The sequence below is a fragment of the Pleurodeles waltl genome, chromosome 1_1, assembly GCF_031143425.1.
Source record: "Pleurodeles waltl isolate 20211129_DDA chromosome 1_1, aPleWal1.hap1.20221129, whole genome shotgun sequence".
Classification (NCBI taxonomy): domain Eukaryota; kingdom Metazoa; phylum Chordata; class Amphibia; order Caudata; family Salamandridae; genus Pleurodeles; species Pleurodeles waltl.
Genome location: NC_090436.1, coordinates 744,002,978 through 744,579,693, shown reverse-complemented (window position 1 = coordinate 744,579,693; position 576,716 = coordinate 744,002,978). Strand labels below are relative to the sequence as shown.

The 576,716-nt window shown below is 45.5% G+C and overlaps 2 protein-coding genes across 5 annotated transcripts in view; both read left to right on the top strand.

Annotated features, from left to right (window-relative positions):
• Positions 1 to 95,027: 95,027 nt before the first annotated feature.
• Positions 95,028 to 374,141, top strand: SECISBP2 (SECIS binding protein 2). Its single transcript, XM_069227552.1, has 13 exons — positions 95,028 to 95,232; positions 114,328 to 114,485; positions 120,676 to 120,831; positions 150,491 to 150,598; positions 156,877 to 157,017; positions 199,372 to 199,510; positions 219,425 to 219,594; positions 268,847 to 269,000; positions 315,062 to 315,209; positions 319,726 to 319,946; positions 326,290 to 326,444; positions 344,338 to 344,548; positions 373,874 to 374,141. Exons 2-13 carry the CDS (start codon positions 114,336 to 114,338, stop codon positions 373,969 to 373,971), a joined length of 1,851 nt encoding a protein of 616 aa, XP_069083653.1. The 5' UTR covers positions 95,028 to 95,232; positions 114,328 to 114,335; the 3' UTR covers positions 373,972 to 374,141.
• Positions 374,142 to 567,970: 193,829 nt separating this feature from the next.
• LOC138287177 (uncharacterized) overlaps positions 567,971 to 576,716 on the top strand; it is a 228,397-nt gene continuing 219,651 nt past the window's right edge. The window contains exons 1-2 of one of the 4 annotated variants that reach the window (XM_069227545.1): positions 568,014 to 568,117; positions 568,976 to 569,188. The gene's annotated coding sequence lies outside the window, so the exon portion shown is untranslated. Of the gene's footprint in view, positions 568,118 to 568,975; positions 569,189 to 576,716 lie in introns of those variants that run through there. The other 3 variants (XM_069227542.1, XM_069227540.1, XM_069227538.1) reach the window with 3 other exon arrangements.

The following is a 576,716-nucleotide window of genomic DNA, read 5'->3' as shown; positions in this document are numbered from 1 at the left end:
TCACGGGCGCTAGGCCTACCCACACAAGTGAGGTATCATTTTTATCGGGAGACTTGGGGGAACGCTGGGTGGAAGGAAATTTGTGGCTCCTCTCAGATTCCAGAACTTTCTGCCACAGAAATGTGAGGAACATGTGTTTTTTTAGCCACATTTAGAGGTTTGCAAAGGATTCTGGGTAACAGAACCTGGTCCGAGCCCCACAAGTCACCCCTCCTTGGATTCCCCTAGGTCTCTAGTTTTCAGAAATGCACAGGTTTGGTAGTTTCCCTAGGTGCCGGCTGAGCTAGAGGCCAAAATCTACAGGTAGGCACTTCGCAATAAACACCTCTGTTTTCTTCCAAAATTTGGATGTGTCCACGTTGCGCTTTGGGGTGTTTCCTGTCACGGGCGCTAGGCCTACCCACACAAGTGAGGTATCATTTTTATCGGGAGACTTGGGGGAACGCTGGGTGGAAGGAAATTTGTGGCTCCCTCTCAGATTCCAGAACTTTCTGCCACAGAAATGTGAGGAACATGTGTTTTTTTAGCCAAATTTTGAGGTTTGCAAAGGATTCTGGGTAACAGAACCTGGTCCGAGCCCCGCAAGTCACCCCATCTTGGATTCCCCTAGGTCTCTAGTTTTCAGAAATGCACAGGTTTGGTAGGTTTCCCTAGGTGCCGGCTGAGCTAGAGGCCAAAATCTACAGGTAGGCACTTCGCAAAAAACACCTCTGTTTTCTTCCAAAATTTTGGACGTGTCCACGTTGCGGTTTGGGGTGTTTCCTGTCGCCGGCGCTAGGCCTACCCATGCAAGTGAGGTATCATTTTTATCGGGAGACTTGGGGGAACGCTGGGTGGAAGGAAATTTGTGGCTCCTCTCAGATTCCAGAACTTTCTGCCACAGACATGTGAGGAACATGTGTTTTTTTAGCCAAATTTTGAGGTTTGCAAAGGATTCTGGGTAACAGAACCTGGTCCGAGCCCCACAAGTCACCCCTCCTTGGATTCCCCTAGGTCTCTAGTTTTCAGAAATGCACAGGTTTGGTAGGTTTCCCTAGGTGCCGGCTGAGCTAGAGGCCAAAATCTACAGGTAGGCACTTCGCAAAAAACACCTCTGTTTTCTTCCAAAATTTTGGATGTGTCCACGTTGCGCTTTGGGGCGTTTCCTGTCGCTGGCGCTAGGCCTACCCACGCAAGTGAGGTATCATTTTTATCGGGAGACTTGGGGGAACGCTGGGTGGAAGGAAATTTGTGGCTCCTCTCAGATTCCAGAACTTTCTGCCACAGAAATGTGAGGAACATGTGTTTTTTTAGCCAAATTTTGAGGTTTGCAAAGGATTCTGGGTAACAGAACCTGGTCCGAGCCCCGCAAGTCACCCCTCCTTGGATTTCCCTAGGTCTCTAGTTTTCAGAAATGCACAGGTTTGGTAGGTTTCCCTAGGTGCCGGCTGAGCTAGAGGCCAAAATCTACAGGTAGGCACTTCACACAAAACACCTCTGTTTTCTTCCAAAAATTTGGATGTGTCCACGTTGCGCTTTGGGGTGTTTCCTGTCACGGGCGCTAGGCCTACCCAAACAAGTGAGGTATCATTTTTATCGGGAGACTTGGGGGAACGCTGGGTGGAAGGAAATTTGTGGCTCCTCTCAGATTCCAGAACTTTCTGCCACAGAAATGTGAGGAACATGTGTTTTTTTAGCCAAATTTTGAGGTTTGCAAAGGATTCTGGGTAACAGAACCTGGTCCGAGCCCCGCAAGTCACCCCATCTTGGATTCCCCTAGGTCTCTAGTTTTCAGAAATGCACAGGTTTGGTAGGTTTCCCTAGGTGCTGGCTGAGCTAGAGGCCAAAATCTACAGGTAGGCACTTCGCAAAAAACACCTCTGTTTTCTTCCAAAATTTTGGACGTGTCCACGTTGCGGTTTGGGGTGTTTCCTGTTGCCGGCGCTAGGCCTACCCATGCAAGTGAGGTATCATTTTTATCGGGAGACTTGGGGGAACGCTGGGTGGAAGGAAATTTGTGGCTCCTCTCAGATTCCAGAACTTTCTGCCACAGAAATGTGAGGAACATGTGTTTTTTTAGCCAAATTTAGAGGTTTGCAAAGGATTCTGGGTAACAGAACCTGGTCCGAGCCCCACAAGTCACCCCTCCTTGGATTCCCCTAGGTCTCTAGTTTTCAGAAATGCACAGGTTTGGTAGGTTTCCCTAGGTGCCGGCTGAGCTAGAGGCCAAAATCTACAGGTAGGCACTTCGCAAAAAACACCTCTGTTTTCTTCCAAAATTTTGGATGTGTCCACGTTGCGCTTTGGGGCGTTTCCCGTCGCTGGCGCTAGGCCTACCCATGCAAGTGAGGTATCATTTTTATCGGGAGACTGGGGGGAACGCTGGGTGGAAGGAAATTTGTGGCTCCTCTCAGATTCCAGAACTTTCTGCCACAGAAATGTGAGGAACATGTGTTTTTTTAGCCACATTTAGAGGTTTGCAAAGGATTCTGGGTAACAGAACCTGGTCCGAGCCCCACAAGTCACCCCTCCTTGGATTCCCCTAGGTCTCTAGTTTTCAGAAATGCACAGGTTTGGTAGGTTTCCCTAGGTGCCGGCTGAGCTAGAGGCCAAAATCTACAGGTAGGCACTTCACAAAAAACACCTCTGTTTTCTTCCAAAATTTTGGATGTGTCCACGTTGCGCTTTGGGGTGTTTCCTGTCACGGGCGCTAGGCCTACCCACACAAGTGAGGTATCATTTTTATCGGGAGACTTGGGGGAACGCTGGGTGGAAGGAAATTTGTGGCTCCTCTCAGATTCCAGAACTTTCTGCCACAGAAATGTGAGGAACATGTGTTTTTTTAGCCACATTTAGAGGTTTGCAAAGGATTCTGGGTAACAGAACCTGGTCCGAGCCCCGCAAGTCACCCCATCTTGGATTCCCCTAGGTCTCTAGTTTTCAGAAATGCACAGGTTTGGTAGGTTTCCCTAGGTGCCGGCTGAGCTAGAGGCCAAAATCTACAGGTAGGCACTTCGCAAAAAACACCTCTGTTTTCTTCCAAAATTTTGGACGTGTCCACGTTGCGGTTTGGGGTGTTTCCTGTCGCCGGCGCTAGGCCTACCCATGCAAGTGAGGTATCATTTTTATCGGGAGACTTGGGGGAACGCTGGGTGGAAGGAAATTTGTGGCTCCTCTCAGATTCCAGAACTTTCTGCCACAGACATGTGAGGAACATGTGTTTTTTTAGCCACATTTAGAGGTTTGCAAAGGATTCTGGGTAACAGAACCTGGTCTGAGCCCCACAAGTCACCCTTCCTTGGATTCCCCTAGGTCTCTAGTTTTCAGAAATGCACAGGTTTGGCAGGTTTCCCTAGGTGCCGGCTGAGCTAGAGGCCAAAATCTACAGGTAGGCACTTCGCAAAAAACACCTCTGTTTTCTTCCAAAATTTTGGATGTGTCCACGTTGCGCTTTGGGGCGTTTCCTGTCGCTGGCGCTAGGCCTACCCACGCAAGTGAGGTATCATTTTTATCAGGAGACTGGGGGGAACGCTGGGTGGAAGGAAATTTGTGGCTCCTCTCAGATTCAAGAACTTTCTGCCACAGAAATGTGAGGAACATGTGTTTTTTTAGCCACATTTAGAGGTTTGCAAAGGATTCTGGGTAACAGAACCTGGTCCGAGCCCCACAAGTCACCCCTCCTTGGATTCCCCTAGGTCTCTAGTTTTCAGAAATGCACAGGTTTGGTAGGTTTCCCTAGGTGCCGGCTGAGCTAGAGGCCAAAATCTACAGGTAGGCACTTCGCAATAAACACCTCTGTTTTCTTCCAAAAATTTGGATGTGTCCACGTTGCGCTTTGGGGTGTTTCCTGTCACGGGCGCTAGGCCTACCCACACAAGTGAGGTATCATTTTTATCGGGAGACTTGGGGGAACGCTGGGTGGAAGGAAATTTGTGGCTCCTCTCAGATTCCAGAACTTTCTGCCACAGAAATGTGAGGAACATGTGTTTTTTTAGCCAAATTTTGAGGTTTGCAAAGGATTCTGGGTAACAGAACCTGGTCCGAGCCCCGCAAGTCACCCCATCTTGGATTCCCCTAGGTCTCTAGTTTTCAGAAATGCACAGGTTTGGTAGGTTTCCCTAGGTGCCGGCTGAGCTAGAGGCCAAAATCTACAGGTAGGCACTTCGCAAAAAACACCTCTGTTTTCTTCCAAAATTTTGGACGTGTCCACGTTGCGGTTTGGGGTGTTTCCTGTCGCCGGCGCTAGGCCTACCCATGCAAGTGAGGTATCATTTTTATCGGGAGACTTGGGGGAACGCTGGGTGGAAGGAAATTTGTGGCTCCTCTCAGATTCCAGAACTTTCTGCCACAGACATGTGAGGAACATGTGTTTTTTTAGCCAAATTTTGAGGTTTGCAAAGGATTCTGGGTAACAGAACCTGGTCCGAGCCCCACAAGTCACCCCTCCTTGGATTCCCCTAGGTCTCTAGTTTTCAGAAATGCACAGGTTTGGTAGGTTTCCCTAGGTGCCGGCTGAGCTAGAGGCCAAAATCTACAGGTAGGCACTTCGCAAAAAACACCTCTGTTTTCTTCCAAAATTTTGGATGTGTCCACGTTGCGCTTTGGGGCGTTTCCTGTCGCTGGCGCTAGGCCTACCCACGCAAGTGAGGTATCATTTTTATCGGGAGACTTGGGGGAACGCTGGGTGGAAGGAAATTTGTGGCTCCTCTCAGATTCCAGAACTTTCTGCCACAGAAATGTGAGGAACATGTGTTTTTTTAGCCAAATTTTGAGGTTTGCAAAGGATTCTGGGTAACAGAACCTGGTCCGAGCCCCGCAAGTCACCCCTCCTTGGATTTCCCTAGGTCTCTAGTTTTCAGAAATGCACAGGTTTGGTAGGTTTCCCTAGGTGCCGGCTGAGCTAGAGGCCAAAATCTACAGGTAGGCACTTCACACAAAACACCTCTGTTTTCTTCCAAAAATTTGGATGTGTCCACGTTGCGCTTTGGGGTGTTTCCTGTCACGGGCGCTAGGCCTACCCAAACAAGTGAGGTATCATTTTTATCGGGAGACTTGGGGGAACGCTGGGTGGAAGGAAATTTGTGGCTCCTCTCAGATTCCAGAACTTTCTGCCACAGAAATGTGAGGAACATGTGTTTTTTTAGCCAAATTTTGAGGTTTGCAAAGGATTCTGGGTAACAGAACCTGGTCCGAGCCCCGCAAGTCACCCCATCTTGGATTCCCCTAGGTCTCTAGTTTTCAGAAATGCACAGGTTTGGTAGGTTTCCCTAGGTGCTGGCTGAGCTAGAGGCCAAAATCTACAGGTAGGCACTTCGCAAAAAACACCTCTGTTTTCTTCCAAAATTTTGGACGTGTCCACGTTGCGGTTTGGGGTGTTTCCTGTTGCCGGCGCTAGGCCTACCCATGCAAGTGAGGTATCATTTTTATCGGGAGACTTGGGGGAACGCTGGGTGGAAGGAAATTTGTGGCTCCTCTCAGATTCCAGAACTTTCTGCCACAGAAATGTGAGGAACATGTGTTTTTTTAGCCAAATTTAGAGGTTTGCAAAGGATTCTGGGTAACAGAACCTGGTCCGAGCCCCACAAGTCACCCCTCCTTGGATTCCCCTAGGTCTCTAGTTTTCAGAAATGCACAGGTTTGGTAGGTTTCCCTAGGTGCCGGCTGAGCTAGAGGCCAAAATCTACAGGTAGGCACTTCGCAAAAAACACCTCTGTTTTCTTCCAAAATTTTGGATGTGTCCACGTTGCGCTTTGGGGCGTTTCCCGTCGCTGGCGCTAGGCCTACCCATGCAAGTGAGGTATCATTTTTATCGGGAGACTGGGGGGAACGCTGGGTGGAAGGAAATTTGTGGCTCCTCTCAGATTCCAGAACTTTCTGCCACAGAAATGTGAGGAACATGTGTTTTTTTAGCCACATTTAGAGGTTTGCAAAGGATTCTGGGTAACAGAACCTGGTCCGAGCCCCACAAGTCACCCCTCCTTGGATTCCCCTAGGTCTCTAGTTTTCAGAAATGCACAGGTTTGGTAGGTTTCCCTAGGTGCCGGCTGAGCTAGAGGCCAAAATCTACAGGTAGGCACTTCACAAAAAACACCTCTGTTTTCTTCCAAAATTTTGGATGTGTCCACGTTGCGCTTTGGGGTGTTTCCTGTCACGGGCGCTAGGCCTACCCACACAAGTGAGGTATCATTTTTATCGGGAGACTTGGGGGAACGCTGGGTGGAAGGAAATTTGTGGCTCCTCTCAGATTCCAGAACTTTCTGCCACAGAAATGTGAGGAACATGTGTTTTTTTAGCCAAATTTTGAGGTTTGCAAAGGATTCTGGGTAACAGAACCTTGTCCGAGCCCCGCATGTCACCCCATCTTGGATTCCCCTAGGTCTCTAGTTTTCAGAAATGCACAGGTTTGGTAGGTTTCCCTAGGTGCCGGCTGAGCTAGAGGCCAAAATCTACAGGTAGGCACTTCGCAAAAAACACCTCTGTTTTCTTCCAAAATTTTGGACGTGTCCACGTTGCGGTTTGGGGTGTTTCCTGTCGCCGGCGCTAGGCCTACCCATGCAAGTGAGGTATCATTTTTATCGGGAGACTTGGGGGAACGCTGGGTGGAAGGAAATTTGTGGCTCCTCTCAGATTCCAGAACTTTCTGCCACAGACATGTGAGGAACATGTGTTTTTTTAGCCACATTTAGAGGTTTGCAAAGGATTCTGGGTAACAGAACCTGGTCCGAGCCCCACAAGTCACCCTTCCTTGGATTCCCCTAGGTCTCTAGTTTTCAGAAATGCACAGGTTTGGCAGGTTTCCCTAGGTGCCGGCTGAGCTAGAGGCCAAAATCTACAGGTAGGCACTTCGCAAAAAACACCTCTGTTTTCTTCCAAAATTTTGGATGTGTCCACGTTGCGCTTTGGGGCGTTTCCTGTCGCTGGCGCTAGGCCTACCCACGCAAGTGAGGTATCATTTTTATCAGGAGACTGGGGGGAACGCTGGGTGGAAGGAAATTTGTGGCTCCTCTCAGATTCAAGAACTTTCTGCCACAGAAATGTGAGGAACATGTGTTTTTTTAGCCAAATTTAGAGGTTTGCAAAGGATTCTGGGTAACAGAACCTGGTCCGAGCCCCACAAGTCACCCCTCCTTGGATTCCCCTAGGTCTCTAGTTTTCAGAAATGCACAGGTTTGGTAGGTTTCCCTAGGTGCCGGCTGAGCTAGAGGCCAAAATCTACAGGTAGGCACTTCGCAAAAAACACCTCTGTTTTCTTCCAAAATTTTGGATGTGTCCACGTTGCGCTTTGGGGCGTTTCCCGTCGCTGGCGCTAGGCCTACCCATGCAAGTGAGGTATCATTTTTATCGGGAGACTGGGGGGAACGCTGGGTGGAAGGAAATTTGTGGCTCCTCTCAGATTCCAGAACTTTCTGCCACAGAAATGTGAGGAACATGTGTTTTTTTAGCCACATTTAGAGGTTTGCAAAGGATTCTGGGTAACAGAACCTGGTCCGAGCCCCACAAGTCACCCCTCCTTGGATTCCCCTAGGTCTCTAGTTTTCAGAAATGCACAGGTTTGGTAGGTTTCCCTAGGTGCCGGCTGAGCTAGAGGCCAAAATCTACAGGTAGGCACTTCACAAAAAACACCTCTGTTTTCTTCCAAAATTTTGGATGTGTCCACGTTGCGCTTTGGGGTGTTTCCTGTCACGGGCGCTAGGCCTACCCACACAAGTGAGGTATCATTTTTATCGGGAGACTTGGGGGAACGCTGGGTGGAAGGAAATTTGTGGCTCCTCTCAGATTCCAGAACTTTCTGCCACAGAAATGTGAGGAACATGTGTTTTTTTAGCCACATTTAGAGGTTTGCAAAGGATTCTGGGTAACAGAACCTGGTCCGAGCCCCACAAGTCACCCCTCCTTGGATTCCCCTAGGTCTCTAGTTTTCAGAAATGCACAGGTTTGGTAAGTTTCCCTAGGTGCCGGCTGAGCTAGAGGCCAAAATCTACAGGTAGGCACTTCGCAATAAACACCTCTGTTTTCTTCCAAAAATTTGGATGTGTCCACGTTGCGCTTTGGGGTGTTTCCTGTCACGGGCGCTAGGCCTACCCACACAAGTGAGGTATCATTTTTATCGGGAGACTTGGGGGAACGCTGGGTGGAAGGAAATTTGTGGCTCCTCTCAGATTCCAGAACTTTCTGCCACAGAAATGTGAGGAACATGTGTTTTTTTAGCCAAATTTTGAGGTTTGCAAAGGATTCTGGGTAACAGAACCTGGTCCGAGCCCCGCAAGTCACCCCATCTTGGATTCCCCTAGGTCTCTAGTTTTCAGAAATGCACAGGTTTGGTAGGTTTCCCTAGGTGCCGGCTGAGCTAGAGGCCAAAATCTACAGGTAGGCACTTCGCAAAAAACACCTCTGTTTTCTTCCAAAATTTTGGACGTGTCCACGTTGCGGTTTGGGGTGTTTCCTGTCGCCGGCGCTAGGCCTACCCATGCAAGTGAGGTATCATTTTTATCGGGAGACTTGGGGGAACGCTGGGTGGAAGGAAATTTGTGGCTCCTCTCAGATTCCAGAACTTTCTGCCACAGACATGTGAGGAACATGTGTTTTTTTAGCCACATTTAGAGGTTTGCAAAGGATTCTGGGTAACAGAACCTGGTCCGAGCCCCACAAGTCACCCTTCCTTGGATTCCCCTAGGTCTCTAGTTTTCAGAAATGCACAGGTTTGGCAGGTTTCCCTAGGTGCCGGCTGAGCTAGAGGCCAAAATCTACAGGTAGGCACTTCGCAAAAAACACCTCTGTTTTCTTCCAAAATTTTGGATGTGTCCACGTTGCGCTTTGGGGCGTTTCCTGTCGCTGGCGCTAGGCCTACCCACGCAAGTGAGGTATCATTTTTATCGGGAGACTGGGGGGAACGCTGGGTGGAAGGAAATTTGTGGCTCCTCTCAGATTCCAGAAATTTCTGCCACAGAAATGTGAGGAACATGTGTTTTTTTAGCCAAATTTTGAGGTTTGCAAAGGATTTTGGGTAACAGAACCTGGTCCGAGCCCCGCAAGTCACCCCTCCTTGGATTTCCCTAGGTCTCTAGTTTTCAGAAATGCACAGGTTTGGTAGGTTTCCCTAGGTGCCGGCTGAGCTAGAGGCCAAAATCTACAGGTAGGCACTTCGCAAAAAACACCTCTGTTTTCTTCCAAAATTTTGGACGTGTCCACGTTGCGCTTTGGGGTGTTTCCTGTCGCTGGCGCTAGGCCTACCCACGCAAGTGAGGTATCATTTTTATCGGGAGACTTGGGGGAACGCTGGGTGGAAGGAAATTTGTGGCTCTTCTCAGATTCCAGAACTTTCTGCCACAGAAATGTGAGGAACATGTGTTTTTTTAGCCAAATTTTGAGGTTTGCAAAGGATTCTGGGTAACAGAACCTGGTCCGAGCCCCGCAAGTCAATCCATTTTGGATTCCCCTAAGTCTCTAGTTTTCAGAAATGCACAGATTTGGTAGGTTTCCCTAGGTGCCAGCTGAGCTAGAGGCCAAAATCTACAGGTAGGCACTTCACAAAAAACACCTCTGTTTTCTTCCAAAATTTTGGATGTGTCCACGTTGCGCTTTGGGGTGTTTCCTGTCACGGGCGCTAGGCCTACCCACACAAGTGAGGTATCATTTTTATCGGGAGACTTGGGGGAATGCTGGGTGGAAGGAAATTTGTGGCTCCTCTCAGATTCCAGAACTTTCTGCCACAGAAATGTGAGGAACATGTGTTTTTTTAGCCAAATTTTGAGGTTTGCAAAGGATTCTGGGTAACAGAACCTGGTCCGAACCCCGCAAGTCACCCCTCCTTGGATTCCCCTAGGTGTCTAGTTTTCAGAAATGCACAGGTGTGGTAGGTTTCCCTAGGTGCCGGCTGAGCTAGAGGCCAAAATCTACAGGTAGGCACTTCGCAAAAAACACCTCTGTTTTCTTCCAAAATTTTGGACGTGTCCACGTTGCGCTTTGGGGTGTTTCCTGTCACCGGCGCTAGGCCTACCCACGCAAGTGAGGTATCATTTTTATCGGGAGACTTGGGGGAACGCTGGGTGGAAGGAAATTTGTGGCTCCTCTCAGATTCCAGAACTTTCTGCCACAGAAATGTGAGGAACATGTGTTTTTTTAGCCAAATTTTGAGGTTTGCAAAGGATTCTGGGTAACAGAACCTGGTCCGAGCCCCACAAGTCACCCCTCCTTGGATTCCCCTAGGTCTCTAGTTTTCAGAAATGCACAGGTTTGGTAGGTTTCCCTAGGTGCCGGCTGAGCTAGAGGCCAAAATCTACAGGTAGGCACTTCGCAAAAAACACCTCTGTTTTCTTCCAAAATTTTGGATGTGTCCACGTTGCGCTTTGGGGCGTTTCCTGTCGCTGGCGCTAGGCCTACCCACGCAAGTGAGGTATCATTTTTATCGGGAGACTTGGGGGAACGCTGGGTGGAAGGAAATTTGTGGCTCCTCTCAGATTCCAGAACTTTCTGCCACAGAAATGTGAGGAACATGTGTTTTTTTAGCCAAATTTTGAGGTTTGCAAAGGATTCTGGGTAACAGAACCTGGTCCGAGCCCCGCAAGTCACCCCTCCTTGGATTTCCCTAGGTCTCTAGTTTTCAGAAATGCACAGGTTTGGTAGGTTTCCCTAGGTGCCGGCTGAGCTAGAGGCCAAAATCTACAGGTAGGCACTTCACACAAAACACCTCTGTTTTCTTCCAAAAATTTGGATGTGTCCACGTTGCGCTTTGGGGTGTTTCCTGTCACGGGCGCTAGGCCTACCCAAACAAGTGAGGTATCATTTTTATCGGGAGACTTGGGGGAACGCTGGGTGGAAGGAAATTTGTGGCTCCTCTCAGATTCCAGAACTTTCTGCCACAGAAATGTGAGGAACATGTGTTTTTTTAGCCAAATTTTGAGGTTTGCAAAGGATTCTGGGTAACAGAACCTGGTCCGAGCCCCGCAAGTCACCCCATCTTGGATTCCCCTAGGTCTCTAGTTTTCAGAAATGCACAGGTTTGGTAGGTTTCCCTAGGTGCTGGCTGAGCTAGAGGCCAAAATCTACAGGTAGGCACTTCGCCAAAAACACATCTGTTTTCTTCCAAAATTTTGGACGTGTCCACGTTGCGGTTTGGGGTGTTTCCTGTTGCCGGCGCTAGGCCTACCCATGCAAGTGAGGTATCATTTTTATCGGGAGACTTGGGGGAACGCTGGGTGGAAGGAAATTTGTGGCTCCTCTCAGATTCCAGAACTTTCTGCCACAGAAATGTGAGGAACATGTGTTTTTTTAGCCAAATTTAGAGGTTTGCAAAGGATTCTGGGTAACAGAACCTGGTCCGAGCCCCACAAGTCACCCCTCCTTGGATTCCCCTAGGTCTCTAGTTTTCAGAAATGCACAGGTTTGGTAGGTTTCCCTAGGTGCCGGCTGAGCTAGAGGCCAAAATCTACAGGTAGGCACTTCGCAAAAAACACCTCTGTTTTCTTCCAAAATTTTGGATGTGTCCACGTTGCGCTTTGGGGCGTTTCCTGTCGCTGGCGCTAGGCCTACCCACGCAAGTGAGGTATCATTTTTATCGGGAGACTGAGGGGAACGCTGGGTGGAAGGAAATTTGTGGCTCCTCTCAGATTCCAGAAATTTCTGCCACAGAAATGTGAGGAACACGTGTTTTTTTAGCCAAATTTTGAGGTTTGCAAAGGATTCTGGGTAACAGAACCTGGTCCGAGCCCCGCAAGTCACCCCTCCTTGGATTTCCCTAGGTCTCTAGTTTTCAGAAATGCACAGGTTTGGTAGGTTTCCCTAGGTGCCGGCTGAGCTAGAGGCCAAAATCTACAGGTAGGCACTTCACAAAAAACACCTCTGTTTTCTTCCAAAATTTTGGATGTGTCCACGTTGCGCTTTGGGGTGTTTCCTGTCACGGGCGCTAGGCCTACCCACACAAGTGAGGTATCATTTTTATCGGGAGACTTGGGGGAATGCTGGGTGGAAGGAAATTTGTGGCTCCTCTCAGATTCCAGAACTTTCTGCCACAGAAATGTGAGGAACATGTGTTTTTTTAGCCAAATTTTGAGGTTTGCAAAGGATTCTGGGTAACAGAACCTGGTCCGAACCCCGCAAGTCACCCCTCCTTGGATTCCCCTAGGTGTCTAGTTTTCAGAAATGCACAGGTGTGGTAGGTTTCCCTAGGTGCCGGCTGAGCTAGAGGCCAAAATCTACAGGTAGGCACTTCGCAAAAAACACCTCTGTTTTCTTCCAAAATTTTGGACGTGTCCACGTTGCGCTTTGGGGTGTTTCCTGTCACCGGCGCTAGGCCTACCCACGCAAGTGAGGTATCATTTTTATCGGGAGACTTGGGGGAACGCTGGGTGGAAGGAAATTTGTGGCTCCTCTCAGATTCCAGAACTTTCTGCCACAGAAATGTGAGGAACATGTGTTTTTTTAGCCAAATTTTGAGGTTTGCAAAGGATTCTGGGTAACAGAACCTGGTCCGAGCCCCACAAGTCACCCCTCCTTGGATTCCCCTAGGTCTCTAGTTTTCAGAAATGCACAGGTTTGGTAGGTTTCCCTAGGTGCCGGCTGAGCTAGAGGCCAAAATCTACAGGTAGGCACTTCGCAAAAAACACCTCTGTTTTCTTCCAAAATTTTGGATGTGTCCACGTTGCGCTTTGGGGCGTTTCCTGTCGCTGGCGCTAGGCCTACCCACGCAAGTGAGGTATCATTTTTATCGGGAGACTTGGGGGAACGCTGGGTGGAAGGAAATTTGTGGCTCCTCTCAGATTCCAGAACTTTCTGCCACAGAAATGTGAGGAACATGTGTTTTTTTAGCCAAATTTTGAGGTTTGCAAAGGATTCTGGGTAACAGAACCTGGTCCGAGCCCCGCAAGTCACCCCTCCTTGGATTTCCCTAGGTCTCTAGTTTTCAGAAATGCACAGGTTTGGTAGGTTTCCCTAGGTGCCGGCTGAGCTAGAGGCCAAAATCTACAGGTAGGCACTTCACACAAAACACCTCTGTTTTCTTCCAAAAATTTGGATGTGTCCACGTTGCGCTTTGGGGTGTTTCCTGTCACGGGCGCTAGGCCTACCCAAACAAGTGAGGTATCATTTTTATCGGGAGACTTGGGGGAACGCTGGGTGGAAGGAAATTTGTGGCTCCTCTCAGATTCCAGAACTTTCTGCCACAGAAATGTGAGGAACATGTGTTTTTTTAGCCAAATTTTGAGGTTTGCAAAGGATTCTGGGTAACAGAACCTGGTCCGAGCCCCGCAAGTCACCCCATCTTGGATTCCCCTAGGTCTCTAGTTTTCAGAAATGCACAGGTTTGGTAGGTTTCCCTAGGTGCTGGCTGAGCTAGAGGCCAAAATCTACAGGTAGGCACTTCGCCAAAAACACATCTGTTTTCTTCCAAAATTTTGGACGTGTCCACGTTGCGGTTTGGGGTGTTTCCTGTTGCCGGCGCTAGGCCTACCCATGCAAGTGAGGTATCATTTTTATCGGGAGACTTGGGGGAACGCTGGGTGGAAGGAAATTTGTGGCTCCTCTCAGATTCCAGAACTTTCTGCCACAGAAATGTGAGGAACATGTGTTTTTTTAGCCAAATTTAGAGGTTTGCAAAGGATTCTGGGTAACAGAACCTGGTCCGAGCCCCACAAGTCACCCCTCCTTGGATTCCCCTAGGTCTCTAGTTTTCAGAAATGCACAGGTTTGGTAGGTTTCCCTAGGTGCCGGCTGAGCTAGAGGCCAAAATCTACAGGTAGGCACTTCGCAAAAAACACCTCTGTTTTCTTCCAAAATTTTGGATGTGTCCACGTTGCGCTTTGGGGCGTTTCCTGTCGCTGGCGCTAGGCCTACCCACGCAAGTGAGGTATCATTTTTATCGGGAGACTGAGGGGAACGCTGGGTGGAAGGAAATTTGTGGCTCCTCTCAGATTCCAGAAATTTCTGCCACAGAAATGTGAGGAACACGTGTTTTTTTAGCCAAATTTTGAGGTTTGCAAAGGATTCTGGGTAACAGAACCTGGTCCGAGCCCCGCAAGTCACCCCTCCTTGGATTTCCCTAGGTCTCTAGTTTTCAGAAATGCACAGGTTTGGTAGGTTTCCCTAGGTGCCGGCTGAGCTAGAGGCCAAAATCTACAGGTAGGCACTTCACAAAAAACACCTCTGTTTTCTTCCAAAATTTTGGATGTGTCCACGTTGCGCTTTGGGGTGTTTCCTGTCACGGGCGCTAGGCCTACCCACACAAGTGAGGTATCATTTTTATCGGGAGACTTGGGGGAACGCTGGGTGGAAGGAAATTTGTGGCTCCTCTCAGATTCCAGAACTTTCTGCCACAGAAATGTGAGGAACATGTGTTTTTTTAGCCACATTTAGAGGTTTGCAAAGGATTCTGGGTAACAGAACCTGGTCCGAGCCCCACAAGTCACCCCTCCTTGGATTCCCCTAGGTCTCTAGTTTTCAGAAATGCACAGGTTTGGTAGGTTTCCCTAGGTGCCGGCTGAGCTAGAGGCCAAAATCTACAGGTAGGCACTTCGCAATAAACACCTCTGTTTTCTTCCAAAAATTTGGATGTGTCCACGTTGCGCTTTGGGGTGTTTCCTGTCACGGGCGCTAGGCCTACCCACACAAGTGAGGTATCATTTTTATCGGGAGACTTGGGGGAACGCTGGGTGGAAGGAAATTTGTGGCTCCTCTCAGATTCCAGAACTTTCTGCCACAGAAATGTGAGGAACATGTGTTTTTTTAGCCAAATTTTGAGGTTTGCAAAGGATTCTGGGTAACAGAACCTGGTCCGAGCCCCGCAAGTCACCCCATCTTGGATTCCCCTAGGTCTCTAGTTTTCAGAAATGCACAGGTTTGGTAGGTTTCCCTAGGTGCCGGCTGAGCTAGAGGCCAAAATCTACAGGTAGGCACTTCGCAAAAAACACCTCTGTTTTCTTCCAAAATTTTGGACGTGTCCACGTTGCGGTTTGGGGTGTTTCCTGTCGCCGGCGCTAGGCCTACCCATGCAATTGAGGTATCATTTTTATCGGGAGACTTGGGGGAACGCTGGGTGGAAGGAAATTTGTGGCTCCTCTCAGATTCCAGAACTTTCTGCCACAGAAATGTGAGGAACATGTGTTTTTTTAGCCACATTTAGAGGTTTGCAAAGGATTCTGGGTAACAGAACCTGGTCCGAGCCCCACAAGTCACCCCTCCTTGGATTCCCCTAGGTCTCTAGTTTTCAGAAATGCACAGGTTTGGTAGGTTTCCCTAGGTGCCGGCTGAGCTAGAGGCCAAAATCTACAGGTAGGCACTTCGCAAAAAACACCTCTGTTTTCTTCCAAAATTTTGGATGTGTCCACGTTGCGCTTTGGGGCGTTTCCTGTCGCTGGCGCTAGGCCTACCCACGCAAGTGAGGTATCATTTTTATCGGGAGACTGGGGGAAACGCTGGGTGGAAGGAAATTTGTGGCTCCTCTCAGATTCCAGAAATTTCTGCCACAGAAATGTGAGGAACATGTGTTTTTTTAGCCAAATTTTGAGGTTTGCAAAGGATTCTGGGTAACAGAACCTGGTCCGAGCCCCGCAAGTCACCCCTCCTTGGATTTCCCTAGGTCTCTAGTTTTCAGAAATGCACAGGTTTGGTAGGTTTCCCTAGGTGCCGGCTGAGCTAGAGGCCAAAATCTACAGGTAGGCACTTCACAAAAAACACCTCTGTTTTCTTCCAAAATTTTGGATGTGTCCACGTTGCGCTTTGGGGTGTTTCCTGTCACGGGCGCTAGGCCTACCCACACAAGTGAGGTATCATTTTTATCGGGAGACTTGGGGGAACGCTGGGTGGAAGGAAATTTGTGGCTCCTCTCAGATTCCAGAACTTTCTGCCACAGAAATGTGAGGAACATGTGTTTTTTTAGCCAAATTTTGAGGTTTGCAAAGGATTCTGGGTAACAGAACCTGGTCCAAACCCCGCAAGTCACCCCTCCTTGGATTCCCCTAGGTGTCTAGTTTTCAGAAATGCACAGGTGTGGTAGGTTTCCCTAGGTGCCGGCTGAGCTAGAGGCCAAAATCTACAGGTAGGCACTTCGCAAAAAACACCTCTGTTTTCTTCCAAAATTTTGGACGTGTCCACGTTGCGCTTTGGGGTGTTTCCTGTCGCCGGCGCTAGGCCTACCCACGCAAGTGAGGTATCATTTTTATCGGGAGACTTGGGGGAACGCTGGGTGGAAGGAAATTTGTGGCTCCTCTCAGATTCCAGAACTTTCTGCCACAGAAATGTGAGGAACATGTGTTTTTTTAGCCAAATTTTGAGGTTTGCAAAGGATTCTGGGTAACAGAACCTGGTCCGAGCCCCGCAAGTCAATCCATTTTGGATTCCCCTAAGTCTCTAGTTTTCAGAAATGCACAGGTTTGGTAGGTTTCCCTAGGTGCCGGCTGAGCTAGAGGCCAAAATCTACAGGTAGGCACTTCACAAAAAACACCTCTGTTTTCTTCCAAAATTTTGGATGTGTCCACGTTGCGCTTTGGGGTGTTTCCTGTCACGGGCGCTAGGCCTACCCACACAAGTGAGGTATCATTTTTATCGGGAGACTTGGGGGAACGCTGGGTGGAAGGAAATTTGTGGCTCCTCTCAGATTCCAGAACTTTCTGCCACAGAAATGTGAGGAACATGTGTTTTTTTAGCCACATTTAGAGGTTTGCAAAGGATTCTGGGTAACAGAACCTGGTCCGCGCCCCACAAGTCACCCCTCCTTGGATTCCCCTAGGTCTCTAGTTTTCAGAAATGCACAGGTTTGGTAGGTTTCCCTAGGTGCCGGCTGAGCTAGAGGCCAAAATCTACAGGTAGGCACTTCGCAATAAACACCTCTGTTTTCTTCCAAAAATTTGGATGTGTCCACGTTGCGCTTTGGGGTGTTTCCTGTCACGGGCGCTAGGCCTACCCACACAAGTGAGGTATCATTTTTATCGGGAGACTTGGGGGAACGCTGGGTGGAAGGAAATTTGTGGCTCCTCTCAGATTCCAGAACTTTCTGCCACAGAAATGTGAGGAACATGTGTTTTTTTAGCCAAATTTTGAGGTTTGCAAAGGATTCTGGGTAACAGAACCTGGTCCGAGCCCCGCAAGTCACCCCATCTTGGATTCCCCTAGGTCTCTAGTTTTCAGAAATGCACAGGTTTGGTAGGTTTCCCTAGGTGCCGGCTGAGCTAGAGGCCAAAATCTACAGGTAGGCACTTCGCAAAAAACACCTCTGTTTTCTTCCAAAATTTTGGACGTGTCCACGTTGCGCTTTGGGGTGTTTCCTGTCGCCGGCGCTAGGCCTACCCACGCAAGTGAGGTATCATTTTTATCGGGAGACTTGGGGGAACGCTGGGTGGAAGGAAATTTGTGGCTCCTCTCAGATTCCAGAACTTTCTGCCACAGAAATGTGAGGAACATGTGTTTTTTTAGCCAAATTTTGAGGTTTGCAAAGGATTCTGGGTAACAGAACCTGGTCCGAGCCCCGCAAGTCAATCCATTTTGGATTCCCCTAAGTCTCTAGTTTTCAGAAATGCACAGGTTTGGTAGGTTTCCCTAGGTGCCGGCTGAGCTAGAGGCCAAAATCTACAGGTAGGCACTTCACAAAAAACACCTCTGTTTTCTTCCAAAATTTTGGATGTGTCCACGTTGCGCTTTGGGGTGTTTCCTGTCACGGGCGCTAGGCCTACCCACACAAGTGAGGTATCATTTTTATCGGGAGACTTGGGGGAACGCTGGGTGGAAGGAAATTTGTGGCTCCTCTCAGATTCCAGAACTTTCTGCCACAGAAATGTGAGGAACATGTGTTTTTTTAGCCACATTTAGAGGTTTGCAAAGGATTCTGGGTAACAGAACCTGGTCCGAGCCCCACAAGTCACCCTTCCTTGGATTCCCCTAGGTCTCTAGTTTTCAGAAATGCACAGGTTTGGCAGGTTTCCCTAGGTGCCGGCTGAGCTAGAGGCCAAAATCTACAGGTAGGCACTTCGCAAAAAACACCTCTGTTTTCTTCCAAAATTTTGGATGTGTCCACGTTGCGCTTTGGGGCGTTTCCTGTCGCTGGCGCTAGGCCTACCCACGCAAGTGAGGTATCATTTTTATCGGGAGACTGGGGGGAACGCTGGGTGGAAGGAAATTTGTGGCTCCTCTCAGATTCCAGAAATTTCTGCCACAGAAATGTGAGGAACATGTGTTTTTTTAGCCAAATTTTGAGGTTTGCAAAGGATTTTGGGTAACAGAACCTGGTCCGAGCCCCGCAAGTCACCCCTCCTTGGATTTCCCTAGGTCTCTAGTTTTCAGAAATGCACAGGTTTGGTAGGTTTCCCTAGGTGCCGGCTGAGCTAGAGGCCAAAATCTACAGGTAGGCACTTCGCAAAAAACACCTCTGTTTTCTTCCAAAATTTTGGACGTGTCCACGTTGCGCTTTGGGGTGTTTCCTGTCGCTGGCGCTAGGCCTACCCACGCAAGTGAGGTATCATTTTTATCGGGAGACTTGGGGGAACGCTGGGTGGAAGGAAATTTGTGGCTCTTCTCAGATTCCAGAACTTTCTGCCACAGAAATGTGAGGAACATGTGTTTTTTTAGCCAAATTTTGAGGTTTGCAAAGGATTCTGGGTAACAGAACCTGGTCCGAGCCCCGCAAGTCAATCCATTTTGGATTCCCCTAAGTCTCTAGTTTTCAGAAATGCACAGATTTGGTAGGTTTCCCTAGGTGCCAGCTGAGCTAGAGGCCAAAATCTACAGGTAGGCACTTCACAAAAAACACCTCTGTTTTCTTCCAAAATTTTGGATGTGTCCACGTTGCGCTTTGGGGTGTTTCCTGTCACGGGCGCTAGGCCTACCCACACAAGTGAGGTATCATTTTTATCGGGAGACTTGGGGGAATGCTGGGTGGAAGGAAATTTGTGGCTCCTCTCAGATTCCAGAACTTTCTGCCACAGAAATGTGAGGAACATGTGTTTTTTTAGCCAAATTTTGAGGTTTGCAAAGGATTCTGGGTAACAGAACCTGGTCCGAACCCCGCAAGTCACCCCTCCTTGGATTCCCCTAGGTGTCTAGTTTTCAGAAATGCACAGGTGTGGTAGGTTTCCCTAGGTGCCGGCTGAGCTAGAGGCCAAAATCTACAGGTAGGCACTTCGCAAAAAACACCTCTGTTTTCTTCCAAAATTTTGGACGTGTCCACGTTGCGCTTTGGGGTGTTTCCTGTCACCGGCGCTAGGCCTACCCACGCAAGTGAGGTATCATTTTTATCGGGAGACTTGGGGGAACGCTGGGTGGAAGGAAATTTGTGGCTCCTCTCAGATTCCAGAACTTTCTGCCACAGAAATGTGAGGAACATGTGTTTTTTTAGCCAAATTTTGAGGTTTGCAAAGGATTCTGGGTAACAGAACCTGGTCCGAGCCCCACAAGTCACCCCTCCTTGGATTCCCCTAGGTCTCTAGTTTTCAGAAATGCACAGGTTTGGTAGGTTTCCCTAGGTGCCGGCTGAGCTAGAGGCCAAAATCTACAGGTAGGCACTTCGCAAAAAACACCTCTGTTTTCTTCCAAAATTTTGGATGTGTCCACGTTGCGCTTTGGGGCGTTTCCTGTCGCTGGCGCTAGGCCTACCCACGCAAGTGAGGTATCATTTTTATCGGGAGACTTGGGGGAACGCTGGGTGGAAGGAAATTTGTGGCTCCTCTCAGATTCCAGAACTTTCTGCCACAGAAATGTGAGGAACATGTGTTTTTTTAGCCAAATTTTGAGGTTTGCAAAGGATTCTGGGTAACAGAACCTGGTCCGAGCCCCGCAAGTCACCCCTCCTTGGATTTCCCTAGGTCTCTAGTTTTCAGAAATGCACAGGTTTGGTAGGTTTCCCTAGGTGCCGGCTGAGCTAGAGGCCAAAATCTACAGGTAGGCACTTCACACAAAACACCTCTGTTTTCTTCCAAAAATTTGGATGTGTCCACGTTGCGCTTTGGGGTGTTTCCTGTCACGGGCGCTAGGCCTACCCAAACAAGTGAGGTATCATTTTTATCGGGAGACTTGGGGGAACGCTGGGTGGAAGGAAATTTGTGGCTCCTCTCAGATTCCAGAACTTTCTGCCACAGAAATGTGAGGAACATGTGTTTTTTTAGCCAAATTTTGAGGTTTGCAAAGGATTCTGGGTAACAGAACCTGGTCCGAGCCCCGCAAGTCACCCCATCTTGGATTCCCCTAGGTCTCTAGTTTTCAGAAATGCACAGGTTTGGTAGGTTTCCCTAGGTGCTGGCTGAGCTAGAGGCCAAAATCTACAGGTAGGCACTTCGCCAAAAACACATCTGTTTTCTTCCAAAATTTTGGACGTGTCCACGTTGCGGTTTGGGGTGTTTCCTGTTGCCGGCGCTAGGCCTACCCATGCAAGTGAGGTATCATTTTTATCGGGAGACTTGGGGGAACGCTGGGTGGAAGGAAATTTGTGGCTCCTCTCAGATTCCAGAACTTTCTGCCACAGAAATGTGAGGAACATGTGTTTTTTTAGCCAAATTTAGAGGTTTGCAAAGGATTCTGGGTAACAGAACCTGGTCCGAGCCCCACAAGTCACCCCTCCTTGGATTCCCCTAGGTCTCTAGTTTTCAGAAATGCACAGGTTTGGTAGGTTTCCCTAGGTGCCGGCTGAGCTAGAGGCCAAAATCTACAGGTAGGCACTTCGCAAAAAACACCTCTGTTTTCTTCCAAAATTTTGGATGTGTCCACGTTGCGCTTTGGGGCGTTTCCTGTCGCTGGCGCTAGGCCTACCCACGCAAGTGAGGTATCATTTTTATCGGGAGACTGAGGGGAACGCTGGGTGGAAGGAAATTTGTGGCTCCTCTCAGATTCCAGAAATTTCTGCCACAGAAATGTGAGGAACACGTGTTTTTTTAGCCAAATTTTGAGGTTTGCAAAGGATTCTGGGTAACAGAACCTGGTCCGAGCCCCGCAAGTCACCCCTCCTTGGATTTCCCTAGGTCTCTAGTTTTCAGAAATGCACAGGTTTGGTAGGTTTCCCTAGGTGCCGGCTGAGCTAGAGGCCAAAATCTACAGGTAGGCACTTCACAAAAAACACCTCTGTTTTCTTCCAAAATTTTGGATGTGTCCACGTTGCGCTTTGGGGTGTTTCCTGTCACGGGCGCTAGGCCTACCCACACAAGTGAGGTATCATTTTTATCGGGAGACTTGGGGGAACGCTGGGTGGAAGGAAATTTGTGGCTCCTCTCAGATTCCAGAACTTTCTGCCACAGAAATGTGAGGAACATGTGTTTTTTTAGCCACATTTAGAGGTTTGCAAAGGATTCTGGGTAACAGAACCTGGTCCGAGCCCCACAAGTCACCCCTCCTTGGATTCCCCTAGGTCTCTAGTTTTCAGAAATGCACAGGTTTGGTAGGTTTCCCTAGGTGCCGGCTGAGCTAGAGGCCAAAATCTACAGGTAGGCACTTCGCAATAAACACCTCTGTTTTCTTCCAAAAATTTGGATGTGTCCACGTTGCGCTTTGGGGTGTTTCCTGTCACGGGCGCTAGGCCTACCCACACAAGTGAGGTATCATTTTTATCGGGAGACTTGGGGGAACGCTGGGTGGAAGGAAATTTGTGGCTCCTCTCAGATTCCAGAACTTTCTGCCACAGAAATGTGAGGAACATGTGTTTTTTTAGCCAAATTTTGAGGTTTGCAAAGGATTCTGGGTAACAGAACCTGGTCCGAGCCCCGCAAGTCACCCCATCTTGGATTCCCCTAGGTCTCTAGTTTTCAGAAATGCACAGGTTTGGTAGGTTTCCCTAGGTGCCGGCTGAGCTAGAGGCCAAAATCTACAGGTAGGCACTTCGCAAAAAACACCTCTGTTTTCTTCCAAAATTTTGGACGTGTCCACGTTGCGGTTTGGGGTGTTTCCTGTCGCCGGCGCTAGGCCTACCCATGCAATTGAGGTATCATTTTTATCGGGAGACTTGGGGGAACGCTGGGTGGAAGGAAATTTGTGGCTCCTCTCAGATTCCAGAACTTTCTGCCACAGAAATGTGAGGAACATGTGTTTTTTTAGCCACATTTAGAGGTTTGCAAAGGATTCTGGGTAACAGAACCTGGTCCGAGCCCCACAAGTCACCCCTCCTTGGATTCCCCTAGGTCTCTAGTTTTCAGAAATGCACAGGTTTGGTAGGTTTCCCTAGGTGCCGGCTGAGCTAGAGGCCAAAATCTACAGGTAGGCACTTCGCAAAAAACACCTCTGTTTTCTTCCAAAATTTTGGATGTGTCCACGTTGCGCTTTGGGGCGTTTCCTGTCGCTGGCGCTAGGCCTACCCACGCAAGTGAGGTATCATTTTTATCGGGAGACTGGGGGAAACGCTGGGTGGAAGGAAATTTGTGGCTCCTCTCAGATTCCAGAAATTTCTGCCACAGAAATGTGAGGAACATGTGTTTTTTTAGCCAAATTTTGAGGTTTGCAAAGGATTCTGGGTAACAGAACCTGGTCCGAGCCCCGCAAGTCACCCCTCCTTGGATTTCCCTAGGTCTCTAGTTTTCAGAAATGCACAGGTTTGGTAGGTTTCCCTAGGTGCCGGCTGAGCTAGAGGCCAAAATCTACAGGTAGGCACTTCACAAAAAACACCTCTGTTTTCTTCCAAAATTTTGGATGTGTCCACGTTGCGCTTTGGGGTGTTTCCTGTCACGGGCGCTAGGCCTACCCACACAAGTGAGGTATCATTTTTATCGGGAGACTTGGGGGAACGCTGGGTGGAAGGAAATTTGTGGCTCCTCTCAGATTCCAGAACTTTCTGCCACAGAAATGTGAGGAACATGTGTTTTTTTAGCCAAATTTTGAGGTTTGCAAAGGATTCTGGGTAACAGAACCTGGTCCAAACCCCGCAAGTCACCCCTCCTTGGATTCCCCTAGGTGTCTAGTTTTCAGAAATGCACAGGTGTGGTAGGTTTCCCTAGGTGCCGGCTGAGCTAGAGGCCAAAATCTACAGGTAGGCACTTCGCAAAAAACACCTCTGTTTTCTTCCAAAATTTTGGACGTGTCCACGTTGCGCTTTGGGGTGTTTCCTGTCGCCGGCGCTAGGCCTACCCACGCAAGTGAGGTATCATTTTTATCGGGAGACTTGGGGGAACGCTGGGTGGAAGGAAATTTGTGGCTCCTCTCAGATTCCAGAACTTTCTGCCACAGAAATGTGAGGAACATGTGTTTTTTTAGCCAAATTTTGAGGTTTGCAAAGGATTCTGGGTAACAGAACCTGGTCCGAGCCCCGCAAGTCAATCCATTTTGGATTCCCCTAAGTCTCTAGTTTTCAGAAATGCACAGGTTTGGTAGGTTTCCCTAGGTGCCGGCTGAGCTAGAGGCCAAAATCTACAGGTAGGCACTTCACAAAAAACACCTCTGTTTTCTTCCAAAATTTTGGATGTGTCCACGTTGCGCTTTGGGGTGTTTCCTGTCACGGGCGCTAGGCCTACCCACACAAGTGAGGTATCATTTTTATCGGGAGACTTGGGGGAACGCTGGGTGGAAGGAAATTTGTGGCTCCTCTCAGATTCCAGAACTTTCTGCCACAGAAATGTGAGGAACATGTGTTTTTTTAGCCACATTTAGAGGTTTGCAAAGGATTCTGGGTAACAGAACCTGGTCCGCGCCCCACAAGTCACCCCTCCTTGGATTCCCCTAGGTCTCTAGTTTTCAGAAATGCACAGGTTTGGTAGGTTTCCCTAGGTGCCGGCTGAGCTAGAGGCCAAAATCTACAGGTAGGCACTTCGCAATAAACACCTCTGTTTTCTTCCAAAAATTTGGATGTGTCCACGTTGCGCTTTGGGGTGTTTCCTGTCACGGGCGCTAGGCCTACCCACACAAGTGAGGTATCATTTTTATCGGGAGACTTGGGGGAACGCTGGGTGGAAGGAAATTTGTGGCTCCTCTCAGATTCCAGAACTTTCTGCCACAGAAATGTGAGGAACATGTGTTTTTTTAGCCAAATTTTGAGGTTTGCAAAGGATTCTGGGTAACAGAACCTGGTCCGAGCCCCGCAAGTCACCCCATCTTGGATTCCCCTAGGTCTCTAGTTTTCAGAAATGCACAGGTTTGGTAGGTTTCCCTAGGTGCCGGCTGAGCTAGAGGCCAAAATCTACAGGTAGGCACTTCGCAAAAAACACCTCTGTTTTCTTCCAAAATTTTGGACGTGTCCACGTTGCGCTTTGGGGTGTTTCCTGTCGCCGGCGCTAGGCCTACCCACGCAAGTGAGGTATCATTTTTATCGGGAGACTTGGGGGAACGCTGGGTGGAAGGAAATTTGTGGCTCCTCTCAGATTCCAGAACTTTCTGCCACAGAAATGTGAGGAACATGTGTTTTTTTAGCCAAATTTTGAGGTTTGCAAAGGATTCTGGGTAACAGAACCTGGTCCGAGCCCCGCAAGTCAATCCATTTTGGATTCCCCTAAGTCTCTAGTTTTCAGAAATGCACAGGTTTGGTAGGTTTCCCTAGGTGCCGGCTGAGCTAGAGGCCAAAATCTACAGGTAGGCACTTCACAAAAAACACCTCTGTTTTCTTCCAAAATTTTGGATGTGTCCACGTTGCGCTTTGGGGTGTTTCCTGTCACGGGCGCTAGGCCTACCCACACAAGTGAGGTATCATTTTTATCGGGAGACTTGGGGGAACGCTGGGTGGAAGGAAATTTGTGGCTCCTCTCAGATTCCAGAACTTTCTGCCACAGAAATGTGAGGAACATGTGTTTTTTTAGCCACATTTAGAGGTTTGCAAAGGATTCTGGGTAACAGAACCTGGTGTGCGCCCCACAAGTCACCCCTCCTTGGATTCCCCTAGGTCTCTAGTTTTCAGAAATGCACAGGTTTGGTAGGTTTCCCTAGGTGCCGGCTGAGCTAGAGGCCAAAATCTACAGGTAGGCACTTCGCAATAAACACCTCTGTTTTCTTCCAAAAATTTGGATGTGTCCACGTTGCGCTTTGGGGTGTTTCCTGTCACGGGCGCTAGGCCTACCCACACAAGTGAGGTATCATTTTTATCGGGAGACTTGGGGGAACGCTGGGTGGAAGGAAATTTGTGGCTCCTCTCAGATTCCAGAACTTTCTGCCACAGAAATGTGAGGAACATGTGTTTTTTTAGCCAAATTTTGAGGTTTGCAAAGGATTCTGGGTAACAGAACCTGGTCCGAGCCCCGCAAGTCACCCCATCTTGGATTCCCCTAGGTCTCTAGTTTTCAGAAATGCACAGGTTTGGTAGGTTTCCCTAGGTGCCGGCTGAGCTAGAGGCCAAAATCTACAGGTAGGCACTTTGCAAAAAACACCTCTGTTTTCTTCCAAAATTTTGGACGTGTCCACGTTGCGGTTTGGGGTGTTTCCTGTCGCCGGCGCTAGGCCTACCCATGCAAGTGAGGTATCATTTTTATCGGGAGACTTGGGGGAACGCTGGGTGGAAGGAAATTTGTGGCTCCTCTCAGATTCCAGAACTTTCTGCCACAGAAATGTGAAGAACATGTGTTTTTTTAGCCACATTTAGAGGTTTGCAAAGGATTCTGGGTAACAGAACCTGGTCCGAGCCCCACAAGTCACCCCTCCTTGGATTCCCCTAGGTCTCTAGTTTTCAGAAATGCACAGGTTTGGTAGGTTTCCCTAGGTGCCGGCTGAGCTAGAGGCCAAAATCTACAGGTAGGCACTTCGCAAAAAACACCTCTGTTTTCTTCCAAAATTTTGGATGTGTCCACGTTGCGCTTTGGGGCGTTTCCTGTCGCTGGCGCTAGGCCTACCCACGCAAGTGAGGTATCATTTTTATCGGGAGACTGGGGGAAACGCTGGGTGGAAGGAAATTTGTGGCTCCTCTCAGATTCCAGAAATTTCTGCCACAGAAATGTGAGGAACATGTGTTTTTTTAGCCAAATTTTGAGGTTTGCAAAGGATTCTGGGTAACAGAACCTGGTCCGAGCCCCGCAAGTCACCCCTCCTTGGATTTCCCTAGGTCTCTAGTTTTCAGAAATGCACAGGTTTGGTAGGTTTCCCTAGGTGCCGGCTGAGCTAGAGGCCAAAATCTACAGGTAGGCACTTCACAAAAAACACCTCTGTTTTCTTCCAAAATTTTGGATGTGTCCACGTTGCGCTTTGGGGTGTTTCCTGTCACGGGCGCTAGGCCTACCCACACAAGTGAGGTATCATTTTTATCGGGAGACTTGGGGGAACGCTGGGTGGAAGGAAATTTGTGGCTCCTCTCAGATTCCAGAACTTTCTGCCACAGAAATGTGAGGAACATGTGTTTTTTTAGCCAAATTTTGAGGTTTGCAAAGGATTCTGGGTAACAGAACCTGGTCCAAACCCCGCAAGTCACCCCTCCTTGGATTCCCCTAGGTGTCTAGTTTTCAGAAATGCACAGGTGTGGTAGGTTTCCCTAGGTGCCGGCTGAGCTAGAGGCCAAACTCTACAGGTAGGCACTTCGCAAAAAACACCTCTGTTTTCTTCCAAAATTTTGGACGTGTCCACGTTGCGCTTTGGGGTGTTTCCTGTCGCCGGCGCTAGGCCTACCCACGCAAGTGAGGTATCATTTTTATCGGGAGACTTGGGGGAACGCTGGGTGGAAGGAAATTTGTGGCTCCTCTCAGATTCCAGAACTTTCTGCCACAGAAATGTGAGGAACATGTGTTTTTTTAGCCAAATTTTGAGGTTTGCAAAGGATTCTGGGTAACAGAACCTGGTCCGAGCCCCGCAAGTCAATCCATTTTGGATTCCCCTAAGTCTCTAGTTTTCAGAAATGCACAGGTTTGGTAGGTTTCCCTAGGTGCCAGCTGAGCTAGAGGCCAAAATCTACAGGTAGGCACTTCACAAAAAACACCTCTGTTTTCTTCCAAAATTTTGGATGTGTCCACGTTGCGCTTTGGGGTGTTTCCTGTCACGGGCGCTAGGCCTACCCACACAAGTGAGGTATCATTTTTATCGGGAGACTTGGGGGAATGCTGGGCGGAAGGAAATTTGTGGCTCCTCTCAGATTCCAGAACTTTCTGCCACAGAAATGTGAGGAACATGTGTTTTTTTAGCCAAATTTTGAGGTTTGCAAAGGATTCTGGGTAACAGAACCTGGTCCGAACCCCGCAAGTCACCCCTCCTTGGATTCCCCTAGGTCTCTAGTTTTCAGAAATGCACAGGTTTGGTAGGTTTCCCTAGGTGCCGGCTGAGCTAGAGGCCAAAATCTACAGGTAGGCACTTCGCAAAAAACACCTCTGTTTTCTTCCAAAATTTTGGACGTGTCCACGTTGCGCTTTGGGGTGTTTCCTGTCGCCGGCGCTAGGCCTACCCACGCAAGTGAGGTATCATTTTTATCGGGAGACTTGGGGGAACGCTGGGTGGAAGGAAATTTGTGGCTCCTCTCAGATTCCAGAACTTTCTGCCACAGAAATGTGAGGAACATGTGTTTTTTTAGCCAAATTTTGAGGTTTGCAAAGGATTCTGGGTAACAGAACCTGGTCCGAGCCCCACAAGTCACCCCTCCTTGGATTCCCCTAGGTCTCTAGTTTTCAGAAATGCACAGGTTTGGTAGGTTTCCCTAGGTGCCGGCTGAGCTAGAGGCCAAAATCTACAGGTAGGCACTTCGCAAAAAACACCTCTGTTTTCTTCCAAAATTTTGGATGTGTCCACGTTGCGCTTTGGGGCGTTTCCTGTCGCTGGCGCTAGGCCTACCCACGCAAGTGAGGTATCATTTTTATCGGGAGACTTGGGGGAACGCTGGGTGGAAGGAAATTTGTGGCTCCTCTCAGATTCCAGAACTTTCTGCCACAGAAATGTGAGGAACATGTGTTTTTTTAGCCAAATTTTGAGGTTTGCAAAGGATTCTGGGTAACAGAACCTGGTCCGAGCCCCGCAAGTCACCCCTCCTTGGATTTCCCTAGGTCTCTAGTTTTCAGAAATGCACAGGTTTGGTAGGTTTCCCTAGGTGCCGGCTGAGCTAGAGGCCAAAATCTACAGGTAGGCACTTCACACAAAACACCTCTGTTTTCTTCCAAAAATTTGGATGTGTCCACGTTGCGCTTTGGGGTGTTTCCTGTCACGGGCGCTAGGCCTACCCAAACAAGTGAGGTATCATTTTTATCGGGAGACTTGGGGGAACGCTGGGTGGAAGGAAATTTGTGGCTCCTCTCAGATTCCAGAACTTTCTGCCACAGAAATGTGAGGAACATGTGTTTTTTTAGCCAAATTTTGAGGTTTGCAAAGGATTCTGGGTAACAGAACCTGGTCCGAGCCCCGCAAGTCACCCCATCTTGGATTCCCCTAGGTCTCTAGTTTTCAGAAATGCACAGGTTTGGTAGGTTTCCCTAGGTGCTGGCTGAGCTAGAGGCCAAAATCTACAGGTAGGCACTTCGCAAAAAACACCTCTGTTTTCTTCCAAAATTTTGGACGTGTCCACGTTGCGGTTTGGGGTGTTTCCTGTCGCCGGCGCTAGGCCTACCCATGCAAGTGAGGTATCATTTTTATCGGGAGACTTGGGGGAACGCTGGGTGGAAGGAAATTTGTGGCTCCTCTCAGATTCCAGAACTTTCTGCCACAGAAATGTGAGGAACATGTGTTTTTTTAGCCAAATTTAGAGGTTTGCAAAGGATTCTGGGTAACAGAACCTGGTCCGAGCCCCACAAGTCACCCCTCCTTGGATTCCCCTAGGTCTCTAGTTTTCAGAAATGCACAGGTTTGGTAGGTTTCCCTAGGTGCCGGCTGAGCTAGAGGCCAAAATCTACAGGTAGGCACTTCGCAAAAAACACCTCTGTTTTCTTCCAAAATTTTGGATGTGTCCACGTTGCGCTTTGGGGCGTTTCCTGTCGCTGGCGCTAGGCCTACCCACGCAAGTGAGGTATCATTTTTATCGGGAGACTGGGGGGAACGCTGGGTGGAAGGAAATTTGTGGCTCCTCTCAGATTCCAGAAATTTCTGCCACAGAAATGTGAGGAACACGTGTTTTTTTAGCCAAATTTTGAGGTTTGCAAAGGATTCTGGGTAACAGAACCTGGTCCGAGCCCCGCAAGTCACCCCTCCTTGGATTTCCCTAGGTCTCTAGTTTTCAGAAATGCACAGGTTTGGTAGGTTTCCCTAGGTGCCGGCTGAGCTAGAGGCCAAAATCTACAGGTAGGCACTTCACAAAAAACACCTCTGTTTTCTTCCAAAATTTTGGATGTGTCCACGTTGCGCTTTGGGGTGTTTCCTGTCACGGGCGCTAGGCCTACCCACACAAGTGAGGTATCATTTTTATCGGGAGACTTGGGGGAACGCTGGGTGGAAGGAAATTTGTGGCTCCTCTCAGATTCCAGAACTTTCTGCCACAGAAATGTGAGGAACATGTGTTTTTTTAGCCACATTTAGAGGTTTGCAAAGGATTCTGGGTAACAGAACCTGGTCCGAGCCCCACAAGTCACCCCTCCTTGGATTCCCCTAGGTCTCTAGTTTTCAGAAATGCACAGGTTTGGTAGGTTTCCCTAGGTGCCGGCTGAGCTAGAGGCCAAAATCTACAGGTAGGCACTTCGCAATAAACACCTCTGTTTTCTTCCAAAAATTTGGATGTGTCCACGTTGCGCTTTGGGGTGTTTCCTGTCACGGGCGCTAGGCCTACCCACACAAGTGAGGTATCATTTTTATCGGGAGACTTGGGGGAACGCTGGGTGGAAGGAAATTTGTGGCTCCTCTCAGATTCCAGAACTTTCTGCCACAGAAATGTGAGGAACATGTGTTTTTTTAGCCAAATTTTGAGGTTTGCAAAGGATTCTGGGTAACAGAACCTGGTCCGAGCCCCGCAAGTCACCCCATCTTGGATTCCCCTAGGTCTCTAGTTTTCAGAAATGCACAGGTTTGGTAGGTTTCCCTAGGTGCCGGCTGAGCTAGAGGCCAAAATCTACAGGTAGGCACTTCGCAAAAAACACCTCTGTTTTCTTCCAAAATTTTGGACGTGTCCACGTTGCGGTTTGGGGTGTTTCCTGTCGCCGGCGCTAGGCCTACCCATGCAAGTGAGGTATCATTTTTATCGGGAGACTTGGGGGAACGCTGGGTGGAAGGAAATTTGTGGCTCCTCTCAGATTCCAGAACTTTCTGCCACAGAAATGTGAGGAACATGTGTTTTTTTAGCCACATTTAGAGGTTTGCAAAGGATTCTGGGTAACAGAACCTGGTCCGAGCCCCACAAGTCACCCCTCCTTGGATTCCCCTAGGTCTCTAGTTTTCAGAAATGCACAGGTTTGGTAGGTTTCTCTAGGTGCCGGCTGAGCTAGAGGCCAAAATCTAGAGGTAGGCACTTCGCAAAAAACACCTCTGTTTTCTTCCAAAATTTTGGATGTGTCCACGTTGCGCTTTGGGGCGTTTCCTGTCGCTGGCGCTAGGCCTCCCACGCAAGTGAGGTATCATTTTTATCGGGAGACTGGGGGAAACGCTGGGTGGAAGGAAATTTGTGGCTCCTCTCAGATTCCAGAAATTTCTGCCACAGAAATGTGAGGAACATGTGTTTTTTTAGCCAAATTTTGAGGTTTGCAAAGGATTCTGGGTAACAGAACCTGGTCCGAGCCCCGCAAGTCACCCCTCCTTGGATTTCCCTAGGTCTCTAGTTTTCAGAAATGCACAGGTTTGGTAGGTTTCCCTAGGTGCCGGCTGAGCTAGAGGCCAAAATCTACAGGTAGGCACTTCACAAAAAACACCTCTGTTTTCTTCCAAAATTTTGGATGTGTCCACGTTGCGCTTTGGGGTGTTTCCTGTCACGGGCGCTAGGCCTACCCACACAAGTGAGGTATCATTTTTATCGGGAGACTTGGGGGAACGCAGGGTGGAAGGAAATTTGTGGCTCCTCTCAGATTCCAGAACTTTCTGCCACAGAAATGTGAGGAACATGTGTTTTTTTAGCCAAATTTTGAGGTTTGCAAAGGATTCTGGGTAACAGAACCTGGTCCAAACCCCGCAAGTCACCCCTCCTTGGATTCCCCTAGGTGTCTAGTTTTCAGAAATGCACAGGTGTGGTAGGTTTCCCTAGGTGCCGGCTGAGCTAGAGGCCAAAATCTACAGGTAGGCACTTCGCAAAAAACACCTCTGTTTTCTTCCAAAATTTTGGACGTGTCCACGTTGCGCTTTGGGGTGTTTCCTGTCGCCGGCGCTAGGCCTACCCACGCAAGTGAGGTATCATTTTTATCGGGAGACTTGGGGGAACGCTGGGTGGAAGGAAATTTGTGGCTCCTCTCAGATTCCAGAACTTTCTGCCACAGAAATGTGAGGAACATGTGTTTTTTTAGCCAAATTTTGAGGTTTGCAAAGGATTCTGGGTAACAGAACCTGGTCCGAGCCCCGCAAGTCAATCCATTTTGGATTCCCCTAAGTCTCTAGTTTTCAGAAATGCACAGGTTTGGTAGGTTTCCCTAGGTGCCGGCTGAGCTAGAGGCCAAAATCTACAGGTAGGCACTTCACAAAAAACACCTCTGTTTTCTTCCAAAATTTTGGATGTGTCCACGTTGCGCTTTGGGGTGTTTCCTGTCACGGGCGCTAGGCCTACCCACACAAGTGAGGTATCATTTTTATCGGGAGACTTGGGGGAATGCTGGGTGGAAGGAAATTTGTGGCTCCTCTCAGATTCCAGAACTTTCTGCCACAGAAATGTGAGGAACATGTGTTTTTTTAGCCAAATTTTGAGGTTTGCAAAGGATTCTGGGTAACAGAACCTGGTCCGAACCCCGCAAGTCACCCCTCCTTGGATTCCCCTAGGTCTCTAGTTTTCAGAAATCCACAGGTTTGGTAGGTTTCCCTAGGTGCCGGCTGAGCTAGAGGCCAAAATCTACAGGTAGGCACTTCGCAAAAAACACCTCTGTTTTCTTCCAAACTTTTGGACGTGTCCACGTTGCGCTTTGGGGTGTTTCCTGTCGCCGGCGCTAGGCCTACCCACGCAAGTGAGGTATCATTTTTATCGGGAGACTTGGGGGAACGCTGGGTGGAAGGAAATTTGTGGCTCCTCTCAGATTCCAGAACTTTCTGCCACAGAAATGTGAGGAACATGTGTTTTTTTAGCCAAATTTTGAGGTTTGCAAAGGATTCTGGGTAACAGAACCTGGTCGGAGCCCCGCAAGTCACCCCATTTTGGATTCCCCTAGGTCTCTAGTTTTCAGAAATGCACAGGTTTGGTAGGTTTCCCTAGGTGCCGGCTGAGCTAGAGGCCAAAATCTACAGGTAGGCACTTCGCAAAAAACACCTCTGTTTTCTTCCAAAATTTTGGACGTGTCCACGTTGCGCTTTGGGGTGTTTCCTGTCGGCGGCGCTAGGCCTACCCACGCAAGTGAGGTATCATTTTTATCGGGAGACTTGGGGGAACGCTGGGTGGAAGGAAATTTGTGGCTCCTCTCAGATTCCAGAACTTTCTGCCACAGAAATGTGAGGAACATGTGTTTTTTTAGCCAAATTGTGAGGTTTGCAAAGGATTCTGGGTAACAGAACCTGGTCCGAGCCCCACAAGTCACCCCTCCTTGGATTCCCCTAGGTCTCTAGTTTTCAGAAATGCACAGGTTTGGTAGGTTTCCCTAGGTGCCGGCTGAGCTAGAGGCCAAAATCTACAGGTAGGCACTTCGCAAAAAACACCTCTGTTTTCTTCCAAAATTTTGGATGTGTCCACGTTGCGCTTTGGGGCGTTTCCTGTCGCTGGCGCTAGGCCTACCCACGCAAGTGAGGTATCATTTTTATCGGGAGACTTGGGGGAACGCTGGGTGGAAGGAAATTTGTGGCTCCTCTCAGATTCCAGAACTTTCTGCCACAGAAATGTGAGGAACATGTGTTTTTTTAGCCAAATTTTGAGGTTTGCAAAGGATTCTGGGTAACAGAACATGGTCCGAGCCCCGCAAGTCACCCCTCCTTGGATTTCCCTAGGTCTCTAGTTTTCAGAAATGCACAGGTTTGGTAGGTTTCCCTAGGTGCCGGCTGAGCTAGAGGCCAAAATCTACAGGTAGGCACTTCACACAAAACACCTCTGTTTTCTTCCAAAAATTTGGATGTGTCCACGTTGCGCTTTGGGGTGTTTCCTGTCACGGGCGCTAGGCCTACCCACACAAGTGAGGTATCATTTTTATCAGGAGACTTGGGGGAACGCTGGGTGGAAGGAAATTTGTGGCTCCTCTCAGATTCCAGAACTTTCTGCCACAGAAATGTGAGGAACATGTGTTTTTTTAGCCAAATTTTGAGGTTTGCAAAGGATTCTGGGTAACAGAACCTGGTCCGAGCCCCGCAAGTCACCCCATCTTGGATTCCCCTAGGTCTCTAGTTTTCAGAAATGCACAGGTTTGGTAGGTTTCCCTAGGTGCCGGCTGAGCTAGAGGCCAAAATCTACAGGTAGGCACTACGCAAAAAACACCTCTGTTTTCTTCCAAAATTTTGGATGTGTCCACGTTGCGCTTTGGGGCGTTTCCTGTCGCTGGCGCTAGGCCTACCCACGCAAGTGAGGTATCATTTTTATCGGGAGACTGGGGGGAACGCTGGGTGGAAGGAAATTTGTGGCTCCTCTCAGATTCCAGAACTTTCTGCCACAGAAATGTGAGGAACATGTGTTTTTTTAGCCAAATTTTGAGGTTTGCAAAGGATTCTGGGTAACAGAACCTGGTCCGAGCCCCGCAAGTCACCCCTCCTTGGATTTCCCTAGGTCTCTAGTTTTCAGAAATGCACAGGTTTGGTAGGTTTCCCTAGGTGCCGGCTGAGCTAGAGGCCAAAATCTACAGGTAGGCACTTCGCAAAAAACACCTCTGTTTTCTTCCAAAATTTTGGATGTGTCCACGTTGCGCTTTGGGGCGTTTCCTGTCGCTGGCGCTAGGCCTACCCACGCAAGTGAGGTATCATTTTTATCGGGAGACTGGGGGGAACGCTGGGTGGAAGGAAATTTGTGGCTCCTCTCAGATTCCAGAAATTTCTGCCACAGAAATGTGAGGAACACGTGTTTTTTTAGCCAAATTTTGAGGTTTGCAAAGGATTCTGGGTAACAGAACCTGGTCCGAGCCCCGCAAGTCACCCCTCGTTGGATTTCCCTAGGTCTCTAGTTTTCAGAAATGCACAGGTTTGGTAGGTTTCCCTAGGTGCCGGCTGAGCTAGAGGCCAAAATCTACAGGTAGGCACTTCACAAAAAACACCTCTGTTTTCTTCCAAAATTTTGGATGTGTCCACGTTGCGCTTTGGGGTGTTTCCTGTCACGGGCGCTAGGCCTACCCACACAAGTGAGGTATCATTTTTATCGGGAGACTTGGGGGAACGCTGGGTGGAAGGAAATTTGTGGCTCCTCTCAGATTCCAGAACTTTCTGCCACAGAAATGTGAGGAACATGTGTTTTTTTAGCCACATTTAGAGGTTTGCAAAGGATTCTGGGTAACAGAACCTGGTCCGAGCCCCACAAGTCACCCCTCCTTGGATTCCCCTAGGTCTCTAGTTTTCAGAAATGCACAGGTTTGGTAGGTTTCCCTAGGTGCCGGCTGAGCTAGAGGTCAAAATCTACAGGTAGGCACTTCGCAATAAACACCTCTGTTTTCTTCCAAAAATTTGGATGTGTCCACGTTGCGCTTTGGGGTGTTTCCTGTCACGGGCGCTAGGCCTACCCACACAAGTGAGGTATCATTTTTATCGGGAGACTTGGGGGAACGCTGGGTGGAAGGAAATTTGTGGCTCCTCTCAGATTCCAGAACTTTCTGCCACAGAAATGTGAGGAACATGTGTTTTTTTAGCCAAATTTTGAGGTTTGCAAAGGATTCTGGGGTAACAGAACCTGGTCCGAGCCCCGCAAGTCACCCCATCTTGGATTCCCCTAGGTCATTAGTTTTCAGAAATGCACAGGTTTGGTAGGTTTCCCTAGGTGCCGGCTGAGCTAGAGGCCAAAATCTACAGGTAGGCACTTCGCAAAAAACACCTCTGTTTTCTTCCAAAATTTTGGACGTGTCCACGTTGCGGTTTGGGGTGTTTCCTGTCGCCGGCGCTAGGCCTACCCATGCAAGTGAGGTATCATTTTTATCGGGAGACTTGGGGGAACGCTGGGTGGAAGGAAATTTGTGGCTCCTCTCAGATTCCAGAACTTTCTGCCACAGAAATGTGAGGAACATGTGTTTTTTTAGCCACATTTAGAGGTTTGCAAAGGATTCTGGGTAACAGAACCTGGTCCGAGCCCCACAAGTCACCCCTCCTTGGATTCCCCTAGGTCTCTAGTTTTCAGAAATGCACAGGTTTGGTAGGTTTCCCTAGGTGCCGGCTGAGCTAGAGGCCAAAATCTACAGGTAGGCACTTCGCAAAAAACACCTCTGTTTTCTTCCAAAATTTTGGATGTGTCCACGTTGCGCTTTGGGGCGTTTCCTGTCGCTGGCGCTAGGCCTACCCACGCAAGTGAGGTATCATTTTTATCGGGAGACTGGGGGGAACGCTGGGTGGAAGGAAATTTGTGGCTCCTCTCAGATTCCAGAAATTTCTGCCACAGAAATGTGAGGAACATGTGTTTTTTTAGCCAAATTTTGAGGTTTGCAAAGGATTCTGGGTAACAGAACCTGGTCCGAGCCCCGCAAGTCACCCCTCCTTGGATTTCCCTAGGTCTCTAGTTTTCAGAAATGCACAGGTTTGGTAGGTTTCCCTAGGTGCCGGCTGAGCTAGAGGCCAAAATCTACAGGTAGGCACTTCACAAAAAACACCTCTGTTTTCTTCCAAAATTTTGGATGTGTCCACGTTGCGCTTTGGGGTGTTTCCTGTCACGGGCGCTAGGCCTACCCACACAAGTGAGGTATCATTTTTATCGGGAGACTTGGGGGAACGCTGGGTGGAAGGAAATTTGTGGCTCCTCTCAGATTCCAGAACTTTCTGCCACAGAAATGTGAGGAACATGTGTTTTTTTAGCCAAATTTTGAGGTTTGCAAAGGATTCTGGGTAACAGAACCTGGTCCAAACCCCGCAAGTCACCCCTCCTTGGATTGCCCTAGGTGTCTAGTTTTCAGAAATGCACAGGTGTGGTAGGTTTCCCTAGGTGCCGGCTGAGCTAGAGGCCAAAATCTACAGGTAGGCACTTCGCAAAAAACACCTCTGTTTTCTTCCAAAATTTTGGACGTGTCCACGTTGCGCTTTGGGGTGTTTCCTGTCGCCGGCGCTAGGCCTACCCACGCAAGTGAGGTATCATTTTTATCGGGAGACTTGGGGGAACGCTGGGTGGAAGGAAATTTGTGGCTCCTCTCAGATTCCAGAACTTTCTGCCACAGAAATGTGAGGAACATGTGTTTTTTTAGCCAAATTTTGAGGTTTGCAAAGGATTCTGGGTAACAGAACCTGGTCCGAGCCCCGCAAGTCACCCCATCTTGGATTCCCCTAGGTCTCTAGTTTTCAGAAATGCACAGGTTTGGTAGGTTTCCCTAGGTGCCGGCTGAGCTAGAGGCCAAAATCTACAGGTAGGCACTACGCAAAAAACACCTCTGTTTTCTTCCAAAATTTTGGATGTGTCCACGTTGCGCTTTGGGGCGTTTCCTGTCGCTGGCGCTAGGCCTACCCACGCAAGTGAGGTATCATTTTTATCGGGAGACTGGGGGAACGCTGGGTGGAAGGAAATTTGTGGCTCCTCTCAGATTCCAGAACTTTCTGCCACAGAAATGTGAGGAACATGTGTTTTTTTAGCCAAATTTTGAGGTTTGCAAAGGATTCTGGGTAACAGAACCTGGTCCGAGCCCCGCAAGTCACCCCTCCTTGGATTTCCCTAGGTCTCTAGTTTTCAGAAATGCACAGGTTTGGTAGGTTTCCCTAGGTGCCGGCTGAGCTAGAGGCCAAAATCTACAGGTAGGCACTTCGCAAAAAACACCTCTGTTTTCTTCCAAAATTTTGGATGTGTCCACGTTGCGCTTTGGGGCGTTTCCTGTCGCTGGCGCTAGGCCTACCCACGCAAGTGAGGTATCATTTTTATCGGGAGACTGGGGGGAACGCTGGGTGGAAGGAAATTTGTGGCTCCTCTCAGATTCCAGAAATTTCTGCCACAGAAATGTGAGGAACACGTGTTTTTTTAGCCAAATTTTGAGGTTTGCAAAGGATTCTGGGTAACAGAACCTGGTCCGAGCCCCGCAAGTCACCCCTCGTTGGATTTCCCTAGGTCTCTAGTTTTCAGAAATGCACAGGTTTGGTAGGTTTCCCTAGGTGCCGGCTGAGCTAGAGGCCAAAATCTACAGGTAGGCACTTCACAAAAAACACCTCTGTTTTCTTCCAAAATTTTGGATGTGTCCACGTTGCGCTTTGGGGTGTTTCCTGTCACGGGCGCTAGGCCTACCCACACAAGTGAGGTATCATTTTTATCGGGAGACTTGGGGGAACGCTGGGTGGAAGGAAATTTGTGGCTCCTCTCAGATTCCAGAACTTTCTGCCACAGAAATGTGAGGAACATGTGTTTTTTTAGCCACATTTAGAGGTTTGCAAAGGATTCTGGGTAACAGAACCTGGTCCGAGCCCCACAAGTCACCCCTCCTTGGATTCCCCTAGGTCTCTAGTTTTCAGAAATGCACAGGTTTGGTAGGTTTCCCTAGGTGCCGGCTGAGCTAGAGGTCAAAATCTACAGGTAGGCACTTCGCAATAAACACCTCTGTTTTCTTCCAAAAATTTGGATGTGTCCACGTTGCGCTTTGGGGTGTTTCCTGTCACGGGCGCTAGGCCTACCCACACAAGCGAGGTATCATTTTTATCGCGAGACTTGGGGGAACGCTGGGTGGAAGGAAATTTGTGGCTCCTCTCAGATTCCAGAACTTTCTGCCACAGAAATGTGAGGAACATGTGTTTTTTTAGCCAAATTTTGAGGTTTGCAAAGGATTCTGGGGTAACAGAACCTGGTCCGAGCCCCGCAAGTCACCCCATCTTGGATTCCCCTAGGTCTCTAGTTTTCAGAAATGCACAGGTTTGGTAGGTTTCCCTAGGTGCCGGCTGAGCTAGAGGCCAAAATCTACAGGTAGGCACTTCGCAAAAAACACCTCTGTTTTCTTCCAAAATTTTGGACGTGTCCACGTTGCGGTTTGGGGTGTTTCCTGTCGCCGGCGCTAGGCCTACCCATGCAAGTGAGGTATCATTTTTATCGGGAGACTGGGGGGAACGCTGGGTGGAAGGAAATTTGTGGCTCCTCTCAGATTCCAGAACTTTCTGCCACAGAAATGTGAGGAACATGTGTTTTTTTAGCCACATTTAGAGGTTTGCAAAGGATTCTGGGTAACAGAACCTGGTCCGAGCCCCACAAGTCACCCCTCCTTGGATTCCCCTAGGTCTCTAGTTTTCAGAAATGCACAGGTTTGGTAGGTTTCCCTAGGTGCCGGCTGAGCTAGATGCCAAAATCTACAGGTAGGCACTTCACAAAAAACACCTCTGTTTTCTTCCAAAATTTTGGATGTGTCCACGTTGCGCTTTGGGGTGTTTCCTGTCACGGGCGCTAGGCCTACCCACACAAGTGAGGTATCATTTTTATCGGGAGACTTGGGGGAATGCTGGGTGGAAGGAAATTTGTGGCTCCTCTCAGATTCCAGAAATTTCTGCCACAGAAATGTGAGGAACATGTGTTTTTTTAGCCAAATTTTGAGGTTTGCAAAGGATTCTGGGTAACAGAACCTGGTCCGAACCCCGCAAGTCACCCCTCCTTGGATTCCCCTAGGTCTCTAGTTTTCAGAAATACACAGGTTTGGTAGGTTTCCCTAGGTGCCGGCTGAGCTAGAGGCCAAAATCTACAGGTAGGCACTTCGCAAAAAACACCTCTGTTTTCTTCCAAAATTTTGGACGTGTCCACGTTGCGCTTTGGGGTGTTTCCTGTCGGCGGCGCTAGGCCTACCCACGCAAGTGAGGTATCATTTTTATCGGGAGACTTGGGGGAACGCTGGGTGGAAGGAAATTTGTGGCTCCTCTCAGATTCCAGAACTTTCTGCCACAGAAATGTGAGGAACATGTGTTTTTTTAGCCAAATTTTGAGGTTTGCAAAGGATTCTGGGTAACAGAACCTGGTCCGAACCCCGCAAGTCACCCCTCCTTGGATTCCCCTAGGTCTCTAGTTTTCAGAAATCCACAGGTTTGGTAGGTTTCCCTAGGTGCCGGCTGAGCTAGAGGCCAAAATCTACAGGTAGGCACTTCGCAAAAAACACCTCTGTTTTCTTCCAAACTTTTGGACGTGTCCACGTTGCGCTTTGGGGTGTTTCCTGTCGCCGGCGCTAGGCCTACCCACGCAAGTGAGGTATCATTTTTATCGGGAGACTTGGGGGAACGCTGGGTGGAAGGAAATTTGTGGCTCCTCTCAGATTCCAGAACTTTCTGCCACAGAAATGTGAGGAACATGTGTTTTTTTAGCCAAATTTTGAGGTTTGCAAAGGATTCTGGGTAACAGAACCTGGTCGGAGCCCCGCAAGTCACCCCATTTTGGATTCCCCTAGGTCTCTAGTTTTCAGAAATGCACAGGTTTGGTAGGTTTCCCTAGGTGCCGGCTGAGCTAGAGGCCAAAATCTACAGTAGGCACTTCGCAAAAAACACCTGTTTTCTTCCAAAATTTTGGACGTGTCCACGTTGCGCTTTGGGGTGTTTCCTGTCGGCGGCGCTAGGCCTACCCACGCAAGTGAGGTATCATTTTTATCGGGAGACTTGGGGGAACGCTGGGTGGAAGGAAATTTGTGGCTCCTCTCAGATTCCAGAACTTTCTGCCACAGAAATGTGAGGAACATGTGTTTTTTTAGCCAAATTTTGAGGTTTGCAAAGGATTCTGGGTAACAGAACCTGGTCCGAGCCCCACAAGTCACCCCTCCTTGGATTCCCCTAGGTCTCTAGTTTTCAGAAATGCACAGGTTTGGTAGGTTTCCCTAGGTGCCGGCTGAGCTAGAGGCCAAAATCTACAGGTAGGCACTTCGCAAAAAACACCTCTGTTTTCTTCCAAAATTTTGGATGTGTCCACGTTGCGCTTTGGGGCGTTTCCTGTCGCTGGCGCTAGGCCTACCCACGCAAGTGAGGTATCATTTTTATCGGGAGACTTGGGGGAACGCTGGGTGGAAGGAAATTTGTGGCTCCTCTCAGATTCCAGAACTTTCTGCCACAGAAATGTGAGGAACATGTGTTTTTTTAGCCAAATTTTGAGGTTTGCAAAGGATTCTGGGTAACAGAACATGGTCCGAGCCCCGCAAGTCACCCCTCCTTGGATTTCCCTAGGTCTCTAGTTTTCAGAAATGCACAGGTTTGGTAGGTTTCCCTAGGTGCCGGCTGAGCTAGAGGCCAAAATCTACAGGTAGGCACTTCACAAAAAACACCTCTGTTTTCTTCCAAAATTTTGGATGTGTCCACGTTGCGCTTTGGGGTGTTTCCTGTCACGGGCGCTAGGCCTACCCACACAAGTGAGGTATCATTTTTATCGGGAGACTTGGGGGAACGCTGGGTGGAAGGAAATTTGTGGCTCCTCTCAGATTCCAGAACTTTCTGCCACAGAAATGTGAGGAACATGTGTTTTTTTTAGCCACATTTAGAGGTTTGCAAAGGATTCTGGGTAACAGAACCTGGTCCGAGCCCCACAAGTCACCCCTCCTTGGATTCCCCTAGGTCTCTAGTTTTCAGAAATGCACAGGTTTGGTAGGTTTCCCTAGGTGCCGGCTGAGCTAGAGGTCAAAATCTACAGGTAGGCACTTCGCAATAAACACCTCTGTTTTCTTCCAAAAATTTGGATGTGTCCACGTTGCGCTTTGGGGTGTTTCCTGTCACGGGCGCTAGGCCTACCCACACAAGTGAGGTATCATTTTTATCGGGAGACTTGGGGGAACGCTGGGTGGAAGGAAATTTGTGGCTCCTCTCAGATTCCAGAACTTTCTGCCACAGAAATGTGAGGAACATGTGTTTTTTTAGCCAAATTTTGAGGTTTGCAAAGGATTCTGGGGTAACAGAACCTGGTCCGAGCCCCGCAAGTCACCCCATCTTGGATTCCCCTAGGTCTCTAGTTTTCAGAAATGCACAGGTTTGGTAGGTTTCCCTAGGTGCCGGCTGAGCTAGAGGCCAAAATCTACAGGTAGGCACTTCGCAAAAAACACCTCTGTTTTCTTCCAAAATTTTGGACGTGTCCACGTTGCGGTTTGGGGTGTTTCCTGTCGCCGGCGCTAGCCTACCCATGCAAGTGAGGTATCATTTTTATCGGGAGACTGGGGGGAACGCTGGGTGGAAGGAAATTTGTGGCTCCTCTCAGATTCCAGAACTTTCTGCCACAGAAATGTGAGGAACATGTGTTTTTTTAGCCACATTTAGAGGTTTGCAAAGGATTCTGGGTAACAGAACCTGGTCCGAGCCCCACAAGTCACCCCTCCTTGGATTCCCTAGGTCTCTAGTTTTCAGAAATGCACAGGTTTGGTAGGTTTCCCTAGGTGCCGGCTGAGCTAGAGGCCAAAATCTACAGGTAGGCACTTCGCAAAAAACACCTCTGTTTTCTTCCAAAATTTTGGATGTGTCCACGTTGCGCTTTGGGGCGTTTCCTGTCGCTGGCGCTAGGCCTACCCACGCAAGTGAGGTATCATTTTTATCGGGAGACTGGGGGGAACGCTGGGTGGAAGGAAATTTGTGGCTCCTCTCAGATTCCAGAAATTTCTGCCACAGAAATGTGAGGAACATGTGTTTTTTTAGCCAAATTTTGAGGTTTGCAAAGGATTCTGGGTAACAGAACCTGGTCCGAGCCCCGCAAGTCACCCCTCCTTGGATTTCCCTAGGTCTCTAGTTTTCAGAAATGCACAGGTTTGGTAGGTTTCCCTAGGTGCCGGCTGAGCTAGAGGCCAAAATCTACAGGTAGGCACTTCACAAAAAACAACTCTGTTTTCTTCCAAAATTTTGGATGTGTCCACGTTGCGCTTTGGGGTGTTTCCTGTCACGGGCGCTAGGCCTACCCACACAAGTGAGGTATCATTTTTATCGGGAGACTTGGGGGAACGCTGGGTGGAAGGAAATTTGTGGCTCCTCTCAGATTCCAGAACTTTCTGCCACAGAAATGTGAGGAACATGTGTTTTTTTAGCCAAATTTTGAGGTTTGCAAAGGATTCTGGGTAACAGAACCTGGTCCAAACCCCGCAAGTCACCCCTCCTTGGATTCCCCTAGGTGTCTAGTTTTCAGAAATGCACAGGTGTGGTAGGTTTCCCTAGGTGCCGGCTGAGCTAGAGGCCAAAATCTACAGGTAGGCACTTCGCAAAAAACACCTCTGTTTTCTTCCAAAATTTTGGACGTGTCCACGTTGCGCTTTGGGGTGTTTCCTGTCGCCGGCGCTAGGCCTACCCACGCAAGTGAGGTATCATTTTTATCGGGAGACTTGGGGGAACGCTGGGTGGAAGGAAATTTGTGGCTCCTCTCAGATTCCAGAACTTTCTGCCACAGAAATGTGAGGAACATGTGTTTTTTTAGCCAAATTTTGAGGTTTGCAAAGATTCTGGGTAACAGAACCTGGTCCGAGCCCCGCAAGTCAATCCATTTTGGATTCCCCTAAGTCTCTAGTTTTCAGAAATGCACAGGTTTGGTAGGTTTCCCTAGGTGCCGGCTGAGCTAGAGGCCAAAATCTACAGGTAGGCACTTCACAAAAAACACCTCTGTTTTCTTCCAAAATTTTGGATGTGTCCACGTTGCGCTTTGGGGTGTTTCCTGTCACGGGCGCTAGGCCTACCCACACAAGTGAGGTATCATTTTTATCGGGAGACTTGGGGGAATGCTGGGTGGAAGGAAATTTGTGGCTCCTCTCAGATTCCAGAACTTTCTGCCACAGAAATGTGAGGAACATGTGTTTTTTTAGCCAAATTTTTGAGGTTTGCAAAGGATTCTGGGTAACAGAACCTGGTCCGAACCCCGCAAGTCACCCCTCCTTGGATTCCCCTAGGTCTCTAGTTTTCAGAAATGCACAGGTTTGGTAGGTTTCGCTAGGTGCCGGCTGAGCTAGAGGCCAAAATCTACAGGTAGGCACTTCGCAAAAAACACCTCTGTTTTCTTCCAAAATCTTGGACGTGTCCACGTTGCGCTTTGGGGTGTTTCCTGTCGCCGGCGCTAGGCCTACCCACGCAAGTGAGGTATCATTTTTATCGGGAGACTTGGGGGAACGCTGGTGGAAGGAAATTTGTGGCTCCTCTCAGATTCCAGAACTTTCTGCCACAGAAATGTGAGGAACATGTGTTTTTTTAGCCAAATTTTGAGGTTTGCAAAGGATTCTGGGTAACAGAACCTGGTCGGAGCCCCGCAAGTCACCCCATTTTGGATTCCCCTAGGTCTCTAGTTTTCAGAAATGCACAGGTTTGGTAGGTTTCCCTAGGTGCCGGCTGAGCTAGAGGCCAAAATCTACAGGTAGGCACTTCGCAAAAAACACCTCTGTTTTCTTCCAAAATTTTGGACGTGTCCACGTTGCGCTTTGGGGTGTTTCCTGTCGGCGGCGCTAGGCCTACCCACGCAAGTGAGGTATCATTTTTATCGGGAGACTTGGGGGGAACGCTGGGTGGAAGGAAATTTGTGGCTCCTCTCAGATTCCAGAACTTTCTGCCACAGAAATGTGAGGAACGTGTGTTTTTTTAGCCAAATTTTGAGGTTTGCAAAGGATTCTGGGTAACAGAACCTGGTCCGAGCCCCGCAAGTCAATCCATTTTGGATTCCCCTAAGTCTCTAGTTTTCAGAAATGCACAGGTTTGGTAGGTTTCCCTAGGTGCCGGCTGAGCTAGAGGCCAAAATCTACAGGTAGGCACTTCACAAAAAACACCTCTGTTTTCTTCCAAAATTTTGGATGTGTCCACGTTGCGCTTTGGGGTGTTTCCTGTCACGGGCGCTAGGCCTACCCACACAAGTGAGGTATCATTTTTATCGGGAGACTTGGGGGAATGCTGGGTGGAAGGAAATTTGTGGCTCCTCTCAGATTCCAGAACTTTCTGCCACAGAAATGTGAGGAACATGTGTTTTTTTAGCCAAATTTTGAGGTTTGCAAAGGATTCTGGGTAACAGAACCTGGTCGGAGCCCCGCAAGTCACCCCATTTTGGATTCCCCTAGGTCTCTAGTTTTCAGAAATGCACAGGTTTGGTAGGTTTCCCTAGGTGCCGGCTGAGCTAGAGGCCAAAATCTACAGGTAGGCACTTCGCAAAAAACACCTCTGTTTTCTTCCAAAATTTTGGACGTGTCCACGTTGCGCTTTGGGGTGTTTCCTGTCGGCGGCGCTAGGCCTACCCACGCAAGTGAGGTATCATTTTTATCGGGAGACTTGGGGGAACGCTGGGTGGAAGGAAATTTGTGGCTCCTCTCAGATTCCAGAACTTTCTGCCACAGAAATGTGAGGAACGTGTTTTTTTAGCCAAATTTTGAGGTTTGCAAAGGATTCTGGGTAACAGAACCTGGTCCGAGCCCCACAAGTCACCCCTCCTTGGATTCCCCTAGGTCTCTAGTTTTCAGAAATGCACAGGTTTGGTAGGTTTCCCTAGGTGCCGGCTGAGCTAGAGGCCAAAATCTACAGGTAGGCACTTCGCAAAAAACACCTCTGTTTTCTTCCAAAATTTTGGATGTGTCCACGTTGCGCTTTGGGGCTTTTCCTGTCGCTGGCGCTAGGCCTACCCACGCAAGTGAGGTATCATTTTTATCGGGAGACTTGGGGGAACACTGGGTGGAAGGAAATTTGTGGCTCCTCTCAGATTCCAGAACTTTCTGCCACAGAAATGTGAGGAACATGTGTTTTTTTAGCCAAATTTTGAGGTTTGCAAAGGATTCTGGGTAACAGAACCTGGTCCAAACCCCGCAAGTCACCCCTCCTTGGATTCCCCTAGGTGTCTAGTTTTCAGAAATGCACAGGTGTGGTAGGTTTCCCTAGGTGCCGGCTGAGCTAGAGGCCAAAATCTACAGGTAGGCACTTCGCAAAAAACACCTCTGTTTTCTTCCAAAATTTTGGACGTGTCCACGTTGCGCTTTGGGGTGTTTCCTGTCGCCGGCGCTAGGCCTACCCACGCAAGTGAGGTATCATTTTTATCGGGAGACTTGGGGGAACGCTGGGTGGAAGGAAATTTGTGGCTCCTCTCAGATTCCAGAACTTTCTGCCACAGAAATGTGAGGAACATGTGTTTTTTTAGCCAAATTTTGAGGTTTGCAAAGGATTCTGGGTAACAGAACCTGGTCCGAGCCCCGCAAGTCAATCCATTTTGGATTCCCCTAAGTCTCTAGTTTTCAGAAATGCACAGGTTTGGTAGGTTTCCCTAGGTGCCGGCTGAGCTAGATGCCAAAATCTACAGGTAGGCACTTCACAAAAAACACCTCTGTTTTCTTCCAAAATTTTGGATGTGTCCACGTTGCGCTTTGGGGTGTTTCCTGTCACGGGCGCTAGGCCTACCCACACAAGTGAGGTATCATTTTTATCGGGAGACGTGGGGGAATGCTGGGTGGAAGGAAATTTGTGGCTCCTCTCAGATTCCAGAACTTTCTGCCACAGAAATGTGAGGAACATGTGTTTTTTTAGCCAAATTTTGAGGTTTGCAAAGGATTCTGGGTAACAGAACCTGGTCCGAACCCCGCAAGTCACCCCTCCTTGGATTCCCCTAGGTCTCTAGTTTTCAGAAATACACAGGTTTGGTAGGTTTCCCTAGGTGCCGGCTGAGCTAGAGGCCAAAATCTACAGGTAGGCACTTCGCAAAAAACACCTCTGTTTTCTTCCAAAATTTTGGACGTGTCCACGTTGCGCTTTGGGGTGTTTCCTGTCGCCGGCGCTAGGCCTACCCACGCAAGTGAGGTATCATTTTTATCGGGAGACTTGGGGGAACGCTGAGTGGAAGGAAATTTGTGGCTCCTCTCAGATTCCAGAACTTTCTGCCACAGAAATGTGAGGAACATGTGTTTTTTTAGCCAAATTTTGAGGTTTGCAAAGGATTCTGGGTAACAGAACCTGGTCGGAGCCCCGCAAGTCACCCCATTTTGGATTCCCCTAGGTCTCTAGTTTTCAGAAATGCACAGGTTTGGTAGGTTTCCCTAGGTGCCGGCTGAGCTAGAGGCCAAAATCTACAGGTAGGCACTTCGCAAAAAACACCTCTGTTTTCTTCCAAAATTTTGGACGTGTCCACGTTGCGCTTTGGGGTGTTTCCTGTCGGCGGCGCTAGGCCTACCCACGCAAGTGAGGTATCATTTTTATCGGGAGACTTGGGGGAACGCTGGGTGGAAGGAAATTTGTGGCTCCTCTCAGATTCCAGAACTTTCTGCCACAGAAATGTGAGGAACATGTGTTTTTTTAGCCAAATTTTGAGGTTTGCAAAGGATTCTGGGTAACAGAACCTGGTCCGAACCCCGCAAGTCACCCCTCCTTGGATTCCCCTAGGTCTCTAGTTTTCAGAAATCCACAGGTTTGGTAGGTTTCCCTAGGTGCCGGCTGAGCTAGAGGCCAAAATCTACAGGTAGGCACTTCGCAAAAAACACCTCTGTTTTCTTCCAAACTTTTGGACGTGTCCACGTTGCGCTTTGGGGTGTTTCCTGTCGCCGGCGCTAGGCCTACCCACGCAAGTGAGGTATCATTTTTATCGGGAGACTTGGGGGAACGCTGGGTGGAAGGAAACTTGTGGCTCCTCTCAGATTCCAGAACTTTCTGCCACAGAAATGTGAGGAACATGTGTTTTTTTAGCCAAATTTTGAGGTTTGCAAAGGATTCTGGGTAACAGAACCTGGTCCGAGCCCCGCAAGTCACCCCATTTTGGATTCCCCTAGGTCTCTAGTTTTCAGAAATGCACAGGTTTGGTAGGTTTCCCTAGGTGCCGGCTGAGCTAGAGGCCAAAATCTACAGGTAGGCACTTCGCAAAAAACACCTGTTTTCTTCCAAAATTTTGGACGTGTCCACGTTGCGCTTTGGGGTGTTTCCTGTCGGCGGCGCTAGGCCTACCCACGCAAGTGAGGTATCATTTTTATCGGGAGACTTGGGGGAACGCTGGGTGGAAGGAAATTTGTGGCTCCTCTCAGATTCCAGAACTTTCTGCCACAGAAATGTGAGGAACATGTGTTTTTTTAGCCAAATTTTGAGGTTTGCAAAGGATTCTGGGGAACAGAACCTGGTCCGAGCCCCACAAGTCACCCCTCCTTGGATTCCCCTAGGTCTCTAGTTTTCAGAAATGCACAGGTTTGGTAGGTTTCCCTAGGTGCCGGCTGAGCTAGAGGCCAAAATCTACAGGTAGGCACTTCGCAAAAAACACCTCTGTTTTCTTCCAAAATTTTGGATGTGTCCACGTTGCGCTTTGGGGCGTTTCCTGTCGCTGGCGCTAGGCCTACCCACGCAAGTGAGGTATCATTTTTATCGGGAGACTTGGGGGAACGCTGGGTGGAAGGAAATTTGTGGCTCCTCTCAGATTCCAGAACTTTCTGCCACAGAAATGTGAGGAACATGTGTTTTTTTAGCCAAATTTTGAGGTTTGCAAAGGATTCTGGGTAACAGAACATGGTCCGAGCCCCGCAAGTCACCCCTCCTTGGATTTCCCTAGGTCTCTAGTTTTCAGAAATGCACAGGTTTGGTAGGTTTCCCTAGGTGCCGGCTGAGCTAGAGGCCAAAATCTACAGGTAGGCACTTCACACAAAACACCTCTGTTTTCTTCCAAAAATTTGGATGTGTCCACGTTGCGCTTTGGGGTGTTTCCTGTCACGGGCGCTAGGCCTACCCACACAAGTGAGGTATCATTTTTATCAGGAGACTTGGGGGAACGCTGGATGGAAGGAAATTTGTGGCTCCTCTCAGATTCCAGAACTTTCTGCCACAGAAATGTGAGGAACATGTGTTTTTTTAGCCAAATTTTGAGGTTTGCAAAGGATTCTGGGTAACAGAACCTGGTCCGAGCCCCGCAAGTCACCCCATCTTGGATTCCCCTAGGTCTCTAGTTTTCAGAAATGCACAGGTTTGGTAGGTTTCCCTAGGTGCCGGCTGAGCTAGAGGCCAAAATCTACAGGTAGGCACTACGCAAAAAACACCTCTGTTTTCTTCCAAAATTTTGGATGTGTCCACGTTGCGCTTTGGGGCGTTTCCTGTCGCTGGCGCTAGGCCTACCCACGCAAGTGAGGTATCATTTTTATCGGGAGACTGGGGGGAACGCTGGGTGGAAGGAAATTTGTGGCTCCTCTCAGATTCCAGAACTTTCTGCCACAGAAATGTGAGGAACATGTGTTTTTTTAGCCAAATTTTGAGGTTTGCAAAGGATTCTGGGTAACAGAACCTGGTCCGAGCCCCGCAAGTCACCCCTCCTTGGATTTCCCTAGGTCTCTAGTTTTCAGAAATGCACAGGTTTGGTAGGTTTCCCTAGGTGCCGGCTGAGCTAGAGGCCAAAATCTACAGGTAGGCACTTCGCAAAAAACACCTCTGTTTTCTTCCAAAATTTTGGATGTGTCCACGTTGCGCTTTGGGGCGTTTCCTGTCGCTGGCGCTAGGCCTACCCACGCAAGTGAGGTATCATTTTTATCGGGAGACTGGGGGGAACGCTGGGTGGAAGGAAATTTGTGGCTCCTCTCAGATTCCAGAAATTTCTGCCACAGAAATGTGAGGAACACGTGTTTTTTTAGCCAAATTTTGAGGTTTGCAAAGGATTCTGGGTAACAGAACCTGGTCCGAGCCCCGCAAGTCACCCCTCGTTGGATTTCCCTAGGTCTCTAGTTTTCAGAAATGCACAGGTTTGGTAGGTTTCCCTAGGTGCCGGCTGAGCTAGAGGCCAAAATCTACAGGTAGGCACTTCGCAAAAAACACCTCTGTTTTCTTCCAAAATTTTGGATGTGTCCACGTTGCACTTTGGGGCGTTTCCTGTCGCTGGCGCTAGGCCTACCCACGCAAGTGAGGTATCATTTTTATCGGGAGACTTGGGGGAACGCTGGGTGGAAGGAAATTTGTGGCTCCTCTCAGATTCCAGAACTTTCTGCCACAGAAATGTGAGGAACATGTGTTTTTTTAGCCAAATTTTGAGGTTTGCAAAGGATTCTGGGGAACAGAACCTGGTCCGAGCCCCACAAGTCACCCCTCCTTGGATTCCCCTAGGTCTCTAGTTTTCAGAAATGCACAGGTTTGGTAGGTTTCCCTAGGTGCCGGCTGAGCTAGAGGCCAAAATCTACAGGTAGGCACTTCGCAAAAAACACCTCTGTTTTCTTCCAAAATTTTGGATGTGTCCACGTTGCGCTTTGGGGCGTTTCCTGTCGCTGGCGCTAGGCCTACCCACGCAAGTGAGGTATCATTTTTATCGGGAGACTTGGGGGAACGCTGGGTGGAAGGAAATTTGTGGCTCCTCTCAGATTCCAGAACTTTCTGCCACAGAAATGTGAGGAACATGTATTTTTTTAGCCAAATTTTGAGGTTTGCAAAGGATTCTGGGTAACAGAACATGGTCCGAGCCCCGCAAGTCACCCCTCCTTGGATTCCCCTAGGTCTCTAGTTTTCAGAAATGCACAGGTTTGGTAGGTTTCCCTAGGTGCCGGCTGAGCTAGAGGCCAAAATCTACAGGTAGGCACTTCGCAAAAAACACCTCTGTTTTCTTCCAAAATTTTGGATGTGTCCACGTTGCGCTTTGGGGCGTTTCCTGTCGCTGGCGCTAGGCCTACCCACGCAAGTGAGGTATCATTTTTATCGGGAGACTTGGGGGAACGCTGGGTGGAAGGAAATTTGTGGCTCCTCTCAGATTCCAGAACTTTCTGCCACAGAAATGTGAGGAACATGTGTTTTTTTAGCCAAATTTTGAGGTTTGCAAAGGATTCTGGGTAACAGAACATGGTCCGAGCCCCGCAAGTCACCCCTCCTTGGATTTCCCTAGGTCTCTAGTTTTCAGAAATGCACAGGTTTGGTAGGTTTCCCTAGGTGCCGGCTGAGCTAGAGGCCAAAATCTACAGGTAGGCACTTCACACAAAACACCTCTGTTTTCTTCCAAAAATTTGGATGTGTCCACGTTGCGCTTTGGGGTGTTTCCTGTCACGGGCGCTAGGCCTACCCACACAAGTGAGGTATCATTTTTATCAGGAGACTTGGGGGAACGCTGGGTGGAAGGAAATTTGTGGCTCCTCTCAGATTCCAGAACTTTCTGCCACAGAAATGTGAGGAACATGTGTTTTTTTAGTCAAATTTTGAGGTTTGCAAAGGATTCTGGGTAACAGAACCTGGTCCGAGCCCCGCAAGTCACCCCATCTTGGATTCCCCTAGGTCTCTAGTTTTCAGAAATGCACAGGTTTGGTAGGTTTCCCTAGGTGCCGGCTGAGCTAGAGGCCAAAATCTACAGGTAGGCACTACGCAAAAAACACCTCTGTTTTCTTCCAAAATTTTGGATGTGTCCACGTTGCGCTTTGGGGCGTTTCCTGTCGCTGGCGCTAGGCCTACCCACGCAAGTGAGGTATCATTTTTATCGGGAGACTGGGGGGAACGCTGGGTGGAAGGAAATTTGTGGCTCCTCTCAGATTCCAGAACTTTCTGCCACAGAAATGTGAGGAACATGTGTTTTTTTAGCCAAATTTTGAGGTTTGCAAAGGATTCTGGGTAACAGAACCTGGTCCGAGCCCCGCAAGTCACCCCTCCTTGGATTTCCCTAGGTCTCTAGTTTTCAGAAATGCACAGGTTTGGTAGGTTTCCCTAGGTGCCGGCTGAGCTAGAGGCCAAAATCTACAGGTAGGCACTTCGCAAAAAACACCTCTGTTTTCTTCCAAAATTTTGGATGTGTCCACGTTGCGCTTTGGGGCGTTTCCTGTCGCTGGCGCTAGGCCTACCCACGCAAGTGAGGTATCATTTTTATCGGGAGACTGGGGGGAACGCTGGGTGGAAGGAAATTTGTGGCTCCTCTCAGATTCCAGAAATTTCTGCCACAGAAATGTGAGGAACACGTGTTTTTTTAGCCAAATTTTGAGGTTTGCAAAGGATTCTGGGTAACAGAACCTGGTCCGAGCCCCGCAAGTCACCCCTCGTTGGATTTCCCTAGGTCTCTAGTTTTCAGAAATGCACAGGTTTGGTAGGTTTCCCTAGGTGCCGGCTGAGCTAGAGGCCAAAATCTACAGGTAGGCACTTCGCAAAAAACACCTCTGTTTTCTTCCAAAATTTTGGATGTGTCCACGTTGCACTTTGGGGCGTTTCCTGTCGCTGGCGCTAGGCCTACCCACGCAAGTGAGGTATCATTTTTATCGGGAGACTTGGGGGAACGCTGGGTGGAAGGAAATTTGTGGCTCCTCTCAGATTCCAGAACTTTCTGCCACAGAAATGTGAGGAACATGTGTTTTTTTAGCCAAATTTTGAGGTTTGCAAAGGATTCTGGGGAACAGAACCTGGTCCGAGCCCCACAAGTCACCCCTCCTTGGATTCCCCTAGGTCTCTAGTTTTCAGAAATGCACAGGTTTGGTAGGTTTCCCTAGGTGCCGGCTGAGCTAGAGGCCAAAATCTACAGGTAGGCACTTCGCAAAAAACACCTCTGTTTTCTTCCAAAATTTTGGATGTGTCCACGTTGCGCTTTGGGGCGTTTCCTGTCGCTGGCGCTAGGCCTACCCACGCAAGTGAGGTATCATTTTTATCGGGAGACTTGGGGGAACGCTGGGTGGAAGGAAATTTGTGGCTCCTCTCAGATTCCAGAACTTTCTGCCACAGAAATGTGAGGAACATGTATTTTTTTAGCCAAATTTTGAGGTTTGCAAAGGATTCTGGGTAACAGAACATGGTCCGAGCCCCGCAAGTCACCCCTCCTTGGATTCCCCTAGGTCTCTAGTTTTCAGAAATGCACAGGTTTGGTAGGTTTCCCTAGGTGCCGGCTGAGCTAGAGGCCAAAATCTACAGGTAGGCACTTCGCAAAAAACACCTCTGTTTTCTTCCAAAATTTTGGATGTGTCCACGTTGCGCTTTGGGGCGTTTCCTGTCGCTGGCGCTAGGCCTACCCACGCAAGTGAGGTATCATTTTTATCGGGAGACTTGGGGGAACGCTGGGTGGAAGGAAATTTGTGGCTCCTCTCAGATTCCAGAACTTTCTGCCACAGAAATGTGAGGAACATGTGTTTTTTTAGCCAAATTTTGAGGTTTGCAAAGGATTCTGGGTAACAGAACATGGTCCGAGCCCCGCAAGTCACCCCTCCTTGGATTTCCCTAGGTCTCTAGTTTTCAGAAATGCACAGGTTTGGTAGGTTTCCCTAGGTGCCGGCTGAGCTAGAGGCCAAAATCTACAGGTAGGCACTTCACACAAAACACCTCTGTTTTCTTCCAAAAATTTGGATGTGTCCACGTTGCGCTTTGGGGTGTTTCCTGTCACGGGCGCTAGGCCTACGCACACAAGTGAGGTATCATTTTTATCAGGAGACTTGGGGGAACGCTGGGTGGAAGGAAATTTGTGGCTCCTCTCAGATTCCAGAACTTTCTGCCACAGAAATGTGAGGAACATGTGTTTTTTTAGCCAAATTTTGAGGTTTGCAAAGGATTCTGGGTAACAGAACCTGGTCCGAGCCCCGCAAGTCACCCCATCTTGGATTCCCCTAGGTCTCTAGTTTTCAGAAATGCACAGGTTTGGTAGGTTTCCCTAGGTGCCGGCTGAGCTAGAGGCCAAAATCTACAGGTAGGCACTACGCAAAAAACACCTCTGTTTTCTTCCAAAATTTTGGATGTGTCCACGTTGCGCTTTGGGGCGTTTCCTGTCGCTGGCGCTAGGCCTACCCACGCAAGTGAGGTATCATTTTTATCGGGAGACTGGGGGGAACGCTGGGTGGAAGGAAATTTGTGGCTCCTCTCAGATTCCAGAACTTTCTGCCACAGAAATGTGAGGAACATGTGTTTTTTTAGCCAAATTTTGAGGTTTGCAAAGGATTCTGGGTAACAGAACCTGGTCCGAGCCCCGCAAGTCACCCCTCCTTGGATTTCCCTAGGTCTCTAGTTTTCAGAAATGCACAGGTTTGGTAGGTTTCCCTAGGTGCCGGCTGAGCTAGAGGCCAAAATCTACAGGTAGGCACTTCGCAAAAAACACCTCTGTTTTCTTCCAAAATTTTGGATGTGTCCACGTTGCGCTTTGGGGCGTTTCCTGTCGCTGGCGCTAGGCCTACCCACGCAAGTGAGGTATCATTTTTATCGGGAGACTGGGGGGAACGCTGGGTGGAAGGAAATTTGTGGCTCCTCTCAGATTCCAGAAATTTCTGCCACAGAAATGTGAGGAACACGTGTTTTTTTAGCCAAATTTTGAGGTTTGCAAAGGATTCTGGGTAACAGAACCTGGTCCGAGCCCCGCAAGTCACCCCTCGTTGGATTTCCCTAGGTCTCTAGTTTTCAGAAATGCACAGGTTTGGTAGGTTTCCCTAGGTGCCGGCTGAGCTAGAGGCCAAAATCTACAGGTAGGCACTTCGCAAAAAACACCTCTGTTTTCTTCCAAAATTTTGGATGTGTCCACGTTGCGCTTTGGGGCGTTTCCTGTCGCTGGCGCTAGGCCTACCCACGCAAGTGAGGTATCATTTTTATCGGGAGACTTGGGGGAACGCTGGGTGGAAGGAAATTTGTGGCTCCTCTCAGATTCCAGAACTTTCTGCCACAGAAATGTGAGGAACATGTGTTTTTTTAGCCAAATTTTGAGGTTTGCAAAGGATTCTGGGTAACAGAACATGGTCCGAGCCCCGCAAGTCACCCCTCCTTGGATTTCCCTAGGTCTCTAGTTTTCAGAAATGCACAGGTTTGGTAGGTTTCCCTAGGTGCCGGCTGAGCTAGAGGCCAAAATCTACAGGTAGGCACTTCACACAAAACACCTCTGTTTTCTTCCAAACATTTGGATGTGTCCACGTTGCGCTTTGGGGTGTTTCCTGTCACGGGCGCTAGGCCTACCCACACAAGTGAGGTATCATTTTTATCAGGAGACTTGGGGGAACGCTGGGTGGAAGGAAATTTGTGGCTCCTCTCAGATTCCAGAACTTTCTGCCACAGAAATGTGAGGAACATGTGTTTTTTTAGCCAAATTTTGAGGTTTGCAAAGGATTCTGGGTAACAGAACCTGGTCCGAGCCCCGCAAGTCACCCCATCTTGGATTCCCCTAGGTCTCTAGTTTTCAGAAATGCACAGGTTTGGTAGGTTTCCCTAGGTGCCGGCTGAGCTAGAGGCCAAAATCTACAGGTAGGCACTACGCAAAAAACACCTCTGTTTTCTTCCAAAATTTTGGATGTGTCCACGTTGCGCTTTGGGGCGTTTCCTGTCGCTGGCGCTAGGCCTACCCACGCAAGTGAGGTATCATTTTTATCGGGAGACTGGGGGGAACGCTGGGTGGAAGGAAATTTGTGGCTCCTCTCAGATTCCAGAACTTTCTGCCACAGAAATGTGAGGAACATGTGTTTTTTTAGCCAAATTTTGAGGTTTGCAAAGGATTCTGGGTAACAGAACCTGGTCCGAGCCCCGCAAGTCACCCCTCCTTGGATTTCCCTAGGTCTCTAGTTTTCAGAAATGCACAGGTTTGGTAGGTTTCCCTAGGTGCCGGCTGAGCTAGAGGCCAAAATCTACAGGTAGGCACTTCGCAAAAAACACCTCTGTTTTCTTCCAAAATTTTGGATGTGTCCACGTTGCGCTTTGGGGCGTTTCCTGTCGCTGGCGCTAGGCCTACCCACGCAAGTGAGGTATCATTTTTATCGGGAGACTGGGGGGAACGCTGGGTGGAAGGAAATTTGTGGCTCCTCTCAGATTCCAGAAATTTCTGCCACAGAAATGTGAGGAACACGTGTTTTTTTAGCCAAATTTTGAGGTTTGCAAAGGATTCTGGGTAACAGAACCTGGTCCGAGCCCCGCAAGTCACCCCTCGTTGGATTTCCCTAGGTCTCTAGTTTTCAGAAATGCACAGGTTTGGTAGGTTTCCCTAGGTGCCGGCTGAGCTAGAGGCCAAAATCTACAGGTAGGCACTTCACAAAAAACACCTCTGTTTTCTTCCAAAATTTTGGATGTGTCCACGTTGCGCTTTGGGGTGTTTCCTGTCACGGGCGCTAGGCCTACCCACACAAGTGAGGTATCATTTTTATCGGGAGACTTGGGGGAACGCTGGGTGGAAGGAAATTTGTGGCTCCTCTCAGATTCCAGAACTTTCTGCCACAGAAATGTGAGGAACATGTGTTTTTTTAGCCACATTTAGAGGTTTGCAAAGGATTCTGGGTAACAGAACCTGGTCCGAGCCCCACAAGTCACCCCTCCTTGGATTCCCCTAGGTCTCTAGTTTTCAGAAATGCACAGGTTTGGTAGGTTTCCCTAGGTGCCGGCTGAGCTAGAGGTCAAAATCTACAGGTAGGCACTTCGCAATAAACACCTCTGTTTTCTTCCAAAAATTTGGATGTGTCCACGTTGCGCTTTGGGGTGTTTCCTGTCACGGGCGCTAGGCCTACCCACACAAGTGAGGTATCATTTTTATCGGGAGACTTGGGGGAACGCTGGGTGGAAGGAAATTTGTGGCTCCTCTCAGATTCCAGAACTTTCTGCCACAGAAATGTGAGGAACATGTGTTTTTTTAGCCAAATTTTGAGGTTTGCAAAGGATTCTGGGGTAACAGAACCTGGTCCGAGCCCCGCAAGTCACCCCATCTTGGATTCCCCTAGGTCTCTAGTTTTCAGAAATGCACAGGTTTGGTAGGTTTCCCTAGGTGCCGGCTGAGCTAGAGGCCAAAATCTACAGGTAGGCACTTCGCAAAAAACACCTCTGTTTTCTTCCAAAATTTTGGACGTGTCCACGTTGCGGTTTGGGGTGTTTCCTGTCGCCGGCGGTAGGCCTACCCATGCAAGTGAGGTATCATTTTTATCGGGAGACTTGGGGGAACGCTGGGTGGAAGGAAATTTGTGGCTCCTCTCAGATTCCAGAACTTTCTGCCACAGAAATGTGAGGAACATGTGTTTTTTTAGCCAAATTTTGAGGTTTGCAAAGGATCCTGGGTAACAGAACCTGGTCCAAACCCCGCAAGTCACCCCTCCTTGGATTCCCCTAGGTGTCTAGTTTTCAGAAATGCACAGGTGTGGTAGGTTTCCCTAGGTGCCGGCTGAGCTAGAGGCCAAAATCTACAGGTAGGCACTTCGCAAAAAACACCTCTGTTTTCTTCCAAAATTTTGGACGTGTCCACGTTGCGCTTTGGGGTGTTTCCTGTCGCCGGCGCTAGGCCTACCCACGCAAGTGAGGTATCATTTTTATCGGGAGACTTGAATGAATGAATGAATGAATGATGGGTGGAAGGAAATTTGTGGCTCCTCTCAGATTCCAGAACTTTCTGCCACAGAAATGTGAGGAACATGTGTTTTTTTAGCCAAATTTTGAGGTTTGCAAAGGATTCTGGGTAACAGAACCTGGTCCGAGCCCCGCAAGTCAATCCATTTTGGATTCCCCTAAGTCTCTAGTTTTCAGAAATGCACAGGTTTGGTAGGTTTCCCTAGGTGCCGGCTGAGCTAGAGGCCAAAATCTACAGGTAGGCACTTCACAAAAAACACCTCTGTTTTCTTCCAAAATTTTGGATGTGTCCACGTTGCGCTTTGGGGTGTTTCCTGTCACGGGCGCTAGGCCTACCCACACAAGTGAGGTATCATTTTTATCGGGAGACTTGGGGGAATGCTGGGTGGAAGGAAATTTGTGGCTCCTCTCAGATTCCAGAACTTTCTGCCACAGAAATGTGAGGAACATGTGTTTTTTTAGCCAAATTTTGAGGTTTGCAAAGGATTCTGGGTAACAGAACCTGGTCCGAACCCCGCAAGTCACCCCTCCTTGGATTCCCCTAGGTCTCTAGTTTTCAGAAATGCACAGGTTTGGTAGGTTTCGCTAGGTGCCGGCTGAGCTAGAGGCCAAAATCTACAGGTAGGCACTTCGCAAAAAACACCTCTGTTTTCTTCCAAAATTTTGGACGTGTCCACGTTGCGCTTTGGGGTGTTTCCTGTCGCCGGCGCTAGGCCTACCCACGCAAGTGAGGTATCATTTTTATCGGGAGACTTGGGGGAACGCTGGTGGAAGGAAATTTGTGGCTCCTCTCAGATTCCAGAACTTTCTGCCACAGAAATGTGAGGAACATGTGTTTTTTTAGCCAAATTTTGAGGTTTGCAAAGGATTCTGGGTAACAGAACCTGGTCGGAGCCCCGCAAGTCACCCCATTTTGGATTCCCCTAGGTCTCTAGTTTTCAGAAATGCACAGGTTTGGTAGGTTTCCCTAGGTGCCGGCTGAGCTAGAGGCCAAAATCTACAGGTAGGCACTTCGCAAAAAACACCTCTGTTTTCTTCCAAAATTTTGGACGTGTCCACGTTGCGCTTTGGGGTGTTTCCTGTCGGCGGCGCTAGGCCTACCCACGCAAGTGAGGTATCATTTTTATCGGGAGACTTGGGGGAACGCTGGGTGGAAGGAAATTTGTGGCTCCTCTCAGATTCCAGAACTTTCTGCCACAGAAATGTGAGGAACGTGTTTTTTTAGCCAAATTTTGAGGTTTGCAAAGGATTCTGGGTAACAGAACCTGGTCCGAGCCCCACAAGTCACCCCTCCTTGGATTCCCCTAGGTCTCTAGTTTTCAGAAATGCACAGGTTTGGTAGGTTTCCCTAGGTGCCGGCTGAGCTAGAGGCCAAAATCTACAGGTAGGCACTTCGCAAAAAACACCTCTGTTTTCTTCCAAAATTTTGGATGTGTCCACGTTGCGCTTTGGGGCTTTTCCTGTCGCTGGCGCTAGGCCTACCCACGCAAGTGAGGTATCATTTTTATCGGGAGACTTGGGGGAACACTGGGTGGAAGGGAATTTGTGGCTCCTCTCAGATTCCAGAACTTTCTGCCACAGAAATGTGAGGAACATGTGTTTTTTTAGCCAAATTTTGAGGTTTGCAAAGGATTCTGGGTAACAGAACCTGGTCCAAACCCCGCAAGTCACCCCTCCTTGGATTCCCCTAGGTGTCTAGTTTTCAGAAATGCACAGGTGTGGTAGGTTTCCCTAGGTGCCGGCTGAGCTAGAGGCCAAAATCTACAGGTAGGCACTTCGCAAAAAACACCTCTGTTTTCTTCCAAAATTTTGGACGTGTCCACGTTGCGCTTTGGGTTGTTTCCTGTCGCCGGCGCTAGGCCTACCCACGCAAGTGAGGTATCATTTTTATCGGGAGACTGGGGGGAACGCTGGGTGGAAGGAAATTTGTGGCTCCTCTCAGATTCCAGAACTTTCTGCCACAGAAATGTGAGGAACATGTGTTTTTTTAGCCAAATTTTGAGGTTTGCAAAGGATTCTGGGTAACAGAACCTGGTCCGAGCCCCGCAAGTCAATCCATTTTGGATTCCCCTAAGTCTCTAGTTTTCAGAAATGCACAGGTTTGGTAGGTTTCCCTAGGTGCCGGCTGAGCTAGATGCCAAAATCTACAGGTAGGCACTTCACAAAAAACACCTCTGTTTTCTTCCAAAATTTTGGATGTGTCCACGTTGCGCTTTGGGGTGTTTCCTGTCACGGGCGCTAGGCCTACCCACACAAGTGAGGTATCATTTTTATCGGGAGACTTGGGGGAATGCTGGGTGGAAGGAAATTTGTGGCTCCTCTCAGATTCCAGAACTTTCTGCCACAGAAATGTGAGGAACATGTGTTTTTTTAGCCAAATTTTGAGGTTTGCAAAGGATTCTGGGTAACAGAACCTGGTCCGAACCCCGCAAGTCACCCCTCCTTGGATTCCCCTAGGTCTCTAGTTTTCAGAAATACACAGGTTTGGTAGGTTTCCCTAGGTGCCGGCTGAGCTAGAGGCCAAAATCTACAGGTAGGCACTTCGCAAAAAACACCTCTGTTTTCTTCCAAAATTTTGGACGTGTCCACGTTGCGCTTTGGGGTGTTTCCTGTCGCCGGCGCTAGGCCTACCCACGCAAGTGAGGTATCATTTTTATCGGGAGACTTGGGGGAACGCTGGGTGGAAGGAAATTTGTGGCTCCTCTCAGATTCCAGAACTTTCTGCCACAGAAATGTGAGGAACATGTGTTTTTTTAGCCAAATTTTGAGGTTTGCAAAGGATTCTGGGTAACAGAACCTGGTCGGAGCCCCGCAAGTCACCCCATTTTGGATTCCCCTAGGTCTCTAGTTTTCAGAAATGCACAGGTTTGGTAGGTTTCCCTAGGTGCCGGCTGAGCTAGAGGCCAAAATCTACAGGTAGGCACTTCGCAAAAAACACCTCTGTTTTCTTCCAAAATTTTGGACGTGTCCACGTTGCGCTTTGGGGTGTTTCCTGTCGGCGGCGCTAGGCCTACCCACGCAAGTGAGGTATCATTTTTATCGGGAGACTTGGGGGAACGCTGGGTGGAAGGAAATTTGTGGCTCCTCTCAGATTCCAGAACTTTCTGCCACAGAAATGTGAGGAACATGTGTTTTTTTAGCCAAATTTTGAGGTTTGCAAAGGATTCTGGGTAACAGAACCTGGTCCGAGCCCCGCAAGTCACCCCTCCTTGGATTTCCCTAGGTCTCTAGTTTTCAGAAATGCACAGGTTTGGTAGGTTTCCCTAGGTGCCGGCTGAGCTAGAGGCCAAAATCTACAGGTAGGCACTTCGCAATAAACACCTCTGTTTTCTTCCAAAAATTTGGATGTGTCCACGTTGCGCTTTGGGGTGTTTCCTGTCACGGGCGCTAGGCCTACCCACACAAGTGAGGTATCATTTTTATCGGGAGACTTGGGGGAACGCTGGGTGGAAGGAAATTTGTGGCTCCTCTCAGATTCCAGAACTTTCTGCCACAGAAATGTGAGGAACATGTGTTTTTTTAGCCAAATTTTGAGGTTTGCAAAGGATTCTGGGTAACGGAACCTGGTCCGAGCCCCGCAAGTCACCCCATCTTAGATTCCCCTAGGTCTCTAGTTTTCAGAAATGCACAGGTTTGGTAGGTTTCCCTAGGTGCCGGCTGAGCTAGAGGCCAAAATCTACAGGCAGGCACTTCGCAAAAAACACCTCTGTTTTCTTCCAAAATTTTGGATGTGTCCACGTTGCGCTTTGGGGCTTTTCCTGTCGCTGGCGCTAGGCCTACCCACACAAGTGAGGTATCATTTTTATCGGGAGACTTGGGGGAACGCTGGGTGGAAGGAAATTTGTGGCTCCTCTCAGATTCCAGAACTTTCTGCCACAGAAATGTGAGGAACATGTGTTTTTTTAGCCAAATTTTGAGGTTTGCAAAGGATTCTGGGTAACGGAACCTGGTCCGAGCCCCGCAAGTCACCCCATCTTAGATTCCCCTAGGTCTCTAGTTTTCAGAAATGCACAGGTTTGGTAGGTTTCCCTAGGTGCCGGCTGAGCTAGAGGCCAAAATCTACAGGTAGGCACTTCGCAAAAAACACCTCTGTTTTCTTCCAAAATTTTGGATGTGTCCACGTTGCGCTTTGGGGCTTTTCCTGTCGCTGGCGCTAGGCCTACCCACGCAAGTGAGGTATCATTTTTATCGGGAGACTTGGGGGAACGCTGGGTGGAAGGAAATTTGTGGCTCCTCTCAGATTCCAGAACTTTCTGCCACAGAAATGTGAGGAACATGTGTTTTTTTAGCCAAATTTTGAGGTTTGCAAAGGATTCTGGGTAACAGAACCTGGTCCGAGCCCCGCAAGTCACCCCTCCTTGGATTTCCCTAGGTCTCTAGTTTTCAGAAATGCACAGGTTTGGTAGGTTTCCCTAGGTGCCGGCTGAGCTAGAGGCCAAAATCTACAGGTAGGCACTTCGCAATAAACACCTCTGTTTTCTTCCAAAAATTTGGATGTGTCCACGTTGCGCTTTGGGGTGTTTCCTGTCACGGGCGCTAGGCCTACCCACACAAGTGAGGTATCATTTTTATCGGGAGACTTGGGGGAACGCTGGGTGGAAGGAAATTTGTGGCTCCTCTCAGATTCCAGAACTTTCTGCCACAGAAATGTGAGGAACATGTGTTTTTTTAGCCAAATTTTGAGGTTTGCAAAGGATTCTGGGTAACGGAACCTGGTCCGAGCCCCGCAAGTCACCCCATCTTAGATTCCCCTAGGTCTCTAGTTTTCAGAAATGCACAGGTTTGGTAGGTTTCCCTAGGTGCCAGCTGAGCTAGAGGCCAAAATCTACAGGTAGGCACTTCGCAAAAAACACCTCTGTTTTCTTCCAAAATTTTGGACGTGTCCACGTTGCGGTTGTGGGTGTTTCCTGTCGCCGGCGCTAGGCCTACCCATGCAAGTGAGGTATCATTTTTATCGGGAGACTTGGGGGAACGCTGGGTGGAAGGAAATTTGTGGCTCCTCTCAGATTCCAGAACTTTCTGCCACAGAAATGTGAGGAACATGTGTTTTTTTAGCCACATTTAGAGGTTTGCAAAGGATTCTGGGTAACAGAACCTGGTCCGAGCCCCACAAGTCACCCCTCCTTGGATTCCCCTAGGTCTCTAGTTTTCAGAAATGCACAGGTTTTGTAGGTTTCCCTAGGTGCCGGCTGAGCTAGAGGCCAAAATCTACAGGTAGGCACTTCGCAAAAAACACCTCTGTTTTCTTCCAAAATTTTGGATGTGTCCACGTTGCGCTTTGGGGCGTTTCCTGTCGCTGGCGCTAGGCCTACCCACGCAAGTGAGGTATCATTTTTATCGGGAGACTGGGGGGAACGCTGGGTGGAAGGAAATTTGTGGCTCCTCTCAGATTCCAGAAATTTCTGCCACAGAAATGTGAGGAACATGTGTTTTTTTAGCCAAATTTTGAGGTTTGCAAAGGATTCTGGGTAACAGAACCTGGTCCGAGCCCCGCAAGTCACCCCTCCTTGGATTTCCCTAGGTCTCTAGTTTTCAGAAATGCACAGGTTTGGTAGGTTTTCCTAAGTGCCGGCTGAGCTAGAGGCCAAAATCTACAGGTAGGCACTTCACAAAAAACACCTCTGTTTTCTTCCAAAATTTTGGATGTGTCCACGTTGCGCTTTGGGGTGTTTCCTGTCACGGGCGCTAGGCCTACCCACACAAGTGAGGTATCATTTTTATCGGGAGACTTGGGGGAACGCTGGGTGGAAGGAAATTTGTGGCTCCTCTCAGATTCCAGAACTTTCTGCCACAGAAATGTGAGGAACATGTGTTTTTTTAGCCAAATTTTGAGGTTTGCAAAGGATTCTGGGTAACAGAACCTGGTCCAAACCCCGCAAGTCACCCCTCCTTGGATTCCCCTAGTTGTCTAGTTTTCAGAAATGCACAGGTGTGGTAGGTTTCCCTAGGTGCCGGCTGAGCTAGAGGCCAAAATCTACAGGTAGGCACTTCGCAAAAAACACCTCTGTTTTCTTCCAAAATTTTGGACGTGTCCACGTTGCGCTTTGGGGTGTTTCCTGTCGGCGGCGCTAGGCCTACCCACGCAAGTGAGGTATCATTTTTATCGGGAGACTTGGGGGAACGCTGGGTGGAAGGAAATTTGTGGCTCCTCTCAGATTCCAGAACTTTCTGCCACAGAAATGTGAGGAACATGTGTTTTTTTAGCCAAATTTTGAGGTTTGCAAAGGATTCTGGGTAACAGAACCTGGTCCGAGCCCCACAAGTCACCCCTCCTTGGATTCCCCTAGGTCTCTAGTTTTCAGAAATGCACAGGTTTGGTAGGTTTCCCTAGGTGCCGGCTGAGCTAGAGGCCAAAATCTACAGGTAGGCACTTCGCAAAAAACACCTCTGTTTTCTTCCAAAATTTTGGATGTGTCCACGTTGCGCTTTGGGGCGTTTCCTGTCGCTGGCGCTAGGCCTACCCACGCAAGTGAGGTATCATTTTTATCGGGAGACTTGGGGGAACGCTGGGTGGAAGGAAATTTGTGGCTCCTCTCAGATTCCAGAACTTTCTGCCACAGAAATGTGAGGAACATGTGTTTTTTTAGCCAAATTTTGAGGTTTGCAAAGGATTCTGGGTAACAGAACCTGGTCCGAGCCCCGCAAGTCACCCCTCCTTGGATTTCCCTAGCTCTTTAGTTTTCAGAAATGCACAGGTTTGGTAGGTTTCCCTAGGTGCCGGCTGAGCTAGAGGCCAAAATCTACAGGTAGGCACTTCACACAAAACACCTCTGTTTTCTTCCAAAAATCTGGATGTGTCCACGTTGCGCTTTGGGGTGTTTCCTGTCACGGGCGCTAGGCCTACCCACACAAGTGAGGTATCATTTTTATCGGGAGACTTGGGGGAACGCTGGGTGGAAGGAAATTTGTGGCTCCTCTCAGATTCCAGAACTTTCTGCCACAGAAATGTCAGGAACATGTGTTTTTTTAGCCAAATTTTGAGGTTTGCAAAGGATTCTGGGTAACAGAACCTGGTCCGAGCCCCGCAAGTCACCCCATCTTGGATTCCCCTAGGTCTCTAGTTTTCAGAAATGCACAAGTTTGGTAGGTTTCCCTAGGTGCTGGCTGAGCTAGAGGCCAAAATCTACAGGTAGGCACTTCGCAAAAAACACCTCTGTTTTCTTCCAAAATTTTGGACGTGTCCACGTTGCGGTTTGGGGTGTTTCCTGTCGCCGGCGCTAGGCCTACCCATGCAAGTGAGGTATAATTTTTATCGGGAGACTTGGGGGAACGCTGGGTGGAAGGAAATTTGTGGCTCCTCTCAGATTCCAGAACTTTCTGCCACAGAAATGTGAGGAACATGTGTTTTTTTAGCCAAATTTAGAGGTTTGCAAAGGATTCTGGGTAACAGAACCTGGTCCGAGCCCCACAAGTCACCCCTCCTTGGATTCCCCTAGGTCTCTAGTTTTCAGAAATGCACAGGTTTGGTAGGTTTCCCTAGGTGCCGGCTGAGCTAGAGGCCAAAATCTACAGGTAGGCACTTCGCAAAAAACACCTCTGTTTTCTTCCAAAATTTTGGATGTGTCCACGTTGCGCTTTGGGGCGTTTCCGGTCGCTGGCGCTAGGCCTACCCACGCAAGTGAGGTATCATTTTTATCGGGAGACTGGGGGGAACGCTGGGTGGAAGGAAATTTGTGGCTCCTCTCAGATTCCAGAACTTTCTGCCAGAGAAATGTGAGGAACATGTGTTTTTTTAGCCAAATTTTGAGGTTTGCAAAGGATTCTGGGTAACAGAACCTGGTCCGAGCCCCGCAAGTCACCCCTCCTTGGATTTCCCTAGGTCTCTAGTTTTCAGAAATGCACAGGTTTGGTAGGTTTCCCTAGGTGCCGGCTGAGCTAGAGGCCAAAATCTACAGGTAGGCACTTCACAAAAAACACCTCTGTTTTCTTCCAAAATTTTGGATGTGTCCACGTTGCGCTTTGGGGCGTTTCCTGTCGCTGGTGCTAGGCCTACCCACGCAAGTGAGGTATCATTTTTATCGGGAGACTGGGGGGAACGCTGGGTGGAAGGAAATTTGTGGCTCCTCTCAGATTCCAGAACTTTCTGCCACAGAAATGTGAGGAACATGTGTTTTTTTAGCCAAATTTTGAGGTTTGCAAAGGATTCTGGGTAACAGAACCTGGTCCGAGCCCCGCAAGTCACCCCTCCTTGGATTCCCCTAGGTCTCTAGTTTTCAGAAATGCACAGGTTTGGTAGGTTTCCCTAGGTGCCGGCTGAGCTAGAGGCCAAAATCTACAGGTAGGCACTTCACAAAAAACACCTCTGTTTTCTTCCAAAATTTTGGATGTGTCCACGTTGCGCTTTGGGGTGTTTCCTGTTGCGGGCGCTAGGCCTACCCACACAAGTGAGGTATCATTTTTATCGGAAGACTTGGGGGAACGCTGGGTGGAAGGAAATTTGTGGCTCCTCTCAGATTCCAGAACTTTCTGCCACAGAAATGTGAGGAACATGTGTTTTTTTAGCCAAATTTTGAGGTTTGCAAAGGATTCTGGGTAACAGAACCTGGTCCGAGCCCCGCAAGTCACCCCTCCTTGGATTCTCCTAGGTCTCTAGTTTTCAGAAATGCACAGGTTTGGTAGGTTTCCCTAGGTGCCGGCTGAGCTAGAGGCCAAAATCTACAGGTAGGCACTTCACAAAAAACACTTCTGTTTTCTTCCAAAAATTTGGATGTGTCCACGTTGCGCTTTGGGGCGTTTCCTGTCGCGGGCGCTAGGCCTACCCGCACAAGTGAGGTATCTTTTTTATCGGGAGACTTGGGGGAACATAGATTAGCAAAACAAGTGTTATTGCCCCTTGTCTTTCTCTACATTTTTTCCTTCCAAATATAGGAGAGTGTGTAAAAAAGACATCTATTTGAGAAATGCCCTGTAATTCACATGCTAGTTTGGTCACCCCGGAATTCAGATATGTGCAAATAACCACTGTTCCTCAACACCTTATCTTGTGCCCTTTTTGGAAATACAAAGGTTTTCTTGATAGCAATTTTTTACTCTTTATATTTCAGCAAATGAATTGCTGTATACCCGGTATAGAATGAAAACGCACGTCAGGGTGCAGCTCATTTATTGGCTCTGGGTTCCTTGGGTTCTTGATGAACCTACAAGCCCTATATATCCCCGCAACCAGAGGAGTCCAGCAGACGTAACGGTATATTGCTTTCGATAATCTGACATTGCAGGGAAAAGTTACAGAGTAAAATGTAGAGAAACATTTATGTTTTTTTCACCTCAATTTCAATATTTTTCTTTTTCAGTTGTTATTTTCTGTAGGAAACCCTTGTAGGATCTACACAAATGACCCCTTGCTGAATTCAGAATTTTGTCTACTTTTCAGAAATGTTTAGGTTTCTGGGATCCAGCATTGGTTTCATGCCCATTTCTGTCACTGACTGGAAGGAGGCTGAAAGCACAAAAAATTGCAAACATGGGGTATGTCCCAGTAAAATGCCAAAATTGTGTTGAAAAATTGGGTTTTCTGATTCAAGTCTGCCTGTTCCTGAAAGCTGGGAAGCTGCTGAGTTTAGCACCGCAAACCCTTTGTTGATGCCATTTTCAGGGGAAAAACCACAAGCCTTCTTCTGCAGCCACTTTTTCCAATTTTTTTGAAAAAAACGAAATTTTCACTGTATTTTGGCCAATTTCTTGGCCTCCTTCAAGGGAACCCACAAAGTCTGGGTACCTCTAGAATCCCTAGGATGTTGGAAAAAAAGGACGCAAATTTGGCTTGGTTAGCTTATGTGGACAAAAAGTTATGAGGGCCTAAGCGCGAACTGCCCCAAATAGGCAAAAAAAGGCCTGGCACAGGAGGGGGAAAAGGCCTGGCAGCGAAGGGGTTAAAGCAAACACGAAAGGAATTACTTACGCGAAGGCAGCAGGAAAGCCTACCACTAGGAACCAGGGATGAGGCGCAGGCGGGTGCCTGCGGTTGGAGGAGGGCCTCGAACTGCTGTCCGGGCGGCAGTTGACAGTGTCAGGGGCACGGGGCAGGCTGGTGGAGCCAAGTAAAACTCCTGGCCAAAGACGCTCAGAAGAGGTCAGGAAACCTCTCTGTGACCACAATTGACCAAAATCATGAACTATTCCAAATACGTATTGGCTATCCGTATATATAGTAACTCTCAATTGAGCAGAAACATGGCACGCTCTAGTAAGAGCGACCAATTCCGCTACCTGGGCAGAATACACTCCTCAAAGCCAGGAGGCTTCTAAGGTACCTGTCATCGTGCACACAGTATATCCTGCTCTCAGTGTCCCTGTGTTGTCTCTCAGACAAGAACTTTCGACAAAAATAATTTGGCCATTTTCTACCAATCCGGTATCTCTAATGTCAGGTCTCGGTTTTGTGCACAACTCAGTTACTTCGAGACAATCATGTTGCACATCCTCCTCTTTCTTACTTTCAGTATTTTCACTCGGAAGTAAAGTTGCCGGGTTCAGCACTGTACATCTTTTCAGTGTCACATTTGGTGATCCCAAAATACTCGTCTCATACCTAGTCAACCTAGCACCAGTTAAGTATTGGGTTTTCGTCCTTGTCAGTAAAATCTCAATCGAGTGAGGGACCATTACAGTCAGGGGATATCCCATCATCACACCTTCACACTGTGAAAGACTCCGACCAACTGAGGCCACTGCACGCAAACAACCTGGTAAGGCTGATGCAACTGGGTCCAAAGTAGCTGAAAAAATCCTACAGGTCAATGAGCACCTTCATGGACCGGTGTCAAGACAGACAATAAACCTGCATCACGCTCATGACAAAACAATGTGAAAGGCTTTGTGCAGTCAGACACATCCAAAGCTGGAGCTCTGCGCAAACCCTCTCAACTCAGTAAATGCTTTCATCTCATCCTGGTATAACACTATGGGATCGGTGACTTCCTTATGGGTCAGTTTCTGCAATGGTCTTGAAATGACTGAAACATTCGGGATCCATTGGTGACAATAACCCACCATTCCTACGAACATCCTGACATCTCTCTGTGTAGTCGGGGAACTTATCTGCAGTATCATTGTAATCCTTTCTCTGGATATTTTCCTGAACCCATTCTCAATCTGGTGACCCAAATACGTTATTGCCTTCTGACAGTATTGCAATTTCAGTGGTGACACTTTATGGCCTTATTTTCCCAAATGGTTCAACAGGGCAATCGAGTCCCTTGTCTTGGACGCAATCAATAAGTCATCAATGTACTGCACCAAAGTCGATTGGAAAGGCAATTCTAATGACTCTAAATTCTTTTTCAAGATCTGGTTGAACAAGGAAGGTGACTCCGTATACCCTTGAGGAAGTCTACACCAGCAATAGACTTGATCCAGGAATTTCAAACAAAAGAGAAAGTGGCTATCCTCATGAAGAGGCACAGAAAAGAACGCTTGTGACAAATCAATGAGAGTAAACCACTCTGCATCACATGGAATCTGAAACATTATCACAGCTGGATTGGGCACTACGGGACAATATTTGACCACAATCTCATTTATTTTCCTTAAATCCTATAAAATCCGAACCTTCCCACATGGCTTCTTCAAACCCATTATTGGTGAATTACATGGACTGCTCAACACTTCCTTCAAAATCTTCACAAAATCTGTAATTATCTGAGCCACTTTCATCAGAACATCTTGTGGCATGTTGTACTGTGAAAGGTGGGGGGAAACTGCATTCAGTTTTAAGGTAACCTTGACTGGCTCCACTTCTTTGATCAGACCTACTTCCTTTCCTGTCAAATCCCACTTGTTCTCTTGTACTGTTCCCCGCAAATCAGAATGGAGCTCTTTCACTGTGAACATCAGGAAAAACTAATTCAAGGGGTACTCCTCATTTGTAGTTTCACACTCAGTTTCTGGGGATTGGTCTTCCTCATCATCGCTATTTGTCTGAATCTCAATTCCATCATTTGAACAAGTAATCAAACACTTTGTCTTACACAAGTCCCTTCCCAATAAAGATACCGGATTCAAATCGGAGACAACATATTTATGCAGTCCCTGGAAATTGCCAATTTCAACTTGCACTAGATCTGTGACTGGATTTGTCAGATATTAGTTTGCTACCCCCACAACCTGAACTGTTCTACCTGAAAGGGGCAAATTTGGGACTTCTGCGCTTCTCACTGTAGAGCGTGTAGCTCCTGTGTCCACCAAGAATGAAACTCTGTGACCCATAACCTTTTCCCTCACATAGGGTCCTCTATGATCTACTTCTAAAGAAGTTGCAAGCACACATGGCTCCTCATCTGAACTGTCACTCGTCCATTCACCATTTATTTCATTCTCACTGTGTAACGGGAATTGGTGCAGTGTGTTTCTACTTCCGTCTTGTCTCTGACCTTTGACCTGTTGAGAAAGCATCATCTGTTGCTGCTCCATCGGGGCTTGAGGTATCTGCATTTGCTGGCTAGGTACCATGGGAACCTGCTGCTGCATTGGATGCAATTGTAACACTTGTGCATGGGGCATTTGCACCTCTTGCATGGGCTGAAAATTCTGCACTTGATTCACATTATTCTGAAAATTTCGGTTGGGACCCCTTATTCTCGGTCCTCTCACATTTTGAAATAAATGAATTTATGTCATTACCTTGCTGAACAACACCTTCCTGCACCATCATCGGACACTCCTGTTTCCAATGTCCCACGACTCCGCAAATACAACACAGCAATAGCTTCTTCATTCCCTGCACATCATTCTGAACCACTACAGTATTCAAATCTGGACCTCTATTCATATTACCTCCATGACCTCTACATCTCATCTGGGGCTGAAACATGACATTTCCCTGCTGCTGCTGGGGTATCTGCTGCACAAAATTTCCTTGCACTCCTGTTTGAGCTGCTTTCATTTGCATCACCATCTCCTTCTTTTTCAACTTCTTCTGCTTCAACTCAATCTCATCACTACAGTATTTTGCATACTTCAACACATCATCAATCAGCTTTGCTTGCCAGCAAATCAAATGACCAATCTCAGGTCTCAATCCTTCCACAAATCTGAACAAACAAGGTAACATGTCTTTCGGCTCAAATGCTTTCTTTGCCACTATACTCCTTGAACGCCTTCAACAATCTATCTTAGTATGCATGTATTGACTCCTTTGCTTCCTGCATTGTCCTATCAGTCCTCTGCCCATCAATATATTTGGGCAAAATCCTTGTTTTCAGAAACTCAATCACCTTATAGTAATATTTCATTACCTCAGGAGACGGTGCACCTGTATTCTTATCTCTCTCCGGTTCACTTGTTGGCCAGTCTACAGTCCTCTTACACTTGACCCATAAGTCAGCTGAAATCACTATCTCCGGTAATGTGTTCAAGTCCTCTACAAACACTTTGCAAGTTTCACGATCCTGTCTGTCTGCAGATACCACTCTACTGGCTTCTCTCTCAATTTTGGATAATCATTCGTAAATGACAGAATGCCACTCCTACTCCAAGGGTCATGAACAAAATTTCCCCCTGGAATTTCCCTCATTGGTAAAATCTTCACTGGATCTTTATCCTGCTGCACATTTTCAGTCAGCTCCAAGTAATCTCTTTTCTTCTTGTCTCTTTTCTTTACCCATCTGCCTTCCCTCTTGCCTCATGCTCCCCAGACCTGAGCACTCTGCAGTAATTCTATAAGGTGTGCCTTCATTTCGGCTGACCTCATGTGTTCAAAATCTTTTGCCTCAAAATCTAACCTGTAACTCCTCTTCAAATGTTACGCCATGTCACTCTGCCAAATCTGCCAATCTCTGATGTACCTTGCTCACCTCTTTCGTATCCTAGGGCACACAAGTATCTCAACTCTGCCTCTGTGTAAGACTCTAATCTATTCACCCCCATTGTTCCCTCAACTAATTCACCCGCTTCCATGCTTGATCTGACACAATTCAATTGCTCCTTGCCTTTAGAGGCATTCTGTGGGGTACTCAGCTTGTCTAACCATTCAGTCCCTGTAACGGAATGTTACTCGCTTGGACCGGTGGCACCTGCTGTACCACTGCATTCGGAGTCTGCGATGTCATTAATTTCATGCTCTGACCTGCATTTGGTCCAGTCACGGCATCTAGAAGTGTAACAAGTGGACAAAGATCTAACAGTGATCTCGATTCATTAAAAGTCTGACCCACGGAAGAGACTACCTGAACTTGTTCATTATGTCCTCTCCTCACTAGACTCTGGGTCATTTCTCCCTGTTCACTTGTAATTGGTTCATTTTGTTAAAATAATAGTACAGCTGGACCAACAGTAATCGGCAGTGATATTACATCCGGGGCTGCTCTGGCACCTACACTCTGTGGGAGAGTAACTCCCATGCTCTGATTCATTATCGGAGTCAAGTCCGACCGTGTCCCTGTCATCGGTGTAAATCTTGGCAATACCTGCGGCTGCACTTGGGGCAACAAAATCGGAGTTGGCTCGGTCTGGACCAACATTGGTCTCGGAACCCTGTATCTGTGGCGGCTGCATCTGTGTCTGCACTGCAGGAGTAGTCTACACATTAGAACTACTTTGCACAACATTAGGTGTCAGGTTAGCATCAACTTGTACTGGACTCGCTGTCCCCGTTACCTATGGTGGGGCTGTCGGATCAGCGCTAGTACTTGGACCACTCTCATGTACTGTATATGGTGGTGGTCGGTCTCTCAATATCTGTGTAACAAGATCTTCAACATATGATTCCTCCTCTGCTGTTAAAAACCTTCTAGCTTCTTTACTCTCAGACAGACTTCTATTAGCCTTCATAGTCGCATTCTTCCCTTTCTCCTCATCTTCCTGCGTAACAGCTGAAAACAACATAACTCCTTGCAAAGTCTCTGATCTCCATTTCTTCCTCTCTCAATCCCATCTCACTTCCGCTAAAGTCTTTTCTACTCTTCTCATTCTTCTCTCGAATTTCAATTGCTGTTGCTGTCTAGCTACCAACTCCCAAACTGCTAATGCCTCAAACTTTGCTGGTCTTGAAGGGGCTTTGACTCATACAGCACCATCCGCAATTGCTCCAGAATCCTAAAATTAAACGTCCCATTTTCAGGAGTTTTTTCATCCATTTTGTTTATTTTTCTCTGTCAACTTACACCATTGCTTTAGCCAAAGACACGGCACAACAGCTCTTTCTTCCATTACAATGTAAGCCTGTGTATTCTCTGGTGGTGTAGGCTCTCCTACACTCGCTTTAATGTACGTATCCCCCCTTCGGGCAGTTTTCAATGCCTTAAAAAACGTCATCTTTTCAACTTTTGTTTACTCAAATCAGGAAATGACTTTTAATCCCAAGATTCCTTTCACCCACGTTCTCAACCAATTGCCTCTCATGGACTGCTGCCAATCCGTGCGTGACCCTTCTCACTAACCAGCCTATCCCAGCGCGGCTCCAAATGACGTCACACTCGCGCGTACTGCGGCTGACAAAGTCTTGCGGCTTGTCCTCCTAAACTCCAATTCACACGAAACTAAAGTAAAATATTGCAAGCACTAATAAAAACCCAAAAACCCAAAACAAATCTGCTGGTTTACTACAGGAAAGGTAACACAATCGCTTCAGAAACCTTATGGATTTTCACTGATGGCTCATTTTCTCTCCAATTATCATTATTGAACAACAAAATCCAAATCTCAATAATACTGAATCTCCAAAAAGGAGCAACTTCAAACTGCTACCATAACCGTAACACCTATCCCTCTGCACCGGACACCTATGGCAAGCTCTCAAAGAGACAAACCATCAGTCTGCTACCATAACTGTTAGCGCGTCAGACCTTAATAAGTAAACTTACAAGGGGACGCAAATAGGTTGATGAATCTTTTGACTTGTTTTAAGAAGTTCTTACCATCGCTCCAGTACATAATCAATAATCAATACATAATAATTGAAATCATTAGTAATCAATAATCAATGGAGTGAGTAAATGTCATGCACCATGACCTCTCTGTCATGAATAACCACACCTTTAATAAAATGTAGTAAGTTTATTTCCCTAATATTAACAATGCTAAAGCCATGTAGGTTAATCTCAAAACTGGTCGTCCAAAGCGGCAAAGGAAACGCAGTCTAATCAAAGCTTGAATCACGACACATTCTAGTGCTACAATGCAAATCAATAACAAAGCCAGTTACAAAGAAGTTATAACGTACATAGAATTTCAGCAAGATAACTCATCAATCATTAGTCCCTGTAATTCGTCAGTCAATTTGAGTGTCCTCAACTAACGTCAGATTAGCATTAGCATGTTGGGCTTCATGCAAAACAATTTAGAACACAAATTTAGGAAAACATCTAGCTATGGATCTATCAAAACAGCGCAGTTGGTACCTAGAAAGAAAAGGCATAAAATGCAAAACAGTCACATTTCGTCATATCTACCTATCCACAGTATAGGTCAGCAAGCAGAATCAGTCTTCGTCCTCAGGTCATCAATCGATCAACAAAACATCAGGCTCTCAGTCAAAGAGTATGAGCCCAATGACAGAACAAATCTTGAATCTCTTCTAAAGTCTCTTCTGTCCCAAATTCTCAAAATCTCTAGTCTGCCTAATTCTCCTTTGTCGCGTTGGTATATCAAAGTCGCCTAAACTATCCCTTAATTCCCTACTGGTCAGTTAATCGTACGTTTATACTCTACCCAATAATGTTTCTATACCAAATCTATGAATTCTAATATTTGATTATTCTCATGAAGTTGATTGGTTCACTTTACGATGTCCTCATCATCCGGCTCGTCAGGTAAAAATATTGTTGCATCTTCAGCTCCAGTTAGGGTCTTCATTGTTCTCGTCCTGGGAAAGTACATCTCACACACACACTACACACAAGTTGTTACTCTAGCGGGAACATCATCTCCTGTTAGTCGGTTCTCATGAAAACCTTCTGTTAAGCAATTTTAACAAGACAATGGACATTTCACAGTTTAGTTCACTTGGTCAGCATTTTTATTAACAGCTTCTGCATGAGGCCCGTCAAAACTACGCCAAGACACTTGCTAAGTTAAGGCCTATAATTAATACAACTAGACCATACCTCATAACCCCTAATATGACATATTACTACATTAATCTAGTTCATTTTTCAATATTTCATAAATATTAATCATCAATTAGTACATTTCGTGAACACTGGTGGCCATTCTTCAAGGTCACATTTTCAAATGTGTGCATTATTTTTCCCTATGTTATTCATTTTCTATATAATTCATTATTCAAATTACATAAACACTCATTAATAATTTCTAGTTAAAACAGTAGCACTAGCTGTATCAGGGTCTGTGCAAAACTGAACACGCATAGCGGCGAGGCCCTTGATCACTGTCAAGGCCACTGGAATCATGCAGGATTGTCTAAATTATGCTGCAAGAAAAGGCAAATAATGCTACATAATGCAACACATTTGGTGATAGTATCACGTTATTTGTATTTTTTTAACATGTGCTGACACTGGTCAAAGTGTTCACTGCATTAGTACAGTTTAACACCCAAATACAGCAACAGAAAGGAAACCAAACAAACTTTGCAGAGGATCTTCCAATTCAAAGCTACAAGCGCAGCTGCTGTTTTAGTAAATGTTGACCCGTTTGAGCTAGAAAAAGTTTTTGGGAGTTAAAAGTTGTAGTTCGTGTGTCAAACATGGCACGTGATTAATTATGCAGAAAACGTAGTGGCCCCAAAAATCGCACAATTACAGTTGCGTTGGTCATAGTCAATCACATTTAATAGAAGTCGATATTGGACCGGTCACCTTATGGAGCCTATATAAGCACTGCATGAACGTAGAAAGCGTACAAGAATAAAAGAAACCAAGAAACAAACCTGCCCACTGAGGGCAGGGTCTCTAGGGTTCAATCACCAGGACTAAGAGACTGTAGGAGACGCGGCTTCACGTGCAGTTTGTCGTCGATGAAAGCGCTGAAAGTTGTGCATCTACAGAAGACGTTTTTTTTTATTTACTTTGAAATGTTTTGCGTTGGGGAGCAGCCCCTTAGGCAAGGGTCGCTCCCATTTGGGGGCATGTTTCTTGTGGCCATTTCTGTCCCCCTTGGGGGCAGATCGGCCTATTATTTTTAGGATGATCTGCCCCAGATAGTGTGTGTGTTAGTGGAGGGGGGCAACACCTTGGGCAAGGGTCACCCCCCTTTGGGGGCACGTGTACCATGGCCATTTCTGCCCCCCTTTGGGACAGAAAGGCCTATTATTTTAAGGCTCATCTGCCCCCAAGGGGGGCAGAAACCACTTGAACGCCTGTTTTTTTTTTATATGTTTATTTATGTGGGGGGGCGTCCCCTTGGGCAAGTGGCACCCCCCCAAGGAGGGCATTGAACTGTTGGCCATTTCTGCCCCCCTTGTGGGCAGATGGGCCTATTTTTATTTTAGGCCCATCTGCCCCCAAGAGGGGCAGAAGCCACTTAGACACCAGGGATAGTGTGTGTGTGTGTGTTAGTGGAGGGGGGGCGGCCCCTTGGGCAAGGGTCGCCCCCCCTTTGGGGGCATGTGTACCAAGGCCATTTCTGCCCCCCTTGGGGACAGATCAGCCTATTGTTTTTAGGCTGATTTGCCCCCAAGGGGGGCAGAAACCACTAGAACGCCAGGGATTTTTAAAAATATGTTTATTTATGTGGGGGCGTCCACTTGGGCAAGGGGCAGCCCCCCAAGGGGGGCATTGAACTGTTGGCCATTTCTGCCCCCCCCCCCCTCCTTGGGGGCAGATGGGCCTATTTTTTTTAGGCCCATCTGCCCCCAAGGGGGGCAAAGCCACGTAGGCACCAGGGATAGTGTGTGTGTGTGGTTTGCTTTTTGTTTGGGGTGGGCCCTTGGGGGGATACTACTAAAGGTATTTTCTGCCCTCCTTGGGGCAGATAGGCCTATTTTATAGTAGGCCCATCTGCCCCTATGGCAGAATCCACTTAGGCACCAATTTCTAAATGCTTGATAGTGGGATGTTTGTCAACTGACAAAGTATTTGCATTTGTGATCATTTTTTGTCCTCCTTTTTGTTCTAGTTCAAAGCTTTTGCCTTCTTTGCTGTGGCTCCTTGCGGTTTTGGCGGTGGTTGGCCTGCGGTTTGCATAGTTGCATGTTTTAGGTAAGTAAAAACAATTTACTCCAAAGGAGTATTGTTGCCATGCATGAATGACATGTTTGTAGGTGGTGTACTAAATGCAGGTTTGTGTGAAATTGTCCTTAGATTTGTGCACAATGATATTTGTGTTGTCTTATTTCTAATTTGCTTTTCTTTCTTTCTTTTTAGTGGGATATTGTAAGGAAATGGCTTCCTGTTGTAAATTACCCCCCACTTTTTGCCTGATACTGATGCTGACTTGACTGAGAAGTGTGCTGGGACCCGGCTAACCAGTCCCCAGTACCAGTGTTCTTTCACCTAAAATGTACCATTGTCTCCACAATTGGCACAACCCTGGCACCCAGGTAAGTCCCTTGTAACTGGTACCCCTGGTACCAAGGGCCTTGATGCCAGGGAAGGTCTCTAAGGACTGCAGCATGTCTTATGCCACCCTAGGGACCCTTCACTCAGCACAGACACACTGCTTGCCAGCTTGTGTGTGCTGGTGGGGAGAAAATGACTAAGTCGACATGGCACTCCCCTCAGGGTGCCATTCCAACCTCACACTGCCTATGGCATAGGTAAGTCACCCCTCTAGCAGGCCTTACAGCCCTAAGGCAGGGTGCACTATACCACAGGTGAGGGCATAGGTGCATGAGCACTATGCCCCTACAGTGTCTAAGCAAAACCTTGGACATTGTAAGTGCAGGGTAGCCATAAGAGTATATGTTCTGGGAGTCTGTCAAAAACGAACTCCACAGCTCCATAATGGCTACACTGAATACTGGGAAGGTTGGTATCAAACTTCTCAGAATAATAAACCCACACTGATGCCAGTGTTGGATTTATAAAAAAATGCACACAGAGGGCATCTTAGAGATGCCCCCTGTATTTTACCCAATTGTTCAGTGCAGGACTGACTGGTCTGTGCCAGCCTGCTGCTGAGAGACGAGTTTCTGACCCCATGTGGTGAGGGCCTTTGTGCTCTCTGAGGACATAAACAAAAGCCTGCTCTGGGTGGAGGTGATTCACACCTCCCCCTGCAGGAACTGTAACACCTAGCAGTGAGCCTCAAAGGCTCATGCTTCGTGTTTCAATGCCCCAGGGCACTCCAGCTAGTGTAGATGCCCGCCCTCTGGACACCGCCCCCACGTTTGGCGGCAAGTCCAGGGGAGATAATGAGAAAAACAAGGAGGAGTCACCCACCAGTCAGGACAGCGCCTAAGGTGTCCTGAGCTGAGGTGACCCCTGCCTTTAGAAATCCTCCATCTTGATTTTGGAGGATTCCCCCAATAGGAATAGGGATGTGCCCCCCTCCTCTCAGGAAGGAGGCACAAAGAGGGTGTAGCCACCCTCAAGGACAGTAGCCATTGGCTACTGCCCTCCCAGACCTAAACACACCCCTAAATTGAGTATTTAGGGGCTCCCAGAACCTAGCAAGATAGATTCCTGCATCCTGAAGACGAAGAAGAACTGCTGACCTGAAAGCCCTGCAGAGAAGACGGAGACACCAACTGCTTTGGCCCCAACCCTACTGGCCTGTCTCCCCACTTCAAGAAAAACTGCAACAGCGACGCGTTCCACAGGGTCCAGCGACCTCTGAAGCCTCAGAGGACTACCCTGCATCTAAAAGGACCAAGAACTCCCGAGGACAGCGGCTCTGCTCCAAAGAAGAAACATCTTTGCAACAAAGAAGCAACTTTTAAAGACCACACGTTTCCCGCCGGAAGCGTGAGACTTTGCACTCTGCACCCGATGCCCCTGGCTCGACCTGCGGAGAAACAACACTACAGGGAGGACTCCCCGGCGACTACGACCCTGGGAGTAGCCAGAGTTGACTCCCCCTGACCCCTCCCAGCGACGCCTGCAGAGGGAATCCAGAGGGAATGCCTGCTTCTAAGAACCCGACGCCTGGTAAAGACACTGCACCCGCAGCCCCCAGGACCTGAAGGATCCGACCTCCAGTGCCGAAGCGACCCCCAGGTGGCCCTCTCCCTTGCCCAGGTGGTGGCTACCCCGAGGAGCCCCCCCCTTGCCTGCCTGCTTCGCTGAAGAGACCCCTGGGTCTCCCATTGAACTCCATTGCAAACCCGACACCTGTTTGCACTCTGCACCCGGCCGCCCCCGTGCCGCTGAGGGTGTACTTTTTGTGCTGAATTGTGTCCCCCCCGGTGCCCTACAAAACCCCCCTGGTCTGCCCTCCGAAGACACGGGTAGTTACCTGCTGGCAGACTGGAACCGGGGCACCCCCTTCTCCATTGAAGCCTATGCGTTTTGGGCACCACTTTGACCTCTGCACCTGACCGGCCCTGAGCTGCTGGTGTGGTAAATTTGGGGTTGCCCTGAACCCCCAAAGGCGGGCTACCTTGGACCCAACTTTGAATCCTGTAGGTGTTTTACTTACCTGCAAAACTAACAAACACTTACCTCCCCCAGGAACTGTTGAAAATTGCACTGTCTAGTTTTAAAATAGCTTATTGCCATTTGTGTGAAAACTGTATATACTATTTTGCTAATTCAAAGTTCCTAAGTGAAATACCTTTCATTTAAAGTATTACTTGTACATCTTGAACCTGTGGTTCTTAAAATAAACTAAGAAAATATATTTTTCTATACAAAAACCTATTGGCCTGGAATTGTCTTTGAGTGTGTGTTCCTCATTTATTGCCTGTGTGTGTACAACAAATGCTGAACACTACCCTCTGATAAGCCTACTGCTCGACCACCCTACCACAAAATACAGCATTAGAATTATCTCTTTTTGCCACTATCTTACCTCTAAGGGGAACCCTTGGACTCTGTGCATGCTATTTTTTACTTTGAAATAGTACATACAGAGCCAACTTCCGACAAATATCATTGGTGATTGCAGTGTCTGTGCAGAGTAGTTGCTGGTGATTCAAGCTTTTTCAGGCAAGTGAGTGGTATAGTTTTTGAGTTTATAACTCTTACTAATAAAGCTACACTTTGGCCCTCATTCTGACCCTGGCAGTCAGTGTTAAAGCGGCGGCCAACCCGCCAACAGGCTGGCGGCCGAAAAATATGAATTCTGACCCTGGCGGGAACCGCCAACACAGGCCGCCGCTTTAACACTCCGACCGCCACGGCGGTACAAACAAACAGCGCGGCAGTCACCGCCAACAGGCAGGCGGCAGACAATGTACCGCCCACCCTATCACGACCCACCAATCCGCCACCTTTTCCGGGGCGGGAGCCCCGCCTATAAAAACACGGCGGAAACAGACATCTCCAATGGAAAACGCTTACCTCGACACACTCCACGCGGAATCGGAACAGCATGGAACCCGAACTCCACATCCTCCCAGCCATTGCCTTCCTGCTCTTCTTCCAGGATCACCAACCTCGCCGCAGACGACAACGGTGAGTACTGCACCTACGACACAGGGGAGGGGGGAGGAGGAAAGGTTACGGGCACACACATACGCCACACACCCACCCCCACCCTCACCCCCACCGAAATACCTACACACCTATGCAGATAAAAAAGTCAGAGTGACACCCCCAACCCCCCCCAAAACAAAGACAAAAGCCAATGAATGTAAAAGTAGAACCATATTATTGCAACAATAAAGTATAGCGACCTTAGCAATATATGAAGAATGAATACACATCTAGAACTCTATCCATACAAGCAGCAAAAGTCCGGCCCAGTCAATCAAAGTCCAAAGGTCCGTGGGCCAATGTGCAGCAACACATGGGCAAAGCCCACACACGAGATCCAGTCCATTGGAGAGAACACTGCTGGGGCATCACTAAAATAAAAAGACAGGCACCTCAGGGGGAAGGGAAGGGGGGGCACCTCAGCCACATGAGTCCTTGACGCCTGATCCACGAAGGGCCTCCATGCCCACTGTGCCATCCTGGGGAGTGCAAAGCCACAGTCTCACAAGTCTCTACAGTGGGTGGATTGCCCACTGTGCCATCCTGGGGAGTGCAAAGCCACAGTCTCACAAGTCTCTACAGTGGGTGGATTGCCCACTGTGCCATCCTGGGGAGTGCAAAGCCACAGTCTCACAAGTCTCTACAGTGGGTGGATTTCCCACTGTGCCATCCTGGGGAGTGCAAAGCCACAGTCTCACAAGTCTCTACAGTGGGTGGATTGCCCACTGTGCCATCCTGGGGAGTGCAAAGCCACAGTCCATCAGGTGGATTACAGAGACCACTGGTCATGGAGGAGGCATGGTGGGCAGAGTGCGTCGTGAAGGCCTGCCCGACACAGAACCGGGACTGCCAATGGGCCAGCGGTGCTTGAGATGAAGGGCCCAGCGGAGCGGTGCTTGACAGGAAGGGCCCAGCGGAGCGGTGCTTGAGATTAAGGGCCCAGCGGAGCGGTGCTTGACAGGAAGGGCCCAGCAGAGCGGTGCTTGAGATGAAGGGCCCAGCTGAGCGGTGCTTGACATGAAGGGCCCAGCGGAGCGGTGCTTGAGATGAAGGGCCCAGCGGAGCGGTGCTTGAGACGAAGGGCCCAGCGGAGCGGTGCTTGAGATGAAGGGCCCAGCGGAGCGGTGCTTGACAGGAAGGGCCCAGCGGAGCGGTGCTTGAGACGAAGGGCCCAGCGGAGCGGTGCTTGAGATGAAGGGCCCAGCGGAGCGGTGCTTGACAGGAAGGGCCCAGCGGAGCGGTGCTTGAGACGAAGGGCCCAGCGGAGCGGTGCTTGACAGGAAGGGCCCAGCGGAGCGGTGCTTGAGACGGCGGGCCCAGCGGAGCGGTGCTTGAGATGAAGGGCCCAGCGGAGCGGTGCTTGAGATGAAGGGTCCAGCGGAGCGGTGCTTGACAGGAAGGGCCCTGTTCAGCGGTGCTCCTCACAGCGGGGCCCTGTTCAGCGGTGCTTCTCACGGCAGGGCCCTGTTCAGCGGTTCTGGTCACGGCAGGGCCCTGTTCAGCGGTGCTTCTCACGGCGGGGCCCTGTTCAGCGGTTCTGGTCACGGCGGGGCCCTGTTCAGCGGTTCTGGTCACGGCGGGGCCCTGTTCAGCGGTGCTTCTCACGGCGGGGCCCTGTTCAGCGGTTCTGGTCACGGCGGGGCCCTGTTCAGCGGTGCTTCTCACGGCCGGGCCCTGTTCAGCGGTTCTGGTCACGGCGGGGCCCTGTTCAGCGGTGCTCCTCACGGCGGGGCCCTGTTCAGCGGTGCTCCTCACGGCGGGGCCCTGTTCAGCGGTGCCTGTCTTGTGTTTCCAGTGAACCACACCTGGCCAATACTTGCCGCTCACTCTGCATCGGACCTTTCCGTTGCGGGGCCCTCCTGTGATGGAGTCCTGGGGCCCTGGCTCTCCTTCGATACCCCCGGAATGGGGCTGGTGGGGCCCTCATGGCCAGGTCGGCTGCTCCCTGCCTTTTGCTCCTTGCTGCCCTTGCCCTCCTTGGCAGACTGTCCGTGGCCCTTGGCTCCCTTACCCGATGTGGCAGGTGACGGTGAAAGGCTACCCTCCTTGGGGGCAGGCGTATCAGGCCTGTCGCGCCTGCCCTTCAGTTTTTTGGTCCTCTTCCCAGGGGGGGGGGCTGGCTGTGCCTTTGCTGCTGGACGATGTCCCAGCCCAAGGAAAGGGCGGACTCCAAAAACCAGGCACGACGTTCTTTGGAGTTGCTGGGCTGGTGGTGGCTGAGGTGTTTGTGGAACTCTTACGGGATGGAGGGGGTGGGTCAGCTGAGGAAAAGAGGTCCACTTTAGAGATGAAAATTTTCTTTGGAGCCATGGGAAGGGTGGCTGGAGTGGGTATGGGAGTGGAGGAAGAGGATATGGTTGTAGGAGAGTCAAGTGTGCTGTCTTTGGGTGCAGGTGCTTGGGCTGGAGGCTGACGTGAGGTGGATGGCTGTTGTTTGGGTGCCTGCCTGCGTTTGTGTGGTTGGGAAGCGGGGGTGACAGACACACTGGGAGAGGACACAGGGGACGTGTACATGGCAGTGGGGGTGGTGACTGCACGTGTGCGGACTGGTGTGGAGGGTGTGCTGGTGATGGGTGCAATGGCTGATGGTGGTGTGCTTGCAGGTGTGTGTGGAGACATCACAGGGAGGGAGGAGGGAGACGAGGAGGTGGGGGACACAGAGGAGGTAGTGGCTGTTGGCATGTCTGCATCTGGATGTTGCTTGGGTGAATGCTTGTGTGTCCTGTGGTGCTTATGTCTGGATGAGCTGCCCTTGGGTGTTGAGGTGTGTGCAGGCTGGTCTGTAGGTGTGGATGGGATAGGCAGAGGAACAGGGGAGTGGGACTGGGTGGAGGGAGTCAGAAGAGAGAGGCTGGAGACAGGGACAATCGCTGCCGTCAGTGCTGAGGCCAGAGCGTTGAACGATCGTTGATGGGCAGCCTGACCCGAATGAAGGCCCTCCAGGTATGCATTGCTTTGATGCACCTCCCTCTCCACACCCTGGATGGCATTCAAAAGGGTAGACTGCCCAACAATGATGGTCCTCAGGAGGTCAATGACCTCCTAACTGAGGGCAGCAGGGGTGACTGGGGCAGGGCCTGAGGTGCCTGGGGCGAAGGAGATGGCCGGCTTCCTGGCCTTGCGGGCACGGGCCGAAGGCTGAGGGGCTGCTGGGAGGGCGGAGCTGGTGCGCTGGGTGGCGGCTGTACCTGTTTCTGCGGTGGGCACGGATGTTGCTGCCACCGCAAGGGAGCTCCCTTCCGAGGACGTGTCGGTGTCGCTGCCGTCTCCATGGGTCCCCGTGGTGGAGCCCCCCTCGCCCTCCGTCTCACTGGTCATGTCGGAGTCCGTAGCATGGCCCTCCGGGGCCATGTGAGATGCAGCTCCCTCTTGCGCCGATGCCACTTCTCCTCCGCCTGATGATGCTAATGCACGCATTCACAGAAAAACAAATAAAATGGGGGGGGGTGGAAAACATAAAGACAAGTTGAGTGCATGCATTGGGGACACCGTTGGCGGAGAGGACAGACACAGAAGCCCCCTGCACTACGCTGCGCACTTGGGGTACACTACTCATTCAATGGGACATGCCCTACAAGCCTATGGGCGACAACTGCCCACACAGTATACACTGGTCCATGAATCGTGTTACTAGACACCCTACAGAGGTGGGGGGCGGGGGCACAGGACCATACTTCACGGACGGGCCTATCCTACAGAAATCGCCTTGGCCTAGGCATACCCACAGCCCTCCTCCCCCACCCAGGCACCTCCACTGCACGCAAAATAGCTGAATGTGCTGGTACTCACCCCCTTGTGTCTGCTGTGATGTCCTCAAGCGCCCATCTAAATCGGGGTAGGCCACCGTCAGGATCCGGGACATCAGGGGGGTCAAGGTACGACTGGCACCCCTCCTAGGTTGGGAGACCATCCCCAGCAGAGCCTCCGCGGTCTTCCTGCTCCCGCGGCGGATGTCCTCCCACCTCTTGCGGCAGTGGGTGCCCCTTCTGGTGTGGACCCCCAGGGCCCGGACGTCCTTGGCGATGGCACGCCAAATGTCAATCTTCTGATGGGCGCTGACCTATGTGACATGTACAGGGGGGGAAGAGAAACATCATCACTTTTCTGCATGCTCGATGTGAGTGGCCCCCTCTCCCCAACCTTGCCATGTGGCACATGCTCTCATCTGTCGTGCCATGCATTCGTCATTCGCTGCCCTCCCCTCCATCGTACATCCTCCCCACTCAGCCCAGGCATTGGGCACTATGCATTGCCCCCCGTGTACTCACCTGTTGGTCTGGAGGCCCGTAGAGTAGCGCATACTGGGGGAGGACCCCGTCCACGAGCTTCTCCAACTCCTCGGAACTGAAGGCGGGGCCCTTTCCCCAGTCGCAGCAGCCATTGTCACTTCCAGACCGAGGTCACAGCAGCACTTGCAGTATAGGTCCTCTCCTGTGGATGCTCAGGTCTCGTGTGATCAAGCAGAGAGAAAATGGCGGTTACGGCCGCGGTGGTGCGTACCGCGGCGGCGCGTACCGCGACCGCCGGCGCTCGCCGCCATTGGCTCCTGAAACCCATAGGGTTCAATGTTGTCCAATGCGGCTTTGCGCCGCGGACTGCGACCGCCTACCGCCACGGTGTGCCACGCTTGCGCAATTACCTCACTTCACATTGTCACACTTCACAGGTCAGGCAGCCGCCATTTCAAGGGCCCACATGGCTTCATTCCTACTGCGTCACACATGGCTAGGTCTTGCACCGACAATCATACTAGCCATTCAATCCCGAGAGATACGTGTACTGGGCATGCTGTGGGCACTTACCTGTGGGTTGCTTGACTCTGTGCTCCATGTTGTCCTTCCTAGGCATCGTCCGCTGGGACTTGCGAGGAGACGGAGGAATCTTCCCGTGTACAGACCGCTGGTGGACCTGTCGACAATGGAAGAAAGACACGTCATACTCACCTACAGACTCAACCGTGCCACTATACAGGAACTGTGTGCCCAGCTGGAGCCAGACCTGATGTCACCCATCCGCCAACCCACAGGGATTCCGCCTCTAGTGCAGGTGCTGTCAGTACTGCATTTTTTGGCAAGTGGATCATTTCAAACTACCGTGGCCATTTCATCTGGGATGTCTCAGCCTATGTTTTCAAAGGTGTTGTCCAGAGTGTTGTCTGCCCTGATGAAATACATGCGGAGCTACATCATTTTCCCTGAGGTGGGTGACTTGCCTACAGTGAAGGGTGATTTCTATGCCCTTGGACACATTCCCAATATCATTGGTGCCATTGATGGTACCCATGTGGCTTTGGTTCCCCCAAAAGACGATGAGCAGGTGTACAGGAACCGTAAAAATGATCATTCGATGAATGTCCAGGTGGTCTGTTTGGCTGACCAGTACATCTCCCATTTAAATGCCAAGTTCCCAGGGTCAATGCATGACGCGTACATCATGCGAAATAGCAGCATCCCTTATGTGATGGAACTGCTACAGAGACACCGTGTGTGGCTAATTGGTGACTCTGGTTACCCAAACCTGCCTTGGCTATTGACCCCAGTGAGGAATCCCAGGACCAGGGCAGAGGAACGGTACAATGAGGCCCATGGGCGGACTAGGAGGGTGATTGAGTGGACCTTCGGCCTCCTGAAGGCCAGGTTTAGGTGCCTGCATATGACTGGTGGATCCCTAATGTACTCACCAAGGAAGGTGTGTCATATCATCGTAGCCTGCTGCATGCTTCACAACCTGGCTTTGCGACGCCAGGTGCCTTTCCTGCAGGAGGATGGTCCAGATGGTGGTGTTGTGGCCGCTGTGGAGCCTGCGGAGAGTGAAGAGGAGGAAGACGAAGAGGACGACACAGACAACAGGGACAGAGTGATACTGCAATATTTCCAGTGACACACAGGTAATAATCTACTCCAGCATTGTATTATATCTGTAACTGTAGTGGCTCTCTACTGTCTGACCTTTCACCCCAATGTATGGTAACTTAGTTGTGTATATCACTTCCTATTTCAGTGATCTGATCCCCACGGAGTGCCCTCTGGTTTTTTTCCCCATGGACTACCGCTGTGTGACACTGGTATGTTGTCATCACAATGTAACTAGAAATGTTTTGTTGGTTATATCGAATACATTTGGTTTAAATAAATAGATAGCAGAATCCAGTTGGTTAATGTGCAATCATTGTGTTTATTGAAGTTTTAAGATAGGTGCATAGTTCAAACAGGGTGATGGTGGAGGCATGTCCATGGCTGTGTCCAGACTGTCGTTCCTACAGGTCCATTGTCCATATGCCTGTGGAAGGTGGAGCAGGGGCAGTTCAAGGTTGGACAGGGTAAACAAGTGGGACAGTGGGATGACATCCGGGGGTTTCCGTGCATGCCGAGGGTCTTGACATCCTACTCTGTCTTCTTCCTCGATCTCAGGCCTTTCTTGCGGGGTGGTTCTTGTTCTGCAGGGGGTGGGGTCCGGGAGGGCCATTGCTGTTGTGTCGGGGCCTCCTGACCACTAGCGCCGGCGGAGGTGGTGGGCTGTTCTTCCTCCATGCTAGTGGCAGGGGCCCTTTGGGGAGCCACATGGTCCCGCAATGTGGTGACAATCTGGTTGAGTGCCACCACGATTGTACCCATTGCGGAACTGATGGTGCGCAGTTCTTCCCGGAACCCCATGTACTGGCCCTCCTGCATGGCCTGGATCTCCTGGAACCTGGCCAGGACCGTCGCCATCGTCTCTTGGGAGTGGTGGTACGCTCCCATGATGGTGGTGAGGGCCTCTTGGACAGTGGGTTCCCTAGGCCTGTCCTCCCTCTGTCGCACAGCAGCCCTCCCAGTTCCTCTTTGTTCCTGGGCCTCTGTCCCCTGGACGGTGTGCCCACTACCAGTGCCCCCAGGTCCCTGTTGTTGTTGGGGTTGTGGGTTACCCTGGGTGCCCTGTACTGGTAGACACACCGCTGCTTGACCTGTCCTGGAGACAGAAGCATGGGCCCGTTGGGTGGGTGCTGTGCTGGTGTTTCCTGAGGGGGGTAGGTCTGCTGTGGCCTGGGGCTGACTGAGGGTAACCGACTGTCCAGAGGTCCCCGATGGTCCGGGCTGGTCATCAGGTTCTAGGTCGACAGAGCTGCTGTCATCACTGGGGGCCTGTTCTGGGGGTGGGATGGACAAATCTGGACCCTCCTGGCCGGTGTGTTGGCGTTCGGGCCCTGCAGGGGTAAAAGAATATGGTTATTGATTTTGTGTGTGCCGTGGCGTGTAATTTGTGGGTGCCCTTGTCCCCCAGTGCTGGCAGTCCCATGTGGGAGGAGTTGTGAGGGTGGTTTGTGGGGGGGGATGGGTATGTGCAGTGGTCATGCTTAGGTGATGGGTGTCCATGGTTTGTGCTGGCATTCAGGGGATTGGGTTGGGTTGGGTGGGTTGTGCTGGTGAGACATTAACAGGGAGTATGTGTGCTGGGGGGGTTAGGGGTGAGGGTGGGGGTGTGGGTTGGCATGCTGGTGGTTGGGGGGGGTGAAGTAGTTGAGATTAGACTTACCAGAGTCCATTCCTCCGCCTACTCCAGCGAGGCCCTCAGGATGCAGGATGTTCAAGACCTCTTGCTCCCATGCTGTGAATTCGGGTGGAGTGGGTGGGGGTCCGCCGCCAGTCTTCTGCACAGCGATGTTGTATCTTGACACCATCGCCCGCACCTTCCCCCGTAGGTCGTTCCAGCGCTTTCGGATGTCTTCCCGATTTCTGGGATGCTGTCCCACAGCGTTGACCCTGTCGACGATCCTTTGCCATAGCTCCGCCTTCCTGGCTATTGTGGTGTGCTGCACCTGTGTGCCGAAGAGCTGGGGCTCTACCCTGATTATTTCCTCCACCATGACCCTGAGTTCTTGGTCCGTGAACCTGGGGTGTCTTTGGGGTGCCATGGGGTGGTGTGGATGAGGTGTGGGGTGGTGTTTGTGGTGATGAGTGTAGTGGTGTGTGGTGTTTTGTGCGTAGATGTGGTGTGGGTGATGATGTTGGGTTCCTGTGTGTGTTGTGGTTTGCGTTCCCTGTGCTCTCTCTCTGTGTATTGCGCCTTGTCTCTGAATTTCGCTTTGTGGGGGTTTGTGGGTGATGTGGGTGTGTGTTTTATATGGTGATGGGTGTGTGGGAGTGGTGTTTGTATGTGTATCAGGTGTGTGTATTTGGAATTGTCCAATGTGGCTGTGTTTTGTATAGGTGTGGGTATTTTGAGCGCGGCGGTGTGTGCCGCCAATGGAATACCGCGGTTGAAAGACCGCCACGTGGATTCGTGGGTCGTAATGGCATGGGCGTGTTTGTGTTGGCGTGACGGTGGAGGTTTGGTCATCTCCAGTTTATCGCTGACCGCTGATGAGGCGGGCTTCAGTGGATGTCGGGTTTTTGGCGGTTTGGCAGTTGTGGGTCAGAATGACCGTGGCGGTTTACCGCGGCCGCAGCGGGATTATGGCGGTCTTCTGACCGGCGGTAAGTGCCTTTTACCGCCAGGGTCAGAATGACCCCCTTTATTACTTATCTTACACAGTGCGGGTTGTTGGTGGTGCATTTGTCCAGTTAATTGTAGTAGGTGGTTGGTATGCTTTTTGAGTCATTGTCTGATCATGATTATGAGACGGACTCTGTATCTGAGGCAGAGTAAGAAGTGAGGGATTCTGGCAGTGAAGTTTCTGTCGGAGAGGATCCTTCTGATGAGGAAGCCACACTCATTGCAGATGAAGGGCCTGTTTCAGAGGAGGACACTGATGTGCCATTAGTGCAGCAACCTGGGGCTGAAAGGTTTCCTGTTAGAAGACCTGAACTCTGGGTAGCCCCAAACATGGAGCAGCCAGAGTTGCCTGCCTTGACTGGTCTCCTGGGGTGTAGAGTCAATACTGAGAACTTTTTGCCTGTCAATTTCTTTGAGTTATTTGTGGATGATGTGTTTTTGGAAGAAATTGTTGAGCAGACTAATTTGTATGCGGAGCAGTATTTGAGGGACAACGCTGCTAGACTTAGGCTGCACTCTAAAGCTGCCCAGTGGATTCTCACAAATTTGGAGGAGATGAAAAGGTTTTTAGGTTTGACTCTTTTGATGGGGCTGATAAGGAAGCCGTCACTGGCTTCTTATTGGTCTACTAGTCCCTTGATGGCAACAGGTATATTTCCTGCAACAATGAGTCGTAATCGGTATTTGCTTCTTCTTAGGATGCTGCATTTTATTGACAATGCATTAGCCTTGCCACGAGATCACCCTGATTCTGACCGTCTTTTTAAGATTAGGCCTGTCCTTGATCATTTTGTAGATCGGTTTTCAGAGGTCTATGTTCCAGGCAAAGAAATAGCTGTGGACGAGTCTTTGGTCCTCTTCAAGGGTCGTTTGGTTTTTAGGCAGTACATTACTAGCAAGAGGGCACGATGTGGAATTAAATTGCATATGCTGTCTGAAAGTAGTACAGGATATGTGTATAATTTCCGTGTCTACACTGGTAGGGATTCCAGTATTGACCCTCCTGGTTGTCCTCCCACTTTTGGAGTTACTGAGAAAATTGTGTGGGAACTTGGTAGACGACTGTTCAACAAAGGTCACCATTTGTATGTAGATAACTTTTACACTGGAGTGCAGTTGTTCAAGGAATTGTTTAGAGTGGACACTGTTGCTTGTGGCACAGTTCGTTGTAACCGGAAAGGCTATCCAAGGGAGCTTGTCTGTAAAAAACTTCAGAGGGGACAGTGCAGTGCCTTGCGGAATGATGAGCTGCTAGCTTTGAAGTTTTCAGACAGGAGGGATGTATACATGCTAAGTACCATCCATGATGAGAGTACTTCCCCCGTGACTGTTTGGGGCCAGGTTGCTGAAGTGCGCAAACCTGTGTGCATTTTAGATTATAATAAGCACATGGGAGGTGTAGATAGAGTTGATCAGAGGTTGGAACCTTATATTGCTATTCGTAAGTCTTACGTTTGGTATAAGAAGTTAGCAATTCATCTCTTCCACTTAGCAACTTTTTATGCTTTTATTGTGTTTAAGGATAGGTCTCCAGAGTCAAAGATGACATTTGTGAAATTTCAGGAGTCGGTGATAGAGAGCCTTATTGTGGTGGAACAGGCCAGAGTTCCTAGAGAGGCAGTGGTGGAGGATGTGGCTAGATTGAAAGATCGCCACTTTGCTGAGCACATTCCTCCCACACCTAAAAAGACTTTCCAGCTAAGAAATGTAGTGTGTGTTTTCGAAGAGGTATCCGGAGGGAGACTCAAATGTACTGCCCAGATTGTCCTTCAAAGCCTGGGCTGTGTGTGGGTGGTTGTTTTAAGAATTACCACACCCAGAAGAATTACTGAGAACAACCATGAGTGTGAACTCATGTCTGTTTTGTATTTTCATGTGTTCAGTTTCATGGTTAGCATTTCTGTCATGTACTTAGTTAGAGCTTTTGTGTTTGTAGTTTTGTAATTATTTCTAATTAGTTAGGGGTTTCTTTGTTTAAAAAAAAAAAAAAAGTGATGCCATTGTGTGTGGAGTGGGGCTTGGCTGAGGGTGTACATATTGACTTGCTGTTGGCTACTGCAACACACTGCCAGCCAAACACCAGTCCACATACTCCCATCAGCTGGTGTGATTGTTGTACCAGGCATGTGGGCGTATGTAAGTGATGGGCCTTTGAGTGGCGCTGTCTGTCGATGTGAGTGTTGTAATGTGCTGGGCCCGTGGCTGGCGGTGTAAATGGTCTTGTGTGTGTCATGTATGAAAGGTGTGTGAATGGACTGTAAAGCGGTTGGTGCCTTGCCGTGGCTTTACAGCTCACGAGCTGTGAGTCATTGGTTCAGTTTTTTGGCCTTTCAGTTATTAACAGTGCATTTCATTTTTGTGAAATCTCTTGCTAATAAAATTTGATCCACTGAACCATCACTCACCCTTGTGCCTAATCCAACCAGTATGTGTGGTAAAAATGACAAAACCTGCTCCGCTTTAATCAGGCGTCGCAGCACACCTGTGACACGCTAGGTGCCTTGGGTGGGACCCCGATGATGAAGCATGCCACCAACTTGGTTGGTGGGTAAGGGGTCTTTTTCACATAATCTAAGTGCGTTTCTTTTCACAATTTTAGTGTTTGGCACATCACAGACGTATGTGGACACATCAAAATGATATATTACAAAACTACCTGTGTTTGGGGGGTAGGGGGCACCTATGTTTTTGGTCCTGGGTGCGGCCTTCATCTAGGGAAACCTACCAAACCCAGACATTTTTTAAAACTAGACACCCCAAGGAGTCCAGGGAGGTGTGGCTTGCGTGGATCCCCAAACATTTTCTTACCCAGACTCCTCTGCAAACCTCAAAATTTGCATAAAAAAGCATCTTTTCCTGACTTTCGTTTGTATGATCACCGCTCCAGCACAAAATTCCTACTCCCCAGCGTTCCCCTCAATCTCCCAAGTAAAATGACACCTCACTTGTGTGGGTCCCCAAAGCAGAGTCAGCCTAAAGATGTATAAAAGAAGAATATGTCCTTATCAACTTGCTGTGCTATCCCCTCTATCTCTACAAGTTTTTGGCCTTATTCTGTTGCAGGCACCTGCCCCACCCACACAAGTGAGGTATCATTTTTACCGGGAGACTTGGGGGAACGCTGGGTGGAAGGAAATTTGTGGCTTCTCTCAGATTCCAGAACTTTCTGTCACCGAAATGTGAGGAAAATGTGTTTTTTTAGCCCAATTTTGAGGTTTGCAAAGGATTCTGGGTAACAGAACCTGGTCAGAGCCCCACAAGTCACCCCATCTTGGATTCCTCTAGGTCTCTAGTTTTAATAAATGCACAGGTTTGGTAGGTTTCCCTAGGTGCCGGCTGAGCTAGAGGCCAAAATCTACAGGTAGGCACTTTGCAAAAAACACCTCTGTTTTCTGTCAAAAAATGGGATGTGTCCAGGTTGTGTTTTGGGGCATTTCCTGTCGCGGGCGCTAGGCCTACCTACACAAGTGAGGTATCATTTTTATCGGGAGACTTGGGGGAACGCTGGGTGGAAGGAAATTTGTGGCTCCTCTCAGATTCCAGAACTTTCTGTCACCGAACTGTGAGGAAAATGTGTTTTTTTAGCCATATTTTGAGGTTTGCAAAGGATTCTGGGTAAAAGAACCTGGTCAGAGCCCCACAAGTCACCCCATCTTGGATTCCCCTAGGTCTCTAGTTTTCAATAATGCACAGGTTTGGTAGGTTTCCCTAGGTGCCGGCTGAGGTAGAGGCCAAAATCTACAGGTAGGCGCTGTGCAAAAAACACCTCTGTTTTCTGTCAAAAAATGGGATGTGTCTACGTTGTGTTTTGGGGCATTTCCTGTCGCGGGTGCTAGGCCTACCCACACAAGTGAGGTATCATTTTTATCGGGAGACTTGGGGGAACGCTGGGTGGAAGGAAATTTGTGGCTCCTCTCAGATTCCAGAACTTTCTGTCACCGAACTGTGAGGAAAATGTGTTTTTTTTAGCCATATTTTGAGGTTTGCAAAGGATTCTGGGTAACAGAACCTGGTCAGAGCCCCACAAGTCACCCCATCTTGGATTCCCCTAGGTCTCTAGTTTTAAAAAATGCACAGGTTTGGTAGGTTTCCCTTGGTGCCGGCTGAGCTAGAGGTCAAAATCTACAGGTAGGCACTTTGAAAATCACCTCTGTTTTTGTCAAAAAATGGGATGTGTCCACGTTGTGTTTTGGGGCATTTCCTGTCGCGGGCGCTAGGCCTACCCACACAAGTGAGGTATTATTTTTATCGAGAGACTTGGGGGAACGCTGGGTGGAAGGAAATTTGTGGCTCCTCTCAGATTCCAGAACTTTCTGTCACCGAAATGTGAGGAAAATGTGTTTTTTTATCCATATTTTGAGGTTTGCAAAGGATTCTGGGTAACAGAACTTGGTCAGAGCCCCACAAGTCACCCCATCTTGGATTCCCCTAGGTCTCTAGTTTTCAAACATGCAAAGGTTTGGTAGGTTTCCCTAGGTGCCGGCAGAGCTAGAGGCCAAAATCTACAGGTAGGCACTTTGGAAAAAACACCTCTGTTTTCTGTCAAAAAATGGGATGTGTCCACGTTGTGTTTTGGGGCATTTCCTGTCACGGACGCTAGGCCTACCCACACAAGTGAGATATCATTTTTATCGGGAGACTTGGGGGAACGCTGGGTGGTAGGAAATTTGTAGCTCCTCTCAGATTCCAGAACTTTCTGTCACCGAAATGTGAGGAAAAGGTGTTTTATTAGCCAAATGTTGAGGTTTGCAAAGGATTCTGGGTAACAGACCCTGGTCAGAGCCCCACAAGTCCCCCATCTTGGATTCCCCTAGGTCTCTAGTTTTAAAAAATGCACAGGTTTGGTAGGTTTCCCTAGGTGCCGGCTGAGCTAGAGGCCAAAATCTACAGGTAGGCACTTTGCAAAAAACACCTCTGTTTTCTGTCAAAAAATGGGATGTGTCCACGTTGTGTTTTGGGGCATTTCCTGTCGTGGGCGCTAGGCCTACCCACACAAGTGAGGTATCATTTTTATCGGGAGACTTGGGGGAACGCTGGGTGGAAGGAAATTTGTGGCTCCTCTCATATTCCAGAACTTTCTGTCACCGAAATGTGAGGAAAATGTGTTTTTTTTGCCATATTTTGAGGTTTGCAAAGGATTCTGGGTAACAGAACCTGGTCAGAGCCCCACAAGTCACCCCATCTTGGATTCCCCTAGGTCTCTAGTTTTAAAAAATGCACAGGTTTGGTAGGTTTCCCTTGGTGCCGGCTGAGCTAGAGGCCAAAATCTACAGGTAGGCACTTTGAAAAACACCTCTGTTTTTGTCAAAAAATGGGATGTGTCCACGTTGTGTTTTGGGGCATTTCCTGTCACGGGCGCTAGGCCTACCCACACAAGTGAGATATCATTTTTATCGGGAGACTTGGGGGAACGCTGGGTGGTAGGAAATTTGTGGCTCCTCTCAGATTCCAGAACTTTCTGTCACCGAAATGTGAGGAAAATGTGTTTTATTAGCTAAATGTTGAGGTTTGCAAAGGATTCTGGGTAACAGACCCTGGTCAGAGCCCCACAAGTCCCCCATCTTGGATTCCCCTAGGTCTCTAGTTTTAAAAAATGCACAGGTTTGGTAGGTTTCCCTAGGTGCCGGCTGAGCTAGAGGCCAAAATCTACAGGTAGGCACTTTGGAAAAAACACCTCTGTTTTCTGTCAAAAAATGGGATGTGTCCACGTTGTGTTTTGGGGCATTTCCTGTCACGGGCGCTAGGCCTACCCACACAAGTGAGATATCATTTTTATCGGGAGACTTGGGGGAACGCTGGGTGGTAGGAAATTTGTGGCTCCTCTCAGATTCCAGAACTTTCTGTCACCGAAATGTGAGGAAAATGTGTTTTATTAGCCAAATGTTGAGGTTTGCAAAGGATTCTGGGTAACAGACCCTAGTCAGAGCCCCACAAGTCCCCCATCTTGGATTCCCCTAGGTCTCTAGTTTTAAAAAATGCACAGGTTTGGTAGGTTTCCCTAGGTGCCGGCTGAGCTAGAGGCCAAAATCTACAGGTAGGCACTTTGCAAAAAACACCTCTGTTTTCTGTCAAAAAATGGGATGTGTCCACGTTGTGTTTTGGGGCGTTTCCTGTCGTGGGCGCTAGGCCTACCCACATAAGTGAGGTATCATTTTTATCGGGAGACTTGGGGGAACGCTGGGTGGAAGGAAATTTGTGGCTCCTCTCAGATTCCAGAACTTTCTGTCACCGAAATGTGAGGAAAATGTGTTTTTTTTGCCATATTTTGAGGTTTGCAAAGGATTCTGGGTAACAGAACCTGGTCAGAGCCCCACAAGTCACCCCATCTTGTATTCCCCTAGGTCGCTAGTTTTCAAACATGCACAGGTTTGGTAGGTTTCCCTAGGTGCCGGCTGAACTAGAGCCAAAAATCTACAGGTAGGCACTTTGCAAAAAACACCTCTGTTTTCTGTCACAAAATGGGATTGTGTCCACGTTGTGGTTTGGGGCATTTCCTGTCGCGGGCGCTAGGCCTACCCACACAAGTAAGGTATCATTTTTATCGGGAGACTTGGGGGAACGCTGGGTGGAAGGAAATTTGTGGCTCCTCTCAGATTCCAGAACTTTCTGTCACCGAAATGTGAGGAAAATTTGTTTTTTTATCCATATTTTGAGGTTTGCAAAGGATTCTGGGTAACAGAACTTGGTCAGAGCCCCACAAGTCACCCCATCTTGGATTCCCCTAGGTCTCTAGTTTTAAAAAATGCACAGGTTTGGTAGGTTTCCCTAGGTGCCGGCTGAGCTAGAGGCCAAAATCTACAGGTAGGCACTTTACAAAAAACACCTCTGTTTTCTGTCAAAAAATGGGATGTGTCCACGTTGTGTTTTGGGGCATTTCCTGTCGCGGGCGCTAGGCCTACCCGCACAAGTGAGGTACCATTTTTATCAGGAGACTTGGGGGAACATAGAATAGCATAACAAGTGTTATTGCCCTTTGTCTTTCTCTACATTTTTTCCTTCCAAATATAAGAGAGTGTGTAAAAAAGACGTCTATTTGAGAAATGCCCTGTAATTCACATGCTAGTATGGGCACCCCGGAATTCAGAGATGTGCAAATAACCATTGCTCCTCAACACCTTATCTTGTGCCCATTTTGGAAATACAAAGGTTTTCTTGATTTTTTTACTCTTTATATTTCAGCAAATGAATTGCTGTATACCCGGTATAGAATGAAAACCCACTGCAGGGTGCAGCTCATTTATTGGCTCTGGGTACCTAGAGTTCTTGATGAACCTACAAGTCCTATATATCCCCGCAACCAGAAGAGTCCAGCAGACGTAACAGTATATTGCTTTAATAAATCTGACATTGCAGGAAAAAGTTACAGAGTAAAACGTAGAGAAAAATTTCAGTTCTATCCACCTCAATTTCAATATTATTTTTTTTCAGTTGTTATTTTATGTAGGAAACCCTTGTAGGATCTACACAAATTACCCCTTGCTGAATTCAGAATTTTGTCTACTTTTCAGAAATGTTTCGGTTTCTGGGATCCAGCATTGGTTTCACGCCCATTTCTGTCACTGACTGGAAGGAGGCTGAAAGCACAAAAAATCGTAAAAATGGGGTATGTCCCAGTAAAATGCCAAAATTGTGTTGAAAAATTGGGTTTTCTGATTCAAGTCTGCCTGTTCCTGAAAGCTTGGAAGCTGGTGATTTTAGCACCACTAACCCTTTGTTGATGCCATTTTCAGGGGAAAAGACACAAGCCTTCTTCTGCAGCCCCTTTTTCCCATTTGTTTGAAAAAAACGAAATTGTCATTGTATTTTGGGTAATTTCTTGGCCTCCTTCTGGGGAACCCACAAAGTCTGGGTACCTCTAGAATCCCTAGGATGTTGGGAAAAAGGGAAGCAAATTTGGCGTGGGTAGCTTATGTGAACAAAAAGTTATGAGGGCCTAAGCGCGAACTGCTTGGCACAGGAGGGGGAAAAGGCCCGGCAGCAAAGGGGATAAGTACAATTACATACGGATTTAGCAAAACATACGAGTTTCTAATGTTCACTTCCGGGGTATAAAGCGACTGGGGCGTTCACTTCCGGAAGGTCTTGCTGTGTGTATGGGCGAGACGTTCTCTTTTCCGACCTATTGCACGGTTCTTGGAATAAATATAACCACTCAGCGCTTCCTGTCACCAGACCGATGTACGGCCGTCATCTTAAACTAGTTTACTCATTGGGTCACCTGTGTGGTTGTTTTGAAGTATTTTTCGACTCTAAAAGTAGGGCAGAGGCAATTATATTGTAAGACCTCTGACTGCCGGTAAGTCATAAGTTTGCTGTGTCCTCACGCTTGTAGAAGGTCGGTTATCTGTTGATTACGGTGAAGAGGATATTATGTAATAACAAGCACACTGTGGTCGGGGGGGGGGGGTTCACGGCATACTTGAAAATTCTGTTTCTTACTCTCATAGCTACACCACCCTCTAGCCATCTTACAATCGCTTCTGTTTTTCCTTTTGTTGCCCCATATTCCTTCTTTCTCTTACATTGTGTGTGCCCGAATTCATTCTTGGTTCATTCTTTGCGCTGTGGAACAGTGTTCATCGTACGGTTGCCGCCATCAGTGTTACCTCATAGAAATCAATATTCTTGGAACAATCAAAAGACTACATGAAGGGCAATTGTAGCACACGAGCAGTGGTAGTTCAGCAGGGCAAATGTGGCAAATGTAGCACACGAGCCGTCGCAGTTCAGCAGGATAATTATGGGGGTGTAGTATCACCCATTGGTGCATTTTGAAGCACGATGTCCCGAAGCTAGGAGTAATGCATAGAATGGTAGGGTAGCAAATTTACAGAGAGCACATTTTTTTTCATTGAAATAGTCTCTTGAAATGAGTATGAAATTCGAATCAGGCATATAGTTTTACTGCCCATTCTATAGGGTGCATACACATTAACTTGGAAATTTGAGTTCTGTGCATAATTATCACGCTAGGAAAGTAGCTTGGATTATTTTTATCCCGTTAAAATATCTGATTCCATCACACTTCAGAATTAGAAAAAAATAATATGCCTCATTTGCAAACATATGTTTTTCCAATACGTTACGTGTGTAATGATAGCACCTCATTATAGGAAGAGCTATCACAAACTCATAGCTCTTTAAGAGTCATAACTTAGGTAAAATCTTCGCAATGTGTGTTATATGTGCATATAACATATCATTTACTATGTTTATTTTGATATATAAGCTGAATGAGCTCAGAGGTATGTGATCGTATTAGTGCTTTATAGGGACCTCCTGATTGTCTGAGATCTATACGGAACAAAAAACTAGAAATAAGCACAAAAAACATGTGAAAAGACCGTTTAACGGTTATTTTACCTATCTTTATTCCAGGCCCAGCAGCTGGTATTAAGCCGGATCCTGGATCCAGCAGTGAAATATGCTGAATTTGCTCCATTGTAATTTGCAGACACAATGGCATATTCAGCAGCACCCACTTGTGGTCTGATTTCCTTCTAAAATAGCAATGTGCAGGCGTGAAAGGGCTTTCTTATTTTCACTCATAGGTGGGTCCAAAACAAAGGCCAAAGGATCAATTTAACTATCAGCTCTCCTTTTGTTTAGAATCATTCTTGTTTGGAGCTATCTAGACCTTAACTCCTTAAAATGTAATGCTTTGGGTGCATCAAAGGCACGTAGCTTGTTATCACTTCACAAGTACATAAAATAAACTATGGTTTGGGGACATGTTTTTGACTTTGTTCTACACCTGTATATGAGATGTGCATGCACTGGAAAGATGTCAGCTGTATCTGTCTTTAGAAGTAATTACACAAATAATGATTTAAATAACACTTTTTTATGGTCTGGTTGATAGCCCAGCTGTCGCCAGATAATTATATGAGCACTCCCAGGAGAGGGGCTTTTGCTCTGCCCATATGTTAGGAGCCAGGAGTACATTTTTTGATTGAGCAGAAGTTGTGTGCATCCACAAAACAGTGCTTGTCCGTCCACACAGCTGTGCTAATTTTGTTTATCTAACTGCCTGAGCTTGAACTTTAAGGGGCACACACATTCCTTTTAATGTGATTAAAGTGTCTTACATAGCTAGATGATTTATGGTGTTTTTCTCTGGAAGCAGTACGTATAGGAGAAGGCAGTCATTAACGTACATGGACTTTTAGGTCTGGCTTGACAGTGCACTCATGAGCCAGACCTATTGGCTGTGCCAATGCTTGTTTTAATTGTAATTCTTTTATTGCACTATTCATACCCGTGTAGGCGTTCATAGTACTTCACATTACACATACACAGTATACAGAGATAATAAATCAATGCAAGTGTGTCAATAAATGTCCCTGAAATTTTACACGAGATTGAAGCTTACAAGGTGTAGGAATCACATTTCACCCATAGTAGTACAGTTATATGTTATGAGTGCATAGTTGGGAGAAACCCAAAGCCAGGATCTAAAAAGTAACTCTTTAGTTGGGGGTTCCTTGTACTAATAAGACTGCATAACTACCCAAAGGAACCATTTTTTGCAACCTTAGAATAACAAGAGATTGAGGGAAAAAAACAATAATGTTCTAAACGTATAAGCTCCTCGATGCCAGTTCATAGGTCACTGGCCTATTTTAGAAGGATTCCAACTTGAACTGCAAGTAACATAAGGATCGCTGTGCTAAATGTAGTAATCCACTTACCTATCTGCAGAAATTACAAATGTGTGAATATGCTTTCTAGGAGGCACATTAACTCTCAATGATATTGTGAGCCAGAACTGTGAGTAAACAAAATACTGATATCTCCAGCAAGTATATAAACCACCAGAGTTATCTTATCATTATTTTCCCTTTGATAATTGCTGAGTACATAAATATTTCTACAGCAGTGGCACTTAACCCTTTACTAGGCCACACACTTTAAAGACACCGTTTTCTATTTTAAAATAGATGTTTGTTTGTGACAACGGATGTTATCAGCTTTTGTTGTGAAAACAGATGTTATGTGCTTCCAAATGTATTTTGTCAGAGACACAGACATGGGCTCAGTTGTGTTCTTTATGTGATAGAATTTTTAGCCAAATGTCATATATTTTTTCATGCATGGGGAGATTAAGTGATTTACTCTGTGAATCACACAAGTGTTGTGCAGACACCCAAGCATTGGCAAAGCAAGTAGGTCATGCCTTTGCGATCATTGGCTCAGTTATTGCCTTTTGTTTATGCTGAACAACTTGGGCATTGATGGCTTTGGCAATGCTTTGTAACCATTCTTTATAGCAGTGTGGCTGCTGGGCAGCATGGCTAAAAATAATAATAACAAAAGGCTGGGAAGCAGCCAGCATCAAAGCACTTTTAAAAAGCACATTTTCCCTGGTTGTGCCATATCACATTTTTAGGTTTCGCCTGCACAGCACTTGGGCTTTGCTTGTGAAATCTATTGTTAAAATATATCTTAAAGGGGCTAACATCCCGCTCCCTTACCTTTCATTGGTTCCTATGCTTCCCACTTACTTTTCCTCCTTTTCTAGTGGCTGTAGTATATTTCCTGCATTGACCAATGCTTGGTCATCGTGTGTTTGTTCTTATCAGTCTCCCGAGTCCCAGATACTGTTTACATTCGCTTTTGAGGAACTTTTTTTTTTTTTTTTTATGTTTGGCCGCATAGCGATTGCGCTGTGCTTGTTTTGTTTGTCTTCCGCAGTTTATGTAATCTTCTTGTGGCTGTCTTGTTCCCTACAAAGGTCAGCGTTCTAGTGTGTTTTCGCTCCTGTGAGCACCTTGTTCTCTTGTTACAGTCATTTTATTTAATATTACTCAGGCTTGGAACGCATCGTTGTCTAAACCTCACTTTCAGCCCTGAGCCCTCCGTAAAGTCAAAATGTTGTCAAAGCTTATGTTTTTTTTAGTGTCCAGAATGAAAACTTGAATAACTTTTTATTTATTATTATATAAGGTTTGAAATGCATTGTTAGTCAAGCCTCTCTTTCAGTACTGAGCCCCGCCATCCGTAAAGCCAAAATGTTGTCAGATTGTATGTTTTTTTAGTGTCCAACAGGAAAACTTGAATACTTTTTATTTAGTAATATACGAGGCATCTTTATCCAAGCCTCGCTTTCAGCCCTGAGCCCAACCCTCTGTAAAGCCAAAATGTTGTCAGAACGTATATTTGTTTTAGGGTCCAGCATGAAATCTTGAAGATCATCAGTTCTCCTTACAGGTGATTAGCTCTGAACTTTGAGCCTTTTAATGACCTGTATTTATGCTAAAGCTGAGTTGGACAGTAGCTTTCTGAACTACTGTGATTGTTATATGTGATGTGCTAGTTGTCCCATTTATTGTTGACGAGTGGTGGTTTTAAGAGGGTAGTGCCTGCTGCAGCCTTGCCAACACTTTTAAGCACTGCTTGGAAATTAAAGCTAGCGTGCCACAAGATGTAATGTGCAATCCCCGCGGACCCGTAGGCTCGTTGATGGCATGAAATGTGGTGCGTACTTCTGCATGTGTTCCAGGCCTGTGCGCCAGAATATCTTGTTTATGGAAATGACATTTTTTAGCTTAGTCTGCACCTCCACTTTGAAACACTTGAAGGCTTTTAAAACTCATGTCACAAGGTTGTTTTCCTGTAAATGTAGGCATAATCTAAGTCGATCGTTTTGCAGCCCTAATAGTTTGTAAATCTATTTTGCACAGAACCCGTTAGTATGGAATTTCAGTTGTCCAAGACAATGCAAATTGTGTTTAGGACTGAAAGTCTCTCCTGTAGTTAAACAAATTCGTCATGTTGTTTGTATGTGTATGACTTAGGACCAGATGTACTAACATGAGGAATTGCAATTTCCTGATTTCGATTCGTACCAATTTGCAATTAGGAAATCAGTTCCTAATGTATGAAACTTTTTATTTTAAATTAGCGATTCCTAGTGGGTCGCAAATCAACTTACCTCCTGAATATTAATAAAGTAGGTGGCAATTTGCGATCCATTTTAAGAATCACTGACGTCGCAGGGATGGTGGCCTGCAGGGGTCAGGAGACCACCATGTCTCTGATTGCTTTTTAATAAAGTAATTAAAAAAAAAAATGTAGTCTGTTTTTTCTTAGCAGAAAACAGGATGCTTTTCAGAAAAAGAAAACAAAACCACTGGAAGAACAATATTGGCCAACATGCAGCTGCACGTGTTAGTGCTTAGAGTGTAAGGATACAGCACTCTACCTACCAATGGTCCTATTGCTCTAAGACCATACACCCAATATCAAATTCATACATGAAAGGGAGTGCTAACATAGTCCAATACACAATTTTGTATTGAAATTCAATATCATGGCTCCGCTTCATGGGATTTTAAACAAAAATGTATTTTTATACAATAAGACTCATAAGATATGTTTCACTATTACTGGATTTTTTTCATCATTCAAGGAAATTTCTTCAGACTATCTTAGCACTCACTTTCATGTATGAATTAAAGAAAATTAAATGGTTAAGTTTCAATTTTTAATATTCTTAAGGGGAAAGGGTCCCGCGTGGAACCTTTCCCATTTGCAAATGGGTTACCACCACTAAAAGAGTGATGATAAAGTATCACTGTTTTGTGACCTCAATTTCAGTCACCAAACAGGAATACATACCCTACCATTTTGGTATTTGAAAGGGACACCCTACACACATCCATTCCAAATACCAAATCGAAAATGCAAATTAGAAGTTACCAAATCACATTTTGCCTTTTGTACTTTCGAAAAAGCATTTTTGCGGTCGCAATCTTCTGCAAAAATGCTTTGTTATCTAGCTCTTAATTACTCTTTCTGATCTGCTAGAGAATTCGAAGCTGTTGACAGCACAAATAGACAAATTATTTAACTGGTATATAAATGTACCAGCACAGGACATGTAACATACATGCACAGCTGTCAAAGGAAAAAAAACTGCTAAAATCGTAAGCCTTGCACATCAAAATAAATCTTTGAAATGTTTCAGATATTTGACACATAGAATGACTTAAGTACATTATAGTTTATTGAAGCATTACAAATCATTAGTTACACAGCTAAAAATGGACAATTCTTTTGTAAGTATGGTATTCTGAAGTAATTTGCCAGTGTGGTATTCTAAGTAAATAGCTTTCCATGAAATATTGATGTTAAGTGTAATAGAGATGGATAATGGAAACTTGCCATATTTCCACGTTTCTTAAAAACCTTTGTGTAGAACACATCATTCTACTTGGTAATTGTTGCCAAAGATGCCCACTGAAGCTGGTCTTCAAGTCATTCTTGTGAGACAGATTTGAAAACTGTGGATGGCAAAATGACAGCTCTTTTGTTGCCCAACTGTGATAACTGAACGAGTCAACCGCTACAGTCTGCATTTTAAACAAGGCCAAAGCTGTGCAGATAGGGTAAGAGGCTACACATGAGTATGTATGCTCATGCATGTGCACACATGCAGACTGCGCATAGGAGACTGCCCCGACTTGCGCAGACCGGTATATGCTCACAGCTACTTTGTCGCAGAAGGGACTCGTGTTATGTTATTTCAAGTGTACTTTTAAAGCACACATCTTACCCAGGAGAGTACCCTAGCGCTGGTGAGATGGAAGGGATGTTTATTCCTGAGTTCAGGGACTGAGTGGAAGCCCTTATGCAAAGGGAGGAGTTCATTTCAGGCTTTAGAAAAAGTTAGGTACTAGAAGCTGCAGATGCCAGCTCTGGCATGTGGGGGACAGCGGCAATCAGGAGGTTGGGTGAGCGGAGGGGTCAGGTCAGGGAGTGGAAGCTGATGCAGCTGTTCAGGTCAGTGGGATTTATTTGGTGCAAAGCTGTTGTGTGTGTGTGTGAGTAATTTGAGAGGTGCATGCTTGTGTATAGGGAGAAAGTAGAAGTCTTTTGAGGTAAGTGGAAATGTAGAAGTGTGGAGTGAGGTAGAACGCAAGTCTAGCTGCTGCATTCTGAATGATTGGTGAGTTGGGCAAAGCTTCCAGCATAGAGTGCATTTGCACAGTCTAGCTTGCGGGTGATGAGTGCCTGGGTGAATATTTTGTGGGTGTTTAAAGGAACCCACCAGTAGATTGTTCTAAGGGCCTTGAAGGTGTGGAAGCAGGAAGAGGTAATCAAGTTGACCTGGCTGGACATCAGTAGTTATTGTTGACCATGATTCCCAGGTTCCTGGCTTGACTGGACAGGGTGAGTGTGTGGGTGTGTCTCTGAGATTTGATGGCCACCAGGCCAAGGACCAGAGTGACAAGTCCTTTCGTAAGAATACAGCCTCCATCTTATTCAAGTTAAATTTAAGGCAATTGGATTTCCTCAGTTGGTGACTTCTGACATGCATTTGGTGACTTTGCTTGGGTGCTGGTGGTGTCCTTCGAGGTGGAGACAATGAGTTGTGCTTTTGCATAGGAGACAATGTTGATTCCACAGTTTTTCAGGATGCTGGTGAGTGGGGCTATGTAGATATTAAAGAGCGCAAGACTGAGTGATGATCCCTGGGGGACTCCAGAGATCAGCTCATTAGAATCAGAGGTGTAGGGTGGCTAAGCTGACTTTCTGCGTGTGTCCTGCGAGGTAGGAACTGATCCATTGAAGAGCTGTTCCTTGAATTCCTGTCTTGTGGAGACATCCTGAACATCCTACATAAACACCTTATGTATGTGGCTCTGCTCATATTCAGATTCCAGACCTTTCTCCCTCCCCACTCTCTTACTAAGCCAAGTTAATTACTATGCTGCCCAGGAGAGGGATCAAAGGCATCCCTACACAATAGATCAGTTAATCATGTTTGATCCAGTTCCTGGGAAAGGAAAATATGTGGGGGAAATCCACATCTGATAACAAGCTTGTCACTCTGCATGTGGTCTGGGAGAGATCAAACCCACTGGAACCAAGGAGGAAGGCCAGATTTCTGGAGCCCACACAGGAGGGGCTTGCCTTTGATGTTTTGGCTTGAAGGGATCTAGCAGCTGTATCAGCTAGGGGTGGCTAGGAGCCTCAAGTAAGCTCTTCTCACAGACAGCTTGAAGTCGCTATATTGGTTTGTCCCAGAATATTGTTTAGGAGGGTTTGAACATGGGTGGAGGGATGATGTGGCACCCTAAGATTGCCGGGGGTACCAGCCTCATAAAACTTTCCACCCCTACATAAACACCCCTGCACAGGGAGAGATGGACAAGAAGACCTTGGACCTGACAGCAACACTGGAGGTGGGTGTTCAGCTGGAGAAGTCACCTGATGCCCTACAAAGATGGACGGATGGACTTTGATTCTAGCAGCCCTCCCTCTCACCTCCAACCCACCCCCGACTATGACTGTTCTCTCCAAGACCTGTAGAGCTGGCCCACTTATGCCCCCTGAGGAACTGTTGGGGGAATGAACCTCCTGGGGTACAGTTGATGATTCCCCTATATTTTCTTTGGACTGGTCCCGGACCCTGCTGACCCCCCCACTGACCCACCAATTCCCTTCAAGAAGGCAGGAGGCTCTGGGGCTAGGGGAATGCAACAGGGAGGCTATTTTTCTGGCTAGCTGTGGAGGGACTGTACAAGATGGTGCCATCATCAGATGAAGAGCACCAGATGGCAATTAGAGGACAGGTCTCGTACAGGGAGCCTAAAAACCCAGGTTCCCCCAAAAAGCGCTTTTAGAGGCCAGAAGGCCTGAAGAGGATGCTCCTGGTGAATAGAGCTCACTACCATGTGAAAAGTGACATCTTCCTCAAGTTGATAGGCCTTTTGGGACCCAGAGATAACCTCTTTTAAAGCTCAGTCTTCCAAGGTGGGGGCCGAGTGGGGAACAAACTCATGGCATGCCGTGGCATACTTTGGAAATTCCCTCAGGGAAGGTGAGGGCCCCAGGGCCGATGCAGACTCATTCTCTCATTTTTAATGGGGAGGCTGTGTGCGTGGGCCCCCTCCCCAGTTGCATTTTGACCCTGGGAACGCCATCCCTTAGGGCTCAGTGTCAGTCAGCATTGTCCCGGGGACCCTATTGCTTGCGACAAATGAAGGCCAAGGAGGGAATGGCCTGCTTACCTCTCCCCGTGCCCATGTCTGGGAGGAGGTCAGGAGCACCCCACTCTCAAACCTTCCACTCACGATCAGCATGGGCAGGAGGTACACTGGATTCTGATTTCCTCCACTGTTTCCCATATGGCTAGAGCACAGAGGACCCTGGGTCCCCTGCTGCATCATGGAATGGTACTGTATCTGTGTGGAGCAAACCAGGGTGGTAGGCCTGCCCCCGCAGTCCCCAACCAACAAAGAATCTGTGGATGCCTTAGGTGGGACTGGGCACCCACATGGAAAAAACATAAAAGCAATGTACCTGTGTCTCTGCTGATTTTAATGGTGTTGCAGTATTTCTTTGACTCGTATTCCAGTAGGCAGTAGGTATTCCTTATTTAAAATGACACACCCCTATATTGTGATGTTGTGCCTGGTATAGGTGGGGGTATTGTGGTTACAGGGTTGAGGACTCAGTAGGTGTAATGTTATGTGAGGGTGTCACCAAAGGTATTTCCACCTACCTGATATACTTAGTTTTAATTTAATGTGTAGTATTTAGTAGTGTGTATGTGTTTAATAAAAGTACTTTTACTTTTTTTTTGCGCAAACCCAGTAACATTTTTAATGTTAAGGCTTGACTGAGAAGGTTTTCCAATGGAGTGAGTTTCATGCACTCTCTGTGCGCCTAGTTTCAGTGCCTCCCCAGGGGAGTGCTTGTTACAATTTGTATTTGTCATTTCAGTTGATCTCAAATAGTTCCTCACATTTGCTATTGGATTTGATTTCCAGTCTGTTAAAAACATCACTCAGCTTCCATGTGCCCTGTCCGGTTTTGTATGAAGTGCATACTCTAAATTCCCACTGCTCAAGACAACCTTCTGGCTAGCGGAAGTCTTGTTCTGCCATGTGTATGCACTGCTGATGGCTACATTCTATTACACCATGAGCACTGCTCTTTTTGGAAATGTGGATCCCCTGCGGACAATTCTCAAATAAAGAATTAGAATATGGGCTGTCCATGTGTGGTAGCATCCACTTTGCATTCACCTCCTACTGATCAATGCTAGATCCCTCTGTAAAAGCACAGAAAAGATATGGGACACCTTAACCACTCTCATCCCGGACCTAATGTTTATCACCCAGACCTGGCTTATGCCCATTTCGGCCCTGGACATCGCCTGTGCCACCCCCAGGCTTCAAGCTGATTCACAAAGACTTCCAAAACAAGCACAGGGGAGGCATTGTCATCATGCATCAAGACAGCCTCTTGTGCACTACATTCAAGGATGAGTCATCCCTCCTCATGGAACACATCAGCTTTCTCATCAAAATCAATGCGAAAACCACCATTGGGGGGAACCCCCACATACAGACCCCCAGAACCCCACCCAGTCTTCTACTGAAACATCGCCCACCTCATCGCCCACTAGCCATGGACTGCATATCTCTAGGAGATCTCAATATTCACCTGGACGATCCCCTCGACCACAATTCCACCAACTTCTTGGACAACCTCAGCAACATAGGACTCAGACAACTAGTCACCAGCCCTACCCACACGGCGGGTCACATCCGTGACCCATCTTTTCAGCCAGCAGCAAATTGAAGTTCTCCCATTCCTCAGAACTCAATTGGACTGCCTGCCACTTGGTGCCCTTCTCCATAGCCTACAAACCCGAGCTCTCCACCACGCCCCCTCCGCAGATAGAAGAAAATCACAGAAACTCAATGGATCAACTCCCTCCATTCCAACAGACCTTTCAGAAAACATAGAACAAGGCTCCAACAGCCTATCCAAATGGCTCCTCAACAGCACCAACAAAGTAGCCCCCATCACAAGCTCCACCTCTAGAAGATCCAGTAAACCAGATAAATGGTTCACCCCTGAACTCCACATACTTAAAAGAGACTGCAAATGACTAGAAAGACGGTGGTTTGCCGACAGAGACCAAACTGAGTGCTCAACCTACAAAGAGGCACTGAACAAATACCAACTCCATACCAAAGAAACAAATATCACCCTTCTCTACCGCATAGAGAAAGCACCAACCACCCAAAGGAACTTTTTAAGATCATCAAAGAGTTCTCCTGCCATGCAGCTACTGAAAACTCCATACAACTGACGCAGTCCCTCTGGGACTCATTGGCCAAATACTTCCATTACAAAATCACAGCAATCTACATTAATTGTCCTCCCCAACCCACAAACATTGAACAGCTACTCCTCATTCCTATCTCACAGCCACCAGGTCACGGACAGGAAGCCCCTATCCACTCAAGAAACAGTGGACCTCATGAGATCTACTCACTCCGGCTCCCTCAACAACCCTTGCCCCCTCGCATCTATAACCTGGGCCAGAAAGAAATCAGCTGCGTCCTCACTCCCATTATCAATACATCCATCAGAATGGCTGCCATTCCCGCAGCCTGGAAACAAGCAAAAGTCAAGCCTCTGTTCAAAAAACCTAATGCAGACCCCAGCAAACTCAAAATTTACCTACCCATCTCGTTACTCCCTTTGCCTGCCAAGATCCTGGAAAAAGCCATCAACAACTAGCTCTCAGAGCACCTGAAAAAATACAACATGTTGGACACCTCCCAATGCAGCTTCAGCACAAGCTACAGCACAGAGACTGCCCTCATTGCTGCAACAGACGACATCAGATCCCTCCTCAACCAGGGAGAGAAAGTAGCACCGATCGTACTAGATCTCTCCGCTGCTTTCAACACCATCTCCCACTACACCCTCACCTCCAGGCTCCACCACATAGGGATCAGAAGCAACGCCCTCAAATGGATCCAGGCCTTCATCACAGGATGCACCCAGAAAGTCTGCCCCCCACCTTTTCTTCAGAGCCCAAGAACCTCATATGCAGAGTCCCCTAGGGTTCCTCCTTCAGCCCACCCTGTTCAATGACTACATAACACTACTGGCAGAGATTGTGCTTTCCCACGGACTTAACATCATCTCATACACTGACGATACTCAACTCATCCCCTCCCTCTCCGAAGACCACACCTCCCCCAAAGACAACGTCAGTGAAGTCATGAGCCACGTCGCTGATTAGATGAAATCCAATGGCCTAATATTGAACACTGAAAAAACAGAAGTGATCATCTATGTAAACAACTCATCTCCCTGGAATGACTCGTAGTGGCCCCCTGCTCTCAGACAACCCACAACCCCGACAGAACACGCTCGAAATCTCAGCATCATCGTGGACAACAAGCTCACCTTCAAATGACAGGTAAACGCCGTGGCATCATCCTGCTTCCACCAACTCCGCATCCTGAGCAAGATTTTCAAATGGATCCCCGTGAAAACCAGAAAGACAGGCCACCATCACCAGCAGACTGGATTACGGTAATGCCCTCTGCTTTGGACTCCCCACCCAATTCCTCCACTGACTCCAGACCATCAAGAAGACAGCAGCAAGACTCATACTGGATCTACTCAGAAGGCCCCACATCTCCCCCCACGTCAGGGACCTATACTTGCTGCATGTGCACAGGAGATACAAGTTCAAGGTCCTCCACAACATCGAACCCAACCTCATCAACCACAGACTCTCCTTCTGCCGCCCCACCAGAGTGCTCCGATCAACTAACCTCACCCTCATCCAAATCCCAAGAATCTGTCGCATCCGGAGCGGAGGTCACACCTTCTCCTACCTCGCTGCTAAGTTCTGGAACTACCTACCCACTCACCTGCGGACCACACACTCCCTCATCAAATTCAGGAGAAATCTCTAAACATGACTCTTTGAGGAATAACTTACCAGCTTGCATCCACTACACCCAGCAACTGGATTTACCCTCCCCCACAAGAGTGACAAGTCACGTTTTATAAATCGATTTGGATCTGTTTACACAAAAAATATGTGCACCAACAGTCATTGGGTTCCCCAGCATTAGCTGTACAGAGATGATTTCCATCATGTTTCAAAGATACATCTTCTGCTTTATATTTTCTACTTGGTGTTTTTTGAAGGGTCTGTACGCAGAATGTTTCACCTAAAAACCTTAAAATCCAGTGAGCATGTACAATATTACAAAATGGCTAAAGAAAATATACTCCCTTTGGCAGAAAGAGTGCACTGATGATGTTAGCGTGCCCGGAATAGCTTAGTCTGAATGTTGTGATTTTTACTACCTATATTTTTCTTGAGCCTAATTGAGCCAGGGGGTGGGGTATGCTATCTAAATCATTGTGCCTATTGCTATGTACTGGCATTCCAACGTTTGCAATTGTTCTATTTTTTTAATGTGCTTGTGAGAAGTGTTTAGAGTGCTCCCTTCCTTGTGGTGATCAATTCTTATCTTGTATCGTGTCATATTGTTTTTTGTTAGGAATGTGAGCCATGTGTCCTGTGTTGTGCTGTGTAAGGGGAGACATGCAGGGTCTTGTTGATTTCTTTCATGGGGTTGACAGTGTGTGTGAGCCTGTGTGTGACCATTTATGGTCTATTAGTGAAACAGTGACGGAGTTAGTGTTTTATCGACATGCGTGATTGAACTGACAGTTGAGAGTGAAAGGTTGAGCCAAGACTACACATTGCTTAGTGTATGGTATGCACACTGTGTCTGTATGTACCTTGAATGTTACCTTGAATAAAGGGTTTATGAACACATCAAATATGTCTAAATGCATTTATGCAGCAGCATGTTCTGTGACTTAGCAGTGACTTTTAAAACGGAACCAAAAACAAGCAAAATCCACACTATGGTGTTCACTTGTTTCAAACCTGACATTTTAAAACTGGAACATTCAGTTGTTATTTAAGAACCATTTTAAACAATGGTAAAGCAGTGACAAAACCCTGATTGTCTCTGTAAATCCAGGATGCCTGGTCTCCATTTCCACGGGCAATCTTTCTGACAAGATATAACTGATAATTGCATGTTTTGAAAATGTGGGGTTCGAAAGAGACTAGGGCGAACCGGAGCAATTAAATTACATACTGTGTGCTTGAGTGGTTGTGGGGCGGACTAGGAGGCCACTTAAGGGTACAATTGAGATTGAGGTAAACTAATATTACAGCTGAGTGTTGTGAGAATAGGGAGGTGTGAATAAGAAGTATGTAATCAAGCTCAAGGAGGAGAGGCTTCTGAGTAATTGGGATTGATGTAAAGGGAGAGTTTGGAAATTTATCTTTGCCGACCAACTTTTGGTCTTGACCAGTTCATAGCAATCTAAATATGCTTTATCCAGACCACTGAGGAACCACAGAGTGCTGTCAAGGCATGTTTGGAGATGTGCCTTTAGGTTCTACATAGCATCTGCAGACATTAAGCAGGAGAGGTGAGAGACCCAAACCTAGCATAGTCCGTATGCTGAAGAAAGGGTTGGATCATGTCCTCTTCTGAGAGGGTCTGTGCTAATCCATGCATCACATCCACATATCCAAACTTTCAAAGGCAGTTCTATCATCGCTACATTAAGAGCACCAAATTCTTTTCTGAAATGCAGCACCCAAAGGAGATGCCTTCTGTCAGAAAATGCTAAATCCTGCCTGTTTCAGTTATGAAGAGATTGAAGCTCCTCGTTAGCTTGTAGTTTCTGCTTACATGTCTTCATTAGTTTGAGAGGGCCACAAAGGTTAGGAAGAGGATATTGGATTAGTAGTAGGGGTTAAAATGTTAATTTGTTGGGGGTGTGGATTTAGATGATCTGTTTGATTCAGTTGGGGCCAACACATCCAGAAGAGTGGTGTTTTAGATTGATGCGAGTGTAAGTGTGGGGAAACTGATTTTTGATGTTTTCTTAACTTGAAAATAGCACTGCACATACGTTTGTAGAGGATATGGCACAGTGCGTTTCAGATTTAAATCCTTAGTATCTGGCACTCAGTTGTTTTGCAGTAAATTCTTCTGACCAGGAATAGGATGACTATCCTACACGCCACTGTCCGCACACCTGCCTAAATTGTTAGTTCAAGCAGAAACACAGCCATGAAACACTGATTCATGTTGGGCCAGGGAGACCCCCAAACATGCACAAATCTCATTCATATTCACATGTAGGTGGCAACAGAGCAACCATTCTTAGTTTCATACAACCATAAACCAAGAACATTGATATGTCCTTGCCTGGGAGTGAAACGAGACACACCACCTTTTCGCTCTTTCCCATGGGAGGCAAGACATGGCCAAACACAACAGGCAAATAGGATTGAATTTTAGGTGTTGGAGGCTCCTTCACCATAGCAATTAGAAAGGCATGTCTTGGTCGTCCTTGATAGGCCTCGTTGGAAGCTGGCCTGGTGTGGTTTGTACCTTTTGGTATTATCACCCTGTACCAGGTCTAGGTATCCCCTATTAGTGAGGTGTAGTGAGTGTCTAGGAAGCCAGGCTCTCCAGAGGTAGCTCTGGATGAGCAGCCAAGGCTTATCTAGAGACCTGCAAAGCTCATGCAATACCACTGTAGTCACACAGCTCCCACACATGAAAGAACCACACAGTGTTACAAAAATAAAGGTACTTTATTTTAGTGACCCAAATACTAAAATACTGTATAGGCAATACTCTCCTCGCATGTGAGTAAACACACTGTTACATACACCTTAGTAATCAGGAATTGGCACAGAAAGCAATAGAAAACAGTGCAATAACAATAGACAATAGTGCTCCTAGGGGAAGCCCTAACCATATACTAAAAAAAATGGAATGCGAATAATGTACCACTACCCAGGTAAGTGGAATCTATAGATGTTGAGCTGGAGGAACTTGGAACCCCAAGAGGTAAGCACCAGAGGGCTCCCCAGCGACCAGGAGAGAAGAGGTAAGTACCTGTTTTTCTCAAACCCACAGAGGCAACTTTGTAAAAGGACTGTGCAAGACTCAAGAAAGGCTGCAAGAAGCAGAAGTTGGATCCAAACAGAAGAGGACCTACAAATGAAGGGGACCAACCCTTCTGGAGATGCAGGACCAGGCCGACGGTGAAGACCAGGAGTCTGCTATGCAGCACAGGAGCAGAGGAAGAGTTCCAGAAGTGATGCAGTCGATGTCCCACGTCGTAAGACAGTTGCAGTTGGTCAGTGGTATGGAAAAAACACCAACAAGCCTTGGCAAAGGCAGAAGTTGCAGAAGAGAAGTTGCAGAGCTGCTAGGGACCATAAAGGTCCGAGGAGACTTAACACAACGAGGGGAGTCCCAGGCGACCCCCAGCAGTCAAGAGAGCAAGAGGTTGTGGATGCAGCTTCCTCAGACAACCCACAGAGAGCAGGCACAGGAGTCGCAGTGAGGCCTACTCAGCACACCTGGAAAGGAGGCCCACGTCGCTGTAGCTTCGGGCAGGACACCACGCATTGCAGGGAAAATTGCTGGAGGCCGGGGCTACACAGAGCCTGAAGATCCCTTGGAACGAGAGCCAACAGGCTTTGGTAGCTGCAAGACATGTGGTGCATGGGGTACCGTCCTACAAGGAGAGACAAAGACTCTTCACCTCCAAAGTTGGACAGCTAGTAGAGTGGACCAAAGGGACCATTTAAGACCACCACCTGTTTTGCTGGATCCACGCAGAGTTGCAGGAGAGAGGACCCACGCAGCCTGTCGTTGTCGTAGTTGGCACCTGCGGATGCAGTTCAAAATAAGGGAGGGATCAGGAGGAATTATGGTCCAGTGTATATCCTCCTAATGGAAACATCAAAAATTAGTAATACACTGTTCCAACCATGCAAAAACAGAAAGAGGTGGCCGGGGTCCTAAATTCTAGGAGCAAGAGGCCTCACACACCCATAGGGTGTCATGCTTCATCATAGGCACTGCTCCTCGTCAGACCGGCGCTGCAATGTCTGACGGGCACCACCCCTGATGGGGGGGGGCTCTTTGCCGGAGATCTTTTTATATGGTGGTGCCGTGACCCCAAAGGTGACTGAAGTGTCAGTGGAGATCAGAAAAGGATATGGTTTAAAATTGACTCTCAAAACCGCCACTGAGACAGTAGATTTTATTGGACCAGATGGACGGTCAGGGCCAAGGTTAAAAATAAAATCAGAAGAGTGAATCAAGAAATTTAAGATCAATCACTCTTATAGTGGAAAAAATATATATCAAAGAGAGGAGTCTGGGAATTCTCCAAAGTCTACCCTCTCATGGGTCAACATGTTTCGCATCCTGGTGGTCCAAACGGATCCAGTGATGCTTCATCAGGACCTTATGTGACTATGTGTATCTCCTAAATAATAAGGGCCACATATATTTCAAAACAAGGTATACAAGTTACTGTAGGCCAGCAAATAGCTTGGCGGAGTAACAATCACTTACATGAATATGGAACCAATAGTTCCTAACTCGTGCCCGTCCTAAATTTGAAGACGAGCATCCTAGGAATACACAGACCAATGGTCCAGCGCTAAATGACGTTTTGTCCAGGTGCACTGGCCAGGCGGTAACCTACCCCGGTCCGTGGTTCCCGGATGCAGGGCAGTGACTCCTTCACTCCAAGGGAGATTCCTTCTAGCTTTTTGGTGCATACTGAAGACTTGCCACCCTCAGAGGATGCACAGCCGAGGAAATGTTGCAGTTGCTGGAAGGAGCCGGAGAAACAATGTTGCAGAGCGAAGTGGGTGCTGGAGCTGCAGATTGTAGGTTCCTATGAAGTCCACTTGCTGTTCCAGTGGCCAAAGTCAAAGTTAACGTTGCAGAGGAGTCCTGCTGGAATCTTGCACATCTAATCTAAGGATCCACCCAAGCGGGAGACCCTATATAGCCCTAAAAGGGAAATTGGTCACCTAGCAGGGTGACCACCTATCAGGAGGGGGCTGTGACGTCACCTGCCTGACCTGGCCACTCCGATGCTCCCAGGGGCCTCTCCCCACCTTGGATTCAAAATGGCAGAATCAAGTGGCCACCTGGAGGAGTTCTAGGCACCACCCCTGAGGTGGTGATGTACAGGGGAGTGGTTACTCCCCTTTCCTTTGTCCAGTTTCGTGCCAGAGCTGGGACTGGAGGTTCCTGAACAGTTGCAGACTGGTTTATGCAAGGAGGGCACTAAATGTACCATTCAAAGCATACCAGTGGCTTAGGGAGGCTACCCCTCCCAAGTCATGTAACAGCTATTTCCAAAGGGAGAGGGTGTTGCCTTCCTCTCCCAAAGTAAATCCTTTGTTCTGCCTTGCTGGGCTTGAGCTGTTCAAGCAGCAGGAGGGCAGAAACCCATCTATAGGATGGCACCAGCATGGGCTGCCCGGGAAAACCCTGCAAAGTGGTAGGAGCAAAGCTGGGGGTCCTCTAAGGAGCCCCCAGAGTACATGGAATCATACAACCAATATGGGCAACAGTATTGGGGTATGATTCCGACATGTTTGATACCAAACATGCCTCGGTTCGGAGCTACCATTATGTAGCTGGACATAGGCAGTGATCTTTGTCCAGTAGAAGGCTAAAAAGGCTTTCCTGCACTCACGAAGTCCATGAAAATGCAGCTGGAGTTTGTGGGGGCACCTCTGCTCATGCAGGGATGCCCTCACACACAGGTACTTGCACCCTGCCCTCTGGGGTAGTAGAGCCTGCCACAGGGGTGACTTACAGTGATCTGGTGCAGTGACCTGTAGTGAAAAGGATGCATGCAGCCTTTCACGCAAGCTGCAATGGCAGGCCTTCAGACACACTTTGCATGGGCTCCCATGGGTGGCATAATACATACCGCAGCCCATGCGGGAACCCCTGGTGCCACAATGCCCTGGGTACCTAGGTGCCATATACTAGGAACATATATGTGACTTTTTTCCCTAGGAAATACCCTTTCTTTGCGATAGTATATTTGTGGCCTGTGTAGCTAGTAAAATGCTTCTGACAAAACTTGACCTCAGTTGAAAACAGCTTCCTGATGCAACCACATCTCTTTTAGCATACAAGAATATTGAGCCAAAGGGCAGTTTTTGTCCTTTCATCACTCTTGCACCTGAGCCCAAGTTACGTTTTGTAGATTATCTGCTCCCATTCTGCCTTTACCCAATCATAGTTAATCAGATACAGCAAGAATTTACTAGTGGTTGCAACAAAGACCTGGCAAAAGTCTAATGAAATTGCAGTAGAAGTCTGTTATGAAGTCTTGTTGATTTTTATTGTCTTTATAGGTTTTTGCCTTGGTTATTGTCATGGCGACAATGTTTTAGTAGGCAACATTAATCAATTACCTATTGTTTAGTCTTTGTATTTCATAGACTGTTCAGAACCTTTATGGGTTCTGTAGTGCAGTAGGACTAGATACATGGTCTTTATTTAGATGGAGATTGGTTTAATGAGGGAGAAATCTCATTGTGTCATAAATGTATCACCAGTCAAAAGGAAATTGGGTGGCCTGGAGTCCTCCAAGATATACCTAAAGATTGTTTTGAATTTTCTTTGACACTAAAGTTTGTTACTGTTTCTTTCAATTCTTATTTTTTTCTTTTCAGCTGAGCTAATGCAGACACCAACGAATCACTCAGTTCAGCTAATGTCCTGGGCCAGCATAGCTTCTCTGCCTCCCAAAAAGAGTGTTCCATCTTCTACCCAAGGAAAGGCTTCCTGCAACCATCGTCTCAATAAAGAAGATGCTCGATCACATAAAAAGGTATATTGGGACATGTCAATTTTATTAGGTGTTAGTTAAATTTTGGCTGTGAAAAATGATTGTAAATGGAATGCTTAGGGCTGGCTTTTGGGCAACACAGTATCAACTTTCTTAGCACGCAGGGAATACCTGACACTTCCTCTAGCTGTTCATGTCTCCAAAGTGGAAAAAGGAGGAGAGGTAATAAAAGAAGTAGACTGGAAAAACAGATCTCTGAGAGGGAAAAACGTGGAACTCAGAACATACTTTAAAAAAATGAATTCCACACCGGCCAAGGTAGAAATAAAATAAACTAGAAAAAGAGTAGTGATTTGAGATGCAGGAAATAGAAGTAGTACAATGAAAGTGTTCTAGCACAAGCAATAAGCTGGAACAAGTGAAGTGAGATGTACACGAAAGCTAGTTCCAAGGGCTCCTCTTTTATAGTGGGAGTAAATTTAGGACATTGAAGCGGTTTCTCAGAAAGGACGCAGTATCATTCCCACCTTGGAAAAAAAAAAAAAGAGGAATATATGAGGAGTATATCCTAATGTGAAATACTCGCACTAAAGTCCCTTGTTTTAACTGGCACAGGAATTGAGTGCCAGAGACTGAGTATTATAGAAGACAAATGAGACACAAGAGACAGGGAACAGTGCAGAGGTGGTATACCCTCTGCCGCCACCCAGGGAGGACCAAACCACTTAGCTTATCCAGCACCCACAAGACACTGCAGGGCGCTTACAAAAATAATCAGCAGTCTTGACCACAGAGATCTAGAAAGAAATTGGCATATAGAACTTGATATCAACAGCCAGGGACACAGAGAACCAGAAGGCAGCTGCTGCAAAAAACACAGTGGAGCTGATTCGCAAAAGCTTTGAGCACAGGATGTAGTACTACAGGAGTACTCTTTTATTTACAGATTACATACATTTGCGCCCGAAACATTTCATTTTCTTTTGGTACGATTCAGGGAAAGCACAGTTTTTCTATTTGTATTGTACAGTACTAATTGTATACTATTTCCATTTTATTGCCATTTTCGTTGTTTTTGTGCCAATTCATAAACACATGTAAGAGTGCTTAAAAGAGTGCTATAGGAGTGTTACTGTATGTAATCCAAAATGCCTTTGTGAATGATAACGAAAGAGCTCCGGAATGTCTGCCTCCTCACTGGGCATTCTGGCAGCTGAACAGGTATCTCTAGCCACTGTACCCTGACTTGGATCTCCGGTGTCTGCAGGGGAGGCTGTTGGAACCCTGATTGTATGACTGATAGTTGTCGAGGCACCAACTTCGGTTCTGCCAGGCAGCCACCGGACTTTAACATTAGGAGCCTACGCTTCCATTTTTCATATATCAATTCTACGTCTGGCTTTAGGGATAGAAACAGATTTGGAACTGCTAGCCATGACACTGGATATTGTTACTTGAAAAGCAAAGACTGATTTTAAGAAACACACACAGGCAATACTATGCCTGGGTCAATAGCCCCCCACTTTCATTCTTACAGTTAATACATGATCTGTATCTTGTTTACTGTTGTCTGTTTAGAGGTGTGGATTAGAATCTGTATAAGTCTGTACCAGACAGTTTTGTCTTGGCATAGGGCTTACCGTCATTGGCCTGGTTAAGCGTTTTATGCTTGGTATCTCAGACCAGTTTCTTGGCTTGATGTGAAATAAAATACAATTGCATTTTATGCTCTTATTCAATATTGAAGCTATGCATAACCCAGTTTTCTCTAGTGAATCTACATCGCATACTTTAATGGGACATTATGACACATTAAATCTGAGCAACCACCTACACATGAAGCAATTCAAACAGTGCATACTATGGGAGTTGGTAGATGTTGGATTAGATAGCTGTTTAGAGATTCCATACAGCACACAGCTATGCCCTTATCAAAACTTAGCACTTACTGGGAGGCAGATATACCTCAACCTTTGAATGATTCAGAATGGAGAAAGATGTCTGTATTTGTCTATATTGCTGGAGCTCTGGTCCCTCAAGAATCACCCTTGACAGATTACAACAGTGTTAGAGGAATTACTGCATAGGTGAACACTGACTTAGTTGCTCAATTAGTTACAGGGGCTTTCTTTTTGCAGGCCATCTCCGTGATTTCAAATTGATGAAAGTAGATGCTAGACTTTCGTATGATGATACCTAATAGAGCCATTGCTTCTCCACTCCTAAAACACACAGAAGCTACATTTCAAAAATGTTAAAGGCAGTAGTCAAGAAGCATTGACCCTCAAAGGTGTCTCAGTTTGAGCTCTCTATAGAAGACAACTAGTGCACAATGAAGGGGAACTCTGTGTTTGGTGATGCAAGATGTTTGGGGAACTTGCCTTTCACAGAAAGTCACAGAAAGGGCTTCCTTGTTTGACCATGCTATTGGAATCTGCATGACAAATTCATATGGCTCCCTTAAATTTTGTTTTAGGGATGGTACAAGCCTTTCAGTTTTTAGAGGTTGCAACAGTTTGCTTTAAGGAAGAAAACCTTCAGTGACACCTACCTTACCCCTCCCATCTTGGCATTCCGGTATAGCAAAGAAACTACACCCAAAGGCCAACTTGACCCTTGCGGAGACGAGGTGCCTCTGGCAGACCTTAGATAATCCATCCTAGAAGAGCTGCACCATGCTTCCCTATCCGCCTCGTATTGCCATAAACTCCAAAGCAGGCTTGCAGATCCTAGCTAAAAGCACAGGTATGTTTTGATGCAAACGCCACCTGCTTATGAGTCATAAAAAATGGAACCATGACCATCTTAAGGATTGTACAGAGTGAAGCTTAACAACTGTTCTACTACCCTCCACTGCTGTTAAGTATCCCAAATGTGGCTTCAATATGGTTACTTTTTCATTATCTCTACAAAGCTCAGTTTGTCTCTGCTTAGTCTAGTATCTTTAATAGAAACTTCACTGTTGGCTTCATGGTTTAACTAGACAAACATTGATGTCAATCTACTCTTGGGTGGATCAACAGTGCTTACGATTGCTGCTATTTTTACTAACCAGCATATTGATGGATTTTGTTGTGCTTGTTGGTGACTGTGACATTTCTCTAGAATAAGTTCTCACCTACAGTCAAATACACTATTCAATAGGGACCTTATGGCACATTAAATCTGAGCAGCCACCTACACATGAAGTGATTCAGACATTGCATACAATGGGAGATGATAGCGTTTGAATAGATTGCTCTATAGATCCTTTATACTTTACACAGTTATGCCCCGATCTAAACTTATCACTCTGTGGGCGGCAGCTATAGCTTGGCCTTTGAATGTTTCAGAATAGAGGAATATACACATATGTATGCATCACAAATATCGCACAACGTGCATTTTAAATATATACAGTTTAGTATATTGAGCTGAGTAAATGTTACACCTAACGGGATCATTAGAATCTACCCCGGGCTTCGTTGAATTGTACCTGCTGTTCTACTCATGATGCAGATTTTGCTCATATGATGTGGTCCTGGAATATGCTACTGTCCTGTTAGGAGGTTGTTGTAGATGTATTATCTCGGGCTTATGGGATGCAGCATCCACGGTTCCGTTGAGGCCTGCATACAGGAACTTTCTCCTTGTCCAAAAAGTGATAAGGACCTGGGGAAATTTGGAAGTTGTGCATTACTTCCTGCAAAATGTGCTCTTACTATGAATTGGAAGATCACAAATCCCCCGACTGTTAAAAAATGGCATTCAGCTTCTGCTAAAGGGTTAAAAGCAGCTAGTATTCATCTGCATAGGGAGGGATGCTCTGGTCTCAGGAAAATCTCATAGCTGGGATATTATGTTGGAAGCTCCAAAGGCATGTAATACAAACATGATGATCGCTACGTAGATTCCCATCACTACAATAGTTTTATAGTTTAATGAAAATCGTGTGTGTGTACATATATATATATATTTATTTATATATATTTTTTATCATACCAATTGGCAGAGGAATACTGTGATGACATGTTGATAGGGCCTCTTTGATGCATAATCTTTGGTAAAAATATTTAACGAGGATGCAGTGTTGCTTAGGAATATGTGAACAATGTATTTATTTTAACTCTCTTTGGTAGTTGTAGTGGATGAGGGTTCGGAATGGTTTAGGAACTGTTGAAAGGAGAAAAGCATAAAACAAACCAATATATAATACAACTATTTAGGGATAGTGGTTTTGTTTTGATGTTTATACTACCTTACAATTATAATCACACGTTGAATGATGCTACAACGTGCATAGATATTTATCATGTCTAATAATGGCTAATAACAATTTGTTAAAATTTGTGTAAAAAAAAAAACCCATGTCACTGGAATTTACTGCTGTGATGAGGGTCTCTCACGACCTGTTAATGGTTCTAAGGTATCCTAGTTGAATGAAAATACCAAATACCCAGAAGTTGGTGACTTGCTTTGGATTTACTGTTATTTCGATGTTTTTCTAAGCTCCCTTGCTCTATGCATTTGTGCTGTCTTTTCAGAATTTTGTAGTTTCTAACATCATAGACTGTGCTGTTGCTTGTTGTGCTGTGTGCCAGTTTCCAGACTGTTATTGTACACAGATTCACAGGTACGGGAAGCCCCTTGCTCAGTGCTGTAACCTGATAACCAATTTAAGGGTCAGTGATGTTCTTACTCTGTTATTGATCATAGATGTTCAACAGCGCATCCTTGTTTCCAAAATGGTTGCATGGATATTCTGTTGGATTTCGACCCCTGTGGGATCATATACACCAGTAGAGGAAAATGAAGCCCTAAAGGAAATCTGGTTGAGCTTGGGCAGATGCACAAGGAACATGAACGATGACAAAACGGAGGTGATGTTCTTTGAGCATCCCAAAAAACCTCTGGCAATTTCAGCAACAGCAGAGGGGGTGGGTATTCTCCCACCTCCAAAAGATCTTATCAAAAGTTTGGGGATCTGGTTGGATCCTCAACTTTCGATGTCCCAACACGCGAATAGGATAGCAGGAGCCTCCTTCGGCCTTCTTAGGATGCTGAGGAAGGTCTTTACTATTCTACCTTTTGCTGTTAAAAGATTAATTATTCAGGCATTGATTGGAGCACGTATTAATTATAGGAATGCCTTGTTTATCGGGTCATCAAGCTATGTCATCAACAGACTGCAGAGAGTTCAAAATGCCTCGGCTCGACTGTTATTGAACATCCCTAAAAAACAATCCATAAAAAAAGGAATTTCCTCATTGCACTGGCTCCCGGTGTCTAAGAGGATACAATTTAAGGCATTGTGACATATATACAGAGCACTGCACAATCAAGGCCCAGAGATGCTCAGATCTCTAGCCTCCTTCCACTCACCAACCAGATTACTCAGATCGTCCTCTGCTTTATGAGCAACGATCCTGAAAATAACGAAAGCAAGATGGGGTGGAAGGTCGTTGGCATATCAGGGAGCGAAACTCCGGAACTGTCTCACTTTTAATATTAGGTCTATGACACAAGAACTTCCTTTTCGGAAGGCCCTAAAAACATGGCTATTTAGACCCTGAGCCCGGGTTTTTGCTGAGTGATGTCACTGTTGTGCGTTTTTTTTTTTAGCACTGCGAGGCCCTTGGGCAGTCAGGCGCTATATAAAAACTTATAACATAACATAACATGAACTTGCAAAGCTTTAAGTAGTCCATCATCCATTTCTGACTTTGATCAGTCCTTTGCCAAATGCTCGTAGAAGTTAATTGCCTTCTGGGAAAATCACTTCAGTGAAATCCTGTGACCAATTTCATCCTGTAGATTGTTTGATAGAGACTGGCATCTCAAGGGTTATTCCAAAGGTTTTTCATTCAGTGCCAAACATCTCAAGTGAGTTTCTATGAATAAGAAAACGAAACACAAGATGAAACTGATTTGTACATTGGCTCTCCGTCACTGCAGGATGATTCCGAAACTGCTGCACATCAGCACAAACAAAGGTGAGAATATGTAGGCTAAAGCATTGATTGCAACTTTGTGTCTTCAGTCTTCTCCTGATCATACTTTATTTGTTCTAAGTATAAAAGACAACAATATAGAGTTGTGAAGTGCTTCTTCAGATCTCCTTTTAATGCTTGCTTCTCTTTTTGTGTATAACGTTATACTTAGCTTACAGAGTCATTGATACAAAACATTTTTTCTTTATGTAAAGACTGATTTGTTTTAGTGCCTGTAATGTTTACTGCATTTCTTTTGCCAGATTGCAAATGGAAGTGGTCCCGTTGAGACTGATGGTGAAGAAACAGAAGGAAAAAGGAAAAAGAAGCGAAAGAAAAAGAAAAACATAACCAGTTCAGCTACCCCTGAAAGTCCTCAAGTTGAAATTGCTGCAGTACAAGAACCACCAAAGATTGAGGTATCTGTTTTTGTTAACTGAATGCAAACAGAGCTCTTAAGTGCATGGACTCTACTTGACTTGGCAGTTCAGACTTTAGCTTTTATGTTTCAATCATTTTTAATAAAATTTTATAAAACTTGCATAACATGAGGCAGGCATGAAAACAGGAAAAAAAAAAACTCCCTAAAACGTACCAATCCTGTAGCACGACACTTTTATATTGCTTGTGTTCTAAGTCCTACTCCACATCTGCCTGCCTCAACTCGTCTACATTGAGTCAGCCCTTTTCATTAGTCAGAAGACCAAGAGGATGTAATCGGTTAGGACATGTAAAGTCACTGTTGTCCTTATTCATATAGGATAGTTCAGTGTCCTACATTTGATTGAATTTCCCCTGTTCAACCTCCGTGAACTGTGCAACAAGCTGGAAAAATTCACCATTCAAGACAATGGGCAGCATCTGCACAATCAGGGACATAGACCTGGGAGGTTATTTGCAGGAAAACCAATGTCTACGATTGTGATGTTAGAAACTGAGAGTGGCAAGTTAGTTTTGACTCAATCAACGATTAGTACTACTATGCAACACTGTTTTACGGACTTATAGAAACAACCCGTGATAATGGAGATACAGACTTAACAGAGTTTTTTTTAGAAACATTGATTCTCCAGAGGACTGGCAATGCGCAGATGGCAGAGCTAGAAAGAGACCTCACTAAAAAAGAGCTATTGGCAGTAGTTAAGGACCTGCATAGGAAAAGACACCCAGGTCTGATGGCATGCCAATTGAATGTTACTATTCATATGCAAAACTACTCTCGGAAAGCTTATTAGAAGCTCAGAGAGGTCAGGGAACTTTGGGAGCTCCAGAGATCTATGCGTGAAGTGCTCATTGTTATGCTAGCCAAACCAGACCAGGACCCAGTGAAGCTCAGGTCCTGTCGCCCACTCGGTATGATCAATGTAGACGTCAAGGTACCATCCAGAATTTTAGCAAGCAGACTGCAGAGAATAATAAGACCTTTGATACATGAAGATCAGTGCGGCTTTAAACCAGCGAGGAGTACCTTCAAGCACATTTGTAGACTTATGCACGCCGTGCTGTCAGTACAAGGCTCACATAGCAAAGTGTTATTGGTTATCTTGAACATTAAAAAGGCATTCAATATTATTAACTGGGTATATTTGTGGACAGGACTTACAACAATGGGGTTGGGCCCGAAATTTTCTGAATTGGGTATTTTGCTCTGTTCCAACTCCCCGGGCCGGGTTCGGTCAGGATGGGACATTTCTGAGGAGTGGGACATCCAGAGGTGGACCTGATAGGGCTGCCCCTCTCTCCTCTCTCACCTCTCTTCTTTGCCCTTGCTATAGAGCTATTAGGTTTGCATCATGTGTATTGCGGCAGTAAGGTGTCCATGTGGGTGACACTAAACGTATAATATCTTTTTATGCCAGTGATGCACTTGTGTACCTGCAGTAGCTGGAGACTCCAGTGCCGGCAGCAGCCGGATACTTCAGTGCTGCAGCTGCTTACCACATTGAAGAGGTTTGGTAGAGTATCTGGCATAAACGTTAACCTAGGGAAACATTGGTGTTTCCATTGATTGGAGTGGCGAGAGGGCCAATAGAGCTGCTCCCCAGTGTGGGTTTTTGGTGGGAACCAGACATGCTCCGATATATGGGAACACAGGCCGCACACACAGCCAAAAGTTACCCTGGCAGGCTGGACGACTGCCCCTAGATGTGGTTTACGGGGTGCTGATTTTGTGCACACACTCTGGAGCTGCACACATATAGTATCGTTTTGGAAAAGTAATATCTAATGACTGAGCATGGTGACTAGTATTACATTCAAGGTCACTATTAAACACTGCCTCCTACACATAGTCTCAAGCCCCAAAAGTGATAAGCTTCTATATCGATTAGCACTTCTGTGATTAGTCTTGGCGAAGAGGAAGGTTGCTATCTGATGGTTGTCCCCCATAGCCCCAACATTTTCAGGCATGGCACAAGGATATGGTTGAATGGCTTCTTGCAGAAAAAAGGCTCATGCAAGAGGTCAGAACTGATGATACGTTTGGGGAGGACTGCAGAACTGGCCACACCCGCTAGAACAGTAGACTCGGCGGACAGCACTGGTGTGTAACCAGTCCATTACAGACCACTCCACCAAATGCTGGCTGAAGACATACAAGCATCAACCTAGATAAACAACTGGCAGCAATTGTATTCACCATTTTCATGGAGGCGTTTGAGGTTCCATGTTCTTGTGGATATGTCACTCACTTTTCCATTGCACAGTTTTTGATAGAGGAGACTGAAGTGGCGACCTGCATTGCAGAAGCTTCGCCGCTACCTGATGCCGGGCACCGCAAAGGACGATTCGTAGATAACCAAAAGGTGCACCCGTGTTGCTGGACACGTGGGTGTTGGTTGTGACTGGATTTGTCGACCAAGAGGGACAATAGCCTCCACCAAAAGATTGCACTGTGACCACTTGTAGGAAAGTATCCTCTTTCTAGCATGGTTGCCCCCACTTTTGGCCTGTTTGTGAGTGTGTGTCAGTGTGTTTTTACTGTGTCACTAGGATCATGCTAGCCAGGACCCCAGTGCTCATAGATAAAAACCTATATGTCAGTATGTTTTGCCTGTCTCACTGGGACCCTGCTAGCCAGGACCCCGGTGCTCATAGTTTGTGGCCTAATGTATGTGTTGTCAGTAGCGCTTGACTGTGTCACTGAGGCTCTGCTAATCATAACCTCAGTGCTTATGCTCTCTCTGCTTTTACATTTGTCACTGTAGGCTAGTGACTTCATTTACCAATTTCAATTGGCACACTGGAGCCCCCTTATAAGTCCCTAGTATATAGTTCCTAGGTACACAGGGCAATGGGGTTCCAGGAGATCCATATGGCTGCAGCATTTCTTTTGCCACCCATAGGGAGCTCAGACAAACCCTTGCCCAGGCCTGCCATTGCAGCCTGCGTGAAATAACGCACACTTTATTTCACAGCCATTTTCACTGCACTTAAGTAACTTATAAGTCACCTAAATGTCTAACATTCACTTGCTGCAGGTTAGGTGCAAAGTTACTAAGTATGAGGGCACCCTTGCACTAGCAAAGGTGCCCCCACATAGTTCAGGGCAATTTCCCCGGACTTTGTGAGTGCAGGACACCATTACACGCATGCACTACATGTAGGTCAATACCTATATGTTGCTTCACAATGGTAACTCCGAATATGGCCATGTAACATGTCTAAGATCATGCAATTGATCCCCCATTCCAAATCTGGTATTGGGGAGCCAATTCCATGCATCCTGGGGGCTCCACCATGGACCCCTGCTGCCACCTCACAGACCGGGTTCTGCCCTCCTGGGGTCTGGGCAGCCCAGTCCCAGGAAGGCAGAACAAAGCATTTCCTCTGAGAGCAGGGTGTTACACCCTCTCCCTTTGGAAATATGTGTTACAGGCTGGGGAGGGGTAGCCTGCCCCAGCTTCTGGAAATGCTTTGAAGGGCACAGATGGTGCCCTCCTTTCATAAGCCAGTCTACACCGGTTCAGGGACCCCTTGTCCCCTGCTCTGATGTGAAACTGGACAAAGGAAAGGGGAATAACCACTCCCCTGTCCATCACCACCCTAGGGGTGGGTGCCAGAGCGCCTCCAGTGTGTCCCAGACTGCAGCCATCTTGCCTTGCAAGGTGTGCGGGCACTCTGGAGGACTCTGAGTGGCCAGTGCCAGCAGGTGACGTCAGAGACCCCTCCGGGTAGGTCCATAACTGATAAGGGAGCCAGTCCCCCTCTCAGGGCTATTTAGGGTCTCTCCTGTGGGTTGTCTTCAGATTCTGCTTGCAGGTTTCCTTCAGGAATCCTCTGCAACAACCTCAGACTCTCCTTACCTCAGATCAACCGCAGCCTGCTCCAAGAAACGCTGTAACTGCAACAAAGTGTCTACAAGAGACACTTTTCTTCAGCAACCTCAGCCCCAAGTCAGCAACTGCAACAGTTTCCACGGTGTGCACGCTCTGGGGACTCCCTGTCTTCCTCCTGAACAGAAGGACCGAAAAAAACTCCCGTGGAGTGACAGAGTCACTCCCCTGCTCCAAGCAGGCACCTTCCAAGACGACGACTGGTAACCTGGGACTCCTCTCATAGCGACGAGCGTGCTCCTAAGGACATAGATGGTGGACATCATCGACATAGACTGTCCTGAGGTCCTGCTGACGCAATTTGGAGGAGGTAAGACCTGGCCATCCCTGAGAGCGATGGTACCCCTGTGTACTGCGTCTTCTTCACCTCCTGAGGCCTCTGTGCACTCTTTGCAAAATTCCTTTGTGCACAGCCTGGCCCAGGTCCCCAGCACTCCATCCTGCGAAACTCAACTCGCTGAGTTGTTCTCCGGTGGCGTGGGACCTTCCTTCATTGTGCTGCATCAACCGCGTTTTGCACCTCCTTTGTCCCCGTGTCCTGGGACCTCCGGGGGTACTGGCTAGCATCCGGAGGGCTCTCTAAAATGCTGAGAGCCCCCCTCTTCCTCCTCACACAGAGCTGAGGCCCCGAGGTCCCTCCTGGGTCCATCCAGCGCCATTTTGACATAAAACGCACTTTTGTCGTAGCCAAGGCTTGTTGGCGACTTCCAACACGAAATCACGTCTGGAACGATCTTCACGCCGTGGGACATCTTTTGAATCACGCAAGAACCCTCTGGCATCTTCCTAGGGTGCATTTCTGCAGTCTTCGACTAATCGTGGACTCTTCTTTTGCAGCCTCTTCTTGGTTGGCAGGGGCTCCTGTCCTTCCTCAAACTTCTTTCGACTTCTGGAATTGGTCCCCTTCCTTTGCAGGTCTTCAGGCCCAGGAATCCAGTAGTTGTTCTTTGAAGGCTTGGTTGGTCGCTGCAAAATCCCAATCACGAGGTGTAGTGTGTCCTAACGAAACTTGCAGTACTTTACTCTTGCTTTTCTGGGCTCTGGGTTGGGTTAATTTACTTACCTTCACTGTATTCTTACACTCCCAGCGATTCTGCAAACACCACACTTGTCTTGGGGGGAATTTGTGTTTCGCATTCCACTTTCCAAGTATATGGTTTGTGTTGCCCCAGACCTATTTTCTCCCATTGCAATCTATAGCATTTCCTATTGTTTGCATTGTTCTATGACTATTTACTTGTCCAATTTTGGTGTCTAGTGTATATATTGTGCATGATAATTACCTCCAGAAGGAGTATTGTCTCTAAGATATTTTTGGTACTGTGTCACCCAAATAAATACTTTTATTTTTGGTAACACTGAGTATTGTCTTTACTTGTGTATACGTACTGTGTAACTATAAGTGGTATTGCAGGAGCTTTGCATGTCTCCTAGTTCAGCCTAAGCTGCTCTGCTATAACTACCTCTATCAGCCTAAACTGCTAGAATGCGACTACATTTCACTAAAAAGGGATAACTGGACCTGGTATAAGGTGTAAGTACTCAAGGTACCCACTACAAACCAGGCCAGCCTCCTACACCGCTGTGTTGCAAAAGCGCAAAGTCTGCATTGACACCCTTTGGACCCCTGCATAGAGGACCTCATTGGACCCCGAGATACCTGGACTGTGGCCCCTTCTCACCTGTGGACCGGGGACTTGACCAGACTTCACCTCCATTGACCGCAGATCATCGGGAGCATCCTTGAGCATCTTTAGCCTGCATCTCTCAGGACCACTCCATTGTTGTCTGTGGCAGTCATCCTGTAAAAGTTGGATCTTGCTTTAAAAATGGTCTGATGACCAGGTAAACTGTCCACAGTGTCCTTTCAGGCCTCCTAGACCTCTGTCCTCCCGAACTTGGCAGCTCAACTCCAGCCGGAGATGTCAAACTAGCATTAAGAAACTTTTTGGTAGCCAGTGCTTGTGTGCGGTTGACATAAAAGTTATTTATTCTTCCTGAAATCTGTATCTCCAGAACCCTCCAGTGGATTTTGATGACTAAGGTCTGTAAACATGTATAAATATCTGCTCTATTTTTATAAATCAGTGTCTTGTTTCTTTCTTGGTGTGTGACTTTCTTATGTTGTTTGGTGCTGTTAGATGCTGTACACAATTTTCCTTTGCTAAGCCTTACTGCTTGCCGCCACAGCTACCCTGGGTTGACCTTAAGGCTAAGTAGATGTACCTGACTGGACCCAAGACGGTATTTACGAGTGTACTGCATGGTAGGGCTTCCCGGCCATACCATATTTTACACCCAAATCCTCACAATATAAGTTTATGCAAAGCGTCAATTTTAACTTGCGGTTGGATGTGACCCAATATCGTAGTTGTAAGTACTGATTCCTTCCCCTTTTCAGGATACTTTATGTGGTCTTAATATCCTCAAAAGAACACATTTCTCAGTTATGGTTAAAGTCCAGTAGGAGAGAGCACTCCTGCGCTTTCCACAGCTGAAAGCAAGGCTCAGGGAAAAGTCTGCGTTACTCAGGACCGATGTCAATGGGGAGGGCTAGATGTTACACCCCTTCTAGCATGTTCGCTAGAACCTAGACTCTAAATTCACTTGTCTTATCTACAAAATATACAACAATGGCATCATTCTGTCCTGATGGCAAAGCTATTAGTAAACTAAGAGGCAAGCCACGCATGGATCATGCGTACCCGATATGTGGGCTAGATTTATTATACATGGAGCAAACGTTTTGTGTATTTAATCAAACACAAGAGGATTTTTGTTTCAGCAGATATGCTGAACTTGCGTATTTGAAGGTGTATTCATCGGTGAAAATTAAGAAATGGGCGACTGTAAAATACAATATTTGACTAGCATCACACAATTTGAGACCCGTTACCCAGTCAAGTACATTACAGTTAGGTCGACTAGATTATTCAAGCTACTCGAGCTGCAGGTCTAGTAGCATATTTATGATTTTTTTAGGCCTGTTGTTATAGGTGGTAGCTGTGTAAAGCTTTTCATGACATGCATGAAATACCTGGATTTTCCCTTATTATTGTTGTTATTATTTTTGTTATTATTTTTAGTAGCATTATGTGTATAGCACAGACTTACGCAAAAAGCATCCTGGCGCTAATTAAGATGAACCGATCCAGATATGTGTAAATCCTAGAGCTTATAGTCCGCTTTTAAGGCTTTCATGAAAGCATAAAGTTTGCTCATAAAACAAAGAGAATTTGACAGGCTGTACCATAAGCTGGCTGCCTGCACGGAAAGGGCTATGCCACCAATGCCAGCTTTCTTGAATTTTGAGCCTTCAGCTAGTTAGCGTTCATTGAGCGTAGCAATCTAGGTGGAGTGTAACGTTGCAGCTGGTGTCAAAGTAGGTGAGGACCAATGTGATTTTAAAGCTTTGTGCTATGCACAGTGATTTGAACTAGATACACTTGGCTATGGGAATCTAATAAAGATAGTCCAAGCCTGCTGATGTAGAGGAAAAGCGTGGCAGAGAATGAGCCAGTTTTGCAGCTGCTGACTTTATGCAATGTAAACGAAGTATAAGATAGCTTGGTCCACCTCAGAATAAGGAGTCAAGCTTGTTTAGCATAATACTTCTCACCACAAGAGGGCGGAAGCACATTGGCAACAGTGATAGTATTTTACGGAGTACTCTCAGTAGTCTGAAACAGGTGGAAGATAAATTATTAACACGAGTTGACGGAGCTAGGCCATTAACCATGAACAGTCCCAGGTTATGAATAGGCCTGGGCGGAGTTCACTGAGCTCCGCGAAGTGACCAAAAAAACTCTGCCACGCTACACGAGTTCTGCAAGCAGCGTAGTGTATTAAGTCACGCCGTTAGCGCTGACTTTTTGCGCCGGCTGTTTGTCCTGTGCTGAAAAATCAACGGGAACGGCACCAGGAGCAGCGCAAGAGGGTGCTGCTTCTTTTCTGCCACTTGAGTAGATTTTCGACTATAACTGTAGTTTTCTCCGCGCGAACTGACAGTTTCTCAATGCGAGCTGTAGTGACTATCCGCAACTGCCCTTGTTGAGAAATCTCGCTGGGAAGTTATCTGGAGTAAGATTTTCCTCGCTCACCAACTTAACGTTGGCAAGCACAAACACGGAAAAAAACGCCACCTTGCTACGTTGAGTTTTTCGGAACTCGGTGCTTTAAGCGGACTCCGGAGTGGGAAAAACTCTGCAGCGGCGTTAACCGCCCACCCCTAGTTCTGAACAGCCGGTGCCATGATCGGAGCTGAGTTATCCTCCACTGGCTAAAATTCCGCTACCACAATCTTATAGGAGACCCCGAAAAATATTTTATTGCCTCAGTCTTATCCACCTTAAACCAGAGGGAGTTGACGCCAAGTCACTTTGAAGCTATCTTGCATGCATTCATGGAAAATTGGCATAGGAGCATGTGAAGTACAATCCAGAGTAAGGATTAGGTGCCTATCATCAGCATATTTGACAAACCTAAAGCCATGAGATCTAATAAGCTTAGCCAATGGTCTTAAATATACACTAAATAATGTTGGACTTAAAGAAGTGCCTGGGGAACTCTCTGCTTAATAGCTCTAACAGAAAAACAAATAGGGGGCAAATGAGATGCCTGCATTTTTCCTTCCAAGAATGAAGCCAGCCATTGCAAAGTTCTTCCTTTTACTCCTGTTTCTGACAACCTGGTGAGCAGAGCGTCATGATTAACAGTGTTGAACGTGAGAGATAGGTCAAATAGTACCCAAAACACCTTATGACCCTCACCTGCCACCATGCTTAGGTCGTACACTGCAGTGCCAAGACTCCTTACGTTCCATGAAGAGGGCAGAACTCAAACTGAGCCTCGTCTATTAACATATGTTTCTCCAAAAAAGTGGAGAGTTTTTTTCTTAACAATATTTTCCAGAATTTTACTGAAATTACTGAGCACTGCCAAATCTGCAGAAGGCTTTTTCAAAAGACGGAGCACTAATGCCATTTTCCACTCTGGGGGCACAGTGGCTGCAAGCAGAGGCTGATTGCTATGACAGCTAGCAATCTTGCCACATAAGTAGATAATCGTTTCCAAATTCTAGGAGTTAGAGAGCCCATCAGTGAACCAGATGAAATTGAGCTGGCAATGTTAAGAAGCTCACTTTCTGAAAGATAACCTAGGTCATCTACCGTAACTGACACAGTGTCTGCATTGGGATAGCCCAAGCTAGTTTCTGATGCCAAAAAGGAGGTAGACAAAAAGTTTGAGTTGGAAAAAAATGTGTGTGAATATCTTTAATATTGTTCTTGAAGTAGCCTGCCAAATCATTGCATACTGATTGAGAGGAAGTATCCTGATGTACACTGCAGAGTGCATTAGACATACTACGGCTGATAGGGAAGATAGTTTGGGCAGATTAAAGGCTGCTAGAATTCCATTTTGAAAGTATTCTTCCTTGACAGTTCTGATATGTTAATGCCACCTTGTACCCTGATGTTAAATCCATAGAAAAGTTCAGACACCACGCTCTTTTGAGTTTCTTGCAGTGGCTTCTGGCTGCCCTGGGATCATCATTTTTTTTTTAACCTTTTATTTTCATTTTCAAAAGTAAAACAAACAACAGTAGTGGCAATGGCATACGTTTCTTCGCATAACATGGTTATAACCTCATTAACAATGCATCGTCCTTTAGGAGCATATTCAGTTGACTTTATACGTCAGAGAAAAAACTCCACGCTACACTTTTATCCGGTACATCCCCCTTACATCAGGGCCACAGTCCCAGTCCCTCTTTAGTGTGTCCCTCTCACCAGACATTCAGAATCGTTATCACTCTCGGAAGACTCCATGTCTGCAAATGGTCTGTAGAAGGATTCGCACAGTGCCCCCCCTCATCATCTGCCAATGGTTCATCCCTTCTGCCTTGTCCAAGTAATGGCCACTCTGCGCCTTGCCAGTACTAGCGCCAGTTGGAGGAATTTGTTGTTCACTTTGTGACCTTTTGGTCTTTTACATGTGGCGGTGTGCGTTCTATAAGGATGCTTGTGGTCCCCCGAAGGTCTGCGACTACCTGTACCCAGAAGTCATGTACGAACTGGCACTCCCATGCTAAATGTCTGAAGTCTGCCCCTCCTTTCCCGTACCGGGGACACGTTAAGGGACTCTGTTGTAGAGATGCAATGAAGTCCCTTGGGGGTCAGATACATTCTATGCAGAAAGTTATAGTGTGTTAACCTAAAGCGGGCATTGCACGGGACAATGCGTATTCTCTAGCATATGCTAGACCATTCACTATTCTCTAATAGGGATCCCATCTCTAACTCCCAGGCAGCTCGCGCCCTGACTGGCTGTCCCATCACATCCTCCCTCATCACTTTATATAATTGTGCAATCGAATGCTGGCCCCCTCCACACATTAATAGGACATCTAGGACTCACGATGTCTGTGGTGTAGTGAGGTACGTGGGTCAAGTTTGTTTGGCTACTTCCACCAGTCTTGTGTGATGGAGAAAATGTCCCTGGCCTAATCCAAATGTGTCACATGCTTGTTCAAATGTAAAAAGGTATTGACCTGGGTATATGTCTCCCACTTGGATGCAGCCCCCCTTCCCTCCAGGCCTGAAATGACACATTGGTCGTCATGCCCGCAGATCATCATTAAAGTAAGGTGCTGATGTGGGGGGGGGTCTCTTTTTTTAAAAGGTATTGTGATGTACAGGGTCCTGGTGATCCAGGCCTGATAATTGTCATATGCCTCAATAACCGTGATGGAACTGGTAGGAGTGGGAAAAGATAAGAGAAGTTACCCCAATCCCTCTGAAGGTAATTTGGACCATGGCTGTGTAGGGCCCAACGGGCCCTTTTTCTGATTCATTCCCCCGGAAAAGGTGTTGTCCACTGATCGAAAATTAAAGGTAATCAGCAAGTGATCAGGCCAGCCTAAAGGAAATAGCTCAGCCAAGTTAATTAGGCCAGAAGGAGAACCAATTAAATCCAATGTGTGTCCATGAACTTGTGGTGGGCCAATGATCATTTGTTGAAGGCCCACTGCTGCCAATTAGTTCATCAGCTTGGAGGATACGGCGGCATTGGAGGTTTCTGGAGGTATATTATTAAAGTTCCCGAGCATGAAAAATGATGCATGAGAAATAATTAAATGTGACAGAAAGTTGGCAAACCCCTGTACAAAATCTATGCTGGGACCTGGAGGGGAATAGCATACTAATCGGGATAGGAGGCTGAAAAACTCAACATAAACCTTTGTTAATTTGGCCTGGCTGAAATCCTTTAGCTGTATATTTCTAGATTGAAATGTGATTTATGAATGATAGCCAATCTGCCTCCTCTCGTAGAGGGCACAGAAATTGCACAATCTTACAGCCTTCTGGGCACGCTTCCCTCAATTAAAAATTAGAGTCATATTACATCCAAGTATTGGTAATACAAAGCATGTCTGAACTGGTGGTTGATATTAAGAGCATGTGTTAATGAGCCTGCACTTTAAAGCCATGTCTTGAGTGACAATGGGTGACAAACTATTCTTGAACTGAGAGTGGGCCGATTTTTTGGGCTGAATATCATTTGGTCCATGTTAGAAATTGGGTCTCTAGTTGGCAGAGGTATCCAAGTTGGGACCACAATCCTAGTCAGGGTAAGTCACAACACAACCCAAATTATCCTGTGCCCACCCTCTCTCTGGTAGCTTGGCACTGAGCAGTTGGGCTTAACTTAGAAGGCAATATGTAAAGTAATTGTGTGTCATTGTGTACAGCGAGGTCCATGGAGCGGGAGCAGGCTGCAGCGTCGCTGGCATCACTGAAGTCATTTCGGACTCGCTGGAGTTGGGTGCTAGCAAAAAGCAAATAGTTGAAGCATTTGCTGTCCCTGAGACTTTAGAACAGGAGGCAAGCTCAAGCCCTTGGAGACCACCTTTTTTTTTGGGGGGGGCAGAGTCCTTCCAGCACAGTCAGAGGCCAGCAGGGCAACAGCAGGACAGCAGTCCTTCTCAACAAAGCAGTCCAGAGAGTCCTTTGGGAAGCCAGACATGTCTTCTGACAGAGTTCAGGTGCAGATCCAGAAATGTCTGTGTTGGTGGGGTCAGAGACCTTGTTTATATACCCCAAAATGGCTTTGAAGTGGGGTAGACTTCAAAGAGTGGTTTTGATGTGCACAAGTTCCACTTTCAGCCCAGTCCTGTCTGCCAGGGGCCCTGTGGGGGGTTATCAGTTCTTTGTGTGAGAGCAGGCCACTGGCCTTTGAAGTGTAAGAGAGAGCCCCTCCACCCTTCCTGCCCAGGGAAACCCATTCAGTATGCAGATGGATGCAGATGTGACTGAGTGTCCATTGTGGTTGTCTAGGTGAAATGCAAAAGGGAGCTGTCAACCTGCACAGACCAGACGTTGATTGGAGACAGGCTGTAAGGCACAGGTGATTTTAAGTGCTGAGAAATGCTCACTTTTTAAAAGTGGCATTTCTAAAATAGCAATAAAAAAAAAAACAACCTCACCAATAAGCAGGATTTTCTATTACCATTCTAGCTGTACTAAATATGACCTGGTTATCCCTTTCAGATCAGAATCTAGTACCCAAAAAGTATATGAAAGCAGTCCTAATGCTGGGGCGTGGCCACGGAGCTGAGCATGGCGCACGCTTAACCGCTCGGCTCCGGAGGGGCCGACTTCAAACGTATGCCTAGACGCGCTGGGGCGGGCAGTGTCGCGCTCAAAGTGGAGCGGAACGACTGCTGAAGACGTGGGGAGACGGTGGCGGCGCGGCTTGGCCCCCGGGGTGAGCGCCTGGGTTCCCGGGGCTGATCGGGGCTGCGGAGTGGCTGCGGCCTAGCTGACGGGCAGGGCCGCCCCGCGCTGAATTGAGGTGCCGCTGGCTCGGAGCGAAGGAGGAGGTGAGCGGCGATTGCGGGTGGGGCCACTGGCGAGGGGCCGTTGCCCCGGGGGTGGCCCCCTGCGGATTCGTGTGGCCCGGCGGGGATCGTGCCCGGGGGCCTGCTGGCGGACTGCGGCCGCGGTCCTGGGACGTGCGGCGTGCCGCGCCGGGCGCGGAGGCTGTGCGCGGGCCCGCCCCGAGGTGTGAGGGGCAGATCGGAGTGCCGAGTGGGGGCGCCGGACGGAGTGAAATTGGCCTCCCACCCGGGAGACGTGGCCTGGTGCTTCCCGGCTGCGGGGGCACGGACGGTGAGGAGACAAGGGGACAAGAGGCGCCCCGAGGAGGACTGATAGGGAGCCCGCTTCTCCTGTGCCCCCTGGGGGCCGTGCGACTGCCGTTGCCCGGGTGGCCCCTGTATGGTGGCGGGGGGGCCCCCTGTGCCTAGGACGGTTCAAGTTGGACGCTGATCGCCCGTTGCGGGGTGTGGCGGCGAGGGTCCGCCCCGTGCTGATTGCTGTTATCATCCGAAATTTTAGACTGCGCACCATTGTTGGGGTCCCTCCTGGCTACTGGAGACGGCGCGGCCTTGGGGGCCTGCCGCGGCTGCCCCTCCCGCGCAGGGCGGCGCGGTCTTGGGGGAGGCGCCGACCCGATCCAAACCACCTTGTTACCGGCTACGCCGCTGGTGGGGACGCTCGGCGGAGGCGAGCTACACGGCGACATCGAGGATCCTGGGCGCACCTGCTTACTGTGGCCCAACGAGCTGGAGATGACTGGCTTGGTGGCTGAGACTCCTCCTAGAGCGACCAGAACCTGAGATCTTGACGGCAACAGATTGGGTGAACGAGCAGGCCAACAGCAGGCAGCATAATTACCTGTGCAGCTCGCCGGCCTCGCTGAGACGCCCTCCTCTGCATATCCAATGCCCTCCAAGGGCAGACACAAGAACAAAGCCATGGAACCCATGACACTGATACCAATGGCGGACAACGAGCTGACCACACAGAGCCAGTCACAAACCAAGGTTCAGGACACCCTGGACAAGATACTGGGTGCCATTGAGGACACCAAATCCACTCTACAGCGTGACATTAATCAGGTGGCGATAGAGGTTGGGCTATTGAGAGCCGACCACCACAAATTGGCCGACAGAGTAAAGGAGGCAGAAGCAACACTAGAGGAAGTTGTTCCAAAACAAGCAGAAGTATCAGCGGAGGTGACCTCTCTGGCAGACAGAGTGGCGAAGCTCGAACGGCGAGCTGAGGACGCAGAGGGCAGAAACAGGAGAAACAATATTCGCGTGGTGGGTCTCCCTGAGGGGGTCGAGGGGACTAACATGGTGGAGTTTCTGGAGAAATGGCTAAGTACGGTTGTGGCACCAGGATGCCTGACCCCCTTTTATTCATTGGAACGTGCACACCGGGTGCCGGCTAGACCGCTTGCCCCTGGCAGACCGCCCCGGGCTGTAATTGCTAAACTCCTGCACTATAGTGACAGAGACATCCTCCTGCAGAAAGCCAGGGAATTGGGTCCGTTTAAAGTGGCCAATGGCGAAGCAACACTGTTCCCTGACTTCACCTTGGAGGTCCAAAACAAGCGTGCCTCCTTCCTGGCCGTTAAAAGAACTTTACGAGAAGAAGGGATACAGTACTCATTGCTCTATCCAGCAAGACTACGAGTGATTGTGGAGGGGAAAACCACTTTCCTCCAGACTCCGGAGGAGGCATGGGAGTGGCTTGAGAGCTCGGGGTCGGGCCCGGCGCGGCCTGCGCCGGGGGGCCGCGGTGGGGGGGGGGTCCCGGCGGGCCCTGAGAGGGAGAAGGCCAGGGGGCGGCCGACGGCTAGCACCCACGCAGGCACAAAGGGAGACTGGAAAGAGAGAAGCCCTAAAAGCGGCAGCCAAGATGGGAGTGGAATCGTCTCCGCCGGCGGTCTCTGAAGAGGAATCAGAAGACATAGTGGTGTCCTCGCCCGAGGGCTCTGGGGGATCGACTAGTGCGCCGGAGGTAACCCCACAAACGGCTGATGAACTGATCTAAACAGAACCTGCACCGGCGCTGAAAGGCGAGTCAAGATAAGAAGTACGGTGGCCCCTCCGGACCTGGCCGCCCCCCCGGACCTGTTTCTCGCCTGTCAACCCTGACCGGCGAGTATTGACTTGATGTGTTTGTGTGATCTGCAGTGTTGTAGGACTTACTGGGCAGCCTACAGTTTTGGAGGCGCCCTGGGGAAGGGGAGTTGGGTTTTTTTGTTATTAGTTATACCGGCTATATGTGCGATGTGGGCTGATCATAATGAAGGTGCAAGCTTCTGGGGGGCTTGGCCGGGGCCGGGGGCGCGTAGACTCCATGTACAACGGGTTCTAAGAATACGATGGGGGGCTACAACACTATGACCTGGAACGTTAGGGGGATGGGCACTCCGAGTAAGCGACATAGAATTCTTTCCTTTTTAAAAAGAAGAGGGGTGCATATAGCTATGCTACAGGAGACTCACCTCGCGCCCGGAGAGGGGGAGAAATTACGGAGGAGATGGAGGGGTCAGGTATTTGCCACAGAATATTCAGCTTACGCAAGAGGAACCCTAATTTGGATTAGAGCGGGAGTTCCATTTGTGCTAGATTCCTCCAACATAGACAGGGAGGGAAGATTTGTCATTCTAGAAGGGAAACTACAGGGGCTCCAGTTGACCCTGAGTTGTATATACGCCCCCAACCAGGAACAAGCATTATTCATGACGGGCCTGTCTGGGCATCTCACTCGTCAATGCACGGGGGAAGTACTAATAGGAGGAGACTTTAACGCAGTGCTTGATATCGACCTAGATAGGTCTAACCCCCCACTGCAGGGAGCAACATCAATTAAAGCAGCAAAAAAACTAGCAGAGTGGCTGGACGCCTGGGGACTGGTGGATGCTTGGAGGCTACAACACCCTGTTGCCAGGGATTATTCGTTTTACTCGGGCCTCCACCAGGTACATACTAGAATCGACAGAATAGTTTGCACAGCAGGGCTGGCCCGAAATATGACCCACGCGGAGTACCTTGCCCGCACAATATCTGATCATAATCCTCTATTGATGACATTGAATGTATCTCGGGACAGACCTCCTATACCGGCATGGAGAATGCTTCCGTCGGCCTTGGAGGACCAAGCGTACAGGGAGGGGGTACAAAGCTACTTAGAGGAACACATAGAGGATAACCGGGGATCCACTTCCTCCAGAGGCATAGAGTGGGAGACACTCAAGGTGGGGACGCGGGGTCATTGTCTGGGACAGTCAGTGGGGATAAAACGTACACTTGAGAGAGAACTAAACGCACTGGAGAAGGTCATCCACGAGGGGGAGTTGAGACAGGGCCCCACAAGACAAGCGGATGAAGAGTACGAGAGTGCGCGTAGGGAGCACTCCCGAATAGAAGAGCGTCTTAGATGCCACAGTGTGCAAAGATACTTGGTATCCATGCAATCAGAGGAGGGGAGATCCGGTAGACTTTTGGCATGGCTAGTGCGCCCGAATGGTGATAGTGGTCCTATTGCAAGTGTATTGGACAGGGGTGGGACACGCAGAATTAGTCCAGAATCCATTAACGACGCATTCAAAGATTATTATACGTACTTGTATAGGAAGCCCACAGACTTGGAGGTGGGGATCCTTGATGGTTTCCTAACTCGGATGTCTCTGCCGGCTTTGAGCCCGGAGGACGGGGCCGGCCTGGGGGGTCCAGTGACTGTAGAAGAGATAAACGAAGCAATCACGCAGCTGGCTCCTGGGAAGACCCCGGGCACAGATGGTCTTCCGATGGATTTTTATAAAAAGTATAAATCCTTATTAACTCCCAGACTGAAGGAAATGTATATGGAGGCGGTAAAGAATGGGGTGCTCCCTTCCACGCTCCGTGAAGCATTGGTTGTGCCGCTCCCAAAAACAAACATTAGTGATCCATCGGTAACAGAATTTAGACCACTATCAATGCTAAATAGCGACTTTAAGATCTTGAGTAAGATACTAGCTAATCGGTTACTGCCCCTTATGCCGACCCTGGTGCACCCTGACCAGAATGGTTTTATTCCTGGTCGCAGCACCTCCTTGAATCTTAGGCGGATTTTCTCTATAATGCATATGCCTGATGAGGCGAAGCCACCAGCCGGGACCTTGCTAGCTGTGGACTTTGAAAAGGCCTTCGACTCGATCAGATGGGATTACTTGAGGGCGACAATGTTAAAAATGGGCCTGGGTGGTGGCTGGGTTGCCTGGGTGGACCTGTTATATTCGTCCCCATTGGCAAGGGTCAAGACGGGTAGGACGGTCTCAGCTGCTTACCCAGTGCATCGGGGAACTAGACAGGGATGCCCCCTGTCCCCATTGTTGTTCGCGTTGGCGATGGAACCCTTAGCGGCGTGGGTGCGAGGTGAAGGAGCGGGCAGAGGGATTCGGTGGGGACCAGGGGATCACATTATCTCGCTATATGCAGACGACATTTTGATATACCTTAGAGACGGGGCGAGTGGACTCCCCTGGGCCCTGAACGTACTTGAGGAATTTGGTTTAGTATCAGGATTAAGACTTAACCGTAATAAAACATATGTGTTCCCCCTGACGTCTGGATATGGTCGCCCCATAGCGTGCCCGGTGGACCTGAAATGGGCTCCGCGTACATTTAGATACTTGGGGATCCAGATCTACCATGGTATGGCTGACCTAAGAGAGGGTAACCTAGGTGGAGTGCTTCGTTCGCTGAGATCATCAGTAACATTCTGGCGCTCTTTAAAATTGTCAGTGATGGCTAGAGTGGCGCTATCCAAAATGATCATGCTCCCCCGACTGCTCTATTACTTTGCCAATTTACCGCTGCTAATACCCCGGGCATGGTTCCGTGATCTGAACACATTGCTTAGAGAACTAATTTGGGATAGTGGGCGAAGACGTACCACTCTCGTGACCATCTGCAGGCCTCCCCAAGCGGGAGGCCTGGGGGCACCTGACTTTGAGGCATATTACCTTGCATCCCAATTGCAGTGGATAGCCGGGTGGCTTACGGGTCGGGGCCAATTGGATTTATATACGGCCCAGGGAGTGATTGATACGGCGTGGATTGCGGCAAACATGGCAAACAGGAAGATAACTCTCCCTGGGAACAACATAATGATAAAAGTGGCAATAGGATGTTGGAAAAGATGCACGAAAAGAGTAGGAGTTGGTCACCCGTATTCTCCAGCTCTGCCGCTGGCAGTACTTGCTATAGAACCCAGGGGGAGGGGGCCGGGAAGTATGGGACTCAGTCATTGGCTAGCAGCGGGAATAGAAGTAGTGGGAGGACTTTTCAAAGAGGGAGTCCTGAGGGGATTTGATGACTTGATGGAAGAGGGTGTTCCCGGTGGACAGTTTCTACTGTACGGGAGACTGGTACATACCCTTAGGGCTCACTGGGACACGGCAAATGCGGAACCTGACACACACGGGGTCTTGCACTCACTGATGACATTAGGTGAGGAAACACGTCTCATCACCAAGATATATCGGTCCCAGGTTGAGGCAGCTTTAGACCCCCTACGTTCACTGAGAGGAGGCTGGGAGGGCACGGTTGGTCGAGAACTCACAGACTCAGAGTGGAAAAAGATACTGGCTTACCCCCGGATGGTGTCCCGTAATACACGCTTAAGGTACCTTCAATATAATTACCTGCATAGAACATACCTCACACCCCACAGGCTGTTCCGTATATACGGTGGATCTCCAGCGACCTGCCCGAGATGCGGGGGGGGTGGGGCGAATTTCGACCACATGGTTTGGACTTGCCCGGTGATCCAGACTGGCTGGAAGGAAATGTTGACTACCTTAACTGAATTGCTTGAGGTTGAGTTAAGACCCAGCCCCGAGATGTGCTTGCTGGGCCTTGGACCAACGGCACTCCGTGGAAAAGTGAAGGGGCGCTTTTTGGACCTCACCCTGGCACTATATAAGAGACTAATCTCGAGGGGCTGGAAAGCTGCGGGTTGTCCTTTACTGACTGTCTGGGAGAATGATACATTAACGTGGGCTAGAGCTGAATTACAGGTCCTAAAAGCAGAAGAAGCCAGGAGTATCCGCCGGGTTCCCATAGCTCCGGGGTGGGAGAACTTAGTGACGAATTGGGAGAGTATAACTAGGAGATTGGTGAACCCAGCAAGAGAAACCAGCGACTCCCAACCCACGCCGAGGTCGGAGCCAGGCGATTGTAGCACATAGATAGGCGCCCAGAACAAACCCGACCCCCACGTGGCTTTCATTAAGTGTAGAGGCCTGAAGACAGCTGGGCCGTGGATCCCCACCTCGCCATCGAACATGATAGGCAGTGTGCGTGCCCCTCCGCCTACACGGCGCGTCCCTGCGCCCTGGGTCGATATTACCCCCTGCTTAAAATTAAAATAAAAAGTGGATCTGACATAGCACCTTCAGTTCAACAACTATAAAAATCATTTGCACATAGCCGCATGGTTGGCCCTGTGTGGCCTGTTCTTTTTTATTCCCGCCTCTTCCTCCTTCCTCCCACACCCAATTGGGTGGCACCTAACCCTCTATATCATTATTCCAAGTTACAAGGAAGAAGGGGTTTAAACCTGTTGCTTGACTATTGCTTATGCAGAACAAAGAGCTGTAACAAAGAAAAGTGATTGAATAAGTAAAAGAGTAACTGGTTGAATAAAGAGAAATAAAACGACTGTTAATAAAGATTGAGCAATAAGCGAAAAAGTACAAAATAAGAAGCAGATATAAAAGTGCATGTGAAATGAATAAATATGTAACGTTGTAATAGCAAAATGTTAATAAAAATATATTCTAAAAAAAAAAAAAGCAGTCCTAATGCTAGTCTATGAAAGGAGTAGGCCTCTCACAGTGGTGGAAAACAAATTTAGGAGTTTTTCACTAAAGAGCACATATAAAACACACACTTACATGTCCTGCTGTTTACCTACATAGCACACTACCCTGTTGGTTACTTAGGGCCTTCATTAGGGGTGACATATGTAGAAAAAGGGGAGTTTAAGGCTTGGCAAGTACTTTTAAATGCCAAGTCAAAGTGGCTGTGAAACTGCACACACAGGCCTTGCAATGGCAGGCCTGAGACATGGTTAAGGGGCTACTCCCACTAGTAGCATTTAATTTACAGGCCCTGGAGACATGTAGTGCATTTTACCAGGGACTGATCCATAAATCAAATATGCCAATTGGGTATGAAGGAATGTTACCATGTTTAAGGGAGAGAGCATATGCACATTAGCCCTGGGTAGCAGTTGTAAAAGGCGCAGAGTCCTAAAACCAACACAATCAGTGTCAGAAAAGTGGAGGGAGGCATGCAAAAGGTTGGGGGGTGACCACCCTAAGGCTGTCAGGTCTAACATGTCAAATCTAAGAGGCTGGCAGCTGAAAGTGGGGAGAACTACCCATCGCCCTGGGAGCTCTCATCACTAAGGCGGAAGAATGTGGAAAGACCATCAGCATTGGCGTGATCAGTCTCTGGGCGTTGCCCCACCGTAAAGTCCATCCCCCATAGGGAGATGGACCACCTCAAGAGTTTAGGATTTTCACCCCTCATCTGCATGAGCCATTTGAGGGACCTGTGGTCTGTCTGATCCCGGAAGTGAGTCCCAAACAGGTATGGTCTCAAGTGCTTCAGTGCCCAGCCCACAGCAAATGCCTCTCTTTCATTGGCATGCCACCTCTGTTCCTGTGGTAATACCTTCCTACTAATGAAGGCTACTGGTTGGTCTAGGCCCTCCTCATTCAGCTGTGCTAAGACCTCCCCTGTGGGATGCTCTAAAGCGTCTGTCTGCACTATGAACTCCTTGGAGTAGTCAGGGGCCCTTAGCACGGGTGCCTTGCACATGGCTTTCTTGAGCAAATCAAAGGCTTTCTATCAAGCCTCGGTCCAAATCACCAACCTAGACTGCTCCTTGAAAGTTAGCCCAGTTAAGGGGGCCACCATGGTGCCATACCCCTTAACGAATCTGCGGTAGTAACCAGTGAGGCCTATGAAGGCTCTCACTTCAGTTTGAGTTCTAGGTGGTTTCCTGGCTGTGATTGTCTCAATCTTGGCCTGGAGGGGCTGTACCTTGCCACCACCTAGTAGGTGTCCAAAGTACACCACAGAACACTGCCCAATATGGCACTTACTGGCCTTGATTGTCTGTCCTGCTTGTTGCAGGACCTGGAGCACCTCCTGGAGGTGAAGCAGGTGTTTCCAGCTGGCACTGTAGACAGCTATGTCGTCTAGATAGGCGGCACAGAACGCATCCTTTCCAACCATGACCCTCGTTAACCAACCGTTGGAAGGTAGCAGGGGCATTTTTCAAGCCAAAGGGCATTACCCAGAACTGGTAATGTCCCTCAGGTGTTGAAAATGCAGACCTCTCTTTTGCCCCCTCAGTCAGGGTGATCTGCCAGTACCCTGATGTCTAATCAAAAGTACTGAGGAATTTGGCAGCGCCTAGCCTGTCAGTGAACTCATCAGCTCGGGGATGGGGTGTGCATCAGTTTTGGTGACAGAGTTGAGACCCCGGTAATCCATGCAGAACCGAAGTTCTGGTTTGGTGCCCGGTGGGGCAGCCATGGGTACCAGCACCACAGGGCTTGACCAGGGACTGCTGGAGGTCTCAGTCACTGCAAGAGCCAGCATCGTGGCAACGTCCTCCCTGATGCTGGCCTTGTCTGACAAGCTGTAAATGTTGTTCTTTACAAGAGGACTGCCTCCTGTGTCACTGTCATGGACACACAGGTGTGTGAGTCCACAGGTGAGGGAAAACGGAGAGGAGTACTGCTTCAATAACTGGTAACAATCACCACCCTGGTCCAGGATCAGGGAGTCAGAGAGATTGACACCCTCCACTGGTCCATCACCCTCCTGTTCAGAGAGGAGGTCGAGGAGAGGTTCACTCTTCACCACCACACCCTCATCTGTCACCAGGAGCATACTGATTTCAGACCTCTCAAAATGAGGCTTCAGTCTGTTGACATGGAGCACCCTTAGGGGGTTCCTAGGAGACTGGAGATCCACTAAGTAAGTGGCCACCTCCTTACGCTCCTGAGCCCTGGGCTCTACTGGTTCCATAACCCACACTTTGTCTCCAGGTTGAAACTCCACCAGAGTGACCTTCTAGTCATACCAGCGTTTCATAACCTCTTGACTGGCCTCGAAGTTGCTCTTGACCTTTTTCCAAAAGCGGTGCATCTGGTTGTGGAGGGCCAATATGTACCAATATGACACATCCTCAGGGGTGGTGGGGGGTTGGTTCCTGAGAGCTTTCTCCCACCCCTCCCTGACAATGCTTAAGGGTCCCCTAATGGGGTATCCATAGAGAAGCTCAAAGGAACTGAACCCTACCTCCTTCTGGGGTACCTCTCTATAAGCAAAGAGAAGGCATGGTAAAAGGACATCCCATCTACCCGCTGGCCTCCTGCAAGCCTGTGATCATACCCTTCAAGGTCTTGTTAAATCTCTCAACAAGACCATTGGATTGAGGATGATACGGTACACCACATGCATCCCACATGGACTTCATGTATGCAGACATGAAGTTAGTGCCTATGTCAGACACTATCTCCTTGGGTAACCCCACATGGGTGAAGATCCCCATCAGAGTTCTGGTCACCACCGGGCAGCCTCCGTCCTCTGAGGGATTGCCTCTGGGTAGCGGGTGGCATGATCCACCAAAACCAGGATAAATCTGTTGGCTAGGGCCCACCCTTTCAAAGGAGGTGCCAACAATAGGGAGTGGGACTGGGAGAGCCTTTATCTTTTTCCCTGTCTTCCCACTGGCCTGGCAGGTGACCGGACCTGCAGAATGTATCTGAGGCTGTCTGCATCCTGGGCCAATAGAAGTGGGTGACAAGCCTGGCAAAGGTCTTGTCTTGCTCTAAATGTCCTACCAGGGGAATGTCATGAGCCAAACCCAGTAGAAAGGCCCGGTAACACTGAGGGAACACCAGCACATGTGCTGCCCCAGTACCCGGAGCCTTAGGCTCACTATGTAGGAGATAATTCTGCCAGTAAATTTGATGATCCCCAAAGGCTTCACCTGCTACATGGGCTGAGGTGTGTTGCCTCAAGCCCTCAAGAGTGGGACACTCCATCTGCACTTTGCAGAATGCCGCCCTGGTGGGCCCACCCTCAACTTGCCAGCCAGCAAGTTCAGGTAAGTCACCTAGGGCGGCAATGTCCTCCCCGGTTGGCTCTGGGGCCCCTGCCTCAGGAACCCCCTCAACCTCCACCATGGGAACTTCTGGGACCTGTTTCCTGTGCTCTTTGCCCCTCTTCTTAGCAGCTGTCTGGGCCATTCTTCCAGGCTCCTGACGCCCGTGACTTCACGCCCGGGCAGCCATGGACCGTGTGGTCATGCAGACCCACTCAGGCAATCCCATCATCTCCACGTGAGACCTGAGTGATACCTCCCTCCAGGTAGTGTGCTCTAGGTCATTGCCTAACAGACAATCTACAGGCATGGCAGGTCTCTGCTACTTTCAGAGTACCAGAGAGACCTCCCACTCAAAGAAAACCAGAGCCCCAAGTAGATGGCTCTCTCGATTGTCAGCGACTATGACTTGGTGGAATGTGTTCAGTAGGACCTGCTCTGCTGACACCAGCTGACCCCTGACAGTAGTCATGCTGGCTCCTGTGTTTCGCAGAGCCTCCACCCATTGCCCATTAATGATGACCCACTGCCTATACTTGGAAGTATAAGAAGGCATGTGGGTTTTTGCCTCCATTTCTGTATCCCCTAGGGACACTAGGGTTACCTCTGTCTGTTCCTCAAAACTAACTGGGACTACCTCCTCCCCAAGCGCTACACTAGCCAACCCAGATGTCTGCCCACCAGTGGGGGCTGTGCCCTCTTTGGGCATTTGGAGTCACCCTTCGAGTGAGCATACTTGGAGCACTCTGCACATTGGGTACAAACCTCCGCGTCTTATGGTCAAAGAACCCTTTCTTTTTAGAATCATTCTAGGACTGGTTACCACTATTCCCTTGGGAATTATTTTGGGGGCCTTTTGAGAACTCCTTATTTTTAAGTTTTCCTCTCCCTTTCTTCTATCGGGAACCCTGATCACCTCTGTGAGTGTCCACCCCTCCCCTCCAAATACCTTTTTGGTCACTCTGGTGCTAGCCCAGAGATCCACCTTCTCAGCAAGCTTCCTGGGAACAGTCAGCTTACTGTCAACTAGGTGCTGGTGCAACTCTGTAAAGCAAATACTGAGGATATGCTCTCTCAGGATTAAATTGTACAACCCAACATAATCACTGACGTTACTGCCCTGCACCCAGCCATTCAGTGCCTTACTTGCAAACATCAATAAAGACTACCCAGTATTTGGTTAGGGAGCTTGTTACTTTCCCTCAATCCTTGGCAATACTTTTCAGGGGTCAGTCCAAATTTGGCAATCAAAATGGCCTTCATAGGGGCATAATTTGCCTGGTCCCCAACCTCTAGTGTAAGAAGTGTGTTCCTCCCACGTGCTGGCACGAGTTTCCACAAGCCCGCTCCCAGTGCTTCTCAGGAACCCCATGTGCTCTCAGTGCAACTTCATAAGCAGAAAACCACTTATCAGTGTCATCTCCCACCACATAATTTGGCACCAAATTCTTGGGCATACAAACCTTTTTGTCTCCAGCAGGTCCTGTAAGTATGCTGCCACTATCACTGTGGTCTCAGACTGTTTAGACTTGAGCTCCAGCTCTTTGATACTCAGTTCATGAGCCAAGATAAGTTTCTTCTCATCCAAGGATTTTTCAGCCTCAGCTTGTCTTGCTTCTCTCTCAGGTTCGTGGCTCATGGCTCTTCCGATAAGGCCCCTCCACCTCCCCCCGCACCTTGAGACCCTCACAGGTGAGTAGCCGCGCTTTACACAAACTGATTGATTGATTGATTGATTAATGGATTGAGCTTTCCTCTCCTCTGCCTCCATGTTTTATGTTGCCAACTACAGTCTGAGTTCTTTCTCCTCCCTTCTTTCCTCTACGGTCAGCCCGTGACACTACTCCCTGGTTTAGCAGGGGGCACAAATCCAGGGGTGTCATCTCCCACTGCTGTTGACAGCTTCTCAGGAGAGCCTTCTACTTGATCCCCCAACTCATCATGCTGTTGCAGTGGCACTAGGCAAAATACAGTGCACCTTTTAGTTTCTTTCCTAAAGTGTGGCTCATGGATTTTAGAGCCTCGTAGATACCCATGCGACAACTGGTTTTATCAGAGCACATTTTATGCTCTTTTGCAGATTTTACGCCCTCCCTAGGAAACCACATTTATTACCAATTTTACACAATTTCAATTTGAGCTAGCCCGGACTTGCAGTTATTCTTTTACAACAGCTTTTTTCTGATGTCATTTGTTTTTAAACTCTTTTTATTTAAACAGAGCTTAAGGTACAGCATGTATACACTAATACAGTAGACATTTGCATAGAAAAGGTAACAGTGGCAGTAGTTACCATCTACAGAGGAATGTATGATCTGTGATAGGAAGGCGTTTTTACAACCTGTATTTATGTCAGGTGGAAAATGGCAATCGCAGCATCCCCACGAGTGCCACTTATTGTTTGATATTATCAACCAATGTCCAAGAAGCCCCTGAAGTTCCACCAATGACCCCAGACTCTCTTCCATTTTTTTTTAGCATCCCTGGCTCTGTTTAACCACTTTCTCTGCCCTCTGACACCACTCCAGGTCTGATTCATAATCCCTTAGTAACGGAGCACTAGGCTTGCCCCATGCCTGGGCAATGTTTTGTTTGGAGACCCCCACCACCAGTGTCGCCCAGATTTTCAAGTGTTTTGCCCATAGTTCATCTCCCTTTATTTGCAGTAGGGTCCACTTGTCATTGATGGGGATGGTATACTCCAGGACTTGAGAGATCCTGTAGGATTGCTTGCATCTCTGAGCATGCTCATAGGATATGAAAGAAGAAACTCTCCTGCCCACAGCCTCGAAGGCTTATGGGTGTTACAGCCTTTTTAATTTTGTGCAGGAATGTTCCAGAGCAGTAGTATCTGTGTAGGGTTCTTAATTGTCTGAGCCGAAACCTTGCTCAGATTGCTATCTCCCGTGGGCTCTACATTGCTTCAGTCCAATCATCATCATCCAACCCACTCAGGCACCTTTACCACGCCTCCCTGAGGGACACCATTGGGTCAGGGGAATTATTCACTAGTTTCCTGTAAATTACTCGGAGAGCCTTGTCTGGTATATGTCTCTAAGCAGTCTGTCTTCAAGTGGGGTGGCAGCGTGTAGTTGTTCTCCTTCTACAGTACAGCAACGCAGAGCAGGGTCGAGCTAAAGATATTTGTACCTTTCAGTCTTAGCTAGTTCATAGTCCTGTGAAAGAGTCTCAAATGTTATAAGGGGTTGGTCTCTCCAGATATCACCTAGTCACTCGATTCAAATCCATTCCCATTTGGAGAAGTCTGCCCACCTGATGTCATTTGTCTGTTTGTGATTAAGTTCATCCGGAATGCTCTTAAAATTAGGAAAAAATTTTAGATGAATAACTGCTAATGAGCCGTGTAATGAACATGACCGTATGTATTAAGTTTTGGAGGAACTATTTATTTATATGTGTAATTTTATAGAAGTTTGATTTTATATACTGCTAGTTGTTTTCAAGACGATGCAGTTATTTGTTGCTTTTGTGGTTTGTTTAAACTAAATAAAGTATATAGTGGCTGATTGACTAATTGACTAATGCAACCTCCTGAACCAACCCACTGTTAGCTTCAATATCGTACTCTGAATGTTTTTTCCTGTGTTTCAGTTAACCTCGCTGTAGGGAGATAGTGAGAATCGTGTGCGTACAGTGCCACCTCTGCTCTTGCAGATATATAACAGTGATCTTGCACACTCAACTGAAGTTTATTCTGAAGGTTATATTGTTTCCATGTTGATCACAATTAGATTTGTCCTCGCTCTTTCTGGCATAAAGACATTTCATTTACTACCAGGTAAAAGACATTATGAATTTCAACAGTTGCTGTTTCTTTATGTCCCGTAGCCAAAGCAAAGAAATCTCAGAATTCACTGTTACATATTGGCTTATGCAATGCATTCAGTTATGATGTTAAAGTCCAAATAGAGCTTTACTCATTTGATCTGGAAAAAAAATTGTGTCCTTCATTGGCAATGTCAGACAGAGCTGCATAAATCCAAGTCATTGAGCTATTGAGCTGGAAAACACAGCTTTACAAACTAAGCACCACATGTGACTCCAAAAGTTCTAAGTTCTAACTAAGTTATTTACCGGTACCAAAATTTGAAACTGTTCTAGATTCAAATGACTTGATCTTAGCACCATATTTAGCATTACATATGTCTGTGCAGTATGTTGTAAGAGAAAATATTTCTTGTATAGTTTGGTCAAATATGGGCTTGGATTAAATCATCATGAGTTTTTCAACCACAACCAGGTCATGCAGTAGTGGCACCCAAATAAATGAGCCAATGAGAAAAGGAGACAGAATCTAGGAGGGACAGACCAAACGTTGCTCCCTGTCTTTGTTACTACAATCATCATGATGGAGCTGGAAGTTAGGATCATAGCACCTACCCTGTCGTCTAGTGAGAGACAGGGCCCTAGGAGCGGTGTGCATGTTAATGTGTACACATATGTGAATTTATTTGTGAGCTAGTTTAAGAATGATTGTGCCTCTGTGTGTGATTAACATTTCCAGGTGTATTTTCCTGCCTCTATGCGTGGCTGCATATGAGGCTCTGGCAACCTAATGCTCACCCTTGCATTTTGCAACTCCTCTATAATGTGGCCATGTTACTGGCCCTGGCACTGTAATGACTTGTCCTTGATAAATTGTGTGCACATATACAACAGCATTTTGGCTGTCCCTGACTTGATAGAAGCCCATCTTTGCCATATTTTGAGCATTCTTCACATCATTTTAGCTTTCCCTGGCATACTATTAGCCCAGCTTTGACATACTGTGGGCGCTATTGACAAAAGTCTGACTATCCATGGTTAATTATGCCTACGTTTGTGAGAAATGTGTGGCTGTCACTGGCATGACATTAACCCATAACCTGTGGTGCTAATTCTTGTCATAAATGTGGTGACAAATACTGTAATAGAATCCTTGCATAAATCTCCTATCTTTGATGTATTGTAGGCATTCCTGGAACAATCTGGGTGGAAATTTCTGCTTTAGGATGCCTGTAATTTGATAATATATGGTCATTTAAATCACAATGTGCCATTTGTGTTTTAATAGTACGTGAGAGCATTTGATGAAAATAGCAATCTAGTGTTTGGTGACCAAAAAGCTATTTACTAAAATTGAAAACCTGGTATTTTTTAACAAAAATTTTATTTTGTTCATAAGATTAACAAGCTTTTGTTTGGGACTCTAACTTAATTAAAAGTCTACATTTCATAGCAAAATATACATATTTTCAGAAACTTTTACGGACAAAGTGGTTGCGTTTTTAAGTATATTTAAAATGTAGTATTCTAGAAATAATTTGTGCTTTAGCTTGGGATCTCATTGCAAAATGTGTTCCGTGGTACCAGGTAACACGTATGAGTGTGGTTGTTATTTGACTTATGTAACAACACCTATATTGCTAAATGTTTTATTATATCACTACTGCTGCCTGAAGACCAATAATTCAAGATTGATGTAACCTGCCTACTTTCCAACTCTGTTAGGTCTCTGTAAATTGAGTCAGTAAGATTTGTCTAGCTCTGCTGTCCACAGGATGGTTTATTTGAGATTTGTGTGTCTGTTATTTCCACCCTGCGTATTCCATGTAGATTATCACCCAAACTCAAACCCTTCCCAGGATGTCTGGATGGCTTTCCAGTGCATATCAGGACAGTTATTTACACTGCACCATTTCCAACTTCAGCACTTCCCATTGTTGTCATGTATCCCAGGAAACCATCAGCAATGACCTTGTAATCTCAGAGCCATTTAAGGAGAGAGCATGGTGAGCGGGGGATCCCATCTGTTAATGGTTTTCAAATCCAGTCAGTCAACAAGGAACAAATTTACAAGATACTTTTTGACTAGAGCTTAAAAATAAAATCTCCTATTCATACTGGTATGTAACCATCTCTTAAATCCCCGTGTGTTGCACTAGCTCTTATAGGCCGAAAATGTTCAATGATCGAATCATTCTTTTACCTCATTGTGCCTTGACTTGCCTTCAGGATTTGTTTAACAAATACAGTATTTTGGTATCTTGTCATGGGTTTCACATTTGCCATGTCACTGGTCACCTGTGATGTTTTCAATTTAGTCTTGGGTTAGCATATTAAACGTCACTACCCTCCAAAGTATTGGAACTTACTACTGAATAAGCAGGCTGATTTACCAAGTCAGTGACTACAGTGGTCCTCGTGGCAAGATGTGTATTTTATGCCTAAGATTTTACATTCTACGTCTAGGTAACTGTCCTTATATAGTGACACATCTAAGGTTAGGATCACTTCTTAGGTCACTTTTATTTCTGTATTTTCTTTAAAAATATGTAGAACTGAAAGTATTTCTATGTTGTATTTTTTTGTTAGCATTATGAGGAATTCTTGATTGCGCTGTAATTGTTAAAAAGAAATACACTAATACAATAATAATGGTATTAACAACAATAATTGTAATAACAATAATTATTCCATTGGAGTTGTTCAAAAGGTGTGAGCCACATTGCCAATTTAATTTGAACTATGCAATAAAATAACTTAGTACATACACAATAAAGGTAACATGTGTTGGCCTGACAGTATAGAAGGGGTCGTTTTGGATAAATATGGTCTGTTTTATTTTTTCACTTGCATCTGCAACTCTTTAAGGTGATGGCTGATTTTAGAAATTTCTGAAAGCCCTTCACCTGTTCTCTCTTCATTCTTAGGATGATGACGAGTTTCCTGATTTAGGAGTTTTGACCAGTGGCAGAGAAAGCAGGTTCAGAACAACAAGACCTTTCTCCAGCATTGGGATAACAGACCTACCTTCTGAGGTAAGAAATTCCATCATGTACAAGAGAGTAAAATGGTGTACTTGAACACTAAGATATCTTTTTGCATGAAATAAAGTCATAGGACAGTACCATAGTGGCACATTAATTGTAAATGTAACATATTCCATTTTCTAAAATATTTCAATTTTTTACAATAAATCTATCATAGTATTATTTGCAATTAAAATGCTTTCTAAGCATAAAGTATTTATGTATGAAGCATGTTTCTTTTTCAGACACATTTTGTTTTAGCAATGCATAGGGAAAAAAGTTAGTTTTCTGCACTTTCAGCGCAAATTCTTTCTTGGTCATCACAACGTCCATCTGATCTGTACAGTCAATTCAACATTTATAACTTCCTTCTGTGTAATATGCCTGTCAGATATCTTCCCCACTTTTCCTCTTTGAACCTGCTAACTATTGCAAACATCTGGATTCTTTCCATGAGCCCTATATGTTTTTGAACTTTCTGGGGCATTATTATGCCTCATATAACCATTTCCCATCACTCATCCACCAATACATACGTTTGGCCCAGGACTCCAGGTCTAGTATTGTTTTTCCTCTCCAGTGTCATCGCCAAACTGCAGAAAATACTTGTGTAGTTTGGCACAGAAACATCTCACCAGATCCTGAATAAGGCCATTTCTACTGGCATATCAAGCACCCTATGTTCAGTTGAGGATTCATCTTTAATCTCCTGTGCATGTATGGCCTGCTTGGTCAGTGCTTGTTTCATTTGTAGTTTTCTAAAACATTGAGAGTCGTGTAGATAATATTCTATCTTGAGTTAGTTTTTGTTTGGATACCATCTGGTCCTTGCACATCTCCCAACTCTGAGATACCAATTAGGTTTCAGTTCTGGAACCCCTCAAGAGCCAGAAGTTCTCCCAGAACTGTGAAATCCCCTAATGGGGTTTACAAAGTTATTATCTCTTCCTTTCTCATCCTATCTTACGATTAACCTGCTACCATTTTTAACCACTGTACTTGTGTGACATAACCATGTATTAGGAGGTCTACCACTGTAGAGTGCACTAGCATGTTCACCACTGCCCCATACCCGAATACCTACCATAGAGTCACTAACAGCAGCATATATCCATTCCAAAATATATATATATATATTCTCCAGTGTATGTTGATGTTTATAAAATTGCCCTTGTCTTGTGTTATCAGATTCCTAGATATCAAAAGCCTTTGCTGTCTGTCCTAAGTAGGCAGTACATTCCCTCCTGTGGGGATCAGTCCACCTGTGAGTCCAGAATAAACTTAGCCCAGTTAAAATGTAGACCTGACTCAATAGTCAGGGTGTACAGGAGGAAGAAAGTGGACATCCCCGCCTTGTGCTCCTCCTCAAAGGGAACACCTGAGATATGGTACCATTTACCCATACTCTGGCACTGATTCAGTGTATAATAGTTTCACCCATGGTATATATTTTGGGCCAAATCCCATCTTTTTAAGAACTATCACTAAATAGGACATTCATGCTTGTTTTTTTAGCATCTGGCAGTCAACCCCAGCTCTCTCAGTACATGTAATCTAGATAGGAAACTGTTTTTTCTTCTTAGATTATGCCTAATGGCTCTTTGTGGCACAGACATGTGCTGCTCTAGATGTAATAACGTTTCAAGTACAGTATATAATCAGTTGGCTAGACTTTGGCTGGTGTTTTTGCCTCAATATTTAAAATCGATATAGGCCTGTATGAGGCAGAGTCTGCTGGGTATTTGCTTGGCTGTGAATTTGTACCATTGTGGTGAATCTCAAAGCCAGTAAAACAATGCCCCCCCCTCCCTTTAGGCTTCATCAACCATATTTTTTATGTGATCTGTAATTTTGCTTGATAGATACTTGAACAATTCAGCCTGGAAACCGGTGCGGCCCAGGGCATTTCTGGTGTTGATATTGGAATGGTCTTCAGTAATCTCTTCTTTTACAGTATCTGCCTCTAGCCTCACCAAATGTTTTTGACCTGTATTTTGATTGGAAGGTCTTGTATATAACCCATCAGTGCCCCCCCCAAAATAGCTGTAATTTTTAGATTGGTAGACTGATTCTAAGTGTTGGACAACACATAATCTCTATACTCAGATGTATCTCTTATCTTGTCACTATCTTCCCACCAATAACCTAACTTCTAACCCAGTGGTTCCCAGTCTTTGGACTTCTGTGGACCCCTGGTTTATCATTACTGGAAGCCGGGGACCCCGACTGAATAATTACTGTAATCCGGGGACCCCTTGTGACCCCCCCCCCCCCCCCCAATCCCTCCCACTGAGTCATTACTGGAAGCCGGGGACCCGGCCTAAACATTGTCGATGATTAGAAACGTAAAACAATGCACAAAAAATATGGAAACAAGCATTCATCAAACACATAAACAAATGATAACATATATATTTTTTAATTTACAAACAAATATAAAAAATAATAATGTTAATACGAAGGTCGGAGCTTTTCTAAATTCAACTGAAGCCATACATCATCCTTGCTATATTCTGTTTGGTGCACCTGCAATGCTCCCACAAATCAAACTGAGGATACTAATTTAATTTTTAGCCTCCACTTTCAAATTCCTTGACATTTACAGTATGTTTTCAATTGAACATTTAGCCACTTTATTTATATACACTTTATTATTCTGTTAATATTATTTAATTTACTAAGCAGTCACGGGCTCCCTGAAGAGGCTTTGTGGGCCCTCAAGGGCCTCGGTCCACAGGTTGGGAGCCACTGTTCTAACCCATTTCTGGGCTACCTCATGTCTTCAGAGCAGGTTAATAATTTTCCAACCTTATTGCAGACTTCATATAGTCTATGCTGGGTATATAGGAGTCTTTTTCATGCTGCACTTTCGGCCAACCCATTCCTACTCTTCTTGTAGGAAGTCTGTCTGAAATTTGACTCCTCTGGGGGTCCAAGTATGTGTTGTTGTGTATCTGTTTGCTGTGCCTTTCTAACTGTAGCCCTCTTATTCCCTATAATCTTGGACATCACCTGTCCCCTGGCCACAACTTTAAATACCTACCAAAGAATGACCTTTGATTGGAGGGCACCCATATTCTCTTTAAAATAATTATCAGTTGTGATTGTTAGGCACTCCTTTACTCCTTTGTCTTTGATTTCAACATCAGCTCTGTCTATACTGTATGTGATTTCCCTGGGATCTTATCGCTGATATGTCCAGCTCCGGGCTCATAGTCTAGTTAAAATTCAACCACCTAGCTCCCAAGTTATTAATACTCCATCTGAAAATCTAGGTATCTATTCACCTAACCTGTTGAAATGTACCTTCCCCAGCTTCTGTGGTAGGTAGTAAGATATTACGTCACATATCTCAGGAGCATTAGCTTCATGTCTCTTCTTGTTCTTCTACATGTTGCTTCACTTTGTCAGAAGCTTTTCAGAAATGTGCACATAAAAGAGTTATATCCAGTATGGCGGTATCTGTTTTGTGATCAAGTGCCATCCTAGAGCCTCAGACCGTGACCAACACTATCCCCAGGGTCTCATCTCCCAGGCAACTGGGGACGTATCAGAGGGACTGTTGAGTATGTATTGTTCAGCATTCTCTGCTAAAGGTTGGTCCCAGAAGGAGCAATTTTCGTGTCTTTTCTGTTCCTCCATTTTAATGCCCCTTGTCCCTAACAATTGCTCTTTTGTCAGGGCTTTGTCACCATAGTTACTCCCAACTGTGGTGTGCAGACATACCTGTGGTTGCCTACACAAGTCAGTATGAGCACAAGGTACAGTGTGTAACCCCAGTGTAGACAGTCCCCTGCCTAACATGCTCATTGTGAAGCAATTCCTGCTACATTGGCTGCTCTTTCTCTTTAGTGCCCCATTGTTTTAATGCAGGCTGCCGTGTACTGTCCACCCTGTACCACTTGAGGTGAAGCCTCTTTACCCCAGCCTCCCCTCCAGCCCATCTTCTGGTACCTACGGGTAGTTTTTGGAGTCAGCTTTTTCTTACAACAAGGGGTGCCCACGACTGTTTTTAGAATGTGGTTGATTGTCCTGTCTGTGTGCAGAGCCTGCACTATAATTACAATGTTCCTTTGAACACTTATGCCTCCATCCCATTTGCCCATGACCTTCTGGCTTCATTCTTACCACAGAGTACTTTAATTACTGTTATCTTGCCGTTGGAGATTCACATACCACTACCAAGCTGCTCATCTCTGTCTGCCTTCTCAGCTCCCACCAATTCCCTGGCTCCTCACCATTGTCTCTGGTGCTGAACATGTCTTCTCTCCCTGTGAACCCATCCATGGAAGAGGTCTTGCCTTTCAGGACCCTCCACAAACTTGTTTCATCCAAAGCTTCCCAGACTCTACCCCAAAAAGGCTGCACCACTCCGCTTTGTTTGCTTCCAGGTTGCATGGAAAAATAGGCCATTGCTCTATGTGACTGATCTTTTTCCTCAGCAGTTCTGCAGTTTCTTCAGCCTCGTTTGTACCCAGTGGGTTCTAGTTATTCAGTCACCTCGACTGGACGATGAATGGCATTTGCAAAGACAGAATTACTGATGTATTATGCTGAACGGGCTGGGAGCCAAGCTTGTGAGCCACCATCTTTTGGCTCAACTGACAAAATGTAGCACATGTTCTACCTGATCCAGAGGTATGTTGAAGGTGACACCCTATGCAAGAAATCTACACATGTAGTAAGTTCATTAGTAAGTGACTCAAACAGTCTGCTTGCTGTTCTTTCCATTTCGTACAAGTTGGTATGACATCATTCTGCACAAGATATAAAGTTATTGACTTACGGCAAGGGTATACTTCTACCATGAAAACACACATCAAATACACTTGTAACAAGAAAAGGAGACCTGTAAGGTAAAACAGTATTTAATAACCCAACAAATGTTCTGCACCGCTGCTGCATGAGAAATCAAGGATGCAAAAAAAAAATACCACTGTATCAACCTTGACAAACGAAATGCTTGCTAGGTATACATCAAATATTTTTTATATAAAGAAACAGTCACGGAACAAGAGAGTTAATAGGTAGATTTAACACTTAAGTGGCCGTACAGGGATTGTTGTGTCTCAAGTGTCACGCATATTGGTGTATAGTTAGCCAAAAAACAAGAGTGCAATAAAAACATTTTTCGGGACCCTTTTCTTGGACCGGGTTACATTACGTGTGTCACCGAAAAAATAAGTATACCAGCTCGGAACATAGATTTAGCAGCCTCAGATGTTCTATTGATATCTTCCCCAGTCCATTTTTTTTTTGCGCCTTCTCTAAAAAAATAAAAAATAAAAAAAAAGGTAGCAATTATCATGTATTAGACGTTTGTCCTCATGAACATCCTGTTGCATCATCTTCATTAGTGTTGGTCAAAACATTAACATTGGCCCTACTGGATACATGCATTGGCCTGGATTAAAACAATTCTTGTAATTTTGGTCAGCTATACAAGCTGTGTGGGTTATATGTGATGCAACCAGCACTGCACTTTATCCTGTTGTGCATAGCACCCTCTCATTGTTCAATGCTTGTTTCGGTATTTAAATAATGCGTAAAATCAAGTTCACTGTTACTTTGCCTGTCACCGATGATACAGTGCTATTTTTTGCATCATTGGTTCTCTTTAGTGCTTGCTGGAGAAAATTTGTTGTGCTTCCCTGAATGGTTCAGATAATGACTTTTATTTGTATTATCCCTTACTTTAATCCTTTTGTTGTCACAAGTATACTACTCAGGCCTCTGGGTTACACATTTGCCTCTTTGTTGTTTTTCCGTATATTCGACATGGAGCATAGACACAAAGGAAGCAACACACACATTGTTGACATTCTGAACAAAACATACACACTACTTTGGGGAAGAAAAAAAGACAAGCCCAGTGATCCAATTGCACCCATTGCCATATATTATTTTTTCAGTTTATTTTAATGGATTTTGAATAAGAACTTCTAATATTTAGGCATATTAAGTAATAACACCTTACCCCCTACCATTACTTTTAATCACCCTGAACGCTCTCCTTATTCCATTTATTCTTTGCAAGTTTTGGCTTTGAGTGCAGATATTCTGGGCATGCAATACCATATGTAGAACAGGAAAAAGGCTCATGTGCCCATACTTGTGTCCAAGCCTCCATGATGCGCTCAAGTTTAGAGAGAGAACCTTCACCAGCTGAATTTAACCTTAAACAGATGAGGGTGAAATGCACAAAAAAAGTGTGTGTGATGTGTAAATTGTTATGACAGTGTTGTGAAATACATTATTTGAAATTGATGTTTCCTTGTTTCTTGCAGGCTTGGGTAAAGCCAGACATGAGGTGTCCTCCAGATAAACAATGTATAACTCAGTTGACAAGTGTCAGACCCATTGGCACTTCATTGATGACTCCTAGACCACAAAGTGCAACTGTAGCACTGGAAAAAAAGAAAATGCAGGTAAACTCATACATAAACCTCTTTTCTAGGAAATTTCTAATAGTTAGTATTTATCGTCAATCAATGCATTTGTTATTTTTTGTCATATGTTTAATACAAGCAACAGCAAAAGTACTTCACAGTGAATTTTCTACAGCTTCCGCTATAATTTTACATCATAGGAGAGGCATCGGGCCAGAAGGCTGTGTCATCAAGGTGGTGGAGCGCCATAATGCGTAGGAGTTAGGAGCGGCCCCAACCTTCACAAATATAAGGGAACTGACTAAAGAATGGACTTACATGTAGAGATAACAATTTAATGACAACAGACAACGGTAACATAATGAGAATATACAATATCCTGATTATCCTTCTGTGGTCATTAAATTGTATCTCTGCAGAGGACCATTTAAACACATTATTCTGTCAGTTTGTTTATAATTGCAGACTGCAGCCAATTCCTGTGTAGAATTATGTTTACTAGTTCCACGCCCAACTGTTAGGAAACTCCTAACCAATGTACCTAATATTTTCATGCCTTCTACACTCATAGAACTATGCTTGGTCCAATGAAGAGGGGTAAGACTACAACCCCACACTTATGCCGCCTGAAAGAGATTGGATTATTTAGTGGGTACAGTGGCTGTCTACCTCAAGGAACAATCACAACCCTTGACAGGTGAACCCTCAAAGTCACTACATTAACCTGACTTCCACCCCCTGGTAGTTATGGCACAGAGCAGACACACTTAACTTGGAGTAATATGTAAATTATTTATGCAGTACCATAATTGAAAGTCGCAGTGCAAAACAATGAAAATCTCAAACCAAGTTATAAAAATAGAGTAAAGTTCAATAAACAAAATAACACAAAAGTCTAATAAGAGGAACAAGTTATGACATTTACATTTCTAAAGTAGGAATAAGAACAAGAAGCACAAAGCACCAGTGATAGTCAGTGGTTGCAGTAGACTGGGACCTGGGCACAATTTGAGGCTGAGGGTTTGTGGCTGACTGAGAATGCGCAAGTCGCATAAACCAACCAGGTTCGTCCAGGTCAATGATATTACTTTCTGTCTTAGGGGCTGATTTATATGTGGGCAATAAGGATACTCTGTTGCAAAGGTGATGGAGTATTCTTACCACCAGCATAATGGTCAGCTCGCCCGATTTAATGCATGCAGACATTTGGTGTAACCATGGCGGAGACAACTCCGTCTCTGCTGTGGTCACACCCCACTGACTGCCCAACAGAGCAAGGGACGTCAGAGGTTGACCTCCATGCCCACCAACCTAATTGAGATTGGCAGACATGCAGGTCAGTTTTCACTGCCCAACACCACCAGGAAAACCATGGCGGTAAGTGGCATTGAATACTGTCTAATGCCCCCCTCGCCATGGGGGCTAACTCTCTTGGGGACAGGAGCATTTTGTTTTCAAAAACAAAATTCTACTTCAGAATTATATGGACAGCTCCTCCATATTGACAAAACATTAACAGGAAATGCTGTGACACCAGTTCAATTTCAGTGCTTCATAAATGATCACAGACTTGGCGATCATTTCTAAATTTGCTTGTCAGGACATCCGTCGGGATGATGGAGAAATTTACTCAGTTCCCCTGGTGGAGGACAGCCTGACCTCCAAAGTATGTAAGGCCGTAACTCCTTAAAGTCCCAATCCACCACAGGAGTATACTTCTAAAGCCTCCGAAAACTGGAGGGGGATCACTTAAAGTCTCATAGTGTGTCAGGCGGAGACCAACAGCAAGGTCCAGTTGCCAGTGGTCAGCAGGGCAGTTGCAGGAAAGGTCTCTTGTTATATACCTGTAGCTTGAACAAGAAGTCATCCTTATGACCCATGGAGTTCTCTGCCCTGGGTACAAGATGGAGCAGGTCCAGTTCTTCATGACTCCTCTCACAGTCCAGTTCTCTGCTGGGTTTTTTCAGGTCCAGCAGTGTTATGAAATGTATGCTTGAAGGCTCCACATTTATGCCTGACATGAGCTAGTGGGTGGAAATAACTTCTGGCCTTGCCGTGACCAAACGGGGGTTATAAGTTCCAGAGCCAACTCTACCCATTTTGGGCATTTTCAAGATGGCGAAAATCTTTAGCCATCCCAGTGTTCCTACCGATTTCACACTAAAATCCAGTTTTAGGTTGCCACTCTAAGCACAATAAGCCTAGAAAAAGAAGTACAGTAGAAGAGCGTTTTTCTAGCCACCAGACAGTGTATACACAAGAATTGTCTTGACAATCTGTTCTGTTAGTGTTATTTGGAAACTTAGCTTTCTGTGAGGCAGGATATGACACTCCAGCAGGGTTTGGCACTAATGTGAAAAAGGATGCTCATACCTCCACCACGCATATTCTGTGAGACTCGGATGAGTCATCTCTGACAGTTCAGGTTAGTCTATTGTTTGTTTGCTCCTGGGAGGCATTTCACACCCTTTCAAATGCTCTTGCCTGGCTGAAAGAAGTTTTAGAGCAATTGCCTTCAAGACCTTCAGGCAGCAAAAAGGTAACTTTCTCAAAGTTACTTATACTTAACTTTTATTTAAAATCCAACTTCACTATTGAATTATATTTTTTGCTACTTTTAAAAATAGTTGTTCTAAACAGCCAACATGGCAGACACCTTTTAACAGTGCTCTGGCATCTTAATCCTACATTATCCTGCAAGTCATCACCACCTAAACCCCCAAGGTGGCTCTGGAGAGTAGGATACCCAACTTCCTGCACACTGGCCTGCCACATGGAAGGTGAAATGCATGAGGTACTGAGGGGCGTGGTATGCCGCCAAAATGGTGGTGCCCAGCCACTTGTGGGGCGATAGGGACCCTCACCCCAAATGGTTTCCCCTACAGGCCTGGGGGCAATGACGGCTACCACCCCCTGGTGGAACAACGAGGACGTTGCACAGACACTGCCTCTCCCCTGGTTGTTCATGCTGCTTTCCTGGTGATCTGAGTAGGGTCGCAAGCTGGCCGGGGTTGAGGGAGAAGCCGGGGGGGGAGGGGGTGAGACCAGCACGAGTGTGCCCTGAGCAACCCTAGTATGGCGCCCGTGGAAGATGGAAACGCTGCTATTGGTGGCTTTGGCCTCTTGGCCCCTGGGATGGTCCTAATATACCAGTTCAACTACCTGCTGCCCTCAACAGCCTGGGGGAAGTGCAGAGACAAACCACCTCAGAAGTGGAGGTGATCCTGGCATTACAGTCATCTTATTGACCACCTCCCTGAAAGCTATAGAGCTTTCAGAAGGGATTGCCCAAACACCATCTATAGTAACCGTCCCAGAAGTGCTGAGACCATGTAGACTCTGAGATTCAAATCTGGGAAGTCTGAGTAGGAACAGTGTGAATTCACCCCGCCTTTTCTTCTGACGCAGCAAAATCCTCAACTGAGGCATATACTGGAACTGTGGGAAGCTCATAGATAGGACCACCATGGGGGACCAAAGACTGGAGATGGGATGCCAGAGTGTGTAGCAAAGCCCTCAACAGCAGGGAAATAGCTGTATCTGCAGAAACAGTCTCAGGCTCAGTGGCTGGCATAGGGGACCCTCCTAGCTGTCCGTCCCTGGGTCTCACCACTCTCTACAAAGTGCAGGCCTTCTGGATCTGGCTCCAACATGCCGGTGGAGAACCCTGGCTGGTGATACCATTGACAAACCAGGCCACGTGCCCTGGGGCCCACACCCCATCTTGTAGATAACCCACAGATGGAAATGACTTTGTGCGACCAGATTTGTGGTACAGACATTGGCCACTGGGGATCCTGGTTCCCCCCCCCACCGCCCCCTTTCCTCAGCTGCCCTTACATCGAAGAAGACCCACTCATCTTCCATCAAAGATGCCAAGAGGGAGGCATAAGCTGACCACTACTCCGGCGCAGTGGAAAATGGATAAGTACACTACCCAGATGGCTGCGGAGTTGCCGGTGCATCAGGGAGACCACCCACCTCCCTCACCTTTGGCTGACCACACCTCCACCTCTTTAATCCTACAGGTCATCAACAACTCCAAAACCCTTCTTGAGACCAAGATAGAAGAGGTCCAGTTTGACGCCTCCTTGCTTCGGCAAGACCTTCGTGGGGGTAGGGGCGAGATTTAAGCCTGAGGCTGAGGGAAGCATTTCTGAACTAGAAGATACCGCACAGGAGCTAAAAGGCATGGTAGCGTGGCTCACAACAGAATCGTCACCCTGTGAACACATATGGAGGACACACAGTGCTGCTCCCACCGAATTTGAGATTTGTGAACTTCCTGGCGGGGCTGAGGGATCAGACCCTACCCATTTTCTCTCAACCTAACTGGAGATATTCGTACTGGCCCAGAACTTGTCACTTTATTTTGTGCTCGAGAGTCCACCAAGCTTTGAGACCGAAGCCCCCCATAGGGACCCCGGCAAAGGCCAGTTATCGTGAGATTTCTGAACTTTCAGGGCAGGGATGCAGTCCTCCATACTGTCGGGACCAAACGCAATTTGCAGTTTGACTCTCACAACATAATAGTCTCCTCAGACTACTCCAAGGATGTTTAGAAACTGAGGAAAACCTTCTACTCTGCTTAACAAAAACTGCAAAACATGGCCCTGAGGTACATGCTGCTTTTTTGCATGGCAGGCTCAAACTGATTTTTCAATCCCACTCTTTCATCTGTGATTCACCAGAACTCACCTGGCAAGGGGTTGAGGAGCAGTGTCTCCTGAGGGAAACTGATGTCCAGTGGCAGAAACGCTCTAGACAAAGGGGGGGGGGACAAACGCAATGGAAACCTGGCTGCTCACCCCTATGCAGGATCATACCGATGGGTGATTAGGAGATACAGAGTCCTACTGCCTCTGAGCCTTGATCGACTCCTCCACATGAAAACGCTTCATCATTGTCTCATTTGAATCTGGATCCAAGGACAGATTTACGTAATCTTGAACAAGCAGCCACTGCCACCCTTGTCTTTGTTCAGTCCGCTGAGTGTGGTCGAGCAACACAAGGGCAGCTGGATCCTGCTCTGCTATCACATCCACCAGAACAGTGCTTGGCGTGGCCCCCAGTCTGTTCACTGATACTGAACTCCACTCAACGGATATACCAAGGTATCATCTCTTTGACCCTTTGGACACTGGTACTTCTATCCCGACCCCCCTACTTTACATTACTCTTTTCTTTGCAGTGTACTTTAGTGCTGTTGGTTCCTGGGGTGGGGGTGATTGGAGATCCTCGGCAGAGTTGTTGCACTGCTTGGGATGAGGGAATCGGTTCAAGTTTTATAGGACTCATGCTTCACTGTATAGAGTATGGGAAGCATGGGTGGAAGAGTTCACTACTTTGATGGTTTCACTTAGGCACCGTCCACACACCCGTCAAACAAATTTGAGCCCTACACAATCTAGGGACTCACGTCTTCCTCACCTGACAAGCTTCCTTAAGGTACTGATGTCCACTGTGTTACGTAACATGGAACGTTTACATCCTCTTCTACAAAATAAAGTAAGGGGCTGGCCTCTGGCGAGCCAAACAACTTGGGACAGATGTCCTTCTCCTACAGGAAACATACCTTGCAGGGTAACACTGTAGATTTCTTTGGAGACATGCCTCCAGGGTGGCGTACCATGCTGGTTTCTGTTGCAGGTCAGGCTCGACTACTTCTTTTAGTGGTCCAGATGCGCCACAACAACTTCGGACACTTCCTCTGGATGGCAGGATTGAATAGAGATCCCTTATAGTCTTGTGCTCCATGTATGTCTTGACCATCCCCCCCCCTCTACACAATCATTTCTTACATGCCTTAGTGAGGCAATCCTCTCACCCCTTGCAGGACTCATTATTGATGGCAAATTTAATGACCAGAACTGACCCTTGACCAGGCCGGACTGCTGCCGCGATCTCAGCCTTTAATTTAACTTCTTTCTACCTTTACTGTCACGCTAGGACTCAGTGATGTGTGACGCCAGTGTCACCATTGCTCAGGTGGCTCCACATTTCAATAAGGAGTGTATGATACTCTGTCCCGCATCAATTATTTCCTGATCCCCACGACATACATGCTTTTGACATCTAACATACATAGACATGCTTGAGGCTCCTCGATCATGCCTCTTTAGAGCTCCTACTATGATGCGGCCACCCTGTGAACTACGACCCCATGCTACCTGGTAGCTGACCCAGCAGCCTATTAGATAACACAAGGCCTGTAGATCCCTTACCAATACTATTGGGGGGTGGGCCTTCAGTGCAGTAAATTAAGGAACAGTAATTATGGGCCACAGCTAAAGCTCTTGATGAACTGAAGCAATCTACTCTAGAGCTTAAGCAGTTACAAAGCAGCAAAGTCAGAAAACTTTGGTCTGTATGAACATGGCAACATGACAGGCAAACTACTACACTGGTTGAGCCAAACACCCGACAAACATTGTAACATAACACAAATTGAGGATGACCTGGGCGTCCTGTACCCGACCCCTAAATAGATAGCGAACGCATTTACCACGTATTATGCCTCACTCTATAGGCAAGCTCAAGGTAGCCGAACAGATGTGATCGACATACACCTTTCCGACGTCCAACTGCAGTGGATGTCCATCTCCCAACTTTCCAGGGGAAATAGCCCCAGCCCAAACAGCCTCACATGGAATTCTTTACCTGCAAATCTGACATCTTTACACAGCCCCTACTGAGTTTATGCACAGAGGCACAGTGTGGGTCATCTCCCTGACGACATGGAGGAGTCGCACATCATCCCAATTCACAAAGCGGACTGTCCACCACGCCATTGCTCCTCATGTAGGCCCATCTCCCTGGTCAACTAGAAAACTAAAATTCACGCTAAGATACTGGTGATCCGCCTCATGGCAGTTATCACCGACCTCGTACAAAAAGGTCAAAGTGGCTTGATGCCATCCAGATCGACAGTACACAACATTTGCTGCGTACATAACTCTACTGCGGCCACTGATCTCCTACAGAGGTCCTGGGAAGTGATCCCCATATATTTTGAAAAGGCTTCTGACTGTGTATTGTGGACCTACCTGTTCATGCTACTCTGATTCCTTTGCTTCAGTCCTCAGTTTTTATACTAAGTCAGCTCTTGTATGCCGAGTCATATGCCTCAATCAGAGTTGACTGAGCTATGCCTGCACCATTCGCACTGAAACAAGGAGCTCAACAGGGGTGCTCTCTGTTGGCCATACCATTTCCCCTCGCAGTTGAACCCCTAGCCCAGGCTCTCCGCATAGATCCACGCTTACAGGGGTTCAAGTGCTCTGACAAATGCGAGGGCCATGTGTCTCTCTCTACAGGTGACCTTGTAATCTACCTTTGAGACCTCCACCTGACTTTTTTGGACCTTATTCCGGACTCTGGATCAACTGGGGGAAAACAAGGCCTTTTTCCATAGAAGCACACAATGAAGTGGGCACAACTAGCAGAGATGACGGTCTCGACCATAGACTTCTGTTACCTGGGAGTCCATGTCCAGGCCACGGCAGTGCAGACGAAAACTGACAGTCTCACATATCTGCTCAAGGCTGTGCAAGCGACCTCCAGAAGTGGTCCTCGCTTCTGCAATCGATATTGGGGCCTGTGGCAGTAGTAGAAATGATGACTCTTCCTCAAATTGCTGTGCACAATACTGAATAACCCATACGACATCTTCAATGCAACTATAATGTCCTTCAAATCAGCCCTTAGCGCATTTGTTTGGGGGGGGGGAACAAGAGGTTGCATTCAGTAAGTGCTATTATGTCCACATACAACGTGGGCTTGACGATGATTGATTAATCTACTCTCATATTATAGGGCCACCCATCTGCTTGTTCCTAATGACTGGATCTATGGTTCAGAGGACAATTCAGCCTATTAAACTGACCACTGGTACGTGGGTGATCTTTTCACTCTCCACTATATCTACGATGGCCTTTTGCCCTCAATGGCCTCCCACGATTTATGAGAATGGCCCTGCTGATCTGGGAGGTGGCATTATGAGACCTAAGGTGGGAAGCAAGACTGATGCAAGAGACACCCCTGTGGCAGGTGACTCTCCTGATGGAAGTTACATCCCTGAGGGGGTTTTGGGATGCTCTGGCTATCTCCTCCCTGGGACATGTTGTAAAGGGCACAATCTTCAACTTATGCACAGACCTCCAAGGCAAATTTGGATTGGAACACACACAGTTCTATTGATCCTTGCAGCTCAGGCACGTCCTTAGGCCCTACCTCACCACACTTACAGAGTTACTAGGTCATAACGCCCTTGAGGCAAAATTGACAATGGTCCCCCTCCCTGCTAGAGTCCTGTAGCTGTAAAATATAATAAACACAACTGACTCTTTCCTGAGATTGAGAGAGAAGTGGGAGGAGGACCTGGGCTCACAGGATGACACTGATGGGACCGAGCTAATCAGCAGCAACACTGCAATTCTGACTTATACAGTTCAAGTACCTACACCACAAATACCATAGCTCCTGTCCCCCAACCGCCTCAGATGCAGAGTCGCAGTGGGCAACTTCTTCCACACAGTATGAGGCTGTGCAATCATTCGACCCTTCTGGGAGTCCGTTAGGGACAAGCTGGGGGATGTCATTGGGTGCCTGATAGACATTACCCCTAAGATGGGCCTTCTTAATATTGTACAAGACAAGGGACACACTGGCAGAGAAAATACTGGTGATACTTGGCTTTGTGATATGCAAGAGGGATATAGCGCTCCAGTGGCGGCAAAAATCATCTCCCACCCTGAGTGCCTGGAGGACAGAAATGGATCTCTGTTGTAAGGGAGAGAAACCGGTGTTTAAGGCCTGGGAATGTCCTAAGAAACACAGTGTTATAGTGGCCATGGGAGCAGTATCGAAGAGGGGAGGGCTGGGTAGGGGGAGAGTAGCGGCTAGAAAGGCTCACCCAGATTGGTGGCCCGGATGACTTTATTCATCAGGATAACTGTATACTGAACATAACCATATGCTGGATGAACATGTACTTATTGTTATCTTTTTCTTCTTATGATTGTATCAATTCAACTATAAAATTCAATAAAATGCAAATTAATTTTGCTAGTCCCATTCCTGAAATACAGTATTGGGATTTTAAAATAACTTTCTACATGTCATACTTTTAAATACCATTCATCCTGCATTGTGGGCTATAAGGCCTTTGTAGGTGTGACTCACTCATATGACATTTAACTTCCAAGCCCGGGGTACATTTTGTACACTATACTAGGGACTTATAAATACAATACAACATAATACATCTTGTAAAGCGCAGTGCGGCCAAAACAGGCGTCGCTGCACAAGATAAGTTAAATATACTAATTAGGAATATGACAATTTGACCATGTGGGTAAGCACATTCACTTTACCACTGGTTAGCAGGATTAAAGTCCACAGAGTTCTCGCTCCACCAAAAGGTGAAAAATACGGGATGACCATGGAGAAAAGGCAAATTTTCTATTACTCCTGATTCTTCCCACTCCACAGAGTATGATCACATGGTAAGACTGCAACAGCAAACAGAAATGTCCTCTCCATCAACCACTTTTCAATACATTACCAACCCTTTCCTGGACCCCAAAAATGCTGTGCTATCCAGCCAGCAGCCTCATTGGCAGAAATCTGTCTCTGACTGAATTTTCCAGGGGTCAGGCCTACAGAAAAAACATTCTCAGCCATTTAAGACATTATTTACCAAAAACCTTAAGGAGTTACAGCAGAGGCACAAAGATGCATAGGCCATAAAGACTTGGAGAACTAGTAGATAGAAACTGGGAAGGCCATTTATTGCTGGGGCTGTGAAGCTCACCCATGAGGAATCAGCTATTGCTTTTACTTCCAGGTTATAAGAAAAACTGATACATTTTCTGGATTTTCTTTCCAGAACCTGGCCTAGAAATGGGATTTTTACACCATCTGGCACCAAGGACTGAGCTAGTATGCCAAACTGAGATAGAAAACCCGGTGGATTGCAACCCATTGAGCAGTACTTGAGTGAGATGCATCTTAGGTAACAGTCAATTCTGGAAGATCTCACAGGGATAGTTAATGGAACCCAAACCCTCTTTCATCATAAGGCACTCTCTATGACACTATGGAAATTAGGAACATATTTTCAATATTCATTAAAAATGTAAATAATATCCTAGTCATAAAATATCAAGATAGTGACAATGATACTTAACAGTGGGCAGAATAGTATAACATCATGATATAATGAAAAAGCTTTTTTACATCCCTATCGCCTACCCCACTATCTCTCCTAACTAAGCACCTAAGCAGCCTACTTCGAGTTTAAAAGATAATTCACACCTGCATAGCTCTTCTGAACAATAGAGCCAGTGCTCATCAAACAAACACCAGCTCTTATTCATGTCAGCATATAAGCAATGTGAAGGCTGGATGCACCTTCCCTTAGCATTCAGCACAGGAAGGTCATTAAAGCTCTGTATGACCCTAATTCTCTGGTATGAACTTCCTCCCTATCTTATACTATGTTGTAGTTAATATATTGTGTCTGAACATTGTTCATTGTTGAACATATTCAGATTTAACAGTTGATATGAAAGCCATTACTGTCTTTCACTTTCTTACATTCTGTGAAACCTTGCATATTGTTTTTTAAGCAATAAGTGAAAAGCCAAGATATTAATCTACAAAGCCCTGTTCATTATTTAAAAACAATCACCATTACGAGCTAGAGGACATCAATTGGAATACACCCTTCTAAAGTGAATGAGTCCAAATACCTGATCGTGAGTTTTTTTGCCAATAAAATTACATATTGTGTTAGCTCGCTTTTGCAGAGTACATCAAAACCCCACTGTTTTGGAAGAGCTAACAGGCAAATTCCTAAGGACACGAGAATTAGCAGTTCTCTATAAACAAACATCTGATGTATAGCCAACCAGGAAATATATTTTCAAATGGGTATCGTTACCTCACTAAAGGGTGTTTTCTTTTTATCTCTACATTACATTGCCCCTTTAATAAACAGTGTATTACAATTCATAACTTTAATTTCACATCCCCAACCCTACATCACATTTTGTCTGAGGCATAGAAATAGAATTGTATAACACTGCATTTATTTACTCATCTGAAATCTTTTGGCACTACAAAAGTATGCTAACTTGAAGCACCTTAATATCTTTCTTTTTAAAATCTAGAAATGAATTATCTTTCCACCGATATCTCCTGCACATTTTAACATGTTGTGAGCAAATATGAGTATCACAATTAAACATCAGACACCTTGACAGATAAATCGAAAGGCCATAGCCAAAGGCTGAACAAAAAACTGTATTTTGATGTATTACTGATGTCACCATCATCTGCATTGAAATCTGGTAATAATGCTCATATTGTAGTGTTGCTAATTTACATAATTCCTCTGGAGTGTCTAACAGTCTTGATGTTTAGTAGACTGGATCTTTTCAGACGTTTTGGTCAGCCTGTGGTCTGGTCTTCATATATGTTTATAATTTAGTCTTGCGCACCATCTATGTAACATTAATTTTGGGATTGCAATAAAGCTTTAAACTTTATTCAGTTTGGAGACTGATTTGGAGTTAAATTTTTTATAGTGTCCAGGAAATTTTATAGTATAAAGTTGTTGATTTGTGATTGAATGTTTCTGACTACTACACTTTTTGCTGAGTCCAAAAATTCAGTTGACCACCATAGGTGAGAAAAGTGATAGTTCCTCATCTGCGCGCTTGTGGTTGTTGAACCCGGAAAAGAAGAGTGAAAACTCCTTTCTGAGGCACTAGCGGCACTCCAGCAGTTTTTGGTAACAGAGGATGGTTATGTCTTGTGAGGAAAAGAGTCAGAATTCGCCTGCACTGTGAGTTCTTGGTGTAGTGTTAGTTTTGATGAAATCTCAGTTGTGTTCCAAATGTACGATATGTGTTTTGAGTAGGGTTTGTGCTTGCAGTGCTTTGACAAATCGCGGTGAAGTGTGATGTATGAGTGAAGTAGGGAGTTTGCGTACTCCAAGGTAGTTGAGATGGGAGTTTGCATACTCCAACTATGAGAGTAGGGGAGTTGGCATACTCCAAGTGAATGTGGTGCTTTGTGCTAAACAACTGTGAAGTGAGCTTGAAACAACGCGAGGAGAGGTAAATGAGTTCTCAGCTGTTTATTAAATAATGTTCATGAAAAATGAACATTAAAATCACCCCAATGCACAGCAGTTGGCCCTCCGATGTCGAAACTCCCCGTCCCTGCCGTCCGACCGTTGCCAAGAAATCTCTGGTGTTCCTCGTTGCGTAATTCAGAACGAGGAACACCGAGAAACAAAAACACAGGCGCGTGTCAGCGTCTCCGCTGCGCGCGCGGCACATTAAACAGCTGATTCAGCTGACCGCGGCACGCGCAGCAGAGAACGCTGCTATCATTACTATGCTTAAGCACTACAATTAGTTTTTTCTTTTAACGACAAAAAAAACAAAACAAAGAAACAACTTACAAAAATACCCCTACAGAAAACAACCAACAGTTTGATATCTATACATGTTAAGTATTACAACATTTGTCTAAAAACTAATTCAACTTAAACAAATTCACTTCAACGATACCTGTTTGAACTGAAGTCCTTTGCTGCTCCAGATTTTTGTACATTTAAGCATTCCCTCTGTTTCAAACAATGATCACCTTTATCTTGAGAAGACAACAAAACCCCCTTTGATTCTACTTTAACAACTTTGCCCATGTTCCACCAGTTACGTCCATCAACCCGCACAGCATTACCACATACCTTGTCAATCTTCAATGGTTCAGAAAACTTAGTCACCTTTCTTAACAAAAAACGGCAATTTAACCCGCACCCAATCACCAACAGTGAACTGGACATCCTTCACACCCTTTTTCTTATCATGATACATTTTCTGTCTTTGTTGAGCGTTTTCCACATTTGAACGAATTTTAGAATGTATGTGTTCCTTACATGTAGTATTTTTGACGAACTTAGCCAACCAAGCTGGCCTAAAAAGAGTAGCAGGCTTTCTCCCTTTAAGTGCCTCAAACGGAGATACCCCTGTGGTGGTGTGAGGTGTTGTTCGGTAAAACCAAATCATACTCTTTACAGCGGCATCAACTACACATCCATTAGCTAACGCCCACTGAATACATTCACCAATCACTCTATTAAATCGTTCAACCAAACCATTAGTTTGCGGTTGATAGAAAGAACTTTTCAAATGTTTGATGGCACACTCATTCAAAAAACTATCAAATTCACTGGATACAAACTGAACCCCGTTGTCCGACACAAGTTCCTTAGGAATCCCTTCCTCTAAAAATACATCCTTCAAAAATGTTACAACTGACGTGGAATCTGCATGACTCACAAACTTCACATGAGGCCACTTGGAAAAGTAATCAATAACAACATACGCGTACCGTAACTTAGAAGGAAGAGAATTAAACGGTCCCAGCAGATCGATTCCTAACTTCTCCCAGGGACCTGTCGGACAATCTATGGGCTTAAGCGGAGGATTTGACGTTTTGAGAGTCTTATCACTAGATGTACAAATAAGACACGATTTGACTAATGTATCAATGTCTCTGTCCATTTGCGGCCACCAGTAGTATTCTCTCACCCTTTTTTTTGTAAAAGTAGCACCCAGATGACCGTCATGAGCTTTATGCATAATCTTAGACCTTATAACATCAGGAGGAACAATCTTGTCATTTCTCAACAATATCCCATCTTCAATCGAAAGTTCTTCAGACAGTTTTGAAAATGGTTGTTCACTCTGATTCAAATTTTTTTCATGTGGCCACCCATCCTCAATGTAAGTCAAAATTCTAGAAAGAACATGATCATTTGCAGCCGCTTCTTTCCATTGTGTTTCAGTGAACGACCCAGTACATTCCAACTCAACGACAGCAATGAAACAGTTTTCATCTTGACAGTCCATTTCCTCTCCACAGACTTCAGAACACGGATACCTGGAGAGATAATCAGCTCTCACGTTCTTTCCCCCAGAAATGTGTACTAGAGAAAAATCAAATTGTAACAACCTGGCAGCAAATCTTGCAATTCTTGGTGTGCTGCTTTTAATATTGGTACCATTTAGAATAGAAACTAATGGTTTATGGTCTGTCTGAAGAAAAAAATGTCTACCCCATAAATACGATTTAAATTTCTCTATACCCCACCAACATGCCAATAACTCTTTTTCAATTACAGAATAATGTACTTCATTAGGTCTGAGTACTCTTGACGCAAATCCAATGGTATGTTCCTGTTTCTCATTCATTTGCGTCAAAATAGCACCCAGACCGAATTTACTGGCATCCACTGTCAAATAACATTTCAAATTGTGATCATAAGATTGTAAAACTTTAGCACTACACAGCTTCTGCTTAATCGTGTCAAAAGCTTCCATACACTCATCTTTCCACTCAAACTCTGAATTAGTTTTAAGTAAATTAGAAATGGGTCTGACCAGTGTTGCAAAATTCTCAATGAACCTAGAATAGAACTCGCAAAGTCCCAAAAACGATTTGACCCCACCTTTGTCCTGAGGAGCTGGTGCACTTACAATCGCATCCACCAGACCTGGTCTGGGATACACACCTTCATCTGTGATGACATGACCAAGATACTCTACTGACCTTTGTAAAAACTGACATTTTTCTCTTTTCAAGACCACACCAGCACCATCAAACTTACTTAAGACTTTTTTCAAAATTGCATCATGTTCCTCTCGGTCACACGCATGTATCAACACATCATCTTGGAAAATACACACTTTGTCTATTCCTTTGAGGAGAGTAGACATAATCCTCTGAAATACAGACGCCGCTGATGCCAACCCAAACGGCATCCGACAATATTGATATGTTCCCCACGGGGAAACAAAGGCCGTGAAGTGCCGAGAATCTTGAGTCAATTCAACTTGGTGATAAGTGGTAGCCAAATCAAGTTTAGAAAATAATATCGCTCCCTTAATACAGGAGAGCATCTCACCAATCTTAGGCAAAGAATGAGAGTCTACCCAGATCTCTTTGTTAAGTGCCCTCAAATCCACACATACTCTCAAGTCCCCATTTTTTTTCTTTGCGACAACTAATGGAGATAACCATAAGGAAGAATCAACTGGTTCAATAATTCCTTTTTTTTGTAAACTTCCTAATTCTTTTTCCAACTCATCTCTGACACTAAATGGCACACCTCTCAACTTATGTTTAATAGGAATGGCTTTATCCTTCACCTTAATCTTGTGTGTAAAACCTTTTATCTTCCCTAACTCACCTGAGAAAACCCTCGGAAACTCATTCAACAAATTCTCAATATCAGAGGAATCTCTAATAGCTGACACCTGTTCACACGTGCCTGGGCGCAAAACCATTCCAAACAGCCCTTGGTGAAACCATCCTAAAATGTTCAGTCCTTTCACTGCTACGTAAACCTTCCCAATAATGCGTCGACCCTTGAAAACCATGATGTCTTCAAAGAACCCTACTAAATCAATCCTTCTTCCCTCATAAGAAATAGGAGTCCTATCTGGTGGATACAACCTTCGTGTGCCCCAGTTTTGTACAAATAGCTCCTGAGTGATCATAGTGATTCTAGCACCAGAGTCAGCCAGTAAACTCACATTTTTGTCTCCAACTTGAACAAAAACATATGGTTCAATACAGTGCTCAGGATTACTAGATACAGTGTCCTGGTCTCCAACCGCCAGAATCATATCTTGGATTTCAGTCATCAATTCATCCATCCTGTCATCATTCTCATCACTGACTGCATTAACCTTAGTGAAACTATTTTTGTTACTTTGACAAACCCTTGCAAAATGACCAATTTTGCCACACGATCTGCATTGAATAATCTTTGCTGGACATGCTTTTCCTTCTTTTACATGTAAAGTGTAGCCACATCTAAAACAAATATTAGATTGCTTGAAAAAGCTACCAGATTTGTCCGCCTCGACTTTGCTGTGAGAAAATCCCGTAGACTTGCGTCTGTCATCAGATCTCTGAACTACATTCACCTGTTCAGCTTGAGCACATTCCAATTCTTTAGAAGATTTAATAGCAGTTTCAATGCTTTTAGCAATCCTAATGGAATCCGACAAAGACGGATCTCCCAATGACAACAATTTTTGCTTTATAGCTTTATCAGAACAGTGACAAATAAATTGGTCAGGTATTAACTGATCCGTAAATGTGTCAAAACGACATTCAGACGCCAATTTCCTCAATGCAGAAATGTAAGTATTAACATCTTCTCCACTTCTTTGGTCTCTCCTAAAAAACTTATGTCTTGAAATGACTAAACTTGGTGGTGCATCAAATCTGTTGGCCAATTTCTTAAGAGCTTCATCAAATTCATCGAGTTCCTCGCCTTCATCCGCTTGAACATCTGGTAAATGTTTATATACCGACCTCCCCTCAAAACCTAACGAATGGAGTAACAGGCATTTTTTCCTTTCCGGTCTAAACCTTGACGCTCCAATAGCACCCATATATGTTTCAAACGCATCATACCATTGCCTCCATGGTATAATTGGCTCACCGGGTGTTTCCAAAAAAGGTGGTAGAGGGTTGACTGACTGCATGACTGGAGAGAGAGGCAACACAGACCCATAAAAAAATGAATTCAATGCAGAATTGAAAGGTCCAGTGCAACAACTGCTAGATAAAAACACTATTAAGGTTGAAAATCACTGATGTTCAAAGATGTCCGCCACACTTCCCATCAAAAATGGGCCTGCCTGCACCATCACCTCCTGAATGAAGGATCATGGGAGGAAAAACACCAAAAAAAACTCACTGCAGTCCCGGAGATCAGCAATCAGCAGAGGAATAGTTCCAGCACGAGTGGGCTGCGCAACGTCTGCCTGGGGTGATACAGTTTCACAGCTCGTCGCCAAAATGAAGTGAGCTTGAAACAACGCGAGGAGAGGTAAATGAGTTCTCAGCTGTTTATTAAATAATGTTCATGAAAAACGAACATTAAAATCACCCCAGCGCACAGCAGTTGGCCCTCCGATGTCGAAACTCCCCGTCCCTGCCGTCCGACCGCTACCAAGAAATCTCCGGTGTTCCTCGTTGCGTAATTCAGAACGAGGAACACCGAGAAACAAAAACACGGGCGCGTGTCAGCGTCTCCGCTGCGCGTGCGGCACATTAAACAGCTGATTCAGCTGACCGCGGCACGCGCAGCGGAGAACGCTGCTATCATTACTGTGCTTAAGCACTACAAACTGCCCACGTGGTTGTTGGTTGTAACAGGTTCTGCGAGGCTTAAGAGTATTGTACAAGTGTATGGAGACCCTTGGTTGTTTTATTGTCTGCAGATAAGGTGTTGGTGGATTGAGCACTGTCAAACTCCAGTAGTATTTCCCTTGAGTGTGTGAGTGGTTGGTTGGTATTGAGTGAATCCTGTGGGCACATGGAGGATTTGTATAAATGAGAGTGAGATTTGCGGGTCAGACCTTACTTGTGTTTGTGAGAATACCACAGCTGGAAGAGTAGCTGTTTGTGCGAAAGACCACGGTCGAAAGTTCCGTACAGGCTTTCAAAGCATTTGAAGCCTACCTTTAGTGTAGGTTTTGGTTTTGTGCTGGCAATATTTTGCATTTAGGTTTTGCATAAGGAGTGTGTGAGGCAGCTCTGAAGTGAGTCGCAGCTGCTGAATGCAGTGAGTGTGACGTCATTTGGTCCGTGCTGGGATAGGTTGGTTGGTGAGAAAAGCTAAGCACTGATTGTGGGACAAGACTGCACTTCTATTGATTGAGAGCAGCTTGTGAATAGGATTGTGGGATTGAAAATTATTTCCTGGTTTTGTTGATTTTGGGTTTGTGAATTAGATTTGTTTAATAATTACGTTTTTCAAACCTTTAAAGAGCGCGCTGAGGGAAAATGTTTTTATTCCAGTTAGGGAGGGTGAGCCTACTCCACCTGAAGGTACACCAGCATTCGAAGTAATGGAAGAGAAAAGGAGTTTCAGCATGTTTTTGGGTAAATCAATTGTGCAAAATAACTGAGAAGGAAGGCACCTTAGCTTTTCCTAGTTCTGGAACTTTTAACTTGAGAGTTTTGGAGAATCTAAGGAAGGTGCTGTCTGAATCAAACCCCCTTTCTAGACCTGCACAATCGGATGCACATGCTATTGTGGAATTAGTTGCTGGACAAAAAAAGGCTCAGAAATTTGTAAGGACAATGAGGACAGCAGAAAAATGTTAGCAGAAACTAGGTGGGATGCAGAGCAGATACATTACACACAGTTAAGTTGTTTCCAGCAATTACTCAGGAAGGTGATGGAAGTGTTAAGCCCAAAGTCAAAAAGAAATCTGAGGAAGATACATAACAGAAATTGGATGAAAATAAAAGTATAGCAGATGTTGAGAGTGATTCAGAGGATGAGTTTATAACCCAGTTGTTGCAGAATCACCCTCCACCATACAATGCAGTCGAATCAGTAAATCAGAATGTAGTCCAGAGTGTTGCCACAGCCCCAGATGTACAGAACCTGGTTCAGATAGTTCCAAATGTGTCTACCGCAAATGTTGCACATGTGCCAGAAATTCACCCTACAGTTCCAAATGTTAACAGTTCAGAATGTTCCAGTTCTGCCGCAGCTAATTCAGAATTCAGAATGCAGAAATAACTCTGTTTAAGTCCACACCTAGTGTACAGACACCTGCACAAATTGTGAACCAGAGACAGGCCATGCCTATGTATTCCCCATTAACGACACAGCAGAATATTGTCCAGATTCAGTCAAATCAAGCTTTTGGTACAGTATTAACTGGCCAAAGTAAAGGATTAATGTTCCTGAAAAGTCATTCGAATTTGTCAGGTCCAGAAACTTTAACCATTCCTCTAACCATAGGTCCAGTAGTCCTGTTGTATGCCCAGTGTAATTACAAGAGTGGTCCCCAGATTCCAAATCCAGAATCCCCAATTAATTCACCTGTTTGAGCTTGTGCAGAAATGGAGAGACTGAGCACTACTGTTCCAGCCATGACCCCTATGAATTCTTTTGGTTTGAACCAGACGGATAGTTGAGTTGCTCCACTGATTGATGTGACACCTCCCTCCCCCATGCTCAACGGGATCATCTGTGATGGCTCATGAGCAAGTTAGGGGAGTCCCATGCAATGTTCCACAGTTTATGCCCTGCGGTAGAGGAAATAACATTAATTTAGAAGATTTGACAACCCCAACAATTGACTGAATGTTTAGATAATTTGAGCGGGCATCAGTTCCAGGGAATAAACCATATGGAGAAAAGACTTTGAACATGGCCAGGTGAAAATTGGTATTAAATAAAATGATTGCGGGAACCCATGAGTTGGACAGACTAGATTCTTATAATGAAATTGAATTGTGCTTCATGCGCAAAGATATTACTCTTCGTGCCGGACAGGTGTATGAGAAATTAGCTAATTTGGCTGAGAAATATGAAATTGAAATTAATAAATCCAAACAATTGAAGAAGAGTTGCAGATTAGAATTTGACTTGAGAGATATTGTAAACATGAGATCACCTGAAATGAACATTCACATTAAGGAGTCGATTCAATGCATTCAAACATGGGGAGCATTAGATAAATGGGAAGGAAGATGGGCAAAGAAAAGAGATCAGAAAAAGAAGCTGACTGAATCTTCAAATGATGCACAGCAGGCTGAATAAGCTGTAAAAACTATGCCAATGAAAGAAATTACAGGAGGGAATTTTGTTCATGTCCCTTGGAGCAGCGTTATTCAACACATAATTTTGCACATTGCTTATTTTACTTTTCATAATTATGTAAATTGTAATGATTTTAAATGATCACACAATACATTTTTACTGCTATTCCATTCCTTTTCCCTTGTGTCGCCACTCCTTTGAATTACTTTCGACCTGTTCTGAGAATTCAACTCCATCTTAAATATTTTCAAAATAGTTATAAAATCTCTCTCCTTAAACTCATGGGTTACCTATGTCCTCCCCAGTTGACATCAGATAAATAACATGAACTCTTTGGAAGACTAATATGTTGCTAATCTTTGGTACAGACCTTTCCCCCTATGCAGCCTTCCCCCCCCCCCCCCCGCCCCCCCCCCCCCCAAGTCATTGTTTTATGTTCTCAAATACCAAAATAATTCAAACAACCTCTGCACATTATATTTGTATATATTTATATATGCGTGTGTATGTCTTTGTACATATATTTAGTGGGTTTTATTTAAAAATAATTACATATGTGTACATACATTAAACTAAATAAAATAATTAAATAAATGAAAATAATCCATCTCTTCCTTTCTTTCCACTCCTTGACTCAACCTTAACATTTGTCTGCTATGAACATCCAGTAATACTTTCCAAACTCTGTCTTTTCTATCCAATTCATCCCACTAAGAGGCACACACGTCCACCACTCTAAATAGCATCTCACATTATCCCTTTGTTAATCCTTTTCAATTAACCCGTTCCTATTCAACACACAAGTGAAAACGTGTGAGCTCTAGAGCACAAATGCAACAGATTTAACACAACTAATCCTAACTGGAAAATGAATCCCATTTTACTAACTTTCTACCTATTTACCTCTAACATTGGACTCCTAGAGTACAGTGCTACTGTCCGCACAGCACTTCAACACTTCGTCAGGGTTATGAGTGCTATATGAATACAGCTACAATATATGTTCATGATACTAGCCATATAGGTAAACACATATAAAAGAAAATACAACTAATAACATTTTTGGCCCCAGTTATTTGATGGCCATATTATACTAAGTTTATAGAAGTTTTAACAAAGCATGGTGAGATGTTTTCAGTTGGTATCAACAGAAAGACATAATTTTCACATATTGACTGTCCTAAGAATTTGATAATTTGACAATAGACTCTTTCATTCAGCAATTGATAATCAAGACCATATTTCTCATTAAAATATTTCAGTAAAATAAGTGCACTCTACCACTTTATGGCAGCCATTCTAGCACAAGCTAAATAATAAAATGTAAAGCCAGTTAGACCTCAGTTGATGTTTTCTCAGATTTCATATTGGACTAATGCTTCTGCTTTGACTTTGGTGCTGCTTGATGCTTACACAACTCCTTCCTGTGGCTATGGTGCAACATATGCAGAGCAAACAATGTGTGGTAAGCAAGTTCCCTCAAGAAAGGATGCAAAGGAGAAGATCCCTAAAGGGAAAAAGCTTCTACAGGCAGATGGCAGACGTTCTGAGAGATAAATAAGTAATTACTGACAAGTATGAGGACACTAAACTACCTAGGACTAAGTATTGAAAACTCTGGAATCAAGAGTCTTGCAGGAGAGACTTGCATACATTTTTATTTTATTTCAGCAGCCTTTTACTTACGATACAGGAAATTACATTAGTCAGTGCATGAGCGATCAGTAGTTGATGGACTTCACTAGGATATCTGGCCTGTGGCTTTGACGCCACATTCCAGTGGGCATTTATTTTGCACCTGTCAGTTTCCCTACTGACGTTGCTTGTTGGTTTATAAACAGCAGACCTGCCCTTTGGAACGCTTTATAAAAACTTGTTATAATTATTAATATCTACATTTTAAGGTGGGAGTCCTCCTGATTGGACTTAAGCTTCTTAACCAGCTCCCAGTGGTGGATAGAAACTGGCCCTCTGAAGCCAGTACCTAGTACTTGTTTGTCCTTTTGGAAGAAAGTCCGCAGTACCAGTAGAGAGAAACACATATTAGAACCAGAAACCAGGTGGCTGTTTTCCTTTGAAGTGAGACGTAGAACTTGGACCAAGCTGAAACTTAGAAAGAGTGTTACAGGCCTGAGGTGAGAGGATCAGCCCTAATAGAATGTGGGTGGAACCATGGCCAAGCTTATGAAGAGCTCCACGGAGTACTGACCTCCCAAAAAAAGTGCTCATGAGTCAAGAAGACGTATAGCCCAGCTGCCCAGACAAAACCTGAAGCACATTTGTGTTATCTGCATTAGAAGGGGGGAAAGGATGTACCACTCTGGCCTGTACACTTGTACACCCGCATTGCAGTCTCATGGAAAGCACTTAGCTACCTGGGTAGACAAAGTGCAGCCTTGAAAAATACCCGTATGATTTTGAACCTACATGGATTACTAGAGTTTTCTCCTGGATATGCAACCTTAAACTAGGGTAGCCCTGCTCCAGTGCATGCATCTGGATCGCTATCCAACATCAAAAGAATGTTAGTGATTAAATATATCTGCCCTTTGTCATAGTTTGTTGCAGGCTGGATATTTGAGGAAGATGTATTAACCCAAGCCAGTATCAAAGTTCCTTTTTTATTCATTTTTTTTTTTTTAGAATTACTACTCAAAATACTACAACAAAACCTCAAACAATAGTACACATAAACATGGTGAAGACACAAGAAGTGGCTAATAAACTTGTGTAGATATGCATTTGCCTGGGAGAAAGAAGAGAAACAAATCCTCATGTTTGTCCAGGGACAGAGGAAAAACCCTAGAAACATGAGCTGGTACACAGCGGCAAAGTTGCTGAAATAAAATAAAAACTCCGTCTTATTCCTCTCATACTACCCTTTTTTTAACCCCATTGAAAGACTTTTGTCAGTCTATCACTACTCCTAATATGAAGGTGGATCATTATCTTTTCACCTTTTATCTAATAAGGTTTGTGATCTGATGACTGTATAATAAATTATTTGTTGGAGGGATTACCAAGAAAAATGTTGCCAAAGTGCTAGAGACACTCATTGCATGCATTGTTACATGTATTGTAGACCCAGTGTGACTGTAATGTCCAGTAGATTGTTACTTCATAGTCCAAGCTTCAGTTTTTAATTTTTCTTGGCAATAACATTATCCTGTGCATTGTATCTGCACTCCAGGTTACTTTAAACGTCTTCTTGACAATGAAAGTGTCATACACAATCGATCAGCCAACGTGTTTTGTTCCTCTCTAGAAACGTCATTAAGGCTAATTTGTTGTGACCAATAATAACATTGCAAAAATTAGGTCCAAAACTTATTATAATTTGGTGAACAAGACCATCACACAGATGGAAGGGTACTCTGTGAACAGCAGTGCTCGGTGATTATTGCTCACAACAAATTAGCCTTGAAGAAGATTTCAGCTTTTAATTTTCATAGAATAGCTGCCCAAGTCTCAGGTGACACGTCTCTATAAATATAAACCTCAAACACAATTTAAGAAGATAGATCAAGATCTTTATATGTATACAAAGCTAGTTGCTCTGTACAATGATCAGTAAATATCCTTAAGATAATAAGGGTGAAGAATTATAATCAAATGCAAACATAGCTTTTGCAACTAATTGAGACTATAACAATGTAGAAATCACAGAGGGTAAAATTTGCTAGTAAATAAAAAATCTCTGGACATGCTGCATTTACAAATGTGGGGTCTGTACTATATTCTCCATATTTACAGCATAAGGAGGAGACAAAAACAGAGTCCAGCATAGTAACTGTGTTGTATACTGTTCACAATAGTTTGTCTTGCCTCATCGAGCATATAATCTCTGTTTCTAAATTTGCAAATGACCCATTTCGTGGTTGCCAATTTGCTAATTTTGGTAATCCAGTCTCCTATTCTGCAAATTTCTGTGGACTTCCTGTTTCTTAGAGTTAATGTTTGTCCCTGCTGATACACCTCTCTTAATCCATATGTATTTCCTTTGGGTGATTTGCTCTTCAATTTTTTTGTCATTTAAGGCTTAGTGATCAAAAATTAGCTTTTACCAATGTGTTGCATAAATATTTGAATGTTTGACAGTATTATGTTCATTAACTTCTAGTCATGTCTTAAGTGAATCTTTGTGAGTCTTACTTCTTGCATATCTGTCATTTGAAATCACTTACAATCTGTACATTAATACAGGACACCAATACAATCTGAAACTAAATTGTTTGTTGCATTAACAGATGTTGCATTTTGATATTTACCTTGTGTGTCACTCAGAGTTTCAGTCATGTAATATCTCCCTCTAACCTTACTTCCCGGCCAATCCTACATTTTTCAAGGAGCTATAAGTTCTCTTTTGCATAATCAGAAATGTTCTTAGGCCAGCTAGGCTTCTTGAGATTGTTTTAGTCAATATATTACTCTTCCCTTCCTCATTTGAATTACGCATGGATAAAAAGATTTTCAATAGACTTGTCCGAGTTAAGTAGTTAAAAATTTCTGAAGGAGGCAGATGGTATTCTTTTAAACGATTCCTAAAGAAGAATATGCTATCTGACCATGTGGCTTAATCTTTTCTGAAAATGTTTGGTGGATTGGTGTATACCACAAGCACCTAAGTCGCTAACCTAGTCCAGTCAAAGAGTTCAATAATTTAAACCTTATCTCAAACCCAGGTAACTATGGCAAAAAGTAGACAGGCTAACTTCACAAAAATGTGCAAAGTATTTAGAAGTGCTACAATAGTTAAAGTGGAAAACACAACATAAAAAAAAAACACTCCTATTTAAATAAATAAGCCAAAGGACAGCAAAACAACAAAAATCAAATGGGGTAATGGAGATGTGAATTTGTAAAGAAGTGAGTGGAAATAGAGCTAAGAAATGTAGCGCGCCAACATTAGTCAATGGTCGTGGTAGTCCTTGACCAAGGAGCAATGTCAGGCTGACCCAGGTCGGATACATCATGTGAATTGGTCATAAAGTTAAAAAATGTTACTAAGTACCAGTGGTCTGGAGGAAGAGTTTTCAAAAGTTTCCAACCTTTCTTCTGGTGCCAAACCAACCACAGGAGTATGTTTATAAGGTCGACAGTACCTCTTGAAGACTCACATGAACGGAGACAGGCCAACAGCAGGTCCATCTCAAGTGCTAGTAGTCAGCTGGGCACATTAGGAAAAATGACTTTTGCACCTAGTGTTCCTGTCACCACACAAAAGGTCATCCAACTTCTTTGTCCTGGGCACAGTTGGAGCTTATCCAGCCTTCAGGTCTCCTCACAGATCCTAAGCAGTGACTGTATTCTTCTGTTCTTCCACAGTTCCAGAAAGTGTTCTAAGGAGAGAATTTTGGATGCCACACTTATGCCCTGCCCAAATAGTGTGTGAGGTTGACTCCTGGGCATTCTGCAACCAATGGGGTAAAGGTTCCATGGGACACCCTACCCATATTTTCAGTAGTTCCTGTTTGCCTTATTGCAAGCTGGCCCAAAATGCCATGTGTCAAGGTGGTGAAAGTCCTTGACTACACTAAACTTGTGCTCAGAGTACCATGGGTGTGTAAGGGAGTGCACTGTGGTAATCACTAGTGTCCTTCCACATCTAACACACACTAAAATCCAGTTTGAAGCAGGCCCTGTACCCACAAAAAACAGGAGACAGAAGTCTAGAAGGAAAAAGCATGGTTCATTAGGAACCAGAGAGCGGTTACTCAATGATTGTCCTGGTTTCCTGCTTGCTCCTTTAGAAGGCTGCATACTTTTTATATGTGCCTTATCAAATCAAATCAAATCAATCAAAGAATTAACACAGCAGTGGTGTCAGGAGGGGCTCAGTTTTGCTGAGCGCAGAAAAGTTCTACTTGCCCATTCACTCCGCCCTGTTAATCACAATGACCTATTGTGTAGCACCTGGGTGGAATTTCACACCTCAAACACTATCTGCAAACATCTGTGGAAGGTGGGCAACAGAGTCCCCGAGCATATTTCGCATGGCCAAATTCAGCAGAATCAATCTTTCAGAACAATGCCTGGCAAGGCCTAAACACTGTTTTGAGATGTAAAGGACTAAATCACTCCTTTAATTTGCATGCAATTTTGGAGTGTAGGAAAGCAGCAGCATACAGTTCTCCACTGCAGGACTAGCTTTGTAAGTTCGGAAGCTATTGTGGCAACTCTGTAAGGATGTAATGCCTTCTCTTGATTCTTGCAATCATCTCTGACTGGCACACTGTTAGCACTTTGACGTAACCTCTGTTATCCAAGAGAGGCTAGTGCTCTGCTGCAGAGCAATATTCATAAGTGATTTAGAACAGAGACAGGAGACTTGTGACACTGGTCTGTTGCACTAAAAAACAAAGCTAAGCTGACAGAACAATAAAATGAGGAGTAGATTGCAACATGTACACAGCCCCAGGGACATTTGACACTGTACTGTTAACTCTACTTATGTCCTCTTCTACTTTGCTCCATTGGCTGGCTTGAGGAAGATATTGCGTTTATAAACGTTTGTGATTAATGAAAGCATGCTAACGGCTTCTCAGTCTTAAAGTGATATAATGAGTAGTTATGTCCAACACTTGAGTAGGCTTAGCAACACTTTCTAGTGATAACACCAAAAGCCATTTACACGATAACCCAGTAGCTTCACCTGACCAGTTATCTTAACATACTTGCTTAACATTTTCCTTAGTCAAAAGCATCATGGGCATGTAGCCCAACTTCTTAAATCACTGATGCAACTCTTACTTATATCTTTAAGTGCACATAGTATTACCAATAACAATTCTTACTGTTTCAAGTCCCAAACTACCAAAGTTAATTATGCATATGCCAGCATACATACCTGAGCAAAAATACATTATCATATTAATGTACAGCACTAGATACAGTCGATTATCGACTAATTGCATTTTAAATTAAGAGATTATTCATTACAACCACAATTTAAAATGATACCATCCTGTCATAGCGTCTGTACTCTAGCTACATTAATGGTGAGGATGAATTCACAGGAAGTACTTTGAACAGATAGACCCGCAGCATGTTCAAGTGTCCTTTTTTATGCAGAAGTATCAAAACAGCATCACAGATGGACACCCTTCTAAAGTTTAAAGAGAGGATAGCCCCAAAAACATCAGATGATTTTTAAAAAAAAACATATTTACAGTGGTATTTATATGATGTCACCTAACCTCCAGCGGACATTAAAATATTGTACTGGTTACTGATTGATATTTAGAATGTGAGCATTCAAAAAACATTATAGCTTTATGGTAGAAATGGGGTATTTGGTTGGCAGTCAGATACCCCCTGTCCAAGCAAGGACCCTTACTCTAGTCAGGGTAAAAGAGAATCGTCCTTAGCTAACCCCTGCTCACCCCCTTGGTATCGTGGCACGAGCAGGCAGGCGTAACTTCATAGTGCTAGGTGTAAAGTACTCAGCAACCTAATGAAAATACTACAAAATGACACAACACAGGTTTAGAAAAATAGAAACTATTTATCTAAACAAAACAAGACCAAAACGACAAAAATCCACCATACACAAGTCAAGTTATTAATTATAAAGCAAAAAGAGTCTTAAATCCTTTGGTAAACAGATAAAACACTGTTAGCATTGAAAAGTACCTGGGTTGCGTTAAAATAACACGCATGGGCAAGTGTGCGTCGGAAAAAGGTAAGCAGTGTGTGGATTTCTCACCGGCAAGCGAGCTCGTGTGTTGTTTCTCCTTGTCCGGTTGGACCGGTGTGCGTTGTTTTTCCTCCCTGCAGGGGAGCGATGGGTCGATTCATGCAGCACTGGGGTCGAGGCAGTCGTTGCGTCGTTTTTCTATGCCCAGCAAGATTTGCGTCAAAAATCTTGCTGCACGGTGATAGCAAAACCGCTGCGGAGCCAGCTCTCGTAGGTTGCGTTGGAAATTTCCCCGCATGGCAGTCTGAGTGTGGATTTTCAGACTTGGTCTGCTAGCTTCACCTGTCAAGGCCGCAGGAACTGGCTAGGGCACCACTTGGCAGGCACCACTTGGCAGGGCAGGAGTCTCAGCAGAGAGTCCAGGTGCTGGCAGGGGAAGTCTTTGATGGCCCTGAGACTTCAACAACCGAAGACTATCTCAGGACAATCCCTTGGGGATTTCTTCACAAGCAGGGATGCATAACAAAGTCTAGTCTTTGTTCTCTTTCACCAGGCAGAAGCAGCAACTGCAGGATAGCTCTACAAAGCACAGTCACAGGCAGGACAGCTCTTCTTCCTCAGCTCTTCTCCAGGCAGAGGTTCTTTTTGGTTTCCAGAAGTGATCTAAAGTCTGTGGTTTTGGGTGCCCTTCTTATACCCATTTTGCCCTTTGAAGTAGGCTTATTTCAAAGAAAAGTCTCTCTTGTTAGTGAAATCCTGCCATGCCCAGACCAGGACCCATACACACACAGGGGGTTGAGGACTGCATTGTGTGAGGGCAGGTGCAGCCCTTTCAGATGAGTGACCACTCCTCCCCTCCCTCCTAGCACAGATGGCTCATCAGGATATGCAGGCTACACCCCAGCTCCCTTTGTGTCACTGTCTAGAGAGAGGTGCAAACAGACTGTTAGACCTGACAGCCTTAGGGTAGTCACCCCTAACTTTTTGCCTGCCTCCCTCCACTTTGTGGACACTGTTTTTGCTGGTTTTTAGACTCTGCGCACTTTACCACTGCTAACCAGTGCTAAAGTGCATATGCTCTCTCCCTTAAAACATGGTAACCTTCAATCATACCTGATTGGACTATTAATTTACTTATAAGTCCCTAGTAAAGTGCACTTTATGTGCATAGGGCTGGTAAATTAAATGCTACTAGTGGGCCAGCAGCACTGGTTGTGCCACCCACTTAAGTAGCCCCTTTTCATTGTCTCAGGCCTGCCATTGCAAGGCCTGTGTGTGCAGTTTCACTGCCACCTCGACTTGGCATTTAAAAGTACTTGCCAAGCCTAGAACTCCCCTTTTTCTACATATAAGTCACCCTTAATGTGTGCCCTAGGTAACCCCTAGAGCAGGGTGCTGTGTAGGTAAAAGGCAGGACATGTACCTGTGTAGTTATATGTCCTGGTAGTGTAAAACTCCTAAATTCGTTTTTACACTACTGTGAGGCCTGCTCCCTTCATAGGCTAACATTGGGGCTACCCTCATACACTGTTGAAGTGGCAGCTGCTGATCTGAAAGGAGCAGGAAGGTCATATTTAGTATGGCCAGAATGGTAATACAAAATCCTGCTGACTGGTAAAGTCGAATTTAATATTACTATTCTAGAAATGCCACTTTTAGAAAGTGAGCATTTCTTTGCACTTAAATCCTTCTGTGCCTTACAATCCACGTCTGGCTGGGCTTGGTTGACAGCTCCTTGTGCATTCACTCAGACACACCCCAAACACATGGTACTCAGCCTCACTTGCATACATCTGCATTTTGAATGGGTCTTCCTGGGCTGGGAGGGTGGAGGGCCTGCTCTCACACAAAGGACTGCCACACCCCCTACTGGGACCCTGGCAGACAGGATTGAACTGAAAGGGGACCTGGTGCACTTCTTAGCCACTCTTTGAAGTCTCCCCCACTTCAAAGGCACATTTGGGTATAAAACAGGGCCTCTGACCTACCTCATCAGACAATTGCTGGAGAAGAAACCGGAACCAGAAACTACATCCTGCCAAGAAGAACTGCCTGGCTGCTCAAAGGACTCACCTGTCTGCTTTCTACAAAGGACTGCTGCCTTGCTGTTGGCCTGCTGCCTTGCTGAACTCTTGTCTGGCTGTGAAAAGTGCTCTCCAAGGGCTTGGATAGAGCTTGCCTCCTGTTCCCTGAAGTCTCAGGACCAAAAAGACTTCTCTCTTTCACTTGGACGCTCCGTGCGCCGAACATTTTGACGCACAGCTTGTTCCGTGGCGAGAAAAACGCCGCACACCGACTCTGATCGACGCGACGCTCTTGGGATGACCGAAAATCCGCCGCACGGCTTCGCAAGGACAACGCCGCCCGACCTCTAGAGAAGAAATCGACGCGACGCCTGCCGTGAGATCGTAATTTCGACGCGCAGCCCCGCAGAACGACGCGCAGCCGGAAAACAAGCAGGAAAATCCACGCACAGACCCGGGACATCTGGTAATCCCCGCGATCCACGAAAAGAGACTGTCCGCGCGCCGGAAAACGACGCACGACTTCCCGTGTGGAAAATAACGACGCAAGTCCGTGTGTGCTGGGGAGAAATCGACGCACACACCCTTTTTCCACGCACCTCTTCTTTTGTGGCCCTCTGAGGAGATTTTTCCACTCCAAACCAGGTACTTGTGCTTGAAAGAGACTTTGTTTATATTCTAAAGACTTAAGACACTGTATATCACTTTTCAGTGATATCCCTACAATTTCCATTGCAAACTTTATTCTTTTTGACCTACAATTATCCAGATAAATATTATATATTTTTCTAAACACTGTGTGGTGTATTTTTGTGGTGCTATATGGTGGTATTGTATGATTTATTGCACAAATACTTTACACATTGCCTTCTAAGTTAAGCCTGACTGCTCGTGCCAAGCTACCAGAGGATGGGCACAGGATAATCTTGGATTGTGTGTGACTTACCCTGACTAGAGTGAGGGCTTTTGCTTGGACAGGGGGTAACCTGACTGCCAACCAAAAACCCCATTTCTAACACAGACCAACTGTCAAACTGAGCTAGACAGGGAATCCACAAACAGGCAGAGTCACAGAATGGTTTAAGCAAGAAAATGCTCACTTTCTAAAAGTGCCATTTTCAAACACAGTCTTAAAATCAACTTTACTAAAAGATGTATTTTTAAATTGTGAGTTCAGAGACCCCAAACCTCCCATGTCTATCCACTCCCAAAGGTAATCTACACTTTAATCATATTTAAAGGCAGCCCCCATGTTAACCTATGAGAGGGATAGGCCTTGCAACAGTGAAAACAGAATTTGGCAGTATGTCACTGTTAGGACATATAAAACACATTAGTATATGTCCTACCTTAAACATATACTGCACCCTGCCCCTGGGGCTACCTAGGGCCTACCTTAGGGGTGTCTTACATGTAAGAAAAGGGAAGGTTTAGGCCTGGCATGTGGGTGCACTTACCAAGTCGAATTGGCAGTTTAAAAACTGCACACACAGACACTGCAGTGGCAGATCTGAGACATGATTACAGGCCTACTAATGTGGGTGGCACAACCAGTGCTGCAGGCCCACTAGTATCATTTGATTTACAGGCCCTGGGCACCTCTAGTTCACTGTACTAGGGACTTACCAGTAAATCAAATATGCCAATCATGAATGAACCAATTACATACACATTTTGTATAGGAGCACTTGCACTTCAGCACTGGATAGCAGTGATAAAGTGCCCAGAGTAACAAAAACAGCAAAAACAGAGTCCAGCACACATCAACAACCTGGGAAACAAAGTGAAAAAGTTAGGGGAGACCACGCCAAGGATGCCAAGTCTAACACTTTATCATCAGCAGAGTAGTCCTACGGGGGCATCTCAGGAAGGGATTTGGGACATTGAGGAACTACTTTACTGGTGGCTGCAAAGAAAGAGAATGCTTGTTTCCTGGCATTTTCCTTGCTTGCGTTTGGGACCTCCATTAAAACCCATGTTTCAAAAAACTGTTAATTGAAATGTTCTGTTTTGTATCACAATCAAATCCTCTGTGTTCAGTGTATGACAATCGAATCCTCTCTGTTCAGTGTATCACAGGTGAAAGATTACATGTATAACATTCTTTTTTTACATCCAGGAACACAAACCTCTCACAAAAGTTTGTACCCTGTGCCTCACATTATAAGGATATTGCAGGTATCTGAGTAATTCCTTTATAAGGTCATGGAATTTCTAGGTGACTTGCAATATCCTTATAATGTAAAGCAGAGGATACTTTATTCTTTATACTATATGGTCACAATGTAACCCTTCCCTCAGACCTCTTAAATGCTTGGTGTATGGCTCTTTCACATGAAAGAAGTAGGAAATTTGCAGACATGAAGAATAATAGTAGAATTTGTAGTGCAACATTTCACCAAAGGCAGTTAGTAATTTGTTGCAAAAAATATTAGAATCAGCTTAATATTAGCAGGATTTATAAAATGTAGTACCTCAGAATGTCATGCACAGAGATTCTGTACTTCTGGTAATGAACTACAGCGTGCAGAAAATAAAATGTTACCACCAATATCTCCTTTCTGCTTATTGTTCTTTTAGAAAGCCAGATCAGAAGTTGGAAAAGCCAGTTGTAATTGTTGTTGCTTAAACTGCAGCTCTAATTGCCCTCTGTAGCCTGCCTTTCACCTCGTCTTCCGGCTCTGATAGCTAGCATTATGAATTCACAGATCAACTGTACAAACTTATTACAGTGGAACAGCTATCAAAATTCTTTATATCTGATGGAGACTTCTAGTTACAGATTCCTTACCTTAGAATTATTCCTAGGCGAAAGACTGGATCAGGAATTTTTTCTTGAGTAGTACCCCTGCAGGTAGGTAGATGGTGCCGTTCGGCTTTGTGTGGCATCGGGGTTGTCTGCACCGGAAGTGTAATTTGCGGTGCCTATGTAGGCGCCACCCAGGCATGCTGATGTCAGTTCTTTTCTTTCCGTGCCAGTCAGCGCAGATCCAGAGAGAAGAGCTCCTCTTAGCCATTTTTTGATAACTTTTTTTTTTTTTTTTGTCGACATCTTTTTGAGGTTTTTCCTCCTGGTGTGGCAGGATGAAATCAAGGAAGGCCGTCTTCAAATTCTGCAGAGCCTGTCACTGCTCAATGTCGGTGACAGACCCGCACCTTCTATGCCTCTGGTGCCTTGAGCGTGAACATGGCTCAAAGGCCTGCACCGATTGCCACTCCATGAACCCAAAGGGCTTGAGAGAGAAATCCCTCAAGGCCCTGGTGGCTCCACATGCGACACCGGAACAGTCCAGATCCCAATCAAGAGGAAGGTCCTGATAGTGGTCACGGAGACCTAGATGTTTGTCGCACTCTGTCGTTGGGTCACTCGGGTAAGCCCCACCACAAAAAGACGTTGTCAAAGAGGTCTTCGACTTCACTTTTGCTGACGAGATGAGGGCGCATTGCTCGTCGAGGCCTGGCTCTGTGGTAGAGCCACCACATGGGCTGGCTGTCTACGAGCTTCCCTGAGTTTCTGGGAGCTGGAGCGACCCCCACCCAACTCCTAGAGTTCCGTAAGGCCATGTGCCTCATATTTGGGCAGCCTATTCCCTACGGCTCGGCTTTGGGCCCTGAGGGTTCTGCAGGGGCTTCTACTGCCTCTGCACTGACAACTCTGGCCTCGACGCCAGTTGGGCGCCTAGGATCCCATCTTGGATCCGGATCGATGCCGGTTGTGTCAAGTTGACCTTCCCCTGGTGCCAGTCCCAATGTAGTCGCTTCCGGCGCTACTGCCCCAATCCTCCTCACCGACTCCGACATGGAGCCGGAAGGGTGTCGTCCGACTCCGCCTATGACGCTGACTGGAGCCATGGCTTCCAAGCCAGAGCCTGAGGTTATGGACTAGGATGTGGGAAGAATTAGAAGGGGTTGTTCAACCCTGAGGAATACCAAGACTTCAGAGACATTCTTCAAGAACACAACTATTGTTGAATAATTTGACCATTTGCCTTACTAAAAGTTTTAAAATGTAATGCCAAATTGCTGTATTAATTCAATTTGCATTTTGCCTGCTGTGCTTGTTATGGTCGACATTTTATCTCCTTGTGTGTTTTTAGCCTAATTTTTAAATAGATTGTAGCGTGTTTTTAGTTCAGAGCATTTTAGCTTGGACTCATGCACCTTCTTTAGCGTATTAGCATCCTTGTTCCGGCAACGGGGAGGGTGAAGTGAATCCATATTAGCGTTTATTGGGACTCAGGAGGTTAGCTTGGCCCTTTGGCCTGCAGGCCCGTGTCCCTATCACCTAGTGACTTTTAACCTACTTAGCGTGATCTGTTTTAGTCCATTTATTTTATTATTGCTTTCAAGATGGCTGTCATTGTTAATAGTTATAAAAATTATTTGATTTGCGTTATCAATGCCACTCTGTTGAAGACATCATTATCAGCATCATAATCAAGTGATGTACGTAGGTATTCACATCATGTCCCTTTCTCACTTGCATGTGACAGGAACTTAATGTACACTTGTTGGGGATTGTTTACATAATCGCCGCCACACGTCTGCCTCCTTAACAATTTTATGGGAAAATACCTACATCAGGGGTCCTACAAGATTTGTATAAATACACTCACAGAGACAATGTTATCAGAGGAATTCATACCAGATGATATCTATGCCATCTACGCTGCACGTCACCCTGCTGCAGAACTAAGCCTTCATATCACTGTAAAGTCTGACCTAGAGGCCTCATTCCAAGGTAATGAGGGTTGGAGGGAGCTTTTTTTGGACTTGGTACTGGCAGATTAAGTCTATCACACTTAGCTCTCATTAGGTTAGGGAGTAGGTTCTCTATGCTAGAGATTTTCCATTTCATCTTTATTGCAAGATGGTTGGGGGTCTTTGTATTCCCAACTCACCTTCACAATTATTTTGCTTTTATTGTTCGTTATCCTAATCATTGCAGCTCATGCATTTTACCGTAGATTGCAGTCTTTTCAATAAGCCTATTGAAAACTTTCCTGCATGTCCTCCATTGTCTGTGTGTGACTGAGGCTTATTGCTAACGTGAGAAAAGCATAACTTCCGTTCCACCACGACTCCCCTGAGATGTTGCACTCTAGAATTCCATGCGTGAGGCTGCCAGAAATCACCTTTTACTGTTTGGGTGTTTTGGTGAGGTACTGCTTATGAGCCAGGAGGGTTGGGCGACAGTTGTGACTTGTTGTAGGATTGGCCTAGTCGTCCACAAACAAAAGTGCTGTTGTCCCTAAACCAGCAGTCTCGCTTAGGAGCGAGAGTCCCACTACAACACCTTATACTACCAATGTGGTATGGTGTGAGGATCTGGGTGAGGTCAGTGGACTGGACACTTCTCCAGCCACTGGCATGCTTTGTCCCCCTACCATGGCTATAGAGGAGAGAGTGTCTTTTGCCATTGTGGTGCGGAGAATGGCTGAGGTCCTTGACCTTCAATTTCCCTCGGTGGCAGTCAAGACTAATGTCTTGACAGAGGTGCTGAAACTAGGAATGTCCCCCTCAGAACTGTTACTCCAGTTCAGCGAGGCCCCCACGACGTCCTACTTGGAACCTGGTCCAAGCCCAACACAGGGGCTCCTGTGTGTAGGAAAGTGCCCCTTTTTTTACATGGTCACTCCAACTTTTGATTTGGTATTTGATGCAATTGTAACTGAAAGTGCACTGGGATCCTGCTAACCGGTCCCCCAGTGCCAGATCTCTTTCCCTAACACTGTGCAATTGTTCCTCCATTGGCTATATTTTTGCCACCCCTGTATGTCCCTAGTAAATGGTACCCCTGGTACCTAGGGCATGGGTACCAAAGAGGGTCCCCGAGGGCTGCAGCATGTATTGTGCCACCCTCAGGGACACCTCACCTAGCACAGGCAGACTGCCATTTGCGGGCTGCATGTCTTGGTGCAGCTAAAACTGAAAACACAACATGGCACACAACCAGTGTGCCATGTCCCCTAATACTGCATGCAAAATATGTGAGTCACCCCTACATCAGGCCTTACAGCCCTAAGGCAGGGTGCATTATATTACATGGGAGGACATACCTGCTAAAGCATATATGCCACTGTTATGTCTTTGTCGGTTCTTAGACATAGTGAGTAATCAACTAAGCCATTTTAAGTACATGTACTGGATAGTATGAGTTCCCCAGCTGCATGATGGCTTTACTGAAAATAGGAATGTTTGGTATCAAACAGCTCATATTAATAAACCCTCGCTGATGCCATTGATGGATTTATTCATACATGCACTGAAAACCTACCATTTACCCGTGTGCTGGCTAACTAGGTCTAACTAGCCTGCCACCACCAGACATATTTCTGACCCCCAAGGGTGAGAGCCTTTGCTCTCGGGCAGACAGGAATAACGTCTTTTAACACACCCCTCCCAACCTGGTGACCTGCAAATCTGCATCCCAAGGCAGGGGGCTTCCAAGAACCCCACTGCCCTTGGTATGCAGATCCGGCTCACCTCAGTAGGGAGATGCCGGTCCCCCTGCCCCAGGTCCCATTTGGCTCCTGGACAGGCTGGAAATGTTGTATTCAGAGAGGTGTGTCCACCTCTCATGTCATTTGCACCCCTACGATGATCTCTCTGACATGAACACATTTAGAAATCTGCCATCTTGGTGTTGGCAGAATTAGGAATCCTGGAACAGGTTTATGCTCAGTACTCTCAGGAAGTGGTCATATAGGAGGTGTAGTGACCACAGGGGTAAGCAGCCCTATATTTCCCTAAACAAAATTCAGTATTTAAGGAAGCCCCTGGCTCAACGAAATCAGATTCCTACTGACCTATGAAGGAGAAGGACACAAAGAGCTGCAAAAGCAAAGACTGAGGAAGAAGCACCTGACTTGGCCCCAGCCCTGCCGGCCTGCCTGCTATTCCCACTGAATTGCACCAAAGTCATCTTATCCTGAAAGGTGTTGTGCCTCCAAAAGCCTGGGAGAACTGCCTGCCTTTTACAAAGATCCAGGCACTCCCGTGGAGCAGCAGAGCTGCTACCCTTCATCTTGCAGGCACCCGAAGAGAACTGTGAAGACTCCGGACCACTGAAAACCTGATACCTGAAAAGACCATTGCACCCATGCCTCCTAGCTCGAGTTGAAGCGAACCAGCGGTGCCAATGTGGTCCCCCTGCCGCCCAAAGACAATGCCCACCCGGGACTTGCCCAATGAAAACTCATCGTCGCATGCAGCCTCTGTTCACAGGCCCCCTCAACTGCGAGTGCTCCTGGTGGAGAAACCCCAACGCTTTAGGACACTTCTGCACCTCTCATTCCTGGTCCGTGGAGAAGAGGACCAAAGGTGTCCCCACGTCCCGAGCGTCATGAGAGCTGAGCCACTTGCTGGTTCAGCCCAACTGGTCTCCCAGTCCAAACCTGCAGCCTCTGTGCAACCGGACGAATCCCCATAGGCTAATATTGGGCACCTGATACCGTACTACACCTCTGCACCCGGCCACCCCAGTTTCTCCCAATGTGACCTGTTGGTGTGGCCTTGACCCTTGCCCAGTACTTACCCTAAGTCTAGGAGATTGGTCCTGTGAGTCACTGTATTATACCTGCATACAGTACTTGTTTTTCCTCCATGTGATAATATTGATAAGTCTGAAAAATGCACTGTTTACTTTTGAAACCTAAAAGTATTTCTCTTGCAAAACGTACTTACGTGGTCATAAGGATTCTGGTGCCTAAACCTATATAAAGAAACTTGTTATTTTTGTAAATTGGTGTGGATTTCCTTATTGAGTCGTGTCTCATTTATTGATGGTGTGTGTATTTGCAGATGTCTGACACTCCTCTGTGATAAGCCAAAGGCTTCTCAACCACACTACCCCCTAAAAGAGAACATTGGAATTGTTAGAGCAAGCCCCTTTCCATTAATAAGGGAACACCTGGACCCTTTGTACAATATATCTGACTTTGATATATCATAGAAAAGAGTTGGGTTCCTACATTATGGATAGGACTATTTACTGCTGCCAGCTCCCCGCTCCAGGAGACCCAAACTTTCTCACCCAACACTCTACCCCAGAGAGCTTGGAAGTCTAAGCCTCTATGTCTCATGTAAATCCTGACACTTTCCCTACCGCACCCCCGAATTGGGAATCCAAAAGACAGGATACCTTGGGGAAGATGATGTTTTCTTCCACCAGCCAGGCACTGCAGTCCGTGAACACTGCATGCCTTTTGGGCCGCTATTCCCACACACTGTGGTATACGGTTGCACAGATGCTTTCATCAGTCCCAGAGAAGGCCCAGGCTGTACTTTCTCAGGCTGTTGCAGAAGGGAGAGACACAGCGAAGTTCACAATAAGGTGTCGACTGGACAACACTGATTCACTGGACTGAGCAGTTTCTTTAATGGTGGCCTTACAACACCATTCCTGGTTCAGGACGACTGACTTTTCTGGGGAGGTCCAATCAAGTGTGATGGGCATGCCCTTTGATGTCTCCCGTCTCTTCCGAAACTAGGCAGATTCGGTGCTGGAGGGCTTTAAGGACAGTCGGGCCATGGGCAAGTCTGTGGGCCTTTCCATGGCCCCTTATCACTCACAATCAGCCTTTCACTCATTGTGTGGCTACAGAAGGAGCTTCCAACTGCATCTTTACCCTCCCAGCCACTGCACCACACATGCTCCCATGCATCTACGTGCTGAGGGTGTGGTACCCACAGACCCTGTGGGTTGGGCAGCCAGCAGCCTCCAAACCCTCCTAATCTGCCCTTTTACCATCATGGGCACCCAGTTTGTGGCAGGATAAACCATCATCTGCCCAACTGGGGGTCCATAACATTGGAAAGGTAGGCTTTATAAATCATCTGTAGGGGCTATTCCCTCCCCTTCGTAACTATTCCTACCCCCATGCCACCCACTTACGACCGGATGACAGAGGGTCACCTGTCTGTTCTGAGCCAGAAAGTTATGGCTGTCTTGGCCAAGGGAGCCATATAGAGGGTGCTGACTCCAGAAGTTGGTAGTGGTTGCTATTCCAGCTACTTCTTGGTGCCAGTCTTCCTCTATTTCAATGACTGGCTGTTAAAGGTGGTCTTGCCCCAGGCTGTCATCTCCCACCTCCAGACTACAGCAAACATCCTGCACTCTCAGGTATTCACTATAAACAAAGTCACACCTGACTCCCTCTTAGACGCACCTTTTCACCACAGCAATTCTGGACACTGCAGTTTCATGCTTATCCTCCTGAACGTCGAGTCCAGGATGTTCAGGCTATGATACCGATGTTTGAGCCCTGGATTTTTTGTCAAACTGACTCTGAGGCTGCTGGGACTTATGGTCTCCTGCATTCTGCTGATAACATGCCCACTGGCATATGCAGGCTCTTCAGTGGGACCTGTTGTTCCAGTGGGTGCAGCATCAGAGGAATCTCTCCGCCATTGTCAAGATTCTCAGAGGGAAGTGCAAACGTTCTGCAGTGATGGCTAATGAACTGCGATTGGGTCAGCAACAGACCCCTCTTTCTTCCCCAACCAGCTCTCACAGTGGTAACATATACAATGCTTCTGGGGTTGGGTGGCCTTCCGGGGTAGATCTGAGGACTCTGGTCTCTGGCAGAATCCAGACTTCACATCAACCTGTTAGAGCTACGTGCAGTCCGGCTGGCATTGAAAGCCTTTCTACCCTCCATGAAGAGAAGGCTAGTGCAGATGTTCACAGACAACACCTCTGCTGTGTGGTTCTGCAACAAAAAGGGTGGGGTGGGGTCTTGGACCCTTGGTCAAAAGGCTCAGCATCTCTGGACATGGCTGGAACGTCAGGGCATTTTCCTGGTGGTTCAGCACCTGGTGGGCTCTCTGAACTCCAGGGCAGACAAACTCAGCTGAAGATGCCTAGTGGATCACATATGGCATCTCCAGCTGGAGGTGGCGCATAGTCTGTCAGCAGTGGGGAGAGCCTTGGGTACATCTGTTTGCCACCGCCGAGAATGTGCAATGTCAGCACTTCTGCGCATTGGACATTAAAAGACAGCTCTCGGTCTGGGACGCTTTTCGTCTTGAGTAGAGCTCTGGCCTCCTGTACTTTTTTCCACCCATATCACTCCAGTCCAGAGATCTCAAAATCATCAGGAATGGCCACGCCTGAATCATTCTTGTGGCCCCGCGCTGGGCACGGAGAGATTGGTATTCCAAGCTGTTGAGCTTGACCATCAATCCTCCGATCAGGCTGCCCCTTAGGGAGGATCTACTGTGACAGCGCAGTAGAGGGTTCTCCACCCTAACCTGTCAACTCTTCGTCTTCTTGTGTGGCGATTCACTGGTGGCAGTTGACAGCTTTCAACCTTCTTCCTGCAGTGTGTGATGTTATCTTGGCAGCCAGGTGTCCCGCCACTAAGATGGTATATGCCTGCTGTTGTCAAAAAATGTGTGGCATGGTGTTCAGAAAAGCAAATTGATACCCTTTCTGCCCCCTTTCTCAAGTTCCTGTTTTTCTTCTCTCTCTTGCCCAGCAGGGCTTTGCCTTGGGCACTCTTAAGGGCAATCTCTCTGCAATCTGCTTTTTTTTGCTGTTGGCTGATCAGCCATCCCTCTTCATATTCCCTGTTGTAAATAGGTTCTTGAAAGATCTTCAGCACATGCTCCCTCCTTCACCCATTAGCATGCCTCAGGTGGGACTTGAATCTTGTCTTAACATTTCTTAAGTGTGCCCCCTTTTAGCTGCTTCAAAATTGCCCTCTCATGCTACTTACCATCAAGACAGCTTTCCTTGTAGCCATAACATCTGCCCAGATGGTCAGTGAGCTTCACACCCTGCCATCTACGCCTCACCTCACTATCCTGACAAACTGGTTCTTCACACAACAACCACCTGTCTTCTGAAAGTGGTCACTCCTTTTCACATAGGCCAATCGATCACCCAGCCTACAATTTTACTCCTCCACATCACTCCAAGGAAAAGCATTGACTCCACCGTCTGGACCCAGAGAGAGCATTGCCATTCTAACTTGACCGCACACAAGAGTTCTGGGTGGAGACCAACTCTTTGTGGGGTATTATAGAGTGAAGAATGGCCAGACCATGCAAAAGCAGACCATCTCGAGATGGATCATCCTCCTCAGCAAGATCTGCTATGCGTTGACCAAGAAGCAACCCCCTCAAGGATTGAAAACTCATTCCACCAGAGCTAAGGAGGTGACCACTGCGATAGCACACGGAGTTCCAGTCCTGGACATCTACCAGGCAGCAACTTGGGCCTCATTGCACATGTTCACAAAGCAGTACTGCCTGGACAGACAGGTCTGTAGGGATGGGCACTTTACCCGATAGTTCCTGCAGGTCTTTATCATCTGAAATTAATCTGCAGACCCACCTCTGGGGACAGTAGTGCTTGGGTATCTATTCTAAGGTAAGGAATCTGCGTCTAGAAGTCGCTATTGGATGAACAAGTTACTTACCTTTGGCAACTACTTATTTGTTAGAGAGTCTATTAGCCCCAGATTCCTTGCCGACCCACCCAAACTCCCCGCTCTGCAAACAGATTTCTAAGGACGGGGCTGTTATCCTTTCGGGCCCTATTTTTTCCCCACTAGTGGTCAGTGTTGTTCATGGTTCTAGGTTTCTGACATGGAAAGTCGCGAACAAAACCTGGCATCAGTGTGCCTGGGTGGCGGCTATAGGCAATGCAAATGCCACCTCCGGCGCAGACGACGACCCCACCTGGAGCTGAATGACTCAACCTATTAGCCCGCACGGGTACTGTTCACGAAAAAGTTTCCGGATTCAGTCTGACACTGGGGAATATCTCTACGGTAAGGAATCTTTGGCTAGATAGCATCGCTACCAGATAAAGCACTACCGAAGGTAAGTCATTTGTTTTATAGATTACAAGAGACTTCACAACTCAACTGTAATGAAGAAATTCGTGACAGGCTTTTTTTTTTTTTTTTTTTTTTTTACAGGGATCACAGGCTGCTTTGTATTATTATATAAACCAAGAACCATATGCGGGTAACCCGAATAACCCCCCTGGAGCCCGGGCTATTAAAGTATAGAATAATATAGAGAGGGTGTAATAGAGGATGGATGACATATGAACAACAAGTCTTAAATCATGCACTTATTATTATTAGGGCATGCTAACTGTTGCTTTACTACTCGGCTATTTGTAACCTATGTCTGACCAGGGTGTGGTAAAATACGTCTGGTTATTTCGTCATTAATCTCCCACAGTATGTGAACAATTATTGTAAATGTCTTGATACTTTATTCTAAAGTGAAATTAATTGTTTTCAAAAGACATCCATTTTATCCAAAAATTATGTGAGTTAATGTGATTCAAACATTCAGCAATACTCGTTAGTCAAAGGTAGTTCATAAAAGAAAGGCTCTGCATTGTTTTGCTGAGCCTTTCTATTTAAAAAGTCCAATGAGTCCTTTAATTCAAATAAATCTTTGTTAGACTCCTCCAATGTTGTACGCAATGCGTTTTGGCCGTAAATAATTTTAGACTGCGTCAGGGTGAATACCAAGTACAATGTAGTACCCTAAAAGCAAATATTCATGTACATAGTTACTACATGCTTATGGCTTAGCCGAAAAACATTCAGCAAAAATTCCATGCATGGTGTCTGACACATTCTCATTTCTAAATCCCAGGAATAGTGGGACAAAGGTTTACTCATTGTGATGGGTAAAATGTACAAGAAAACACTGGTTAGGGCACTTCTACACATCTGCCGCAGGTAACTGCCATAGTGAGGCGAACCTCCATCAAACCAAACATGGACCATAATAGTTCATGTCGCCTAGGACATAAAGTACCAATGCACGCATATGGGCCAAATTGGCCATGTTGTAGGTGCACATGCTGATGGAAATGAATTTAGCTGATATGTCAGGCAAAACAGGACAACCTTAGGAAGTATGTTTAAAATGACAAGACATATTTATCTTCATAAAGATTTTCATAGTGCATGGCCTGCCATTAACGAGAGTTGGAATGGTAAAGGTCTGTGAAAATGAGAATAAAAATAAATGAAGTATGGCCCATCACCGTTTCAAGGTTTTTCTTAATTTTGTGTTTGTACTTGATGTCTTCTCAGGAAAATCCCAAACCCAAGAGCGGTGGCAAGAAAAGTAAAGTTCCAGTACAGTTGGATTTGGGTGGTATGCTAGCAGCATTAGAAAAGAGGCAATATTCTGATAAATCGAAACCATTGTGCAAACCTGTGGTGTTGTCAGGTATGTGTTGTAATACAGGTATCATGAATATGACTAATTTTGTCAGCTAATACATTGACAGGTATATTACAAGCCTTAAACTTAAAGTTACTTTTCTTTTCCAAAAAAAAAACATGATTGAATGTTACATTAGTTCGTACAAAAGAAGTAAAAACAGAGACAGAAAGTGACTCTCTCCCCTCCCCATTCCACTCCCCCATGTGGCATATTACAGCTCCGCAGGTGGATTATGGCCGAAATTGGCAGAACAAGGCAAAAACAAATTAAATGTAGACAAGTTGTCTTCCAAGTGTCTTTGACCACTTTTTCATATGGGGCTAATCTGTATAGGGAGGGCTCTTGTATAGGTTAGTGTAAATGTTTAACATTAAGCTTTTTAGGCTAACGTGTGGTGAATCACATTTCCCAGACTGTTAACGAAGGAATGGCTGACATTTTACTATTTTACTGATTGAGTGAAGGGCCCAGTGTTTGAGTTGGAAGTATCGTAAGTGTTCATTCTCTTGTAACTGGTAGTCCTGCTTACATTTTAGAAAGTAAGTCTTTGATTCCCCTGCCCTCAAAAATGTCCTGTAACATTCTACACCCCCGTTGTCCCACTGTGTACAGATCCCTGGGGCGAAGTCTGTGTTGCCTAACAAGGGTGTAAAGGTGGATGGGAAAGTTGTCAGCCCGCTGCCTCTGGTGAACTAATCCTAAATATTCTGAGGATCTCCAAAACATAACATACCGTGGGTCTAGCACGTTTGGGAAGCCAGGGAACTGCATATGAAGCCTGTCCCATGACCGTAGAATCCATGTTGCCCCAGTAATGCTCTCACTTATACAACGATGATTCTACAAAAATTCGGAGTTCGGCCACTTGGTAGTACTTCCGTGTGTCTGGAAGGACATTATTGATGCCATCATTATTGCCCTATAGACGCTTTCCTTTTTCCTAGCCCAAATCGGACTGTATCTCTCTGAAAGGTTTGAATATCCCTTTCTGGGAAGTTAATTCGTAGTGCAATGAAAAGATAGAGTAAGTGGGGCAGTACATTTCGTTTATTGGAGTCTACTCTGCCCAGCCATAAGACATAGAAATGTTTCCACCTGTGGGGGTCTTTCCTGATAGTGCCCAGTAAACGGGGGTAGTTAGCAGCATATAGCATGTGATACCGTGGCATTAAAACCACTTGCAGATATTTCAACTTTTTATCCGGGGACCATCTGCAAGGGGTTATTTAATTTTCACCTCCTGAGGCAGCACCATGCCAAGCATCTCAGATTTAGCCAAGTTCACCTTGAACCTAGACAACCTCAACAAACTTCTCCAAGCGGTCCATCACCTGAGGTATCCACCGTAACATGTCTGTTGGTGTCTCGAGGACCAGCAAACAGGTGCATGATGTTTTTTCCTCTGTAACAGGCATTTCCCTGATATGCCTTGTTTCGCCTATTGTAGGCTACAAAGGGCACAACCACTAAGGCAAAAAGTAGTAGTGAGAGCAGGCAGACCTGTCTGGTCCCTCTCGTAAGGGGATCTCTTCTGAGGGTTCCCCCTTAACTATAACTAGGATCATTGGGGTCTAATAACTAGCACCTAATCAGGTCAGCGTCTGGGGGCCAAAACCCACCGCCTCCAGCACTGTGGTAATAAAAAAACCAGTTGACCCTGTCAAACCCCTTCTCAGCATCCGACGGCAAGATCAGGATCGTCATATCTGGTAGTTAATCTTCTCTATTACGTGTAATACTCTCCTGATGATGTTGACGGGCCGGTCTGTGGGTACAAAGCCAGATTGATCCGGGTCAGGAAAGTATGGTAAATGAGGTAAGATTCTGTTTGCAAGTACTTTTGTGAATATTTTGACATCTGAGTTTAGTAATGCTATCACCCTATGGCCCCCACATTCCTCAGCTAGTTTTCCTGGTTTATGGATTAAAGTGATAATGGCCGCTGCCATCAAGGGAGAGATCGTCTGGGCGGATAAGTAGAAATTGAAAAGGGCCACTAAGTGCGTAAACCGTGTGGATCAATAAGGCTTATGAAACTGGTTTGTGAGGCCATCGGGCCCTGGTGTTTTGTCTAGGTGCAGATTTGAGATGGCTTTCACAACCTCCTCCTCTGTTATTAATTCTTCCATGTGGTCAGTATTGGCTTTCGTGAATCTGAGGAGGTGGGCCTCTGAAAGAAAATCCACTTCGCTCATGGACACCTGGCCTACTCCATAGGGCAAGGGATGGAAGTCCCAAAACACTTGTAATTTATTGTAGATTTTATCTAGTACTTCTCCCACCATTCTGGGCAGGGTCAGGATCCTTCGGGAAGCCACCTGTGCACGTAATCAGCGGGCTAATAGCGACTGCATCTTGTTACCCCCTCATAAAATGTTTGATACGTACACAATGGGGCTTTCTCCAACTTCTCTGTCGTCCATTAGTCTAGTTTGCCTTCAAGAGAGATCGTGGCCAGTAGATCCCTAAAAGAGCCCTAGGCCATATGACGTTCTGTGGCCTGTTTAAGCTCTGCCTGTAACATGAGCTTGTGTGTTGTACCTATCTGTCATAGCCACAGCCTCTCAGCTTTGCACCGTTCCCTGAAAACAGCCTTGAAGACGTCCCAGTGGGTATTAGCAGACACTTCCCCTGTATAATTTTCCTGAAAACACTGTTTAATCGACATCCCTAAGCTCTTGTCTTTTGACACCGTCTTCCATGAGGGATTTATCAAACTTCCACGCCAGGCACCGTAGAAGCCCCATCCTTTGGGTCCTCCCCCAAATGACTATAACGTGGTGTGATGTCACTATTGTGCCATGTGCAATAGATTTTGTGGCTTCCTTTATGTCCTGTGTTCCCCGTATCTGTTCCAAATGGGAATAAGACCTGTATGCATTGGAGAAGAATGAACTTCCCATTCACTAGAATGTAATCCTCACCAGGTATCCTCCAAGCCGTAATGTTTAATGCCCTGGAGTAGCTTCTTAGGCATCGAGCTGTGCAGGAATCTGTCTTGGGATGCCTATCCAGTAACCCATCTGGAACCAAGTTAAAGTCTCCTAACCAGAACAAACTAATGGGGCCCCAGTCCCCCAGGTTATGGAACAGGTTAGTGAAATATGAGCCTTGATTCTCATTAGGGATGCAGATATTACAAGGTCTGTCCTGGTGGTGTCCCTCACCCACAACCCCCCTACTCCCTTACCCCAAGCCCTTTTCAAGCTTCAAACCCATCACCCACCAAAAAAGGAAGGAAAGCAGAAACGTCTCCTCCTGAGCACACAGTTTTAGATCCAGAGATAAATCTCCTGCTGCAAGAGGTGCTTCTACGTTATCGAAGCAGTGACTCACCATGCATTCCCAAACAGCATACATCTCCTGTGGGAGGAAGACTGCAATATTTCCATCCTCACTGGCAACAAATTACAACAGATCAATGGGTACTGTCAATTATCCACAATGGTTATTGCCTAGAACTCACCTCCACTCCACCAAACATTCCACCCCAATCACACCGGCTTCATCCCAAACACATTGCTTTGTTGAAACAAGAGGTAGAATCTCTTCTACTTAAAGGTGCAATAGAGATGGTTCCCATCAGTCATCAAGGCACAGGGATATATTCTCTATACTTCCTCATATCAAAAAAGGATGGCACTCTCAGACCAAATCTCAATCTCAGACCTCTAAATCAGTATATCCTGTCGGAACATTTTCACATGGTCACTTTACAGGACGTAATTCCCTTGTTACAAAAACAAGACTACATGACAGCAGTAGATTTAAAGGATGCTTACTTCCACATTCCTATACATCCAGCACACCACAAGTACTTAAGATTTGTAATAGCAGGCAAGCACTACCAATTCAAAGTACTACCCTTTAGAGTTACAACAGCACCCAAGGGTATTCACAGAATGTCTTGCAGTAGTTGCGGCATACCTCAGAAGACAACGCATACATGTCTTCCCATATCTGGACGACTGGCTAATAAAAGCCAGCACCATTCAAAACTGTCAACAACATACACAGTACCCAATAGATACCATACACAGGTTAGGGTTCACAATCACTAACCAAAAATCTCACCTTCAACCAGCACAAATTCAACAATATCTAGGAGCAATTCTGAGCATTCAGTCAGCGTTAGCCTACCCAAATCCACAACGAATCCAAGTGTTTCACAATCTCATATCCCAATTACAAGTCAATCAAACCTACACAGTAATATTTGTCATGAAGTTATTAGGGATGATGGCATCATGCATAGCAATAGTGCCCAATATACATCTAAACATGAGACCACTACAACAGTGTCTCGCCCAACAATGGTCTAAGGCACAGGGTCAATTACAGGATTTAGTGCTGTTAGACCGTCAAACTTACAAATCTCTGCAATGGTGGAATGACACCAACTTATCAAAAGGGCGGCCATTTCAGGAACCTGTGCCGCAGACCATAATTACCATGGATGCCTCAATGACAGATTGGGAAGCCCATCTCGACAATCTTACAATACAGGGAGAATGGGACTCAATGCAGCAGACTTATCACATAAACCACTTGGAACTGCTGGCAGTGTTCTTAGCCATAAAAGCATTTCAACCACAGATTGTACATAAAACAATTTTAATAAGGACAGACAACATGACAACAATGTATTATCTGCAAAAACAGGAGGGGTGGGGGGTACTCATCCTACTTGTCACTCCTAGCACAAACAATTTGGAAATGGGCAATTCACAGTCACATTCACCTGCTAGCGGAGTACATCCCAGGGATACACAACCAGTTAGCAGACCTCTTAAGCAGGACGCAGCAACAAATACAAGAATGGGAGATTTACCCCCAAGTAATTTAACATTACTTTCAAATGTGGGTGACCCCAAACATAGACCTTTTTGCAACAAGCAAAAAAGCAAAATGCCAAATCTTTGCGTCCAGATACTAAAACCAGCACGTAAATCTACAACCAGGCAGTGTTACGCAAATAAATGGAAATGTTTTGTATATTACTGCCAACCTAAAAACATTGATCCACTTAAAGCATCAGTACAGGATATTGTATGTTATTTGCTTCACTTACAGAAAGCAAATCTAGCATATTGATCTATTAAAATTAATTCAACGGCAATATCAGCCTACCTCCAAAACAGACAACATACCTCTCTGTTTAGAATTTCTGTAATAAAAGATTTCATGGAAGGTCTTAAAAGAGTTATTCCACCTACAATTCCACCAGCTTCTGCATGGAATCTTAACAGTGTGCTCACAAGACTTATGGGTCCACCTTTTGAGCCCATGCATTCTTGTGCCCTTCAGTTTCTCTCATGGAAGGTTGTTTTCCTAGTAGCAATTACTTCCTTAAGAAGAGTAAGTGAAATTCAAGGATTCACTTCCGAAGAACCCTTCTTCCAAGTACACAAACACAAAATAGTACTTAGGACAAACCCAAAATTTGTACCCAAAGTCGTTTTGCCATTTCACATTAATCAGTCAGTGGAATTGACAGTCTTCTTTCCACAGCCAGATTCAGTTGCAAAAAGAGCTCTCCACACTATTGATCTTAAAAGAGTTCTCATGTACTATATAGATGGAACAAAAGACTTTAGAAAATCTCAACAACTTTTTGTGGCTTTCCAACAACCTTATAAGGGTAATCCCATTTCCAAACAAGGATTAGCCAGATGGATAGTAAAGTGTATCCAAACTTGCTATCTTAAAGCTAAAAGGGTTTGTAACTCCTAAAGCATATTCAACTAGAACGAAAGGAGCTTCAATGACATTTTTAGGAAAAATACCAATGGCAGATATATGCAAAGCAGCCACATGGTCCACACCGCATACATTTACTAAACACTTCTGTGTGGATGTGTTATCTTGACAACAAGCAAATGTTGGTCAAGCAGTGCTTAAAACACTATTTTAAACTACTTCAACTCCTACAGGCTAACCACTGTTTACTTGGGATAGGGATTGCTTTTCAGTCTGTGCACAGCACGTGTATCTGCAGCTACACATGCCATCGAACGGAAAATGTCTTTTACCCAGTGTATGTCTGTTCGTGGCATGTAGTGCTGCCGATTCACATGCACCCTCCCTCCTCCCTGGAAACCTGTAGCTATTGCAGTACTTTATTATGTAAATATGTTTCTTATGGATATAACTACCTGTGAATTCCTCACCTTATAAATTCTCTCAATGCTCCAGCATTCAACTGAAATTTTCTTCCTAGCGCTCCACGTCGACGAGGACGTCACAATTGCACGGCTCCGCACGCGACTCTGTCTGACGTCATGGTGGCAATAAGAAGTTCTCGCCGGCGTGCTGATGTCAGTTCCCTTTTTTCCGCGCCTTCGACGCTAACGTTCGAAGGAGTTGTTGTCGAGTTACAATGTCTCCACTGAAAAAATCGGGCTTTAAGCCTTGTCATGAGTGCCGCACATCGGTTACAGATCCTCATGAGGACTTGTTGTGGTGTCTAAACTCGGACCACTACGTGGAGGGGTGCGTGTCCTGCCAGCGGGTGAACCCGAAGGCCTTGAAGGGGAGAGAGGCTAAGCTCTTCTTGGCAAAACTAAGAAGGAGCATAAGGGTCATCGAAGATCTAAGGCGAGGGACTCTTCTTCATATAAGTCCTTGAGGTCACATAAGAAGAGGCGCCGGCACGATTCTGGACGCCGTTCTTTCAAGGATCGGTCTCGGTCCCCTCTGAGGCGGCACCGTACCGTGTGGGGGGTCAGTCCAACTGTCACCCTCAGCCTCAGAGTCCACAGGCTTCTCCGGCACAGTCGCTGATAGAGGTCTTGGAGTCCCCGGCGAGTCCTCAGGTTCACTTTTCTCCTGTGTCAGCTCATGGTCAGGAGCAGGAGTCGGTGGTACAACCTTCGGATTCAGTTCATGCGCCTCAGGACAAGCAGAGCTTTCCTGCCTTCTCGACTCCGGGAGTGGATCCAGCAGTGTTCCTTAATGCTATGTTCAGCATTTTCAACAGAGCTATAGCCCCTGCTGGTGCACCGGCTGGTCCCACGGGACCATTAACTTTCACTCTGGGTTCGCCGGCGCTGTACAAACAGGCCCCGTTTGTACCCTCCTATCCAGATGAAGGAGCTGGTTCGGCACTGATGACGTTGTCACCCCAGGTGATGTTACTGACAGCACTGATGGAGTTGATGCCTGCGCCTGATGGGTCCAGATCGGGACGCAGTGTCTCTCCACCCTCTCCTCCGCCGGAGCATCCATCTGCTTTGAAACTGGCGTCGTCGACGTCGGCTAATTCTCGGTTGATGCCGCGGTTGGAGGCCATACTGAGGTCAGGAAAGAGGGCCTTTGGAGGAGCAGGACTCTTGGAGGAGCAGGACTGTCGGCAACAGCTGTTGGAGGAAGGGAAGATTCCTGAGCCTATTGGTGAATTTCAGGGCCTGGACTCTGCAAGTGGCCTAGATACATTCCCTGAGCGGGATCTTTCATCCCCTGGCGAGCTCACAGAGGAGGCAGCATCTTACCACAGCGTGATAAGAAAGGATGCAGAGTTCTTGGAACTTTCTTTATGAGCATCGGAGGTGAAGACGAACATCCTGACTGAGGTGTTGCATCCTTCCTCTACGTCTTTGGAGCCCTTACTACCTTTTAATGATGCCCTTACTGAGCCCATTCAAGACATTTGGAGGTAACCTGTCATGACTCCAGCGGTTTACAGGACTGTGGCTAGGAGGTGCAGAGTTGCTCCAGGGGATGCACAGTTTTTGTCTCAGCATCTAACACCTGAGAGCTGGGTAGTGCAAGCCTCTTGTTCTGCCCGGTCTGCACCTGGTTCATTCCCTGCTACTCCATCAGATAGAGAGTCTAAGCGAATGGAGCAAACACCAAAGAAGTGTTTCTCCTTGTGCAGTATGGTCTTGAAGTCTGTCAATGCTACCTGTGTGCTGGAGAGGTATATTCATGCCTTGATGGACACGGCAAGAGCTGTGGTGCCAAGCTTGCCTCAGGTTGTGCAGGGGCAGTTTGATGAACTCCGGTTTGACACTCATGCGGCGGCCAAGCAGGTTATCCAGTCTGGTTTGGATATGGCGGATTCAGTTGCCAGGGCAATGGGCACTTTGGTGGCGACCAGGAGGCAGGCGTGGCTTAGGTCTTATGGCTTTTCCACTGATGCTCAGACAACTTTGTTGGACCTTCCGTTTGATGGCGAAGTTGTTTGGATCAAAGGCCGACTCAGCTTTGGAGCACTTTAAAGACAGCAGGGCTACTGCAAAGTCCTTGGGACTCCAAGCTTCAGCGTCCACACCCTTTAGATCTTTTTGCTGGTTCAGGGGTTTTGGCCGTGGGTCCTCCTTTCGTGGGAGGCCACAGTCCAGCATGCAGCAGCCTGCCAACCCTCTCTATAGGTCTTATAGAGGGCGGGGAGGGTTAGAACGTGAGGAGCAACTCAGCAGCCTCCCGTCTCAACCCTTTTCCTCTGGGGTAACCCATCAGGAAAGCAGCCCTAGTTTTCTCTCCATCTTGCATCATACTTCTCACGTAGGGGGAAGGCTATTTCATTTTCTCCACAAGTGGGAGTTAATTACATCGGACTCTTGGGTACTGAATATTGTGGGGAAAGGTTATTCCCTTCCTTTTCATGAGTTTCCCCCTCCCATCCCTCCCTGACATTCGTTTTGAACAGAAGATCATATCCTGTTGCTTCAGCAGGAGGTGCAAGTCCTTTTGTTAAAGGGCGCACTGGACTTGGTTCCAGAGGGGGAAAAGGGTCAGGGATGCTATTCAAGGTATTTCCTGATTCCCAAGAAGGATGGTCGATTGAGGCCTATCCTGGACCTGAGGATTTTGAATTGGTTCCTCAAACAGGAGAAATTCAAAATACTGACCCCAGCACAGGTGCTTCTGGAGTTGAACAAGGAGGACTGGATGGTGTCTGTCGAGTTGCAGGATGCTTATTTTCATATCCCCATTCTGAAGTCGCACAGGAAATATCTCCGGTTTGTGGTAGGGTCGCAACACTACCAGTTTGCGGTCCTTCCTTTTGGTCTTACTTCGTCGCCTCGAGTCTTCACAAAGGTGATGGCGGTGGTTGTAGCGGACCTCAGAAGGAAGGGAGTATTTGTATTACCTTACCTGGATGATTGGCTGATCAAAGCCAGGTCCCCACAGCTTGAGCTGCATCACTTGCAAATGACAACACAGTTGTTGTTCAATCAGGGCTTTACGGTAAACGTGCCCAAGTCTCACCTGAAGCCCTCTCAGCGCCTCCTGTTCATAGTGGCAGTACTGGATACAACATTGAATCGGGCCCACCCTCTGCCTCAGAGGATTCAGGACATTCAGGTGTTGATTCCAATGTTTCAAAAGGGAGCAGCTGTTCCGGCCCTCAAGGTCCTACGTCTGCTCGGTCTGTTCGCCTATTGCATTCTGTTGGTGACTCATGCACATTGGCCCATGAAGGCTTCAGTGGTGCCTCTGTAAAGCAGTGGTTTCAACACAAAGGGAATCTGGAGGAGTCGATAACAATCTCCAGAGACGCTGCAGCTGATCTAAGATGGTGGGCTGTGGACGACAACCTTTCCCAAGGAAGGCAGTTTTGCCTCCCACCTCCGGTGGTCAGGGTCGTAACGGATGCTTCCACTCTAGGGTGATTTGAAGATCAGGGGCCATTGGTCTCCAGCGGAACAGATGTTTCACATCAGTCTGTTAGAATTACGGGCAATGCGTCTGGCTCTCAAGGCCTTCTTCCCGTCCCTTCGTGGTTAGTCAGTTCAAGTCTTGACAGACAACACTACTGTGATGTGGGGCGTCAACAAGCAAGGAGGTGTAGGGTCGTACCTTCTCTGCAGAGAGGCTCTGCGGCTCTGTTCCTGGGCCCAGGACCATCGGATTTGCATAGTTGAAAACCATCTGGCCTGAGTTCTCAACGTACGTGCGGACAGTCTCAGTCGGTATTTCTCAGCCAATCATGAGTGGTGTTTCTCAGTTGGTATTTCTTGGCTGATCACGAGTGGTGTCTCCATACCTGGTTCTTCTCATCTTCCGGATGTGGGGATTTCCACAGAGAGACCTGTTTGCCACTCAGGAAAACGCACACTGCCCATCATTCTGCAGCCTCCAGTATCCGGTGCAGGTAGCGTTGGGGGACGCATTTCAGATGTCGTGGTGCGACCAGTTGCTTTATGTGTTTCCCCTCCCCATACCCTTAGGTCCTCGGGTTCTGAGGAAGATTCGCCAAAATCGGGCTCAAATCATTTTAATATCCCCAGATTGGCCTAGAAGGGTGTGGTACACAGAACTTCTCCAACTCTCATTGTGCCCTCCACGCCATCTCCCTCACAGGGCAGACCTACTCTTGCAGGGGCAGGTTCTACACCCCACCTCTAGAGTCTGCACCTACATGCCTGGAGCTTGAACGGGGCAATCTGAGTTCTTTTTCTCTCCCTCCAGAAGTGGTGAATGTTATCTTATCAGCCAGGCGACACTCCACCAAGATGGTCTATGCTAACAGATGGGCAAAATTTGTTGCTTGGTGTGGAGAGAGGCAAATTGATCCCTTAAAGGCCCATTTGTCTGATGTTTTGCTTTTTGCCCTTACCTTGGCACAGGAGGGATGTGCAGTTGCGACTGGGAAGGGTTACTTATCAGCGCTGTTGGCCTTTCTTTGCCTTCCTGATCAGCCTTCCTTATTTAAGTCCCCTATAGTTATTAGATTCCTGAAAGGTTTGACTAACAAGTTTCCTTCCACTTCGTTTGTCATACCTCAGTGGGACTCGAATTTGGTTCTGACTTTCCTAATGGGTTCACCGTTTGAGCCTGTGCATTCTTGCCCGTTGAGGCTTTTAGTTTTAAAAACAGCTTTCTTAACGGCTATCACGTTGGCTAGGCGTTTAAGTAAGCTTCAGGCTCTTAGTGTGAAATCTCCTTTTACAACCTTTTATGCTGACAAGATGGTGGTGAGAACCAGGCCGGCTTTCCTTCCTAAAGTAGTCACTCCCTTTCATATGGGTTAGTCTATAACACTCCCATCCTTTTACCCTCCTCCTCACCCATCAAGGAAGGAGGAAAGACTTCATTGCTTGGATCCAAAAAGTTCTCTGACTTTCTACATTGAGAGGACAAGAGACTTTCGAGTCTATGATCAACTCTTCGTTGGATATGTGGGCAAGATGAAGGGCAAGGCAGTCCACAAGAGAACCCTTTCCAGGTGGGTCATTCTTTACATAAATATGTATTATTCACTTGCAAAGAAGGTTCCTCCTGAAGGTATTAGGGCCCATTCCACCAGGGCTAAGTCTGCTACTTCAGCCTTGGCTAGAGGTGTCCCAATTTATAAGGCCGCAACTTGGGCTGCCCTCCACACTTTCGCGAAGCGTTATTGCTTAGATTCAGAAGTTAGGAGGGACGGTCATTTTGCGCGTTCTGTTTTGCAGGATTTCTTGGTTTGACAGGTCAGGCACCCACCTCAAGGGCGGGACTGCTTTGGGATTCTATTCATAAGGTGAGGAATCCACAGGTAGTTGTATCCATCTTCGGTCACGCTTTTTCTGGCTGATACAATAGCTACCTGTGGATTCCTCACAGCCCCACCCGCCTCCCCATTGCCTGTCTGGTCATACCAAGACCTCTTTTATTATAAATGTATATACGTTTTTGGTGTTTTTATATAAACAAATATAAGGTCGTTATTCACCTGTTCGCCTCAAAGGCACGTAAAAAATGGTGAAACTGACATCAGCACGCCGGCGGGGACTTCTTATTGCCACGATGACGTCAGATGGAGTTGCGTGCGGAGCCGTGCAATTGTGATGTCCTCGTCGACGTGGAGAGCTAGGAAGAAAATTGCAGTTGAATGCTGGTGCATTGGGAGAATTCATAAGGTGAGTAATCCACAGGTAGCTACTGTATCCACCAGAAAAAGTGTTACAGAAGGTATGTAACTTGTTCATATGGATTACATGGACATATTTATTATATATATATATATATATATATATATATATATATATATATATATATATGTGTTTGTCCATACACAATTCTTCACTCCTTACTTCAGCCTCCTGCAGGAAAACAATCTAACAAAGGAGTCGATGCCCATGCGCACTATCACCGAGTGGAGGAGTCACTCGATCCTGTGACTTGAAAAAAGCTTCTTTGAAGAAAAACAATTTGTAACACTCCGAGCCCAACACTAGATGGCAATATATGCACAGCATGTGAATCTGCAGCACTGCATGCCACGAGCAGATGTACACTGGGTAAGTGACATTTTCCATATATATATATTTACATGGATATCTCTCATTCTATACTTCCTCTACACTCCTTTTCTCACCCACCTGCTGGAAAACAATCTAACAAAGGAGTCAATGCCCGTGCACAGTAGCATCGAGAAGGAGGAGTTACTCGATCCTGTGTCCCGAAATTGCTTCTTTGAAGAAAACAACTTTCAACAGTCCAAACCCAACACTAGATGGCGGGAGTATGCAGAGCTTTTGAACCTACAGCACTACGTGTCACAAACAGATGCTTACTGGGTAAGTAACAATTTCCTTTGAACGTAAAAGGATCAAAAGTTACTAAACCACAATGACTATCAATGTTTTTACACAGTGGCAGACCCTTTGCAAAATTTTACTTGTCAGGTGTTAAAATGATACAGAAGTGAGATTTTGATCCCATCAGTATGTATGTATGTTAAAATGCCAAGCTAGAGAAATACTTTTTACATATTGTAGTCCTCCTTTGCTCCATAATTTCAGCAGCTCTGATCATAATTAATCATTAGAATTAACCACAGATGGTGGTGCAAAGAACACTGTCCTTTTTATTTGGATAATCCTTTTTGTATTACTAAATATCTACTGAGTTAAAAAAAAAAAGCCTGTCTGTTCAGTGGGGAAAATAATCTCCTGCCTGGTGATGAGAATCGTTATATTCATTTTAGCATGTAGACTAAGTAGTGCTAGTGGACAGGTTGAATAGCACAAAACTGGGTATTTCCCTGATTTTGGAATGACAGAAATAGTTGCCTCCTTCACAGCCTGTGCAATTGAACCTTTTACGTGAAAATGGCCTTGTGTAATCTTCCTAGGAATCCTGAGAGGGCAGTAACGGGTGTTACCAGCTCCCTCAGCAATAAAAGTTTACAGACACAGTGTATTTTACACAGAAGCTAGTTGCCAAAAGCAGCAGAAATCCAGGTGAAATATTAGGTACGTAATGAAAATTAACCAGGGAATCTGGATTGGCATTACTGATTCTTCTAATATTCCCTCATATCTAAGGGACCGTAAGGGTCCTACTGGTAAAACCCTTTAGTTCGGTTCCCCAGAAATATTATTACCCCCTGTATTGGCAACTCTGAAAGGGTAAGGGGGAACAGGAGATCAGAATCACCAGGTACTGCAGCAGGTCAAGCAGGATGGGGTCCATGGCATGAAATACCTTCTTAAATGATTTTAACAGAACAAGGACTTCTTGTTGTAGGGTGAGCCTTTGAAGGTAAATGGAATGAGGAGCATATTTGGTTTTAAAGCCTAAATGACCCCAAACTTCATCATGCAATCTCGGGGCATCCAACTTTTTGCAGTGTTTGAGGTGGATTGCTAGCAATGTCTATCCTTCCAAGGTAATGTTTTTGAAATTTGTGGCTAGTCATGGAGTTCTCATACAACTCTCAGTCAAGTACCTTGAATTCTCCCCCTCTAAATCCTGTTATCTCTTTGATTATCATTTAATTAATGTGTTGCTAGTGTTGGTCAGCTTTGTTACTCCTTTTGTAAAAGTTTAACTTTAACCTGGTAGTTTCCTTTACTTGTGAAGAACAGGCTGAGTTATCTTGTAACCTCTGCAAGTTTTCTATAGTAACTCCTTGGTTGTTCTTCTGTAGCTTTCTAAACCTTTGACTGTCCCAAGACAGCCTCCGTCTTTCTTAAAGGCAGCTGATAATGCCGTCTGTGTTTCTCAAGTTACTGGTGTGACATCCTACACGGTCACTTACTGTTCCCCCGTCACACCCCAATCCCCACCCCTGTTGTTTCTAAACTATTGATTCATTACAAATTCTACTTCAGAATAGAAGAGTTACTCCTTGAAGATCTGGCCATCAAGCATCCCCTCATTTGGGTAGAGTAGAAGCATTGAATACAACACTCAGCCGGGGCTCTTTGCAAGGTTACTGTAGGAAGCTGGCCTGGTGTGTGGTGAGCACCTAGGGTGGTATCACCTTATACTAGGTCCAGGTATCCCCAATTAGTGAGATGTAGTCACTGTCTAGGAACGCAGGCTCTCTAGAGCTAGCTGTGGATGAGCAGCTAAGACTTATCTAGGAGACATGCAAAGTTCATGTGTAGGAAAGTGCCACTGTTGATGCCAACTTTGAATGAAAGTGGGCTGTGATCCTGCTAACCAGGCCTCAGCCCCAGTGTTCTTTCCCTAAAACTGTCCCTTTGTTTCCACAATTGGCACAACCCTGGCCCACAGTTAAGTCCCTTGTAAAAGGTACCCATGGTACCAAGGGCCCTGTGTCCAGAGAAGGTGTCTAAGGGCTGCAGCATGTATTATGCCACCCCAGGGGGGACCCCTCACCAAGCACATACACATTGCCTTGCAGCTTGTGTGTGCTGGTGAGGAGAAAAAGACAAAGTTGACATGGCACCCCTCTCAGGGTCCCATGCCTACAAATCACTGCCTGTGCCGTAGGTAAGTCACCCCTCTAGCAGGCCATACAGCCCTAACGCAGGGTGCACTATACTACAGGTGAGGGTATAGCTGCATGCGCAATATGCTCCTACAGTGTCTACATCCATTCTTAGACATTGTAAGTGCAGTGTAGCCATATTGAGTATATGGCCTAGGAGTTTGTCATTACGAACTTCACAGCTCCATAATGGCTTCACTGTATGTTGGGAAGTTCGGTATCAAACTTCTTAGCACAGTAAACCCACACTGACGCCACCGTGGGATTTATTGAAAAATGTTAGCCAAACTGCTAATGTAGGACTGACCGGTCTGTGCCAGCCTGCCACTTTCAGACAAGTTTCTGACCACATGGGGTGAGTGCCTTTGTGCACTCTGTGGTCAGAAACAAAGCCTGTCCTGGGTCGAGGTGCCTCACACCTCCCCCCTACAGGAACTGTAACACCTGGCGGTGAGCCTCTAAGGCTCAAGCCTCGGATTACAGTGCCCCAGGGCACTCCAGCTAGTGGAGATGCCCGCCCCCCAGACAAAGCCTGCCTTTTGGCAGCAAGTCTGGCGGGAAAACACGAAGGAGTGACCACCCCAGCCAGGACCACCCCTAAGGTGCCCAGAGCTGAGATTACCCCCTCCCTGCAGAATCCTCCACCTTGGTTTGGAGGACAGGGACCAATAGGGATAGGAATGTGCCCCCTTTCCCAAAGGGAGTGGGCACAAGTAGGGTGTAGCCACCCTCAAGGATAGTAGCCATTGGCTACTGCCCTCTGACCCCTGAAATGCATCTAAATCTAGGATTTATGGGCCTCCCTGAACCCTTCTTGCCAGATTCCTGGCAACTTACTAGAAGAAGGGCTGCTAAGCGGAAACCCCCAGCAGAGACAAGTGCTTTGGCCCCAGCCCTATGGTCTTTCTCCTGCTTCAAATAACCTGCAAAAGAACAGCGATGCATCAAGCGGGACCAGCGACCTCTGCCCACTTCCAGAGGACTGCCCTGCACCCAAAAGGACCAAGAATTCCTGAGGACAGTGGCTCTGTCTTAAGAAACCTACAACTAAGGACTCCCACCTCACTCTGGATGTATGAGTCTTGACCCCTGTGCACCCGACGCACACAGCCCATGTCTAGGTGGTCCACCCAGCAAGAGAGGGTCCCCAGGCGATTACAAGCAAGTGCCCACCCTGGGTTGACCTCTCCACGATGACGCTTGCAGAGGTAATCCAGAGGACCCGCTGACTGCGAAGCTCTGGACGAAGATATCCGATACCTAAAGACACATTGCACCCGCAGCCCCTTGGCCTTGGAGAAACCGACCAGTGGTGCCTCTACGTTCAGCAGGCGGCCCTCCTCCCTGTCTGACCGGTGGTGTGCCCGAGACACCCCCTGGACCTCGCCCTGCAGCCTCTGAGTGACCCCTGCGGTCTCCTCATATACCAGCATTGGAAACCCGACGTCCTGTTTGCACCCTGCACCCGGCCACCCCTGTGCCGCTGAGGGTGTGTGTTTGGTGCCTACTTGTGGCTCCTCCAGTGCTCTTCTAATACCCCCCTGGTCTGCCCTCTGGGCCACGGGTACTTACCTGCAGACTGGCCTCACTCCAAGTACTCCCTGTCTCCATAGGAGCCCACGTTAAAATTTGCTCAACTTTGACCTGTGCACCTGACTGGCCCCGTGTTGCTGGTGGTGGGTGTTTGGGGTTAACTTGAACCCCAACTGGGGACTTCCTAAAACCCAGAGACTGAAACTGTAAGTGTTGTATTTACCTGTAAAACGATTTAACATTTCTTCCCACCCTGCACCCCTGAAACTATTTCTGAAAACTGCAGTGTCCATTTTTAAAATAGGTTATTGCCAATAATTGAAAAACTCAATTAATTACCTGTTTCAAACAAAGTATTGTTGATACCTGTGTGAGATACAAAAACGTTTAAGGTACTTACCTGCAACTTGAATCTTGTGGTTCAAAAAATAAACTAAGAAAATATATTTTTGCTATATAAAAACCATTGGTCTGGAGTTAAGTCACTGAGTGTAGGCTTCTTCTATTGTCGGTGTGTGTACAACAAATGGTTTGCCCTATCCTCTGATAAGCCTAACTGCTCGACCTCACTACCACAAAAGAGAGCATTAATATTATCTACTTTAGCCTCTGTTAAGCCGCTGAGGAACCCCTGGACTCTGTTCACATTTTGATATAGTATATACAGAGCCAGCTTCGTACATCATGCAATACCACTATAGTTACACTGCACTTAAACACATGAAAGAACCACACAGTGTTACAAAAATAAAGGTACTCTATTATAGTAACACAAATACTAAAATACTATATAGGCAATACTCTACCAGCAGGTGAGTGAACACACTATTATGTACACATTAGTAATCAGGAATGGGCGTAGAAAGCAATAGAAAACAGTGAAATAACAGGAAATAATAGAGACCCTAGGGGGAGACAAAACCATATACTAAGTAAATAGAATGCGAAAGGCAGATGCTCACCCAGGTAAGTGGAATCTGTAGAGGGGAGCTGGTGGAACTAGGAACCCCAAAAGGTAAGTACTAGAGTGCCCCTCAGCAATCACGAGGGAAGAGGTAAGTACCTGGATTTTCCCAAACCCACATGTAAACTTTGTAAGAGGACTGTGCAAGGCCCAAGCAGGACTGGAAGAAACAGAAGATGGATCCTGAGAGAAGAGGACCTGCAAATGAAGGGGACCTAGTTCAGTTTTAGTTGAAGTGTCCAGTTGGGGCAGGAGCCGCTACCCACTCTTCTGAGATGCAGGACCTGGTCAACAGTCGAGACCAGGAGTCAGCAATGCAGCACAAGAGCAGAAGAAGAGTTCCAGAAGTGATGCAGTTGATGTCCCACGTGGGAAGAATTGCAGTCCATCAGTGGTGTGGAAAAACCACCAACAAGCCTTGGCAAAGTTAAGGGTTTCAGAAGAAGAGTTGCAGAGCTGCTGGGGACCAGGAAGGTTCGAGGAGGGAAGTCCCAGGTGGCCCTCAGCAGTGAGTAGAGCCAGAAGTCGAGGATGCAGCTCCTCACAGGCAGCAGGCACAGGTGTCGCAGCGAGGCCCACACAGCACACCTGGAGAGGAGTCGCTGGAGCAGCAGGCAGGAGACTTTTCTTTGCAGGGAGGAGTGCTGAAGGCTGGGGCTACATGAAGCCTGAAGATTCCTTGGAAGAAGAGCCAACAAGCCTTGGTAGCTGCAAGAGTTACAATGCACAGGGGTACTGTCCTGCAAGGAGAGGCAAAGACTCACCTCTTCCCAAGTTGGACAGCTGGTAGAGGGGACCGAAGGGACCACTCAAGACCCCACCACCTGTGTTGCAGGATCCACACAGAGTTGCAGGAGAGAGGATCCACGCAGCTGGTCGTCAATGTAGTTGGTGCCTGGGGATGCAGGTGAGTGACTCCTTCACTCCAAGGGATATTCCTTCTTGCTTCTTGGTGCAGACTGAAGACTTGCTGCCCTCAGAGGATGCACAGTAGGGGAAATTTTGCAGTTGCTGGAAGGAGCCGGAAACAAATGTTGCAGAGCGAAGTTGTTGTTGGAGCTGCAGATTTTAGGTTCCTGTGAAGTCCAGTTGTGGTTCCAGTGGTCAAAAGTTGAAGTAAATATTGCAGAGGAGTCCTGCTGGAATCTTGCACGTCCAATCTGAGAACCCACCCAAGAGGGAGACCTTAAATAGCCCTAAAAGGGGGATTAGTCACCTAGCAGGGTGACCACCTATCAGGAAGGGGCTGTGACCTCATCTACCTGGCCTGGCCACTCAGATGCTCCCAGAGGCCTCTGCCCACCTTAGATTCAAGATGGCAGATTCAAGATGGCAGAATCAAGTGGCCTCCTGGAGGAGCTCTGGGCACCACCCCTTGGGTGGTGATGGACAGGGAGTGGTAACTCCCCTTTCCATTGTCCAGTTTCGCACCAGACCAGGGACTGGGGGTCCCTGGACTGGTGCAAACTGGTTTATGCAAGGAGGGCACCAAGTGTGCCATTCAAAGTATACTAGTGTCTTGAGGAGACTCCCCATCCAAAGCCATATAAAACCTATTTCCAAAGGGAGAGAGTGTTGCCTCCCTCTCCCAAAAGAAATCCTTTGTTTTGCCTTCCTGGGCTTGAGCTGTTCAAGCAGCAGGAGGGCAGAAACCTGTCTGTAGGATGGCAGCAGCGCGGGCTGCCCGGGAACACCTTGCAAACTGGTAGGAGCAAAGCTGGGAGTCTTCTAAGGAGCCCCCAGAGTGCATGGAATCATGGAACCAATACTGTATACCAAACATGCTCAGGTTCAGAGTTACCATTGTGTAGCTGGGCATAGATAGTGATCCATGTCCAGTACACGGTTAAAATGTCTTCCCCTCACTCACGAAGTCCAGGAAAATGGAGCTGGTGATCGTGGGGGCAACTCTGCTCATGCAGGGGTGCCCTCACACACAGGTACTTGCACCCTGCCCTCTAGGCTAGGAGGGCCTGCCATAGGGGTGACTTACAGTGACCTGGTGCAGTGACCTGTAACGAAAGGGTGCATGCACCTTTTCACGCAGGCGGCAATGGTAGGCCTGCAGACACATTTTGTATTGGCTCCCATGGGTGGCATAATACATGCTGCAGCCCATTGGGAACCCCTGATGCCCAATGCCCTGGGCACCTAGGTACCATATACTAGAGACTTACATGGGGGCACCAGTATGCCAAATGTGGGGTGCACAAAGTCAGGAATAACCAAATTTAGAGGGAGAGAGCACAGTCACTGGAGTCCTGGTTAGCAGGATCCCAGTAAACATAGTCAAAAACACACTGACACCAGGCAAAAAGTGGAGATAACCATGCCAAAAAGAGGGTACGTTCCTTTAGTTGCACTCTACACTTTGTCACTGCCTGACCATCATCCACCAGAGTTGTTCACCTCTGCTGGGTCAGTCCCACACTGAGGGACGATGGATCTAAACTTCTCCCCATCTCCTCCTAGCTCACCTCACCCCATATTAGCTCTCAGGTCTAATTGTGACACTATCATGCTTATTAGAGTTGGTTCATCATCCCAAGCATGTGCAAATGATTTATTTTATAACATTATTGCATTAATAACTTGCATTTCAGAATTTGAGCTCCAGTGATCATGTCCAGGCCATGGCCATTTTCTGATATTCTTCAGTTTTTCTAGGAATTTATAGACCTGTCAGTAGATATCATTGGCAGCTTTCCTTCCAAAAGAATAGGAAAATGTGATTTTATTTTTATTTCAGTTGGCAGTGCCATCCCAGTACATTCCAAAGAAGCTGCTCCTGTGGTGAAACACAGTCAGTTGAAGCAGGGAACATCTCCTCATAACCCTTTGGACTCAAGCGCACCTCTTGTCAAAAAAGGCAAGCAGAGGGAAGTACCAAAGGCGAAGAAACCATCATCTTTAAAAAAGGTAATGCAGGCAGTATGTCCTTTAATGGAAATTAAGTAGCAGCCTATGTAGCCCTGAACAAAACCTTTTTCTATCATTTAAAGTACTATCTTTCTAGCCTTTCTGAAGCTCAAAAATTGATGAACCTGTTCAGCATATTTTTCAGAACTTTTCCTCAGGAAATTGCAATTACCTGCACTTTATAGTGGCAGACAGTGATTAAAGCTATTTTTAGAATGTGACCAGTTAAATACATGTTTAGACCAAAATTGCATTGAAAGCAATATATAGGTAGATTATAGACTGTTGGTTGAAACAGTGTGTTTAGTCAAATAGCAGGTATGGGTTATCGATGGTCTACAGTTCACATAACTTTATACGTAGTTGAGATACTATTTGCCTTCATGAAGGAATCTATTATTATTCATCAGCATGGAATATCTGCCTTTTGGTTTCTAATTTCAATTAGACTTGAAAACAAACAACTCATTATATTAAAGCTTTATTTGCTCTTGCAGCTTGCACAATTATATGTTGATATGCATGTAACATCACAATGATGTCAGATACTTATCAGAAAGAAGAGAAAGTCATTCCCCAGCCCCTCCCAGGTTTCTGTCCAGGATCAGGCTAGTTGAGGAACTAAAGGCAGTCATCATTGCTTCCAGTTCCTCCCTTGCCATGCCTAGTGGCCCAATCCTGATTTTCATTTGGTAGCAAAGAAAAGAGGTGAGCGAAAGAGTGACAGAACCTGTCCCTTCCATCCTTCCAAGCATCACTCCCACTGCAGCAACTTAAGAACTGAAACGGTAAATCAAGATTTGAAGGGAAGGGTTTATTATTGTTCCTAGTCACTCCCATTCCAATCCCAACTTCGTGATGCAGTTAATTTGTTTTTGTGGTGCGCTGGAGTGATGTTAGAGAGCGCAGTAATGACTAGAGAGATGGGTGGGAGGGAGGATGGTAGGCTTTGGCATCAGGTTGCAAAACAGCTGAGGGCCTGATGATGTGTGGGTGTCTGGTAACCAGCAGATTGTCAGTCATCATATAGATCAACCGCGGCCAATAGCTTCCGAGTTTAAAGAAGAAAATAATATTAAAAATACCCAAACTCTCAGCCACGCAGTTACTTTTGACTTGGTCGTTTCAAGCAAACTGACCAGTAGATAACAGGAGAGGGGAGGGGGGGCTATATCATTTTTGTACTATGTCCCCTACCATCTTGTAAATTTCACTTTCGAGTTGTTGTTGAAGTGTGAGTAGTCCTTCTAAGCCTTTCCTAGACTCTCATACTTCGACCCTCACTCTGGAGTTAAAAAGGCTGCAGGCCGTCAGGGGACAAAGGGAGTCTTTTTGTATGTGCCTCCATCACCCTCTTGTGAGTGTATAAAGTGATGGGGCACAGCAGACGTAGAATGTGTTGTGTCCAGTCTCATTGTTCTGAGGAACATGCAAGTTTTGGGCTGAACACTAAGATACAACACAAGATGGATAGGAGCTGAGGCATGGGAATAGGAAGAAGACACGACATGGGGAATGGGGTGAGGAAATTGAGAATCCAAGCCGTAAAGGGATGGGAAACCAAGGCAGAAAAGAGATGGATGATTGAGATACAACAGAATGGGGTACTAAAAAACAAGCAGTTTGGTAGAAGGGAACCGAGGGCCCATCCATCAGGATTGGCAGACTGTAGCACAGGAATAGGAATGAGGTGCAAGAGGGATGGAGTTGAAGCAATATTAAATGGAGGTGCGAAATTGATTGGAGGGACATTGCACATAAAAGTTAGGTACTAAGAAGAGGCATGTGGTAATGAGGCAAAAGAGGGCTGAAGGTTGAAGACAGAGAAAAAGTGGCCATTAAAACTGAGGCCATGGGATTGGAGCAATAATATTAGGCACAAGAGGGATTGTGTAGTGAGATTCTAATAGGTATGAGGACTGCGAATTGGTGGATGCGGTATGGGATTCAGGCTACAGAAGGGTTTGAGGTGTAAGCCTCAAGAAGGCTTGAGAACAGAGGCACAAGTGGGATGGGGGATAAGAATGAGGCACATTCAGGATTGGAAACAGGACTACTGTACAAGAAGAGTGACAGGACTGTGCCACTGGTGGTATGGGGTACAGTGAGGCAAAGGAAAGATGAGGTGAGGGGACAAGGGCAGAGTAGAAATTAGTATACAGCTATATGTTCAAGGACGATAGGAGAGTGAACCTAGCACTCCACCTACCTATGAGAGAGGGAGATCAAAGTGCCGTTCATATGAGCACTGTGCCACAAAGTGAGTGAAGAAACAGAGATAAAAGGCGAATGAAGGTCTAAGCTGGACACTTGACGAAGAAATGAGACCAGGAAACATTCTGGATGATAGCAGAGAGTAGGACAGAACTTAGATGAGAGAGAGAATTGAGGTCAAGGGAGCAAAGCATAAAATGGATGAACGAATGGGGGAATTGCTGCGCAACGTAGATGGATGAGTGGGGCCGATACATACACTGTGGATGAGACTGGGAACTGATGATCATAGCAAATTATGAATTTCAGTGGATACCAACGTTCAGTGTAGATAAGAGAGTTGACCACGGTGCAAAAAAGCTTACAGGGGTGCTTGAGTCACCAGATCTGTGAAAGAGGTAACAAAACACAAGCTGAAGACAGTGGGGAGCAAGGTTCAAGACAGAAGAGGAAGCACCCTAGCACATAATGGAGGATATAGGAGATGAATGTGTAATAAAGATGAGAATGGACTAAGACAAAGGATGGATAAGAAAGAGGCGAGTGAGGAAACTAGGAAATACAACCGATGAGAGAAGAAAAAATGGGTGTGAAAGTAGAAGTACGGGCAAGGGGATAGAGACAGAAGAATAATAAGTAAGGGGACCACGATAAGAGGTTAGTAGTGTGGCCTGAGGCCAAACATGGATGAAAGAATGGACAAAGAAAAGAAACCCTGAGGTTTATTCAGCAGTGAAACACGATATTAGATTACTGGTTCATACTTAAACCTGTGCATGTTTTGTATCTCATAGGAGGCCCAGAGCATCAGTGGCTGGAAGAAGCTATCCAGCTAACATTTTCTAGTAGGTGAGAGACCTAAAGAAATATCTACCACATGAAAATTCATGGCAAAACCACAAAAACTGCACATTCAACATGGCCTCCTGGCTTGCCAGTCAGCGCAAGGGAGGTCTGGCATACAGCTAGAGAATCCTTAGGGTGTATAGTGTTTGAAAATGTTATAATGGGTTGACTTATGGCCCTCAGATTGTTTGCCAAAGAAATAAGGGACTATTGCCAACAAAACAACCAAGGCTATGATAAGGGAAGCTTCATTTCTAGGCAAGGCAGCCCAGTGTTCTATGCAACTGCTGATGTCTGGTATCCCAACATTCAGAAGACTCCGTTGAAAGAGTGTATGCAGCCAATAGACCTTAACTTTTAGTGTTTGAAGGAGACCAAAGAGAAACGCTTGATTTATGGAAGTTTGCATCAAAAGGTTTAGAAGCCACATCTTAAAAACGTTCTTCCTGACAGCCACACTGATCACAGGCAGTCAGCCCAAAGTAATAGACACCTTAGGGGTGTGTAAATGTTATATAGCTGTGATATCTTTCAATATGGCCCGGATGTGATATCTGCCTACAAAAAATAAATAACTCAAACTTGCATTATCCAACAGATGCTTCTGAAATTGCCCTCCTGCAAAGCACAAATTTAATCATTTATGGACACTCCAAGCTCATTGAAAATCGACATATCAATCAATCGGTCATAGTATTTGTAAAGCACGGCCTATCACCTGGGTGGTATCCAGGCGCTCAGGGTTGTCACTGTGTGTCCGAGCTACTCCTCAAAGAGCCATGTCTTTAGTTTCTTCCTGAAGTCGAGGAGGGTGTGACAGGTTGGGGGGAGAATTCGAAGAGGGTGTGCCAGGTTGGGGGGGTGATTGAGAGGGGGGCGGTGGGTGTTAGGTAGGTTGTTCCAGTTCTTGGCAGCTAGGTCGCAGCGGCTGCATTGGATTTTCAGGACACAAGCAAGGGTTGTTGAGCGTAGCTCCCTAGTTGACTGATGGAAGGTGAGTCTACGGTTGATAAGTTTGGGTGTGAAGTTGTGGAGTGCTTTATAGGAAATGGTGAGAACTTTGAATTTGCACCTCTTGTGCACTGCCAGCCAGTGTAGACTTTTGAGGTGGTTGTGATGTGGGTTCTTCTGGGAAGGTCTAGGATGAGTCTCGCGGATACGTTCTGAATGGTCTGGAGGCAGTGGAAGAGCTGGGCAGGGAGTCATACGTAGAGGGTGTTTCCGTGATCTAGTCTGCTAGTGGTGATGGCGTGGGTGACCCCTTTTCTGGTTTCGATGTGAATCCATTTTAAGATCTTCCATAGCATGCAGAGGTTGTGGAAGCTGGAGGAGGCCACTGCTTTTATTTGATGTTTGACATATGCGTGGTCCCCCACAATCAGGTGATACAGGGTTCAAAGATGTGTGTCAAGACATGGCAGGGATATTTGCATGAAGGAAAGTTGTGGAAGGTTCCAAGTTTGAAAAAATTGCTTAAAATATAACCAACATCCTGTATGACCAACGTCATGGTCAGTGTATTCCCCTGGACAGCCTGATACCATTCTGATACTTGTCAGTATAAACTTCAGAATGTGTAGATATTGAAAACATGTTTGGTATGTTTACAAAGGCCCTGATGTGATATCTCTGCCTAAAATACATGTCCCCAAACCAGTATTTTGCCTTGTTACTTTCAAAATTGTCCATTTGTTCAATGCCCAGTTTATTGCCTGTGGGACCCAAAAACCCATTTGAAAAACACATCCCTGAAGTCCTCACACATAGGTCATGCCTAAGACTCAACATATGGTGTTATTTGTCCATACTACATGATTCTGTATGAAGGAACTTCATTAGAAGTTTCACCATGTTTACATTGTTAGATAAAAAGAAAAGAAAATTCCAGTGTTCCATAAGCTGTCCTGGCTTGCCACTAAGTAGATTCCCTGGGTTGTGCAGAATTATAAAATATGTTGTTTTTACCTTCCCAGTTGTCCTCGGTTTAATAGCTAACATCAGATGAATAGTGCACGAAAAACATTGATTCGGAACTACTTGGCAATATTCTGTAGTATTATATACTTTATGGTGCAGCCACATTTCCCAGAAGAACTAACAATTTACTATTATCGTAGTCAAAGCATACAGATCCACATTTTCTTGATAGTGTTCAAGAATTTGTCTTTCCCTGCAGGAAAAAAGCACTAAATTTGTAAGCAGAAAAAAGTAATCTTAATGATTTTCATTACCTTCTTCATAGTGTAGTAAGATGTTATTGCTCCAATAAATATCTCCAGATTTGCTAAAAAATCAGCATATGGTTTGAATCTATGTAGAACAAAACAAAACGGGTACATGTGTCTGAATGCCCTATCTCTGCGTTTTTTAAAAAGTCCTGGCACAAAGATGTGCAAACATCCTACCAGTAAGAGTGTTAGTGAGTCATATTCCTTTTATAAAAGACAGTTGAAGAAATTGGGGTAAATTGTCAACAACCTCCTTACAAAGATAGTGACACTTGTCACTTTAAGAGCCATGCTGATGCTTGTTCCAGGAGTCCAGTAATTTGTTAATTGAAATTAGTTCATTTTCTGCTCTGTGGAGCAAAGATCCTTAAAAAGATATTTGTGCTATTTGTTATTACTTGATGTTAGACTTTGACCTTTCTGCAGGGGTCATTCTTAAACTCTTTGCCTTTACCCTGCTGTTTTCTGAACCTGTTTTCGTTGGCTTTTAGGACTCTGTACAGTTTATCTGATTGAGACTTCTAGTTGCAGATTCCTTACCTTAGAATTTCCCCCAGGCATCAGATTGGATCCAGAGATTTTTCTTCGAGCAGTACCCCTGTGTGCCAACAGGTGGTGACGTGGTCGCCGTGATGACGTCGCGGTCGTATGTAGGCACCACCCCGACGCGCTGACGTCGGTTCTTTTCTTTCCGCGCCAGCCTGCATGCAGATCTGGAGAAGAGCTACCCCTAGTCATTGTCTGACAAACTGCAACACTTTTGTTTAAATCTTTTTGACGAGTTTTAGATGTGTCGAGGGATGCCCTGGAAGACCGGTTTTAAATCCTGCGACTCCTGTCACCGAATGATGTCGGTGATGGATCTGCATCACGTCCACGACCCAAAGTCATGCTCCCAGTGTCGGACCGTGAATCCGAATGCTTTGAGGGAGCGGTCCTTCAAGCTCATGGCGGCTCAGCACTCAACTCTGTGTCACTCCCGGTCTCGATTGAGAGGAAGGTCACAAGACGGCATGGAGAGTCATCACCAATCCTTGTTCCATTCTAAGTCCTCGGGACGCTCGGGTCACAAGAAGTTGAAGAAGGCCAAACTTTCTTCGACTTCGCCCTGTCGCTCATGTGACGCGGGAAGAGCGTCAATGCTCTAGGCCCCCATCTTCGGAGCCTGCGTCTGGGTCGGGTTCCACACCAGTGGCTTTGGACTTGCCTCCGGGAGGCACTTCTAGATCCGCTCTTGGATCCGTAGCAACGCCAGTCGTGCCAAGGTCACCTTCCCCGCATCGGGACAGAGGTCAACGCTCCTGACGTCGTTTGGGCCTGCAATTGAAGTCGATCCTATACTCATCCCTGACAAGCCGGAATGTCATAGCTCAACGCAATTTCATTTTCCATGGACTCTACTGGGCCCAGGATGGATCCTGACCCTTCTTTCTATGGTGCGGATAATGTAGAGGGGACGCTGGACCCTTTACAATACCAGCTTGACCCTGACATGGACTGGGTTCAGGATTTGGGTGGCGCTAGTGGACTAGATACCTCTCCTGACGCTGGCATGCTTTATCCCTATACCCTGGCTACAGAGGAGGGAGCTTCATACTCCATGGTGGTGAGAAGGGCAGCTGTGGTTTTGGACCTTGAGCTTCCTTCTATGGACGTCAGGACTAACCTCCTGACCTAGGCGCTTCAGCCTGGGGTTTCCTCTTCGGAACCTCTCCTACTCTTTAATGAAGCCCTTACAGACGTCCTACTGGGTACTTAGTCCAGACCCAGCACAGGGGCTCCTGTGAATAGTACGGGTGCCCGCCGCCATCGGCCTGTGCTGACCAACCCAAAATTCCTGACCCAGCAGCCTACGCCTGAGAGCCTTGTTATCCAGGCTTCCTCTTCTTCTGTTGCATGCCCTTCCGCTCCCCCGGATAGGGAATCAAATAGACTGGCTAACTTTGGGAACAAATAGTTTTTTTCCGACAGTCTGGCGCTGCGGTCCGTGAACACCACATGCCCATACTCCCATACTCTCTGGGATATGGTTGCGCAGGTTTTGCCTCAAGTCCTGGAGGAGGCCCGGGTGGTTCTCTCCCAAGCTGTTACTGACGGGAGAGATGCAGCAAAGTTCATCATTTGTTGTGGACTGGATGCGACCGACTCACTAGGTAGATCAGTCGCATCGACAGTGGCCTTGCAGTGTTACACCTGGTTGAGGACATCTGGCTTTTCAGGGGATGTCCAGCAGTCTCTAATGGACATGCCCTTTGATGGCACCCTTCTCTTTGGAGACAAACTGGACTTGGTGCTCGAGCACTTTAAGGACTCGCGGGCTACGACTCGGTCCCTTGGCCTCGTAGCTGCTCCTCGCCCCACACAGTCTGCTTTTCGCCCCTTTCATGGCTACGGAAGGGCCACCCAGCCATGCCCATTTCCACCTGGCCAACGACCCGCACCTGCTTCATAGTCTCTACGCGGACGTGGGATCCCACGTTGTAGGAAGCTGGCCTGGTGTGTGGTGGGTACCTATGGTACTTACACCTTATACCAGGTTCAAGTATCCCCTCTTAGTGAAGTGTAGACAGTGTCTAGAAGCCAGGCTCTCTAGAGGTAGCTGTGGATGAGCAGCCAAGGCTTATCTAAGGAGACATGCAAAGCTCATGCAATACCACTCTAGTTACACAGCACTTACACACATGAAAGAAAACACTCAGTTGTACAAAAATAAAGGTACTTTATTTTTTAAACAAATCACCACAAATACTAGAAGGGTACCCCACCAATAGGAGGTAATTAATACACTAAATATATACACAAGTAAACAGAAATAGGCATAGAAAAGGTTAGAAAACACTGCAAATAGCAATAACCAGTAGTGACGCTAGGGGGTGCACAAACCATATACTAACAAAATGGAATGCAAATACAGGAGCCCAACTTAGGTAAGTAAAATGTGTAGAGGGGAGCTGCGAGTACTAGAAAACCACAGAGGTAAGTGACACAGTACCCCCCCAGCGAACAGGAATGCAGGATTAAATCACTGGATTTTCCCCAAACCACCCAAAAGGAGGAAAAGAAGAAAAAGAAGACACCCAGACAAGACTGCAATAAAACCAGCGGTGGATTCCAGAAGAAAGAAGACCTGTGGAGAGAGGGGACAAAATCCAAGAGTCACAGTGGAGTCCAGGAGGAGTAGGAGCTACACCCATCCAGCTGTAGTTGCAGGAGTTGGTCAACGGTGATGAAAAACAGGTCAGCAGTGCAGCCCTGGAGCGAGAGAAGAGTTCTCATGGATGCAGCTGATGTCCCAAACAGGATGGAAGATTGCAGATGGGAGTCAGGGCAGGAATTCCACCAACAAGCCTTGGCAAAGGCACACTCGCGGTTAGTGGAAAAGTGGTGCTGCCAGGGACCAGTAAGACCCGGGAGGACTCATCCCAGGAGGGTGAGTCACAGGGGACCCTCAGCGTCACAGAGAGTCCACAGGAGCAGAGGGAGCACCCACAGGAGTCCCACAGGACAGGGAAACAGGAGTCACAGAAGAGACCCACTCAGCACTACAAAAGAGGATCCCACACCGCCGGAGAACCACGCAGGAGGCTGTGCTTCACATGATGGAGTGCTGGGGGCTGGAGCCACACATAGGCCAGAAGTCGAAGCAGAGGTTGCAGAGGAGTCCTGCTGGAATCTTGTAAGCCGAATCTGAGGACCCACCCCAGAGGAAGATCCTAAATAGCCCTGAAAGGTGGATTAGTCACCTACCCAGGTAAGCACATATCGGGAGGGGACTCTGACATCATCTGCCTGGCCTGGCCACTCATATGCTCCCACAGTTCCCTGCCAACCTTGAAAAGAAGATGGAAGAACACAGGGACCCTATGGAGGAGCCCTGGGCACCACCCCTGGGGTGGTGATGGACAGGGGAGTGGTCACTCCCCTTTCCATTGTCCAGTTTCGCGCCAGAGCATGGACTGGGGTTCCCTGAACCGGTGTGTACTGGTTTATGCATGGAGGGCACCAAATGTGCTCTTCAAAGCAAACCAGTGCCTTGGGAAGGCTACTCTTCCCAAGCCAGTGACCCCTATTTCCAAAGGGAAGAGGGTATTACCTCTCTCTCCCAAAGGAGATCCTTTGTTCTGCCTTCCTGGGCTTGATCAGATCAAGCAGCAGGATGGCAGAAACCTGTCTGAGGGGGGGCAGCAACCGGGCTGCCCGGAAAACCTTGTAAGACTGGTGGTAGCAATGCTGGGGAGTCCTCTGGGGAGCCCTCAGAGTGCATTGAATCATACTTCAAAAACTTGCAACAGTATTGGGGTTTGATTCTGCCATGTTTAATACCAAACATGCCCAGTTTCGGAGTTACCATTATCTAGCTGGACATAGGTAGTGACCTATGTCCAGTACACACGTAAAATGGCGTCCCCGCACTCACAAAGTCCAGGAAAATTGATCTGGAGTTTGTGGGTGCACCTCTGCTAGTGCAGGGGTGCCCTCACTCACAGGTACCTGCACCCTGCCCTCTGGGCTGAGATGGCCTACCATAGGGGTGACTTACAGTGACCTGGTGTAGTGATCTGTAGTGAAAACAGGTTTCACGCAGGCCTGCAGAACCCTTTGCATGGGCTCCCTATGGGTGGCAGAATAACTGCTGCAGCCCATAGGGGTCTCCTGGAACCCCAATGCCCTGGGTGCCTAGGTACCATATACCATATCCTAGGGACTTACATGGGAGCACCAGTATGCCAATTGTGGGGAGAAAAAGTTACCAGTAACTAAATTTAGAGAAGAGAGCACAGTCCCTGGGGTCCTGGTTGACAGGATTCCAGTGAACACAGTTGTAGGAAAGTGCCACTGTTGCCTGGTTACACCCCCCACTTTTTGCCTAGTGTTGATGCCAACTTTGATTGAAGGTGTGCACGGACCCTGTTAACCAGGCCCCAGCACCAGTGTTCTTTACCTAAAACTGTACCTTTGCTTCCACAATTGGCACAGCCCTGGCACACAGTTAAGTCCCTTGTAAAAGGTACCTATGGCACCAAAGGCCCTGTGGCCAGGGAAGGATTCTAAGGGCTGCAGCATAAATTATGTCACCCTAGGGGACCCCTCACTCACCACATGCACACTGCTTGGCAGCCTATGTGTGCTGATGGGGAGAAAAAGGCAAAGTCGACATGGCACCCTTTTCAGGGTGCCATGCCCACAAATCACTGCCTGTGGCAGGGTGCACTATACCTCAGGTGAGGGCATAGCTGCAGGAGCAGTATGCCCCATACAATGTCTAAATCCATTCTTAGACATTGTAAGTGCACTGTAGCCATATTGAGTATATGGTCTGGGAGTTTGTCATTACGAACTCCAAATGCTCCATAATGGCTTCACTGAATACTGGGAAGTTTGGTATCAAACATCTCAGCACAATAAACCCACACTGATGCCATTGTGGGATTTATTGAAAAATGCACACAGAGGGCATTTTAGATATGCCCCTTGTATGTTAGCCCAACTGCTAGTGTAGGACTGACCGGTCTGTGCCAGCTTGCCACTTTCAGACGAGTTTCTGACCACATGGGGTGAGTGCCTTTGTGCACTCTGTGGTCAGAAACAAAGGCTGTCCTGGGTGAAGGTCCTTCACTCCTCCCCCTGCAGGAACTGTAACACTGGGCGGTGAGCCTCAAAGGCTCAAACCTCGGATTCCAGTGCCCCAGGGCACTCCAGCTAGTGCAGATGCCTGCCCCCCAGACAAAGCCCTACTTTTGGCGGCAAGTCCAGTGGGAAAATAAGGGAAAACAGAGGAGTGACAAGCCCAGCCAGGACCACTCATAAGGTGTTCAGAGCTGAGGTGACCCTCTCCCTGAAGAACCTCCATCTTGGTTTGGAGGACAGGGACCAATAGGGATAGGAATGTGACCCCATACCCAAAGGGAGTGGGCACAAGTAGGGTGTAAGTACCCTCAGCGACAGTAGCCATTGGCTCCTGCCCTCTGACCCCTAACATGCCCCTAAATCTAGGATTTAAGGGCCTCCCTGAACCCAGCTCACCAATTTCCTGGCGACCTACAAGAAGAAGAAGAAGAAGGACTGCTAAGCTGAAATTCCCAGCAGAGAAGAAGGAAGATGACAACTGCTTTGGTCCCAGCCCTACCGGCCTGTCTCCTGCTTCAAAGAACCTGCAAGAAAACCAGTGACACGTCCACAGGGCCAGCGACCTCTGCCAACTCCAGAGGACTGCCTTGCACCCAAAAGGACCAAGAACTCCAGAGGACAGCGGCTCTGTCCCATGAAACCTACAGCAAGGGACTCCCACCTCACTCTGGATGCTTGAGTCCTGACCCCTGTGCACCCGATGCCCACTGCCCGTGTCCAGGTGGTCCACCCAGCAAGAAGGTGTCCCCAGGCGATTGGGAGCAAGAGCCCACCCAGGGTTGACACCTCCAAACCTTCATGACGCTGCCTGCAGAGAGAATCCAGAGGACCCCACTGACCACGAGCTCAGACTAAGATATCCGACGCATAAAGGACCCACTGCACCCGCAGCCTCCAGGCCTTGGAGAACCTGACTCCTGGTGCAGCATCGACCAGCAGACGACCCTCTTCTCTTCCCGACCAGTTGTGTGCCCGAGACAGGCCCCACCCTCCTGCCCTGGACCACGCCTGCAGCTTCGTAGTGACCCCCGGGCTCTCCCCATAGACCTGCATTGGAAACCTGACGTCCTGTTTGCACCCGGCCGCCCCTGTGCCGCTCAGGGTGTGTGTTTGGTGCCTACTTGTGGCTTCTCCAGTGCTCTTCTAATCCCCCATGGTCTGCCCTCTGAGTTGCGGGGACTTGCCTGCTGGCTGACCGGATTCCGACTACCCCCTATCTCCATAGTAGCCCACGTTAACTTGGGTCTCCTTTGGCCTCTGCACCGACCGGCCCCGTGTTGCTGGTGGTGGGTGTTTGGGGTTAACTTGAACCCCCAACAACGGACTACCCAGACCCTGGAGATAGGAACTGTAAGTGGAATATTTACCTGTAAAACTGTGCAATCTTTTCTCCATCCACACCCCCCCTTCCAGGAGCTGGTGAAAATTGCACTGTGTCCACTTTTAAAATGGCTTTTTGCTATTTTAAAGAAAACTGTATACATTGTTGATTCCATTCTAAGTTCTTATTATACCTATGCAAAGTAACTTGCATTTTATGTACTTACCTGCAAACTGAATCTTGTGTGTGCACAACAAATGCTTAACACTACCCTCTGATAAGCCTAACTGCTCGACCACACTACCACAAATAGAGCATTAGTATTATCTATTGTTGCCTCCACCGTTGGGGATTCAAGTAAACCCCAAATACCCACCACCAGCAACATGGAGCCGGCCAGGTGCAGAGGTCAAAATTGAGAAATTTTAAAGTGGGTTCCTATGGAGACAGGGGGTTCTCGGAATTCGGCCTGCCAGCATGTAAGTACCAGCGGCTCAGAGGGCAGACCGGGGGGGGGGGTTAGAGGAGCCCTGGAGGGGCCCCAAGTAGGCACCAATCCCACACCTTCAGTGGCAGTGGGGCGGCCAGGTGCAGGGTGCAAACAGGGCGTCAGGTTTCCAAAGAAACTCTGAGGGGACCCCAGGGGTCACTCAGGCACTGCAGGTGAGGTCAGGAGGGGTGTCTCGGGCACACCACCGGTTGGACAGGGCAGGGGCCGCCTGTTGATCATCGCTGCACCAGGTGTCGATTTCTCCGGGACCTGGGGGCTGCGGGTGCAGTGGGTCCTTTTGTGTCAGTTACCTTCGTCCAGGGCAGTCGCGGTCAGGGGGTATCCTTGGGATTCCCTCTGCAGGTGTCGTCATGGAGGGGTGGAGAGGTCAACCCAGAGTGGGCACTTGCTTGCAATTGCCTGGGGGTCCTATCTGGTCAGTAGGGCCACCTGGACTCAGACCGTGGGCGTCAGGTGCAGAGTGGTTTGGACTCTCACTTCTGGAGTGAGGTGGGAGTCCTTGTTTTCTTCTTTGGACAGGGCCGCTGTCCACAAGAGTACCTGATCCTCTGTGATGCAGGCAGTCCTCTGGAGGTTTTTTAGAGGCTGCTGGACCTGCAAGACCTCCGATGACACACTGGATGTTTTCAGACAGGAGCATGCCCAGGAGGAGCCAACTGCCGAAGGGGCCTTCTCTATCGAAGACAGCTCTGGCTCGGATATCAAGCTTAGACTTGGAATACAGGACCTACCACCCGCCCAGCACATGAGTACTGTGGCCCCTGCTCCTCCATCCATGCTCCCCACAAACTCCCTGCTATTGCTGTTAGAGGTCACCGGACCAGCACTGCCTCATGGCCATGGCCTGTTTCGAAAACCTGTCTCAGCCGCCCTGCTTTATGGGCTCAGCGCCGAAGAGTGCCATGAAGGCCAAGCCCTAGGCATCAACCTTCACCTCATGGGACCAAGAGGAAGTTTCAGCACCGACCCTCGGTACCAAGCCGGCAGCTGCTTCCTTCCACCTCAGCGCTGATAGTCTCACCCGTCCAAGGCCAAGCCTTCGCTACCGAAAGCCTTGGACCCGAAGGACTCCGGCTCGTCTTTGGCCTCTCCTTCACTTGTCAAGCCAATCCTCGAGAAGATGGACGCCAGACAGAAAAAAATCCACATTCAAGAGGGGACTGGATGCTTTATTGCAACTCCTCCCTCTCCTACACCTCTGAAGAGGAGGTTGACTTTTGAGGAGGCCTTGGACATACACATCCCTCCAAAAAAGAAGACAAAGGACAAAGCCACCAGCCCTGCCTATCGCCATTCTCTTCTTCCCCAACCATCACCTCTGCTTCCTTGCCCTCCTCACGCTCCTCCACCACATCCCCTATTCATGACCCACTCGATGATACTCCTCAAAAGTCTCCACATTCTGATACTGGGGGACTATGGGACCATTAGGTGACACTAACCAATGGAACAGGTACAACACTTATCCTACTACTCCTAATGATCCGAACCTCTATCCAGCTCGTCCCTCCCCTCTTGAAGGTACCACCTCATACCAACACGTTATCTCCTGAGTGGCAGCCTTCCATAAGGTTGAGCTCCATAACAACCCCCTAGAGCAGGATTCTCTTATTTGACACCCTTTCTTCTGCTTCCAAGAACACCCAGTTCCTCCCCGTGATTCCTGGCATGATGAGACTAATGAGGATATCTTTAAGGAGCCAGTCCGGTCTAAGGTTATCACCCCCTCAGTGGATAAGAAATACAAGATGGCTCCTTCACATCCTCTCTTTATTAGGAGACAAGTTCCACCTGACTCTATTGTTGCAACCACTGCCCTCAAACGGGCAAACAGTCAAGCCACTGGGGACTTTCCTACTCCTGAACCAGAGAGTAAGCACATCAATGCCACTGGGAAGATGGTGGCAGAACAGGCCACAAACCAATTTGCAGGCCCTTTCGGCCCGCTATGATAAGGTACATTGGGATAAGATGGAGGAACTCTTGCAGTACCTCCCAGAAGAACAACACAAGAGGGGACAGCAACTTGTCACCAAAGGGCAGATTATCACCAATAACTCCCCACGGTGCTCACTGGACACAGCAGATACAGCAGCCAGGTATTTTAACACCAACATCCTGCTAAGAAGGCTTGCTTGGGTACGGTGTTCTGGTTTCAAAGTAGAAGTCCAGCAGGCTGTTTTAAATATGCCTTTTGATAAGGAGCACCTGTTTGGACCACAGGTGGATTCAACATTAGATAAAATGAAAAAAAGTCACTGATATATCCAAGGTGATGAGAGCATTACAAACTTCCACTCGCAGGGGCTCCTTTCGTCAACTAGGCTATAGAGAAACATACAAGTCCTACTCCACGTACGCCTCCATACCTCGACAGAAGCAATCCCAGTAATCCTACACCAAGGGTTATTTCACAGGTTCCTTTAGAGTTCCAAACAGTGGTAGGGGAAAGGGTGCCGCAACACGTGGACCAACATCCATTACAAAGCAGTGACTACCTACACCTTCCCCCTGACGACACAACTGTCGGGGGAAGACTCCAGCACTTCATCCAGTCTACAACACCATCACCACAGACCAATGGGTATTGGCCATTATCCAAAATGGCTATTTTCTGGAGCTCATTACCACAACCACTAGCATCCCCCCCCTTATACCTACAGATTGTCACAGGAACACCTACCACATCCAGGGCCATAGAACCTGTTGCTCTGCAACACCAAGGCTCAGGAGTATACTCCCTATACTTCCTGAGCCCCAAAAAGGCCAGGCCTCTTAGATCAGTATTAAATATCAGTCCTCTAAACAAGTGCATCCTATCAGAACACTTCCATATGGTCACTCTACAGGATGTCATCCTGCTTCTACAACAGGGTGACTATATGACTACTCTAGACGTCAAAGACACTTATTTCCACATACCAATACACCCTGCTCACCACAAATACCTAAGATTTGTCATAGCAGGCAAACATTATCAATACAAAGTCCTTCCATTTGGGGTGATTACCGCACCCGAGTGTTCACAAAATACCTGAGATGGTTGCAGCACATCTGCAAAGACGGTACATCCACATAGTCCCCTACCTGGATGATTGGCTGATCAAAGCCAGCACTCAGCACCAGTGTCAGCTACACACTCAAATAACAATAGATCTTCTTCACAGCTTAGGCTTCTTCATCAACATACCAAAGTCTCACCTACAACCATTACGGGTCCAACCATACTTAGGAGCAATCCTAAACACACAGCTAAGATTAGCTCACCCTCATCTTGCTTGAATTCAGAATTCCCAAGGAATTCGGCCCCAGTTCCAGTCAAACCAAACACTCACAGTAAGGACAGTTGGGTGCCTGTTAGGATTGATGGCATCTTACATTGCCACAGTTTCCCACGCACAACTACACATGAGTCCTCTGCAAAAATGTGTAGCTTGCCAGTGGTCTCAGTCACAGGGTCGCCTGGAAGATCTAGTGTTGATAACCCGCCATACTCACCATTCTCTGCAGTGGTGGTACTCCAGCAACCTGTTAAAGGGGCAGCCTTCTCTGGACTCTGTTCCTCACATCACAACACTCGCCATAGTTGCATCACAGATGGGTTCCATTGCTCACCTACAAGACCTGACAGTTCAAGGTCTTTGGGATGACTGGTCAATCTCTACACATCAACTACCTGGAGCTTCAGGCAGTATACCTAGCAGTGAAAGCTTTCCTTCCTCACCTTCTCACAAGGTTGTCCTGGTCCAGACAGACATTATGACAGCCATGTATTATTTGCAAAAATTGGCGGGGGAGGGAGGAGGGGGAGGAGAATGTGGTCCGCACAGCTATCACACCTGTCTCAGACCATATGGAAGTGAGCACTTCACCACAAAATTCACCTGTTGGCGGAATATTTCCCGGGAACGGAAAACGACTTTGCAGACCTGCTCAGCAGGATGCAGAAGCAAGTCCCCAAATAGGAACTCCACACACAGGTCCTCCACTCATACTTCTAAAAGTAGGGATTCCCTCAGATAGACCTCTTCGCCACACCAGAAAACACAAAATGCCCACACTTAACATCCAGGTACCCACACCTACTATCTGAGGGCAACACACTGTGGATGAATTGGCCAGGGATATTTGCCTTCGCTTTTCCGACACTCCCTCTCTCATTCCATTTCTGGTTCGTAAACTCAGGCAGATGTCTCTCACCATGATCCTTGTAGCTCTCACCTGGGTCTCTCACCATGATCCTTGTAGCTCTCACCTGGGCACGTCAGTCCTGGTTCACAACACTTCTAGATCTCTCAGTAGTCCCTCACAAGAAGCTCCCCAACAGGTTGGAGCTTCTCACGCAGGATCAAGGACAAATCAGACACCCAGACCCCAAGACACTCAACCTTGCAATTTGGCTCCTGAGGTCATAGTGTTTGGCTACATTGGATTGCCACAAGAATGTATGGACATTCTCAAGAAAGCACTTAGCTCTACCACTAGAGCATGCTATGCAGCAGAATGGAAATGTTTTGTTTGCTACTGCCAACCCAAACAAATTGATCCTGTCAAAGCCATAGTGCAGGATATTATCTGCTACCTGCTTCATTTGCAGAAAGCAAATTTAGCTTATACTTCCATACGCCTACACCTAGCAACAATAGCTGCTTGTCTTCAAAATAGACAACATCTATCTTTGTTCAAAATTCCAGTTATTAAAGCTTTAATGGAAGGACTCAAACAAGTTATTCCACCTCAGGTTCCTCCTGGAACCTTAACATTGTTCTTACTAGACTCATGGGTCCCCCATTTGAGCCTCTTCACTCATGGCCACTTCAGTATCTGTCATGGAAGGTGCCATTTTTTAATCGCCATTGCCTCACTCAGGCGTGCTAGTGAGCTCTAGGCTTTAACCCTAGAAGAACCTCTTTTTCAAATACATAGAGAATAAGTGGTTCTTCATACTAATCCTTAATTCCTGCCCTAGGTAGTGTCAAAGTTTCACCTCAATCAACCCACTGAGCTCCCAGTATTTTTCCTGTAACCAGATTCTGTTGCAGAAATAGCTCTTCATACCTTAGATGTCAAAAGAGCTCTCATGTTCTACATAGATAGAACTAAAACTTTAAGCTTTTTCTCCACCTCACAAAGGCAACTCTATATCCAAATCAGGCATAGCCAGATGGATAATCAAGTGTATTCAGACTTGCTATATTAAATTCAAAAGACCTGTTACTCCCAGAGCTCACTCCACTCGTAAAAAAAAAAAAGAGCCACAATGGCCTTTCTTAGAAACATTCCCATAGCTGACATTTGTAAGGCAGGTGCATAGTCTATACCACACACCTTCACTAAGCACTAATGTGTGGGTGTCTTAGCACGGCAACAAGCCAGTGTAGGTCAGGCAGTGCTACATACCCTTTTTCAAACCACTGCAACTCCCACAGGCTAGCCACCGCTTCTAAGGAGGGGGTCTTTACAGTGTATGCAGGGAATGTGTATTTACAGCCACAGATGCCATCAAATGGCCTTTGTTACTTACCCTCTAAGCATCTGTTTGTGGCATGTAGTGCTGTAGATTCACATGTGCCCTCCCTCCTCCACAGACACCTGTGGGCATTGCAGTTCTACTTTATACATTTACTGTTAGCATGGACGTATCTTTTCTTACACATACCTTTCACTCCTTTCTCACTGGCCTGCTGGAAAACAGTCTAACAATGTAGTCTATGAGCAATATCACCAAGAAGAGGAGTCACTCGACCTCGTGACTTGAAATACTTCTTCAAAGAAAAAGAAGTTGCACAAGTCCAGACCCAACACTAGATGGCAAGAGTATGCAGAGCATGTGAATCTACAGCACTACATGCCACAAACAGATGCTTACAGGTTAAATAACATAATCCATCCCACTCATTTATTTTAAAGGTTGTGATGAGAACAACCAAGGTCTTAAAGGTGATTTCATGTGAAAATAGTTGAGGTAAGTCTGTGTATACCTGTATATGTCATTCTGAGAGTGTGTTGTTGATGCCTAATATTGCACCTCTCTCTCTTCATAGACGCTAAAACTAAAGTAAAGAATCCTCTCCTGAACGCAATTCCCATCTCCACGTTCCCCAGCAGGACCAGGCATCTCAGAGTGGTAGTGTTTCTTTTTTTCTTCCAATTCCCCCTTCCCTCTTGTGGTACCTGCTGGAACTCTCTAACTGTGTGGGAGGGCCAAGAGGTGCTTTAGGAGGTCAGGGAGTTCAGCATCATCCCTGCCGAATATCAGCTGTTTAGGTGAGTGGGTACAATACCATTAAAGTGGCACTACATGTACCCAGGGCCTGTAAATTAAATGCTTCTCATGGAGCTGCAGCACTGATTATGCCATCCACTTAAGTAGCCTTTAAGCATGCCTTAGGCCTGCCATTGCAGCCTGTGAGTGCACTTTTAAACTGACATTTCGACCTGGCAAAATAAACCTTTTTCCAGGCCTAAACCTTCCTTTTTAATACATGTAATTCACACCTCCGATAGGGCCTAAACAGCGTGAAGGGCAAGGTGCGGTGTATTTAAAACATTGGATGTACTTTTAAGTTTTACATGTACTGGTAGAGAAAAACTATTACGTTTGTTTTTCACTACTAAAAGGCATGCCTCTCTCATAGGATAACATTGGGTTAACTTATTACATTTAATAAGTGATAACGTTTAATTGGGAGTACGTGGGAACATCTATTTTGGTGTCTAAAGAATTGTAATTTAAAACCTTCTTTAATGGTAAAGTTGGATTTTAAGTCGCAATTCTGAAAATGTCGCTTTCAGAAAGTTGGCACTTTCTTGCCCTAACCATTTAGTGCCTGCTGTCTGTTTCCTGGGTCACATGACTGTGTAGCTGGGTAACATGATTATGTGTAACTGACCGTTGGTCTTTGTATAGTGCAGTGAGACAAAGAGGCAATAGGTGTTGGTGGGATGGTCCATCTCTGACTTGATGTGGGGGAAGAGCTGTTACCAAACACTTGCACCTCACAAAGGCTCTGCCAGCGTACTCACAAAGGGCTTTTACTCTAGTCTTTTGTGTCCTCAGACAAGCTGGGGCCAGGGCAGGGAGCTTCTGCAGAACTGCCACTACATGATGCATCCTCAATGCAGGACTTCACATCGCAAGCCTCTTGCCAATGGCATGCTCGATGACAGACTCCTCACACATCCTGTGTGACACATCCTTGATGCAGGATCTTGCAATGCTAGGCAACCAGGATTTAAGGTACTTTGTTCAGCAGACCTAACTTTGTCGTTTTATCTGGTCTGTGCTCCATCGCAGTCGGCCTAAACTTGTGACTTTCTCCCGGATATCTTCAGTTCTTGCATTATGTTTTCACTTTATTACTGTTTGAAGTGCTGCATAAATACTTTACACATTGCCTCTAAGATAGGCTTGATTGCTTTTATGCCAAACTACCAGGGTGTTAAGCACAAGTTAATTTGGGATTTGCTTGTGACTTCACCCTGACAGGAACCGTGGATGCTGTGTGAGTAGGGTTTCACCCATCTTAACCAGTACCTCACTTTCCAAAACTTGTCTTCAGAAATTTGATGTTGATACCACCTTACTCAGGGACGTCTCTTGCCATATCCCACCATTTCAAATATGTTTTTTTCACGGTACAGTGCATACTCTTTTGTACCGCAGATACGTTTTCTATTCCCCCTTATTTCTCTGCGCAGACTCTTTTTGATGTATGTCCCTCCTGTGTTAGGAACTAAATCTTGAAATGTTGTGTGTGCGCAGCTTGTAAATGAACCTAAAGAGGTCCATGAACTTTCCACAATGGGTTCAGTCTTTGTCTCTGGCTCCCCTCATCAGGGGTGTGGAATTTAATAAAAGATCTACTTGTCCATGGGACAGGTTGCTTCTTAAAGCTACTTGTCCTGTAAATAAATCTACTTTTCCCTTGTGTGCCATGTATTGTGGCATCAAATTATGCCAGCTATCTCTTTATGTAAGAGCTCTGATAATAGCCTCTCTGATTATGCAAGGGCTACTACTTTAGTAGGGCTTGAATGTGTGCAGTTTCAATCCCTACTACAGCAATTTTTTTATTTTGCCACCTTTCCACAGATCTACTTACTGGGGCTGGAGGAAGCAGTAAGCAGTTGTTCCAAGGCTGGAATGCCTTTAAGTCTGCAAACCTACTAACTTGGATGTTTTAAGGATTTTCACCAGCTCTTCTCCTATCTTTTCCCATAAGGAGAAAGGCTGGAAATTTACTCCTGACAATGGCAGAAGAAGTTCTTTCAGAGTTGGAAAAAAAAGTGGTTAGAGGGAAAGTGAACTTGTAAGCTCAATAAATTTTCACATGAGCAAATCTGCACATGGATTTTTGCTGGTGCTAAAATACAGTTCACAAATATTTTCTAAGGGGCTGATTTCCTGGTCTACTTCTGTAAGTTGTTGTGAATTCATGAAAGCCCCTAATTTAAAGACATATGCCATGGGTGCACTTTTGTGACTTTCTTTAAGAATAGGGTCCCTAATTAGGTCTGGCGTTCACAAAGACATTTTGGCCCTCATTACAACCCTGGCGGTCGGTGTTAAAGCGGCGGTAATACTGCCAACTGGCCGGCGGTTAAAAAAATTTAATCATGACCATGGTGGAAACCACCAACATAGACAGCCACTTTAACACTCCGCCTGCCACAGCGGTAGAAACAAACACCGTAGCGGTAACCACCAACAGACAGGCGGAAGGCAGTGTACTGCCCACTGTATTACAACAGGCCTATCCGTCACCTTTCCCGGGGCGGTACCAACGCCATCAAGAGCACGGTGGAAACAGTCTTTGGAACGGAAACCACTCACCTCTGGACACCCTATGAGGAACCAGGACGCCATGGAGCCCGAGTTACAGGTCCTGCCCATGTTGGTTTACCTCCTCTTGTACCAGGAGCAGCAAAGATGCCGGCGACGACCACGGTGAGTACTGCACCTAGCACACAGGGGAGGGGGGAGGAAAGAGAGTGTGACGCACACACGCAACACCCCCACCCCACCCTGACCCACAACAACATACACACAAATACATGCAGCAACATTACATGTACACCCCGTTACCCCCTAGAAGAACGCAAGGACAAAATGAAATGATTGAAACAAGTGTAATCATCGAAAATTCAGATTCGGAAACAGCTCTGTAACAGATCATTATATACAAATATGTACAGCAACTACACAAGTCCGGATAGTGTTCCAATCATTGTCCGTGGACCAGTGGTCCCAAAATGCATGGGCGAAGCCCCCACGATACCTAACTCGAAACGGAGAGAACACTGCTGGGGCATCAGATCGAAAATAAACAGGGACCTCGGGGAAGGGGAGGGGGGGGCACCTCAGCCGGATGAACTGACAACGCCATTGCTCCACGAGGGGGCTCTATGCCCACAGTTTGGTTCTGGGGAGTGCAAAGCCATAGTCTCTCAAGTGGGTGGTTTGCCCACTGTTTTATCCTGGGGAGTGCAAAGCCACAGTCTCTCAAGTCTCTCAGGTGGGTGGTTTGCCCACTGCTTTATCCTGGGGAGTGCAAAGCCACAGGGCCTCATTACAACCCTGGCGGTAAAAGACAGTGAAAAGCGCGACGGGTGCAACTGCACCCGTCGCACCGCCGCAACAACGCCAGCTCCATTTGGAGCCGGCTCCCATGTTGCGGCTGTCATCCCCGCTGGGCCGGCAGGCAGAAACTTGGTTTACGCCCGCCAGCCCAGCGGGGATGTCGAAATGGCCACCGCAGGAGTGTGGCCGCATTGGTGGCCGCGCATCGGTTACAACTTGGCGGGCGGCAAAGTTGTAATGAGGGCCACAGTCTCTCAAGTGGGTGGGTTGCCCACTGTTTGGTCCTGGGGAGTGCAAAGCCACAGTCTCTCAAGTTGTTGACATGTTCCACTGGTTCTGGAGGGGGCTTGGTGCCCAGAGTGCTTCATCCTGCCGAGGAAAGGGGTAGTGGATGCTTTTCTCCACTGGTTTTGGAGGGGGCTTGGTGCCCAGAGTGCTTCATCCTGCCAAGTACTGGGGTATTGGATGCTTTTCTCCACTGGTTCTGGAGGGGGCTTTGTGCCCAGAGTGCTTCATCCTGCCAAGGATAAGGTGAGTGGATGCTTTTCTCCACTGGTTCTGTAGGGGGCTTTGTGCCCAGAGTGCTTCATCCTACCAAGGACTGGGGTAGTGGATGCTTTTCTCGACTGGTTCTGGACGGGGCTTGGTGCCCATAGTGCTCCATCCTGCCTAGGATAAGGTGAGTGGATGCTTTTCTCCACTGGTTCTGGAGGGGGCTTGGTGCCCAGAGTGCTTCATCCTGCCAAGGACTGGGGTAGTGGATGCTTTTCTCCACTGGTTCTGGAGGAGGCTTTGTGCCCAGAGTGCTTCATCCTGCCAAGGATAAGGTGAGTGGATGCTTTTCTCCACTGGTTCTGGAGGGGACTTGGTGCCCAGAGTGCTTCACATGCAGTGTGGCAGGTCCTATTCCCTCACCTGGGAGTGTGTGCCACGAGATCGCCTGGGAACAGGTATCATGATACTCCATGGAGGCAGACACACACTCCACCCTGCTGCGACTTTGCCTGCCACCTGCTGGTACAAACAGTGCTGGGTGTTGTGCCTCATGTACGCTGTGCAGGGTCCAGGACGTCTCCTGCAGCCTCGGATGGCTGTCCCCTGGGAATGTTTGCCATGTCAGCTTGATGCTGATGATGGTGAATATGTCAGCACCTGTTAAGGGAGACAGCAGGACGTCTCCTGCAGCCTTGGACGGCTGCCCACTGGGGATGATGCTGGGGACTGTTGCAGAGGCAGCAGACATGCAGGTGGTGGTGCAGGTGGCGAAGTCAACCGCCGTACAGGTTGCTGTTCTGGTTGCCTAAAGGGGTGACTATAGTCCATGGGTACTCGCAGATATTTTCCCAGGGGCCAAAAAGTTTGGTCTGTGACGTGCCTGGGGCCGCATTGATGTCAGGGCAGTGCCGGTCGGGTGGAGTAGCTGGGGGGATTGGTGGCAAGGTAGGTGTAAAAGAAGCAAATTATATACATCTATTGGCTGAAAAAAAACAATGAGAAACCAGAAAACCTGGAATTAATCCCGGTTTACCCACTTTTCCAAATTGTGTGATCCTAGGCAATTGTTTAGTCTCACTTTCCCTCCTTTTTCTACATTATCACATTTAAGATGGCCTCGAAATACATGATTCATGGTGTGCGCTGCACAAAAACTGCTTCTATGTTTGATTTTATTGAACTATAATGTTGTTAATGTATGATAGGAACCCAGGCCACCCATAAAGTGCACATACCAAGTGGCTTGCCTCTTTAATTTACTATTGATGGTGTTTTCAGGGTAGAGGAAAGAATTTGTTTCCAAATTTATGTATGAAATCTATCACTTTTAAATGAATACATATCAATGCACTTATAAAAGAAATTGTACTAAGGCAAAAATGTTCTGAATGTTAACTAAATACACTTTTTAAATTTTGAAGAGACTGTCTTAGTTCTACACTTGTGCTGCAAGATGTCTTTAAAAATGAAGGCGTTTCTAAAGTTAAGTGCAGGAGTCCCTAGTTACTTCTTTTCTTTAACACCAAATAAGTTTGAAATAAATGATTGTGTGTCTATTTAATATTTTTATTGTTAGGGCTCCTGTTGCCCAAGGGGCCGCATGTAAAGGTCAGAGGGGCCGCATGAGGCCCGCGGGCCGTACTTTGAGTATCCATGCTCTAGTCCTTCAGTCGGAGGCTCCGTGCCCTGTCCTGACTTCCCCTTAGCCTTGTGTCCCTTCCCCACATTGGATGTCGCTGCTGGTCCCTTGGCACTGTCCCCTTTTGGCTTGAAGGAGGCCTTGCTGTGTGGTTGGTGCGGCTTTTCATTACGGCATGTGGGCACCTTCTTCACCTTGGCAGGTGGCGGAATGGGCTGATCCTTGGGCTCGCTAGGCGGCACTCTGGCAGCCCTGATGGGTGCCGCCCACGATGTGACCGGACTTGCTGAGACCACAGTGCTGGAGGATTTGGTTGCTGAGGTGCTGGGCTGGGACCGGGACATCCTGGCCCTAGGGGAAGGACGGGGGGTGAGGTGTAGGAAAGAGGTCAATGTTAGCCAGGAAAAGTTTCTTAGACACACTGGGACGGGAAGATGGAGGGGATTTGGGAGTGGAGGAATAGGTAGTGGTTGTAGGAGGTGTACGTCTGCTGAATTTGGGTGAAGGTGCATGGGCCGGAGGCTGTTGTGAGGTGGATGGCTGTTGGGTGGGTGTTTGTGTAGTTTGGGAGGAGGGCTCACAGACACACTGGGAGAGGACACAGGGGACGTGTGGGGGTGGCGAGTGCACGTGAGCGGTGTGTGGTGATGGGCGTGCTGGTGATGGAGGTAGTGGCTGAGGATGTAGTGCATGCAGGTGTGAGTGGAGACGAGACAGGGAGGGAGGAGGGGGACACAGTGGAGGCAGTGGATGTTGGTGTGTCTGCATGGGGATGGTGCTTGTGTGAGTGCCTTTGGGATGTGTGGTGCTTATGTTTGCCATGTCCACTCTTGTGTGTTGTTAAGTGTGCATGCTTGTCTGAAGGTGTGCTTGGGATAGGCTGAGGTAGAGGGGATTGGGTCTGGATAGTGGATGTTGGAGGGGAAGGCTGGACACAGTGACAATTGCTGCCATCAGTGCTGAGGCCAGAGCCTGAAATGCTCTCTGTTGGGCCGCCACGCCACAATGAATGCCCTCCAGGTATGCATTTGTTTGCTGCAAATGCCTTTCGACACCCTGGATGGCATTCAAAATAGTTGATTGCCCAACAGTGAGGGATCTCAGGAAGTCAATAGCCTCCTCACTGAGGGCAGCAGGACTGACTGGGGCAGGGCCTGTGGTGCCTGGGGCGAAGGAGATGCCCACCCTACTGGGTGAGCGGGCACGGGAAACTCAATGAGGGGCTGCTGGGAGTGCGGTGCTGGTAGGGGGGGGGTGGCGGCTGTACCTGTTGTTTCGGTGGGCACAGAGGTGCCAACCACTGCAAGGGAGCTCCCATCAGAGGAGGAGTCGCTGTCGCTGGTGTCTGCTCCTGTCCCCGTCGTGGAGCTCCCCTCGCTCTCCGTCCCACTGGTGCCTTCAGACTCCGTAAATTCACTCTCCAGGGCCATGTGGGTTGCAGCTCCGTCCTGCTCCGGTGCGAATGCTCCTCTGCCAGATGATGCTAATGCACACAAGGACAGGGTGACAAACCAAAAAGGGGAGGGCGGGGGGGGGGGGGGGTACAGAAGAGACACATGGTCAATGCCTGCAACACCACTACCGTTGGCGGACACAACACACAGGGAGCAGCCCTTTGCACTAGCCCATGCACTAACAGTTCAGGGGAAAAGCGCATGCCCATGGGGGACTCTGCCTAGACCCATTTGATGCACACCTGAAACCCACAGGGGCCTGACTAGTTGTAGAGGCCCACTACCACTTTTGGGGTTGGAGTGGCACTGAGCATGCAAAACAATGGATCTACCATGGCGCGTCTGCCCTGGCCTAAGGGAACCCACAGCCCACTTCCCCCACCCAGACACCTCATCAAGCGCGCAGAGTCAGCTGAATGAGACTGTATTCACCCCCTTGTGGCTGCTGTGATGCCCTCAAGCGCCCATCCAACTCAGCATATGCCACCGCCAGGATCCGGTACATCCGAGGGGGTCATGGTGCGACGGGCACCCCTTCCACGTTGGGAGTCCATCCCTAGCTGGGCCTCTGCCGTCTTCTTGCTCCAGCTGCGTAGGTCCTCCCATCTTTTCTGGCAGTGGGCGCTCCAGCTATGGTAGACCCCCAGGGTCTGCACTTCCTTGGTGATGGCACGCCAAATACTCTTCTTCTGGTGGGTGCTGACCTAGAGGAAAAGTGAATTAAAAATGGATGTTACTCCCGCGTCCAGTTCTTCTCACTCATTGGCCACAAACCTCCCACCCTGGGCCAGAAAACATACACTCACCCTCCTCACATGCTGGCCTGTGCCCCCACCCCCATCTCTTCCATCCATGACAGTCCATACAATCATGTGCCATCCACCATGCAGACAGTGTGCTCAGCTGTTTGTCTGGTGGACCGTAGAGTAGCGTGTACTGGGGGAGGACCCCATCCACCAGGTTGTCCAACTCCTCTGCGGTGAAGGCAGGGGCCCTTTCCCCATACACTGTTGCCATTGTCGCTTCCATACTCAGGTCACAGCAGCACTTGCAGTGTAGGTCCTCTCCTGTTGAAGGTCAGGTATCAAGTGAGGGAACTGATAGAAAATGGCGGTCACGTCCACGGCGGTGTGTACCGTCACCGCCGGCGTACATCGTCATTGGCTCCTGGAACCCATAGGGCCCAATGAAAACCAATGCTGAATTGAGCAGCGGTCTTCGACCGCCTAACGCGACACTGCACAACGCCAGCGCAGTTACCTCATTTCCCCTTGTGCCTCCTTACAGGTCAGACAGCCGCCATTTCAGGTGGCCACATGGAAGGCCAACTAACTGCGTCACAGCACTTTTGGCCAGGAATACAGACAGACAAAGGCATGCAAAGATTTTTTAACGATTGTGCTTAAACAGCCTTGTGATACCTATGTGGTGTATGACCCTCTGCTCACCCTTCTCCTCCATAGGGCACGTCCGCTGGGGCAGGTGATGAGATGGCGGCATCCTCCGGTGTACAGACCCCTGGTGGACCTGTCGACAATGGAAGACAGACACATCATTATGACTTACAGACTTGATTGTGCCACAATCCATGAACTGTGTGCCAAATTGGAGCCAGACCTGGTGTCAGCTATCCGCCATCCCACATGAATCCTCCCTCTAGTGCAGGTCCTGTCAGTGCTCCTGTTCCTGGCCAGTGGTTCCTTTCAAACAACAGTGGCCATGGCATCAGGGATGTCACAGCCAATGTTCTCTAACGTGTTGTCCAGAGTGTTATCTGCCCTGCTGAAACACATGCGCAGCTACATCGTGTTCCCTCAGGTGGAGGATTTGCCCACAGTGATAGGTGACTTCTATGCCCTGGGACATATCCCCAACATTATTTGTGCCATTGATGGTACACATGTGGCATTTGTCTCTCCCCCCCCCCCCCTCCGCAGGAATGAACAGGTGTACAGAAACCGCAAAAGCTACCATTCTGTGAATGTGCAGATGGTGTGTTTGGCAGACCAGTACATCTCCCATGTGAATGCCAAGTATCCTGGCTCTGTGCATGACACTTACATTTTGAGGAATAGCTGCATCCCTTATGTGATGGGCCAACTCCAGAGGACGGGTGTGGCTAATAGGTGAGCCCAAGGTCCCCACACAGTTTAAATAGGTGTCTGGGTATGGGAGAGTCACTAATTGTCGGAGGATGTCTAACAGTTGTCCCTCGATATTTGCAGGTTACTCTTGTTACCCCAACCTATCATGGCTACTGACCCCAGTGAGGAATCCCAGGACAAGGGCAGAGCAACGCTACAATGAGGCACATGGGCGAACTAGGAGGATAATAGAGCGCACATTCAGGCTCCTGAAGGCCAGATTCCGGTGCCTCCATCTGGCAGGTGGCTCCCTGTACTACTCACCGAAGAAGGTGTGCAAGATCATCGTGGCATGCTGTATGTTGCACAACCTGGCTTGCAACGTCAGGTGCTTTTTCTGCAGGAGGATGAGCCTTATGCTGGTCTGGTGGCAGCTGTGGAGCCTGTGGACAGTGAAGAAGAGGAGGCAGAAGAAGATATAGACAACCGAAACAACATCATCATGCAATACTTCCAGTGAGACACAGGTACAGGTAAGAGGATAGCACTGTTTCTCACATGTCATACTACTGTAGGACATAGCATAAATCTGCCTTTTTAACTCTGTGTATTGACTCTGACATGTCACGTTGCCTTTCCATTTCACAGATCTGGGTCCCACTTTGTGCCCTCTGCTTTGTTTACTGTTGCCCAACAACTGTGTAACATTGGTATGTGAACATGAACATTGACATTGCTATGTTCCCAAAAGGTTGCAATTACACATTTGTATAAGTACAGACTGACTCCAGATTGATTTGTGATTCAAGGGTGTTTATTTCTGTGCTAATAAATGGAGGGGGTGTGCAATGGGCTGGGATTGATGGTGGAGGAATGTCCATGGTAGAGTTCAGTCTCTTGGTCTCACAGGTGCATTGTCCAAGGGGGCATAGGAAGTGGAGCAATGGCAGTTTAAGGTGGACAGGGTGACAAAGTGGGACAGAAGGGTGACAATCAGGAGAGTCTTATTTCGTGGGGGGGTCTTGGCAATGTTCTCTGTCTTGTTCCTGGATCTCAGGCACCGTTTGCGGGGCGGTTCTCCTTCTGCAGGGGGTGGGGTGCTGGTGGCCTGTTGTTCCTGTGGCGGGGCCTCCTGTCCACTAGTGGAGGTGGAGGGCTGTTCATCGTTCAGGCTAGTGTCAAGGGCCCCTTTGTGTGCCACTGTGTCCCTGATCCCCAGGTAGTGTTCCTTCTGCAGCCGCTGGGTCTCCTGAAACATGTCCAGTACCGTGCCCATGGTCTCCTTGGAATGATGGTATGCTCCCATGATGTTGGAGAGTGCCTCGTGGTGAGTGGGTTCCCTGGGCCTGTCCTCCCCCTGTCGCACAGCAGTCCTCCCAGCTTCCCTGTTATCCTATGCCTCTGTCCCCTGAACCGTGCGCCCACTGCCACTGACCCCAGGTCCCTGATTGTCTTGGGTTGGTGGGTTTGCCTGGGGTCCCTGTAGTGGTGGACACACTGCTGATTGACGTGTCCTGGGAACAGAGGGATGGGCCTGCTGGGTGGGTGCTGTGGTGGTGGTGTCTCCTGAGGGGGGAGGCTCTGTGGTAGCTTGTGACAGTGACAGGGGAACCGACTGTCCAGAGGTCCCTGATGGGCCGGGCTGGCCATCTTGATCCAGGTGTGCACAGCTGCTGTCGTCACTGTGGGCCTCTTCTGGGGGAATGGGGAATGGATATGTCTGGCACCTCCTGTCCGGTGACGTTGGGTAGGGGTCCTGTTGGGGTGTAAATGCATAGTTTTAGTATCTGTGTGTGCCATCTTGTGCATTGGCTGAGTTACCCTATACTCCTGTGCTTGCCTTGTTGTGTTTGCCATTGTGTGATTAGTGTTTTGGGGTCTGTGTGGGTGTCTGTACTGGACATGCTTTGGCAATGGGTGTCCATGCTTTGGTGTTGCATGCAGGGCTTGGTATTGGGATGGCTGGGTTGTGATAGAGGGGCATATGTGAGGTGTTGGAGTGATGGGGGTGAGGGGGAGGGTGGAGGTATGTGATGGCATGCAGGTGGGGTGGGGGATGTAGTACTAAAGATATGACTTACCAGAGTCCAGTCCTCCTGCTACTCCTGCCAGGCCCTCAAGATGCAGTATTGCCAAGACTTGCTCCTCCCATGTTGTTGGTTGTGGGGAGGTTGTGGAGGTCCATCGCCACTCCTCTGTACAGCAATCTGGTGTCTGGATACCACGGAACGCACCTTCCCCTGTAGGTCGTTCCACCTCTTCCTGATGTCATCCCTTGTTCTTGGATTCTGTCCCACTGCGTTGACCCTGTTGACGATTCTCCGCCATAGCTCCATCTTCCTTGCAATGGAGGTGTGATCCGAAAAGCTTGTGGCTCTACCCGGATGATTTCCTCCACCATGACGCTGAGCTCCTCCTCAGAAAACCTGGGGTGTCTTTGAGGTGCCATGATGTGGTGTGGGTGATGTGCGAGGTGATGTTTGTTGTGCTTTGTGAAATGTTGTGTTGGTGTGTGTTGTTTGAGGTGCTTGGATGTTGTATGAGTGATGGTGTTGTGTGGATGCTGGTGTAGTGTTAGCTATTCTCTCTCTGTGCTTCTTCACAAAAATGTCATTGTAAGGGGTTGTGGGTAATGTGTGTGTGTGTGTTTATAGTGGTGTGAGTGTGTGGTGTGTTTATGTGTATCAGGTGTGTGTATTCCGATTGGTCCAATGTTGTTGCGTCTTGTAAGTGTGTGTGTATTTTGAGTGCAGCGGTGTGTACTGCCAATGGATTACCACGGTTGAAAGACCGCTGTGTTGATTCGTGGGTCGTGATAGTGTGGGCGCATTCTTGTTGGCGTGACGGTGTGGGTTTTGGTATTGCCAGTTTATCACTGACCTTTGGTGTGGCTGGTTTGTGTGGGTGTCTGTATTGTGGCAGATTACGAGATGTGGGTCGTAATACCCGTACCAGATTTCCACCGCGGCCACGGTATGTTGGCAGCCTTCAGCACGGCGGTAAGCGGGATTTACCACCAGGGCTATAATGAGGGCCTTTGTTTTTATTAAACTTCTATTTCTCTATCTATCATCTGGCTTTACTGTGAGTGATTGCATTCACTCGTCCACAAGGAGCATATTGGCTCACAAAGTTTTGTTCAGTGCTAGGAACTACTGTGGCAATCAGTGGCATACCGAAACTGGTGGGGCCCCCCTGCAAAGAACATGGAGCCCCCCCTCCAGACTCACTCAGGGCAGGTGCTGTGCAGAGGGGTCCCTTCGAGGGGAGCTGTGGGGCTTTTGTTATGCCACTGGAGGCAATGTGTGCTTTTTGAGACCAAAAACTTTTTTTTCTTTTTGCCAATGTTTGCTACAATGATGAGGGCCTGGCAGCTCCCACAACAATAAAGTGTTAAAAAAGCCAAGTCAAAACTAGACACACATTGACGAAACCAAAAGACTCCCAAACATTTTTTGTATCGTTGGCTTTGCCATGCTTCATGCTTCCTATAATCTTGTTGCAAATGGTTCAACTGATTTTTCAATTAGGAATATTTTTGGGAAATACTAGAATGCATCAACACAATTAACTAAGTTACGCTTCAAAGAAATAGCACTAAAAAATGTCCTACTTGTATTTATTTTATGTGATCATTTTATTTTGAAAGCAGAGAATTACAACTCTTGCTTACAAGCTTCTTGCATCTAATCAGAGAGCTTTCCGGGAGCATTATACTTAACCTCATATTGTTAAACTTTTCAAACGTGTGTATGTTTTTTTTGTGTTTTTTTTTTTTACTGGAATCACTGCCAGTAGTGCAGTGTGACCTTAAAACATTTATTTACAGCACTCACCCTAATAATCGAAGGCTTTTCATTAATGAACAATGAATACAAATTTTAACAGCATTAACAAATGAACAGATACATTACCTCAACTGCAGACAGTTCCCTTCTCTGTAAACTAGCAGCCAAATGGTTTGTGCTGCAGGGGTTGGGCCTACATGTCCCAGGGACAAAGTCAACATTAAAACTTTTTGCCCTTGACCCCAAAAAATATGTCCTGGGCGTCGGGTGATAGGAATTCCACATCCCTGCCTCTTGATCAGGGTCCCATTACACCTTTGCAGCAGGGACAGAAAACAAGGAGAGCCTTGAACATTATCATCCTGCACTGTACGTACAGCAGCTGAGGGGAAGGTTTTACTCCAGACATAGGAAGAGGACTTCAGATTATTGTCATCCTAGCTGCAGGACTGGATCAAGGGAGAAAACTCCCAATAAACATATTATTTTATGTTGTTTATTCCTAACAGTTTCCTCACCTTTAGAATATTCCTGAGACCCCAGACTGAATCTGGACGTTTTCATAGCAGTGCCGCTGCATGCTGCTAGGAGGCATTGTGCAGCTCTGCCCTGGCCTTGTTCTGCCATGGAAGTGACAGAGCTTCATATAAACACTAGCCCTAAACACAAATACCAGTTTCTTGCTTGACTTTTTCGGCTCCCTGGGACGCAGAGGACAAATACATTCAGAGGTACTACTGTGCAGCTCTCTAATTTGGGACTTTTTTAGATCATATAAAGGAGAAACTCTACATAAAGGGGAGGTGAGAGATCAGTCAGGTATCTAACAGCGTATCCACCTGAAGAGCTTTACCAAAGGTAAGTAACTTCTTCCTCTGATGGATACTTCTAACTGTAGATTCCTCACTTTTAGAATAGTTAGCAAATTAGTACCTCCCAAAGGTAGAGGGTCTTCAGAGTGGGCTCAAACCTAAAAGTCCTGCAAGACCGAATGGGAGAAATACTCTTCCTGCTGGATCTGGCTGTCTAGGCAGAAGTACTTTATGAACTTGTGCTCTGGCACCCATGTAATGGCTTGGCAAATATCAAGAATAGGCACTACATGTGCCAGCACGTGGAATGAGCCCTCAGTCCTTCGAGATGCTAATGTGCAGCAAGTCTTTATGCTGGGGACTATCCACCATTATAGAGTCCTTTTCTGCACCGCCTTGCGTTTCTTTGGTCTGGAGAATCCCACAAAGACGTTATCATCCACCTGATGGTCTTTGGTGCGATCAATATAAAAAAGATCTCTTGGAATTCAGTCAGTGGAGGTGAGTGGGGTGGAGCAAAGAATGTTGGGAGGGTGATGTAGTGCCAAATGTGAAATGGACTCTGAACTATTGGCAAGAAGGGCGCTCTGGTCCCCAACACCAACTTGTAATCAGAAACAAGATGAAAAGTCCCAAACACTTGCACTCCCACTTAGCCAAGATTTTTAAGCACCCAGATTTATCTAGTCGATATATGTATGCATTCCTTTGCTTGCTAGTAAACTGGTGTGTCTTCAAGAAACTCCTGTGTTTCACTGGAACATTTCTCACATTCCAGTTGTTTCATGCTTGCAGTGATACACAGGTAAGTGTGTAAATCACCCCAACACATTATACATGCTCACAAAACATAGGCCCTCATTACAAGTCTGGCGGTCCTTGGACCGACAGACTTGCAGTGGCGATCTTACTGCCGCCTGGCCGGCTGTAAAGACTGCCATATTACAACTTTGGCGGTTTGGCCAAAGCCAAACTGTTGAAATGTTACCGGTACCGCCAGAGCGGTTGGACCGCTGGGCCAGAGGTGAGTACCTCTGGCCCGGCTGTACCAGTAATACTGCCAACGATATTACAACTCAGCAGACCGCCAGCATTTTAGTGGCAGGCGCACCGCCACAAAAATGCTGGCGGTCATGCACCCGTCCACAGGAACCTCCATTCCTGTTGCTGGCAGACACACCCTCACACGACCACACACCTACATTCTTGCACCCTCATTCAGCCACGCATTCGCTTACATACACCACCACGCCCTCGCACCCAAACACACACTCTGACACACCCATTCACTCACTCACACACACGCACTCAGATACACCCATTCACTCGCATGCATGCACTCAAACAGACACATACACTTGCAAGCCCACACTCAGACACACACACACTCACATGCACGCACTCAAACTGACACCCCCTTCCCTCCCTCAGCATGCATGCACTCACAAACACACACACAGACATCCCCCTACCCGCCCGCATTCATACACACATGCAGAAACCCCCCTTTTTGGATGATCAACTAACCTGCTTCGTCGAGGTGGCCGTCCGGGAGGGGGATGGGTCCTGGTGCTTTCCACCACCGGCACGCACTGCCGTGCAGGAAACCGCTGCACCGTATTACAGATCGTACTACGGCTGGCGACGTCCTGTTGACGTAGCAGTGGAAAACGCCTCTATTACAAAGTCTGCCAGGCCGACGGTGGCGGATTTTTGAGCAGAAACTGGCACGACGCAGTAATATGGTGGTCTTTTGGCGCCCGCGGCTTCGGCGGTCTTCGAAAAGTCCACCTAAGTCGTAATGAGCACCATAATGTTACATCTGTTTAAGCACTGCACTGTTCATTAACTATTAATTGCAGCCTTGAAAAGCCCTAGGCCTGCACACCAAATAAGAGACAATACTTAATAAATACATTTTGCATCACTTCTATATGAATCCACTACAACCATTTGTTTTCTGAATTCCATGGTCCGTATCATGATGGACCAAGTGCCTGATGTTTGCATGCAAGGTTTCTACAGTTCAAACTTATAACTTAGAATTTCTCGGAGTATTTGCATGAATATAGCCAAAAAAAATCAGAACCAGAGCGAGGCAATCACTGCTCACTTTTCCGGCCTGTTCAAGCAATAGCCGAGGATAGGTAGCATGAATGAGTTCTCTGCATGCATAAAAAGAGATATACCCATGAAGCTGTAATCAAGGTTTTATCACAGAGCTCTACCAACCACAAGTATTCCATGAGACCGTTGACTATGAAGCAAGTATTTCTCGATTTCGCCATGTTTGTTGATGATACGCTGTTGACAGCCTGTTATAAAAGTGAACCATAAGCAAATCAGAATCTGAAGACCACTCGGGAGTCAAGGTTGGAAATCACGACAGATAATGATGAATTGTGGGGTTACACCACATGTGGTAGATAGAGATTGTTTGTTTGTTTTGCAGCGCATGCAACCTTTACTAGTAGGGTACGGATCTGTTTTTTTTAAATTATTTTTTTAATTTATTTATTTATTGGAGTTTGCTTGCAGAACTAAAACCGACAGTAGTCCAACAAAATCACATCATGCGTCAGCCCATCTGGATATAAACTACAGTTATTCACCGTAGGCATTAGAGACCCATAACGACCCCCCCCCCCCCACCCCCAGAATCCTGGTCTCTGCACAGTGCCCCAAAGTATTCACAGATTGTCTATCCGTGCAGTGTTGTGGCTCCATTGCATCTCTTGGTCATGTTTCTACATTTCCATTGTTTACATTGATTGTCCATGTGCATCCAATCCCCCTACATATTGTCAAAGAAGCCCCCACAATTCTGTCGGCCAGGACGAGGGTGGCAACGTGTAGTCAAAGTCCGCCAATTCACTGAACATAATCATATCTTTCAACCACAATTTAAACTTGGGGACCCCGTTACCTCCCATGTCAGAGTCACCCTTCTGCTGCCCAGTGGCTCTTCTTTTCTACAGGTGGTGTTTTACCCATAGTTTATTACCACATCAGGATGCAGCTTCTAGTGCATGCATGGGCCACACAAGTAAGTCTGTACTAACAGCTTTCATGTGGTTCCGCTACAAGTGTCTGCGGACTAGATCCAAAGTGTTTGTAACTCTAGAATATCTGGCTAATCCTGGGTCGTGTAACTTGATATGGGAAGATGCAAACCTCAATTTGGAAACTGAATCCATTGCATATACCCTGGCATGGGCTAAGAACTCAACTGTCTTCTGAAATGATGCAGTCATACAACCTACAATGGTTCAGTCCCTCTCCGCCGCCCGCCAAAGTCCCGCCATCAGAATACCGCTGCGCGGTCAAAAGACCGCTGCAGTAATTCTGAGTTTCCCGCTGGGCTGGCGGGCGACTGCCAGAAGGCCGCCCGCCAGCCCAGCGGGAAACCCCCTTCGATGAGGATGCCGGCTCCGAATGGAGCCGGCGGAGTGGAAGGGGTGCGACGGGTGCAGTTGCACCCGTCGCGAATTTCAGTGTCTGCTTGGCAGACACTGAAAATCTTGGTGGGGACCTGTTACGGGGGCCCCTGCAGTGCCCATGCCATTGGCATTGGCACTGCAGGGGCCCCCAGGGGCCCCACGACACCCCTTACCGCCATCCTGTTCCTAGCGGCCAAAACCGCCAGGAACAGGATGGCGGTAAGGGGGTCGGAATCCCCATGGCGGCGCAGCAAGCTGCGCCGCCGTGGAGTATTCCCCAGGGCAGCGGGGAACCGGCGGTACACCAGCGGTTTCCCGATTCTGACCGCGGCGGTAATGCCCAGGGATGCACCGCCAGCCTGTTGGCGGTGCATCCGCGGTCCCCGGCCCTGGCGGATTTTACCGCCAGGGTCGGAATGACCCCCAAAGTCTTTTAGTTGGGGAAAGAGGACCGCAAATGGAGAAATGTAACCAGCTGGCACAAAGAGCTGAGTGCGTGAAAAGACATATGTCTTACCCCATTATTGCCCCTTACTTCAACAAGAACCTATACCAGGTCTTTTTAAAACAAATGTAATCACAGAAACGAAATATACGGTATTAAACATTAACTCTGGAAAACATAATTGGGAAGTCATAAAATTAAACAGTTAATAGAAAAAGAATGGAAGTAGGAAAGTGCAAGTGTGGGTGTTTCTTTCCATTGTTCCACCGCTTACTGCAGTTCTGCCTCGGCTTACAAAATACAAAATGTTTGTCTACATTTGTCACCTTGAGCCTAAAGGGACTCTAGAGCTACACAGACACTCTTCTGATCATCATTTCTTTTCAAAGGACCTGGATTTGTCTCTAACTTTGGGTCTCAGGACTGAAGTCCAGAAAGAGCAGAATTGGTTTGTCCCCTATTTGCAACAAATCTTTTAAACAGGCACGCTTCATCCGTATGTTTTTTTTTTTTTTTTTTTTTTTAAGGAATGCTCACAAAAGGTCATGATAACTGTGCCTTTCTTTGTTGGTGTTCGGTTCTGTTTTTCTCCCACAAGTCTGAATCCTGGATGACTTCTTAACCGTGGGTACATCGGATGTCTCTTATGGACTGATGGGCTTCAAAACATGGAAGGCATCTCCATTGTAATATTGCTGTCAACAGGAGTGAGAAGAAAGACCAACTCCTGGAGATAAGTAACCCTCCTTGCACTTTCTGTGTTTGGCACAACCCACATATGAAACTGGATTCAGTCTTCTCACAAGTGCGACACGGTTCTCTTCAGATTCTTCTACTAGGTGGACATCAGTCACAGTACCCAAGTCACCGTCTCCCATCCCAGCAACCTTGCAGGCAGCTGCTGTGCAGATCAGGCCCCTTATCCAGGACGCTAGGTACAATCCTTCAGCAAAGCCTTACATTACTGAACGTAATTGAGTACATGCAGTGGGGTCATTCTGAACTGCAGCTGTCTAAATTAATATGTCCACTATTTGACCCATTGCATAATTCAGGTTTGTTGATCATCTCATGGAAGGTAGTGTTCCTATTGCCCAAAAGTTCAGCTTGGAGAATACGTGAGATACATGCTCTGCATCCATAATCCGTGCACTATGTACCACCACCATAACGTTTCACTTAGAACTCATCCTACATTGCTTTCTAAGGTTGTTTTAGATGTCCACATAATTCAGTCAATTTCATTACCTCCATTCTTTCCAAATGCTGCTTCTCCATTCAAGAGGCCTCTTTGTTCTTTGTGCCATAATGTAGCTCTTAAATGTGTTGTTTGGTTAAACAAAAGAGATGTGGAAATCAAAGCAGTTCTTTGTGATCTATAGTTCCATCTGCACTGGCTGGGTGTTTTGAAAGCAATCCATTGTGAGGTGGATAGCATCCAGCGTTGCTCTTGCGGAAATCCAATATTCACTGTTCTAGATGAAAAGCGGCTGCTTTCATGGGATATGTATGTATTTCAGATATAAACAAAACAGCAAACTGAAGAGCAGTACAGTTCTTTGCTAGGACTTAACGTTTTCCCTCCAAGGGTAGGGCAGATGAGATGATTGTTGAAGGTCCTCTCCCTTGTGTTTGGTGCTAGCATTTCTGGATAGCGGCGTCCTGATTCAGGGGTTCCCAACACCACAGGCCCTCCGCCCTGGTTTGCTCTTCCATCATACCTAGCTTGCGCAAATCTGATGATTGGCACATTTAGGGCTCACTTTACTCCTAGAGGTGGCCTAGGTGCTCATGCTGCCGTGAGGCAAGTGGCCCAGAGAGTCATCCCTGCATTTCATCTTCACCTCTCCAGTTTCTTCATTCCACATTTGTTGAAGACTATTGCCAACCAGCTGCTTGTGCTGCCAATTGATGAGCGGGCCTGGTGGGGGTTCTCCCTTCCGTAAAACTCTGCTGACTTAGCCTCGCTGTACTCACCATGGTTAAGGTTAAGGCCCCACCACCTGCTCCAGCTCAGGCCAAAATGGATCACTTCACTATGTGGCAGATGGGGCTTGTGAGTTCTGGAAGACCTTCCAGAGCGGCGGACGCTGCAGGACCTGCTCAATCTGATTTTGCCACAATCCTTAAGGCAAAACAAGCCTCGAACATGGTCCTGAAGAATAGGGTGGGCGAGGTCCTGATGGATGTGGCACTCCTCCCACAAGACCTCTGTAGAAAGTTTCTAGAAGCGGCAAGGATGAGCGCTGGGTGTCTATGGAGGACAATGTGTCCATCCTGAAGCAGCAAGTGGTCGGCTTCAGGACCTCTTTGTCGGCCTTGGAGGACTGGGCGGAGGAAGCAGGGAACAGCACCCGCCACAATAATCTGCAAATAGTGGGCTTCTGGGAGGGCTTTGTGGTGCCTGATGCCACAAAGTTCCTGGAGGATTGGTTCCACTTGTGGATTCCAGATTTGTCTTTCTCCTCTTGGTTTGTTGTGGAGTTGCCCATAGATCCCTGGCCCAGGAACATCTGCCCTGGCGTGGCCTCTGATTGCTCAGATCCTGAACTTTTGTGATAGAAATGCAATCCTCAAGGAGGCCTGTTTATGTGCTAAGCTATGTTTCCAGAACGCACGTATTATTTTCTCGACTATACTAGGACTGTATATCCACACCGCTGCTTCTTTACAGAGGTCAAGCAAAAACTCCTGGCACTAAGCCTTCAGTGCATGCTCCTCTTCCCTGTGAGACTTAAAGTCCTTTTTAATTTCAAGCCCTTTTTCTTCGAGACTCCTGAACAGGCTTGGAAGTGGGTTGAGGAGAGGAGGGGCCCGCGTGCTCAATCGGACCAACGGGCCTCTGTGGCAGAGCCCACCGGGGTGAGACCAACTGTCCCCTGGGACCTCAGAAGAAGCATCTGACCCATTGCTTCAAAACCTTTACTCGTCGGGCTCAGAATCAGAGCCCTCTATTTCCAAGACCAGCAGGAACTTGGGGCTGACTGAGTGGGGCCTCACCAACACATACCCACAAGACAGAGCTTTCTTAGACTTCCCCTGTATGATCATGCCTCAGTAGTCGTAGTACTGTATAAAGGGACGACTGGATCTGCCTATTAGTGGCTCTAAGTTGCTTTCACTCTGTCTCTCTCCGGCACAGTGCTTTTCAAAAAGGGGCTCTGTGGGGCTTCCTGTGCTCACTATATACTTCCCTCTTTGCCTATTGATCTTTTTTTTTTTTGGTTTCCTTCACCCCGTTGAGGTCCAGTTAGGGTGACAGATGCCTCAGGGGTGGAAGTATAACATAGGGCACTTGGGGGAGGGGATGGGGAATTAGGGAATTGTTTGTTGTTTGGGTGTTTTTGTTGGTCTTTGTTTCATTTTCCACAATTTTTTCTCGCATTTGCATTCCGCTTCACGTGCAACCCTCCTGGTCCTGATCTTCCCCCTCCTTCACAACTGCACATGCTTCCTCTGGACCGGGTCTTTCATCGGTTCCTCTTACATGTTAACCGTAGTCCTCCATGCCCTTCTTTAAGCTGATGTCCTGAAATTTGAACAGCCTTATTGACAGCATTAAATGCACTGCTGCTCTGCGCTTCGCCAAACACTTTCAACCAGAGGTCCTCATACTTCAAGCGACTCATCCCACTGACCCCTTCTTCGCTGATACAACAGAGCGTTCCATGCTGGGTTCAGTCAGGGTTTGCGGGGGTAGCCATCCTGCTTCACAGGGGGTTTCCTTTGATTGTTTCTCAATCACATATAGACCCTCAGGGGCATTATGTGAGAGTGGAGGGCCTTCTCTAGGTTCGCCACTACAACTTCTTCTCAGTTTACTTGCCTACTAAGGCGCTCGCTAGGACGTTCCCCTCGCTGACTGCCTTACTTAACCTTGGTAGTGTCTTCACTGTGGTACCTAACCCTGATCTGGATATATTTGGTCCTTCTATCCAGAGATGAGCCTCCAGTGCACATCAACTCTCAGCTGGGATGGATGCGTTGAATCTCTGCGATGTCTGGAGAGTCTGTCACCCTTGACATTGGGTCTGTAGTCACACCTGGGCTGCGCACAGCAACGATCCAGGTATTGACCTTTTCCTAATGCCGGCCATGTATGTGTGCTGGAATGCATGACCGTTCTTCCACGGGGGATATCAAATATTGCTACCATTACTCTGACTTTGGTATCGCAGACCAGACCCAGAGGCCCATATGGCATTTAATTCCTTGTACCTCATAGACCCCCAGTTTGTGGCTTCTCCCGCACCCGAGATACAAGGATACTGTGAGACCAACCAGGGATCGATTGAGTTTGGCGGCCAGCCTCTGATTGGCTTCCAAGGCAGTGGTCCATGGTGTGGCGAAGAGGCTTGTGCACAGGGGCGAACCGGAGAGAGAGTGGCGCTAGTCACAGCCCTTGATACCCAAGTTATTGATCTTGAACATCAATACCATGGCTGCTGTGCCCCTGACTATGCGCAGCGGCTCTCGACAGCCAGAGGCCAACTACGGCGCCTTGTCCTTGACAATGGTAGCCAATGTTGTCAGGCAAGAACGTGTAACATCTATGAGCATGGCGATAATTCTGGGAAGCTCCTTTATTGGCCTGTCACGCATGACACTATCTCTCTCATCATTTCTCAGCTGACTAATGCAGATGGCTGGCATCTGTCTCATACCCCTGACATTCTACTGTCCTTTGCGTCCTTCTATCAGGACCTTTACACCAGACGATTGCTTCCCGTCCAGGAGATTGAACATCCCCTGTTGCGTGACATTTCTTGAACATCACCTATCGCATGACATTCCGCTACAATCCTTCCCTTGACCGTGAATTAGACAAACCTATAACAGAGGCAGAAATTGCTACTGCGCTCTCCTATATGCCAGCTGGTAAAACACCCAGACCTGATGGCTTCCCTGTTGAGTATTACTGACTGTTCCATACTGAATTGCTTCTCTTCCTGCTTAAACTGTATACTGAAGTGGCCGAACAGGGTGCATACCCTCCAGAGTTGCCTCGATAGTAGTCCTTCCCAAGCTGGGACATCCCCCGGAGAAGTGCTCCTCATATAGCCCTACCTCACTGATCAACACCGAAATTAAGGTATATGCTAAAATCCTAGCCAATTGGCAACAGCCATCCTTACCTTATTTGATTAATCGAGATCAACGTGGCTATATACCTGGGCACAGTACTAGACACTGCATTTGGAGGGTCCAAGTGGCACTCCCCCCCCCCCCCCCCCCCCCATCCTCCCAGGGCGTTGCTTCTCCTAGATTTTGAGAAGGTGTTTGACAGGGTTGATTGGTCCTGTTAAGGCTGTTCTTGAAAGTGTGGGTTTGGGGTGGTACATGAGAAGTCTCATCGGTGCCCTCTGTTGTCAACCCTATAGCCAGCTCTGGGTCCATGGCTCCTTGTCTGATCGTTTTCCTATCCGTCGGGGTACCCGCCAGGGCTGTTGCCAGTACTGTTTGCCCTAACGATCGAGCCCCTGGCGGGGCTCATTCGCTGTTAGACCCAGATTACCAAGTGGTGATGGGTCGGAGGGCCAGAGTAGAGGGTCACTCTGTGCTGATGATGTTCTGTTCTTCTTGGCTGTCTTGATCTCCTTACCTTATTCGCGGAGGTCTCTGACCTCCAGGTGAACACTTCCAAATATCTGTTGGTCCTGATGGGAGTCAACACCAGCACCCATTTCCGGCAATCCGACATCCCTTTGCGATGCCTTTCCTTTAGATATCTGGGATTCCCTATCTCCCTGCTCCTTGACCTCATGAGCACCTCAATTTGGCCCTGCTGATACAAAATAAAGAGCAACATACAGAAGTTGTGGTGTCTTCCACTGCCTGTGATGGGCCACATTGCTTTTTTCAAAATGATGATTCTCCCCCACTTCCTCTATGTATTTCAACATTTTAAACTCCTTCTCCCCAAAAGATGGTTTGGTGCACTTAATTCTGCCCTCCACTCCTTTTTCTGGTCGAGTGGTCACTCCCAAATAGCCTTTCATAACAGTCAACAAGTCCCCCTGTGATGGTGGGCTGGGAATGGAGGACATTAGGTGTTATTACCTGGCCTCCAAATTGGTTGTGGGCAAAGATTGGTTCTGCTGTTGGTGAGATGATCCAGGATATTGTGAGAACTCTCCTCTTTAAGTTTCAACAACATTCTGGATCTGCTGTGTGGCGCTCCCCTCCCCAGCACCCTACCTAACATCTCTTGTGTGATTTTCCTTTGTTGGTGCTCAGTGTTGTGATTTATAGGTTGAAACGGCACATTGACGAGGATGACTCCCCTGTGGAGGGGTTGTTTGCTTCTCCACACAGCTGGCCTAGAGGGATTCCATAAAAGGGACATGTTTGGCGTCTCGTCCTTGTGGATTTTTGGATGGGAAAACACATTCTCCCTTTCAAAGAAGTACAGGGCTGCTTTGAGTTTCACCGGAACCAATTCCATAAATGCTTAGTTACGCCAAACACTCCTGGCGGACATATGTCCAGACACGGAGATACCCGAGTTTAGTCCCTTGGAGGCCAAGTTGCTAATGTGCCAAATTGGGAGGGAGGCAATCTCCCAGGTTTACTGTTCACTCATTGCAAACGCTCCACATGACCTTGACAAGCTCTGACTCCATTGGGAGGGCTGGGTTGGCAAATTTGACAAGGTGGATTTGAGGGAGACCCAGTTGGCCCTGTGCATAGTAGCACTTTTTGTTCACCTTCGATTGATCAAACTGAACTACTTGTATGTGGCCTACCTTAACCTGGTACGCTTGCATCGGGCTGGCAAACTGCCTCGCCTGGCCTGCTCCCGCTGCTCGGAAGCCCGAGCAGATTTTTACTGTGTTGCTTGGTCTTGCTCACTCATTTCAGTGTATTGGCAGCAAGTGAGCAACAAACTCTCTGAAGTCCTGGAGCCGGATCCTGACCTGACCCCCTAGGGTGGGTCTGCTGGAGATGGTTGTTGAGTTTGGAGGCTCTCGGGCTGACCGCACATTTGTGGGTGTCGCCACATTGGTGGATAAAAGGGACTTGGCCCAAAGGTGGCATTCCCCCAGTGCCACGACCCTGGTGGAATGGAGGGAAGGAGTGGACTAGTGCTCCCATCATGAAAAGTCTGTTTACATTGCCCGCGGGTGCCCACGGAAACATGCTGCACACCTCTCCCATATCTTGTCATAGCATGAACTCGAAATGTGACTTGTTCGTAGCACAGTACATTGTGACAGTGAAATGCGTATGTAAATGTCCTTTACTTGATGGTTTTAAAACTAATAAGAATTTGTTATAAAACAACAAGGTATACTAAATGATTGATGATATGCTTTCAAATTCAAATTCTAATGGCTTGGATGATTGGAATAATGTGTTCTTGGTCTTACTCAGTCCTATTCACGTAAGGTATGTACTAGGTTTGGATGCTCCAAGAAATAGACTACTTTTGGTCCAAACCTCAGTCTTACAGATCTGGTGTTAACAGACTAGATATCCGCTTTTGAGTGTCCAACATGAGTTGTTTTCATTAGTTCTAGGTTGGATAGATCCCTTATGGTTTGAAAATGGAAAATGGAAAAACGTCCACCACTGAGAGTATCCGAGTGGTTGAACTACATAGGGATTATTGTACATAGAGATCAGAACCTGAAGTTCGATGCAATTTGCAATGAGTTTATTAACATAATTTGGAGCTGTAATGTAATGCATTCTAAAGGCTATATAGGACTAGGTCTGTGTTGTATTCCAGTTTACTAACTGCTATAGAGATATACTTGTGAAAATTATTGTATACTTTCAAATAAAGCAGTGCACATAAATAGATAAAATAAGTTTGTCTTTCGTTATACGTGCACAATCAGTCTACTTTAGTGTTTAAATTACAGGCTTCAGAGATAATCTGCAAGTGGTGTGCATTTGATCAATTTTGTAGTGGCATGGAAAAGTAAGTTATAGGTCCTCAAAGTGTGTTGCGCAATGAGTGTCCTTACTTACATTGTGTGTTTGAACTGTAATTAAAAGAAAGAAGCACAGCATTGTTATACTGCCTCATCTGAATTGTGGCCAGTTTAAAAACATTTCCTATTCCAACATTGCTGGAGGCAATAAGGCCATGTAGATCAGTTGGACATATCAAATCACTAATATACTTTTTCTATGCAAATCGAAAAAGCGGTGTTGACAGAATTATTAGTAATGAGGCCAGGCAACTTATTGCTCATTGATAAATTTTAGATTTATTGGAGACCTGTTCCTTATCTAGCTGCAGTTCTTTGCTGTCAGTTGTCAGTCATCCCTCCTAAGCCTATATCATTCACATTCCCATGCTTCCAAATAAAAGTAAAAAATAAATACTCACAATGTGTTATGTCTGTTGTGATGTTTTATACATTTATTGTTAGTTGTCCCTGAAGGATTTCCTCAGTGGTCTAATTTAGAATGCTGTGAAGTAACATGGAACGTGAGTGAGAAGTGGAGAAGCAGTCGGAGGAAACTGATCCATTTGCTTTCTCTCTTATTGTGCCAGGGTGTTTTATCTACAATAAATTTGATTGTATCTACACATGAGTAGATTCATCTTTACAAATGTGGTGACAAGCGATCCTGACACACGAATCTACGAATCAGCCATATTACAGATAAATTAAAGCTGGAGAGGCAATTTCGTCGTGTAACTACTAACAGCACTATGTGACTGACTTTAAGGATTTATGAGTATATACTAGCTACAACTGCTACCGTCTTCTTGGGAGTCCACGTCCAAGATTCATATGGGAATTTATACTGCGCAAAATTTTAAGTGTGTTATTTGAGCAATTTAACTTGCACTTACTGTTCTATCTGCGTGCTCCTCGTCATTCCATCCTCGTGCTCCTCTCCCAAGCGCTTAACATGTTCAGCACAGGATGCCTAACGTGAGGTCATGATTGCAAAATCACACTAAAAACGATGTACATGCCACCATATTGGTTACCGCAAAAAGAACAGATGATGGATGGTATGCGGAACAAATCAAACATTCACCCGAGTCACAGACCTGGGTTTAATCCAACAGATTTTTGCTCAGTCTTGACCCTGCTCCCATGGGAACAGTCCAGCCGGAACTGACAGGCCAGGCTCGCCCTGGACCAGAAACAAGCATCCTGAGACTGGTTTCAGAGTATCACCCCTCATCAACTAGGCTAGCTTGAATCTGGTGGCATAGTCAGCCTGGGACTCCCGTCTGTTCATACCCTTCTCACTTATGGTGACAAATGCAAAAATTACTGATGATGTACAGAATGCAGGACAAATCAAACATTCACATTTTTAAATTACATTTCAACATTTGATGATGATGCAGATTTGACATCTGATAAGAGGAAAATAGTACTTTTACACTGCCTGGGTCTGTCAGCTTTAAAAACCTACAATAGCATAGAAAAGAAACCTAGACAGCCAGGGCAAGGTGATGTGTTTAGCAGTGCACTTGAAAACTTGGACATATCTTATGGTCCCATAGTTTGCATTGGTATAAGCAGGTACCGATTGTACCACAGGAAGCAATCTAAACAAGAATCTATTGAAGATTATGTTTCTTTATTAAAGAATCTAGCTGTTGACTTGTCAATTTGGAGCATTACACAATAAACCTATTTGTGACCAAATCGTTATGCATGCTGTTAATCCTAAAATACATGATAACTTATGGATGAAAGGGGAAGCTTCACTGCAGGCAGTAATAGATATACTGAAATGTACAGAGTTGACTGGGAGGTGTGCCAAGGCATTACTTTCTGAGAATAATAAAGAGAGGACAAGAAATTCAGATACTGTTATAAAGTGCAACAGGTGTGGTTTCTCTGGTCGTCTTGCCAGCGGTAAAAAATATCCTGCCCTGAATCAACACTGTTCTGCATGCAGGATCATGGGACATTTCCAAAAGGTTTGGAAAAGGAAGTGCTATTATGGTGTTGGATGATGATTTTGAGTCAGGACTCGCAAGACGTTGATAATGAAGACACTAATGTGTGGTTTGCTTGTTGACTCCTCTTAACTACACAGAATTAAACCTTCTGAATGGGTCACATCTTTAGTGGTGGCACGATATGCCAAAGGCAAACACAGCCTATGTGTTGATTTAAGAGATCTCCACAGAAACATTTTGGTTTATCAGTTTCCCTTTTCTAAGATTCATGAAATGTTGCAGTTAACTAAGGGTATAGAATGGTTTAACACCATTGATTTAAAATCAGAGTACCATCAGGTGTCCTGTCCCCTGAAAAGCCGCAGGCTCATGGCTTGCTTTACTCCCTCCGGGTGTTTCCAATTTGTGAGTTACTTTAGGTCTGGCATCGGCAGCACCTATGTTCCAGAGACACATGTTTAAAATATTCAAGAAGTGTGAGGATGCTTTTCGGTTGAATAAAAGTGACATTTCATGTACCTCTGAATTACAAGGTTTTGATCCTAGTCTGAAGAGCATAGTTACCAGGGACACAAGTATCAAAGGTTTTGGTGGAGTTCTCTCACACATGGATGAACAAGGAAAAAGGTGTTATAGCTTTTGCCTCCCATTCACTGCCCCCCTCCGAAGAAAAGTACTCTTTAATAGAACAGGAAGCTTTAACATGTGTGGGGACTGGAACAGTATATACCATTAATATGAGGGTCTCGATTAATGTTGCAAAGTGATCATTGGCCACTCACTAAGGTTTAAACTGCAGGAGGCTTGTTCAGTGCATCTCTCCACCTGGCTCATTTGTCCCTTAGATTATTAAATGACAATTATAGTGTGAGTTATGTGCCTGGTATTATGGTCAAAACTGATAGTTTTTCAGCTGATTACCTATTTCAACGAAACTCACAAGTGAAAATAAATTTGAGGAATGCTGTGTGGCGCATGTTACAGAAGAAATACTTGGTGTCCTGGGAGTTGAATGGAGGGAAGCTTAGGAGAAGGATCAGAGGTCCACCGAAGTTGTGACAGAGCATGCGTACAGGTTGGCCTAATATGAGTGATTTGGAGGAGAATATTCAAGTCTTTTGGGCATTGAGGCATGAGTTGTCTGAAGAGGATTGTAAAGCAGTAAGCCATGGGAGCACAATTCCTCCAAGTATTCACAGGGACAGATTATTGGGCATATGTCACGAAGGACATTTGGGAATTACAAAAACAAAGAGCAGAGTGAAAAAACTTTATTGGTGGCCTCGAATAGATATAACCATAGGACTTAGAGAAAACTTTAATCACTTTCAAGCCACTGCTAAATCCTATTATATGTCCGAAAATGCCATGGGAGAGAATTAGTCTTGATATCATATATTTATGAGGGTAATGTGTCCAAGTAGATAATTGCATGTTTGATCATTATGCTAAAAGGCCAGAAATTGAATTGTGTCAACAGCTAATTCCCAAGTGGTGGTGAATTTTCTAGACAGAATTTTCTTCAGAGAGGGTTTTCCCAAATGTTTCATAAAAGATAATGGTCCTCAATTCACCTCCGAGGTCTTTAAAGAGGATGTGGAAAAGAATGGTATCGTACATAACACCACTTCGGTTTATCACCCTGCTGGTAATGGTGCTGTTGAGGCTTTAACAGAGTGATAGAAAATGCAATATGATTGGTGAGTAATGCAGGATTGTTGTGAAAGAAGGAAGTGTGGAGAACTGTGTGGACGTACATAGTTACACCGTGTGTCTCTACTGGATGCAGTCCAATTGAGCTCATGAGAGGCAGGTTCCCATTAAGAAGATGTAATGTGGGTTAGTTTGCGAAGTCTGGGATGAGTGAGTGGACTCCTGAGTTGGTTACAAAGAATTTAGGTAAAGCACAGGGGTGTTGTAAGAAGTTCTATGACTGCAACCATAATTGCAAAGAAGTGATATACATGATAGTGATTTTGTTAGGGTCAAGAAGCCTGGTATGTGTAAGAAAAGTGAGTGAAGGTTTTATCATCTGGTGAGAGTGGTGAAAGTGTTCTGCAAATCAGGTTTGTTGGTGGATAGTAAGGTGTGACACCTGAGGTGGGTTTCCTTATATAAAGGAAAAGGCATAAAAAACAGATGGATAGGAGTATGCAACTCTGGAACTGGTGATTCAGAGCCATCTACAATAAATTGGATCTCTATTATGTAGTGCTTTTTATCATAATTCATGCTGCTATTCATGTCATCTTCTTAATGGTAATGAGTTACTTTTTACTATCTGTTTTTAATCATATTTTGTATATTTATTTAACCTTTTATGGCTTCGGCCGAAATAAAGTTAATTGTACTTGAACTGGTTATTTGGGGAACATCTTAGTAAGAACCAAAACACCAGGGTTGAGAGTGAAGTGGAAGAGGATGGTATAAGTGGTGCTCCGCCTCCAACCTGTACTGTCATTTGTACACTGTATGAAACAAAAGTTGGAAGGTTTGACAGGATTATTAATCCCCAAAAATGTAAAGATTATATTTGTGATGAATAATGTTGTAGGAAATTATATTGAACTCATCTATACTTTATTTATTTTCTTAACTATTGTTGTTTTATCGAAGATATATTGTGGTGATTTATACATTCATTGTTAGTTGTCCGGGTAGGATTTTGGTAGTGGTCTAAGCTGGAATGCTTGAGTTAACATGGAACATGAGGGAGAAGTGGAGAAGCGGTTGTGGGAAACGGTTTCATTTGCTTTACCTCTTATTGTGGCAGGGTGTTTTATCCACAATAAACTTTATTTCATCTACATCGGAGTAGATTTATCTTTACAATGTCCATCATATAATGTGCTTTTTGTTTACATGTTTGTTGTAGATTATTTTGAAAGAGAGAGAACAGAGGAAGATAAGCCGCTTGCAGGAAGGTCAGGATGTGATCTCACTTGATAAGGAGAGCCTACCTCAGGATCCATATGAAGTTGCTGAAGACCAAAGTGCTAGTGAGAATAACCAAGATCTGCAACTGACAGGTATTTATATCTATTATACCAGCACTGCAGTGTGAGTAACACATACATCGCCAAGAGTATGCCCATCACATTGAATCCGATTGTCTGGTTCTTACATTCTGGAATTCTTCCCCACTTTGAGGCGAGGAAACGCAGATATGGTTTAAAATTGAGTGTTTCTAACCTTCTGTTAGTGCAGGTCTAGCTGGGGATCTGTAGGTGCAGCTGTGTATGTAAGACTATGGTTGTGTTATTGTGGTGTGTGATTATGTGCTGGTTGGTCAAAGTGGTAAGGTCATCAGGGGGAAGAAACGGCTATGTAGATGAAGCACTGCTTCAAGTGTTGGGGTCAGATTGCCTGCTTAAATTGGTTTCTTGTTGATTGGTCTGTGACATGCCTCCTTTTTATTGGAGAGTTTGTGATATGTGTTTTGTTTTATAGATATTTGATGAATGGTGACTAGTGTTTATTGTGTGAAGAGTGCTTGTTTGGAGAGAACCTGATGTTTGGTGGTTGGTTGATAATGTCGAATTAGGTCGTATGTGGAAGTCAGCGTATATCATGAAGGTCAGATTGCGAGTGTTTTCATTGTTCAAACAGCGTTTACATAGAGACTTTGTGGTTGCTCAGGAATTATAGAGATTCTTCAGTGATGTGAGAATGATGCTTTGTCTTAACGTTCAGTCAGTAGGATGAGCATGTGGTTTCACTTAACAAATGTTTGTAGGTAAAGCAGGTGAGCATGTGTTAGTTTGTAAGAAATAAAGTAAACACTATGGTTGGGGATTTGGTATGATAGAGATTTTCAGAACGTGTTCATGTTGGGCCCAGTCAGCTAGGGAAATGTGGCCTCTTTATTGATTTATTGCTGGTCCTACCAGCTAGGGAGGTATGGCCTCTTGATTCATTTCTTGCTGGGCCTACCAGTTTTCCATATATTTTCTCATTACAGTTCCTACCTAAATATCCAGACCTGTGTTCAGTTCTAAGATTTCAAATGGCAAGTTGTCAGTCCCCTCTGCCAGTGAGCTCTTCCCTCAGAACAGACCTGTCGGTCACAGAAACTGATTTTATGTATTTAGAAAGAATGCTATGACTGTGGTGTTTGACTGCTGTATTCCCTGAGCAACTAACAAAAAGTGCAAAATATATGTCACGGGTTGCAACAGTAAAATAAACTAAATGATCATTGAGAGCCTACACTTCACAATCAATATCAAGATCATTATCAAAACCAAATCTATCACCTCATAGTTATCTTTTTGACAGTTGGAGTTGTTAAAAAAGTAGGCTTCTTATTTTTATTTTATTGTATCATATATTTTATACACCAAGTATGTAAGATAAAGACAGTATAACATAACCTCAGGTTTCTCATATTTAATATAACTATAAAATCTAACAAATTTGCATAAAATACTAACAATTTCAAGTAACACAATGCCCCCACCTGGCCTGGAACACATACCAAATCTAAAAACACTAAAGCATAGGTGTATTATATCATACCTAACACAGTGGTCATGAGTGCAACCTGTATAATGTATAAGTTGCCAAACACCTTTATTGAGGGTGCTTTCATCAGTCGGGCTATGCTTTAAAGCCCAGGAGAGGCGAACTACAAAGACCTAAGTGCCTGCGGCGTTGAGGACGCGGGGAGAGTGCTGAGAGTCAGTTGGGTGCTTTATAAGGCCTGTTTCCCTCCTGCAGCACAGGACGTGCCCGGACGAAGAACAAGAGGCAGTTGGTCTTTGCCTGTCACCGACAGGAAAAGGCAGGGCCACTCCCCCTGGCCAAGCGTGAAACAACTCTTGATCCACTCTGTAAGGTATGGTTAGCAAGCTCGGTTGTGTTACACCCCGAAGTGAAACTTTTATTCAAGTCTTGGTGAAGTCTGACATTGTTGTGTGACTATGCGCAAGAGAAAAGCCACTGCCTCCAATGGCAGGAGAGAGCCCCCGAACAAGCAAGTCCCATCTATTACCACCTATCTGTCCTCTTTCATGGGCACTATCGATTTGGAGATAAGCCGTTTTGAGGAAAGAATAGATGCTGCTAGAAGTCTTTCTGCATAATCCGTGATTAGTAAGCTGGGCCCCTGACCTTTCATCTACCTCCACTTCAACTTCTAACAAGGTGGTGGAGGAAAAATGTTGCCGGACCGCTTGCCCCATCCAGCAAAGCATGACACCAGTAGAAAAGAGCATCCTAGTATTTACTGTGCACAGGCAGATTCCTCTGTGGAGGTCTTGGAAGTAGTTGCTGACATCCATCCTCAATCAACTGTCTCCCCTTTAAAGAAATGTCGGAAAAACACTTAACCTGTGACAAGACTGAAAACTACCCCTATATTCATAGCTGTCCCTAAGGAACCAGACTGCCCTCCAATATCCATTGGGAAGAGAGACTGAAAGCCTTGCTTGCAGACTAGTTGAACATCATTGTGAGGGATCATTGGGATGGGCTTTTTGGCAAATTACAGGCTATGTTGAACTGTACGTTCTGATATTTTTATGCACTTTGAAAAGGTAACTGAGAATATCTTGGCTTGAATTCAGTCTTTAGGCCAAACCTCCCAGGTCCAGTCTTTTCCATCTGATGCTTCTAGGTTTATGCAAGTTAACCCATATTGCTGGGTCCACCAGTGTTGCAGTTGAGTTCTGCCGAAGGGCAAACAGCCTGGTACCTGCTTTAGTCAAGTACTCCCTGGCAAAAAAAACACCTCATTTGGTTAATTTAGATTCAACCAACAGTAGTATGGCCCAGAGTCATAATCTTCAGTGGTCCTGCCTCTCCAGTAGCTAGATTCCCTGCTATTCCCAATGTTCTACCTTTGGCTACTGTGTTGTTGTTAACTTAAAAAACCCATCTTTGATGAGGAAATTATTAGTTGCATTAGGGGACCTGACAGACACACAGGGAAGAATTAGAGCCTTATCTTTGGGCTTCTGTTATGAATCTCACCACACTCAAACCAATGACCAGAAGGCACCTAGGAATTCCCCTGTTGAGACACCCAGTCTGCTATTCCCTTAAGGAACCGATTCGCCCCACTGGGAAATTTGCAGCACATTGATTGACAATTAAGGGGGACTCTCCACCCACCATTTCTGAATTCACCATCTACAATCTTTGTTCCTCCCGACCCTAACCTGCTCACGTTCCTGCCAGTAGACATAACTCCCTTGCCCTTGTGTCTTGTGGGGGGGCGGGACAGAGGGGACCGTATTGTAAAAATGAATTGTAATATAAGTTCATGTTGTATGTTCTGGGTGGATGATTTTACCTTTACCTAAAGCCCTTTTAGTGTGTCCCCGGTCTGTGGCTTGGAGGACCACATGAACCAGGAGGTGACCCATGTTAAGCTTATGGTATTTGAGGACGTAATTAATAATATGATACTTAATCATGACCTCCACTTTGCAAGTGAGTGTGTCCCAGAGCATCTAAATTGTTGCCTAACCTTTACAGGGGGTGGTGCTCATAACAGTATTGATTTCATGTTAATTTCGAAAGTACATGGCTTTTTAATATAAGAATTTAAAATTTTAGCAAACTGTGAGAGTGACCATAATCCCCTGGTTTTTTAATTTAATTGCCATCTGTAGAGAGCGGTAGAATTACAGAGCAGCCACCTTCTATCACTTTTCTGCTAATAGTTGCCTTTGCATTAAGTGGGCCACTGTTGATTCATCACATTCTTTGAGGTCCGTAGAGTCACAAAATCTTGCCCAAATGAATATTTGTTTAGATAACGATGCACCCGGAGTCTGATAATAGAGAGTTTTGTCATGTTATGTAGTTTCAGCAGCTCTAACCTCAAAATGCAGCTCCTGATCACCATCCCCCCAACAACACTGGTTTAGTTTAGCATGCTCCAAGGCTCATCGGGCTTTGAAGTCATCCTAAAATCTTACCGGGGAATCAGTAGACCATCAAATCAGCAAGATCGCTTTATAAAGCCAGGCTCAGGGACAGGAAATCTAAATTTAGAGAGCTAGCTTGGGCTGATCTCCTCACGGCAGGGGAATTAAAGGACTCTAAATTATTCTGGGAGGTGGTTAATCGACCTTTGTTTTCATCAGCGTCTCCATCCAAGATTCGTTGTTTAATTTCACTCAAATTTTGGGTCTCTCTTTTTTCTTTAGTTTTTTAACTCTAAGATTAACCCCTATACAGAATGTGGTCTCTGGGTTATGACAGCAGACGATAAGGAAAGGGCTCTAGCATTTAGGGCCAGATGTACGACCGCAAGTTTTGTGACTCACAATTTGCCACTCATTTGCAAGTTGCAAAGCCGAATGCACAACAGTGTAACTCACATTGTTTGCGATTCCCAGTGGGGTCGCAAATGACCTACCTCCTTAATATTCATGAGGTAGGTCGCAATTTGGGAATGGCTGCGCTCACAGGGACCGCAGCAGACCACCATGTCTGTGACTGCTTTTAAATAAAGCAGTTTTTTTTTAAAATGCAAACGAGCTGCATTCCTAACTAAAAATCTTTATTTCTTTTTTCATTTTTATCAAGCAGGCAGTGGTCTGTGGCAGCACGGCCTGTTCTGCAAAAATATTTTCGCACCCATTCACAAAGGGGAAGAGGTCCCAATTTGAAATTGGTGGCATCTGCGATTGTTTTGCGACTGCAATTTCAGTCACAAAACAATCATACATTACCCCTGTGATGCGCAGTTAGAAATGAACACCCGAGACGCCACTTCTTAATTGCGAGTTGCAAATCCCTATTTTGCGAGTTGGTAATTGCGACCGACTCACAAAATAGGAATCGTACATGCCCATTTTGCGGTCACAAACAGCGATTTTTGCCGCTTGTGACCAGAAAATGCTGTAGTACATCGGGCCCTTAGTCTATTGGGTTAGATGACGTAGTCTCAGCTATTAGAATGAGTAAAAGTGGCAAACCCTGGGCCCAGATGATGTTCCCGTGGACTTTTTTAAAGAAAATGTTGAATTATGGAACCAATTCCTCACAAATGTTTATCGTGCTGCAATAACTGGTCTCCTCTGACCCACTTGAAAGGAAGCAGTTATTGTACCCATCTTCAAGAAGGGGGACAGATTGAGCCCTGCCTGTTTTCGTCAAATATCCTTGTTGGACTCGGCTATGAAGATTTTAGGCAGGGTACTATTGGTGAGATTTGAGGACTGGCTGGAGTCAAATATTAGTATTTTGGATGTCCACTACGGATTTAGACAAGGTAGTGGAACCACAGAACAGTGTCTTAGGGCCACATGTACAAAAGGTTAATGTGGTTGCAAGTGGCAAATTGGACTGTTACTGATTCGCAAAATAGGGTTTGCGAGTCAGCATTAGGAAGGGGCGTGTTAAGGGCGTCGAGTCGCATGGGCATGTATGAATGTTTTGCTACCGGAATGTGGTCGCAAAACATTCCGATTTTACCGACTCTGTGAAGGAGGTGGCAACCCATTCACAAAGGGGAAGGGGTCCCCAGAGTGAATGTCCCCTTTGTGAATGTGAGCGCCAACATTTTTTAAGAGCGGGCACTGGTCCCACAGACCACTGCCTGCTCTTAAAAAATGAAAAGGAAACTTTTCTGGGGTCAGCAGACCACCATGCCTATGATTGCTTTTTAAATAAAGCAACTTTTCATTTTTCATTTTGAAATGCAGCCCGTTTTCCTTTACAAAAACAGGCTGCATTTAAAAAAAAAAAATAAAAAAAAAATAAGTTGCTTTATTTAAAAAGCAATCATAGGCATGGTGGTCTGCTGACCCCAGCAGGCCACCATCCCTGTGATTACAGGCCATTCCCAATGCGTCGCAAAGTGCGACCTACCTCATGAACATTGATGAGGCAGGTCCATTTGCAACCCACTGGGAAATGCAAACTGTGTACATCGCAGCTTGCGACTTCCTAATTGCGAGTTGCAAAAGTTCAATTAGGAAGTTGCAAAATCCAGCGATAGTACATGAGGCCCTTAATTGCCCCTAATAATAGGTACATATGTTTACACAGAAAACACCGCAATGCACTTGGCCTTTATAGACTTGTCAAGTGCTTTCGACATTGTAAATTGATCCAAACTATGAAACATTTTGAAAAGCATGGGGTGGAAAAACCGCTAGTCACACTTTTATTTAGATTACACTAGGATACCTCAGTAAGGATTTGTTATCCCACTGGAGACCTTACACTATCTATAACCCTTTTTCAGGGAGTCTGTCAAGGTTGCATTTTAGCCCCGTTTGTATTTTTAATTTACTTAAACTGTCTCAAGGGGCATCTTCTCCAGAAGAGGATAGACACCATGCAGATGGGGAATCACTATATACCCACATTCCTTTGCACTGATGACACAGTCCTCCTAGCCAGAACTGCAAATGGTCTCCAGTGGCACCTGGATGGTTTTATGAAGTTTATGAGTGCTGTAGTCCTGAAGGGTAACCGGTCTGTCTTTTATTTTAATCTATAGGCCTAAAAGCACAAAATCAAAAACGGTCACATAGAGGGATCTCCAGTTTTAAAGGTCGGCGGTTTTAATTACCTAGGCATTCCTTATGACCCTAAACTTAAATGGGCACCTTTGTTGACACTAAGAGCACTTCAATTCTCAAGAGCCATTGAAGGGATCTTCTGTTTTGCTCGCATATTGAGGCACAGGCCAGTATAAAAAATGTTGACTTTGTTCAAATCCAAATGTATTTCATTGGCGTTTTATGGGGCGGGTGTGTGGGGGTATTGTAACAGTAACAAGCTTTAGAAATTACAAAATAGCTTTCTGAAAACATTATCGATTCCCACAGGCACAGCTACGTTTTCCTTTAAGTCTGTGGTTGGTTTGCCCTATCTTGAAGATCAACTAGGGCTAGCTCCCCTTTTGCTGTGGGTAAAAAATATGGCACACGTGTGAGCCTGGTCTCACGAAAAATATTATCACCAATTATATGGCCTTTGAAAAAGTGGCTGACATTCCCTGGTTATCCTACATCAAGAGCACTTTTTCGAGCCTGGGGCTTCCCGAGTTATATAATAATACCTCAGTCAGTAGCCCCTCTGATGAAAGATGGTAAAGGTCCCTTTTTATGACCATCATCAGAGGTCTTGCCAAGCTAGCACCTTAGGGGGAGGCCTCTGTGGATAGGTATTTTGCATTAGACCCTGGTTATGAGTTGGAGCTTTACTTAACGGTTGTAGAGAACTCCTACAACAGGTTACGCCTGAGTACATTACACTTCTCCTTTGTGTTTCGGCAACAATGTTCATGGTTTGACAGTCTGCCCCTCTGCCAACTGCCCAGCTCAGTCCTCAAATCACATAATGCTTTTCTGTTGTAAGACAGTACAGACTTGTTTTGTTGTGGCAATTCTACGTCCTATATATTTCATTTCATATAAATTGTGTTTCCAATACCTCCAGCAGTTAGATTCGATTGAAACATGTGTGGTTATTAATTTTAGCAGGGGTGCACTCAGTATTAAGAAGAGATATTCTACATAATCGCTGCTGTCAGGTACATCATAACGAGTTTGAGAGCCCTGGGCCAAACGTATTTTGAGGGCCCCTGTTCCGAACAGTATTGAATATATGATTCAATTTCAGCTTGTTCATGCCCATTTGGCCACGTCAGTGACAGTGCAGAAGCACACTTATCCAAATTCTAAATGTGCCTGCATCTAATATTCAGGGATAGTGATGTGTGTTTTCAGTATTGTAACACAGTGGAAGCTCACTAATGTTTTTGCAAATAATCTCTATGACACCCTCCCATTTCTCATATGTGAGGTCCTGTTTTGATCTAAAAGAAACTTTTTCAGGAATGTTGCATGAAACATAAACACATTATTTCTCTGCAGAATGTCTGTAACAGACTCTCACACATCACCCACATTAAAAATACATTAAAAGAAAAGAGTATTTAAAACAATCTGTTTAATAATTATTCAAGGTCAGCAGGGCAGAACTCTATACAGAACAGAGCTGCCTCTATCAGGGCCCCCCTGAAAGGCTAGGGCCTGGGCCATAGCCTGCTTTGCCCATGCCTTAAAATGTCTCTGGCTGGGCATATTTCCTAAGCATCAAACGTTTTTCGCATATTTGGTAACCAGAATCTGTGAATATTATTGACTTGTCTTTTATGAGATTTTAAACTTTTATGACTATGCCACTGCTGTTATGATGATTGTATGGAAAGTCTAAATAATGTTCTTTTACAGCATTGTTATGCTGAATAAAGTTTATTTTTATTTGATTTGAACACCTTTATTGAAACTTATAGATTGTGGGGTTTTATAACAAATTGGCATGTGTGCCATTTTGGCCCTTTGGACATTTTCTTATGGGTCCGTTTCAAAATGAAAAATGTGCAACACATGTCCAATTTATTCCAGGCAGTCAAAGGGACCAGAATAACTAAAGGTTAAACATTCCAGGATTAGCTGTAAGACTCAACTACTTCTTTTATCATCAACAGAGTGTGAAAAATGTATCCAGAGTAGGACCTATTTGTTTGGGTGCGGGGTGTATCATATTAGATTTGCTGGTAGCTACCCAGGGATGACAGTTTGGCAGATGGCTTTGTCTAAACTTTATTGGAAAATGGATGGCCCACGGAATCTATTGTGGTCTCAGTGCCAGTCACCTTTATGTTTATTTCAGAAGTAGTCTGTTGCACGACCCACAAAGCAGCCACAATCGGGGCCTTTTCCCAAACATGCTTTTTCCACTGTCATTCATGTAATCCAGTTTTGTTAAACTGTTCCTACTCAGATAATAGAACTGCATATTTAGCATGGCAGAACTTCAGAATGTGGGAGACAGAGTCAGTCCACATCATCAGTAACTGTCGGCCCAATTCCTGGCTAGCTTATAGTGTTTCACCTGAATCTCCAAACCAACTGGGGTGAAATTAATAAAATATGAAATGAAGCTAAAACAGGGGGAACCAACTCGGGTCAAAGAGGTCCTTACTACCTCTTTTCCCTCAGTTGTGAGAAGTGATCTCTGTTCCCAACCGTATTGGTGGTAGAAGGGAGCATCTCCCAAGAGGTCCTGGTCAACCTTCACTTCCTGTATTGGGACACCTTACTTGTGATCACAATGGACCCTTAAACAACCTTCCTCTGTTTGGGCTGGCTCTCTCACCTCCTGAAGGTTTGATTTTCTCCACCCTGATTTTCCCTGTCAGTAATCTTACTTTGCATTAAAACATTGACATCATTGATGACAACACTGTGCATGGCGGCGGCACAAGTTCTAATTACTTTAGGGCAGGAGTTATAGTTACCTGAGATAACTATAACGAGATAACTATAGCTAGTAAATTGTAGTGGATTTATTAGGTTAAAACATTGTTTTAACTGACATTTTTACTTAACAACATCCATCCCTTTAACCTTTTTCTTACAGTGAAAATATATATACAGGGAGTGCAGAATTATTAGGCAAATGAGTATTTTGACCACATCATCCTCTTTATGCATGTTGTCTTACTCCAAGCTGTATAGGCTCGAAAGCCTACTACCAATTAAGCATATTAGGTGATGTGCATCTCTGTAATGAGAAGGGGTGTGGTCTAATGACATCAACACCCTATATCAGGTGTGCATAATTATTAGGCAACTTCCTTTCCTTTGGCAAAATGGGTCAAAAGAAGGACTTGACAGGCTCAGAAAAGTCAAAAATAGTGAGATATCTTGCAGAGGGATGCAGCACTCTTAAAATTGCAAAGCTTCTGAAGCGTGATCATCGAACAATCAAGCGTTTCATTCAAAATAGTCAACAGGGTCGCAAGAAGCGTGTGGAAAAACCAAGGCGCAAATTAACTGCCCATGAACTGAGAAAAGTCAAGCGTGCAGCTGCCACGATGCCACTTGCCACCAGTTTGGCCATATTTCAGAGCTGCAACATCACTGGAGTACCCAAAAGCACAAGGTGTGCAATACTCAGAGACATGGCCAAGGTAAGAAAGGCTGAAAGACGACCACCACTGAACAAGACACACAAGCTGAAACGTCAAGACTGGGCCAAGAAATATCTCAAGACTGATTTTCCTAAGGTTTTATGGACTGATGAAATGAGAGTGAGTCTTGATGGGCCAGATGGATGGGCCCGTGGCTGGATTGGTAAAGGGCAGAGAGCTCCAGTCCGACTCAGACGCCAGCAAGGTGGAGGTGGAGTACTGGTTTGGGCTGGTATCATCAAAGATGAGCTTGTGGGGCCTTTTCGGGTTGAGGATGGAGTCAAGCTCAACTCCCAGTCCTACTGCCAGTTCCTGGAAGACACCTTCTTCAAGCAGTGGTACAGGAAGAAGTCTGCATCCTTCAAGAAAAACATGATTTTCATGCAGGACAATGCTCCATCACACGCGTCCAAGTACTCCACAGCGTGGCTGGCAAGAAAGGGTATAAAAGAAGGAAATCTAATGACATGGCCTCCTTGTTCACCTGATCTGAACCCCATTGAGAACCTGTGGTCCATCATCAAATGTGAGATTTACAAGGAGGGAAAACAGTACACCTCTCTGAACAGTGTCTGGGAGGCTGTGGTTGCTGCTGCACGCAATGTTGATGGTGAACAGATCAAAACACTGACAGAATCCATGGATGGCAGGCTTTTGAGTGTCCTTGCAAAGAAAGGTGGCTATATTGGTCACTGATTTGTTTTTGTTTTGTTTTTGAATGTCAGAAATGTATATTTGTGAATGTTGAGATGTTATATTGGTTTCACTGGTAATAATAAATAATTGAAATGGGTATATATTTTTTTTTGTTAAGTTGCCTAATAATTATGCACAGTAATAGTCACCTGCACACACAGATATCCCCCTAACATAGCTAAAACTAAAAACAAACTAAAAACTACTTCCAAAAATTTCAGCTTTGATATTAATGAGTTTTTTGGGTTCATTGAGAACATGGTTGTTGTTCAATAATAAAATTAATCCTCAAAAATACAACTTGCCTAATAATTCTGCACTCCCTGTATATGTATATATATGTATACATACATAGTACCCAGTGGCTATCGCCACTAGGTAGTTATAGTTAGGACCTAGTTTCTATAGAAAAAGCAGTTTTTTACTTGCCTATATCTTTGGCACTGGTTGCCGAATCTTCACAAAATGGTCTAAAAAACATTTGACGCTCACATCAGCTGCTGTCTGGAAAGTTTCGGGGTGATCCGTCAAGTGAGGGCGAAAAAAAAGGGAGGGGGCCAAAAAAGGTGTGTTTCCAGTTTTAATTCCCATAGGGAACAGGTCTACAGCCCGAACCACTGGACGGAATTACACAAAATTTAGCAGAAAGGTAGCTTTTGGTCCAGAAAGCGCACTTTTTGTATTTGTTGTAAATACGTTTTAGTCATTTTTGGAATATTTATGAAAAAGCTAATTTTTATGTATAGGGACGCAAAGGCTCGGCAAACCCTCCCGATCTCATGCTGTGATCTGATTGGCTGCCAACACTTCAGAAAGGAAGAGTTGGCAGCCATGTTTCGACTTGGCTTTAGCCGAGTCCTAGAAAAGAAGATGGAAAAAAAAAGAAAAGGGGATAAGGTAGGGACACCCGGACTCCCTTACTCTGGTACTGGGGTCCCAGTCGAACCCCCATTCCCCCCCGGCCAAAGCAAAATAGCATTTTTTTAAAACAATATACAGCAGACGTTGCAGCATATCCACTGAAATGTTTTTGAAAGAAAAAAACAAGCGCAGGCTCCCACGCTGATTTCTGCAAGGCCATTCGGAGCCCTGGAAACTGACACCTCCCCGGGGATCTAATGAAAAATAGTGTTGGGGGGGAGCCCCGGGGACCACCACCTCCCAGGGACACTAATAAAAAATGGTGTGAGGGGGTCACCCTGCCCCTCCACAGTGCCGGGCCCCCCACCTCTCTGGGCACCAATCAAAAACAGTATAGGGGGTGGCGCGCAGTTCCCCCTGCAGCCCCGGGGACCACCACCCCCCTGGGGCTCAAATGAAATACTGTGCGGGGTGGTGCGCAGCCCCAGAGACCGCCGCCTTCCCAGGCTAGATTACATTGAAGGAGAAGCCAATAACCTGGAGCCCGCCACCCCCCCAGGCCTGGCTCCTGCTATGTCTTGGGTGGGGGGGGCACCCCAAGGACATAGGTGTTAACTCTGACTTGGTGGCAACTTTGACAACTGCTGCCTAGTCAAAGCAAACACTCCGCTCGCAATGAGGGAAACGGAGGAAACATTGCTGTCACAAAGCGGGAGCTCTGTGCTGGCTCCCACAGCAGTGCCGGCTCCCACAGGAGGTGGAGAGCTCGCTGGGACCGAGGGGGGCCTTCAGGCCCACCCTGTCATCACCAACATAGTCACTGGGTGCTGTGGAGGCACACAGGCCACATGGCCGGGCCCCGGGAAATGGGATCCACAGAGCCAAGATCAGCCTGGGGAAGGAGGCCGCACTGACCTGCGGCCAACTCCTGCTGCACATGGCCAAAGGCTGTGCGCACCATGGGGTTGGGTAGTTTGGGGTAGGCTACAAGGACTGGCTGCTGGCAAGGCCCTGTGGCCAACCACTCACGCACGGCCAAAGGCAAGGTTGGGAGTTATAGGGGGTTGGCCAGCTGTGGTTGGATTAATGTCTAGTAATAAAAATTACTTTATGGAAAAAAACATAGCAATTCACTGACAAAAACAAAGGTTACACGGACATTGTAGTTAGAAAATAGATTTTTAAAAAAACATAAAAATGCACTTAAAAAAAACAAAGGTTACAGGGACGTTCTAGTTAGGCGCACATTTTAAACGTACTAAACCATGGAAATTCACCTGTTATAGTTATCTCGAGTAACTTTAACTCATGACCTAAGGTAGCAATAATTTCTTGCTGGAAAGTTTCTTGGTAATCTATCAAGCGGGAGCCAAAACAAGGGTTGGCAGGGGCAGCATGCTGACCACAGAAGGTAGGTGGGAGGGCATGTGCAGCACACCACACGGACAAAAAACGGCAGGCAAGAGGGAAAGGGGCAGCACAAGAACAATGGAAGGCAGACTGGAGAGGAAGGGGGCAGCAAGCTGACCGCAGAGGGCAGGCAGACCATGCAGAAGCAGTATACAGATAAGTTGAGAGGAGCTGAGGCAGCACTCTGACAACAGAGGGCAGGCATACAGGTTTGGATCAGCAAGATGACCACAGTGAGTTGGCTGGAGTGCAGGGGCAGCACACGGACACAGAGGGCAGGCAGGAAGGAGCGGGGCAGCAAGCTGACCCCAGAGGGAATGTGGGATCAGCTTGGCAGCACAGCGACAATGGAGGACAGATGGAAGGGGCAAGGGGGCAGCACACGGACCACAGAGGTCAAATGAGAGAGGGATGGGAGGGGAATGGGAGCTGGCAACAGAGGTTAGGTGGTAGGGGCGTGGGCAGCACATGGACCGTGGAACGCAGCACAGAGGGGTAGAAGCAGCAGGTTGATAATGGAGGGTGCACTGAGAGGTCAGAGGTAGAAAGCTGACAATCGAAGTCAGGTGGGATGGGCTGGGGCTCTGGTCATCCATCATGTGCAGGACAAAAGTCTCACTGACATCTCAAATGACAAGTGAATATATAAAGAAGGCCTTCAGGCTCACCTTGGACGGCAGAACAGCCAAGAGTGAGTGAAGAAGGAAAAACATCAAGATGCTGTCTCTCTTTCCATAGTTGAAACAGAGATTGCCTGTACATCATATAGTTGCAGCAGTTATGGCTGCTGACTCGGAAAGAATTTACATCTGTCCCGATCTACATGAATGATTGCTCAGAGCTACCCTTAGAAAAAATAAAGCAATACATATGTATAACTGTAACTGCCTGTGCATGAACTGTCTCTAGTCACACCAGTTTCAGTGCAAACATGAATTACCAGTTGCAGTATTGGCCAACAGTATATGTTTCATGGGAGCCAGTGTCTGCCATCCAATAGAAAGGTTTCTCCTGGAAAGAGCCTCGTTTTACAGCTTGCAAAGCCCTTCCCTGAAGGAATCGATGAAGCCCTGCAGTTTCATATTCCCCAAATCTAGACTGTAAATAAGGTCTCTGCAGATCACATAGAGGACCTTTGGAGCCAGCACACAGGTAGCTGGAATGACAGATTCATGTTTTTATACATCGCTTCACATGTGGATGAAATAAAAAAAAACATGATGAAACCGCAATTTTCCAGTAGTAGTATCAGATGCATACCACCTTGATTGGACTGCTCTAGCCAGATATATCAATTCTAAGCCTCAACCAGTCTCATTAGTTTGCTGGTGTTCGGAGCAGAGAACATCACTCTGAAGTCATTCAAACCGATATTGACGCCTAACAACATAATCATCCAGATGATACCAGGGCGCTTTATTACTCAAGAAAGCAGGGCGGAATGAAATGGAGTACACCAACAAGGGAATTTCAGACGTTAAGGCACTGGCCCATAGCTAGAGGAATAAACATCACAACTGTTACCCTGCCAGGGGTACAAAAAGTACATGTTGAGATACTAAGCAGAATAATATCATAAACTCGCAACCAAGTCATTGCAAACAATTTATTAAAGCTTTGGTGCCCGAGAATGTCTTTATTAGATCTGTTCACAGACTTAGGAAACACATAAAGTCAGTTCTGTGCAGCTTTACTTTAATATTCCAGGGATAAAGGAGAATGTGTGATGGCTCGATTGGGCAGAGACATATCTGTATCTTTTATCTCCAATTCCTCTAATAACAAGGGTGGTCAAGAATATGAAACAGAGTAAGAATTATCCCATTAGCAGGTGTGTACCTAGATCTTTTTCACCTATCAGAACAATGGCACAGGAATCTACAGTGCTGACCAAAACGTATAACCAGAGCACCAGAGAATATAACCACAGCTTACAGTTGTTGAAATTAACAGCTTTGCGCCCGAATTCCTACAATGTCAATTACTCAGACTTCCACAGTAGTGCATGAACATTCTTAAGGATGCCAAGAGAGCTTCCACCAGAACATCCTTTTCCCTTAAGTGAAAACAAGACTTCATATGGCGTATTCATTAAGTTTTCGACCCAAAGAAGTGATCAGAAGAAATGGCATTACATTTTCCTTTGCATTTTGCACAACCTGATTTTATTTTATAGTAGTCTACCTAGCGGCCATTAAGCCCTTTGAAAGCCTCATTCATTACTTTTCTGGTGATTAAATATTTTCAGAATGTCTTAATTGGGTCCTTCCTCTGATCATGCAGTGTGTTTCTTCTTGGTACATAATACAGAATTATCAGTTATAATGGACTTGCTATTAGAACCTCTGCCAAAGCCTCTCGCCTGTCATGGAAGGCAGTTTATTCAGTAGCTTTGACATCCGCATGCAGGGTTAGTGAGATGTATATTAGTAGTTTATATAGTGCATTTAAAACCCAATTGATGGTAGAGTACTTTATATGAGTTGTTTAGCAAGAGCAATTAAGACATTAAAACCAATACGGATGGTGGATCATCATAGCAAAAAGATCCTAGATCATATAGTGTTCCGGGGGAGGGCGAGTAACCATAACTCCAAGAATACAGACATACTAGCATCATTAGCCAGTTACAAAGAATCATTTTAGGTATTGCTTGACCCCCGTCTTGAGCATTTAATAGGTGAAAGTAATGCTGAAACAACTAGTTCGTCAACTCTCTTTTTAATGTTTCATGGAATGTGGTTGTTCTGATGGCCTGGTTAAATGGAAGAGAGGTTGCTTTAGTGCTTGTGCCTTGCTACAAGCTCTACTGTCAAGTAGAAGGGTGTGAGAACTCTATGATTGCATTTGCCACCCAATTTGATCTTGGAAAGACAGTTAGGGATAAGTTGATGCTCTAATTAAAACAATTAAAAGGGGCGATATGTGGGCTATGGACTGTCCGAGTCTTCATTAGACTTAACACCAGTGCCAATAAATGAAACCTCCAGAACACTAGAATTCAAGTCAAAACCATAAAGGTGTATTCAAAATTGAGGTCCTTACAGAAGGCAAAAAGTTGTTAATTAAAAAACGTGGCATCAGCAAACACATTTCAATCAATATAAATCAAAATTAACATGTGCAAGAAGGTTAACCAAAGGGTGCCCTCTAAAGCAAATGATCAACCAGAACCAAATTATAGTTCAGTGAGAGTACTGAACATAAAGTTTTGCTCAAAGGCATTGGGCTATATCTAAGTCTTAGACATAGATTCTACACAGCTAGAAAGTAATAATAGAAATCAATATAAAGACTTTTTTAGAGTCTGCTCTCGAAGCAAATTCAAAACGTTCTGGCACATCTCCAAAAAAGACCATCTCTTCTAGGGTTTTAGACCAAACAACAAACAGCCTCAGTATGATCTGACATTACATAATAGGGCTGGATTAAGAAAGATACATTCATGTAAACCAATCATTTTCAAATACAATATACATCAAATAAGATACACCTAATGAACACCTACTTTGCTACAAATAATAAAGAATTGTGCGTAAGAAATGAAGGAGATATGACATTTATATAATTCAGAAATATAATAGACAGTTTAGCTAATGAATGGTCCCTAGAAAAGACTTGAGCAAAGGACCTTGAGCGTTACAAAGACAGGAACATCCTGCTTGTTGCTGTGCTTCCTGAAGAGAACAAAAAATTTGTAGAGTTATATTTTATAAATAACCATTACCACAAACGCGTTTTTTGTGGAATTTCTGAAATAGAAAAGCACACAGAGAAACACATGCATTGAAGAACGCGTGTTCATATAAAATAAAATGCACTTTCTTTCTGTGAATGATGTAATTGCAAGCTTTTTGAGGCCCAGTCAGGGTAAATTAAACACATCTAACTTAAACATTATTTCTAATTACTAAAACCGCTTCTACAGATACCTGTGAGTAATGTCTCTAATGCCTGTAGCATGCTAGTTTGAAAATACTCTTCGCTGCTGTAGAAAGCCTCTTAAAAAAACATTCTTGCAACTTAATTTCCTGCTGCTATTAGAGCCACTAAGTGTGCCTTCAGAGTTCCTAAACCTAAATAACCTGAGGGATCGCACAACTTGTTTGAGAGCCAAGTCAGGGATGAAAAGTTTAATGCACTATAAGAGTTTAAATTGACATTGTGCCAGATTGGCCATTAAGTTAATGTATGCATGTAGCTTCATGTTCCTGCAAAATAAATCTAAACATTTAGTGCATTCCACACTGAAAGGGATGCAGTTGAATGTTGTAAGTGTAGTGAGACAATTGCGATGGGTGCAATTTCTCGATATCAAATAAACTCCATTTTGACAGGGTTCAGTGTAAGACAGTAATGAGTCACCCATCTCTAAATGTCACCAATGCCTTGGGCCAGGGATTCTTTATCATTAGGTGGAAGTTATTATCGAACTGAGTGTCTTCAACCTATACTTGAAGCATGTTAGATTGGTTTGGAGGCAAAGAAGAGTTCCAAGAAGAGTGAAACGTGCAGAAGTAGCAATTACAGCTGGGAAAAGACTTGTAGTAGAGTGGCCTTGTTGGAAAGAGAGTTGTCTGTTCTAAGGTTTGACCCTGCGCCTCTAGACATGATAAGAACCAGCTGAGAATAGCAGCATTGAACCCCATTATCTCCCTGACGATCTGTGAAGGGGAGTTAGTTGCCTTGTCAAAAGCTGCTAAAAGTCCCAGTAGGAAAAGGCAGGAGTCACCTTTTTCCATAATGTGAAGTGCTCATCAACCTCGCTCAGCCCTCCAAAAAACATATTTGGAATTACATGGTTGTTCTCAGTACTCATCCATCCTTTTACTCTCAGACATCTGTATTAATCAGGCAATAGCTTTACCAACTTTTTTCGCATAATCTTTCTATGCGGGCAAAAAAAAAAAAAAAGACATTTCACCTGTTTTATCTTAGAAAGAGCATTATGATATTATCTCAACAACAAAAAGAACATTAGGGTACATAAACAGTTTTGCAAAAATGGTCCTATCGCCACAGGAATGGCAATAATCAAACACTCAACAGCCCATTGGATACTCTTCCTTCTTATGCTCTATTAGAAAACAACCACATTTAGGGCTCACTCAACCAAGAGGAATGCTTCTACTGCAGCTATTCTTAGAAATATTCTCATTGCTGACAAGCCATGTGAAAAGGGGGCACCATGTTTGATTTAGCTCACTCTGAAGAGTTTTTCATTTTTCATGATCAAATTACCAAAGCAGGAGTTTGTCCATGAAAAACAAAACAATGATTGACCTCGACGTGCAGAAAGCTTTCTACTATTGTCAGAATACTGAGAGTGGAGTTTAGACACCTTTTCACTGTGAGCACAAACACTGAGTGCCATCTCCAAAGCGGACTTCTGGGCCTTTATTAGCAATTTCCCTGTTTGCCACAGCACACCATTCAACAGATGCGCTGGGTGCAAACAGTGAAAGTGCGCCCTATTGTGATGAATTTGCTGCCCTCAGGGCAGCCGCAGATCTGTTTCCCCATGTTTCACAATGCAGACGGCAACCCACCTACACTTTCAAGAGGGGTCATAGATCCTGCTGCAGGCAGGTGCAGTGAGTGACCACACCCAGCTGCAGGGGGGTTTCTGAGGGTTCAACGGAACTCCCTTTTACCCCTCAGGAGGGCTCCCCTCAGGAGGCTCACTGACCGTGCCCCACCTTTAGGTGGTGCACTATCGGTGCACATTGTGACAATTTTGTTGCCTCTGCGATCACTTTGGTAATATAGAACAGGCGCGGAATCAAAATTATTCCCTCATTTGCATGGGGTCATGCCCCCATGCAAACGACGCAGCACCCTCTCATGATAGCGCTGGTGCTGCTTGTGCGTTAGCACTATCAGTATTACAGAAGAGGCTACACAGGCATCTCCTGCCCCTTCTGTAATACCAAAGTGCCATGCAAGCGCACAAATTGGGCATACACGTCCATTGCACCCCCTGGGCACTTTCTGTAATATGGCCCCTAGTTGCTCTGTTTCTGGGAGTAACCACCTGTGCCACATCCTTCTTCAAGGAACATGGTAGTGTGTAGTCAAGAACCTAAAGTTAATGAGACTGCACTACGAATTCACCGTTCTGAATGAGTGGGTTGACAGTCGCCAGTGATTTAAGATTACAGCAGCTTGCACACTAGAGGCTGACAGGGAGAGAGAGCTAGAGAGAGCTAATAGCAATGACAATAGAACAGATTGGTTGTACTCTGCATTATCGGGCTAAATGTTGCCTCCTTTATGAATAAGGTTGAACAAAGAGTAATAAATAGCAAATATCCATACTATTTTCACAAAAAGGTATTATTTTGACTTTTGATGGGAGGCACGGAGAAAAACATTTTGCCCGTGTGCACTCCTCCAACATATGCAATTCAGAGAGCACAAAGCGCTGAGGGGGAGGAGTATAGATAAAGCAGTCCAAAGATGCAATCCATCATCAGTGCAAGCAGTATCATTCCTACATTCCATGGTATATCTGGGCAGGGTAAAGTGCTTTATTTTAAACTTTTTTTATTATTATTATTTTGAAGTGGTAGTACATGTCAAAACAGACTTCAACTCATCATCCAAGACATATAATTTCTTAACATTTTTAACTTTCGAATATTATATGCAATATATGCAGAGTTACTCATTTATCATATAGCATGCCTTGTCCCAGATCCTGAGGAGCGATCAGTCATGCAAATCACAGACATACCTATTATTACTGGTCCAAGGCGCAAACTCTTTTCAAACTTGCGGAGACAGGCACGACCCTCATTTATGTTACTAAACAGCTTTTGGTACCTGCTACAAGTGTTGACTCCCATATTCAGGTCATGTCACTTGTGTGGTCCCAGTTACTTCAGAGATACTTTCAAAAAGCTTCTAATCCCTGGACATTCCCACATGGTGTGTAAGAGCGGTCCCGATAGTCCTCTTTCAAGAAGCAATCAACAGCGTGAGCCCACCCAGATGTAGCTCTTTATATCCTAGTGTAGTACACCCTATGGATAATAATCAACTGCACCATTTGAAACCCGACGTTTATTGCAACCTCCCTAGGACCATGCAGAGCTTCACTCCAAGCATTGTCTTTTAGTTCCCCAATATCCTGCTTTCACTATTCATGGAGCCCCACCAAGGTATCTGCAATATTGTTTATCGTTTTATAGGTGAGTGATATTCCTGTTTGCAGAAAGGGCTCAGTCGACAATCCCTCCTCCAGGCAGTACTGTCGTCCAGTAGGGCACCCCTTGGTATAGCCCTCTGCAGTGTGTGCCACAGACTTAGATATCAGAAGATCTCACTCTCTGGCATTCCATACTCCTCTTTAAGATCTCCAAAGGATTTTACAGGATCCTCGGACCATATATTGTCCAATTTACTGATCCTTATTAAATCCCACCCACCAAATCCTGTATGCCTTTCAGTCTCGCCCAGTTGTGCAGAATCTCAAAATTGCATTTTCCTCATTACTACTCTGTGTTGCCCCAGACTCTTGATAACCCTTTTCCAGATCTGTATGACCACTTAGATATGACGGCCTCCCCATTTTATGCTACCACCTGTAAAGTGCCATCAGGTATCCTCTGAGACCCCTCCAGTGTCTCATGTCTGAGAGTGCCTTCTGTGAGGCGAAAGCCCAGTCATTCATAATTATGCACGGTGAAGCCTAGTAACATGTTTTTTTATATCAGGGAGTGTAATACCTCTGTCATATGCCCCTTGTGTCAACTTATTCAGGGCATATCTGGAGAGACCTATGTTCCACAGTAGTCACCTCAACACTTTATCCACACAATGGAAGTACTCCTCAGGCACCTGATATGGTATATTTTGTAATGGATACATTCATTTCGGCAGTACAGTTATTTTAAACAGAGCTGCCCTTCACATCAATGAGAGCTGCAGTTGCCTCCAATAAGTAGCGTCCTCTCTAAACTGGGTAAGGTCCCTGTTGTGTACCCCTACCCAGGGGAAAAGGACTGGAGTACACTCTGTTAGACTTTACAAAAGGTCGCACCAGAAAAGGTTCACCCATGTTAGATATTTAAGCCCAAAGCCCGCACCCTCCAAGAGAGGTAATAGATAATTCCACTCCTGGGAGTCAAAAGTGTTGGAAGTGTCCAATCGCATCACTACTTTGGATTTTGCCAGCATCTTAGTATGTGCCTGGCAGCTATAAAGCCTCCTCAAATTCAGCTGAGCAACCCTCCCTGGAATAAACCCTGATTGGATCCAAACCCTGATTGGACCATGTGGATAAAACTTGCCATCACCTGAGGAAGTCTAATCACAAATACCTTATCCAGGATATTAGTTACAATATTCAGCAACTAAACAGGCCTATATGAGGTACAGGCCTCTTAGGTTTGTGAAGAATGGCAATCGTGATTTGTCGTAAATCATCTGATAGTCACCTTTCATCCCTCGCTACACCATACATGTTGAGCAGATGTTCTGCTAACCTAGACATCAAGCTCTTATAAAACTCTGCAGGAAATTTCTCCCCCAGTTGTAATGCTAGTATGGCCTCTTTTATTACTGTGTTTGTGATATCATCCTCTAAGGTATTGCTGCCTATGCTACCGAGGCACAGCAGATGGGTACATGCAGAGAACTGCTGCTGCACCTCTGTTTTCGAGCACTCCCCATGGGAGGCATACAGAGCATGAAAATATTCTGCAAAGGCCTCTGCAGTGGGCTCATTCTTAGACTCCATCTCACCCGCTTGTCTGCAAAAAGTGAACATCTGCTGTGTTGCTTCATCCATTTCCCCAACCATGCAAACAATTTATGTGTATTTTGCTCATCTCATGCAATTTTCATTGGGTCAGGAAATATCAATTGTGGGCTTAATCTGAGACCAGTGCTTGGTATTCCTGTTTCCTAAGTTACAATTGATGACGTAGTTCCACATCAGCCTGTAACACAGTCCGCTTCTCTAGACGCTTGATTTGTGCCATTTATTCCCACCATCTCTTATGTTTACCTGCCATCAAGGAGATCATTTGACCTTAGAGAATGGTCTTATATGGCTCGAATTGAACCACCTCTGAACCTATGTTTTCCCAGAAGTACTTTCTGTGCTGAGCAGAAACTCCTCCACCACCTCCCTTTGCCGTAATAGCCATATATTCATATGCCAGCCTTAAAATACCCTCCTTCTCAGGTTCCCTATTTCTACAAATAGTGAAATCCCCATGGCTTGGACCTAGCACCCCAAACTCTAGGCATGCGCAGTTCTTGCATGAAGAAATAGTCCAGCCATGAGTAGGAACCATGGGCTCCTGAATAAAAGGAGAACCCTAGTAACCCCAGATTATGGCTCCTCCAGACGTCCATCAGTCATGTCCTTCTGCAAATTTTCTAAGGTGAGAGCCCCCATCCTGGTGTTTCCGATCCACAGTTTTTTTTTTTTGTTTTTTTTTTAACAAGGTTAAAGTCACCCTCCAGCAATAGTATTCCATTTGCGATCGAAGGAGCTCAAACCTCCTTTCTTTAAGAAGGCAGGAAGTAAGCAAATCCAATTCTGTATGGGGATATTACCCCATCTGCCCGCCAGTAGCCGCAGGGAAATGTATTGATGGTTGTTCTACCCTCAACAAAGTAGGATAGCTATCACTATGGCCTAACAGCCCTGTGAAGACAGGCTGTCAGATCAGAGTTGTCCGATAGCAGGGTCAGCAGAGGCCCTACCATTGGAAACCTGGCACTTCCTCTGACTTTAAGTGGAGTAGGAGATCCATGAGTTGGGTGGAAGCACCATCAATTTACAGAGGCTTTCCCACTCCAACAAACTCAATACGACTCTTTGGTCCTTGGTGCTCATACAGCCACCTCTTCCATTTCCTCACTTCAGCCTATGATACAGTGAGTGTGAAGCCATGTATAGAATTCTCTTTCACATTCTTTACATTTCTCAATTACCAGTTCGATTTTTACCAACAATGAAGATGGACTTAAACCATACCACAGTACAATTTAATTAATCTAGAGATGTTGCATTTTACTTTTTATAGGAACTTTGGAGACACATTTTGCTTCTTTATTTCCTTTACAGTACAATGCTTGTTCTGATGTTTAGAGTCGCGACTCTGTAGCAGGCCATATTTTTTAAAAATGCATGTCTTGCTGCCGTAACATTTTGATGGCAAACTCAAGTGTGCCTGCATCAACTTGTTTCACCCTAGCACTTATTTTCACAGATATTAAAACAGTGCCAACAGAGCAAGAAAGTGTAAACAAAGATGGGGAGGAAATTGATCTTTTGCTTGCCAGTCTCTGTCTGCAATAGTTATGGTACCTTATTTTCCACCAAGTTCCATGCCAAGTTTGGACCTCTTTTCCCTGGTGAATAAACATTTTCTTTGCAATAGATGCCATTATGAGTTCTTGAATTCCAAAAATAGGTTATAAGCCCCCATTCAGAGCAACCTTTTCGGCCTGTCTGGATCTTGAATTGCTGACTATAAATGTGAAAGAACAAAAAGTGATGGACAGAAAAACTTAAACCTGGTTCACCTAAAGTAGATCTCAAAGAGGTGAATGGCAATACTTAAAATTCAATTGACAGACACCAAAATCAGTACCAGCCTCTGTTTTGGAAATTAAAACCAAAAATAAAAAATTGGAAAAGATTTTCAGACTGATATTTTGCTTTGTTTACCCATCAAATAAAACCAGTTAAAGCTCTCTCATTTGCGATATAATGACTCTATCCCAACTTTCATCTTCTAACTTTTGTTGAGTCCATAAATAATTTAGATTCCGACTCAGAGGATTAAAATCAGCAAAATGACAAATAGGCATGTCACCTCTTGGATGGGAAGCAGACCCAGCTATTTGGAGGCCTGCCTGAAGGTGGACTAGACCGATGTTGTTGAAATGGGAATGTCACCTGCATGGTGTACAGTCATGTTCCACTGCCCTGAGTGACAAACTGTGAGTATCTTGTATCCTGGTTTTTTATGGTGACCCTAGCTTCACACTAATCTAGTGTATGTGTAGAGTCCTAGGTCTGTCCTTTGACATGAGTGATGTCCTGGATTGACCTGTGACCTGGAGGGGCTCACCATGCATGCCCTCATGTGTCTAACAGTGGAGTACCATACCTGTCATGGGTTTAAAATATAGAGTGTTGCTGGCAGCATACTGTGTTTGTGAAACTATAGTTGTGACCAGAACCTTTTATCTGTATCACTGGAGTGAAGGCATACTTGCCGACTTGTGTAACGTTTTGCTTCTGTGCGGCAACTCATATCCTTGTGCTAACATCCTGATTGCTTGTTGTGTGTGTGTGTGTGTGTGTGTGTGTGTATGCATTGTGTGTAGGAGTGAGCCAGAGTAATGGAAGCTTTGTGGGTTCCTTTTTGGAAGCCCTTGGCCTGTTCCTGTGCACAAGATGGGAAGTGAGGTTGTTTTCACAAACTGTTTATTGCTGACATTCCTGAAGCTGTTCACTGTGGCTTTTGACAGTCAGGTACATAAAGTTCACACCTCTCTATGCCTCAGTTGTTGGTACTCTAGGATGGAGACTACCATGCTATGAGCAGTATCAGTCTATACGGAGGCTGTATCTTGAGAACAGCCTAAAGAGGACAGGTGAAAAAAACGAACCAACCCAAACTGTTTCTGAAAGTACAGCCAAAAATCCACATCACTGGTCTGCTTTGACTGTATTGGAGTGGAAGCCACTGACCCTCTTGTTGTTCAAGTTCAAAGTTCTCTTTGCCCAAGAAAAGGATTAATACACAGAGTACTCAGAGGACTGATGTGGAACCAGATCTGGGGTTTGGCTGAGAGGCAGCTTTCTAGAGGTGATGGTACATCACGTGGATTCATGCCTTGCTCCAGGAAGCTGATCCTCTGACTTGAAGCAAACCTGCTGCTGACAGAGGCATAAATCTGCAGTTGTGATGGATCTAAAGCACCAACGCAGTTTAATCACCAGTGGTTGAGGCTGCTGGCTGTTGAAAGATTGAACAGAGCATTATCCAGGTCAAGAGAGGAGTGGAGTGCAGTTTCTCCAACTGAACAGGTCCAGGCATGAATTGTGTCAAGAAGCACGCTTGAGAGAACTGTGCTGCTACACCAGAGAAGCATACCTGACTAGACTGAGCTGCTATACCAGAGAAGCATGCCTGACTGGACTGTACCTTTCCGAAAAGAGAAGTGTAACTGAGAATACTGTGCTGCTCCTTTCTAAAGGCTGTGCAAGATGGAGTTAGGCCTCTGGAAGGACTGTCCCAAAGCTGACCTTAACCTTTGCCTCTGTAGCCCACCCCTACTCACCAAAGCCCCCAAGAGGGGCAGCCCTCATCCGAAAGACCAAATCCCCTAACACCTGCTACAGCTCTAGTCCAGATGATGACCTGCACTGTGCCATCCATGGCCCTGCTGAATGTGGAAGGAACTTCCAGCTGACCGGTGTTCTCCCTTAAGAGGTAGAAAGAAGAATACATGTTATGGGTTTCTTCTTGGAGCTCATAAATGAGTGAAGTACCACTTCTGTGGTGACGACAAAATAATGGAGGGCACTAACTATGGGCAGGGGTAATCTGCACCTGAGTCTTGATTGCCCTAGAACTAAAAGTCGTAGACCTGTTTAGTACCAAGGAGGGACACTTAAAGGGGAGAAGAGAACAAGGACCCAAGGCTTAGTAGCCCAACCGCGGGAAGAGTAATTGGATCTCTAGCCTTTGGTGTTTAGTATTACGTGCCACATGTGTATTAAAGTACTCTCTGCACAGGGATAGACCATCAGTTATCTCGCTGCTCGGTGATTGTTGAACGCTGCATTGTCGCATGTCAACACTACTTCACTCAGAAGCCTGTGACTGATTGCTGTCGCTGCCATTGAGATTCAAGTGCAGAAGGGGTTGTACTTAACCAGTTTTGGAGAGCCATAGTAGGACAGACCCCAGGACATCAGCTGCAAACAACCCCAGTCCTTGTGGCTGAGGTCTAGTATCCCCTGCTTGCCCAGTGGCCCCCATAACAGAGTCTAACAAAGGTATGTCTGCATGCCTTTCCCTCAATGACTCTGAATCTGCTTCTGTAGTACGAAGGGTCATCAAAGCACCGAAGACATTTTTATTTTGTTAGCTGTTTAACTTATTCTTTTTTTATTTTATTAATCAGTCTTGTATTTTAAAGAATATGTGACGGGTTCCATTAATAGATTTCAGTTTTAGCACTAAGAAGCCAGTGCTTCTGAACACACTGCATATGAATAAATCACATCTATCAATTTCCAGACGATAAGGCAGAGCCCCTGGCGGACCTTGTTCCTGGTGGCTCCAGCATGACCTAAACAATTTGGTACTGCTCAACCTTCCTACTTTCACTGTTTCTTAGTTGACATTGTGCAAAGCTTTTCCTCCATGCTATCGGCCTTGGGTTTATTGCAAATCACACAGACAACTTTACCTTCAGAACCTATTACAGATTCATCAAAGCATGAGCAACTTCCCCATTGGTCACCAAGAGTTTCATTATAAAGAGAAAATTCTGTATTAAGAGATGGACTTACATTGATATCGTGCTCAACCAGTTCCTGCATCAAAACAACACTTAATTTCGACTCACTTTCACCTTCTCACAAAATTGATAATTATGAATTTGAGAGAAAGAAAACTTTGCACTCGCATTTCGAATATTTTTCTTCAACAAGTTGGTTAGAATGCCCTCACTCTTAAAAGGTTTTATTTTCTGACATGGTTTTGCTACCTGACTAATTACATTTTTATTTCATGATTGTTTATTTCCCTATTCAAATACATTATTTCGGCAATTTGTCATAAAACATAAATATAATACATCACATAAAATCTTGCAGAATATATAATATAAATAGTATTTAAAACAATTAAAATCAACATTATATACAAAAGAATGCATACTTGTCTGACTGAAGCTCCAATCCATTCAAGACCGAAAGGGCTACCTCCTGCCTGCAGTTCCCCAGTCTAAACACGTCCGGGTGGCCGGGGAGATCTTGCCATAAACACACCTTTTGCCGAGTTCTCCACATCATTAGTAAATAACGAGACACAGCAAAGACTAGGCTCTGCCTGGTATCTGTGTTTAGAATTGGCAGAGCCTCTGCAAATTTCCTCACCCCAAGATTATGGCAAGAATGCATAAGCCATTATCATTTTCCCATTTGGTAGGCCGGGGAGAAGAACAAGATATGCCCCTCAGTTTTCTCAATTGCCCCACCCCACATGCAGGGCATGCACTTCCTTCGTGCACAGATGAGCACCCCCCACTTGGTAGTGAAAGATGCAAGAGGGAGTGTACTGTACCTAAATTGCAAATACAGCTTCCTGGCTTGGGGGGGCTCGATCTCATCAAGAAAGCGCCCTAATTTAAAATCATCTGTAGATAGAAGGAATGTATCCGGGAGGGTGCCACCGCGGGACATGCGCCTGCAGATGCATCCCAATATGTTGCCTATACTTCACCTTCAGGAGGGATTTACAAACTGTAGACACTTCCCGGGGATCCATTCAGACAGCCCATCTTTACCAGGAACTGCTTTACTTACTTGACCCAGGGAATACTCCCTGAGCCCAGAATACCCAAGACTTCCTTCAACCCCTCACAGTACGTCATGAGCTTCTCTGTGGACCAGATATTCTTCCAATAGAGAATAGGCTTGACACCTACCACCTCCAAAATTGGCCTAACACTCATATCCAGCCTAAGGGGGAACAGGGGCGTGTTGTTGGGAGCCCCACCAGCTGTCGTAAAAAAACTAAAAAAAAACTAAAAAAAAATAGCATGTTGGCCATATCCTTGTGGCCTCACAACTCAGGATTACATTTCACTTTTTTTAATGCTCTGCTGGGGATTAATATCAAACTTGGGGCCTGACTTATACCTTGGCGGGAAGCATACTCCTTCACAATAGTGACAAAGTATGCTTACCACCAAGAAAAGGGTCCATCTGCCCAATTTAAATGTATGCGGACCATAGGTTTGGCTATAGTGGTGACTACTTTGTCTCCACCATAGCCAAACCTCTCCAACAGTGGAAGGTCCATCGGAGAAATGGCTATATAGCTGCTGTGAGAAAGTAGCCTCTTTCTAGCCTTGTTACCCCCACTTTTGGCCTGTTTGTGAGTGTATGTCAGGGTGTTTTCACTGTCTCACTGGGATCCTGCTAGCCAGGGCCCAGTGCTCATAGTGAAAACAGTATGTTTTCAGTATGTTTGTTATGTGCCACTGGGACCCTGCTAGCCAGGACCCCAGTGCTCATACGTTTGTGACCTATATGGATGTGTTCCCTGTGTGATGCCTAACTGTCTCACTGAGGCTCTGCTAACCAGAACCTCAGTGGTTATGCTCTCTCTGTACAAATTGTCACTAACAGGCTAGTGACCAATTTCACCAATTCATATTGGCATACTGGAACACCCTTATAATTCCCTAGTATATGGTACTGAGGTACCCAGGGTATTGGGGTTCCAGGAGACCCCTATGGGCTGCATCATTTCTTTTGCCACCCATAGGGAGCTCTGTCAAATCTTACACAGGCCTGCCACTGCAGCCTGAGTGAAATAACGTCCACGTTATTTCACAGCCATTTACCACTGCACTTAAGTAACTTATAAGTCACCTATATGTCTAACCTTTACCTGGTAAAGGTTGGGTGCAAAGTTACTTAGTGTGTGGGCACCCTGGCACTAGCCAAGGTGCCCCCACATTGTTCAGGGCAAATTCCCTGGACTTTGTGAGTGCGGGGACACCATTACACATGTGCACTATACATAGGTCACTACCTATGTATAGCTTCACAATGGTAACTCCGAATATGGCCATGTAACATGGCTAAGATCATGGAATTGCCCCCCCAATGCCATCCTGGCATTGGGGAGACAATCCCATAATCCCCCGGGTCTCTAGCACAGACCCGGGTACTGCCAAACTGCCTTTCCTGGGGTTTCACTGCAGCTGCTGCTGCCAACCCCTCAGACAGGTTTCTGCCCTCCAGGGGTCCAGCCAGGCTTGGCCCAGGAGGGCAGAACAAAGGACTTCCTCAGAGAGAGGGTGTTACACCCTCTCCCTTTGGAAAAAGGTGTCCGGGGTGGGGAGGAGTAGCCTCCCCCAGCCTCTGGAAATGCTTTCATGGGCACAGATGGTGCCTATTTCTGCATAAGCCAGTCTACACCGGTTCAGGGATCCCCCAGCCCTGGTCTGGTGCGAAACTGGACAAAGGAAAGGGGAGTGACCACTCCCCTGACCTGCACCTCCCCTGGGAGGTGCCCAGAGCTCCTCCAGTGTGCTCCAGACCTCTGCCATCTTGGTAACAGAGGTGCTGCTGGCACACTGGACTGCTCTGAGTGGCCAGTGCCAGCAGGTGACGTCAGAGACTCCTTCTGATAGGCTCCTCCAGGTGTTGCTAGCCTATCCTCTCTCCTAAGTAGCCAAACCTCCTTTTCTGGCTATTTAGGTTCTCTGCTTTGGGGAATTCTTTAGATAACGAATGCAAGAGCTCGTCAGAGTTCCTCTGCATCTCTCTCTTCACCTTCTGCCAAGGAATCGACTGCTGACCGTGCTGGAAGCCTGCAAAACTGCAACAAAGTAGCAAAGACGACTACTGCGACCTTGTAACGCTGATCCTGCCGCCTTTGCGACTGTTTTCCTGGTGGTGCATGCTGTGGGGGTAGTCTGCCTCCTCTCTGCACTAGAAGCTCTGAAGAAATCTCCCGTGGGTCGACGGAATCTTCCCCCTGCAACCGCAGGCACCAAAGAACTGCATCACCGGTCCTCTGGGTCTCCTCTCAGCACGACGAGCGAGGTCCCTTGAACTCAGCAACTCTGTCCAAGTGACTCCCACAATCCAGTGACTCTTCAGTCCAAGTTTGGTGGAGGTAAGTCCTTGCCTCCCCACGCTAGACTGCATTGCTGGGTACCGCGTGATTTGCAGCTGCTCCGGCTCCTGTGCACTCTTCCAGGATTTCCTTTGTGCACAGCCAAGCCTGGGTCCCCGGCACTCTAACCTGCAGTGCACGACCTCCTGAGTTGTCCTCCGGCGTCGTGGGTCCTTCCTTTGTGACTTCGGGTGAGCTCCGGTTCACTCCACTTCGTAGTGCCTGTTCCGGCACTTCTGCGGGTGCTGCTTGCTTCTGAGTGGGCTCTTTGTCTTGCTGGACGCCCCCTCTGTCTCCTCATGCAATTGGCGACATCCTGGTCCCTCCTGGGCCACAGCAGCATCCAAAAACCCTAACCGCGACCCTTGCAGCTAGCAAGGCTTGTTTGCGGTCTTTCTGCACGAAAACACCTCTGCAAGCTTCTTCACGACGTGGGACATCCATCCTCCAAAGGGGAAGTTTCTAGCCCTTTTCGTTCGTGCAGAATCCTCAGCTTCTACCATCCGGTGGCAGCTTCTTTGCACCCACAGCTGGCATTTCCTGGGCATCTGCCCACTCCCGACTTGATAGTGACTTTTGGACTTGGTCCCCTTGTTCCACAGGTACTCTCGTCAGGAAATCCATCGTTGTTGCATTGCTGGTGTTGGTCTTTCCTGCAGAATTCCCCTATCACGACTTTTGTGCTCTTTGGGGAACTTAGGTGCACTTTGCACCCACTTTTCAGGGTCTTGGGGTGGGCTATTTTTCTAACCCTCACTGTTTTCTTACAGTCCCAGCGACCCTCTACAAGGTCACATAGGTTTGGGGTCCATTCGTGGTTCGCATTCCACTTCTAGAGTATATGGTTTGTGTTGCCCCTATCCCTATGTGCCCCCATTGCATTCTATTGTGACTATACATTGTTTGCACTGTTTTCTATTACTATTACTGCATATTTTGGTATTGTGTACATATATCTTGTGTACATTTGCTATCCTCATACTGAGGGTACTCACTGAGATACTTTTGGCATATTGTCATAAAAATAAAGTACCTTTATTTTTAGTATATCTGTGTATTGTGTTTTCTTATGATATTGTGCATATGACACTAGTGGTACTGTAGGAGCTTCACTCGTCTCCTAGTTCAGCCTAAGCTGCTCTGCTAAGCTACCTTTTCTATCAGCCTAAGCTGCTAGACACCTCTTCTACACTAATAAGGGATAACTGGACCTGGTACAAAGTGTAAGTACCCCTTGGTACCCACTACAAGCCAGACCAGCCTCCTACAGCTGCCTACCCAAAAAGGATGGCGAACATAGTCATTTTTAAGGTCTGTCACCACTAGGCAAACCCTGGTGGTAAGGGACATGAAAAAAGGAATAATGTCCCCTTGCCATGGGAGAAGACTCTCATGGCAAAGGGGCATTTTCTTTTTTGTTTACAAAAAGAAAATCCTCTTTCAGGATTTTCTTTTTGAAATTAAAAAAGTAAACTGTTGGGTGCAGCTCTTTGTTATGTAGCAGGAGCCCTGCAGCAAACAGCGAAAAGCATTGATCAGTGATTTATAAATGATTACCAGCTTGGTGGATATTTATTAAATTGGCAGGTGGTCCCTCCACCAGGGGGATGGAGTAAACTGCTTCATCCCTATAGTGGAACAACGGGCCATCCAGCAGCTATTAAATCAGGTCCTTAGATTCCTCTTTACACTTGTTTCCCCTCCCACATGTTCCTTCTTCCTTCCTCCTCATTCTTACATTTACCCTTAGCTTTGGGGAGACATCCTTCGCATTTAACTCCTTCACACAAAATTAATTTTGTTTCCATCTCCCATACTTCTTTTTTCCACTTCTATTTTTTGGGTGGATCATTATCCCTACTCTCACTTTCCTCTTTAACTGTTTTCCTACATTCCTCCCACTACTTTTCTCTGCTTATCAAGGTTTCATTTTTTTTTTTTTTTTTTCTTTTTAGCCAACAATGCTCTGCAACTCTCAGAAATATGCCTACAGCTCCTAGTTTTCTCTTACTTTCCACAGGTGGTGGTTTCAACATTTTGGCCTATAGTGGACTGACACCAAGCCATGCTACTAACCTTGGGCATTTATGAAATCTAGAGACCTATGGAGATCTAGGATTATGTGGCTTGCCTGGATCCAAGCATGTTTTCTTAACCAGAATGCCCTTCAAGCATCACAAATATGTCTCAAATACACATTTTTTCTCTTTCTTTCCAAATGTGATGGCTGCCATGTTTCAGCTTAGACTCGACCAGCACATGAGACACTATCAACTCTAAGCATTTCTTAAAACTAGTGGCTCAGGAAAATCCAGGGTGATATGCTTTGCATGGCTCACTTGCATTTACTTCCCCAGACAGAAATCACCAGCACTTCCAGCCAGTGGCCAACATCTACATTCTTCATGTAGCCTGGTAAACAATGTTACCGCACGTGTGGGTTGACTTAATACACAATATAGGAGTGGACCCAAAATCTGTTACATTGTGAAGACCATTTTGACACTAGCTTGAGATCACATGATCCAGGTTGTGAGTGATTTCTCTGTTGGGCGGTAGGCCAACCAATCAAGTGGGATGGCTATCAGTGAAGGGTTTGAAATGATGGGTGGTAAGACTTTTACCAATCTCTGGAAATTCTGGAACTTTTCCGCCCAGAAACTTGAGTAAATCTGTAATTTTAGCTAAAGCTAAAGGTTGACATTTGCAGGAAATTCTGAGTAGGAAAAATAGTGGGATGCATGCAAGCCATATGACCCTGGACTCCTGTGGGTGTCTAGTTTTCAGAAATGTCTGGGATTGGTAAGTTTACCAGGGTGCTGGCCAACCATGGGCCCAAATAGCACAGTTATCCACATCCTCGAAAATTTGAAATTCTAAGCATGAATCTGCATTTTGGGTTTTTTCTGTTGTGGCTTACAGGCCCCCTCAAACAAGTGGGCCATGATTTTTATTGGGAGAAGTATAGGAACGCTAGATGGTGGAATTTTTGGCAAGCACTGCAGATTTCAGGTCTTCCCTCTCGGAAACGTGCCAAAGATCTGTGATTTTTGCTAACGGTTGATGGTTGCAGAGAATTCTGGGTAAAAAAAAGTAAAAGTGTCTGTGTAGGACACTCAGACACTCCTTTGTGGATAAGCCCATGAGGCTAGTTTAAAAAATGTCTAGGGTTGGTAGTTTTCCTTGGATGCCTCAAATACCGTAGTTACCCACATCCCCAGAAAGATCAAGTTTCCAAGGAAAAATCTTGCTATGTCTGCATTTTATTTTGGGATCTTTCATGTAGCTGATGATAGGCTCACCCACACAAATGGGGGGGAAGGGGAGTAATGCTTTTATTGACAGAAGCATAGCAACATAGATTATCTGTTGTATTTCTCTTGGAAAAACCAAGATCGATATACACCAATGAACCCCTTTCAGAAATATACAGCTTTTTTTTTTCTTTGTTTGCCCCCACCCAAACTGCAAATATGTGGAAACTGCTAAAATAGGAATTAGTTACTACTACTTAAAAAATTGCAAAAAAAGCATGATGAAAAAACTATTATTTCTCCAGTATTGGGTCTTTCATAGATTCACATGCTTGAATCATTCCCTGTTGTTGTAGTGGGAGTCCCACGGTACCATAATAAAGCACTCTGTATAATTATCATAGGCTGTAATGCCAGTGAACAATCACTTTATTAGCCTATCTATTTTATTTTTAAAAAGATCCAGAATTCAGCCAATCAGGCAATAGCACTCTCCAGAACACTCCCAAGAGGCTGAGTCCCTCAGATTTCTACCGCACATCATATGAAGGGGGCCTCCCTGAGCTCTGCTCAGTTTCTTCAGCTACTAGTTGTTTTGAATCATCCAAGATTATATTTCCTGTTTCATTTGTCTGACCCTGTCACTAATATGTCAGTTTAGCAGAAAAAGGAGAGAGTACACCCTGAAGACTTTAGGAGTGTGTTTACTACCCTCATCCTGCCCACAAGGTAAAGAACTACAAAATATGTCTAACCTTTTCCTCTAAAACTCTCACCTATAGAGAGATGAGGCTATTATTGTGGCTACAGAAACTAAAGTTTGTCAGATCTGATGAGGATGACAGTGAGAATCCCACCAACTCACCGGAGAGGTCGTACCAAGGGTCTCCAGAGGCCCACAGAAAAGGTATAAAAAAGACTGTCCATGAGTCTTCAAAAGGCACTTCTCAGCGAGAGAAAAAGAAAAAAAACCTCTTCAGATGCTAGATCGGACCCTACAACTCCCTGTTTAGTCCTGACACTACATCAGGCAAATCCTCTTCAGAAGCCAGTCATGGGGAAACATAACCTCACAATGAGGCATGTATGGCAAAACTACAGTCAAAATATTTGTCAACAACAATTATGATGATGTCAATGACCGCAACCACGTCAACTATGACAGCCTCGTCAGCAACGGAATAGTCTACAACGGCATCATCAATGATGGACCTCGTCGTCGACAGGCATCTCAACGACAGCATGGTCTGTGACAGGAGTAGTCAACAACAGGCCCATCAACGACGACAAACCTTGTCGATTATAACAGCCTCAACAGTGATCTCATCAACATAAATGACGGCGAAAACACCGCAGTCAAGAAAAACAAGACACCACGTAGTCCATCATAACTTAATGTCAAGAATGAAGGGGTCTAATATGAGTTTGTCTACAACAGGCAGCAATAAATGGAGAGACAATATGTGGAGCAAATTCACCACTTAGCTTCGCCTCTAACTGCAGAGGGCCTGGTTCAGGTCACTGTTCTGGTACTAGATCTACAGGGCATGTTACAGGATTACTACAGAAACATTCCTGAGCCTGCAAGGTCACACCATCTCTGATACATAAGCATCCTCTGATGCTCCTGCCACTCAAGAATGTCCCCTGTGTTAAATATTGCTGTCTTCAACTGAACTACCTGTACGCCTTGGGTGATGATAGAGAGAAGGTAACACTCACAGGACTCAATCTGTACCCGATAAATAGGACGATTACTTAATACTGACACCTTCACCTCCAGCTCCACAAATGTTGGGTTTCCCGTCTGATGATTTTGGTGGTTTTTATACCCTTATGGAATGGGTGAACAAACAAGCAATTGGTTTCTTTTTTTATGATTTTAAAGAGAAAGGCTGTGAGGACTATTTCAATTGTTGATTATATCTGGGAGGAATTACAATCGTGGAAAACCTTGCATAGTCACAGCAGTTCTACCAAGGATCGATAAGAAGTACAAAGCACCTGAAGACTCACCACCATCTCTAGTAAACACCTGAAACCAAACTCGGTCATCACACAAGAGGCTCACTGTCACAAAAGGGCAGAAGCCCAAACAAAAAAAACAAAAAAGGATTCTGCAGAAAACTCCTCATTGGGAATCATTGATTGCGCTATGGATATAGTTTCAATAGGGTCCTGACCGCTGACAGGGTCAGCGGTCCTTACGCGCCAAGGTTAGTTGAAGGCCATATCATTTAGACCTGAGATGGAAACAAAAATATTAGATATGCCATGCGATGGTGACGCTCTGTTTGGCAAGCATGTCGACATTGCCTTGCAAGCAGTCAAGGTGGACACTGACACAGCAAGCTCTTTGGGTACATTGCAGTTTTGAAAAACACCTTTTGAAGTGGCCCTCAGAAGAGGCACTGTTTCATACGGAGGAGGATACCAGAGGTATCATAGCGATCAGCACTCTTACCAGCCCTTTACACCAGCTTACCAGGCAACAGCCTACCTCAAGCAACCACGAAGGAGAAGGCAGGCTGGAGAGACGAGCAGAAAACAGTGAAATGTTGTAGGGCCAGTTACGCACCATCCTGTGGGAGAAATTTTTTTTTCTCATCTATGGCAGAAAATAACATCGGACAAATGGGTCCTGCATCTCATCACATAGGGTCACATGTTAGGGTTCACACAGATTCCACCCACCACTCCACTAAAGCGAGGGTACCCACCTCGTCACCATCTTCGTAAGGAAGTGCTAGCTATGCCAAGCAAAGGTGCCATAGAAGAAGTCCCACATTCTCCACAAGGAATGGGCTTCTATTCTCGTTTTGTCCTCATAGACAGGAAAACAGGGGAATGGCAACCTATCCGTTGACCTCTGGAAATGAAATAAGTATTTACTGACACAGTCCTTTTACATAGTCGCACTCTCGGATATCCCACATCTCCTAAACCACAGAGACCACATGACAACTCTGGATTTACATGATGTATACTTCCACATCCCTATACATCCCAAACATCCCAAATAGCTACGCTGCACTGTAGCCTGCTCCCATTATCTCATATCAGCTCCCTGCTTTTTATCAAATGTCTAGCCCTTGTGGCAGCTTCTCTCAAGAGGCACGATCATCAGCTTTTCCCCTACCTCACGACTGGTTGTTAAAAGCGCCAACAACAGCATGCCAAGTGTTTAATGCTACAGAGGCTTGCCTAGATTTGTTCTTATACTACGTCTCACTGTAAATTTCCAAAAATCATCAACAGTTCCATCCAAAACATTAATGTTCTGGGCGCAACACTAGATACTGTACAAGACAAAGACTTACTATCCCAGGACAGGCAAATAAGGCTCAAGGAACTGGATCTCAATCTTTCCAAAAAGGCAGTTTCAGTGCATCCGGTCAAATAGCATGAGGTCATCAGCAACCAACCTGATCCTTCACCAGCTCCTGAAAATGAGAGCCCTACAGGAACAGATACAAAACCATGGATTCAAACCGAAGGATCGTTCGAGGACCGGGTGAACACCACACCAGGTATGATGAAAGCACTAGCCTGGTGGTCCCAGGTCTCCCACCTGTCAGAGGGCCTCACGTTCTTACCTCAAATACCTAACTTCATACTAACTACAGATGCCTCCCTGGTGGGCTTAGGTGATGAACTTCAGGACCTGCAAATTCAAGGAAAGTGGTCTCAGTATGCTCAGATCCATCTATCACAATGTTCAACCTTTCCTGCCAAGCTTAGCAAGGTCTTAGGTGTTAGCTTGCACACCAGCATGCACTATGTGAACTAACAGGGGGGCAGAAGATCACTGGTGCTATTCAAGGAAGCTCCGGTAATCTGGAGCTGGCTGACAACACACAGGATAATTTTTGGGGTTGAATATGTTTCCGGAACAAGCAGTCTCCGCAGACATGCTAAGCAGAACTATGAACAGCTGCCAAGAGTGGGAGCTTCAATGGTCAGCACTAAACAAGATCTTCTCGCTCTGGGGCAAACAGCACTAGATCTCTTTGCAACAAATGAGAATTGCAACAGCCAATAAATTTTTTTATCCACATCCTTAATTGTGGGGGAATCCCTTTTCGATCATATGGTCTGTGATGTATGCCTACGCTTTTCTCCGATACCTCCAATACTAAATGTTGTCAGCAGCATGAAAGCAGAGCTGTGTCACTTCATCCTGATAGCCACCAGGTAGCACAGGCAGTATTGGTTCATGTCCTACTATAGTAATCCAACCATATTCACCTACAAACATTCCAAACATTTGACGATGAATCAAGACCAGGTCCTTCATCCAGACCCGACTTTTCTACACTTATTGCATGGCTCCTAAGTTCCATTAATTCAGAGATCTGAAAATCCCTCAGGACTGCAGGAACATTCTCTCCATGGCTAGGGCAAAAGCCACAATAAAAACGTATAAGCCCAAATGGAAACTTTTCGGCTTATGGTGCCAGAAATAAAACATTCCTCTACATGCATCACCTGAGCAGATATTACCCTGTCTCCTCTCGCTACTTCAGTCTGTGTTGGTACATGTCTCTATCAAGGTTTATCTCGTGGCAATATCTAGATATAGACGCCTTCACTCTCTTTATGCTTGAACAGAATCATCAAACAGTTCATGAATGTGTTGTTAAGAGTTGTTCCTCCGATAAGGGCACCTCCACCCCTACCCCTGGACCGGCATTTGAACGTAGTTCTTTCTCTACTCATGAAGACATAAAGAGACCATTCAAACCCATACACAGAGCAGACCTCAGATTTCTCACAGGGAAGGTCACATTGTTGCTAGCACTCACTTCGACCAGAAGGGTGAGGGAGATGCAGGCTTTCACAACTCAAGAATCGGTCTTGCCCTTCATGGACGAATCTGTCATTTCCAGAACCAATCCAGAATTAATTCCTAAGGACCCTTCTGACTTTCACCTGAATGAGCCTATATTATTACGGATTTTCTTCTCGAATCTGACTTCCCCAACCAAAAGGTCTCTCCATATGTTAGATATTAAAAGATGTCTAAAGTTCCACCTACTTCGCACTAAACAGCTAAGAAACACTGACCAGCTGTTGGCCTCATATGCGCACACCTGTATGGGTGCTGCAATCACAAAAGCAACCATCGCTCAATGGTTCTCAACCGCGATCCCATTTTGCCACTCGAAGGCGGGCAAACCACTCACAACAACAACCAGGGCACGTTCAACAAGGGCAGTGTTTGCCTCAACTGCTTTATATGTAGGAAGGCCTCCGGAGAAAATGTTGTACTGTGACCTGGAAGAGTGTGCATACATTTGTGCAGCATTATTGCCTGGAACTGACACAATACAGTGATGCAACGGTTGGACAGGCTGTAATACGCCACTTATTTCTATAATTTGAGCCTCCCTAGCTTATATGTGTTTGATTCTGTATTTATGCAAAGTTTAATAGAATGTGTGTGTGTGTGTGTGTGTGTGTGTGTGTGTGTATATATATATATATATATATATATATATGTGTGTTCGATGGCATGTGTAGCTGCAGATACACATGCTGTGCACATCCCGCCTTCTGGTGTTGGGCTCGGAGTGTTACAAGTTGTTTTTCTTCGAAGAAGTCTTTTTTCGAGTCAAGAGACCGAGGGACTCCTCCTATTTCGACTCCATTGCGCATGGGCGTCAACTCCATCTTAGATTGGTTTTTTTCCGCCATCGGGTTCGGACGTGTTCCTTTTCGCTCCGTGTTTCGGGTCGGAAAGTCAGTTAGAATCTCTGAAAAATCGTCGGTATTGTTTGCGTTCGGTATCGGGTTATTTACAACAGATCGACACCGAATTAAGTAGAGCTCCGGTGGCCCTTCGGGGTTTTTCTTCCATGCCCGTCAGGGCCTGGTCGGCCCAGCCACGTGTCTCTTCAAGGCTGATGGAACGGACCCCATTCCGCTTCTGTCCAAAATGCCATAACAAGTATTCATATACAGATCAACATCTGGTCTGTAACTTGTGTTTGTCACCCGAACACAAGGAGGATACTTGTGAGGCCTGTCGAGCGTTTCGGTCCAGGAAAACACTCAGGGACCGAAGAGCAAGAAGACTGCAAATGGCGTTGGCGCCGACAGGACAAGAGCGTTTCGAGGAGGAGGAAGAAACATTTTCCACCCAGGAGTCGGACTCTAAGGAGATCGCTCCCGAGGAAACGCCGAAAACCGTGAATAAGACGTCGAAACAAAGAACTCACGAGAAAAGCGCTAAAGCCCAGGGGACGCCACCGCCAACAGGCCATGGCTTAACCCAAAAAGTAGGTGACCGTTCATCGGCACCGAAAAAGGGTGAGCTGGTGTCAAAGTCATCCGACTCCGGTCGAGATACCGACACACAGCATTCTCGGGCCCGAGATAGTGGCTCAGAGAAGATTCGGCACCGAGACAGCGGCACCGAAACGGGTCGGCACCGAGAGAGCACGACGCCGAAAATAAAAAAGGTTTCGTCGGAGCCGAAAAAAGCAGCCGAAAAGGTTTCGGTACCGAAATATCCGGCCTCGGAACCGAAGACAAGTTCCTACACTGAGGAACAAGGACTGTCCACACAAATGAAGACACATAGATTTGGACAGGAATTACAAGCAATAGAGCCAGATCACACACAAAGACGGCTCTTTATTCAAAAAGATACAGGAAAGATCAGCACTCTTCCTCCTGTCAAAATGAAACGCAAGCTTGTCTTCCAAGACAAAGACAAACAGCCACACGCAAAGGTGGCTAAACAAGTAACACCGCCACCATCCCCACATCACTCTCAGCAACCATCACCGGTAGCCACTCCACCAATGATGCAATCCCCAACTCATACAGGAATGAGTCAAGATGACCCTGACGCATGGGACCTTTATGACGCACCAGTGTCAGATAATAGTCCAGAATGCTATCCAGCTAAACCATCGCCACCAGAGGATAGTACAGGCTACGCACAGGTGGTGTCAAGAGCAGCGGCATTTCATAATGTCAGCCTTCATTCTGAGCCCATTGAAGACGACTTTCTTTTTAATACACTGTCGTCCACACACAGCCAATATCGGAGTCTTCCTATGCTACCCGGAATGCTAAAACACTCCAAACAAGTGTTTGAGGAGCCTGTTAAAGGGAGAGCCATTACTCCAAGAGTAGATAAAAAATATAAACCGCCACCAACAGACCTAGTGTACATTACACAACAGCTAACACCAGACTCTGTTGTAGTGGGAGCAGTGCGCAAAAGAGCCAACTCTCATACTTCAGGAGATGCACCACCTCCAGATAAAGAAAGTCGAAAATTCGATGCTGCAGGCAAAAGGGTGGCGGCACAGGCAGCAAACCAGTGGCGTATTGCAAATTCGCAAGCTTTGCTAGCCAGATATGATAGGGCCCATTGGGATGAGATGCAACACCTTATTGAACATTTACCCAAGGAGTTCCAAAAAAGAGCGCAGCAAGTAGTAGAAGAAGGACAGGGTATCTCCAATAATCAGATACGGTCAGCAATGGATGCTGCAGACACAGCTGCTAGAACTGTCAACACAGCAGTAACAATAAGGAGACATGCATGGCTGCGTACATCAGGATTTAAACCAGAAATACAGCAAGCTGTGCTGAATATGCCATTCAACGGACAGCAGTTGTTTGGGCCGGAGGTGGACACTGCGATCGAAAAACTTAAGAAAGACACTGACACGGCCAAAGCCATGGGCGCACTCTACTCCCCACAGAGCAGAGGCACATTTCGAAAGGCACAATTTCGAGGGGGGTTTCGAGGGCAAACCACAGAAGCCACAACCTCACAAACAAAGCCCACTTACCAGAGCCAGTATCAGCGGGGAGGTTTTCGGGGACAATATAGAGGGGGACAATTTCAAAGGAATAGAGGAAAGTTCCAAAGTCCCAAAACTCCTCCAAACAAGCAGTGACTTCAAGGTCACAAATCCCCAACACATAACACCTGTGGGGGGGAGACTAACCAAGTTTTACAAACATTGGGAGGAAATAACAACAGACACTTGGGTCTTAGCAATTATCCAGCATGGTTATTGCATAGAATTTCTCAAATTCCCTCCAAACATCCCACCGAAAACACACAATATGTCAAAACAACATATAGATCTTCTTGGACTAGAAGTTCAGGCATTGCTACAAAAAGAAGCAATAGAGTTAGTACCAAAACAACAAATAAACACAGGAGTTTACTCCCTGTACTTTCTGATACTCAAAAAAGACAAGAGTCTGAGACCTATACTAGATCTCAGAACATTAAATACCTACATCAAATCAGATCACTTTCACATGGTTACATTACAAGACGTAATCCCACTGCTCAAACAACAAGACTACATGACAACACTAGACCTAAAGGATGCATATTTCCATATACCAATACATCCTTCACACAGAAAGTACCTAAGGTTTGTATTCCAAGGGATACATTACCAATTCAAAGTGTTGCCATTCGGAATAACAACTGCACCAAGAGTTTTTACAAAATGCCTAGCAGTAGTAGCTGCACATATCAGAAGGCAGCAAATACATGTGTTCCCGTACCTAGACGACTGGTTAATCAAAACCAACACGCTACGACGGTGTTCACAACACACAAAATATGTCATAGAAATCCTCCACAAACTAGGTTTCTCAATCAACTACACAAAGTCACACCTTCTGCTGTGTCAAACACAGCAATACTTAGGAGCAACAATCAACACAGCAAAAGGGATTGCCACTCCAAGTCCACAAAGAGTTCACACATTTCACAATGTGATACAAACCATGTATCCAAATCAAAAGATACAAGTCAAACTGGTGATGAAACTACTAGGCATGATGTCTTCATGCATAGCCATTGTCCCAAACGCAAGGTTGCACATGCGGCCCTTACAACAGTGCCTAGCATCACAATGGTCACAAGCACAGGGTCAGCTTCTAGATCTGGTGTTAATAGACCGCCAAACATACATCTCGCTTCAATGGTGGAACAGTATAAATTTAAACCAAGGGCGGCCTTTCCAAGACCCAGTGCCACAATACGTAATAACAACAGATGCTTCCATGATAGGGTGGGGAGCACACCTCAATCAACACAGCATCCAAGGACAATGGGACATACAGCAAAAACAGTTTCACATAAATCACTTAGAACTGTTAGCGGTATTTCTAGCGCTCAAAGCATTTCAACCCATAATAAGCCACAAACACATTCTTGTCAAAACAGACAATATGACAACAATGTATTACCTAAACAAACAAGGAGGCACACACTCAACACAGTTGTGTCTCCTAACACAAAAAATATGGCATTGGGCGATTCACAACCACATTCGCCTAATAGCACAATTTATTCCAGGAATTAGGAACTAGTTAGCAGACAATCTCTCTCGGGATCACCAACAGATCCACGAATGGGAGATTCACCCCCAAATAGTAAACACTTACTTCCAAATGTGGGGAACACCACAAATAGATCTATTTGCAACAAAAGAAAACTCATAATGCCAAAACTTCGCATCCAGGTACCCACAAGATCAGTCTCAGGGCAATGCGTTATGGATGAGCTGGTCAGGGATATTTGCTTACGCTTTTCCCCCTCTCCCACTCCTTCCATATCTAGTAAACAAATTGAGTCAAAACAAACTCAAACTCATACTAACAGCACCGACATGGGCAAGACAACCTTGGTACACAACACTACTAGACCTCTCAGTACTACCTCATGTCAAACTACCAAACAGACCAGATCTGTTAACACAACACAAACAACAGATCAGACATCCAAATCCAGCATCGCTGAATCTAGCAATTTGGCTCCTGAAATCCTAGAATTCGGACACTTAGACCTCACACAAGAATGTATGGAGGTCATAAGACAAGCTAGGAAACCTACCACTAGACACTGCTATGCAAATAAGTGGAAAAGATTTGTTTATTACTGCCATAATAATCAAATTCAACCCTTACACGCATCTGCCAAAGATCTAGTAGGATACTTACTACAACTGCAAAAGTCAAAGCTAGCTTTCTCTTCAATAAAGATACATCTGACCGCAATTTCAGCCTACCTGCAAATTACGCACTCAACTTCATTATTTAGGATACCAGTCATAAAAGCATTTATGGAAGGCCTAAAAACAATTATACCACCACGAACACCACCAGTTCCTTCATGGAACCTCAACATTGTCTTAACACGACTCATGGGTCCACCTTTTGAGCCCATGCACTCTTGTGAAATGCAATATTTAACATGGAAAGTTGCATTTTTGATTGCCATCACATCTCTAAGAAGAGTTAGTGAAATTCAAGCATTTACCATACAAGAACCATTTATTCAAATACGCAAGCATAAAGTAGTTCTACGGACAAATCCTAAATTTTTACCAAAAGTGATCTCACCGTTCCACTTAAATCAAACGGTAGAATTACCAGTGTTCTTCCCACAGCCAGATTCTGTAGCTGAAAGAGCACTGCATACATTAGACATCAAAAGAGCACTAATGTACTACATTGACAGAACAAAACTAATTCGAAAAACAAAACAACTATTTATTGCTTTCCAAAAACCTCATACAGGGAATCCAATTTCTAAACAAGGCATTGCTAGATGGATAGTTAAGTGTATTCAAACCTGCTATCTTAAAGCAAAGAGAGAGCTGCCTATTACACCAAAGGCACACTCAACCAGGAAAAAAGGTGCTACCATGGCCTTTCTAGGAAATATTCCAATGAACGAAATATGTAAGGCAGCAACATGGTCTACGCCTCATACATTTACCAAACACTACTGTGTAGATGTGTTAACGGCACAACAAGCCACAGTAGGTCAAGCTGTACTACGAACACTATTTCAAACAACTTAAACTCCTTCAGGCTGAACCACCACTTTTGGGGAGATAACTGCTTACTAGTCTATGCACAGCATGTGTATCTGCAGCTACCCATGCCATCGAACGGAAAATGTCACTTACCCAGTGTACATCTGTTCGTGGCATTAGTCGCTGCAGATTCACATGCGCCCACCCGCCTCCCCGGGAGCCTGTAGCCGTTTAGAAGTTGATCTTCAACATTTGTAAATTTGTAAATATATTACTTTAAACTTCATTATGTACATACGTATTCACTCCATTGCATGGGCACTATTACTAGCATACACAACTCCAACCTCACCCTCTGCGGGGAAAACAATCTAAGATGGAGTCGACGCCCATGGGCAATGGAGTCGAAATAGGAGGAGTCCCTCGGTCTCGTGACTCGAAAAAAGACTTCTTCGAAGAAAAACAACTTGTAACACTCCGAGCCCAACACCAGATGGCGGGATGTGCACAGCATGTGAATCTGCAGCGACTAATGCCACGAACAGATGTACACTGGGTAAGTGACATTTTCCATATATATATATATATATATATATATATATATATATATATATATATATATATATATATATATATATATATAATGGATACATGTCTATATGCATATATGTTTATTTTAAATTGCATAGGAATAGGTTATGTATATATTTCTACCCACCATCCGCTATTTGTGCTTATAATATAAAATATACAAATACAGTAAATTTCAAGCATGTGAATCTATGAATGATGCAATACTGGAGAATAAAATCAGTTATTTTCCTGTAACTGTAGTTCTCCACTATTGGTACTTTCATAGATTCACATGCGATCCACCTTATAACCTGGGATTTATTTCCCGTTTGTACTTTGGAAATCTGAGGGACTCCTTCTCTTTTGGGAGTGTTCTAGAGGGTGCTATCACCTGATTGGCTGCAGTTTGTTTCTTTTTTTAAAGGACATAAGTAGGCTATTAAAGTGATTTTTCATTGCTATTATAATCTATGATAATGATACATACTGCTTTACTCTGGTACCGTGGGACTTCCACTTAGACGATGGGGAATGATTCAAGCATGTGCATCTAGCTGGAGAACTACAGTTGCAGGTAACTGATTTTATTTATTAACAATTCTGCCTGTTCCAAAATGATGGTAAGAGGGAGATTTTAGTACAGCAAACCTTTTGTTGATGCAATTTATAGAAAAAAAACACACTTTCCTGCACACTTTTTTCCCATTTTTTTTTTAAATGCCAGTTGTTGCTACCTTTTGACAAATTTCTCAGTTACCTCCAGGGCAAACTACAAGCCAGTGGTACATTTTAGAATCCCCAAATGTGGGAGCTGGAAAGGATGCATATTTGGCCGAAACATATTTTGTAAAAACAAAAGTTACTAGGCATATGTGTGAACTGCCCCAAGTAAGACAAAAAGGCTCAGCACAGGATAGTTAAAAGAGTCAGCACCTAAGATGTCACTTTTTTCCCCACTAAATGCATTTCCTATTTTTCATGTTCTTGAAGTGGCTTTGTTATTCTTGTTTTTCAGTGATTTTTTTTTTTTACTACAATCTTCAACAGTAAGACAGTGATTTATCGTCTGTACTGTGTAATGCATTTACTATAGACTGCCCTGTGTTGTCAGACAATATAACCAGTCGACAGCCCCAAAGCTATTTAAAGAAATGCTGCTCCTAATGGAGCTCCCTTAGTTCTCATTTGGATCTATAGACCACGTGCCCCTCACCTCATTCTTGCTACCAGTGTTGATACACTCTCCTTGCATAATTGTGAAAAGCCAAGGTAGAAATGATATTTTTAGCAGTATTGGAGTTAACAGCAGATTCATCCAAAGAAGAATAAGAACCAAACTGGTAAGGCAAAATGGGATGATAACAGATATGTTCCTCTGTAGGTTGTTGCCTCATTGACGCTCATCAGAGCAGCCCACCGCCACATCTGCCTGAATTTACTGGAGATATTCAATACCAGTACCTTACCCACTATGTTTTGTTTAGTGCTTAGCTATCTAGGGTGCAAATGTGCTTAACATATGAACTGGAGTTTTAGTGGCATTTTGGGACAGTTAAAGAAAAAGTTCAGTGGGGCCAAAATTATAAATGTTGTGCCCTTATATTGCTTTTGTGCCGTTTTCCCTGTGTTTAGAACCAGAACTGGAGGAAGAAGCCAATGACTACCCCGATAATGTCGTTCAGAGCTGCTCAGAAGTGATACATGATGGAGCTGCACTGAACACTCCATCCGCATCAGCGAACCCCAGTCTTCCTAAAATTCACAGCAGGAGATTTAGAGAGTAAGTACGTAAACCCATTTTGTGCTATAACATTTTACACACAAATGCTAAGGCCCGTTTTGTATGTTCTGTCTTGTGTGCATTCAACTCTCAGTAATTTTTATTTGAAAGGTAGATGAAAATGTGCTTTTTTTTGGATAATTACTAGCACCCAGAGTGTGCATTTTTTCTGTTGGTCTTTTGTTTTTATTTCTAATTAGAAAATATAGTTTAAAAAATCTTATTGCATCACTTGCATGTAAGTAGCACTTTAGCTGTCACTATTAAATATTGTATGGTTTGTTCTCAAATATGTAAGAACCACGACAACTACACATTGTTCTTCCCTATAAAAGAAACAACACAACGTAAAAAAACACATCTCCCAAACGATACTAAGTAATATGTCTCTGTAATTACTGATTTTGTGCATTTAAGGGAATCAATACATATTGACTTTGGTCTGCCTTCCACAATTCTGAAAAAATCACATAGACATTTTAGGTCCCTTTCATTGTACTTACCAAGCAGCAGGCAAGAGCTTAACATTTTAATCTTTTCTTATTCATGTGGAAGGCTGTCATTAATATTTCACTACAAAACATACAGTATCTGCAAGTCTAGTTCTTTGCAATGCAGTGCTTTACAAAACCACTAGCTTAATGGAGTTTTAGTGTTCTCATTTGTCATGAGTTCCCTGATTACTGTGGCTGTCATTACTGAAAAGTGCTTTGTTAAACCACAGCACAATCTCAATCAGCCAACGTATATTTCCATAGAATAGTGCTTTTCTTGGCAGGAAATATTAATACATACCAAAAACATAAACTGTGTTAATATGCAGGATTAAAGAACACTTTTTATGGAGTTTTTGTTCATTTTTGTTTTGATAACCAAGTTTGTAGAGCAGGTATTATCCAGTGCGATACAGTCCTCAATAGCAAAACATCTTTGGATTACAGTAATATATGACAATTATCTCAGACAACAATCCCATCATGACCATATCCTGTGATAAGCCCAGCACTTGCCTATTATGTTATTATGTTTCTGGGGACAACCAAGTGCCGCACTGATCAGTTTCTCTTGGTGAGCACACCAATTAAATCATTTGCGCCATACTTGTTTCGGTGGGGTGAAGGATGTTTCCACAGCTGGGCAATGTCTCCTTTAGCGACCATACAATCCACCCCTGTAAAGACTCTCTCAGTGTGGTCCCCCCAAGAACCTCCATGAGACTCAGCAGTACCGTCCTGGGGCCCAGGTCAATCCGGCGGCCCAGAACTGCTGATAACTCACGACCCACACCATCCCAGAAGGAGCGCAATGCTTAGCAGTCCCACGCCATATGGTAAAAGTCTGCAGCAGAGAGAGCGCAGTAGCAGCGTGCACATGCGGTTGGTGCTGGCAGAGACATCCGTTGTATACGGTGTGGGGACAGGTGAGTCACGTGTAGATATTTGATCTGGAGCAGGCGTGAAGACCTCGCCAGTTCTCTAGGGCCCAGGCATGCCTCCCTCCACTCATCATCATCATCCAGCTCGTCGACCCAGCCCTCTCTCCTCCTACTCAGAGAAGGGAAGCCACCTGGAACATTGATAATCAAGGAGCGTTAAAGCATGTAGACCACTCCTTTACCCAAGCGCCCCATGAGGATTTAGCTTCAAGCAGGCTAAATTCAGGGAGCTGGGCATTTGAGGGTAGATGGGCCCTCTTGGCATGTTGTAAAGGAAGGAAGCATAAGAATGGTGTATGAGACAGGTCGTAATGATTTCTCAATTCCTGAAGGACATCAAAATCCCCCTCCCCACAGTGGATGTCGCCCAAGTACATAATTCCAATTCGATCCCACTGGGCTAAGTCTTCGATGTTGGACACTTGTTGAAGCCAGGTCCCCCGCCAAAGAGGAGTCAGTTCCGTGAGGCTGCAATCCCAGAAGATAAGGCACAGCACTTGCCTCCAACACAGCACTGCCATGCAAGTGTAGGATGGTATAGTTAGGACCATTCCGCCTCTGTACAGCAGATGAAGAAGCCCATCAAAGCCCAGGAGATGGAGCGTTAAGTGATAAGCACGGTCATCCCAGCCCATGCCAAACCATTCATTTATGGGCACCAAATGTGCCACTAAATAGTAAGCGTAGATGTCAGACATACCAAGACTGCCATCAAAGGGGAACTTTTGTGCTGAATTAAACACTATATGATGGCGCTTACCGGCTCATATAAAGGATGTAACTGCCAACTGCTCTCCTTTCGGGACCACCATTGAAATAATGCCAGTCTTGGACAGAAAACCTTTTAAATGACCCCAACATGTTCGCACAGGAAAGAAAAACACTCCCTGCTCATGGGATTAATTTACTATAGGATTCATGCAAATGAACCCTGGTGTTGGGGTTCTGTCTGTAGAAGTCACACAAGTGACAACTATTGCACACACCATGCAAGTGTTGCTTGACTGAACTGCCCCCTCAACTTCCGCAGTGCATGCCGGAGCCATTTCGGTGTAACAATGTCTGCCACGCTGAAAGGACATCTTTCAATAGAATGACCTGCAAAAGCCTCACCCTGCCTTTCTTTATCTTAGATACTAGGTCTCCAAATGTGTCCACATTAGGCTGTCACCTAATGGTATTACATGAACACTTATGTGGAATGAGCAACAAATAAGCTAGCAATCTCACAATTGACACATCACTCTCTCCAATCAAAATAAACTATATTTGTGAATTTATGGGGGTCTTTAAAGTTTAGATTGAACTTAAAATCCTACAGTTTCTGGAGGAAGGAAAGTCTAAACACACATTAAAAACCACATATCACCTGAGGATGCTACTCTCTTAAGAATTTCTTCCAGACTAAATCAGTCCCTTCATTTCGAAGGCACCAGGTAAACCCATGATTCTGTTGTGCTATGTGTGTGTTAGAACAAATAATGAAAGTTTTACTATGTCTGCCTTCTACTAAACAGTATGTCAAGAAAAGGAACGCAGAGTTTCTGAGCAGGACTCTCTTGTTATGAAGAGTGAGCACTACGCTGAACTCGGTGATAGTCTCCACATTTTGTGTGAAATTCCTGTTTACTTTCACATACATTGCTTCTCCAGCCAAAGAAAGTATGTGGGTTTTTTGCAAACATTCTTTGGTGAAACCAGCAATCGGAAGTATGAGATGATGCCATGCAGGCAAAATCAATTGTTGTACAGAACATGTTGATGACATCATTGCTGGGGGCAGCCAGTTACATACTGTTGGTGGTCCAGGCCATATGCTTCATTTTATATGGAGGTACTCCTTCTTGTCTTTACTATGGAGGTGATTGGGGGACTCAATGGATAGATTTGAAGAGATGTTGACCAGTATGGAAATTCGAATCTTGTGGGGTTTTTTTTAAACCACTTTTGAAGGGGGGTGCGTGCAACAATTAAAAAATATAGGTTTTTGGTGGTCTAAAAGTGCATTAGCTGGCAAGTGTAGTCCAAACCTCAATAACCTTAGTCCAGCCTGAAATGAAATGATGAAAGGGTTTTGGTATTAATTTGGTTTCCTCTCTGGATCTCAGGGCAGACCAACTGTGATTTGGCCAGTTTCCATTTTCTTTTGTAATACCATATTTGGGGCCTGATTTAGAATTTGGCGGACAGGTTACGCCATCACAAATGTGACAGATATCTCATCCACCTCATTAGATGGGGCAAGTAATATAATAGACTTGTATTGGAGCAAAATATCTGTCACATGGGTGAAGGAGCAACCCATCAGCCAAACCCAAAATCCGCCCCTTATTCTACATATTTTTATTGTGTGTATGTATCGATTCACAGTTGATCAAGGAACATGCTTTGAATTAGTGAAAAAATTCCAAACAGCTCTCTCCCACATATTCAATTTAATTTTCACGGGCCAACCCTTAGAGAAAGAATGAAGAGGATATATACATTACTAGCTGGTACTATAAGGTTGCATAAGTTCTGTTTGTAAAGAGGTATTGTTTTAGTTTGCATCTTTAATGCTTACCTCATGTCTTGGTTAACCTTCAGTTGGATTCTGTGCTCCATGTTATACTTTGGTGTCTGGGATGTTTTCTGCTAGTGCCCCTGGCAGCAGTTGGTGGAGGGTTGGTCTGGAGATGGTACTGCAGTATGTGGGCTCCCTCTTTGTTTCAATAAATGTTTCCCAATGCCACAGTCAGGGAGTTGTTTATTTTCTACATAGCTTTTTCGGTTAGACCTCTGGCGTTCTCCAGTATGTAGAGATAGTTGTAGTTGCAAGGACTAGAGCACAGTCTCACGGCAGAAAACATGTAATTTCTTTGAACATAAAGAATTATGAAAAGTTCTTCAGGCATCATCTGTGAGGCTTTTAATAGCATTTGTGTGACTACATTTTTCCTGTGAGCTAGGTCTGTGATGAAAACTTTATTCTTAACACTATTTTCAGTAAGTACTCGTCTTACAGCAGCATTTGTGTGTGTGAGGACATGTTGTTCCATGCTTAATTATCCATTATCAGTACTGCCAATTCATTCCTTTCAGGTATTGCAATCAGGTTCTCAGCAAAGAAGTTGATAGTTGTGTGACTGATCTTTTGAAGGAACTGGTTCGCTTCCAAGACCGCTTGTTTCAGAAGGATCCAGTAAAGGCCAAGGTAAAACGCCGCCTTGTCATGGGCTTGCGAGAAGTTCTGAAGCATCTGAAGCTCAAAAAGCTGAAATGTGTGATCATTTCTCCAAATTGTGAAAAGATTCAGTCAAAAGGTAAGAACGTTTGTTGGAACATTCACATATTAATTTACAGAGAGCTATGTCAGAACAGGTCTGTACTGTGAAACCCATGGTAGTTTATTTGGATATAAAATACTGTTGATTGTTAAATGTTTATAGAGTGTCCAGGTCATGTCAGTTTGTTTTGTAAAATTCCAGTGGATTTCTCAAGAGGTTGAGAGTGGCAGACTTCCATCTAATGAGATTAGAACACCCTGCACGGAGACAGGCAGTGTAATCTTCAGTGTTTGAAGAGGCTGTACATCCACAGATTTGACTCTTGGTGCCATTGATGCTAGGAGAGTGAGAGAAGTTGAATTTGTTCATGTCAGGAGACTCTGTCCCAACCCACGTTTAACATGAATTGCTGTTTCTGCAAGAACTTTATTATAGGTAGGCCCAGCTTTAGCATTGGGGGCGCCCGGTGTGACAATCTTTTTTGCCCCCCCCCCTAAGCCCAATGACCTCCTTCTCACACACATTATACTGAGACAAAGAATCATAAGTGTTGCAGATGTTACACATGACAGTGAGGACTACAAGGTGTAGGAATCACATATCCATACTAGTAGGCAGTATATTTTAAGAGTGTTTGGTCTGATGAAGTATAAACGCAGGATTTAAAATGTGACACAGTGGCTGTGGTTGGGTTTATTAATAAAAATCTATTTCTCCCCAAACAAACCCTTTTTAGCAACATTAGAATAATGAAAGACTGAGTGAAAAAACATAACTTGCGTACACCATGAAGTTGAATGCATCTCTTTCATAGGTCACTGTGCTATATTAGGATTGTAATTCATGAACTGCAATAACGGAAGGATCTCTGTGACAAAAGCAGTAACCCACTGAGCTATCAACATAAAATACAGTTCTGTGATCTGCATGGTGCACGTTCTGTGCAACAGGAATATTAACCCTCTGTGCTACGTTTTGATGAGTCAGAACTGCCACTAAACAAATGATCTCTCTCCAGCAGGAACATTTATGAATATTTAATGAGGTTGGGGCAAATTGCGATTCACTATTATTGGCGGGCATCACAGTGATGGTGGCCTGCTAGTGGCAGCAGCCCACCATGTCTAAACTCACATTCTAATAAAGTAGACACTTGTTTACGCAACCTGTCTGTTCCGGGATGTATTGTGGCTTACCAAGAGCAAAGAGGGGCTTGGAGCCTGTTCATTGTTTGTCGTGGGTTGGCTTTACTGGCACTCGCATTTGCCTCCTCCTTATGTGTGTCTCAGCTTGTCAATCTTATGTTTGCCTCTCCCATGGAGCATTGCCTCTTTACCATCTCTTGATTTGTTGGCCAGTCTTCTTCCAAATCTTGCTTTTCCAGTACTGTTTTTTTTCTTTTGTTAGGCAGTCTTTTATCGAACCTCTGTTTCCAATTTCTCTCTTTTATGTACTTCTCTCCCCCTGAACTCCGTGATGCACTCAGTCAACAATGTGCTTTTCCCTGCCATCCTCCCTGTTGTGCTTCTCCCCGCCATCCTCCCTGTTGTGTTTCTCCCCATTGCTTACCCCTCCAGTGCTGTCTGTCTTACTTTCCCCAACTCGTGTTGTTTCGCCTTCATACCCTTCCCCATGTTGCTTCCGTACTCCTCACCCACTGTCAGGTTGCGTTGCTTCTGCACCCCATGTTGCTTCACATCCCCTGTCGTCCTCTGTGTGGCTTCTGATCCCCCACCAACTTTTTAAAAAAATGACGCAGGTGACCACATCAAATGCTTTTTTATGTTTAGCCATCGGGGATGCTGTGCAGCTTGGCTACAAAACATTTGCAAAGGCAATACCTACTGGCTTTGCTTTGATAGTTGATAGAACTCCCCGAAAAAACATTTTTTTTTTTGCACATTCACAAAGGGGGAGGGATGCCATATCGACCCCTTCTCCTTTAATCCCTTACCACCTCATCTCAGTAGGCTGTCATTTTTCAATGTTTTGCGACTAACTGTTGATCTCAAAACATTGATACATCTCGTACTGATTTTCTGTTGTTATAAACAGCGACTTGGACTGTTTGCAACTTTAAAAATGCATAGTACACCTAGTCCTAAACCCTTTATTTTAAGTAGTTGGATTGGTATTCCCCTTTAGTGAAATTACAGATTATGCATTCTCTAGTAAATCCATACTGCAAGAGAACGTTGATGTACTAAGTGAGACTCTGCTAAGCCCCCTAGAATTAAGGAGTACCACAGAAATTTGTGATACGCACCTAATTCCAAAACTGGGATGCTGTACTGCAGCATCTTCTGTAATTCCTAATTTGACCTGATAATCTGGTTGGTACCCAGATATGGAATTGTGGCCCAGTGGTTTGGTAACATAAGTATCTATCTAGGGAAGAGTAGACGAAATGTGTAGGACATAGTTAATATAGCTTGTGTCCCTAAACTTGTACATTATGTATCGGCAGGGTGAGAAGCACTCTACTGAGAGTCATGCCACCATACACATCACAATATACTTCACTACTCCTACATTTACGGCTCCAAATGAGACACCTATAATAAATCTGGCTACATCATCATTGTACGCTTATATCACTATGCCTCGGAGCTTTCTCACAACCACTGTACTTCACACAATCCTAGCACAATACATCATAACTCAGATAACCTAATCCAGCATCCACATCATTGCTTAATTCCAGCCATTAGTTACAAACTGACACAGCATGTGTATACCTACGTACAAATGAAAGCTAGCTCCACAAAAGGTAAATACAGATTAGCATCTACTCAGATGAGAACAATAGAGATTGTTTGAACTCTCATACAAGGTAGTTCCTGGAACAGTAGCCATACCATGACTTCCTTACCCATCTACACTGTGATTGATGGCCTTCCAGAAGCTTGGCCTGGGCATACAGTACTTTTAAATAGGTAAATCAAGGCAACCATATGGCATCCCGAAAAATTGCTAGATCCAATCTACGTGAGCTTTAGGCCAGGAACAGACACAGAAACAGCATTCATTAGAGCAATAGACAAACTTAGATACAACCAAGGACCTGCGTACATTAACCACCGTCTGAACTTCCACCAACTGTCAAGAAGTCTACTCTCCTTCCCCCTTTCACTTACCCATACTCCCTGAACCTACTGAAGCAGAAGTGGAGGATGCTCCCTCTCTCACGTTGCAGCAGAAACCTGGAACAGCCTCCCCACACACCCCCAGACCATCACCTTGTATCTGGAATTCCGAAGAGCCCTCAAGACCCTGCTCGTCAAATAAGCCTCCGGGACCTGCAAGCTCCTGGATACCCTATTGGGTGTTGAGAATGGCTCAAGACGACCCATGTTCCAATTGTCTTTTACTGTTAGATCTTTTAACTACATTTGATATGGTAAATGATTTTACTCTATTTCGCCGACTGTTGAGATACAAGGGATAGCCTTTGAATTAATTACCTACTTATCAGGCAGAAGTCAATTCCATCTGCTATCTTGGCATTGAGTTAAATCTTATATGATCCCCAGTTGGGGGGGGTGGGGAGGTGCTTCATGTAGCACCCCAGTTGTGTTATTCCCTTGCTCTTCATGGACTGTTGGTAGTCCAAGGTAAGTTAGTGGCGTTTGTAAGTACTGCAGTGTCTTGTGGACACACTCTACAAGCTGAGCATAGGGTTAGGTCAGTGTATTACATTACAGGTATTGTAGTGCTGTACATGTTGCCTCTTACCCTTTCACCTCCATTTTCTTTGTTGCTTCATTCCCTCCCATTCCCACTCATCCCTGTTGTCTGTAACTTCTTCCCCCTCCCACACCCACTTATCTGTTTTGCTTCTCCCTTACCATACCATCTTATCCATGTTGCTTCTCCACCTCCCACTACTCCTTTGTCCATGTTGCTTCTTACCCTTCCTCCCACTCTCCCTTGTCTAACTTTTAGCAACGCTGCATAGCAGCCACATTGTTTTACAACATGGCCAATAGACATTGGCAAAGCCCATAACTTGTATAGGCGAGATCCGTTGGCTTTTAACAGTGCTTGTTAATGTCTAGCTCTGCCCTCTGGCAAAAATGATCCCTGCCTGTGTGAGTCAAGGTGGTCTTGTGCGGATGAGTAACAGTTTATATTTGGGTTCGGTATCCCAGGTCTTCAGAATCGTGATACCCTTCTTGACTGCCACTCAGCCACTCAAACTTAGATGAATAAAAATGGCAAATTAAATGCATACAAGACTAAGTCCAGGTCCTGGGTTGTGGGAACCTTTGAACATCCTGTTTTTGGCCAAAAGCTAAAACTTTTTGCTGGTTTCTGCTGTATGAAGGTCTTAATTTGAATGTGCAGGCAAACTCAGTATCATCATAGTAGTCTCATCTGATAAAACACTATTTGTTTCTTCCCTATTATTTTATGCCTTAGTGGTGAATGCAGATATTGTTTCTAGACTGGACTACACCAATATGTTCTTCCACTCTCTCCTTGCATGCTCAATGTCCTATCTCATAGGAGTTTTCAATATGTCAGTTTGCTTTTAGAAGCTTGTAAGGCACTTCACTGGCTCCCTTTGCCACAGCAAATTTAGTTTAATGTCCTTAGTTATGCACATAAACCCTTTTGTGATGTTGGTCCAAAATCTTTAAGGACAAACTGATTGATATGCTCCAAAATGTTTACTGCAACTGGGATTGAATTGTTAGTTTAGGCAAGTCAAATGTAAGGGGTATGCTATTTCAACTTTGCTCCCCCAATTATGAAACACGTTGTGCCTGAAGGTGAGCTCCATTAGATATCATCTTGCTTGATGGGAAGCCTTTATGATGTTCTGTTTCTGTAAATTTATGTTTTCTTGTCTTACCCAGCATGGTTAGTGATTACAGATTCGGCATCAAGAAACTTTGTAGCGTGTGTTGCACTTTGCAAGTAATTCATTCACTCAGTCTAATCCAGCTAAGCTCAGAAGTTCTGAAAGTATAGCATTGTTCGAGTTTTATTTGTTTGTGTGCCTTTAAAATAAGTTAATTAGGGAGTCTTGAAACAAATGCTTGTAAGGCATTTCTAGATCACCATTTTGTTTAATTGCATGGAGGTATTGGGATTTTGGCCATCACGAGGTATACCGTACATCCCACGCAATACAAGCTGAAAAGTGCATCATTCCGCTTGCATAGCTTAGAGTCTCTTCAAAGCAGTGCCTGCACTGCCTCACCCTTCCCATGGAAATACAGTGGCAGAGGGAAGCAAATCACTCTACCATAATGCCTGTCCCCCGATCTCCCCAGAAACCTATTGGCTTCTAAAGGCCCTTCTAGTTTGGAACCCAGACCCCGGCTCCCATGTCAGGCACTTTGCCCCACCCTCCAGTTAGGACCAAGGCCCTGCTGTGCACTCGCACTCACTCCCGCAGCCCCCAAGCACTTCTGTTCTGTTCCCCATGCCGTATGTGTGCATGGGTACATGTCTCTGAGTTTGTGTGAGTGCATGTATGAGTGTCTGTATGTGCAAGTGAAGAGCAGGTGTTTTGTCCCCTGCTCTCACAAGTTAGATAATTGCAAGGAAAATTATGGTTATATCTGGAATCTGCTGGCCCTGGCTCAATGGTGGTATTCCCTGGCAACATGATTGAAAAGGCCAGTTACTGATGATTTCTGGTAAAATGGAGACCCTTACTCAATTGTAGTAATCCTTGGCTATATATCCTTGCTCTGACACACCGGTGTTAGTTGCTAGTAACATGCACCTCTTGACAAACTGGTTAATCCCTGGTGATATACTGATTACGGCACAATGGTGGCAATCCCTCGCAACATGCTGGTCCTGGCACACTGGTGGGAATGCCTGGCACATGCAGCCCCAAGCACATGTAATCTCTGGCAGCATCCTGGCTATGGCATATTGGTTGTACCCACACTCCCCTCAGCAGCAATACCCCAGCAATATGCTATCCTTGGTACAGTGGTGGTAGTTCCTATAAAGATGCTGCTTCTGGTTTTATGGTAATAATCTCTCGCAACATGCTGGCCCTGGCACAATGGTTATAATCCCTGGCATATTGTGGGTTGCTATGGTATTATGTTGCTAGGGCACAAAAGTCAATTATTTTGAATACTTTAAAGTTTCGGTAGGTATAGAGAAGCGCTTAGCTAACCTATTCAAAACCCAAGATCAACATATTTGCTATTGCCAGGGTTTTAGGGAGAGGGCTCGACAAGATGAAACCTATTGCATTTGTAAATAGTTGTTTAACTTGTAATAGCTGCATTAGTAGAAAAGTATTTTTGTGGTTTTTCTGGGAATATTGTTCTGTTATTAGATCTAAATAAAGAACCTCTGTTTACGTTTTCTATACATCTTAGTTTTTTCTGCTTCTTTTCTGCAGGTGGTTTGGATGAGACCTTACAAACTATTATTGCCTGTGCTTGTGAACAAAATATTCCCTTTGTATTTGCTCTCAGTCGAAAAGCACTGGGGCGCTGCCTCAACAAAGCAGTACCTGTCAGTGTAGTGGGAATCTTCAGTTATGATGGTGCACAGGTGAGAATATTCACAGACTATCTGTGCTTTTTTAGAAAAAATGTGTTTTGTTATTTTGTCACAATTTAAACATTTCATGCAATGATGTTTTTGGATCTGGGTTGACAGCGCAACTTACACAAGACCATATGTGATCAATGGAAAAATGCTTTAAGAAGTACCACTGAGAGCAGCTTTCTCTCTGCCCACATGTTGGTTTCCTTGAGTACACCATCTGACTGGACAGAACTTGTGTTTTGCCACTGGAAAGAGTGCTTGTTTCACTCTGATTAGCTCTTGAGGAGTTTCCTTTCATATTAAATGATCACTGTATTTGAATGTAAGGATGCACGGGTATACACAATAATGCCCACCACACCAGAAGGATCAAAGGCTGTCTGAAGGGGGGGCAAGGCTTGCAGTCTGAAGACAAGGCTTGGCATCAGTTCCTTCCCACTGGTGGCATACTGTTTTAATCCATTCCTGCTGCTCCTACACTGGACCGCCTGTCATGCTTCCCTGTCCTCTCCTGGTGCCTCTTATTTCTTTGCTGGCAAGCCCTTCTCTACCTCTGGGAGCCCTGTAAATTCTTTCTCATGCTTCCCTCTTTGGTCCCTTCCTCGCCTGCTGCACCCAGCTTCTCCACTGGCCCACCCGTCTACACCTCTTGGCACCTCACAAAGAGGGGGTTGAACATGTGAATACTGTGTTTGCCTTTATCGTAGGGGGATAAATTATGACTGAGTGAAATAAGTATTGCTTCTTATTGTGCAAAATAGTTCTTACAACTTTCTGTTTCAGAGTCCAACTATTTCAAACAATTGTGTGTAGGTTTAGGAGGCTGTGATGAGTATTGACTCCTGTGATTCCACTTCAGAAAATAAAAACTAAAAGTTAAGAAGCAATCTGGTATTGAGTCACTTTATACTGAAGCGATTACATGTTGACCTGCCTTTCGTCTAGAAACAAATGTAGCATCTTTGACACCCTTCCAGTTTATCATTATCTAGGACTATGTGTTTCACCCAGTTCACTGCATGGATAAGTCTTCCTTTCATATTCCAAGGTTCATAGTCTCCTCTGGCTCTGGCCTGGCCGCATGCCAGACCACTGGTTTTGTGACACCTCAAGCCCTGGTAATATGAGGGCTGTTATTTATTATATTGCAAATGTTCACAGAATTACAGATGCTCAACCACCCCAAGCCCTGGAGCTGCTAAATTTGTCTCAGGGAGAGGTTTATGGGAAATCCCGGAGCAACAGAAGTTCAGCTACTTGGCCCACCATAAAACTAGGTGTGACACATCAACACTGCATCAGTTGCACAACATCAGACCTGTGATGGTGTAAAACAAGGGTACCTTCGTAAATAAAATGGTCATTCAAGAGATTTTCTAGCAAGAAGTCCTTAGCAATACCAGGGGAGCATTGGGACATCTGCTGTCTTTGGACCCAGAAGTTACCATTCTAGCTCTACAACCTGGCAGTTTTGAGTGAATGACCCACCCCAATTACTCTCCCACCGGTTGGATAATGCAAGGGGTACCCAACTTTTCTATAAAAAGGGGCAAGGCACCACAAATCCCACAGTGGTTTACCAGGCTCTGGTTTGTGTTGGCAATTAAAAAAAAGAACAAGCAGCGTTAATCACTAAGAACGCAAATTCTTCATAGACTGGCCTCCCCTTCTTCTTCATGCTGGAATAGTTATGCTTCTCCATCGCACCCAGGACCAAAAGCTTTTCAGTTGTTTGACTAATAGTAGAGTAGGGAATAAGGAGCAACCAATAGAGGAGGTTTGGCGGGCAGATACCAGAAACAAATTTGTTACCTTAGCAATGGGGATAACAATGACAAGAGAGGTTAACAAAAATCTGGGATGGTAAAGATGACCCCCTCCCCTTCAACATATGGTTGGGCTTTGGAGGGGTGGGTAGAGTTTACTGTTTTTGACTTTCCTAATTGAAACTACTATACAACTACTTGTTATGTTATGTTTTTAGTCTGCGAAGGACGTGGAGAAGTGGTGTAAAAAGGTATTGTACGTGAAAATGAATAGAAATAATACAGTAAGAAAACTGTATGAGGAGTCGGCCCAGGATGAAGTGAATTCCAAGCCAGTCAGCACAGTTGAAACCCATACAATATTATGTAGAATCCACCCAGAATTGACAGATGCCCAAATCTTGTCAGCACAATTAAACAGCCATAGAATACTATACACATTCCTCTCATGAGCAAGATAGCCTCAGCTATGGCAGTCCAGTACAGCAACGAGAGAATACTATATATAGTCCAGGAACAGGAGAGAAGCAATATTTATACAACAAGACATAGTGTAAACTCGGTCACAAACAAAAACCTGTAAAAGCAAATGCTGTCCACTTCTCATTCGGTGTGGTCTGCATTCATCATCATGTCAGTCAGTGGCCTCCTGTTCAGTGTCTCTCCATCTTTGCTCTATCTCACTATGGTACTAATGGCTAAAGAGACCCCAATGGTAGGGGTTGAGAAGAAAGAAGAAGCAACTGCAACACATATTCTGACATCTGAGGAGGATTTGATGGCAGCCCCTCCAAGAAACACAGAAATATTACTCTATTTAGGATTTCATAGCAAATGGTTTTTTTTAATAACCAACTTTATTACTTTTAGATGAAAGTCAAGTGGTACAAGCACATTAAACATGTCAAGCAATTTGGATTATGCAAAAGTTCAGCACATACACGTATTTCCATACATTATTGTTCACTTGTGAGGGGCCGAAGCCCATTATGGTCCCATTTAGTCATCATTACACATGATAGAAACAGTACAACATTGTTTACTTTTCATAACTTATACCTTATACAGTTCCCAGCCATTGAGACCAATTTTTTTTAGAATTTCTTCGGGCAGTCCCATGCCAGGTAATCTGATTGTTCCATTGTGGTGCACCAGTCCAGTCCTCGCCTCCACTGTGTCAGGGAGGGGGAGTGCTCCACGCCCAGTGTGTAGCAGTGTCTCTTTTGCCTAGGAGCAGCGCTATGCCCAGGAATGTTTGTTGTGCCCGTGTGCCTTTGGCTCCCTCCATCACCCCCAAAAGAATCAACAGGAAGGGTTCAAGGACTATCCCCAGCACTCCTGAGAGCTCCCCCAGGATTTGCGACTAGTAGCATACGATGACAGGGCAAGACCAAGCTATGTGAAAGAAGTTGGCGGATGAATGGGCGCACCTATTGCATTCAGAGTTGGCTCACAGCCCTGCTTGGTGGAGCCTGGTAGGTGTTAGATATACATGGTGTAGGTAAGATATGGTGAGGGTACGTGGTGCCATTAAGGCATCCCTCCAATCCTTATCATCCATCGGCCCAATCCATGACTCCAAGCGAGCGCGCAGAGATTGAGAAGCGACAGAATCATTCAACACCAGGGATCAATAGATTCTTGACATCCCCCCAGCACCCAGGGCCCCCATCATTATTTTAGCATCCATAGGACTGAATTCAGGGACGGAGGTGTCCCAGGAATGTGGACCGCCAGTGCGTGCCGCAACTGCAAACATTTGTGAAATTGTGTCTTAGCCAGAGCATAGCTTTGTTGAAGTTCCTGAAAGGACCTTATATGATTGCGGTCCCAGATGTCACCAACCACTATAATGTCACTTTTATCCCATTTGGAGAATCCCTCGACGTTCACCACCTCCTGAAGCAATGTCCCTTGCCATAACGGTGTGCATTGGGTGATTCGGTTCCACCATCCTCTGTGTTTCTGTGCAGAACACCATCCCTTAAAGACTTGGCTCGTGATCTCAGAAATTGTCCTAGGGATGGGTTTCCCATACAGCTTATCCATGATTCCGGAGAACCCAATAATAGAAAGATCTAGGCGGTAGGCAGGTCATCCCACCCCTGTTAAGCCATTAGTTAATAATCAGCATTTGCATGGCCAAGTAATACAGATATAGATTTGTCATGCCTAAACCGCCTTCGTATGGATCCTGCTGACATATGTCCCAAGAGATGCGGCACCTGCCACTGTGCCAAATAAATGCACGGGCAACCGCATCCATCTCCTGGAACCACTGGCGAGGGAGCTGATTGGGGAGATTTTGGAGGATGTACAGAAAACGCTGTAAAACAAGCATTTTGTATAGGACTATTCACCCCATTATATTCAGAGGCAACACTTGCCATCGACTGAGGTCAGCTTTCACTCTTTTGACAATGGGGGTGATATTCAGTGACCACCTCATGGGCTGCTCTAGAGCGACTTTGATACCCAGGTACGTGAAGCTAAGGCGTCGTATCGGAATGTGGGATTGCCAATCTTTGGTGTCTCGGGAGGTTGTAAGTGGGAACAGGAGGGATTTCTGGTGGTTCACTCGAAGACCTGAGGCCTCCTCAAAAACCCGGAGTAGGTAAAGACATCTGGTACAGCTCACCGCTGAATGCGATAAATATAAAAGTACATCGTCTGCATAAAGGGCAATGCGGTTCTCCACACCCCCAGTCCACCTCCATCCCATGAGGAAGGCGTCTTGATGAATCAGATGCACTAGGGTTTCTATGGCAAGGGCAAAGAGGAGAGGGGACAGTGGGCAACTTTGCCGGGTCCCTTTCCCCACAGGGAAGGACTCTGATAATACTCCATTAACGAGAACCCTGTCAGTTGGCTTCTGATAAAGAAATTGTATGAAGGAACGTGCCTCCCAGACCCATTTTCTCAAGGACAGAGTCAAGATATCCTGAGTCTACAGAATCAAACGCGTTCTCAAAGTCTATTAATAGTAATGCCAGTAGGGAATCAATGCTCCGTCGGTGCAAAGCAACATGCAGTCTCCTTAGGCAGTGTTGAGTCCCCCAAGTGGGTATAAAGCCACATTGATCGGGGTGAACCAAAAGGTGTATTACCGTCTTGAGGCGATTAGCTAAGATAGTAGCAAATATTTTTATTTTGCCATTTATTAGGGAGATGTGCTGGTACGCAGTGCATGACCTGGGAGGGGGGTGGGATTTTGGGAGGACTACAGCTGTGGCCTCGTCTAGTTCCTCGGGCACGTAGCCCCTATGCAGTGCGTCACTGTAGAGGTTGTGAAGGTAGGGTAGCAATATATCTCTACATTTAGAGTAATACTCGACAGGGTAGCCATCAGGACAAGGAGTCTTACACGGTTTCGGCGCCAAGGTAGCCTCGCCGATCTCCTCACGTGATATAGGCAAACGTCCCTCCAACGGTCCACGGGCCAGTTGATACAATCGTTTTCTATTTTTATCCACCCATCCGTATGTGCGCGCCTGGGAAGCAAGCCAAAACCGCTTTGCCTCCTCGAGGTAGCAGGTCCTAAGTTCCTCCCTCAGAAGCTCTACAGCCCACCCTCGGTCCACTCCACCACCCTGGTTCAGCTCTTGTTCCAGCAGCAGCGCTTGGCCCTCAAGCTCTGTCATGTGTACCTGCTTCTCTTTTTCTATCCAGCACAGGAGAGCCTTAGCTTTGCCCTGGATAGCTGCCTTACCCACTGCCCATAGCATTACATTGGGCTGGACGCTGCCCACATTCTCTCGACTGTAGTGTTTAGTTTAAAGACTGAGAGCGGCAGAGTAGGCTGTGTCCTGTAGAACCCAGGAGTTGAGGTGCCATATTGGTCTCTGGGTGGCATCTAGGGAACCAGTGGTTAGGAGCATTGGTGCATGATCACAGATGCCCCGGGCAAGTATCTGCACTTGGGTGAGCAAATGGAGGTCAGTGGGCAGCATAATGAGCATGTCTATGCATGCTTGTGTGTGATGGGCCGCTGAAGTATGAGTATATTGCTGGGAGCGAGGATGCCAAGTGCACCAAGCGTCGCATTGACCCAGATTACGTAGCCATTTATTGAGAAGAGCGGACCGACTATGTCTGGATTGCGAGGGGGCTGTGATATCTAGGTCTAAGTCAAGAACGGCATTTATGTCACCCCCTATGATGGTGGGGCCTATGGGCTTCTGGGCGATTATGTCTGTTAGTGTAGTGAGGAATGCTTCCAACGCCGTAGGGGGGCGTGTATACTAGGAAGGTTGATGGGCTCTCCCTCTATCGTGCCTGTTAGGGTGATAAACCTGTGGGGGTCTGACCACGTTTGTTTGTCACCATCTTGTAGCTGCGATGGATCGCGACGCCCCTGGCTCCACGTGCGAAGCCGCATGATGAACCCTGTTGAAGCTGTATCGGGTAAGGAATGGGCTGTTAGTCCCCATTAGGTGCATTTCTTAAAGGAATAGAATAGAAGGACGTAGACGTTGCGAGTATCGACCTTCTGATTTTATCGAGGAGCCTGTTAACATTCCACGATATTATGATGTGTGGAGCCATGGAACTGGGGAATTGAGGAGTAGAGCACAGGAGAACCCTCGAGTGAAGAGTCCCCTAGGCCCAGTGACGGGGCCTATGTCGTGGGTATGAGCCTGTGTATGGATCCTTATTCCGAAACTCCGGTGCGGGCTCTGCGTCGCTTTATGCGCACCACTTATCACCCCCTCTTGTTCCAAAGGTGGGCATCAGCGTCGTCTGCCCTGTGGCAAAGCTCATAGAGTTGCAGGTTCAGGACATTGGTGGACAAGATGCACTTATCAGTGCTATTCCAAGAAGGGACTACAATTCCCATGTTTTTAGAGGCAGCAGCCACCTTGGGTTGTTGCAGGCCTATAAAGCCCAGCCACACCCAAGCACGTTCCTCACTATTTTGAAGACTTCGATGCAGTCAGACCTCGTGGGGGTTTCTCTGAAGAAGAGTAGAGTTCCTGCATGGCAGAGTGACATCCAATCGAAGTATCCTGGTTTCCATGGTGAATTAAAAAACAAGTAGGTCGTACTCGTAGCGGTAAGGCCTTGATGAATCCAATTTTGGAGGAAGTTGTTTCTTCCAGAAGGAAAGCGCCCCCTTAGCACAAAGAGCAAAGCGTTTTTAGTTTCCAGAGTACAGCGGCCTTGGCGCGACGATCAAAGACGTTTCAGTTCACAGATTTAAAGCGCTCTTGGCACGGCAATTCAAGTGCTTCAGTTCACAGATGTAAAGCACTCTTGGCACGGCAATTCAAGCGCTTCATTTCACAGATGTAAAGCACTCTTGGCACGGCAATTCAAGCGCTTCAGTTCACAGGTGTAAAGCGCTCTTGGCACAACAATTCAAGTGCTTCGGTCCACAGGTGTAAAGCACTCTTGGCACGGCAATTCAAGCGCTTCAGTTCACAGATGTAAAGCCCTCTAGGCACGGCAATTCAAGCGCTTCATTTCACAGATGTAAAGCACTCTTGGCACGGCAATTCAAGCGCTTCATTTCACAGATGTAAAGCACTCTTGGCACGGCAATTCAAGCGCTTCATTTCACAGATGTAAAGCACTCTAGGCACGGCAATTCAAGCGCTTCAGTTCACAGGTGTAAAGCGCTCTTGGCACAACAATTCAAGTGCTTCGGTCCACAGGTGTAAAGCACTCTTGGCACGGCAATTCAAGCGCTTCAGTTCACAGATGTAAAGCCCTCTAGGCACGGCAATTCAAGCGCTTCATTTCACAGATGTAAAGCACTCTTGGCACGGCAATTCAAGCGCTTCATTTCACAGATGTAAAGCACTCTAGGCACGGCAATTCAAGCGCTTCAGTTCACAGATGTAAAGCACTCTAGGCACGGCAATTCAAGCGCTTCAGTTCACAGGTGTAAAGCGCTCTTGGCACAACAATTCAAGTGCTTCGGTCCACAGGTGTAAAGCACTCTTGGCACGGCAATTCAAGCGCTTCAGTTCACAGATGTAAAGCCCTCTAGGCACGGCAATTCAAGCGCTTCATTTCACAGATGTAAAGCACTCTTGGCACGGCAATTCAAGCGCTTCATTTCACAGATGTAAAGCACTCTTGGCACGGCAATTCAAGCGCTTCAGTTCACAGATGTAAAGCACTCTAGGCACGGCAATTCAAGCGCTTCAGTTCACAGGTGTAAAGCGCTCTTGGCACAACAATTCAAGTGCTTCGGTCCACAGGTGTAAAGCACTCTTGGCACGGCAATTCAAGCGCTTCAGTTCACAGATGTAAAGCCCTCTAGGCACGGCAATTAAAGCGTTTCAATCCACAGGAGTAAAAGGCTCTTGGCACAACAATCAAAGTGATTCAGGCCACATGGGTAAAGTGCCCGGTTAGCATAATGAGTGTAGTGCTTCAGGCAACACAAGTAAAAGCGCTTCCTGGTATTATAAGTAAAGCGCTTCAAGTTCAATGAGTAAAAACATTTCGGCCTTTATAGTTGTAAATGTGAAAGTATTTTTGGAAATAAGCAAATCATAGTTTTCGTTGTTTTTTGGAAAGCATAATATGTGAAAAGCATATTTAATTCTTTGAGATTTTCTAGGTCATAATCAAAGGTTTATGTTATGAATGCATAGATGTTACAGGATTGATATTCTGAGTATGATCATAGTCCAAAGCTCTTGCCATCTGTTGGTTCTGAGCTCGTAGTTTATTCTTGTTCCATAATTCAAAGAAGGGGCTTTGCCATTGCGTATCACGGAGACGCATTTAGTCAAGAGTCTATTGATGAGTTACATTTCTATGAATGAGTAAGTGCATATTTGTTCTAACCTTTTCTTTTCCGATCTCTCTCCCTGCTGTTCTCTACCCTAATTCCCTTCCCCCCGACTGGCTTCATCATAACTCTGTGCTATAATAGCGTTCTGAGTTGGTGACGCCAGAAGGTGGGCCTTTTGTTCAGCAACGTGCAGATCCTGAGGAAAAGACACTGTGACACTTAATAGACAAAAGATATTTAACTGTCACCCTTTAATAACTGCTAAGGTAACTCAGAAAGAGCAAAAACGTGATTCGTATGGCTTGGTGAACCCCTCCAGGAAGCAGGATCTTTATGGCTGTTCGGCCTGATGACCCCAGCAGCCATTATCTCAAGCCCCCAGAGTCATTCAGATTAATGGTGATTGGCTTAGTCTTTCCCCCTTGGGCGGAGGAAACTGGGCCGGCCGGATCCGACTGCGAGACGCTTCAGCATAGTGGGGAGCTGGGGCATGACGGTCTAGATAGATGCTGCGTTTTCCGCCCCCTGTGGTAGGATCGAGTACGGGTGTGTTTGGGGCAGACATCCTCTCTTGGAGTCTCCCCAGGGTCACAAGCCGAAGGCCAGCCAGGAAGACATGTCGTCCTGGACATGGTCGGAGCTTTCGTTCCTCGGTTGCCCATTCCCACGCCAATTCGGGCGTATCAAAAGAAGTGGGCCTTTCCAGCGTGCAGGACCTTAAGGCGGGCAGGATAAAGGCGCATGTATTGTAAGGCTTTCAGTTTGTGTTTCACTAGATCATAGGAGCACCTCTTGGTTTGGACTTCACAGGAATAGTCTGGAAAAATTAGGATCTTTGAGTTTTGGTAGTGCACTCTTTCTAGACGGCGGGCTTCTGTCAAGATGCAGTCACGAAAGTTGAAGAAGCAGGCTATCTGAGCCCTGGGGGCAGCACCCAGGGGTGGTCTCGCAGTAAGCTCTTTGTGGGCACGCTCCACAGTGAACCATGGGGACAGTTTATCAGAGGGAATCCACGTCTTAAGCCAGGTCTCAAGAAAATCACCAGTTCAGGAGCCCTCAATTCCTTCTAGGAAGCTAGTGAAACGCAGATTGTTAGTCGCAATTGATCTTCAGCATCTTCTGCCCGACGCTGCAATTCATATGTGTTGGTGAGTAAGCTGTTTACTTTAGTCTTTAATTCCTGAACTTCATCTTCCACTGTGGAGACACGTTCTTCTGTTTCAGTGATACATGCCATGGCGTTTTTAAGGCCTTGTTGTAACAAAGCCATATCAACTCTTACTTCTATTTTCTTGTGGTATCTATTATGTGTCTAAAAGAAGCTTGTTATACTGCTGCCACTTTTATGAGGGAAGCTTTCACTGGTGTTAATGATATTTTGCGTGTAATACTGAACTTTATCATATAAATTCATAAACTACTTTATATATCCTCCAATTGTTAAATCGTCTATGGGCTTAAATACCAGCAATAATAGAGTGCAAACAAATGAGTTGTTACAATAAATGGGTCACCATAGACACCAAACTCCACAAATCTTAACAGAACATAAGCTCACAAGTGAGACTGTAGAACATTCCTTACGAAAAGAATACAGAAAAACCTCAGAAAAAACACAGAAAATTTTAGAAAAGTTAAGTGATATGAAAATCATGTTCAGTTGAATTGCACTGATTGCACATTATGATACGAGCTACAGAGCAATAAAAAATTAACACAGTTAATAAAACTGAACAGGAAATTGAATTCTAAGGAAGGAGGTAACCAAATAATGTATTAACATGAAGAAATGCATTAAAAGCTGGTAAAATCTATAATTAGTTACAAATATGCTATCCCAGAAAGTCTCAGTGTAAAAAATTAATTATTATTTGGGGTTGACAACTGCCCACTTCCAGAAATAATCACAACACTTGCTAGGGTGAACCCTCAACATCATTAAATTAACCTGAGCTCAACCCCCTGGTAGCTGTGGCACAGAGCAGGCATGCTTAACTTAGAGCAATGTGGAATGAATGTATGCAGTACTAACCCAGAAATAAAGTAAAAAACACAAAAACTATAGAAAACCCAAACAGAATGAAAAAATAGAGTAACATGTAATAACCAAAATGACACCAAAACAACAAAATTACAATAAAAGGAATCCGAGATATGATTTTTTTTAAGATATAAAGGAAAATAGCATCAAGAAGACCAAATCACCAATAGTAGTCAGTGGTCACTGTAGACCGGGACCTAGACACAGTTTCAGGATGATTGTGATGGAGCACAGGTCAGGTACTCTAAACAGGTTCATCCTGATTAAAGGTTATACTTTTTAACTTAGTATGTTAAGTCCCAATCAACCATAGGTACAAAGAGACACATTGTGTTAGGGAAAGGCCAACAGCAGGTGCCCCCAGTCCAGGTACCAGCAGTCAGCCGAGTACTTCCAGGAAAAGCTTATTGTCTCTCTATAACCACACAGGAGGTCCATTAACTGACTCTTGGAGTCCACTTCCTTGTCCTGGATACAAGAGGAAGCAGGCCCAGTCCTCCTGGTGCTCTCTTCAGATCACAGGCAACAGGTCCAGTCCTGAAAGCCTTTTGCAGTGGCTGCCTGGAGGTGTCAAATGTATGCCTATCACTAGCAACTGGATTTTGTGACTTAGAGGCACTCACTAACAATGGGTTAAATGTTCCCGGACCAACTGTATCCACTTTTTCAGGAGTTTGTTTTCCTTTCTACAAAGAACGATTTTTAATAACTATTAAGAATAGAGGGGAATTATTTTTCTAGCTAGCCCCATTTCTGGGATACTGTATTAATATTTGATGGTTATGGTCAGCTAGGCTTGCCACAGTGAAAATAAGTGTTCGGTGGCATGTGTAGCTGCAGATACACATGCTGTGCATAGTCCGCCGTCTGGTGTGGGGTCGGAGTGTTACAAGTTGTTTTTCTTCGAAGAAGTCTTTTCAAGTCACGAGACCGAGGGACTCCTCCTACTTTGGTTCCATTGCGCATGGGCGTCGACTCCATGTTAGATTGTTTTTTTTCCGCCATCGGGTTCGGATGTGTTCCTTTTCGCTCCGTGTTTCGGGTTGAAAAGTTAGTCAGAATCAACGGAAAATTTGTCGGTATTGTTTCGTTCGGTATCGGGTTAGATTAGAATCGACACCGAATCTTAAAGAGCTCCGGTAGCCCTTCGGGGTAATTTCGATCCCCCGTCGGGGCCTGGTCGGCCCGACCGCGTGCAACATCGAGACCGATGGAACGGACCCCGTTCCGATTCTGTCCTAAATGCCACAGTAAATATCCCTATACAGACCAACATTTGGTCTGTAACTTGTGCCTGTCACCCGAGCACAAAGAAGAAACGTGTGAGGCCTGTCGAGCGTTTCGGTCGAGAAAAACGCTCCGAGACCGAAGAGCCAGAAGGTTGCAGATGGCGTCCACGCCGACAGGACAACAACGGTTCGAGGAAGAGGGAGAAGGAGAAACATTCTCCATCCACGAATCGGATTCCGAAGAATTCGACGTCGAAGAAACCGTGAGTAAGACGTCGAAACAAGCATCACACAGAAAAACAGACAAAGCCCAGGGGACGCCACTGCCGACAGGCCATGGCTCAACCCATAAAGTAGGTGACCGCCCATCGGCACCGAAAAAGGGCGAGCTGGTGCCGAGATCGTCCGACTCAGGTCGAGACACAGGCACGCAGCAATCTCGGGACCGAGATACTGCCGCAGAAAAGGGTTGACACCGAGACAGCGGCACCGAAGCTGCTCGGCACAGGGATAGCGGCACCGAAGATGGTCGACGCCAAGAAGGTACGACACCGAAAAAGAGGAAAATCTCTTTGGAGCCGAAAACAACAAAAGACACGGTTTCGGTGCCAAAACGCCCAGAAACCGAACCGAAAGCCAGTTCCTACTCAGAGGAACAATCACTGTCCTCCCAACTTCAAAAACACAGGTTTGAGGAGGAATTACAAACAACAGCTGTAGATCACACGCAAAAGCGGATCTTTATACAAAGTGGTACAGGGAAGATCAGCACCCTTCCCCCAATCAGAAGAAAAAGGAAACTAGATTTCCAACAACAAGAAAAAACACCACAAGCAAAAGTGGTGAAGAAGGTAACTCCACCACCCTCTCCACCACCGGCAACTCCTATATCACCGGCACAGACTCCGTCACAATCACCAGCTCATACCACCATGAGCCAAGATGACCAGGACGCATGGGATCTCTATGACGCCCCAGTATCGGACAATAGCCCTGAGTCGTACCCCACTAAGCCCTCACCACCTGAGGACAGTACAGCGTATGCTCAGGTGGTAGCTAGGGCAGCAGAGTTTCATAACGTATCGCTACATTCAGAGCCTATCGAGGATGACTTCCTTTTTAACACCCTGTCCTCCACCCATAGCAATTATCAAAGCCTTCCTATGCTCCCTGGAATGCTAAGGCACGCTAAACAAATCTTTAAGGAGCCAGTTAAAAGCAGAGCAATAACCCCAAGGGTGGAGAAGAAATACAAGGCACCACCCACAGACCCTGCTTTTATTACATCACAACTGACACCAGATTCAGTTGTCGTAGGAGCAGCTCGTAAAAGAGCCAACTCGCACACATCAGGCGACGCACCACCTCCAGACAAGGAGAGCCGAAAGTTTGATGCAGCCGGGAAAAGGGTTGCAGTACAAGCTGCAAATCAGTGGCGCATCGCCAACTCGCAGGCACTCCTAGCGCGATATGACAGAGCCCATTGGGACGAGATGCAGCATCTCATCGAGCACCTCCCCAAAGAATTCCAAAAACGGGCAAAACAAGTGCTTGAAGAGGGACAAAACATATCCAACAACCAAATCCGTTCTTCTATGGATGCAGCAGATACAGCTGCAAGAACTATAAATACTGCTGTAACGATAAGGAGGCATGCATGGCTGCGCACATCCGGCTTCAAACCTGAGATACAACAGGCAGTGCTCAGTATGCCGTTCAATGAACAACAATTGTTTGGACCAGAAGTGGACACTGCAATTGAAAAATTAAAGAAAGACACTGACACAGCTAAAGCCATGGGCGCACTCTATTCCCCGCAGGGCAGAGGCACATTTGGCACATTTCGCAAAACTACTTTCAGAGGAGGGTTTCGAGGTCAAGCCACACAAGCCAGCACCTCACAAACAACACCGTCTACCTACCAGGGACAGTATCAAAGGGGAGGCTTTCGGGGCCAATACAGAGGGGGCCAATTCCCAAGAAACCGGGGAAAATTTCAAGGGCCCAAAACCCCTCAAAACAAACAGTGACTCACAAGTCACTCAACCCCTTCACACAACACCAGTGGGGGGAAGACTAAGCCAGTTCTACAAATCTTGGGAGGAGATAACAACAGACACTTGGGTCTTAGCAATTATCCAACATGGTTATTGCATAGAATTTCTCCAACTCCCTCCAAACGTCCCACCGAAAAAACACAAGATGTCCAAACAGCATATAGACCTTCTAGGACTAGAAGTTCAAGCATTACTGCAAAAAGACGCAATAGAATTAGTACCAAAAACACAAAAGAACACAGGAGTTTACTCACCGTACTTTCTAATACCGAAAAAGGACAAAAGTCTGAGACCAATATTGGATCTCAGAACACTAAACACCTACATCAAATCAGACCACTTTCACATGATCACGTTACAAGACGTAATACCACTATTGAAACAGCAAGACTACATGACAACGTTAGATCTAAAAGACGCGTATTTCCATATACCGATACATCCCTCGCACAGGAAATACCTAAGGTTCGTATTCGAAGGAATACATTACCAATTCAAAGTGTTGCCATTCGGAATAACGACAGCACCAAGAGTCTTTACAAAATGTCTAGCAGTAGTAGCTGCACATATCAGGAGGCAGCAAATACACGTGTTCCCGTACCTAGACGATTGGTTAATCAAAACCAACTCGCTAACAAAGTGTTTACACCACACAGATTATGTTATACAAACCCTTTACAAACTGGGTTTCTCCATCAACTATGCAAAGTCACACCTTTTGCCGTGTCAAACACAGCAATACTTAGGAGCGACAATCAACACAACAAAAGGGATAGCCACTCCAAGTCCACAAAGGGTTCAAAATTTTCACAAGGTGATACAAGCTATGTATCCAACACAAAAGATACACGCAAAGATGGTCTTAAAACTCCTAGGCATGATGTCCTCATGCATAGCCATTGTCCCAAACGCAAGATTGCACATGCGGCCCTTACAACAGTGCCTAGCATCACAATGGTCACATGCACAGGGTCACCTTCTAGATCTGGTGTTGATAGACCGCCAAACATACATCTCGCTTCTATGGTGGAACAGTACAAATTTAAACAAAGGGCGGCCTTTCCAAGACCCAGTGCCACAATACGTGATAACAACAGATGCTTCCATGACAGGGTGGGGAGCACACCTCAATCAACACAGCATCCAAGGACAATGGGACGTACATCAAAGAAAGTTTCATATAAATCACCTAGAATTGTTAGCAGTATTTCTAGCGTTGAAAGCATTCCAACCAATGATAACCCACAAATACATTCTTGTCAAAACAGACAACATGACGACAATGTATTATTTAAACAAACAGGGGGGAACACACTCGACACAGTTGTGTCTCCTCACACAAAAAATATGGCATTGGGCAATTCACAACCACATTCGCCTAATAGCACAGTTTATTCCAGGGATCCAGAACCAGCTAGCAGACAATCTCTCTCGGGATCACCAACAGGTCCACGAATGGGAAATTCACCCCCAAATCCTGAACACTTACTTCCAAATTTGGGGAACACCTCAAATAGATCTATTTGCAACAAAAGAAAACGCAAAATGCCAAAACTTCGCATCCAGGTACCCACACCAGCAATCTCAAGGCAATGCTCTATGGATGAATTGGTCAGGGATATTTGCGTACACTTTTCCCCCTCTCCTTCCATATCTAGTAAACAGATTGAGTCAAAACAAACTCAAACTCATACTAATAGCACCAACATGGGCAAGACAACCTTGGTATACCACACTACTAGACCTGTCAGTAGTACCTCATGTCAAACTACCCAACAGGCCAGATCTGTTAACACAACACAAACAACAGATCAGGCATCCAAACCCAGCATCGCTGAATCTAGCAATTTGGCTCCTGAAATCCTAGAATTTGGACACTTGAACCTCACACAAGAATGTATGGAGGTCATAAAACAAGCTAGAAGGCCATCCACTAGACACTGCTATGCAAGTAAATGGAAAAGATTTGTTTGTTTCTGCCATAATAATCAAGTCCAACCATTGCATGCATCTCCAAAAGATGTAGTAGGATATTTACTACATCTACAAAAATCAAATCTAGCTTTTAATTCCATAAAAATACATCTCGCAGCAATATCTGCTTACCTGCAGATTACTCATTCAGCTTCCCTATTTAGAATACCGGTCATTAAAGCGTTTATGGAGGGCCTAAAGAGAATAATACCACCAAGGACACCACCTGTTCCTTCATGGAACCTCAACATTGTCTTGACAAGGCTCATGGGTCCACCTTTCGAACCCATGCATTCTTGTGAAATGCAATACTTAACGTGGAAAGTTGCATTTCTCATTGCCATTACATCTCTAAGAAGAGTAAGTGAAATTCAGGCATTTACTATACAAGAACCATTTATTCAAATACACAAAAATAAGGTAGTTCTAAGAACCAACCCAAAATTCTTACCAAAGGTCATCTCACCGTTCCACTTAAATCAAACAGTAGAATTGCCAGTGTTCTTTCCACAGCCAGACTCAATAGCTGAAAGAGCACTACATACATTAGACATCAAAAGAGCACTAATGTACTACATTGACAGAACAAAACTAATTAGGAAAACAAAACAACTATTTATTGCATTTCAAAAACCTCATACAGGAAATCCAATATCAAAACAAGGTATAGCTAGATGGATAGTTAGGTGCATCCAAACCTGCTATCTTAAAGCAAAGAGACAGCTGCCTATTACACCAAAGACACACTCAACCAGAAAGAAAGGTGCTACCATGGCCTTTCTAGGAAATATTCCAATGAACGAAATATGTAAGGCAGCAACATGGTCTACGCCTCACACATTTACTAAGCACTACTGTGTAGACGTGTTATCTGCACAACAAGCCACAGTAGGTCAAGCTGTACTAAGAACTTTATTTCAAACTACTTCCACTCCTACAGGCTGAACCACCGCTTTTGGGGAGATAACTGCTTACTAGTCTATGCACAGCATGTGTATCTGCAGCTACACATGCCACCGAACGGAAAATGTCACTTACCCAGTGTACATCTGTTCGTGGCATTAGTCGCTGCAGATTCACATGCGCCCACCCGCCTCCCCGGGAGCCTGTAGCCGTTTGGAAGTAATCTTCAACATTTGTACATTTGTAAATATTTTACTTTAACCTTCATTTTGTACATATTTAGTCATTCCATTGCATGGGCACTATTACTAACATACACAACTCCTACCTCACCCTCTGCGGGGAAAACAATCTAACATGGAGTCGATGCCCATGCGCAATGGAACCAAAGTAGGAGGAGTCCCTCGGTCTCGTGACTCGAAAAGACTTCTTCGAAGAAAAACAACTTGTAACACTCCGACCCAACACCAGACGGCGGACTATGCACAGCATGTGAATCTGCAGCGACTAATGCCACGAACAGATGTACACTGGGTAAGTGACATTTTCCTTTAGGGCCTTGTCACTGTAAGGACATGCTATCATTAATTTCTGCATGTTTCAATTTTAAGTACCATGCACCCAGCCTTGTGGGCTACAAGGTTTATATAGGGGTTATGTAAAAATATTGAAAAGTAGGCTTTTACCTTTTAAAAAGGGATATTTTAACAGGTCACACTGCAGATTTAGGCTGCAGCTCTCAGGCTACAGAAAGTAGGTCTGAATCCATGTTTTCCTTTGTCACAAACAATAATTGATACCGTCCACAGGTGACGGTTACATTTTCATGCCATGGGTGTACTTGTGCACAATACACTGTGGCATTATTGAAAAGATAAGTATTCCAATCACCTAAACTGGGCACTGCAGAGTCTAAAAAACAGCAATAAAATAGGGTCCAGCAAAAGGTCACAAATGTGGGTTGACCACAAAGAAAAGGTGGTTTTCCTACAGTCATCGTCCATGAAAAACAAATCTAGTGCAGGTAAGCCACCAGAACTGTGGTTTAGGACTGAAGTTTATTATTTGGTCGTTGTAGGTGCAGCTGCCGGAGCAGAGTATATCATCAAGGCCATGCAGAAATGTTGTTATATTCAGAGGGATGTGCTATCTAATAAATGCATGATCTTATATTTTAGGACCATTTTCATAAAATGTGTGAGCTGACAATGAAAGCGAGGGAGGACTATAACGACATGATATCAGCACTGGAGAAAGAGCAATTTCAAGATGAAGCATCGAAAAATCAAAGTGAACTTACAGCTAGTCCTAAGGAAGATCTTAGCGTTTCTGAAATCAGGCCAGCGTTACGTCCTGGATTGGATGAACATGATGACGAACCAGAATACAGTGAGTGCTCTCTTAATTTTTGGCTTAAAACCATGAGGACCAGCATAATGCTCTGGTATCATTGTGATCATTACCATCAACAACCTTAGTACTGTTGAAGAATAAAGAAAATAGTGCATAATTTTGACCTCTGTGTTTCTTGACATCTATGTTATTTTTTTGCTGGCAGTGCATCCTACTGAATTGTGGAGCTTGCACTAATAGCATAACTAATAATATCAATCAAATGTTTTAAAAGCAGTTGATTTGCCGTTTTATTATGTATATTATTGTTTTTTGTTCCTTTGTATTGGGGCTTTAAAAATAAAAAGTATTTATGTTTGTTGTCTTTGGTTATGTGGAATTTCATTGAGATGGTAGGTTTGTGGAATGTAAGAGAATTAATTTTATTTACACAGTATTAATATGGGGATCTAGTATGTGTACAACCCTCTAATGTTTCAACGAATGTGACAGTCCTGTTTCTTTTACCAACTACACCTCCTCTTCTATAGGCAGTCACTCTCCTTTAAAATTCAGTGAGGCTCAGGTCAGCAACTTGACATGTATACATCTATCAACAACCCAAGCAACAAAGCACTTTAAAAGAGAGGGTTTTACACTGAGTAAATGAGCTGTCCTACCCTGAGAGCAAAAGCTCTGGATTGTTATAAACATCAGGAGATTGCAATAGGGAGGAAAAGTAGGATTCAGTGGATTGAGGATGCAGGGTTAAGGTGATTTAGGATAATGTCAGGGATGCTAAAATAGCATAACCCTTTAAAATAGACAGCATTTACCATGTAGCAGAGACTAATTCACTAACATGAGAGCCAGACTTGAGAGACAGAAGGAGTAATGTATTAAGTAGGATTAGATATAGGATCTGCAGCTACAGAGGAAAGAACTTAACAAAAAAAGAATGACAAGCATTAGTGAATTTTTGCACAAACAATGCATATTATAAACTACTTAAAACTTCTATGCTATGCACCTGTGAAAGGCCATACAGGGCTTATGTACTATACAATTCTAGAGGTGTTATTCTCTATTGGCTAACTAATTAATGGCCTGAGAGATGAGATAAACAAGAACTCGACTTGACTAACTATAATTGTGAGAACTATTGGTATATTGTTTTTACAAAGGTGCTCCTCATGAGCGAGCAAGACAACACAGCACTTTATACGTTTTAGGAAACAATCGTAAGAATTGTGTTGAGGTTGAATGCAATTGCCAATAAATGCTGTGGCTTGGGCAACAGGTCTACTATGCAGTCCTGAACTGGTCTTTAGTCCAGAAAAAAACATTCTCTACTAATGAAGCAGACTGCCTTCTTCCCTTTTTTGAATTACATAGACCTAAAGTACATTCCAAACGCTGTCTGTGAAAATAGCTTATGTTTCAGCTTCTGGTTCTAGTCTTCCTTTACACAGGTAAGCAGTAAGAGATGACTAGTATATAAGCAAAATAGATCAACATATATACAACATTAAGACAGTTGCTTCCAACTGACTGACCACACCAATTCAGAGTTATCACTGATCCTTAGGAGCAATACGATCAGTTAAAAGTGCATTTCCAGCAGTCCATTGCACTCAATCACCAGGGAACTGTCACTCTGGGTCTCTGAATTGGAAAGTAGACTACCTCATGCCAATCAGATGTTGGATACTAGCGTCTTCAGCAGGACAAGATATTGAATGTTTTGGTGGGATAGCCAGCCCAGCACTTTGGCCAAGAAATGCAGCTATGGCCATACTTCTGATCACAGTCCTTTGTTCAAGACCCTTTCAGGGTGCCAAAGTGCAACGCTGGGACTGCTGGGCCACAGCTATTAGGGCTGGGGTTGTTTGTCTCTGATGTCATGAAGTTGTTCCTACTATGGCTCTTGTCGGGACTTGACCCTCTGGGGTAGAGATGGCAAGCAGTCACGGGCTTCTCAGGTAGGTTAGGGTAGGGGTACAATAGGAACAGCACTCAACAGACATCCAAAGTTGTAATAATGTGAGTGTCCAGTGTGAGAAAGTAGCCTCTTTCTAGCATGGTTACCCCCCACTTTTGACGTGTTTGTGAGTGTGTGTCAGTGTGTTTTTACTGTGTCAATGGGATCCTGCTAGGCAGGACCCCAGTGCTCATAGATAAAAACCTATATGTCAGTGTGTTTTGCCTGTCTCACTGGGATCCTGCTAGCCAGGACCCCAGTGCTCATAGTTTGTGGCCTAATGTGTATGCCTGTGTGGTGACTAACTGTGTCACTGAGGCTCTGCTAATCAGAACCTCAGTGCTTATGCTCTCTCTGCTTTTAAATTTGTCACTGTAGGCCAGTGACTTCACTTACCAATTTCAGTTGGCACACTGGACCCCCCCCCCTCATAAGTCCCTAGTATATGGTACCTAGGTACCCAGGGCATTGGGGTTCCAGAAGATCCATATGGGCTGCAGCATTTCTTTTGCCACCCATAGGGACCTCAGACAAACCCTTACACAGGACTCCCATTGCAGCCTGCGTGAAATAGTGCACACACTATTTCACAGCCATTTTTCACTGCACTTAAGTAACTTAAAAGTCACCTATATGTCTAACCTTCACTTGCTGAAGGTTAGGTGCAAAATTACTAAGTGTGAGGGCACCCTTGCACTAGCAAAGGTGCCCCCACATAGTTCAGGGCCATTTCCCCAGACTTTGTGAGTGCGGGGACGTCATTACACATGTGCACTACGTATAGGTCAATACCTATATGTAGCTTCACAATGGTAACTCCGAATAAGGCCATGTAACATGTATAAGATCATGGAATTGTCCCCCCATTCCAATTCTGGTATTGGGGAGCCAATTCCATGCATCCTGGGGGCTCCACCATGGACCCCCAGTACTGCCAAACAAGCTCTCTGAGGCTTGCACTGCAGCTACAGCTACTGCCACCTCACAGACAGGGTTCTGCCCTCCTGGGGTCTGGGCAGACTAGTCCCAGGACGGCAGAACCAAACAATTTCCTCTGAGAGCAGGGTGTTACACCCTTTCTCTTTGGAAATATATGTTACAGGCTGGGGAGGGGTAGCCTCCCCCAAGCTCTGGAAATGCTTTGAAGGGCACAGATGGTGCCCTCCTTGCATAAACCAGTCTACACCGGTTCAGGGTCCCCTTCTCCCCTGCTCTGGCAGGAAACTGGACAAAGGAAAGGGGAGTGACCACTCCCCTGTCCATAACCACCCCAGGGGTGGTGCCCAGAGCTCCTCCAGTGTGACCCATACTTCAGCCATCTTGCTTTGCAAGGTGTGGGGGCACTCTGGAGGGCTCTAAGTGACCAGTGCCAGCAGGTGACGTCAGAGACCCCTCCCGATAGGTCCATACCTGAAAAGGTAGCCAATCCCCCTCTCAGGGCTATTTATTGTCTCTCCTGTGGGTTCTCTTCAGATTCTGCTTGCAAGTTTCCTTCAGAAATCCTCTGCAACAACTTCAGACTCTTCTGACCTCGGATCAACCGCAGCCTGCTCCAGGAAACGCTGTAACTGCAACAAAGTGTCTACACTTTTCCTCAGCAACCTCAGCTTCAAGTCAGCAACTGCAACAGTTTCCACCGTGTGCATGCTCTGGGGACTCCCTGTCTTCATCCTGCACCAGAAGGACCAAGGAAATCTCCAGTGGAGTGACAGAGTCACTCCCCTGCTCCAAGCAGGCACCTTCCAAGGCGACGACCGGTACCCCGGGATTCCTCTCACAGCGACGAGCATACTCCTAAGGACACAGAGGGTGGACATCATCGACATAGACTGTCCTGAGGTCCTGCTGATGCAATTTGGGGGAGGTAAGACCTTGCCTTCCCCGAGAGCGACGGTACCCCCGTGTACTGCATCCTCCTTGCCTCCTGAGGCCTCTGTGCACTCTTTGCAAAATGTATTTGTGCACAGCCTGGCCCAGGTCCCCAGCACTCCATCCTGCGACGCTCAAATCGCTGAGTTGTTCTCCAGTGGCATGGGACCTTCTTTTGTTGTGCTGCATCAACCGCGTTTTGCACCTCGTTTGAACCCGGATCCTGCGACTCCTGAGGGGGCTGGCTTGCATCCTGAGGGCTCTCTGAAGTGCTGAGAGCCCCCTCTTCCTCCTCACACAGAGTTGAGGCCCCCAGGTCCCTCCTGGGTCCATCCAGCTCCATTTTGACACAAAACGCACTTTTGTCTTAGCCAAGGCTTGTTGGCGACTTCCAACATGATATCTCGCCTGCAAGGATCTTCACGCCGTGGGACATCTTTTGCATCATGCAGGAACCCGCTGGCTTCTTCCTAGGGTGAATTCCTAAAGTCTTTGACTAACCAGGGACTCTTCTTTTGCATCCTCTTCTAGGTTGGCAGGGGCTCCTGTCCTTCCTGGAACTTCTTTCTACTTCTGGACTTGGTCCCCTTCCTTTGCAGGTCTTCAGGTCCACTAATCCAGCAGTTGTTCTTTGCAGACTTGGTTGGCTGCTGCAAAATCCCAAAATCCCAAAAACAAGGTATAGTGTGTCCTAAGAAAACTTGCAGTACTTTACTCCTGCTTTTCTGGGCTCTGGGGTGGGGTTACTTACCTTTACTGTATTCTTACTCTCCCAGCGATTCTGCACACACTACACTTGTCTGGGGGGAATTCGTGATTTGCATTCCACTTTCTTAGTATATGGTTTGTGTTGCCCCTAGACCTATTTTCTCCCATTGCATTCTATAGGATTTCCTACTGTTTGCATTGTTCTATGACTATTTACTTGTCTAAGTTTTGTGTCTAGTGTATATATTGTGTATACTACTTACCTCCAGAAGGAGTATTGTCTCTAAGATATTTTTGGTACTGTCACCCAAATAAATACCTTTATTTTTGGTAACACTGAGTATTGTCTTTGCTTGTGTACAAGTACTGTGTAACTATAAGTGGTATTGCATGAGCCTTGCATGTCTCCTAGTTCAGCCTAAGCTGCTCTGCTATAGCTACCTCTATCAGCCTAAGCTGCTAGAACACTACTACTTCACTAATAAGGGATAACTGGACCTGGTATAAGGTGTTAATACCCAAGGTACTCACTACAAACCAGGCCAGCCTCCTTCATCCAGTGTTTATCTTTCTAAAACAACAAGTGCTTTAATGCATAGTAAAACTATTGACTACACACTACACAAAAAATGTCAGTTCTTCAGAGTCTCTGGTGTGGAACTACTGCCTCTTAGAGAGGGTGCCCCCTCTGCCTGCTTCTACCTTCCTTAGTACACCCGGGTGTAGGTTTCAATAGAGGTGTAGTGCCCCTCCCCTTTAGGCCTGCAGGCACCCTGTGTTTGTCTCACCAATAGTTCGGCTCTGAGCTAAGCCACTCTCCGGCCTTCAGTCCTGGTCCTTGTTGTCGACTCCTGTGCAGATTTGGGCTGGGCCATTGGCACAAGGTAGCTTCTCCTCTTGTTTGAGATACGTCTACTCAACCAAAGTTATATGGGTTCCTGTATCCCTCAGAGAAGGAACCTCCATCTTATTGATACCAGCTTCTAACACAAACACCATTGTGTTTGAGTGCATGTTCTCCAAGGAATCTGAGTCCCTTCCACAAATATTCATAGCAACTGGGCTAAGTGCAACAGAGCTCTCTGTAGTCCCTTCCCTTATAGTCAACCACTAGCTATGATGGACATTTAACCGGACAGTTTCACTTATTATGCATCTTCTTGTTACACTTAAAGCAAGTAATCATGTTCAGCCTGGGAGTGTTTTCATGTCCTCTATTGTTCCTGACTTAGAACTCAATTCCCTTTCTGTTTCTGTCCCCCCTGTGGAATGTCAGGAAAACTATTGCCAGCGTTGTTAAGTTCTTACCTCAGCAAAAACGATTCCCCTTTTCCTTGTACCCACGTTGGTTGCAGCAGCGTCCTCACTCCCGGTGGCTGTTGCGGAGGCTGTTCTTTGAACTAGCTTCTTTAGGTTTAACTGCCACTCAAGATGGTGGCCGCAAATACTTGTGAGGCTAGTGAGGCTAGTGTTTCTACCTTAGTCTTGTGCTGAAGCTTCCCTCCAGCTGTTTCTCTCTGCGAGCCATGCACTTCAACTGTCATCCTAAGGATAATGAGCAGTGTTCTTGTGACTCTTCGTTTCATAGAGAATTCTTCCAGTTTTGAGTAATTAATTCTTTTTCTTGTTACCGTGTGCACACCAGCTTCTTTTCCCCTTTTGAAGAAGCTGAATTGTTTTCTTCTTCCAACAACTGGCGATCGGCTTTCTGAGGAGAATTCGTTTTGGCTTAACAGAACTTCAAGCAACTGTAGTAAGGAATCCTTTTGTATGATTTCCAGACTTGCCAATATATATATATATATATATATATATATGTTCGATGGCATGTGTAGCTGCAGATACACATGCTGTGCATTATCCTGCCATCTAGTGTTGGGCTCGGAGTGTTACAAGTTGTTTTTCTTCGAAGAAGTCTTTTCGAGTCACGAGACCAAGGGACTCCTCCCTTTCGGCTCCATTGCGCATGGGCGTCGACTCCATCTTAGATTGTTTTCTTTCCGCCATCGGGTTCGGACGTGTTCCTCTTCGCTCCGTATTTCGGTTCGGAAAAGATAGTTATCCATCAGAAAATTCGACGGTATTGTTTGCGCTCGGTACCGGGTTAGTGCTAGCACATCGACACCGAAGAAAGAAGAGCTCCGGCGGCCCTTCGGGGCTTCCACTCCTCGGCGGGGCCTGGTCGGCCCGACCGCGTCCATCTTCAAACCTCATGGACCGGACCCCCTTCCGCTTCTGCCCCAACTGCCACGCAAAGTATCCTTATGCAGACCAACACTTGGTCTGTAATCTGTGTTTGTCTCCCGAACACAAAGAGGATACTTGCGAGGCTTGCCGGGCTTTTCGATCCAAGAAAATTACTGCGGGATCGAAGAGCTAGAAGGCTCCAGATGGCGTCGACACCGACCGGGCACATCGACGTTGAGGAAGAGGAGAGGTTCTCCATTCGAGATTCGGACTCGGACGAGTCCGAGAGTGAGCAGCTGAAGACACAACAAACCGAGAGTAAACCAGCCCCGGGGAAAACTCACGCCAAAATAATGAAGGCCAAGGGGACGCCACCGCCAACAGGCCATGGCTTAACCCGTAAACTCGGTGACCAAACATCGGCCCCGAAAAAGGCTTCGCAGCAGCCGAAGACATCCGACTCCGGTCGAGATACCGGCTCCGACCAGACTCGGCACTGAGAGATCGGCACCCCGAAAGCCAAAAAGGTTTCCTCGGAGCCGAAAAAGACTGCCGAAAAGATTTCGGTGCCGAAACATGCAGCCTCGGAGCCGAAACATAGCTCCTATACAGAGGAACAAGGCCTTTCCACACAATTTCAAGGCCACAGATTTGAACAAGAACTGGTTATGGGAGAGCCAGACCATACCCAGAGGAGGCTCCATATACAAAAAGAAACGAGGAAAATCAGAACTCTTCCTCCAATAAAGATGAAGCAGAAGCTCGCATTCCAAGAGGCGGAAATGCAGCCAAAAGCAAAAGTGGCTAAAGAACAAACATCACCACAGTTTTCGCCACAGCAATCGCCAGCGCACTCGCCACATCTGTCCCCAGTAGCAACACCCCCAATGATGCAGTCACCAACGCACACAGGGATGAGCCAAGATGACCCGGATGCATGGGATTTGTATGATGCACCGGTCTCAGATAATAGTCCTGATTGCTACCCGGCAAGGCCATCACCACCTGAGGACAGTACTGCTTACATGCAGGTGGTTTCCAGGGCAGCTACTTTTCATAATGTAGCATTGCATGCAGAGCCCATAGAAGATGACTTCTTGTTCAACACCCTGTCATCTACGCACAGCCAATACCAAAGTTTGCCAATGTTTCCAGGCATGTTAAAACACGCCAAACAGGTGTTTCAGGACCCAGTCAAAAGCAGAGCCATCACACCTAGGGTGGAGAAGAAATATAAACCTCCCCCTACGGACCTTGTGTACATCACACAACAGTTAACTCCTGATTCTGTGGTAGTAGTAGCAGCCCGGAAAAGGGCAAACTCACAAACTTCTGGAGACGCACCACCGCCCGACAAAGAAAGTCGGAAATTCGATGCAGCAGGCAAGAGGGTGGCCGCACAGGCAGCCAATCAATGGCGAATTGGCAATTCTCAAGCTCTACTGGCAAGATACGACAGGGCACATTAGGATGAAATGCAACATCTCATTCAACACCTTCCCAAGGAGTTCCAGAAACGTGCCCAACAGGTTGTCGAGGAGGGCCAAACTATCTCCAACAACCAAATAAGGTCGGCTATGGACTCGGCAGATACGGCGGCCAGGACAGTAAACACGGCGGTAACCATTTGGAGACACGCGTGGCTACGGACCTCCGGATTTAAGCCAGACATCCAGCAGGCTGTGCTGAATATGTCTTTTAACGAACAACAATTGTTTGGGCCGGAGGTGGATACAGCGATAGAAAAACTGAAGAAAGACAAGGCCAAGGCCATGGGCGCGCTGTACTCCCCACAGAGCAGAGGCACTTTTAGGAAGCCACACTTTAGAGGGGGGTTTCGGGCCCAAACCACAGAGCCCTCCACCTCACAAGTCAGACCCACATATCAGGGCCAATATCCGAGAGGAAGTTTTCGAGGACAATATAGGGGTGGACAGTTCCCTAAAACAAGAGGGAAATTCCAGAGCCCAAAAACCCCACAAACCAAACAGTGAGTTCAACGTCAAAAACCCCCACCACACAACACCAGTGGGGGGGAGACTCACACATTATTACCACAACTGGGAACACATAACTACGGACGCGTGGGTCCTAGCCATTATCCAACATGGCTATTGCATAGAATTCCTACATTTACCACCAGATGTGCCTCCAAGAGCACACAACATGTCCAAACAACACTTAGATCTGTTGCAACTAGAGGTCCAAGCATTGTTACAAAAAGAAGCAATAGAACTAGTACCCAACCATCAAAAGGGAACAGGTGTTTACTCCCTGTATTTCCTAATTCCAAAAAAGGACAAAACACTGAGACCCATATTAGACCTCAGAACACTAAATCTTTACATCAGATCAGATCATTTTCACATGGTGACACTTCAAAACGTGATTCCCTTGCTCAAACAACAGGACTACATGTCAACATTAGATCTCAAAGATGCTTATTTCCACATACCCATACATCCTTCCCACAGGAAATACTTGAGGTTTGTAATCCAAGGCGTGCATTACCAATTCAAAGTGTTACCGTTCGGCATAACAACAGCCCCAAGGGTATTCACAAAATGTCTTGCAGTAGTAGCTGCTCACATCAGGAGACAGCACATGCACGTATTCCCTTACTTAGACGATTGGTTAATAAAAACCAGCACTCAGCAACAGTGTCTTCTACACACAAAATATGTCATAGAAACCCTTCACAAACTAGGGTTCTCTATAAACTACCAAAAATCACATCTACATCCGTGTCAAATACAACAATACTTAGGAGCAACAATCAACACACAAAAAGGGATTGCCACTCCAAGTCCACAAAGGGTACAAGCCTTCCAAAATGTAATACTAAACATGCACCCAAACCAACACTATCAAGTGAGGTTTGTAATGAAACTCCTAGGCATGATGTCTTCATGCATAGCTGTTGTCCCAAACGCAAGACTACACATGCGTCCCTTACAACAATGCCTAGCAACACAATGGACACAAGCTCAGGGTCAACTTCAAGATCTAGTGTTGGTAGACCGCCAAACACACTCCTCGCTTCAATGGTGGAATACTATAAATTTAAACCAAGGGCGGCCATTCCAAGACCCAGTGCCTCAATACGTGATCACAACAGATGCTTCCATGGTAGGGTGGGGGAGCACACCTCAACCAGCACAGTAGACAGGGACAATGGGACGTTCAACAAAGGCAACTGCATATAAATCATTTAGAGCTGTTAGCAGTGTTTCTAGCATTGAAAGCATTTCAACTGCTAATAGCCCACAAACACATTCTTGTCAAAACAGACAACATGACAACAATGTATTACCTAAACAAACAGGGAGGGACACACTCATCACAACTGTCTCTCTTAGCACAAAAGATTTGGCATTAGGCGATTCACAATCACATTCGCCTAATAGCACAGTACATCCCAGGGATTCAAAACCAGTTAGCCGACAATCTCAGTCGAGATCACCCACAAACACACGAATGGGAAATTCATCCCCAGATACTACAAACTTACTTTCGAAGCTGGGGAACACCACAAATAGACCTATTCGCAACAAAAGAAAACGCAAAATGCCAAAACTTTGCGTCCAGGTAGCCACACCCTCAGTCCAAAGGCAATGCGTTATGGATGAGTTGGTCAGGGATATTTGCTTACGATTTCCCCCCTCTCCCACTCCTTCCTTATCTAATAAACAAATTGAGTCAAAACAAACTCAAACTAATATTAATAGCACCAACCTGGGCCTGTCAGCCATGGTATACAACACTACTGGACCTGTTGGTAGTACCTCATATCAAACTACCAAATAGACCAGATCTGTTAACTCAACACAAACAACAGATCAGACACCCGAATCCAGCCTCGCTCAATCTAGCAATCTTGCTCCTGAAGTCTTAGAATTTGGACATTTAGACCTTACACAAGAATGTATGGAGGTCATTAAACAAGCTAGAAAACCTACTACAAGACATTGTTATGCAAACAAATGGAAAAGATTTGTTTATTACTGCCATAATAATCAAATTCAACCACTACATGCTTCTGCAAAAAACATTGTAGGCTATTTATTACACTTACAAAAATCAACACTAGCATTTTCTTCTATCAAAATACATCTCACAGCAATATCTGCCTATCTGCAGATTACACATTCAACATCACTCTTTAGAATCCCAGTCATCAAAGCATTTATGGAGGGTTTAAAAAGAATCATACCCCCAAGAACACCACCAGTTCCCTCGTGGAACCTCAATATTGTATTAACACGACTCATGGGTCCACCATTTGAACCCATGCACTCTTGTGACATGCAATACTTAACCTGGAAAGTAGCCTTCCTAATAGCTATCACATCTCTTAGAAGAGTAAGCGAAATACAACCATTCACTATACAAGAACCCTTTATACAAATACAGAAACATAAAGTGGTTCTCCGTACAAATCCAAAGTTCTTACCAAAAGTTATATCACCGTTCCACCTAAACCAAACAGTGGAACTCCCAGTCTTTTTTCCACAACCAGACTCAGTAGCCGAAAGAGCCTTACATACATTAGACATCAAAAGAGCACTAATTTATTACATTGATAGAACAAAACAATTTCGCAAAACAAAACAATTGTTTGTAGCCTTCCAAAAACCTCATGCAGGAAATCCAATATCCAAACAAGGTATTGCCAGATGGATAGTGAAATGTATTCAGACCTGCTATATTAAAGCAAAAAGAGATCTGCCTATTACGCCAAAGGCGCACTCCACTAAGAAGAAAGGCGCCACAATAGCCTTTCTAGGAAATATACCTATGACAGAAATCTGTAAGGCAGCCACATGGTCTACGCCTCATACATTCACAAAACATTACTGTGTAGATGTGTTAACAACACAACAAGCCACAGTAGGACAGGCTGTATTACGAACATTATTTCAGACAACTTCAACTCCTACAGGCTAAGGCACCGCTTTTGGGGAGATAACTGCTTACTAGTCTATGCATAGCATGTGTATCTGCAGCTACACATGCCATCGAACGGAAAATGTCACTTACCCAGTGTACATCTGTTCGTGGCATGAGACGCTGCAGATTCACATGCGCCCTCCCGCCTCCCCGGGAGCCTGTAGCCGTTATAAGTTGATGAAACTTGTACATTTGTAAATTTGTAAATATATACTATTCTTTATACACATTATGTACATACATACTCACTCCATTGCATGGGCACTTTTACTATATACACAACTCCTACCTCACCCTCTGCGGGGAAAACAATCTAAGATGGAATCGACGCCCATGCGCAATGGAGCCGAAAGGGAGGAGTCCCTGGGTCTCGTGACTCAAAGACTTCTTCGAAGAAAAACAACTTGTGACACTCCGAGCCCAACACTAGATGGCAGGATAATGCACAGCATGTGAATCTGCAGCGTCTCATGCCACGAACAGATGTACACTGGGTAAGTGACATTTTCCATATATACACACATATATATTTAAGAACTCTTTGTTTTGTAGACTTGTCAGTCTTAGAGACAAACCTCAGTTCTCAGACCAATTCCTATAGACTGTAAATTGAACCTTGAGAAGGAGTTTTCGTTTCCTGTAAAAGACATTAGTAGTTTGTATTTTTTGTGAACTTTTTAACTGTTCTCCAGGGAACCTTGGAAACCTCTGACTACTGGAGATAAGAAGATATTAAGTTAACATTGTTCTCTTAGAGAGAGGCTAGCCTCTCAAAAGATCCAGGTCCTCACTTTAAAGAAATGCCAATAAGAAGAAAGGTGCAGGTTTTCAGAGACACACACTGAATATCCTATCTTCAAGTGGGAAACATAGGCTAGAACTGGATCTGGAGGCAGTCTCTCTTTCTATTTCCATTCCCCTTTCCCCCTAGCGGATGCAGGGTGCAGATAATCAGTTAAAGTCTGAGCACACATCTGTTGGAGGGCGTTGGGTAAAAGGCATCAGCTCCTGTGGAAGTTTGATTTAATGGGTAATCTTCTGACATGGAACATAGGGAATTGCCCTGGCCATTATTCTCCAGTTTTGAACCAGTCTGTGGAGAGTATAGTAGAAATCAATGGCAGCGACTTTCTCAGAGACTGGTTGAAAATCAAATTTTGGGTTACCCCCAGGGTGCACAAGGGGAAACCCTTCTTCTGTATCTTCTTCTGTATCTTCTTCTGTGTTCTTCTGTGTTCTTCCGGTCTTCCTTTCTTCTCTCCTTCCGGTCTTCTGATCTTCCTTTCTTCACTCCTTCCGGTCTTCCGGTCTTCTGGTCTTCTGGTCTTCTGGTCTTCTGGTCTTCTGGTCTTCTGGTCTTCTGTTCTTCTGGTCTTCTGTTCTTCTTGTCTTCGGCTCTTCTGCCTCCTCCGTCCTCTTCTCCCCGCGCCTGCCCTCCTGCTCCTGCCTCATCCCCCTCCCCCACTCGCATCCCCCTCTCTATCTCCCCTATGTAACCCGTTCACTATCTACCTCCCACACTCCTCCTATCTACCTATCTCTCTATCGCTCTATCCCACTATCTAACTCCCTCACTCTCCACCTCCTCCTATCTCTCTATCTATTTCCCTATCTATCGATTTCCCTATCTATTTTCTCTATCTATTTCTCTATCTCTCCCCCCTCCCTCACCCTCTCTATTACCTATCTTCCTATCCTCTCACTCTACCTCTCACCCTCACCCACCTCTACAACACCCCCTCCCCTATCTTCTCAACCCTACTCCTATCTTTCTCCCTTATCTCCTAAACCTCCTAACACTCACCCTCCTCCACCCTTAAATCCCCCTCCCCCAGCTCTTCTCACTCTACCTGTCCCCCCCCTCCCTCGCGCTTTCCCGCTGTGACCTCCTGCACGCCCCGCCCCCCAGCTCCCATTCGCCCCCACCTGACCCCTCCCCCCCCCTCCTACCTCATATGGCGGCCGCTGCGCGACAGTGGTAGCGACCCTTGACCCAAGGGTAGGTCGCTCCCCCCACCGCTGCAGCTCCTCCAGGTTCCTGAGTTCCTGAGACCCACCTCACAGTAAGTACCCCCCCCCTCCCAGCCCCTCGCTCTGCCCCGCGCTACTCACCCTCTCTCCTGCTCCTGCTTCTTTTCTTCTTCTCTGTTCTTCTGTTCTTCCTCCTCGCTCCTCGTCTGTAATCTTCTTCTGTACTCTTCTTTCCCCCGTCTTCACTCTTCTTCTCTTCTTCCTCATCTTCTTCTGTGGTCTTCTGCCCTCTGTTCTTCGTTTTTCTGTATCTTCTTCTGTATCTTCTTCTGTGTTCTTCCGGTCTTCCTTTCTTCTCTCCTTCCGGTCTTCTGATCTTCCTTTCTTCTGACCTTCCGGTCTTCTGTTCTTCTGTTCTTCTTGTCTTCTGTTCTTCTTGTCTTCGGCTCTTCTGCCTCCTCCGTCCTCTTCTCCCCGCGCCTGCCCTCCTGCTCCTGCCTCATCCCCCTCCCCCACTCGCATCCCCCTCTCTATCTCTCCTATCTAACCCGTTCACTATCTACCTCCCTCACTCCTCCTACCTACCTATCTCTCTATCTCTCTATCCCACTATCTAACTCCCTCACTCTCCACCTCCTCCTATCTTCCTATCTCTCTATCTATTTCCCTATCTATCGATTTCCCTATCTATTTTCTCTATCTATTTCTCTATCTCTCCCCCCTTCCTCACCTCCTCTATTACCTATCTTCCTATCCTCTCACTCTATCTCTCACCCTCACCCACCTCTACAACCCCCCCTCCCCTATCTTCTCAACCCTACTCCTATCTTTCTCCCTTATCTCCTAAACCTCCTAACACTCACCCCCCTCCACCCTTAAACCCCCCTCCCCCATCTCTTCTCACTCTACCTGTCCCCCCCTCCCTCGCGCTTTCCCGCCGCGACCTCCTGCACGCCCCCGCCCCCCAGCTCCCATTCGCCCCCACCTGACCCCTCCCCCCCCTCCTACCTCATATGGCGGCCGCTGCGCGATCGCGCAGCGGGCGCGCCACTGGCGGAGGCGCGCCAGAGGCAAGCCCGTCTGCGTCCGTCCGCACCTGGCCCGCGCCCAGTGCCACGACCCCTGGTCCCCAGCTCTCCCAAGCCCCACTGACCCGCTACGACCCCACCACCCTCCACGCCCTCAACCCAGGACGCTCCAACACCTGCTTCCAAGCTCACCCCAAACGCACCCATGGACCCTTCGCCTGCAACTCCTGCAAACGCACCTTCCACCACGCAACAACCACGACCACAAGCCCACGCGCCATCAACCACCTCAAGTGCATCCTAGTCAACGCTCGCTCCGTCCACAAACACGCCATTGAACTCTGGGACCTCCTGGACTCCATAGCACCGGACGTCGCCTTCATCACGGAGACCTGGATGAACGCCTCCTTGGCCCCTGACATCGCCACTGCCATCTCCGAAGGCTACAAGATCTCCAGAAAAGACCGCACCAACCAGGTAGGAGGAGGTATCGCCATCGTCTTCAAAGACTCCATCAGCGTCACCACCTCCACCGAAGACACCCCTCTCGCCGCTGAACACCTGCATTTTCAGATTCGCACCGATCCGAGGACCACCCTCAGAGGATCCCTCGTCTACCGTCCTCCCGGGCCACGTGCCCCTTTCAGCGACTCCATCGCCGATTTCATCTCCCCGCACGCCCTCGCCTCGCCGGACTACATCCTCCTAGGTGACCTCAACTTCCATCTGGAACAAAACAACGACCCCAATACCACCACCCTGCTCGACAACCTCGCCAACCTCGGCCTCAAACAACTGGTGAACACCGCCACCCACATCGCCGGACACACGCTTGACCCCATCTTCTCCGCCAGCAAACACGTCTTCTTCAGCCACGCCTCCGCCCTACACTGGACCGACCACAGCTGCGTCCACTTCACATTCCGACGCGAGACCCGCCACCTCCGCACCCAACCCATCCCTCGTCGACAGTGGAACAAGATCCCCGAAGAGCAACTCTTCTCCGCACTCGCCGCCAACCAACCCACCCTCACCACCGACCCCAACGACGCAGCCCTCAACCTCACAAACTGGATCTCCAACTGCGCAGACATCCTTGCTCCCCTCAAACGCACGCATCGACAGACCAACACCAAAAAACCTCTCTGGTTCTCTGACACCCTCAAAGAATCAAAGAAAACTTGTCGCGCCCTTGAGAAAGCCTGGCGCAAGGACCGCACCGCTGACAACATGACCGCCCTCAAGAACGCTACCCGCGAACACCACCACCTGATCCGCGCTGCCAAAAGGAACTTTTTCACCAACAGACTGGACAAAAACAGACACAACAGCAGAGAACTCTTCAGCATCGTCAAGGAGTTCTCCAACCCCAGCGCCAATGCCAACGCTGTCACGCCCTCACAGGATCTGTGCGAATCCCTCGCCACTTTCTTCCATCGCAAGATTAGCGACCTCCACGACAGCTTCGGACACCAGAACCAACCATACACCACCGAACCGGCATCCACAGCCATCACCCTCAACAACTGGTCCCACATCAACACGGAAGAAACCAAATCCATCATGAACTCTATCCACTCCGGCGCCCCTTCGGACCCCTGCCCGCACTTCATCTTTAACAAAGCCGACGACATCATCGCCCCGCACCTCCAGACCGTCATCAACTCTTCTTTTTCTTCTGCTACCTTCCCCGAATGCTGGAAACACGCCAAAGTCAACGCCCTACTAAAGAAACCTACGGCTGACCCGAGCGACCTAAAAAACCTCCGCCCCATCTCTCTTCTGCCTTTCCCAGCCAAAGTAATAGAGAAGACCGTCAACAAACAGCTGACCACCTTCCTGGAAGACAACAACCTGCTCGACCCCTCACAAACCGGATTCCGAACCAACCACAGCACTGAAACCGCCCTCATCTCAGTCACTGACGACATCAGAACCCTGATGGACAACGGTGAAACAGTCGCCCTCATTCTGCTCGACCTCTCGGCTGCCTTTGACACCGTCTGTCACCGCACCCTAATCACCCGCCTCCGCTCCACCGGAATCCAAGGCCAGGCCCTGGACTGGATCGCCTCCTTCCTCTCAAACCGTTCCCAAAGAGTTTACCTCCCTCCGTTTCGCTCAGAACCCACCGAGATCATCTGCGGCGTACCCCAAGGCTCATCACTCAGCCCGACACTCTTCAATGTCTACATGAGCCCCCTCGCCAACATCGTACGCTAGCACGACATCATCATCATCTCCTCCTACGCCGACGACACCCAACTTATACTCTCCCTCACCAAGGACCCCGCCAGCGCCAAGACCAACCTACAAGAGGGTATGAAGGACGTCGCAGATTGGATGAGGCTCAGCCGCCTAAAGCTGAACTCTGAAAAAACGGAAGTCCTCATCCTCGGCAACACCCCGTCCGCCTGGGACGACTCCTGGTGGCCCACGGCACCGCACTGACCCCCACAGACCACGTCCCCAACCTCGGCTTCATCTTGGACCCTCTTCTCACCATGACCAAGCAAGTCAACGCTGTGTCCTCCGCCTGCTTCCTCACCCTCCGCATGCTCCGCAAGATCTTCCGCTGGATCCCCGCCGACACCAGAAAAACCGTGACCCACGCCCTCGTCACGAGCCGCCTGGACTACGGCAACACCCTCTACGCCGGGACCACAGCCAAACTCCAGAATCGCCTGCAACGCATTCAAAACGCCTCGGCCCGCCTCATCCTCGACATACCCCGCAGCAGCCACATCTCCGCACACCTGAGACACCTGCATTGGCTCCCTGTCAGCAAAAGGATCACCTTCCGACTTCTCACCCACGCACACAAAGCCCTCTACGACAAGGGACCGGAATACCTCAACAGACGCCTCAGCTTCTACGTCCCCACCCGCCTCCTCCGCTCCTCTGGCCTCGCACTCGCTCCTGTCCCTCGCATCCGCCGCTCCACGGCGGGTGGGAGATCTTTCTCCTTCCTGGCAGCCAAGACCTGGAACTCCCTCCCCACCAGCCTCAGGACCACTCCGCTTTCCGGAGACTCCTAAAGACCTGGCTGTTCGAACAGCGATAACCCCCCCCTTTTTCCCCTAGCGCCTTGAGACCCGCACGGGTGAGTAGCGCGCTTTATAAATGTTAATGATTTGATTTGATTTGATTTAAGGGGCTAAGAGAGCCTGGGTTTTCAGCTCTTCCTCTCTGGTTTGCTATCTTGGTACCATCCACAGAGTCCATCACCGTTTCTTCCTTCCCCTAAAGTTTCTCTAACTGGCTTCTAATGTAACTCACAAGGACATGCCCATCCTTGCTTCTGGGAACCCTCCACCCTTTACCTAGAAACAGATACCTCAACTGATTCAAGGACAAGGTGTCAATGCTTACCCCGCTAACCTTGTATCTGCCATATCAATGCCATATCAATGTGCAAGTGGAACTTATTGCTGTGTTGTGGAAAGTTGGTCCATCATACTATGGTTCTGAAAAACAGGATCTAAATACAACCCCTTCAGCACTTGACTCTCAGTGGTAGCAATAGCAAGAAGTGAGAGTCTTCTCAGAGAGATAGTGTGGGGGTGCTCCTGCTCAAAACTCAAAAATCTCATAAAAGCACAATAACTGATTGCCCAAGCAATTGCTTTACTTTCAAGAAGAAGGGTGCTTTAATTCACTCTAGAACTAAAGATTACACACAGTATTAACGAGATGTAATTTAGTGTCATTTGTTGCTAAGCCTGGATTCACCTATACCTGCTACTTTCTCCCTGATCTTCCCCTTCTGGTCCAGGCAGTTCCCTGCGAGGGCAATATTATAAAAAGTGAACGAAAGTGAAAAAAGAAGTACTTTAATTACACATTAAAACTCAGTACTACACATGACACACACAAAATAGAGGCACTCAGTGTTTTTCTGCATCTACAGTTTGGTTCCATGGTAGGCCTATCTCAGGCCTCTCAGTCTTTATTCCTGGTCATCCCACAGTGGGGGAAGAAATGCCAGCTGCATGTGCATCAAGTGACTGCTCCTCACATTCTGAGCAGACGAAGGGCACATGCAGCAGTGTCCAGAGGCGGCAGCAGCAGGCAATAGCAACTAATTAGGGTTCATTCAGTAGACCTCCAGCCACAGGGTTTTGGTAATGTATGAGTCTGCAGGTCACAGCAGGACCTCCTTTCTTGGTAAGTTGTTGATTCAGCAGCTTGATCCTTCCTGGCTCAATGCAGCAATGCAGTTTGCTTCTGATTTCTAGTCTAGCGACAGCAGTTGACCTTCTTCAAAGTTCTGCTGCATATTACCATCTGTTATATTGAAAGTGTGTCTCACGCAGATCAGGGTTCTCAAATAGAGGCTTGACTGCTCATTTAGTGGTGCCTCTGGTGTGATTAGGATGCTGCCCAACTTCATCTGTGTACAGCCTCTTTTCAGTATCTGGTAGGCTGCACAAACTGGCAGCTATGATGAACCTTCACCAGAGCTCCAGGCACCACCTCTGCTGCTGAGTCCTAGGCAAGGTTGCTAATAGCAGGTGGCTGCCTTGCAGGCCGGGGCATCAATCTTTAGAGAAATAGGATCACCCTTGGAACAGGTAGGCAGGAGTTCTGTGTTCAGGGTGGCCATGCATGAGCCAGTCTCTGCGTACGCATGCACAGGCAAACTTCAGGGACAGCAAGTGCTCTCCATTTCTCTCAGCAATGCGACTCAGGGCCAGGCCGCACTTTCTTCTGGTCACAGCAGCACAGATCAAGCTGCTATATTTTTTATGGTCAAAGTGGGGCAGGTCCAGCTGCATTTTCTTTCATGGTCCTTGCCTAGAACCTCAAATGGCGAGTCTGATACCCGCTGGCACCCCAGTGTCTTTCTCCTCAGTCCTCCTCTTGCAGACCCCACCAACACTGTGGTCACACTACATCTGCCTCCTTTTGGACAGTCACTCCCCTTGCTCCGTACCCCTCTCTGCAGGCAGAATGGCTTGTTTGTGCTTCAGGTCAGGTGAAAAGCTTCTACCAGCAGGGAATAGACTGAGGTAATGTCCCCTCACTTCTGAGAAGCTGGCTGTTAGGCAGCCATAAGCACTGGTTGCATAGCAGTCTTCTGAGTACTCTGCACAGGGCTCCCTTTATTGATCTTAAACAGTTTGGAACTGGATCAATACGTAGGTCAGTGGGACCCACTTTTATGTTGATATGGATACACTTTCTGCACTTTCAGAACTGGTTAAGGATGGTTTTCCTTCAAGTATCATTTCCAGGCTGCTCTCAAGATAAAGCCTTTGTGTGCCCCTCACAGCAAGGGTAGTCTCAAGCATGGAGCACCCACAACGGAGGCACAAAGAGATGTGAGCTTTTTGCATCCTGCTGTCATCAGCCACACTGAAGAAGGATCAGGGGAAAGACAAAAAGCTGCCCCAACCTGAGTGGACCCTTCTTCCTTGAACAACTGACACAACAGTCCCTATTTCCACCCCATCATCTACCAAATGGCAGACACTGAAGGACTAATCAGCACTCCCCCTAACTTTGTATCTGACATTTTGCTGTATAGATTGTAAAAAGTAAATGTTTGACATATTATGCAGTAAATCTCAATACTACACATGACACACAAAATATAGGCACTATTAGGCACTCAGTTTGGGTCCACAGTAGGCCTCAGGCCTGTAGGTCTTTAATCCTAGTCCTTCCCTAATGGGGGTAGACATGCCAGCTGCTGGTGTGTCAAGCGACTGCTCCACTCCTTCTGAGCAGATGCCAGGTGTGCAGCAGTGTCCAGAGGCGGCAGTGGGCATTCATATGTGTTCAGTTGGTATGTCATCTGCTTATGTCTCATATTTCACCCTTCTAAACTAAAGATTTATTTTGTAGATCAATTGTGTTATTACAAAGCCCACCGCAGTAGGCTTTCCAGCAAGATCGTATTCGTAGGCGATCTCAGTATTGACTGGGGCAACTGTATGAAGCTGGCCTGGTGAGTGGTGGGTACCTAAGGTACTTACACCTTATACCAGGTCCAGGTATCCCCTATTAGTGTAGTGTAGGTAGTGTCTAGAAGCAAGGCTCTAAGTAACACACTAGATATGTACACTAGTAAACAGAAATAGGCATTACAAGCAGTAGAAAATAGTGCAAATAGCAATAGGCAATAGTGACCCTAGGGGGAGTCCAGACCATATACTAAAAAAATGGAATGTGAATGCAGGACTTCCACCTAGTAAATGGAATGTGTAGAGAGGAGCTGGGGGAACTAGGAAACCTCACAGCTAAGTACCACAGTGCCCCCCAGCGACCAGGAAGAAAGGAGTAAGATACTGAACCAGACTACATAAAAGGACTAAAAAGAAGATAATGCAACACAAAGACAAGACTGCAAGAAACCAGCACTGGATTCCTGAAGAGGGAGACCCGTGGAAGAAGGGGACCAAGTCCAGAAGTCACATGAGCATACAGTGGGAGCAGGAGCCATTACCCACCCGTCTGTGGTTGCAGGAGTTGTTCGGCGGTAGGATGAAGACAGTCAGCAGTTCACTCCTGGAGCTGGAGAAGTCCCACACCAGATGGAAGATTGCAATCTGTCTGTGCCATAGAAAAGCCACCAACAAGCCTTGGTAAAGGCAAGAGTCACGGTAGAAGAAAAGTGGATCTGCCGGCACCCAGCAAGGTTCAGGGGAAGTCAACCGACGGGGGGAGAGTCCTGGGGGGACCCTCAGCAAGGCAGAGAGTCCACAGAAGAAAAGGCAGCCCCCACAAGAGAACCACTGGAAGAGGAACCAAGAGTCGCAGAAGAGTCCACGCAGCACAACTGGAGAAGGGTCCCACGCTGCAGGAGAAGCATGCAGAAAGCTGTGTGTCATAGGGAAGAGTGCTGGGGCTACACAGAGACGGAAGATCCCTTGGAGGTTCTGCCAACAAGCCTTGGTAGCTGCAAGAGACTTGGTGCACGGAGTACTGTCCTGCATGAGAAGGCAAGGGCTTACCTCCACCAAAGTTGGACAGCTGTTAGAGAAGACCAAGAGAACTACTCCAGATCACCATCCGTGATGCAGGAGCCATGCAGCTCAGGATGGGAGGAGATTCATGCAGCTGGACTTTGTTGCTATTGGTGCCTGGGGATACAGGGGAGTGACTCCTTCACTCCAAGGGAGATTCCTTCTTCCTTCTCATGCCGACTGAAGGCTTACTGCCCTCAGAGGATGCACAGCCGGGGAAATGTTACAGAAGCTGGAAGAAGCAGTGGAAACAATGTTGTAAGCAGAGTCTTCGTCGTGGATGCAGCTTGCCAGTTCCTGGAAGGTCCAGTCGCAGTTCCAGTGGTTAGAAGTCGAAGTAGAGGTTGCAGAGGAGTCCTGCTGGAATTGTGCAGGCTGAATCCGAGGACCCACCCAAGAGGGAGACCCTAAATAGCCCTGGAAGGGGGATTGGTCACCCAGCTAGGGGACCACCTGTCAGGAGATGGCTCTGACGTCACCCGCCTGACCTGGCCACTCAGATGCTCCCAGAGGCTCCTGCCCACCTTAGATTCAAGATGGCAGACTCAAGGGACCCTCTGGAGGAGCTCTGGGCACCACGACTGGGGTGGTGATGGGCAGGGTAGTGGTCACTCTTCTTTCCATTGTCCAGTTTTGTGCCAGAGCAGGGACTGGAGGTCCCTGAACTGGTGCAGGCTGGTTTATGCAAGGAGGGCACCAAATGTGCCCTTCAAAGCATACCAGTGGCTTGGGGAGGCTACTCCTCCCAAGCCATGTAACACCTGTTACCCCCCCCCCCCCCTCTCCTAAAGGAAATCCTTTGTTCTGCCTTCATGGGCTTGAGCTGATCAAGCAACAGGAGGGCAGAAACCTATTTGAGGGATGGCAGCCGCGTGGGCTTCCGGGAAAGACCAGAAAGCTGGTAGGAGAAATGCTGGGGATCCTCTAGGGAGCCACAGAGTATAGTGCATGGAATCATGCAACCAATACTGGCAACAGTATTCAGGTATGAGTCTGACATGTTTGATACCAAACATGCCTAGGTTCGGAGTAACCAGTATGTAGCTGGACATAGGTAGTGACCTATGTCCAGTACATGCGTAAAATGGAGTCCCCGCACTCACAAAGTCCATAAAAATGGAGCTGGAGTTTGTGGGGGCAACTCTGCTCATGCAGGGGTGCCCACGCACACAGGTACCTGCACCCTGCCCTCTGGGCCAGGAGGACCTATCGTAGGGGTGACTTACAGTGACCTGGTGCAGTGGCCTGTAGTAAAAAAGGGTGCATGGAAGCCATTCACGCAGGCTGCAATGGCAGGCCTGCAGAGAGGTTTTGCATGGGCTCCCATGGGTGGCATAATACATGCTGCAGCCCATTGGGGACCCCTGGTACCCCAATGCCCTGGGTACCTGGGTATAATACATTAGGAACTTACATGTCCTATGCCAATATGCCAATTGCGGAGTGTAAAAACTATGAACAACTGAATTTAGGGAAAGAGAGCACAGTCACTGGGGTCCTGGTCAGCAGGATCCCAGTGAACACAGTCAAAAACACTGACATCAGGCAAAAAGTGCGGGTAACCATGCTAAAAAGAGGTTACTTTCCTAAAACAACCACAACTGCAAACACTTTATAGAATAGCTTCAGATTCAGTCTTCAACTATTAACCAAGCCAACTAACATTCCAAGGCTGCATCTCATCTGGGCTTATTCGTCCCGAGTCTCTTTCCTCTTCCTCTACCAAGTAGATTAGCCAGACAGCTTCCCTATCCCTTTCCCAATCAAATTGAACTCTGGCCAGCAATACTCTGAGTATGACCCACCAGAAAGGACTCAAAAGACTGCAAGACTGGCATACGTGCAGATTATTTTTCCCAATTAGACCCTTCAAATTATACTTACTCAACTCTTTCAGACTACTACAGTATCATCCAGAATAAAGTTGATTTTATTGCACAACTTAAACTTTCTTCGTGTCACTCCAAGCTTTCCTACCACTGGTTCTCAGGCAAGCTGATAAGTCACAGGAAAAAGCTTCATATTGCAGTAACAGTTTGCTGCAGGCCAAATTTCCAATACTACTAACACAATTTCTATCAATTAGGAAAAAACAAAAAAGCCATCCTAACTCCAAAAATCATGTATTGCCAAGACAAAAGCTCACCATCCATTAACCTTCTTCAGTGACAAATTGAAACTGATCAGAGACAAAATACTAGGCAACACTGAACATCATTCCACCCCCTTAAACAAACGCCACATGGAGCTCCTCCCTCTTCAGAGGCTGTCAATACCTTTATTGAATATGTGAAACCTACAAGCTACTTTGAAGACATAATTCAAGCCCATATCATCACATCTAAATTCCACCTATTTGAAAAGCCGCAGCCTATCATGATTACCTCTTCCCTTATGCAAGTTCTGTTTCACAACTGTTGCTTTTGACCAAAATACTCCCATTCTGAAAACTACTAATTTAGATTTGTGTATTCTTTACATTTGCAGGCTGATCACTAACCTAACTAGTCTTGGCAAAGCTACTGAACTGTGTCGCCATTCATTTTACCAAATACATAGATGAGAACTATTTCCTTACTACACACCAATCTGGCTTCAGATCTCTCTTAGTACATCATTACCCTTATGGTGCTTGACGAGATCTATTACATCATCAACAAGGGTGCCTTCTGCCATCCGGTTTCACTGGACCTGTCAGCAACGTTTTACACTGTGGATCATGCTGAATTGCTAAAACGACTTGAGTACAAAGCAAACAAGCCCTAAGCTGCTTCTCATCCTACTTTATCAATCATAGGCACTTGGTCAAAATAGGTAACAGTTGGTCCCCATGGTCCAATGTGAATTTTTTTGTTGACACTGTATCTACCTGGTTATTTGTAAATAGCACTCATGTCTTCCTGTTATAGCAGCACAAGTAAATACATCTAGAATAGAAGTAACATTTATTTTCACTTCCTTGGGTGGTCTCGCAGTTCACATAAGCTCAGAGTGGCATTGAAGGAAGCTATGCATGTTATCCTACATTCTGTGCAATAGCAATCCATTTCAGACACAAAGGCCCTCATTACAAGTTTTGCACGCAGCAGAAGCTGCCTGCCAAACTCGTACCACAATCAGGCTGCCTGTGCGGCCAGAACACCGCCGGCCCTATTAGGAGTTCACCTCAGGGCCGGCAAGCGTAAACAGCATTTCCACCTGCCGGCCCTGCGGTAAACAGAGCCTTAACATTGACGCCAGCTCGTAATCGAGCCTGCGCCAATGTCATGGTGAAGCAGCACCTGTCGCGCTTTCCACTGTCTGTAATTCGGGCAGTGGAAAGTGCCACGGAGCTGTCCATGGGGGCCCCTGTACTGCCCATGCCAGGTGCAGGGGCCCCCCCGGGGCCTCCGGCACCCTCTTTCTGCCAGCCTTTGCATGGGGGGCTACCGCCATGCAAAGGCTGGCAGAAAGGAGACTCGTAATCCCCAGGGCAGCGCTGCCCTGGCGGATTGAGACCGCCGAGTCCGCCAGGCTGTCGCCTGGGGGCAACCTGACAGTATCAGTAGTCTGACCATGGTGGTTACGCCACAGTCATAATGTTGCGGTCGGACCGCCACTTTGGCGGCAGTCGGATCATGACCGTGACCCTGGCGGTCTGGTGACCACCAGGGTCATGATGAGGCCCAAAATTTTGCAATTAATAGATAGTGTGTTAACCTCCAACATCTGACAAGCTCCAGTAATTAGGGTAATTGCTGTGATGAAGCATGTAAAATCACATTTCTCCTACTTCCTTCACCACTCACTCCCATCAAGATCTGTCCGTATACAGTCATGAGCGAGGAATACACACATCTGTGAAGTTCAAAAGTTTGCACTTACACACGTTTGTTGTGTGAATTTGCAACCGTAAATTGTCTAAGTGATACAAGCAGTGACAAAGCTAATACATCAGACCTTGACAAGTTAACATTATGATTGCATTTTACTTTTTTTTTTTTTTTAAATAGTGCTGAAAAAAGAAAACATGGCATCACCTAAACACCACTACCATAGGCTTGCAATCAAAAAAACAAGTTGTCTAGTTGTGCTCTTACTGTGAGTAAGAAGCTTTAAAGTGAGTGTTTATGGAAAGTGAGCTTCAGAAGTGAATTTTTTAACTAATGTTTGAGTTGTGAGAAGTGGCACTGCACAATATAGACTTCAAACATTGTGTAATGCCTAGTTAACTGAGATACTGTATAATTTACTTCCTTATACTTCTAACATGTTTGCAACATGTGCTCCTGTAAACCAAATGCTGTACAAGCTTCTGCCATGTAGTAGATTCCAGTTTTGAGGTGGCTGATGATCCCTCCAGCGAAACCCAGAAAGCACCAGGGCATACAATACACCTCAGATTGCCTTTTCCCAGGTTCGAGTTTGAATGTACTTCATAGAGCTCAGATACCATTACGTAACAGAATTGAAAATTGAACACCAACGCAAAAATGAATCCCCGCTTTTCCGGTAAACATTGTACATCTCAGACTGCGCCATTGATCCAGAAAGCATTGGGACAGATCATATGAGAATTATTCGTGGTAGGTAGCTATGGAGATCACTCCCTTTAAATTTTATCTAAAATGTAACAGTTAATTCCAGAGATCAGATCAACATATGGTCTGCAACCTCTGTTTACCTTGGGACCACATGGAATTTAACTGCCTGGCCTATCGGGCCTTCCAGAGTAAGAAGACTTCATAGGCCCACAATGAGCAGAAACTTGATTATGTGTCCAGGGAGGACTCTGTAGAATATCAATCACCACAACCCAGAAAGAAACTAACAACTAGGGCAAAGACTGCACCTGAACCTCCACATGCAACAAACTTTGGGGATGTTTCGTTTTGGCTTTTGCCCTCAAAAGCAGCCAAGGCAGCCGGGTAAGAAATGGCTTCAAGATCCATGCCTCAAACCAAGAACAACCCTTGAAAGAATTGAAGTCAGAACTGAGCTTTGAAACCAAAACACTTCGACTCAAACTCAAGAGAATACTCTGCACTCCACTGAACAGAGTTTGACCCTAACCTCATTGTGGGGCAGAGGAAGATATATAAAGATTCTGCCTCAGGCCATATCATTGTTAGACCACCTTCAGTATTGCCCGTGGCCAGCCTTGTCCCAAAGAAAAGGAAGTTCATGTTCGAGGATGTAATCTCTGAAGGGCTAAAGGTGTGCCCGGTCCTGCAAAAAACAAGACCTATGAAGCCAATACCAATATCTCCACTGTGCCCTGTTCATTCTGTATCACCTGTACATTGCGTACACACCTCAAAGGAGTACCCTACATATTTGCCGGCTGTTATGAAGAGCTAGTCCCCGTGGATGATGGGGGCCACCAGTGGTACGACTATCATGGGGACCACAAGACAACCTCTTCTTGATGCACTAAATGGTGAAACCGTCTCCCTATATGGTACTACTTTGCAATAGACACTGATTCAAAGGGCTTTTGACCATCGGAAAGTAAAGCTTCATTTTGTGGAGCAAGGTGGTGTCTTCCTAACAAACTTCCTCAAAAACCCATGTTGAAATCTTCAACAGAAAACAAAGGCCCAGTAAAACCGAGGGTAGTGACCACCAGAATTTGGGAACAAATGCCATCAAACCAGGCAATTACCAAGTACCTGAAATTTTGTATTTACACTCCTAAACCAGTGAATAGTCACCACTGTAACAATGTGGATGCAAAAATTAAAAGATAGGCAACTCCCAGTGCAGCTGAAAGTACATTGTCTGCATGCGAGAACATAGCATGATATGATACTAAATCGTTCCATAAACAATACTGTCTGCTGTAATTAATTGAACACAATAACCAACAATGTATCCCAACATACCCAAGATCATGCAGTGAGAAGACATAGATTATCTGCTACCAGCAATTACTTTTGTAGTCACGGATCTGTAACTACTCATACAAAACAAAGATAGCCACCATCATACACTTAATAAAATCACCAGTGAACAAGCCAAACAGCGATAACACACTAGTAAATTGTTCAGCATCACTTACTTGACACTTGTTTATGTAAATCTTTCATTTAGTTGTTCAGTACATTCAATAGAGGCCACATCAGGACAATAAACATTACATAATGAACTAATTGGCAAACTTGTCAAATAAGGGATATCACTTATTATGCAATCATCAAAAATATGAGATAATCACATAGGAAAATTACTATTAGTATGATGTGTGCACTCGGCATATGCTTGTCTCAGGCCTGTGAATAAATTATGTACATTGTATGATAAACCCTGCCTGTATCGAGGTAAAAATTTAGATATCCATGAATCATAAAATAACATAATCACTGGTGAAGATTGCTACTCATGAAGCCAGAACTTTGTTCTGCCAATAAAAAAATAAACCTGAGTTTCTCCAGGTAGTGCCAAGCTTATTAGGATGTGGTGTAGTTTAAGCATGGCACAAGTGCCACAGTGTATAATCAGAAAATTAACTGAGACTGAATGGGCGGTCTCATTTAAAGGGGTATACAAATTGTTAACAACCAAAAACTGCTGTATGATCTCAGTTGGGCAACCAACAATAACTTATTTCAACAGCACTCGACCAGAAGCTCTATTTAGAGGCCGAGGAACACTATTATGGTAGGCACCATCTTGAAAGAGCATATTTATAAAGCATTGTGAAGTTGAGTGTGCCTCAGAATAACGTGGAATAATAAGAGGCTCTACCATTTTTTTTTCACCAACCTCAAACCGTTGAGAAACCTGCTTTATTCACTTCATATATCAAAAGAGCCCTTATACGCTGGATTGATAGAACCAAAGCAAGCTTTTATGAAAACTAAAAAGCTTCTTGTAGCTTTTGGTAAGCCTCTCTTAGGGAAACCAATTTCCAAGCTGGGCATTGCTGAAGGGATTTAGCGCATCTGTCTTTTATACCAAAGCCAAATATACACTTCCAACTGTGCTCAGTGCACATCCCACTCGCAAAAGGGGGCCCTTATAACAATATTCCAATTTGTAAAACTGCAGCATGGTCCAACTTTCACGGTTTCAAGAAGAAAAAGTCAGGCAAGCAATTTGTAAATCTATGTTCCAAATGTCTTCTTCAGAAGCTCGCAAGTCACCACTTTTGAAAGGCAGCCACTGCTTTTTAGTCTTTGCAGAGCATTTGATCTTCATCAGCTCATGCTGCAAACGAAAATGGTATTTACCTGTGACGATTGGTTTGTTGCTTATAGTGATGTAGATTCACACAATTGCCGTCTAACCTCCCCTGATGGGTGCACAAATGGGGCATTTGAAAAATTCATTTAAGTTGCTTGTATCATTTTTTGTTACTATTCACTAATACACATAGACTGCCTTGCTTTGTATTACTACACTTACTCTCACCCTTATGGAGAAACAATCTGAGGTGCAGTGTATGTGGTGGTACGTAATGGGTTTAAGGGGAGTTATTATCAGTCATAAGTCACAAAACGTTTACTTCAAAGATTTTTTTTTGTGGAATATCTACACCCAAAGAAGATGTTAAGTGTGTACAAAGCATGGGAATCTACACACTTTCAAGCTGAAAACCGATTTACAGGTAAGTAAAGTTTTCCTTATAGAAATGCTCAGTATGTATTGCCAGAAAAGATAAATTACCAAATAATAATGAAATAATCTTCAGGTTGATAAACTGTTTTTCATTAACAAAACATTATTTTCTTTTCAGTTAAAATCTGGAAGAGAATGCTTGAAAAGGAGTATGACCCCTATTCAATGTATTTAGATACAGGTCCAACTTCAGAAATGCTTAACCTGCATTTATGACAAGAAGCGATCACTAATTGCGGCAAAATCACAAATGTGAATGGAGACGCTATTTCTTTAATTTGTTTGTAGTATAAATATTGATTTTGACTAATGTATATAACTGTTTGTCCAGGATGTACAAACTTTTGTAAAATTATCTATTAAATAGATTATTTCTCAACATGCAATTTGTATTGATTGAACTGTATATAATTCTACATAATATAGCTGAATGCCACATAGCATTTTATTTTCGTGTTATAATTCTACTATAACTTTGTTTATATAAATAAATATAGAAGTTTTCTAAAATAATAATGAATGATTTATTAGCTTGCTGTACGTGGTCATCAAAAACAAGGTTGAAATTATTTTGTTCCAAGTATTTACTGTCACAATACCACAACATGTGGCATATTTGAGTAGGTTAACTTATCTCGTAGACTTTTATTACAGGATTATATTTTTCCACTCAGACTGTGGTGTTTGTGTTGTATTTCCTGTATGACTTGCCAAAATTACTTGAAGGGGTATTGGATCTTATGCTGAAGGGAGATCAGTTCGTTCCAGAGAGGGAGATGCTTAAAAGAACAGTCTTTAGAACACTTTATCTTGTGTGGTAAAGAACTTCATAGAGACTGTCAAAGTGATGATGATAATGCTGAGAGGGGAAAAGAAAGGAATATAAACCAGCACCTAGTTACCCACTCCACATCATGGGTGACATACAAACTGACTCCCTTGTAGTGCACACTACTTGGAAGAGGGACTTTGCCCAGGGAACTGAAGGTGCTCTGCCTCCAGATAAGGGCAGCTGCAATACTGATGCTGCAGGAAAAAGGGTTGGTAGAAGTGGTGAGAGGGTGGTGCATTCCCAACTGAATGGGGCCCCTCTCTAAGTATAACAGGTACCACTGCGAGAAGATGGATCAGCTTGTGAAACATCGGCTTGAAGCTTACCTCAAACGTGGTAAGTAGTTGGTAATATCTAACACTAACATATGTGCTTAGATGCAAACCGAGACAGCTTCAAGGGAGATGAATGCCAGTGTCATCCTAGGGGTTATACGGCATTATAATGCATGCTTTTACTTTGCATGCCCTTACCATGCATTTATTTACAAGGCATGCCTTTACCACACAGGTAAGTATAAATGGGGTAAGTGATATCATTTTTATATATTTATTTCCTTTTTTTTGGGAGGGGGGGCTCAAGCCCCCCACTTTTAAATAAATGAATGTATTTTTTTAATTGAGTAAGCCCCTCCAAACCTCCCTCCCCTTTTATAGATTATCCATATCACCCTATGCCAGTGGTTCCCAATCTGTGCGCCGTGGCAGCCAGGTGCGCCATCTAAACTAGCCAGGGGCGCCATGCACCAAGCACACAGTTTGGGAACGAAACGAGGAATAGCTATAAATATCTGCTGTCACTACTTGCCCTGGCCTCCTGCTAACTGCAGTGTTAATGGATGACACTGAAACATAAATCCATCTCTCAACTCAGAGTTATTTAACAGGTCCTGACCCTGAGCTAAACAGTTCAGAAGTGTTGCTGGAGTGAATTTTAGAAATCCCTTCATGCAATTTAACAAAACCTTTTGTGCAGTATAATTAAAATATACATGCTAATTCTTATAACCTCGACCTAGGTAAGGAGACAAGGAAGACTGCTTATAAAGGTCATTAAGGGTGAATGTGAATAACATTAATTTAATACACAAGCTCCAAAAATAAAATAAACGGTAAAGAAATCTGCAGTAAAGCACTGTAAAGGGTAATTCTTCTGCTCAGCAAATAATGCATACTCAGGCCTTCATGGAAGACCTGCTGTCACAGACAACTAACTCTGTCCCTTCAAGGATAGGTCACAGACACTTTACTCAGAATAAGCCACCCTAAGACAAACACTTTTGAAAAATGTGTGCAGTACAGATGCATTGTCTGTATGTAGGTACCTTTATTGTCTTGTGCACTTTGATTTTATTGTCAGCTGGGCCCTACAGATAGGCAGTTTATTACACAGCTAACATTTGTCTATAAGACGAAGATCATAGGATACTCAGCCTAGTGACTGCAGTCAGACCTTGACTGGATGCCTGCTAATGCACCACAGCCCACCTTCCACTGCACTCTTCTTCCATACAAGGTATATTACAGAGACAGGTAGAGCCGTAAACTATTGTACAGATAGACATTGTACCTTAGTGAGCCAGTGAAACAGCAATAACGTGCTTATAAATGCCAGGTAGTGCATATCAGCAGTGTCTAATCACCTTAAAACGTGTAAATATTACCTATTTCAGCTGCGTGCATGTGATATTTAACCAACTGAAGCAAGCTGCAATAGTGCTTAATTAAAGTCCCTTACTTCAATGTGATCTGTGCATGAAACGGAAAGCACATCCAGCTTTACTAGCACAGATTCTTTGTTAGAAGTAAATGAAAGGATTTGTTCTCTTATCATCTTTATCTCATTCTGTCATTCTTACTTTCATCACTTTACTAGCAACAAAGCTTCTGCTTACTCCAAATAATATTCCTTCTTACTCTTGCAGCTATTCGCTGTCTGTTAATCTGCTAAATATTCCTACTCTTAACTCTACTTCCTCCTTCTTACTCTGAATACTCCTATTCTTACTCCTACTGAGTCCCTCCCTTCTGCAGCAGCGGTTCCTGCTCTAACCTGCATTTCAGCAAAGAGAGAGATGGGTGCCTCAACTGCTACAGTTTTGCATGTGTGAGAAATGCGATGATGAGCGCAGGGTTTGGATAGCAATCTTAAAGGGTGCTCAGAGGTTCGCGCTGCCCTTCTTTTCCTTTAAGGAAACCAGTGACCTGCCTGCTGCTGGAGGAAGGTTGGCTTCCTCAGCATCAGGTTCATGTCTGAGGGTATATCACCTTCTTAGTGTACTGGCACTGAGATAGTTTGAATAGGAAGTTACTCCCATTGCATTTCAGTTATAGCTCAGCTATATATGGCATTCGGATGCCATTTGCAACAGACTTTTCTATTGAAGGTCCTTCTGCAAATGTAGCCAACACTGCCCTTTTCAGATTGCTGATATTAATGCCAGAATTCCCAAGAAAATAAATGTTTAAATTGGCTGCTTAGTGGTTGTGTTATATTTGTTGCTAAGGATTGTCAGAGATATGTATTCTATTTCGTTCTGTGACATGCAGAATGTGATGCAAGCTACTGCCACTGAAGAAGATGCCTTCATGGCAGGAACGTGTGGTTTAAGGCTTCAAGGCCTGGAGTAAAAAGGAGAGGTGGTAAAATTAGTATTTGTTGCTGATAAAGTGCTTTATAACAGCATCAGTTCAGTGACAAAGTAGATCACAACTACGATTATAATACCTTCACAGCAATTAATTTCAGGGAGGAAAATGGAAGTACCCCCGATGCCGGGCTTACATCCTCTCACCTGCCAAAAAAAGTAACGTAACGGCGAGCCACGGCCAACTGCCAATAGGTCAAGGGAGCCGCGGGTCGAAGAAGTTTGGGAACCACTGCCCTATGCCCTTACCCACCCATAAGCCCTCAAAAATACCCTTACCATCCTAGATGTCTACCCACCCCTATACCCTAAAAGTACCCTTACCACTCTATGCCTCTGTGCACCCTAAACACTAAACATCCCTTTACCACCTATGCTCTTACAATACAATAAAAAGCCATTTATAGAGCACACAGCTGCCTCCAAAGAGTTAGTGGCCTGAACACAATACAAAATATCGCCACCGGCTTAAATGCTCTCCAGACAGGAGTCAAAGAGCAAGGTTTTTAGATTCTTTTAAAAAGCAATTTAAGAGAGACTATGTTGCAAGCTGAGAGGAAGAGCCTTCCACAACTTAAACGCAAAGAAAACAAAAGACCTTCCACCTCTTCTAGCCTTACGAATCTGAGGCAGTTGGAGAAGTTTGAGGTTGTCTGATCTTAGAGATTTGGCTTGAAGATAAGGCTTAAATCTCCCCCTTAGTTAAAGATGGCCTTTTTGTTTGAAAGCACTAAAAGGCAAAAGTTAGTGCCTTGAATTTAAATTCCTTTGGTAACCGGGAGCCAATAAAGTTGGAGATTAGGTAAGCGGTGGAATTCTATATTGTTTGCAGCCTCAGAAATAGGTATGCTGGCAGACCCTAATGCAAGCTATTGGCGTAATCCAATTTGGACGTTACCAAGGCATGAGTAATCATTTTGTGAGTTTTCCAGTATTAGATGGACCATCCTTTTTAGGGACCGAACTGTGGCCAAACAGTTGGCAGAAATAGCCTTAATTTGGGGCTCGAATGAGTGATTGGAGTCAAATTTCACACCCAGGTTTCTCACTATAGGTGCCAAAAGAGGAGGATCCCAACCCCCAACTCTGCCAGCCACCAATTACTTGGAATCAGGGGAAGCCTTGGTGCCAAAAAAGAGAATCTGTTTTTTCAGTTAAGCTTTAGACAACTTTCATGCATCCACTCAAACACTGTCTTGAGGCAAAACGTAAAGGAAGCCAATGCTTCTGTCTTGTTCTCTTGAAAAGCCAGGAGGAGCTTGGTGTCATCCGCATAACAGACCACTCAAACACCCCAGGCCTCAACCAGCTTCTGTATCTGCTCCAGATAGATCTTAAAAAGGATAAGACTCTCTGCCGAACCCCATGGCACACCACGCTCTAGTAGTTTAGAAGGCGAGGTGAAAAGAGGAAATAAAACTGCTTGTGTCCGGTCTTCAATAACGTATTTCAGCCATAACAAAGCTTGATCTCTGATGCCAATCTTGTTGAGTCTGTCAAACAGAACAGGATGAGAAACTGTGTTGTACGCTAAACACAAGTCCAGTAACACCACCATAGATAAACTCGGCTACCTCAAGCAAGCCAGACTCCGATACTTACACACCCATTCAGAGACCTACTGATAAAATCACACACCCACTCACAAACCCACTCAGCCACCTACGCACCTACTCACAGACCCACTCAGACATCATTCGGTCTGTCAAAGGTGATGGCTACAAAAGGGCATTATAAAATGAAGTGTGGATGAAATATGTTCATAGGATTTATGGAAGAAATGACTCTACGTTCTTATCTCTACATGCATCTTCACTGTTTAAGACATCATTCAGCCAATCGGGGTCATGTCTACAAAATGATGCCCAAAATTCAAGTATGAATTATATCTGTTCGTAGTTTTGTACACAGATTTTTGTTAGTGTAGTAACTGTAGCTTAACTAATTTACACATTTTAGTGAGTGCAATTCACAGTATCACTTATTTGTAGTGAATGAACTATGGCGGCGCCTTGAACTACGTGATTTATGGAGACATGCTAGTCCCCTTTTTACTTACGAGTATACTGATTAGACCAATGAATCAAAATTATTTAAAGTGTTTGCAAGTGAGTGTTTCCTTTTTTATTGGCATTTGAGGAAGGCAAGCAGCCGAAACGCGTCATGCTGTATGAAATAATTGTAGCTGGGAATCCGTAGAGTGCTCCTTGGGCTCTAAAGTGGAGCCTTTTTGTTTGTCATACATATATATATATATATATGTTTGATGGCATGTGTAGCTGCAGATACACATGCTTTGCACATCCCACCATCTATTGTTGGGCTCGGAGTGTTACAAGTTGTTTTTCTTCGAAGAAGTCTTTTTGAGTCACGAGATTGAGGGACTCCTCCCCTTTCGGCTCCATTGCGCATGGGTGTCGACTCCATCTTAGATTGTTTTCTTTCCGCCATCGGGTTCGGACGTGTTTCTTTTCTCTCTGTGTTTCGGTTCGGAAAGTTAGTGAAAATCTCAGAAATTTCGACGGTATTGTTTACGTTCGGTATCGGGTTAGTTACAACAGATCAAGACCGAATTTTGAAGAGCTCCGGTGGCCCTTCGGGGTTTTCGAATTCCCCAGTGGGGCCTGGTCGGCCCGAGCACGTGCGTCTTCAAGGCTAATGGAACGGACCCCATTCCGCTTCTGCCCCGAATGTCACAACAAGTATCCTTATACAGATCAGCATCTGGTCTGTAATTTGTGTTTGTCTCCAGAACACAAGGAGGATACTTGTGAGGCCTGTCGAGCGTTTCGGTCCAGAAAGACCTTAAGGGACCGAAGAGCAAGAAGACTACAGATGGCGTTGGTGCCGACAGGACAAAAACACACGGAGGAAGAAGAGGAAGCCTTCTCCATCGAGGATTCGGACTCGGAAGAGGTTGATCCTGAACAGACGCCGAAAACCGTGAGTAAGACGTCAATACACAAAACTCACGAAAAGACCACAAAAGCCCAGGGGACGCCACCGCCGGCAGGCCATGGCTTAACCCGAAAAATAGGTGACCGAGCATCGGCACCGAAAAAGGGCATGCATGTGTCGAAGTCATCCGACTCCGGTCGAGATACCGGCACAGAGCCGACTCGATCCCGAGACACCGGGTCAGAGCAATCTCGGCACCAAGAGAGCGGCACCGAAGAAAGTCTGCACCGAGAGATCACTACGCCGAAGAGCAAAAAAGTGTCGTCGGAACCGAAAAAGGCAGCCGAAAAGGTTTTGGTACCGAAACATCCGGCCTCGGAACCGAAAACAAGTTCCTACACAGAGGAACAAGGCCTGTCCTCACAAATGCAAACACATAGATTTGGACAGGAGCTTGAGACAATGGAGCCAGATTACACACAAAGAAGGCTCCACATTCAAAAGGAGACAGGGAAGATCAGTACTCTTCCTCCAATAAGAATGAAACGGAAACTTGCCTTCCAAGAAAAAGACAAGCAGCCACAGGCAAAAGTGACAAGACAAGTAACCCAACCAGCATCTCCACAACACTCTCCGCAACCATCACCGGTAGCCACTCCACCAATGATGCAGTCCCCAACTCATACAGGGATGAGTCAGGATGATCCAGACGCGTGGGATCTTTATGATGCACCAGTGTCAGATAACAGTCCCGACTGTTATCCAGCTAGACCGTCACCACCTGAGGACTCTACCGCCTACACACAGGTGGTGTCAAGAGCAGCGGCGTTTCATAATGTCAGCCTGCATGCAGAGCCAATTGAAGACGACTTTCTATTTAACACACTGTCGTCCACACACAGCCAGTACCAGAGCCTCCCCATGCTTCCTGGAATGCTAAAACACTCCAAACAAGTGTTTGAAGAGCCTGTCAAAGGAAGGGCCATAACTCCAAGGGTGGAGAAAAAATATAAACCGCCACCAACAGACCCTGTGTACATCACACAACAATTAACACCAGACTCTGTGGTAGTAGGTGCAGCACGCAAGAGGGCGAACTCACACACCTCTGGAGATGTACCACCTCCAGACAAAGAGAGTCGTAAGTTCGACGCGGCCGGGAAAAGAGTGGCGGCACAAGCAGCCAACCAATGGCGCATTGCCAACTCACAGGCATTGTTGGCAAGATATGAGAGGGCTCATTGGGACAAAATGCAACATTTTATAGAACATTTGCCCAAGGAATTCCAAAAACGAGCGCAACAAGTGGTGGAGGAAGGACAGAGTATCTCGAACAATCAGATACGGTCAGCAATGGATGCAGCAGACACAGCTGCTAGGACTGTCAATACAGCAGTAACAATACGGAGACATGCATGGCTGTGTACATCTGGATTCAAGCCGGAAATACAACAAGCCGTGCTGAATATGCCATTTAACGGACAGCAGTTGTTTTGGCCGGAGGTGGACACTGCTATCGAAAAACTTGAAAAAAGACACTGATACGGCCAAAGCCCTGGGCGCACTCTACTCCCCACAGAGCAGAGGCACATTTAGAAAATCACAGTTTCGAGGGGGTTTCGAGGACAAAGCATTGAACCCACAACCTCACAAACAAGGCCCACTTATCAGAGCCAATACCAGCGGGGAACTTTTTGGGGACAATATAGAGGGGGACAGTTCCCAAAGAGTAGAGGGAAGTTCCAAAGTCCCAAAACTCCACAAAATAAACAGTGACTTCCATGTCACAAATCCCCAACACATAACACCAGTGGGGGGGAGACTAACCAAGTTCTACAAAAACTGGGAGGAAATAACAACAGACACGTGGGTCCTAGCCATTATCCAGCATGGTTATTGCATAGAATTTCTAGAATTCCCTCCAAATGTCCCACCGAAAACACACATGTCAAAACAACACATAGATCTTCTACAACTAGAAGTTCAAGCATTGTTGCAAAAAGATGCAATAGAGTTGGTGCCAACTCATCAAAGAGGAAGAGGAGTTTACTCACTGTACTTTCTCATACCCAAAAAAGACAAAACTCTAAGACCTATATTAGATCTCAGAACATTAAATATCTACATCAAATCAGATCACTTTCACATGGTGACACTGCAGGACGTAATCCCATTGCTCAAACAACAAGACTACATGACAACACTAGACCTAAAGGATGCGTACTTCCATATACCGATACATCCTTCACACAGAAAGTACTTAAGGTTTGTATTCCAAGGGGTACATTACCAATTCAAAGTGTTGCCATTTGGGATAACAACTGCACCAAGAGTTTTTACAAAATGCCTGGCAGTAGTGGGTGCTCATATCAGAAGACAGCAAATACATGTGTTCCCATACCTAGACGATTGGTTAATAAAAACCAACACGCAGGAACGATGCTCACACCACACAAAGTATGTCATAGAAACCCTTCACAAACTAGGTTTCTCACTCAACTACAACAAGTCACACCTTCAGCTGTGTCAAATACAACAATACTTAGGAGCGACAATCAACACAACAAAAGGGATTGCCACTCGTCCACAAAGGGTACAGGCATTTCACAAGGTAATACAGGCCATGCACACAAAACAAAAGATACAAGTCAAAATAGTGATGAAACTACTAGGCATGATGTCCTCATGCATAGCCATTGTCCCAAACGCAAGATTGCACATGCGGCCCTTCCAACAGTGCGTAGCATCACAATGGTCACAGACACAGGGTCAACTTCAAGATCTGGTGTTGATAGACCGCCAAACATACACCTCGCTTCAATGGTGGAACACTATAAATTTAAACAAAGGGCGGCCTTTCCAAGACCCAGTGCCTCAATACGTAATAACAACGGATGCCTCCATGATAGATTGGGGAGCACACCTCAACCAACACAGCATCCAAGGACAATGCGACACTCAACAGAGACCGTTTCACATAAATCACTTAGAATTACTGGCAGTATTTCTAGCGTTGAAAGTTTTTCAACCTATAATAATCCACAAACACATTCTTGTCAAAACAGACAACATGACAACAATGTATTATCTGAACAAACAGGGAGGAACACACTCAACACAGTTGTGTCTCCTGTCACAGAAAATTTGGCATTGGGCGATTCACAACCACATCGCCTAATAGCGCAGTTCATTCCAGGAATTCAGAACCAGTTAGCAGACAATCTCTCTCAGGATCACCAACAGATCCACGAATGGGAGATTCAACCCCAAATACTAAACACTTACTTCCAAAGATGGGGAACACCACAAATAGATCTATTTGCAACAAAAGAAAACGCAAAATGCCAAAACTTCGCATCCAGGTACCCACAGGATCAGTCTCAGGTCAATGCGTTATGGATGAGTTGGTCAGGGATATTTTCACACGCTTTTCCCCCTCTCCCACCCCTTCCATATCTAGTAAACAAATTGAGTCAAAACAAACTCAAACTCATACTAATAGCACCAACTTGGGCAAGACAACCTTGGTACACAACACTACTAGACCTTTCAGTAGTGCCTTATGTCAAACTACCGAACAGACCGGATCTGTTAACTCAACACAAACAACAGATCAGACACCCAAATCCAGCATCGCTGAATCTAGCAATTTGGCTCCTGAAGTCTTAGAATTCGGACATCTAGACCTTACACAGGAATGTATGGAGGTCATAAAACAAGCTAGAAAACCAACCACAAGACATTGCTATGCAAATAAGTGGAAAAGATGTGTTTATTACTGCCATAATACACAAATTCAACCCTTACACGCATCTGCTAAAGAAATCGTCAGCTACCTACTGCACTTACAAAAGTCAAAGCTAGCTTTCTCATCCATTAAAATACATCTCACAGCAATTTCAGCTTATCTGCAAATTACGCATTCAACTTCACTATTTAGGATACCAGTCAAGAATTATCCCACCAAGAACACCACCAGTTCCTTCGTGGAACCTCAACATTGTCTTAACACGGCTCATGGGTCCACCGTTTGAACCCATGCACTCATGTGAGATACAATATTTAACGTGGAAAGTAGCATTTCTAATTGCCATCACATCTCTAAGAAGAGTAAGTGAAATACAGGCATTTACCATACAAGAACCCTTTATTCAGATACACAAGAATAAAGTAGTCTTACGAACAAATCCAAAGTTCTTACCGAAAGTCATATCACCGTTTCACTTAAATCAAACAGTAGAACTACCAGTGTTCTTTCCTGAACCAGATTCTGTAGCTAAAAGAGCACTACATACATTAGACATCAAAAGAGCATTAATGTACTACATTGACAGAACGAAACATATTCGAAAAACAAAACAACTATTTGTTGCTTTCCAAAAACCTCATACAGGGAATCCAATATCCAAACAAGGCATTGCCAGATGGATAGTTAAATGCATTCAAACCTGTTATCTCAAAGCAAAAAGAGAACTGCCTATCACACCAAAGGCACACTCAACTAGGAAGAAAGGTGCTACCATGGCTTTTCTAGGAAATATTCCAATGAATGAAATATGTAAGGCTGCCACATGGTCTACGCCTCATACGTTCACCAAGCATTACTGTGTGGATGTGTTAACAACACAACAAGCCGCAGTAGGACAAGCAGTGCTACGAACTTTATTTCAAACAACTCCAACTCCTACAGGCTGAGCCACCGCTTTTGGGGAGATAACTGCTTACTAGTCTATGCAAAGCATGTGTATCTGCAGCTACACATGCCATCGAACGGACAATGTCACTTACCCAGTGTACATCTGTTCGTGGCATGATACGCTGCTGATTCACATGCGCCCGCCCGCCTCCCCGGTAGCCTGTAGCCGTTTGAAGTTGATCTTGAACATTTGTAAATTTGAAAATATATCGCTTTAAACCACATTATGTACATCCATTTTTACTCCATTGCATGGGCACTATTACTGTAATACACAACTCCTACCTCACCCTCTGCGGGGAAAACAATCTAAGATGGAGTCGACGCCCATGCGCAATGGAGCCGAAAGGGGAGGAGTCCCTCGATCTCGTGACTCGAAAAGACTTCTTCGAAGAAAAACAACTTGTAACACTCCGAGCCCAACACTAGATGGCGGGATGTGCAAAGCATGTGAATCTGCAGCGTATCATGCCACGAACAGATGTACACTGGGTAAGTGACATTTTCCATATATATATATGTTCGATGGCATGTATAGCTGCAGATACACATGCTGTGCACATACTTCTACCATCTAGTGTTGGGCTCAGAGTGTTACAAGTTGTTTTTCTTCGAAGAAGTGTTTTCGAGTCACGGGTTCGAGTGACTCCTCCTCTTCAGCTCCATTGCGCATGGACATTGACTCCATGTTAGATTGTTTTCTTTCTGCCATCGGGTTCGAACGTGTTTCCTTTCGCTCCGATAGTTCGATTCAGAAAACTTTGAAAACGCTTCATTTTTCGGCGGTATTGTATCGATCGCGTTACATCTTCTATATACACCTCGGTACAGTCGGAACAGACATCTCTACTCGCCTTTGGGGGTGCACGCGCCCAACTCGGGCCTGGTCGGGCCGACTGCGTGGAAGCCTTATGGATTGGACTCCATTCCATTTCTGTCCTTGGTGCGACGCCAAATTCCCTTATACAGACCAACACCTCGTCTGTAGTCTTTGCCTTTCCCCAGATCATCGGGAATAAAATTGCGAGGCCTGCCGATCCTTCCGATCAAAAAAGACACTTCGGGACAGAAGAGCACGAAGGCTCGAGATGGTGTCCAAAAGCTCTGAACATCTCAACGTCTAAGAGGAAGAGATCATGCACACAGCAGTCTCCGTTCGAGGATCTGACTCCGACCAGGAATCCGAGGAAGACAGACCGGTCACGGCAAGACAACACGTGAGTACGCCTGCCCCTGTACCATCCCAAAGACCGAAATATAAGGCCTTGGGTACGCCACTTCCGGAAGGCCATGGCTCGACCGAAAAAGCCAGCTTAGGAGCCAAAAAGAGGAGGTTGCACCGAGGAGCATGGACTTTCTAAGACACTCAAAGAAAGCCATAAGACTTCTGAGGAGGACACCCAAGTACAGCCAAAACTTGAAGTGATGGATGAAAGGTAAGCCAGGATTCATATCCACAAAGAAACTGGCAGAATATTAACAGCACCTCTCTTAAAACATAAGAGGAAATTAGCCTTTCAGGTGGAATTGGACACTACACAGCCTCCAGCTGAAGTGCCAAAGCCAAAGGAGAGACCACTACCTCCTCAATTTTCTCCTCCTCATTCTCCTCCTCACTCTCCACACCTGCATATCTCTCCTCCTACCAGTCCTACACCAATGCAGTCAACATCACATTCCTTTGACTCGCAATAAGATAGTGTAGACCCATGGGATCTTTATGATCCAGATCTCATTCCTGACAACGACCCAGACTGCTTTCCCTCTAAGCCTTCACCACCTGAGGATAGTACATGGTACAATCAAGTACTAGCTAGGGCTGCAGCATACCATAGTGTCACCATGCACACTGAACAGTTGGAGGACGATTTTTTGTTTAATACACTCTCCTCCACGCATACAACATACCAGTCGCTCCCTATGCTCACAGGCATGCTAAAACATGCTGATCAAATATTTAGCGAGCCTGTCAAAGCAAGAATAATAACTCCCAGGGTAGAAAAAAAAATACAAGCCACCTCCCTCTGATCCTGTCTATATAACTCAGCAACTCCCTCCAGACTCAGAAGTGGTAAGCGCTGCCAGGAAGAGGGCAAACTCACAGTCGTCAGGTGATGCACCCCCACCAGACAAAGAGAGTAGGAAATTTGATGTTGCAGGGAAGAGTGTGGCATCCCAGGCAGCCAACCAATGGAGAATAGCCAACTCACAGGCGTTGTTGGCTAGATACGACAGGGTCCATTGGGATGAGATGAAAGATTTAATTCAGCATCTCCCCAAGGAACATCAAAAGAGGGCACAGCAGATAGTGGAGGAAGGGCAAGCCATCACCAATAATCAGATTAGGTCTGCCCTAGACTCAGCAGACACAGCTGCCAGGAGCGTCAACACTGCTGTAACAATCAGGAGGCATGCATGGCTCAGGTCCTCGGGGTTCAAACCCGAAATCCAACAAGCGGTATAGAATATGCCGTTCAACAAAAAACAACTTTTCGGCCCAGAAGTGGACACTGCAATTGAAAAATTGCGAAAGGATTCAGACACCGCAAAAGCTATGGGTGCACTATACAACACACAATACAGGGGATCCTTTCGTAAACCTCAGTTTAGGGGTGGATTTAGGGCTCAAACTGCAGAGGCATCCAAATCGCAGCCAAAACCAGTCTACCAACCTCAATACCAACGAGGTGGTTTTAAAAGCACATATAAAGGGCATTACCCCAGAGGTAGAGGGAAATATCAAACACCTAAACAAACCTCACAACACACTAAACAGTGACTTGTTTCATTCCCTTCCACTCCACACCTCCCCTGTGGGAGGAAGACTACAAAAGTTCCACACCAATTGGCGAAACATTACCTCAGACAATAGGGTACTATCAATTATCCGCAATGGTTATTGCCTAGAATTGATACAAACTCCCCCAAACATTCGACCAAAACCACACAAACTATCCACAGAACACATCAGTCTGTTACAGGAAGAAGTAAAATCTCTATTACTCAAACAAGCAATAGAACCAGTGCCACAAAATCAAGTAGGGACAGGAGTTTACTCACTGTACTTCCCTGATTCCCAAAAAGGATGGCACCCTAAGGCCAATATTAGATCTCAGGACCCTCAACCTTTACATCCTGTCAGAACACTTTCACATGGTAACTCTCCAGGATGTTATCCCACTACTCCAAAAACACGATTTCATTGCAACATTAGACCTCAAGGATGCGTATTTTCATATACCCATCCATCCGGCGCACAGAAAATATCTCAGGTTTGTCATTCAAGGAAAGCACTATCAGTTCAAAGTGTTACCCTTCGGAATAACAACAGCTCCAAGGGTATTCACAAAGTGTCTAGCAGTAGTCACAGCCTTTCTAAGAAGACAACATATGCAGGTCTTTCCATATCTAAACTATTGGCTAATAAAATCAAACAGTCATACGCAATGTCAAAACCATGCGCATTACGTAATACAAACCCTGCACACACTAGGGTTCTCAATAAATTACCAAAAGTCGCAACTACAACCTGCACAAATACAATATTTAGGTGCATTTCTAAATACTCAAAAAGGGCTAGCAAGTCCAAATACGCAAAGAATACAAGCATTCCAAAATATAATCACACAGATACACACAGGTCAACAGTACACTGTCAGATTTGTCATGAAAATATTAGGGATGATGGCATCATGTATTGTATTCGTCCCACATGCAAGACTAAACATGCAGCCCTTACAACAGTGCCTTGCACAACAATGGTCACAGGCACACGGTCAACTTCAAGATCTAGTGTTGATAGACCGCCAAACATACATGTCCCTTCAGTGGTGGAATTCCACAAATCTAAGCAAAGGACGGCCTTTTCAAGACCCTGTGCCTCAGACCATATTTACAACAGATGCATCAATGATTGGGAGCTCACCTCAACAATTACATCCAAGGACAATGGAATGCCCAACACAAACAGCTACACATAAATCACTTAGAGCTGTTAGCTGTCTCCCTAGCACTCAAAGTTTTTCAACCTCTTCTCAAACAAAAGAATGTCCTAATCAAAACAGACAACATGACCACCATATGTTACCTAAACAAGCAAGCAGGGACTCATTCGTCCCAACTCTCCTTCCTAGCTCAAAATTTTTTGAAATGGGCCATACACAACCAAATTCACATAGTAGCACAATACATTCCAGGGATACACAACCAACTAGCAGATGTTCTCAGCAGAAATCATCAACAAACACATGAGTGGGAGATTCACCCTCAAGTACTTCAAAAATACTTTCACCAATGGGGAACGCCAAACATAGATCTGTTCGCCACAAGCGAAAATGCAAAATGCCAAAACTTTGCATCTAGACACCCACATCCCCTATCCAAGGCCAATGCTCTATGGATCAATTGGTCAGGGATATTTGCTTACGCTTTTCCCCCTCTCCCACTCATTCCATTTATAGTCAACAAATTGTGGCAAAACACACTCAATATGATACTCATAGCACCAACGTGGGCTTGTCAACCGTGGTACACAACATTAATAGATCTATCAGTAGTACCACATTCCAAACTACCAAACAGACCAGACCTGTTGACACAAAACAAAGGACAGATCAGACACCCAAATCCCAACACACTCAATCTGGCGATTTGGCTCTTGAGGCCATAGAGTTTGGGTATTTACAACTACCATCAGAATGTATGGACGTGATTAAACAAGAAAGAAAACCCACTACTAGACAATGCTATGCTAACAAATGGAAATGATTTGTATATGATTGTCAATCTAAACAGATTGCCCCTCTTACAACATCAATACAAGATATTGTATGCTATTTACATCATTTACAAAAATCTAATTTAGCATTCTCTTCCATAAAAATACATCTTACTGCAATTTCAGCATATTTGCAAAATGTACAGCACAACTCTTTATTTAGAGTTCCCGGAAGGCTTAAAAGCATCATTCCACCCAGAACAGCTCCAGTTCCTTCTTGGAATTTAAACATAGTGCTTGTGCGCCATATGGGCCCACCATTTGAACCTATGCACTCATGTCAAATGCAATTCTTAACATGGAAGGTTGCCTTCCTAGTCGCAATCACATCATTGCGAAGAGTCAGTGAAATTCAAGCTTTCAGTGTTGAAGAACCGTTCATACAAGTACACAAACATAAAGTTGTACTACAAACTAACTCTAAATTTCTTCCAAAAGTGGTATCACCTTTTCATATCAATAAAACAGTGGAACTACCAGTCTTCTTCCCACAGCCAGATTCTGTGGCAGAAAGAGCTCTACATATGTTAGACATTAAAAGAGCACTAATGTACTAAATAGATAGAACAAGATCATTCAGGAAAACTAAACAGCTGTTTGTAGCCTTTCAAAAACCTCATACTGATAACCCCATTTCAAAACAAGGATTAGCAAGATGGATAGTAAGATGCATCCAAACATGCTATTTTAAAGCCAAAAGACAACCCTTAGTTACTCCTAAAGCACATTCCACAAGGAAAAAAGTTGCTACAATGGCTTTCTTAGGAAACATACCAATGGCTGAAATATGTAAAGCAGCTACTTGGTCAACACCACATACATTTACTAAACACTATTGTGTAGATGTTTTAGTAACACAGCAAGCCACAGTAGGTCAAGCTGTACTCAGAACATTACTTCAAACAACTTCAACTCGTACAAGCTAACCACCGGTTTTATTGGAGGACTAACTGCTTTGTAGTCTATGCACAGCATGTGTATCTGCAGCTAAACATGCCATCGAACGGAAAATGTCACTTACCCAGTGTACATCTGTTTGTGGCATGTTCCGCTGCAGATTCACATGCACCCTCCCACCTCCCCGGCAACCTGTAGTCGTTTAAGTTAACAACATTTGTACATATGTAGATATATATATTTAACATTCCATTAGCATGGACATCTCTTTTCTTTATACTCTATCACTCCTACCTTACCCTCTGCGGGAAAACAATCTAACATGGAGTCGATGCCCATGTGCAGTGGAGCCGAAGAGGAGGAGTCAATCGATCCCGTGACTTGAAAACACTTCTTCGAAGAAAGACAACTTGTAACACTCCGAGTCCAACAGTAGATGGCAGAAGTATATGCACAGCATGTAAATCTGCAGCGGAACATGCCACGCACAGATGTACACTGGGTAAGTGACATTTTCCATGTATTCGATGGCATGTGTAGCTGCAGATACACATGCTTTGCATCATTCCGCCATCTAATGTTGGACTCAGAGTGTTACAAGTTGTTTTTCTTCAAAGAAGTCTTTTCGGAGTCACAAGATCGAGTGACTCCTCCTCTCGGTCATACTGCGCATGGACATAGACTCCGTAGTTAGATTGTTTTCTTTCTGCTGTCGGGTTCGGACGTGTTTCCTCTCGCTCCGAGATTTCAAATTGGAAACTTTAGAAAACTTCCTTGATCATCGGTATTGTTTCAATCGCGTTTCCACATAGCCTCGAACCAATATTACCGCCGAAAACTAAATTTCACCCTTCTGGGCGCGTGCGCCTGACTCGGGCCTGTTCGGGCCTACCACGTCGAAGCCTGATGGACCGTACTCCTTTTTTATTTTGTCCCCGATGCCACGCATAATTTCCATACACAGACCAACACCTTGTATGTAATCTGTGTCTTTCTCCCGATAACAGAGAAGAGGATTGCGAGGCCTGTCAATCGTTTCGATCCAAAAAGACCCTGCGTGATCGGAGAGCCAGAAGACTGGAAATGGCGTCGAAGAGTACAGAACATCTTGACATCATGGAGGAAGAACAGGCACAGACGGCAGTTTCCATCAGAGACACCGACTCCGAAGAAGAATCGGAAGAAGATAGGCCTATCACTGCTGGTCAGCACATGAGTATGACTGCCCCTATGCCCACTTCTAAAAATTCCTCTAAGCCCTTGGGTACACCACTGCCAGAGAACCATGGTTTGACCCGACAAAAGACTCATTGACCGACCTTCGGGTTTGGCACTGAAAAAGGGCACTCCTCCGTCAAAATCGGAGTCAAGTAAGTCCATCAAAAGTTCAACTTCCGACTCGAGTAGAAGTCCTCACTCCTCGTATTCAAGCCCCGACGCCCTGCTTATGAGCCAAAACAACCGGCTGTATTTTCGGGCTCGAAAAAACTACCATCTTCGGAGCCGAAAAATCTTCTTATTCGCAAGAGCAAGGACTTTCAAGTCATCTTAAACACAGCTCAAAATCACTGGATGAACAGTCATATAGACCTTCTGATCATGTTTCTGAGGACACTGAGATCCAACCTGTCCTTGAGATCATGGATGAAAGACAATCAAGGATTCATATCCATAAAGAGACTGGCAGAATAATTGCTGCACCTCCTCTACAGACCAAGAGAAAGTTGGCCTTTCACGAACATTTAGACACTGCTCCACCACCAGCAAAGATTTATAAAACGAAAGGAGAAGCCATTAGCTATCCATACTTCTCCCCCTCATTCACCACAACTTTCTTTTTTGCCACCACCCACTAGCCAACCACCTTTGCCTTCACCAACTCATTCACAATATTCTCATGGTGATACGGTTGATCCTTGGGATCTCTATGATCCGGATCCTATTCCTAGCAATGACTCAGACTTATACCCTTCCAAACCTTCTCCACAAGATGACACTACTGAATACACACAGGTTATTTCTAGGGCAACAGCGTACCATGGGGTGCTTATGCACAGTGATCTCTTAGAAGAGTATTTTCTTTTTAATACCTTATCCTCCACTCACTCAAGATATCAGTGCCACCAAATGCTACCTAGCATGATTAAGCTTGCAGATCAAATATTCAATGAGCCAGTCAAAGCTAGGGTTATGACACCACTCATTGACAAAAAATATAAACCTGCACCTACAGACCCTGATTATATTACCCACCAAGTTCCTCCAGACTCAGTGGTAGTGAGTGCCGCCAGAAAGAGGGCTAATAGCCAGTCGTCACGGGATGCTCCTCCCCCTGACAAAGAAAGTAGAAAATTCTATGCTGTTGGCAAGAGGGTAGCAACACAAGCTGCTAACGAATGGCGAATTGCAAACTTGCAAGCCTTGCTAGCAAGGTATGATAGAGCTCACTGGGACGAGATGCAGGAACTCTTTCAATACCTGCCAAAAGAACACCAAAAGAGAGCACAACAGGTTGTGAAAGAGGGTCAGGCCATAAGTAACAACCAAATACGGTCTGCCCTTGATGCTGCAGGTACAGCAGCTAGAAGCGTGAACACTGCCATCACTATACGCAGACACGCATGGCTACGTTCCTCTGGTTTCAAACCAGAAATACCGCAGGCAGTGCTGAATATGCCTATCTGATAGAGACTTCTAGTTGCAGATTCCTTACCTTAGAATTTCCCCCAGGCATCAGACTGGTTCCGGAGATTTTTCTTCAAGCAATACCCTTGCAGGTGGCGTCGGTCAACTCCGTGGTCGCCGTGATGACGTCGGGTGTAGTATATAGACGCTGCCCTCGCGCGGTGACGTCAGTTCTTTTGTTTGCGCGCCATGTGCTGATTCGGAGAAGAGCCACCCTGGCTATTTTTTGGCCGAATTTGAACGTTTTGTCGAGTTTTTTCTGGGAAACTTTGGTGTGTTGTGGATGTCCCCGAAGACCGGCTTCAAGCCATGCGAGGACTGTCATCGGGCGAGGTCGGTGACGGATCCTCATCGGGTTTGTCTGTGGTGTCTCGAGCGCGACCACAACCCGAAGTCGTGCTCTGAGTGCCAGGCCATGCACCCAAAGGCTTTGAGGTACGGTCCCTAAAGCTAATGGCAGCCCGGCACTCGACTTCGCGTTGATCCCGGTCTCGCTTGAAGGAAGGTCTCGATCGTTTGCAGAGTCATCACCACTCGCCTTCTTCTAAATCCTCTGGTCAAGGTAAGAAGAAGAAGAAGTCAAAGAAGTCCCATCGCTCTCCAGCTCTCCAACTTCCCCCGTCACTCGGGTGATGCGGGAAGAGCATCCACGCACAAGGCCTCTGTCCTCGGAGCCTGCATCTGGGTCGGCTCTGTGCTTCCCCGAATTTCCCGAAGCCGGAGCGACCCCCCACCCAGCGTAAAGAGTTTTATGAGGCCATGCGCCTCATATTTGGGCGGTCCGACCCCGATACGGCACCTTTGGGCCCAAGGGGTTCGGCTGAGGGGCCTTCAGGTTCCGCGTCAGCAGCTTCAACTCCGGCCCTCAAGGTCACCTCCAGATCCGTGAGCGGATCCGCACCAGCGCCGGTCGCACCCTTGAGACCTTCGGTGGTGCCCACTATCGACATCGACCCAATTCTTATCCCCGACAGGTGGGATTCGGACCCTTTTTCCTATGGGTACGAATATGGGGAGGAATTGGAAGGGTCCCTGGACCCTTATGAATACCAGGATGACCCTGCTATGGACTGGGCTCAGGAATTGGGCAAAGCCAGTGGTCTGGATACTTCTTCTGACGCTGGCATGCTGTCTCCTCCTACCGTGGCTACGGCGGAGGGAGCAACTTATGGTATGGTGGTCACTAGGGCAGCTGAGGTCCTTGGCTCCAAGCTTCCCACTGTTTAGGTTAGGTCTAATCTCCTGACGGAGGTGCTTCAGCCTGGGGCTTCTACTTCTGAACCCCTTTTGCCATTTAATGAAGCCCTCACCGATGTCCTTTTGGGTACATGGTCCAAACCCAACAGAGGGGCTTCTGTGAATAGGACTATCGCACACCACCATCGACCCGCTCCGAACAACCCTAAATTCCTTTCCCACCACCCCACGCCTGAGAGTCTTGTTGTACAGGCTTCCTCTTCTTCAGGCTCATTCCCTTCCGCACCCCCGGATAGGGAATCCAAAAAGCTGGAACAATTTGGCAAGAAGTTGTTTTCTTCCTCCAGGCTCGCATTACGGTCTGTGAGCACTGCATGCCTTTTGAGCTGCTATACCTAGTCTTTGTGGGATACGGTTGCGCAAGTCCTGCCGGAGATACTGGAGGAGGCCCGTGCTATCGTCTCCCAAGCTGTGAATGATGGGAGAGATGCGGCAAAGTTCACAATCCGTTGTGGGCTGGACACGACCGACTCTCTGGGCAGATCGGTTGCTATGACGGTGGCATTACGAAGCCACGTCTGTTTATGCACTTCTGGTTTTTCGGGGGATGTCCAACAGTCACTCATGGACATGCCCTTTGATGGCTCCGGTCTCTTCGGAGACAAAGCGGACTCGGCCTTGGAGAGATTCAAGGATTCCCGGGCTACAGCTCGGTCCCTCAGTCTTTCCTCTGCCCCCTCGCCCACCACAGTCCGCTTTTTGCCCCTTTTGTGGCCACGGAAGGGGCTCCCTGTTGTGTCCTCCACCCAGCCACTGTGCCTCTCACTCTGTTCAGCCTATCCGTGGCCAGGAACGCGGAACCCCACGTGGCCGTGGGACAGGGAACCAGAGGTCTGCCCAGTCCACCTCTGCCCCAGCTACAGGCTCCAAACCCTCGAAGTCCGTCCCCTCACTCCCGTCCAGTTGGTGGCAGGATTCGCCATCACCTGCCCCACTGGGAAAATATCACCATGGACAGGTGGGTTTTGCAGGTCGTTCGAAAGGGCTACTCCTTCCCTTTCGAATCTGCTCCACCACCCATTCCACCATCCTTCAATCACCTTCCAAAGGATCATTTGGCGCTTCTCTGCCAGAAAGTTGCAGCTCTCTTGGCCAAGGGAGCTATAGAAAAGGTCCCTGTGCCAGAAGTAGGCCCTGGTTGTTATTCCCGCTATTTTCTGATACCTAATAAGGACAAGTGCTTACGTCCTGTCCTAGACCTTTGGGACCTAAACTACTTCCTCAAGAAGGAGAAATTCAAAATGGTCACCCTGTCTGCCTTGGACCCAGGAGACTGGATGGTAGCGTTGGACTTGCAGGACGCTTATTTCCACATCCCCATCCTGCGTGCCTACAGACGTTACCTACGATTCGTGGTAGGTCACGAGCACTTTCAGCTTACCGTGCTCCCATTTGGCCTTACCAGCACCCCTTGAGTGTTCACGAAAGTGATGGCGGTGGTTGCAGCTCATCTGCGCAGGTTAGGGGTCTCAGTCTTCCCCTACCTAGATGACTGGCTGTTGAAGGTGGACTCACCCTAGAAAGTCGTCTCCCACCTTCAGACTACAGCAAACCTCCTGCACACGCTGGGGTTCACTACAAATGTGCTGAAGTCACACCTGACCCCCTCTCAGTCGCTCCCTTTCATCGGAGCGGTACTGGACACAGTCTTGGGTTTCGGTCAGAGTGACTCTGAGGCTGCTGGGCCTCATGGCCTCCAGCATCCTGCTAGTGACACATGGCAGATGGCATATGCGGGCTCTGCAGTGGGACCTGAAGTTCCAGTGGGGGCAGCATCGGGGGAATCTCTTCGACCTTGTCCAGATCTCGGAGGGGACTGCGAAAGACCTGCAGTGGTGGCTTTCGACTCCGCATTGGGTCCACGGCAGATCCCTCTCCCTTCCCCAACCAGATCTATCTATAGTGACAGATGCATCACTTCTGGGTTGGGGCGGCCATATGGGAGAGGTGGAGATCAGAGGACTCTGGTCTCTGGCGTTGTCTGGGCTCCATATCAATCTGACAGAGCTCCGGTCGATCAGGCTTGCGTTGAAAGCATTCCTTCCCTCTCTCAAAGGGAAAGTGGTGCAGGTGTTCACTGACAATACTACCGCCGTGTGGTACTCTAACAAACAGGGCGGAGTAGGGTCCTGGACCCTTTGTCAGGAGGCACTACGCTTCTGGACATGGCTGGAACATCAGGGCATTACCCTGATGGTTCAACATCTAGCGGGCTCCCTCTGCGCCAGAGCGGACAAACTCAACCGTCGATGCACAGGCGATCACGAATGGCTGGTGGCGCAAGATCTCTTTCAGCAGTGGGGAGAGCCTTGGTTAGATCTGTTCACCTCAGCTGTTTTGCTCATTGGAGTTTCCAAGGCGGCACTTGCTCGGAGATGCTTTTCATCTCAAGTGGAACTCCGGCCTCCTTGCCACCCTTCTGCCTATACCTCTTCTGCCCAGAGTTCTCAAGAAAATCAGGATTGACCGGGCCCAAGTCATCTTGGTGGCTCCGGACTGGGCACGGAGATTATGGTATCCAGAGCTATTGAGCATGTCAATCGATCCTCCACTCAGACTGCCTCTTCGGGTGGATCTTCTGTCGCAGCAACAGAGGACGGTTCGTCACCAGAACCTGTCCTCCCTCCGCTTTCATGCGTGGTGCTTGAGCGGCACCAGTTGACGGCTTTTGCCCTTCCACCCGAAGTCTGCAATGTTATCTTGGCAGCCAGGCATCCATCAACCGAAACTGTATACGCCTGTCATTGGAATAAATTTGGGGAATGGTGTACCAACAGATCGGTTGATCCCCTTTCCGACCCTCTATCCGAGGTTCTTCTGTTGTCTTTCTTTGGCCCAACAGGGCTCTGCTTTGGGTGCCCTTAAAGGATATTTATCTGCCATTTCCTTCTTTCTTAGGATACCTGATCAGCCCTCACTCTTTAAATCACCTATTGTGAGTAGATTCCTAAAAGGGCTCACACATTTATTTCCTCCCACTCCATTTATCATGCCTCAGTGGGACCTTAATCTTGTACTTACTTGATGTGTACCCCCTTTGAGCTAATGCATAATTGTCCCTTGCGGCTCCTCACCTTCAAAACTGTCTTTCTGGTTGCTATCACCTCTGCTCGCAGGGTGAGTGAGCTTCAGGCCCTTTCCTCAAAACCTCCATACTTGTCTGTGCACCCTGCGCACTAGGACTTCCTTCCTACCTAAGGTGGTTACACCCTTTCATGTAGGCCAGTGCATCACTCTGCCTACTTTCTACGCACCCCCACATCCTACCCATGAGGAGGAGAGACTCCACAGTCTGGACCCAAAAAGAGCGTTGGCGTTCTACCTCAATCGTACTAAAGATTTCTGGGTGGACTATCAACTCTTTGTTGGGTGTGTGGGTGCGAAAAAAGGGAAGGCGGTACAAAAGCGTACCATCTCTCGATGGGTGCTTCTTTGCATCAAAATGTGCTACGCTTTGGCCAAAAAGCAACCTCCTGAAGGCTTGCGTGCTCATTCCACCAGAGCAACTGCTGCTTCCACTGCATTAGCACTCAGAGTTCCTGTCCTGGATATCTGCCAGGCAGCTATGTGGGCGTCTATGCACACGTTTGCTAAGCACTACTGCCTGGACAGTCAGGTCTGTTGGGACGGCTAGTTTGGTTGTTCGATCCTGCAGGACTTCCTAGTATGATCTTGGTTCGCAGCCCACCACCGAGGATGGCATTGCTTGGGTATCTATTCTAAGGTAAGGAATCTGCAACTATAAGTTTCTATCAGATGTACAAGTTACTTATCTTCGGTAACGAAATATCTGGTAGAGACATTCTATTTGCAGATTCCTTACCGCCCACCCATCCTCCTGCTTACGAACTGATTTCTAGGGACAGGGATTCCCCATTTCAGGTCCTTAGCTCTGGTGCACCAAACTCAGTGTTCTTAGCGGCTCTGCTCTTTGGCGTGGAAAGTCGTTAAAAGAAACTGACGTCACTGCGCGAGGGCGGCGTCTACATACTACTCCCGACGTCATCACAATGCCCGCGGAGTCGACCGACACCACCTGCCGATGCGCAAGGGTATTGCTTGAACAAAAATCTCCGGATCCAGTCTGACTCCTGGGGAAAATTCTAAGGTAAGGAATCTGCAACTAGAATATGTCTCTCCCAGATATTTCGTTACCAAAGGTAAGTAACTTGTACTTTAATAAAAAACACCTGTTTGGCCCAGAGGTTAACACTGCCTTAGAAAAACTCAGAAAAGACTCAGACACGGACAAAGCAATGGGAGCCTTATATACAACACCCTATAGAGGCTCCTTTTGTAGGCAACAATTTAGAGGAGGATTCAAGCCACAATCCACAGAGGCTTCTACCTCCCAGGCATAACAAGGGCAACAGCAACAGCAGTACCAGAGAGGGGGATTTAGAGGTTCTTATAGAGGCCATTACTTTAGACACAGAGGCAAGTTCCAGGCCTCAAAACAAGCCACTACCCCGTCTAAACAGTGGCTTATTTACCATCCCCCAACCCCACACATCTCCTGTGGGGGCCAGACTGCAGCAGTTCCACTCCCAATGGCAACATATCACCACAGATCAATGGTATTGTCAATTATCCGCAATGGCTATTGCCTAGAATTGATTTCTACCCCCCCAAACATTCCTCCACATTATCACAAGCTGTCCCCAGAACACAGTGTTCTGTTACAACAAGAAGTACAATCGCTACTACTAAAATAGGCAATAGAATTGATTCCACATTCTCAACAAAGAACAGGACTATACTCACTATACTTCCTCATTCCCAAAAAGGATGACACTCTCAGGCCCATCCTAGACCTCAGATCCCTAAATCTATATAACCTGTCAGAACACTTTCACATGGTAACTCTGCAGGACATCATTCCACTACTACAAAAACAAGATTACATGACTGCATTAGACCTCAAAGATGCGTATTTCCATATACCCATCCATCCAGCTCACGGAAAATACCTAAGGTTTGTGATAGCAGAAAAACATTATCAATTCAAAGTTCTACCATTCTGCATTACAACAGCTCCAAGGGTATTCACAAAATGTCTAGCGGTAGTAGCAGCCTACCTAAGAAGGCAACACACATACATGTCTTTCCGTATCTAGACGATTGGTTAATAAAATCAAGCAATTTTATACAATGTCAACAACAACACTCAATATACAATAGAGACCCTACATACACGAGGGTTCACTCTCAACTACCAAAAATCCCATCTTCAACCAGCACAGGTGCAGACTTACCTAGGTGCTATTCTCAACACGCAAAAAGCCTTAGCCTATCCAAATACACAAAGGATACGAGCTTTCCAAAATCTCATACCACAAATGCAGCCAAATCAACAATACACTGTAAGATTTATCATGAAACTATTAGGAATGATGGCATCCTGCATATCAATGGTACTGCATGCAAGATTGAAAATGAGAACACTACAACTGTGCCTCTCACAACAATGGTCTCAAGCACAGGGTCAATTGCAAGATCTAGTGTTGTTAGACCGCCAAACGCACAAGTCCCTTCAATGGTGGAATCTCAGCAATTTAATGAAGGGGCGGTCATTTCAAGACCCTGCGCCTCAGACCACATAACAACAGATGCATCAATGATAGGTTGGGGAGCTCAACAACCTTACCATTCAGGGGGAATGGGATTCAAAACAGCGAAATTATCACATAAACTATTTAGAATTATTAGCTGTGTTCCTTGCCCTAAAAGCGTTTCAACCCCTTCTCAAACACAAGACTGTTTTGATATAAACAGACAATATGACAACCATGTATTACCTGAAGAAACAAGGCAGGACACATTCATCTCAACTGTCCCTTCTAGCCCAAACAATATGAAAATGGGCAATTCACAATCACATTCATCTACTAGCAGAATACATTCCAGGAATACACAATCAGTTAGCGGACACACCAACAGATACACGAATGGGAGATTCACTTTCAGGTACTTCAACAGTACTTTCAAAAGTGGGGAACACCAAAAATAAACCTATTCGCAACAAGCAAAAACGCAAAATGCCAAAACGTCGCATCCAGACACCCACATCCTTTAACCAAGGGCAATGCTCTATGGATCAACTGGTCACGGATATTTGCTTATGCTTTTCCCACCTCCCACTACTTCCTTTTCTGGTCAACAAACTGCATCAGACCTCTCGCACCATGATACTCAGAGCCCCAACGTGGGCACGGCAACTTTGGTACACAACACTCCTAGTCCTGTCAGTAGTACCTCACTCCAAACTTCCAAACAGACCGGATTTGTTAACTCAAAACAAAGGACAAATCAGACATCCTAATCCCAGTGTTCTCAACTTAGTGATTTGGCTCCTGAAGTCATAGAATTTGGATACTTACAACTTTCATTAGAATGCATGGAAGTTCTCAAACATGCACGCAAGCCCACAACTAGGCAATGCTACCCTAATAAATGGAAAAGATTTGTTTATTACTGTAAATCTAAAAATAAAAATACTGACCCACTTACAGCATCAATACAAGATATTGTATGCTACCTACTTCATTTGCAAAAGTCAAATCTAGCCTTCTCATCTATAAAAATCCATCTTACTGCAATATCAGCATGCTTGCAAACTATTCAACATACCTCTCTCTTTAGAGTCCCAGTTATAAAAGCCTTCATGGAAGGACTAAAACGTATTATTCCTCCTAGAACACCACATGTTCCTACTTGGAATCTCAATATTGTACTCACCAGACTAATGGGCCCACCCTTTGAACCCATGCATTCTTGTAAAATTCAATTCTTAACATGGAAAGTTGCTTTCCTAGTGGCCATTACTTCATTGCGAAGAGTTAGTGAAATACAAGCATTCACTCTTGAAGAACCTTTTTTCTAAGTACACAAACATAAAGTTGTACTTGGAACTAATCCAAAATTTCTGCCAAAAGTGGTATCACCTTTTCACATAAACCAAACAGTGTAATTGCCAGTCTTTTTTCCACAGCCAGATTCAATTGCAGAAAGAGCCCTTCACACTCTTGACCTTAAAAGAGATCTAATGTACTATGTAGATATAACAAAACAATTCAGAAAAACAAAACAGCTTTTTGTTGCCTTTCAACAACCACGTAAAGGGAATCCTATCTCTAAGCAAGGGTTGGTAAGATGGATTGTTAAATGTATACAAACATGTTACAGTAAGGCAAAAAGACAACTTTTAAACACACCTAAAGCACATTCCACTAGGAAGAAAGGTACATCTATGGCATTTTTAGGAAACATACCAATGGCAAACATATGTAAAGCTGCCACATAGTCTACACCACATACATTTACAAAGCATTATTGTGTATATGTATTTTCAAAGCAGCAAGGGAATGTTGGCCAAGCTGCCTTAAAACAAAATTTTCAAACATCTCCAACTTCTACAGGCTAGCCACCGCATTTTTTGGGAAGAGTAACTGCTTTGTAGTCTATGCATAGCATGTGTATCTGCAGCCACACATGCCATCAAACGGAAAATGTCACTTACCCAGTGTACATCTGTTCGTGGCATGTAGTGCTGCAGACTCACATGCACCCTCCCTCCTCCCTGGAAGCCTGTAGTCGTTGAAGTTTTTTCTCTTTTGTACATATATATGTACATTTACATTTGCATGGACATCTATTCTTACTTATTATTTCTATACAACATTTATATTATTACACTCTATCACTCCTTCCTACACCCTTTTGCGGGAAAACAATCTAACTACGGAGTCGATACCCATGTGCAGTATGACCGAGAGGAGGAGTCACTGGATTCCCGTGACTCCGAAAAGACTTCTTAGAAGAAAAACAACTTGTAACACTCCGAGCCCAACACTAGATGGCGGAATAATGCATAGCATGTGAATCTGCAGGTACACATGCTATGAACAAATGTACACTAGGTAAGTGACATTTTCCATATATATGTATATATATATATATATATATATATATATATATATATATATTTTTTTTTTTTCTTCCTCCGGGAACCTCTACCGCTTTTGTTTCTGTTTCAAGTCCCAAAAAGAGAGTGAAGGCGGCACCACCAGATCTGGAATCCAAAATTGTATTTTTTCCTTTTTTCAATTTACATCATAAAGTGCTTGGTGCAGATAAATGAAAATGGTGACGCGTTTCGGTCAAAGCCTTCGACTGGCCATAGAGTTCTGTGTGATAGAGTGCCTTTATTACATGAAAACCATCCCCACCTCTCACACATTGCACAAACACTACAATGTTAACCCTTGTATTCTCTATTTTGCGATGCTATTCCAGTTTCCTAATTTAGAGTAATATCTGAACTATAGTGTTCTGATTTACTATTCCCCAAGAAAGACAAAGCTGTATAATAAAATGCATAACTAATGTTCACAAAGGCAGCATTATGGTGCTTATTTTTCATGGTGAACTACTCAATTTAATCTCATAGTCACATGGTAGATAATGCTTGCTAACTAATCATTTTGCACTTTGTAGGAGTATATGTATCTGTTTATTAACATCATTATGTCTCTCACTATTATATTAGGAAATCTATAACTTTGGTTACCTATAGGTTGTTGAAACACCGCTAATCAATTTGTTTAATTCTTTATTTCCAATGAAGTTGTTGTACATAAAACATTAAATTGATTGAAAGGACCTTTATCAAAATTATTGCTAATTAGATCATTAAAGTGTAAATGGAAAAAGAGATACCTTACCTTTAAGCTATTGCAGTGCCATTAATTCTGTAAATTCATTTTCTCCTTACGAATAAAGTGCATATTCAAAATCATGTGCTTTTATAAAGAATATATCATAATTCTAAGGATCCTTATAATCAATGTCACATTCCTGTAATTAATGTGCATGTGCAATTAAAGGACAAAAAAATTATGGCTGTTACTTTCTAAGCTATTACAACCACTGGTTTGTTTAATAAAACTTTTCTATTTTTAAGTGGAGGGCCCAATTAATGTGCAAATGCCTTTTCCTAAAAACGAATATCATAGATTCAAGGACCCTTACTATCAATAAAGAAAAAGCGAGCACATAAAAATACAAATTAATAATTTTGAAGTTATTGCAGTATCCTTGATTTTATGAATACCTGGAGTCAGAGTGCTTATGCTGTCATAATTGATGTTATGATTAAAAGGATCCTTATCAATAATGTGGTTAAACAGCTACATCTAAAACCATTATCATCATGTACCTCACCAAACAGTTACAATGCAACTGCAAATTGGAATCTCTAAATTTTCAATATCAACATTTTTCATTTATCATTTCATCATTCCGTGCTTAATAAAAGATAGTAGTATCTGTCCATCTTTGATCAATCTTGCTTCCTATTGCTGAAGTTCTTATTTTGCTAATCATCTTATTATAACAGACTATTTGGGTCCTCAATCTTCTGTATATCTTTTAATACGTCTAACTTGGAGTACCCTCATATTATTTCCTTTATTGCACATTCCCTGTTATTTTATATCACAAATTGACATATAATTCTGCAACTGCATTTAACCCCCAGGGACTCTCAGTTCCCATTAGGGTAATCCATTTAGATGCTGCTCTGCGCAAAGGTTGTTCTTGATTACCTCCTCTGGGGCTACGATTAATGCATTGAATACCATAATATCTTAACCCTGTCTGTTCTCCATTATGTTGTTCCCAAATGTGCTTAGCCATAGAGTATGTTATAGCCTTGTTATTGATTGACCTGAGGTGTTGAAGAATGCAGAGTTTTAGGTTGTTCACAGTACTCCCAACATATTTTTTGCCACATCCACATTATAATACATAAACTACAAATGATGTTTTGCAGGTTAATCTCTTTTTGATTTTCATTATTTTTCCATTATGTACTCATATTCCCCCCAATGGAGCATGCCTTGCATTTACCACATTTCCAAAATCCGATCTTCTTATGTTCTAACCAATTCAAACCATGTGTCTTTTGAAGGGCCATGTAACTTTTTGATACATGCTCCCCTAAAGATGGTGCTTTCCTGTATGTAATTTGTGGATGATCAGGTAATATTTCTTTCAATGTCTCATCTAATCGTACTAGATTCCAATTCTTTTTTAACCAGCTCTTAACCTCAAGGCTAGCAGTATCAAATCGCATGATGTATCTCTCTTCCTTCTCAAATGTTTCAGGGATACTTTTTTTCTTTGGTATCAAAAGTTCATTCCGTTTGCAGTTTTTTTTGCCCTTATCGCGTCTTTCAGGACCGTATTTGGATATCCTCTTTGGACAAATCGATGGTACATGTCTTCCATTTGTATTTCAAATTCAGCTTAATCCGAACAGTTACGTCTAGCCCTCAAAAATTCACCACACGGTATACTCCATTTGAGGGCCAGAGGATGGCCACTATTTGTGTGCAGCAGATTATTCACACTTGTTGGCTTTCTGTGAATTATTGTGCAAATCGTGTTATCTTTTACATAGACACTAATATCCAAATAAGTAATGTTCATAGTGCTGATTTCATGTGTGAATTGTAACTGTTGTGGGTTATCTTTAAGGGAGATGATACATTTCTATATTGCTTCTCACTCTCCTTCCCAGATCAAAAACAAATCATCGATATAACAAACCCATAATATCACATCTCCCAGATCTTTTTCATTACTTTCTTGCCAGATGGTTTCCACTTCCCACCCTCCCATCACTAATTTAGCGTATGTTGGTGCATTGGATGTTCCCATCGCTGTTCCTCTCTTTTGTAAATAAAACTGACCATCAAAGAGAAAGACATTGTGGGTTAAATAATATTGTAGCATCTCCAAGATCATCTTCATATGTTTCATTAAACTGATGGATCTTGCTCTTAAAAAATACCTGCAGACCTGCCTCTAAACCGTCTTCATGTCTTATTGAGGTATATAGAGAGACTATATCAATTGTTGCCTTTTTCCATGGTATGTTATTGATCCGATTGAGGAAATCCATAGAATTTCTCAGATAAGACAGAAGACTCTGAACATAAGGAAACAAGAATATGTCCACAAATCTCAAAGTATGTTCTAACAATGATCCTATGAAGCTTACAATTGGCCGCCCAGATGTATTTGTTTTGTTCTTATGTACTTTCGGTAAAAAGTATATTGTCGGAGTGATAGGATGGTCTATCTTGAGATATCTCACTTCCTTTTCTTCTAGTAGACCTTCATCTTGCCATCTTTTAAAATTGTTATGTTATTCTGCCATATTCTCATACATAGGGTTCTTATCTAATTTGATGTAACTCCCTTTACATATATATATATATATATATATATATATATATATATATATATATATATATATATATATTTATTTATTTATACAAACACATATATACTTACCTTAGCTATACTTACAATGAATGGTAAAGGTATGCGTGGTAAAAGCACCAAAACTTGCATGTGTGGTAAATGCATGTGTTCTAAATGCCGTGTGGTAAAGGCACTGTGTGGTAAAAACATTATTGTAAAGGATGTTTCCCATCCTAGGAAGACATGCATGCTCCTGATGTCAAGATTCTGTCCTGAAGTTCAAGTGTTTTTCATTATGATTGTAAACCAATATTCAGCCATGGAATAGAGCAACAATAAAGCATGCTAGTGGTCAGGCCCTTATTCTTCATGTATCCCCAAAGGTATTAATGTGATAGTTTGCTCAGAGATCATGGTCGTTGCCTCTGCCCACCCCTGCCAAACTAGGGAAAAATGTAAGATACTTATCTTTAAGACATTAGATTTAGCTCACTGTTTTTATGCTTTTTCAAGAATTATTCAGAAGGGGATCCATTTCACCTTTTAAAGAGGTGCAGAAAAAAGACAAATCACGCCTTGGCTAGTCTTAGTAATGATACAAATTCGGACCTCAAAAACACAGTGGGCATGTTACCATGGAAGACCCTCAGACAAAACGTTGATTAGAGGTGGCCAAATTGCTTCAATTTTGTTATATTCATTTGCCAATCCAGGAGACACTCTCTCCAGCGCAGTTAAATTCTGCAACCTGGGGGCCATAATGAGAGAAGATGTGCATTTTTCTTCCCTTTGCAGGCAGGCAAGGTGGTCTTTGCTGCTCCCAGGCAATTCGAAATCATAATCATGATATGTTCTTCTTAGGTTTGATGTTTCAGCCTGGGGGAGAAAAGACACATAAGAACAGAGGGGTCTGATGGCAAATGGTGCCCCAGAATAATTTTCATAGCGGCAAGAATCTCTGCCCAGAAGGCTTGAACGTGCAGGCAATCCTACCAATTGTGTTTAAAGTACCCTAGGACATTGCTGCGCCTACAGACCAACACACTAACGTGGCTGGTATTTGTTAAGCTTGGTACCAATCGTATATTTGTACCAATCATATATTGTATTGTACTTGGCTTCTTTACCTGCAATACTATAGGAGTTTTTACTGATATCTTGCCATAGTGTAAATCAATGTTTCTCTCTGACTCATTATTCTATCCCAGTGCTTCCTTGAAAGGGGGGTGGGGGTGAATAAATAGCGCTGATATTCGTCTTCTTGAATCACCTGCTGTTTTTTAAATGTTTCATTTGGGATTAACACTCTATTGGGGGCTGTTTTAATAGATGGGTGCATGACCTAGTGTTATTAATGCATGTATTGGAGGTAGTCTTTATCATCTGCATGGAATCTCCTAATGCAGGCTTCAAAAGTTAGAATGTATTGCCCATGGAACATGTTGGAGATGGTAAAGCAGTTGCCCGTTATCCACTTCTCAAATTATCCCCTCTCAAGTGCTGGGGTAAATACTGGTTTTTGGTGTATAGGGCCATGGGGCAAAAGAAAAGAGGTTATATACAGTTAGTAAGATTAGTCCATACTGTGACCATAGTTCTAGTGGGAGTGCTGATTTACACATTTGTAGGTCTATCTGCTCTAGGCTTCCAGATTGGGTCTTAAATCTTTCTCCCTTCTACTGCTGCTATGTATACGCAGTGCTTATCTGACTCTCTTAATGACCAATCTCCTGTAACTTGTAGCTGGGCAGCTTTACAATACAGTACAAATCCAGAATAGCCAGGCTTCCAGCATGCTAGGAAGGAGGGGCAAGTGGATGGGGTAATTGTTTCTGATACTTCTAATCACACATTCCTCACCTTGTGAATACCTCCAGACGCCACTTAGGATCTAGAGAATTTTTTTCAGCAATTAGCTTGTGCGCTGGTAGATAGCATTGTTTGGCGTTGTGAGGTTGCATGTCGACCTTTTTTTTCCATGCCTTCCGATTTGAATCGGGAGCTCGTTCCCTCATTCTTTTGTAATAACAATAACATTCTAAATAAAATTTCTGCAGTGCAGAAGGTACATGTTTTTCCCCTTAAATGACAGGTTTTAAACCTCGTAGGATTGTCAGAAACAAATGTTGTGACTGACCCTCACCAGGTATGTCTCTGGTCGTCTATTGACTCAAAGCCTTGAGAGACTGTTCCAGGATGAATCTATAGGTGAACAGGGAAAATGAAGCCAAACTACATCACAGAACATTGCCAAAAAGTGAGGAAAAACATTCCCAATTGAAGGTAAGGATGAGTTCCTGTTCCCGCTCTCAAGGCAGTTACCATGATAGATTGTCTTCCCACTGAAAGTCTTCAGGGAAGTCCCAAGTCAAAAAAGAAGCATAAGAAGTCAAAGCTTTTTGCCCCTGCCATATGAAGTTTGGTGCAATTTGTTTTTTGATTTCCTTGAAGGTGTCACAGGTTGGAAGCGGCAGGGCTTGATATTCTAGACTGTGTATTCATTTTGACTGTGTTGAATATCCCCAATCAAGACAGAAATAGTGGGACCCACCTGCAGTAGTATTCCTTTATATACTACGCGTGGGAAAATTAGCTTTGTATAAATCTTCAGCTTGAAGGGTGATATATGTTCCTAGATATTTAATATGCTTATTTACCTCATTTAAAGGGTGTTTGAGGAGATACTGCCGAGGCTTCAAGTTTGGATAGCGTGAGATTTATAATTTTGGATTCATGAAGATTGATCTTGAACCCCGCAACTGGATCAAATTCTCCGAGGTGGTGCTGACTTTGTACTAGAGAGGTGGAGGGCGCGGTGAAGAACAGAGCATAATCCGCAAATAATACAATCGTTTGCTCCTTTTGGCCAAAAGAGGATGCCCTTAATCTTTTCATTTGCATAATTTTGGCCACAAAGGGTTCCAGTTTGATGGCAAAGAGCAATTTAAATAAGGGGCATCCTAAGCTTGTTCCTCGACGAGAATTTTCCACGCTACAATATTCTTGATGTAGGGTTATGGTAGTCTGTCAAGACCACTGAAGTAAACAGTGGTTCGAACTTAAAATGTGTAATTTTGTTAAAGAGCCAATCAAAATATTTTTTTCTGTATCGGGGATGGTAAAATCGCTGGTATGTCATTTTTTTACACGGCTTTAACCAAGTGATTTATCTTCTGTATGTTATCCTAGGGCTGCCTGTTTTATTTATAAAGCCTGATTTGGGCGGGGTGTATTAAGCAGGAAATCAGAGACTCAAACCTGTTGGTGTGCATTTTGGTGTAAGTCCTAACTTCAAGACTGAGCAGAGCAGCAGGTCTACATGAAATGCATTGTGAAACGTCTTTCCGGGGTTTTAATATAAGGGCGCTATGAGTTTCTCCCATACAGGGTATGACTTTATTTTCTCGGTAACTGAGTTGAACAGAATTGCTAAAATGGGAGCAAACGTTTTGTAGACGCTCGCCATATACCTGATAGGTCTGGGTCCTTATTTAGCTGTAGTGATTTAATGACTGTACTGATTTCATCATCTGTTTTAAGAGACTCCAGTGAATCTCTCTGGCCCTGTGTTTTTTTGGGCGCAGAAGCTTCTTTTAGCTGTTTTGTCTTTAAATGAGTCTCGTTGTACAGGAAGCTATAATAATTCTGAAGGCTTCTATTTTTTTTGGTTCTCTGTTGATGTTAGCTGCTCCTATTAGATCTGAATATTTTCAATATAATTGTGTTTAGATTCTTTCCTATGAGGTTTGGCTACCTGTGTGCCTATTTTATTACCATGTTCATATGATGATTTTTCAGCTTATGGAATGTGAGCTCTGCTGTATTGCTACCTAATGCATCTATTTTGCCTTTGTTAGACAACAAGGCCCATATTTATACTTTTTTAGCGGCGCATTTGCTTCGTTTTCTGACGCAAAATCGGCGCAAACTTACAAAATACAATTGTATTATGTTAGTTTGCGCCGATTTTGCGTCAAAAAATGGGGCAAATGCGGCGCTAAAAAAGAATAAATATGGGCCTTTGTGTTGCAAGGTTCTAGGGGGATTCGTTTTGTGTCCCTTCTCTGTCCACTAGAGTTATTCTAGAAGGATTGTTTCTCTTTGTCTCAGTTTTTTGAGATTTACTAATAATGCCTAGGCATTTTCCTTGCAGGGCTATTTGAAAGGTATCCTAGGTGCATGTTGGACTTCTGTCAGATGAGAGATTGAACTGAAAGTATTATTTCAATTGTTGCTTTAGTAGGGGGTTCCTAAATAGAACTGCGTGAAAAGTCCACATTTCTTGTGGGAAGTTGCTGAATCCCATGAAAGGATCAGCTCTTTTGGGGCATGGCCGTTGCTTTATAGTCATATAGTTAGGTTTCGAGAGAATCAGTAATGAGGGTATACTCAATCCTCGAGTATGTTCTGTAGGATTGTAAGTAGAGGAATACTTTTAGGTTAATATGCTGCTGTCTCCAAAGGTCTTTCAGTCCTAATTCACGGAGGATGGTTTTAAGCTGTTTCGAGAATGCACCCAACTGTGGTGTAGTTAACCTCGATCTATCTGTTGCTGGGTTCCAGATGAAGTTAAAGTAATTAATTAGATTATCTCTGCACAATCTCTGTGGTTAGTCTATACTGTAAATAATACAGGACTAGAAGATATCAGCCATCCTTGTCGGTTTTATGGGTGTTAGGTTGGAAGCTGAGTGATCTATGAAAGAAACTAGCCACCCCTTTTTTGGGATGCAATACTTGTGAAGTCGGCTTCTAGTAGAGAAACAGGATGAGAAATGTGGCTGCCCTTGTTACGATTTCTCCTGGGAAGCCATTCACATAACTGTTTCTATGCTCCCTGGTAAAGTCAGGTACCGGGGAGGGTGCCAATGTTGCTAGGCATACCAGCACTGTAGGCCAAGGGGGAACTTGGACGTGAGCAGTACTTTAAATAGGAAAAAATAAGTGCAGGTACTCATTAAAATGAGTGATGGGTGTGGCTAATGGACGGGGCTAAATTCCAGACACAATGATACATGGGACACTTATACTATCGAGTATTCATGCTGTCCTTGATAGTAGTCTTAAATTGACCATATGTGCAGATTCCCTCTGCACATGTGGCACATAGTACTTAACAGCTAGTATGATATCATGACCTTCAGAAATAAGTATGCAGTCCATTACAAGGGAAAGATTAGATTGGACAATCGTCTCAATGCCGCAAGAGATTCAGTACCAATTTACCAGGTTTAGATGTTCATATAATAATCAACAGAATCATGATGATTTTTACCCACTAGTATGTCTTTTTGGCTTCTCTCTGTGTTATGTTGATCAACTATTGTATGATCTAGGGCCAGTGAGTGATAGATTTTGTCCCAGTGGTGTTTTAAATTGGCTCGTCACTGTGTGATCTTGTCCCATGCTGTGTTGTGTTAGGCTAGTAATGAGTGGACATGTCTCAAAACAGTTTGCTTTTAAGGCATCCTTGTCTGATCTTGAGCCATTGCTGTGATTTAGGCCAGTACTTATACTGAACCATCAATGTAATATGTTGTGCCATTGATGTGGGGTCTTAGCTCAGCCATGTCTGATCGTGGCTCAGTCATTTTAGATTTTTGTTCAGTGGTTTTTTTTCTGCACAGAGGACAGATAATGAGAAAATCAGGGTGAGCTGATGAAGAGCAGCTCTTAGGGCCCGATTTATAATTTGGCAGAGGGGTTACTCCATCACGATGGTGACATATCTCGTCCGCCGAAATCTAAATACCATTGGATATAATGGGATTTAGATTTCAGTGGATGGGATATCGACAAAGTAACACCTCCGCCAAGTTCTAAGTCAGGTCCTAAGCTCCTAATGGCAGGCCTGCAAAATGTCATGATGGAGACAGGGAAGTTAAAATTATGTTTAAACTTTCTCACGCTTCCTTTCTTCTAATGAAAGCTAAGAAGAAAATACCATTTTGCAATATATATGCCTCAAAAACTATTAGGTATTCCCAATATGTTGCCATGTATAGAGTGGGTGTGCACTGTGAGTGGTCATGGTCCTTTCACCTATCTTCCCTTACCATTGAAGAAGATTGAGGGTGCAGCTTCTGGACAGCAGCTTCATCACACACTCACCCAACTAGTTAACAACAATTCATACCTGTGCAATTCTGGAACTCCCCCCACATCCCTTCAGCAATATAGTTTTCAAGGAGTCGTCATTTTAAGGGCTCATCCTCAATTCCTCTTGCACGTAAGGGGCATATTCATGAGGCCCATTGCAATTATATGGACTGGCCACACCAGACAATGCAAAAAGGATCCTTGGAATGAATTTGACCGAGTTTGAACAGTGCACACTGGCCATCACTGTGTGTGATATTAAACCTGGACAGTGTTGTAGGCCAGTGTTATGTGATCCCAGCACTGTGGTATATTGGGTATTGATAGGGCAGTATGTGAATTTATGTCATTGCTATATATTAGACAGGTGCGGTGTCATATTGGATGTGAGCTTTGTGATACTAGGCCCACTTTTTGTGATACTGCCACAACTTTGAGTGATCTTGTCTACTACTTTCTATTTAGATGGTCTGAGATAGCACTGTATAGTGAGATAAGTGGTACTAATGCACCAGCATTATGTACAGGGAATTGACTATACATCTCATTAAGGGGCAGATTTAAGAGCCTGTAGCGCTTCTTTGCACCACATTAGCGTCATTTTTTTACGCTAATGCATGCATTGCGCCACTTTGTAACCCTTTGTGCTACATTATGCCTGCACCAGGCATAATATATGCAAAGGGGGGTGTTCCCCCGTCAATGAGCTGAAAAAATGGCGCAAAGAAATCTAAGATTTCTTTGTGTCATTTTTTTTCCGCCACTTTAACACCTTCTCATAGCAGGCGTTAAAAGGAGGCACACCGTTGTTTACAATGGGCATTAATGGGCTTTGCAGGATTAGCATCAACATTTTTTACATTAATCCTGCAAAACTCTGACCTAGTGTCAACGGTTTTGATGCTAGTTCACCTAACAACAGCAATGGTGCGCTGTATCTCAAATACAGCGCACACATGGTGGCATTAGGGGGGTGCTAAGGGGTGCAAATAAAGTGGCGCTGCATGGGGTGCAGTGCCACGTTTTTTTTAATCAGGACCTAAGTGTTAACCAGCTTTGCTGAGAAGTATACTTGATTGCTCCTGATGTAGGTGCATATGTATCTTCAACACAAGACATAAATGATTTTTACAGTTATCTAGTTGTAGTGATTTTATTAATGATTGTTATGAAGTTGCAGTGCGACTGGCATAATTCTGAGTTGGTTTATTAAATCAACGGAAAGTGTCCCTAGTTCTCTTCTCTGGCGGCTGAATTTGAAAGCATCCTGCAGGGGTGGACCAAAACACCTGAGGAGGTCCATACTGGATGTAGCTGCACACTGTAAATAAGGTATGATAGGGGTGCCTTTCAGGGGCCATCCTTTCTTTACAAGGTGAAATGTGGGCGGGCCTTTTGACTTTACATTTGGTAACAAAAAGAGGTGTGAAGGCCTGCAGGGAACAGGCCCTAAATCACAATGGAAACCTCTAAACCATGAATGCAGCCAAGCCATTGACCCCACCTGGTTAATAGATGGTGTGCCCCAGGAAACTGACTAGCATAACAGCATTATTAATTGCTTCAGTATCAGTTCATATATCAAACACATGCGAAATGTCTTATTATTAATAAAATAGATTAACTCGTTACACAAGATGAAGGCCAAACACAATATGTTAATATTTCCTGGTTTTGTAATATTTGCAGGCAGATTCTTAATGGCATACTCTTATCTGCTTGCATTTGGCTGGATATTTATATATTCGTGCGTTCACACACAGAAAGAAACAAGCAGAGTGTGCACACAAAACATTCTACGAATTTCCTTTAAAATACCTCCGGGATTCTTTCCTCTATCACTCGCTTTTCTCTCACACACAGGCACGAGCACACAAGCAGGCGAACACCCAGCCACAAGCAGCCACTCACTCAAAAGACTCAGGTGAGATTAAAGCCATTTTACACCCCTAAAGTGGCTTTCTTAATTGGCGCTGTCGGCACGATGCCTGGATTCCTGTGTTCACAAATGCACACAATAGTGTGAATGTGATTGACAGCGCAGGGCCTGAATGGACCCTGCTCTGTTAGACATACTGTTAGAGTGAACCCCCAGGCAATATGCAAATAAGCCTCTGCTGGATAGTTCAGTAGTGGCTCAGCTTGAGCTACAGAGGCGCTTTGGTTGCCAGACAGCCTCGTGCTTAGCAGCACTAACAGCAATGAGCCTCTACCATTTAGGAGTAGGAGTACCAGTTCTCTCTTTGGGCAGCAGAGAAGTACCGGCACTCAGTACCTGTGAGTACCGGCCCACAGTGCTTAATTTGTAAATAAAAATGTGCCGGTTCCCAAAGCTCTCCTCTTAAACACGCGGATGCTGCAATTAAATGTGGGAACACGAAATACTTAGGCAGCGTAATCCTGAAGCCATCTTGGGCCTCTTCAGTCCATATAAAGCCACTCCCTGCCCCTTCAGCTCACTCTAGCAGCTTTCTGTTTTCTCCCTTGTGACGCTTTTTCGTATTTCCTTCCTCCGTCTTCCCCAAATGTGTCTTTTGCTCGCAGTAAATGCTTGCGGCAGAAGAATAAGCCCCGGCCCTCACAAATAAGTGCCGGTGCTCAGCACCGGAAACAACAAGCACAAAGTAACCACTGCCGGCCCATTTATAGCACTGGACGTGAGTCCTTCCATGTCATTTTATGGGAACACGGAGGAAAGAGGGATATCGCAGTTTTGTTTTGAAACCCCGTTATGTGTGTGTTGTTTTCTGCTGTTCAGTGAAATGCAGTGCTCGTCTTATTTCCTCGTGTGTCTCTCTCGCAGGGATATCACATCATACCGACCGTCCTTTAGACACTGCCAAATCTTAGTTCTATTGTTTAGCGAGTAAAGCTCTGTGTGTTTGGTGGTGATAATCTACATTAATCTCGGCACCAGTCAACCATCCAAGTGAAATTATGGCTTGGAAGTGACAATAGGCCCACTAAGAGACAGTGGCTCTTTCTGGTTGAGGCCCAACTTGAGGTTCTGTCAGAACACAGTGAAGTAACCGTAATTACAGTCGAGTGCTTGCTGCGACAACTCATGCCACCCAAGAAGCAATCACAGAAAAGAGTATCCAGCTTCTATAATAACTCAAAAGCTCAATTCAAAGGCAATGTTACCACAACACCCTTAAAAATAACAGCAATGCAGAATACAGTTGCCTCCTACGTGGCTATCATCAAAGAACACCTCCTGTCAAGTCTGTGGACATTTAAAAGTAAGGGAAGAAATTAAGGCTCAGTACCAAATACGTCTAGTCCCCAGTGGGTGTCCTCCAAGAGACACCTTTCATGCTGGCCCAATTGCCGAGGGTGTTGATTTTTGAGATTCTGAAACTGGTTAAACCATCAGTTTTAATTTCGGTGATACATAAAAGGTGGGAAAGAATGCTCATCACAGAACACAGCCAGTCTATTTAAATCATGGCACATGCACGCAGCTAGACTTGATGGCGAAATCTACTTCTCTCCTTTGACACAACAACTTACAATAAAATGCAGACGACTGAAATGCAGATTATTAGCCATTCCCACTGGAGCTTGCCCCTTAAGATCCCTTTTTATGGGAACACTGGTTTAGTCAACAAGTAGACACCATGATAGAAAAATAAAAAAGGACACAGCCACGGCCACTCCAAACCCAGAGCAATAAATGTGGTTTTTGGCTTGAGAGGAGGTGCCACGTGTGCAGCAACGTGACAGTGTTCTGTCTTTCAACAGCAGCAGCCATTTCAACAGGAACAGCTTCAGAAACCATATTCCAAAGGATAGTTTAGATGCAACATCAGAAGACAGACTAAAGGTGGCCAAATAACGGTGCCTCCCCTCTAAGCAGTGACTTTCCACCTATCCCCACAATCACACAACACCGCGGATATTTGTATATGCTTTTCCTCCACTACCTCTCATTCCTTATGTAGTTAAGATGAGACGTATCTCTATGATACCCATTTTTTATCACTATGACATGGGCAAAACAGCCATGGTATATTAAATGTTTGCCCACCCACATGAGAAGTTTTCTTTCACAGCAGACCATCAAACTCAGCAGCAGGGAAAACTGAGACAGCCAATTCTCAAAGAAATTAATCTTGTGATTTAGCACCTGAGGTCAGAGACATTTACTGCCCCACTTCGCTTCACTCACACTCTACAGGAAAAAGACAGTATAAGGCTTTTTCCTGGGGCATTGTAGGCTTCAAGGAAGTATCACAAGTCACCATGAAACCGAAACTTATATTTCAAAGAAAAATAACTTGCAACATCTGTGTTCTACACTAGATGGCAAAAGTGTGTAAATAATGAAAATCGAAAGCACTACAAGCTACAGATAGCTAAAAGTAACATGTTCCCTCTTGCATGGTTGTCTGATTTTTCAAGAATTGTGAAGCAGTAGGGACACCTAACTGTCTCAAAGGTGTGCAAATGTATACAAAAGAGTGGGATGGATATGCCCAGATGCGGGTCCTGTGGACATTGTCTCACTGGAACACAGCTATATCTAGATGTTGATCCCTAACTAGGGTGAAATCGGTCCTGGGCTGCTTGTGTTCCTGTTCAGGGAGGAGCTGGCCTGGCAGTTTGGGCTGGACTGTTCCCTTTGGAACAATGTCAAGACTGATTTGCGGTCCAGACTGAGGCTGCATAGTGTGCAAAATAATGTTGGACTAGGATGTCGCCCGAGTATTTGCCAGTGGCTCCGATTATTTCAAGCAGTCCAGCCATCATTTTTTGAATACTTTAGTGTATCAAAGGTGAGCCTGCATGTGTTCCCTATTGACCAATATGCTGTGCATTAGTCTGAGATGTGGAAATGACCTCCAAAACCTCCTTGACTTCCGGGTTTTTGTTGGTGAAGGATCATCCCAAAGGACAAGGTGAGGCGAGATACAGTCTGAATGAAAAAAGAAAATCTAGCCAGAGTTGTAACTTAGTAAAAAAAAACATTCAAGTTAGACTCACGTGTTACTGATCGTGTTCATTACAAAGATGTCAATCACTGTGCTGTTCCTAAGAAAATGTTCACATGCTTTAAAGGTAAGGATCAGAGACCATATTATCCAGTGGGAAAGGGTATCTTAAGCTGAGAACTCCACCAAATATTATTATTCCCACTGTGCTGTTACCTATCACTAATGGTGATTGTAAATCATTGTTCACAGTGGAAGGATGACAACTCTCTGTCATAGAAAACAACGATTAGTTATAATGTGGCATGGTATTTGCATTCCGATCCACCGGACAAAATTGTTGGCCCTCATTGTCCTGATCACAATCTCTAAAGCACACTAGGAACAGTACAATAGATGTAGCATGTGAAAATGTTGTTAAAGCTTTAAAATACCAGCATCTCAATTCTCAGTGTGTGTTGTTTTTTTCTTCTTCAGGGAGATCTCTTCCTTACCCAAACTTGCCATTAAAGTGTCCAAAGCTTAAAAGATGAATTCTCGCCACTCAGCGTGCCGCTAACATTAGATCAATAGCTCCAAGACCAGGAGGGACAGTCTTTCCAATGGGCAGGTCAAGGCAGGGTTGTCACCCTCGGGTTGGGTATGGAAACAGGCTATAAATCCACATGGACAAAAAGGCTCAGAAAGGATGCTGTAGGACCCTCTTTAATCTCTGGACGTGCCTAAAAAAGCAAGTGAGGCTGCTGCTGAAATTGCACAGCCAACTTGCACTTGAAAAAGGAATGTGTGTGTGTGTGTGTGTGTGTGTGTGTATATATATATATATATATATATATTTGTGGATTATTCTATGCTTACTATGTTCATAGGTCATTGCACAGCTCCTAGATAAGTTGTTAAATTAGATACTTATGAATCCCTGCTTTCATTTTCATAACACTATGATCAAATGTTTTATTATAAGCATTTCGCTATTCAAAAATTGAGGAAAGATAAATGAATGTTCGAAAAGTACACTTATTAATTAACTTCAAATATTACAAATCTTGAAAATCTGTGTTTATACAATACTACTTTTCTTCTCATATTACTATACCCATTATTATATTCCTTGCACATATATTCCCTTATTATGTATTTACATATCTATGTATTACTCTAGTCCTAATGTACTAGAGAATAAATACAAATACATAGAATAAAATCTATAGATAAAATTCAAATTAGAAATAATTACATTTAAAAATAACATATATATAAATAAAATAATAAATAAACGTAGTATACATTTACTCTCTTGTAAGCTTTACTCTATCTCCCCATCAGCCTATGTCTCTAGCAATCTATCCTCCATCCGCACTCTGACTCATCCCAAATCCATTCTACTCCTTTCATCTCCAAAATAACCCTGCCTAAGCTCACGTTTGAACATTATAATGAGAAAAATAGGCCCAGTAATTTATGATGTAAGGCGTGAAAAAGAAATGTGTGAATTTCTTTTTGCACATCTGCCTAAGTGTACTGCAGTTTATAAATCATGCTGGTGAATATATAACATATAATCTATTGATGCAGTTTAAACCTGTATCAAAGCATCATAAGTACCAAATATAAGCAATGAAGCAATGAGCAGACTATGCATTTGTGATAAATAAATGAATGCTCCGAGGGGCTCAAAAGTAAGAAAACCGAAAAGCACATGCCACTTACCCATTTTTATTTCTCTCCTCATTAACTCTGCTCTCGCCTCTAGCTAAAAGGAATTTATTCCCAAACAATGGTGAGCGCCAGGCATAATTTAATGCTCTAGACAACTCATAATTCAAACTCTAAATGCTAACTCCAGTCAGCAAAGTGTATTGAGCTGGGTTTGTTGGATACTGCAGCTCATTTATGCCTTCAGAGTGCAGAGCTTTTGTTCATACGAGAAATCTGCCCCCGGGGCACTTTAAGGACATTTTGGGAAAATATCAAACGACCCCTATTGCTTCAGGGCTGGTTGCAGTGCTGCAGGCTAGCCTTCCTGATTCCAGGGAATTTGATCTCATCATGCTGGCCCTTATCCGTGCAGAGATATCTCCCACAAATTGTTTTTATAAGCCTTGGAAGAAGATGTGCATCAGGCCCTGCCATTATCAGTTTACACACTCTTAGCTTTTACTATAAGTACCTTGACGCTGCAGCCCATGTTTGCCTTGAAGAATGTAGCCTTTGTCTGCCTTGTTCGGCCAAGACCTCTAGTCTTATGTCCTTGTAGCAGCATTTTAGGGAAAATCAAATAACCCCTACTATTTCAAGGCTTGTTGCAATGTCTCAGCCTAGCTCTCTGACACATGGGGACTTGCTCTAATTCTGCTGACCTTTACTATTGAGTGTATATTACCCATAACCTGCTTTTATCACCCTTAGAGGTTGAAGTACGTTCAGTGCTACCAAATAGTACCTTTAGACGCCCTTAACTTTGACAACTTAAATGTATCCTTTAGGAGAAGAAACTCGTGTTTGCTTGTAGTATTACAGCATTCTAGTAGCACTTCATTCCCTATGGCGGGGTGCCAAAGCACATTATAGAATATGTAGCATGCTGGACCGTGGGTGAGTGTGTAGTGTGCATAATACTGTGTTTTTGTGCTCATATGTGGGTACCACAGGGCCAACAGTGTTAAGGATGATAGGGAGAGGTAATAGATAGATGTGCAACATATAAAAAGTAATAATCTGGCGCATTATAATTGAATCCGCAGCTCTGGTGTTATGTTTTGAGGTCTCAAGTATCCTAGAGCCCTAGAATAGGGGAAAGAAGCAGGAATCTATCTGTATGGTTCGAGTTAAACGTAGTCCAACTAAGTGTCAGGGGACCAAAACCAGGCAGAAACGCAAGCCAACCTTGGGAGTGGAACAGCTCTCTCTATTTGTTTTTTTGGAAAACATGAAGTCGTCTAATTGCTGCTAAGCCAGACCTAAAAAGAAGCACTGGTTAGAAGAAATGAAGGGGCACACCAAGACAGAAAACATCTGTCTAAGAAGACTTAGCTCCCTCCACGGTAATTATAGAAATGAATACACCTCAAGGTTGTGGTAAGGTTTCATTCACAAGTGTCATTGTCTAGTCATCATTATTTGGTCAGTATGCATTTGTTGGCTAGATTTCTTCATTCTTTTTCAGATTCTTAAAGAGTCTAACCCTAAATTCCATTGCCCACTCCAGATATCTGCAAGTGCCCAACACACACAATTTACCACTCTAGACAGGTTTTGCCATTCTTCCTGCAGATGTACACTCTCCTTGTCTGGTGAATGGAATAAATCTGCAATATATTGATTGCTACCTAGATAGGTCATTGCTTGGAATGTAGACTTTTGCAGTTAATATAACCTTTCAGCGCTGTTCACTTTCGCCTGCTTAGTAACGATCATTTGGGAGTGCTAAACCAGCAGATTATTTGTATATATCAACAGAGCAAAATATTTCTGAGAAGCACTGCTGGGTCTAATTTCCTTCCTAATAAGTAACCAAATAAAATGTTCTTTACTTATCTGTTTTTCCTCATCATGACGAGTCACATTAGAAAATGTTCTAAATGTAATGAAATTGGAGAGAATCAATTATGTGTATAGTTGAAGTCATTGGCAAAGCCATTTATGATGTTATTAGTGATACCATTTAATTCTTTTTAAGTCTTGAGGTACAATTTTTCTATCTCATTATTATGTGCTGCAGTGGAAATTATTGTTCTGTAACTACTTTTTGTGCAAGTTAAAGGCAAATAACTAGGATCGGAAGTGAGAAGTATTTAATGAAAACAGCAGGCAACGATTGTTGGCAAAGTCAGTAGATCTGGGTTATTGTGCTAACACAGGCCTGTTCGGAGGTGGAGGGGCAGGTTGTTCCAGGCCTCAGCAGTGATGTAGGAGAAGGAGCGGCCACCTCTGCGGCTGGGATGGAGTTGGGGTGCATGTGCAGGGGCTAATGAGAAGGAGCGCATGTGTCTGGCAGGTTGAAGTACGTTCAGTTGGTGATTGATGTAGGCCAGTCCTTGGTCGTGTAAGGCCCTGTAAGCATGCAACAGGATCTTGAACTAGTATCTCTTCTGGATGGGGAGCCAGTGGAGGTCTCTGAGGTGGGGAGTGATGGTGACACGTTTGGGGAGATCCAGGATGAGTCGAGCTGCTGGGTTCTGTAGGGTCTGGAGTATTTGAGGATTTGGGTGGGGATGCCAGAATAAAGTGTGCGCCATAATTGAGGCAGCTGGTGACGAGGGCTTGGCCGACAGTTTTCTTGGTGTTGAATGGGATCCATCTGTAGATCCTGTGGAGCATGCGGAAGCAGGCGGAAGCAACACCATTGATTTGTCACTTCATGGTCAGTTCACTGTCAAGGATGATGCCGAGGTTGTGTATGTGGTCGGTAGGTGTGGGGGTGGCTCTGATTTTGGCTGGCCACCAGCTGTGGTCCCATATGAATGTGTTTCCCCCTGACGATTAGTACTTCTCTTTTGTCTGAATTGAGTTTTAGCAAGTTTGCTTTCATCCAGTTGGCTATGTTAGTCATGGTGCTGTGGAACTTGGTCCTGGTGGGAGTGTGGGGGTCTTCTGTGAGCGAGAGGATGAGCTGTGTATCTTTCACATAGGATATGATGATGAGACTGTGGGATCTGACGATGTCCGCCAGGGGGGGTCATGTAGATGTTGAACATTGCGGGGCTGAGAGATGATTCTAGGGGTACACCAATACACCAAGTCCAGGAGATTTTGTGAATAGTCCATTGTAAAACAATCATGGCAGCAACAAGCTTTAGAGCCAATTCAGATGCCCCAGTCCCTGTCAACTGCTGACTGCAGTGCCTCAAACCTCCCTGGCCCTTCCATCCCCACTAATGACATAAACGTTCAATGCTGGAGGGGGAGCGGTCGCCTATTTTGAAACCCTTACAATGGATAACTGGGTTATTCTACTAACCTGTAATCTGTCCTCCCCTTTGGATTGCACACCTTTCACCAGAGCATGCATCCATTCTCGAGGCAGAGGTGTTGCCAAACCGAACAAAGGGGCCACAGAGGCGGTGTCTATGGAAGAAAGGGGCATGAGATTTTACTGTCTTTACTTGGTTAGTCTCCAAGAAGGATGGAGGTCTGAGGTCCTACCCATCCTTCACCTTTCCTTCTTGAATATGTTCATTTGTTAGCTCAAGTTTAAGATGCTGTCCCACCAGCCAAGCCCTGCTGGCCCTCTGGCTCGGTTTGCATCGCTGGACCACCATGATGCCTATTTCCATACACCAATCCCCCCCGCCCACAGATACTTCTTGAGGTTCACTGTAGGTTCCCAGCACTATCAATCAGTCCTGCATTTTGGATGAACTAATAATCGCATCATGTGTTTTATTAAAAGTTTTGCCCATTTTGGTGGAGTCCATGTATGCCCATAGATCAGTGACTGAATTTTGAAAGAGGGGTCTCCAGCATCACTTAAGAAACATCTTCAGTACACTATGACTCATCTCCATGATATGAGCTTTACTAACAATGCTCAGAAGCCCTACCTTGCCACCATACCGAAGCTGACTTCCATAGGGATTGTGCTAGACATGAACTGCATGAAGTATTTTCCTTCTCAGAGGTTTGGAGATATTTGGGCTATGATTCTGACTCATATATGGATGTCAGTTCCACAAGTATTAGGACTGATGGTATCATGCATACTGCTGGTACAGCACACCATATGGTGGATAGTAGCCCTTTTGGTGTGCCTGAGACGGCAGAGGCTCTTGCATCAGAGGACCGTCTCTGCTTAAGTGCAAATCTTTGAATCAGCCATCCTGGACTTGCACTGATGGATGTTCCTCTCTAATATCTTGAAGGGCTACCTCTTCAGCCCTCCGCAGGTGTGTGCTACTGTGATCACAAATGTATCCTTATCTGGCTGTGGCACCCTGTGGAGGAGATCACAACAAGGGGCATTTGGCCTGCACTTAGCCCACCTCACAGGACCATGAGTGGGAAATGCACATAGAAGTGAGGCCATGATCTTCTCCAGATTAGGATATCTATGCATGGATCTCTTCGCCATGGCTCAGAAGTGTTGCAGTTTTGTGCCACACACTTCCCTTTCAGTGGTGCCCTAAAGGATTCAATCAGGTTCATTTGTCACGTGCCTGTTCTGTTTCCTCTGATTCTGCTCCTGAGGTCTGGGCCGGGTTACCACACTTAGCGCTGGTGCAACAGTCTTATCAGGTCCGACAGTGCATGCATGTCTTAAAAAATGATGACACATGAAGTCTGATTGTGTGAATCAACTTTAACAATATAAAGGTAATTTTGAAAAGCATTCTATGGGCAGTTGACAATGGGACAAACCAGTTTGGGTAGGTATGGGGGTGATGAGTTCCAAAATACTATGAGTAATATATGTGGCGAAATCTGTGGAAGAGAGCATGAGGCTGTGGAACAGGTGCAAAAACTGGGAAAAGAGGCAGAGAAGTACCTAGGACCCCTAGCAAAGTTCCTAGTGGATGAACGTGTGAATGAAAGAGGGCCACTAATCTAGCCAGACTGAAACCTCTGCAAGTCCTAAAGGGATGTTTCAAATGCAAGGGGGCATTCGTCTAGGGAAAGACCTCTCCTACCTGCCGCAATGCTTTAGTCCTACTCTTCCCTTTCGTTCCTCCTAGCCCACTCGCACGATGGGCAGAGCTGCAGCACAAGGTGAGCAGACACAGTACTGTTCCCCTGGTTGTGAATGACAGTGTAGATAGAGAAATTGGAGCAGAAAGGTCAAAACAAATAAAAGTTCCAGCTAATGGGACTCCCCCACATGCAGGGTACCACTATTTTGGAAATCGCCAGTGCAAGAATATGGAACAGTGGGTTTGACTCACTGACCAGGATGGGAAGAAGTCCTTTCTAGAGGAAGATACCTTTGATGTTGAGTGCTTAAATAAGCTCATAAAACATTAAAGGAACCCAAAAGCTAAAAAGGTGGCTATCGATCAGTAGCTCTCCTAAATTGTTATGAGGAAGCCAAGCAATGTAAACGAGGGTCTCAAACAGCGGTATGAAAGAAATCTACACAAGACTAAAATACCAAATTACCCACATGAGAAACAGTGTTAGGGATTATACTCCAACTGCTCTGCCTGCTTCCTAGGTTAGACTCGAGAAGACATAATTACCAGAAGGAAAGGGGGAAAACTTATTAGATGTTTTACATTTCCCCTGCCAGCAGATGATGCAAAGAGTGCACTAGTGGTGTTATCCTGAAAAGGTGCAGCATCAGCAGTGCAGCTGGTTGAAGGGGAACCGGCAAATGAAGCACAAGCAAGCACAGTGGCCACAACAACAGAGTGAATGTTGTGAGTTCAAGAGATAGCAAAGTGCATGATGTGTGTGTAGAGTGTGCAAAATGAAGGTCTGGCTCCATGACATTACCCTCCTCCATCAACGGGTGTTTTTGCTCGGCACCCAACGGTTCTGATGCCTGACAGCAGAGCCGTGGTCAGTGCACCTGGCTATAAGCAGGAATAGTCAGATGTGTGCAACAGAACGGAGGAAGAGAACTTTAGAGAAATCCTTGACATATCTAACATCCCCCCTCCTCAAATGGTATGGATAGTAACAATTTCCAGGATTCTCTATTCCAACTTGAATTAAACAAATATTCTCCTTTGGGGCAGAGGGCTGTGTCACCATCGATGCTCCCTAGGTCCCCTGCTAACTTAGTGAATATAAAATGACAAATCCACAATATTTGTGTTAATCTCCAGAAAACGGCGACAGAGTACTCTCTCCACCCAACTAAAGGTCTGCATACATCATTTTGAGTGGGGTGGACTTTAAGTATGTTGATGGCAGAAGCTACTCTGTCTCCACTCCTGACATAATCCTTCGATGACCCGATAGTTAAGGGCAGACAAAGGCTTGCCATTTGTCTACCACCCTATTTAGAGTGGGCAGACAAATGGGTAAACCTGGCAGCAAGGAGCAGTGAAAACTGCAAGATGACCTGCATGCCATGAGAAGGTGGTATTGTTTTTTAAAATTTTGAAAAAGAAAATCCTGTTTTGGGATTTTCTTTTTGAAAATAAAAAATTGAAAGTTTGCCTAATGGCTTCATCATGTTTACAAAGCTCACTGTCAAACTTTCACTGGGCGTACAGAAAACACTATGATTGCAAAATTTGGTGGGCAGGCACTCCCCCAGGGTGACGGAGTACTTTACTCCGTTGCCCTGACACCGGAAATAGCTGTCGGCCAATTTTAAATCAGGCAGTAAGTCAGCTATGTATGTTATGCCAACAAGACTAGAAAGAGATATACTTGATATGTTTCACCTTCTCAACTATTTACTACTGCTGTGGTTATTCAGTGCCTTTTTTTTTTTACTCACAATAAGGGTGAGGCATGTTTTTGCCTTCTATATTCTTACCTGACTGAGATACCTACAGACATGAACAGTAAGTGAAGTTCCAATCCCCTAAGCCAGTGGTTCCCAACCTGTGGTCTGGGGACCCCTGGGGGTCCGCAAGCCTCATCAAGGGGTCCATGACTGCTTGGAAAATTAAATAATATTAACAGATTATTAAAGTGCATATAAATAAAGCGGCTACTGAAAAATTAAAAACATACTGTAAATTTCAAGGAATTTGAAATTGGAGGCTAAAAATTTAATTAGTATCCTCAGATTGGTTCGCAGGTGCATCAAACAAAATATAGTATGGACGATGTGTGGCTTCAATTGGATTTAGTAAAGCTCCAACCTTCCTATTAAAATTACTATTTTTTAAATTATTTGTTTGCAAATTAAATAAAATGTGTTATCATTTATGTCTGTTTTTGATGAATGCTCATTACTCTATTTTTTGTGCATTGTTTTGAGTTTCAAATCATCAACAATGTTTTGGCCAGGGTCCATGGTTTCTAGAAATGACTCAGTTGGGGGGTGGTCCCTAGATTCCAATATTAATTCAATGGGGCTCCCTGGGTTCCAGTAATGATAAAGTGGGTGTCCACAGAAGTTAAAAAATTGTGAACCACTGCCCTAAGCAACCACCATTGCTATCGGCATAGTTCTATATTGTTATTATATTTTTTCTGATTAGTTCTTCCTGCTATTTGCCAAGATTTATAACCTCCTGCACACTAAGACCCATATTTCTACTTTTTTTAGCGCCACGTTTGCATCATTTTGTGACGCAAAAGTGGCGCAAATTTACAAAATAAAATTGTATTTTGTAAATTTGCGCCGCTTTTGCCTCAAAAAGCGGCGCAAATGCAGCTTTAAAAAAGTATAAATATGGGCCTAAATCCGCTGTTATGGGTGGATGTTTGTGACTAAGTATGGACTCCCCGTTTATTCTGTTAATTCTGTTTATTCTATTGCCATGAAGAAAACACGTGAAAACTTTCTTTCTATTTTCTGCAAAGCTGTCATTCTTTCCATTTCTTCAAAATTTTAACAATGTGAGCATGACTTAGGGCCAGATGTACCAAAGGATTTTACACATTCTGTGTCTATGGGAAAAAGCTTTCGTACATATGGCCCTTAGTCCCTCCACGGAGGCTGAGGTAAACAGACACGCCTTATGCGTGACACTGTCTTACTTACTTGCATGTACCCTAAAGAGGCGTGAACCCTAGGAGTTGATTAATAAAAACAAATGATATTGCATGCTATTTGTCTTCCATTGTTCTTTTTGGTTAGTTTTCATACACTGTCTGAACACTACACCTTCAGAGACTCCTGTGCTGTTTCACATTTGTAGTATGGACTGCACGTCACACCTTCTACTTTGATGTCAGGCGTACATCGAAATATATATTTTCTCTTGTTTAGACTGAACTGGGTTCTCTTCATGATTATCTAAGCATTTGTCCTGAAGAATAATTATCAATTATCATTGAGACCGAAACATCAACGTGATTCCACTGCTTGTCACCCCGCAAACAGTCCGGTGCTCTTTAGCGATCATATGACAAACACCAACGGGAATGTTATACAATAAAGTTTTCTTCACAAGAGTGGATCAGCAGCTACATTTTTTAAAGATATATATTTTTTTTAACAACGCAAGTATTCAAACGAAAGGTATACAGAGATATTTTCAATCAAACAATGCAAGTATTCATACGAACCACGTACAGAGACATTTTCAATCAGTGAGCGGTTATCTCTGTCTTTATCCTGCAATTGTCCGAGCTACTGCGCAGTTTGGCGCTCTTCAGGGTCCATGCCAGTGCTTAATTTGAGCCGGTAGGGTGCACCAGCACTTATTTTTGAGGGCCGGCACTTATTTTTCTGGATCAGGCAATTACTGCGAGCAAAAGACACATATGAGAAAGACGAAGGAAAGAAAGACGGAAAAGCCCCACAAAGGGAGAAAGCAGCAAGAGTGAGCTGAAGGGGTTGGGAGTGGCAGTAAACAGTGGTGGCTTGCGATACGGAAAAGGAGTGGGGCGGAACGGCGTGGTGTGTGGTGTGTGGTGTGTGGTGTGGTGGGGGGATGTTGTTTCAACAACAAAAAAACAAAAAAATTTAAAACGTGACTGTTTCCTGTGCTGCGCCGCTCCGCTCTGCTGTCCTTACTGCAGGCAAAGGGCTCCAACCCTGCCCTGCATCCAATCCTACCGCTGCTTCCATGCTGCTGGCAGCATGAAAGCAGCAGTAGGATGGGACGGAGTGCCCAACCAGGGCGCTCCATGACAGACTGGAAGCTCTGCATGCTCTCTGTGATCTGGCAATGCAGTGCCGGGTTGGAGAGAGCCTTGTGCACATGTGTGTTTGGCCGGCCTGAGATGGCCAGCCAACCACACATGCGCAAGGTGGACGAGTGCTGTGCACTCCCCTTTTCACGTCTGTGGCCCCCCCTTCTTACAATAAAACCATAATTAACATTGTTTATTTTGGTTTTATCGTAAAAGTTTTGAACCTGTTGCTGCTGGAGGGGGGGCGGGGGGTGACGCTACTCTGAAATAGCGGAGGAGCCGCTGCTGGCAGCAAATGGATAAAAGAGGCCTGAGATGGCTTTAGGATTGCGCTGCCTCAGTAGTATGTGCTCGCACATTTAAATGCAGCAGCCGGGTGTTTCATAAGAGAGTACTGGGCACCAGCACCTTTTTATTTAAAAATTAACCACTGGTCCATGCCCTGGCCAACATATCCTGAGTCTCACAGGCTCCAGTAGCCGGCATGTTGCTTCCAATATGTAATTAGCGAGGAGCGACTTGAGGCGCATTTAAGGGGCAGGGTGGCGCATGGTGGGGTTAATAAAAAAAAAAAAAAAAACACTTACCTGATTCGCCGCCGTCACAACCATGCCTCTCCTCTGACTTCAGGCTCCCAGCCTGTCCTGTCGCCAATCCGAACACTGCTATCATTCTGGTTTCAGCGTAGAGGGGTGCTTGTGACAAGGGCGTGTGTCACGGTTTCAGTGTAGAAGGGTGCTTGTGACAAGGGTGTGTGTCACGGTTTTCCGGCAGTCGGTTGGTATCCATCTTTCCCCAAGGCTATATAAGTTCAATACACCAAAGTCTGTCGTCTTTCTTTGCTGCTGCAGCAGCCAGTTGAGTGGTTATCATTTTATTATTGTAGAATTGCATTGTGTTAATTTTATAAGTGTTTCAGGGTATTGTGCGGGCTTTGCGCTTGCTGTGTGTGTATCAGGATCTCTGATCCCGATTGCTGAGCCAGAAGTGAAACGGGAGCAAGGCCAGTGGCGCTCTCTCCGCGTATTCTCCTGAGGACTGAGTCCTCTTTCTATTGCCATTGACACACGTCGAATCTGATCAGATTATTTTCTTTTCCGATCGACTCGTCAGCAAGCCTGTTGGCCTCATTGAACGCCCGACAGGGCTGCAATAATCGCTGAGGGCCGGACCCAGGGGGAAAATTAATTTAAAACTGGAAATACTTGTGTCTGGAAGCAGGAGGCTCCATCCAAACACATATTATTTCTGGCTAGGCAGTGGTAATTCTGCCTCCTAAAATTGAATTGACATTTGCACCTACTGCAGGGTTTTCCCCCCTCCCCCTTGAACCTCCTCTTTACCTCCTGGTTGAACAATTATGGTGCACTACGCCGATGAGGAGGACTAATATCAAGACATTCCAGAAGTGCCTCTGGAGCACCAAAAGGGTCGAGAGATTAGTGGAAGCACTTGGTCACCATGTGTAATACTCCGTGAATTAGGCCTTCATAAAGGCCTTATTGCCATTCATTCAGTCTTTAACTAATTTTGGCAATAGAGAACTGCTAACAGAAGCCAGTCAGTCAGCTCAGTCACAAAAACACGCATCTATGGAAGCCCCCAATCTCCAATTATGTTGCTTGGGGTGTCCATCAACATCTGAGATTTTGGCACAAATGGCAGCCTCAGTGCTGCATGACCACAAATATGGGGGAATTAATCCTCATGAGGCGGTGGACCCCTTCCCCAGGCAACCTCAGCCTCAAGATGACTTGCATGTGCGTCCTATTTTCAACTCTGAGTCGGAAGACTTGCATAACGACACTCCACCTCTAAAGAAGAAGTGTAAATCTCACTATCTATCATCCAATATATCTGCCTCTGATGGTCAACATCTCCTCTTTACACTGGAGGACATCATTCATCCCCGCTCCACGGAGTGGGTACCTGTGCTGAGGTGCAGGACTGATTGCGTAAGAGCTTTGAAAAAGATGTCTGCAACAATCTGAGATTGGAGTGTCCGTGTCCATTTTTATTAGGCAAAGTGGCAGATACCCCTGATTTGGACCCCAGTATGACAACTTTCTTGAAGAAGTTCGCAATGGATCCCAAAAGGGGACTAGACCGCATGTGGCATGGCTGTCAAGATAAACTATTGGATTTATCTGGGTCCTTTAACAAAAATCTTACAGTTGTCTGTTCAAGCTAATGGAGCTAATACACCGCTGGACCCTGAGGTCATATTGGAGCGGGCACAAAGGGCTATATGCTTTTAGGTAATGCAAACTGTGCCAAGTCTACTGAGCGTTGTTGCTCTTTCCTCATGCTCCTGAATCAGAAGTTGGCGGACATGGCCTCAACAGAGGCAGGAACTCTGGGCAACGGCTTACTTTTAGACGACAAGCTCGTCAAAGATCTTGGCAAGTACGTAGCCACTTTCACAGCGCTTGATAAGGTGCAAACCTCCATCAAAAAAGTCTTCAACAACGCTTTTTTTTCTCAGGCCAGGCACTTCAAGGGCCGAGTGCCAGACTGTGGTTACCAAGCTTCCAGAATTGCTGCCCAAAGACGCAGAGGCAATTCCTAACCTTCCATCACATTCTATCCAACCAGTTACAGAGGTGGTCGTGAACGTGGTTCCTGAGATTATCGCAGAAGTGGTTCTGCCTCCAATATCAATGTCACAGGTAAGGATTATTCCTTCTTCAGGAGTAGTATTTAGGGGGCAGAATTCAATATTTTCTCAATGCACGGCAGACTATCTCACAAGATCCTTGAGTGTTGCAGACTGTTCAAGGGTTTCAACTGGAGTTTTATGCTTCCCCAACATAAAACTCCTCTCCCCATCGTCTTCTTTTTCCCCGTGTGGATTGATCCTTTGTAGAGGAGCAGATCTTAATGGTTCTGCAGAAAAGGGCTGTAGTGGAGACTCAACATCATCCTCGAGGGTTTGTGAGCACTATTTTCCTGGTTCAAAAGAAGGGGGGAGGTTTGCATCTCGTATTAAACCTCAAACATTTCAATTCATGGATTGTGTATTGCTATTTCAAAATGGAAGGCATACACTTGCTCAGGGATCTAATATAAGACGGCGATTGGTTAGTTTGGTTAGACCTCAAAGACGCCTCCCTTTCGGTGCTCATTTTCACACCCTGCAGGCGGTTCCTTCAATCTCAGTGGGGTCATTGGTGGTTCAAGTTCACTGCCATGCCCTTCGGTCTGTCCTCGGCTCCATGGTGCTTCACCAAGCTTTTGCATCTGGTGGTTCAGAATCTGAGAGAAAGAGGTGTGAGGCTTATCATTTACCTCAACAATATTCTGATCATGCGGCAAGAGAAGGAGACTATTTCTGTCATCCCAATTGCACAGTACAATTGCTACAAGACCTCAGATTTATCATCAAGGCCGAAAAATCCGATATGACACCTTCCCACACTATCAAGTTCTTAGTTTTTCAGATAGACTCGACCAAAGCAAAGTTCAATGTTGTTTTCTTCTCCGAATGGACAATGTTTCTGCAGTCAGGTACAAAAATTGCCTGCGGAGTACCAGGTCTTGACTGTTAGCAGTGCTAGCGAAGGATAAAAGATTTTCAAGCATTCGCATGAAGAATTTTTCAATTCTATTAAGGATTAGGAGGCAAAGATTATGCTTCTCTTTCTATGCTTTAATTTTCCAGCAGCCAATCAAAATAGAAGTTGAAAACACTACACTTCCCATAAACACAGTAACATCACATGACTGATCATGGAGCCACCGGCCCTATATAATCATAATGAAACATATAAGCCCCCTCTTTCTTTGCATAAATTCCAACAGTTGAACAGTCTCAAAATTCTGCAACAAGAGGATCAAACAAGATAACAGGAACTCGATCTCCAAGGGAAGACTCTGGTACATAGCAGAACCACGTCCCTGAACACTTCAGATCGCCACCTTGAACGGACCAACTCCAAGACTGGAAGAAGGAGAATACAAAGCACTTCTGGCAACACCCTGGAAGAAGAGCCAGGATCACTTGTCCTCATTGCCTAGGACAATAATAATGCAAAGGCAGTAAACACTGATCTGATAGAGCGTCCTAGTCAAAATTACATCAGGGAGGGAAAACAAGGAAACATCATTCAAATAACATCTGCAAGTGAAAAGTATCACAGAAAATACATTTCAACCAAGAAGAAATCTTGAATTAAGAAACAACAACGCATTAATGAAACAAAAAAATGGGTGGGATAATCCTCACCTACGTGTCTTTAATAGAACTGAAAAGTTATTGATGCAAATGCGAGAAATTGTTTAATTCTATGTATGGACCAGAGGCTCTGATTATGCCAGTTTAAAGCTGAGCCACCATCAATGAAGCGACATGCACAATAGGTTTGTGGTACAATGACTTAAATGTGGACTCAGATGACCAATCAGCTGCCTTGAGAATGTCCTCAAGACATGAGCCCACCACATCCACCTACCCAAAGTAGCTGAGGAGACAGGGCGAAAATGTTTCTGTAACAAGATCAACATTTGGCCCCCATGTCAGTATGAAATTCAGCAGTACTCACCTCGTACTCCTTTAAACACTGTACCACACATAATTTGGAATTATCAGGAAAACTAGGGTAGGAAACCATCCTAGTATTACACTTGGTATGATGTGTAATGGAAAAAGTTACTCCTTCCGGAGAAAACACTCTACCCACCAAACCAAAGGCACTTACGTCAGAAACCCGTTTCAAGAAACCAAGCACAAGAGCATGGTAAGCTTAGCAGAAATTTAGAAAGATATTGATTTGCAGGCCAAGAGTCTAAGAAACACAAAATGATATTCACATCCCATAGAGAGGACTATCTCGGTTGAGGGGGACGACTCAACCAAATGCCCCTCAAGAGTTTGCATACAATGGGGAACTCACCTACAGACTTACTGTCAATAGGTAAATGGCCTGCAGAAATGTTTACTGATCTATAGGCCATACCAAAGGTAGCTAGTGAAGACAAATAAATTAAAATCAAAGAGCAATCTGCAGAAGAGGGATCAGCACCCTGTTCACTGCACCAATTTACTCCAGTGCTTCCAAGCTCAGTTGTAGTGTTTGTGAGTGCCCGAGGACCAGGCCTGAGAGATGAACTCATTAGATTTTCTTGAAAGTCCTGGGAGACTCCATCTCTTCCTGAAACTTTCCACACCACCAGAGAGGGGCGTTCCGCCTGAATTAGAGGATGAGGAAGGCACAAGGGATCTAGAAGTAGATTCCATCTCGATGGCAGAAGAACTGGAGGTGAGCACCTTAGTTCCAGCACCACAGGAAACCAGGCCTCTGCTTTCTAGTGGGGAGTCACTAGAATCAGATCCGCCCTCTGATGACAAGCCTGAGCAAAAACACAGGGGACCATCATGAAGGGAGGGAATGCATACCCCAGGAATGGAGACCAATCCTGCAGAAATGCATCAGTCGCCAGGGCCTCCGGATCTGGGCACCAACTGAAAATCTGATTCAGTTGATTGTTGGACCTGAATGCAAGGAGGTTGGTCGAAAAAGGACCCCAGTGGTGATGGAGAGACTGAAAGACTTTCGGATGAAGTTTCCAAAAGTCTTGAAGATGACGAGACTGCCAATCATCTACCGAATTGTTGCGACCCAGAAGGCAAAAGTGCCAGAAATCCTTGGCAATCTCCGCCAACATGCAAGACTTCATCCCGCCTAATCGGTTGACAAACCTCACTGCGGAAATGTTGTCCATCTGAAGGAGGATGCAACAGCTTGACTTCTACAGTGAGAGTGCAAAGGAACCTGTCAATAGTTCCAAGCAAATAATATGCAGATCTAGCTCTGCTCTGGACCAACAAACTCCCATGGAAATCGGGCCACAGTGGGCTCCACAACCCCAAAGGCTGGCATTAGACTCGATCACGATCTCGAGAGATGATCCAAAGATCACTCTGCCATTCCAGGCATCCATATGCTCCAGCCACCAAAGAATCTCCATCCTGGCCTCCGGGGACAGGGGAATCATGGCTGAGTAACTGAGACCCTTCTGGAAGTGAGAAAGTTGAGGCACTGAAGGGCCAGATAGTGAATGGGATTGGGAAAAGATGGCTTGAATTGAAGAGGACAGAAGACCCACCATCCGAGCTATGCATCTCAACAATACCATCTGCTTGCTCAATAATGATCTCAATTTCTTCTTGATGTTGTGGATCGTGATGAGGGAAGAATTAATTGTGTCAGACCTGAGTCCACCTAAAACTCTAGGAATTCCATCCTGGCCTCCGGGGACAGGGGAATCATGGCTGAGTAACTGAGACCCTTCTGGAAGTGAGAAAGTGGAGGCGCTGAAGGGCCAGATAGTGAAGGGGACTGGGAAAAGATGGCTTGAATTGAAGAGGACAGAAGACCCACCATCCGAGCTATGCATCTGAACAATAGCATCTGCTTGCTCAATAATTATCTCAATTCCTTCTTTATGTTGTGGATCGTGATGGGGGGAAGAATTAATTGTGTCAGACCTGAGTCCACCTAAAACTCTAGGAATTCTATCCGCTGTGAAGGGGTCAGGATGGACCTCTGAGTGTTGACATTGAACCCCAAGTACTGGAGGAGAGGTATAGCCTACCCCAGGTGAGTAAGTATCAGAAGAGGGCACTGAGCCATAATGATGATATTGTCTATAGAAATTTACAGACAAACTCCTCTGGCTCAAAGAGATTCCGCAATCGGTCGCATCACCTTCGTGAAACACTACGGGACCAAGGACGGAATGAAGGGAAGGACCTTGTATTTGAAGGAACGTCCCATCCAGAGGAAATGTAGGAACTGACTGTGGAGTGGAAAATAGGAATGGCCAAAATAAGCATCCTTTAAATCTATTCCAACCATCCAATCTCCTTCTTGCAGGATATCTGTTAACAGGTGGATGCCCTCCATCTTGAAATGGTGATAAACAATCCACCCATTGAAGTCCTTCAAATTTAACACCAGCCGGGAGCCACCACCCTTCTTTTCCTCTAGGGGCAAACGTGAGGATGAGGAAACACTTGCACTATGGCACCCTTGGCCATGAGATCTGAAACCTCTGTGGAGGTGACTCCTGATCTTGTAGGGAAAAATACATCCCGAGAGGAGGGAACTGTTGAATGGGGGAGTCATAAAACTCCAATTTGTAACCCAGTATCGCCTCCAGAACCCAGGGGTCTTGTGTAATTTTTTGCCAGCTCCAAAGGAAAATCCCTCTTCTGCCCCCCAAAGTGACATCTGATATCTGAATTAGGCTCATCTGTAGAACCGTAGTTCTGGTAAGAAGCTTGTGAGCCTCTGGATTTTCTCCTTCGGGAGAGGTTGCGACCTGCTCTAGGTCGGGATGGATAGAAGGTGGAGGAGGAGTAGGAATCTTGATAACCTCCTCTGTATTGCTGGTAATATCCTCACTGATGAACTTGGTGGAAATTGCAGCCAAAGGCTCACCCTCTAATGTGTCCAGCCCTAGTACAAAGTGGACGAATGACCTTCTTGATGAACCTTTGTGCTTTCTCCAGGTTGGCATATGTTGCTGCAAATATAGATAGTTTCTTTAGGAAAGGGGCCCCAAAAAGCAGTCCCTGCACCAAGGGACCTGCCTCAGATGTGGCAAGATCGTCCAAATTTGAATCCATCTTAAAAAGAAAAAAACACTGCCGCTCACTAGAAATGGTGCAATTGGCGTTGTCTAGAAAACACATGGCTTGAGATGCCCATTACACAAGCACTTCGGGATCAATGGGGGTTCCAGATTCCTGGCCGAGAAAACCCATTTCAAGTATCTTTGTCAGAGGCTCAGCCATGTAGAGAAATTTGTCCTGACATTCGCACCATGCACGATCAATGCCCTTCTCAGGGTCTTTTGAAAACTTTTTTAAATAGGTCACCAGAGTAGGGTCAATTTTGGGTGTTTTGGTAACCTTGGAAGGAAGGTCGGGTCAAGAGCACCTGAGATCTGACCTTGTTATCAAAACCTTGATGTATGTGGGCCTCAGATGAAGGGGTCCAGGAGGATGACCGGGGATGAATAATATCTAAGGACCTTACCTTAGGAGCATTCAAATCCAAGAGTGGCAAGACTTTTTTGTACGTTTGCGGGGAGGGGAATCATTTTCTTGATCAGGGCTGTGGGAGGAAGAGGAAGACCCCAAATCTTCTTGAGTACTTGCTTTGGGGGCAGAAGTGGAGGAAATGAAGTCATGGTTGTTGGCTAAGGACTTCACAAATTGTTCAAAATCGGCCACATGAGGATTATCAGTTGTCGAGCCTGCAGAGCCCTGCAAAACTTAGAGATCCTCGTTCCCACTCGAAAGATTGCCATGGATCCCTGCTGCTCGTCAAAATCAAACAAGTGCTGCTTAATGGTCTGAATAGCCTTAGCCAGAGCTACAGTAACAGTGTGCCGTACGCCAGAATCAAGTGCATGGACCAAGACCCCACAGAGTCATCATAGTAGAGACTTTCCCCTGATTCTTCATCACACGTGGCCATGGTAAAAGACAATAAGGCGTAATCTGTCAAAATCAGGAAAAAACCTTATTGAAATTAAAGCTTCAGGGTAGATGCGGGGAGGTAACCACACACAAAAAAATCAGACAAAGCGGGTAAAGTCAAATCAGGACATAAAACCTGGAGGGAGACCTGCCAAAATCAATTAGGCAATGCCTGGTAGAATTATTGCAGCCCAAAAGAGGGATTTCTAGATGGGAGTAGGCACGGAGGAAAACCACTTGGGGCAAGAGACAGAGGCACACGTCTCCCCCATGTTCAATGCACCTAAAACAATGGCCAGTGAAAAGCTAGCATGTTACGCATGCCTGCGAGGCCCTAAGCTGAAGATACCAAAAGAGGACAGCGCGAGTACAGTCGCCCATCCTCCTTCCCCTAATCTCCCACTCCACAGTGAAAACAATGGCGTACTTGAGGAAAGTGGCAGTCCTAGTTCACCTGGCCACCGCAAGCTGGACCATAAGGATTGAGGATGGACAAAAACATATTTTTTTGTGAGTTTAGTTTTGGAGAGCTCCTTTTCATCTTGTCTGTTTCTCTTAAAAGCCTCCTACAGTCCATTGTTCTGTTTCTGAAAAAAAACCTAAACAAAACATGAGCTAATCGCCATTGGCATATGACATCAGCTTGATGCCATATGACTGAATAATAGTAGGCAGAGGGGTCATGTATACATTAAACAATTTAGGACTCAAGATTCAAAGATGAGCCCTGTAGGACAGCATGCCTCAACTGTTTTGTGGTGGGTGAGAAAGGGAGAAGGGTGACTGTCTAGTTCTAATATCTGATAATAAGGGCTGAAGGTAGCACAGTGCTACACCATAAAATCTCATATCACCCAACCATTCCAATAAAATAGAATGAGACTTGGGGGGTCTTTACAACCCTGGCGGACGGTGTTAAAGCGGCAGTAAGACTGCCAACAGGCCGGCGGTAAAAAAATTGCAATTATGACCGTGGCGGAAACCGCCAACAAAGACAGCCACTTTAACACTCCGACCGCCACGGCGGTACAAACAAACAGCGTGGCGGTCACCGCCAACAGACAGGCGGAGGACAATGTACCGCCCACAGTATTATGACAGGCCAATCCACCACCTTTTCCGGGGCAGATTCACCGCGGATAAAAACACGGCGGAAACAGGAATTTCGAAGGGAAAACGCTCACCTCTACACACTCCACGAGGAAGGAGGACACCATGGACCCGGAACTCCAAATCCTACCTGCGAGTCTTCCTGCTCCTGTACCAGGAGCACCAACGCCGGCGGCAAAGACCACGGTGAGTACTGCACCTACGACACAGTGGAGGGGGGAGGGAAAAAACTGTGACACACACACGCAACACCCCCACCTCCACCCTCACCCACTACAACACACACACTAATACATATCTATACATTATAGTTACACCCTCCAACCCCCAGAAGAATGCAAAGAAAAAAGGAAATGAGTGTAACCATTGTAATATATTAAAATGCAGTACGCAAAAATAAACATATATACACTATTACCAAAATATACACCAAGAATAGTAGTCCAGGTATTGCACCATTCATAGTCCGTGGACCACTGGGCCCAAAATGCATGGGCGAGGCCCACACTCGATACCAGATCAAAACAGAGAGAACACTGCAGGGGCATCAGATAGAAATACAACAGGCTCCTCAGGGGGAAGGGAAGTGGGGGCACCTCAGCCGGATGAGTGCACGACGCCAGATCCAGGAGGGAGCTCCATGCCCATTGATGTATCCTGGGGAGTGCACAGCCACAGTCTCTCAAGTCTCTACAGTGGGTGGTTTGCCCACTGCTGCATCCTGGGGAGTGCAAAGCCACAGTCTCTCAAGTCTCTACAGTGGGTGGTTTGCCCACTGCTGCATCCTGGGGAGTGCAAAGCCACAGTCTCTCAAGTCTCTACAGTGGGTGGTTTGCCCACTGCATTATCCTGGGGAGTGCAAAGCCACAGTCTCTCAAGTCTCTACGGTGGGTGGGTTGCCCACTGCATTATCCTGGGGAGAGCAAAGCCACAGTCTCTCAAGTCTATACAGTGGGTGGCTTGCCCACTGCATTATCCTGGGGAGTGCAAAGCCACAGTCTCTCAAGTGGATAACAGTCTCCACTGGTTCTGGAGGGGGACTGGTGCCCGGAGTGCTTCATCCTGTGAAGGACAGAGGTTGTGGATGCATGCCTCCACTGGTTCTGGAGGGGGACTGGTGCCCAGAGTGCTTCATCCTGTGAAGGACAGAGGTAGTGGATGCATCTCTCCACTGGTTCTGGCGGGGGACTGGTGCCTAGAGTGCTTCATCCTGTGTAGGACAGAAGTAGTGGATGCATGTCTCCACTGGTTCTGAAGGGGGACTTGTGCCCAGAGTGCTTCATCCTGTGAAGGACAGAGGTGGTGGATGCATGTCTCCACTGGTTCTGGAGGGGGACTGGTGCCCAGAGTGCTTCATCCTGTGAAGGACAGAGGTAGTGGATGCATCTCTCCACTGGTTCTGGAGGGGGACTGGTGCCCAGAGTGCATCACTCACCCCATGACGGTCCCAGTTGCGTCAGTCCCCCTGCCGCTCATGGGCTAGCAGTGCTTGATTTGGCGGTGCCCTGTTCAGCGGTGCTTGCCCTGTTCAGCGGTGCTTGAGTTGGCGGTGCCCTGTTCAGCGGTGCTTGCCCTGTTCAGCGGTGCTTGAGTTGGCAACCTTCATGGCCCAGCTGGGCTGTGGCTGGCGGGGCCCTCCTGGGCAGCTGGGCTGTGGCTGGCGGAGCCCTCCTAGGCAGCTGGGCTGTGGTTGGTGGGGCCCTCCTGGGCAGCTGGGCTGTGGCTGGCGGGGCCCTCCTGGGCAGCTGGGCTGTGGCTGGCGGGGCCCTCCTGGGCAGCTGGGCTGACGGTGGCCTCCTGGGCAGCAGGGATGGGGCTGGCGGTGGCCTCCTGGGCAGCTGGGCTGGCGGTGGCCTCCTGGGCAGCTGGTATGGGGCTGGCGGTGGCCACCTGGGCAGCTGGTATGGGGCTGGCGGTGGCCTCCTGGGCAGCTGGGCTGGGGCTGGTGGTGGCCTCCTGGGCAGCGGGGATGGGGCTGGCGGGGCCCTCCTGGGCAGCGGGGATGATGGCGGTCTTCTCCGCCGTGCTGCTCTTCCCAGACTTGCTGGGTTTCTTGTGGCTCTTCCCCACCCTGGGAGGTGTCACAGCTGAGTCCACACTCACACCGGGACCTCTGAGAGCAGCTTGGGTGGCTGGAGTCTTCCCCCTCTCCCGCCGGGCAATGGCCAACTTCTGGTGCTTCACAGGGGGGGGGACTGGCTGTGCTGTGGCTCCGTGCCACACCGGCTGTCCTGGTGGCCGCTGCACTCCACATACGTGTGATTACAGGCACCACTGGTCCCGGAGATGTTGTGGCTGAGGTGCTAGTTCGGGACCTATGAGATGGACGGGGGGAGGTGTGGGAAAAAGGTCAAGGCTGGACAGGAAAAGTTTTTGGGACGCACTGGGACGGGTAGCTGGAGGGGGTTTGGGAGTGGAGCAAGAGGTGGTGGTAGTAGGAGGTGTACGTTTGGTGACTTTGGGTGCAGGTGCATGCGCTGGAGGCTGTCGTGAGGTGGATGGCTGTTGGGTGAGTGTGTGCCTGCATTTGTGTATCTTGGGAGGGGGCGTCACAGACACACTGGGAGAGGACACAGGGGACATGTGAATGGTAGTGGGGGTGGTGACTGCACGTGAGGGGGGTGTGGTGGTGGGTGTGCTGGTGAGGGACGTAGTGGCTGTAGAGGTAGTGCATGCAGGTGTGTGTGTAGACGAGACTGGGAAGGAGGAGGGAGATGACGACGAGGGGGACACAGTGGAGGCAGTGGATGTTGGTGTGTCTGCATGTGTGTGATGCTTGCGTGAGTGCCTGTGGGATGTGTGGTGCTTATGTTTGCCTGAGCTTCCCTTGTGTTGTGAGGTGTGTGCAGGCTGGTCTGATGGTGTGCTTGGGATAGGCAGAGGTACAGGGGATTGGGTCTGGGTGGAGGAAGTTGGAGGGGGGAGGCTAGACACACGGACAATGGCTGCCATCAGTGATGAGGCCAGAGTTTGAAAGGCTCGGTGAAGGGCCGCCTGACCAGAATGAATGCCCTCCAGGAATGCATTTGTTTGTTGCAACTGCCTTTCTACACCCTGGATGGCATTCAAAATGGTAGACTGCCCAACAGTGAGTGACCTGAGGAGGTCAATGGCCTCCTCACTGAGGGCAGCAGGGGTGACTGGGGCAGGGCCTGAGGTGCCTGGGGCAAAGGTGATGCCCACCCTCCTGGGTGAGCGGGCACGGGGCAAAGGCTGAGGGGCTGCTGGGAGGGCGGTGCTTGTAGGGGGGGTGGCGGCTGTACCTGTGGATGCGGGGGGCACAGATGTTCCCGCCACCACAAGGGAGCTCCCATCAGAGGACGAGTTCGTGTCGCTGGTCTCAGCTCCTGTCCCCGCCGTGGAGCTCCCGTCGCCCTCCGTCCCACTGGTGAATTCTGAGTCCGTAGTGTGGCCCTCCATGGCCATGTGGGATGCAGCTCCCTCGTGCTCCGGTGCCACTGCCCCTCCGCCTGATGATGCTAAAGCCCACAAGAACAAGGAGACCACAAAAAGGGGGGGGGGAGGGAACAGAAGAAAGACATGTTGAGTGCACGGATTGCCGCTACCGTTGGCGGACAAGACAGACACAGAGGCCCCCTGCACTACGCCGCGCTCTTGGGCTCTACAGTGCAATTCCTGGGAAATGGCCTTCAAGGCTATGGACGACATCTGCACACATAGATGGCACAGGGGCATGAACAGCTGTACTTGGCACTCTACAGAGGTGGGGTGGGGGGCCACAGGGCCATGCCTTACGGAGGGGCCTAGGCTACGGAACTCACCCTGGCCACAGCCCTCCTACCCCACCCGGACAACTCCACTGCACGCAAAGTCAGCTGAATTAGAGTGTACCCCCCCCCTTGTGTCTGCTGTGATGCCCTCAAGCGCCCATCCAGCTCCGGGTAGGCCACCGCCAGGATCCGGAACATCAGGGGGGTCATGGTTCGACGGGCACCCCTCCCATGTTGGGAGGCCATCCCCAGCTGAGCTTCCGCCGTCTTCTTGCTCCAGAGGCGAATGTCCTCCCTTCTTTTCTGGTAGTGGGTGCTCCGTCTGTGGTAGACCACCCAGGGTCCCGACGTCCTTGGCGATGGCACGCCAAATATCTTTCTTCTGGTGGGCGCTGACCTACATGAAATGTACAGGGGAAGAAGAGAAGTCATTACCAACTGCACCGTCAAAGTGAGTGGCCCCCATCCCTACCCTTGCCATGTGGCACATGCACCCACCATCTTTCATGCACGCAGAACTCTGCCCCCTTCCTTCTTACATCCAGCCCTCTCCACACAGGCATAGCCCATACAACATTCTCTCTGTGTACTTACCTGTTTGTCTGGAGGACCGTAGAGTAGCATGTACTGGGGGAGGACCCCATCGACGAGCTTCTCCAACTGCTCCGATGTGAAGGCAGGGGCCCTTTCCCCAGATGCACAAGCCATTGTCTCTTCCAGACCAAAGTGACAGCAGCACTTACAGTGTAGGTCCTCTCCTGTCGAAGATCAGGTATCGAGAGATTAAACAGATAGAAAATGGCGGTCACGTCCGCGGCGGTGCGTACTATCACCGCCGGCATACATCGTCATTGGCTCCTGGGACCCATAGGGTCCAATGTTAACCAATGCAGCATTGCGCCGCGGTCTCCGACCGCCTACCGCGACGGTGTACAACGCCAGCGCAGTTACCTCACATCCCATTGTCCCACTTTAGAGGTCAGGCAGCCGCCATTTCAGGGGCCCACATGGCCTAATTTCCAAATGCGTCACACATACCTAGGCCTAGTCTCAACACACATACAGGCCACATTTTGTGTATGATTGGTGTTCTGTGTAAACTGTGGGTACGTACCTCTGAGTTGGTTGACTCTGTGGTCGTTGTTGTCCTTCATAGGCACCGTCCGCTGGGACATATGAGGAGATGGCGGAATCCTCTGGTGTACAGACCGCTGGTGGACCTGTCAACAATAGAGGAAAGAAATTTGATAATCACCTACAAGTTTGACCGTGCCACAATCCAGGAACTGTGTACCCAGTTGGAGCCAGACCTGATGTCAGCAATCCGCCATCCCACAGGAATCCCCCCTCAAGTGCAGGTGCTATCAGTGCTCCATTTCCTTGCAAGTGGGTCTTTTCAAACAACTGTGGCCATGGCATCAGGGATGTCCCAGCCTATTTTTTCAAACGTATTGTCCAGAGTGTTGTCTGCCCTGCTGAAACACATGCGGAGCTACATCGTTTTCCATCAGGTGGAGGATTTGCCTACAGTGAAAGGTAACTTCTATGCCTTTGGACATATCCCCAACATCATAGGTGCCATTGATGGGACCCATGTGGCTTTGGTCCCTCCCCACAGGAGTGAACAGGTGTACAGAAACTGGAAGAGTTATCATTCCATGAATGTACAGATGGTATGTTTGGCCGACCAGTACATCTCCCATGTGAATGTCATGTTCCCTGGCTCAGTCCATGACGCCTACATCCTGCGGAATAGCAGCATCCCTTATGTGATGGGTCAACTCCATGGCTATTAGGTGAGCCCATGGAAGCAAGACAGTGGGAATGGTTGTCTGGGGTTATCCCTACAGGTTAGTGTGTGTCTAACAGTTGTCCCTCACCATTTGCAGGTGACTCTGGGTACCCCAACCTGTCATGGCTACTGACCCCAGTGACGAAGCCCAGTACCAGGGCAGAGGAACGCTACAATGAGGCCCATGGGCGAACTAGGAGGGTGATCGAGCGGACCTTCGGCCTCCTGAAGGTCAGGTTCAGGTGCCTGCATACGACAGGTGGATCCCTATTCTACTCACCAAAGAAGGTGTGCCAGATCATCGTGGCCTGCTGTATGCTTCACAACTTGGCTTTGCGATGACAGGTGCCTTTTCTGCAGGAGGATGGTCTAGATGGCGGTGTTGTGGCAGCTGTGGAGCCTGTGGACAGTGATGAGGATGAAGCAGAGGAAGAAGACATGCAGAACAGAGACTCAGTAATCCAGCAATATTTCCAGTGAAACACAGGTGAGAATACATTCCTGCCTACTACATGTACTTTTACACTACTACCTCTATCCTGTCTGTCATTTTCACCCAGTGTATGGTCACTGAGTTGTCACTTTCCCTTACGGTTTCACAGATGTGGGTCCCAACGTGTGTCATCTGCTCACATTCCTCATGGACTAGAGCTGTGTGACATAGGTATGTTGACATTACTATTTCAAGAACATTTTGTCACAGTAATTACAAATACACTATTTCAAAATCATAGACAGACTCCAGATCTTTTTGTGCTTTAAGTGTGTTTATTTAAATGCTAAATATTGGAGGGGGAAGTTAAATGGTGAGGGGTGATGGCGGAGGAGTGTCCATGGCAGAGTCCAGTCTATTAGTCTCACAGGTGCATTGCCCATATGGGCATAGGAAGTGGAGCTGGGGCAGTTTAATTATGGACAGGGTGACAAAGTGGGACAGTGGGATGACAATCAGGGTGGTCTCATTTCTTGGTGGGGGTCTTGGCATCGTGCTCTGTCTTGTTCATGGATCTCAGGGACCGTTTGCGGGATGGTTCTCCGTCTGCAGGGGGTGGGCTGCTGGTGTGGTGGTCCTGTGGCAGGGCGTCCTGTCCACTAGCGCCGGCGGAGGTGGTGGGCAGTTCATCGTCCATGCTAGTGTCAGGGGCCCCTTGGAGTGCCACAGTGTCCCTTCTGGTGTTGAGTACTTCCTTCAGCACCCCTACGATGGTGCCCAGGGTGGAGCTGATGGTTCTGAGTTCCTCCCTGAAGCCCATATACTGTTCCTCCTGCATGCGCTGGGTCTCCTGAAACTTGGCCAGTACCATTGCCATCGTCTCCTGGGAGTGGTGGTATGCTCCCATGATGGAGGAGAGGGCCTCGTGGAGAGTGGGTTCCCTTGGCCTGTCCGCCCCCTGTTGCACGGCAGCCCTCCCAGTTCCCCTGTGTTCCTGGGCCTCTGTCCCCTGGACCGTGTGCCCACTGTCACTGCCCCCAGGTCCCTGTTGTTGTTGGGGTGGTGGGTTATCCTGGGTTCCCTGTAGTGGTGGACACACAGCTGATTGACGTGTCGTGGGGACGGAGGTATGGGCCCGCTGGGTGGGTGCTGTGCTGGTGTTTCCAGAGGGGGAAGGTCTGTGGTGGCCTGTGCCTGTGTGAGGGGAACCGACTGTCCCGAGGCCCACGATGCAATTGAGGTGTGCTGCACCTGTGATCCAAATAGCTGTGGCTCTACCCGGACGATTTCCTCCACCATGACCCTGAGCTCCTCCTCTGAGAACCTGGGCTGTCTTTGCCGTGCCATTGGGTGGTGTAGGTGATGTGTGGGGTGGTGTGTGTGGTGATAAGTGTGGTGATATGTAGTGGTGTGTTGTGTGAGGTGCGTGGAAGTTGTGTGGGTGATGGTGTTGTGTGCCTGTGGATGCTAGTTTGTTGATGGTGGTGTCTCTCTCTGGCCTTCGTTCGTGATTTTTTGTCGTAGGGGTTTGTGGGTGATATGGGGGTGTGTTTTATATTGTATTGGGTGTGTGGGAGTGGTGTGTGTATGTGTATCAGGTGTATGTATTTCAAATTGTCCAATGTGGCTATGTTTTGTAGGAGTGTGTGTATTTTGAGCGCGGCGGTGTGTACCGCCAATGGAATACCGCTGTTGAAAGACCGCCGCATGGATTCGTGTGTCCTGATAGTGTGGGCGTATTTCTGTTGGCGTGACAGTGGAGGTTTTGTTTTCGCCAGTTTATCACTGACCTTTGGTGTGGCGGACTTGTGTGGGTGTCTGAATATTGGCAGATTCCGAGCAGTGGGTCATAATGACTGTGGCGGAATTCCGCGGACGCGGCAGTGTGTTGGCGGTCTTCTGCACGGCGGTAAGCGGCTTTTACCGCCAATGTTGTAATGACCCCCTTGGTGTCAAAAGCCCTTGCTAGAGCTAGTAACACTAAAGCATCTGATAGGCCTTGATCTAAGCTCACCTTAAAAAAAAGACATCTCGGGAAGTGCAGATTCAGTCACGTAGTTTGGCCGAAAGCCAGGTTGAGTACTATGGAGAAGATAATATGCTTCAAGATAAGTAGAGAGCTCCTTTTTCACCATTTTCTCCAACATTGTACAGAGTGCGAGGAAAAAAGGATATAGGCCTATAGCCTGTCAGGTTATTACGATTAAGATAATCCAGCAATTTCTTTAACAATAGGACAGGCTAGGATTTTAGATACTAAGCAGACATGAGAGATTAATTTATTCAATCTTTCAGTTTGGAATTAACTGCTGAGAGAGCTTCAATTAAAATATGCGGTGTCAGGGGTCCAGTGGAGAGCTGGACCAACAATTCAAAATAGCCTGAGCTGATTCTTCCAATGAAATCTGCTTAAATCTACTAAAGAGGGGCCTGTTGAATGCAGCAATGTTTTAGATAGATCACCATTAATTAGGAATGTTTCAAAATCTGCATTCATTTTCTCAATTTTATTATAAAATAAAAACCAGATAGATTTTAACATAATTCAGCTGTTAAAGTAATCATCCAATTCCAAGCTGCCAGTGCAAAAAATATTGAGATGATTTTAAAGACCTCTCTTGGGGGACTTGGTGTTACAGACGTTTGTTTTGCAATAAATTGGTCTGCACATTATGTATTGCTTTATGGAACTGTTCTAAGGTAATTTTATAAGAGTTTTATCACTTACATAATATTGTTATCGCCAAGTTCTTTTTAGGTGTTCACAGTAGCTCCTTTAAGTCTGAAGCTCCTATCTGAACCCAGGGGCTAATGATTTTGTCCTTGGGGAAGTTTGGATTTTCAAAGGAGTGTTGTAGTCAATGGCAGCTAACACCTATTGATTTGTGGAGTTCCTCCACCCAAGATGTCAGCCTCCACCCAAGATTCCCCCTCCTCAGTAGGATATTAGTAAAGAAGTTTGCTTCTGAACTGAGTGGTGTGATGGTGTGATTATGTTTTTGGGATCTGTCGACAGGACCATCTTGAAGCCATGGATAAGTTGCCCAGACCAGTCCCTCACGCACATTGCTGGAAATGGCACGTTATTGCAGACATTGCATATTGGGATATGAAACCATAGTTAAACCTCTCTTAGATTTTGAAAAGAAAGCCAACCCAGATCCTTTGTAGCGGACCAATGAGGCAGAGCCAGTCTTTGTGACTTTAAAAGCTTAATTACCTTAATTATCCTCTGTCCAGGCATTAGGGCTACCTAACTACAACAAACCATGAAAACAAACCCTAACTATAACATACTGTTTAGTTTAGTAGATTTTTAGAGCGCATGGCTACCTGGAGGCCTCCCAGCTCTAAAGTGGATACAAAGGGACCAACAGGAGAGGTTAGACTCTACAACCAGGTTTTAGTGATCTACGGAAGGAGAGTTTGTGACTGGTCTAATGGAGCTCTAGTGGGAGGGAGTTCCAAAGTTTGACTCCTATATAGGACATCTATCCGCCACCCCACCATGATCTCTGAACCAAAGGGAGCATTGCCAGCGAAGCTGTCGAGGATCTAAGAGACCTGAGAGGAGTAAAGAATGAGTAGACGGGTCTTAGCAGGGTTGGGCCTCTGTTGTGCAGCGCTCTGAGAAAGAAATAGAGGATTTTGAACTTTATCCGTTGTTCCACCGGAAGCCAATGGAGGGAGGCTATAGATGATTTGGCTGATTGGTGTCTGGGAATATTCAAGAGGAGCCAGGCAGCGGCACTCTGAACACCTGTAGTCTTTAAACCACATACCTGGGGAACTAAAATAAAGAGCAGTGCCATAGTCCAGGTGCGAAATAATAAGGGCTGGACTATAAGCTTGTTGGCTAAAAATGGGGGGACCTCCAAAACTTTTCTTAAGAGTCTCAGGAGACTGAAACTGTTTCAATTGATGGTTCATTGTGAGCCGAGAGTCAAACTAGACTCCCAGACTCTTTATGTTTTCTTTTGGATGGGGCAGAACTTTCAGACCTTCTGGGGCCTATGAAGGAGGTGATTCCCTAATAACATCACCTCTGTTTTGTCTTCATTTAATCTGAGTTTGCAGTCAGACATCCATTAGGTTACTGTTTAAATACAGGGGGTCAGTGAGGAGTGATCCAGATTAGATTTGGTGGAGAAAGAGAAGATCAGCTGTATGTCGTCGGCATAGGAAACGAACAACAGACCATAGGGTTTTATAATTTCTGCTAATGGATACATGTAGAGATTAAACAGAGTGGGGCTCAGGTAAGATCCCTGAGGCACCTGCAGGTTGAGCGAGAAGCAGTTGTAGAGGTAGGAACGGTCAAGAACTTGAAAGGTCCGATCCTCCAAGAAGGAGGAAAGCCATTTTAACGCACTACCAATGATACCAGCCTCAGCGATTCTACCAAACAAAATGGAGTGTTCAACAGTGTCAAAGTCTGCGCTAAGGTCTAGTACAATAATGGCTGCAGAGCCCCTTTGTTTGAGGCGTCTTCTAACCTCTTCCATTACTGCAAGCAGAGCTGTTTCAGTGCTGTGTTGGGGGCCTGAAACCTATTTGAGTGGGACTGAGGATGTCATGGTCCTCAAGAAAGCCTGAGAGATGTCTGTTAACCTGTTTTTCAATCAATTTAGACACAGCAGGCAGCATGGAAAATCAGCCTGTAGTTATTAAGAAGAGCTGCGCTTAAATTAGATTTTTTCAACAATGGCTTAACTATAGCATGCTTCCATTCACAAGGAATGTGACCCGTAATTAAGGAGGAATTGAGGAGGGTCATCGGGATCGGGCAATGACCGCTGACCCGAGGGCCAGAATATGGGGGTGCTGGGTCTAGTGGGGATCCCAATTTTAGGGAGAGAAGAAGGCTGATGACTGAGGGCCTGATTCTAACTTTGGAGGACGGTGTTAAACCGTCCCAAAAGTGGCGGATATACCACCTACCGTATTACGAGTTCCATAGGATATAATGGACTCGTAATACGGTAGGTGGTATATCCGCCACTTTTGGGACGGTTTAACACCGTCCTCCAAAGTTAGAATCAGGCCCTGAGTCTTTTGTAAGGGGAGGGAAGGCCGAAAGAGAGTCAGTGGTATGTTGAGCCATTAGCTGGCTGGGGGAACTTGCTGCCTGAGTAGGCTTCTCGGGGAAAGCCGAATATACGTCTAAGATTTTCTTTTGCAAAAAGTGAGCATAATTGTTGCAGTGTTCTTGGGAGGCTTCCATAAGGTCATGCAAAAGATAAATTTGCCTCACAGGTGCTGGTGGTCACAAAGATTAAAAGAAATCTGTTGCCTGCTATTCCTCTATGCTTGACTCAGTCAGAGGAGGACTTCCACTTTGCTTGTTGGCTGTAAAGGAAGCCGCTGAAAACATAGTCCTCTTTGCTACCTTTATCGAGGCATTGCTTTTATACTATTGTGAAATGACGATTCCAACAAGAGCGATCCAGGTAAAAGGATATTTATTGATATACAATCCAATTTCAAGTAAGCAAAGTATAAAGGGGCACAGAGAGAGGAGAAGAGCAAGCTTCAATCCGTAAGCGTCATGTGGAATGCCTAGACATCATAAGGATCCGTCAGAGGATTCCACATGACACACATAAATTCTAAGCCACATCACAACATCCCCCCTCTTTCATTAATTTAAGAATTTTCCATTAACAATTGAAGACAATAGAACCATCACCTTAAACTGAACAACCAAAACCAACACGCTATGATACAATATACAAAATAACCACTTACTAAATAAATGTTCAAAGTCAATATTGTTTTCACGACAAATCATAATCACGGAACTTAGTCGGTCTGCGGGATTCCCGCTTACTCCTGTTCCCAATAATACTGTGCAAATCCTTCTTCACACATTCAGAAGGATTGTGAACCTCAACTTCTTTGCTACAAGTTTGACTACCATCTAACTCACCCTTTGTTCGAATACTGGGATCTAAAGCTAAACGTGTAACACCCCGCCAACAACCATCAGACAATCTAGCTGCATTTTTACGTATCTCCATAACCTGTTGTGATTCTTTGAACCTCGACAAGCCTTTTCTGACTATTATGGGATCTCTAACTCGCACCCAATCACCAACTTGGAGACCATTATTTTTCTTCGGTGTCACTTCCATCCTTTTCCTTCCCATATCATCAGAATTATCCTTTGCTACCTGCCAAGCCTCCCTAAGATTACTCCCCTCATGAAATAACTCAATCATCTAAAAAGGACATAAATCTGTGGTCGCAATCCTTCCTCTCATTAATTCAAAAGGAGTCTTGCCAGTGGCAACATGAGGTGTTGTGCGATGAGACCAGATTAGATCTTTAATGGCTTGTCTCACGGATATACTACTCTTAATAGCTGCTTGGATGCACTCAACAAGCACACGATTGAAGCTTTCAACAACACCATTGCTCTGGGGATGATAAAGAGGAGTTCTTATGTGTTTGATACCACACCTGTTCAGGAACTGGCACATCACTGTAGATACAAATTGTACCCCATTGTCAGTCATTATTTGTTCAGGTAACCCTTCCCGGCTGAATACATCTTTCAAACATTTAGGCCCGTATTTATACTTTTTTTAGCGCCGCATTTGCACCGCTTTTTGGCGCAAAATGGCGCAAACCTACAAAATACTAGGTATTTTGCAAGTTTGCGCCGTTTTTACGTCAAAAAACGACGCAAATGCGGCGCAAAAAAAGTATAAATACGGGCCTTAATGACACTTTGAGTGGTGGGAAGTCTTATAGGAAAAACCTCAACCCATCTAGAGAGATGATCTACTATCACCATAAAATACCTCATGTCTGGTGGTAGCACATGATACGGACCAAGAAAATCCAAGCCAATCTTCTGCCACGCTCTAGCTGGTGACGGAACAAAGGAATCACATGCTCCCTGAGTAACCAGAACTTTGTCACTTATGCAACACCTAAAGCAGCTCTTCACAAATTCTTCAATTTCCTTATCCATCCTAGGCCACCAGAAATCTGATCTAAGCTTCCTTTTGGTAATGGTACAACCCGGATGCCCAACATGTGCTTTAATGATCAAATCCTTCCTGAGACACACAGGTGGAATAAGTTTGTCACATCTAATGAGTTTGTCACCTTCAACAGATAACTCCTCAGAAACTTTCCAAAAAGGTTGCAAATCAGGTGAAAGAGCTTTCTCTCTCGGCCACCCAGTCTTAACACAATGAATCACATCACACAACAATTTGTCATTATGTAATGACTTAATCCAAACATCTTCGTCTAATATCTCAGTTATGCATGCTATAAAACACTCTTCTACCTCAGTTTCCCATTCCTGTTCTTCCTCATCTAAAACAGGTAAACGGGATAAACAATCCGCCCTACTATTTTTTCCCCCAGGAATATACTCAACTGAAAAATTAAACTCTAATAATTTGGCAGATAAACGGGCTATGCGAGCAGTTGAGCGTTTAATTTTTCTTCCTGATAAAATTTCCACCAGGGGACGATGATCAGTTTTCAAGATAAAATGTCTACCCCAGAGGTACTGTTTGAATTTTTCTGCACCCCATACACAAGCCAGGAGTTCTTTTTCAATTACAGAGTACTTCCGCTCAACCACCCGCAATGTCCTTGAAGCAAACCCAATGGTGCTTTCTTTGCCTTCACTGGAAACTTGTGTTAACACTGCACCCAATCCGTAATCACATGCATCCACTGTTACAATGGTTTTCTTACTATCCGCAAAAGGTTGTAAAACCGGAGAATTAATAATCTGTTGTTTGATCTGCTCAAAAGCCTCATTACACTCTTTAGACCAGCAGAACATTTGTTTCCTTTTAAGCATAGCTCTAAGGCACTCAGAAGTCTTAGCAAAGTCTTTTAAAAACTTCGCATAAAATTTGCATAAGCCCAAGAAAGAAAGCAACTGTTCTTTAGTTTTAGGTGCAGGAGCATCAAGAATGCTTTTAACTAATTTAGGTCTGGGTTTGACACCCTGTTCAGATAGAACATGTCATAAGTACTCGATTTCCCGAGTTTTAAAGAGGCATTTATCTCTTCTCAAAGTGACCCCTCTTTCCTCTAGAGTTTTCAAGACCTCCTCTAAAACTCTATCATGTTCCACATCTGTGTCAGCAAAAATCAGGATATCATCCTGAAATATGACAACATTAGGATTGTTGGGGAACATGTCAGTCATTATTCTTTGAAAAACAGCAGCTGCAGATGCTAAACCAAAGGGTAATCTGCAAAATTGAAAAGTCCCATCAGGTGTCACAAAGGCTGTAAGATAACGAGAATTAACATTAAGCTCCACTTGATGGTATGCGGATTTAAGATCCAACTTCGTAAACCAACTGGCCGAACCCACTTTAGCAATCAGATCATCAATTCTAGGCAATGGAAAACTATCGACCCAAATTGCTTCATTCACACTTCTTAAGTCCACACACATCCTCAGGCCTCCTGAGCTTTTCTTCGCTAAAACAATAGGAGACAACCACAGGGTGGCCTCCACTTTTTCTAATACACCCTGTTCACACATATCCCTCAACAAATTGGACAACTCCGTCCTTATGCTAAATGGAACATTTCTTAGTTTATGCTTAACTGGGACTACTCCCTGTTTCTACCTGATTGTGTGTGTGACATTAGTTATTTTTCCCAACTTGTCCTGGAACAATCCCTTAAATTTTCGTTGCCAAGGACAAGCCACATCAGAGGATGTTTTAATACAATTGGTGTTATTCCTGTCAATAGACACAGGTTTTTCCCTTCCTGGCTTAATGATTAATTTAAAATCAGCTTGATGAATTAAGCCCAAAACATTAATGCCTTTTCTTGCTACATACACTTTGCCATGAACCGTCTCATCAAGGATGGACAATGAAGTCCAAAAATATCCAACCAAATCAATTTTGCTCCCTTCAAAAGCTAGTGTTGTAATATCAGGCGGAATAAGAGTTTTTTCACTCCAAAACTCATTAAACTTCTCTAGTGAGACGATTGTAATGCGTGCTCCAGTGTCCACTAATAATTTGACAGCAACACCACCCACGAGTACCTCAATGTCCGGGTCTATTACCGTTTTGCTACCAAAGGAAATGCTGTCCGTAACAACTAATACAAGCTCATTATCATCCTGTTGTACATTTTCCTTATCTACATCAAAAACACATCGAACACTGCCTCTCTTCCCACCTCTACAAACACGAGAGAAATGTCCCAGTTTATTACAGTTCCTGCATTGTTGATTGGCCGCAGGGCAATTCCTGAAAGAAGAAACATGGTTCAAAGAACCACATCTGTAGCACATAGTTTTCTGGTTGACTTTGGAAGATAAAACGTTCCTCGAAGGTGTAATGAAATCTTGTTTTTTCTCAGGACGAAACTGTTTCTTGTGATCATAGTTCTGTGTATTCATTACCGCACCTGAAATAGAAACATTAGACAAAGACAATTCCAACTGTTTAGCATCCTCCAAAGAGCATTCAATGCTCTTTGCTATGTCTATGGCTTTGTCCAAAGACGGATCCTTGCACGTCAAAAAAATGTCTTGGATTCTTTTAGAGTAACATCTTGCTACAAGCTGATCACGTATAAGCTGCGAAGTAAAAATTTCAAATTCACACTTAGCAGCTAACACTTTTAATGCTGTAATGAATGAATCCACACTTTCACTAGGATTTTGCGCCCTAGTAAAAAATTTGTATCTATGTACTACAACATTCTTAGTTTTAGTGAAATGCCTGTCCAGCTGCGCAACAGCCATCTCAAACACATCTAACACCTCTTCTTCACGTAATTCATATGCTGGTAGATGGTCAAAAATGTTCTGTCCTTCCACACCCAAATAGTAGTACATTAAACTTTTTTTCTTTCAGGCCTAAATTTGTGACCATCTATAGCTCCTAAATAAGCTTTGAATGAGAGTAACCATAACTTCCATTCTAAAGGTGGATCACCAGGATCTTGCAGAAAAGGTGAAGGTGGCAATACGTTCTGCATTTCTTGGTGAGCCAAGTAGAGAGAAGAAAAAAAAAAAAAAAAAATGTGTCTACAAAAGTCCAAGTAAAGATGGCTGATTGTTTCCTTCAAGAAGTCCGTCTTCTATTTTGATGACCATGAAGAGCCAAAACTGTGTCCTTCTTCTATTGTTTTTTTTTTTACTTCCTCAACAAAATCCCCAAGACCGGAGGGTCCAAGAAAAATAAATCCAGTGTTTACTCCAGCGTTTAATCCAGCGTGTGTACACAAACGCGCTGAAAGCAGAGAATATAGCTAAACAACGCTAACGTGTGTGCGCACTGCAGCACACACGAGCTGATAAAGCACTGGTCCACGTGCCCATCAATGAGCTGCTCGCGCGCTGTGCTCGCGCCGAGGAACCCAACAATGAGCTGCTCGCGCGCTGTGCTCGCGCCGAGGAAACCGTTAAGATTAACGGTACTCTTCAAAATTGCTCTGTCCCCCTATCAACAATCTTTTTCTTTTTTTTTTTAATAAAAAAAACATGAAATCGAGAGGATCGCCGCAAACAGGAAAACAATTGTCAAAACGCAATGTGAAAAAAAAAAAAACCATACGCAGGAACCAAGAACCAGGAACAGCTGCTGTAGTCCACGAACTCCGCTTCACAAACTCCGCTCCATCCTCGTCGCCAAATTTGAAATGACGATTCCAACAAGAGCGATCCAAGTAAAAGGATATTTTTTGATATACAATCCAATTTCAAGTAAGCAAAGTATAAAGGGGCACAGAGAGAGGAGAAGAGCAAGCTTCAATCCGTAAGTGTCATGTGGAATGCCTAGACATCATAAGGATCCGTCAGAGGATTCCACATGACACACATAAATTCTAAGCCACATCACAACATATTGTCACCCTCATACTTAGCACCAAGACCAAACACTTGCCTATGGAGATACTGTCATAGTACAAAATTATTTTACTGTCTGTCTCTTATTTCTCTCTACTCCTATTTCTAATCCTTACCCCGACATCTTGCTTCCTGCTGCCCACAACAGATGATCTCATCTCGAAATGTTTCTTGATAGGCAGCCGGTAAAAAGAATAGACACATGACTGCCAACCTAAGTCCAGTAATGATCTCTCTGATGCACCAATACCCAACTATGATCCTGTGCATTATGTTTCTTGCCTTAGAAAATGACTGTGGCTCATAAGTGGCCATATATGCTGTATGTACTCTGTATGAAATAATTGGGAGTTGATCCAACCACAGCACCAAAACTTCCCTTATTGCCCCCACAGGTGACATCAGAACCCTCATCCTTGACCTCTCAGTAACATTCAACACAGTCTCCCAGCACACCCTAATCAAGAGGCTCCACTAGATCGGCATCCAAGACAACACCCTCAGATTGATCGCATCCTTCCTCTCTGGTAGAACTCAAAGAGTCCTCCTCCCTCCTTTCTCATCTAAGCCCAAGAACATCATCTGCAGCATCCCTCAAGTCTCATCCCTCAGCCCAAACCTGTTCAACACCTACATGACCCCTTTGGCCAGCATCGTCAGAAACCATGGACTGAACATCATCTCCTATGCTGATGACACCCAGTTTATCCTCTCGCTATCTAAAGACCCCTCAACCTCGAAAGCCAGCTTCCACCTCTGCATGACCAGCATCGCCAACTTGATGCAAGACAACTGCCTCAGACTCAACACAGACAAAACAGAAGTCATGATCTTCGGGAACATCCCCTCACCAGGGGATGACTCCTGGTAGCCCGCCAACCTTGGTTCCTCCCCCACCCCACCATGGACCAAGCCCGAAACCTTAGCATCATCTTGGGCAACAAACTCACCATGAAGAACCAGATCAACGTAGCCTCCTCTGCCTGCTTACTCACCCTCCGCATGCTCCATAAGATCTTCAAGTGGCTCCCAATCTCCACCAGATGCAGCAGCACACAAACCTTCATCACTAGTCACCTGGTCTATGGCAATACACTATATGCTGGAATCACACTTCACAAAAGGACTTCAAATCATATAGAACCCAGTAGCCAGACTCATCCTAAACCTCCTCAGACGGACCCACTTCACCCCCCATCTGAGGAAACTCCACTGGCTCCCTGTACACAAAATATGCCAATTTCTAGATGTTCTATTACTTGTGGCCATGTTCATACTTCTCAAAAGATTGTTGCCGCATTTACAGACTTTAAATATGCCTTTGGCCGGGTTGAGGGCCAAGGACATCCTGACAGGGCTGTTAGACGTCCTATACTTTGCTTTGCTTTCCTTGAATTGTTTGGGTGGGAACTCAGACCTGTATTGATTACTGTTACTCTGGACAGTGTTCTGTAACTGTTATTATTCCACCAAAATACCAATAAAATATGTTATAAGAAAATAAATGCCTTTGGTGTGACCCATGATTCTGAGCTCCTGTGGATGCAACAGGATTTCCCTACCTTAGTAGGGACTCAATACAAAATTGTGCTTATACTTAAAGGATTGCTAGATGCACTCTTGTTACATTCTAAACTTGCAGTTCTTAAGTGTGTAGAACACTAATCCTCTCAAGACAAAGTGTCTAGAGAAAACATCAAAAAAGGTCCAAATTGCTAAAAAAAAGGCTGTTTTGTCCAGAAGTGTATGTCTCTCAAACTTTTGAATATCTCTTTGTTTACTAAAAAATCTGTCTGAATTGCAGGGAGGCACATCTGAGGCATGGAGGGAGACGTGGAAAAAAAGAGAACTATAAAACAGATCCTGCTGGAGTATAGAGGGGCATCACCGATAGAGCAGTTGTCTCAATATTCCTCCTCCATAACTTTGCCTTAAGAATATATCAAGCTAACATCCAATCACCCATGTCAGCATTTTTCTTGCCTCAAGCACCTACTGTTTTTCTCCTCCTTACCCCTCTGTTGCCAAACAATATTGCCACTCTTGTGCCACTTGGTAGCTCAGACATTGAGAAGGGAACCAATAACATTCCTGCTGCCCACTCACCTCCATAGGGCCCCTTTTTCCTCGATCAGATGGACTTCATCTAAATGCTGTACATATATGCACACAATGTTGTAAACTATATGCTTTCTGCTTTGAACTAAGCTTAGCAACACAATAAAATGATGGAGGGAGTGCTGAAACTTTTTAAACACTCACCCTCAGTAACAGATCTGGGTTAAATAAATTGTTCTTTTGCTCACCATGCCACCCCAGTTTAGACCCAGTCATATTCAAATCAGTCTTGAACCTGCTCCCCAGGGGAACAGTCCAGCCCGAACTGCCAGGCCAGGTCCTCCCAGGTCCGGAAACAAGCATCCTGGGCCTGGTTTCGGAGTATCACCCCATCATCAGCTAGGCTAGCTTGAATCCAGTGGCACAGCGAATAAGGAACCCATGTCTGGGCATACCATGGCCACTTAGGGCAAACATAACAACACATCAAGATGATGGACGGAGTGCTGAAACTTTTCAAACACTCACCCTCAGTCACAGATCTGGGTTAAATCCATCATTCTTTTGCTCACCATGCCACCACAGTTTGGACCCAGTCATATGTAAATCAGTCTTGACCCTGCTCCCCATGGGAACAGTCCAGGCTGAACTGCTAGGCCAGGTCTACCCTGGACCGGTAACAAGCATCCTGGGACCGATTTCGGGGTATCACCCCTCATCAGCTAGGCTAGTTTGAATCCAGTGGCACAAAGCTTAGTCATATGTGCATGCTGATGCAATTATAGGTGCAAAAAGGCTGTTCAGGGATTCCATTTCTATCCTTTAGATAGAAGGTTACAATGGTACCTACTTTAAGTCTTCTGTAGTTTAGGAACTATGGAAAGCTTTAGAAATTAAACAACATGTTCGCTATTTATACTTCCTAGAATCCTCCACAAAGATGGAACAGTTCATCTTAAGTGATTTGAGTCTCAAATGGCCCGAAGTTCTGCCCTTGGCACTCTAGTCAATTAGTGCCAACCCTAACTAGGAGGCTAAATTAAGTGCCTAAGACATTATGATATGGTGGACCATGTTGCTTCTGTGAGACACTCCTGTGTCTCCAGCTTTACGCGATTTGCACTGAAATGAAGATGTATCCCTCCAATACTGCAAACAACGCATTTGCTGTCTCTACAGCTTCTGTTCTCAAGTTCGAGCTGCCTTCCTCCCTGTTTTACAGGAGCTTGCCACAATCTGCAACCAGGAGACTGGATTCATATGTGAGTACACCTGCAGAAGTCAGCCCTCCAGCCTCATTAGAGTGGTTCTTCCAACTTTTGCTCGCCACAAAAACTGTCACAAAGTACCATGGGGTACTTTCCTAAGTGCTTTTCAACCACTGTAAGAGGTCTGCTGAGTAGAAGAGTTCAAATCCTGCTGCTGCCTTTCTGCCTGTGAGCGAAGCTACTCCTACACATCTTGTTCCTATTCTGATGAACAACTGTGCTGCCTCAGCACAATGAGGCGTTTCTGCTGTCAACATCCACCAGTCTTGCTCACTTCATGATGCAGCCCCTCCTTCTGCCCACAGATACCATCTCCGGCCTAGGTAAGGAGAAGCCTATTTGCTATACGATGCTGGATTATTTGCTGCAAGTTTGGTTGTCTGACTCACTGTGTGGCTTTGCTTAGAAGGGCAAGGTGGAGGGGACCTAGAAATCATCAGCATCCTGCCTGCCACTCACATTCAAGACTGATGATTCTTGTCCAGTAAAAACATATTCTTTTGCTTTCTAGAGCAGTGATGACAAACTCTTAACCTTTTGTTTTGTTGGACTTGTGCCCATTTGCCCACTGATGCCCAAAAGGTCCCAGTTCCTTTTGATAAAGAAGAACAATGTCTTCACTTATTTTTTACATGGACCATATTCTGATGAATGTGACAATGTTTTTTATTTTCAGCTGGAGGTATCCTTTCCCCTAATTGGCTTGCAAAACCTGTTATGGCAGCCTCTATGAGGACCACAGCAACTCTGATCTATTTCTTGTGGCCTATCCTGATTCCAAACTAGGTCCCTATTATTTTCAACATCCATCAGGAATCCTTTATTCCCAAAATCTATCCCAAGAGGGACAGGATACTTACTTCTGTGAAAAATGGGATATACCTGGTTACCAAAGGATAAATCTGGATCTTGATCCCTGCTTACATCAATCTGGCTCACCCCTGTCAAATCTCCACATAGAGAAAGACTGTCTGGGGAAATTCCCCCAAACTGTCAGCTTTTTTGCTATCCCATTTCCTATCTACAGTACATGTCTGGCAGATAGGGAATGCAAATTGTGGCTAAAATATAAAAAGTAAATAGCAAACTCTACCGCTATAGCATTAAAGCTAAGATCTGGTCAGCTAGAAGCTCAAAGAACTGTCCTTTTTGCAAATCAGAATTGTAGGATCAGAACGTTTGTGGCTTATACACAATATTTCTCTAAGTAACATGACCAGATTAATCACATCCGTAACAGTATTAAGGAGGTACACAAGATGAAAGATGGCTTTAGTGTTGATGGATGAAATATATGATCTTGATTGAACAGTATATTTTGGGGGGTTGTAAAAGAAGATAATAGAAATGATTCTGGTGCTCTTAGTTATTCTCATACTTATATACTTATCAGTGTTTGTATGTATTCCGTTAACTATTTCACTAAAAATAAATAATCCTATTTTCCCACCTAAAAGTACCTGAAATTGACATTGATACAGATTAAAAGTATGATTATGGGTCACTTCAATTTCTCAAGGATGATTTGTTTCAAGAAGTGAACCTGTTGAAAACTGATTGGCTGTTATGACTGTACATAGAATAGTGCAAGAGGGAAGGGTTGTGAGACCTAAATACTGTCTTAGCATTAACTGTAACTGCTGCAGCCATCTTTCTGCTCAATATTAATCAATGCTTCCAAGACATGGACATCATTGATGTTTAAAGCCTCACTCTCATGTCTGTCATCACAGGTGAGAAATGTTTCTATACCTTAGCAGCACTGAAAGTTGACATGTCACTATCAGTTGGCAGGTTTGCACACTCTCCCATGACTTCATATCCTGCACTGTGTACCTCCTTTGTTTCTGCATCAACACATTTCATTTCTCCATTAGAGACTTATGTATGACAAAAATATACATTTATAGCTTGTTTCTGCTTGGACATCTTTTATGCTCACTATAGGCCTGGCCACTTGATATACCTCAGTAAAAAAGTGTTGTCCAGAGGTTTTCATTTTTGTTTCTGTATCATTAGAGAATTAATTTAGCTTGGGTAAACATTGCTAATCCGGGCCCATTTTTTTCTGAATTACATTTTTAAAACTGGCGGATGTGTTGTAGTGATGATACAATAATTCAGGAAACATGAGACCTATATACTCCATTTTGGTGGCAAATCATAGGTTTTGAGGGTCAAGTAATCTTACAGAAACAGAAAATAACTCCTCACAGCAACCCTTCCACCATTTTCTAAAATGGAGGCTCTGTTATGATGTGTTTTAGCCATCATATTGGTAATTTATTTTATCATTGTTTTTGTTTCAGGTTTTCCGTGATTCAAATTCATAAACATGAGCGAAGAAGGTGGTAGCAGAGGATCTTTACTTCTTGACATAGTGTTGCTAACTACAAAATCTGAGGACTCCTTCAACAAAGAAAACTGTGTCATATTACAAACTATTTCTAAAGAAAAGCTAACCAACTGCGGCTGGACAGAAAAGAGTTTGAGATGCTGTAGAAATATGGCAAAATAAAGTTCACAAAAGATTAAAACTTATTGGTGAAGAGGATCAAATATTTTATCTTTGTAACAACAAGTGCTTCAAGTCGTACACAGTGGAAGAAAGCTTGTAAAAAAATTGTCAACAAATAGCAGAAACCAAGGAATCAGAACAAGAATCCGAGACTTCTGAGAAAGCGCAGACAACCAAATCCAGTGCACATCCACCTAGAAGATCAATGGCTACCCCTTGTCCTCCTTCAACAACTAATCAGAAAGCAGAGGATCTTCAGTTTGTTATCTGTGGTTTAGCCAGAACAAGGGCCAAATGGATTGATGAAAGAACAAAGTAGAGTATGTGAGTCTCAAAGGGTAAATATGTTTTTATCTGTAGCTAGTTTCTTCCAATATGAAGTTTTCAGCCGAGTAGCTGATCTAAACAGTGATGTAAATGTATTTGCAGCAGATTTCTATGCCCAGGTGAACAGCATTTGTGCATACATTAAAACATATGAATGTACAATGAGCTCTCAGCAGCAACTTAACCACCAGCCTTCAGTTACGTTTGCACTCTTTGAAAAAGCAAATACAGTTTTAAAGCCACTCTTGAGTGCTGGCTACGGGTTCACAATCAGTGAGATCAGAGAAATAATGGTCAACATTGATGAAACTATATTGATCAATAATAATGAAATTAAGATTTTTCTGGTGAGAATGTATAATGATAGAATTTGTTTTTGTCCGTCTAACAAAAAGAATGAGTTACTTATGGTATTCTCAGCTGATTTGACTCCTGAAGTTCTTGCTGCCTGAATAAGATCACCAGATGGAGTAAAATCAGCAGGAACCATTTTTAATGTCATGAAATATTTAGATTTAAGACTTAATGACAAATTTTGTGATGTCCCAGAGCTCTGCAAATCATGGGAGTCAACAAGATGTTGTATTAACATTTGTACATCATTGTTTAAAATCAGCAAAGCAAAATTGTTACAAACTAAAGTTCTTGAGTTTGGAACAGAAGCCTACAACACTGATGATGGCTTTGAAGAAGTAAGAGAAGAAGTGGAAGGCAATCCCATGAAACGACAGGCTTATGCTGTGAAAATGAACTGTCTTTTCCAAATCATGTTTAATGACTTACATCACAGCAAAAAGAAAACTCTGCTACACATGATGACTACCCATGCAATCTATGACAAGTGTAAAAGTAGAGAGCTAATCACTTCAATGTATAGGATCGGCGTATCAACAAGTTTAATGACATAATACGGAGCAGGAACTTATTACCAGCTCAGCAACACATGCTGTAAAATCTTGTGAATCCGACAGCACTCTACTTCCAAGTCACTTTACCAGGAAAGGTTTTACAATTGCTGCTCTTTTATAGTATTGATTTTGAAGGCAGCTCTTCTTTGTCTGGAATATCCAGCACACATGATACTGCCATGGTGCTTTTGCAAGACTGTAGCTGCTGTAAAACAATCTGTGTCAGCTATAGGCATAAACAAACAAAGCTGCAAATGTATAACCCAACTGCCTTACCAATGTGTGCAAAATCACTACAACCATCAATGCGTCCCATTCTACCACAAGGTTTCAAAGTGTCTGAGGTCATGGATCTTCTTCCACCTGATGCTGCGGTCTGCAAAGCTGATTTAACTGAATTTATCATATCGCTTATTCGGTGCGGACTGAAGGATGGAGAAAAACCAGTTCCTTTGTGGGCTGGAATTCAATCTCCAGAATACCGTCCCACTGAAGAAGGTTTGGTTTTCACTAGCAATGTCATCTCTAGTTAAAAAGCACACTACAGTATACACAGCTCTAAAAAAATATGCAAAATGTGTGTGCTCAGCTTGAAGATCAACCTATCCTGCCAATTATGAAGGTGTTTTCTGTAATGTAACTGACATTTTTATGAGCAATCCAGTAGAATTTGATGATATTTATCTAAATTTGTAGGTCTCACTGTCCCCCTGGAGGGATCCTGGCACTGAGCAGGTGTGAGTCTAGCCAAACCAAGGGCCTAGTGGGACTACTTGAAAAGCCAGGTCTTCAGCTTCTTGCAGGATTCAGGAGGTGTGAAAGAGGCTCTTATGTGTAGATGCAGGTCGTACTATGCTTCAGGAGTAATGTAGGAGAAGAATGAACCGCCGGATCTGGTTTTCCATATGCAGGGGACATGTCCAATTAGTAGTCTTGATGAGCTTAGGTGTCTGGAAGCTTTGTGAAGGCATATGAGATCTTGGACCAGTGCTATGCACTGCTGGGGCAGTGGTATGTAAATACCTTAAAAGTGTGGGTGGGGAGTTTGAAGTGTGCTTGTTTGTTTATGAGGAGCCAGCGGATCTCCTTCACATTTGGTTGTGATGTAAGTCTGGAGTGGGAGGTGGTAGGGCCGCCACCATCCTGCTGACTGACTCTGAGACTAATAGATTTGCAGTGGTGTTCTGTTAGCATTGTCTTCCACCGTTGGATACTTTGACCTATGTTTATTTTCTTGGAAGGAATTTAGTGCTCATTAGGACAAGTCACTGTACAGTCCCTTCTCCAAGAGGACTAAGTCTCACACAGCCCCACACCCATCCACCAGCCGTATCACAGCTTATGTGACTCAGCTAATGAAGAAAAACTGGGTGCATGTGATGTCACTCTATTTCCACCCCAACACAGTATCTCTCAGCGCAGCGTTGCCTGCAACATCCATGACACTCCAGAGGAGAAACACATGAATCTCTGCAATTTTACACATTCTCACTTATCTGTGTTTTGCTCTCTTAATCGATCATTTCAAAATCACCAATTTTCTGTCTTCAATGCCTATGTGATATGCTTGTGCACTCAGCGATGCACACCTTTACCTGCCAGTAACCACTTAGTGCAAGGCAATCGCCTAAATTTTCCCTTTTTAAACAGATGACTGAAAGTCTTGTTTTTTTCAAAGCTGTACAGCTAAGGAGTCATTCTCTGCCTTACCTGTCTCATTTCCTTTTCTTCCCTATCCCTCCTAAAAATTGAAATGATTGCCTTCCCTTTATAGCACTGCAAAGGTACCTTTGGAAACATTTTGTAACTACCCCATGGATTTAGCATGGCTGTATCATATAGAGTCCTGCCAAATACCACACACAGGGCCTCATTTACAAGGCCTGTTGCACAGGGCGGTGCAGCAAGTACCTTGCGTCACCACCCTGTGCCACCGGGAAAGAGCAGAAATGCAGCCTATCTACAAGATATGGCTAATTTCTGTCCTCTTCCCTGTGCTGGTGCACAAACTGCTGCCTAGTGCCAACGAAGGCACCCTTGCACGATGGTGCAAGGGTGCCTGCATTGCGGGGTTGACTGTTTTTGTGCAGTTTTATTTTTGATGCATATCAGGTACTCTGTGCTAAAACAATGCATCCACTGATATATATGGATTAAGACTCTTTTTACTTTAAAAAATTTTTTTCGTGTATGTTGGATTTTTGTTGTTTTGGTTTTGTTTCATTTAGATAAATATTGGTTATTTTTCTAAACTGGTGTGCTGTCTTTTTGTGGTGTTTTCACTTTGTTACTGTGTGTGGTTGTACAATTACTTTACGAATTGTCTCTGAGATAAGCCTGACTGCTTGTACCAAGCTACCAAGGGGGTGAGCAGGGGATATCTTGCCTCTGTGACTCCCTTACCCTGACTAGAGTGAGGGTCCCTACTTGGTCAGGGTGTAAATTGTCTGTCAGCTAGAGACCCCATTTCTAACACCCAGGTTCTGTTGTTTGGGCAGGCTGGGATTTGGTCTTGTGTGCCTTTCATTTTATTTATCAGCTCTTGGGAGGGCAGCACATGTATTTCCACCCAGTACACAATTGGAGCAAGGGCCAGCCTGGATCACTACAGTATGATCAGTTATGATGGGTTAGTGAGTTTTACTTCCACAGGTTTTGCAGCAGTTTCAAGGCCTTTTATAACTGTTCATTACTCAAACATTGAATATTTTCCGATAATTATTTTTTTCCCTAGACTTCATTGCTTGTTCTTACTTGTGAGAAAGTGTCACTCAAAATGTCACACATTTGGCTGCAAAATATCACTCATTCCCTTTCAAATCAATGAATCAAGCTGAAAACGTGTCAGCTGTGAGTATACTCTCTGAAATGTAGGTGTGTTGTACAATTTTACAAAATAATAAAAATCCATAAACTCAAATACATATATTGCCAGCAGACACAATTCAGGTAAGAGACTCCTAATTGCTGAAGCAAAACAAAAATCCTTTAATTTGCCTGTCGTCCACCTAAAATTGTCTCTGTTTCAAAATAATTGAATGGGGAAATCAAATCCTCCCAATTTTTTTCAAAACCTCCCACTTTCCTCTTCTTAAATGTTGGCAGTGTATTAGGATGACCAGATGTCAAGGTGTTTCCTAGATAGTCTCGTTGTCAATGGACTGTCCTAGCATCCCAATGATTTTTCTAAATTTAAATACATGTCTCTATTTTTGGGACAAATGTCAACTCATTCTAAAAAGCACATTTGAAATGTAGGTTTGGATTTTTATAGGTGCCTCTAAACCCTGAAATAACTTTTATAATTTGTCTTTTTCTTTCAGGCAACATATGAGGAGGCCCGCTGCGTGCTCCCAGCAGTAGGGAGACAGGGTGGGGAGGAGGAGAGGGGTGCTCAGGATAAAAGTTCTTGCATGACTAATGTGTGGTATTCTAGATTTCACCGCCTCATGACACCTTTAGCAGATTGCTGGTGTGGAGCCAAAGTTCTTTAGAATGTTCACAATGAGGAGTTTTGACAGTTGAAGGACCACGTCTAGAGGTGCCAGCATGTCAAGCAGCTCAAGTTGGTTTCAGCCTTCAATAAAACTGATAACCCTCAGTCCTGGTTCTATGAGGGTAATTACTACATGTCAGAATGCACGTTGCTGAGCACACTGTTGTGGCAGAGGTGAACTGCAGAATCGGAGGATTTGAGCTGCATGTTTTGCCCTGCGGTTGGCTCCGACACCTGATTCCCGGATGCCCTTCCATGTTTGGAGTCTATGTCTATGTGGGAGGTGCAGCGTTGAACGGTTGATATCTGGAGGTAGTGCTACAGGCCCTTGGCTCTTGGCATGCAACGGTGGCCATTTTAGTTGGCCAGACATCCACAAGTAATAACTTTTTTCCTGCACACAGCTGTAGTAATAGCGGAAGACATTTTATGTGGCTGGCATCATTCTACATGAGTGAAAAGTTCTTTCTTACACACAGCTGCAGCAATAACGGCGGACATTTTATGCATACAAGCATCATTCAACAGATGTCTTGGATATATTTACACTATACTTATCAGCAATGCAGCGGTTTAAATCCTTGTGACAACAAGATTGCCACCGTAAGCGCATTATTGTCATAATTCAAATAATAATAATTACACATTTTTCTATTATTGGTCAAACTTAAATTTATCTTTAAGGGTCAACTTTAAATGAGAAAATGTTTTTATCTCCTTTGCTTCAATCCAGCAGAAAGAGCTGGATTCGTTTCACAGTATAAAAAGACCTGGAGCTACTTTTTTCATGCTAGGAGGAACACCATGATATGCACACCCTTAAGTACTTGCCAAACAACCATTTGTGAATCAGTTCAGGACATTATACACAATGATGTGCACACACTTGCACACATTGTAAGACACAAGCTGCGTACTTTTAATTAGAAAAACAGTTTCACAAAAGGTTTTGTTTTTTTGTTAATTTCAATTGGTAGTTGTTTTCATTATGCAACAGACTCCCCCACCACCATTTGTGAATGCTCTGGATGAGTTACAGATTCCCTGGAGGCAGTGGTTTGATGCATTTAAAACATACTTGGGGGACATTAGTGCAACAACTTTTAGACCAGAACAGAAAAAAATGTTGGCACTTAATTCCTTAGGTTTTGTGGGCTGGTCTACGTTTAAGAATCTTCCAGAAGTGGAATTAGTGGAAGATGAGGAGCTCAACAAATTTCAAGATACTGTCAGAAAACTGTCCAACAGGCTTGATATATCACCTAGCTTAGTAGTTTCTAAGCATAGGTTTTTTAAGAGAACACAAAATCCCAATGAGGATGTTGGTACTTACATCTCTGCATTGTGCAAACTTGTTGCTAAATATCAATTTTAGAATTTCAGTGACCATCTAATTCAGGACCAATTCATCAGCCATTGTACTACTAGAACTATATGCCAGAAACTCGTTTCATTAGGTGACCTATCACTAATAGAGAGCATTGTAAAGCTAATAGCACTGAAATGCCTTTCAAATCAGCCAAAGATCTAGATGATATAATTTGTGACCAGATGAATCTAGTTCACTGTAAGGAGGAAAACTGGAGAGAGAAAAAGAATCAACAGATGAATTCTTTTAATCAGTCTCTTCATTTTTTAATCAGACTAATACATGTTTCAGGTGGGGGACTCAATCTCAGATAAAAGGGGGAAAGCCATGCTCAGCTAGGAATGTGTCTTGCAGATTGTGTAACAAGAGCTGGGGGATTTTGCTAACGTGTGCCAAGGCACTAGTCAGGAAAAGTCAAGGTAACTGTGGTGTCTGAAGACAAGGAAAATATTCTGAAGGCATTGTTGCTGAAATGCAAGAAATGGTCCTTTAAGTGGGTGATAGTGAACTGTAAAGCATTGATCTGCCTGAGTGTGTAGATCCACATGTCAACATTCAAGTTCGGGACAAAGAGTTACATTTGCTGGTTGACTCATATGTGAGGATCATCATGAATAAACAAGAATTGTTTTATGCCACACACCTGTGTCATATGAAGGTGTTTGAAGACATTCTTATTTTCAAAGGAAGGCATATTCCAATAAAATCTATGTGGCTGTCAACAGTCTGAACATTCTTGGATGGTTTCTTAAAGGCTTGTATAGCATGGTTGTGAGGCCTGGAGCTTAGGAACAAGTTTTAGTCATCAGAAACACCAGCATAGTTGAAGAAATACTGAATCTTTTCCCAAGGTTTTTTTTCAGAGGAATTAGATAAAATTAAAGGTTTCAAAGTGTCACGGTTTTCAATGGGCTTACCGTCGAAGTTGAGAAGAGTTGGGGAACGACCCCGGTTCCGGCAGGTTCTGCTCTGGCCGAGGTAGGGGCGACCCCTTCCGGTAGCCACGGTGCTGTTTGACAATAGCAAGCCACTACAGTCCGTGCCCTCCAGAAGGAGTCCCAGAGGAAAAACCCCAGTAGGGTAAAAAACCTCCAACGGGAACTCCCTGAAACAAAAGGAGGACACCAAGGCGTTAGAGTTGAAGATCCGGAGTACAGGAAGACTGGAAACGAAGACAGGTCAGGAAAATACTGGATTCGCAGGAAGAAACCAGTCAGAGCGTGACTACCACCAAGGAGTGTTGCAACGCAATGAGAAAGAGATTAAAGTCCCCTTATATACCCATAGACAGGAAGTGAAAAAACAGGAAGTAGAAATACCACCATCTTGGATTGGGGAACTGGTCATGTTAAATGATAGGAAATATGTGCCTAGAAAAAGGAAAGCAATGCATGCAGGGAAGAGAAGATGTGAACAGCATGCTGGGAAAGGAGGAAGCATGCATAAAAAGAAATCATGTGCATGCAATCGGCTTTTGCCCTTGTAACTGGTAAGTAGGTGCCAAGAGGGTTTCTGTATGTAAAGGATTATGTAATGCACCATACTTATGTTCAGCGCACTAAATGCGCTGTACGCGGCAGGTTCGAGACCCGACTCTGAGTCTCTTCCCCTGCCGCGTCTGCCGTTGATGTGCGAGGCAAAAGAAGGGAGTGCGGCGAGTGCCGCGACCCCTGACCTGCGTCGCGGCTTCTCCCGCGATCCGCCTGCAAGCCGCGGCTTCCCCCGTGGCTTGCCTGAGGACCGCGGTATTCAGAGAGTGCCGCGCCGCGGCGGCCCGTGCTCGCGGCCGCGGCGTGACACAAAGACTGGATTAAAATCAAGGAGGGGACAGTACCCGTTAAACACAAATTGAGAGGAGTGTCTTTTAGTGTGAGAGACAACCTTGAGAATGAATTAGAGACCCAGTCTAAAAGAGGCATCACAGAGCCAATGAAGTCATCTCACTGGCTTTCCCTATTGGTAGTGGCACACAAGAGGAATGGGGAGTTGAGGGTATGTGTTGATCTACGTGCACTCAACAAAGAGATCTGAATCGACTCTCATCCCCTTCCTAAGATAAACAAGATGCTCACTTCAGCTGCAGGAACAAGTTAGATCCAGAAACCTGTCACTTCCCAGCTTTCGTTTACCCATAGGGAACATATCTGTACTATTGCCATTTGGCCTGGCACTTGTTGCTTCGGTACTCCAGAGATTGATGTTTACACTTCTCAAGGGGATTAAAAAGGTAGCTATCTTTCAAGATGATGTTTTGATATTCACACATAATGTTCAGATGCATGATGCTGTACTAAACAAAGTTTTCACCATTTCTTATCAGCAGGGTGTTGCTTGGAAAACAGGGAAATGTGGATTTTTCAAAGAAACTGTTGAGGAATTAGGCCATGTGATTTTGTGTTGTGTATAAGATCTCAATCCAGGTTGTTCAATGCTTTTTTAGAAGCACCATCTCCCACTGACAAAGGTGGGTTTAAGTCCTTCCTAGGATTGAGTGAATTTTAGTCACATTTCATTCCAGACTATGCGGCTAAATTTAGTCCTATTTCTAATTTACAAAAGTAACTGTAGAGTTTTGTTGGAGTAAAGAATGCATAGGAGCATTTGAGTGGGTGAAATCTCAAACAGCTAGTGTCAAGATGCTTAAACCATATGATCCCTGCCTCAAATGTGTGTGGACAGTTGATGCCAGCAACTTAGAATAGGAGCAGTACTCACACAGAAATTGGAGAAGAAAGAATGCACCATTGGCTTTACCTCCAGGGTACTCTGTTGAATGGAGTTACACTATTCGGTCACTGAAAAGGAATTGCTGGTGTACAGGTGGACCATAGAGATGTTTCATAGCTATGCGGGGAAGGTGTTTTGTACTACAAACTGATCACAAGTTATTGGTGTTCATTCTTGGAGGTAACAATTCAAAGAATAACACACCAAGAACAGCTAGGTTTTCTGCAAAGCTTTTGCAGTTTCAGTTCGATATTGAACAAATCCAGGGGGAAAAACATCAGAGCAGTCTATCTGTCTTGTTTTCCCACCAAGGTGAGCGTGCATGAACAGGAAGATTGTGAACTTGAATCTGTGGCAAATGACATGAGGATGAAAGTTGTAATATTGCAGCTGTAGAGTTGGGAAAGGTTTGCAATTTTTTTAGCGACAAAATGGAAGGCTGCCACTAGTGATGATGTAGTGCTGGCTTTGATATCCAGATATATAAAGAAGGGTTGGCCAAAAGAGAAAACACTTGATTTGAGTATCCAGCCATTTAGTAATTGGCTGAAGAGTTATCTTTGGAGGATGGGTTGATTATTAGACTCAACAAATTGGTCCCTTCTGGAAAACTCAGGGTGTTGATACCATGGAGTGACCATGAAGAGCATCTAAGAGCCACCTTCACCAAGTGTAGAATACTCTTTGCATTCCGATGGCCACAAATGGATAGGGAAGTTGATCTACTAATTAAAGATTGTATAGTGTGCTCAATGAGTGACAAAGCTCTGAAAAGTTCTAAACCTCTATTATCTCCCATTAAATATCCTGCAGAACTGTGGTTAAAAATTGGAATCGATTTAGTGGGGCCAGTCAACCCTCTTCCCAATCATTCTTGGTATGTTCTGGTTCTCACTGACTATTATTCCAAGTGGCCAGATGTAATATCTTTTGGAGAATCTGATTTTAAATCAGTGCCACATTTCCTAAAAGATGCATACATGAGTGAAGGGTTCCAGGAGTACGTAAGCAAGTAAACTTTATGTGTATCAGTTAATTAAAACATTTACAAAAGAGTATTTTGTGGCCCAGGTGCTGAAATTGTTCCTGCAGATATTAAGATCTTCATTTTTCTACTGTTGATTTCAATATCATTCAATTGACAGTCCTCTCTAAGGGCATTCAAAGAGCGCTGTAGTCCGTTTTCCGCTTGGTCAATAAGAATGGTATAGTTGGCGTACTGCAGGAGATGGATCTTGACCCCTGCTAATTTTAGGCGCAATGCCCTCATTCACTAGATAATTATTGATATCTGCAAGATCCAAATTAAAAAGAAGTGGAGCCAGGATACACCCTTGATGAATTCTCCTCGAGGTGAGGACTTTATCTGTGGTTACCTAATTAGTAGTAATCCGCACTTTTACCCATGTTTTGGTATAGAGCCTAATAATGGCACTTAGTAAGGTAGCTGGAACCCCCCAATTATGCCACTTAAGTCACAGCTTTCCCCTTTTCACACAAAATGAAATGCAGTGAACGGGGGAGTCGTCGTTTCTGACAATGGAAGTGCAATTTGTCTCATATAATGTGGAAGACTTTCTCAAAATGATCAGTATATGCCATCTCAAGAGTTCACTTTATCTCTCTCAGACAAATGGTCTTGTTCAACTCTTCAACTGTGTTTTGGCAGAATGTGTGCAGTGGGCTTTGTGTTATAGGTGTGTTGTGAACACTGCAATCCAAGTCATGTTGTAGTTCTACAGGCCCACGCTTCAGTCATCTACCAATATCTTCCCATTTAAGTGTCTCAGGGGTAGAAAACCGGCAACTCACTTCAGAACTGCATGGGTGTCAAGATGGCTGAAGCACAAGGTGTTTGTTGAGGGTATGTACACACTTGAGAAAAAGAATGTGACCCATGCCCAACATAAGTGAAAGTCTATTATGATATGAGGAAAAGTGTTTGTGACAGACAAATTGAGGTTGTAAATTACGTACACAGAAAGAAATGCTCCTATGTCAGGAAAGGTGATGCAAAGTTCTCACCACCTGTGGTTGTTGACAAAGTATGTGGCACTGCTGTTCGTGTTGACGGTCGCCAGTGGTGAAATCTTGCAAAAGATGTCAAAGATTCAACTAATCAGGATAATTCACATGGTAAACGAACACACTAACAACGTTAAAACACTTTGGGGGTCATTCTGACTTTGACGGGTGGCGGAGGCCGCCCGTCAAAGTCCCGCCGGCAGAATACCGCTGCGCGGTCAAAAGACCGCTGCGGTAATTCTGAGTTTCCCGCTGGGCTGGCGGGCGACCGCCAGAAGGCCGCCCGCCAGCCCAGCGGGAAACCCCCTTCCATGAGGATGCCGGCTCCGAATGGAGCCGGTGGAGTGGAAGGGGTGCGACGGGTGCAGTTGCACCCGTCGCGATTTTCAGTGTCTGCTTGGCAGACACTGAAAATCTTGGTGGGGCCCTGTTAGGGGGCCCCTGCAGTGCCCATGCCAGTGGCCCCCAGGGGCCCCACGACACCCGTTACCGCCAGCCCGGTTCTGGGGGTCAAAACCGCCAGAGCCAGGCTGGCGGTAAGGGGGTCGGAATCCCCATGGCGGCGCTGCCTGCAGCGCCGCCATGGAGGATTCCCCAGGGCAGCGGGAAACCGGCGGGACACCGCCGGTTTTCCGTTTCTGACCGCGGCTGTACCGCCGCGGTCAGAATGCCCATGGGAGCACCGCCAGCCTGTTGGCGGTGCTTCCGCGGTATTTGGCCCTGGCGGTCCATGACCGCCAGGGTCAGAATGACCCCCTTTATTTTTGTTAAACTTTCTTTATTGGCATTTTGTGGTAAGATATAATATGCAATTCAAAAGTAAAAATGGGATGACATGTCTCACTGTGTGTTTCGTCTGCCCCCCTATTAGCCCCTGAGCACGACATACAATGACAACTTGTTGAGAAGGGGACATTATATATCACATGATCTCACCATGTAATAGCATGAGCACTGAACTGGTAAAACACTTTTTTAACAGAGATGCAGCGCTTTCAACCTGTGTGGAGGAGTGTACAAGAAACATAGACTTCCAGTGAGTTACAGAGCATTCTCTTAGACACTTATAGGTGTGAAAGCACAAACTCTGTGTAAGATCCGGAGAAGCATTAGTTTGACTTTCCCCTACATGTTACAAAGGTAACATTCTATGTAATCAACATCATATATTCTGTGTTACTTACTATTATTAATGTGAAGTGAAGAATCAAACTGTATGATTGAAGGTGCGTTCAGTGTAGGTATTAGAATTTCATATATACTTTTGTGTTCTAATGTTTGAATTTAACATGCGATTGTAGTTCTCATTCTCATTTACACTTATATTCTGATGTAATGAATGTACTGAAAATGCATTGCATATGTAATCGCAAACTTTCATATTTATGTTTCACATTTATTTTAACATAATGCTTAAAGTATGTAAAAGTGCACATTAACAATAATTTATTAAGTTAGCCTGAGTAGGCCTTCCATTTTAACCTTTGCCTCCCAGTGTACTACAAGATCCTGAAGAAGACTGACCACCACTTCCATGTGCGCATCTGCAAGATGGTAGCTTGTTGGATGGTTAGTTACCGAAGCACGAAGTTAGGGTGTCACCTATTCCAGATTTGCCCAAACCCAGTTTAAGCCCCTAAAGCCCATAGTTCAAGTCGGAGGACTGATGGCATTCCAGTCTTTCAGGAGAAAGTTGTAGCAGTGGAGGAGTGATTATTAATAGGGTCATATAATGACATTACTTATGTCTAGCTTGTGGTGTTGCAGAGATTGTGTGGCAGGATGCCGTAATGGTTTAAGTTGTTGTGTGAGTGTGGTGCTCATGCAGAGAAGTTGAAGTTGTTATCGGGTCCTACGTGGCCTAAGATCCCGGGATAGTATTAAAAATATTCAAAGTCATTATGTTGTAATTGTCTTCTATGTATGGTTGTGCTTGTTGTGAGTCGTCGTCAGCGGCACAGTTGAGAGAGGGACATTTGTCTTTGCGCGAAAGTAAAAGTGTGGTTGGAATGGTGAATTCCTGGTGCACAGGAAGAAACTTCGCCAATCTGGGTTATGTCCTGCAGGTGGAGGTTTTATTCGAGTGCAAGTCAGAGGGGATCAGGAAGTTTCTTGTGTGGTTGATTACTTTCATTTCTTTAGTGGAGCAGACAAAGTTCTTTGTTGAATTTGTTTTGGATTTTGTTGTGCATGTTTAGTATTGAGAGGGGTGTGTTTGTGAAAACTGTAAAGAAGGGTGAGCGGCTGCAAGGAGTGAGGTTAACGTCACGGTGTGTTGCGCTGGTATTGGTGGGTTGGTGTTCAGCCTCACTGGTATGGGCTGTCTGTGTTATAGAGTGTTGAGCGTCTATTGGTTGTTACTGTTGGATGAGAATTGTGGATGAAGGACTAATTTTAATTTGGAACAGGTTTCAATTTGTAATTCAAGAAAAGTATTGTTGCAATTTGAATGTTTTATGGCTTTATGAGATTTATTGAGGGGAGATGCGGAAACGCCTGCTCATTTAGGGGAAGAGGCACCACCCGAAGATATGCCAGGTCACTGTATGGCTATAAGTCTGGGTCTTCATACATGCATTTGGCTGAACTAGTGGCATAAGATCACAGAAAAGGAAGGTGCATTAAGGGTTCCACGCTATGACACATTCAATTTGAGAATTCTTGTCATTATTACGTGCACAGTAAAAAGTACTTAAAGCTTGGGAAGTTGCACACTAGGCCAAGCTGAAAGAACATTTTCAAGGAAGGATCCAAAAGGCAATGTGTATTTGTGCAGATGCTAGATGGGATGCAGAACAAAAACAGTGGAGGACTGACATGATAGAGGGAGCTAGATTGTACCCAGCACTGGCGAGCGAGGTGACGGATAAGGCGATAGAGAAAGGAAAGTCACAGAAATAGAAAGGGGAGAAAATAAAGGATACAGAGAACCTAGACGAAGATAGAAATAGTGATTCTAGTGATGACCTCCATCTCTGTATCATATGGCCCAAACTGAAGGAATGGAAGGTGTAGCTACCAGTATAAGTTCACCGGTGAATGTGACTCAGAATTGGATGGGGGAGAGTTCAGGGATTAATAACTCTGTAAACCCCCTTGTTCTGAATACTCCAGATGCGATTACCGTTCCAGTTACTATTGGTCCTGCAGTCCTGTTATACAAGCCTTAGTCATAGGGAGCTGTGACACATACCTTGATAGTATCTTTTGAGGGACTCCTATAGTCTCTCTACAGGCAAATACTTCTCATGCTGCCACTCCGAACTCAATTATAAATCAGGCAGGATTTGTTCCTGAACTCAATTATAAATCAGGCAGGATTCATTCCTGGAGAAGAGTCCATCCCAAAATTGTAACATATTAGCATGTCTAATCTGAGCCCACTTCAGGATGCTACCAGTAGTAATCCTGGAGAAAGAGTTGTGCCCCCTATTGTACAACATGGAGCTAATTCTCAAGCCTTAGATGATTTGAGTAAAATCTTTGGTGGGTCCCCGACAGAAAGTGAAGGTTCAGGATCAGGCAAGGAAATAATTCAGACACTAATGAGAGAAAATTAAGTGGATGTGGTCAAATTAAAGTTAGGATTGGATGATGTTGAGGAATCTTGATCTTTCTCAATTTGACACCTATCAAGAACAAACTCAAATTCATGTGTAAAGATGTCACTAACTGTGCAGTAGAAGCACATGATAAGTTGTCTGAATTGGCTCAAACTTATGAGGTAGATTTAACTCAAACCCAGTCACTGCAGAAAAGCTATTGTGTACGTTTTTATGAGAATGATTAACTAGGAGCGTTGGAAATGGAGTGAGCTGGACAAATGGGAAAGTAGATGGAAGCAAAAGAAAGGACAAAAGAAACCAAAGGGAGAATTGCTTCCATTCTTAAGGGACGGAGAGGGTACTTCAGCTTTCCTTTAAGGGAAGTGCCTGGTGGAAGTGATGTTCACATACCTTTGAGTAGGAGTGATCTTGTGTCCTTGGGTAATGATTTCTCAAGATTGAGAGAGAAACCTGTAGAATGGTACAAACAGGTTGAGTGATTTGTCAAGATTAAAACATTTTGTGGGTGGTTTGAAACACTTTCTTTGGCATTATGGTACTGAACGATTTGTGGGGAGAATGTGAAGTGAGGGAACCAGACAGAAATGCTCTAACAAATGCCCTTTTGCCTTTGGAGATAAAAAAGTATCAAAAAGTGATGACCTTTTTGAAGGGCAAGATAACAGCAAAGGACATGGATTGGATTAAGATTGGAAGGACGACACATAAGCCCAAAGAGTCAGTGCATGCTTTTTAAGAGAGAGTGTTGCAGGTGTTCAAACGGCATAGTGGAGTGGAGACTCTCAAACCTAAAGACATGGGAATTTTTTTGTCCAGATTTGTGATGAGATTGAGTCCCGAGATTACCTTGGTGATTCAGCAACATTTCATTTGTTGGCAGAATAAGTCAGTCGATGACATTTTAAGGTGTGCAAAATATTGCAGAAATGGAAATAAAGCAGAAGCAATTAAAGAAAAAGTTGCTTGTGTCACAGATATGAGCAGGACAGAGAGTAAGGTGGTCATTATGACATTGGCGGTGAGTGATAAAGTGGCGTAAATAACACCAACAGGCTGGTGGTAATTACCGCCAAATTATGACCATGGCGTTGAGAACTCCCATAGATAGCCAATGCACCACACCATCCGCCAGGGCGTTCACGGCGGTAGCCAACAACAGCCAGGCGGAAGACAAGGTACCGGCCACCATATCATGACCTTGCAATTTGCCATGATTTCCAGGGCGGAACCAACGCCATTAAAAGCCTGGCAGAAACACTGCACAGAAGAACAAAGACTCACCATCAGAGACACAGATAAGAACAATGCTACCATGGAACCGGAACTGCAAATCTTCCCGATGCTTTGCTATGCCATGCTTCACCTGGAACACCAACGCCGACAAAGACGACGACGGTGAGTACAGCCGCCTAGCACACGAGGGATGGAGGGAGGAAAAGGAGAGTGACACACACACGCACAACACACACCAGACACACACACACCATTCACACAACCAGCTGCAGACGTAAACCAATGGCACACCACACATGGCATAATAAAACAAGGACTACATTTCTGAAGTACTGAAAATATATTAGCAAGGGAAAAGCTACCACATGAACCAGATGTGTATAATTGTCCACAAAAGGCCAGTGCCCAGTCCAAAGTACTAAGTGCTCACACGGCCACAGGGCACAGTCCAAGGCCTAACTCATTTCCTGATGACATCCTCAAAGAACTGTGCAGGGGTATAATGATTGAAGTGGGCAGGCACCTCAGGGGGGAGGGGGAGGGGGATGGGGAGCACCTCATCCGAAGTCGTAAACTCGCCCACTGGTTCTGGAAGGGGCTCCATGCCCATTTTCCTTTGCTGGGGAGTGCAAGGTCACAGTCTTTCAGATGTGGAACTCATCCAATGGTTTGGGAGAGGGATCTATGCCCATCTTCCTTTGCTGGGGAGTGCAAGGTCACAGTCTCTCAGGTGGGGAACTCGCCCACTGGTTCTGGAGGGGGCTCCATGCCCATTTTCCTTTGCTGGGGGAGTGCAAGGTCACAGTCTCTCAGGTGGGGAACTCGCCACTGGTTCTGGAAGGGGCTCCATGCCCATTTTCCTTTGCTGGGGAGAACAAGGTCACAGTCTCTCAGGTGGGGAACTCGCCCACTGCTTCTGGAAGGGGCTCCATGCCCATTTTCCTATGCTGGGGAAAACAATGTCACAGTCTCTCAGGTGGGGAACTCGCCCACTGCCTCTGGAGGGGGCTCCTTGCACAGCAGTCACTGGAGGGTGGCCTACATATCCGCTGCTGGAGGAGAGGGCTGCACCATCTCAGCTGGAGGTGAGGGCTCCATGACCAATGGTGGTGGTGATACCCTGCCAGCCTTTGCTGGAGATGAAGGCTGCTGTGTCTCAGCTGTGGAAGGCGCCTTCTGGGCAGCCTCGGTTGGAAGTGAGGGCTGCTGTGTGGCAGCTGGAGGTGAGGGCTTCTTCACTTTCATGGCAGGAAGTGAGGGCTTCTTCCCTGTGCTGGCTGTTGGAGTGGGATCCTTCCCTTTCCTGGCTGTTCGTGTGGGATCCTTCCCCTTCCTGCCTGTTGGAGTGGGATCCTTCCTGGATGTTGGAGTGGGATCCTACCCCTTCCTGGCTGGTGGAGGGGGCTTCTTACCCTTCCTGGCTGGTGAAGTGGGATCCTTCACTGTCTTGCCTCCATGACTAGGAGGTGCCTCCACTGTCCCCATGGACTGTTTGGCTGAGGTGCTGGGCTGGGTCGTTGAGGCCCTGCTCTTACAGGCAGGACGGGGGGGAAGACGGGGGAGGGGAGAGGTCTAGTTGGGCAAGCAAAAGCTTCTTAGGGACGGTGGGGCGGGGTGAGGAGGAATGGGAGTGGAGGTTGAGGGAGTGGTTGTTGGAGGAGTACGTCTGCTGGACTTGGGTGCAGGTGCATGGGCAGTGTGTTGATGTGAGGTGGATGGCTGTTGGGTGTCTGAGTGCCTGTGTTTGTGTCCTGTAGGAAGGGGGGATAGACAGGGTGGGAAAGGCACAGGGGACACATGGATGGATGTTGTGGAGGTGTCTGCTAGTGAGGTGTGTGCGCTGCTTGTTGTGGTGATGTTGGTGGTAGATGTTGAAGCAGTGCATGCAGGTGTGAGTGTGGACATGACTGCGAGGGAGGTGGAGGAGGAGGAGGGGGAGACAGTGGAGGCAGTGTATGTGGTTGTGTGTGCAACTGTCTGTTGTTTGTGTGAGTGCTTGTGGGCTGAAGTGTGGTGCCTGTGTTTGACTGTGCCACTCTTGTTTGATGTCTTGTGTGCATGCTCGTCTGTGCGTGTGCTTGGGATGGGTTGGGGTTGAGGAGACTGGGACTGGGAAGTGGTAGTTGGAGGGGGGACAGTAGGAACAGAGTCAATGGCTGCTATCAGACAGAAGGCCAGAGCCTGAATCGATCTCTGTTGGGCCGCCAATCCAGGTGGATGCCCTCCAGGAATGCATTGCATTGCTGCATCTGGGATGCCAGCCCCTGCATGACATTCACAATGGTTGACTGCCCTACAGAGATGGATCTCAGGAGGTCAATAGCCTTCTCACTCAGGGCAGCAGGGCTCACTGGGGCAGGGCCTGAGGTGCCTGAGGCGAAGGAGATGCCCGCCCTCCTGGGTGAGCAGGCATGGGCAACTCGCTGAGGGGCTGCTGGGAGGGTGGTGCTGGTACAGGGGGTGGCGGCTGTACCTGCAGCTTCGGTGGTCACAGAAGTGTCTGCCGCCACCAGGGAGCTTCCATCAGAGGAGGTATGTGAGTCTGTGTTGTCACCTTATGTCTCGGTCGTGGTGCTCCTCTCGCCCTCCATCCAACTGGTTCCCTCAGTGTACACTACCACCAGACATCTACCACCGCCGGTTCACAGTGTTTGCACACACACCCTCATGCATCCTTCCCACATGCATTGTGCTCATGGTGTATTCACCTGTTGGTCTGGAGGCCCATAAGCAGTCCATACTGGGGTAGGACCCCATCCACCAGCCGCTCCAACTCCTCTGAAAAGAAGGCAGGCGCCCTTTCCTCGGTCACACGGGCCTTGGTAGGTTCCAGACACAGGTCACAGCAGCACATGCAGTGTAGGTGTCGTCCTGTGGAAAGTCAGGAAACAAGTGAGGATTTGGATATAAAATGGCAGTCACGTCTGCGGCGGTGTATACCATCACCGCCGGTGCAGATCCACATTGGCCACTGTACTCCATAGAGTTCCATATTATCCAATGATGAATTGCACGGTGGTGCAAGACTGCCTTCCGCCACAACGCATAACGTTTGCAGAGTTACCTCACTTCCACCTGTCCCAAGATACAGGACAGGCGGTTGCCATTTCATGGTGGTGGACGATGATCAGATAAAACATCACTGCGTCATTGCCTAAAATAGGACCTACATTGCCATTCCCACTGTCCCATTACATTGATGCGGTATCTACACTGAGGTGGTGGTTCTATTGTTCAAATTGTGACAGCCTACTTACTTTTGTGTTCCTTAGATACCTACCGCTGCAGATGAATAGGGGGAGGAGACATACCCCTGTGTACAGACCACTCGTGAACTTGGCTACGCTGGAGGACAGGCACATTATACTCACCTATAGACTGGACAGGGCCACAATCACAGAGCTGTGTGCCCAATTGGAACCTGACCTGATATCAGCTATCCGTCATCCCACTGGGATCCCCCCTCCTGTGCAAGTGCTATCAGTGCTCCATTTCCTGGCAACTGGTTCTTTCCAAGTGACAGTGGGCTTGGTAACAGGAATGTCACAACCAATGTTCTCAATCGTGTTGGCAAGTGTTCTGTCTGCCCTGATGAAACACATGTGCAGCTAAATTGTTTTCCCCCACATGGAAGATTTGGGCACTATTAAGGTAGGATTCTATGCAATGGCCCATATCCCCAATATTATTGGTGCGATTGACTGTATACATATTGGGTTAGTTCCCCCCCACCAGAATGAACAGGTGTTCAAGAATTGGAAGAGTTTCCACTCACTGAATGTGCAAATGGTGTGCCTGGCTGACCAGTACATCTCCCACATCACTGCCAAGTATCCTGGGTTGGTGCATGACTCCTCTGTCCTGAGGAATGACAGCATCCCAAATGTGATGGGACAACTACAGAGGCACAGGGTGTGGCTAATAGGTGAGCCAGAGTCCCCACCCACTGTATGTCAGTGTATGCCTTGAGGTGTTATCACCACAGGATTGTGTAAGGCTAAAGTTTGTCCCTCACTATTTGCCGGTGACTCTGGCTACCCAAACCTTTCGTGGCTCTTGACCCCAGTGCGGAATGCCAGGACAGGGGCTGAGAACCGTTATATTGAGGCACATGGGTGAACCTGAATAATAATTGAAAGGACCTTCGGACTCCTAAAGGCCAGGTTCAGGTGCCTCCATCTGACATGTGGATCCCTGTGCTACTCACCAGGGAAGGTCTTCCAGATAGTAGTGGCATGCTGCATGTTGCACAACCTAGCCCTCAGATGGCATGTGCCTTTTCTGCAGAAGGAGGAGAATGGAGATGCCCCTGTTGCAGCAGTGGACCCTGAGGACAGTGAGGATGAGAAGGCAGAGGAGGAAGATGTGGACAACAGAACATCAGCTATACATCAATACTTCCAATGGTACACAGGTGAGACAGTGGAACTTATCATTGTTCTGAATACTGATTTCATCTGTGTGACTGTGGCATGATGGCATTCACTTCCTTTGCATCTAAACTTATTGTCACCTATGGCTTGTAATCTTACAGATGTTGGTGATATGACAACAGTGTCCTGATGTGATTACTACAAACAGATACAGGTCATTAATTGTATGTTATCACAGTGTCCATATTATGTGCACCAGATGTGACTGTTCCCCTAAATGCACACTTCCAACACATAAAATACTACCAGTCAAGTTGTGCTCAAGGGTGTTTATTGTGGTGATCTTAAATTGAGGGTAAGGTGCCATGGAATGGGGTGATGGCAGAGGAAAGTCCAGGGTATTGCTCCAGTCTGATTGTAGCACAGGTGCAGTATCCAAGGGGCCATAGCAAGGGGAACAATGGCAGTTCAAAGTGGACAAGGTGACAGGGTGGGACACAAGGGGGGCAATCAGGAAAGACTCAATTCCTGGTGGTGGTCTTGGTCTTGGCAAGTGTCTCTGGCATCTGTCTGGGTCGCAGGGAACGTTTGCGGGGTGGTTTACCTTCTGCAGGGGGAGGGGGGCTGGTGACCTGAGGGTCCTGTGGCGGGGTCTCCTGCTCACCAGCTGCAGCGGAGGTGGTGGGATGGTCAATAGACTGGCTAGTGGTAGGGGCCCGCAGGTGTGCTGTCGATTCCCTGATGGTGTTGGCCATGTCGGCCAGCACACCTGCTATGGGGATCATGGTGGTGTTGAGAGCCTGCAAGTCCTCCCTGATCTCCTGATGGTGCTCCTCCTGCAGCCCCTTGTTCTCCTGCATGTTGTCAAGGATCTGGCCCATCGTGTCCTGGGATTGTTGATAGGCACCCAGGATCTTAGTGAGTGTCTCCTGGAGAGTCGGTTCCCTGGGCCTGTCCTGCTCCTGGTGCATAGCGGTCCTCCCAGTGTCCCTGTTGCCCTATGCCCCTGTCCCCTGAACGATGTGCCCACTGCCACTGACCCCAGATCCCTGATTGTCTTAGGTGTGAGGTGTGGACTGGGGTCCCTGTACAGGTGGGCACACTTCTGATTGACGTGTCCTGGGGACAGAGGTGTGGGGACTCTGGGTGGGTGCTGGTGGACTGTGAATGGGCTGGGGTGACTGACTGTCAGGTGGTCCCTGATGGGCCAGGTTGTTGATCTAGACCCTGAAGTCCAGAGTTACTGTCATCACTGGGGGCATCTTCTGTTGGGAGACTGATTTGTTGTGGCACCTCCTCTACAATGACATTGGCTGGGGCACCTGCGGGGATGTAAGTGATTTATTATGCTTCATGTCTGTGACATATTGTACATTCCTAGCTTCCCCTCTATCATTACTGTTTCCCTGCCACCTTTGTTTGTGTATGGTGATGTATTGTGGGGTTGTTAGTTCCCCTATGCTGTGCATGCTTTTGTGATGGATGTCCATGCAGGGCTGGGAGGGCTGCCCATACATTAGTATAACATGCAGGGCTGGGCATTGTGGTTAGTCATATGTGTAGGTGCAGTGTGTGGGATGTAGTGGAGTGATGGGAGTGAGAGTCAGGGGGTGTGTTGGCATGCAGGTATGGGGGTGATAAGTAGTAAATGTCGACTCACCAGTGTCCAGTCCTGCGGCAACTCCAGTGAGTCCCTCAGGATGCAGGATTGCCAAGACTTGCTCCTCCCATGCTGTGAGCTGTGGGGGGGAAGTGGGGGTCCACCGCCAGTCCTCTGTATGGTGAGCTGGTACCTTGCTGCAATGGAACGTACCGTCCCTCGTAGGTTGTTCCACCTCTTCCTGATGTCTTCCCTTATTCTTGGATGCTGTCCCACGGCGTTCACCCTGTCCACGATTCTCTGCAAAGTTCCATCTTCCTGGCAATGGATATCTGCTGTACGTGTGCTCCAAACAGCTGTGGCTCTACCCTGACTATTTCCTCCACCATGACCCTCAAATCCTCATCTGTGAAACGGGGGTGCCTTTGGGGGGACATGGGTGTTGTGTGGTTTGTGTATGTGGGTGTTGTGTAGTGTGATTGGGGGTGCGTAGTGGTGTACGTGAGGGATGTATGGGTGTATGTGGTGTGTGTGTCTAGTTGTCACAGTGGTCTTGGTGTCAGTCTGGTGGCAATAATTTGTATTCATAAAGGGTTGTGGGTAATGTGTGTGTGTGTTTTATAGTGCTGTGGGTGGGTGTGTTGTGTGTATGAGTGTCAGGTGTGTGGTTTTGGTATTGGCCAATGTTGTGCAGTTCAGTATTTGTGTGTCCATTCTAGCGCCGGTGTGTACTGCCAATGGTTTACCGCCTTTGAATGTCCGCTGTGGTGATTCGTGGGTCATGATGTAGTGGGCATTGTTTTGTTGGCGTAACGGTATGGGTGATGGTACCGACACATTAGCAGTGACCTTTGGACTGGTAGATTTATGTATGTGGCAGTATTCTGTCAGATTGGGGTGTGTGTGTTTCATAATATGGAGAACAGATATTCGCCAATGCGGTGGTATGATGGCAGCTGTCACCGTGGCAGTAAGTGGAATTTACCACCAATGTCATAATGCGGGCTTAAGTCTGAGTCAACTTTTTGTAAGACATTGGTTCTGTGCAAGGAGAGTATCAGAAGAGAGCTCCGATGATGCAGTGTAGAAATGGTTTCCCATAGCAGGGCAGAGGATGTGGTGTTCTGATTGATCCGAGTACTGAAATTGATGTGATTACTTTGAAAAAGATGAACCCTTGTCATTATTGCAATAAATTGGGGTATTGGAAGCAGGAATGTAATCTTAATCCTTAAAATTCAGGATTTACAGAACCCCAGAGTAATAACCTCATACAGTCACAGAATGTACAGAGAGCAAAAAACGTTAATGTGCTTCAAGCTCCAGCAATGCAGGTTTCACAAGCCTCGATGCCACATCAAGAACTGTGTGGTTCCAGACAAAATTTGAATCAAGTCCTGAATCTGAACCAAGATTTTTCCCAAAATCAGGGAGCATTCCAGCAATTCCCTGGGCTTGAAGCATTTGAGGACTATGATTCTGACCCATCCTTATGATGGTGCCTGAAAGGGGATGAAGATTGCATGCTTGGCGTAGTTTAGAGGTAGACCAGAGTGGTACATTTGGAGATGTTGAGGTGAATGGCTACCCAATATAATTTCTGATCCATGCAGATGCTGCCTGCTCTACTATCAGAACAGTGGAAGTTACAAATTGCAAGCCACAAATGACAAACCCTGTAACAGAAGAAATACCTTTCAAAATAGGACCCCTTAAAACAGAATCACCAGTTTGTGGTGTGTGATTCTAGTCCAGTGAGTCTCTTAGGAAAAGATCTCTTATGCAAGCCAAACTGTACCATCTATTGTACACTAAGAGGTGTTGGGCTGCAAACTCCTGATGATGACATCGCCTTTAAGATGGCAAGAGAAGGACTTTATGTTGCACTGTTCCCCATGATGACAATGAGTTACCACCAGACCTTAGAGATATGGTGAAGCTTGAAGTTTGGGGCATTTCAGGAAAGGACATAGGTTTCATCAAATGTGTTGAACATGTCCGGATTAAAGTGAAACTTAATGTTGATTATCCAAGATGCCCACAGTACAATTTGACTCCTGAAATGATTGCAGGGATTACTCCAGTGATTGAATCCATGATACAGCAAAACATTTTTAAAGAGATAATGGGAAGTCCATGTAATTCACCCAATATGGGCTTGCAGAAGCCTACCGGTGTAAGTACTGCATTGTCCAAAATTTGAGAAAGATAAACACCATCATTGCTCCATGTTGTCCTGTGGTACTGAATCCAGCTGTGATTTTATTCCAGATTCTATGTGAGGCAGAGTGGTTCACTGTTGCCGATCTGTGAAAGCCATTCTTTTCTATATTGTTGAACAATGAAAGCCAGTTCCTCTTTGCCTTTCAGTTCCAGAACCATGTTTTGGCATGGAGCTGAGACCCACAGGGGTACATGAGAGCCCCTCAATTTTCAACCAGCTCTTCAAAAAGAATCTGGAATGCTTAGTCATGCCCTGTAATTCAGTCCTGGTACAATACATCGATGACCTGTTGGCAGCATTGGATGCACAGGAAGCTTGCAAGCAAGACGTGATTGCCCTGTTGAACCATCTAGCTGAGAATACAGGTAATGTGTCCCCAAGCAAAATGGAGTCCTATCAAAAGGAGGTCCAGTACCTTGGACATCATATTGAGAAAGGAGCAAAGAAGGTGTCACAGGCAAGGATTTAGGTAATTCTGAAAATGAATCTACCAACTACTCGGAGAGACTTCAGAATGCTTTTGGGATAGGTGGCCTACTGCGATCAGTGGATATCCAACATTTCTCTAGTGGCCAAGCCTTTGCAGAGGCTGACACACAAGGATTTGTCTGAATCAATGCCCTGGGATAACAATTGCATGGTTGCCTTCCTAGAGCTTAGAGAAAGTCTCTGTCATGCCCCAGCACTGGGAATAGCTGATTACAATAAATCTTTTGCTCTCTCTTGCATGAGAGGGAAGGTTGCCCTCTCTCAGGGGGAGGGCTGTCCTACCTCAGTGCTTACACAAATGCATGGCAATTCACGGAGGCCTGTGGCCTATTTTTATGCTACTCTTGACCCCTTTGCAGCAGCACTGCCAGGCTGCCTTTAAGCAGTAGCGGCTACAGGTGTCAGTATTGAGAAATATGAGAATATTGTGATGGGTCACCCCCTACTGTGTTTGTACCCCACTCAATTGGGCTGTTGTTCACCTGTACCCAACATTTGACAAACAGCAGGTTAATACCCTATGAACAAGTAATTTTCGCCACTGTGGATGTGAGTGCAAGGCAGTATGCTACCTTGAAACTACTATGCTGCTACCTCTTCATGGAGTTGAGGGAGAAGAAGGAGATGTAGAGCATGACTGTCTAGTTGTCACAGAACTATGCACCAACCCAAGACCAGACATTCCAGATGAGCCACTATCTGAGTCTGATTTCATGTTGTTTGTTGATGGGTCTTGCTTGAGAGACTATGGAGGAAATCTGAGAGCTGGCAATGCTGTCTGTACAATCTCAGGCATAGTTGAAGCTTCCTGGCTTTGTGGAGTACTCTCCGCACAAATGGCTGAATTAGTTGCTCTTACTAAAGCATGGTATTTCTGAACAGCAGAGAGTGACGATTTTCTCTGAGTCTCAATATGGCTTTGGTGTGGTCCACGACTTTGGACAGTTATGGTCACATCCAGCTTTCATGGCCTTTTCTGGCTATCCAATTCAAAACAGAGAGTATCTACATAATTTACTTGTAGCTCTGCACTTGCCTATGCACATTGTGGTTATGAAATACCCAGCACACCGCAGCGGAGACGACTATGTGACAGAGGGCAAGAAGCATGCTGATGAAGTTTCTGAATACTGTGATCATAGAGCTTGTACATTTGATGGGGAGTATTCCAATGAAACAGCAGATTAAACCAATTACATTCTTCTCTTAATTACAGCTGATACATGTTATGAAGTTCAGAGGATGTAAGAGGAAGTACCAGAGACAGAACAGTAAGGACGGATCAGAGCAAGTTGTGTCAAAAGGGATGAAGACATTTGGGTTTCAGCACGTGGAAGACCTGTGTTTTCAGATAGCCTGTTGCCCTCTATGGCTAGACATTTCCACAGTCCTGCCCATGTAAGGATGGATGCCATGGTTTGGTTGTTTAGCAGACTTGGTTTAACCCCGGGTTTAGACTGATGGCTGAGGGATGGTGGCACAAGTGTGTTGTGTGCCAGCAGATGATTGTAGGAAGAGAACTGCAGTGACATTAATCCACATAAGAAGATCAGGTCAGCAGGATGCAGTTTGACTTCATTAAAATGCCCGTGTGCAACATGCTGAGATATGTCTTGGTGATTGTATGCATCTTCTTGTGTTGGGTTGAAGCCTACCCGACCATAAGAAATGACAAATTCACAGTAGTTAAACTGTTGTGGAGGGAATTCATGCCTATGTTAATTTTCCTGACTTCTCTAGAGTCAGACCAGGGGACCCACTTTAACAATGAGGTCCTGAAGTTGTTGTGCACAGCATTACAAGGGAAGCAGAGATTAAATTGCAGCTATTGATCTGAGGCTTCAGGGATTGTGGAACAGGTGAATGGCACACCGAAATCCAGACTGGCTAAAGTGTGTGCTTTGACATCTTTGAAATGGCCTGATGCTTTGCCTCTTCTGTTGATGAGTCTTCGCAGTATTCCTGATCGGAGGACAGGAATGTCCCCCATGAGATAGTCATGGGCAGAACGATGAGGCTGCCAGCTGTACCTGCAAATGGGCTTGTGAACATGATATGATTCTTGATTACTGCAAAGGACTGGCTGACATGGTGCATTCTGTGTCTCACCAGGTTGGAGCAGCCACAGTCCCACCACATCAGGAGCAGTGCCACGACTTTAGTCCCAGAGACTGGGTCCTGGTGAAAAAGCATGTGAGGAAAATTGTGCCTAAAACCTCGTTGGCATAGACGTTATCAAGTTATCCTGGTGACAACAGCTGTTAAATGCAGAGGTCTCCCCAAATGGATACCTGCTTACCAAACTCACTGAGATGAGTATTCCCTTGCTGATGTGACAGCACCTCTCCCAGAAATGCCAGTTGTGACAGAGAGAGACAGAGTGAACAGGTTAGTAAAGTTGCCAGGGACCAAGCAGAGCCTGAACAGCACACATGTGGTCTGAGTGGGTCTCAATAAGTCAGAAGTTGGAACTGAGGCAAGAGAACCTTGTCCTCTGCTGGTGGATGAGTCAGATTCAGACCCTGATGAGGGATCTAGAACTGTGAGAATGAGAGTGGGGGCTGGAGACCACTGGCCAAGAAGGCAGGAGAGAGAAAGACTGAGTATGCCCGAAGAACGTGTATCTCATACTATGCCGGAGGACACTGAGGATTCTGTCTTGAGTGACAATGAGGATGAAGGAGTTGCACTGAGGAGGTCGAAAAGAGCAAGTGTACCCTGTTGCAGGTACTACTTACCTGAATGGACATACTTTGCTACTAATGCTGGAGATAGTGAGGGGCATATTTATACTCCGTTTGCGCCGAATTTGCGTCGTTTTTTTAGACGCAAATTCGACGCAAAACTAACTCCATATTTATACTTTGGCGTTAGACGCGTCTAGCGCCAAAGTTCATGGAGTTAGCGTCATTTTTTTTTGCGTGAACACCTTCCTTGCGTTAATGATATGCAAGGTAGGCGTTCCCGTCTTAAAAAATGACTCCGATGCTATTGCGTCGGATTTATACTCCCGGGCAAAAATGACGCCCGGGAGTGGGCGGGACTAAAAAACCCGCATTTGCGCCGGATTTTAGCGCCTGGGTCAGGGCAGGCGTTAAGGGACCTGTGGGCTCAGAATGAGCCCAGAGGTGCCCTCCCAAGCCCCCAGGGACACCCCCTGCCACCCTTGCCCACCCCAGGAGGACACCCAAGGCTGGAGGGACCCATCCCAGGGAAGAAAAGGTAAGTTGTGGTAAGTATTTTTTTTAATTTTGTGTTGTGGCATAGGGGGGCCTGATTTGTGCCCCCCTACATGCCACTATGCCCAATGACCATGCCCAGGGGACAGAAGTCCCCTGGGCATGGTCATTGGGCAAGGGGGCATGACTCCTGTCTTTGCTAAGACAGGAGTCATGTTAATGGCGTCTGGGCGCCAAAAAAAAATGGCGCAAATCGGGTTAAGACGATTTTTTGGCCTCAGCCTGACTTGCCCCATTTTTGGATGCCCAAACGCCATTTTTCCCTACGCCGGCGCTGCCTGGTGTACGTGGTTTTTTTTCACGCACACCAGGCAGCGCCGGTCGACTAACGCCGGCTAACGCCATTCAATAAATACGGCGCCCGCATGGCGCTTCAGAATGGCGTTAGCCGGCGCTAATTTTTTTGGCGCAAAACTGCGTTAGCGCAGTTTTGCGTCAAAAAGTATAAATATGGCCCTGAATTTTTAGACTTTGAGGAAAACAGTGCAAATACAACTGAGCCTCCTTGAACTAAACTTTGTTTCTAGATTGTGTTTTGAAATTACTCTGCCACTGAATGGACTGACTCGACTTGTTATTACAGTGGTTTCTGAACTGTGTACATGTTAAAGGCTTTAGGCAAACTTTATAAGAAATTAAAAAGAGTACTGAGCCCTGAGGCAAATTGAAGGACCATAATGGTGTCATTTAGAACAACTGAGAATAGGGCTAAGGAATTCTCACAAAGATTCTGTAAATCATCAAATTTGTTGGACTTTTTTTGTCATTTGCACAGTGAACTCAAAAGAGAAAACTCTGCCGCTGCTGTGTTCCACCCAACTATCTGGTTGTATAGAAGTTATGGAAACTTACAACACAATAGACATGGGGCCAGATGTACGAAGCCTTTTGCATGTCACAAACTGCGAAAAACGCAGTTTGCGGCATGCAAAAGGCCGAACGCAATGCTCATTCCCAAATTGCGAGTCGGTACCGACTCGCAATTTGGGAATGCGACTCGCAAATAGGAAGGGGTGTTCCCTTCCTATTTGCGACCGCATCCCAATGCAGAGTTGCTTTGTGACCGCGAATGCGGTCGCAAACCAACTCGCAGTTACCACCAGTGTCACACTGGTGGTAACTCATTCGCAAAAGGGAAGGGGTCCCTAGGGGACCCCTTCCCCTTTGTGAATGCCGAAGAAAACGAAACCAAATGGTTTCGCTTTAGTTTTGCAGCTCGTTTTCCTTTAACCCCTTCGCTGCCAGGCCTTTTCCCCCTCCTGTGCCGAGCCTTTTTTTGGCTATTTGGAGCAGTTCGCGCTTAGGCCCTCATAAATTTTTGTTCACATAAGCTACCCACGCCAAATTTGCGTCCTTTTTTTCCAACATCCTAGGGATTCTAGAGGTACCCAGACTTTGTGGGTTCCCCAGAAGGAGGCCAAGAAATTAGCCAAAAAACAGTGAAAATTTCGTTTTTTCAAAAAAATTGGAAAATGGGCTGCAAAAGAAGGTTTGTGTTTTTTTCCCTGAAAAGGGCATCAACAAAGGGTTTGCGGTGATAAAATCACCAGCTTCCCAGCTTTCAGGAACAGGCAGACTTGAATCGGAAAACCCAATTTTTCAAGACAATTTTGGCATTTTACGGGGACATACCCCATTTTTAAGATTTTTTGTGCTTTCAGCCTCCTTCCAGTCAGTGACAGAAATGGGCATGAAACCAACGCTGGATCCCAGAAACCGCAACATTTTTGAAAAGTAGACAAAAATCTGAATTCAGCAAGGGGTAATTTGTGTAGATCCTACAAGGGTTTCCTACAGAAAATAACAACTGAAAAAGAAAAATATTGAAATTGAGGTGAAAAAAACATCAATTTTTCTCTACGTTTTGCTCTGTAACTTTTTCCAGCAATGTCAGATTTTCGAAAGCAATATACCGTTACGTCTGCTGGACTCTTCTGGTTGCGGGGATATATAGGGCTTATAGGTTCATCAAGAACTCTAGGTACCCAGAGCCAATAAATGACCTGCACCCTGCAGTGGGTTTTCAATCTATGCCGGGTATACAGCAATTCATTTGCTGAAATATAAAGAGTAAAAAATAGCTATCAAGAAAACCTTTGTATTTCCAAAAAGGGCACAAGATAAGGTGTTGAGAAACAGTGGTTATTTGCACATCTCTGAATTCTGGGGTGCCCATATTAGCATGTGAATTACAGGGCATTTCTCAAATAGATGTCTTTTTTACACACTGTCTTCCATTTGGAAGGAAAAAATGTAGAGAAAGACAAGGGGCAATAACACTTGTTTTGCTATTCTATATTCCCCCAAGTCTCCCGATAAAAATGATACCTCACTTGTGTGGGTAGGCCTAGCGCCCGCGACAGGATATGCCCCAAAACACAACGTGGACACATCACAGAAAACAGAGCTGTTTTTAGCAAAGTGCCTACCTGTAGATTTTGGCCTCTAGCTCAGCCGCCACCAATGGAAACCTACCAAACCTGTGCATTTCTGAAAACTAGAGACCTAGGGGAATCCAAGATGGGGTGACTTGTGTGGCTCTGACCAGGTTCTGTTACCAGAATCCTTTGCAAACCTCAACATTTGGCTAAAAAAACACATGTTCCTCATATTTCTGTGGCAGAAAGTTCTGGAATCTGAGAGGAGGCACAAATTTCCTTCCACCCAGCGTTCCCCCACGTCTCCCGATAAAAATGATACCTCACTTGTGTGGGTAGGCCTAGCGCCCGCGACAGAAAACGCCCCAAAGCGCAACGTGGACACATCCAAATTTGTGAAGGAAAACAGAGGTGTGTTTTGCAAAGTGCCTACCTGTAGATTTTGGCCTGTAGCTCAGCCGCCACCTAGGGAAACCTACCAAACCTGTGCATTTCTGAAAACTAGAGACCTAGGGGAATCCAAGATGGGGTGACTTGTGTGGCTCGGACCAGGTTCTGTTACCTAGAATCCTTTGCAAACCTCAAAATTTGGCTAAAAAAACACATGTTCCTCACATTTCTGTGGCAGAAAGTTCTGGAATCTGAGAGGAGCCACGAATTACCTTCCACCCAGCGTTCCCCCACATCTCCCGATAAAAATGATACCTCACTTGTGTGCGTAGGCCTAGCGCCCGTGACAGGAAATGCCCCAAAGCGCAACGTGTACAGAGACAAATTTTTGAAGGAAAACATAGGTGTTTTTTGCAAAGTGCCTACCTGTAGATTTTGGCCTGTAGCTCAGCCGCCACCTAGGGAAACCTACCAAACCTGTGCATTTCTGAAAACTAGAGACGTAGGGGAATCCAAGATGGGGTGACTTGTGTGACTCGGACCAGGTTCTGTTACCCAGAATCCTTTGCAAACCTCAAAATTTGGCTAAAAAAACACATGTTCCTCACATTTCTGTGGCAGAAAGTTCTGGAATCTGAGAGGAGCCACGAATTACCTTCCACCCAGCGTTCCCCCACATCTCCCGATAAAAATGATACCTCACTTGTGTGCGTAGGCCTAGCGCCCGTGACAGGAAATGCCCCAAAGCGCAACGTGTACAGAGCCAAATTTTTGAAGGAAAACAGAGGTGTTTTTTGCAAAGTGCCTACCTGTAGATTTTGGCCTGTAGCTCAGCCGCCACCTAGGGAAACCTACCAAACCTGTGTATTTCTGAAAACTAGAGACCTAGGGGAATCCAAGATGGGGTGACTTGTGTGGCTCGGACCAGGTTCTGTTACCCAGAATCCTTTGCAAACCTCAAAATTTGGCTAAAAAAACACATGTTCCTAACATTTCTGTGGCAGAAAGTTCTGGAATCTGAGAGGAGCCACAAATTTCCTTCCACCCAGCGTTCCCCCACGTCTCCCGATAAAAATGATACCTCACTTGTGTGGGTAGGCCCAGCGCCCGCGACAGGAAATGCCCCAAAGCGCAACATGGACACATCCAAATTTGTGAAAGAAAACAGAGGTGTTTTTTGCAAAGTGCCTACCTGTAGATTTTGGCCTGTAGCTCAGCCGCCACCTAGGGAAACCTACCAAACCTGTGCATTTCTGAAAACTAGAGACCTAGGGGAATCCAAGATGGGGTGACTTGTGTGGCTCGGACCAGGTTCTGTTACCCAGAATCCTTTGCAAACCTCAAAATTGGCTAAAAAAACACATGTTCCTAACATTTCTGTGGCAGAAAGTTCTGGAATCTGAGAGGAGCCACAAATTTCCTTCCACCCAGCGTTCCCCCACGTCTCCCGATAAAAATGATACCTCACTTGTGTGGGTAGGCCTAGCGCCCGCGACAGGAAACGCCCCAAAGCGCAACGTGGACACATCCAAATTTGTGAAGGAAAACAGAGGTGTTTTTTGCAAAGTGCCTACCTGTAGATTTTGGCCTGTAGCTCAGCCGCCACCTAGGGAAACCTACCAAACCTGTGCATTTCTGAAAACTAGAGACCTAGGGGAATCCAAGATGGGGTGACTTGTGTGGCTCGGACCAGGTTCTGTTACCTAGAATCCTTTGCAAACCTCAAAATTTGGCTAAAAAAACACATGTTCCTCACATTTCTGTGGCAGAAAGTTCTGGAATCTGAGAGGAGCCACGAATTACCTTCCACCCAGCGTTCCCCCACATCTCCCGATAAAAATGATACCTCACTTGTGTGCGTAGGCCTAGCGCCCGTGACAGGAAATGCCCCAAAGCGCAACGTGTACAGAGACAAATTTTTGAAGGAAAACATAGGTGTTTTTTGCAAAGTGCCTACCTGTAGATTTTGGCCTGTAGCTCAGCCGCCACCTAGGGAAACCTACCAAACCTGTGCATTTCTGAAAACTAGAGACGTAGGGGAATCCAAGATGGGGTGACTTGTGTGACTCGGACCAGGTTCTGTTACCCAGAATCCTTTGCAAACCTCAAAATTTGGCTAAAAAAACACATGTTCCTAACATTTCTGTGGCAGAAAGTTCTGGAATCTGAGAGGTGCCACAAATTTCCTTCCACCCAGCGTTCCCCCACGTCTCCCGATAAAAATGATACCTCACTTGTGTGGGTAGGCCTAGCGCCCGCGACAGGAAACGCCCCAAAGCGCAACGTGGACACATCCAAATTTGTGAAGGAAAACAGAGGTGTTTTTTGCAAAGTGCCTACCTGTAGATTTTGGCCTGTAGCTCAGCCGCCACCTAGGGAAACCTACCAAACCTGTGCATTTCTGAAAACTAGAGACCTAGGGGAATCCAAGATGGGGTGACTTGTGTGGCTCGGACCAGGTTCTGTTACCTAGAATCCTTTGCAAACCTCAAAATTTGGCTAAAAAAACACATGTTCCTCACATTTCTGTGGCAGAAAGTTCTGGAATCTGAGAGGAGCCACGAATTACCTTCCACCCAGCGTTCCCCCACATCTCCCGATAAAAATGATACCTCACTTGTGTGCGTAGGCCTAGCGCCCGTGACAGGAAATGCCCCAAAGCGCAACGTGTACAGAGACAAATTTTTGAAGGAAAACATAGGTGTTTTTTGCAAAGTGCCTACCTGTAGATTTTGGCCTGTAGCTCAGCCGCCACCTAGGGAAACCTACCAAACCTGTGCATTTCTGAAAACTAGAGACGTAGGGGAATCCAAGATGGGGTGACTTGTGTGACTCGGACCAGGTTCTGTTACCCAGAATCCTTTGCAAACCTCAAAATTTGGCTAAAAAAACACATGTTCCTCACATTTCTGTGGCAGAAAGTTCTGGAATCTGAGAGGAGCCACGAATTACCTTCCACCCAGCGTTCCCCCACATCTCCCGATAAAAATGATACCTCACTTGTGTGCGTAGGCCTAGCGCCCGTGACAGGAAATGCCCCAAAGCGCAACGTGTACAGAGCCAAATTTTTGAAGGAAAACAGAGGTGTTTTTTGCAAAGTGCCTACCTGTAGATTTTGGCCTGTAGCTCAGCCGCCACCTAGGGAAACCTACCAAACCTGTGTATTTCTGAAAACTAGAGACCTAGGGGAATCCAAGATGGGGTGACTTGTGTGGCTCGGACCAGGTTCTGTTACCCAGAATCCTTTGCAAACCTCAAAATTTGGCTAAAAAAACACATGTTCCTAACATTTCTGTGGCAGAAAGTTCTGGAATCTGAGAGGAGCCACAAATTTCCTTCCACCCAGCGTTCCCCCACGTCTCCCGATAAAAATGATACCTCACTTGTGTGGGTAGGCCCAGCGCCCGCGACAGGAAATGCCCCAAAGCGCAACATGGACACATCCAAATTTGTGAAAGAAAACAGAGGTGTTTTTTGCAAAGTGCCTACCTGTAGATTTTGGCCTGTAGCTCAGCCGCCACCTAGGGAAACCTACCAAACCTGTGCATTTCTGAAAACTAGAGACCTAGGGGAATCCAAGATGGGGTGACTTGTGTGGCTCGGACCAGGTTCTGTTACCCAGAATCCTTTGCAAACCTCAAAATTGGCTAAAAAAACACATGTTCCTAACATTTCTGTGGCAGAAAGTTCTGGAATCTGAGAGGAGCCACAAATTTCCTTCCACCCAGCGTTCCCCCACGTCTCCCGATAAAAATGATACCTCACTTGTGTGGGTAGGCCTAGCGCCCGCGACAGGAAACGCCCCAAAGCGCAACGTGGACACATCCAAATTTGTGAAGGAAAACAGAGGTGTTTTTTGCAAAGTGCCTACCTGTAGATTTTGGCTTGTAGCTCAGCCGGCACCTAGGGAAACCTACCAAACCTGTGCATTTCTGAATACTAGAGACCTAGGGGAATCCAAGATGGGGTGACTTGCGTGGCTCGGACCAGGTTCTGTTACCCAGAATCCTTTGCAAACCTCAAAATTTGGCTAAAAAAACACATGTTCCTAACATTTCTGTGACAGAAAGTTCTGGAATCTGAGAGGAGCCACAAATTTCCTTCCACCCAGCGTTCCCCCACGTCTCCCGATAAAAATGATACCTCACTTGTGTGGGTAGGCCTAGCGCCCGCGACAGGAAACGCCTCAAAGCGCAACGTGGACACATCCAAATTTGTGAAGGAAAACAGAGGTGTTTTTTGCAAAGTGCCTACCTGTAGATTTTGGCCTGTAGCTCAGCCGCCACCTAGGGAAACCTACCAAACCTGTGCATTTCTGAAAACTAGAGACCTAGGGGAATCCAAGATGGGGTGACTTGTGTGGCTCGGACCAGGTTCTGTTACCCAGAATCCTTTGCAAACCTCAAAAGTTGGCTAAAAAAACACATGTTCCTAACATTTCTGTGGCAGAAAGTTCTGGAATCTGAGAGGAGCCACAAATTTCCTTCCACCCAGCGTTCCCCCACGTCTCCCGATAAAAATGATACCTCACTTGTGAGGGTAGGCCGAGCGCCCGTGACAGGAAACGCCCCAAAGCGCAACGTGGACACATCCAAATTTGTGAAGGAAAACAGAGGTGTTTTTTGCAAAGTGCCTACCTGTAGATTTTGGCCTGTAGCTCAGCCGCCACCTAGGGAAACCTACCAAACCTGTGCATTTCTGAAAACTAGAGACCTAGGGGAATCCAAGATGGGGTGACTTGTGTGGCTCGGACCAGGTTCTGTTACCCAGAATCCTTTGCAAATCTCAAAATTTGGCTAAAAAAACACATGTTCCTCACATTTCTGTGGCAGAAAGTTCTGGAATCTGAGAGGAGCCACAAATTTCCTTCCACCCAGCGTTCCCCCACATCTCCCGATAAAAATGATACCTCACTTGTGTGGGTAGGCCTTGCGCCCGCGACAGAAAACGCCCCAAAGCGCAACGTGGACACATCCAAATTTGTGAAGGAAAACAGAGGTGTTTTTTGCAAAGTGCCTACCTGTAGATTTTGGCTTGTAGCTCAGCCGCCACCTAGGGAAATCTACCAAACCTGTGCATTTCTGAAAACTAGAGACTTAGGGGAATCCAAGATGGGGTGACTTGTGTGGCTCGGACCAGGTTCTGTTACCGAGAATCCTTTGCAAACCTCAAAATTTGGCTAAAAAAACACATGTTCCTCACATTTCTGTGGCAGAAAGTTCTGGAATCTGAGAGGAGCCACGAATTTCCTTCCACCCAGCGTTCCCCCACGTCTCCCGATAAAAATGATACCTCACTTGTGTGGGTAGGCCTAGCGCCCGCGACAGGAAACGCCCCAAAGCGCAACGTGGACACATCCAAATTTGTGAAGGAAAACAGAGGTGTTTTTTGCAAAGTGCCTACCTGTAGATTTTGGCCTGTAGCTCAGCCGCCACCTAGGGAAACCTACCAAACCTGTGCATTTCTGAAAACTAGAGACCAAGGGGAATCCAAGATGGGGTGACTTGTGTGGCTCGGACCAGGTTCTGTTACCCAGAATCCTTTGCAAAACTCAAAATTTGGCTAAAAAAACACATGTTCCTCACATTTCTGTGGCAGAAAGTTCTGGAATCTGAGAGGAGCCACGAATTTCCTTCCACCCAGCGTTCCCCCACGTCTCCCGATAAAAATGATACCTCACTTGTGTGGGTGGGCCAGGTGCCTGCAACAGAATAAGGCCCAAAACGTGTAGAGATAGAGGGGATAGCACAGCAAGTTTATAAGGACATATTCTTTTATACATCTTTAGACTGACTCTGCTTTGGGGACCCACATAAGTGAGGTGTCATTTTACTTGGGAGACTGAGGGGAACACTGGGGAGTAGGAATTTTGTGCTGGAGTGGTGATCTTATGAAGAAAAGTAAGGAAAATATGCTTTTTTAAGCACATTTTGAGGTTTACAGAGGAGTCTGGGTAAGAAAATGTTGGGGGATCCACGCAAGCCACACCTCCCTGAACTCCTTGGGGTGTCTAGTTTTAAAAAATGTCTGGGTTTGGTAGGTTTCCCTAGATGAAGGCCGCACACAGGACCAAAAACATAGGTGCCCTCCCCCCCCCCAAACACAGGTAGTTTTGTAATATATCGTTTTGATGTGCCCACATACGTCCGTGATGTGCCAAACACTAAAATTTTGAAAGGAAACACACTTAGGTTATGTGAAAAAGACCCCTCACCCACCAACCAAGTTGATGGCATGCTTCATCATTGGGGTCCCACCTGAGGCACCTAGCGTGTCACAGGTGTGGTGCGACGCCTGATTACAGCGGAGCAGGTTTTGTCATTTTTACCACACATACTGGTTGGATTTGGCACGAGGGTGAGTGATGGTTCAGTGGATCACATTTTACTAACAAGAGCTTTCACAAAAATTAAATGCACGGTTAGTAACTGAAAGGCAAAAAACTGAACCAATGACTCACAGCTCGTGAGCTGTAAAGCCGCGACAAGGCACCAACCGCTTTACAGTCCATTCACACAACTTTCATACATGACACACACAAGGCCATTCACACCGCCAGCCACGGGCCCAGCACATTACAACACTCACATCGACAGACAGCGCCACTCAAGGGCCCATCACTTACATACGCCCACATGCCTGATACAACAATCACACCAGCTGATGGGAGTGTGTGGACTGGTGTTTGGCTGGCAGTGTGTTGCAGTAGCCAACAGCAAGTCAATATGTAAACTCTCAGCCAAGCCCCACTCCACACACAATGGCATAATTTTTTTTTTTTTTTTTTTAACAGAGGAACCCCTAACTAAGTAGAAAGAATTACAAAACTACAAACACAAAAGCTCTAACTAAGAACATGACAGAAATGCTAACCATGAAACTAAACACATGAAAATACAAAACAGACATGAGTTTACACTCATGGTTGTTCCCAGAAATTCTTCTGGGTGTGGTAATTCTTAAAACAAGCACCGACACACAGCCCAGGCTTTGAAGGACAATCTGGGCAGTACATTCGAGTCTCCCTCCGGATACCTCTTCGAAAACACACTCTACATTTCTTAGCTGGAAAGTCTTTTTTGGGTGTGGGAGGAATGTGCTCAGCAAAGTGGCGATCTTTCAATCTAGCCACATCCTCCACCACTACTTCTCTAGGAACTCTGGCCTGTTCCACCACAATAAGGCTCTCTATCACTGACTCCTGAAATTTCACAAATGTCATCTTTGACTCTGGAGACCTATCCCTAAACACAATAAAAGCATTGAAGGTTGCTAAGTGGAAGAGGTGAAGTGCTAACTTCTTATACCAAACGTAAGACTTACGAATAGCAGTATAAGGTTCCAACCTCTGGTCAACTCTATCTACACCTCCCATGTGCTTATTATAATCTAAAATGCACACAGGTTTGCGCACTTCAGCAACCTGGCCCCAAACAGTCACAGGGGAAGTACTCTCATCATGGATGGTACTTAGCATGTAGACATCCCTCTTGTCTGAAAATTTCAAAGCTAGCAGCTCCTCGTTCCGCAAGGCACAGCACTGTCCTCTCTCAAGTTTTTTACAGACAAGCTCCCTTGGATAGCCTTTCCGGTTAGAACGGATTGTGCCACAAGCAACTGTGTCCACTCTAAACAATTCCTTGAACAATTGCACACCAGTGTAGAAGTTATCTACATACAAATGGTGACCTTTGTTGAACAGTCGTCTACCAAGATCCCACACAATTTTCTCAGTAACTCCAAAAGTGGGAGGACAACCAGGGGGGTCAATATTGGAATCCCTACCAGTGTACACACGGAAACTATACACATATCCTGTCCTACTTTCAGACAGCATATACAATTTAATTCCATATCGTGCCCTTTTGCTAGGAATGTACTGCCTAAAAACCAAACGACCCTTGAAGAGGACCAAAGACTCGTCCACACTTAACTCTTTGCCTGGAACATAGACCTCCGAAAACCGATCTACAAAATGATCAAGTACAGGCCTAATCTTAAAAAGACGGTCAGAATCTGGGTGATCTTGTGGCAAGGCTAATGCATTGTCAACAAAATGCAGCATCCTAAGAAGAAGCAAATACCGATTAAGACTCATGGTCGCTGGAAATATAGCTGTTGCCATCAAGGGACTAGTAGACCAATACGAAGTCAGTGACGGCTTCCTTATGAACCCCATCAAAAAAGTCAAACCCAAAAACTTTTTTAACTCCTCCAAATTTGTGGGAATCCACTGGGCAGCTCTAGAGTGTGGCCTAAGTCTAGCAGCGTTGTCCCTCAAATGCTGCTCCGCATACAAATTAGTCTGCTCAACAATCTCTTCCAAAAACATATCATCCATGAATAACTCAAAGAAATTGATAGGCATAAAGTTCTCTGTATTGGCGTTACACCCCGGGAGACCAGTAAAGGCAGGCAACTCTGGCTGTTCCATGTTTGGGGCAACCCAGACATCAGGTCTTATAACAGGAAACCTTTCAGCCCCAGGTTGCTGCACTATTGGCACATCAATGTCCTCCTCTAAAACAGGCCCTTCATCTGCACTGAGTGTGGCTTCATCATCAGAAGATTCCCCTCCAACAGAAACATCACTGCCAGAATCTCTGACTTCCTCCTCTGCCTCAGATGCAGAGTCCGTCTCATAGTCATGATCAGACTGTGACTCAAAAAGCATACCAACCACCTGCTGAGCGGTCATCCTGCGGCCAGCCATGATCTCTCCTGCTAAAAGTAACTGGACAAATTCACCACCAACAACCAGCACTGTGTAAGACAAGAAACAAAGTGTAGCTTTGTTAGTAAGAGTTATAAACTCAAAAACTATACCGCTCACTTGCCTGAAAAAGCTTGATTCACCAGCAACTACACAGCAATCACCAATGATATCCCACTAAAAATAAAGAAAGAAAGGCAAATTAGAAATAAGACAAAACAAATATCATTGTGCACAAACCTAAGGACAATTTCACACACAATCCTGCATTTAGTACACCCCCTACAAACATGTCATTCATGCATTCCAACAATACTCCTTTGGAGTAAATTGTTTTTACTTACCTAAAACATGCAACTGTGCAAACTGCAGGTCAACCACCGCCAAAACCGCAAGGAGCCACAGCAAATAAAGCAAAAGCTTTGAACTAGAACAAAAAGGAGGAAAACATTTTTTATCACAAATGCAAAGACTTCTTCAGTTGACAAACACCCCACCATCAAACATTTAGAAATTGGTGCCTAAGTGGATTCTGCCATAGGGGCAGATGGGCCTACTAAAAGAATAGGCCTGTCTGCCCCAAGGAAGCCAGAAAATACCTTTAGTAGTGTGTCCCCATGGAGAGCGACCCTTGCCAAAGGGGACAGCCCTCAAACAAACAAAAAAACAAAAAAACACACACAACACTATCCCTGGTGCCTAAGTGGCTTCTGCCCCCCTTGGGGGCAGGTGAGCCTAAGAAAATAGGCCCATCTGCCCCCAGGGGGTGTAGAAATGGCCAACAGGTCAATGCCCCCCTTGGGGGGGCGCCCCGTGACCAAGGGGATGCCCCCCCACAAAAATAAACAAACAAAAAAAAATCCCTGGCGTTCTAGTGGTTTCTGCCCCCCTTGGGGGCAGACCAGCCTAAAAATAATAGGCTGATCTGTCTCGAAGGGGTGCAGAAATGGCCTGGGTACATGTGCCCCCAAAGTGGGGGGCGACCCTTGCCCAAGGCCCCCCCCATCCACTAACACACACACACACACACACACTATCCCTGGTGTCTAAGTGGCTTCTGCCCCCCTTGGGGGCAGGTGGGCCTTACAAAATAGGCCCATCTGCCCCCAGGGGGTGTAGAAATGGCCAACAGGTCAATGCCCCCCTTGGGGGGGCGCCCCGTGACCAAGGGGACGCCCCCCCACAAAAATAAACAAATACAAAAAAATCCCTGGCGTTCTAGTGGTTTCTGCCCCCCTTGGGGGCAGACCAGCCTAAAAATAATAGGCTGATCTGTCTCCAAGGGGTGCAGAAATGGCCTGGGTACATGTGCCCCCAAAGTGGGGGGCGACCCTTGCCCAAGGCCCCCCCCATCCACTAACACACACACACACACACACTATCCCTGGTGTCTAAGTGGCTTATGCCCCCCTTGGGGGCAGGTGGGCCTAACAAAATAGGCCCATCTGCCCCCAGGGGGTGTAGAAATGGCCAACAGGTCAATGCCCCCCTTGGGGGGGCGCCCCGTGACCAAGGGGACGCCCCCCCACAAAAATAAACAAATTAAAAAAAAACCCTGGCGTTCTAGTGGTTTCTGCCCACCTTGGGGGCAGACCAGCCTAAAAATAATAGGCTGATCTGTCTCCAAGGGGTGCAGAAATGGCCTGGGTACATGTGCCCCCAAAGTGGGGGGCGACCCTTGCCCAAGGCCCCCCCCATCCACTAACACACACACACACTATCCCTGGTGTCTAAGTGGCTTCTGCCCCCCTTGGGGGCAGGTGGGCCTAACATAATAGGCCCATCTGCCCCCAGGGAGTGTAGAAATGGCCAACAGGTCAATGCCCCCCTTGGGGGGGCGCCCCGTGACCAAGGGGACGCCCCCCCACAAAAATAAACAAATAATAAAAAACCCTGGCGTTCTAGTGGTTTCTGCCCACCTTGGGGGCAGACCAGCCTAAAAATAATAGGCTGATATGTCTCCAAGGGGTGCAGAAATGGCCTGGGTACATGTGCCTCCAAAGTGGGGGGCGATCCTTGCCCAAGGCCCCCACCCCATCCACTAACACACACACACACACACACACACTATCCCTGGTGTCTAAGTGGCTTCTGCCCCCCTTGGGGGCAGGTGGGCCTACAAAAATAGGCCCATCTGCCCCCAGGGGGGGCAGAAATGGCCAACAGGTCAATGCCCCCCTTGGGGGGGCGCCCCGTGCCCAAGGGGACGCCCCTCCCACAAAAATAAACACATTAAAAAAAATCCCTGGCGTTCTAGTGGTTTCTGCCCCCCTTGGGGCAGATCAGCCTAAAAATAATAGGCTGATCTGCCCTCAAGGGGGGCAGAAATGGCCCTAAAAGACATGCCCCCCAAAGGGGAGCGACCCTTGCCCCAGGGGGCGCCCCCACCATCCACTACACACACAATCCCTGGTGCCTAAGTGGCTTCTGCCCCCCTTGGGGGCAGATGGACCTAAAAAAAATAGCCGATTTGCCCCCAAGGGGGGCAGAAAAGGCCAACAGTTCTCTGCCCCCTTGGGGGGGGAGCCCCTTGCACAAGGGGGCACCCCCCCCACATAAATACACATAAAAATAAAAAACCCTGGTGATCTAGTGTTTTCTGCCCCCCTTGGGGGCAGATCTGGCTAAAAAGTAGCCAATCTGCCCTCAAGGGGGGCAGAAATGGCCCTAAAAGTCATGCCCCCCAAAGGGGAGCGACCCTTGCCCAAGGGGGCGCCCCCCCCATCCACTACACACACAATCCCTGGTGCCTAAGTGGCTTCTGCCCCCCTTGGGGGCAGATGGACCTAAAAAAAATAGGCCAATCTGCCCCCAAGGGGGGCAGAAAAGGCCAACAGTTCTCTGCCCCCTTGGGGAGGGCGCCCCTTGCCCAAGGGGGCACCCCCCCACACATAAATGCACATAACAATATAAATCCCTGGTGATCTAGTGTTTTCTGCCCCCCTTGGGGGCAGATCTGGCTAAAAAGTAGCCAGATCTGCCCCCAAGGGGGGCAGAAATGGCCTAAGTAATTGCCCCCTAAAGGGGAGCGACCCTTGCCCAAGGGGCCGCTCCCCGCAAGCCAGAAACAGAAAGTACAACAAAAAAAACAAATCCCTGGTGTCTAGTGGACATTGCTGCTTGCGATCGGGCAGCAGGAATGCTCAAAGAGACACCGGGGAAAAGGAAAAGCCTTTCCTTTTCCCCGGTGCCTCTTTAGCCCCAACCCCCCACCCACCGGGAAGAGGAACTCACCTCTTCACTCGTCGCCGCATAGGAAGCAAATGGTTTCCTGTGCGGCGAGAATCCCATAATGAAGTCAGCGCGAGATCGCGCGCTGACGTCATTATGGGGGGGTGGGGGGGTCGGGGGTGGAAGGGGAAGGGCTTCCCCTTCCATCCCTGACTTTGGGGGTTGGGGGGTAAGCACACAGAGGGAGCGAGAGCGCTCCCTCTGGGCTGTGTGCCGAGGACGTAGTGGTTACGTCCTCGGCACAGCAGCACGGTGCCGCGGGACGTAACCACTACGTCCGCGGCACAGAAGGGGTTAAGGAAAACGGGCTGCAAAATGAAAAAAAAAACTGCTTTATTGAAAAAGCAGTCACAGACATGGAGGTCTGCTGACTACAGCAGGCCACCATCCCTGTGTGTGCATGGACTCGCTATGGGGTCGCAAACTGCGACCCACCTCATGAATATTGATGAGGTGGGTCTTTGCGACCCCATAGCGAGTCGCAGAAGGTGTCTGAGACACCTTTCTGCATCCAATTTTGCGAGTTGCAAATTTCGAGTCGGTCAGACTTGCAATTTGCAACTCGCAAAATTGGTGTTTCCTACATCTGGACCATGGTTACATATTGGTAAGCACATTAATAGTTGAAGTTGTAATTTTAATAGTTTTGCTTGTAGGTTTATATCCAATGACATCTAGTGCAGTAGAGGACAACCCCAGAGGTATTCCTACATCTTTACATCCCTCTCATAATAGTCAGTATTATTCACTCAAGGAAAAGGAGTTACAAGTAGATGCATCTAGAGGAAATTTCTCTTCAAATGCGTATTTCAAGTTGCTTTTTGAATATACTGACACTATGGATGCAAGGTTTTTCTATGTTTGTACACAATTACCTGCATTGGCTGTGGAAGGTATCACCCATCATCATGTTCCCTTGACTCATGGAGTCACATGTAGTATTTTGTTGAGCTTGTTTTATGGGACAGGACATTTCTAATATTATTTTTCAAATTATGATTAGGTTCTTTCAACAATTCCCATACTGAATTTGAATTGTTGTCCCACCCCAAAGGAAATAGGGATAGTTGCAAGGTTTTTAGGCTTACTATGACATTAGATACTCTATATGCACATTGAAACACTTTGACTTCTAGCCTGACAGATGTTGAGAAGATTTTTTTTAATTTAGTCGAAGACGGGAGAAGGGACTTGGAGTCTAAGTCAAAGACAGAGAAAAACATTAACAGTCAGCATAAGTGGGCTAAGGAGGAAATTGAGAATCAAGTAGCAGGAAATATAGCTGCTTTAACGTTGGACTGGCAGCATAAAGAGAAGCTGTGTATACTTGCAGATAAGTCTATAGTTGATACTGTGCTCTTAGGTGTAGGTGTAGGAAAGTACCATCTTGTCTGGCATGTTACCTCAATTTTTCACTGTATGTATGTTGTTTTAGCCCTTGTGTCACTGGGATCCTGCTAGGCAGGACCTCAGTGCTCATAGTATGTGCCCTGTATGTGTTCCATGTGTGGTGCCTAACTGTATCACTGAGGCTCTGCTAACCAGAACCTCAGTGTTTATGCTCTCTCTGCTTTCTAAATTTGTCACTGCAGGCTAGTGACTAAATTTACCAATTCTTATTGGCACACTGGTACACCCATATAATTCCCTTGTATAAGGTACTTAGGTACCTAGGGTATTGGGTTTCCAGGAGATCCCTATGGGCTGCAGCATTTATTTTGCCACCCATAGGGAGCTCAGGCAATTCTTACACAGGCCTGCCACTGCAGCCTGAGTGAAATAACGTCCACGTTATTTCACAGCCATTTTTCACTGCACATAAGTAACTTATAAGTAACCTATATGTCTAACCCTCACTTGGTGAAGGTTGGGTGGCAAGTTACTTAGGGGGTCATTACGACCCTGGCGGTCTGAGACCGCTAGGGCTAAAGTGCCGTCCGTACCGCCAACAGGCTGGCGGTACGGAGACCCATATTATGACCACGGCAGTAGCGCCGCGGTTTCCCGCCGTTTTAGCCCCGACGGTGATAATCCGCCAGGGCAGCGCTGCCCTGGGGATTATGACTCCCCTACCGCCAGCCTGTTTCTGGCGGTTTGCACCGCCAGGAAGAGACTGGCGGTAAGGGGAGTCCTGGGGCCCCTGGGGGCCCCTGCACTGCCCATGCCACTGGCATGGGCAGTGCAGGGCCCCCCTAACAGGGCCCGTGCAGCTTTTCACTGTCTGCATGCTACTGCACCCGTCGCACGGCCACAACACCGCCGGCTCCATTAGGAGCCGGCTCCTATGTTGCGGCTGCATCCCCGCGGGGCTGGCGGGCGTAAACTAGGTACCTCTCTTGGTAGCCAAACCTCCTTTTCTGGCTATTTAGGGTCTCTCCTCTGGGGTATTCTTCAGATAACCAATGTAAGAGCTCACCAGAGTTCCTCTGCACTTCCCTCTTCGACTTCTGCCAAGGCTCGACCACTGACTGCTCCAGGACGCCTGCAAAACTGCAACAAAGTAGCAAGATGACTACCAGCAACATTGTAGCACCTCATCCTGCCGGCTTTCTCAACAGTTTCCTGGTGGTGCATGCTCTGGGGGCTATCTGCTTTCACCCTGCACTGGAAGCCAAGAAGAAATCTCCCGTGGGTCGACGGAATCTTCCCCCTGCTAACGCAGGCACGAAAAGACTGCATCACTGGTCATCTGGGTCCCCCTCATCCTGACGAGCGTTGTCCCTGGAACACAGGAACTCCATCCAAGTGACTCCCACAGTCCAGTGATCATTCAGTCTAAGTTTGGTGGAGGTAAGTCCTTGCCTCCCCAAGCTAGACTGCAAACCTGTGTACTGCGTGATATGCAGCTGCTCCAGCTTCTGTGCACTTCTCCAAGGATTCCTTTGTGCACAGCCTAGCCTGGGTCCCCAGCACTCCATCCTGCAGTGCTCAACCCTCTGAGTTGGACTCCGACGTCGTGGGACCCACCTTTGTGACTCTGAGCCAGCTCTGGTTCACAAATCTTCTAAGTGCCTGCTCCAGTACTTCTGCGGGTGCTGCCTGCTTCTGTATGGACTCTCTGAGTTGCTGAGTGCCCTCTCTCTCTCCTCCTCCAAGGAGCGACATCCTGGTTCTTCCTGGTCCCCAGCAGCACCCAAAAGCCTCTACTGCAAACCTTGCAACTAGCAAGGCTTGTTTGTGGTATTTCTGCATGGGAACACTTCTGCAACCTTCAGCACGCCGTGGGACATCCCCCATCCAAAGGAGAAGTTCCTAGCTCTCTTCGTTGTTGCAGAATCCTAAGCTTCTTCCATTCTGAGGCAGCTTCCTTGCACCTTCATCCGGGGTTTCCTGGGCTCCTGCCCCCCCGGACACTATCGCAACTCTTGGACTTGGTCCCCTTGCCTTGCAGGTCCTCAGGTCCAGGAATCCATCTTCAGTGCTTTGCTGGTGTTTGTGGTTCTTGCAGAATCCCCCTATCACGACTATTGTGTCCTTTTGGGGTAGTAGGTGTACTTTACTCCTACTTTTCAGGGTCTTGAGGTGGGGTATCTTGGACACCCTGACTGTTTTCTTACAGTCGCAGTGACCCTCTACAAGCTCCCATAGGTCTGGGGTCCATTAGTGATTCGCATTCCACTTTTGGAGTATATGGTTTGTGTTGCCCCTAGACCTATGTTCACCTATTGCATCCTATTGTAATCCTACACTGTTTGCATTACTTTTCTTACTATTACTTACCTGTTTTGGGTTTGTGTACATATAACTTGTGTATATTTCTTACCTTCTTACTGAGGGTACTCACTGAGATACTTGTGGCATATTGTCATAAAAATAAAGTACCTTTATTTTTAGTAACTCTGAGTATTGTGTTTTTTTTTATGATATTGTGCTATATGATATAAGTGGTATAGTAGGATCTTTGCATGTCTCCTAGTTCAGCCTAAGCTTTGCCATAGCTACTTTCTATCAGCCTAAGCTGCTAGAAACACCTCTATTCTACTAATAAGGGATAGCTGGACCTGGCACAGGGTGTAAGTACCACAAGGTACCCACTATGAGCCAGGCCAGCCTCCTACATTGGTGATGCAGCGGTGTGATAAGTACTTGCAACTGCTTTACCACTTTGTCATGTTGTACGTTTCAGAAGAGAATCATATACCAAATAGTTCCTTTTTTTTTTTAGTAACTCTGAGTATTGTGTTTTCTTATGATATTGTGCGATATGATATAAGTGGTATAGTGAGAGCTTTGCATGTCTCCTAGTTCAGCCTAAGCTTTGCCATAGCTACTTTCTATCAGCCTAAGCTGCTAGAAACACCTCTATTCTACTAATATGGGATACCTGGACCTGGCACAGGGTGTAAGTACCACAAGGTACCCACTATAAGCCAGGCCAGCCTTCTACAGTAGGAAGGAGTGAATGTGATCATACATTTGAAGTTAGAGGGAAATGGAAGTTGTTCCTAGATGAAGATCCAGTTATACATAGAGTTTAATTTAATATGTGGAGAACATGCCAATTTTAAATTGCTCAAGGGATGGCATGGTGTATGTTATCTAGTCTTTCCAAATATATATTATGTGGACCTTTCTAATGATCCTGTCTGGGAAATTAATTTTAGGCCTAAATGAGGTGCTAGCGCTAGAGAGATAGTAGGAGACATCTTTGGTGCAATGATTCCATCTATAGAAGTGAAATCTGTTTGCTATCGTAGGCAAACTGTATAGCAGGAGGTTTATAGGTTATAGACACTGAAATGGTAGCTTTAAGCGCTATGGTTATGCAGAACCGTATTGCGCTAGACATTCTGCTTGCCAAGGAGGGTTGAGTGTGCAGGATGATAATGGTTCTACAGTGTTGTACCTATATACCTGACAAATGTAAGGATTTGAAAGACTTAGACGCGACTGGTGCCTAGGAAGCAATTGAAAATGGATCTGCTGGTGGAAATTTGGGGAAGTGGAATAGTAGGTTTTGTTTTGAACCCATTTGTGATAATTGCCTTGTCTTCAATATCTTTAGTTGTGATCTTTAAGGTGCGTAAGACAGTAAAGGGAAGGAATAGAGTGACTAGGAAGACAGAAGAGATTGAATTGGAGAAGAGTTATTCCAGATATTATGATGAGATGAAGCACGTGGAGGCCTCTAGGCAAAGGTTTATGAAGCCTATGAGGTTCTGATTGGTCCATCTGATAAGAGTCTTATCTTGATTGTGATGGCTTGGTTCACCATCAAAGGGGAGCTTGGAGAAGAGTAAATTTGGCTTTACCCACACACGTACGTTACAAGGGTAATGCAATATGTAATCAACACCCTATAATCAGTGTGACTTAATATTATTAATGTGAAGTGAAACATCAAACTGGATTATTGAAGGTGCATTCACTGAAGGTATTATAATTTCATATGTACATGTGTGTTCTAATGTTTGAATGTAACATGAAATTTGTAAATCTCATTCACATTAACACTTTTATTCTGATGTATTACATTTACTGAAAACATATTGCATATGTAATCATGAACTCTCATATTCATGTTTTGCATTTATTTTAACATAATGATTGCATTATTCGAAAAGTGTGCATTAGGAATGATTTATTAAGTGAGCCTGATTAGGCCTTCCATTTGAACTTGAAATGTATTTCCCCATGCTCTGCATGCCTCTTTCTTTTGAAGGTGTGCATTTGTTATCCATTAGTTAGAGAAAAGAGTATTGTGTTTTAGAGATTGACAGGCCTAAGAAGAAAACTTTTGGAAAGAACAGGATGAGTTAATGAACAAGAAGTCTCCTATTCATGTCTAGGTAATACAAAGTTTATTAGAATAATTATTCATAAAAGATTCTAAAACAACTGTACCTTCTAAAATTGCCTTAAATACCTGCTGCTCTCCCTGACACAGCACACTTTATTCTCATTTCATCTTAAAACTCTTTGACTAAAGTATAAAATGTGCATTTCCCATTAAATGGTCTTAAAACCTTATTCGAGCAGAAATATAAAAAAACACAATCCATAAATGTATGAGACAAGGAGCATTTTACATTCAGAGGGCATGTACAAAATCCATTACCATTCCTAAGCACATTGCACCATTAATGGGATGAAAAAATTGGGTTATGCCCCACTCTTACTTTTAAAATGTCATTTCATAATCTGGTGTCGGAAGTCTGGGCCAAGTAGGGGAAGACTGTGTTCTAGTCAAGCGTATTCAATAAGAAGGTGTTAGTTTGTCTGACCTTATTTGGTTTCTTAATTTTACTTTATAAGGGGACGCGTTAGAAGTTCGATGGACCTTTTGACTGCGCTTAGAGTAAATCCCACCATAGTAATAAAACTCAATACAAATCATCAGCAAATCAACAATATCAATTCTCTTTGGATTCCGTAACCTCACGCACCATGACCCCTTCGGTCATGAATAACCACACCTTTTATGTAAAATTAGAATGTTTATTTCCCTATATTAACAATGTTAGTATCTTAGTCTCAAAATCAAATGGCATACATACAAAAACAGCACTGGTTGACCAAACCTTCTAGAGAATCTCAATTTAACTAAATCATGAATAACTACACACTCAAGAGTTACAGTACAAATCAATAGCAAAAACAACTGTGCCACAGAAATAGCATATCTATAGATTCAGCTACTCAGTAACCAATTATTTATTAATAGCAACCTATTAGCAGTTTAGGATTTCCTCTACGAACCTTCTGATTAGAATAGCATTTGGGCTTCATGCAAAACAATTTTGTCAACATAAATTTAGAAAACATCTAACTATGGCTCTATAAAAATAGCGGTTGGTACCTAGAAACAAAAGACAAAATACAACCAGAACAATAGCATTTTGTTATACCTCTCCTCAGTATGGATCAGCAAGCTGCGATTATCTTCATCAATTGGACATCTGTTCGGTCAGCATCAGCAACAGACCATAAAAAGGGAATGGTTCAGAACCAGGGACTCTAAACTATCTGAGCCATTTGAAAGCAAATGTCTAAGGGATCCGCATTCAGCATCAGAAGTTTAAGCAATATAGTTAAAGATAGAATTCTCTAAGTAGGAGAATCAAAATAGAAATGAGCATGGAATGGGTGAGAATAATTGAAATGGCACACTTCTCCTCTGTGCATTCGGGCTAAGTTAAAATCATCTAAAACACGTCCCATGTTGTCATTGGTCAAAGAATCGTACTTTTACTTTCAGTCCAATGAACGTAGAACTTCAAATCTAAGATATAACTTAACTGTCTTTCACATGTCGATGATTGGCTCCTCTTCTCCGGTTCCCATCGTCAGGCTTGTCAGGTACCAATTTTGTATCCCTCCATTCCTGTCAGTACATCCATTGTTAGCTCCTGGGAACATTCTTTTCTCACACACTAACCTATACAATGTAACAGTAACTAATACAACACATTCTAGCAAGCAGTTATCATGAGAAAAGAAAAACATCTACTAGTGTTTGGTCAACTCAGTGAAAAACAATTCATGTATGAATTTCTTCAAGCAAACATTTCTCACACCTTTATCTTCAGAGTGTAGCTTAACATTAGGCTGTGCAGCTAGGCCCAAGACCTCGCTAACTTAAGGCCTACAATTAATAAAGCAAATACATAATATTAAATCATCAATATAACACACTACTACATAAATCTAAACATGAACACATCAATTTGTTTAAAAAGGACACTTTGGGGGTCATTACGACCCTGGCAGATGGCGGTAATTTGGGGAAAGGTACTGCCAACAGGCTGGCCGTACCTTTTCTCAAATTATGATATTGGCAGTTTCGCTCAAGCCAAACCTCCAAAGTACCGCTCCATCCGCCAGGGTGGTAACAGCCGCCAGGCTGGAGATTTCGGTCTCCAGCTCGGCGGCCATCACAATCCCACCCTTGGGATTATGACCCCCACCTACCGCCATGGTTTTCATGGCAATCTTACCGCCACGAAAACCATGGCGGTAGGCACTATCAGTGCCAGGGAATTACTTCCGAGGTACTGATAGGGGTCTCCCCTGCACCTCTCCACCTCCCCAGAGTCCTTCCCAACTCTCCCCCTCCCCCTTCCAATCCCTCCGACATCCACACACCCACATACGCACACATACACACTCATACTCACATGCATATCCACCCACGCATGCACACATACATACCCACACACTGCAACACACACTAACATACATTGACGCACACACCCATTCACAACACACAACAGACACATACACTCACATTCAGTCATACATGCATGCATTCCACATGACTCACATACACATGCATGCATACAAAAACAGACACACACCCCCCACAAAGTCACGCACACAACAGCCCACACCCTCCTCGCCTGTCAGAGAACCTGACTTACCTGCATGCAGGGGGTCCTCCGGCAGGAGACGGGACGCGGGATGACAGCAAAACACAGCCAGGCAGTATCATGGAACATGATATGGTCGGCATTGTTTTGCTGGTGTGGTTCTGCTGCTCGCAGCAGCACCACGTTACCGTCGTCAGCCACCGTCAGCCGCCATGACCCTCGGCGGAATTCCAACAGCCTTCTGGCAGAATTCTGCCTACAGTCATGCAGTTGGCGGCTGGTAGCCACGGCGATGGTATGTTGCCGGCTGTCGCCGTGGCAGTAGGAGGCATTTGCCGCCAATGTCATAATGAGGACCTTTGTGATTTCTGATGACCACTCAAGTGGGCACATTTTTCAAGTCGCACATTATTTTCTATATTAAGTCAAATTCTATGCAAATTCGTAGTTCAAAATACATGAATATTTATTAGTAGAAATTTAGGGCCAGGTGTACGAAAAGATTGTACCCATTCTGTGTCTATGGGAAACTGTGTTCGTACATATGGCCCTTAGTGTTCACAAAGGTTTTTCCCTTAAATAGGGCAGGTCCAGAGATCCAGCAAACTGTCCCACAGATTCTTTCAAAGCTAGTTTGCTGGGAAAGTGAGATCAAGATTCAATTGTCCCCCAGAGAGAGTGCATTTTTTCAAAATACCTTATCCTGTATCTTACTTCCCTTGCCCACCTTCTTTCACTACCAAGGATTTCATCACAGCACAATTTAGATAACTTTAGGATATTGCTATCCATTGATAGCATGTTGAAATATCTCAAGGCATGAGAGATCACCAACAGATCCCAGGAAACCAGATTCAGTTCTCTCCTTATACCCTGAATCATGGTTCCTGGAGGCAGTGACAAGAGACTCCTGAATACTGCACTCTCTAACGGGTTCTATTCACAAAAGGGGTCAAGGGCTGCTCCATACAGCCCAAATGGGGGAATTTGTCCTGCACAAGTCTTCATTAGGGGAGTGATGGCCAAACCCCCGTATTTCCAGTTAAATCTGACCAGTCAACCAGCCTGAAGCATGGCCCTTTACTTGACACACCCTATGTATCCCATTCTACGCTTCTATTAAATGACAGTCCTGGATATTCATAGGAATTCACTACTTCCACATTCAGGTTCAATATAAGGTTGATCACTTTTTCCTGAAGATCAGCACCATGGTTTTCTCCAAATTAATTTTCAAAGAGTTCTGCCTGCTGTACGCTGTGAGGGAGTCCAGTTTTCTCTGCAGACCGATCTGGGTATAATCCAGCAGAACAAAGTCGTCTGCATAGAGCACACATGGAATATGCTGGTTCCCAGCTTTGGGGGGAAATGAATCTGTTAGACTTATAGCTGCCGGTAGGTCTGCAAGAAATAAACTAAAAAGTAAGGGGCCTAATCACACCCTTGCTGGAGGCTATTCTGAATTGTGATTTTTTGGGATATCCTTCTAGATTTATCAAGCTCAACCTGTGCCTAGTTATCCTTATGCAGAGCTTGTAGAACACTAAAAAGGTCAGCCCGGAACTTCCAGGAGTCAAGTTTCCCCCATAGTGGTCTACTGTGTCAAAGGCAGTCCAGAAGTCAATAAAGCAGCAATATAGCTTTTTGTTCACTTCCAGGGCCTTCCAAATGATGGCCCAGAGAGCAAAGCAATGGTCTATAGTCAAGTGCTCCTCCTGAAATCCACCTTGCTCGATCAGTACAATCTTATGCTCAGGTGCCCAGTCATCCAACCGTGACAGTAGGATTTTTTAGAACACTTCACCAAGGTGTCCAAAAGGCCAATGGGTCTATTGCATGTATTATTACTCAGGACACTCAATATTGAGCAGAATGAACACAAACCCACAGCCCTACCATTAAGTACTTAGTGCTCTTCTACACATGAGAAATGCTCTCTCAGAGTTTTGTTTAATCCATTAGAAACATACATATATTTACTCGCATAAACACAAACAAACATGCTCTTCTTTCAAGGTACAGTCTTTCAGAAATTGTAAATTGCAGAAACAAGACGGGCTGTCAAATTGCTTCAAATACCAACCTTTGTGCGGCGATAATGAATGTCCTGAGTAATAATACATGCAATGTACAGTACAGAGAAACCTTAAATGAAGCTATTGCTATAATTTACTTTGATGTTCCCAATAACAATTAATAAGTTATTGTAGGATGATGAATTTAGTCCGCTAGAGACCCATTTTGTTTCCTTTTTTAAGAGATAGCCTAGGCTCTAGAGGGTTATATAGGCTGACCCCTTTATTTGTAACAGATATCCTCAGCAATCATACATGTGATGGTCCCCCTGGCGAGCTGCAATATTCATTTACGTTCGGCCAGACTTCTCATTGGTCTCCTGATTGTATAACCCTCAACATATCATCCCACTTGGTATGGTAGTAGGCGGCCTTTTTCTTTTTAATCAGTTGCCTGTATTGACTCTGTAGCATGTCAAGCTCCTGTTTGGAATCAACCCGTGATAGGGAGAATTGAACCAACCCTTCCCATTAATATGGCAGTTTAACTGTGCTGTGACCCACCCCCCCGCCAGACCCATTTTAAAGATTTACATGTATGCAGGCCATCATATTAACCAAGATCTTATTAAATCACAAGATTCTGTTCTCTTGGCTCACCGGAAATACATCAATATTTCCATTAATTGATTTGCTGCTAAAAGCTGAAGATTATTTAGGTCAAGGCGAGTTTAAGCTTCTGTGGGTAAGATACTCCCAGAGGTAGTGCCTTCTCCACTGCCACCAACTCCCAAAAGTATAAAAATGCTAAAGTGGTCCAATGATCTCTTCCCCCATATTCTGCCACTTTAAAGAGACCAAACTGCCAGGCAGGGATGAACATATAGGGGGTTATTCTAACTTTGGAGGAGGTGTTAATCCGTCCCAAAAGTGACGGAAAAGTGACGGATTTACCACCAGCCGTATTACGAGTCCATTATATCCTATGGAACTCGTAATACGGCTGGTGGTATATCCGTCACTTTACCGTCACTTTTGGGACGGATTAACACTCCTCCAAAGTTAGAATAACCCCCATAGTATACTGAGCCCTCCAAATGACCCTGCTGAAACATTTCTGCTGCTGGGATGTCAATTTGAAAATGACCATTCAGGCAAACCAGCCATTGGCTCAATGCCTTAGCCCCTCGCTTTAGTGACCTGGGTGGAAAAGAGGCTGGAGGAAAATTATAACAGTCCAGTACGTCTTCCATCTGAATGTCCGGATAGCCGGGGTATAACCGAGCATTAAAATCCCGAGCCATTATTATAATTGCTTCCAGAAATGTTTCCAGTAATTCCTGCAAACATTGATCAGAGGACTTCAGCTAGTCATTCATTCTGTGGTACACTTCTCTCTGGATATATATACATTTATCAGCATAAAACACCTACAAGCATTATTGTTCAAACAAAGCAAGACCGCAGAGAGCTGCGTACCACTCGACAAATGAATTACCTCCAATGTTTTTTTTATTACCTTGGTAGATATTAGGTTTAATACCCCTGCAGAGGCTCTACCATTCCCTCCTTTAGGACCTTTACTGTTCATTACCACAAAGCCTTCCACTGTTTATCCTCTCTCAACAAAGACTCCTGGAGGAATATTTTATTTTTTACAGGTCACCGCTCCTCCTAAGATGTTCAAACCTGTGAATGTTCCATCTCAAGATTCTCAAATGCAGAGGAGATTCCTCCCTCTATAGCCACCTTGGCCAGTCCTCCTATCGCTGCGTATTCGGGGAGCTGCATCAGTGGGGCAAATCTATTTTCTTGCTCCCATTCTAGGACCTCCCGGTGTTCTACTGATCTGTATTTGCGAATGCCACCCTCAGATTCCTGGAGGCATGTCTGTCTTGCCTTACCCTCCTGTCAGTTGGCTACACCTTATCCTGGGTATTATATATAATCTGCTTCCACTGACGGGAACAAGCCCGCCATGGAGGTTTAGAAAAGAGGAAGGTTTAGACCAGTCGGATGCCTTGGGCTTCTCACTAATAGAACATCTGTCTCCTGTGATAGCCTTGGCTAGTTCAACTTCTACTTTTGCTGCCAAAAGGGCGATGCGTGGAGATTAAAAAAACACTTATGATAGTTCCCTACCTTGCTCCCTGACATGGAACCCCACAGAGGCTAGATCACCAGAGGATATCCCAGAGAGCAAGGGCTTTTGCTGAAATATTTAAAGAATTTTAGAGCGATTTAGGGAGTGTAATTTTTTAGATAATTTTTCGCCAACGTATTACATCTGACAGCAGGATATGGGAGCCAGGCTCAAACTTAGGGAATTTTTCTGACAAAGCAGCGGTTACTTTACTGTTCTTTTTGGCTACTGGCACAATTGGTTCCTCCTCCCTAACAGGCAGTGGGGTTGCTTTATGTGCAGTAGCATGAGCTTTTGTTGGCTGGGTACGTCTAGCTGGCTGACTTCTAACATGTTTTTGGAACATCCTGAGAGGGAAGATGTGAAGCTGCTGTAGTACCACTAGGTAAAGAGTGTGTTCTGCATGTCGGTTTTGGCATGGAACCCTTCAGTGACCCAGTATGATCCCGGGAAGCCACAGTAAGATCTGACCTGAAGGCCTCGGGCCCATCAACCACCAAAGGCATTGCCGATATATTAAGGCATGGTGAGAATGAGAGTTAATGGCCCGTGTCCAGGGTGGTCGGTAGGGAGTTGTCCAGGATATTCAATGGTTTGTCATAATTGTCTGCAGGCCCTACCCCCTCTCTTTCAGACTTGATGTTAAGCAATAGCTAATATTGAAGTTTTTGGAAACAAAGGGCCCCATGTACGAAAGTTTGACATAGCGAGTTCCTAATTGCGATTTCCTGTAAATCACAATTAGGAAATCACTTTTTCAAATGTATGAAACTCTTTTGAGTTTCATTTGGGATTCCCAGTGGGTCGCAAATAGACCTGTCTTATGAATATTAATAAGGAAGGTCTCGCTTTGCGACCCTTTGGGAATCGCAAAAATCACAGGGATGGTGGCCTGCTGGGGTCAGAAAACCATCATGTCTGTGATTGCTTCTCCTTTATTGCTAAAAGTTTTCTTTTCATTTCTTAAGAGCAAGTAGTGGTATGTGGGACCCCTGCCTGTTCTTAAAAAAATGCTTTTATAAACATTTACAAAGGGGAAGAGGTCCCTTAGGGCCCCAATTTCATATGAGAATGGGTTACCATCAGTTTGAAATTGGTGGTTAAATACAAATGTTTTGCAACCGCATTTCGGTCACAAAACATTTGCACATACCACTGCGGTTCAGTATTAGGAAAGGATGCCCTCAACAAGCCCATTTCTAATACAGCAGTGCAAACCCAACTTGCGATTTGGTAACAGGTTACTGAATTGCCATTTGGGTTTGGTACATGTCAAAATGCTTTTTTGCGTTCACAAACAAGACTATTCTGTAAATCAACCTCTTTGAGACTTTAAAAAGACTTCTTATATGTGGCCAAAGTTCCTTATGGAGGTAGCTAAAGGTGAGCAGGGTTTTTATTCCTTAAATTAAATTCAGATGGACTCTTGGATATATAAGAAAGACAGTGAGTCAGATCATTAGTTTGTTTTCTCTCTGCCTTCCTCCTTTTACAGGGCCTCTCCTATTTTCTTTTCCCTTTACTGTTGCAGGCAGAATCCTCTTGTGGTGAAGTACCGGAGGAGAAGCATGTGTCATACGATCCACAATAATTCCAGGAATATGAAATAAGCCACTGGAGTTTATTAAAATAGGAAAGCAACTGAATAAATCACTTACCTTCTCCTTTATGGCTTCACTGGATATCCAGTGCCACCTCTACCACCTCGCCACACCTCTCCTATGCTGCCAGGTACTTTCAAAGGTGTATTTTAAGGTATTTGAGACAAGAGGAAAGACGATAAGGCTGTTGCCTTCCAAACAGGGCCCCAACTGTGATGAGCTGGAGTAGTGATGAACTGGGGCTGAGGCTGGGGTCTGCCAAGGCTTTGGAGAGCTAGAGTCAGGCCCTCATTACGACCCTGGTGGTCGGTGATAAATGGTGGTAATACCGCCAACAGGCCGGCGGTAACTACTGCCAAATTATGATCATGGTGGAAAGATCTCCAAAAGACAGGCAATGTACCACACTGACCGCGAGGGCGGAAACAACAGCCACCCTGGCGGTAGCCGCCTACAGCCAGGCGGAAGTCAATGTTCCACCCACCATATTATGACCCTGCAAACCTCCACCCTTTCCGGGGCGGTAACAACGACATCAAAAGCCTGGCGGAAACACTGCACAAAAGTGAAAGGACTCACCATTGGAGACGCAGGGAAGAACCACGCCGGCATGGAACCAGAACTGCATGTTTTTCGGATTATATTCTATGTTCTGCTCCACCACAAACACCAATGCCGGTGAAGATGACGACGGTGAGTACTGCCACCTAGCAGACGAGGGGGGGGAGGAAAACAACAGTGACACACACACACGCAACACACACACCCCATACACACAACCACCTGCCCAAGAAAACAAGTTACCCCCCTAAATCGACTGAAAAATGCAAGGACAAAACGATTTCGCCAAAGTGTTTGTAATAAGATCAACACAATAGACATAATAAGTTAGGCAATATAACAGATATATACAAATTTACAGAAAAAGGGGCACAGCCCAGTCCTCAATTTGCGTGGGCCACATGGCCACAGGCCAAAGTCCAAGGCCCCACTTGTCACCTGCTTCAACACGGAGAGAACACTGGAGGGGCACAGTTGGTAAATAGGCAGGCACCTCAGAGGGGTGGGGGGGGCACTTCAGCCGGGAGATGAAACAAGACCACTGGTTCAGAAGGGGGCAACCTGCCCTGTGCTAGATTCTGGGGAGTGATGGGCCACAGTCTGTCAAATGGGTGTCTTGCCCACTGGTTCTAGAGGGGGCAACATGCCCTGTGCTTGATCCTGGGGAGTGATGGGCCAAAGTCTGTCGCAGGTGTCTTGCCCACTGGTTCTGGAGGGGGCAACATGCCCTGTGCTTGATCCTGGGGAGTGATGGGCCACAGTCTCTCGAATGCGTGTCTTGCCCACTGGTTCTAGAGGGGGCAACATGCACTGTGCTTGATCCTGGGGAGTGATGGGCCACAGGCTGTCCAGTGGGTGTCTTGCCCACTGGTTCTGGAGGGGGCAGCCCGCACAGCAACCCATGGAGGCAGGATTACATTGCGTGCGCCGGCGATGATGGCTGCACAGTGGTGGTGCTGCTGGTGGGGGGAGGCTCCTGCACATCCCCAAAACCCTCGGACGGATGCACAGTGGTGGTGCTGCTGGTGAGGGGAGGCTCCTGCTCATCCCCTGCACCCTCAGACGGATACACAACCATGGTTGATGGTGGGGGCTCCGTCACAGCTGCTGGTCCAGGCTCCTTGCTCTTCCTGCCTGATGGTGCAGGCTCCTTGGCCTTCCTGCCTGCCTGCTGGTGTAGGGTCCTTGGCCTTTTGTGAGGCAGGTGCAGGCTCCTTGCCCTTCTTGCCTGCTGGGGCAGGCTCCTTCCCCTTCAATACATGTGGCCTGGATCCCTTTCCACCACAAGTGGGTGCGGTTAGGACTGGGCCCGTGGACTGTGTGGCTGAGGTGCTTGGCTGGATTTGTGATACCCTGGCCATACGTACAGGACTGGGAGGGTGAGGGGGTAGGGAAGAGATCAATGGTGGATAGGAACAGTTTTTTAGGGACATTTGGGCGGGAAGAGGGAGAAAGAATGGGAGTGGAAGATGAGGAAATGGTTGTTGGAGGTGTCTGTCCGCTGGATTTGGGTGCAGGTGCATGGGCTGAATGCTGTTGTGAGGTGGATGGCTGTTGGGTGTCTGAATGCCTGCGTTTATGTACTTTGGGGGGCAAACACAGTGGGAGAGGACACAGAGGACGTGTTCATGCATGTTGTGGAGGTGTCTGCCTGTGAGGTGTGTGTCCTGCTTGGTGTGGTGATGATGCTGGTAGTGGATGATGATGTAGTGCATGCACGTGAGTGTGGACCTAACTAGGTGGGAGGAGGAGAAGCAGGAAGAGGGGGAGACAGTGGAAATAGTGGATGTTGTGTCTGCAACTGGATGGTGTTTGTGTGAGTGCCCGTGGGATGAAGTGTGGTGCTTGTGTTTGGCTGTGACACTCTTGGGTGTAGTCTTGTGTGCATGCTCGTCTGTACCTGGGATAGGTTGGGGTTGAGGAGTCTGAATCGATCTCTGTTGAGCTGCCAATCCAGTGTGAATGCCCTCAGGAATGCATTAGATTGTTGTATCTGGGCTGCCAGCCCCTGGATGGCATTCACAATGGTTGACTGCCCTACAGATATGGATCTCCGGAGGTCAATAGCCTCCACACTCAGGGCAGCAAGGCTAACTGGGGCAGGGCCTGAGGTGCCTGGGGCGAAGGAGATGCCCACCCTCCTGGCTGAGCGGGCATGGGAAACTCGATGAGGGGCTGCTGGGAGGGTGGTGCTGGTACCAGGGGGCACCCACTGACACACATCCACCACCGGGATACCACCCTACCATGTGTAAGTTGTAATGATGGGCACTGTACTCACCCCCTTGTGGCTGCTGTGATGCCCTCAAGCGCCCATCCAGCTCTGGATAGGCTGACACCAGTATGTGGGCCATAAGGAGGGTCAGGGGTCGACGGGCACCCCTTCCTCGTTGGGAGGCCATCCCCAGCTGGGCCTCAGCCGTCTTCTGTGCCCAGAGTCTCAGGTCCTCCCACTGTTTCCGACAGTGGGTGCTCCCCCTGCCATAGACCCCCAGGGTCCGCACCTCCTTGGCGATGGCATGCAATTTACCCTTCTTTTAATGGGCGCTGACCTGCAGAGGCAATGCACACAGGAAAATACCATTAGACAAACAGTCCTGCCTGTTACACATTTGGCCCACCATACCCGTTCCCATCACCATTGCCACACACAAGGCCCAGCATACAACCTGTATGCCCCCCTTACACAAGGCCTTTACACACACAACTCCATGCATTCATGCCACACGCATCGTGCCCACAGTGTACTCACCTGTTGGTCTTGAGGTGTCTTACAGCAGTCCGTACTGGGGTAGGACCCCATCCATCAGACTCTCCAACTCCTCCGACGTGAAGGCTGGGGCCCTTTCCCCGGTCACACGGGCCATGGTAGGTTCCAGACACAGGTCACAGCAGCACATGCAGTATAGGTCCTCTCCTATGGAACGTCAGGTCGCAGGTGAGGAATCAGTTAGAAAATGGAGGTCACGTCCGCGGCGGTGCATACCGTCACCGCCATCATAGATCACCATTGGCCGCTGTACACCACAGGGCTCAATGTTAACCAATGAGGAGTTGCATGGCGGTTCCCGAATGCCTCCGGCAACGGCACACAACGTCAGCGGAATTACCTCACTTCCACCTGTCCCTCCACACAGGACAGGCGGACGCCATTTCAGGGGGGCAGGCCCTGGAATAATGCTCTGTCACAAGAGATATTAGCACACACTGGACAAATCATAGTGACCCATTACATGTTTACAGGATGCAAACTACTGTTGTAGCTCCATTGTTCAGTTTGTGACCGGCTCCTCATTCTTTTGTCCCTTAGAATCCTACCACTGCAGATGAATAGGAGATGGAGACATACTCCCATGTACAGACCCCTGGTGGACTTGGCCACACTAGAGGACAGGCACATTCTCCTCACCTATAGACATTACAAGGCCACGATCACAGAGCTGTGTGCCCAGTTGGAACCTGACCTGATCTCTGCTATCTGTCACCCCACTGGGATCCCACTCTTGTGCAAGTGCTATCAGTACTCCATTTCCTGGCAACTGGTTTTTTCCAAGTGACAGTGGGCTTGGCACAGCCATTGTTCTCAAACGTGCTGACAAGAGTGTTGTCTGCCCTGATAAAACACATGTGCACCTACATTATTTTCCCCCAGGTTGAGGATTTGGCCACTGTGAAGGCCGAGTTTTATGTAATAGGACATATCCCCAACATTTTTGGGACAATTGATGGAACACATATTGCTTTTGTCCCCCCTCCCCCGGCAGAATGAACAGGTGTTCAGGAATCATAAGAGTTTCCACTTCATGAATGTTCAGATGGTGTGCTTCGCGGACCAGTACATCTCCCACGTCAATGCTAAGTATCCAGGGTCGGCGCATGATGCCTTTGTCCTGAGGAATAGCAGCTTCCCAAATGTGATGGCCCAACTACAGAGGCACAGGGTGTGGCTAATAGGTAAGCCCTGGTTCTCACCCAGTAGATGTTGGTGTATGGGTATGGTGTGGGCCATATAGAATAGTGTGTGGCTAAATGTTGTCCCTCAAAATTTGCAGGTGACTCTGAGTACCCAAACCTATCATGGCTGCTGACCCGTGTTAGAAATGCCAGGACAAGAGCAGAAGAACGTTATAATGAGGCGCATAGGCGAACCAGAAGGATCATTGAAAGGACCTTTGGCCTCCTGAAGGCCAGGTTCCGGTGCTTCCATCTAACATGTGGTTCCCTGTGCTACTCACCCAAGAAGGTCTGCCAGATAGTGGTGGCATGCTGCATGTTGCATAACCTGGCCCTCAGATTACATGTCCCATTCCTACAGGAGGAGGAGGCTGGAGATGCGCATGTGCCAGCAGTAGACCCTGTGGACAGTGAGGATGAGGAGGCAGAGGATGAGGATGAGGACAACAGAACATCTGTGATCCGGCAGTACTTCTAATGACACACAGGGAGGACAGTGTAATTTCACATTTCAATGACTTTGGTTGTAATTTGTGTGGCAATGGCATGCTGATATTTTCCACTTCTATGCCCACTTACTGTTCCCTCCGGCATTTCATTTTGCAGATGTTTGTGACCTGACATATACTCTTGATGTGATCACTACAGCCAGCTACAGGTCATTAATCTATGCTCATTCTCTGTACAGTTGATTTGCAATGTTTGTACCTGTTTCAATGAATACATATTTGATAAACATGACATACTACAAATGTTGTTTTTCAAAGGGTGTTTATTGAAGTGCTAATATATAGAGTATATAGAGAGGCAAGTGCAATGGGATGGGGTGCTGATGGAGGAAAGTCCAGAGTATTGTTCCAGTCTGTTTGTAGCACAGGTGCATTGTCCAAGAGGACATAGGAAGGGGAACAATGGCAGTTCAAGGAGGGTGGACAGGGTGACTGAGTGTGACACAACGGTGACAATCAGGAGAGTCTCATTGCCTGGTGGGGGTCTTGGCAAGTGTCTCTGGTTTCTGTCTGGATCACAGGGAACGTTTGAGGGGTGGTTCACCTTCTGCAGGGGGAGGGGTGCTGGTGGCCTGTGAGTCCTGTGGCAGGGCTCTATGGCCACTGGCAGCAACGGAGGTGGAAGGCTGTTCAGATGTCTGGCTAGTGGCAGGGGCCCGCTGGTGTGAGACTGCCTCCCTCATAATGTTGGCCACGTCTGCCAGCACCCCTGCTATGGAGATCAGGGTGTTGTTGATGGCCTGCAAGTCCTCCCTGATCCCCTGGTACTGTCCCTCCTGCAGCCACCTGTTCTCCTGCACATTGTCCAGGATCTGGCCCATCATGTCCTGGGAATATTGATAGGCTCCCAGGATGCTCTTGGGGAGTGCCTTCTGGAGTGTTGGTTCTCTGGGCCTGTCATTCCCCTGGCACACAGCGGCCTCCCAGTGTCCCTGGTGGCCTGTGCCTCTGTCCCCTGAACCGTGTGCCCACTGCCACTGACCCCAGGTCCCTGATTGTCTTGGGGGTGAGGTGTGTCCTGCAGTCCCTGTAGAGGTGGACACACTGCTGATTGACGTGTCCTGATGACAGAAGGAAGTATGGGTACGCTGGGTGGGTACTGTGGTGGTGTTTCCTGATTGGGGAGGCTCTGTGGTGGTGTGTGACTGGGCTTGGGGAACCGGCTGTCCGCTGGTCCCTGATGGGCCAGGTAGGTCATCCAGATTCTGAAGACAAGAGTTGCTGTCATCACTGTGGGCCTCTTCAGTTGGGGGGCTGGATAGTGCTGGCACCTCCTCTCCGGTGACATTGGCTGGGGTACCTGTGGGATGTGAATGATGTGTTATGGTTAATGTGTATGACATATTGTACATCCGTGGCTTCCCCTCTATGTTTGGATTTGCCCTGCCAGCTTTCACTTGTGTATGTTAGTGTACGGTGGGATAGTTAATTCTCTATGGCGTGATGGGGGTGAGGGTATGTGATAGCATGCAGGTAGAGGGGTGATAATAGTATGGAGTTGACTTACCAGAGTCCAGTCCACCTCCGACTCTGAACAAGCCCTCAGGATGCAGTATTGCCAAAACTTGCTCCTCCCATGATGTGAGTTGTGGGGGAGGAGGTACTCTGGTCCTCTGGATAGTGAGCTGGTGTCTTGCTGCTATGGAACGTACCTTGCCCATAGGTCATTCCACCTCTTCCTGATGTCATCCCTAGTTTTTAGGTGCTGTCGCACAGCGTTGACCCTGTCCACGATTCTCCGCCACAGCTCCATCTTCCTGGCTATTGATATCTGCTGCACCTGTGCTCCAAATAGCTGTGGCTCTACCCTGACTATTTCCTCCACCATGACCCTTAGCTCCTCCTCTGTGAAACGGGGGTGTCTTTGTGGTGCCATGGTCGTTGTGTGATGTGTGCTGGTGAGGGTGTGATCGGTAATGTGTTGGGGTGTGTGATGTGGAGTGTGTGAGTGGTGTATAGGTGTGAATAGTGTGTGGCTCTAGTTGTCTTGGTGTCAATCTCCTGCCAGTAATTGTATTGTAAAGGGTTGTGGGTAATGTGGGTGGGTGTTTTATAGTGGCGTGAGTGTGGTGTGTGTATGGGTGTCAGATGGGTGTTGTTTGAATTGCCCAATGTGGTGTTGTTTTGTATGTGGGTGTCCATTGTGAGCGCGGCGGTATGTACCGCCAATGGTTTACCACCGTTGAATGTCCGCTGTGGTGATTTGTGGTTCATAATGTGTTGGGCATTATTCTGTTGGCCTAACAGTTTGGGTTTTGATGCCGCCAGTTTATCACTGACCTTTAGGCTGGCAGATTTATGTATGTGGCTGAATACCAACAGATTGGTGTGTGTGTGTCATAATATGGTGAACGGATATCCACCGTGGCAGCAGTAAGTTGGCGGCCATCAGCGTTGGCGGTAAGTGGGAATTACCTCCAATGTCATAATGAGGGCCTCAGTGTGGTGCCTCAGGCACAGGATCTGGAGGTTCACACCCTGGGCCCGCCTAGGTCCTGGGCTCCCAGAAGAGGTAAGAAACAGTGGTGGGGGAAAACTTCCACCGCCAAGTCAAGTAAGTTGCAGGCCCTGTGACCCTCCTGTGCAGACTAACAAATGCACTCCATTCGGACAGATAATTTGTCATTCCTATCTGTACCACCTGCCTTCACCTTCAGTCGTGCGTTTTGGGCATTGATGTCTCTGCGTCTAGGAGTATGTGGCAGCAGCAAAATGCCCAACTGTCCGTGAGCATGCCAGAGGCAGAAGTGGGGGGTGCGGGCGGTCACAAGTGCTGTGAGGAGGCAGTGGAAAGGAGGAGACAAGACTGGCTAACCTATTCATATTGCATCTGGTGTGAAGACGCTCAGGGTTAACCTGGTCTTTAGAGCATCGTGGGATGAGAGAATCATGTTGCAAGTTGCTTTGTATGGGCTTTTTCTTTATAGTGGGTAGACATCATGGTGGTGGCATGTCCACACCTCAGGTTACTACGATGTTTTCAGATTCTCCACACAGTAGAGGGCTACCAGTGGGTCACTCTGGAACATCTAAAAGAAGCCAGTAACTTTGACTCCAGACTTTTTGAAAGAGAGCAACTGTGGATTTTCAGATTGCGCACGCATCTGAAGGGGTTAAATAAGCACATTTCATGGAGCCAGCTAATGAAATAGTAATATCACAATTGCAACTGCATTGGTAATCACCAAATCATTACATTTTGGAGCATAGCACCTCTAACCCATATATTATGGTCAACACGACCATCTCTTGACCACAATATCAATATATTATTCAGCCAAACCGGATCAGATCCTTTCTGTGTTTTTAACCAGGCACAATAGCTTTTTCCAAAGGCAGTCTGTAGAACACCTAAAAGGGCCCTCATGGTCATCATGGAGGGCTGAGGAGAACCTCCATTTTGTTAAGGTTAGCAGTCTAGTGCCGCAACGTATTCTTATGGCAGAGCACATTGCCTGAACAGACGAAAGCCGGCTTTCAGGAGTTTAAGAACGCCGTCCATTTGGAAACCGGTAACACTTGGACACTGAGGAGGTGAAATATAGGTAAAGGAGTGGAAGTGTTGCTTTGACGATGTAAGTGTAACCTTGATTTCTCCTCATCGCGTTGTTGACGCTGGCCATAAGAGGAATTTATTTTATTTTTATTTCAATGCCATTTACATCTTCAGAGTGTGACTATAAGCATACTCCCACCCGGTGGATCTATGTCACCATGGCCAGTAACCTACAAAGTATGTCATGCATGGACTGTGAGTGTTATTCTGTGTGCTTTACGTGTTCTGTGTGAATTTTGCCTTGTATTGTTCACAGACATCCCAAAACTGTCATGGTAATTTAGTAATTTATCAGTACTCATCACTTGAACGTTGAAAACCATGAGTGTTTTATACATTTGGGGTGTTGTTTGCTGAGTTTTGGCGCCACACCTACAAGCATACAAAACATATTTAGGCCCAATATTGCACAGGGGCAGGTTAAGTGTGCCTCTTATGTCTCCACGGGTATTACTCTGATGACACCACATAAGATAGGTGTAGTATCTTCTACCCTTTAGCATGCAAAGTATGTGCTTGTGTATTTGATCCCTGTGCAAGGAGTGGAACCAGGGAGTCACCCTTGGTCCCGATGATAAGCCAAGGGGTAGGCTTTGAAATATGTAGACCAGGAAGCCAGGTTCATTTTCTCCCTTACTTCCACATACCCCCCTTTTTTAACCATACCGCCACTAGGAGATCTATTAAAGTATTGAAACCACTAGGAGGCAGGTATTTTTAACCTCTTCATGACCCCCTCTTTCCTATCTTTCCCGTCACCCGAGTCACATTGACAAAACAATACAAGTGCTCCCGCGTATTTCATATATCATAGCACTCCCGGTTACACAGCGGAATGGGAGGAACCCAATCATGAAGCATGCCACCAAGGTGTAACCTTGGTGGGTGAGGGTTTATTTAAAGGAAGATCTTTCTTTCCTTGGTTTTCCTGTGAGGATTCCCCTCGTGCTGGGTTTTTATGTAACATTACTTAGTTTCTACAGAGGGCAGGCCCGGCATTGTATCCTCCTTCTCCCTCTTTTTGTTTACGATTATAGTCTAACCCAGACAACACCAGGACAAGAGCCTCAAAGGTAAAACATTTGGCAATTTTCTATATTCTCTGGAGCTTTAAGAGGGCAGAGGATATAACTAATACAATTTGAGGTTTCAGGGATAGGTCTGGGTAAATGGTAATACCAAGAATTTTCATTGTTTTCTTGGGGAGGGGAATCTCTTAACTTGGCAGGCCAAAATGACTCGGTCGAATATTCAAAGCTATTTTTTGGTTATAATGAGCTTGGTTTTGTCTGTTTTAATTTCAGCTGATTGCTAGTGATCCACTCCTGGATGAACATCATAGTTGTTTAAAAATGCTCCTTTGACTCAGGGGAGTTGTCCAATTTGAAAAGTAATAGTGTGTCATCCGCATCATTGTAAATTAGGATGAATATAGCGGTTGAAGAGGAGGCATGATAAGGAAGAATCCTGAAGGAGGTACTACGCAGTCTAGATGAACCTGCAAAGGTATAAACAGAGTTAGATGGACTACCTGAGTATGATTTCCTAAAGAGGAAGCAATCCAATCAAGTGCTGGACCCCTCAATGCAGCAGCCCGACACAGTCAACCAAGAGATTGTGGTCCACCGTGTCAAAGGCTGCTGATAAATCCAGTGGCACCAGCGCATGAGTGTTGCCATGGTCAATTTCTCCTTGTATATTATCCAATGCTGAAAGAATGACTGTCTCAGTCAAGTTGACTAGGCAAAAGCCAGCCTGACAGGGGTAAAAAAAATGGGGTTCCTCTAAGAAGGACAGAGGTTATGAGCCAGGTGCACTTCAAGTATTTTAGCACGGTAGGGCAGAGAGAGATAGGGGGATAGTTTTTTTAATTAGGGGGTCTTTACCTTGTTTTTTCTGGAGTGGAACAACTATTGCTGTTTTAAAAGCACTGGGTACTTTCCTTGATTTAAGGGATTGACATTACTGGGTCTGGAATCACAGAGAAGGCCATTTTGGAATATTAGGAGGGCAGGGGTAATTTGGGGGACTGGACTTTACTTTGTCAATAAGTGAAAGAGGAAGGACTAGAGGGGATATTAGCTTTAATGGTCCGGATTATATCACCAAAATAAATATTTAGTGCATCACAGAGGGCTTGAGAAGGAGTGATAGGTAGTGTCACTTGGTCTGGATTGGAGAACTCAGACAGTATTCCAAAGATCTCTTTCAACTTGTTAGTGGATGAGATCATTCTATTTGTGAAATAGACAGATTTAGCTCTCTGGATGTCTGATTTGTACTGTTTAAGATGGTATAGATAATGCTTCAAGGATGTCCAGTGAGGACTCCTCTGTGAGCCACATTTCTGTTAAAAGTACAATATCTGGGGAATCAAACTCAAGAAGATGGAGGATATTCAATTTGTGTTTCACCATTGAACGGATGTTTAAGTAAACAAATGTGATACAGTCATGAGAACTGTTGATGTCATTCGTCCTTCCAGGGGACTTAAAGCATGGAAATTCTGCAATACCTTCAACCAATTGCATAGAGGGAGAAGAGTTACATATACCAAGTTTGCGTAGCTTCTATAAAACTCTGGGATCCATTTCAAAATCATTTGAATAGAGGTGTTTAATGTCTGTTGAGGAATGATTATAATTTTGGGCATAATGCCTGGTCCCAACCAGGTGCGGACACAGTACCTGAGAAAGACTGACCACCATTTCCATGCACAATCCTGCAGATCCATACCATTTTCTGTTCTATATTCAACTTTTATAAACATTACTACACCTTTTCAATAGGGTATTAGTTGTTTTTTAATGTGGCTTTAGTAGTTGTTACGACTCTGTCGTCCCATTTCTAGGGGGCGCTGTAAGGGGACTGTCAGAAGCCTGGGAATCACCTTAAACACTTATCTAGAGTCCCTTGCTGACTCCTGTTGGTTTCTCCTTTTACCATGGTACACTTGTGTAGGACTACATTTGCTTCTTGGGACTGCAAATCCCATAATGCACAGCCTGGTAGTCAGGAAAGCCCGGATTCTGTTTCCCATTGTTTTTTATGGGAGAAATCCAGTTGCTCCATTTCACCGGATCCTCTCCTCCAGGACTTGCAAGTGTCTGAAACTACACACACCTGAGACCTCTCCTGTGCAGCCCAGCTTGGAACTGCTTATAAGCAGCCATTTCCTCAAGATCCTTGTTGTGCATTGGAGTTCGATTCCTTTGTGTTACAGACCCCTTGTCGGATGGTGTTCCAGTTTTGTTCCTGTGCTGTTCCAGCTTGATCCTGTTTCCTGTTTCTCTGCCCTGTTCCTGATTGTTCCAGCCAGAGTCTGCTCCCTACTTCTTAGCCTTGTACCTGTTTGTTTCTTCCAGAGCCTGCTCCCTGTTTCTCTGCCCTGCTCCTGCCTTGTTTCAGCCTGAACCTGCTCTCTGTTTCCCAGTCCTGTTTACTACTCATTCCAACTCCCTGTATTCCAGTCCTGTCCTTGCCTGTTCCAGCCAGAGCCTGCTCTCAGTTTTCCAGTCCTATCTCTGTTTGTTCCAGCCAGAAGTTTGCACCCTGTTTTCAAATCCTAGTCCTGCCTTTACTTCAGCCTGAGCCTGTTCCCAGTTCTTACCTCTGCCTCTTTGTTTGTTCCCTTCTGTTTCTGTTTCTTCTTGGTTCTTTGTGTCTGGTAAGTGTTCTATCAGTCTTCACCAGTGTATAAGTGTCCTCCTTTGTACTGGGGTTGGCTCCTGGTTTCCAGGAGGCAATTCCAGCCCCCATCCTTGTCTAGTGTTATACGTTGTCTTTCGTGCCTAACAGTGACAGTGTGCTATTGCTGTTTTCTCAGGAATCGCCACTGTGTTTCCAGCTGGACCCACAAGAGCGTGTCCTGTGTATGTAAGTAGTATCCTTGTTTGTGCTCTAGGGTCCAGAGACAGAATCACTTCTGCTGCCTCCTTTCTATGGAGCTGGCAGGGTGACTATCTGTAAGAGCAAACTGCACAGAGGCATTGAGATTCCCTGTCACCGTGGGAGGTTCTGCGCCTTACTCTGTGTACATCCCCAGCGTGTTTGTCCAATAGTAATCCGTTTCCTATTTGTTCACATAAGGGTTGCTCTGCTTTTACTTTCCTGTTTCCTGTGTCTATCCATAGCTGTCCTTTCCGTGTATGCCTTTAGCTGCTCTTCTGCCCCAGTACACTACCTCTTTAGGATATTCGGTGACCTCAAGGGGTGTCCCAACCAGAGTCCTGATCAGACCCGCCCGAAACCGTGACAGTAGTATTCATATAAGACATGACAAGTTTCTGTGTAAGGACTATGCTCTCAATGTTGAGAGGAATTATAATATGTATATACGTTTCTTCTGCTTAAAATTGTTTTAGTAAACTGTTGAAATGTGTTTTATCACTTTAGTGGGTCATTGGGAAATTACAAGAAAAATGTTTTGTTGTGAAAGAAAAGAACACATGTAGAATTGTAGGCTCCACACCACTGTAGTGTGGTCAGTTTTTAGGTATCCTTTGCGCGTTAGCTTCAGGCGTTAGGCCTTTGTGCACTTTGCCCTGGATTCTTTTATTCCTTTGCTCGCAGCATAGAGCCTCTGTGCACTTTGCTCTACATGCTTGTTATTCCGCTTTGTACTGTTATTTTTCAAATAGCCAGTTCTACGGTCTTGTTTTATTTTTTATATCACACTGTTTAGCCTACTTCAGCACTGAAGTTTCCAATAACACATTCTTGTTCACTCTGTGCTTCAGTCAAGGATACAGTCTGGTACATTGCCGATAGACGTGGTAGGAGTTTAGTCTTTGGGATTCTTGCGTAGGGACATTTTGTGATCACACTGACATGTTAGTTATAAAAACACTTCCTTGTCCTAATAGAGGGAAGAGGGAGATTCCGACCAGGGAACCACAACTAGACGCTGACTGCCTTGTTGCAGATGATGAACCAGATCAAAGGTCTTTGCTCAGGTATGAGGGTTGATGTCTTCCCAGGGAATCTGAAATGCAAGTTAGAAGCTTAACATGCTGTGCTCGAAATAGAACTAGCTGAGAGAGAGTAGAAATTGTTAACACCATGATAGCGTTATTCTTATGTTTCAATCTCCTCGTGACTATTTAAATCCTACTATGTTGTATGGTTCTGGTTATTGCGGCTCACGCCTTAATATCTAAAATGCAGTCGTTTTATTAAAACATTATATAAAACTTAAACTGCCTTTGTCATTTGTATATGAGATCATACTGTAAATGAGAGAGCTTGTTTGGATCTGAGTGACCACGACTTCCCTGAGAAGTTCCAAAGATGTCATGCGCTCGGCTGCCCAATCATCTCTTCCCCTTGGGAGAAATGAGGCACTGCTAGATAGCCGGAGCAAAACCGGGTTTAGGGTGACAGAGGTCCTTCCAAGTATGTCAGACTTAGTCCCCCACACCGTGAACGATCCTGCTTCCTAGAAATCCAGTAGTCTCATTTAGGATAATGAGAACCCACGCGACATGGTGCCGCCAACGATTGGTCTGGCTCTGATTTTCAGGTCCGGCTGACTCTCTCGGTCTCATATAAATATTGACTCCTCGGTTCCGTATACGGAGACGTCCGTGGGGCTGAGGATTTCCGCCACCACGAGATAGGTACATCCTATTCCTTAGTGGTCGGTTGTTCAAGCTTGAACTTTGAAAGGAAAACCCCAATATTGGTGTGCCTTCTCTGACCCAGTGCTGTTATTATAATGGCAAATCCTCAAGTAATAAACATTGCGCTTAATATGCGCCAACCGCTCACGGGACATCTGATAGCACATGGACTGACGGTCCAGGGGGGTCCGGTCAAGTTTGTGGTAGACGCCCATGTTGCCTATAGAACAAAGCTTTTTTATTCTTGGGTCGTATTTCCAGCAGTTGATGGGGGTACGAACACTTTTCATGAATACACTATTGCAAATGTCCCTGGACAATACAGGGCATATGCATACTTAGAGATACCTTTATCTTATCAAGAACACCATAATTGGCTTGATGGCGCCCTCCCACACACAGTAGCACAAGTTAGGTTAGGTCCACTGAGTAATGATGGTCCTACCTGGCCTTTATTGGCTACATACACACGGTATCCTGCGGTTGCTAACTTGGCGGTGGCTGACGTTCGTCGTTTATATATAGACTTAGCTACTACATACAGAAGACTGGTTCAATTTGTGATGCAGACTTTGAATACTAATGCAGCGCGTGCTGCTCCGGCACACCCACAGGCAGTGGTTCCAGGTATCAATCCGGCCACTGTACATTCAGTTATGGGTAGAGTACCGGCTAAACGTGAGGAAACTCCATTTTCGCTGGCGCAAAAAATTAATACGCTGGAAGCAGTATTTCCCCATACGGGACCTCAGGATAAACATAGGATACTGACGATGTGTTTGCCGTATGGAATGGTTCCTACTGTGGACCATTGTAATACATGGGGCACGGTGTTTGCCACGCTCTACACTACAGCACACGGTACACCGACATTGGCTAATCTACCGGAAGTGCTCAAACAAATTCAAGAGGAATATGGGGCTGCCCCAGCCTTAGATTTAGGAATGCAGCTGATGGGCAATTTTGCCGCAGTTTCTTCTATTATTTTAAGTAATCTCAAGGGAGAGGCAGTGGCGCTAGCAGTGCGTATGCGTCTTCGAGACGTCCCGCAACTTAATCAGGAGCGGGAACTGCCGAGAATAATAGCAGAAACATATTCGAGTATCGGTCGTGATAGCCTTGGGGCTAGACCGCAGAAACCCCAGTTACAGGGTAAGAATAGTAAAGATACTACTAAACAACAGCAACCTGAGGGTACTAAAAAGCGCTGGGAGAAAAAACAACAGACACCTAAGAAAGATAGGGGACAATCTCCGCAGCCGGAGACACCGTAGAATAGGTATAATCTTAGGAATAGGGATAATTTGAAGACGCCTGATAGATATCAATATACTGATACACGCCAATCTCGTTCCTTTCAGGACTCCTCGGATAAGAGAAATGAGAGAGGTGGGCGATCAGAGCGGAGAACAGAGTACGTGAAACCGAGACAGGAGTCACAACGCTCAACGGAGGTTTCTGTTAAACAAGAAGAGAAACCGATCCAACAAAAACAGCAATTTAAAAAGAAGAAGGTGGCAGCGGTCTCAGTTAGACATGCCACTCAGGAAGAGAGTTCTCTTGAAGAACAAGACATGGGCGTCAGCACTGTTAGACAGCGCGGCAGAGGTCACAATAGTTCGCCGGAGTCTTCTAGAGCATCTGGAGGTGAAAGCAACTGATGATTTCATACAGGTCGAAACAGCAGATATGCGTGTCTCTAATCCAGATAGAGTTTACACAGTAACTTTACAATTAGAAGGGGACGTTGAGCGCACTATAAACGCCATCTTTTGGTACCGAGTGGTCAAATTGTATGACGTTCTGCTGGCTGAACAGGATTGGCCACCTGACTTTGTTCGTGACTGTCCAGTTGGGGAGGAGGTTATTACACCTTCATTCTCACCACTTGTTCCGGGAGAACTAGCAGAGTCCTATAGTAAATCATGGGCCCTAGCACAGGCTCCCGCCCTATATAGAAATAATGTGGGGTGGGATAGAAATTCACCTTATCATGTAATTCCGATAAAGGGCGAACCTCACCCGCAACCGCAGTATCCTATAAAATTTGAGGCAAGGGCATCGGTAAGGAAAATACTTACACAATTGGAGTACCAGGGAGTAATTGAATCCTGTGTCTCGCCGATGAATATCCCTTATTTCCAGTTGCTAAACCGGACCATTCTTATAGGATAGTGGTGGATTACAGACATTTAAATGGACATACACGCACATATGCAATACAAAATTCTCAAAGCGCAGCGCTCATGAATAATATTGTGCGTAAGAAATACAAAACAACATTAGATATCTCAAATGGATTCTTCTGCCAAAATATAGCGCCCGAAAGTAGGGACTATACGAGCTTTAGTGCGTTTGGCTCTCAGAAAAAGTTTTGTCGTCTGCCTCAGGGGTATAAGAATAGCCCAGGACTATTCTCGGCTCGTGTAACAGAAATTCTGCACGAGTTGGACCCTGAAGCGTTATCATATGTTGATGATATATATCTGACGGACGATGAGTTACTGCAACATTTAAGGCGCGTAGCGCGCATTGTTGTGGGATTTGCTGATATTGGCTACAAATGTAATTTTAAGAAATCAAAAATTGCCTTCCTCAGTGTCATTTTCCTGGGACATGAGTTGTCGAATGAGGGCAAGAGCTTAGCGCCACACTTTTTGGAGAAATGTGCTCAGTTGCAACCTCCTAATACGGTTCGGAAACTCCAGTCATTATTGGGGTTTCTGAATTTTGGCAGAACTTACATTCCTGATTATGCTACACGTATAAAACCCTTATACGAGTTGATTTGCCCACATTTTTCGAGTAGATTTTGGACGATTGAGCATACACATATTCTTCGAGATTTGCAATCAGATCTCTTAGCAGTAAAGCATTTACACACACGGGACAATAACACGCATCTGGTCATCAGGGTTATACCTGGTGCCTTTGGATTTACATATGTCACCTTTAATGAGGGTGAGACAATCCCGATAGCATACAAGTCTCACTTGTATTCGGCTGCAGAACAACGTTTTGCACAAACTGAGAAAATTCTCACTGCTGTACAGATGGCTGTTATTAAAGAACGACCTCTTGCCCAGGGCCAGCGCATTATTGTTGTTTCCCCGATTCCGGCTCTAGAGGCTGTTACAAAAGCGAGTGTTCCTAATTCGAAAGCTTTACACCCGCGATGGATACAATGGGCAACGTCTTTAACAGCCACTGATGTAGATTACATATTTGACCCTAAACTGCAGACTCAAGAATTTCTTCAATATGAAATGGAGTACCCAGTTCCCGCTGGCACATTGCCTATTGACCAATTTCAGGTGGTCATGTATACCGATGGCTCTGCGCAACCAGCGGTTGGGACTAAACAACAGTATTCTGCTGCATGTGCGGTGGTGAGCGGCTATATGGAGGGGGAAGGGTTCTGCCCCCGACATACTTATACACAAACCTTGGGAGATTGTACGGCACAGTTGGCTGAGCTGAAAGCTCTATTGTTAGCCTTGGAACACGCGGATCCGGTGATATCTACATTGCTGGTCTGTGACTCCTACTACTGTGTTCAGTCTTTCGTTGAATATTTGCACTACTGGAGGTTGAATGGGTTCAGAGATTCCACAGGTAACACCATTAAACACAAATTGCTGTGGGGAAAGGTTGCGGATCTGAAAGAAACGCTTCCTAAGGTCCATGTTGTGCATACACTTGGACACCAGCGCGTTGGAATACACGTTGCTGGGAATACTTTGGCTGATGAAGCCGTAAAATCGGCAGTAGTAGTTGCCACTGTGGCCGCAGTAACTCGTTCGAGTTCCAAACCAGACACAGAGATTTTGGCTGCCATAAAAGCTACGGCTGATGGCAAGCCATTTCCTAAAGGATTCCCTTCTAAATATAGTTACTGTATGGGTGGTGTGCTAAACGCTGTAGTTAAAATCCCAGGCGTTGGTGTACGTGAAATGCCCAATGAAATTGAGCGACCTCGATTAATAACTGCAGCACATGAGGGGGCGGCTTCTGCACATGCAGGCGTGGCTGCCACCATTTCACTCTTACAGGCTCGTTATTGGTGGCCTGGTCTCTATAAGGAGACAAAGCAGTATGTCCTTTGTTGTGATGTCTGCCAACAAATGAAAGTTTCCACGGCTAGACGCCCGCAGCAGACGCCCCTTCTCATATCAAATAAAGCTTTACAATGTGTGTACTTGGATCATTGTGGTCCGCTGACGCCAGACAGTGCATACAAATATATATTGGTTGCTGTAGATTCGTGCTCCAGATTTGTGTGGGTCTGGCCACAGCGCTCGGCTGACGCTTGAACTGTTATTAAAGATTTGCGCATACATTTGCAGTTGCGGCTTTTCATTCGGACTAGGGCCCTGCCTTTGCCTCTAAGGCATTCAGGGACACCATGGCTTCGTTGGGGGTCCAGCTCCAGTTCTCGTCTCCATTTCATCCCGAGGGAAATTCTGGCGTGGAGCATTTAAATCGCGATTTAAAGCAATCCTTAACGGCCAGAGTTATAGGTATGGGTCGTAGTTGGCTAGCCCACCTGTATGGAGTACAGAGAGCACTTAATAACTTGCCTAGAAGGTCCCTGGGGGGTCGTACTTCATATGAGTGCCTGTTTGGAACACAAATGTATGTTTCTGATCTAGATGGTCCTGGTGTGGAGACGGCGAATACGCCCTTTGACATAAATGATTGTGTCACTGTTTTGCAGGACTTACAACAATTCCGTGAAGATAACTCTTCTACAAGTGCTGCCTCCACAGGAATTAAGGGTGAACCAGTGATGTCTACTGGTTGGATTCCCAGGATTGGGGATCTTGTGCGTGAAAAGGTCGCAGTGAAAAAATAATTTGGTCCTTCTTATTGGGTGCCTGTCCCTGTGATAGGGGTCAGCGGCACAAGAACTGTGATTTTGCCACCGTTGCAAGGGGCCAAAGGAAATCACTTTGTTTCCATTGATAATGTCAAGTTACAACATGTGGCCGATTCTGCATAGCAGACCAAGAGGGACACCCAGTAGTTCCGGAATCCCTCTCAGTACTGGGGAAGAAGTTCCGCTGCAGGTGATTTGCACCGACGCTATTTCCTCTCCGAGCTTGGGGAGGGTAGAAGCTGATCTTGCGATTGTTCCACAGACGGCAAATGATTTGGAATCTTATGATCAAGTTGCTGTACGTTCTACTGATATTACTGAAAATGTGGTTTATAGCGTGCCCAGGCGAGAGCCACCTTCTGCTTCTTTGTTTACGGTTGCACCTTTTGCGAGAACTGCTTCAACACCACTGATGATACCGTGTCGGACTCCTCGTCTTCTTTATCATCAGCCCGGGGTCCACGTAAGCTGCTGTGTTGGCTTAAACACACATATTTTGTTGTTCCTTGGAACTATTTGTGGCTTTTTATGACTGTAATGACTCTTTTCTTGTGGCTGGGATTTGTGGTTACCTTTCTTTTGGTAATACATGGTCATTTTCTTCCTGAACGATCTGACATTGAGCACGTGGAGACGGTGTTTGTAGGAAGTTGGCTCTGTATGTGCTATTTCAAAGTAAGGAATAGCATGCACAGAGTCCAAGGGTTCCCCTTAGAGGTAAGATAGTGGCAATAAGAGATAATACTAATGCTCTATTTTGTGGTAGTGTGGTCGAGCAGTAGGCTTATCCAAGGAGTAGTGTTAAGCATTTGTTGTACATACACACAGGCAATAAATGAGGAACACACACTCAGAGACAAATCCAGCCAATAGGTTTTGTTATAGAAAAATATATTTTCTTAGTTTATTTTAAGAACCGCAGGTTCAAATTCTACATGTCATATCTCATTTGAAAGGTATTGCAGGTAAGTACTTTTGGAACTTTGAATAATTACAGTAGCATATATACTTTTCACATAAAACACAAATAGCTGTTTTAAAAGTGGACACAGTGCAATTTTCACAGTTCCTGGGGAGGTAAGTTATTGTTAGTTTTAGCAGGTAAGTAAATCACTTACAAGTCTCAGTTTTGGGTCCAAGGTAGCCCACCGTTGGGGGTTCAGAGCAACCCCAAAGTTACCACACCAGCAGCTCAGGGCCGGTCAGGTGCAGAGGTCAAAGAGGTGCCCAAAACACATAGGCTTCAATGGAGAAAAGGGGGTGCCCCGGTTCCAGTCTGCCAGCAGGTAAGTACCCGCGTCTTCGGAGGGCAGACCAGGGGGGTTTTGTAGGGCACCGGGGGGGACACAAGTCAGCACAAAAAGTACACCCTCAGCAGCGCGGGGGCGGCCGGGTGCAGTGTGCAAAAACGCGTCGGGTTTTCAATGGTTTTCAATGAGAGACCAAGGGATCTCTTCAGCGGTGCAGGCAGGCAAGGGGGGGGCTCCTCGGGGTAGCCACCACCTGGGCAAGGGAGAGGGCCTCCTGGGGGTCACTCCTGCACAGAAGTTCCGTTCCTTCAGGTGCTGGGGGCTGCGGGTGCAGGGTCTTTTCCAGCCGTCGGGACTTAAGGTTCAGGCAGTCGTGGTCAGGGGGAGCCTCGGGATTCCCTCTGCAGGCGTCGCTGCGGGGGCTGAGGGGGGACAACTTTGGTTACTCACGGACTCGGAGTCGCCGGAGGGTCCTCCCTGAGGTGTTGGTTCTCCACCAGTCGAGTCGGGGTCGCCGGGTGCAGTGTTGCAAGTCTCACGCTTCTTGCGGGGAGTTGCAGGGGTCTTTAAATCTGCTCCTTGAAACAAAGTTGCAGTTCTTTTGGAGCAGTGCCGCTGTCCTCGGGAGTTTCTTGTCTTTCTTGAAGCAGGGCAGTCCTCAGAGGATTCAGAGGTCGCTGGTCCCTTGGAAAGCGTAGCTGGAGCAGGTTTCTTTGGAAAGCAGGAGACAGGCCGGTAAGTCTGGGGCCAAAGCAGTTGGTGTCTTCTGTTCTTCCTCTGCAGGGGTTTTTCAGCTCGGCAGTCTTCTTCTTCTTGTAGTTTCAGGAATCTAAATTCTTAGGTTCAGGGGAGCCCTTAAATACTAAATTTAAGGGCGTGTTTAGGTCTGGGGGTTAGTAGCCAATGGCTACTAGCCCTGAGGGTGGGTACACCCTCTTTGTGCCTCCTCCCAAGGGGAGGGGGTCACATCCCTAATCCTATTGGGGGAATCCTCCTTCTACAAGATGGAGGATTTCTAAAAGTCAGAGTCACCTCAGCTCAGGACACCTTAGGGGCTGTCCTGACTGGCCAGTGACTCCTCCTTGTTTTTCTCATTATTTTCTCCGGCCTTGCCGCCAAAAGTGGGGGCCGCGGCCGGAGGGGGCGGGCAACTCCACTAGCTGGAGTGTCCTGCGGTGCTGGCACAAAGGGGTGAGCCTTTGAGGCTCACCGCCAGGTGTGACAGCTCCTGCCTGGGGGAGGTGTTAGCATCTCCACCCAGTGCAGGCTTTGTTACTGGCCTCAGAGTGACAAAGGCACTTTCCCCATGGGGCCAGCAACATGTCTCGGTTGTGGCAGGCTTCTGGAACCAGTCAGCCTACACAGATAGTCGGTTAAGGTTTCAGGGGGCACCTCTAAGGTGCCCTCTGGGGTGTATTTTACAATAAAATGTACACTGGCATCAGTGTGCATTTATTGTGCTGAGAAGTTTGATACCAAACTTCCCAGTTTTCAGTGTAGCCATTATGATGCTGTGGAGTTCGTGTAAAACAGACTCCCAGACCATATACTTTTATGGCTACCCTGCACTTACAATGTCTAAGGTATTGCTTAGACACTGTAGGGGCACAGTGCTCATGCACTGGTGCCCTCACCTATGGTATAGTGCACCCTGCCTTAGGGCTGTAAGGCCTACTAGAGGGGTGACTTATCTATACCTGTATAGGCAGTGAGAGGCTGGCATGGCATCCTGAGGGGAGTGCCATGTTGACTTACTCGTTTTGTTCTCACCAGCACACACAAGCTGGCAAGCAGTGTGTCTGTGCTGAGTGAGGGGTCTCCAGGGTGGCATAAGACATGCTGCAGCCCTTAGAGACCTTCCTTGGCATCAGGGCCCTTGGTACCAGGGGTACCACTTACAAGGGACTTACCTGGATGCCAGGGTGTGCCAATTGTGGAATCAAAAGTACAGGTTAGGGAAAGAACACTGGTGCTGGGGCCTGGTTAGCAGGCCTCAGCACACTTTCAATTCAAAACATAGCATCAGCAAAGGCAAAAAGTCAGGGGGTAACCATGCCAAGGAGGCATTTCCTTACAGTGTTGAAGCCAATTTTTCGTCTCATATAGTTCGAAGAGACTTGTCCTTTGTGAACATTTCTGCAGTACCGATTCCGGATGGGATTGTGTGGGATAGAGTAATGTTTGATATATATGGTCCCACTGAAATAATTCAAATACCGTATGTTCTCAAATTATCAATGAATGATGCAGTTATACCAGGCATTGTATCTGATGATTGGGATGTACAGACAGTGGATTCTATGTTGACGGAATTGCAATATTATACTGTCTATGAAAATGAAGATGCTTACCTATTTAGAGATAATTATGGTGACATGTTTTGCTACAATTATTATGGACACCACTTTATTCATAAAGCTAGTAGCCCTAAGTCAATATTTGAATATATGCAATGGGAACATTGCCCGACTCCTCCACAAGGGAGCTCTAAAACGTATTCTGATAAATTTGAATATTTTTCTGGGCATAATCAACAGAGTGCTATGTCTTACTATTTTAAAGTTACTCTGCATGCTAATAAGCAAATGTTATTGAGGGACACTAAATTATTGTATTCAAATTTGTTTGTATCCAAACTTTCCGTTGAGGGGTATGAATACTGGTCCAAAACTGTTGACTTGAAAAGTGTCTGGGGGATGAAAAATTGGCAGATGCAGGGTAGGGACACTTTGTTTAGGGCGTGTATTATTCCTGTCCAAATGATTTTCCTAAATGACACTGTGCAACAGACTAGTTATTTGGGCTTAGCTACGATTAGAGATTTGAATTTGCCTAGCATACCTGTCCCTTCTAAAATGAACAATTGGCAGCAATATGTGAATACCACGTTTCGTGAGCTTACAGACTGGGTCCAAAATGGTACGCTTAACACTTCATTGATACATCCGGGCGGGTGGTTATTGTGGCCCATAGACACTAATGGGTGTCATCAGCGTTTTGTCACCTCTTCGGTGGGGTTCAGGACTAGTAGGGCAGACCCTTGCTACATATCACCAGAACATGCTGATATCATTACTACATACAGCGTGGGGAAACTTTGTCAACAATGGTTGAAGTCATCCACGCTGGATGCGGTTAAGACACATCTCACGTTACTGTCTAATGATTCTGACTTGCAAGATTTTTTGTCAGGACCAAAAATGCAGCGGAAGAAACGCTTTCTATATGAAGTATATAATGAGGTTTGGAAGCTTTCACAACAGGAAGCAGCTGCCCGGTTGAGGCAAATTGATCAAGAAAATTTGATACAAGCTTTGTCTGTTGTGGATAATGGGATGCATACCCTATCAGACCGTGTATATACAATTGACAAGATTGTTTCCTCTGCTATAGACATTATTAAATCTGATATGTCTTATTAAATATCATGGGCAGAGTCAAATGCGGTCCATCATGCAGTTGGGTTGGACTCTGCAGACATTGAAGGTAGCTCGCGTCCCGTGGCAGCACATTCGTGCCAGGGAGATATTTATTTCCTTTCATTTGACTCGTCAACAACAGCTGATGGCTAAGAAGGAAGCAACATATGTTATGTTAAATATTGAAAAGTTGGAGAAATTGCCTTTTACTGTTGCTGAGATTCCATCTGCTGAGTGGTTAATTCACGGGGTTATTAATTTGCCTATCTCCACTCTGCATTTTACTTAATGTTTAAAGCACATCCCGGTGGGAAGATATGAACGGTTGGGAGACAGTTACATACACGAGGTGTGGGAGCTTCCCTTTGTATACAGATGTATTAATGGTTTGAGGGAGGTTTTTCTTAGCGGTAGCGAATGCGAAACTTCTGTCAGCAATTCATTGGTTTGTAAACAGCTGTCTTTGCACGGGGCATGTAATGCCTCGATTGCTAACTTAGCTTGTTATCTAAAGGGAGTTCCAGTCCCGGTAATTAAAAACACTTTCCAGGTGCTTTCAAACGGCAGTTACGTCCTTCTTAACAGTGAACCCTGTTGTGGCATGCGTGCCGGAATAGTTTACGTAGTCATTGTCACCAAGGCCGTTACGTGCTGCGGGAATGTGTTGTTTCCCCCCACTCAAATTAGGAAGGTAGCGGACATCTGGCCTCATATTGCTACTTCCAAGGTGCATTTCGACAAGTTGAGTCGACTGAAGGCTCTATTGTTTCAAAAGCATGTGGCCCTTACATCTGCAAGCGAGACCTACGCACTTCAGGTGGTGAGGTCATCAGCAGAAATACAGTCCCTATTGAATACTAACTTTCCGAGCCACTTTGGTGAACTCGTGGGACGTATATTTAATGCGTCCAGCACTGCTGGAATTGCACATTTTTTCAAAGCCGTTGGTATTGGTTTTGCTCATACCTTCTCTTCTATATTCGGTTTGATACCTTCGGCTATTCATTCTATTTTCGGAAGCATTTTTGGGGGATTCCCGATTACTTTGGCTTTGTTGGCTGGTGTTTTACTGCTGCTGTTGTTCTTCCGCAATGGCTGTCACACCGCAACAAGATCCAATATTGGCACTCCCGTCAGCGCAGCTGTGTCGTGAACGCATGATGCAGCATTTTGGAGCAACACTACTGGGACATTTGGAGTGTGACTGGTCTCTGTCATTCCGACCAGTTTTGGATTGTGTGCAATCCATGTTTCGGTGCTTTTGGTGCTCGTTTGAACATGCACTGACTCTCTGTCTCTCACTACAGCGCCCCCCAGTGATTGATCCTGATCTGTTGATGTTCCCGATTAGGGCTCATTCCCAGACTTGTGCACTGCGGTTGCGTTTGCTTCGTGAGGCAGTTTATGAGATTCCCTTCCTGGAGGAAGATGGTATTGTCTCATTCATAGGCCCTGCACGGGGTGCCGCCTTGGATGGTTCTGGGGCTTTGGAACACACCTGCTCCATGATAATATTTGGCGTGGATTTTCCAGTGTTGACATCTGTCGAAGTGGAGGATCTCCTGCTTTCCGTGGCTTCCATTTGAAATTTGATTTTTTTTTACAGCAGTAAAAAACAAAATTGACAATATGACAATTTGGCCTTCCGTCACATGCTTGCAAATTTAAGGGTGTAGTGTGGTCTTTGGTGTCCTCTGGACTTGTCGAAATATATTTTGTATGTTTTTATATCTAGGGCATATTTTTATTTTTCGGTTTGATGAGAACCACTTGCTACCGACAAGGGGAGGGTGTAGTGTGGTCAGTTTTAGGTATCCTTTGCGCGTTAGCTTCAGGCGTTAGGCCTTTGTGCACTTTGCCCTGGATGTCTTTTATTCCTTTGCTTGCAGCATAGAGCCTCTGTGCACTTTGCTCTACATGCTTGTTATTCCGCTTTGTACTGTTATTTTTCAAATAGCCAGTTCTACGGTCTTGTTTTATTTTTTATATCACACTGTTTAGCCTACTTCAGCACTGAAGTTTCCAATAACACATTCTTGTTCACTCTGTGCTTCAGTCAAGGATACAGTCTGGTACATTTCCGATAGACGTGGTAGGAGTTTAGTCTTTGGGATTCTTGCATAGGGACATTTTGGGATCACACTTACATGTTAGTTATAAAAACACTTCCTTGTCCTAATAGAGGGAAGAGGGAGATTCCGACCAAGGAACCACAACTAGACGCTGACTGCCTTGTTGCAGATGATGAACCAGATCAGAGGTCTTTGCTCAGGTATGAGGGTTGATGTTTTCCCAGGGAATCTGAAATGCAAGTTAGAAGCTTAACATGCTGTGCTCGAAATAGAACTAGCTGAGAGAGAGTAGAAATTGTTAACACCATGATAGCGTTATTCTTATGTTTCACTCTCCTCGTGACTATTTAAATCCTACTGTGTTGTATGGTTCTGGTTATTGCGGCTCACGCCTTAATATCTAAAATGCAGTTGTTTTATTAAAACATTATATAAAACTTAAACTGCCTTTGTCATTTGTATATGAGATCATACTGTAAATGAGAGAGCTGGTTTGGATCTGAGTGACCACGACTTCCCTGAGAAGTTCTAAAGATGTCATGCGCTCGGCTGCCCAATCATCTCTTCCCCTTGGGAGAAATGAGGCACTGCTAGTTAGCCGGAGCAAAACCGGGTTTAGGGTGACAGAGGTCCTTCCAAGTGGGTCAGACTTAGTCCCCCACACCGTAAACGATCCTGCTGCCTAGAAATCCAGTAGTCTCATTTAGGATAATGAGAGCCCACGCAACACCACCTGGTAACACCTTTAGTACAATGCTGGTGTGGAGCCAAATTTCTATTACATGCTCAGGTCAGAATGAGGAGTTCTGTCAGTTGAAGGACCAGGGCTAGCAGCTTGGGATGGTTTCTGTCTCAAATAAAACTGATAATCCTCAATCCTGGCACCGTGAGGGAAATTTCATTACAAGACTGGAGGCTATCATTATGCATTTATCCTTTAATTCCTCTGCATGCAGCACTTGAAAGAACATTACATCAAACATAAAAGGCAATATAGAATAGAACATTGGCAACCCATAAATAGGCCATGGACACAGTGATCTGCCTCTTTTAAATGCTGCTCCTCAGATAAGTAGCACTTGCTCTCTTTACTCTTTATATTGCTTATTTGCTTAATAGATTCAAGTGACCTGGGGTACTGTGGCAGTATGACTGCCAACAGGCTGGATATTTCTATCTCCAGCCCGGAGGCCGGCATAGTACCACCCATGGCCTTATGAGCTGGCCCACCACCATGGTACACATGCCGTTAGTAATGCCACGAAAACCATTGCAGTAGGCCCTACCGATGAATTCCTTCCCTGTCACTGGTAGGTGGCTTCCCCTCCCCCCAACACTCACCTGACACCCCCTTCATACAAACTCACCTCAACCCGCTCCGATCCACTCCCTCACCCCCATACATGCACACACCACACCACTTACCCCATCCCCCACAGCCACACATGCACATATCACCCCTCCTCCCCCACCCCACTACAGTCAGAGCGCCCCTCACCCCACCCCCACATACACACACACAGACACCCACATGCACCAGGCATACATGCATTCATTCACACACTGACATACATGCATTCATTCAGGCATACTTTCAGACATACTCACACACATTCTTACACACAATCACACTGACATGCAGACACACACTCACTTCACCATTCTTACATGCATTCACTCACACACATAAACACATGTTCATGCACACAATCAGACACACACACACACACAACCCTCCAACCCTCCAACCCCCCTCCCCTGTCGGAAGCCCGACTTACCTTGGGCGAGGAAGTCTTGCGGCAGGGAAGGGGCACTGCTACCGCAAGCACACACCCCCAGCAGAACACCGCCAGGCCGTATTACTGGTCATAATATGTCCAGCGGTGCTCTTCTGCCGTGGTGGTGCTGGTGTAGCAACGCCAGCTTACCACCATCCACCACCATGAGCACTGCCGGATTTCTGCTCTTATTGTGGTGGAAGTCAGGCAGTGCTCATAATATGGCGGACGGATGGTAGCTGTGGTAGCGATATGTTGGCGGCTGTCACCGCAGAGGTAGGTGGTATGTACCGCCAATGTTATAATGAGGGCCTTAATGTTGTTGTGTGTTGTACATTGGTTTTCAATTAATGTAAACCTTTCCCACTTTCTAATAGCTTTCTTTTTCTAATTGTGTTATGCCATCAAATACAGTAGTGTCAGTAAATCTGAGTGGGCTGATCGACCCGAACTTCTGATCATAGACGAGATGCCTGCTTCGAGCAATCCTTTTCCTGATTGCATACCAGTCGCACCCGCGTCAGTTTCAACTTAGTTGCAGCGGCTTACCAGCAAGTGCGTTTCTGATTGTATTGCTTTTAACAGCCTGATATTAGTCTCAGGAGCAGCAGCTCAACGCATTGGATGCGGGCAAGACTGTTACTTCTGAAGCGGCTAGCTGACGTGTTGGACACGCCCAAGCCTCTTAGAGAAAAGTTTTGGGCAATGACATTTAACCTTCCCAACCTGTTATGACCACACAAACTTGCCATGCTGATCCAGAGAAACGTCTAAGAAAAGCAATACAAATGCAGGCAGAAAGGTATCCACGTTTATCCGTGTTTAATTGGTATCCATTCAACGAAGTTCATTATTACATCAATAGTATTCAAATTCACCAATAGAGAGGAGCAAGTCCTCAGGGAGCTCACGGTGAGTAAGAATAACATTAATATTGGAGAAAATAAAGTTTAATAGAATAGAAAACATAGTAACTGAGATAGTGTGTTCCTAGTAACTGTGAATGTGACTGTTTTCAGGTGCTGTATCCAATCATAGACATGAGGAGGCAGACTGAGTCTTGGCGTACATCATCTCTGTGGCAGTCTCTCTAAATCCCATTCCCCTTTCCCCTCCCAGGGTGCTCAATACGAAGGTTGAAAATTCATTGCGAGTAGTCTGGGTTGGGACTGAGGAGTTATCTTCTGCTCCTGAGGAAATCAAATCGAGGTACCCTGACACAACGCGAGACCTCAGAACCATTTTCCATTGGGCTCAGGCCCATTTACTGTATTTATTTCACACTGCCACCCATAGATGCTATAACTGTCAAAAGATTACAGTCAACAATTACAGTATCTCTGGAGATAACTCCACACAGCTCTGACCAGCTTATGTGAAGGAAGCTTTGCTCTGAGCTAAGCTCTGTATTGCTTCAACAACTAATTAATTTATGCATCCAAGTTTACTTATTAAGACAATAATTAATCCTATTTTAATGCAATACTACAATGCCAAATGAAAAGGACAGTGAGTCAACAATGATCTCAGGAGGGAAACTTAATAAAGAACTGATAAGAAAACTAATATAATTTGAAATGCGTAACCTTGTGCACAAAACAATTGATCAGGTCTTATCTGGGAAAAGAGATAGCAGGGGCGCAGAGATAGAAAGTTTGGCTGTTTTGGAGACTGACCCTGAAATATGGACCAAGGAAGGCAAGAAAAAAAGAAATACAAAACATATTGATGAAGGGTCTGCACCCTCTAAATTACTGGGCGGTCTAAGCACTCAAATAGTATGGGAGGTTAAAGCACCTCAAAAAAGGATTGGTGCCCACTGTGGTACGAAGGAGAGAGGTGCCCGATGCGACACAACAGATTTGGGTGGACTTAGGACCTCACAAGTTTTGGAAACTCAAGAAATTGTGTTTATAGAAGATAATGGTGATGAGGTGGGCATGTATGAAGAGTACATTCTGGATCGTGACCAAGCTTTTTCTGTTGATGATGATCTCCTTTCAGAAGATGCCACTCCTTCTACTTCTAAAGATATAATAAAGAATCCTCTTGGAGAGGAGATTTTTTCACCATTTTTCTTTTTAAAATGGGCAGAGACACCAGGAAGGGACTTGAGAAGTCCCTCAGACTTTGACAAGATCATCTACTAAATGTTCTTGGCCCACTTGCTAGAATTATTGACAAGTCCAAAGAGGCATAGCTCAAGGGACTTCCAGATTTTAGTCTTCTGAGAGGTTGGAGCCAAAGTGCTATTGTTTTTCTTGGAAATGTGGATGCCGCATTGAATACAGAGAGACACAAAGCAGTCCTTATGAAAATAAACCCTAAACTGGGGGATCTGGCAAAAAAGGAAGCCTCAGCAAATCTGAGATGTCTTCTCTTCTGTGAAGATATGGTGAAAACTTTGGGCACATATGTTGCAATTTTAACTGCCCTGGACAAAGCTCAAATAAACTTGTGCAAGGTTTTCAGCCCAGGTGTTTTTGATTGGGCCGGCAGAAGGGGACTTTTAGTCAGCCATGGCTTTCAAAGTTCCCAGTATAACACTTAGAGACAAAGAGACAGGATTTCAATCAACTGCAGCTGCAAACTTTTACCCACAAAGAGGGTGTTATCAACGTGCCAGGGAGAACAAACTTAGAGGACATATTTCCTCAGCTTACCAACGTGAGTATAAACAGTTCTCTTTCTTCTTTTTCCCAGGAAAAAGTGGGAGGCCATCTCAAATATTTTACCCATGTGTGGGAAAGCATAACTCAGGACCCTTGGGTTTTAGAAACCGTCAGAGGTTTCAAAATAGATTTTATGGAAACACCAATTCAAAGTGTCTCTCCGGAAGAACTAGTATTGACCATATATTAACAGAAAGTTATAAACGAGGAAGTAAAATCTATGCTGGGAAAAGGGGCTATTATAGAAATGAGCATAGAAAGCACAGTTTTCATAAGTACTCATTTCCTGGTGATGAAGAAGGACAAAGGGTGGAGAAACGTCATAAATCCGAGAAACTTAAACAAATACCTAGTTTACAAACACTTCAAGATGGAAGGGATCCATCTTTTAAGAAACAGGTAATTAAAAGATGACTGGTTGGTGAAACTCGACCTAAAGGATGCGTATTTTACAATCCCTATGGCCAAGGATTGCCAACCTTACCTTCAGTCCACCTGGCGGAATTATCTATACCAGTTTGGTCTTTCTTCAGTACCATGGTGTTTCACCAAAGTAATGAGGGCAGTAGCATCCTTCCTAAGAGTAAGAGGTGTCCATCTGATCATGATATCCTTGTCATGTCCAGTGTCAAACTCAACTCTTGAGAGATTTAGACATGGTTAGTTATCTTCTGGTAAGTTTGGGTTTCATAGTGAACAAAGAAAAATCCCTATTTAATCTTCTCAGTCTCTGGAGTTTTGGAGTTTCACAATAGATAATTAAATGTTCTTTTATTACTTCCTTTGAAAAAGATTTCTAAATATGAAAGGACAAAAGGTATGCCCTCAAACAGGATTCTTTTACCCTGGGAGACCTGTCAAGACGTTTGGGTCTACTCTCATTTTCTATTCAAGCAATCTCTCAGGCCCTTTACACTATCGTGCTCTACGAAGAATAAAGGCAAGAGCCCTTTGAGAGGCTTATGGTATGGGGACAAGATATCATTAGGTCAAGGAGAGAGGATTGTACTGACTTGGTGGCTAGAGAATTTAGAAGCCTGGAATGGATGGGCAATCTTTGATGCTTCACCACACTTTAGTCTAGAATCGGATGAGAGTCAAAGTGGTTGGGGTGTGCACTTGGGTATACAGGAGACTGGTTGATCATAGTAAAAAACAGAGAGCTTAGACCACATAAACTATATCTAAGTAACTGCAGGTCTTTATGCTCTCATGAGTTTCAGACACTTTCAACAAGGCAGAGCAGTTTTATTGAAGATGAACAATATTTCTTCTGTAGCTTATATAAATTGCTTGTGGGGAACATAATATTTGGATCTGGCAATTTTGGCCAAGAAGTTTTGGGTGTTCTGCTTAGAACACAATATCAGTTTACAGGCAGAGTACTTGCCTGGGAAGGCAAATGTTTCTGTGGATTGGAATTCAATGTGTTTGAAGGATTACAGTGATTGGAAGCTCAACAAGGAGTGCTTCAGGAAATGAATCCACTTTTCAAAAGAAAAGGTATTACAGTTGGATGCCAGATCCAGGAGCTCTACCCGTGAATGCTTTCCTTCAGAACTGGAAAGGGACAGACGCATATGAGTTTCCCCCCTTTGCAATGATTCAGAGGGTCCTTCAGAAAGTGAGGCAGGAGAGATGCTCCCCTGTTCTAGTAACTCCTTTTTGGGTTTCACAGGCGTTGTTCCCAATGACTTTGGAACTCGCTTGTGACATTCCATTTTTTCATCGTGCTAGGGAGGGTCTACCCAAAGATGTAGCTAGAGAGGAACATACTCTGCTCCTATCAGGGACTTTGAACCTTCTTACATGGAAAATATCAGGAGATCTTCATATCTCCTGGGTTTTCTGGGAAGAGCTGACGAGCTCCTCAAGGAATCTTGGGGTTCAGGAACCAAGTATAGGTACAAGGGAATTTGGAACACCTGGGTATGTTGGTGAATGGAGAGGAACTTGGGTCATGTGGCGGCTCATATAGTGGAGGTCGTTAACTTCCTAGTGGACCAATTTGATAGAGGTCTCAGTTACAGAACCATTAACTGTTATAGAGCTGCAATCTCTGTTGGCCAGAACATGATTAATAGCAAGAGTGTAGGGAAGAATGTTTTGATATGTAGAGTGCTTAAAAGCATCAGATTGAGAAGACCACTAAGAATGAGATATCAAACTTTATGGGATGTTAATTTGGTTCTGAACATGTTTTCTACCTGGCCATTGAATAGCTTTTTGGATCTAAAGAAATTCACAATGAAACTAGCTACTTTACTTTGCCTGATCTGTTCTCAAAACGTTTCCGATGGTAAAGCATTAGAGGTAAGTAACTACCATTATGACCCATTCGGGATGATTTTTGAAATTACTAGAAGAACTAAAACTATGTTGGATACAATCTTTTACCCAAGATATGATTTGTATAAGAACTTGCATGTGGTAGATTGCATTAAGGAATATGAATCCTGTATAAGTCCTCAATATAAATCCTCAAGTCATGGTTGTTCAATCAGTAACCCTCCCTGCCCCCTCCCCCGTCCCCCCTCCCCCAGCGCCTTGAGACCCTAACTGGTGAGTAGCGCGCTCTACAAATTTCTTTGATTGATTGATATAGTACTAATCAATTGTTGATTGATTTTGTAAAACCCTCTAAAATGATTACTACTTCTACCATCGCTAGGTGGGTGAAAGGGACTTTGCAGGGAGCTGGTACTGATTTGTTAAAGTTTTGTGCTCATTAAATGAGAAGTACAATGGCTAGTCAAGTCTTTTGGAAAAGAGGAAAATTAGAAGACATCATGAAAGCTGCAGACTGGTTTAATGCATCCGCGTTTGCTAAACATTATTATAAACCAAATAAGCATATGTCTGTTGTGGTTTTGGAAGGCTACTAACATGCATAATGATAGCCTCTGGTCCTGTAATGAAATAGTGATTCTCTAAATTTAATGCATAGAGAATTTGAATTTTATTGAAGACATGGAGGCTAACATTATCTCACCTTCCAATACCACATGGTTCAATTTAAGTTTGAAATAAAAACAAAAAAACCCTTTCTGTGTTGTGTTTTTGTAAAATTTGCCATTACATTTTAGAATCTGGGAAATTATTCTAATGGTATTGTTAATGCTGAAAAAGTTACTAATGAATATTCATGTATTCTGAATGTTAAATCTGCATAGAAAATTAGTTAATTTAAAGAAATAATACAAGAGTTTGAAAATGTACCTTCTTAAGTGACCACCAATAATCACGAAGTGTACTTAGTAACTGCTTATTTATGGAAAATGCTGAGCTCATGTTTGGATTAATGTAGTAGTATGTCATATTAATGGTCATGTATTATTATGTATTTGCTTTATTAATCATGGACCTTAATTTAGCAAGATCTTGGGCCTAGTTGCATGGCCTTATGTCAAGTTGCATTGCTTAGACGAATCATGAAATGGCTGCTTAGAGAATTAAAATGTAATTTTTCATTGCGTTGACCGAATGCTAGTAGCTAGAATTCTTTCCCATGAGAACTGCTTGGTAGGATTTGTTGCAGTAGCTACAGATACTTTGTAAAACTTAAGTGTGTGTAAAGGCGATGTTCCCAGGAACTAACAATGGATGAACTGGCTGGAATATAAACTAATACAAATTTGTTACCTGACGAGCCCAATTACAGGAACAGGAGAAGAGGAGCCAATCAACAACATGTGAACAACGGTTTAACAAATTCTTAGATTTGAGGTTCTACTTTCATTGGATTTAACGTAAACATATGATTATTTGACCATTAGCAACGTGGGAAGAAGTTTTAGGGAATCTAGCTTAGCCAGACTGCACCGAGAGGAGAGAGACTATTTTTTCCTAACCGTCCCGAAAGGAGATGCGCTATTTAGCCATTATTCTTTCCTAACTGCATGAAAAGACATTTCTAACTTAAACTTTAATGCTGATGTCCAATTCAAGAAGAAAGCCACAGCTTGCTGAACCTTACAGAGGAAAGGTATAAGACGATGTTACTGACTGCTACTTCTATTTGCTTTTGTCTTTAGGTACCAACCGCTAATTTTGATAGGGCCATAGGGCCAGATGTAGGAAGGCATTAGCACCTTGCAAACGTTTTTCGCCGTTTGCGAGGCGCTAATGCCCTCACGCGATGCAGAAACACATATTGCGGGTCAGTACCGACTCGCAAAATGTGTTTCAGACTCGCAAATAGGAAGGGGTGTTCCCTTCCTATTTGCGAGTCGCACCGCGATGTAGAGTTGATTTGTGACCGCGAAAGTGGTCGCAAATCAACTCACTGTTACCATCCACTTGAAGTGGATGGTAACTCATTCGCAAACGGGAAGGGGTCCCAATGGGACCCCTTCCCCTTTGTGAATGCATAAAAAAGGAAAACGGGCTGAAAAGAGAAAAAAAAACTGCTTTATTTAAAAGCAGTCACAGATATGGTGGTCTGCTGTCTCCAGCAGGCCACCAACCCCGTGAGTGCCTAGACTCGCTATGGGGTCGCAAACTGTGACCCACCTCATAAATATTTATGAGGTGGGTCTTTGTGACCCCATAGCGAGTCGCAGAAGGTGTCTGAGACACCTTTCTGCATCGCAAATTGCAAATTGCAATTTGCGAGTCGCAATTTTTGTTATACTTACATCTGGCCCATAGTTAGGCGCTTTTCCAAATTTGTCTTGACTAAATTGTTTTGCATGAAGCACAAACATGCTATTCTAATCAGAAAGTTAGTTAGGATACTCACGGATGATGCTTGCTCAATATTAACAACAGTTGATGTATTTTCTTTGCTGAATCTAAAAGTATGCCATTTCTTTTGCACAGTTACTCTTGCTATTGATTTGTACTGTAACTCTAGAATGTGTATTGATCCAAGCTTTGATTAAATTGAGATTCTTCAGAAGATTCGGTCAACCAATATTGTTTCTGTATGTGTATCATTTGATTTTGAGACAAAGTTACGGGATATTAGCATTGTTAATATAGGGAAATAAACATTTTAACTTTTACCTAAAGGTGTGGTTAAACATGGCCAAGGGTTTCCTGGTTCCCAAGATTATTGATGTTATTGATTGGTATTGGTATTGATTTGTTTTGGAACTGAGTCCTATGGTGGGAACTATTCTAAACAAAGTCAAAAGGTCCATCGAACGTGTCCCCTTATAAACTAATGATAAATAACCAAATAAGGTCAGATGCACTAACGGTGATGGTAGCAGAGTATGATGGTTTGTCTCTTAAAAGCCCATCATAAAGGCCAGGTACATGGTTAGTCCCTAAAGAGAAAATAATTTGCAGAAAGTTTCGAGTTTCAGATTCGATGATACAAAGTGGAGAGAAAATGTATCCCTAAATACTTAGAATGACTTTCCCAGAACCTTGGAGCTTGCCAATGATTGTTTGAGGATGTTCTCGGCATTCTAGTGGCAGTGTTAATGAAATAGGTTTTGCACTTGCATAGCTTATGCAAATCACAGGTGAATTGTGATGTTTATGAGGGTTTAGGGAGTTTGCATATTCCAAATGAAGTTTTTGAAGGAGTTTGCGTACTCGGAAGTGTGAGAGTAGGGAAGTTGTCGAACTTCACATGTGTGTGGCGCTTTGTGCTCAACAATTGTCCACATGGTTGTTGGTATACGGGCCCTGAGAGGTCTAAGGCTCCAGAGTACATTGAAAAGTGTATGACACACTTGGTTTTTGTTCTAATTTGTCTGGTTTAGTAGGTCAATCGGGCATGGTTGTCAAGTCAAAGAGTGAGTCAAAGGGAGTGAAGAATTTTCTACTGAGATCTGGTGAGTCCTATGTGCACCAGGACAGAACCACTGATCAGTTGCGAGTAAAATTTGCAGGTCAAATTTTGCTTGCGAATCAGGGAAACTGAGAAAGAAAGAGTAGCAGCTAGAGCGAAACCCCGTCAGTGAAAAATCCATACGATTTCTGAAGTGATTGTGTTACCTTACCTCTAGGAAACTGACAAATAGGGTTTTTAATTTTGTTTAGTGCTCACAATAATTTGGCATTAGTTGAGTGTGAATCTGAGTTTAGGAGGACAAGTCGCAAGACTTTGTCAGCCGATGTACGTCTGAGTGTGATGTAATTGGAGATAAGTTGGTTAGTGAGAAGGGTCGCGCATGGATTGTGGACAACAGAGAAGTACAACTGGTTGAGAAGGTCAGTGAAAAGAATTCTGGGATTGAAAGTCACTTCCTGATGTGATTTAGACTAACATAAAGGTAGCAGAAATTACATTTTTCAAAGCTCCAAAAAGCGTGTTGAGGAGAGATACGTATATTACAACGAGTATAGGAGATATTACATCGCCAGAATGTACACCTTCCTACATTGTAATCGAAGAAAAGGGTGCTGCGCCATGTCTTTGGCTGAAACAATGGTGCAAAGTGACAGAGAAAGATGGGAGTTTAGCGTTTCCTGCTGACTGAACATTTAATTTGAGGAGCTTAGAGAATTTGAAGAGGGTGCTATATGATTTGAAACTCCCTCCAAGACCAGCACAGTTTGAGGCATTAGCAATCTGGGAATTAGTAGCCAGACAGCAACAGGAGTTTGAGAGGAGAATGAGAAAGGCAGAAAATACACTAGCGGAGGCTAGATGGGGCAGGGATCAGAAATTTGGGAGAACTAAGACTTTACAGGGTATTAAGTTGTTTCCTGCAATTACACAGGACAGCGAGAGAGAAGAAAGGAAAGCTACCAGAAAGACAAACAGAAGTTCACCCAAGAGTAGGGAGCTGAGATCAAAAGAGTCTAGAAGCTCTTTAACACTTGAGGAAGAGTCAGATGATGATGAGTTTATTTTACAAATCGTCCCCACCATTTGCAGCACAAGAGAAGGGTTCAAGCACTAGTGTAAACCCTTTGGCACCAATACCAGTTAACATGACGATGAGTCCAGTGCAGATTAATCCTAGCATGGCAGAGCCCAATGCAGAGCAGTCCTAACCTGCATACTACATTGGCAGCTCAAAATCCACTGCCAAAGCTTAGTGTCCTGAAACTGCCACAAACTTAATAGTACCAACAGGACAGGTCTTCCCGAAACCAATTTTGGTTCTGACAGAGCCAACTCCACTCTTACTGCCTCAAGTGCAGTCACAAGCAATGCCAAGGTACACTCTTATGACAGGGACACAGACAGATATGTCTGTACTTATAAGCCAGAATTATGCACCCACAGAACCCAAACGTTAGACCAAGTTCAGATGCTTTGTCTGTACCCGTCACCATTGGCCCAGTCATACCCTTGTTTGCCCAGGGAAATAACAGTAGAAAGGGACAGGGAGTCCTGAGTCAGAATTCAATGAGGGAAGGACACAATGAGAACGCCAGAGTAGTCTCTCCTGTGTGACAGACCTCTGATGGAACAGGATAATTGTTAGATCTTAGAACCTTCGGAGTTTCTACGAATACTGGAACTGGGTCAAACATCAGTCATAGCCTGAAGTTACTGACACTGCGGTGTCCAAAACTAACTATACATCCATTGACAAATACCCAGCCCACAAAATTTCACTGCAAGGTTTGACCACTCAACAATTGACTGAATGGTTAGATAAGCTGAATACCCTGCAGAGTGCTCCTAAGGGAGAGGAGTATTTGAACTATACTAGACTAGGGGTGGAAGCGGATGAGCTTATTGAAGGATCTATGGGTATAAACAGACTCAAATCCTACACCAAACCTGATTTGAGATACTTATGCCCGAAAATTACAAGGGAAGCAAGCAATGTGCATCAGAGGCTAGTAGACTTAGCAGAGAAATACGGCATAGAAATAGAGAAAACAAAACACTTCAAGAGGAGTTACAGGTTAGATTTTGACTCAAAAGATTTCGAACACATGAGATCTGCAGGAATGAAGGCAAACCTTAGGGAGTTACTTCAACGTGTCCAGACATGGTGAGCATTAGACAAGTGGGTAGGCAGGTGGGTAAAGAAGAGAGATATGAAGAAAAGTAATTTCGCAAATCTTATTGCGAACGGGCAGCAGGCCAAGGACCCAGTAAAAATGTTACCAATGAGAGAAATTCCAGGAGGTAATTTTGTCCATGTCCCTTGGAGCAGAAGTGACATTCTGTCCTTTACAAAAACGATTATCCCAGGTTGAGAGAAACCAGTAGAATGGTACCAGCAGACAGACAGGTGTGTGAAACTTGCAAAATGCCTGTGGGAAGATTTGAACAGCCTATTAGAGATAGTAATTCCCGCAGACTTATGGATTGAGTGCAAGAGGAGCATAGATTGGTCGACAAAGGAACCAGAGAGACCCAATCACAGGTGCACCATCTCCCAAGGTGATGAAATACTACTATAAAGTGATTGAATTTTTGAAAACGAGAATTTCGCCCAAAAACATTGACTGGCAGAGAATAGATAGGACAGCCCAGGAAGCAAAAGAATCAATACATGAGTATCATGAAAGATTGTTGCAGGATTTTAAGCATTACAGTGCTACAGAGACAATTGAGCCGAAAGACATGATTAATTTTGTGTTCAGATTTGTGGAAGGATTGAGACCTGAAATTAGCCAGATGATTAAGAGTCATTTGATTTGCTGGCAAGCAAAGCCGATTAATTAGGTATTGCAGAATGCAAAGTACTATAGTGACGAGATTGAGTTGAAAAAGAGAAAATTGAAAGAAAAGACAATGGTGATGCAGATTAGAGTGCCACAAACTGGGATGCGGGGACATTTTCCGCAGCAGCAGCCACAGCAGGGAGGTGTGGGATTTCAAAATCAGTTGAGAGGTGGAGGTCACAGAGGAAATGGAAACGGGAACCGTAGTCCCGATTTGGGTACTGTAGTGATTCAGAATGATGTGCAGGGAATGAAGAGATTGTTGCCTTATCATGCTTGTGGAGGGATAGGACATTGGAAGCGGGAGTGTCCGATGATGGTTCAAGAAGGTGTTGTTCAGCAAACAAGTGACATCAATTTGTTCCAAAACATGAGAGAACCAAGAATGAGAGGTCCTAATCCAAATTTTCAAAGCAATGTGAATCACATGCAAATTTCCAACCCATGCAGCAGGTTCAAGTGCCTCGTGTGCAGATGGCACAGTCACAGCCAATGCAACAGCAGGTTCAAGTGGTACCTAGACATAAAATCCAAATACCTCAAGCCGCAGTGGAGCAGCAGCGGGTGATACTTCCTCAACAGGTCACAGGTCAAAGGTTTAACCAGAGTGATAACACAATACACCAATTCTCATTACACAGTGAGAATGGAATAAACAATGATTGGGTAAGCGAGAGTTTGGACGAAGAGAAATGTGTGCTTGCAGCTTCCTTAGAAGTGGATCAGAAGGGCATATATGTGAAGGTAAAAGGAATGGGTCACAAAGTTTCATTCTTGGTTGACACAGGAGCTACACGCTCTACAGTGAGAACTGCAGAAGTTCCAAATCTGCCCCTTTCAGGAAAGACAGTCCAGAGTGTAGGAGTAGCAAATCGGTCCTTGACCAACCCAATTACAGAACCAGTTCAGGTTGAAATTGGCAACTTTAAAGGGTTACACAAATTCACAGTTTGTGACTCAAGTCCGGTATTCCTGCTGGGAACGGACTTGTTGTGTAAAACCAGATGCTCTATTACTTGCTCAAGTGATGGAATTGAGATACAGATGAATAGTGATGATGAATTAGCTCCAGAGACAGAGTGTGAGATAATAAACGAGGAGTGCCCCCTAATTAGCTTCTTTCCAGTTTTCACAGTAAAGGATCTTCCTTCTCACTTACAAAGAACAGTTAAAGAGAGAGTGTGAGATTTGACAGGAAAATACATTGGTCTAATAAAAGGAGTTGAGCCAGTTAAGGTTTTGGTCAAGCAGAATGCAATTTTCCCCAGTATCACATGGCACAGGATATCATTGAAAAGGTTGCTCCCATAATTGCAGAATTTGTGAACCAAGGGGTTCTGAAAGAAGTGTTGAGCAGCCCATGTAATTCACTGATAATGGGATTGAGAAAGCCCTGTGGGAAAGTTCAAATTGATTTGAGAAAAATAAATAATCTTGTGGTTAAATGTTGTCCCATGGTGCCAAATCTGGCAGTGATTTTTGTTCAGATCCCATGCGATGCTGAATGGTTCACCATATATGACTTGTCACATGCATTCTTTTCTGTAGCTCTACATGAGGATAGTCAATTTCTCTTCTGTTTCAAATTTGTAGATTGAGTCTACTGTTGGTGTAGAATTCATCAAGGGTTTTCAGAATCACCTTCCATATTCAACAGATCTTGAAAAAGATCCTGGAGTCGTTGGCAATGCCTCTCCAATCGACATTGGTACAGTAATATGATGATTTGTTGATTGCATCCAAAACGAAGGAAGAGTGCAAATATGACATGATTGCCTTACTGAACCATTTAGGAAAGAATGGCAATAATGTGTCCCCAACTAAATTAAAGTACCGTCAGCAAGAAGTGAAATATTTTGGTCACCAAATTGAAAAGAGAATTAGGAAAATATCCAGTGAAAGGATCAAAGCCATATTGCAGATAAGTCCCCCAGCCACACAGAGAGATGTCAGGATGTTTTTAGGGATAGTAGGCTACTGTCAAGAGTGGATTCCCAACTTTTCAGTCATTTCAAAGCCATTACAGAAGCTGACACACAAAGAAGTCACTGATCCCCTAGTGTTAGATCAGGCTTGTATGAATACATTTTCTGAGTTGAGACAAAGTTTGTGCAAAGCCCTGGCTTTGGCAATGCCTGACTACCCAAAACCCTTCATGTTGTTCTGTACTGAGCGCAAAGCATGTTCTTTCTCTGTCTTGACTCAAGTACATGGTGGTGTAAACCGCCCAGTAGCATATTTTTCAGCTACTTTGGATCCAGTTGCAGCAGCTTTATCAGGCTGTTTAAGTTCAGTTGCTGCAGTTGTACTGAGCCTCACTCAGAGTGAGAGCATTGTGAGGGGACACCCCCTGACAATCATGGTCCCTCACTCCATTAACGTTTTTCTGACATGAACCAAAACACAGTCCATTACAGGTGCTAGGCTGACTCACTATGAAATTAGCATCCTGGGGTCCCCAAACGTGTCATTGCAAAGATGTACAGTGCCTAAACCGGCAACCCTACTCCCAAATGAGAATGTTGAAATTGAAAAATTGGGAGATATTGAGCATGATTGTTTTGAAGTAACCGATCTGTGCACAAAACCATAACCTGATATCAGAGACACCTGATTGGAAGAAAATGACCAAATTATCTTTGTTGATAATTCCTGTCTAAGGGACAACATGGCAATACAGAGAGCAGGATATGCTGTGTGCACGATTTCTGGTATGCTTGAAGCGTTCCAGCTTCGAGGAGTATGCTCTGCATAAGTAGCAGAACGGGTAGCCCTTCCTAGAGCATGCCATGTTTCTGGTTGCTTAAAGTCACCATCTACACAGATAGCCAGTATGGATATGGGATAGTGCTTGATTTTGGCCAGTTGTGGTCTCAGAGAGGTTTCCTGACCTCTTCTGGTTTAGCAGTAAGAAATGGTGAGAGAATTCAAGAGTTATTGCAAGCTATCCAAATGACCGAAAAGATTGCTGTGGTGAAATGCAGTGCAAATCTAAAATTGAAAGATTTTGAGTCAACGAGAAATGGATATGTGAAACCAGGTTGCAAGGTTTTGTGCGTTGAACTCTATATATTTCAAACATAAGTGGGAATTGTTACCTGAGGAAGATGAGAATTGCACAAGTTATGCATTACATATTATAGATACATTGGAAGAGCTGAAGACATTGCAAAATAATGTTGATAGGGAGGAGAAAAGGTCATGGGCCAAAATGAAATGTGTACAGCGTCAGGATGAACTGTGGATTTCAGAAGAGGGTCAATAGCCACTGCCGAAAAGTTTGTTGACTCAAATGGCTAGATATTATCAAGGTCAAGCACTTGTTGGGTGGGATACAATGATTCGATTGTTCAAGCAGAATTGGTTAAATCCAAAGTATAGATGGGTTGCTGAAGCAGTTTGCTATTGTTGCATCATTTGCCAACAAATGAACGTGGGTAAAGGGACAGTGGTAAATTTGAGCCACATTGGAAGAGCAGGAGGTCAATTCAGCAGAATGCAGATAGATTTTATTGAGATGCCTGTGTGTAGAGGAGTGAGATATGTGTTGGTGATAGTTTGCATCTTTAGTCATTGTGTTGAACCGTATCCTACATAAAAAAATTACTGTTTAGGGAACTGATACCACGTTTTGGGATTCTCTTTAGAATCAGATAGGGGAAGTCACTTCAACAATGAAGTCAATAAATAACTATGTTCAGCCTTAAACATTGAGCAGAAGTTGCATTGTAGTTACAGCCCTGAAGCATCAGGACTTGAGGAACAGATGAAGGGTACCTTGAAATCAAGAATGGCGAAAATGTGTGCGTCCAACAATCTGAAATGGCCCGACGCACCACTGTTAGTTCTGATGACAATGAGAAACACACCCGACAGGAAGACTTGAGATCCTCATCGGCAAGGCAATGAGGTTGCCAGCGGTTCTTGCAAATGCTCTTGTAAACATAACAGATGATATGGTGTTGGCTTACTGCAAGGATCTGGCTGACGTGGTTCGTTCTTTCTCTCATCAGCTGGAAGCCACCACACTGCAACTGTCTCAAGATCAAGGACACAACCTTAGAGCATGTGACTGGGTTGTGATCAGAAATCACGTGAGGAAAACATGTTTGGAGCCTCGCTAGAAAGGCCCTTACCAGGTAGTTTTGATCACTACTTCAGCTGTAAAGTGAGCTGAAGTTCCGAACTGGATCCACGCAAGCCATACGAGAAAAGTGGCATGTCCTCTGGACAATGAAGAGGAGTTGTTGAGAGTACCAACAATGACCAGACCAACCTCAGAGCCGTAAAGAGGAGAAAGAAGAACTGAGACTGGATCTGAGCAAATGGAGTACAGCTCAGCCACTCCTGTGAGAGAGGAAGCAGAAGACCTACAGGAGAGAGAAAGTGAACCAATCTCAATTGAGGCAACAGGAGAGTTTAGTCAGAGGACGGCTCGCCCAGAAGAAGACAATCTTGAAAGACAAACAGAGCAAACGACAGACCCCGAGAAGGAAGGAGTTAAGGCAGATCAAAGCCACTGTGGTCTGACTCCTACTTAGCCAGTTGCAGGTCCATCAAGTGAAAGTCCTACAGAGCAAAAATAAGTTACAAGTTTGATACTGAAAAGAGCATTGATAAAAGGCTGAAAGGAGATAAGTGGCCGGAGTGACAAGCAAAGAGAAAGGAAGCAATTACAGTGACTACTATTGAGGAGGAAGTAGATATGACAAGGAGAGAAGATCTGAGTGAAGGAGGATTAAATGAAGATTGAAAGTTGAAAAAAAATAGAATTGCAAGTTGAAGGTACGCTGGTCCTGAATGGGTGTGTGCAACAACAAGTGAATGGCAAAGAGAATTTTTGTCTTTCTCTTTTGACTGAGACTTTCTGGGCCAATATTTTGGCACCTGAAGGAAACCAATGAACTGAAATGTTGAAACTATAAGCTGAGAAAAATACAAAGAAAAGAGACTATTGAAAGAAACCTGAAAAGGCTTTTGATAACCTGATTTGACAAAGTAACCTGATTTGACAAGCTGTTGAACCAATTTTGACTAAAGGATCCTTAAAATAAGACTGCAAGCTGTAAATATTTGCTGAAAGAAGATTTAATATTTTGTTTTTGATTTTGCTGCATAGTTAAAATTTGTCTCTTCTACTTTCTGATTCTTTATAGATCATGAGTAACATTAGCCAGCAAGGTAGGAAGAATAGGCGCTGTAAATACTTGAGTATTGGTTTGGCGATTGTATGCATGATATTGTGCCTGGTATTGATTGTGGGAATGACTGTTCTTGACACAGATAAAGCCAACCATACTTCAGCTTCAGAGGTAACTACAGCAGTCACAGAAATAGAGAAGTTCAGGTTAGATGAGAAGTACCTGCACGTAAATAATGCACAAGGAGAACTTCTACTAATGTTTTCTGTTGCTTACTGAGTATGTTGAGACGATGGATACGAGAAATTGTTATGTTTGCACGCAGATTCCTTCATCAGTCGAAGAAGGAGTTACCTATCATAGTTTGCCCCTCACTTATGGGATAAGTTGTAGTCTATTACTAACAAGATTCTACAAACAGTATTTCTATTTCAACTACGATGTTGTGTTCATTAGATACCTGAGTAGAGTAGCGAAGAATAATGACATAGTATTAGTGAGAGGTTTCTTTGAACCTACATTGACTTTTGGCACCACATACGCACACCGCAACAATTTGACATGCTTGCTTACACCCATAGAAAATACCTTCTTAGATCAGACAGATGACAGGAGAAAAGCATTAAATGAGAAATTAGAAAAGGGCTTAGAAGAAAGAACATTTAGAAATTATTATGCATTTAGTGAAATAAAAACACAAGGAAGGTTAGCTTTAGATGCACAACACGTAGGAAAGCTTTGTGTATATAGCCCTAAATCTAGGACTGATACGTTGTTTTTGGAAACGAGTGAATGTAGACATGCGTTTTTGTTTCAGACTAAATGGACATTCATGTTGAATGGACAGGATCCAGTGATTCCTGGAATTTATTACATCTGTGGGCCGAATGCCTATACCATCTTCCATGAGGATGGTATGGCACATGTTACTTAGGGATAGCTTTCCCAAAGATATTTCAACTTGAGGACTTGAAAAGATCACCCCAAATTACTGAATTACATCACATTAAGCAAAAGAGAAAGTCTCCTTATAGTACAGGAGGAGATATATTTGGGGCAATAATTCCTTCAGTGGGAGTTGTTCTGAATTCTATAAAGATTTGAAAGTTGTCTACTATTGTGGATAACATGTTGACAATTTTTTCAGGAGCCACAATCCTTATTTATACAGAAATGGCTGCAGTAAGACCTATAACTCTTCTGAACTGCCTTGCGTTAGACATTCTTTTACCGTAAGATGGCAGAGTTTGCAAAATGCTGAATTCGAAGCATTGTTGTGTGTATATTCCTGATAATAGCATAGAATTGAGAATATTACTCAGTAATCTGAAAAACAATAGCACTGATTTGAAGGAGCCAACATTGGGAAAGGGATAATATTGACATTAATACAAGGAATATTGATTATTGCAATGTGCATAATTGGAGCATGGGGAACATGTAAATTGTACAAAGTGATTAATTTGAAGAAAAAGCAAAATGATCAGAGAAGGGAAGAAATGAAAAGGGAAAACTTGTTTAGGGAAAACTCAAAGAGGGAACGAAGAGTAAAAGGGATGGAGATGACAAATTTTAGCTGAAGCGAAAATTTGTGTGAGAAGATTTAAGTGTAATGACATATTTAGTCATCAGAGGAAGGATTGTTAACGCTGAAAATGTTACTAATGAATATTCATGTATTCTGAATGTTACATCTGCATAGAAAACTTGTTAATATAAAGAAATAATACACAAGTTTGAAAATGAGAAAGGCAAAAACGAAAATTGAAAAAGTGGATAGGAACCACACATTGAAAGAAAATCACAGGGAGAAAGAAGGGGAGCAATAAGAAACAAGAGATTAGCTTTGTCACTAAACATGACTTATACAGTAGTCGTGTTTTTACTGCGTTAAGAAAGAACTGGCATATCTTAAGTTCAGCTACATTACCAGAAGGTACTATATCTAAAAGACCTAAAATGGTTTACTGAAGAGGTAATATATTGAAAAATATATTAGGTCCCAGTTATGTAAAATACAATTATAACAAGTCCGAGGTTGGAACATGGATAGATGTGAAGCCGGAAGGTTTCTTCACGTGTGGAGGTTGCTCCATATGTAAGATAGGAATTAACAAAATAAAAAAGTTTAGATACAACACTCAGAAGGAATATATCATTAATTATTTTATTAATTGTAATACAACATTTGTGATCTATGTCTTAGGATGTTCAAGTGGTAAATTATATACTGGCAGTAGCATACGGAGTTTAAAGATAAGAGTGATGGAACACGTATGAGCTATAAAGAAAGGAGATGTGAGATATCCTGTGGCTACACATATACAACTAATCCATCCTACTAACACACAGATATGGTTTCATGGAGTTGAACATGTACCCCATGATGAAAGGGGAGGTAATAGAGAATTGGCATTGAGACAAGCGGAGGCAAAATGGATAAGTAGATTACGAACAGTACAGGAAGGATTAAATGTCAACAATGAATTTAATTATTTTTTGGAGACTTAAAGAGAGAAAGGGCAAATCACAGGTTATTTCATGCTACATACCTAGCTAGCTGTTTCTGAATTCCTTATGGTAATTAGAATAAGCTTAGAATTATCCTCTTCTGGATACTTATGACGTATGACATAAGGTGGCATATAAGCTGTATTTTCTATCTAGACAATTAAAACGTTTTATAATTGTCCCCAGATTGATGAAGCCATATTATGATAAAATCATGGACTTAGTTATATGCGGTCGATTAATGAATTATTATATGATGGTGCATAAAAATAGATTGATGTTATGAGTTTGATATTATGGCTATGAGAATAATTGGCATTTATATATAAAATGGAAAATAAAAAAATATTGAAGATTTGAGGAACATGCTAAATATCTACTTGGGATTTATTAATCGTATTTATGTACGTTTAATTCTGAGGAAATTATGAAAGTATCATTATGATTCGAATAATGTACTATTTCTTTACACATAATTGTAGGAAAACACCAAAATTGACAAAAGTTGAGGAGTTGTAATATGGCCATTTTGAATTACTGATTCGAATGGATAAACATCGGAATATGGTCTTTCATTGATGTTGGTAAGAGTACAAATAAGTATACAAAAAACGTTATAATTAATAAGGATCTATAATATATTGTGTCGGCTTGAAAGAATTTTATTAACATCTTAATTTCGACAATGAATCTTTCATTATAAACCAACCTTGTCAAAAATGTACGATTGTATTAATGTAAATGCCACTTCAAAATGGCGCCACAGATATACGGCCCGAAAAGAGGCTTTTAACGAACCTCCCAAGTGTAAGCGTTTAACGAAAGTACATAAATGTTGTGAGAGAACACGACTAGTTTTGTTGGTACGTCGTCCAGATGGCGTTCTGCAGTGGACCGTGTTACACTTTCTGACTATGAGGTAGGAGTTTGGGTTGTCCGATAATGTAATTATTACAAAAGTTGTAAGACGATGGTGTATATAGTTTTGACTCAGAAGATATCGGAATGACATTATAATTCCACACATAGTTCATTCTGTCTAAAACTAAGTCTAACAAAAGCTCTGAAAATAGGGTTTGTAATGAAGTTCATGAATTATACTTTCCTAATAAAGTCGCAGTAAGATATATTGCAATTGATGCGCAAGTAAAATCAGACAGCTTATCAATATCGGATGGTTTAACAAATGTCTGCACTATTGGGGCTGGGTTGGTCCCAAAAAAACAATAATAACGGATCTTATTATGGCCACCAATTTTTTGCATTAGGTGTTAACAGTATGTAGGTAAATCTTTGATACAGGTGTTTTGATTTGTAACAGGTTAGCTAGGATAATTTATTGTAACACAAGGGTATTGTCAATTTATTTACCGCTTTTTCTTCTTATTTTGTCTGTCTCTGGCTCATATACACGTTATCTAAATAGAATTTTAGATGGTGTTGAATGTAAAACTAAAAATTTGAATGTATATATATATACTGATTGTGCAAGAGCATAGCAAAATCTATTCGCTCTATTATTAATGATCGTTAGTTTTGTACATAAATTATAATACATAGGATAATGAAATATTATTTAATTGAATATTAGGATGAAATCATGGTGATGGCAATATGTGATTTTAATATTGTTCACGGCACTTTAAATGTAGAGTAATTTGGGATTTAGATATAATGTAATATTTATCTATGGTTTTATATGTTTACATTCCTTTAGCCCTGAAGAAGTCCATTAGGATGAAACACGTTGGCTATGACTATGGATTATTTATTTTCAATTTGGATTAATAAAGAACCGTATTTTTACAAGACTTGACTGTCGAACAATGTGATTTGTGATAAAATGTTAAGATATGGGACAATAATTTTTGGGATACTAAGATATTTTGATGTGCCGGGTCCTCTTTTCAATGTTTTAAAGCAGTTTCAGGTTATCTGAGGTCTAGGGGGTTGGTCCTCAAGACCCGAGCACCAATAGTGTCATAAACTACATATATAACTCAAGATCAAGGTGTGGCAATGATCCCCTTGACCCCCTTCCTATATTGAAAGAAGTTTAAAAATGTGCCTACTTGAGTGACCACCAATAATCACAAAGTGTACTTATTACCTGGTTATTAATGGAAAATGCTGATCTCATGTTTGGATTAATGTAGCAGTATGTCATATTAATCGCCATGTATTATGTATTTGCTTTATTAATCTTAGGCCGTAATTTAGCGAGGTTTTGGGCCTAGTTGCACGGCCTCATGTCAAATTGCATTGCTTAGACGAATCATGAAATGGCTGCTTAGAGAATTAAAATGCAATTTTCCATTGTGTTGACCGAATGCTAGTAACTAGAATTCTTTCCCATGAGAACTGCTTCCTAGAATATGTTGCAGCAGCTACAGATACTTTGTAAAACTTAGTGTGTGTAAAGGCGATGTTCCCAGGAACTAACAATGGATGCACTGACTGGAGTATAAGCTGATACAAATTTGTTACCTGACGAGCCCAACGACAGGAACAGGAGAAGAGGAGCCAAACATCAAAATGTGAACAACGGTTTAGTAAATTCTTAGATTTGAGGATCTAATTTTATTGGATTTAACATAAATGTATGATTCTTTGCCCAATAGCAATGTGGGAAGAAGTTTTAGGGAATCTAACTTAATCCAGACTGCACCAAGAGGACAGAGCCCATTTTTTCCTAACCGTCTCCAGAGGAGATGCGCCATTTAGCTATTATTCTTTCCGAACTGCATGAAAAGACATTTCTATTTGAACTTTAATGAAGAATTCCAATGTCTTGCTGACCGAACAGATGTCCAATTGATGAAGACAGACACAGCTTGCTGAACCTTACAGAGGAAAAGTATAAGACAATGTTACTGATGGCTATCACTATTTGCTTTTCTCTTTGGGTACCAACTGCTAATTTTGATAGGTCCATGGTTAGATGTTTTTGTTCAAATTTGTGTCAAGTAAATTGTTTTGCATGAAGCCCAAACATGCTATTCTAATCAGAAAGTTATTTATGATACTCACTGATGATGCTTGCTGAATATTAACAACAGTTGATGTCTTTTCTTTGCTGAATCTAAATGTATGCCATTTCTATTGCGCAGTTACACTTGCCATTGATTTGTACTGTAACTCTAGAATGTGTAGTGATCCAAGCTTTGATTAAATTGAGATTCTTTAGAAGATTTGGTCAACCAGTACTGTTTCTGTATGTGTATCATTTGATTTTGAGACTAAGTTACGTGATATTAGCATTGTTAATATAGGGAATTAAGGGGCATATTTATACTCTGTTTGCGCCGGATTTGCGTCGTTTTTTTTTACGCAAATCCGACGCAAAGCTAACTCCATATTTATGCTTTGGCGTTAGACCCTTCTAGCGCCAAAGATCTTGGAGTTTGCGTCATTTTTTAGCGTGGACACCTACCTTGCGTTAATGATATGCAAGGTAGGCGTTCCCTTCTAAAAAATTACTCTAAGGCATGTGCGCCTTATTTAAACTCCCGTGCAAAAATGACGCACGGGAGTGGGCGGGCCTGAAAAAATTACGTCCAGCCGCTTTTGCGTCATTTTTTAACGCCTGGTCAGGGCAGGCGTTAAGGGACCTGTGGGCTCGGAAGGAGCCCAGAGGTGCCCTCCCATGCCCCCAGGGACACCCCCTGCCACCCTTGCCCACCCCAGGAGGACGCCCAAGGATGGAGGGACCCATCCCAGGGAACTTAAGGTAAGTTTAGGTAAAGTATATATTTTTTTTTTTTGTGGCATAGGGGGGCCTGATTTGTGCCCCCCTACATGCCACTATGCCCAATGACCATGCCCAGGGGACATAAGTCCCCTGGGCATAGCCATTGGGCAAGGGGGCATGACTCCTGTTTGTGCTAAGACAGGAGTCATTTCAATGGGGGTTGGGAGTAAAAAAAAATGGCGCAAATCAGGTTGAGGCCAATATTTTGCCTCAGACCTCACTTGCCCCATTTTTTTACGCCCAAGCTCCATTTTCCCCTACGCCGGCGCTGCCTGGTGTGGGTCATTTTGTTTGACGCACACCAGTCAGCTGCGCCGGCTAACGTCATTCAATAAATAAGGCGCCCGCATGGCGCTTTGGAATGGCGTTAGCCGGCGTTAAAATTTTTGACGCACAACTGCGTTGGCACAGTTGTGCGTCAAAAAGTATAAATATGGGCCTAAATGTTTTAACTTTTACCTAAAGGTGTGGTTATTCATGGCCAAGGGATCATGGTGCGTGGAAATTATTGACTCCCAAGATTATTGATTGGTATTGCAATTGATTTGTATTGGAACGGAGTCCTACGGTGGGAACTATTCTGAGCGCAGTCAAAAGGTCTATCGAACCTCTAACGCATCCCCTTATAAACTAAAGATTAATAACCAAATAAGGTCTGATGTGCTAACAGCAGTGCTTTGCTGAAAACGTATTTACTTATGCTATAGATTTTCTCATTTTATTTATCTTTACAGATAATAACCACTAGATCAGCGTCGCTGATGTTTTTTGCCTGAAATGTTGCAATTTGGATTTTGGATGTTCTTCTCTACCAGGAAAATAGGAGCAAGTTTGGAACAGCATCTCTCACATTTTAAAGAGGAAGATTACTATGTGCACAGACTATTTATGTGTTACCAAGTTCTATTCTAGATTGCCTTGTGTTTATGATGTACTGTTCTTTCAAGTATTACATGGAGTGGCATTAAAGGATAATGTTAGCCTCCATGTCTTTAATGAAATTCAGATTCTCTTTGCATTTCATTTGGAAAATCTGTATTACAACATAATGTTCAGAAGAGGGTACTGGGGTGTGTATGTGTCTGTCCGCATTATCTCTGTTTTTGCTTCCCCGAACCTGGTCATCCTAGGAGCATGCACATATCAAAACTAAACCATAAGAGCAGACATTACTAATGGGAATCCCTTTACATGAGTGCTCTAGCCTCTGACAGACACCGACACCAACAAATGACCTGCGAGTTAGAGAAGAACGTTTGTCTAGTTTTCGTAATGACGGCGGCCATCTTGGAATGCTGAAATTTTACCTACAAAAGCGAGAAAAGACTTTGTATTATCAACATTAAATGATCTTCCGAAGGTGTGGCTCAAAATAACTTTATGTGGAACTAATAGGCACACTCAGTAATTCAAATATGTATTTCACGTTCTGCAGAGCACTGAAGATCTAGCGACTTTATAGCTTCTTTCGACGGGCACGCAGGTAAGTTATTTACGGGTCTTCTTTAAAGATTATATTTTCATTTCACTTGTCCACGTTCTTTATCGTAAGTCTAATCTGCAGTATATCTCTGGAATGGCGTAGCAAAACGGTTGCATAGGTGGGGCACCCTGTGATACTTGTCCACTTTTCATCTCTGAATCTAAACTCCTCAGAAGCTACAGCACCGGAAGTGCTCATTTCCAGGCGTAAAGCGGTTGGGTCAGATTGTTTTGTCGCTGGAGAGGGGTCGGGATAAGGTATTTGGCACCCCTTTATAACGGTGCACTGCACCCAAATCTTGGTAAGATTGTTTATATTGAGATGTGAATTTATTTATGCAGCTTTGAATAGCGCGGACATTACTCGAAGATGTCAGGATGCTATAAATGACTGTAACATGTTGCATATTAATCAATTACACCAGCAATAAAAAAATACGGTGACAAGATGTGATCAAGTACGAAGTTAAACAAATAGCATACACTGTTAAGGGCAAGCAGAAGTACAAGACACCGTACATAAAGGTGGCCAACTGTGTGCGCAAATTTCGGAAAACGTTTATTGATGATTGTGGGAACTGTGAATCGTGTTACACATTTTTGTGGTATCATCTCCTCCCTCAAATCAGGTCATCGTAAAATCTATAACTCAGAAGGAAATTGAATTTATCAAGTGTGTTTGCTGTTCATACCGTATCTGAGTTTTATCCCTTTTCCAATTAATGTAGGAAGCAATACTTGCTCGCATTTGCAACTTTTGATAAACAGGTTTAGAAAATGAATGATTCTCATATCCGAATGGATTTAAATCGTTTTAAGCATGCCCTAAAACTTAGCCTTGACAAATGACATGATCCAGTGGGTAAATTTTGCCATGCAAAAAGACACATGCCATCTAATTTCAGCTTTACTACTTCATCGTAATATGCTTGAACCAATTACTGCATTCTAAAGCTGGGCTGTAAGAGGTGCCAGCCGTCTTACAGCGTTCTTAGCGTGTGGTGGCCATTCCGCAGTCCCTCTTGGCGATACATGATATACTGTATATTTATCCATTACTTGAAGGATCTGTATTATTGTGATCATGTTTTGTTCTGGTCCAGTGCATTCCAGCTGCATTGTTTGTCCTGATGAAGACCCCGGACTATTCATTCCTTTAGGGGTCGAAACCAGGGACGGGGGAGCGTCTCTCCGTGCTGGGCTGGAGAGAGCTTGCACAGGCTTCCAGTCTGTCTCTGAGCACCCTGTCTGGGCGCTCCCAGCCGATCCTAATGCTGCTCTAAGCAGCGTCCGGGTTGGCGCAGGAAAGGCTGGGAGCCTGGTCCTGCGTGCAGCGAGACGGGAGGAGGCAGAGGAGCAGCACAGGAATGTAGGTAAGAGTTAAAAAAAATTTTTTACTTTATTTAATCCCCCACCCCCCAGCACCGCACCGAAGCTGTGACTGTTCGAAACTTCAACTCTCATGGGGGCAGTCCTTGAATTTTATAAGTGGACATTTGATTGATTAATTCATATCAAGTTCCTGCTTTCTGGCTTTTCCTTTTTCCTTTGTCTTTGTGCATGTTGTATATATTCATGTTTGCTTTTTGACTTTATTCACTTTGTTTTGACTCACTGTATTACTCGGACAGATCAGTTTTTGTTTACATAGAATAATGCTGGGTTCAAATACACTATATATAAGTATCTATAACATTTTATTTGTGATTCGTTTCTTTTCCCATATTTATGATGGTGTTTTTCTGACGATTTGTCTCTGTTTCCCATAACCTAAAAAATTGTTCCACTTGATGCTTCTTACTCGCAGAACACGTTTTTGTTAGGGTTGAGCGCAAAGCGCTCTGTCCTTGGTGTAATCTCTCTTTGGACTTTTAACCAAGCCCTTGTGTCAAGCCCATCAGTTTGGTTGGTTTGTGGGCCTGCCCTTTAAAATTAGCTTTATTTAATTAGTGAAAGTCAGGCATACGTCATGCCTTTTCCCGTGTTTAGCCCGCCTCGAGCTCACCGTCCAACTACTGAAACGTACGAGGCTCCATGTTTTCTGTATGGTTTCTGCACTACTTTTTCTTTTAAGCCGCACAATTTTGCTGGGCAGTAGTAGAGCGCTTTGCATGACATCGACGCTGTTGCATGGATATTTGCACTTTTGTTGGTTATATTGATAATTGCACTTTTGCTTATACGTTTCACTGCGAGCAAACTTCTGTTTCCTTTTGTGTGTTTGCTTTGAACTCATGGCGGCCTTCAGCTCGCTTACGTGAAACTGTTTTACTTTTCAGTTTATGTGGCAAGATAAGTCCAGTTAGGACTTTACAATGCTAATAGCTTTAACTCGAGCAAACATGAGACCCAGTGCATTGCAAATGCTTGTTTTAATTGTATTACCCTTGTTCTGTGCGTTATAGGGTGCCCTGACATTTGGGATACTTTCATTTCTTAGCCAGCAATTGCAGAGATTTCTTTCCTCATATAAATTCTTATCGAATCAGAGAATCAATGGTTTTGGTCTTTTTTTTTTTTTTTTTTTTCTTGAGTGGTACTAGCTCATTGAGCAGATTTGAGAGACACCCAACATATTAGACAGTGGATTTTGGTAGTAGGGTTGACCAGATGAAGTAATTTCTGTGCTCTTGTAACAAAATAGTGTAGCTTCATATTTTTGGTATTCTAAACCAAACTGCCTCCTTTTTCAGTTGAACGCTGGTTATTAAGTGTGAGAAGAGCAGAGAGAAAGTGATAAGATGGTGGTCTGACCAATCCACTGGTGTGGGGTCTTCTGCATTGTGCAGGTCCTTATTAGATATATTAATGTCCAGAGTGGAGGCTATGTTGTTAGTGGGTTTAGGGCTGTGTTGGACTATGTCATTTTCGAAAATGAATGAGTAAAAGACATGGACTCCAATTTCACCGGGCTTGCTTCAGAAAACTGTAAAATGTTCAATAGAGATATAACTGTCACAAGTAACTGAATGGTTCTTCATGAGTTCATGCATTTCTAGATAAAAGTGCCCTTGTCACAAGAAGTAGGATAGCTGACATTTAGGGCCTCATTACGAAGACCACCCGGGCTGCAGTGGCTGTTGGACCGCCGTCAATGTGGCGGTCCGATAGCCACATTACGACTGTGGCGGTTGCGCCTTGGTCGGACTGCCAGTTCTCCTTCACTGGCGGTCCTAATCCGCCAGGGCAGCGCTGCCCTGGGGATTACGAGTCCCTTCTCCTCTGGTGATTACATGGTGGTAGCCCCGCCATGTAGAGGCTGACAGAGGTGGGGTGGCCCAGGGGTGCCTCTGAACTGTTCTTGCACTTGGCATGGGCAGTGAAGTGTCCCCCGTGGCCAGCCCTGTCGTGAATTTCAAAATCTCAACAGGTGCCGGTGCACCCTACACACTACAGCATTGCCGCCAGCTCTATTATGAGCCGGCGTCGATGTTGTAGGCCGTTTGCAGCTGGGCCAGCGGGTGGAAACACTGTTTCTGCCTGCTGACCCAGTGGGAAACTCTTAATGGGGCCCGCATGAAGGGGACCACACTGGCACGGTAACCTGACCGCAGGAGTTTGGCTGACGGCCTTTTCCGTCTGCCAAACTCCTAATGACCCCCTAGTGTTATAAAGGAATTTTGCAGTGAGAGGAGTTTTAAAGTTAGACACTTGGAAGATGAAAACAGTATTTTGGGAATCTGCTGTGAAAAGCCTTTCTATACAATACTGCAACGCCTCCCCCAGTCCTCACCTTGTGAACACACGTCAGTGGTAGCAGCATCACTGCTGTCACATACTGTGAGGTGAGTATGTAATGTAAGGCAGAGAGGACTAATTGGTCTTATCTGTTCTCCCCAAATATAAGAACGCCATTGCCTAATGACTAATGGTAAGACAGAGCTAAGTATTCTACTTGGTAACAGATTATACTTTGACCAGTGGAGATGCAACTTTAAGTTATCAGTGTCCTCTGGGTTTGCATCAGGGGTGTGGAATTTAATCAGATATCTTCATGTCTATGGGACAGGCTGGTTCATAAATCTACTTACCCTGTAAAAAAATCGACTTGTCCCTTTGATGCCATGTATTGTGGCGACAGGTATTGGCAGCAGTCTCACTATATAAGATCTCTGATGATAGCCTCTGATTATGCCAGGGCTAATACTATAGTAGAGCTTGAATACTAGTAGTTTCCTTATTTTGCCACCTTTCTGCAGATGTACATACTGGGGATAGAGGAAGCAGTAAGCAATAGTTCCAGGGTTGGAATGCCCTTAGAGTCTGTGCAAAGCTATTAACTGGCATGTTTTAAGGATTCTGTCCAGCTTTTCTCTAATCTTTTCCCATAGTGAGAAAGGCTGGACATTTACTCCTGACAAGGGCAGAAATGGTTCTTCCAGGGTTGTGAAAAAAGTGGTTGGGGGGGGGGGGAATTAACTTGTAAACGTTCAATAGATTTTTGCATGCGCAAATCTACGCAAGCACATTTGCTCATGCTAAAATACAGTTCAGAAATATGTTCTAGAAGTATGATTTCCCAATCTTTTGTAAATTCTCGAAAGCCATAATTCTGCACTAATGCAAAGGCGTATACTGGGGTGCACTTTTGTGACTTTCTTTGAAAATTGGGCCCCTAATTAGGTCTGGTGTTAACCAAGACCTTTTGTTTTTATTAAAATTCTATTTCTCTCTCTCTCATCTATTGTCTGGCTTTACTGTGAAGGATAGCTATTATTCTGCTCTCTCACAAAGAGCATATTGGCACACAAAGTAGTTTTGTTCACTGCCTGGAACTAATGTGGCAATGTGTGATTTTTGAGAAAAAGCAAAAAGAAATTCAGCTTTTGCCAATGCTTGTTACAATGGCGAGGCCCTGGCAGCTCCCACAACAAAGTTTTACAAAAGCCATGTCGAAACAAGACACGCATTGACAAAACCAAAGGACTGACCACCAATGTTGCATTGGTTGGCTTTGCCAATTTGTTTATTTTCATGTTTTTCATAATCTTGTTGGAACTGGTTACACTGGTTTTCCATTATGAATATTTGTTTGAAAATACTAGCATGCATCAACATGTTTTACTAAATGATGTTTCAAGAAATTGGTACCTAAAATTTGGCAGTAATTTAACAATATGTTTTTTTTCCTAGTTACATTCTTTTTCTGAACATTTCATAAAAAAAAATAAAAAAAATCAATCTTGATTACAAGCTTCTGCAGACATTTGTATCTGATCATAGAGCATTCTGGGAGCATCATACTTAGCCCCATATACACTTTTGAAACCTGTACATATTTTTTTACCGGAACCACTGTCAGTTATGCAGTCAGAGTTTGCCACATTTATTTAAAGCACTCACCCTAATAAGGAAGACTTTGCATTAATGAACCATAAATACAAGTCCAAACAGCATTAACACACAGACATAAATCTTACCTCAACCACGGACAGTTCCTTTCCCTTTAAGCTGGCAGCCAAGGAGTTTGTGCTGCAAGGGGTTAGTCCTACTTATCCCAAGGACAAGCTAAATATGAAAACTTGTTGTCCTTGACCCTGAACAATATCTTCTGGGCATTGGGCTATAGGAATTCCACACCTCTGTGCATGCTAGTGGGTTCACTCTTAACTGCATAGCTGTGATCTTTTTGAGGCAATGAGGGTGATATTAATGCAGCATGGTAAACACCTTCAGCTGGTTGCAGAGGTATTAGTATTTTATCCTGTAGTAGAAATGTTGGTACACTTTAAAATGAACTAACACAAAAATGTCCGAACTGGATATAGTTTGGCACAGGAGTTTCCTACCTTTTCTATAATGAGCTTCTTCTGATCAGTAACTCTGATCATTGCTTTAGTAGTGACTGTATCAGATACAATCACAATAGTGACCACACCTTTCAGGATTACTAATAGTAACCACCCAGCACTATCTCACACAGTTGACTGTCAAAATATTGTGATATCAAAATATCCTATCCAGATTATTGACTTATACATTATCATGAAAGTACATATATGTATAGGTACATACATATTTACTATTCTTATCTCTACATGTACTTGCCTAGAAGATTCGTATACCTTCAAGGTCAATTGATGAGGAGTTACAAATGTTCTTAAGAAATTTACCTATATGTACTTTTACATTTTAAACTCAGCATTATAGTAGGGCACCTGCCACTGCAACACATAAGACAGGGTTATTAACAGTAATTTCTGTAAAATCTTTATCAATATAAAATGCCTCCACAATGAAGTAAGTCACAGAAGAATGTGCCACGTTTTGAGGAAGGTTTTCCCATTCATCCCAGAGAATCTGCACCAGACGTTCACTATAGCACTGATTACGTCAAACTTGGACTGTAGTAATTCCCTTTATCTCAATATAAACAAGTCCTACATCAACAAACTTCAGGTTGTTCAGATTGCGGTGCCCGCCTGTTTTCTAAACATTCTACAACATGTATCGTCAGTGAAGGTTTTGTTTCACGTCACTGGCTTTAAGGTAAAAAGAGGATTGTCTTTAAAGCCTTTTGCCTGATCTTCTTGGCCCTACATAAAAAAAGCTCTAACCAGATGAATTCTCTATTTCACTGGTATTGTCTGGGTAGGACACTTAGGTCCACGTCCCGGAAACTAGAGCCAGTTCCCAGATTTCACAAGACCAGCTGGGGAGGCAGAGCATTTACGGTGGTGGCCGCAGGGGTTTGGAAAAGTCTGCCACCCCATACCGCAGAAATTGCTTCCTCAGGCGTTTTCTAAAAACAATTGAAGACTTGTTTTTTCTGTCTCCATTTTGCTTAGGAAGTGCTTCTGTCTCTATCCGAATTCCGTTAGCTGTTTGACGCCTTTTGGTTTAGTACTCTCCATACATTTTCTATACATACATACATACATGCCCAGGATGCCATCTTTATGATGCCATGGCTACCCAGCTTAATGCTGAGAACCACCACGTCATGGGCATTATTATTTCTGGAACGCCCACAATCTTGTGATAGATGGCCACACCTAGGCCATGCATACTAGCAAGGATCACTGCCATTATGCCATAATTAATCCATGAATGCTCAACATATGTCAAGTTTTAGAATTATTATGCCAATACCAACATTGTCAGGAATATTCATTATTGTACTAGAGATTAACCTGTTATATTGGGGGCACAGTGTACTTTTGGTGTTCCCTGGCACCAGGAATGCCTTTTAGGTTGAGATAATGCCTTGCAAAGAGGGACACAACAACATCCACTTACTGATACTTAACATATACATAATGGTGCACATCTGCTTACATTTGCACAGATAGTTAAACAAATAACCATGTATACATTCATGTACCACTCCCACTGCCTGAACCAAACAAGTCCTTTACATGTCTCCACTTTCAATCCAGCCTCTGCTCTCCTTGGCTACGGGGCTGCTAAAGCAGTGGTATCACATACTCCCACTCTGTCTTTGGTAGTCCCACACTTTAAAAACTACATTCTGGGTGTGTCTAGCGCCTTTTTTCCCTGGCTCAGTTTTTACAGGCACCAAAGGATGAATAGAGTGGGACTCAAAGGGGACAATCTCCATCAGACTTTGCTAAATTGAGAGACGAGTCAAGTGCTCATGTTTCAGGTACCACAGACTGTCGCAGTACGTGTAAGTGTGTGGTCCTGCTATTGGTTTGACTGGGAGTGACTAAATGCATATGGAGATGTATAGCACTGCTATCTTCAAAATAGCTAGACCCTGTACATTACATACTATGTTGGGCTGAACTTAAGGGATCTACTTTCAGTGCATTGTTGAACTACTAGCAGCTCCTGAGCTACTCACTACAGACCCCTGATTTAGAGCCAACTTTAAAATGACGTATACTACAGGGATTCCTTTGTACACGGTCTGAAATAGTGCACTCTGCAAAGAAGGATCTATCTGTGACGTCTGGCTGAAGAACATTTTTTCCACACTGCAATATCATTCGACAAGTATGGCAGACTGTGACATCATGCCAGGGACCTGAGGTCAGACTATAGTATTACTCCAAGAAAAATTGTGATATCAGTAGTTTAAATAAGTGAGGAAAACTACCTCACAAATAAGCATCCGCTACCTGTAAAATTTCTCCAGGATACTGATATTCTGCATACCTGCATTCAAGATTTAGGTAGGAGGATCCTGATTTTATATATATATATGATTTTTTTAAATATTGTCATGTCTTCTATCTAAAACTTTCTGTTCTCGAATACAAGTTAGTGGAACAATTAAAGTCCTCAAATTATTCTCTGCAAACCTCTCTGTAGATGATTTATAAACCTTGGCACATATATTACAGTGATCCTCGGAAATCTAAGATCAAAGATGTCACTTAATTTCTAGTGTTTAGATTTACGCACAACCTGAAGTGTCTTTAATGCTTTTGAACAGGTTTTTTCATTACCCTTTACATACATGATAGTATTGGGTTTCGTCATTAGAATTTAAAACTCAGCCGTTCAGGTTGACACAGATGAATCCATGAAAAAAGTGAGCCAGCCGAGCGATCTAACCAGGTTTGTTCTGGTGACTGCAGGCAAACCGTTGCTAACAAAAGCCACAGAGGTGTTCGGTGCTTATTTCTGGTGTGATGCTATTCACTGTGTGCCACATGAGTCTACAAATCGAGTCCCATTGCTACAAAGAATAACAAGTCTGGAACAGTAAGAATCCTCTCTGACCTCTGTGAGGGGGGGGCGGTTTGGCCGTTAGATTACCAAGGACTTGACAAGTATGTAACTTTGCTTCATGGCTGCTTCATGACCTTACAATTTTTAGTGACATGTAATGTCTTGTGACCAGGGGATTTATATGAACAGACATGCACCATAATGGGTACTGACCTTTCAGAAGGCCAGAAAAGTAGCCCTTGATGACATTATGCTTACATT

Excerpts from the sequence above, each read along its gene's own strand:
- SECISBP2 (XM_069227552.1), top strand. The coding sequence starts at position 114,336 with ATGCAGACACCAACGAATCACTCAGTTCAGCTAATGTCCTGGGCCAGC. Across the intron at positions 219,595-268,846 it reads AACCATCATCTTTAAAAAAG|ATTATTTTGAAAGAGAGAGA; the intron begins GTAATGCAGGCA and ends TGTTTGTTGTAG. Across the intron at positions 315,210-319,725 it reads CACAGCAGGAGATTTAGAGA|GTATTGCAATCAGGTTCTCA; the intron begins GTAAGTACGTAA and ends CATTCCTTTCAG.